This window comes from Hyla sarda, chromosome 2, assembly GCF_029499605.1.
Source record: "Hyla sarda isolate aHylSar1 chromosome 2, aHylSar1.hap1, whole genome shotgun sequence".
NCBI classification, from domain to species: Eukaryota; Metazoa; Chordata; class Amphibia; order Anura; family Hylidae; genus Hyla; species Hyla sarda.
In genome coordinates this window covers 466,144,311-466,721,026 of record NC_079190.1, presented here as the reverse complement: position 1 = coordinate 466,721,026, position 576,716 = coordinate 466,144,311, and the positions used below count along the sequence as shown (strand labels likewise).

Here is a 576,716-nt window from a genome sequence, read left to right as displayed (position 1 = left end):
AGATAAATTTGACCAAGCAGCAATATTTTTGGCTTCCATGTGTCTTTTATGCAAGTAACAAGCTGAGATTAGGAGCACTCTCCTAAAGGGAACACTCCTAATCTCAGTTTGTTACCTGTATAAAAGACACCTGTCCACAGAAGCAATCAATCAGTTTCAAACTCTCCACCATGGCCAACACCAAAGAGCCGTCCAAGGATGTCAGGGACAAGATTGTAGACCTAAACAAGGCAGATGGGCTACAAGACCATCGCCAAGCACCTTGGGTAAAAGTTTCCAATAGTTTACAACATTATCCCTGATCTGTTTGGTTAGCTCCTTGGTCTTCATTCTGTGGTTTGTTCAGTAATGCAGTAATGATTACATTTTAGACAGGTGGACCCTATTTGCAATATTTAACTTGTGAAGACAATTGGTTGCACCAGATCTTTGAATTTCATAGAAGGTTGCAGACTCTTTTAATACCTTTTTATTGAACTAACAGTATTTTGTAGAGACAAGCTTTCGGGAGTCCTCCCTTTTTCAGGTTATAAGTATTTCTGAGCTCATAAGCAGAAAACACACAGGTTACATCCCCCAATCTCTAATTATGAGCTCACCTTTCTGAGGGAATCTCGAGTAAAACACGTTTACGAAAGCTAATTTAGTGACTTGCTGGGACTAGTAACAGGTACCCAGAGCTCTGGAGTTTTTAAAGGGGTATTCCGGCCTTATACATCTTATCCCCTATACAAAGGATAGGGGATAATATGTCTGATTGCGAGGGTCCCACTGCTGGAACCCCCTGCAATCTCGGGGCAGCTCCCGACATTCCGTCGTCACACAACGCCCCCTCCATTCATGTCTACGGGAGGGGGCATGACGCCTGTCACACCCCTCCCATAGACATGAATGGAAGGGGCGTGGCATGGAGTCACAAGGGGGCGTGGCATGACGTCACAACGACACAGAATGCCGGGAGCTGCCCGGAGATCGTGTGTGTGTATAAAAAATAATTTGTATAAGTTCAAGACATAGAGTAAATATATGCATTGTACATAGATATATTTTAAGAGCAGCCACAAAAGAGTAAAGGATAGGTATCTAGACCTGCTCCTGCCCTGGTCTGAGCACACAAACCGCGGACAGTGCCTGATACCATTATCTTCTCCACATATTTTTAGGGTGAGATCTTGTAATTGCATCTTCCGAGAGCATTGGGGTAAGTGCAAGTGGTACATGGCTCTGCATTGGTTATTATTTCTTCCATTCTTATGCATCATCTATTATTGGGTACTACTCCTTATATACCTGTATTTCAAGTTTTTCCTTTTGTGATGTTACTCATATGTAGATGCCTTTTATTCATATCTTAAACTTTGCCTGTACTACTCTTCGTCTATCCAGCTCTGTGCATTGTTCTAATGCTACATTGCTTATTAATGGTTTTATAATATGGATTTGTTAATAAAGTTTTTGTACATTTTCATTACTTTTGTGTTGCTGTTACAATTTTTTGGTGGTATCTTGTAATCATTGCATCTTCGGAGAACATCCGGCCGGACCTAGTGCCCCTACTCCAGAGACGCTATTACAAGAATTATGGTCGTCTATCTTGGGACCAAGCACCTACTATCCAGGAAATAGCCAAGGGCTATCTCACCCATCCACAAGATCCCTATGACACCACATCAGTAACTGTCTATATATCTACTACCCATCCTCTACATCATCGGAATATTCATAGCCATATATGTGAAGGCACACTAACTACTGTGCCTGGGTCGATACATGACTCCCGCCTAAGTATTCCTACGTATCCCTGAGGAGCTGCCTGTAATGCTATAGAGTAGCGAAACGCTTTGGATGTATATGGTATCACCTATATATGCATAAAGCTATCTAAAGTTATGCACGTATATAACCACATACTCTCGAATACTGAATACTACCCCTGGGGCACACCCACGGGTTCTGTTTGTTAATTGACACATGTTGATATCCTAACAACAATCTTCCATTTGCGGTTTTATGTATTATGCTATCCTATGGGACTACCTTTTTATGCAGCTATATTGTACCTGTGTACTAGCCCTATTCTCTGTATCCCTGACCCAGCCTGGGGACAATAAGGAGGTTCCAGTGTAGGTCCAGGTCACAAGGACAGGGGACCTACAGAATATAGGAAGGCAACTCAGACCAGAGCAAGAGCAGGTCTTGATATCTATCCTTTACTCTTTTGCAATATATTTACTCTATGTCTTGAACTTGTACAAATTTTTTTTTTGTGATTAATTAATAAATATATGAACGGAAAATGTTTTTCGTGATTTCACTGCTTATGAGGTCAGAAATGCTTGAGGACTCCCAAAAGCTTGTCTCATTCAGTGATTTTGCATCTGTTTCACTGGACCAATATGGCTACTCCAAACTATGGCTCAAGATTGACAGATTACATTACTGAAGATTACTTCATTTCACGACAGTACCTTTCCTGCTCTGTTTCGGTCTTTTATTGCTGCTCCCCCATGTGTGCTGACGTTTCATATGTAGTGACACCAACTATGTGGCCACTGCAATAACTTGATATCTTGTGACTGCGGCCAAAATGTCTGGCTGGATAACAGGCATTGGGGTGAGACACATACGGCTCTAGTGTGCAAATTGTTAAATTCTGGGAATATCTTTTTACCCCCAGAATTTGGGGTTCCTATAGAATAAAGTATTATGTTCTGGACACAGTAAAGTCTTCTGGGCATCTGAAGATGCCGCCTGCTGCCTAGGAATGAATAAAACTAATGGCTACTTGACCGAATCCCATCTACTGTTATCACTGAAAATCACCGGCAAATTGAAGACCTGGAGTGTCCTCTTCTCTCAGATTGTCACAAATGATTTCTTCCCTCTCTTATGTTTGCAGCAAAGATGACTGACAATATGAACGCAACTACAGATCCCACAGGGGATTCGTATTCAGTGCAGTGAAAAATTATTTTCCCCTTTTTAAATTATTTTTGGTTTGTATATCAGTCACCCAAATTTGTTTTAGATTTTAGGGAACTTTCACACTTGACCTTATGATGCAGATTTTTTTTAATGCAGTTCTTGATGCCAAAGCAATGAGTAAATAGTAAAGACAGGGGAGTATGGAGAGAGGGGTTCTTCTTCTCACTCTTTTTTAATCCATTCCTAGATTTTACTTACAAAAAATTGGAAGTTATGTTCATCCACTTAATCCTCAACATATCCAATCTCGCTGCTTTGGTCCTTTCCACCAGCTTTGTTTACATGGCTGTGATGATTTCTCTTAAAAAGATAAAGAAAGAAAAAATAAATCTCCCATTGACTTCACTGGGAGATGGTGAACCACATGAAAAAGAAGTGACCTGTATCTTGGGTCCACCACTTTCTTTCCATGTGGTTTGCCTCTAAATCTTCCATAATATCCACTATACAAAGAACAATATCCTCCATATACAGTAGATACCAGCTGTAGACAGGCTCTGTATAAGTAATTACAGTGCATTTATATCCAGCGACTCACAGGCATCGTCTTCTCTGAGTAAACAACATGGGACTTCTCCCAGCCACAACTTGTATGTGCAGAATCTGCAAGAAAAAACATTTTAGGCTCCTCTTTTCAGCACTCATTGTCTTTACAAACTCCCCATCTGTTCCCTCTGTACCCTCAGATAGTAGTTAAGCCCCCTATGTGTCCCCATCCAGTACTAGGCCCATTTTTGTGACCCTATATAGTAGTTACCTCCATAGTGTTTTAGGCCCTCTACATGCCCCCATATAGTACATAGTAGTTATGTCCTCTCTGTGTTCCATATAGTATAATCCCCCCTCTGTGCTACCATAGTTATGGACAACTCTGGTCCCTTATATATTAGTTGGCCTTTTCTGTGTTCCCATGTATTATAAGTACCCTTTGTATCCCTATGTAGTAGTAAGGCAACTTTTTGCCCCCATATAGTATTAGACCCACCCCTGTGCCCTATACAGTAGTTAGAGTCCTCTGTTCAATTTTTTTTTTACCTGTCTCATTGCTACCCTGCTTTCTAAGTTACTGGTGCTAGCAGCACAGTACCAAGATTCTGCCTGCCCCTAAGTTCCCCAGCAGCCTCTGTCCACATTGCTTCACCTGTGTACTTCTTAAAGGGGTACTCTGGTGGGATTTTTTTTAAATTAACTGGTGCCAGAAAGTTATACAAATCTGTAAATTACTTCTATTAAAAAATCTTAATCCTTCCAGTACTTATCAGCTGCTGTATGCTCCACAGGAAGTTGAGTTGTTCGTGTCTGTCTGATCACAGTGCTCTCTGCTGACACTTCTGTCCGTGTCAGGAACTGTGGTCAGACAGAAAAGAAATTCAAAAATAAAAGAACTTACTATGGAGCATACAGCAGCTGATAAGTACTGGAAGGATTAGGATTTTTATATAGAAGTTATTTACAATTTTTTTTAACTTTATAGCACCAGTTGATGTAAAAAAAAAAAAAAAAAATGTTTTCCAGCGGAGTACTCCTTTAAAGAGTACCTATCATCAACTAAACTGTCTCTAATCCTCCCTCCCCATCTGTCCCTGACTCTATCCCTGTCTTCATTTGTACCCAAAACCACCTATAAGGGTGCGTTCACACACTATTTGTTCTTGCTTGTTTTCCACTGCGTATTTGAAAGTGGGCGGGCTCTTCTCGGCTGTCCGTAGCAGATTTTCTACGGCGGAATTTACGCTGTGGAAAATCCGTCACAATCGCTACTGACTTCAATGGGGCTTGCGGCGGATTTTCCACAGCGTAAATTCCTCTGTGGAAAATCTGCTGTGGACAGCCGAGAAGAGCCCGCCCACTTTCAAATGCGCAGCAGAAAACCCACAAAAACAAAAAGCGTGTGAACGCACCCTAAATATCTTTTTTTCATCCCTGTGGCTGCTCAAATTCCTGCCATGAGCTAGAGAGGAAGGGGGCGTGGCCCGGCAGGCGCGATGTCATCTGATGCCTGCTGGGGCGTACTTCGGCCCTACTTCCTCTTCACACACACATAATATATATATACTATATATAATGCCCATTACCTTGCTGCTCCCTGCTGAAGACCTCGATCAGACTCAGGAGAGGCAGACCCGATCCTCTTCAGTGCAGCCATGCATTACACTGACATTTGACCCGGAGCGCCCGTGTTGCGGTCACTTTCTGATTGACAGGCGGGGAGCTGTGCTGTTCTCTTCATTGTCTGGCTGCGCTGAGATTTCGGACTCATGTTGCCAGGCCGACATGAGTCTGAAATCTATGTGCCGGGGCTTGTAGTTGTTTTTTAAAAGTAAAAAAAAAAAGATACATTTTTTTTTTTTTGGTAATTAGAAAGTTGTTTCTAATACATTAATTAACAAAATATAAAAAGTTTATTTGGTGACTCTTTGGTACTCTTTAAGAACAACAAAAACAAATAAACCCAAAGTTACAGTCTACCTATTGAATTGCAACCGATTGAAGTATTATTTCTGATGAGAGATGTGCCTTTTACATGTGTGCCTCTGAAGACTTATGCTTAGTATTAGCTTTTGCCCTGGCGGCAGTACAGCTGTATGGCTATAGTGTACCTGTTAATATGTTTTTTTCTTTTTTAACTAAGTATAGCGTTAAAGTAAAACTCTATATAAACTCAGTAGCAGAATCCCAGAGAGACATTGATGTGGCAGTGTAGGTAATACATTGCAGCAGTGTCACTTGATATGAGATGAGCCTCTGTAAGTGCTGCCGGGTCTCATGAACTAAATATAAGATTCATCTTCCTACTTTTCATTTACTTTCAGACTAACCCATTTCAGTTGGGTCCACACTAGACACAATGTATATAAACCATTGTTTAAGTAGCACATTATAATAACAAAGTAGCGAATCAGATGTATTTGATTTCTTTAGGTCTGTTCCTAGAAAAGACTATTAACATGTTTCATTACTTTCCTTTGCCCTAGGGATGCATTCTCTTCTCAGACGGCAAAGCTGTGTTCGGTAAATTTCACTAATACCTCTTATCTTATACTTCAGTGATGCTAGCCCGAGGCCATTTCCTTTGCTCGACTGTAACTGACACAAAGGAATTATTTCCGTTTACTTCTGATAACTCTCGGTTTTTGAATTTTAAGGGAGGAAAAGGAATGCACACGGGTGACAATGGTATACAGGCTTCAGTTTAAAGTGACAGACATGAGACAGTACCTCGAGGGTCCGGCAACTATAAAGGGATAATAACATGATAATAAATAGGCTTGGGGTCATGTAAATTCTGGCATTATAAATCATTAATGCTGATTTTCTTTCCTATTTGTTCTCTCCCATGGAAAATAATCCTGTGGGGATGAAATAGTTTATTATTAGAGATGAGAAAACAGGGAAAATTCAATTCATGGGTAGGGTCACATGTTGCGCATCCGCAGCGTATTTGACGCTGCGGATGCACTGATGACCGCATCTAGAGTGAGCCTCCGGCTGTGTTGTGTGTCCTGAGTTGTTTGCTTGTAGCAGCAATTCCCTGCTATACACAGGGATCTGCGAGCCTGGCACGCATGCACAGTTTACTCGCAGACATCGCGGCTGCTCCCCCTGCTCCCTGAGTAAACTGGGCATGCGCATGTGAAACTCGCAGATTCCTGTGTGTCTGCTTGCAGAGACGGATTGCTGCTACCAGCAGACAACACAGGACACTCGGGCACAGCAGGAGGCTAACTCTAAGGATGCACTACGTGTGACCCTACCCTATGGGTGATAAGTCAAAATGGGCCATCTGCAGTGGTGATTTATCACCATAGGCTGCCAAACTATATTTGGATATTCTTGTGTACTGAGGCCAATAATACCAGTATACAAGAAGGAGTACTACCACCATACATATTACCATCATTCTGTTACTGACCAAATCCAGTATACTGAGGCCAACATTACCAATAATACCAGTATACAAGCATGACAGTGACCATGTGGTGGGAGATATAAGCTCTACACAGGTTCTGCAGACCATTAAGTGATTACATACAGTCACATCAGGTGATGTCTTCTCTAATTGGAGTCACTTTTTTTTTCTCCATCCGGTTTGGACCATCTTAATGATTTTCCAACCACAATTCATCTCCACAGAACCTGTGTCATGACCGACTGAGGGGACCGGGAGAGAGCCCTAAACTGACCCTAAAAACACTCTCCCTGCCTACTTGCCCATTCATCCTAAGCGGTGGAATGCCAACTTGGAGCCGGTCCCTGCCTCCACAAAAGGATGAGCCATCACAATAAAGCCAAATAGACTATAACAATAAAGCCATCACAATAAAGCCAAATGGTGGCAAACTCCACCATGGGATCAGGATGCTGACGCAGTAGGAAACAGAAATATAATACTGTACGTTAAACTTCATAAATATGGATACAAGAAGACCAAACTTTGCAAAGCAGAGGAACTCAGGTCAGGATACTAGTCAGGATATTACTCAAGATACAAAACAGAATATATTTCAAAACCAAACTCCACAAAGAGGAGGAACACAGAACAGGATTCTAACAGTGTAAACAAAAAGAAAGCAGAACAGACATACATCCTAAAACCAACAAATGTAACAGACTAAAAATTACACTGAGCATGCTATTTAACCATGGCTAAAAACCCAGATAAAATCACAAGATAAATACAAGGTAAATGCTCAAGCAGAAATATTAGCATTATTGCACAAGCAGACAAAGTTTATTGCACTAAATAACTTCATAGCAGCAAGTATGCACAAACGGACATCATAGTAGCAACAGGTCAATCATCAGCTCAGAACCTAGACTGAGCTGGAGATATATAGACACACCCACACTGCCATTGGGTGAAAGGCTAAGAGCTTTAAAGGGGTACTCCACTGTAAAAGTTTTTTTTCTTAAATCAACTGGTGCCAAAATGTTAAACAGATTTGTAGATTACTTCTATTAAAAAAAAATCTAAACCCTTCCAGTACTTATCAGCTGCTGTATACTACAGAGAGAGTTCTTTTCTTTTTTAATTTCCTTTCTGCCTGACCACAGTGCTCTCTGCTGACACCTTTGTTCATTTTAGGAACTGTCCAGAGTAGAAGCAAATCCCCATATCAAACCTCTCTTGCTCTGGACAGTTCCTAATATAGACAGAGGTGTCAGCAGAGAGCACTGTGGTCAGGCAGAAAGGAAATTCAAAAAGAAAAGAACTCTCTCTGTAGTATACAGCAGCTGATAAGTACTGGAAGGGTTAAGATTTTTTTAATAGAAGTAATTTACAAATGTGTTTAACTTTCTGGAACCACTTCTGGAACACTCAAACTGTTCAGCCAAAACCTAAAGCCAATGGCTGTGTCTGAACATAAACCAAGACAGACATTACAACCTGCTAGACAAAAATTTTAGGCTCTGCACTTTTCCAGCACTTATAGCGCTCCAAACAGTAATAACAGTAGCCCCAGCCCCCTGTATATAGTAATAGCCCCCCTTTGGTTATTAGTTGTTGCAGCCTCCTTCAGGTAGTAGTAGTAGCAGCCTCCTTAAGGTAGTAGTAGCAGCCCCCTTTATGTAATAGTAGTAGCAGCCCCCTTTAGGTAGTAATTATAGCCCATTTAGGGGGTAATTGTAGCCCCCTTTTAGGTAGTAACAGTAGCTCCCTTTTGGTAGTAATAGTAGCCCCTTTGGGTATTAATAGTAGGTCCCTTTAGGTAGTAATAGTAGCCCCCTTTAGATAGTTATAGTAGCCCCCCTTTAGGTAATAAGAGGAACCCCCTTTAAGTAGTACTAGCCCCCTTTAGGTAGTAATAGGAGCCCTCTTCTTCTTTCCTCTTCTTCTCCGATCTGTGCTCTGGCGCAATGTGGATAACATCATCCATGCGCCGGAGTACATATAGCAAAGATCGGATGCTCCGGTCTCTTGTGGCTGCCTGCCTATTGTGGCCAGCCTGCTGGAGCCAATGTCTCTGTAAACTTCTTTTTATATAGACAGTAATACAAAATGCACACTTCCAAAACATATACAGTGATCCCCCGACCTACGATGGCCCCGACATACGATAATTTCGACAGACGATGGACTCTCAGAGGCCATCGCATGTTGAAGGCAGCATCAACAAATGATGCTTTTCTATGTCGGTGCCATGGCATAAACGGCTATCCGGTAGTGCAGACTGCTTCAGCTACTGCCGGATAGCCGTTTAAGGTGCCCCATGTGCTGCGGTGATGATCACTCACTTGTCCCCGATGCTCCGGACCGTCCTCTTCAGGATCCCCTGCATGGCTGTCGCTCTCCTTCTTCCTCATCACGTCACCGCGCATGCCGTCCCGTCATCCAATAGGAGCGGCATGCGTAGCGAAGTGATGACGGCGATGAAGAGCGACGATCCCGGGCAGCAGCGATGGTCCAGAGTGGCGTGGACACCCTGGAGACGCGGCGACAACGATGGAAGGCGACATCCAGGGCAACGTGACGGTCCGGAGCGGCGGGGACAGGTGAGTATAACTTCCTATACTTATCATTGCACGGATCCCTCAACATACGATGGTTTCAACTAACAATAGTTCATTTGAAACTAATTACCATTGTATGTTGAGGAATCGCTGTATTGGATTCACCCAATATGAAAATGGTTGCAGTCCTTTCACAGAGTACTTGTAAGGCAGCGTCTCTTCATCAGGTGCCTTTAGATTGCTAGCCTGCCGATTACTTCCGCGTTCACCTGGGAGTGAGAGCTCACTGTGTGAGCGACGACTACATTTCAGGAGCTTCCGCCCCCTTTATTAAGTCTGTGCACACCCATCACCACAATACATATGTAAAAACTCTCACGAGATTCATTTCTGCAATTAAAAACGTTAAAACATTACATACACGATAATCTTACAGTATATGCAATAAAAAACTGTGGTCATTGATTTAGTACCTACAAGAATTTTTTTTTAATTGCATTAATTGTTTATTAATCCCATGTGGGAACATAGCGTTCAGCCTCTGTATCCAGTAGAATTCCTGTTGTAGGAGTCTTCTCTTAATCTGTAGACTATTAATCCCTTCTACTTCTTCCACGATCATCCACCTCAAGTCACTGACCTAATGATGGTATGTACTAAAGTGTCGGGCAAGGCTGGTTTCTCCGAATTCATCTTCCTTAACCTCTGATTTACCCTCTGTTTTTTTTTTTTTTTTAAAGAAAGCAGAGGGTAAATCAGAGGTTAAGGAAGATGAAACGCGCTATGGTGAATTCTAATGTCCTGGATATGATCACAAGGTCCCCAGCGGCTGCCATGTGTAAAACTGGCAGCCGCTAGGGACATGGTGATCATATGCAGGACATTAGGATTCACCATAGCAAGCTAATCTGGATATCCGTCATCTATCTCCTGACGAAATGGATAAAGGAAACACATTAAGATGGAGACATCCTGAGTATCAAAATCATATATCATTGTCAAGTATTGACAATCTAATAGCCTCTCATTTACTTACCCGCTCTTATCCTCTGGGCATGAAGTTTTGATAAGCTGTCTATGTCTACAATGGATTTATGTTTACTCTAAGTGGATCCCTTTTGATAAATGACCTACCTGGGGCATTCATTGTATAAGAGTGTGGTATATTTACTCAATGACTAGTGGTATCTCTTGTGTACTACTAAGAATAACTTGTGACATATACTCTAATACGCTAGTATGGATATGGGCATAGTAATATTACAACTTGCTATCAGCTTTCTCTATACACCGACACCTTATCTGATATCTGTATATGTGCTTTACCATAGCCAGATTTAAGGACATAGGGGGGGGGGAACTTATCATTAGTGGTAGAAGCTTTTTCTCTTCTATATACTGCGCAAATTTTTGCGCAGTGAGTTATTTTGCGTCTTTTTTTAGCATTTTTTTTGATAGAGCAAAAAGCAAGAAGTCTATTTTTTGTGTATTGTGGAATGCATTTTGCAGTGGATACTAATTTATCATGTGCATTTCTTTTTTTTTAGATGCATTTTTTTGCGCAAATACATTTTTTTTTATGCAAAAATACACCATCAAAAAGGACAGGTAGGAAAGTGTTCTACCGAGACAGCTGGGGGATGCATGAACCGTACCTCAACAATGCTAAACTACAATAGTCTGTCCCATGATGGGAGTAGTTGTAGTACCGCAGCGCTGAGGGACGGCACTTGCACATCCCCGGCTGCGGAACTATTTTAGGACAGTCACAGCGGGTCATTCTCCAGAGACCAGCTGCAATCTGCATTTATTATCTGTAAAAGCCAGCGGCACATGCGGCTCCACTGCGCTCCCCGCCGGCTCCTGTATACAGCTCTCATAATTCATAATCCCCACCGCCAGGAGACGGGAGCTCTGATTGGTGAATAGCTATGTGCCGCCGGCTTGTACAGTTAATAAATGTGGATAGCAACGGGTCTCTGGAGAATGACCTGTTGCGATCTGCACCTCAGCCCCTGGACTATAACTCACATCATGGACAGAGTTTTTCCCATGAAGGGAGTAGTTTTAGTACCGCAGCGCTGAGGGACGGCACTTGCACATCCCCCAGCTGCGGGACTTTTAGGACTACACTCCCATCATGGACAGACTCCGGGAGTTATAGTCCAGGGGCTGAGGTGCAGATCACAACAGGTCATTCTCCAGAGACCCGCTGCGATCCGCATTTATTAAGTTAACAAGAAAAAAAAAGTTAAGCCGGTGGCAAATGCAGCTCCACTGGGCTCTCCGCCGGCTCCAGGCTCCTGAATATGCTGTCATAATTCATAATCCCCGCCCCCGGGAGACGGGAGCTCTGATTGGTGAATAGCTATTCACCAATCAGAGCTCCGGTCTCCCGGCGGCGGGGATTATGAATTATGACAGTGTATACAGTATTCCCCGCCTGGAGCCTGCGGGGAGCGCAGTGGAGCCCTGGCTTGCTAACTTAATACATGTGAATCGCAGTGGGTCTCAGCAGAATTATCTGCTGCAATCTGCACCTCAACCCCTGGACTATAACTCCCATCATGGACAGACTCCACCCAGTAGTAGTCCTAAAAGTCCTGCAGCCGGGGAAGTGCAAGTGCCATCCCTCAGTGCTGCGGTACTACAACTACTCCCATCATGGGAGTAGTAGTCCAAGGGTAGAGGGACAGATCGAAAGGCGGTCTCAATCCTGAGACCCCCTGTGACCTTTACTGCTCTGCCCCCTAGTGATGATGTCATTAGGGGCGGAGCTACACAGTCCAGGCCTGACTCTGTTCTCATTATGCATTTTGCATAATGGGAACAGAGTCTTTCTGGCAGTGTGTTCCCAAACACAGAGACTCCAGCTGTTGCTTAACTTCAGCCCCTATGATGGGAGTTGTAGTTTAGCAACAATTGGAGGCTTCCTGTTTAGGAACACGCTGCATTATGTGAGCTCTCCCCGGGAGAGAATGCAAAAAATGTACAAAGCCATATTTCTTGTTATCCTTTTCTTCTCATTTCAGATGCGTGAATGCTGAGGACTACTTCAGATTTGGTGGAATATTCGTCATATATTCGCTAAATTCGCATATTCGTAATATTCTTGTTTTATTTTCGCATATGCGAAAATTCACGTATGCGAAAATTAGCACATACAAAAATTAGCATAAGTGAAAATTTGCATATGCGAAAATTCGCACGCCAGTCTCACAAAGTAGTATTAGAGCCTTCTTTACACCACACAAGCTGGAAGCAGAGAGGGATGATCACTGTGATGTGTACTGTGAAAAAAAACAAAAAACAAAAATTCGTAATGATGACCAGCGTTTTTTTAATGTCAATAAAATGGTTAACGAGGGCTGTGGAGGAGTGTTTTTTAAATAAATTTTTTTTTCAATGTGTCATGTTTTTTATAATTTAATTTTCAGGCTTAGTAGTGGAAGCTGTCTTCTAGACGGAGTCCATTACTAAGCCGGGGCTTAGCATTAGCCCCAAAATCAGTTAGCGCTAACCTCCAATTATTACCCCGTTACCCACCGCCACAGGTGTTGGGAAGAGCTGGTACCAACAGGCTGGCGTCATTTAGGCTGGGGAGGGCCAGTAACAATGGTCTTTGCCCACCCAGGTAATGTCAGGCTGTTGCTGCTTGGTTGGTATCTGGCTGATACTGAAAATAAGGGGAACCTTATGCGTTTAAAAAAAAAAAAAAAATTTGTGTGATTCCCCGTTTTCAGGGGGAACAAAAAAAAAAGGTTAGTACATTTTTGGCGCCTGTTCCTGTATATACAGTCATCTATAGACAGCTGTATAAACAGGATAGCACACAAAGACTTAACCCAGAACTGCTCAGCAGCAGCGGGGGTTAACTCTTTCCTTGCTGGGCTCCTGTATAGTATACATGGGTACACTATGCACCCCTGTATACTATACAGCCGGCGGAGGTAAGTAGTGATGCTCTGCACCCTGTATATGCTATACATCACTCCTCACCTCCTTACTCCTCCTCCTTACTCTGTGGGCCAGGCGCTCTGCATCCGACCCATGGAGTGGTATCCTGAAGACAGTGAAAAAATTGCCACAGGGTACAAAAATTACTGTTTACACACACCAGCAAAAAAGCAAGAAAAAAAATGCAAAAAATAAAATAAATAAATAAATAAAAAAAAAAAAGGAAAAAGCTGTGACAGTTTTTCTGGCATTTTTGCTGGTGGAATCCGAGCCTCAAAGCAATAGAACAAATTTGTGTATCCACTTGTCTCGTGAGGTGCAGCTCAGGTGTACAAATAGAACTGTGTGGAGATTTAGAACTTTGCACAGAATTCATCATGTGCCTTGCACAATTATGTGAAATTTGGTGCAACGGCACCAAATTTAGACCAACCTAAACGATCTACAAAAAACTTCTACCTACACCAACATTGATAAATTTCCCCCATATAGTGCATTGGGGGGACTATATGCTAACTGCCCTTATCATCTGATTACCCTATCTCTACATGTGAGAAAATAGACTTATGTATATATATATATATATATATATATATATATATATATATATATATATATATATAGTATTCTTTATGGGGGAGATTTATCAAAACCTGTCCAGAGGAAAAGTTGCTGAGTTGCCCATAGCAACCAATCAGATCGCTTCTTTCATTTTTGAAAAGGCCTCTGAGAAATGAAAGAAGTGATCTTATTGGTTGCTATGGGCAACTCAGCAACTTTTCTCTGGACAGTTTTTGATAAATCTCCCACATGGGTATATCCATATATTTTATTTTTAGGGCTAGGTCCCCTCTGAGTGTTAAGTTTTAGTCTACTATTTCTCTTGAATTTTTGTTTGTAGACTGGAGACCATCTTTTTTTTGAGTTGGCCCCCAATGGACCCACTGTGAGCAGGTGTATATTAGCTGAGCAGATGCTGTGAGAACCGCTAGCCAAGTTCAGTATACAGACAGGATCAGAAACACAGGTACAACAGACAGAAAGGATCAGGAACTAAGGTTCAGAAGACAGGGTTCAGGGAATTTGGCAATACAGGAAACACAACCTTGCTGAAGCATCAGGCAACTGGTGGAGCAGGTTTATATAGGAAGTGCCAGGCAGGGATTGGAGGAGGATCCATTAGTGAGTGCACACTTTCAGGAAACACAACAGGAGACACTTCAGAGCAGCAAGACCAGGAAGCACTGCAGGGCACAGAGGATGTTGTCTGATGTTGGTAAGGACCAGGACACATGGAATGCTGATTGCCAACCAGCAACATTACACTGCTCATGTATTGCTGCAGCTTTTCTGTGCACATTGAAGGCAGGGAGCTGGCTTGCTTAGTGATGTGAGAGCCTGCCGTCTCGTGATCGCAGACGATGCTCTTCCGGGTGTAGTGAGAGAGCGGTGCCTGCGCTCCACTACGATAAAATAAAATTATAAACCTATCTTTACCAAGTTGAGCAAACGTTCTTTGTACAATTTGAAACTTGTTTTTAAATTTGTTTTATATAAGTCGAACAATCCCTTAACAATTGCCTTCATCCAAACATGGCCGCATATTATTTAGCATATGCTTCTGGTAAAGTCATTTGCCTTTTTTTTCTGTAAGGGATGAATTCCCTCCTGATGAGAATCTAGCGCAGCACTTCCCCATCCATAATTTACAATCCTAGTTTTGCCGTAACTTTGCTTGTCATTGGATATGATGATCCTCGGATCATTTTGTGCTGTCGATGGAATAACATTGAGGCTATGCTCTGTCCCCAGGTATGTGTTTGCTAATGGCATCATTTTTAACATTGTTCCCAGTCACATTACTATAATATTGTTATGTCCTCTCTCCAAACGATGATGCTTTCCGATTCCAAGCAAAGGAGGAAATAGCTTTTTAGGCTTATAATCCTGCATACAAATTGAAGCAATTTACAAGGTCCAGTAAACCAAGGTATTATGTGCCAGTGTAATGTGAGATCTGATCTCTTTTGGCATAACTCAGGGGTAAGGCTGCATTGTTTTTACACCGGCAGAGAACGTGATCATCTCACTAAAGATTGCCCCACAATTGTTACAAAAAGCATTTTTCTTCATTATCAGATGCTGTCAAACACTTGGACTCTAGAGACGGCACTCAGCACAGATCAGACATTCGCTACCACACTTTGTCATGTTCCATAAAATAATATAGAAGTCACAGAGATGTGTGACCATAAGTTCAGAGATTTTTACACTTTGGCGCTGTATTCACTTTAATGAAGATGAGTTGCAATACCAGACTCAGCATCTAGACAAGGGTGGCGCTCTTTTCTTTTTATAATAAAGGTGGATTCACACTGTGTTTTTGTCTCCGTCTCAGTGTTTCCATTGCAGTATATTTAGTTTTGCTGTATGCAAAAATGTAGTCAACAATGCTATTGTGTGCGCCAAAAAAAATACATATTTATTATGACTTACAATGCTAGTCGATGGGAAATGGATCATGCCATATGGCATTCATTTTTTGTATTCTTTAACAATTTTTCTTTACAATAAAATGTATACGTTAATATAGTGTGAACAGCCGTGTTATATACATTTTAAATAAACTCCTTTAATAGAAGGACTTTCCCTGTTCAGGATTCTCTTTCCTGTTGGGAATAGCAGGAATCAACACCAAAAAAGAGAAAAACCAACCTACTGTAACAAGCAAGTGGGAGTGCACCAACTAAATGGGAACGCCGAAAATGTGTATCAAACAGTGCACACAAAAACATGAAATCATTATAAATCCATATGCTTTATTAGATACAAAAAGTTAAAAATATACATAGAAAGGTGCAGAATACATAAAAAGGGCACTGAATCACCATGGAAGGGTAGGTATAAGTCATAAAGCAGAGAAATAATATAAATAAAAGGCAATGCGGGTTGTAAATGCAAGGAAACCTCGGTATAAGACTATGACACACATAAGTCAATGGAGAAAAAGACAGGGCCCAATGCCTAATCAAGAATGCCAGACCATACCTACCAACCCCAACGATCGTTTCGCTTCTAAAGTGCTTCCTCAGGGGGTGTGACTATCCTATGAAACAGCCTACCTTATATCTGGCCAAACAACCACTCACATGCATCCATCCAGATTGGCACGCTGACCAGCCAATGACAATACCTCAGATTAACAATCAGATGACGCCCACAGAATGGTAATGGCGCCAGAATGAAAATGGGCTGGCCAGGAAGACCAACTAACCAATTTCCGGGACGCTAACTGCGTAATAGCAGGAATCACCCAACTATTCGGTATTGTCTATATCTTTGTCAGCTTCAGGCTGCAGCCTACCCCAGAAGTGGAGCCTGACCTCTTGTCCTGGTGTAGGTGGTGACCTCTTCCTACTAAGGGAGGGGGCTACCTCCCTAGTGAAGGGGGGGGGGTACCTGCCTATTGGATAGCTAACTTGTGACTGGGGAACAACCTGACTTTTGAGGGGACTACTGGGCAGACTACTTGAATACTGGGGGGACTATATTTACTTGCTGGGGAGTCATACCTGCCTTATAGGATGACTACTTGCATAATAGAAAACTACCTCCCTACGGACATACCAACCTAATAAGGGAACTACCTAATTGCTGTGGATGACACACTTAATGGGGGACCTATCTACCTAATGGGGGACCTACTTACCTATGCACTTTTACTATTTGGGAGACCATAGATGCCTGTTGGAAAATAAAAGAGCCTAAGATGTTTTTCTTAGTCATGGCTGAAAGAAGAAGTTGTCATAAAGTAAAGAGAACGACTCCAAGAAGATGTCACCTGTGAGTCACTGGATGTAAATGCACTATATATTTACTACTGGAGTTTAGCTTGGACCTTCACCAGACAACCGGCCCAGATAAGTGGACCTTTTCTGAAAGTAGTCGAGCACCCCCCACTGTAGGCTGAAGGTACCTGACTTGATGCCACAAGATGTTCTGCTTTCTGGCACTGTTTCATTGGCCAGCCAAGTCTCTCCAACACGGTGCGCATAGCCCCTGACTGTTGGATCTGGTTTTGCCTTCTCCACTCTTCTAGTTTTTGTTATGGGGCCCCATGAATTCTATTTGCCAAACAATACATGCCCTAATTGAGACTCTGACTGTCTAGCAAATGTACATATCATTGCACGCACATGGAGCCATGTGGGAAATTTTTGCAGTTTCTTTGGTTACTTTTAACCCTCCAAGCACATGAAATACCACAATAAAAGATGTAGTAAATAGTATAAAGGAGGCCTAAAGTGGCCCTAAACGGGCCACTTTAGACCTCCTCTATACCTATTTACTACATCTTAGAACTTACCAGGGCCCCAGGGCCATCCAAAAGATGCATATTAAACACTAAGGGTGCATTCACATTGCGGAATCTCTGCTCCCTGAATTCAGCGAGCGGAGATTCCCTCTGGCGTCCACCGCCGAAGATGCTTCGGCGCTAGGGCCGCGGGGCACTGAGCGGCAATGCAGTGCTTGTGGAATCCGCGCAAAGAATGAACATGTTCGCCGCTGAAATTCCGCAGTGTGAACGGGTCTCGCGGAGACCCGTTCACACTAATGTTAAGTTCATGCTCGCGGAATTCCGCCTGTGGAATTCTGCGGGAATTCCGTAGTGTGAATGTACCCTAAGGGGGATATTTATCAAAACCTGTCCAGAGGAAGAGTTACTGAGTTGCCCATAGCAACCAATCAGATCACTTCTTTCATTTTTCAGAGGCCTTTTCAAAAAGAAGCGATCTGATTGGTTGCTATGGGCAACTTTTCCTCGGCACAGGTTTTGATAAATCTCCCCCTAAGTGATTATTCAGAGCTCTCAAGGACAAAATGTTAGTACTGAGCAGCCGTGATCTCCCCCCCCCCCCCCCCCACACCCCTTCCCCAATAATATCCTGCTGGCTGTGGCCCTCTCACTGACAAGTATTAATTTGTTCTGTGCAGGTTTTGAAGACTTTATTTGGCAGTCACCCAAATTGAAATAATTACACAAAATTCTGGCTGCAATCACTTCCATTGCAATTCTCTAGATACAGTTAGTACTGATTTAGTTGAACACATGAGGTGCAGAGACGCTAACAGATGTTCAGCGGGCTCCTAATGCAGCAAGTCCGTAGTACATACAGAACATAAAAGTGACAAGTTCCGCAATAACACAGAGCTCTGTGCTATCTACAGCCGTTCTATCACATCCCGGGGAAAATTACATCATGTTATTTCCAAAATACTAAATGGAATGGTGCATTACTACCAATACATTTAATAGCTGGGAGGAGTAATGTACCACATGGGATGGTGGAAATATTGCTATATTATCCAGAGTCTATCTGAAAAGTAGTTTACAATCTTGTGGCTATATGATGGGATGGTTCGGAAAAGGTTTTCCAGCAATTACAAGAAAAAGAAAAAAAAGAAAAATAATTATACATAAAAATCCTTCAGTAAAATCCCATTATTCAGCCATCAATGGAATCTGATAAGTGCTGCAATTTTATATTTTGCATTGTCATACGGTAATAGAAAAATATCTAAAACTTGTTTCTAGGAGTAGAGAGCCCAAAATAAAATGCTAATCCTGTGCTGTAGAAGTGGAAACTTTTTAGTTTAGTTTTAGTTCTTACTCACCTTTTTATGTAGACATATATATATTTTTTTTGGTCAGGCAATTTGTACTCATTATTGACACCATTTAAAGGGGTACTCCACCCCTAGACATCTTATCCCCTATCCCAGCGGCAGGCCCCCCGCGATCTCCCTGCAGTACCCGGCGCTCCTTTACAACATAAAGGCCGTGGCGTCATCACCGCATTGCTAGTCATCAGGCATGGAGCAAAGTTCGCATCGTGCACCTGATAACTGCAGTGCCGACGCAGACATCTTATCTAGTGTTGAGTGCGAATATTCGAAATGCAAATGTTTATCCCGAATATCTTCACTTTGCGATTTCGTGAATATTTACAATATAATGATATATATTCGTAATGACGAATCTTCGTATTTTTTTCATGCGAATTTATGTGAATATTTATGCGAATATCGGCACTTACAGACTGGAAACTGATCCCTCACTTCTTTAAGGTAAAATATATAATTGCACATGCACACTATGCAAATTTCATTCTAAATTTCAGCATTAAAAAAAACAAATATGACGAATACGCAAATTTCGCAAACATGGGACGAATATTCGTCTATATATTCGCGAAATATTGCGAATTCGAATATGGCTCCTACCGCTCATTACTAATCTTATCGCCATCCTTTGGATAGGGGATAAGATGTCTAGGGGCGGAGTACCCCTTTAAAGAAGCAGTCCAGGAATTTTTCCCCCTTGCAGTGGGACAAAAAAGTATTTAGTCAGCCACCAATTGTGTAAGTTCTCCCACTCAAAAAGATGAGAGAGGCCTGCAATTTTCATCATAGGTGACGTGGGGGAATTTATAGGGACAGAACGTTGATCCAGGGATTTGTTCTGATGCCATATTTGGAGTCGGGAAGGAATTTTTACCTCTAGTATGAGGTTTTTTTTGCCTTCCTCTGGATCAACTAAGTAAGGACTTATTAGGGATATAGGTTGCACTTGATGGACTCTGGTCTTTTTTTCAACCTTATGAACTATGTTACTATGTTACTATGTAGGTATACCTCAACTATGAGATACATAATGAGAGAAAAAATCGATAAAATCACATTGTCTGATTTTTAAAGAATTTATTTGCAAAATATGGTGGAAAAAAAACTATTTGGTGAATAACAAAAGTTCATCTCAATACTTTGTTATATACCCTTTGTTGGCAATGACAGAGGTCAAACGTTTTCTGTAAATCTTCACAAGGTTTTCACACACTGTTTCTGGTATTTTGGCCCATTCCTCCATGCAGATCTCCTCTAGAGCAGTGATGATTTGGGGCTGTCACTGGGCAACACAGACTTTCAACTCCCTAAAAAGGTTTGCTATAGGGTTAATATCTGGAGACTGGCTAGGCCATGCCAGGACTTTCAAATGCTTCTTACCAAGCCACTTCTTCGCTGCCCAGGCAGTGTGTTTGGGATCATTGTCATGTTGAAAGACCCAGCCACGTTTCATCTTTAATGTCATTGCTGATGGAAAGAGGTTTTCACTCAAAATCTCACGATACATGGCCCCATTCGTTCTTTCCTTTACACGCATAAGTCGTCCTGGTCCCTTAGCAGAAAAACAGCCCCAAAGCATGATGTTTTCACTCCCATGCTTCACAGTAAGTATGGTTTTCTTTGGATGCAACTTAGCATTCTTTCTCCTCCAAACACGATGAGTTGAGTTTTTATCAAAAAGTTCTACTTTGGTTTCATCTGACCATATGACATTCTCCCAATACTCTTCTGGGTCATCCAAATGCTCTCTAGCAAACTTCAGATGGGCCCAGACATGTACTGGCCTAACCAGAGGGACACGTCTGGCACTACATGATTCGAGTCCCTGGCGGTGTAGTTTTGTTACTTTGGTCCTAGCTCTCTGCAGGTCATTCACCCCTGCAGGTCACTCCCCCCGTATGGTTCTGGGATTTTTGCTCACTGTTCTTGTGATCATTTTGACACCACAGGGTGAGATCTTGCATGGAGCCCCAGATCAAGGCAGTGGTCCATTTTTCTAATAATTGCTCCCACAGTTGATTTCTTCACACCAAGCTTCTTTCCTATTGCAGATTCAGTCTTCCCAGCCTGGTGCAGGTCAACAATTTTGTTTCTGGTGTCCTTTGATAGCTCTTTGGTCTTGGCCATAGTGGAGTTTGGAGTGTGACTGTTTGAGGTTGTGGACTGGTATCTTTTATACTGATAACAAGTTCAGTGGGAGAACTTGCACAATTGGTGGCTGACTAAAAACTTTTTTGCCTCACTGTATGTACCTGCCCCGGGATCCAGCACTGGCTCTTTTTCTTCTGTGGTCTGGCTGTGCCATTCCTTATTGAGTGACATCACCAGTTTAGACCATTGGCAAGAACTTGCCCAGTTTTCCCACCCTCAAGTGTAGTGTCAGAGAGAGTGTTCAGCACAGCAGATGTCGTCACATTAAACAAGATTGTCTACCAACAATGTGGAAAAACTCACATTTGTAAAAATGAATCAGACATGAATCAGTGAGGAATTAAAAACTCATGTGCCAGGTGCCACTGATTAGAGAGTACTACCACCACCCCTGCTGCCTGCTGGTACTGCAACTCCCACCAGTCCACCACTGCCTGCTTTTCTGTCCACTGGCTACTACAACTATCACTAGTCGATCACTACATGCAGGGATTCATGGTTGTAAAATCCGCAGTTGCAGATTTTACAACGCAGTCAAATTGAGGATTTATATAATTTCAAATTTGCGGCGCATCCTATGTGTGTGAGTACACCCTAAGTGGTTACCCTGTAGTCCCCAAGATCAGTGTTCTAGATCGGAGCTGCACTCTTTTCAGTTAAAGTTTGTGCTAAAAAAATAACAAACAACCCTGTCTGTGTATCTGAAAATACCAGACATAACTATTTTGCAGACTACTGTGCTCACTGTGGTCATCTTTCTCATGAATAAAGACTACATAAAGCTGGGTCGATATCACTGAATCAAAATTCTCATTTGACAGAAATAACATTTTATGTCATGTTCTACCATTCTACAGTGAACTCTACTTTGCTGTTCTATATTTTTTTTTTCAAGGGATGCCTTAAAGGGGTACTCCGGTGCTCAACGTGTTTTTCCGTTTTTGACTTTCCCTATTTGTTTTGTTTCATTTCTATTCTTGTTGTTTAGGCGACTCTATTTCCCTTCTTTGTTGTCTTTTTCTCCCCCACTTTGTTTTCCTATCTTTGCTTCTATTTCCTGTTTCTTGCTTTGCTGAAAACTACAAATCCCAGCATGCCACATGCCTTGCTGGTTTGGGGTGGCTCCTTTTTTTTTTTTTGTTCCGCCCTTTACCCACCCTACTATGTTCCCGGGTCGGCCCCCTTATACACAGCACACTAATATAATCAGCCCTGGTTGGGATACACTGGCATACACACACAAAAGGGACTACAACTCCCAGCATGTGTCATTCAGGAGTCTCCATTCTGTGGTATAACACCGGCATGCTGCCTCTGTAGTCTCCTGGGGGTTGTAGTTCACCACACCTCTATAGGGCATACACCAGTGTTTCCCAACATGGGTGCCTCCAGGTGTTGCAAAACTAATACTACCAGCATGCCCGGACAGCCAAAAGCTGTCCGGGCATGCTGGGATTTGTAGTTTTGATACAGCTGAAGACACCCTGGTTGGGAAACAATGCACTTTGTTTGTAATATACTGAATAGATTAGGCCAGTGTTTCCCAATCAGTGTGCCTCCAGCTGTTGCAAGACTACAACTCCCAGCATGCCCAAATACTGTGAGGGAATGCTGGGAGTTGTAGTTTTGCAACAGCTGGAGGCACACTAGTTTGGAAACACCGGTGTAACATGATGTGTATGCTGAATAGGCTAGGATAGTGTTTCCCAACCAGTGTGCCTCCAGCTGATGCAAAACTACAACTCCCAGCATGCCCAAAGTCTGTCCAGGCATGCTGGGAGTTGTAGTTTTGCAACAGCTGGAGGCACACTGGTTTGTTAACACTAGCATACACACACATAACAGGGACTACAACTCCCAGCATGTGTCATTCAGGAGTCCCCCCCCCCCTTCACACCCAGAAATCATCCCCAGTCCGAGATTTATTCCCCTGCAGTCTATACATCCCCAGCCCATGCACCTTGTTATCCTCCCCTTCACATAACACTCTGATCTTCTCTGTCTTCTTTCAGTGCAGACCTGCGTCCTCAGAAGACAGAGCAGGGGGAGGGGAGATGAGGAGCTGTGTAGGAGCTTCTTGCTTCTGCAGGTAAGAAAAAAAGACACATGCTACACAAACATATAAGGACGTATACGAAGGACGTATATTTACGTCCTGTGCTGGCTCCCGCGATATGCCGCGGGGTCACGCTGTGACCCCGCGTCATATCGGGTCGGTCCCAGCGGCCATCAACGGCCGGGACCCGCGGCTAATACAGGACATCACCGATCGTGGTGATGCTCTGTATTAACCCTTCAGACGCTGCAATCAAAGCTGACCGCCGCGTCTGAAGCGATAGTGAAACTATCCCGGCTGCTCAGTCGGGCTGTTCGGGACCGCCGCGGTGAAATCGCGGCGTCCCAAACAGCTTACAGTATCCAAAAAGAAAAAGAAACACGCAAAACAGCGCACACCCATAAATATCAAAAAGTACTCTTTATTAATACATGAATAAAGAAGACAGACAAGATTCTTAAAAACATTTAAAACAGGCCTAAAGCAGCCAAAGCACAAAACAGGGTGAGCTCCCTCAACAAAGGAACCCCACCCAGGGCACATGCCTATTACAGTACATCAATATCGTCACTATGTCATGCAAATAAGCTACCGCATAACACTATATTCATCACAACAGCCCATATACAACCTGTATTCTCATGTAGCAAGTAGTGGTGAAGTGACACAGGACGGTTAATGGAGGTGTTACCAGGCAAGTGCCCCCCTTTAGGGGCCTCCATTAACCGTCCTGTGTCACTTCACCACTACTTGCTACTTGCATGAGAATACAGGTTGTATATGGGCTGTTGTGATGAATATAGTGTTATGCGGTAGCTTATTTGCATGACATAGTGACGATATTGATGTACTGTAATAGGCATGTGCCCTGGGTGGGGTTCCTTTGTTGAGGGAGCTCACCCTGTTTTGTGCTTTGGCTGCTTTAGGCCTGTTTTAAATGTTTTTAAGAATCTTGTCTGTCTTCTTTATTCATGTATTAATAAAGAGTACTTTTTGATATTTATGGGTGTGCGCTGTTTTGCGTGTTTCTTTTTCTTTTTGGATACTGTATTACATTGATACGTATAGCAGCACCCCTTTTCTAATTGATGTTGCTGAGCCCGCTCACATTGTAGTGATCCAAACAGCTTACAGGACACTGGGAGGGTCCGTACCTGCCTTCTCGGTGTCCGATCGGCGAATGACTGCTCTGTGCCTGAGATCCAGGCAGGAGCAGTCAAGCGCCGATAACACTGATCACAGGCGTGTTAATACACGCCAGTGATCTGTGTAAAAGATCAGTGTCTGTAATGTTATAGGCCCTTATGGGAGCTATAACATTGCAAAAAAAAAAGTGTTAATAAAGATCATTTAACCCCTTCCCTAATAAAAGTTTGAATCACCCCCCTTTTCCCATTAAAAAAATAAAACAGTGTAAATAAAAATAAACATATGTGGTATCGCCGCGTGCATAAATTTCCGAACTATAAAAATATATCATTAATTAAACCGCACGGTCAATGGCGTAAGCGCAAAAAAATTCCACCGTGACCCTGCATCACTCCGGGTCGGTCCTGGCTGCTAATGATAGCCGGGACCCTGGGCTAATAGCGTGCGGCACCGATCGTTGTGCAGCGCGCTATTAACCCTTCAGACGCGGCGATCAAAATTGACCACCGTGTCTGAAAGTAAAAGCTTCCCGGCAGCTCAGTTGGGCTGATCGGGACATCGCGATAAAATCGCAATGTCCCGATCAGCTAGAACGCGAGCGGAGACCCCCTTACCTTGCTCCGTCGCGTCCGTTCGGCGTTTGATTGCTCCAAGCCTGAGCCACAGGCTTGAGCAATCGAGCCCCTATTACACTGATCCATGCAAAGCTATGGCTTTGCAGGGATCAGAGTAAAAGATCAGTGTGTGCAGTGTTATAGGTCCCTATGGGAGCTATAAGACTGCAAAAAAAAAGTTAATAAAGGTCATTTAACCCTTTCCCTAATAAAAGTTTGAATCACCCCCCTTTTCCCATAAAATAACAAGTGTAAATAGAAATACAAATAAACAGTTGTAGTATCGACGCGTGCGTAAATGTCCGAACTATAAAAATCTATTGTTAATTAAACCGCATGGTCAATGGCGTACGCGCAAAAAAATTCTAAAGTCCAAAATAGTGCATTTTTGGTCACTTTTTATATCATAAAAAAATTTATAAAAAGTGATCAAAAAGTCTGATCAATGCAAAAATGGAACCGATAAAAACTTCAGATTACGGCGAAAAAAATTAGCCCTCATACCGGCCCGTACGCAGAAAAATAAAAAAGTTATAGGGGGTCAGAATATGAGAATTTTTAACGTATAAATTTTCCTGCATGTAGTAATGAGTTTTTTCAGAAGTACGACAAAATCAAACCTATATAAGTAGGGTATCATTTTAACCGTATGGACCTACAAAATAAAGGTAAGGTGTCATTTTTACCAAAAATGCACTGTGTAGAAACAGAAGCCCATAAAAGTTACAAAATGAAATTTTTTCTTCAATTTTGTTGCACAATGATTTTTTTTTTCCGTTTCGCCGTGGATGTTTTAGTAAAATGACTAATGTCACTACAAAGTAGAATTGGTGGCGCAAAAAATAAGCCATCGTATGGAATTTTATGTGCAAAATTGAAAGCCTTATGATTTTTAGAAGGTGATGAGGAAAAATGAAAATGCAAAAACAGAAAAACGATGAGTCCTTAAGGGGTTAAGTCCCAGCGCATCATGACGTACATTTACGTACATTGTCATTAAGGGGTTAAAAAAAAATTTAAACATTACTGTCATTTAAAACATTTTTTGACATGTTGGCCAGACAGGTGAAAAGTTGAGATCGCATGAGTCTCACTTCTATGACCTGCTGCGATAGCGAGTTACAGCGGGGGGCGTAACCCCCCCCCCCCCCCCGGCTGTCAAGCAAATCCAACCTTTTCTCTGCTTACGTCTATGGAGAGGAAAAGGAAAGGATGGACGGAGCACGGATGGGGAGTGAAGAGCGCACTGCCGGACACTTCACCGGCTTATAACTAGCGATCACAGTGGGTCTCCGGAGTGAGACCCACATTTTAACATGCCAGATATTGTTTTAAACGACAGTAACACTTTGAGCTTTAGTTTTTTTGTTATACCTTAAAAGGCAAAACTCTATGTAGTAGGATTAAGTTAGAAATATCAAATGGGCATCCGTAAAAAAATATTGAAATAAATAAATGGACCCAGGTTTCTGTGCATAAAATAGCCAAATGATGCTGGTAAAGATGTTCTTGGAAATAGCTACTTATTCTGTTTAAAACCCCAAAACTATAGTCAGTCAATAAGCAGAAAGAAATAGTAAAGGTTTTATAGACTATAAAAGTGATAATGATACACTGTGCTGTGCAAGTACAGTAAAAGCGGAGCCTACAAGTGCTTTATTTTATTTGTATAAAGTCATCTATTTCCTGCTTCATTAAACCCTTGTACTCCAAAGCCCGGGAAAGTAAATCATGACCGACATGTTTATGTACTATTTAGAGAGGGGCCGATCTATACAAAGTAATTAGTCACTCAACATAAACTATACAAGTCTGTTCTAATGCGCCTTGTGTCCTCACTAAGTATATCTGCCATTTGTTGATTTTTAAGGCTGAAAATTGTACTTTGTGGTCACTTGTTATACAAAGTTTAACGTTAGATGAATATAGATTTCCGTTTGGATGTATGGCGTATTCACTTTAGTTCTTGCTTTAGTTCAAAACAAAATAATGTCTTTATATAAGTAAAGTAACTATAGGCTGAGGATCATTTTTAGGAAAAATATGATGGATAATCTCTGTCTCCTTACTGTCTGGGACCCTGTTTGAAATGTATATATCCTCTTGACCTTTGATTATTTTCCTTTGGCTGTATACACCCTGTTCTGTTTTATCTTATCCCTCTCCATATGTTGTCACTTCTGTATTCTTTTATCTCCCTGTTGGTTACTTTACATATCCCTTGGCCCCTAGCTGTGAGGAGCCTCAAGACAGCTAGTTTGCTGATTGGGTTAATTGTGCATATTGTCACGATGCCGGCTGGCAGGTAGTGGATCCTCTGTGCCAGAGAGGGATTGGCGTGGACCGTGCTAGTGGATCGGTTCTAAGTCACTACTGGTTTTCACCAGAGCCCGCCGCAAAGCGGGATGGTCTTGCTGCGGCGGTAGTGACCAGGTCGTATCCACTAGCAACGGCTCAACCTCTCTGGCTGCTGAAGATAGGCGCGGTACAAGGGAGTAGACAGAAGCAAGGTCGGACGTAGCAGAAGGTCGGGGCAGGCAGCAAGGATCGTAGTCAGGGGCAACGGCAGGAGGTCTGGAACACAGGCTAGGAACATACAAGGAACGCTTTCACTGGCACAATGGCAACAAGATCCGGCAGGGAAGTGCAGGGGAAGTGAGGTGATATAGGGAAGTGCACAGGTGAAGACACTAATTGGAATCACTGCGCCAATCAGCGGCGCAGTGGCCCTTTAAATCGCAAAGACCCGGCGCGCGCGCGCCCTAGGGAGCGGGGCCGCGCGCGCCGGGACAGGACCGAGGGAGAGCGAGTCAGGTACGGGAGCCGGGGTGCGCATCGCGAGCGGGCGCTACCCGCATCGCGAATCGCATCCCGGCTGGCAGCAGAATCGCAGCGCCCCGGGTCAGTGGATCTGACCGGAGCGCTGCAGCGGAGAGAGTGTAGCGAGCGCTCCGGGGAGGAGCGGGGACCCGGAGCGCTCGGCGTAACAGTACCCCCCCCCCTTGGGTCTCCCCCTCTTTTTAGGGCCTGAGAACCTGAGGAGCAGACTTTTATCTAGGATGTTGTCCTCAGGTTCCCAGGATCTCTCTTCAGGACCACAACCCTCCCAGTCCACTAAAAAAAAAGTTTTCCCTCTGACCTTTTTAGAGGCTAAGATCTCTTTGACAGAGAAGATGTCCGAGGAGCCGGAAACAGGAGTGGGAGGAACAGATTTGGGAGAAAAACGGTTGAGGATGAGTGGTTTAAGAAGAGAGACGTGAAAGGCATTAGGGATACGAAGAGAAGGAGGAAGAAGAAGTTTGTAAGAGACAGGATTAATTTGACACAAAATTTTGAAAGGACCAAGATAGCGTGGTCCCAACTTGTAGCTAGGGACACGGAAGCGGACATATTTAGCGGAGAGCCATACCTTGTCTCCAGGGGAAAAAACGGGAGGAGCTCTTCTTTTCTTATCCGCGAACCTCTTCATGCGTGAAGAAGCCTGTAAGAGAGAATTTTGGGTCTCTCTCCATATAATGGAAAGGTCACGAGAAATTTCATCCACAGCGGGCAGACCAGAGGGCAAGGGGGTAGGGAGGGGGGGAAGAGGGTGACGGCCGTACACCACGAAAAATGGGGATTTGGAGGAAGATTCAGAGACTCTGAAGTTATACGAGAATTCGGCCCATGGAAGGAGATCTGCCCAGTCATCCTGGCGGGAGGAAACAAAATGTCGCAAATAATCACCCAAGACTTGGTTAATTCTTTCTACTTGTCCATTGGACTGGGGATGATATGCAGAAGAAAAATTTAATTTAATCTTGAGTTGTTTACAGAGAGCCCTCCAGAATTTAGACACGAATTGGACGCCTCTATCCGAGACGATCTGCGTAGGCAACCCGTGAAGACGAAAAATGTGTACAAAAAATTGTTTAGCCAACTGAGGCGCTGAAGGAAGACCAGGAAGAGGGATGAAATGTGCCATTTTGGAGAATCGATCAACGACCACCCAAATAACAGTGTTGCCACGGGAAGGGGGTAAATCAGTAATAAAATCCATACCAATCAGAGACCAAGGCTGTTCGGGGACAGGCAGGGGATGAAGAAAACCAGCGGGCTTCTGGCGAGGAGTCTTATCCCGGGCACAGATAGTGCAGGCTCGCACAAAGTCCACAACATCCGTCTCCAGAGTCGGCCACCAATAGAAGCGGGAGATGAGTTGCACAGATTTCTTGATGCCCCCATGACCAGCGAGATGGGAGGAGTGACCCCATTTGAGGATTCCGAGGCGTTGGCGTGGAGAAACAAAGGTCTTTCCTGGAGGAGTTTGCCTGATGGAGGCTGGAGAAGTGGAGATCAGGCAGTCAGGTGGAATGATGTGTTGCGGAGAAAGTTCAACTTCTGAGGCATCCGAGGAACGAGAGAGAGCATCGGCCCTAATGTTCTTATCGGCAGGACGAAAGTGAATCTCAAAATTAAATCGGGCAAAGAACAGAGACCACCAGGCCTTGCGAGGATTCAGCCGTTGGGCAGACTGGAGGTAGGAGAGGTTCTTGTGGTCGGTGTAAATAATAACTGGACATCTTGATCCCTCCAGCAGATGCCTCCATTCCTCAAGTGCTAATTTAATGGCTAGAAGCTCTCGATCCCCGATGGAGTAGTTCCTCTCCGCCGGAGAGAAGGTCCTAGAAAAAAAACCACAAGTGACAGCATGCCCGGAAGAATTTTTTTGTAAAAGAACAGCTCCAGCTCCCACTGAGGAGGCATCAACCTCCAATAGGAAGGGTTTGGAAGGGTCAGGTCTGGAGAGCACGGGAGCCGAAGAAAAGGCAGACTTGAGTCGTTTAAAGGCGTCTTCCGCTTGAGGAGGCCACGACTTGGGATCGGCATTTTTTTTGGTTAAAGCCACGATAGGGGCCACAACGGTAGAAAAATGTGGAATAAATTGCCTGTAATAATTGGCGAACCCCAAAAAGCGTTGGATAGCACGGAGTCCGGAGGGGCGTGGCCAATCTAAGACGGCAGAGAGTTTGTCTGGATCCATTTGTAGTCCCTGGCCAGAGACCAAATATCCTAGAAAAGGAAGAGATTGGCATTCAAACAGACATTTCTCAATTTTGGCATAGAGTTGATTGTCACGAAGTCTCTGAAGAACCATACGGACATGCTGGCGGTGTTCTTCTAGATTGGCAGAAAAAATTAGGATATCGTCCAGATATACAACAACACAGGAGTATAACAGATCACGAAAAATTTCATTGACAAAGTCTTGGAAGACAGCAGGGGCGTTGCACAGGCCAAAGGGCATGACCAGATACTCAAAGTGTCCATCTCTGGTGTTAAACGCCGTTTTCCACTCATCCCCCTCTCTGATGCGGATGAGGTTATAGGCGCCTCTTAAGTCCAATTTAGTAAAGATGTGGGCACCTTGGAGGCGATCAAAGAGTTCAGAGATGAGGGGTAGGGGGTAGCGGTTCTTAACCGTGATTTTATTAAGACCGCGGTAGTCAATGCAAGGACGTAGGGAGCCATCTTTTTTGGACACAAAGAAAAATCCAGCTCCGGCAGGAGAGGAGGATTTACGGATAAAGCCCTTTTTTAAATTTTCCTGGACATACTCAGACATGGCAAGAGTCTCTGGGGCAGAGAGAGGATAAATTCTGCCCCGGGGTGGAGTAGTACCCGGGAGGAGGTCGATAGGGCAATCATAAGGCCTGTGAGGAGGTAGAGTCTCAGCTTGTTTTTTGCAGAAAACATCCGCGAAGTCCATATAGGCCTTAGGGAGACCGGTTACTGAGGGAACCACAGAGTCACGGCAAGGGTTACTGGGAACCGGTCTTAGACAGTCCTTGGAACAAGAGGGCCCCCAACTCTTGATCTCCCCAGTGGACCAATCCAGGGTTGGGGAATGAAGTTGAAGCCAGGGAAGTCCAAGGAGAATTTCCGAGGTGCAATTGGGGAGGACCAAAAGTTCAATCCTCTCGTGATGAGATCCGATGCTCATTAGAAGGGGCTCCGTGCGGAAGCGTATGGTACAGTCCAATCTTTCATTGTTTACACAATTGATGTAAAGGGGTCTGGCGAGACTGGTCACTGGGATGTTGAACCTGTTGACGAGAGAGGCCAAAATAAAATTTCCTGCAGATCCAGAGTCCAAGAAGGCCACGGTAGAGAAGGAGAAGGCAGAGGCAGACATCCGCACAGGCACAGTACAGGCAGAGGTTCTCCATGCGGCGTCGTGTCCTCTCTTGAGGTGTCAGGCGAGACCGGTCGACCTGCATAGCCTCCACGGCGGGAGGCACAGGAACAGATTGCAGGGGACCAGAGGAGAGAGGAGCCGAGGAGAAGAAACGCCTCGTGCGAACAGAGTCCATATCTTGGCGGAGCTCCTGACGCCTTTCGGAAAAACGCATGTCAATGCGAGTGGCTAGGTGAATAAGTTCATGTAGATTAGCAGGAATTTCTCGTGCGGCCAGAACATCTTTAATGTTGCTGGATAGGCCTTTTTTAAAGGTCGCGCAGAGGGCCTCATTATTCCAGGACAATTCTGAAGCAAGAGTACGGAATTGTACGGCATACTCGCCAACGGAAGAATTACCCTGGACCAGGTTCAACAGGGCAGTCTCAGCAGAAGAGGCTCGGGCAGGTTCCTCAAAGACACTTCGGACTTCCGAGAAGAAGGAGTGTACAGAGGCAGTGACAGGGTCATTGCGGTCCCAGAGCGGTGTGGCCCATGACAGGGCTTTTCCGGACAGAAGGCTGACTACGAAAGCCACCTTAGACCTTTCAGTGGGAAACAGGTCCGACATCATCTCCAGATGCAGGGAACATTGGGAAAGAAAGCCACGGCAAAACTTAGAGTCCCCATCAAATTTATCCGGCAAGGATAGGCGTAGCCCAGGAGCGGCCACTCGCTGCGGAGGAGGTGCAGGAGCTGGCGGAGGAGATGACTGCTGAAGCTGTGGTAGTAACTGTTGTAGCATAACGGTCAGTTGAGACAGCTGTTGGCCTTGTTGCGCTATCTGTTGTGACTGCTGGGCGACCACCGTGGTGAGGTCAGCGACAACTGGCAGAGGAACTTCAGCGGGATCCATGGCCGGATCTACTGTCACGATGCCGGCTGGCAGGTAGTGGATCCTCTGTGCCAGAGAGGGATTGGCGTGGACCGTGCTAGTGGATCGGTTCTAAGTCACTACTGGTTTTCACCAGAGCCCGCCGCAAAGCGGGATGGTCTTGCTGCGGCGGTAGTGACCAGGTCGTATCCACTAGCAACGGCTCAACCTCTCTGGCTGCTGAAGATAGGCGCGGTACAAGGGAGTAGACAGAAGCAAGGTCGGACGTAGCAGAAGGTCGGGGCAGGCAGCAAGGATCGTAGTCAGGGGCAACGGCAGGAGGTCTGGAACACAGGCTAGGAACATACAAGGAACGCTTTCACTGGCACAATGGCAACAAGATCCGGCAGGGAAGTGCAGGGGAATTGAGGTGATATAGGGAAGTGCACAGGTGAAGACACTAATTGGAATCACTGCGCCAATCAGCGGCGCAGTGGCCCTTTAAATCGCAAAGACCCGGCGCGCGCGCGCCCTAGGGAGCGGGGCCGCGCGCGCCGGGACAGGACCGAGGGAGAGCGAGTCAGGTACGGGAGCCGGGGTGCGCATCGCGAGCGGGCGCTACCCGCATCGCGAATCGCATCCCGGCTGGCAGCAGAATCGCAGCGCCCCGGGTCAGTGGATCTGACCGGAGCGCTGCAGCGGAGAGAGTGTAGCGAGCGCTCCGGGGAGGAGCGGGGACCCGGAGCGCTCGGCGTAACACATATCCTGCCAGTTTGGTGCCAACTGGAACAAAAGGTTTACATTTTACATATAGTGAAATATGTCCCAGTGTAAAAATATGTTTTTCAGGGCTCCCCTTAGTAGCCATAGTTATAAATCCCCCAGAATCATGATCCCTGAATAATAGGCTGTATGTAGAACCCAAACATGACCCCATTGTACCCATAGATTAAGCTGTATATATCCCTAAGCTGTATGTATCCTATACTTATGTATAACCCCTTCATGTATCCTATCAAAATGTGCATTATAATGTCACCATATCAATAATTGTACTGCCATCTATGTCACATCCGTTGTGTACGATGGGAGTTATGATTTATGGACTATCAATCTGTGTTTGAGAGGAGGTGGGGACATTTGGGAGGTGGGATGATGTGGGCTGATCTAAGAAGACACTGGAGACCTCCCTTCTAACCCAACCCTCGGCTTCACACATAAAAGTGGTGGTCCAACACAAGCTAGTTGTTACAAGTTTGGGGCCCATTCTGAATAGACTTGTGCCGCTATTTTCTTCCTTGGCCCCAGGACGGATTAGGACTTTACTCAACGACGTTAAGTATGGAACTCTTCTGATTTTTATTCCCCTTTTATTTTGTATAACTGTTTTGCATATTTTGTATGTCTGTTTCTTTAACTCCTTTTGTAATTAAGTACTGTACCCTTTATGTACATTAAAGCCATAACTTTAATGCGTAGCCTTGTATGCTCTAACGAACCTATAGCCCTATAGCTTATATAGTTGTATTAGTGTATAAGTGTGGCTCGTGCCGTTACCATAGTTTTGGTGTCAAAGTGCAGAGTACAAGAATCTGTGTATGAACGGAGGCATTCTATCGGCCTACTGATAGATGGTGGCAGCGTATTGGTGTGTGGGCATGTGGACTGGTTTTGGGGTGTGTGTAGCTCATTTTTAGGGCCTATTGTGGTAGGTGTGTGTGAAAGTGAACGTGGAAGCAGAGCCGAGGTCACGTGTGCAGGAAAGACACGGGGACCTACAAACAGTGTGTATTTAAGTTGTGTCACTGGCTCATAAGGGAGCAGAGCGTGATCAAGGGAGCCGAGAGTGAACGTGCCACGGTGGCAGCTTAGAGTTAGAATATTAGAGTAAATATTCTGCTGGTTTTGTGGTTCTTTTGTCCGCTCCCTCTTCTCTGAGAGGCATGGACGTGTCTGTACGCCAGGTCGTGAGGGCTGTACGTGACAATAAGGTTAGGACCAGACCTAGATTTTGGCTTCAACACGTCATGTCACACTGCAATGATTGTCCCACATCGCAGCTTAGGTAAGTGAATGGGGTTGTGTTGTGAGATAAAAAGGGACCACGACCATGACTTAAAGGGGTACTCTACCCCTAGACATCTTATCCCCTATCCAAAGTATAGGGGATAAGATGTCTGATCGCGGGGGTCCCGCCACTGGTCCCACCTGTTTCTGCTCCGGAAGCACTGGAGGGTCTGGGTCCCGACCACCGGAACGGAAGTCCGTGACGTCATGACTCCACCTCCGTGTGACGTCACGCCCCCTCCCTTAGACTTGCATTGAGGGGACGGGGCATGGCGTCACACGAGGGCGGAGTCGTGACGTCACGGACTTCCGTTCCGGTGGTCGGGACCCAGACCCTCCAGCGCTTTCGGAGCAGAAACAGGTGGGTGCCGCATGCTACATTGCGGGGGTCCCCAGCGGTGGGACCCCTGCGATCAGACATCTTATCCCCTATCCAAGATGTCTAGGGGTGGAGTACCCCTTTAACAGTTGCAAGAAATCCATCCAAGGTGCTTAACCCCTTAAGAACAAAGCCCATTTTGGCCTTTAGGACACAGCCAGTTTTATTTTTGCGTTTTCGTTTTTGCCTCTTTGCCTTCTAAAATCCATAACTTTTTTATTTTTTCATCCACAGACCCAAATGAAGGCTTGTTTTTTGCTGGACCTTTGTAATGACACCTTTTATTCTACCATAAAAAGTACACCAAAAAAATATTATTTTGTAGGGAAATTTATGGAGTGCTCTTTACGGTAAAAATGACATGTTTTCTTAATTCTGTGGGACAATACGATAAAAATGATACCAATGATTACATGCCTTACTATTATTGTACTATAAAAAAAAAAAAAAAACATTTTAAACAAAATTAGTATGTTTTAAATTGCTCTTTTTTGACCCCTCTAACACTCTCAGAGGCAGCACTTCGATGAGAAGAGTTAGGCGGCCGCTTAAGGCCTTGCGCTTAAGGGGGCCGCATGGCCGCCTAACTCGCCTGCTAAATGAGTGGCGATACGTACATTGTACACATTGCTACTCTGCAGAGCCGGGTCCGTGACTCATTTAACTATAAGCACATCTTACAAACAGGCCTATATGTAACTACGCTGCTCAGATGATTTACACAGTGAAGAGCCATTGGCTCCCCACCCTGTCAATCACTCTTGTGGCCACCTGCGATGTGCAGACAACCACAAGAGGCCCAAGCGTCCAGTCTGTGCTACAGCGCATGAGCGACATCATCAGGAGCCAAAGTACAGACCGGAGGAGGGAAGAGCAGAAGAGGAGACACACTACGGGGAGCCTGGTAAGTATTTTTTATTAATTGTTTTCTGTCAGTGGGGGTGTAAACTAAAACTACCTAAAGGGGTCTGCCCCTACTACCCAAAGGAGGTGCTATTACTACCTAGGGGGGGGGGGGGGCACTAAGGGGACTACTGTTATTACTTAAAAGAGGTCTTTGAGGGGACTGCTTTTACTACCTTAAGGAGGTCACTAAGGGGGCTACTATAACTACCTAAAGGGTGTTACTGAGGAGACTGCTATTACTACCTAAAGGGGGGCACTAAGGGGACTGCTATTACTACCTAAAGGGCGTTACTGAAGGGACTGCTATTACTACCTAAAGGGCGTTACTGAGGGGACTGCTATTACTACCTAAAGAGCGTTACTGAGGGGACTGCTATTACTACCTAAAGGGCGTTACTGAGGGGACTGCTATTACTACCTAAAGGAGGGCACTAAGGCGACTGTTATTACTAACTCTGCTGGTCGCCTTGTGGATGTGGATGTGGTGGTCAGAATGTTGCTGTGCAGGTTATAAAGGGTGCTATTAACCCTTGTCAGTCGTGACGCCAGGGTGCGGGTTAAATGCTGTATGTCTTGGCCTATCGCCACCCTTCCCAAGGACGATAGGTGTTTGCAGAATAAAGTATTGTCCACAACCAGAGCTTCGCTGAAAACTTACATCAACTTTTACTGAAGATTTTCTGTAACATGCGAACATACAAACAGTCTTTGTAACAGAGTCTATGAATAGCTTGGCTGAGATTGACCGTTGGTTGGGACTTTGAGTAAGTTCTTTAACTTGCAGGAATTTAGTATGCGCAGATCCGCTGGATATGGGGTTAAGTTTAGGTCCAGGGTCCTTGCCAGTAATTACGGAGAATTTATAAGAACTCACTGTGTAAGGCTAGGTTCACACCATGTTTTTCAAATACGGTTACCGTATACGGTTTTCCACTAAAAAACGTATGGCAAAAACCGTATGCAAACGTATACAACCGTATAACTCCAAATTAAAATGTATACGGTTTTTCCCTGTACGGTTCTATCTGTTTGCATCAGTTTTTGCCAACGGTCTTGCTATTTTGTTGGAATTAGTTTTCCAGCAATTTAATAAAGTTACTATTCCAATCTGCGCATATATCAACTCCAAAAACGGATTAGAAAAACCGTGTGCAACCGTATTCTGAAATTCTGTGTACGGTTCTCATAGACAACAATGTTAAAAGAACTGCATACGGTTTGCATACGGTTTTCCAACCGGAGGCAAAAACCTGGTCGGCAGCGTTTTTGCCTTCGGTTGAAAAATCGGCAAAACCGTATCCGAGGCAAGACGGATGCAACCGTACACAACATTTGGAATACGGTTTACAATGCATTCTCTATGCATACCGTTTTGGATACGGTCAGATACGTTTTTTTGCAGAAAACAGTATACGGTTACCGTATTTGAAAAACGTGGTGTGAATCCAGCCTAATTCAGCCGAGGCCGCAAGGCTTTGGCCTAGTAATTGTCGTTGTAAGTTGCGGAGGTCCTACCTCATTCAGTGACAGCAACCCAAGAGAGAGAATAATGGCCGCAGCTCCCTTATATGGGCAGGGGCTGGCCGTTCCAGGATTGGTCCACGCCATCTGTCAATCAGCCTCATAAAGTATTGTGGGTATCACATGGCCTATGAACCTCCAAAGGTCCTTTGCATTAACCATAGAGACTAAACCGGGTCATGTGACCCGCAGGTCCTGCGACGCTAGCGCAAGGTAAGTACACTTTCTATATACATTTATTTACATTTAATTGTGCAATATATTAGTTATCTAAGGGGTGACTAGAGGAAGACTAAACCTGAGCATCCCACGGTTCCTAGGAACTCTGACTTTGGGGACCCATACCAAGGTACTGTATGTAATACGGTACTGGGACACCCCATACCTAAAGGGGCACTAAGGGGACTGCTATTACTACTGAAAGGGGGTCACAGAGGGGACTGCTATTACCACAGAAAGAGGGTCACTGAGAGGACTGCTATTACTACCTTAAGGGGGTCACTAAATGGACTGCTATTACTTCCCAAATGGGGGTCACTAAAGAAAACTGCTATTACTACCTAAAGGGGGGTGGGGGTCACTAAAGGGGGCTGCTTTTTAAAGGGGGCTGATATTTCTACTTATAGGAGGGGTGCTACTAATATACAATATGTGGGGAGGGGCTGTAACCCCCTTCAAATCTGAATACAGGTAGATATACAGGAACTGCAAATTTATACAAGGGGCAACTATGTACAGGGTTACCTACCTACAGGGAGCAACGTGTATACCTACTGAATTGACCTAACTTCCCATGCCTTATTTTTTATTATTTGTTTTTTTACGCTTTTATTGGGGGTGGGGCTTTTTCAATTTTTTTTTAACTTTATCTTCACATTTAGTTTACACTTTTTATGTCTCCATAGGGGACGATATGTATGTATTGCACTGATCTGTGAATAGCACAGTATAGGTCCAGGTGTAGCGTCTCAGCTACATATATAGCGAGCACTGATGTAGTGAGATTATAAAACTTGACTTTTATTCGCTCATTTAAAAGTTTTAGAAAATTTGAGAAAAATTTGGAAAAGAGTAAAGCATAAAATACTTTAACAGGCCGCCATCACTATGTACAATAATCATCATATCTAACATACTACTCACAGGTGTATATGTAGATATAGAAGTCCACACATGCAATGTCATGAAGCATACTCCAAATATAGTCCAGCAATTGATGATCCTCAATACTATATTATCTGTAGAGACACTGTATCTTTAAGCGCATAATATTAGTCCATGCATGTTCCTTGTAAATCGGGTGCAGTACTCACAGTCTCACATAGGTGTATGACTTATTTGTAAATGCTCTTGCAAACCTGCGTGTGTCCAGACAGCATGAATAACACAATATAATCCTTACTAGGACCAATACACACTGTGCGTAGTTGCGATTTTTCTCACACTCTGCGTAATTAAGGTTCCATCCAACACTTATCTCAGTGTCCACATATTAAAGGAGTTATCCAGGAAAAAAACTTTTTTTTATATATCAATTGGCTCCAGAAAGTTAAATAGATTTGTAAACTTCTATTAAAAATCTTAATCCTTTCAGTACTTATGAGCTGCTGAAGTCGAGTTGTTCTTTTCTGTCTAAGTGCTCTCTGACGACAGGAACTGTCCAGAGTAGAAGCAAATCCCCATAGCAAACCTCTTCTACTGTGTGTGGTTCCTGAGACAAGCAGAGATGTCAGCAGAGAGCACTGTTGCTAGACAGAAAAGAACAACTCAACTTCAGCAGCTGATAATTATTGGAAGGATTAAGATTTCTTAATAGAAGTCATTTACAAATCTGTACAAAGAGTAGGAGAGGCTCTTATCAACTAGTTTCCTGGGACCCGAGCTACTCAAATAACACCTATACCCACGGTGTAAAAAATGCAATAAATATGAGGTGTCCCGGTACCGTATTACATACAGTACCTAGTGTAGAGGTCCCCAAAGTCAGAGTAACTACGCTCAGGTAGGGTCCCTCAGGTGGGGCAGCCCCTAGTCGCCTCTCCTCTACTCTAATTCTATAATGTTAATACGTGTATCTATTTAATAAATAATGTATATCTAATATAATGTAAAGTACTTACCTTGTTTAGTGTCACAGGACCTTCGGTCATGTGACCATGTTAATATCCTCTATGGTATGTTGGAGGACCTTTGGAGGTCCTTGGGTCACATGTTACCCACAAGCCTTTGTAATGGTGATTGACATCAGTATGGACCAATTATCACTAGTCCAGCCCCTGCCCATATAAGCGAGCTATAGCCAATTATCGCTCTCTTGGGTTGCTGCTCTCGTGGATGCCGGACTAGCAGGACGGATCTGCGCAACTTGCAAAGACCCACTAGGCCTAAAAACCTACCGGCCTCAGCTGAACTAAAACTGTGAGTTCTAAACTACCCCCGCTAATGCTAACGTGACTACTGGACCGCAACTAAATCCCCTAAATCCAGTTAAACAACGCCTAATACCTAAAGACTCTAAATTGCTAAAGTCCCAACCTTTGTCAATCTCCAAAGGAAGCAGTTGTATGCATAGAGACTGTTCAGTTTATGAAGCTTGCAGAAAATCTTCAGTAAAAGTAATACCTGTTTCAGAAAACGCTCCGGTTGTGGACATTCTATTATTATTTAACTCCCTATCATTCTTGGGAAGGGTAGCGATTGGACAAGCATTACTGAGGAGCCCACACCCTTGCGTCACGAATAGCAAGGGTTAACAAGCACCCTTTAATCACCGCCCAGCTACACTCCCCATACCCTACATCCCCCAGGCTATCACAAATATAAAATGGAAATTGAGGCTCAGGGTCAATGAATATTGGATGATGATATGTTTATTATAATAAAATATATATGATAATTAAAGTGTGTGCCGAACCTCACAGGGCCCTTGTGGGTCGGCAAATACACAATAAAAATTGACAATAAACATACAAATATAATACGGCAATTGTAACTAATATCAACAGGTAATTAGTAAAATTCATAAAATTAGATAAAATATATGAGTGTCCCCAGTATCCGATAAACAGTCAAAATTATCCACAGTGTCAGATTAGCCAGCCGAAAATGAGAGATATTCTTGAGAAATTGATCTAATAGTTCAGATGGTGGGTACCATGAAAATAAAGTGCATATTAATCTCTTAGTAGTTTTGTTCAAATGAATCCCCTTGTATGTGAATCGTTTGTAATTCGATGTATAAGTTCTGGCTCTTTATGCAAAGAGCCCGCTGCTAGAGACTGGGCAGTCTCAATGATATGCAGCAATGTCTGAAGTGAGCTTATAGGGAGGATACAATGTTGCTAGACAAGTGATACTATGTATGCATACAATTGTGTAAAGGGTTTAGTTCTCTTGAATGAAATTATGCAGTGGGTTTTTGGTGTGCCAATAAACAGGGGACTGCAGCGCTTCAAAAGTACAGGATAGCTGTACACATAGTACCTGATGTGGCGCTGGTGGTCCCGGCTTGGTACAGATGACGGTCGGCTGTTAGAGACACTGCTTGTCTCAAAAGATACAGTAAATCGTGGAGGATCTGATCCTTGTAACGGCTCTGATAATTCGTCCGGTGTAGCGTATCCTCGTGGCTGGAGTGTTGTGCATAGGTTTGATGCGCCGAAAATTGAAGGGCTCTGTCTCTGGGACATTGGCTATATGAAGTGGCACTTAGAAGGGAAAGCTGGACGCATTTCAAGTCTTCCATAGGACTTTTCCTCAGCAGCTAAAAGTAAAAGTAAACACTTACTTTTACTTTTAGCGGCTGAAGAAAAGTCCTGCGGAGGACTTGAAACGCGTCCAGCTTTCCCTTCTAAGTGCCACTCCATACAGTCAATATCCCAGAAACAGAACCCTTCAATTTTCGGCACATCAAACCTATGCACAACGCTCCAGCCACGAGGATACGCTACACCGGACTAATTATCAGAGCCGTTACAAGGATCGGATCCTCTACGATTGGCTATATCTTTTGAGACAAGCCGTGTCTCTAACAGCCGACCATCATCTGTACCAAGCCGGGACCACCAGCGCCACATCAGGTACTATGTATACAGCTATGCTGTACTTTTGAAGCGCTGCAGTCCCCTGTTTATTTGCCCACCAAAACCCACTGCATAATTTGAGACCGCAAAATCTCTAGCAGCAGATGTTTCATTCAAGAGAACTAAACCCTTTACACAATTGTATGCATACATAGTATCACTTGTCTAGCAACATTGTATCCTCCCTATAAGCTCACTTCAGACATCGCTGCATATCGTTGAGACTGCCCAGTCTCTAGCAGCGGACTCTTTGCATAAAGAGCCAGAACTTATACATCGGATTACAAACGATTCACATACAAGGGGATTAATTTGAATAAAAAACTACAAAGAGATTAATATGCACTTTATTTTCATGGTACCCACCATCGGAACTATAAGATATTTCTCAAGAATATCTCTATTTTTTCGGCTGGCTTATCGGACACTTTGGATAATTTTGACTGTTTTATCAGATACTGTGGACACTCATATATATTTTATGAATTTTACTAATTACCTGTTGATATTAGTTACAATTGCCGTATTATATTTGTATATTTATTGCCAATTTTTATTGTGTATTTGCCGACCCACAAGGGCCCTGTGAGGTTCGGCACACACTTTAATCATATCATATATATTTTATTATAATAAACGTATCATCATCCAATATTCATTGACCCTGAGCCACAATTTCCATTTTATAATTTACAAATTTACAAACTGTTTAACTTTCTGGAGCCAAAGTTTTTTTTTCCTGGAATACCCCTTTAAATATCTCATGCTCTCATCAAGAAGATAGTTAGTATGTCTATGAACATAGTCACTGCAGTTTTGCATAGTCCATTGTGGATATTTATATATACTAAACAACCTTATAAGAGAAGTGCAGGAGTCTCTGCACCGTTCTATATGAATACTAAAATAACCAGATTGCAGTCAATAGTAATCCCCTGCTGAACACTTCAATACCTGTGCAGATAAGGCAGTGCTGCAACGTTCAAATGCGTGAGTATACAATCAAATCCAGAAGAAAAGAAAAACGGAGCACCGACCGTATGTATGCAACAGGCTTCTTTTATTCTTTATCCAAGTAGATACATGTAGGGGTGGGGGGGGGAGCAGACAGTCAGGGAGACCTCCGGGCTACGGACCGTGTCACACGTCAGCCCGGAGGTCTCCCTTATTGTCCGCTCTCCCCCCCCCCTACATGTATCTACTTGAATAAAGAATAAAAGAAGCTTGTTGCATACATACGGTCAGTGCTCCGTTTTTCTTTTCTTCTAGATTGGACTTATGTATATACTGTTGATCTTCTATAGATGAATATATAGCATATGACATATGACATATAGCATTGTTAGCAACATATTCCACAGGCATAGCACTTATGCAGATATCAAACTAGCTATGTTTGTGAGTATCCCATTACTTATTAGTAGTATTACAGTATGGGTATACATATCAAAGGATAGACTTGCTCAAACAGATATTGAAAACCTGAAACAGATATTTGCAATATTCCGGCATGGAAAGCTCATTATAGCATGATGTAGACACGACTCTGATGGCGGCCGTGTACCACTGCCGCTATCAGAGTCGTGTCTACACCATGCCATAATGAGCTTTTCATGCTGGAATATTGCAAAGAAATAAATCCTGTTATAACAGATTCCTGATGACTTTAGCAGCAAGAAACACGTTGAATCTAGAGACACTAAATCTACCTACTGTATGGACCACACAAAGGAATGAAGCAAGTCCGGGATTTCAGGTTTTCAATATCTGTGTGAGCCAGTCTATCCTTTGATATTGTGATAAGGTGGCAAGGAAAGGGTGTACTTCCTTGGCTCACCCTGGAGAATCTCTAACCTACTTCTTAAGTAATGAGGCAGCAGGGAAGGGAGGTGTATATGAGATAGAGACTCAGTCTAATCTGTGCTCTCCCTTGGAAACAGTATGCTGACTGTTAGAGGGGGAGACACACGGGCCCTGTTTAGGTAACACGCAGCAGGCACTGTGAATGGTCCAAGTTCGGTTGTGAACTGGTAGTAAAACAGGTTGCAGGTGGCACGGGTTTTAGCTTGATGAGGGAAGCGCACCAGTTGATAGACAGGGCATGCTGAGAGTTATAGTCAGCGACCAGATGGTCTAGGACTGTATTTTGTTCCTGTTTATGTTTTTACCTGCAACCTGTGGAAATAAAGCTGGTGAGGAGCCAGACTTTTATGAGGAACTGTGGTCTGATTTGTTATTGTGAGGAACCTGTCCCAGGACGATCCGAGAGCTAATCCCTGAGACGGTTCGTCACAATATGTGTACCCATATTGTAATACTACTACTAGGAAATGGGAAATTCACAAACATAGCTGGTTTATATCTGCATAAGTGCTATACCTGTGGAATATGTTGCTAACAATGCTCTATCACAGTGGTTCTCAACCTGGGGTACAAGTACCCCCAGGGATACTTAGCAGTTCTCCAGGGGGTACTTGAAAAAAAAAAAATCTGTAAAGGCAGCCACAGCCACTGGTTACTGGTCTGGACCACTTTGAAAGAAATTGTAGGCTGACGTCACTACACCGAAGCGCAGAGCAGGAGTACAGCAAAGGGGAAGCGCGGGCACTGGGCTGCTGTGGGCAGTAACTACCATCAGCTTTATTGCTCCCCTGCCCCTGCAGACCGGGGACCTACAGACCAGAGGAGCAGTGGAGCACCAAAGCAGGACAGTATACAAAAAAAGAGGATTGCAGCAGCACACATTGGTCAAAAAAATTGAGGCTCTTAGCGCACTTTTTGATCAAAACGTGTCCCCCATCCACCAATGTGTGCTGCTGCAATCCTCTTTTTTTGTATACTCTGATGCCATGGCAGTGTGCACCCGTGTATTAGGCTGTTGTGCCGGCTATCTTTCTTTTTTCTTGTATGTACAATTCAGGGGGAAATGGCACCCTCTTTAGCTGTGCACCCCTCCCCCTTTCTCACAGGTGGAGTTTTAAATGGATCCAGCATGTCACCCAGTCAGAGGCTATATGCCCAGCAGAGGTGAGTGGATAGTTGAGTGTTAGGCTCAGAAATTGTGCTAGGTTCCCATCCTAAATGAGGCCACCTCCCCGTGGTGGATGGGGGACACGTTTTGATCAAAAAGTGCGCTAAGAGCCTCAATTTTTTTGACCAATGTGTGCTGCTGCAATCCTCTTTTTTTGTATACTCTGATGCCATGGCAGTGTGCACCCGTGTATTAGGCTGTTGTGCCGGCTATCTTTCTTTTTTCTTGTATGTACAAAGCAGGACAGTATGGTGGCCTAGAACTATATATGGGAGCAGTTTGAGGGCCTACAGCTATATTTGGGGCACAGAGGGGGCCTAACAACTTTATGGGGAAGCAAACTGGTACTATTACTGTGTGCAACAATAAACATGGGAACTATGTAAATAGGTGGGTATTGTACTGCAGAAAGGAGCCTAAAATGTTTGTTTGGCTGCTTGTATGGAGAAGTCTTGTACAGGAGAAATCTTAATGGCGGTCTAGGCCAGATAGTGAAGAAAAGAAGAGTAAACAAATCCAGTTAGAGAAGACGTTACCTGTAAATGGGGGGACTGGGGAGATAGGGAGAGGAACAGGGGGCCTGTTATTGAGGAACGTAAATCATATGAATTATACTATAATCATTACAAAATGTCTAATGTGGGGTACAATTTTTTGGGAATGGACTGTCAAGGGGTTCTCAGGCAAAAAAGGTTGTGAACCACTGCTCTATCATATGCTATATATTCATCTATAGAGGATCAACCGTATATATAAGTATCAATAACGGACTATGCATAACTGCAGTGACTATGTTCATAGAGATACTTACTATACTCTTGATGAGAGCATGAGATACTTAATATGTGGACACTGAGATAAGTGTCGGATGGAACCATAATAATGCAACTACGCACATTGGCCCTCATTTACAATTGCAAACCCAAAATGTTTTGTTGGGTTGTGTGCCAGATTCTGTCACTTTGTGCCAGAAATTCTGTCTACGCCAGATTTTGCGCCAGAATTTGCACCAGAATTGAAAAAACTCCGACTAACTCTCCATTTTGCTAAGAGAACCCGAAAAAGGGGCATGGCCACTGGGAAAGGGGGCTTGGTCTCCGGAAAGGGGCGTGTCCCCAACATTTTCACAAAAACCCAACATATTTACTAAGGTTTCCACAGAAAATGTGTTGGATTTCAGCTGAACATACAGATCAGAACATGTGTAAAAAAAAAGCAAAGTGTAGGGAAAGGGGAAAATGTAGGGAAAGCTTAGTAAATACTGTGGAAAATAAATTGTAGGGAATTAAAACCCACAAAGAAACCTACACAACACTCTTAGTAAATAAGGGCCATGTTATTCATGCTATCTGGACACACGCAGGTTTGCAAGAGCATTTACAAATAAGTCATACACCTATGTGAGACTGTGAGTACTGCACCCGATTTACGAGGAACATGCATGGACCAATATTATGCTCTTAAAGATACAGTGTCTCTACAGATAATATAGTATTGAGGATCATCAATTGCTGGACTATATTTGGAGTATGCTTCATGACATTGCATGTGTGGACTTCTATATCTACAAACATATACACCTCTGAGTAGTGTGTTGGATATGATGATTTTTTGTACATAGTGATGGCAGCCTGTTAAAGTATTTTATGCTTTACTTTTTTCCAAATTTTTCACGAGTTTTCTACAACTTTTAAATGACTGAATAAAAGTCAAATTTTACAATCTCACTACATCAGTGCTTGTTTGGACTATATACCGTATTTATCGGCATATAATACGCACTTTTTAGGCTAAAATTTTTAGCCTAAAGTCTATGTGCGTGTTATACGCCGATACACCCCCAGTAAAGGCAGGGGGAGAGAGGCCGTCGCTGCCCGCTTCTCTCCCCTTGCCTTTCCTGGGGTCTAGAGCCCTGCTGCCGGCCCTTTTCTGTCCCCCTGACTATCGGTGCCGGCGCCCCATTGCCGGCGCAGATAGCCAGGGGGAGAGAAGCGGCGCCGACAGCCAGGGGGAGAGAAGGGGCAGCGGCACCCATTGCCGGCGCCGCTGCCCCGTTGCCTCCCCCCATCCCCGGTGGCATAATTACCTGTTGCCGTGGTCGGGTCCGCGCTGCTGCAGGCCTCCGGCGTGCGTCCCCTGCGTCGTTGCTATGCACGGCGCACTGACGTCATGCGCCGCGCAGTGCAGCGCATAGCAACGACGCAGGGGACGCACGCCGGAGGCCTGCAGCAGCGCGGACCCAACCCCGGCAACAGGTAATTATGCCACCGGGGATGGGGGGAGGCAACGGGGCAGCGGCGCTGGCAATGGGTGCCACTGCCCCTTCTCTCCCCCTGGCTGTCGGCGCCACTTCTCTCCCCATGGCTATCGGCGCCGGCAATGGGGCGCCGGCACCGATAGTCAGGGGGACAGAACGGGCAGCGGCGCCGATAGCCAGGGGAAGAGAAGGGCCGGCAGCAGGGCTCTAGACCCCAGGAAAGGCAGGGGGAGAGAAGCGGGCAGCAAGGGCCTCTCTCCCCCTGCCTTTCCTGGGTCTGTATCGGGGTATACACGCGCACACACGCACCCTCAATTTACCATGGATATTTGGGTAAAAAACTTTTTTTACCCAAATATCCTTAGTAAAATGAGGGTGCGTGTTATAGGCCGGTGCGTGGTATACCCCGATAAATACGGTATACACATATGCATAACACTGATCAGTATTATCGGCTATTGGGGACTACTGGAGAAGGTAAGGACACCTCCATCCTCCATCTTGGATGCTGTGATCTGTATTAATTACGGCATCTTAGGGGTTAATGGCTACATCAGTGTGATCGCTGTCTACCAGCAGCCAGGACCTGCCGTGCATGATGTGACCTCATGTACAGGATGTAAATGTACGTCATGGTGCATTGAGTCCCTTCGCATCAGGACGTACATTTAAGTCTGTTGTCATTAAGGGGTTAGTATATCAGAGAGATGAGGATTATTTTTTTTTCTTTCCAATATTCTTTATTATTTTTTCCTTTTAAGGCAGTACATATGGACATTTATTCTATCCATAGGTCAATACATCCATTCAAAAAAAAAACAAGACACCAACCACACACCTGCCCACAGGAAAGGGGCGACCTAATAACTATGTATAAATATATCAAGGGGCAGTACAGAGATCTCTCCCATGATCTATTTATACCCAGGACTGTATCTAGAACAAGGGGGCATCCCTTAGGTCTAGAGGCAAGACGGTTTCTTTACCGACACAGATGGGGGTTCTTTACTGTTGAAGCAGTGAGAATATGTAACTCTTTGCTAGGAAGTCATGGAGAACTTAATGACTTTCTGGAGAGTAATAATATTTCAGGTCTACGTCATTGGGGGCTGGTTAGTCAGGGAGAAGAAGAAGCCAAGCCCCCTGTGATCAGCTGTCATCTCTAGCTGAACAGGATCGCGGGAAAGGCTTGAGATGACAGTAATCCATACTACAATGGAATTCTGAACCTGGGGGGACAGAGCCTTATAACAAGTAAATGGATAACTGACATAACTATGCAAAGTTAAATCCTGAAATACCACTTTAAAACTAAGAGTATTCATCTGTTAACATCTGTTTAAGGTTCTTACCCCTTCTCAGTGACCTATGGTCTATAACACTCCCTTAGCTAGCTTAACAGTCCTAACAATGAGACACATTATCCCCTGATCGACATCAATGGCCTATCTGCCAGTCAACCAGCCCCACCAAAATGGGAAAGGAAGGAAATCTTACAAGGTGGTGGATCCTTCATATTTTAATTGCACACACTGATAAAGTGCTCAAAGGCATCATGCAAATAAGATGAATACTAGATATTTTGGCCAACATGACAACATGTCAAGGATTCGTTAGGACAACCCCCCCCCCCCATGCGGAATGATCAGAGATTTCACTCAATGAGCATTGCCCATTGATGCAAAGAGGCAAAGTAAAACCATCTAAATCCCAACTGAAAGTGCCCTTAGGTCCCTTGCTATTGCAGTGAGGTTGAAGGGGGGGGGGGGGGTGGCAGGGTAGGGGGCACCAAAATGCACTCTTGCCTGTGTAGACAGAAATCCTTGCACCAGCATGATCAGCATATTTTCGGGGGATTTGGGATTGTTATTGGGGGTGGGTGAATCTGTGGTTTTTTCCCCCCTTCTGTAACGTGACTATGAATCTGTTTCTTTGCTTATGTGTGAATGACTCTCATCTACACCAATGTTAGTCTCACCCACCATGAAGTGTCATTGAGTGTCTCAGCGGATTTGTCACCGCAGCTAAAAGCCTCTGTACAATTTATATAATGAGCGCTATCATTGTATTTGTACTTGTTGTTAAAATTGTCAAAAATGTACAACTCTTTTTTTTTTTTTTTTTTTTTACTTGCAGCAATTTGCAAAATGAGTTCCGTCATATCACACTGCTAGTGCTGGAAAGTGGCAACAAAAATAGAAAAATGCTCTTATTTTATAATACTTAACACATATTACAGGCAACAATTTTCTCTTTTTAGGCTTTGTATATGACAAAATGGACCATGTTATATCTAAAGCCTGTCTCTTTCTGGTCTTACCCTAAGGTTGTATGGAGCAGAAATGTTTATGCTTGTCCAATTTTCCATAAAACACCTTACTGCAGTCATACTGGTGGGCAGATGTAAGGATGGGGTCCATAGATCCCAAGGTTATAACCTTCAGCCACTGGACTAGCTTTAAATAAGATGGTGCCCTGTGTGATACTTTCATTTGGAACACCCTTATTTTATATCATCATATCATTACACAGTGTACAAGTAACCATGCCTAATAGGGCATAAGTAAATGAGCTGTTTTGCAGTAAGATGTACAAATTACCAGCCCTATCCCCCGCTGTGACACTTTCTTGATGTCTCCGATGCTTCCTGATTCCTGCTGTGACACCACAGGAACTACCTGCTCATACAGTCTTAGGTTAAGGTGGGTCACTGCTGGGGCCAACTATTGGAGGAATGGGCAGTTTCTGTGCAATCAATGTATCACATCAACTAGTGGTGTTGACCAGAAGCAACTATACAGAATTGAGGAAGGTGACCATGTTTCTTTTTTATTTATACATGTTCTTGACTCATTTTCAATTCTTTTTCTTCAGCTGCAATAGCTCATTAATTGGGTCTACAATTAGTAGTCTTGTAATCTGTCATTGGATGTTTTTCATTTGACTGTGCTACAGTGACTGTGTTTTATGGTGGTCTCGCAATTCTTATATGATCTTCGCCCCAATGTAAATGTTTAGCAGCATACAAAATTAGTGTTGTTTTGGGCTTTTTCCAGGTTGCAGTGTTGCTTGAGACATTACATCATAGTCAGGTGTTGAAAGGGAGCCTGTCTGTGCTTCAATGGGTGGAGCGACCGCTGGGTGAGAGGGAGATCATTCTTCACATGGCTGCAGGGAATTGTAGTTTCAAGCAAAGCACTCATGGAGGGGAGCCTAGCTGTGCTGCAATGGGTGGGGTGGCTGATGTGTGGGAGGGGGGTAAGTCACCTCTCACCTAGAAAAAAGGGATCCTGGGGATTGTAGTTGGAGGGAGGGAACACAAACAGGAAATGGCCAGTTCACACAAACAAGCCAGCAGCAATATGGGGGATTCAGGACAGAAACATACTAAAGTCACCTTATGTTGGATAACCCCTTTAATGCATATTCAAAAATCACAAACATGCAACCTTTTGCACAGACAAATAAAAAAAACTATAATGTACCATTAAGATAATATGAAATGCTTTTCTGCAGCTCAGATACTAATATTAGTAACACTAAATGACGCTGACATTACAAACAACTCTGTAAACAAATTGAGCCTAAACAGCAACAAATGACTAAAGTAATCATATCTTCATGAATAAAATAAATACAACGAGTCACACATGGATGTGGCAGCAGCCCCCGAGCACCTAAATATCCTGAAATTGTATGACAGATGGACTTATCTCAACACACATACTCAGTACACACAACATACAGATATAGGAATATAATTAATACTGGTATAGCTCATAAAGTCATCAAGTGAAAAAAATAAACAAAAAAACACTGGCAATCCAAACCTTAGCCCTTGCTATGGCTAACTACCTAAAAAATATAGCAAAATAGCAGAACTATAATATCTTTCAGCATACCATTATGCTAAATATGCAAAAAAATATGTTGTATATTTTTTTATTTTACTAAATAATCTATAACAATGATCCAATAATTAAACACTATGGGGGTTATTAACTAATGTGTTTCCAATGTTTTTTTGTTAGATTTTATTTGATTAGAATTTAGACGCCCGTCATGTGTGCCAAAATGTTCACCCAAAAAACCTTCAAACCCGACCATCACTCCACCTCCCCGCCTGTCAGGATCCGGACTGGCGGCTGGTGAGGACACTGGAGGTGGATCCTCTGGACCAGAGAGGCGATGGCGTGGGTTGTACTGGGGGATTGGTTCTAAATAGTTACCGGTGTTCACCAGAGCCCGCCGCAAAGCGAAATCGACTTGCTGCGGCGGTAACTACCAGGTCATGTCCCTCAGTAGCGACTCGACCTCTCTGGCAGCTGAGACTGGCGTGGTACACAAGGACTAGACAGAGGCGAGGTCAGACGAAGCAGAAGGTCGGGGCAGGCGGCAAGGTTCGTAGTCAGGGGCAACGGCAGAAGATCTGGATACACAGGCAAGGGAACACAATAAACGCTTTATCAGGGAACGAGGCAACAAGATCCGGCGTCAACAGGAAGGGGAAGTGGGGTTATGTAGTGTTTGGTGGTGATTACACTGATTGGGGCAAGCACCAATTAACGGAGCGGGGCCGCGGGGGAGCGGGGCCGCGCGCGCCGGGACGAGACCGATACCGGAGGAGGGTGAGTGGAACGGGGCACGATCCGCGAGCGGACATAACCCGCCACGCGGTTCGCGTACCCACCGGCACGGACACAGTAGCGCTCGCGGTCGAAGACAGAGCCCGGAGCGCTGCTGACAGCAGAGCGCCGTGAGCGCTCCGGAGGGACAGCGGGACCCGGAGCGCTCGGCGTTACACCGCCCTTACAAAAAATCCTGAAAGGGGGTGTGTCTACCTGGGTAAAGGGGCATGTTCTTGACAAAAGGGGCATGTCTCCAACAACAGGATGGAGCAGGTTAGTTGATTCTTTTTATAAGCCCCAAAATTATAAAAAAAAAAACCTTGGTATTCCATGGTATATTATTTTTAAATGATAGTTTTTACATTCATATATTCAGGCACTGTTTATAGATTTAAGATTTTCTAAAGAAAGTGATTTGAGGCACGTAACCTAATTCCACCAATCTGCTTTAGCTGTAGATAACGGTTACAAGATGTTATGATATGCTTATATACCAGACGAAAAGATAAGAGATTCTTAAGAATTTAGTTTGAGACAAAAAAAATAAAAATGTCATTAACTTAGGACGTGTGCAGAAGTTAAGAATCCTATACAAAGTGAACATGACTATTCCGAGCTCATTTGAGCAATATATTAGCCCTTTCTATTGGCTCCTCTTGTAATCAATATTTATTTTCTGAGCATTTTAATGAAGTTCATCTGTAGGACAAACATCCAGCAGTGTAGGCATAATGAGATTCTTTTCTTTGTGTGTGAGGTCTTACGTCTTTATTACAAAGGACTGATAAAATAGTATTCCCAGAATGTACTGTAGTCGGTGATAAGCGGTGACGTTATGTGGCACATGATCAATTTATTTAACAATAATATTGAATGTTCATTTGCATAAAGGTTGCAGTTTTAAAAACAGGAGAGAGCTAGTACAACAACCAGAGGGTCCTGAGAGATGAATCTGGTGCCAGGCATGTTCAGTGTTAAAGAGGCACTGTTACCAACAAGAAATATTCATATGCGGCAGATACAGTAATTCTAAGACTATCTCTAAGATATGTCCTGTAACCCCTTTGGGACACTGGGCGTACATGTACTGTACATGTACTACTGTAGCACAGTGGAAGCGACATGTCTCAGACACTATGCGCCAAAATAACTTGAAATATCCTGAAAACAATTGTCAGTTTTAGCACAGTAAATGAGGGCCAATGTGTCATTTTTACAGAAAAACTGCACTGTGTAGAAACAGTTTTTCTCTACAATTTTATTACTTTATCTTTACTGTAGATGTTGTAGTACTATGAGGTAGGTAGCCAGGCATGTATGTAGGTAAGTAGTTAGGTAGCCAGGTATGTAGGTTGGTAGGTAGGTATGAATTTAAGCATTTAGGTAACCAGGTTTGTAGGTATCGATGTAGCTAACTAGATAGTTTGGTAGCCAGATATGTAAGTAGGTAGTTCTGTAGCCAGGTTGGTAAGTATGTACTTAGGCAGCCAGGCTTGTAGTTAGGTAGCCAGGTATGTAGGTAGGTATTTAGACAGCCCGAGCAAGGTATGTAGATAAATAGCCAGGTATACAGTTATGTAGCCAGGTATGTAGGTGGTTAGGTGGTTATGTAGATAGATATGTAGCCAGGTAGTTAGGTAGATGGGTATGTAGTTAGGTAGCCAGGTATGTAGGTAGGTAGTTAGGCAGACAGGTATGTAGGCCAGGTATGAAGGTTGTTAGGTAGCCAGGTTGTAGGTAGGATGTTAGGCAGCCAGGTATGTAGGCTAGATAAGAAGGTAGTTAGACAGCCAAGTAGGTAGGTAGGTAGCCAGGTATGTAGTCAGGTAGTTAAGCAGCCAGGTATGAAGGTGGTTAGGTATCAAGGTATATAGGTAGATATACCCCCCCTTTGTGCAAGGCTGAAATAAAAAAAAGTAAAACACAAAATAAAAACAGATACTCACCTGTCCCACACAGCAATCTCCTCAGCTCTACCGCCGCCTTGTTCTTCAGCCTCCACAGAGCAGGCGCTGATGAGTGACTGCACTGCACAGTTGGGGCAGAGGTCATGTCTTCTCTTAGTGTAGGTTCCAAATGCGGCGCACACAGAGAGGAGGCTTTCTGCTGTATGCGCATACAGCTGAAAGCAGCGATCGCCTGCATGGGGATCCAGGACATGTGTCCTAGATTCCCAACAGCAGCGGCAGGTCGTTTTCTTGGCTGGGCCCTCGGACCAGTTCGCCCCTGATTTCAGGTAATCTGTTCCATCATAAGTTCTTCTGACAGCAGAGAGACAGAAGTGAAGCTCAAGGTTGTAAGGAAAGGTACTAAGTTCCAGCTTCTGGATAACCCCATTAATGAAATTACAAAGGAGCCTACTGCCTAAGCTCTGTCGTATTATTGCTGTCAATATATAAGTAGTATGCAAGGGATACTGAGCTTTGTTAGAAAAAGGGAGGTTAAAACCTATAAAGATATGAAATAAATCAACATGACAATTTCCAGCTATACAGTGGTCCCTCGACATACGATGGTAATCCGTTCCAAATGAACCATCGTTTGTTGAAACCATCGTATGTTGAGGGATCCGTGCAATGTAAAGTATAGGACGGTGACGAGCAGTGACGGTCCAGAGCGGTGGGGAGGTTGAAGACCACTGGTATTGGAGGTTATACTCACGTGTCCCCGCCGCTCTGGACCGTCACCGCTGCCCTGGATGTCGCCTTCCATCGCTGTCGCCACGTCCCCAGGGTGTCCCCGACGCTCCGGTAAGGACTCTGCTTCCCTGGCATCCTTGATCTCACATCGCCGCCATCACGTCACTACGCACGCCGCTCCTATTGGATGACAGGACGGCATGCGCATTGACGTGGTGACGACGATGGAGAGTGGTGACGATGCAGGGGATCCCGAAGAGGACGCTCCGGAGCCCCGAGGACAGGTAAGTGATCGTCAGCGGACCACACAGGGCACTGTAAACGGCTATCCAGTGGCAGCTGAAGCAGTCTGCGCTGCCGGATAGCCGTTTATGCGATGGCCCCAACATACAAAAGCATGGTATGTTGATGCTGCCTTCAACATGCGATGGCCTCTGAGAGGTCATCATATGGTGAAATTATCGTACGTCGGGGCCATCGCAGGTCGGGGGGTCACTGTAATCATTTCTTTATACACTCTTCAGAGAGGGGAAGAAAGGGGATTTAAGTGATTTTGAACATGGCATGGTTGTTGGTGCCAGGCGGCTTGGTCTGAATATTTCTGAAACTGCTGATCTACAGGGATTTTCACACACAACCATCTCTTGGGTTTATAAAAAATGGTCTAAAAATTTGAAAAAAATCCAGTAAACCGCAGTTGTGTGGATAAAAATGCCTTGTTGATGTCAGAAATGAATGGGCAGACTGGTCTAAAATGGCAGAAAGGCTACAGTAACTCAAATAACCACTTGTTACAACCAAGGTTTGAAGAATACCCTCTCTGGATGCACAACACATTTAACCTTGAAGCAAATGGGTTGTAACAGCAGAAGACCACACTGTGTGCAACTCCTGTCAGCTGAGATAAGAAATCTGAGGCTAAAATTCACACAGGTTTACCAATATTGGGCAATGGAAAACTGGAAGAATGTTGCCTGGTCTGATGAGTAATTGATTCCAGGGGGGACATTCAGATGGGAGGGTCAGAATTTGGTGAAACAACATGAAAGCATGGATCCATCCTGCCATGGTTTAAGCTGGTGGTGGTAATGGTTGGTGGGACTTTGGCCCACATTGGACCCATCGTCTGATGACTATTTCCAGCAACATAATTCACCATGTCACTAAAGCTATCATCAACTCATACATAACAATGAGGTCACTGGACTCCACAGATCTCATCCAATAGATCACCGCTGGGATGTGGTGGAACGGGAGTTTCTCATCATGGATGTGCAGCCAACACAAAGTAACCGTGCTATGTCATCATATCTATATGGAGGAACTGTGTGATGTCATCATATCTATATGGAGGAACTGTGTGATGTCATCATATCTATATGGAGGAACTGTGTGATGTCATCATGTCTATATGGAGGAACTGTGTGATGTCATCATGTCTATATGGAGGAATTGTGTGATGTCATCATGTCCATATGGAGGAACTGTGTGATGTCATCACGTCCATATAGATGAACATTTCTATAATGGCAAACTGCACAATGTTATCATGTCCATATGGAGCAACTGTGTAATGTCATGATGTCTATATGGATCAAAATATCTGAGGAATTTACAGTACCTTTTAGAAAGAACACCATGAAGAATAAAGGCAGTTCTGAAGGCAAAAGTCGCAACCCAGTACTAGGAAGGTGTACCTAATAAAGTGACAGTGTATAGTATAGAATAACATATCCTGCCACACTGTACTGAGCTTGTCATCACTTTAATGGGATACTCCTCCCCTAGACATGTTATCCTTTATCCCAGAGGCTGGATCCCCCTGCGATCTCTGGGCTGGCGCTGCGGCGTTCATAAACATGGAAGCCTGGGGCTTCCATGTTCGTGATGTCACGCCACACCCCCTCCATTCATGTCTATTGGAAGGGGTGTGACGGCTAGTACACAGCTATCACGTCTCCTCACATAGACATGAATGGGGGGGGGGGGGGGGCATGGCGGCTGTGGTCACCAGTCATCTGACACGGAGCTCAGTTTTATTGAAGTGAATGGAACCAAGTTGTAATAACACACACAACCTGAGGACAGTCGTGGTGCTGTTTTTGTATTTCTGTTCCTGGATAACCCCATTAATGGAGTTGTACAAGATTAGAACAGCTCCACACCTTCCCACAGGTTCTGTCTGGTATTTGCAGCTCATGCCTATTGAGGTCAGTGCAGCTAAGCTGCAGTACCGGGCATTACCTGTGGACAGGTGTGGTACTACATTTAATAAAAAGCTGTCATGTTTTTCTAATCAAGGACAACCCCTTTAAAGGACAAGCAAAGCGTTCTTGTTACAGTGAAAGAGAATGTATGTATTTCAGGGACAGAACATTCTGAGAAAGGTCTAAAATCTCCATCCATCTCATGGTGTCCCGAGCAGGGGGGAAAGCAAATCTTCTATAATGGATTTATGTGATGTTAAATATTGTGAATGTGATTTTAACACCCCAGCAGATGGTAATGGACACTTAACCACTTCATTAATACCGGATTAAGCTCATCTAATCTAACTTGGAGTTTTAATTTATCAAATATGACTTTTATCCATGTCAGAGAGGTTGCGTTTTTTTTCTGGCAGGAATTGAAAGAAATCTCCTCTTTTGCTGTGAGCCGGACATGGCCTGCAGGGTACGTGAGGACGGTGTAATTACCTCTATAAATGGTTCTTTCCTTCAACTAGAAAAAAATACATTGATTTTTGTAAATGGAGTGCGATGGCACCAAGAGCCTGTCCTCTCATTTAATATTTCGGACAGCTCCGAATATCTTTCCCATATATAGGAGGTGACCTTACCTCTTCAGTTAGAGCCGAAACTATAATCTTTCTAATATATCTTTATCACATTTGTGCAATTGATATTTGTGAAATGAATGGAAAAGGTGGTCGTGTTACCTGGAAATCATCCCCAAGCTGCTGTTGACAGATTTCTCATCTGTAATCTATTTGTAGAAGACTGAGTGCATACGATGACCTGTTGTGAGATTCCGACTGCTTTGGATGACTTGTTAACATCTCAATACCCTCTACAGGCCGTCACATAGCAGCTGCTATTTCCTCCAGTCATATCACTTCGCCAGGAGGTTCGGGATCCAGAACCGTGACCATTAGTTGCCATCAGGAGAACTTCAGCTGAGAAGACTTTTTTATGAAGTAACATCTCTAATGAGCCGCGGGTATTGACAAGTAATTCTGCCGGGCTCCCCTGTGTATTCACACAAGGCAGGACAAGAATAAAAAGAACCATTAAAATATCCATCACACAGAGCTTACCAGGTTATGGAAGGTTTTTAAACAAGCTATATTATTATTTTTTATATTATATTATATGACTCTTTCTTTCTTTCTCTCCTACTCAAGGCTTGGGCATTTAATAACATTTAATTCACCATTTTGTTTAATTGTATCTGACCCAATCTTTTATCCTTTTTACAGGTTCACTTAATATGAGATTATATGTCAGACCTCCATGACTACCATTGAATAATACACTTTTAAAACCTATATATACAAAATATATTACAGAACACAGATTTCTTAGTAATTTATAAAAAAAAAAAAAGCCATGGCCTTTTATTAAAAACTTTAGCTATTATAACTTAAATAACTCTACATAAACGTATAAAGCTGAATCAAAGGCATTACCATAATGTAAAGAAATTTCTGTTCACTCCTAAGAGCGACTGACCCCCAACCAGCCAAGCAGAGCCTGCCCCACCATACAAAGGGGTACCTACATTTCTTGCAGATTCAGGCTGAAAATATCTAGGCCAATATCTGATAAATTAACTGCATCACCCTTGTAGAGGACGGGCACACTACCTTCCAGGTCCACGTGTCTAAAAAGAAAGTCTACCTACAGTAGGCATGTACTTTGCAGGAGACCTCAAAATCTTTTTTCTCACAAAAATGCAGATCCACAGACTGCAACCAAGAAGCTGGGGATAATATGAGAAGGAAAAACCACCATAGTCCCCGAAACGGTCGATGTACCCGTGATAAACACTCCTTTATTTAAAACAATAAGTCAGTGGTACCCCATTTTCCATTAGATGGATAATGATTACCTCTGGAACAGGATGCTTTTTAGCCAAAAACTAGAGATGAATTGAGAAACCATCCCACCATTGTCCACAAACACCAAATCACTCACCAAATGATTCTAACCAAGTACTGACTCATTAAGAAGTTGCTTGCATACATGCGACCTGCCACACTTCTCATGGCCCAGTGTGTGAAGGTATGGCCATGTATCCACACCGAGAAATCTGCAAAACTAAAAACATATCAGAAACAAGCCACTGTAGGCCGAATATAGTGTTTAAAACATGCTGACTCCCATCTACCCAACTACTTAATCACCCCTGAAGAAGGGCCTTTACTGAAGGCCTCAGTGACAGCCCTAATCCTAACAGAGTGAGGAGAAAATAATTTTACATGTAAACCAAGAGGCATTAAAGGGGTTCTCCGGTACTTAGACATCTTATCCCCTACCCTGTTTGTAATCAGTCCCCGGAGCATGTTCGCTCCGGGTCTGATTACCGGCGACCACAGGTCCGGCAGCGTGTGACGTCACGCCTCCGCCCCTCAATGCAAGCCTATGGGAGGGGGCATGACAGCTATCACGCCCCCTCCCATAGGCTTGCATTGAGGGGCGGAGCGTGACGTCACACGGGGGCGGAGGCGTGATGTGACACGCCGCCGGCCCTGTGGTCACCGGTAATCAGACCCGGAGCGAACACGCTCCAGGGACTGATTACAAACGGGGTGCCGCGTGCAAGATCCCGGGGGTCCCCAGCGGCGGGACTCCCGCGATCAGGCATCTTATCCTCTATCCTTTGGATAGGAGATAAGATGTCTTAGCACCGGAGAATCCCTTTAAATATTTCTGTAAAACTGCAAAACTGTAACATCTGACTGCAAAAGAAGCTGAGGCTCCAGCTCATGACAAACACTTAGGTACAACCAGGCAAAAAAACAGGACACAATGAGGAACTACAACCAAACACCTTTACCTGCTTCATCCATTTTAGATCTAGCAATGAGTTTTACTGTGCAATTTGAGATGTTGGAATGAAAGACTATGAGTCAGACTTACTCCTCGAAAAAGCATAAGAATAAAAGAAAAGGAACACAGGACTGCATTAAATCCCTGATTCTTATGCTTTAAAATAGGCAAATAGCAGATCTTGAATTATGGGACATGTCAAGACATGTTGGGCAAAGCCTGAATAGCAGATCCGGAGTAATGCCATCCAGCTTTCAAAAACCCTTCAGCAAGTGCTTAAAAAAATAAAATAAAATACATTAATGGGGAGCTTGCCTAACAATTTAAACAAAAAACGATAAACTGGATAATCATTTACAAACTCTGGAATGAGCCAAACGTTGACCAAAATGATGAAAACAAGCTTTTTCCAAGCTGTTACATAAGCCGTCCACGTTGAGCTCACCACGGACTGCTGAAACAATGGTATTAACCCGACCAAATAATGTCCCACAGAAATTCTAGACATCTCTATCCTTGTCCAGGACACCAGATCAAGAAACCTATTGAACTGAAAATGTGAAAGAGCATTAGGCACAACATTTACAGTTCTCAGAATGTAATGCGTTTAAAAAAAATGTTTAAAGACCTAGAAAAACTCAATCTCTAACCAACTTGACAACTAGAAGACATTTAGTGGCCCAAAAAAGCGCCTTTGTTATCCGTATTTAGCAATAGTTGTTTATTTTTGAAAAGACCACCACAGGAAATAATTCCAAAACAATAATATTTTTGGTAACCCCATTACCTACCCAGTCTGCTCTCCATTCCTCATCACACCACCTGCCATTAAAGAAAATCTCCAAATCAATCCATCTCCTCCACCGGCACAAAATCCTCATGCCATAAAGCACTACCCATCAAATTTGACACAAACTGCCCAATAAGCTTCCCAATCACAAAATCTTTTTTCATTTCCTTATCAATTTTAATTAACAAATTAGTATTCCTTTTCTCAGCAATTTGCATGGGGGGTCACCTGCAAAATATCCGCCCCATTGGCATAACCCGTGAAGCAAACGCCAATTGCACAACCAAAGATTGAACACTGTCACGATGCCGGCTGGCAGGTAGTGGATCCTCTGTGCCAGAGAGGGATGGCGAGGACCGCGCTAGTGGACCGGTTCTAAGCCACTACAGGTTTTCACCAGAGCCCGCCGCAAAGCGGGATGGTCTTGCTGCGGCGGTAGTGACCAGGTCGTATCCACTAGCAACGGCTCACCTCTCTGACTGCTGAAGATAGGCGAGGTACAAGGGAGTAGGCAGAAGCAAAGTCGGACGTAGCAGAAGGTCGGGGGCAGGCGGCAAGGTTCGTAGTCAGGGGAGATAGCAGAAGTTCTGGTACACAGGCTTTAAACACACAAAACGCTTTCACTAGGCACAAGGGCAACAAGATCCGGCAAGGGAGTGCAAGGGAGGAGACCAGATATAGCCAGGGAGCAGGTGGGAGCCAATTAAGCTAATTGGGCCAGGCACCAATCATTGGTGCACTGGCCCTTTAAGTCTCAGGGAGCTGGCGCGCGCGCGCCCTAGAGAGCGGAGCCGCGCGCGCCAGCACATGACAGCAGGGGACGGGAACGGGTAAGTGACCTGGGATGCGATTCGCGAGCGGGCGCGTCCCGCTGTGCGAATCGCATCCCCAACGGCCATGACAGAGCAGCGCTCCCGGTCAGCGGGACTGACCGGGGAGCTGCAGGGAGAAAGACGCCGTGAGCGCTCCGGGGAGGAGCGGGGGCCCGGAGCGCTAGGCGTAACAGTACCCCCCCCTTAGGTCTCCCCTTCTCTTTGTCCGGTAACTGCCTCCCCTGGGATGAGGACACCGGGAAAGGATGGAGGGATTCCTCAACGGCAGGCAGAACAGCAGGAGTAGGAATGGGGAGAGAGGGCAGAGGGCGAGACCTGGCACGGGGCAGTGTGACACCAGGACGAGGGCCATGAGGGGACACAGAGGCTTGCCTGATGGGACTGGGAGGGGGGGAGAGGCATTTCCTGTGGCAGGCAGAGTCCTTAATGACCTTAGGGGGACCGGATACAGGAGGAACCACAGGGTCACGGCAGGGAGTACTGGGAACCGGTTGAAGGCAGTCCTTGGAACAAGAGGGACCCCAACTCTTGATCTCCCCAGTGGACCAATCCAGGGTTGGGGAATGGTGTTGAAGCCAGGGTAGTCCAAGGAGAACTTCAGAAGTGCAATTAGGAAGGACAAAAAATACAATTTCCTCGTGATGAGGTCCGATGCACATTAGGAGGGGCTCCGTGCGGTAACGCACGGTGCAATCCAACCTGGCTCCGTTGACCGCGGAAATGTGGAGTGGCTTGACAAGACGGGTCACCGGAATGCGGAATTTATTCACTAAGGACTCCCGAATAAAATTCCCAGAAGCTCCAGAGTCCAGGCAGGCCACGGCTGAGAGGGGAGAGCTGGCTGAAGTAGAAATCCGAACAGGCACCGTGAGACGTGGAGAAGCCGACTTAGCATCAAGAGACGCCACACCCACGAGAGCTGGGTGCGAGCGTGCGTTTCCCAGACGTGGAGGACGGATTGGGCAATCCACCAAAAAATGTTCAGTACTGGCACAGTACAGACAAAGATTCTCTTCCTTACGGCGATTCCTCTCTTCCAGGGTCAGGCGAGACCGATCCACTTGCATGGCCTCCTCGGCGGGAGGCCTAGGCGCAGATTGCAGTGGAGACTGTGGGAGAGGTGTCCAGAGATCTAAGTCTTTTTCCTGGCGGAGCTCTTGATGCCTCTCAGAAAAACGCATGTCAATGCGAGTGGCTAGATGAATGAGTTCATGCAGGTTAGCAGGAGTCTCTCGTGCGGCCAGAACATCTTTAATGTTGCTGGATAGGCCTTTTTTAAAGGTCGCGCAGAGAGCCTCATTATTCCAGGATAGTTCAGAAGCAAGAGTACGGAATTGTATGGCGTACTCGCCAACGGAGGAATTACCCTGGACCAGGTTCAGCAGGGCAGTCTCAGCAGAAGAGGCTCGGGCAGGTTCCTCAAAGACACTTCGAATTTCCGAGAAGAAGGAGTGTACAGAGGCAGTGACTGGGTCATTGCGGTCCCAGAGCGGTGTGGCCCATGACAGGGCTTTTCCAGACAGAAGGCTGACTACGAAAGCCACCTTAGACCTTTCAGTAGGAAACTGGTCCGACATCATCTCCAAGTGCAGGGAACATTGCGAAAGAAAGCCACGGCAAAACTTAGAGTCCCCATTAAATTTGTCCGGCAAGGACAGGCGGAGGCTAGGAGTGGCCACTCGCTGCGGAAGGGGTGCAGGAGCTGGCGGAGGAGATGGTTGTTGCTGCTGTAGCTGTGACTGTACTTGCTGTAGTTGTGACTGGAGTTGCTGTGTCATGGTGGTCAAGTACGACAGCTGGTGATCTTGTTGGGCGATCTGACGAGCTTGCTGGGCGACCAGCGTAGGGAGGTCAGCGACAGCTGGCAGAGGAACTTCAGCGGGATCCATGGCCGGATCTACTGTCACGATGCCGGCTGGCAGGTAGTGGATCCTCTGTGCCAGAGAGGGATGGCGAGGACCGCGCTAGTGGACCGGTTCTAAGCCACTACAGGTTTTCACCAGAGCCCGCCGCAAAGCGGGATGGTCTTGCTGCGGCGGTAGTGACCAGGTCGTATCCACTAGCAACGGCTCACCTCTCTGACTGCTGAAGATAGGCGAGGTACAAGGGAGTAGGCAGAAGCAAAGTCGGACGTAGCAGAAGGTCGGGGGCAGGCGGCAAGGTTCGTAGTCAGGGGAGATAGCAGAAGTTCTGGTACACAGGCTTTAAACACACAAAACGCTTTCACTAGGCACAAGGGCAACAAGATCCGGCAAGGGAGTGCAAGGGAGGAGACCAGATATAGCCAGGGAGCAGGTGGGAGCCAATTAAGCTAATTGGGCCAGGCACCAATCATTGGTGCACTGGCCCTTTAAGTCTCAGGGAGCTGGCGCGCGCGCGCCCTAGAGAGCGGAGCCGCGCGCGCCAGCACATGACAGCAGGGGACGGGAACGGGTAAGTGACCTGGGATGCGATTCGCGAGCGGGCGCGTCCCGCTGTGCGAATCGCATCCCCAACGGCCATGACAGAGCAGCGCTCCCGGTCAGCGGGACTGACCGGGGAGCTGCAGGGAGAAAGACGCCGTGAGCGCTCCGGGGAGGAGCGGGGGCCCGGAGCGCTAGGCGTAACAAACACTAATATAAATTGCTCCAAAAGATCTTTCATCTAATGAACCTTTTCAAAAGGCAAATGAAGCTCTTCAGAATGTGACTCTATAGTGTTATCTAAGTTATCAATACAAGAAGTCGGCCAAATATTTTTTGTCCTTAGCCAGCTGAACCCCAAATACATCACAAACAGATAAAAAAAACAGCTAGACCATCAATCATCAAACCACCCTTCATACATTTAACAGCAACAATCCACGTAAATAATGATAAAACCTCAAAATAAAAACAAGACCATGAACAGCCTATGGGCAAACACTTATCAATATTAAAATAACCAACAAACAAAAACCAAAGAATCAAAATCATCCCGATGAATGGGCAAAAGTCTAAAAGCTGACTTAATATCTGATTAAGGGAGTACTCCGGTGCTGAAACACTTATCTCCTATCCAAAGGTTGGCCCCCCTGCGATCTCCTGCACGGCACACCGGCAACCCCCAGGAATAGAGCGTGTTGACCCCAAACGCTGCATCTCCGGCTCTCCCATACAGACATGGAGGGGGGGTGTCAGCTGCCTCTTTGTACAGGGGTCGACACGCTCAGTTCCTGGGAGAGCCAGGGTGCCGTGCAGGAAATTACAGGGGGGTTCCAGCGGTCAGACCCTCTGCGGTCAGACACTCCTTTGGATAGGGGATAAGTGTTACTGCACTGGAGTACTAATTTAAGCTAACATCGCATTTTTCCCAAAACCCTTCACTATCTGAACTACTTGCTCAAACATAGCATCACACAATAACGCTAAATCTTTCTATCGTTAAGAGGAGGACTCAAAGGAAACAAAAAGTCAAGTATCAATTTAAAAGCTCCTGTTTTGGCAGACCCAGAGGGGAAAAACAAAAATTAGTGAACAGCAGTACGAACAAGGACCCGCAATCCTGTCCAAAAGCAATACCTTGCTAATTTTGTGTCAATTGAGCCATTGGATGATTTGGGTAGCCGGTGAGCAACTGGGAACCCGGATTGATTAGCTTGAAGCAGCGTGCCATTGGGTGCCCTCTTTCGCAAAAGGAAAATTCCTGTTTATATTTATGGGTATGAGGCCATCTGCACTAGCTCTCATTAAAAGCAAAACATGTCCATTTAGGGTCTATTCACATGTACAGTATCCGGCGCATATTTGATGCACAGGATTTGATGCTGCAGATTTGAAGCTGTGTTCAGTCATTTCGTTTACATTGAACTCTGCAGCATAAAATCCGCAGCTTCAAATCCTGCTCATCAAATATGGGCAGGATGCTGTATGTGTGAATACACCCTTGCAAAGTTCTACTAAACTATTATCCTTATCTATATATCAATCTATCTCTCATATCTATCTATCTATCTATCTATCTATCTCATATCTATCTATCTATCTCATATCTATCTATCTCATATCTATCTATCTATCTCATATCTATCTATCTCATATCTACCTATCTCATATTTATCTATCTCATATCTATCTATCTCATATCTACCTATCTCATATCTATCTATCTCATATATATCTATCTATCTATCTAGACAAGAAAAACGTATATATCATTCATGCAATGGTTCCCGCAGAAGCTGGGCTTCGGATCAGGGACCCATCCATCAAGACAGCAAAGAAAATCTCTCCACAGCACCAATTCAATCCAACGTGTAGTTTATTCCATAACATGTGTCTTTACAAAAAGCTATGTTTCGGCCGGCTCAGCCCAGCCTTTCTCAAGCAGTGTATATCAAGAAGTGACCACATTTATATAGGGGTATCAATATAATACCATAGTGATTCAATGAAATATAATTATTTTAAAAATCCATAAAATGTATTCCACACAAGCATATCAATACAGTGTAAAGTGCAAAATCCAAAGTGCTATAGTGCATAATATATATTCAATTACAAAGTGCAAGATTACATACAAAATTCCTAAAAGATGTAACGTGATTGTGACGGACTGACTCCGCCAAAAGTGACTTCTCCTTCCAGATGACAAGCCCCAGCATATCACAGGCAATATCCCCAGGCAGAACTATAGATTATTGCATCCTTGTACCCAAAGAACCAGGCAACACCAGTCTTCAGGTATAAAATCAGAACTCTTTATTGTGGAACAAGCGTCCTCTTTTACAGGAAGGACATCACAGGGGGAAGGGTCAGCAAGGACAATACAGGTGACAGTGAGTCTGGGAGATAATCCAATAAAGGTGATTAGCTCTCCCTATACAGTGCCTTGAGTGCAAAAGGTGGAGGTGTGCAGAAGTTGGACTGTGTGCAAAAAGGAGAAGCATGTGTAGAATTAGTGCATTGTACAAAAGGTGAACCATGTGCAAAAAGTGGACCATGTGCAAAATGTGAACCATGTGCTAAAGGTGTATTGTGCACAGAAAGTGGACCGTATGCAGAAAGTGTATGAAAACCACAAATAAAAGTATTTTAACTCTGAGCTTTCTGTCACTGGACAACATCAACTGAGGGGTACAAATAGTGGTGTCCTAAAGTCCAATCAAGTAGGTAGGGTGACTCTAGGATCCGTCACAGTGCTCCCCCTAATAAAACAGCAGACCCGGTGCGATCTCAACGGATCCACTTGGGGCTGACCGGGCTTCAACCACCAGACGCAGTTGTCCTGGTCCTCCTCTTGGTTGGGGTGTGCGGCCACAATGTAATCCAATACCAGCAAACCCTGTATGAAGCTTACTGGGGTTCCCCTCAAAAAATGTTTCTGCTTTTCCTCCCCTTCCCGGCCAGGGGAGGGGGAAGGCCTAGCCCGTAGTCTGTGGGAAGGAGGCTAGCTTCCGAGCCCCTCCCAAGCAACATTTCCCAAAGGAAAACTCCATCTGTCACCAGTTGAAGGGGCAGGGGGCCGACTGCTTCCTCACTCAGTTGCAATATCTGCCACTGAGAAGCCGCACCGACTGTGCCAGCCCCTGTACTGTTCCACAGCTGCTGGGGATCCCGGTCAACCTTCTGGGATCCTGATTGGACCGATGCAGGGACCACAGTCCGATCTGTAACTGCAGACGTGCCGACAGTCTTCAGTGCTAGGCAGATTGTAGCAAAACTCTGCCCTGATGCCGGCACTTCAGCTGGAGGTGGAGAGGAAGGTCGACTACCTTCTCACCTGTTTGCAATGTCTGGCACTGGGGAGGTAAACCGACCACTCCATCTCCCAATATGGAATTCTGCAGTGGGGAAGCTGCACCAACTGTGCTTTCACCAGTACCGTTAAACAGCTGCTGGGGATCCAGGCCGACTGCCTGCGATCCCGGCTTTACCAGTGTAGGGATCACGGTTCCGTCTGTAGCTGCAGTATTCTTGTTGAGGAGAGTATAGTAGGACTCTGCCCTGAAGCCAAAGCTTCAGTCGGGGCTATGCTCAGTAGGTGGAGAGGGAGGTCAACTGCCTCCTCATCTGGTTGCACCCTCTTGCACTGGGGAGTTGAGCCGACCGCTCCATCTCCCGGCGTAAAATTTCCATTTGGGGAGCCGCACCGTCTGTGTTTGCTCCTGTGCTGTTAAACAGTCTCTGTGGATCCAGGCCAACTGCCGGCGATCCAGGTTGGACTGGTACAGGAATCACTGACCCCTCTGTAGCTGTAGAGCTGGCACTGGTGTCTGATGCTGGACAGAGTGTAGCAGAACTCAGCCCTAATGCCCTGGTGTCCTGACCGGATACTGCTAGAGTGTCACGGTCCAGTGTGCAATCCAGGGGAAGGGGAAGACAGAGACCAGCCATCTCCTCTGTGCTGGTTTCCTCTGCTGTACATGGCTCGTGACCGTAGAAATCTCCCTCAAACAAGGACAGGTAGTCTTCCTAGAGGTACCATTCCTGATACGTCAGCCAAGATAGATCCGGTTCCAGGTCTGGCACCTCCGGCTGCGGCAGCATCTCTCTCCGCTTGTCCTGGATGTCCCAGAGTCTGTATGCCTCTGTATGCCAAAGTCGTACCACTCCTCGAATGCATCCCACAATAGACCAGGCCAGCCGAAGTCTGGTCCTTCCGGAGAACAGGCTGTGTTTGGCTCCGACTGTCTGCAGCTTGCCCACCAGTAAAGGGCACGGTAATGAGCCTTGAGCTCCATTTCTTTCTGCACCAATCTGTACAACTCAACCATTTCGCTGCCCGTGGGTTGCTCTCTGAGGTAGCAAAGCCACAAGTGGACCTGTTCCCTGAAGCGCTGTTCTGGGGTGGGCAGGACTTGTGCTCAGCTTCTCACCGACTCCTCAAGAACAACTTCCCAAATCAGCAAGCAAATTAAGGTTCTCTCTTGCATGGACATCTCTTCCATGGCATACTGCAGCTTCGCTATAAGGAGTTGTGTCAGCTGTGTAAGGACCCTGTTCACACTCTCTCGTGGAGGATCTTTGAAGAGACTCAGGAACCATTGCACCTCTCTTCGGAAATCCTCCATCCTTACAGGCTCTTCCTCGCCAGGGTAAGTTGCTGAGACCGGGGTCAAGCCAGCGGCTGTATCTCCCCCAGCTGGGCTGGTCTCCGTGTCGATCCTGGAGAAGTCAGATCCCACCGTTGCCACCAATTGTGACGGACTGACTCCGCCAAAAGTGACTTCTCTTTCCCAGCATATCACAGGCAATAACCCCAGGCAGAACTATAGATTATTGCATCCTTGTACCCAAAGAACCAGGCAACACCAGTCTTCAGGTATAAAATCAGAACTCTTTATTGTGGAACAAGTGTCCTCTTTTATAGGAAGGACATCACAGGGGGAAGGGTCAGCAAGGACAATACAGGTGACAGTGAGTCTGGGAGATAATCCAATAAAGGTGATTAGCTCTCTCTATACAGTGCCTTGAGTGCAAAAGGTGGAGGTGTGCAGAAGTTGGACTGTGTGCAAAAAGGAGAAGCATGTGTATAATTAGTGCATTGTACAAAAGGTAAACTGTGTGCAAAAAGTGGACCATGTGCAAAAGGTGTATTGTGCACAGAAAGGGGACCGTGTGCAGAAAGTGTATGAAAACAGTAAATAAAAGTATTTTAACTCCGAGCTTATAACATCATCTGAGGGGTACAAATAGTGATGTCCTAAAGTCCAACCAAGTAGGTAGGGTGACTCTAGGATCTGTCACAGTGATCATCAGCGACATCATCTTATCCACATGTGTATGTTATAAAACCATTAAAATGTAATGCGGCATTTGGGAATACACACTAACCAGAGCTCATGCTGCATAATTTCCAAAAGCCACGCTAGCATGGTGAATCACAACAGCGCCTGCCCGCCAAGCTCAGGGAGGGTTGGACAGAGCGGGGTGCACAGCCAGTATGTATGTGTCGAGTATATGGACCAAATATTGGGCCGAGAGGGTCCCAAGTTGTGCACTCCACATGAAGCTGCCTGGACACAGTGCACGAGGAGGCGGGTACTGTGTGATGGGCGTGCTTTGAGTGCCATACTCAGTAATGTTGATACCAGACTGTGTTGGGCACAGGTGTGATACCACTGACACCTAATGTGTGAATGGTCCCAGTGATGGTTGTGAGGGACATGGGTGCCAACTATTATAATTTTGAGTCTGTCTCTTAAAATAATGCCACTTAATGCCTTGAGCAGGTTTCTAATATTAGAGGTCTGGGTATTGAGATAAATCTAATATGTTATTAAGGTATAATCTGCATAAGCTCTGCCTATGCTTTATTGACTTTGCCCAAACCTATGATGGCCGATATATACACAGAATCCTGTGCTGCAGCATAAAGGACGCTTTATGCTGATTGGCTGTGCACCCTGCTCTGGCCAACCCTCCCTGAGCTTGGCGCGCAGGCGCTGCTGTGATTCACCATGCTAGCGTGGCTTTTGGAAATTATGCAGCATGAGCTCTGGTTAGTGTGTATTCCCAAATGCCGCATTACATTTGAATGGTTTTATAACATACACATGTGGATAAGATGATGTCGCTGATGATCACTTTACATCTTTTAGGAATTTTGTATGTAATCTTGCACTTTGTAATTGAATGTATATTATGCACTATAGCACTTTGGATTTTGCACTTTACACTGTATTGATATGCTTGTGTGGAATACATTTTATGGATTTTTATAATAATTGTATTTCATTGAATCACTATGGTATTATATTGATACCCCTATATGAATGTGGTCACTTCTTGATATACACTGCTTGAGAAAGGCTAAGCTGAGCCGGCCGAAACGTTGCTATTTGTAAAGACACATGTTATGGAATAAACTACGCGTTGGATTGAATTGGTGCTGTGGAGAGATTTTCTTTACTATCTATCTACCTGAAGAAAAGTCAGTGGCACTCCAATTGGCGAAAAAAAGTGATGTTTATTCACTCCCAAAAAGGCTTGAGAATGGCAGTGTGAGGTTGCCGAAACGTAGCCTTTTTGGGAGTGAATAAACATCACTTTTTTTCACCAATTGGAGTGCCACTGACTTTTCTTCAAGTATACAGTTTTGGATCTCTAACCAAGATCAACAGCTGGAGGCATCCATGCATGCTTTACTAGGAGTGCTACCTTTTTCTACCACTATCTATCTATCTATCTCATATCTATCTATCTATCTATCTCATATCTATCTATCTATCTCATATCTATCTATCTATCTATCTATCTATCTCAAATCTATCTATCTCATATCTATCTATCTCATATCTATCTATCTCATATCTATCTCCTATCTATCTCATATCTATCTATCTCATGTCTATCTATCTCATATCTATCTATCATCTATCCATTTGATCTGTGTTTTTATGCTCATTTTACATCTTAGGCTTCAGCATTTCACGAAGCAAATTCTAGAATTCTAGTTCTCCTTTTCTTTTATTCTATCTGCCCAGTCTTTTATCCACTTGTTTTGCCAGTGTTTCCACAGTCTTCACTTATATCGTGTATAAAGACTTTATAAGCCATCACATGGAGGCATTGCTGTAATCTCATTTTATAATGAACTCATATAGTAAGGCTGAAAATAACATGGACTGTATAAATTGTGTTTCTGTCTGCAGCAAGGGGCATAAGACCTTTAACCCCATCATGGTGAAAACCTGATTCTTCTAAACTTCTTGTGATAACTCTTCTCAGTTCCTGCTGTTATTAGCTCATAATTGTGCCGTAAGTGTCCTTTACGACATCGTAACGGCATCGATGCTCCATACTGAGCTGTGAATGTATGTAACCCACTTTGGGAATTGCGCTGGCAATATGAGTCAATGAACAGTGGATTTTATTACAGCCATAGGTAATGTGCTCCACTGTTGCTCGCTTCCAGGAGGTAGTGGTGTGCACCAAGGAGAAACAGTTCCAGCTTAATCTTCACTGGGGCTGCAGGTAAAACAAGATATCTGCTCTCTATGGCATTAATTCACCTCTGGACATGTAAATCAATTGGAAATTGTTAATGGAATATATCATTCTTATAGGAAAAAATAGTTCATTCCAACAATACAATTTAATTGCCTTTTTGCCAACATTTTGTGCCAAATTATGGTCAATCTGTGGCATTTGACAAAAATTTTATTGACCACATCATGTGAACACGGACAAAAGGTGCATTCATACAGTACAAAACTTATTGCAAATTTCACCACAAATTTATCAGGAAATTCATGATAAATGCTACATGTTTTACAAACATATTTTATTACAGATTTGCAGTGGATTTATTCTGACATCGGCACCGTGCCACTAGTGTGCATCTTACACCTGGAAGCCAGGAGCGGCATGGCTTCAGTATATACAGGGTCCATACAGGGTACATCGTCATACTATTGTCAGAGCACGTATAGGCTTCATGCTGAAGGAATCTATAGGAATATTTATGAGTTATCACATGCCGGTACGGGCAGGCATGATAGTGCACCAAGGGACTGGGACTTGCCCCAAGTGCACCAAGAAGATACATATTTTTTTTTTCCATAAGTGAGGAACATGGCCACCTTTTGGAAAATGGTTAAAGGCATTGGAAATAGCATCACTCGCTGTAGTAGGGTACTTTCTGACTGTGGAATTCCAGCGGAATTCTGTGAGCGGAATTCCGCGAGTGGAATTCCGCACAGTGAACATTACCATCAGTGTGAATGGGTCTTCTGCAAGACCTGTTCACACTGAGGAATTTCAGCGGCAGACAATTCCGCCGCTGAAATTGCTCTGCGCAAAGAAGAATCATGTTCATTCTTTGCGTAGAAGTCCATGAGCACTGCATAGCCGTCAATGGTATCAAAGTATTTTCTCTGTTGGCGGAATTCTGCAAGCAGAGATTCCACAGTGTGAACATACTTTTATCCTGTACAAGCAAGCTGATGCCGGTGATGCAGCTGTCAGTTTACCTAGAAGAAAACAGAGACTGCAAAGAGACTGCAGAGCTTATTGTATTAGATCTGACCCTAGTGCTTGATTTAGGGTCGGCCTGGTCAGTACTTCTCTATAATGTTCTCCATGCTGCTGCTGCTTCTGAGGGTAGAGATAGAGAGTGTTTAGTGTAAAATAGATATCATAGAGGTTATGTTTCACCCACTAGCTCAGGGACAACTAAAAATTTGAAATAAATCTTGCAAAGTAAAAAATGTTGTGTACAAGTTATATAATGGCCAGAAATAATGCTGCTCCTCCTGTACACACACATGTCAATGTATCCTGAAGAGTCACTTGATAGGACAGGGGCACTTTAATAGGTTAAAAAAAGCAATATTTTTTTTTTTTTTTAGTAAAGCAGCTATTAATATTTTACTTGTTAAGATTTATGAAACTTGTTGCAAAGGCAATGCCTAAACTTTCTATCCTGAAGTTCACAAAACTACTGTTCACGGCATCTCTTTCTAGGCAAAAAAAAAATGGTAGGAAAGACTGAGCGGTGAATTCAGGATGTGTAAAATGTAACATCAAAACACTGGGAGCAAGGGCGGCAGACTCACTGCTTACCAGGATGGATTTACACCATATGCATGACTGGGTGTCTGTACATTCGGAAGCATATGTGAACACAAGGAGCAGATTGGTTTAACAAGGAAATCGGGACAGGGAAATGGATTATGGCCAGGCGACCTGGAAAGATGATTGTGATGGAAGATTCACTTCAGGAATAACCTTCAATCCTCTACGTGTGACTAAAAGATGCTGGTGCTTTGGCAACTGAGCGTGCGAACAAAGGCCGAGAAAGGTTTTTCTTAATGTAAGAGGTTCTACGTAACATGTTTGAAGTAGATCCAGAACAGCCTTGGTTGCATACATTTCACCCTTTTTGCATTTCTTTTGAGAAGCATAAATCTCAATGTATCTTATGATCTGAAAAGGTGGTGTGATTGAGCTGCTTTGTATATTCCTTTTCCCAGAATTTTCAGTGGAGTGCTAAGGCTCCACACACAAGAAATGGTGTCTCCGTGAGGAGAAATCTTAGCCCCTTTACCTAGATGATGGGAGTCTCAGTAGCTAAGCCAGACAACCCTGTTCTGTACTGATGAGGGGCAACTATTACAAAACAGGGCAGCCTGCAGATGGGTCATCTTTCTTTCTAAGAAAAAATTGTCCGCTCACCCCTCCACACAGCATGTCTCCTATATCAGATGGGCCAGGTGCTCTGGGCATAGGTGTCCTAGCTCAATGAGATGCAAAGGAAAACTTCTCCCTGAGGGAAAAACCGGTGTTACGCCGAGCGCTCCGGGTCCCCGCTCCTCCCCGGAGCGCTCGCTACACTCTCCTCACTGCAGCGCTCCGGTCAGATCCACTGACCCGGGGCGCTGCGATACTGCCTCCAGCCGGGATGCGATTCGCGATGCGGGTAGCGCCCGCTCGCGATGCGCACCCCGGCTCCCGTACCTGACTCGCTCTCCGTCGGTCCTGTCCCGGCGCGCGCGGCCCCGCTCCTTAGGGCGCGCGCGCGCCGGGTCTTTGCGATTTAAAGGGCCACTGCGCCGCTGATTGGCGCAGTGGTTCCAATTAGTCTGATCACCTGTGCACTTCCCTATATCACCTCACTTCCCTTGCACTTCCTTGCCGGATCTTGTTGCCATCGTGCCAGTGAAAGCGTTTCCTTGTGTGTTCCTAGCCTGTGTTCCAGACCTCCTGCCGTTGCCCCTGACTACGATCCTTGCTGCCTGCCCCGACCTTCTGCTACGTCCGACCTTGCTTCTGTCTACTCCCTTGTACCGCGCCTATCTTCAGCAGCCAGAGAGGTGAGCCGTTGCTAGTGGATACGACCTGGTCACTACCGCCGCAGCAAGACCATCCCGCTTTGCGGCGGGCTCTGGTGAAAACCAGTAGTGACTTAGAACCGATCCACTAGCACGGTCCACGCCAATCCCTCTCCGGCACAGAGGATCCACTACCTGCCAGCCGGCACCGTGACAGTAGATCCGGCCATGGATCCCGCTGAAGTTCCTCTGCCAGTTGTCGCTGACCTCACCACGGTGGTCGCCCAGCAGTCACAACAGATAGCGCAACAAGGCCAACAGCTGTCTCAACTGACCGTTATGCTACAGCAGTTACTACCACAGCTTCAGCAATCATCTCCTCCGCCAGCTCCTGCACCTCCTCCGCAGCGAGTGGCCGCTCCTGGTCTACGCCTATCCTTGCCGGATAAATTTGATGGGGACTCTAAGTTTTGCCGTGGCTTTCTTTCCCAATGTTCCCTGCATCTGGAGATGATGTCGGACCAGTTTCCCACTGAAAGGTCTAAGGTGGCTTTCGTAGTCAGCCTTCTGTCTGGAAAAGCCCTGTCTTGGGCCACACCGCTCTGGGACCGCAATGACCCCGTCACTGCCTCTGTACACTCCTTCTTCTCGGAAATCCGAAGTGTCTTTGAGGAACCTGCCCGAGCCTCTTCTGCTGAGACTGCCCTGTTGAACCTGGTCCAGGGTAATTCTTCCGTTGGCGAGTATGCCGTACAATTCCGTACTCTTGCTTCAGAATTATCCTGGAATAATGAGGCCCTCTACGCGACCTTTAAAAAAGGCCTATCCAGCAACATTAAAGATGTTCTGGCCGCACGAGAAATTCCTGCTAATCTACATGAACTCATTCACCTAGCCACTCGCATTGACATGCGTTTTTCCGAAAGGCGTCAGGAGCTCCGCCAAGATATGGACTCTGTTCGCACGAGGCGTTTCTTCTCCTCGGCTCCTCTCTCCTCTGGTCCCCTGCAATCCGTTCCTGTGCCTCCCGCCGTGGAGGCTATGCAGGTCGACCGGTCTCGCCTGACACCTCAAGAGAGGACACGATGCCGCATGGAGAACCTCTGCCTGTACTGTGCTAGTACCGAACACTTCCTGAGGGATTGTCCTATCCGTCCTCCCCGCCTGGAAAGACGTACGCTGACTCCGCACAAAGGTGAGACAGTCCTTGATGTCTACTCTGCTTCTCCACGTCTTACTGTGCCTGTGCGGATGTCTGCCTCTGCCTTCTCCTTCTCTACTATGGCCTTCTTGGACTCTGGATCTGCAGGAAATTTTATTTTGGCCTCTCTCGTCAACAGGTTCAACATCCCAGTGACCAGTCTCGCCAGACCCCTTTACATCAATTGTGTAAACAATGAAAGATTGGACTGTACCATACGTTTCCGCACGGAGCCCCTTCTAATGAGCATCGGATCTCATCACGAGAGGATTGAACTTTTGGTCCTCCCCAATTGCACTTCTGAAATTCTCCTTGGACTTCCCTGGCTTCAACTTCATTCCCCAACCCTGGATTGGTCCACTGGGGAGATCAAGAGTTGGGGGCCCTCTTGTTCCAAGGACTGTCTAAAACCGGTTCCCAGTAACCCTTGCCGTGACTCTGTGGTTCCTCCAGTAACCGGTCTCCCTAAGGCCTATATGGACTTTGCGGATGTTTTTTGCAAAAAACAAGCTGAGACTCTACCTCCTCACAGGCCTTATGATTGTCCTATCGACCTCCTCCCGGGCACTACTCCACCCCGGGGCAGAATTTATCCTCTGTCCGCCCCAGAGACTCTTGCCATGTCTGAATACGTCCAGGAAAATTTGAAAAAGGGCTTTATCCGTAAATCCTCCTCTCCTGCCGGAGCCGGATTTTTCTTTGTGTCCAAAAAAGATGGCTCCCTACGTCCTTGCATTGACTACCGCGGTCTTAATAAAATCACGGTTAAGAACCGCTACCCCCTACCCCTCATCTCTGAACTCTTTGATCGCCTCCAAGGTGCCCACATCTTTACTAAACTGGACTTAAGAGGTGCTTATAATCTCATCCGCATCAGAGAGGGGGATGAATGGAAAACGGCATTTAACACCAGAGATGGACACTTTGAGTATCTGGTCATGCCCTTTGGCCTGTGCAACGCCCCTGCCGTCTTCCAAGACTTTGTTAATGAAATTTTTCGTGATCTTTTATACTCCTGTGTTGTTGTATATCTGGACGATATCCTGATTTTTTCTGCCTATCTAGAAGAACACCGCCAGCATGTCCGTATGGTTCTTCAGAGACTTCGTGACAATCAACTCTATGCCAAAATTGAGAAATGTCTGTTTGAATGCCAATCTCTTCCTTTTCTAGGATACTTGGTCTCTGGCCAGGGACTACAAATGGATCCAGACAAACTCTCTGCCGTCTTAGATTGGCCACGCCCCTCCGGACTCCGTGCTATCCAACGCTTTTTGGGGTTCGCCAATTATTACAGGCAATTTATTCCACATTTTTCTACCGTTGTGGCCCCTATCGTGGCTTTAACCAAAAAAAATGCCGATCCCAAGTCTTGGCCTCCTCAAGCGGAAGACGCCTTTAAACGACTCAAGTCTGCCTTTTCTTCGGCTCCCGTGCTCTCCAGACCTGACCCTTCCAAACCCTTCCTATTGGAGGTTGATGCCTCCTCAGTGGGAGCTGGAGCTGTTCTTCTACAAAAAAATTCTTCCGGGCATGCTGTCACTTGTGGTTTTTTTTCTAGGACCTTCTCTCCCGCGGAGAGGAACTACTCCATCGGGGATCGAGAGCTTCTAGCCATCAAATTAGCACTTGAGGAATGGAGGCATCTGCTGGAGGGATCAAGATTTCCGGTTATTATTTACACCGATCACAAGAACCTCTCCTACCTCCAGTCTGCCCAACGGCTGAATCCTCGCCAGGCCCGGTGGTCTCTGTTCTTTGCCCGATTTAATTTTGAAATTCACTTTCGGTCTGCCGATAAGAACATTAGGGCCGATGCTCTCTCTCGTTCCTCGGATGCTTCGGAAGTTGAACTCTCTCCGCAACACATCATTCCTCCTGACTGCCTGATTTCCACTTCTCCAGCCTCCATCAGGCAAACTCCTCCAGGAAAGACCTTTGTTTCTCCACGCCAACGCCTCGGAATCCTCAAATGGGGTCACTCCTCCCATCTCGCAGGTCATGTGGGCATCAAGAAATCTGTGCAACTCATCTCCCGCTTCTATTGGTGGCCGACTCTGGAGACGGATGTTGTGGACTTTGTGCGAGCCTGCACTATCTGTGCCCGGGATAAGACTCCTCGCCAGAAGCCCGCTGGTTTTCTTCATCCCCTGCCTGTCCCCGAACAGCCTTGGTCTCTGATTGGTATGGATTTTATTACTGATTTACCCCCTTCCCGTGGCAACACTGTTATTTGGGTGGTCGTTGATCGATTCTCCAAAATGGCACATTTCATCCCTCTTCCTGGTCTTCCTTCAGCGCCTCAGTTGGCTAAACAATTTTTTGTACACATTTTTCGTCTTCACGGGTTGCCTACGCAGATCGTCTCGGATAGAGGCGTCCAATTCGTGTCTAAATTCTGGAGGGCTCTCTGTAAACAACTCAAGATTAAATTAAATTTTTCTTCTGCATATCATCCCCAATCCAATGGACAAGTAGAAAGAATTAACCAGGTCTTGGGTGATTATTTACGACATTTTGTTTCCTCCCGCCAGGATGACTGGGCAGATCTCCTTCCATGGGCCGAATTCTCGTCTAACTTCAGAGTCTCTGAATCTTCCTCCAAATCCCCATTTTTCGTGGTGTACGGCCGTCACCCTCTTCCCCCCCTCCCTACCCCCTTGCCCTCTGGTCTGCCCGCTGTGGATGAAATTTCTCGTGACCTTTCCATCATATGGAGAGAGACCCAAAATTCTCTCTTACAGGCTTCATCACGCATGAAGAAGTTCGCGGATAAGAAAAGAAGAGCTCCTCCCATTTTTTCCCCTGGAGACAAGGTATGGCTCTCCGCTAAATATGTCCGCTTCCGTGTCCCTAGCTACAAGTTGGGACCACGCTATCTTGGTCCTTTCAAAATTTTGTGCCAGATTAATCCTGTCTCTTACAAACTTCTTCTTCCTCCTTCTCTTCGTATTCCTAATGCCTTTCACGTTTCTCTTCTTAAACCACTCATCATCAACCGTTTCTCTCCCAAATCTGTTCCTCCCACTCCTGTTTCCGGCTCCTCGGACATCTTCTCCGTCAAAGAGATTCTGGCATCAAAAAAGGTCAGAGGGAAAACCTTTTTTTTAGTGGATTGGGAGGGTTGTGGTCCAGAAGAGAGATCCTGGGAACCTGAGGACAATATCCTAGACAAAAGTCTGCTCCTCAGGTTCTCAGGCTCTAAGAAGAGGGGGAGACCCAAGGGGGGGGGTACTGTTACGCCGAGCGCTCCGGGTCCCCGCTCCTCCCCGGAGCGCTCGCTACACTCTCCTCACTGCAGCGCTCCGGTCAGATCCACTGACCCGGGGCGCTGCGATACTGCCTCCAGCCGGGATGCGATTCGCGATGCGGGTAGCGCCCGCTCGCGATGCGCACCCCGGCTCCCGTACCTGACTCGCTCTCCGTCGGTCCTGTCCCGGCGCGCGCGGCCCCGCTCCTTAGGGCGCGCGCGCGCCGGGTCTTTGCGATTTAAAGGGCCACTGCGCCGCTGATTGGCGCAGTGGTTCCAATTAGTCTGATCACCTGTGCACTTCCCTATATCACCTCAATTCCCTTGCACTTCCTTGCCGGATCTTGTTGCCATCATGCCAGTGAAAGCGTTTCCTTGTGTGTTCCTAGCCTGTGTTCCAGACCTCCTGCCGTTGCCCCTGACTACGATCCTTGCTGCCTGCCCCGACCTTCTGCTACGTCCGACCTTGCTTCTGTCTACTCCCTTGTACCGCGCCTATCTTCAGCAGCCAGAGAGGTGAGCCGTTGCTAGTGGATACGACCTGGTCACTACCGCCGCAGCAAGACCATCCCGCTTTGCGGCGGGCTCTGGTGAAAACCAGTAGTGACTTAGAACCGATCCACTAGCACGGTCCACGCCAATCCCTCTCCGGCACAGAGGATCCACTATCTGCCAGCCGGCACCGTGACAACCGGCACTCCAGTCCACTTCCATATGATAAAACTTGAAAGTTTTATTAATCCATATTAAAAACATGTGCAAAAATTGGGGGAAGAATAAAATGTATACCAAGCACTGATGCGTTTCGGGATAGAAACCCTTTTTCAAGGCAAAAAAAGTATACATTTTATTCTTCCCCCAATTTTTGCACATGTTTTTAATATGCCCCCTCAATGCACGTCTATGGGAGGGGGTGTGATGGCCTTCACGCCCCCTCCCATAGACTTGCATTGAGTGGGCATGGCCGTGATGTCATGAGCCTCCGCCCACATCGCCAGTCATCCGGCACAGAGAAAAGTTCACTCAGTGCACCGGATGTCTGGGGTGCCGCAGCTGAGATTGCGGGGGTCCCCAGTGGCAGGACCCCCACGATCAGACATCTTATCCCCTATCCTTTGGATAGGGGATAAGATGTCCAGGGGCGGAGTACCCTGTTTAAAAAAATAGGGTGCATTCACATAACATTTTTGCAGTACTGTTTTGAATATGGATTTGTATTTGAAAACCGTATACAATCATATTGCTTGCCGTACCCATTGACTTTCCATACAAAAACATACAAAAAGATCTGTTTGTGTAAGTTTTAGTACTTTTGTGTTTTTCCATGTTTTATCCAGTGCATAAAACCGTGGTCAACTACGGTTTGTTTCTCGGTTCTGTCTTGTTTTTGGGTCTACAATGGTGTATAAAAATTGTATATCACCTGTATACAGTTTTTATAACATTGTAGTCAATGCAAACCGCATTATTTTCAGTTTTTGTATACTGTTTCTTGTGGAGTTCTAAAGTCTTTTGAAGCTCCGGGTCCCCCACTTCCCTCCTAAACTCATCATTTACTCTGAAAAAACTGCTGAAATCACCTTGAGAGAGAATCCTAAGGAATCAGCTTACAGCTGCCCACAAAAATCTATGGATGAGGATGGGAGAGCAGACTACAGGAGCTTACTGTGAGTATTAGATCTCTTCCTAGTCCTGGATTCAGGGTCAGACTTCTCAGTACTGCTCTATAATGTCCTCCATACTGCTTCTGCTTCTGGGAGCATGCTATGTAAACCTGGGACCATCCCAATTACTCTTGGTTTAGGCAATTTTACATAAAGTACAGGTTAGTGTGCCCAGATCACAGAAGGAAACCCTTAGGAACCAGAAATGTTTAGGTCTGGGTTAGCTCTATGGTCACACCAATAACTAAAAATTATAGAAAATATAGGCATTTCTATATTTTCCTTTACATTATCCACCTCTAAAGAAGAAAATACTATAAATATTACTCCATTTCTAAGCCAATGGCTGTCCAGGCATGCTGGGAGTTGTAGGTATGCAACAGCTTGAAGCACACTGGTTGGGAAACATCGGTTTGGGCAATAGTGTTTTAACCGAGAGGCAAGAACATCATCGAGCCGTACATCATGTTCATTTGTTTTGAAGGTCTGTTTGATGCTTCTGGGGAACCTAAACCACAATGTAACATGAGTTTTCTTCCGCTCTTGTTTTCTATATGCCGTCCTCATTAGTAATGAAGAATAAGCCAGCTTCCACATGGAATAGTGCAAGTCATATGTGACAAATTGCACAGTGATATCGGCTCCAGCACACAGGGACAGGGGCTGTGATGGTTGATGGCCAGTCAAAAACTGAAACAGGCTGGGTTCAATTATAGTTGTTGTGGTCTCCATGTAGCCTGCCACCAAGGAAATCACTTAAAGAGTATCTCTCATGATCTTGTTAAATTTTATAATCCTCCCAGTTCACTGCCCCATCGTGATAAACTACCCCCTGCCTTTAGTTTTATTATTTTCTAGTTTTATACCTTGATATTGCAATGTATTTTTTGCTCAGTCTCAATAAGTACCTAAGGGTACGTTCAGACGGGCTGATCCACAGTGTATTTTATGCTGCGGATCCGCCGCCGATGGAGCCCTATAGAGTAACTCAGATGTGCCTGCTTGGAGCGGCATTATGTCGCTATGAGCAGACACACTGCTGCGATAAATGAGTCACCACGTATGCGAGGTGTACTCGCACACATCGCGGGCACTCCCCCTGCTCTCTGAGCTAGGCCAAGAGCAGCCGCGATATGCGAGTATACTGTGAATATGCGTGGCGACTCACACATCGCAGTGTGTCTACTTGTAACGGCCTATTGCCACTCCAAGCAGGCACATGTGAAGGCACCATGCAGCGGTCCTTCAGCGGCAGATCCGCAGCACAAAATAAGCTGTGGATCCGCTCGTGTGAAGTACCCTAAGAGTAAGTTCAGACGGGCTGATCTACAGCGTATTTTACCCTGCGGATCTGCCGCAGATGGACCCATACAGGGTAACTCAGATGTGCTTGCTTAGCGTGGCAATAAGCCGCTATGAGCAGGCACATTGCTGCGATAAGCGAGTTGCCGTGCATGCACGGTGTACTTGCACACATCGCGGGCACTCCCCCTGCTCTCTGAGCTAGGCCGAGAGCAGCCACAATGTGCTAGTATACTGCGCATACGTGTGGCCCTCACACATCATATTGCTTCTCCGAGCAGGCACATCTGAGGCAGATCCGCAGCGTAAAGTACACTTTGGATCTGCCCGTCTGAAAAATTCAGAGATTGTAGAAATTCAGTTTGGAGATTTCAGTGCAGCAGCTTCTCATTGTCTTCAGCGGGATTCTGCTGCACCATGTAGAATTTCTGCTGTGGAAAATTCCGCTACAGGTATTCAAATACAAAATTCTTGGAAAGAGTGAACATGATCATTCAGTGGATAGAATTCCGTGCCAACTGCGTTGCTGTCAATAGTCACAAGTATGTTCTTGCTGTCCTGACACTGATAGATTTTGGTGGCGCCCGCTGAATGTCCTAAATATTCCAGGCACAGATTCCTTAGTGTGGCAGTAAACTTAGTCTTCCAGCTTAGCGGCAGCACACAACATATGTTTCCCTGCAGACTAGTTGATCTGTGATCTTCATGTGATCTTTGAATAGTTTTTTTCACAAGACCCTATTGAATTATTGGCCTCTTCTCTTCTTATAGTTTCTCTTCACCCTTCAGCTTGAGGAGACGCAGGTGCTTTTATCTTCTACTGTTTCCTCCTCATTGTATTATATTGTGACAATGGCTCAGCATACAACACCTGATGCCAATTCCGCTTTATATTACAATGTACAATTCTGCTAGTGTTAAAGCAGGAAATGTAATGTTTCTATAACGTTTGGTAAAATTACATTATACATACAGTGCTGACTATATTTGGAAGCAAAATCAAATTGTTCTCTTCGAATATTTTGACACCATGGGGTTATGTCTGTGGCTACATCTGCAGCCATGAGATGGTGTAGATAGTCATAGCTAATCATAATACAACAGTAATCTGTTGTGTGAATGAATAGATAAAATACAACAGAATAAAAACAAAACATCTTGACCATATACATCTAAATGTTATGCCTCTTTCACCTATATTTATTATAAAATTACCTCTTTTCATTAGCTCACAGTGTTAAAAATCTTCTCACGGGAAGGGGGAGCGGGGTGTCCCTCCCGGGGGGGGGGTCCCTCCCTGGGGGGGGTCCCTCCCTTGTGGTGGTGGGAGGTGATTAGTGTGTCTGCTTATGCAGCCATGTCCATGACTTATGGACAAGCCTGATGCTGCTGCAGGACTGGTTAATGTCCCAGTTGGTATGGGGATTTACAGGAGCCATTTACTTTATATCATATTCAAAGAATTTTAAACATCCATATTACAAAAGGTCTTTAACTTTCATCAGTAACAACATATATCTGCTCAGCTCCTCCTTCTCTATAACATGATGGTGGCAGACCAGACTGCACCAATTAAAGGAGTACTATTGTGCAGGACAACTTATCCCCTATCTAAAGGATAGATGTCTGATCGTGGGGGGTCCGACCCCTAAGATCCCCAGTGATCTCCTGCAAGGCACCCCAGCTCTTCCCAAGAAGAGAGCGTGTCGTCCCCCGCATGAAGCTGTGGCTGATATGCCTCCTCCTTATATCTCTATGGGAGAGCCAGAGATACAGCGTTTGGGTATTTTCGGCTCTCCCATAGAGATACATGGAGGGGGTGTGTTGGCAGCCGCTTTGTGCGGGGGTTGACGTGCTCCGTTCCCGTGGAGAACCGGGGTCCCGTACAGACATCACGTGGGGTCCCAGTGGCCAGACCCTCATGATCAGACATTGATCCCCTATTCTTTGGATAGGAGATACATTTTCCTCCACGACAGTATTCCTTTAAGTTCATAATGCCTAACGATCTCTTTGACCTTTAATTAGTCTTATTTTCTGCACTCTAATGAGCCACCAACCTAATGGCTGCCAGTGTGCGTTGCTCGCCCTACACAAATGCCGATTTCACGCATTTCTCATCCTAAACATGACAAATCGCCACTTCTTTTAACACCCATCTCAATACATTGGGCCGCGGGCTTGAAGAAAATGGAAATCAACAAGACGTGCGGGGAGCTAACGAGACAAGGAAAATGAAGCTTCATTTCGGATTCCGCTCACAACCCATTATTCAGCCGCGCTAAATATCTTAAAATAAATCTCTGCAATGCTGGTAAACGCCTTTGTAGGGTAACCTTGAGAAGTAACACGCCTATGTGTTTGCATGGGTTTAGTTAATGTGGTATAAAACTTTTTCGGTATAGTCGAGAGGTGCGGCGAGCCAGCCACATATCATTACTACCCTACGGTCGTAAAATATAATTATCGGTAAAATTCATCTTTGAATTATCGATTAACTCATTATATGCCAAATCAAAATCTATTTTTGCTTTTGAAATTTTTTTTTTTTTTTTTTTGGGTGGGGGCGACAACTTTTAATGGATGTGGTCTTATTTATAGAGTGTTAGGATTTTTCGATAACATCTGCCTGCATTACCTTCATTTGGATGCTATATCAGTCTGAGCGCGGCTGGTTGATTTATTACCCTCTTTGGATTGATAGATAAAACAATGGCTGCCATGGGTAGATAGGACGTCGCTATATTAATCAATTCCCTTCCTAAGCCTTGATAATAGGTTCAGTTTAAAATATATATTTGGCTTTTTCCAAATTACCGTGTCACTGCGGAGCGCTTACAACGCTGCTCTCTGCACATCACGATGAATGGATATGGTTCAAAAGTTTGTGGCTCTGAATATTAAATACGGTGTTTACTGTACAAAAAGACGGCTGGTTGCGTTGCTTTAGATCAGTGTTTCCCAACCAGAGTGCCTCCAGCTGTTGCAAAACTACAACTCCCAGCATGCTCGGACAGCAGAATATTAAATATGGTGCGTACAGTATGAGAAGGTGGCTAGTTGTGTTGCTTTAGATCAGTGTTTATGAACCAGGCTTCCTCCAGCTGTTTCAAAACTACAGCTCCCAGCATGCCCGGACAGCCGAAGGCTGTCCGGGCATGCTGGGAGTTGTAGTTTTGCAACAGCTGGAGATGTCCTGGTTGGGAAACACAGCTTTAGATGATCATTTTAGACTCTGTATGGGGAGGAGATTTATTAGAACCTGTGCAGGGGAAAAGTTGACCAGTTGCCCATAGAAACCAATCAGATTGCTTCTTTCCTTTTTAAAAGAGGCTCTTAAAAATGAAAGAAGCAATCTGTGGGAAACTGTGCAACTTTCCCTCTGCACAGGTTTTAATAAATTTCCCCATATACCTCTTAAAGCAGTGGTTCCCATCCTTTTTTTTGCCTGAGTACCCCTTGACAGCCGCTTCCTAAAAATTGTCCCCCCATATAAGAGAATTTTTTTTGTAATGATTATAGTATAATTCATATGCTTTACGTTCCTCTATAACAGGCCCCCTGTTCCTCTCCCTATCTCCCCAGTCCCCGATTTACAGGTGACGTCTTCTTTATCGGAGTTGTTTACTTTTTTTTTCACCATCTGGCCTAGACCGCCATTAAGATTTCTCCTGTACAAGACTTCTCCATTCAACCAGCCAAACAAACATTTTAGGCCCCTTTCTGCAGTACAATACCCACCTATTTACAAACTCCCCATGTTTATTGTCACACACAGTAATAGTACCTGCTTTGTGTCCCCATAAAGTAGCCCCCTCTGTGTCCCCAAATATAGCTGTAGGCCTCCAAAATGCCCCCATATATACCATATATACTGTAGTTGTAGGCCACCATACTGTCCCGTTTGGTGCTCCAATGCTCCTCTGGTCTGGGGACCTATTGTTATGGCTCATAGCAGTAGGTCCCCGGTCTGCAGGGGTTACCAAAGCTGATGGTAGTTACTGCCCACAGCAGCCCAGTGCCCGCGCTTCCCCTTTGCTGTTCTCTTGCTCCGCTCCTTGTGCAGTGACGTCAGCCTACCATTTCATTAAAAGTGGTCCAGGCCAGTGACCAGTGCCTGTGGCTGCCATTACTGATTTTTTTTTTCAAGTACCCCCTGGAGAACTGCTAAATAGAAATCTCATCATGTGTATCTCTGCCCCCCCCCCCCCGTTATCTTTATACTATGATGTGTAATAAAACCTAACGGTAGGGTCACAGAACGTATCTGCAGCGTATTTTACGCTGCGGATCTGCCGATGATGGACCCCACAGTGTACCTTCAGCTGTGCCTGTCTGCTGGTATCAGCAATCCGCTGCTAAGAGCAGACACACAGTGATCTGTGAGTCGCCGGACGCATACACAGTGTCCATTTTAATGTTTCAGATCATCAACATTTTTTTATTTTGCACAAAGATAAACCAAGTAAACACAAAATTCAGTTTTTGAGTGATCATTTTGTTTATTATGGGAAAAAAGCTATTCAAACCTTCATAGGCCCTATGTGAAAAAGTAATTGCCCCCCTTGTTAAATCATGAATATACTGTGGTTAATCAGGTTATTTGGAAAGCTAAGTACAATTTCACCAGCCGCACCCAGCCCTGATCACTGATCATCTAAATAGAATCTTTCTGACAAAGTTGAGTAGGTCTAAAGATCTCAAAACCGCAAGACATCAAGCCGCGATCCAAAGAAGAACAGATGAGAAATAAAGTCAGGGCTCAAGTCCTGCAGGAACTCATGGTAACGGAGTTCCTGCACTTTTTTCCCAGCAGGAACGCAGTTCCCATTAGCAGGAGTCCTGCAGGACCAGCCCTTAATGGGTTACTCGGATAGGGGATAAGATGTCTAATCGCGGGGGTCTCGGCTGCGGCACCCCAGACATCTGGTGCACGGAGCGAACTTCTCTCCGTACCGGATGACTGGTGATGCAGGGCAGAGGCTCATGACGTCACAGTAATGCCCCCTCAATACAAGTCTATGGGAGGGGGCGTGACGGCATTGAGGGGCAGTGACTGTGAGTCATGAGCCTCTGTTGCTGCACCCAACGCTCTAAACAAATGCCGGGAGCAGCAGGGAGAACGTAGGGGTCCCCAGCTGCGGGACCCCCGGGATCAGACATCTTATCCCCTATCCTTTGGATAGGGTAAAAGATGTCTATTACCCCTTTAAGTGGAAATCTAGGGTGACTTCCCACACTTTTTTTTCCCAGGACTTGACCCCTGAATTAAGTAATTGACATGTTTCAGCCTGGAAAGGGTTACAAAGCCATTTCTAAAGCTTTGGGACTCCAGCGAACCAGGGTTAAAGTCATTATCCACAAATGGAGAAGATGATGAACAGTAATGACCCTTCCCAGACATGGCCAGCCTACCAATATTTCCTAAAGAGCACAGCGAAGACTGTAAGGCCGTAAGTCGTAAAGTCACAAAAGTCTGTAAGGTCACAAAAGATCTCACAACAACATCTAAAGATCTGTAGGTCTTTCTTTCCTCCGATAAGGATATGGTTAGTGTTAGACATGTGCAATTCGGTTCGGCACGAATGTCTAAATTAACGAATTTTACCGTTTTCGTGCATTCGGACCGATCCGAATGCACGAAAACATATTTTGAACATTCCCGAATAGCCACGATAATACGAATAGCAAAGTAACGAATACATTCGTTATTTCCCGACCATACTGCTGTAAATAACGAATGCATTCGTTATCTGTAAACGAACGTGAAGAATTCATTCTGATAACAAATATAATAAAAAGGATATAGATAGTTTGATTTTTCGGATACATTCAGTATTCGGGTACATTCGGTAAATCTTTTTATTCTTTTTTTGGACTTTAGCGATCCTAAAAAATTATGGAGATACCTTTTTTATAATAATTTCGTAGGGTATCATAAAAAAATCATAATAAAAAAGATACAGTGGTGATGGAAAAAATTGTATCTAATGAAATGTATCATTTTTATTATGAAATGTTTATTCATTTTTAAACAGGGATCAATTTATGTGAGCGGGTAAAGCACTAAAAATGTAGCCGACAATAATAAAAATGTAGTGTGTGCGTGTTTTTCACTTTTTTTAAAAACATTTTTTAGGTAGTACTACTACTCCCAGCATGGAACACACTCTTCCATGATGGGAGTAGTAGTTACCTGTACTAATTGACAGATCGCAGGGGTCCCTTGCGATCCTCTTGTATAATGTACAGATGCGGCGGCTGCTCTTCTATGGTCCCCTGCACTCACGTATATATACACATATTCATATTTCCCGCAGAGCTGTGATTGGCCAGATGGTTCCAGCCAATCACAGCTCTCTTTGAGAAATAGGAATATGTGTATATATACGGCCGTGCAGGGGACCATAGGAGAGCGGCCGCTGCATTCATACATTATACTGGAGGATCGCAGCGGGTGTCAGGAGTGATACCTGCAGTGATCTTTCCTTTACTACAAGTACTACCACTCCCAACATGGAGTACACTCTGCTCCATGCTGGGAGCTGTAGTACCTGTATTAATAGACAGATCGCAGCGGTTACACTCGCTGCCATATGTCTATTAATGTAGGTACTACAGCTCCCAGCATGGAGCAGAGTGTGCTCCATGTTGGGAGTATTAGTACCTGCAGTAAGGGACAGATCCCAGGGATGTCACTCCTCCTGACACCGCTGCGATCCTCCTGATGTGAATGTCGGGATCAGCTGTTCTCAGGGCTACAGAGCCAGGAGAACAGCTGACGCTGAGCCGTAGGTATACATCGTATATCTACTGCCCAGCAAGAACTTACAGTGAGCTTGCAATGTGTATACAGTTTACACATTGCTGGCTCACTTAACCCCTTGCTGAGCTGTGCGCTATGCGCAAGCCCAGCAAGGGAAGAGTTAACTTACACTGCTGGACAGTGTAGGTTAACCCTTTGGGCGGTATACACTATATACAGCTATCTATAGATAGCTGTATACAGTGTATACAGAAGACGAAGTCCAGCTTACTTCCCTCGAGTCCCGGGCGGGGTTCGTGTAGCTCCGCCCCCTAGTGATGACGTCATTAGGTGGCGGAGCTACAGAAGGGAACAAGGCTAATTAATCTGAAGCTCTGTTCACATTGTACGTTATGTATAATGTGAACAGACCTTTCTGGCAGTGTCTACCCAGACAGGGGGACTCCAGCTGTTGGTAAACTACAACTCCCAGCATGCCCAGACAGCCAAAGGCTGTCTGGGCATGCTGGGAGTTATAGTTTTGCACCAATTGGTGGCTCCCTGTTTGGGTAGACATTGCATCATGGGTGCTCTCCCCAGCGGACAGCGCCAAAAATGTCATAACCAATTTTTTGTGTTTTTTTCTTCTCGTTTCAGATCCGTGTATGCAGAGGATTACTGCGGATTCGATGGATTACGGCGGATTATTTATTTTTTCCTTTAATAAAATGGTTAACGAGGGCTGTGGGGGAGTGTTTTTTTAAATAAAATAATTTTTCCAATGTGTTGTGTTTTTTTTTTTTTTTTATTGAATTTTCAAGGTTAGTAGTGGACGCTGTCTTATTGACGGAATCCATTACTAGGCCAGGGCTTAGTGCTAGCCCCAAAACAGCTAGCGCTAACCCCCAATTATTACCCCGGTACCCACCGCCACAGGGGTGCCGGGAAGAGCCGGTACCAACAGGCCCGGAGCGTCAAAATGGCGCTCCTGGGCCTAGGCAGTAACAGGCTGGCATTATTTAGGCTGGGGAGGGCCAGTAACAATGGTCCTCGCCCACCCTGGTAACGTCAGGCTGTTGCTGTTTGGTTGGTATCTGGCTGAGAATGAAAATACGGGGAACCCTATGCGTTTTATTTTTTTTATTTTTTTATTTAAATTAAAAAAAAAAAACGCATAGGGTTCCCCGTATTTTCATTCTCAGCACAATACCAACCAAACAGCAACAGCCTGACGTTACCAGGGTGGGCGAGGACCATTGTTACTGGCCCTCCCCAGCCTAAATAACGCCAGCCTGTTACCGCCTAGGTCCAGGAGCGCCATTTTTGACGCTCCGGGCCTGTTGGTACCGGCTCTTCCCGGCACCCCTGTGGCGGTGGGTACCGGGGTAATAATTGGGGGTTAGCGCTAGCTGTTTTTGGGGCTAGCACTAAGCCCTGGCCTAGTAATGGATTCCGTCAATAAGACAGCTTCCGCTACTAACCCTGAAAATTCAATAAAAATAAAAAAAAAACACAACACATTGGAAAAATTATTTTATTTAAAAAAACACTCCCCCACAGCCCTCGTTAACCATTTTATTAAAGGGAAAAAAAATAATCCGCCGTAATCCATCGAATCCGCAGTAATCCTCTGCATACACGGATCTGAAACGAGAAGAAAAAAAAACACAAAAAATTGGTTATGACATTTTTGGCGCTGTCCGCTGGGGAGAGCACCCATGATGCAATGTCTACCCAAACAGGGAGCCACCAATTGGTGCAAAACTACAACTCCCATGCTGGGAGTTGTAGTTTAGCAACAGCTGGAGTCTCCCTGTCTGGGTAGACACTGCCAGAAGGGTCTGTTCACATTATACAAAACGTACAATGTGAACAGAGCTTCAGATAAACTAGCCTTGTTCCCTTCTGTAGCTCCGCCCCCTAATGACGTCACCACTAGGGGGCAGAGCTACACGAACCCGGCCCGGGACTCGAGGGAAGTAAGCTGGACTTCGTCTTCTGTATACACTGTATACAGCTATCTATAGATAGCTGTATAAAGTGTATACCGCACAAAGGGTTAACCTACACTGTCCAGCAGTGTAAGTTAACTCTTCCCTTGCTGGGCTTGCGCATAGCGCACAGCTCAGCAAGGGGTTAAGTGAGCCAGCAATGTGTATACTGTATACACATTGCAAGCTCACTGTAAGTTCTTGCTGGGCAGTAGATATACGATGTATACCTACGGCTCAGCGTCAGCTGTTCTCCCGGCTCTGTAGCCCTGAGAACAGCTGATCCCGACATTCACATCAGGAGGATCGCAGCGGTGTCAGGAGGAGTGACATCCCTGGGATCTGTTCCTTACTGCAGGTACTAATACTCCCAACATGGAGCACACTCTGCTCCATGCTGGGAGCTGTAGTACCTGCATTAATAGACATATGGCAGCGAGTGTAACTTCTGACACTCGCTGCGATCTGTCTATTAATGCAGATACTACAGCTCCCAGCATGGAGCAGAGTGTACTCGATGTTGGGAGTGGTAGTACTTGTAGTAAAGGGAAGATCACTGCGGGTATCACTCCTGACACCCGCTGTGATGCTCCTGTATAATGTATGAATGCGGCGGCCGCTCTCCTATGGTCCCCTGCACGGCCGTATATATACACATATTCCTATTTCTCACAGAGAGCTGTGATTGGCTGGAACCATCTGGCCAATCACAGCTCTGCGGGAAATATGAATATGTGTATATATACGTGAGTGCAGGGGACCATAGAAGAGCAGCCGTCGCATCTGTACATTATACAAGAGGATCGCAAGGGACCCCTGCAATCTGTCAATTAGTACAGGTAACTACTACTCCCATCATGGAAGAGTGTGTTCCATGCTGGGAGTAGTAGTACTACCTAAAAAATGTTTTTAAAAAAAGTGAAAAACACGCACACACTACATTTTCATTATTGTCGGCTACATTTTTAGTGCTTTCCCGCTCACATAAATTGATCCCTGTTTAAAAATGAATAAACATTTCATAATAAAAAAGATACATTTCGTTAGATACAATTTTTTTCATCACCACTGTATCTTTTTTATTATGATTTTTTTATGATACCCTGCGAAATTTTAATAAAAAAGGTATCTCCATTATTTATTAGGATCGCTAAAGTCCAAAAAAAGACTAAAAAGATTTACCGAATGTACCCGAATACCGAATGTATCCGAAAAAAACAACACGAATACCCGAATACCGAATGTATCCGAAAAATCTAAACCGAAAATATTGCCGAACCGAAATTTTTTTCCAAAACGAAACGAAATTAAACGAAAATTTTTCTAGTGCACAAGTCTAGTTAGTGTGATGCTCTGGGGCTGATTTGCGGCTTCAGGAACTGGATGACTTGCTGTGAATGAACCATAAATTCTGCTCTCTTTAATAAAATCTGAACAGAAGAATATCCAGTCATCAGTTCGTGACCTCAGGATGAAGCACACTTAGGTTATGCAGCAGGACAATGATCCAAAACACACTATCAAGTCTACAGTACTTCTTAATGACTTAAAAAAAACAAAAAACTATTAAGGTTTTGGAGGGGCATAGTCAAAATCTGGGCCTAAATCCAGTTGAGATGCTAAGACATGACCTTAAAAGGTGGTACATGCTCGAAAACCCTCCAATGGGGCCCTCCAGTAGGTCTTTTGTGGTGTTCTTGATGTGTAGTTGCCAAAAGTGTCTAAAGAAGGACAAGAGGGGTGCCGGAGACAGAGTTATGGCACCCAAGACTTATTCTTGTGCATGAGAAATGAAGGGTATTCTGTCTGGTCCTATCCAAGAGATTAAGAGATTACTGTGTAAGTAAATGTAGATCAATGTAGTTAAAATGTATTTTATCTTATGTCTAAGGATGCATGAAGTTGAAATGTGTAGGCAAATGATTACTATTGTGCTTAAAGTCGAAAATGGAAGTTTTAACTTATGGGAAACGTTGGTTATGGAAATTCATTGATACTGGTCGTACCAGTAGAAGCTTCTACAGTGTAATGTTAGCAGGCCCTGCTGCCCCTCTGTGGCTTATCACCACCAGTCTCTGGCTTGGCTGTCACATTTGGTCTCATTATCTCTCCCAGTGGCATTCTGCTGTCTCTTCTGTCCTCCATGCTGCACACCACTCTCCTGGCTTCCTTCTTGCTTCCATTGCTGCATCTTTGTGTTCTGGCCTTTAGGGGCAGCACATGGAGACTTCTACTTATTTACAGGGCCACCATGCATACTTCTAATACTATTGGTTTCTTGACTTCTTAACGATGTTGTGCCATCTGGATCCAGATATCCTTTGTATTCTGACCTGTATCTGATTCTGTACCATTCTTATTCTCCTGTTGCTGACCCAGACTACTGACGTGAGCCTGCACTGCCTGCTTTGATCACTGTCTGTATTTGACTATGTCTCTGTCCTTGTCCCTGAGTACTGTTCTGGCTCTCCTGTATAAGAGCTCTGACTACAACTACCTGACCCATTGGTGCCACACACACCAAAACCATTGGGTCAGCTGGCCCTTCCTCTACCCACATTAGGACCATGCTAGAATGTAAATGTATCTCAAGCAGAGATCTTGGAAGTTGAAGAACATTTATTTTTACAATATTATTGGTGGCACACTACACTTTTCCCATAGCATGCTATGCAATCGGCAGGGACTCCTGTTTTTTTTCTTTATTTTTCTAGACTTCTTCCTTCTGTAGGCACTGAGCAACAATGCATACAGTATTGCTGCTCACTTACAGTACTGTATGCATCACTGCTTACTTACAGTACTGTATGCATCACCGCTCACTTACAGTACTGTATGCATTACCACTCACTTACAGTACTGTATGCATCACTGCTCACTTACAGTACTGTATGCATCACTGCTCACTTGCAGTACTGTATGCATCATCACTCACTTACAAACCAAACGCATTTCAGCTCACTTACAGCATTGTATGTATCATCACTCACTTACAATACTGAAGGCAGTGCAGTTGACTTACAGTATTATATGCAATGCAGCTCACTTACAGTACTCTATGAATAACTGCTCACTTACAGTACTGAATGCATCACTGCTCACTTACTGTACTATATGCATCACCATTGAGTTACAATACTGTATGCATCACCACTCACTTACAGTACTGTATGCATCACTGCTTGCTTACACAGCTTACTGTATGCATCACCTCTTAATTACAGTACTGTATGAATCACTGCTCACTTACGGTACTATATGTATTGCAGCTAACTTACAGCACTTTATGCATCACTGTTCACTCACATTTCTGAAGTCACTGCAGTTCACTTAGAGTACTTTATGCATCATCGCTTACTAACAGTACTGAATGCATTGCAGCTCTTCTACAGTTGGCATCACCACTCACTTACTGTATTTCAAGTATTGCTATTCACTTACAGTACTGTATATATGGCTGCTCCCTTAAAGAACTGTATGCATCAATGTTTACTTACAGTACTGTATGCATCAGCGCTCACTTATAGTACTGTATGCATAACCACTCACTTATAGTATTATATGCAGTGCAGCTCACTTACAGTACTGTATGCCTCGCTGTTCACTTACAGTACTCTATGCATCACTGCTTACTAACAGTACTGAATGCGTTGCAGCTCTCTTACAGTTATGAATGTATCACCGCTCACTTACTGTATTTTATGTATTGCTATTCATTTACAATACTGTATATATATCACTGCTCACTTACAGTACTGTATGCATCACCACTCACTTACAGTATTGCATGAATCGCTGTTCACTTTTATTATTATATGCGTTGCAGCTCACTTACAGTACTGTATGCATCACCACTCACTTACAGTATTGCATGAATCGCTGTTCACTTTTATTATTATATGCGTTGCAGCTCACTTACAGTACTGTATGCATCACTGCTCACTTACAATACTTCATGCATCACTGCTCACTGAAAGTACTGTATGCATCACTGCTCACTTACAATACTTTATGCATCACTGCTCACTTACAGTACTGTATGCATCACTGCTCACTTACAATACTTCATGCATCACTGCTCACTGAAAGTACTGTATGCATCACTGCTCACTTACAATACTTTATGCATCACTGCTCACTTACAGTACTGTATGCATCACTGCTCACTTACTATACTTTATGCATCACCACTCACTGACAGTACTATATGCATCACTGCTCACTTACAATAATTAATGTATCACTGCTCACCTACAGTACTGTGTGCAACACTGCTCACTTACAATACTTTATGCATCACTGCTCACTTACAGTACTGTATGCATTGGCACACAGTACTGAACGAATTGCATCTCATTTACAGTAAAGAATGCATTGTAGCTCCACTCATAACGTTAAAAGAAGCACAGCGCACTGGCACCCTGTTTTATTTAGTTGTTATACTACCGTTGGCATGCACTACATCTTTAGGTTTTACAATGTTTTATTACAGGCCTTACTATGACAGCTCTGCTATGTACATACTGTAGGACCAGAACTGTGCTGAAAGGATCAAAAGTAAAAAGTGATAAAAGACGCAATTTATCAGAATAGTGTAATCCTGTATTTCTCATTCCTCACAATTTCAGTATGCTGACGTGTACATGTGTAACTAACAGAGAAGATAAACTGCATGTATGCTATACAGCTGCCATAAAATATAACGTCTTTATGAAGATCACTGGTTTAGTGATACGGCTTCATTACATAATTAATACTCTACTCCATTATTAATACGACAAATGTAAAAAAACATCAAAGAAGACGGCTCTCTGGGGATGTGATGGAGCGGGAGCTGCTGTTTAGTTGGATGCTTTGTCACATGCATGGAAGAATATGACATGTTGGGGATACAGCCACTATGTATGATGTATAAGACCCCGGAGGGGGCTGCTACCTCCAGTGCTTAGTAATAACTAGCACTGATTGTAAACGCTCGGCAGATTCCTTGGGAGGACGTTTTCTAGTTAAATAGCTGTAATTAATGAATTATATTTCAGCTTTATTAATTCTTTATTGTCTGGATGTTTGTGTGGATTCCACAGGAGATAGATCACAAATATGCGGCCTGATTTATACACATAGTGCTAAATAAAACTTCATTAATATACCAAGAACACAGTAGGACTCTTTCAGCAACCTGAGCACAGTGACTCAAGTACATGCAAGAATAATTTTTTTTGCATTGTTTACTACACAAATTTGGTCTGATTATTATAGTTCTAAACTAATAGAGCACTAACAATTGTATTGTTCATGTCTTATATTAAGTAAACATCCATGGTGCAAGGAGAAAACAGTAAACCCTTATATTTAAAGGGAATGTGTAATGAAAATATAATCTATTATAAAAATAAATTTTATGTTATACATATTTTTAAAGAATTTTTGGTGATTTTTAAATTCAAATTATCATTTATATTTTAAAATAATCCTCAAACTTTTTCCCTTCTGGCTTCTAGGCTTAATATTTAGCAGAGACTTCCTGTTCTGTACAGATCCCCTCCCAACAGTGCTCTCCTTATCAACATAGACAGGATTACAATGAAATTTGACACCAGTGTATTGATAGCAGAGATACTCACAATAGATTTTGCTCACAGATCAGCCTCCCCTTCCCTGTAGAATGACATCTGAAAAGATCACAGAGCATGCCCAGACCACTTTTCCCACTATTGTGGCCTACATCTGTATGGTTTACTTTGAAGAATATAGGTAAATGATGTTAAATACATCTCAGGCAAAACGGTAGCCCCCATAATAATGAACAAAACATTAAAAAAATTTAAAATCCAGAAATAGAAACAGATTAGAAAGAAATAATATTTTTCAGTTTCGTTAACCTGTTAAGGACCCATGATGTATCGATACGTCATGAGTCCGCTCCCATTCTATATCGCGGTGCTGCGTGCTATTAACTCTTTAGAAACGGTGTTCAAAGTTGAACGGCCATTTCTTGAGCCACACTTTATCTCCAAGCTGCAAGGGCTGAGCCGAAGCATGCCGATTATAATATTTCACCCATTTTCTTCTCAACGATGTCCTTGGCTTTTTCAATTCTTCGTCGATGCTCTGACACCCAACCTTGGGAAGCCTGAGGAGAATTGTTGAAAGGTGCCTGTAAGCCAAAGGTTCGATCCTTTGGCATTTGGCCGTGTCGGCCCGTCATCAAGAAAAAGGGCGTATATCCCGTAGAGCAGTGGACAGTGTTGTTGAAAATTTCCAGGAGTTCTGGCAGCAGCTGAGGCCACTCTTCGTGCTTAGAGACCGAGGCTGCTCTGAGCATCTGGATGAACACTTGATTGATCCTCTCCCAGAGTCCATTCCCTTGGGGATGGTAGGCCGTTGTCCGGAGCTTCTTGCAATCGTGCATCCGGCAAAGTTCCTGGAACAACTGGGCTTCAAAGGCGGTTCCCCGATCCGTGAGAACCGATTCGGGACACCCCAGCGGTTAGATCCAATGCCGATAGAAGAGTTGAGCAGCAGTCTTGGCGGTAAGATCCTTGACGGGGACCACGACCACCCACTTGGAATAATGATCCACCATTGTTAAAGCATGACAATAGCCAGATCGAGTGGGGGCCAGCTTCACATGGTCCAAGGCAACAATTTGATTCGGTCTTTCTGTACAGATGGGATGCAAAGGGGCACTTGCGTCCCTCCGGGGTTCTTCATCACGTTGCACACGGAGCACTCGGTACACCATTTCTCGATGTCTCCCCGCATCCCAATCCAGTAAAATCTCCTTCTAACGGTGATCTCTGTCTTATGGACCCCGAAGTGTCCGGATTAGTCGTGATAAGCATTCAGAACCATGGCTGCATCCCTCCGGGGAACCACAATCTGGTGTATGCGGTCTCCCGAGACTGGGTCCAGGGAATTTCGGTAGCCCAACCCCTTGTGCAGGAACAGGCGGTTTCTCTGCCGCCACAGTCGCTTCAATTCAAAGTCTCCATGGGCCTTGCGCACCCGAGTAGGCACTTTCTTGTGGAGGCAATAATCGAGGAGGTCCCCGATAACTCTGCTCTCACCCTGAAGCTTCTTCCAGGTAGACAAATCTTCAGAGACCTTGGGAGATTCAGGTCCGTCACCCGCCTGGGTAGTTAGAGCATTCTGGCTCACGAACCTTTGGTAGAAGGGAGGCATTTCTACATCTTCCCACACATCTTCAGCAGGAGGTGCTTCTCCCGGGGCCATGCGAGAAAGTACATCCGCGTTGACATTGTTTTTTTCCGCTGTGGTACTTGATGTTAAAGTCATGGTTGGCCAACCGAGAGGCCCAACGCTGTTCAAGAGCTCCCAACTTAGCAGTGTTCAAATGGGCCAAGGGGTTGTTATCAGTGTAGACTGTGAAGGGGGTAGCAGCAAGAGTTCCAGTTTGAAGGAGCTGTAGTTAGCATCATTCTTCTCAGCACCTCAAAGATGCTGGCTGGCATAGGCAATCACCCTCTCCTTGCCATCTTGCACTTGAGATAAGACCGCCTCCAGACCTTCAAAGCTAGCGTCTGTGTATAAGCGGAACGGCAGGCTGTAGTCAGGATATGCCAATACTGGGGGTTCCGTGAGGAGATACTTCAGGGCTCGAAAGGCATCCTCTTGTTCTTCGGCCCACTGGATGGGAAGCCTCCCATTGTAATTATCCAGGGCAGTCCCTCTCAGTAATTCGGTCAAGGGTCCGGCAATTTGAGCAAAATGAGGGATGAAACCTCAGGAAACTTCGGACGTCTCGCACCGTCCTGGGTGTAGGCCACTCTTTCACAGCACTCACTTTGTCTGGATCAGGCTGGACTTCTTGAGCACTGACGACATGTCCTAAGTAGTGCACTTGAGGCTTTAGTAAGTGACATTTAGAAGGCTTAACCTTGAGTCCATGTCGGATAAGAACTTGGAAAACTTCTTTCAGGTGATCCAAGTGCTCCTGATATGTTCGAGAGTAGACTATGACGTCATCTAGATACAATAGAACACTCTGGAAGTTAAGGTGCCCTAAGCACCGCTCCATTAGGCGCAGGAAAGTAGCTGGTGCATTGCACAGTCCAAAGGGCATACTTTTGAACTTGAAGAGACCCATGGGGGTCACAAATGCGGTCTTTTCTCTGTCCTCTTCTGCCATTGGCATTTGCCAGTAGCCGCTCGTCAGATCCAGGGTGGAAAAGTAGGCGGCAGACCCCAACACAGTCAAGGATTCTTCAATGCGTGGGAGAGGATAGGCATCCTTATGAGTTATGTTGTTTAGCTTCCGGTAGTCTACGCAGAAGCGGATGGTGCCATCTTTCTTTTTCACCAAGACCAAAGGTGCAGCCCACAGACTCTGGCTTTCTTGGAAGACATCGGCCTCTTTCATCTCTACCAGCATTTTCTTTATGGTCTGATACATCCCAGGAGCCACAGGGCGATGCCTCTCTTTAATGGGTGGATTGTCTCCGGTGAGGATCCTATGTTTGATCATGGCGGTCCTGCAAATGTCTGTGGGAAATTTGCTGAAACCCGCTTGATGTTTCTTAGCCACCTGGATGACTCTTTCCACTTGTTCCTTCGGGGTGTCTTCATCTCCTGTCTGCAGCTGGTTCCACCAAGGTTCTGCAGGGCTCTGATCAGGTCCAGATTGGACCACCTGTGACTTCCAGACTACATCTCTGACGTCTAGATGCTGTAACGTAGCTACTGGGGTGTACTTGGGTAGCTGGACAGCAACTTGAGAGAGATTGATAAGCCTCACTAGGACCTTTCCATTCCATACGGTCACAAGGCTTCGAGCAGCTTGCACAAAGGGACAATCTTCCAGCAGAAGGGGCTCCAAGAGCGCTTGGTAATCTTGATTTTTCACAGCGGGTCGGGCAGGTACCAAATAACTGTCTCTGTCTGTGGCTGTGGGCTAATGGCTCGGATATCCTGAGTCCTTACTCTGCAGATTTCTCCATGATGATTCACGAACTTCTGTTCTGCTTGAAGGGTTTTGAGGTTGTGTTGGGCAGCTCGCCGGCCTGGGGGTGACAAGTGAGGGAGAGATGCATGCAGTGCACAGACAATATCATCAAATCAGTGCCGCATAATATTCATGCCTAAAATGAAATTGTCCGCTCCCTCATCTCTGACATTTGTGACAATCACCCCTTGCCTTCCTAACACATGTTTTCCCACCTGCACTGTGGGCTCCCAGTAACCATGTCTGGGTACTGGTTTCCCGTTCCCTGCAATTACTCTGAAGTCCGCTTCCTGAGGGTCACACAATCTTTCTGGGCCCCAGTACTTATAGAAAAACCCCTGTGGGATAGTGGATACCTGAGACCCCGTATCTATCAGAGCTTGTAACGGGACACCTTCAATCATTACCTGTACATAGGGGCAAGCAGCTACATACATAGATAGTCCTTTCTTGTCGCTGGTTGATTCTGGACCTTCAATCTCTACTCCTGGGGTGCGGTCCTCGACCCCAGGGGACGCCCGTTTAAAGCCCAGCATTGGCTCTTCCAGTGTCCATTCTAGTTACAGTAACTGCAAACGGGTCTTTGGCTTCCAGGTGGTCTCACAGGAGGAACACTAGGTGGAGTGACAGGGCGAGGGTCAGCCTTCTTAGGTGTTGGTGTTGCAGATCTGGAAGGGTTTGGCCGTACTGCCATTTCTTTGAAAGCCTTGGCTAACTATTCAATGTCCTGTTTAATGTCTTGTAAGTCAGCTGTCCAAGGGCTAGGATTAGATGTTGGTGGGGCAGATTGAGAAGGGACAGGCTGTTGGGGCGAAGGACCCTGAGAGTCTGTAGTAGGGACACTAATTTCTTCTGTCTGAGGCCCCGATTCTATTACTTTCACCGCTAGTCTCTTAAAGGCTGGGAAGGTCATGTCGGGATTCTGTACGGCCAGCATCCTAATTTGGGCCTTGTCCCATTTGTTTAGCGCCCCCTCTATAAAACGGTCCATCAGTACTCGATTGCCCTGATCGGGTGTGATGCCTTCCAACTTCTGTACCGCCTCTAATGCGCTCTGCAAAGCCACTGCATATGCTCGGAGGGTCTCACCTGGCTTCTGGCATCGTTCATATAGTCGGAAGCGTACCTCTGAGGGGGAGTGAGATTCAAACACTTGAGAAAGTCCTTCAAAAATCTGTCCCACTGTGGCCTTATCGGCCACTGGCCAGGTGCGAATTTCTTCCAAGGCGGGTCCCTGGAGTTGTCCCAGAAGCAGTTGTACATGTTGATGAGGGGGAAGTGCATAAAATGCAAAGAGGCTGTAGAATTTCTCTTTGAAGTCTCTTATTGTAAATGGGTCCTGTTCAGCCGGTGTTGGAGGTCTTGCCGGCATCACAGGCAGGGCACGCCCTTGGGAGTTCGAGAGTGCTGGTGAGGGCGGCAATATTCTTCTAGCTGAGGGTGGAGACCCTGTTGGCTGGGCTGCTGGAGCATCGCCCCCTTGCTATTCAGGTGGGGACTGTGGGACTGCAGATTCCGACATTTTCGTATTTGTTGTACTGGCCCTTTAAATAGACCTCGGATTCCTAGGTCCCAGGGAAATACGCAATTGTTCTTTAATCTGGAACTGGAGAGCGTAGATTTCAAACTTGAGAGCGGTGACCTGAAACTCAACAGCTTTTAATTGGAATTTGAGTGCGTTGATCGGCAGCTTGAACAATTCTATGCAGGACTTCAATTCGGTAATCTGATGTCTCAGAGTCCCGTACTGCTCCGGTTCTTTACAGCTTCTAGCCTGTTGGCGCACTCTGCACCTTTTCCCGTGCTGGGCTGCCTCTCTTTGCTGGTTTCTGGCCCTAGGCTCCGACAAAAAGGCCGCCGCGGCACCGAGGGCTTCGATGGGTGGGGTCTATGGATCACGTGCGTCGGGGTGTCCCGCGCTGATTTGTAACTCCGCAGTACTGTTCGCCTCCCCCTTACTTTACATGCGCACTTCTTCCACACAGCACTGTGCGCACAACCCCTTACTCCGGAGTATAAGTCACAGTACATAAATAAAGTTCACTTCTTAGGGGGGAGTACGCTTTTACCAGTGGCAATAGTAGGCACACACCCGAATCCTGTTCGTGCAACGCCAAAAAGGCTTTGTGGTAGCCCTTGGGGGTGTATGGTAGGGATGGTATGATGTTGATGTATGAGGGGTTAATATTAACCCTGTCACTTGTGACGCCAGGGTGAGGGCTGGTATGCTGAATCTATGTTCCGGCCTATCGCCGCCCTTCCCAGAAGCGATAGGTGCAATGAAATGACTGAAGGTCCACAAGCAGATTTAACTTGAACTTGAATAACTTTACTGCAGTGCTTGCAATATCCAATGCGTAGTAACAGTCTCATATAACAGTTCTTAGGTTGCTTAGCGACTGGCAGAAGTTGCGGACCTTGCGTTAAACTTGTAGTCTCTGAATTTAGGGAGTGATGTGCAGATCCGTCCGGATTTAGGGGAAATATTGGGTCCGGTGATACCGCAGAGTGCTTAGGGGATGACACACTCTATAATTTAGATCATTCAGCTGTTGCCGCAAGGCTCAGGCCTAACTCACTGCGATTACTGCGATATAGGTCTTCTCTCATCAAGCCAGGAGAAAGAGGAGCGAGAAGATGGCCGCCGCTCCCTTATATGGGCAGGGGGCGTGGCGATTCTGATTGGTCCGAACGTCTGCCATTCACCAGTACATGGTGTGATGGGATTACTGACGTAAGAGGGCCTCCAAAGGTCCTTAAGCTAAAACCATAGAGTTCACCTTGTCACATGACCCGCAGGTCCTGTAACGCTAATAGAAACAGGTAATTAACCATTTATATACAGAAATAATACTATATACATTATTCTATGGACAAATTAGAAATCTATATACTAATATAGAGGCGACTAGGGGCGGACTGACTAACAGAGATTACTAGGTCCTAGGGACTCTGGCTACGGGGACCCATAGATAAATAAGTACCGTATGAAATGCGGTACTAGGACACCACACTATAACATTGCAAAAAAAAAGTGAAAATAAAAGTTAATAAAGATCATTTAACCCCTTCCCTAATAAAAGTTTGAATCACCCTCCTTTTACCATAAAAAAAAAAAAAAAAAAAAAAAAGTGTAAATGAAAATAAACATATGTGGTATAGCCGCATGCGGAAATGTCAATCAATACAAAAATGGTACCGCTAAAAATCTCAGATCAGGGTGCTAAAAATTAGCCTCCATACCGCCCCATACACGGAAAAATTAAAAAGTTATAGGCGTCAAAAAAGGACAATTTTAAACGTATAAATTTTCATGCATGTAGTTATGATTTTTTTCAGAAGTACAAAAAAATCAAATCTACATAAGTAGGGTAGCATTTTAATTGTATGGACCTACAGAATAAAGATAAAGTGTCATTATACCGAAAAATGTACTACGTAGAAACGGAAGCCCCCAAAAGTTACAAAATGGCGTTTTCTTCAATTTTGTTGCACAATGATTTTTTTCCGTTTCGCCGTAGATTTTTGGATAAAATGACTGATGTCATTACAAAGTAGAATTTGTGGCGCAAAAAATAAGCCACATATGGAATTTTAGGTGCAAAATTGAAAGATTTATGATTTTTTAAAGCTAGGGAGGAAAAAACGAAAGTGCAAAAACGGAAAAACCCGGGTCCTTAAGGGGTTAAGTAATTTGTGAGCAATCACCACCATTAAATGTTTCCTGTGGCTGCTAACAAGATATGCTCAACATTAAGGCTCTACATCTGTATATACCCATTTGTCTATTTGCCAAATTTAAATAAACCCCTTCTATAAAATACACCCCAACATATGGGGTGTTTTGGACCTGTATACAGGATGGGTGTGTCCTTAGAGCCTTTACAAGGGGAAGTCTGGTCTGATGATTTTTTTTAGCCGGTTGAGTGTTCGGTCTGTATTTTTTCAGGGGGTCTGGTGTGTGGTCTATATTAATATCAGGGTGGGCTGTGATGTCGTCGGACACAAATAAAATTACATGGCCTAATGTATCAAATAGAAGTCCTGGGTCAGCTGACTCCCTGTAAACTACAGGATCACATCATCACCTATTAAATTCTCTATCTGTATACGGCTACTGCTATCTCTATGGGATATAGTAGATATAAATCTCCTTCCCAGCTCTATCTGTATAAGGCTAGGCTGAGGAATTCAAGAGTAATTCACGAGGAATTATTTCGGTCAGGAAATTGTTGTCTTCTCCATCAAGCGGAATTCAAGGGGAATTTTCATGCGGAAATGAAGAGGAATGAAGGAGGAGGCTATTTAATCTACTTTTCGGAATTCCGCTTGAATTCCGCTCGAATTCCGCTTGAATTCCGCTTGAAAACAATGTCGGGCAGAATTTTTTTTTTACCATTGACTTCTATTGGATTCTGCTTGCGGATTCCGCTTGAAGAATGAAAATGTTCGGCTAGGTTCAGACTACGGAATTTCCGCCGGAATTTTCGCTTTGAAATTTCCGGCAGAAATTCCGCTTACTATAATGCAAAGTGTAGTGAATGGTTTTCCGTTCACAAATTCACACTTCGGAATTTGTGAAGCGGAAAATCTGGATGAAAAATCCGCTAGAAAATTTCCGCCTGAAGAAAGGGGTTGCTCTTTCTTCAGGCTGAAATCCTAGCGGAACACATAGCAGTCTATAGGAGACTGCAGTGTCCGCGCGGTCCTAGCGCCGACTAATTCAGTCGGCACAGGCGGAACTCGGAATCTCCGGGCGGAAATTTTCTGCCCAGAGATTCCGTAGTCTGAACCTAGCCTTCATTCTTCAAGCGGAAAGGAATTCAGCGTCGGAATTCTGCTAGCAGAATTTCTGCAGTGCGAACAGGACAGCAGAAATAACATTAAAGTCAATGGGCAGAGGAGATGTGCATTAATTTGGAGCGGAGAATTCAAGAGGAATTACTAGAGTAAATTCCTGTTGAATTACTCTGTGTGAACAGGGCCTAAGGGTATGTTCACACCGAGGAATTGGAGAGGAATTTCCACGAGTAATTCTGCTTGCTTATTCCTCTCCAATTCATTCAGCAGTGCCATACCCCATAGTATTTAGTTAACTTTCCTCTCCTCAGTTCACACTGAAGAAATTCCGCTAGCGGAATTCTGTCACAGAATAAACATGTTCTTTCTTCATGCGGAATTCGGCTCGTAACTCCATAGAAGTCAATGTAAAAAATGTTGGCAGTCTGCCACGCTTCTGCACAGAATTCGCGAAGAATTTGCGCGGATTTTGTGTGGAATTCGCTCATTACTGTGTGTCCTATCCTCTTTCATTTCCGCAAGGAAATCAGAGCGGAATTCAACGGAAAAAAAAACTGCGCTTTGGAGCGGATTTTGTAAGCCAACATTCCGCTCACACCTTAACCAGTGTGAACATACCCTAATGCTGCTTTCTTTTTGGGATCAGTATATACATAGTAAATAAGTATGTATAGTAAATATGCACTTTATATAGATATGGTTAATATTTATAATTTAATGTTCACACATTTGATTCCTTGCTCCTTTTTTTCTGATTTTGCAATTATTTTCCCAAAATCGCAGCAAAAACGGTTATTCAATTGTGAAAATCATGGTAAAAATGTGTACCCAAAATACAGCAAAAACTTGAAAAATGCACAAATGCACTAAAGTCTACAGACTTTAAATCTTCATTAAACACCTCTATTGTGATCATGAGTCAAATCACTTTAGCCTCTTGGCAATATGTCTCTAAAAACACACTTTGAATAAGCAAATGCATAAAAACTGCAAATAATGGGGGAGATTTATCAAAACCTTTCCAGAGAAAAAGTTGCTACCAATCAGATCGCTTCATTCATTTTCCAGAGGCCTTTTCAAAAACGAAAGCAGTAATCTGATTGATTGCTCTGGGCAACTCGGCAACTTTTCCTCTGGATAGATTTCGATAAATCTCCCCCAATATGAACTGACCTCAACCCACTTATGAGTTTAATTAGATCACTTTGGGACTCTCCAGTACGAGCAGACAGAATAAATGACTGGCTGCATTGATCAAACACCGCACCCTCAGGCAAAGGATAAATGGGAAATGAAGGAAGCATTTAGCAACAATTTCTATGATTAATTAACATCCAAAATGGAGCCTATTCCATGTCTGCAACAAAAAGGACCTATGAGTGGAGGGTAAATCCAACATTATTAACATTTGACCGCTAAGCGGTCACTAAGACCCTATATTTCCCACCCAATATAAAACTTAACGTTTATTGAGCCAAGATTAAAATAACCTCACACTTATTGATCCATAATCCATTGATTGGCATGACACTGCATGCTATCTTAATTGAATTGAAAAGATAGATTGTGGCTGCAGTCCACAATCTATAGTGTGAGAAAATTAAAAATCTAACACATTGCCCGCCCGCCCGACGTTTCGCCACAGGCTGTGGCTTTATCAAGGGCTAAGAGGCAAATGGCCATGTCTGCCACATCAGTTACAACAGGTAAGCATAAGGCATACATAAGAACCTCTGTATTATTCTCTAATAATAACCTATAAGCAAAAAATCCCATGATTATTCTTTAACCCCCTAAGACATGTGCTGTAAAAGTACGGTGCTGCTCAGCGTCACTTTGCGCACATCGCTGTACATTTACGGAGCAGCTGTGGCATAAGCACAGAAGCTGCGCTCGCTTCATTCCCGGTGGGTCCTGGGGTAATGGTGGGCGATCGCGCTGATGTCTGCCATTAACCCCTCAGATGCCGTGATCAATACAAATCACGGCATCTGCAGCAGTGTGGCACTTAAAATGGCTGATCTGATCGCCCGCGGCATTGCCGCACCTGCCTCCGTCTCCGTCTCGCCACAGAGCTATGTAATTGGCTATCTTGTAGCATCTTGACCTGCGTCTATCGTGAGATCCCGCCCCAGGGGTCATATCTGGACTCTGGCATTATTCTCCTCACGGACCAGGTACGTCTCCTGCTCCCTGATTGGCACACATCATTATATATACCATGGCCATCCCAGTCCCCTCCCCTCCTAGACAAAGCCGCTCCAGGCGAAACGCGTTGGAGTAGTAGTTTTGGGGCTGGGGTGAGTCCTGCTGCATATAATGAGCCTGTCTTCCTGCTATATTTCCACTGCTGCTATATACTATTTCTGCTGTTGCTCTATACTATTTCTACTGCTGCTATATACTATTTCCACTGCTGCTATATACTATTTCCACTGCTGCTATATACTATTTCCACTGCTGCTATATACTATTTCCACTGCTGCTATACTGCACAGGTCACTTTACCTATCTTTGCTGCTATCTGAGCGATTCTCACTTTCCACTTCTTGTGTTCTTTATCACTTATTTTATCATTTATTAGTTGTATCACATTGAAGTTGGTTTCACTATTACTTGTGTTATGTGTTCAATCTTGCACAGTGCTTGATGTGACTCACTTTTATAGCACCGCACCTATTTATTTATCTACACCCCCCATTTCTTGCACAGACCCTTTTGGTTTTCCCCCAGCGTGTCTTTCTGGCATCAGCACTATATATTAGCAGCACCAGGCTCTCTCTATCAGATACTACCATATATTACCTCATTTGTGATGTCACTATCTTTCTTGATAGTCACACAGGACTCTCCACCCCAGCACCCACATTGTTTTAATCAATTATATTTTAATCATTTTTATACCCATAATGAATTGATTCTGTATACATATACTTTTTACATTGGAATAAAGATTCTATTTTTAACCACGTATTTTAAGCGTACTATACCATTTATTCCATTTCTACCTTGATACAAATTACCTTTCTCTTGGGGTTTCACATTTTGGGTGTGTGTCACACTTTTAGGTGTTATTACCGGTGATACTCAAGTATAAGCCGAGTTTTTCAGCATGATTTTTTGTGCTGAAAACACCCCCCTCGGCTTAAACTCGAGCGAACTCTCCACCTGTCAATCCCTTCCTCAGTGGTCTTCAACCTGCAGACCTCCAGATGTTACAAAACTACAACTCCCTGCATGCCCGACCAGCCATCGACCATCGGCTGTCCGGGCATGCTGGGAGTTGTAGTTTTGAAACATCTGGAGGTCTGCAGGTTGAAGACCACTACGCGGGCCTTCGTCATCATCCAGACCCCCCCCCCCCCCTTTAGTTTTCTACTCCCCTCTCCTCGGTGGAGAGGAGAGGCCATCTATGCTGTAGGGACCGTCCGGTGGGGAGGGTTAGTCGTTCCGGGCTGTCCATCTTCACCAGGGGGGGGGGGGAGAGGCCTCTTCTCCGCTCTGGGCCCGGCCCCGGACTAGTGACGTTGTCTTGACAACGATGCACAGGGATGTTCATGCGCAGGGACGAATGCCCTGTGCGTTGTCGTCAAGGCAACATCACTAGTGTGGGGCCGTGCCCGGAGCGGAGAAGAGGGCCTCCCCCCCGGTGAAGATGGACAGCCCAGAACGACTAACCCTCCCCACCGGATGGTCCCTGCAGCATAGATGGCCCGGACCAGGTCACCCTTCCTTCCCACCGAGGGGAGGTGAGTAGAAAACTAAAGTGGGGGGGGGGGGGGGGGTCTGGATGATGACAAAGGCCGCAGTGGTCTTCAACCTGCGGACCTCCAGATGTTTCAAAACTACAACTCCCTGCATGCCTGGACAGCGAATGGCTGGGAGTTGTAGTTTTGCAACATCTGGAGGTCCGCAGGTTGAAGACCACTGGATTGACAGGCGGTGATGATGAAGGGGGGGGGGGTGTGGGATGATGACAGGCGGTGATGATGAAGGGGGGGATGCTGACCTGCGGTGATGATGAAGGAGGGGGGGGTGGGATGATGACAGGGGGATGATGACAGGCGGTGATGATGAAGGTGGGGATGATGACAGGCAGTGAGGATGAAGGGGGGGATGATGACAGGCGGTGATGATGAAGGGGGGTGGGATGATGACAGGGGGATGATGACAGGCGGTGATGATGAAGGGGGGGATGATGACAGGCGGTGATGATGACAGGGTAATGATGAAGAGGGGGGATGATGAAGGGGGGGATGAGGGCAGGATGATGATGACGGGGGGGGGGGGGGATGATGTATTTCCATCCCCAAGGCTTATAGTCGAGTCAATAACTTTTCCTGGGTTTTTGGGGTGAAATTAGGGGCCTCGACTTATATTTGGGTCGGCTTATACTCGAGTATATACGGTATATGGAAAAAAAAGAAAGTTAGAGGTGGTCAAAATAGGGCAATTTTAAACGTACTGATTTTATAAACATTTTTTTTAAAAGCAGTACAATAATAGAAAAGTATGTAACCATGGGTAGCATTTTAATCGTATTGACCAGAGAATAAAGAAAACATGTCATTTTTACCGTAAAGTGTACAGCGCGAAAACGAAACCCACCAAACTTGCAAAATTATGATTTTCATTTAAATTTCCTTACACAAATTTTTTTGGGGGTTTACCATACATTTTAGGCTAAAATTAGTGATGTCATTACAAAGTACAACTGGTCACACAAAAAAACAAGCCCTCATCTGGGAATGGAAATATAAAAGAGTTCTGGATTTTAGAAGGCGAGGAGGAAAAAACTAAAACGCAAAAATAAAATAGGCTGTGTCCTTAAGGTCAAAATGGTCTGTGTCCTTAAGGGGTTAAAGTTGTACTCCACCCCTAGACATCTTATCCCTATCAAAAGGACCCCCGCAATATAGAACGCAGCACCCACCTGTTACTGCTTCCGGCAGCGCTGGATGGTCTGTCACGCCCCCTCCTATAGGCTTGCATTGAGGGGGCGGAGCGTGACATCACACGGGGCAGAGCCGTGACATCACAATGCTCCGGCACCATGATTGAGAGTAATCAGACCTGGAGCGAACACTTTCCGGGGACTGATATTAGCGGGGTGTGGCGTGCAAGATCACGGGGGTCCCCAGCGGCGGGACCCCCGCGATCAGGCATCTTATCCCCTATCCTTTGGATAGGGGATAAGATGTCTAAGCGCCGGAGTACCCCTTTAAAGGAAAACAGTCAGCCTAATCACGCACACTAAACCCAATACATTGGGTTATAGTGGGGGTGAACAGGAGTCCAATGAGGGGTCACTGACTAAAATACATATCTTAGGTCCGGAGATATGTCCCACCAAATATCCGACTCTATTGTCTCTGAATTGTGCACTGAAGGCGGACCCGCTGGGTCAAATTAAATATTCATTGTCTGTGACTCCATTGGTCGTTGGTCAAGTGAGCGCTCAGTCGGCGCATGCGCTCATGTGACCAGTGACTCCATGTCACTAGGATGTGGAGTCACAGATAATGAATATTCTAATTGAGCCTACAAGGCCCGCCTCCAGTGAGCAATTCAGAGAATATAGCAGCGGATCTTCAGTGGGACACATCACCGGACCTAAGGTACGTATTTTAGTCAGTGACCCCACATCGGACTCCTATTCAACCACACTAAATAACACAATGTATTGGCTGTAGTGTGGAGGAACAGGCTGACCGTTTTCCTTTAAATCTAATTCTGGTGTAACCTTAGGTTTGTTATGCATCGGCATTATATAGAGCTTTAATAAATAATGTCATCTAACGTAGAAGGAAATGTTCTTAGCATAATCACTGTGACCATGAATATAACTTGCACAGATTTAATGAACACATTGGCGACAGGTAACATCTCCATCCGGCCTAAAAATGAATGCCATATGGATTGTTACCTGAAAAGCGCCATCTCAGCGTAACACTTTGTCATATCAAGTATTGGCTAATAAGCAAGAAAGTTCAAGTCTCTGAAAGGTTATTAACTGCAAGATTTTCTGAAGAAACAAAGGACGAATTGTCAGCAGGTAACATGTGAAAATGCCGGAAGGGTCAAATGTTACCTGGTTAATCCCCTGGAAATTGGAGAGAAATTGGAACAGGTCACTTTTGCAGAAGAAGACAAAACTTAAAAAAAACTAAAACCTTCCATCTCTGTTTAAAGCTGCAGAAAACTGGTACATGGGGGTCATCTCTCTGTAGCATCAGACTTTCAAATGACTGAAGAACACCAAGGGGGCCACAATGGCAATATCCAGACCCAGAAACATTTAAAAAATGAGTTCCAATTGAAATTATGTTTTGTCTTACCTAATATTGTAAATTCATATATATATATATATATATATATATATATATATATATATATGGGGTACTCCAGTGGAAATTTTTTTTTTTTTTTAAATCAACTGGTGCCAGAAAGTTAAACAGATTGGTAAATTACTTCTATAAAAAAAATCTTAATCCTTCCAGTACTTCTTCCAGTACTTCTTAGCTGCTGTATAATACAGAAGTTCATTTCTTTTTGAATTTCTTTTCTGTTTGACCGTTTGACCACAGTGGTCCCTGCTGACACCTCTGTCCATGTCAGGAACTGTCCAGAGCAGGAACAATTTCCCAAAGCAAACCTCTCCTGCTCTGGACAGTTCCTGAAATGGACAGAGGTGTCAGCAGAGAGCACTGTGGTCAGACAGAAAAGAAATTCAAAAAGAAAAGAGCTTCCTCTGTATTATACATCAGCTGATAAGTACTGGAAGGATTAGGATTTTTTAATAGAAGTAATTTACAAATCAGTTTAACTTTCTGGCCCCAGTTGATTTAAAAAAAATAATGTTTTCCACCGGCGTACCCCATTAATGCTATAATATCTTATATATTCCTCATAAATCATCGTATAGTATAGTACCTTATGAGGACCCTATCTATCTGGATTGATGATACTATCGTGAAATACCTGGTATTTGTGGGATGATAAATGTCTCTTTTAATGGATAGTCTAAATCAATTTAATAGTACCTATATGGTTTTGTGTTTCTCTAATTCCAGTATTACTGGGAAATTGTAAGTTCCTAATTCATTCACATAATAATTTCTTTGGAAGAGGCCCGCATAGCTCTTAAAGAGGCACTGTGAGAATTTTCAGCTTATTTAGTGCAGCATATGATAGAAAATAATAGCAAAGGAAAAAGATATCCAGCTGCGTTGTTGTACCCGTGTGGTAGTGGACTGTTTTTATGGATTTCAAAATAAATGTTACGTTTTATCAAGACCTTCGAGCTGGATATCTTTTTCCTTCGCTATTTATCCGCCCATTCTACACTCCTGGTTTTTCCATGCTAAACTGCCTTGGAGCAATCAAGAGGAGAGAGACGGTTCTGGTGGGTTTGTTTGACCAAATAGAGAATAAGAGTTCTTGCGTATGCTTTGTGCTTACCTATTGTAGCTGATGTAGCAGGCACAAGATTGGCTCCATGTTAGTTTGCAATTCCATCACTGAAGGGATTCTGTAATGCAGTCTACATTTCTCATGAATCCTCTGGCAGGGGAATGAAGTTTACCCTGTTGATCTAATTTGACTCATAACAGGGTTGAGGTCAGTTCGCATTATGTGCTTTTGATGCACGTTCTTATTCAAAATGCTTTTTAAGAGAAATTTTGCCATGAGGCAACATTGATTTCCTCTATAGTCACAATTGAAGTGTTTTATGAAGATTTGAAGTCTTTATTCTATGTTGACATGTTGAATTCTTACAGCATCTTTCACAAATTTTTGCAGCATTTCAGATGTTTATTGCTGTGATTTTCCAAAAAAGCTTCAAAAACTGCAAAATTATCACCACAATGCCACAATGTTGGGAAAGTCCCAGCAAAAAAACTGAAAAAATGCAGCAAAAATGCAATGTGTGAACCCAGCCTTAAGGGAGGGGTGTATCTACTGCGTATCCTAATCCCATAGAGATAGCAGCAGGAGCAGTGTACAGATAGAGCTGGGAGGGGTGGGGTCTGAGAGCTAGCAGGATAGATCTGGTAATTGATGATGTCATCTTGTAGTTCATGGGAAACACGCAGACTCAGGACTGACTTCCTCTGACACATTAAACCATATAACTTTCTGTGGATCAGGCTGGCGACCACATGACCAAATTAAAGTAATAAAAACATAAGGATGTAGCTGTGCTGGAGTGAACCAAATGGCCGTGTATGACTAGTAATGGTAAGTTTGCATTATATGGGCAAAAACTAACCTGGAGTGCTTCTTTCATGGTGGTGTGGGAAACTTTCTCCATTTTGTGTATTGAGGGAATACAGTGCTTGTCCAGAAAGTCCAAATGGATACTATGGTATACATACTGTACTATCCATATGGAACACATTCTCTTGGCGGCACTCTTATAGATATATATAGGGGCTAATCAAACATAGAGAACCTATTGTTCTGTTGTCTTTATTTTATTAACTTTCTGTCATTACATTCAGCCAACTCTATCTCCTTCCCACCACTACTCATTCTTGACTATAACCACTTCCACGTAGAATTGGCTGAATTCCAGGCTAAAGTGTACACAGGAACAGGAAGTCCCTACAGGATGTACACGAGATCGGAAGTTTGGCTAATAAAGACAACAGAGCAGACAGTTTGCAGTACTCATGACCACAGGAAGGTAATAAAATAACTACATTTACCAATATTTGTTAGTTTACTGTAATGTCAGTTTTTCTGTGTTTTGGTATTTTCTTCTTTGGGGCATGTTCAGATATGCTGTTTATGTCTGAACAGTTTCTGTGAGAGTTAATGCTTCCATCCCTTCAGTGCTTGGAGGATACAGTATATATATACTCTTCAGGTGCTGCTCTGGGCTGGTAATTTCACCTGTTACTCTGACCATGTTTCTTTATGCACCATTGTCTGTCTGAGCCCATGACCATGGTTATCTGTCCTTTCTATGTATTTCATATCTGGATTTTAGCATGCTTTGTTTAGTACCTTGTCGGGTTTTAGTATTCTTGCATTGCATATACACTGCTCAAAAAAATAAAGGGAACACTAAGATAACACATCCTAGATCTGAATGAATGAACTAATCGTATTAAATACTTTCATCTTTACATAGTTGAATGTGCTGACAACAAAATCACACAAAAATGATCAATGGAAATCAAATTTATCAACCCATGGAGGTCTGGATATGGAGTCACACTCAAAATCAAAGTGGAAAACCACACTACAGGCTGATCCAACTTTATGTAATGTCCTTAAAACAAGTCACAATGAGGCTCAGAAGTGTGTGTGGCCTCCACGTGCCCGTATGACCTCCCTACAATGCCTGGGCATACTCCTGATGAGGTGGTGGATGGTCTCCTGAGGGATGTCCTTCCAGACTAAAGCATCTGCCAACTCCTGGACAGTCTGTGGTGCAACGTGGCGTTGGTGGATGGAGCGAGACATGATGTCCCAGATGTGCTCAATCGGATTTAGGTCTGGAAAACGGGCAGGCCAGTCCATATCATCAATGCCTTCCTCTTGCTGGAACTGCTGACACACTCCAGCCACATGAGGTCTAGCATTGTCTTGCATTAGGAGGAATCCAGGGCCAATGGCTCCAGCATATGGTCTCACAAGGGGTCTGAGGATCTCATCTCGGTACCTAATGGCAGTCAGGCTTCCTCTGGCAAGCACACGGAGGTCTGTGCAGCCCCCCAAAGAAATGTCACCCCGCACCATTACTGACCCACCACCAAACCGGTCATGCTGAAGGATGTTGTAGGCAGCAGAACGTTCTCCATGGCGTCACCAGATTCTGTCACGTCTGTCATATGTGCTCAGAGTGAACCTGCTTTCATCTGTGAAGAACACAGGGCACCAGTGGCAAATATGTCAATCTTGTTGTTCTCTGGCAAATGCCAAATGTCCTGCATGGTGTTGGGCTGTAAGCATAACCCCCACCTGTGGACATCGGGCCCTCATACCACCCTCATGGAGTCTGTTTCTGACCATTTGAGTGGAACATTTGTGGCCTGCTGGAGGTCATTTTGCAGGGCTCTAGCAGTGCTCCTCCTGCTCCTCTTTGAACAAAGGAGAAGGTAACGGTTCTGCTGCTTGGTTGTTGCCCTCCTACGGCCTGCTCCATGTCTCCTGATTTACTGGCATGTCTCCTGGTTGCGCCTCCATGCTCTGGACACTACGCTGTCAGACACAGCAAACCTTCTTGCCACAGCTCGCATTGATGTGCTATCCTGGATGAGCTGCACTAACTGAGCCACTTGTGTGGGTTGTAGACTCCGTCTCATGCTATCACTAGAGTGAAAGCCCCACCAGCATTCAAAAGTGACCAAAACATCAGCCAGGAAGCATAGGAACTGAGAAGTGGTCTGTGGTCACCAACTGCAAAACCACTCCTTTATTGGGGGTGTCTTGCCAATTGCCTTTAATTTCGACCTGTTGTCTGTTCCATTTGCACAACAGCATGTGAAATTGATTGTCAATCAATGTTGCTTCCTGATTGGACAGTGTGATTTCACAGAAGTGTGATTGACTTGGAGTTACATTGTGTTGTTTAAGTGTTCCCTTTATTTTTTTGAGCAGTGTATTTAGTGTTCCTTGTTAGACCCGTGTTCAGATTGTATTCTGTTTTGCCTGAGTTTTGCGAATCTTAATCTGTGTTTACATTTTGCTCTTGTATCAGTCCTGTTTGACCTTGTTGGATCCTGATCTCCTAGGATAGAATCCTGTTCTGAGCTTTGTGCTAATACGTCTGTCTAGGATTATGTTGGAGTCTCTGCCCATGTTTCATGTATTTTTATTTATGTTTCCTACTTGGCTGGCATCCATTCCACTGATGAGTGTGCCGCTATCAAGAAGTCCATTTGGACTTTTTGGAGTAGGGTGTCTTGTTTGAATAGTGCTCTTGTTATCCTGACCTGTTTAGTATGCTATATCCTGTCTTGAATTATCTTTTTTTTTGCTTTGTAGCTTTCCTGTTATGTTCCCCGACATGTACTGTTCTGTTTTTTTTTTTGCATGACTTGACACCCATGCACTTTAGCGCAATATAGGGACTGACTTTGTGGTTGTCGATCCGTCGCATAAGGCAGATGGGCTATAGTAAGGGTCAGCAGGGTTCACTAACTCCCTTCCTCCCCCTTTCATGACATTTATTAGGCAGCTGAAAACAGGTTTTATTGTTGCATAACCACTTTAAGATGTGGCATTCCATGTTTAGGTGTGTTCTAAACTAATATGATCAAGGGATTGAGAAACCACCTCAAAAGACAAGGGGTCACTCTCTGCATCTGGAAAAGGGGTGACCAAGCCTTGTTTACCATAAAAACTGTAAACCTGTGGAACAGTCTACCTCAGGAACTGGTCACAGCAAAAACAGTTGAGGGCTTTAAAACATTGTTAGAAACATTCATAGAACAAAAAAACAGTAATGCATATGTAGAACTATAGAATCACATCATGTCCCCTTCATCCACCCACATCCCTTCCTTTCATCTTCTTTTTGTCAAACTTGATAGACATGTGTCTTTATTCCACCATACTACTATAACTATGGGGAGGATCCAAAAATGAAAGAAGTGATCTGATTGGTTGCTATGGGCAACTGGTCGACTTTTCCTCTGCACAAGTTTTGATGAGTGTCCCCCTATGTAACTATTATGTTGTATTTTTTTGACTCTATTTATTCTATTTCTGAGATGTATTTTGATGCTAGGAATGGGATTGTGATGAAAAATAAATAATACTCCCCTACCCCAGTTCCCCCCCTCTTGTCTAATCTTGTTGGTACGTCCAAAATGAGTCTTCTCGGCATGACCTGTCCATTCACTAATCCACTCAGCAAGTCCTGCTAAGAAGACTTGTCTTTGAAGTACTAACCAGTTGTTATGAGCGAGGAAATGGGAGCTGCAGGGGATCGGGGTAGAAGAGTATTATTTATTTTTACTCTGTCCGCAGCAAAGTAATAAAAAAATTTAGGATACTCGGTAACCCTTTTACACAAAAAGAGACACAAGTCTCTTTTTCTTTCTTTGTATCTATGTAATTTCTACATTTTTCCAGCTGGATAAATAATCTTTTTTTTAAAGTGGCCCCATAATGACCGGTTAACACAAAGTAGACGACAGGAGGATTAGTTCTTGCTGTCACTGGAACATTTTGGTGCTGTAGGACATGAAATATACTATTTGAAAAGCTGTAGGAGCTGTGCAAATAGTCACATAAACTATTATAAATAGTCACGTAATATCTCTGCAAGCATTTGTGCCCCATTGGTGTTATTCATGTATTAAACAACAAAAAGAAGTAAGATAGCTACACGAGCCTGCTGCTTCCTAAGAAAGCACTGACGTCGGTGTAAAGAAAATGACATCAATTTTAATAGATGTCGCCTTAAACAAGCTAAAGTATTCAGTTCCTTCCAAAAAATAATGGAACTAATAAGCCTCAACACAATGGTGTCTTATGTAAAGAAGATTTTCATATTATTGCCAGACGTAGTCTTTTGTAATGACGGCTGAATAACATTTGGATTGGGAAAAGGATGATTGCATCTATTGCAAAAGACTTTCAAGACTGGAACTTTACAAGGCAGATTGTTTTTTTCACTTTAGATTTTGCCCCCCCCCCCCCCCCCTCTCATTTCTGAAATTGTAGATTGGTTCAGGATTGGACTAAACATACAGGCGAAGATAATTAAAAATGGTCTAATTCTTAGGCAGTGTAAACTTAGACAGGACAGTCTAAAACTCCACCCAATTTTTAACAGTAATTCATGCTGTTGGAAAATCTGGCAAGTTTTAAGACTGTCGGGGAAGATTTATCAAAACCTGTCCAGAGGAAAAGTTGCCCAATTGCCCATAGCAACCAATCAGCTCACTTCTTTCATTTTTAACAAGGCCTCTACAAAATTAAAGAAGAAATCTGATTGGTTGCTATGGGCAACTGGGCAACTTTTCCTTTGCACAGGTTTTGATAAATCTCCCTTGTCTAATCTACATTTGCACCATCAATTAGTCGGCTTAGTTTTATGCCAAAAATCTGTGCCAAAAAGTGGGGAGTTTTTGGTGCATTTAACCTCTTAAGGACATGGGGGGAGATTTATCAAAGGATTTAGACTGGTTTTTACTGTCTAAATTTGTCTCACAGAAAGTCGCAGTCTAAATATGTGCGACTTTTCTGCAACTTTTGCTGTAGAGGATTTTTAGAACATGATGCATGCAAGTCTATTTTAGACGGAAATGCATTGGAAAATGCATTGGTGCTGAATTTATCAAGTGCGACTTTTGTGCGACAAGTCGCATCTGCCCAAAATACGCTGAAATGTCAGACCATGTTGGAGCAGGTCTAAATGCAGTTTTAGCTGTAGACCCTGAATTCTGAGCACAGAATTTATCAAGGGCTGTGAGACCTTTGATAAATTAGGAGCACAATAGACAGGAGACTACCACATACGCTGGTCTATAAGCATACCCAGAATAGACTAGATTAGTAAATGTCCCCCATGCGCCGTAAATTTACTGCGCTTCATAGCTGTGCTCGCTTCATTCCCGGCGGGTCCCGGCAGTTGTCAGCAGCCGCAGACTCGCCAGTAATGTCAGACAACAACGATCATGAGGGTATGTCAGCCATTAACCCCTCAGATGCTGCGATCAATACAGATCATGGCATCTGCGGCAATGCAGAACTTTGAATGGCTGATCTAATCACCCATGGCACTGCCGCGGAGATTAGCCAAGATGGCTGACGGAGGTCGCCTCACCTGCCTCCGTCCGTCTCCAGCAGACCAGAGCAGAAGATCGCCGATAATGCTGATCAGTGCTGTGCGTCATGAATAGCACTGAACAGTATTAGCAATCAAATGATTGCTATAAATAGTCCCCTATGGACTATAAAAGTGTAAAATAAATGGAAAAAAAAGTAAAAAAGTAAAAAAAAGTTTAAAAAAAATGTGAAAAAGCCCCTCCCCAATAAAGTTTTAAATCACCCTTTCATCCATATTAATACACAAAGCGTAAAAAAAGATAAATAATAAACAACTTTGGTATTGCCACGTGTGTAAATGTCCGAACTATAAAAATGTAATGTTAATGATCTCCTATGGCAAACGGCGTTAATGTTATAAAAAAAAAAAAGTCAAAACTTTCTACTTTTTTCTCACATCAAACAGCTAAATTTTTAATAAAAAAATCAAAAAGTCACATATTCGGAAACATAGTACTAAAAGAAACTACAGATCATGGAGCAAAAAATTTGCCCTCACACATCCCTTAACACAGAAAAATAAGAAAGTTAGAGGTGGTCAAAATAGAGCAATTTTAAACATACTTATTTTGTTAAAAAAACAATTTAATTTTTACTGTAAAGTGTACAGCGTAAAAACGAACCCCCACCCTAATTTGCAAAATTAAGATTTTCGTTTCAATTTCCTTACCTTATCCTTTTTTTTGGGTTTACCTCAGGAGAGCAGATCTAAGGTCCACAACCAGAACAATCTAAATCAGAACTCTCATTATACATCGCCTCATGTCCCTATGTAACTGTCTCACAGTCGTCTACCATATTTAAGAGTATTTTCTACAAATATTGGAATGTTGATTCATTGTGTGAACCTGATGATGTAGATTTCAGGGTAATGGCAGACAATGGGAAACCAGTCCCCAGACATAGATACTGGGAGCCCACTATTCAGCTGGGTAACCATGTGCTTAGAGGGCAGGGGGTAATTGTTACTGATGTGTCTGAAAAGGGGTCTGCAGAATTCATATTGGGAATGAATATTGAGTATGAGACATTGCTTCACTGACATAGTGGATTCTTTGCATGCCTCTCTCCCCTACATGTCCCCCTCAAGCCAGCGGGCTGTGCAGCACCACTTAAAGGTTCTCCAAGCGGAGCAGAAGTTTGTCAATCAACTAGGAGAAGTCTGTAAAGTTCGGATTCAAGATATCAGGTCAGTGACCTTGCAGCCTAACACGGAGACAATTCTATGGTGTCATGCACATCCGGGAGTGAGGAACCAAGACTATCAAGCTCTATTGGAACCAATACAGTCTGAAGATCATCCATTAGTTTGAGGTGCGAGAAGCCTAGTCACAGTAGTTAACGGGACAGTTCCAGTTTCCTTAGTCAACTTGTCCAGTGTGACTACAGTTTTGCTGAAATATGCGCCAGTGGCCCAACTATATCTCCTGGAATCCAGAAATGTCTTGTCCGAGCGCAAAGTGGCTTGGCAGCAAGCTGCTCAAGTAACCTCGAATTCTACAGGAAGTCCCTCAGAACCCTGGTAAACACAGCTTCAGGTGGGAGACCAAACAACCCCACAAGAACAAGTCAGTGGAGTCATCAATGTGGCAATGAGGTACCAAGATGCCTTTAGCAAACATCCAACGGACTTTGGACGTACGTCCATGATACAACATTGAATTTTGACCGGTGACAAACCACCCATCAAGGAGAGACACCGCCCGGTTGCACCAGGCATGTACCAAACCGTAAAGAAAATTTTAGTCGAGATGAAAGATGTAGACTTTACCCAGGAAAGTCAGATTCCCTGGGCTGCACCCATTGTTCTAGTTAAGAAGAAGGACGGGACCATCCATTTCTGTGTTGATTATCGGAAACTGAATGATATTACTCACAAGGATGCTTACCCTCTCCCACGAATCGAGGAGTCACTGACCGCCCTGGGATTGGCCACATACTTCTCCACCTTTGACTTAACCAGCAGATATAGGCAAGTACTTATGGCTGTGGAAGACAGAGAAAAGACGGCCTTTGTGACCCCCATGGGATTGTTCAAGTTCAAGAGTATGCCGTTTGGGCTGTGCAATGCCCCTGTGACTTTCCAGCGGCTGATGGAGCGATGCTTGGGACATTTAAACTTCCAGAGTGTTCTACTGTACCTCGACGATGTAATTATATACTGTACTCCAAGTCCTCCCAGGAACATCTGGGTCCCCTGTCAGATGTCTTCCAAGTGTTGATTAAACATGGACTGAAGGTCAAGCCATCCAAGTGCCATCTGCTCAAACCACAGGTACATTACCTTGGTCATGTTGTCAGTGCCGAGGGAGTCCAGCCTACTCCTGAAAAGGTGGAAACCGTCAGGAACTGGAAGGATGTAAGGAGTTTCCTGGGATGTGCTGGCTATTAATGCCATTTCATTCCTCACTTCGCTCAGATTGCCGAGCCCCTCATTTCTCTCCTGCGGGGCACAGCGAAGGAAAACTACAGTGGGAAGCTACCTGTGGAATGGACCAAGGAGCAAGAAACGGCCTTCCAAGCCCTGAAGCACCTGTTGACAGAACCTCCCATCCTGGCGTATATCCAAACTACACTCAACCATTCCGGTTGTACACGGATGCCAGCTTTGAAGAATTAGGGGCAGCCCTATCCCAAGTCCAAGAAGGACAGGAATGAGTAATAGCCTATGCCAGCCGTAATCTGCGAAGAGCTGAGAAGAACAATGTTAATTACAGCTCATTCAAGTTGGAGCTTTTAGCCCTCGTATGGGCAGTGACTGAGAAGTTTAGGGACTACTTGGCTGCCACACTGTTCACTGTCTATACAGATGATAACCCACTGGCCCACCTGAAGACTGTCAAATTGGGTGGCATCGAGGCTAGCCAATTACGACTTCACCATCAAGTACAGAAATGGCAAGTCAAATGTCAATGCAGATGTTTAATCTCGGATGACCCCTGGCGAGGAACCACCTGTCGAAGACGAGTGGGAAGACGTGGAGATGCCCCCATTTTACCAGAGATTCGGGGGTCAGAATGACGCAACCATCCTTGAAGAGGGCGAATCTAGGTCCATGAAAGTGCAGGGAGATTTATACACCTGGAGGACTCCGCCAGACGAAAGTCGAGTCATGGGGATCTGTTGGACTACCTGCTAATGAAAAAGGTACCAACCCGTCTATGCCGGGCTCAAAGCGACTACGAATTGAAGTGTCTGTTGTGACAAAGGAAACAGCTGTTCGTGCACAAAGGACTGTTGTACCGAAACTCTTTGGATCCGGTGTCAGGTGAAAGACTTCATCAGATCCTGGTTCCCTGAAGGGACGCGGCAATGGTCCTCAACGCTTACCATGATCAGTCGGGACACTTTGTGGTCCACAAGTCTGAAGCCAGTGTCAGACGGCGGTTCTACTGGGTTGGAAAGCGAAGTGACATCGAAAAGTGGTGCAGCGAATGTGTCCGGGTATTCGCGTGCTCTCACCAGGGTGGATCACTATTCCAAGTGGGATGTAGTCGTTCCAGTCAAAGATCTTACTGCCAAAACCACAGTACTGATGTTCTACTCCCATTGGGTGCAGATCCTCAGATGTCCAGAGTCTGTCCTGACCGACCGGGGAATGGCCTTTGAGGCCCAACTCTTCCCGGAGTTATGTCAATTTCATGCCTGCAAGAAGCTCAGAACAACTGCTTATCACCCTCAAGGGAATGGACTCTGTGAAAGAATCAATCAAGTCTACATTCACATGCTGCGAGCAGCATCTGTGTCCAGACATGAAGAATCGCTTCGGCTTTTACCGGAGCTGTTGGAGATCTATAACAACACCGTACATTGCTCTACTGGATACACGCCATTCTATTTGATGATGAGCTGACATGACCAGCTACCAAAAGATAGAGCATTTGGACTCCAAGCTTGTTTCAATAACTCTCCACTAGCCTCAATAGAATGGGTTTCTGACCATCAGAAGAGGAGGCAAAAGAAATTGTTAACAGGAAAATGGGTGATGCTCAACAGAGGCAACAGCAAAATTTTAATCGTCATGCCTCTGCCAAACCTCTCCAGAGAGGTGATAAGGTCTGGTTGAAGAAATTCCCGAGAACCCATAAATTGGACTCCATCTGGGAAATTTAGTGTCATATATTCGCTAAATTCGCATATTCGTAATAATTGCGTTTTATTTTCGCATATGCGAAAATTCGCGTACGTGAAAATTTGCGTATTCGAAAATTAGCACATATAAAAATTTGCATAAATGAAAATTCGCATTTGCGAAAATCAGCATATGCACATTTTCGCATATGCGAAAATTCACATGCCAGTCTCACACAGTAGTATTAGAGCCTTCTTTACACCACACATGCTGGAAGCAGAGAGGGGTGATCACTGTGATGTGTACTGTGAAAAAAAAAATAATGAATATTCGTAATTACGAATATATAGTGCTATATTCGCGAATATTTGCGAACTCGCGAATATGCGATATTCGCGGATAAAATTGGTATTGCGAATATTCGCGAGCAACACTAATTACAAGTCAAGTTTATTACAAGTATATTGGTCCAGCAAGCTGCGAGGTCCTCTGGGTACTGGTCACCTCTCTGGGAATTCTGGCCTTAGCTGTGAAGATAATTACACCTGTCTTCTATTCAGTAAAGCCTCTGTTTTCCCCTAACTGGTTGTAGACTCTTTATTCACTACTAGCCTGTGGGATAGCGGAGAATCCGGGCGTGTGGTGTTCCGGAACCTGAAATCCACATTGGCGTCACGAAAACATAGGGGTTAATGCCATCTGACCCCCGGGGTTAATAGCATCTGATCCCACCACTCTCACTGCAACACCCGTGGTCCCGCCATTCACCGCAGCGGTGCACCACACAGTAGGGCCGGTTTTTCCTATATCCAAAATAGGCAACCGCCTAGAGTGCCACTTTAACGGGGGCAGCATTGCCGACGGCCGGTGCCACAGCACACTGCAACACTGTAGCCGTGCTTCCCATGGTCTCATCCTCCACCAGCACCCCCCCCACCCCGCCCCCCGCTTCTCATGGTCTCATCCAGGGACGTGCACACATAGGGGTAAAAGGGGCTGGAGCCCCTGCCCTCTTCCTCACATGCCCCTAAAGTGCCCTCACAAAAGGAGCTACAGACTCAGGGTGACAGGTGCAGTAAAAAGGATCCGTTGCTGGGGAGTTGTATGGGGTTTAATGGAGGGTGCTGTGCCCTCCCTGCAGGAAGGGGGCACCACTTACCCTGTCATTATGAGCTATTTCTCTGCTCCTCTCCACAAGGAGGAGACAGGAACAGAGGAGGCAGAGAGAAGCCCCTCCAACAGCAAGTCCGGCCACAAACTTCAGTCTATGCAGAGGGGTTGGTTACTGTAAGTAACTGTAAATATATGTGAGTGATTGTATGTCAGTGTGTGTGTATTATGTGTATATATATATATATATATATATATGTGTGTGTATCTCTATGTATGTGCCTGTGCAGAGAGGTATGGCTGGGGCCTTAGTATAAGTGACTGTGTATTAGTATTGCTTGCGAATATTCGCAATGCAAATTTTATTCACGAATATTGCATATTCGCGAATTCACGAATATTTGTGAATATAGCACTATATATTCGTAATTACGAATATTCTTTTTTTTTTTTTTTCACAGTACACATCACAGTGATCTCCCCTCTCTGCTTCCAGCTTGTGTGGTGTAAAGAAGGCTCTAATACTACTGTGTGAAACAGGCGTGCAAATTTTCGCATTTGCGAAAATTTGCTTATGCTGATTTCCGCTTATGCTAATTTTTGTATATGCTAGTTTTCGCATGTGCTAATCTTCGCTTATGCGGAAATAAAACGCGAATATTACGAATATGCGAATTTAGCGAATATATGACGAATATTCGTCCATATATTCGAGAAATATATCATAAATTCGAATATGGCCTATGCTGCTCAACACTACTGTGTATATATGTGAGTGATTGTATGTCAGTGTGTCTGTATGATGTGTATACATGTGTGTGTGTATCTCTATGTATGTGCCTATGTATGTGAGCAAGTGAATCTATGTATATGTGTGTGTATATATGTGAGCAAGTGAATCTAAGTATGTGTATATATATATATATATATACTGTATATACACACACATAGATTCACTTGCTCACATATATACACACACATATACATAGATTCACACACACACACACACATATATCTATATATATAGTGAGCAAGTTAATCTATGTATATGTGTGTATATGTGAGCAAGTGAATCTATGTGTGTGTATATATATACCGTATATACTCGAGTATAAGCCGACCCGAGTATAAGCCGAGACCCCTAATTTCAACCCAAAATCCCAGGAAAAGTTATTGACTCGAGTATAAGCCTAGGGTGGGAAATACCTCATCCCCCCCCTGTCATCATCCAGACCCGTCATTAACATCCTCATCATCCCCTTGTCATCATCCCACACATCCCCCCTTCATCATCCCCTTGTCATCATCCCACACATCCCCTTATCATCCCACACATCCCCCCTTCATCATCCCCTTGTAATCATCCCACCCCCCCCCCTTCATCATCCCCACCCCCCTTCATCATCCCCACACCCCCCCCCCCCCTTCATCATCCTCTTCTCATCATTCGCCCTCAGTGGTCTTCAACCTGCGGACCTCCAGAGGTTTCAAAACTACAACTCCCAGCAAGCCCGGGCAGCCATCGGCTGTCCGGGCTTGCTGGGAGTTGTAGTTTTGAAACCTCCGGAGGTCCGCAGGTTGAAGACCACTGCGGCCTTCAACATGCGGACCTCCAGAGGTTTCAAAACTACAACTCCCAGCAAGCCCGGGCAGCCATCGGCTGTCCGGGCTTGCTGGGAGTTGTAGTTTTGAAACCTCCGGAGGTCCGCAGGTTGAAGACCACTGCGGCCTTCAACATGCGGACCTCCAGAGGTTTCAAAACTACAACTCCCAGCAAGCCCGGGCAGCCATCGGCTGTCCGGGCTTGCTGGGAGTTGTAGTTTTGAAACCTCCGGAGGTCCGCAGGTTGAAGACCACTGCGGCCTTCAACATGCGGACCTCCAGAGGTTTCAAAACTACAACTCCCAGCAAGCCCGGGCAGCCATCGGCTGTCCGGGCTTGCTGGGAGTTGTAGTTTTGAAACCTCCGGAGGTCCGCAGGTTGAAGACCACTGCGGCCTTCAACATCATCCAGCCCCCTCTCACCCCCTTTAGTTCTGAGTACTCACCTCCGCTCGGCGCTGGTCCGGTCCTGCAGGGCTGTCCGGTAAGGAGGTGGTCCGGTGAGGAGGTGGTCCGGGCTGCTATCTTCACCGGGGGCGCCTCTTCTCCGCGCTTCCGGCCCGGAATAGAGCCGTTGCCTTGACAACGACGCATCTGCGTCATTGTCAAGGCAACGTGACTATTCTGAGGCCGGGCCCGAAGCGCTTAGAAGAGGCCTCCCCGGTGAAGATAGCAGCCCGGACCACCTCCTCACCGGACCACCTCCTTACCGGACAGCCCTGCAGGACCGGACCAGCGCCGAGCGGAGGTGAGTACTCAGAACTAAAGGGGGTGAGAGGGGGCTGGATGATGTTGAAGGCCGCAGTGGTCTTCAACCTGCGGACCTCCGGAGGTTTCAAAACTACAACTCCCAGCAAGCCCGGACAGCCGATGGCTGCCCGGGCTTGCTGGGAGTTGTAGTTTTGAAACCTCTGGAAGTCCGCAGGTTGAAGACCACTGCGGGTGGGGGAGTTCACTCGAGTATAAGCCGAGGGGGGTGTTTTCAGCACGAAAAATCGTGCTGAAAAACTCGGCTTATACTCGAGTATATACGGTATATATATATATATATATATATATATATATATATATATATATATATATATATATATATATATATATATATATATATATATATATATATATATATCTGTGAGTGAATGTATGAGTGTACCCGTATGTATGATGTGCCTGTTGGTTACATCTTTTAGTATATATTCCATGTTGTATGTATGTGTCAAAGTGTCTCTTTGTATGCGTGTATATTACTTATGTACTGTATGTGTGTATATATTACCTATGTACTGTATGTGTGTATATTACCTATGTACTGTATGTGTGTATATATTACCTATGTACTGTATGTGTGTATATTACCTATGTACTGTATGTGTGTATATTACCTATGTACTGTATGTGTGTATATTACCTATGTACTGTATGTGTCTTTATGTTATGTGCTTGTATGTATTGTATGAAGCACATTATTAGGGAATTAATAGAGGAATGTAAGCACAGTATATAGGGAATTTATGGAAGCACAGTATATATTTCATTATATTGGAACATTATATTTTTATGTATGCTGGCACTGTGTATAGATCCTTATTGGTGGCACAGTATAGTTAAATAACAGTGGCACAGTATATAGTTCATTAATGGAAGTACAGTATATAGGGAATTAATAGATGAATGGTGGCACAGTATATAGGGAATTAATAGATGAATGGTGGCACAGTATATAGTTAATTAATGGAAGCACAGCATATAGGGAATTAATAGATGAATTTGAATGGTGGCATAGTATATAGTTCATTAAGGGGGGTAAGGTATATAATTAAAGGGAAACTGACAGGCTATTTACTCGCACTAAACCCAATACCCTAGGTTACAGTGCAGGAGAACAGGAGAAAGATAATGTTATACTTACTAAATGTGGACCAGCCGTTTTCTAGGTATTGCCCCACATTGCTAGTATGCAAATTCAGTCTTGTGCGCAATGGAGGCGGAGCTTCCCTGCCTCCATTCTGTATCCTGTGCTATGCCTGGCTGTCTTTGTAGGCGCCGCCTATAGCGCCCTCTTGAGGTGGGCACCGCTCTGCCTGTTGCCGCAATTCTAATTGTCCTGTTGCTCACCATTCTAATTGCCCACCCGCAGTGACTTCCAACCAGAAACAGCCTGCTGTGGGCCGGCACTGGATGACGAGTGACGCCCCTGATGCTGCGCAGGGGGGAGTGGAGGAGGGGGGGAGGGTTAATGAAATTGCATAGGGGGGAGAGGAGAGGTGGGGGGGGGTAATGAAATTGCACAGGGGGGAGGAGGGGAGTGGAGGGTTAATGAAATTGTCCAGGGGGGGAGGGGGGGTTTAATGAAATTGCATAGGGGAGGAAGAGGGGGATGGGGGGGGGGGGGGGGGGTTAACGGATTGGATTGGGGGGAAGAGGAGGGGGGTGGGGGGAGGTTAATGAAATTGCAAGGGGAGGGGGATGGAGGGGTTAATGAAATGGTACAGGGGGAGGAGGGGGGTTAATGAAATGCCACTGAGGGAGGAGGGGGAAAAATGCAGGGTCTAACATGTTTGTCCCACAGATGCTGAAGAGAGTTTTGGCTGGAAGAAGACATCATGGTGGTCTGAGCCGTATGGAGAAGAAAAGGAAAGAGGACGACGCTGATCAGAAAAGACTGTGAGTCCCTAAATATAATTTTAATCACTTATATGGTATACAGATCTGTATACAGCTGGTATATACCTCTATATTAGTTTTTTTCCCAACCAGGGTGCCTCCAGATGTTGCTAAACTATAACTCCCTGCATGCCCAGACAGCCTTTGGCTGTCTGAGCATGCTGGGAGTTGTAGTTTAGCAACAGCTGGAGGCACCCTGGTTAGGAAACACTGATCTAATCCCTCTATGTGTGATATTGTCTGCTGAGAAGGGGGTTTATTACAGTATGTCACCCCAGTAGTAAGGAGATTAAATGAGGAGGGGGTTTGTTACAGTGTGTCAGCCCAGTAGTAAGGTTGGGCGTGTCAAAGGGCGGAGCCAGTGGGCGGGGTCAAGGGGGGCAGCACAATTTACTTTCGCCTAGGGCGGCAAAAATCCTTGCACCAGCCCTGCCACACAGGCAACATTTTGACCCTTGATAAAACCCTGGTCTTGACAAAGACCCAACTGTACCAAGAGTCAAAACGTTGCCTGTTGCTGGAGCAATTTGTCTTTTGTCTAAGAAGTATCTAAAACATATTGAAAATGTGGTGCTAGTCATATGAACCCATTTTTTGGTGCAATAAACAGCCATTTGGGACATAATTTTGCTGGGCTCCAGCAGCCAAAACAAACTCTCAGTGGGCTCCAAAGCCTATTTTTCATATCTTTGGCGCTTTGTTCTCCTTTCTTGGGCTTTGCCTACTTTGCTGCAGTGATACTTCAGTGACCTCATGCCATATACAGTGACTGTGGGTATACGCTGCAGCCAACTAAACAGTTGGCAGGTCCACTGAGGATGCAACTAATGAGTCTGACCGCCTCTATGTTCACATTTGCATTGGAATTCAGTTTCAGAATACATTTAAGTGGGACCTGAGTGGAAAGCTCCATGCAGTCTGGTCAGATCCTTCTAAATAAACATATTACAGATGGAAACCAGGTACACCTCATTAAAGTCAATGGTTTTGTCACGTCAGGTAGGGACAAGAAACTAAAAACTTCCCATACGTAACTGATCTACGCTAATAATACATATGAACTCACAAAAGGCAAACCAGCGTACAGAGATCAAATATAAAACAAAATTTTATTGACATAAATGTGAAAACAATACATAGAACAAAGGGTAAAAGCAGATATAAAAATAGAGAGTGCTACTGATGAAATCTGAACAAAATGGGGCTCTGCACATAACTAGTAAGTCAAACAATGCATGCATAAAAGACATGCCAAACACTATAACACTCCCTAGCAGCAATATGACAGCAAAGTACATCCAGGTAGGTAAATGGTCCAACCAACACTAGGGGAGAGAAAAGTGCAAAAATATAAATATACAGCAATAATTACCAAGTGGTAAGAAAAAGTGCAAAGTGTAGGCCTCCAACACCTAACATTTCGCTCCAAGGCCTCTTCCCACATCCAGATTGACTGGAACGGCCGCGTCTTTAGTGGTAAGGACGCTGCCAACCAAGGACCATAGGGGCACTGGAGCCGGGTGGGGTAAGTTTATAACAGGGATCTGTCACATGTCTGTTGTACAAGCAACTCCCTTTTCTGGTCCCATATAGAGTTTGTTATGAAGGCCCCAAATGGATCTGCAGATGTGAACAAGGCCTTAAAAGGGTATTCTGGGCAAAAACATCTTATCCCCTATCCAAAGGATAGGGGATAAGATGTCTGATTGCGGGGGGCCCGCTGCTGGGACCCCCCGCGATCTTCCTGCAGTACCCGCATTCTATGCGGGGCTGCGTCTCCAGTTTCGGAAACCTCCGGGTTTCCGGGACTGGGGACGTGACATCACGCCACACCCCCTCCATTCATGTCTATGGGAGGGGGCGTGACGTCACGTTTCCGAAACTGGAATTTCCGAAACTGGCGACGCATAGAATGCGGGTGCTGCAGGGAGATCGCGGGGGCCCTGCTGCTGGGATCCCTCCGGGTTTCCGGGACTGGGGACGTGACGTCATGCCACGCCCCCTCCATTCATGTCTATGGGAGGGGGCGTGATGTCCGGAAGTTTCCGAAACTGGAGACGCATAGAATGCGGGTGCTGCAGAGAGATCGCGGGGGCTCCCAGCAGCGGGGCCCCCGCGATCAGACATCTTATCCCCTATCCTTTGGATAGGGGATAAGATGTTTTTGCCTGGAATACCCCTTTAAATGACAAAAAATTCAAAACTGAAAGAAATCAGGAAGGGGCAATTCCTTTATCACAGCCCTGAAAAAAAGCAACAAAAAACATACAACGATAACCCATTTTTTGGAATAGAATGAATTCACTTCTGCAGTTAAACCTTTATCTGGTGACTAATTTTATTACAATCTTGATAACTAATAGTATATTTTATGCTTGTGTTATGATCTCATCCAAACCCAATTTCTTGACTTTATTAGAGCTCTACAGCTATCATTTGTCTAAGCTCATCCTTTGAAAGTCCCAAAAGTACCAATACTCATATACAGACTGGAGATAATAAAAATCATTTTCAAAATATATGAACTGTGGGTAGGATAATAGTTTCCGCCATAGAAGAGTCATGTATGTGAAGGGGGATTGGAGAATATACGGGTCCCTATGGGTTTACCTGGCAAAAGAAAATTTAATTGGCATTTGGAACTGAAATTTCATCAAATAATCCTGGAAAAGATTAAAGGACACTAGTACGATAAAATAATATGGAAAGGATGATATTTCTTTAGAAAGGGAGTTAATGAATAGTAGACAGCAGCTACCAGACGCTGAAACTGCTTGTCCTCATTACCATCCTGGAATTAGGAAACTTACTGAGCAGCGAGAAAGGAACGCGGACTGTCTTTAATTGTTCACGTCGTACGAATTGGACTCCAGTCATATTAAGGCAGTTCTTAATGAAGAATGCTTCATTACCCTAATACTTCCATGCCTAATATTTTTTTGTCAATATGCATTTTACATCGGCTATTAAACCTATCTCCTAGTGTTTCTGCAGCCTCATTACGTCCTCTCAGACAGCTAAATTGTGGCATTATTATGTCTGCGCACAGATTTTAGCAATGGTGAATGATAGTGGGCAGAGACCATCACAAGAGCGAAAACATACATATTAAACATCAAGACAACAACACGCAGCCATTAATAATGACCATTATCCTCTTCATGGTAATAATGTGAAATACTGTATTTTTTTTTTATGATAGTTGATGAATGTTAAAACATGGATTAGATCAAATGTGATTTTTTTTTTTTTTATAAATTTTGTTTTGCATTATTAAAGGGGTACTCCGGTGAAAACCTTTTTTCTTTTAAATCAACTGGTGGCAGAAAGTTAAACATATTTGCAAATTACTTCTATTAAAAAAACTTAATCCTTCCTGTACTTATTAGCTGCTGAATACCACAGAGGAAATTCTTTTCTTTTTGGAATGCTCTCTGATGACATCACGAGCACAGTTCTCTCTGCTGACGTTATTATGATAACAATAACAACGCTTTATTTATTGTTGTCCTTAGTGGGATTTGATCCCAAGTCCCAAGCACTGCAAGGCAGTAGTGCTAACCACTGAGCCACCATGCTGCTCTTAGCATACATCTGCTATGCATGGTTGCTAAAATGGACAGAGATGTCAGCAGAGAGCACTGTGCTCATGATGTCATCAGTGTTCCAAAAAGAAAGGAATTTCCTCTGTAGCATTCAGCAGCTAATAAGTACTGGAAGGATTAAGATTTTTTAATAGAAGTAATTTACAAATATGTTTAACTTTCTGCCACCAGTTGATTTAAAAGAAAAAAGAATTTCACCGGAGTACCTCTTTAAAGGTGTATTCCTGCAATAAAAACTGGTCTTCTGTCCACAAGATAGGGGATATATGACTAGTTGAGGCAAGGTCAGACCTCTTGGAATTCTCTATAATCGTGAGAATGGAAACTTCATCTCCAAACTGAAAGGAGCCACGGCTCAGCATGTACAACCAGCTGCTCTATGGTGTTGCAGAGATAGTTGAATGGTGTAGTCGGCTATGTCAACTGCCGGCTACATAAAGAGTGAATGAAGTACATGCTGACCCACAACTCTATTAAAGGGGTTCTCCGATGCTTAGACATCTTATCCCCTATCCAAAGGATAGGGGATAAGATGCCTGATCGCGGGAGTCCCGCAGCTGGGGACACCCGTGATCATGCACGCGGCACCCCATTTGTAATCAGTCCCCGGAGTGTGTTTGCTCCGGGTCTGATTACGGGCGACTACAGGGCCGGCGGCGTGTGACGTCACGCCTCCACCCCCCGTGTGACGTCATGCTCCGCCCCTCAATGGAAGCCTACGGGAGGGGGCGTGATAGCCCCTCAATGCAAGCCTACGGGAGGGGGCGTGATAGCTATCACGCCCCCTCCCGTAGGCTTGCATTGAGGGGCGGAGCATGACGTCACACAGGGGTCGAGGTGGCCCCTGTAGTCAGCCGTAATCAGACCCGGAGCGAACACGCTCCGGGGACTGATTACAAACGGGGTGCCGCGTGCATAATCACGGGCGTCCCCAGCTGCGGGACTCCCGCGATCAGGCATCTTATCCCCTATCCTTTGGATAGGGGATAAGATGTCTAAGCACCGGAGAACCCCTTTAAGCAGAGAGATTGGGGTCCAAGTTTTTGCAATTGCAGGGAATCCCAAAGGTCGGACTGCTCATCACTTACCCAATACTATCACTACAGTGAAACATGGTGGGGGCAGCATCATGCTGTTGAGGTGTTTTACACCTGCGGGAACAATAAGACTGGTCAGAGTTCAGGGAAAGAAAGGAGTAAAGAACAGAGATATTCTTAATAAAAACCTGATCCAGAGTGCTCTGGACCTAAGACTGGGCCAAAGGTTCACCTTCCAACAAGACAATGACTCAAAGCACACGGCCAAGACAACAGAAGAATGACTTAGGGGCAACTCTGTGAATCTCCTTAAAGGGGTACTCCGCCCCTAGACATCTTATCCCCTATCGAAAGGATAGGGGATAAGATGTCTGATCACGGGGGTCCCACAGCTGGGACCCCTGCGATCTATGTGCAGCACTGGGCGTTCGTTTAGAATGCTGGGTGTGGGAGGAAGGGGTCATGATGTCACAGCCACTCCCCCTCATGATGCCACGCCCGCTCCCATAGACTTGCATTGAGGGGGCATGACGTTACGACTCCCTGCCCCTCACATCCAGCATTTGGAACAAAATGTTCCAAACGCTGGGGCAGCGGAGTACCCCTTTAAGTGGCCCAGCCAACATTTCTGGAGAAATCTAAAAAAAATGGCTTCCATCGATCGTCCTCATCCAACCTGACAGAGCCTGAGAGGATCTGCAGAGAAAAATGGCAGAAAATCGCCAAATCCAGGTGTGTAAACCTTGTGGCCTCATCCCCAAGAAGACTGGAGAGTGGAATCACTGCCAATGGTTGTTCAACTTAGTCCTCAGGAAAGGGTCTGAATACTAATGTCTATGCAATATTTTAGTTTTTCCTTTTAAAAAAATTAGCAAAAAATTCTAACAAACTAACATTTTCACTTTGTCATTATGGAATATTCACTGCAGAATGATGGGAGAAAAATTTTAAAATGTGACTTTCCAAATGCATTTTAATACTTCATTTCCTTTGTAGCAGTTAAAATTCCTGGCTTTCTGCAGTGGCCTTAAAGGGGTTATCCAGGGAAATTTTTTTTTTTATATATGAACTGGCTCCAGAAAGTTAAACAGATTTGTAAATGACTTCTATTAAAAAATCTTAATCCTTTCAGTACTTGTGAGCTGATGAAGTTGAGTTGTTCTTTTCTGTCTAAGTGCTCTCTGATGACACCTGTCTCGGGAACCACCCAGTTTAGAAGCAAATCCCCCTAGCAAACCTCTTCTACTCTGTGCAGTTCCCAAGACAAGCAGAGATGTCAGCAGAGAGCACTGTTGTTAGACAGAAAACAACTCAACTTCAACAGCTGATAATTATTGAAAGGATTAAGATTTTTAATAGAAGTAATTTACAAATCTGTTTAACTTTCTGGAGCCATTTGATATTTAAAAAAAATGTCCCCCCCCCGGAATACCCCTTTAAACCAATAATACAATCACATTAATGCTTTCTAGTTCTCTAAATTAGCTATTTAATTCTACATCCAATTTTTTTATTACTATTGTTCAATCAAATATAGTGATGTAACAATTACTCTAGTTTAGTTTTGGGGTTCATTGTGGATCCCCACAAACCACTACTTTACATTGCATCATTAAAGGGGTACTCCGGTGGGAAATTATTATTATTATTATTATTATTTTTATTTTTAAATCAACTGGTCCCAGAAAGTTCAACAGATTTGTAAATTACTTGTATTTAAAAATCTTAATCCTTCTAGTACTTATTAGCTGCTGAATACTACAGAGGAAATTCTTTTCTTTTTGGAACACAGAACTCTCTGCTGACATCACAAGCACAGTGCTCTCTGCTGACATCATGACCACAGTGCTCTCTGCTGACACCTCTGTCCATTTTAAGAACTGTCCAGAGAAGTAGAAAATCCCCATAGCAAACATTTGCTGCTCTGGACAGTTCCTAAAATGGACAGAGATGTCAGCAGAGAGCACTGTGCTCGTGATGTCAGCAGAGAACTCTGTGTTCCAAAAAGAAAATAATTTCCTCTGTAGTATTTAGCAGCTAATAAGTACTGGAAGGATTAAGATTTTTTAATAGAAGTAATTTACAAATCTGTTTAACTTTCTGGCACCTCTGGCACCAGTTGATTTAGAAAAAAAAAAGTTTTCCACTGGAGTACCCCTTTCATCTCCATACTTTATTTAGTATGCCAATGGCTTCTTTCCAATACGTATTCCGTTACTATGCACAGCCACTTCACAGCAGACAATCATTTCTGTATAGCCTTAGGACTGATTGAGATAATTTCCCTGCATATGTCTAAACACTAGTTAAAAATACCTTTTATTTTGAACTCTTTAAAACCCAGCAGGGAATCACAAAAAGTGAGCAAATAAGCAAACATAGATAACACTCTATAAGGTGTTCAATTCTCTTCAACAATAATGGGACTTCAAAGTATGAAGAGAATGGTAAAGGGGGCTTTGAAATATGGATGTAATAGTATAGGGGTGTATATCACTCACATTTTAACACATAATGTATTTTATCTTTCTCTCCAACCATTTTTTTCATAAATCTCATGATAGTATTGAGTTTAAAATTTTCTTCTCTCAGCAGGACATTCCCAGTCACTTCATTCATTTTGGTTGGGAGTAACAGTAAGTTCTCTCTATATCATTCCATGTCACTCCCTTGCCTAATAGCAGGTAGTTTCGCCTGCTATTGATTTCATTCCTTCTATAGCGCCTATCCAGTCCTAGCCACTTATATTATCCCAGCATGTTTCTCTCTTTTAGATCTTAGGTTCATCAGGGGACAGGGTTGTAAAAAAGGCCAACATAGCCTATCTGAAATAACGACACCTCTGTAATGTCCACCAATTACTCAAACATCCTGATTTTTAAAAATCATAGTTGTTATCTGGAATTATTGCAGAGATGCCACACAATTCCTTCAGATAGAGAGGACCTTATCAGAAGGCTTCTGGAGTAGAGGGGAACGTGTGACGTGTAGTTAAAATTAGTAAAAAAGCATGCCTAACCTGGAAGTGAGGATGAGCAGTGGAGTGAGACAGCTACAGGCCAAGAGAGTAAAGAACTCCTGGGGCAGAAGATGAGTGAACCATGACCTTATGCGGTATTTGTATATACAAGTACCCTAAGTTGCAAGAGTCCTGTTTGGGTAGTAAGTGTCCTGGTTTCAACAGTAAAGAGTCTGTGAGTGTATAGTGGACCTTTGGAGTAGAGGTCAAAAAGCAGGATCAGAGATTATAAATATAATCCAGAGTTAAAAACAAACATATAAATAAAACAAAAAAACATTGTTTCTGGACCACTCCTTTAACATGTCTGGTTGTTTTAATGGGATATTCCAGGAATTTTTTTATTTGACTATGCTACAGGGGCTGTAAAGTTAGTTAAGTTCATAATATAGTGTCTGTACCTGTGTGTGATGGTGGTCTCACAATTCTTCTGTGATTTTTGTCCCTACATTTATTTTTACCAGCAGACAAAATTACTCAGGTCTTGGGTTTCCTCACGTTGCAGTGAATCGAGACATGACATCACTAGTCATGCAAAGGAATCACTAGTGTGCAGAGGAAACCTGTCCTGTTTCAATGGGTAAAGTGACCGATGGGTGGGAGAGAGATCATTTTGCAACAGCCTGATGCACCCTGGTTAGAAAACACAGTTTTTTTTTTTTTTTTTTTTATGGAATGCAACTCATTTGTGTTTTAATGGGTGGGGTGGCTGATTTGTGGAAGGGAGGAAAGTGACCTCACTCTTACAAACTAGGAAGTATGGGATATAGTTTAAGAGACCAAACTCCAACAGGAAATACCCAGTTCACAAAAAGATAGCAACAGCGTTATGGTAATCTCATAACATTTAGCCCCAAGACAAGCACGGATCCTTCCTAAGCATGTCCATTACTGTCTGGCAGGTACATACTCAAACCCCCTTATGGTGGATAACCCCTTTAAGTCTAGAAACATATAGATACATAGGAGGTGAGATTTATCAAATCCTGTCCGGAGAAAAATTTGACCAGTTGCGCATGGAGACCAATCAGATTGCTTCTTTCATTTTTAAAAATAAAAGAAGCGATCTGATTGGTTGCTATGTGCAACTAATCAACTTTTCTTCTGCACATATTTTGATATATATATATATGTCAAAGTCTATAGATGAACACAAATTTGGGGGAGTATTAAAAAACTTCTTTAATCAGTGATGTTTTATTAGCGCCACCAATAGTGTTTTTTTTTTTAAAGTGGGGCATGGCTTTTGAAAATTTGGGGCATGTTTGTCCTGCGCCCACAAAAAGCAAATAAGACATAATTTAATACCATGTTAATTTGATATTAACAGCGAATTCAAGTAGAGAAAACAGACATGGAAAACAGACATATACATTTTGTATTTTGATCTAATAGATTCTCAGCATAAATTCAAAAACTTACAGTTTGTTTGTATACATTGTGATCAAAAGGTACAAGCCCACTCGCCAAGTCAAGGCCACCTATTTAGAGTGGGTCCCTAACATCCCTAGCATGAAATGGCGTAGCACTGGGTGGCGACCACCACCGCTACAACACCAGTGGCCACAGGTGGAATGACCCACTGGCAGAGCGGCCCCAATGCCACTCAAACCAGTCCCTGGGTTACACCTCCCCACAGACACGGTGCCACGGCAGCAATGGACGCAGCACAGCACCACACCAGTGTGAACAAGGTGCAAAAGCTCACTGGGCTTGTACTTTTTGATCACATTTTAAACTAACAACCTGTTAGTTTTTGAATTTAGAAGCAATTAGATCGAAATACAATTTGTGGATGTGCGACCATGTCTGTTTTCTCTAATTCACATTGTGTCTTCTATCCCCTTTTTTTTTTGTTTTCACTTGGTCTGCACTCTGCCCCATCCCCTCAGCCCAATCCTGTATAAATGAGCAGGAAGCTGCTCAGGGCTGTTTTTTTTCTGGTAGCCTCCCAGTCTGACTGGGAGCACATGGTAAATGAGCTTTTACACCTTGTTCACACTGGTGTGGTGCTGTGCGGCATCCATTGCTGCCATGGCACCGTGTCTGTGGGGAGGTGCAGCCCTGGGACTGGTTTGAGTGGCATTGGGGCCGCTCTGCCAGTGGGTCATTCCCCCTGTGGGCACTGGTGTTGCGGGGGTGGTGGTCGCCGCCCAGTGTTATGCCATTTTATGCTAGCGACGTTAGGGACCCATGGCCATGATGTGGCGAGTGGGCTTGTACCTTTTGATCAAAATGTATACTAACAACCTGTTAGTTTTTGAATTTATGCTGAGAAGCAATCAGTTCAAAATACAATTTGTGGATGTGCGACCATTTTCTCTGCTTGAATTCACATTGATTTTAACTGCGACACTTTTGTTGTGCTAGACCTTTGAAAATAGGGCGATAATAGCACACAAAGCCTAGCCATGCCCATTGGCTAACAGGATGCTAAATCGGGTGCTAAAAATCTTATTATGTGGCGCTTATGGTATGCGTCACATTTTAAGCAAATGTAGCACAACTAAAGCAAAAAAAGTGGTGTTAACTTTGAATATCCCCCTAAATGCCTTAGTTTTGTATTTCAGATGCACTACAATTAAATAAAACACTGCTGTTGGTTGTTAAATTTTTTCCTTTTTTTTCTTTTTTCTGGCTTTTTTTTTGAATGGCATGCACCAGAATGTAGAGTAGAATGTGTCTAGGTAACAGAACACAATAGATAAGCTTAGCTTCCAACACATGTTAAAGGGACAGATTAAAAAAACACATTTTCTCCTGGCACAATGATCGGGGCGTATTACATGTAGATAGTGTCATCGTGAGGATTACACCTAATCCTTCATGATTTGCACCAAAACTATTTCTTGGATTGATTTTTTTTTCTGACAAGATGAACTAGAGAAATCCCCAACCTCTCAGTTCATTCATCCATAACTTAAAGAGTTTTACATGAAGATGAAATAGAGGGATTTTGAGAATGCTTTATAACATTTTATCGTTTGGCGGACACGACAGGGTATGCAGCCGTTCAGCCAGCAGTCTTTTAGAAAACCTTGAGTAGCTACAGTAAATGTACAGTTAAAGGGAATGTGTCATCTAAAAATGAAATTTAAAAGTTTAAATCAGGTTATGTTAAACATATTTTTAAACAATTTTTGAAGATGTTTTTTTTTCTGATTTCTTTGTTTATTAACTATATTTTAAAATAATCCTGAAATCTTTCAATTTTCATTTTGACCACTAGCCTAAAACTAACTAAGATGAGACTTCCTGTTCTGTACAGATCACTGGGGATTTGCTCCTGCTCTGGGCAGTTCCTGAGACAGGCAGAGGTGTCTGCAGAAAAGAAATAAAAAAAAAGAACTTCCTGTGGAGCATACAGCAGCTGATAAGTACTGGAAGGATTAGGATTTTTATATAAAAGTCATTTGCAAATCTTTCTGGCACCAATTGATTTGAAAAAAATTGTTTTCCACCGGAGTACCCCTTTAATTATGTGCAAAGCATCTTTCCTATCAGATACCTAATAAGCTATCTACTTAAACTTTTTTGTTTTTTTTTAGTTATGGTAGATTTTCATACTATTATATATTTATATTGAAGCTAAAGGGGAAATTTGATTACTTCACATCCACCTTGTTATCTCTTACATTAGTCTGGTTTTATCAAACTAGAGACAGATGAAGCAGTAACTTTGAAGATCAAAGGAACCAATGTTCAAAAACAAAATGTGAGTTTGCACTTTTCCTTGTGAAATCTGTTGAACCATCAGTTGTCTAATTTGGAAAATCAATTCTTATTTGAAAGAGTAAAATGGAAGAGTCTGTAAAATATCCATTGAGATCCATAGTAAAGATTGAGCTTAGAGACTTCACAGCTCGGAAAACAATGGAAATTGTCTCGACAGATTGTCCAAGTTCAGGAGGATGTCATACCATGGATCTTTGTTGTCTTCCATTTAATCATACCCCTCACCTACTCATCCATTGTAATGAAAGCCTAATGAAGTCGGGAAAGTGTATGTGCTACCCTTAATATGGCTGCTTAAATAGTTTGTGATGATGATGGATGTCAATTAGAAGAAGATACAATGTTTGAAGTTTACTCAGTTGTGTTGATCAAAGTTGAGACACATTGGCAGAGAGGAGCTCATTATTTTCATTTGAAGTTGAAAAAAACATTAAAGAATTCTGGGATATTGTTTAGTTGACAAAGGTATAAAAAAGTATTAAATATGAGACAAGGAAAAAAACTATGAAGTTTAGAGGAAAATTACTATATAAAGGCCAGACTCATGTTCCTTGGCCCGGTTTTCAAATAAGGTGCCAGAAGATGTGTGAAGGGACTCTGTAATGATCTATGCAGAATGGGCAGGAGAGCAGCTCTGGACTTCTAATACTTTAATGCTGTTCGAGTGTCTGTCATGCACTACCTCTTTAGGCCCTGCACTAGGCATAACACATACATCAGTTATGACTAGTGTTGAGCGGCATAGGCCATATTCGAATTCGCGAATATTCGCGAATATATGGACGAATATTCGTCATATATTCGCGAATATTCGCATATTCGTTACATTCTCGTTTTATTTTCGCGTATGCGAATTTTCGTATATGCGAATTTTCGCACGCCAGTCTCACACAGTAGTATTACAGCCTTCTTTACACCACACAAGCTGGAAGCAGAGAGGGGTGATCACTGTGATGTGTACTGTGAAGAAAAAAAAAAAAAAAAAAAACGAATATTCGTAATTACGAATATATAGCGCTATATTCGCGAAATTCGCGAATTCGCGAATATGCGATATTCGCGAATAATATTCGAATTGCGAATATTCGCGAGCAACACTAGTTATGACTTGAGTATCTCAATTATGTCTAATCTAGGCTAGTGAATGACAGTTCATCTTGAAAGTAGAAATAAAACAGGGGGACTAGAAGGAGCCAAAAGGGGCCTTCGGGAACCAACGGGGGATCAGGAGGTGGGGGAGATGGTGGGTAGATAAGTATAGGTTTCTCTATCTATTTTTAATGTCAACCCAGGAATATAAGATAAAAAAAAAAAAGAAAACGGAATACCCCTTTAAGTGCCCTGCAAGATAACTGTTAATAATGTTTTGTCCTCCAAAAGTTCTTCTCAATATTTTATCTTTATTTTTCTTTTAATACAGAATATTTCTTATTCACATATGTTGATTATATGGATTGAGGCATTTGGTAATATGCACAGATGTCTTTTTTACAAGCATGATAGTTTGCGAGAACGAGGCAGGGTTTAAAATGTAGCTACAGGTTTTGTAAGATGTCAGCAGTATAAATGATTTAGGGCATTTTCTTAATAAAACTGCATAAGGCTTTGTGGTTTTATTCATTTACTAAAGAACACCATTTCCCAGACACTGTAGGTTTTCATTTCAACTTAATATCATCTGCATACAGTTGTCTACAGGTTGCGCCCATAGAGTCTAATTCTTAGGGCCCTTAAAGGGGTTATCCACTATAAGGTGATTTTAGCACTTACCTTCCAGACAGTAATGGACATGCTTAGGAAGGATCCGCGCTTGTCTTGGGGCTAAATGGCTGTGCTGTGGGATTACCATAACACTGTAGATATCTTTTTGTGTATTGGCTATTTTCTGCAACTTCATGTCCCATGATTCCTTGTTTGTAAGTGTGAGGTCACTTTTCTCACTACCACACATCATCCACTCCACCCATTGAAACACACCTGTGTTCCCTTCAATGCAATAGACCAGTGTTTTTGCAAACCAGTGACCAGTCTAGTTGTTGCAAACCTACAATTCATTGCAGAATGATCTCTCCCCACACCCAGTGATCTCTCCACCCATTGAATGAGACAGGCTCCCAGTCCTCACATGACTAGTAATGTAATGTCTTGGGCCGCACTGCAACCTGAGAAAACCGACACTCATAGACGTCATTCACATAAGAATGGGGAGACCACCATCAAACACATATGGGGTCTGGGGTGTTGCAATGATATTACAGGGCATGGTGGTATTAACCCTTAATTGTTGTGATGACAGAGTGCTGTTTGCTTAGTATTGGAGGTCCTGCAGCTAACCGGCCCACAAACAGCAGGGATAATAAACGGAATGTCCACAGCAGATTTAATGAGTTAACTGGAAACTTTTACTTGAACTTTTATGCAACAGTCTTTACAATTGTACAGTTTCTCTTGAGGTAACTGGGATGCAGGTTCCTCACAGGCTTTGCTGGGACTTGTAGCTTTTAGCTTTAAGCAGGCCGCTGTGCTACTAATTATAAGATTTGAGTGGAATAGTAGTCACACAGGATTTGTAGGTTGAGCTTTATAACTAACAGTTTTAGTGGCTTCTGGTTCTTTGGGCTTTGGCCTAGTTGAGATGAATGGAGATATGCTGATTGTGCTTGCTTTCGATCCAGGAGTTAAGAGAGAGAATTTAGTGGCTGCAGCCCCTTATATCCAAGGGGGGCTGGACTAATCCCATTGGTTGCAAAGCCTTTAAGTCCTGAACCCAGAGAACTCTGGGTACATCACATGACAAATTCACATGACCACGGAAGGTCCAAAACATCTATACAACCATTATCATATACCACATAACCTGGGTAGGTCCTATACATTTATATACTATACAAGGATACATTTCTATGAGGCGACCAAGGGGCAAGTCCTGCAGGAGAGCCCTGTGGGATGGAGGGACTCTACCTGAGGGGACTTTAGACAGGGACAGGACCAGGTCCTGTACCGGGAAACCACACACAGGTACAGACAATATATTATAAACTGCACTAACTTTACAGCCCATAGTCAAATAGATAAAAAAAATCCTGAAATGCCCCTTTAAAGAAAGTGTGAGCCACAGTGAAGGCAAGAGCTGATCTCCTAGTTCAGTACCCATTTATGGTGTCTATACACTTAACACTTATACACTTCCACACTATAACACTTGAGCATCGTGCGGGGAGGGCCCTTTCCGGCAATCAGTTAGCCATTCATCTCTGGTTACAGGTCAAAAGCAACCTGAGCAGATGACAAACAAGCCTTTGCCCATTCTTTGGCTGAACACTGGCCCAATTACACTGTGCTGGTGGGGTGTGTGGTGCAGGGCAGATGTTGTTACCCTAGGGGTAGATGGCATTAACTCCTTGTATTCCTGATGCCAGGAGGTGGCTTAGCCTATAACCACCCGAGGTACACATTGCATCCTGGACTAGGCACTTGGGCAATAAAGACTCCGACGCCAAGTTACGGACAACGGTAACTTTTGAGGGTAGACAGTTGGTAAAGTCTATACAGTTCAGCCAGGGCCCAAAGAGGTGGCCAGTGACGCAGAGACCTTAAGGGCTTGCTGGGACTTGTAGTAGGACTGGACAATTTAATGCAGACCACACTGATTTGACAGATGACATGGACCTACTTGACTTGACTCATAAAGCTGTGACTTAAGCTTACTTGACTTGATGGTGGCTGCAGGACTTGACTTCTCCAACACTCTGGACACACACACTAGGCACGACTGCACTGGACCTCAGTAGAAGAGCAGAGCTCAAAGAGAGAGACGCTCCACCCAGGGCTTATATGGGGGAGACTAGCAGGGAGCTAGTGATTATGGTAATGAGAACCAAGTGGCTTAGAAGCTTGCCTTCGGGCACTGTGACATCGACCGGGCTAATGAATATTCATTCCCTCCCTCCGCTTCTCCCCCTCCTCTCCCCTTTCCAAACACGCAGCACTTGTGCCGCTTTCTGGGCTGTCCTGAAGCTGCACCAAGGCCGCTTCCAGATGTACCCAGGAAGCGGCACATGTACCATAATCACAAAATGGAATATAACGGCGGAATGAGGTGACGGATCTTGGCAAAGTTAGCATCTTTTTAATCAATGTCACTCGCACTACCAGCCTGTACCACTGGTTAGTGCGGGTTACTTTGCTGACAGTTTTCCTTTAAATGGCAGAAAGGGGGCCCACTGCCAGTCCCTAACCCCAAGTCTAGCCCCAAACCTCTATTCACTTATACTGCAGGATGAGCTGGTGGTACTTTAAAGCCAGTACAGGGGCTGCCAGGGGTAGGCACTACTAACTGGGGGCACTATCTACTGGGGACACTATCTACTGGGAGCATTACCTACCTGGGTAAAGTACCTATTGAGGGCATTATCTACCTAGGGACACTACCTACTGAGGGCACATGCTGCCTAGAGAAACTTCCTACTGGGGGCATTACCTACCTGGGGAAATTACCAATTATCGGCATTTCATACCTGGGGGCACTACCTACTGAGGGCACTACTTATTATGGGCATTACCTACCTGGGGGCACTACCTACTAGGGGCATTAACTACCTGGGGGGCACTAGCTATTGGAACATTACCTATCTTGGGGCTTACCTACTACCTACTGGGGGTATTATCTATTTGGGGGGCACTACCTACTGGGGACATTACCTACTACCTACCTTTTGGGGCATTACCTACAACCTACCTGGGGGCATCACCTGGTACCTTCTGGGGGCATAACCTACCTGGGGGCACTATTTTCTGGTGGCATTAGCTACATCCTACCTACTGGGGGCATTACCTGCCTGGGAACAATACGAGGGGCATTCCCTACGTACTGGGGGAACTACCAACCTACTGGGGCTTCTACCTTATTGGGGAGATTGTCTACCTACCTACTGGGGGCATTACATTGGACACTGAGAGTATGAAACACATGGGGGATGTGTTTAAAAAAATGTGGAGCCTAATATGTTTGTTGCCTGGCAGATTCTGTGGTGACGACTCATGATTGGAAGAAGAATTCATGACGATCTAAGCAAGCCGGTGAAAAAAAGATAGGAGAACGACTCCAAGAAGACGCTTTCTGTGAGTCAGTAGATGAAACTGCACTGTAATCACTTATACGGTCTACAGCGCTTGTATAGAGACAGGGTCACTACTATATGGGCTTTGTATAGGGGATAGTTGTCTATTTTCAGTGTTTTTTATACAGTCACTATGTGGTGTCAATATATTGGTCTCAGTATACAGGATTTGGTCAGTAACAGAATAATGGTGATATGTATGGTCATAATAGTCCTCCTTGTATACTGGTATTATTTGGTAACTGTATGATTTATTTAGAGGAATGTGTTTTGATCAGGCATATTTTATAAAAAAAAATGTGTCCACAAAATTCAAAAATGTGTCCAGAGAAAGGTTGCATCAGTATTTTTAACATTAAAATGTTCTTTGTAAGTCTATGAAAAAGTGGTTGTTTCGAACCAAAATATGTAAAAAAAACAAACAAACAAACAAAGAAAACCATTTAGCGTCCACGACATGTCACTTATTTACATGGCTGTAAAAAACGTCCTTTTTTTTACATATTCTGTGCACAGACAACTACTTTCCCATACACGTGCATAAAGCACATTAGTATTAAAATACACACATTTTGTATATTTGTGCATATATTGTTCTTCATCGATTTCTAATATAATGTATTTATGTACAAAAAAAAAAAGTACACAATCTTTCTGCGATTTTGCGGATCCATTTTTTAAAATGAAATACGCTTAAAATACACTGTGGGATCATAGCCTGTATAGCGTGTGTGTATATATGTGTATATATAATTTAATTATATATGTATTTAATTATATATGTATTTAATTATTATTTTTTTCCCCATTATGTGCACTATTATACCCAACTATGATTGACATCTGTCCCCCTCCCATTTGTGTCCCCGTCTCCACATAGCCACACGCATGGCTAAAATGTGCTGCTTATTGTAACATGCCTGGGCCTATTTTTTGGTCCCAGTCCGAACCTGGTTTAAGGCCCCTCTGTGTGCCCATACATAGCTGTATCCATAATTGTGGGCCCTTCTGTGCCCCCATATTAATAATTGTAGGGACCTCTGTGCCCCAATATATAATTGTAGGCCCTTCTGTGGCCCTATATATATATATATATATTTGTGGTCGGTGCTCATTAGCGAAGCGTTCCTACCTAACCTCCCCTCTGAAACCTAACAGGCAGTCAGGGGTGTGCCATATACTGCCGCGTATAGGTACACCTGAAATAAATAGAGGGCATACCTGGAACTGTCAAGCTGCTGAGATAAATTGAAGGGAGGGTTCTGGGTGGGCGTAACAGAATGCGCAGCGTGCCGGAAAGACGCTGCCGCAGGCTTTATAGCGAGTAACCCCGCCCCTCCCACAAATACAGGCTAACTGCGTTAGCCTTAACACATATATATATATATATATATATATATATTTATATACATATATATAAAATTGTAGATCTTTCTGTGCCCCCATATATAGTTGTAAGCCCCTCTGTGGCCCCATATATAGCTGTAGGCCCCTCTGTGGCCCTATATGTATATATATATATATATATATATATATATATATATATATATAAAATTGTAGATCTTTCTGTGCCCCCATATATATAGTTGTAAGCCCCTTTGTGGCCCCATATATAGCTGTAGGCCCCTCTGTGGCCCCATATATATAATTGTAGGTCCCTCTGTGCCCCCATATAGTTGTAAGCCCCTCTGTAGCCCCATATATAGCCGTAGGCCCCTTTATTACCCAATATATAGCTGTAGACCCCTCTGTGCCCCCGCAGACATACTGCCTCCATCTATATACAGTATATGGTTGCAGGCAGTATGTCTGTATACTGCCCAGCTTCATTGCTCCACTTCTCTCCATGTCCAGGATCAAGACCCATTCCTATATCCTATGGGCTGGAGGAGCAGTGGCCTTAGTACCGAAAGTGGCATGCTGGATAATTACCATCCCGGGCTTGCCCACGTGTCCTCCTGCTTGGCTGTTTTGTGCCTCCAGTCTAGGTGCACAGCATATCAGTGGCTACAGCAAAAAAGACGGGACATCCTTGTGTCCTGAAAGATCTCTTCAGGACACAGGGACAGGAGTCCCAAATGTGGAACGAACCAAGTAAAACTGGGATGTCTGCTCACCATGGCAATAATATGTACACTCTCACTTTAAAAATATATCTTTTTTATAATAAACATAATAATAACATAAGAAAAATAGTAATCATGGTCATTATCCTGTGATTCTGTGCCCCTCGTCTTTGGAACTCTATGGATTTGTTTTCTCAATGGAAAAATTTTATGGTCGCACATAATTCCATAGAAAATGTATTAACATTATGAGTGTTTGATTAGAATAATCACTTGGCCCCTGTGATCCGCTGTTGGATTTTCTTTAGACTTTGACCTTAGTTGATCTCAGTTTTTTCTATTTTTTTTTTCTTTTTGGCTCTTTGAATCTAGAACTATAAAAACGCTGTAAAATTGTCTGTCAGTGAAACTAAAGTGCTCACAAAAGCAGACCATATTTCTACCTTGTTTGCTTTATAAGTGACAGCCTGGGGACAGACAAATGTTGACAGTATGGTACAAAGTCCCTAGTAAAAACACATTGATATATACATTTATCTTTTTGGAGTGGAGCCCCTTCATTGTATGTATAAAAACTGGTGTAGAACCAGACATAATAACACAGTAGTATCAAACAAAGCTAAGATTGTGGAGCACAGAATGTTCTGTATATGTATGTATATAGGTATATTAACAGACAATAGAAGGCAATGTGAATTGAAAAAATAAGAACATTGCTTTTATCTAGGATTTTTGTATGATTTTTATTTTTGACTGTTGTTCTGAAGGCCATCTGTTCATCGCTTCCTATTTCAGATGATGTCCCTCTTGTGGTAGGACACCTATTCCATTTTTTGTGAACTATTCCATAGGCTACAATATCTGTAGTGTAAAGATTTCTGAACAGTGAAATGTTAAAATTAAAGTTTTTTGTATAGACTTGGTACCTCTTGAAAGGGAACAGCTGAGCGAAATGCAAGATGTTTATTCCATTGGCAGCCTCGGGGATGGACATCCTTATTCCTATCCACTTAAAAGGGTATTCTAGCCTTAGACATCTTATCCCCTATCCTATGGATAGGGGATAAGATACCTGATCGCAGGTTTCCCACCGTTGGGACCCCCTAGGATCTCGATGCAGCCCCCGGCATTCTGTGCCGGACGCTGCTCCCAAAACCGAGATGTGACATCACAGCCAGGCCCCCTCATGACATCCCACCACGCCCCCTCCATTCATGTGTGGTGGTCCTCAGGATTTGTAGTGTAGGGGTGTTGGAATAGTATTACAGGGTCTGGTGGTATTAACCCTTAATTGTTGTGACGCCAGGGTGAGGTTTGCTTAATAGTTATGTTCCTGCCGCCAACCGGCCCACAAACGCCAGGGATAATAAACGGAATGTCCACAGCAGATTTTATGAAGCAACCGGAAAACTTTACTTTAACTGATATGCAACAGTCTTTACAATTATGCAGTCTTTCAGAGAGAACCGGGATGCAGTTTACTCACAGGTTTTGCTGGGACTTGAAATAATGAGCTTTTTATGCAGGCCACTGTGCTACTAATTATAAGATTTTAGCTGGTAGTAGTCACACAGGATTTGATAGGTTGAGTTTGATAACTCACGGTTTTAGTGGCTGCTGGTTCTTTCAGGCTTTGGCCTAGATGAATTGAGTGAAGATATGCTGATTGTACTTGCTTGATATCCAGGAGATAAGAGCAAGAACTAAGAGAGCGAATCTACAGACTACAGCCCTTTATATAATAGGGGGCTGGACTAAGCTCATTGGCCAACAAACCTGTAGGTCCTGAACCCAGTGAACATCACATGACCCAGGAAGGTCCTTAAACCTATGTACATTCACAACGGTAGATCACACGACTTGAGAAGGTTCTATACATCTATTATACCTATACATTAAATAATTGACAAGTAAATATAATTATATGAGGCGACCAAGGGGAAAGCCCTGCAGGAGAGCCCTGTGGAGATGGAGGGACTCTAGCTGAGGGGACTTTTGATGGGGACAGGACCAGGTCCTGTACTGGGACACCACACATGTCCATGGGAGGGGGCATGATGGCTGTCACGCCTCCTCCCATAGACATGAATGGAGAGGGTGTGGTGTGACACCATTGTTGTAAATTTTATCAGTGTTCTTGTAGCTATCTTACTCCCGGCCAAATCCGTATACAGAATGTATATACCGAAGTATAGCTAAGTAAATCAAACAGAGCCATGTCGGTTTCAAATGCTTCTCCTCCTTTATTCAGTCCTTCACATGGTTATATCACCTTTGTCATTAACATAAGTTCCCACCCTCACTAGTATGATGTTCTAGCATATAGGGAGTGAGCAAATAGCATGGGGATGTGCCTTGTCCTTGTGGCACTCAACCTCCTCTACACGATGGTGGGGTCCGAGATAGGAGAGAGCAGATGGGGGGGAGGAGTGGACAAGTAACAGAAGTATGGAGTCTTCATCTTAAATAGGCATTTTACAAATACAGTATATAAAATTTATATATACACACATACATCTATCACACCATGAGGGGGCGTGGCCGTGACATCACGTCTCGGTAGCTGCACCCGACACCCCTTTGGATAGCGTATAAGATGTTTAAGGCCGGAATACCCCGTTAAGGAATTAGGAATCAGTACTATGAACTCCTGATCTTGACTCCAAGCCACAAGTTTTTAGCTAACAGCCGGGGCACTGATATATTCCTGATTTTTTTCAGCATTCTTTTTTCTCTACAAGAGATGATTTCTGGATTTCCCTTTAAGAAACAGTCACAGAGTTTGCTAACTAAATTATTCACTTATTATCATATTTCCTTCATAGAAGATGTTTTTAATTTCACTTGAAATACTTGTTAGTTACAAACTCACTGATCGCACACCTATTTACAGTTTCTGGATACGCCCTTACGTTCCTGAGATATGGGGTTTATAGTTTGTCTGACAATTCAGGGAATCAGTCAGATGGGCGTGAACTAAATTTTAACCTCTTCAGGATCCAGGGTGTATGGATACGCCCTGCATTCCGAGTCCTTAAGGACCGAGGGCGTATCCATACACCCGAGGGAAATCCGGTCCCCACCGCTAGCCGGTTGGGGACCGGAGCCGGATGCCTGCTGAAATCATTCAGCAGGCACCCTGGCACATCGCCCAGGGGGGTCCTGAGACCCCCCCATGTCGGCGATCGGAGAAAATTGCATGTCAATTCAGACATGCGATTTTCTCCAATTCCGGGCTGATCGGGTCTCTGGTGACCCGATCTCCCGGAAAATAGGGCTGATCGGAGTTGTCAGCAACACCCCCGATCAGCCTAAAGGATTGGAGTGAGATCGCAAAGCTGTGATCTCCTCCTATCCCCTGCCATTACTCAGAACGGAGTTCTGACCAATGGCAGCGCAGGACAGGGGGTTGGCATGGCAACCCCCCGTTCTGCCCGCCCCTGGATGTCGAGGGGCTCTGGGAAGAAGATGGAGGCCGTACCTGCAGGAGAAGATGCCTGGGGACCTGGGATCTTCGCTGGAGCCTGCAGGATCCTGATCAGGTAGGGAATCGACAGTGGGGGGGGGGGGGGGGGGGAATTGAAAGTGAAAGTAAATCGATCTTTACTGTGGCAACCACTAGGGGGGTCAAACTGCAACTCCCAGCATGCCAAGAGAGCCGAAGGCTGTCTGGGCATGCTAGGAGTTGTAGTTTTGCAACATCTGGAGGGTCACAGTTTGGAGACCACTGTTGCAGTGGTGCCCAAACAGTAGCCCTCCAGATGTTGCCAAACTACAACTCTCAGCATGCCTCGACTGCCCAGGCATGCTGGGAGTTGTAGTTCTGTAACATCTGTCCCTTCAGATTTAGCAATTTTCATGACATTTTTGAAAATTGCTGCTCTACTTTGAAGCCCTCTAATTTTTTCAAAAAGCAAAAGTATGTCCATTTTATGTTGCCAACATAAAGTGGACATATTGTGTTTGTGAAGAAAAATAACATTTATTTGGAATATCCATTTTCCTTACAAGCAGAGAGCTTCAAAGTTAGAAAAATGCAAAATTTTCAAAATTTTCATGAAATTTTGGGATTTTTCACCAAAAAAGGATGCAATTAACGCCGAAAATTTACCACCAAAATAAAGTAGAATATGTCACGAAAAAACAATCTCAGAATCAGAATATTCGGTAAAAGCGTTTTCGCGTTATTAATTTGTAAAGTGACGGTGGTCAGAATTGCGAAAAAGGGCTCAGTCCTTAAGGTGAAAAAGGGCTGCGTCCTTAAGGGGTTAATAATGGGAGTGGCTATCAGGTGATGGGTGGGATTATAAAATTGGTGAGTGCGAATGATGTACATTGAGAAACGTGTCTGCCTAATACTCACCCCTGATGTCTCCCTGTATAATCCCAACCATCACCTGTTGGCCACTCCTATTATTCAAATAAACTTCACGCCCATCTGGCTGCCCTCCTCCACCTGTATTGCCCTGATTGCTAAAGAACAAGTCTCCATACTATTGTGCAGTTCATAATGTGCTCCCTCACTGCTGAGCCCCTCACACTAGTTCCCATCATCTGCCGTTTCATAAACAAACAGCCCACCCTCCTAGTGCTTCATAGTGTTGAGCACGAATATTCGAAATGCGAATTTGTACCACGAATGTCGGCACTTTGCGATTTTGCTAATATTTTGAATATAGTGATATATATTCGTAATGATGAATATTCGTTTTTTTTGCCAATATATACGAATATGCAAATATTCACGAATTTCGGCACTTCAAGAGGACACTGAACCCTCCCTTCTTTTAGGTGAAAGATAAAATTGCGCATGCGCACTATGCAAATTTCTTTAAGAATTTTTGCATGAAAAAAAGAAAAGAAGGAACATAGCAAATATGCGAATTTCGCGAACATAGGATGAATATTCGTCAATATATTCTCAAAATATTGCGAATTCGAATATGGCCCCTGCCGCTCATCACTAGTGCTTCATCTGAGCATGCTCGATAAGAAAGCTAAAGCTGAACTACAGGTCGAAACAACAGGCAACAAGCTAACAACATCACATTTTCAGCCAGCATGCTATGAGTGATTATAAGAGAAACCATTGAAAAGATTTAACTACTATATTATGAGGATTTTTACTTTGTATTGTATACTTTTGAATACAAAACACAGTGTCAAGTTTTATTTACTGGAATAAAGGTTTTTTTCTGGCAAAAGTTATTAATGACCTAGTCTTAAGATGTCATCAATATCTGATCAGTGGGGTGTCAATGTCCAGCACCCCTGATAATCAGCTCTGTTTCCCAAAGCCGTGGTGCCAGCATATACAGTGAATCAATACACTGGTCAAGACCAGTATATGGAGGGTTAATCCAATCACTTTTCCCCCCCTCCTCCCCTCCCAAGAAATAAACAATATATTATTCCCTTTTGGGAATTTTGAGGTTGTGATTATCCTATGTCTTACTTAATGATGCTGAGGACCTTCACTAGCTCTGATTGGGAACTGAATATCTATCTGAGAAAGTGAAATGAGAAAGTGTAGAATTTATCTTCATCCATTTTAGAAACAACCAATAAAAATAGTGATGTGTAGTGAGGGGAGAGTAAACTCCCATAAAAGTACCCCAAGCTTCAGTATCTGAACTCGAACAGTTCGCGCATATGGTAGTGCGCAGAGAGAGAACCAGGAGGTGTTTATATACCTGAGAGTTCCGCTTCTGAGGACAAACAGTTCGCGCACGCGAGAGTGCGCAGATGAGATGAGGCGCAACTGAGACTAAGTCCGGGCGCATGGGAGAATGCGCAGATGATGACAATGGTAAACAAAGATACTGATTGGTTGAGATATCTATCAATTGAAAACCAATGAGATTCGGAGAAACGAATCGAGATCTCATTGGAGGAAGCTCATGTCATTTAGGAATCCGTACCAATCAGAGGGGAAGGATAATAAAGGAAGGATTTAGTTGGATGGGGAGTAATTGGTATGGGATGTGACGACACAAACAGAGGTAATAAAGAGTCCGGCACACGCTGCCCACACTCAGAAGCCCCATACCTCTTGACAAAGCGAAACATGTCGGGGGGGGGGGGGGGGGGGGGTGAGTAGGGTTTTTAACTATATCAGAGCAGTCTCTGGAGGAAGCAGAGTGTGAGCTGCAGGCACACTCAGCGACAGATACTAACCAATAATCTCAGTGGAGATGATATAAGATATCAGATCAAAACCAAGGAATACTGTTCTGATACCTTTTTAAATGTGTGGTTTATTTTTGATTAGTTTACAATAAAGGTTATACATTTTAGTTGGTATATGGGAAATTAGGGCATTATTGGATTGCCCCAAGGGGGATCTATTGGAAAAAGCATATACAGTGAAACTGAGCAGAAAGCAGACAGCTCCACTCATTGTTTAAAGGGGTACTCCGCTTCCATGCCCCCTCCCACAGACTTGCATTGAGGGGGCCGGGCTTGACATCATGAGGGGGTGGGGTTAAGACTTCGCTAGCTCCCGATGCTGTTCCAATCACTGAGCAGCGGAGTACCCCTTTAATGGCCATTCTGGGTTATTGCAACTCTGCTCTAATTGAAATATATGAGAACTGAGCTGCAGTAATCCAGAATGGTCAATACGTAATGTATAAGGCTGTCTGCTTCCTGCACTGTTTATATGGCAGCGTCACAACTCTGGCAAATAGCTGATCGGCATGGTTGCTGCCTGTTGGCTTTCCACTTATCTGTTATTGATGACCTATCGTAAGGATAGATCATCAATAGATTTTGCTTAAAAAATAATTTTGAAGGGGTTATCCAGGAATAGAAAAATAGAGCCAATTTCTTCCAAAAGCATCACCACATTTGTCCCAGGTGGTGAGTGGTATTACAACTTGGCTCCATTCACTTTAACGGAACTGAGCTGTAATACCACAAATAACCTGGGGACAGATGTAGTGCTGTTTTTGGAAGAAGTCAGTTCTGTTTTTCTAATACTGGATAACCCCTTTAAAGGGGTACTCCGCTCCTAGACATCTTAAATCTATCCAAAGAATAGGGGATATAATGTCTGATCGCAGGGGGGAGCCGGCTGCTGGGACCCCTGCAATCTCTGGATTTCTGAACATTTATGTCTATGGGAGGGGGGCGTGATGGCCGTCACGCCCCCCTCCCATAGACATAAATGTTCAGAAATCACTCCCATACACATGAATGAAAGGGGCGTAACGTCATGACAATAGCCGCCTGAAACCAGCATTCTGAACATAATGTTTAGAACGCCGGAGTGCCAGCACAGAGATGGGGAGGAGTTGAGTCCCAGCGGCCGGCCCCTCGTGATCAGACATCTTCTCCACAGCGGCCGGCCCATCACGATCAGAAATCTTCTCCCCAGCGGCCGCCCCCTCACGATCAGACATCTTCTACCCAGCAGCTGGCCCCTCATGATCAGAAATCTTCTCCCCAGCGGCCGCCCCATCGCGATCAGAAATCTTCTCCCCAGCGACCGGCCGATCGCGATCAGAAATCTTCTCCCCAGCGGCCGGCCTATCGTGATCAGACATCTTCTCCATAGCGGCCGGCCCATCACGATCAGAAATCTTCTCCCCAGCGGCCGCCCCCTCACGATCAGACATCTTCTCCCCAGCCTCCGGCCCCTCATGATCAGAAATCTTCTCACCAGTGGCCGATCCATTGTGATCAGAAATCTTCTCCCCAGCGGCCGGCCCATCGTGATCAGAAATCTTCACCCCAGCGGCCGGCCCATCGCGATCAGAAATCTTCTCTCCAGCGGCCAGCCCATCGTGATCAGAAATCTTCTCCCCAGCGGCCGGCCCATCACGATCAGAAATCTTCTCCCCAGCGGCCGGCCCCTTGCTATCAGACATCATCTCCTCTATCCTTACCCGTTTAAGTTAAACTATAGAACATCCAGGTATTGCAGCCATAAAACGGAGAGTACATTATGGCCACCTTATCTGAAGCCAGCCTAGATCTGGAAGGAGACAGGTTGATTCAACGTCTCATATGCATCGGGTCACCAATATTTGGTAGAGCTCTGACAAAAAGCCAAAGCTGAAAAAGATATATCGAAATAGCGAATGAAAGTTTTGGGTTAATTTTTGAAAAAACTAAGTCTTATGGTATTTTCTTACAATAACACCCTCTTGGATAACAGGACTATGGAGGTCTGTAATACCTTGAAACCGTATCTGTTATAAATGAAGAAATGTGTCAGTGACCGGGCATGTGTAAGAGACGCGTTAAGATGTAATCTGCTACCATTAAAATAGCTTCTTATTATGCATTCAATTAAATGATTAAATCCCTACTACCAGTAAAAGTACTATTCATCTACCGGCAATATCTTAATGAAATCATGCAAAATTGCAAGAAGAGCCCTTCAAAGCTTGTTAAATTACATCTGATTTAATTACAATTTTGTTAGTAAGAGAAGAAGAAAAAAAAATTACTGAACATCTTGCGGCTTTCAATCATCGGCCCAAAATATTTGTATGAAAGCTTTGTATTATGAATGTAATTATTCTGCAGAAGGAAAAATGGCTCCCATTAGAAGGCTTCATAGAAGGCTGAAAACCAATAAATATCCAGATTAGAATTTTTTGTACCCTGCAGTGAAGGACCATAACAACTGCTCAATTCCATGGAGGTGAATTCCCGACTCTGGAGAACAGAGCATTATCCATTAAAGGTAAACTACGGTTAATAAGTTTAATTCTCCTATATGAAAGGGGTACTCCGGCCCTGAGACATCTTATCCCCTATCCAAAGGATAGGGGATAAGATGTCTCACCGCTGGGGTCCCACCGCTGGGGACCCCCGCAATCTTGTATGTGCCACCCACCTGTTTGAGCTGCACGCCGCGGTGCCAGCTCACAAACAGCCAGGTTGCGACCACGGGGCTGGAGTATCGTGACATCACGACTCCGCCCCCGTATGACGTCACCCCCCGATATGCAAGTCAATGGGAGGGGGCGTGAAGGCTGTCACGCCCCCTCCCATATACTTTCATAGTGGGGGTGACGTCACACAGGGGCGGAGTCGTGATGTCACGATACTCCAGCCCCGTGGTCGCCACCTGGCTGTTTGTGAGCTGGCACCGCGGCATGCAGCTCAAACAGGTGGGTGGGAAATTCAAGATTGCGGGGGTCCCCAGCGGCGGGCGGTGAGACATCTTATCCCCTATCCTTTGGATAGGGGATTAGATGTCTCAGGGCCATAGTACCCCTTTAAAGATACAGGGTATTGTAGATATAGCATTCCTGGAATTCTTAATACATTTTTTCTTGAAAGGGGTTATCCAGGAAAAAACTTTTATTTATTTATCAACTGGCTCCAGAAAGTTAAACAGATCTGTAAATTACTTCTATTAAAAAATCTTAATTCTTTCAGTACTTATGAGCTTCTGAAGTTAAGGTTGTTCTTTTCTGTCTAAGTGCTCTCTGATGATACGTGTCTCGGGAACCGCCCAGTTTAGAAGAGGCTTGCTATGGGGATTTGCTTCTAAACTGGGCAGTTCCCGAGACACGTGTCATCAGAGAGCACTTAGACAGAAAAGAACAACCTTAACTTCAGAAGCTCATAAGTACTGAAAGAATTAAGATTTTTTAATAGAAGTAATTTACAAATCTGTTTAACTTTCTGGAGCCAGTTGATATATAAATAAAAGTTTTTTTTCCTGGATAACCCCTTTAACATAATGCAGTCACATTTACTTGTGTTCCTGTGTTCCTTCTAATTATTTGTAGCAAGTGAGCAGGGAAGCAGTGGCCCCATAGTACTGCACCATATGAATACCGACATACAAGGCTCCAACAATTAGCTGTATAGCTATACACAGGGCCACATTGCATTGAGAAAAATAGCATTATACAGCATATAATGAGGGTGATAGTCTGCATCTCTGGAAGTATAGGGCAGGGATGAGCACGAATATTCCTAATGCTAATTTTTATAGCTAATATAGGCACTTCACAATTTCGCGAATATTTAGAATATAGTGCTGTATATTAAATTTTTTTCACATGCAAATTTTCGCATGGAACAAAAAGTGAATGAGCATAGCGAATATACGAATTTCGCGAACAAAGGACGAATAATCGTCAATATATTCACAAAATATTGCAAATTCGAATATGGCCCCTGCTGCTCCTCACTATTACACTATTACTGATAGAATCCCTGTTTGTCTCTGCCAGTGTTACATTAAGGCTGTGAATAGGTTAATTGGTTCATTTCTATTATCTGGGTAATTCTGGAATGAAGTGATGTCAGAATTCCTGGTAATCTAGAACAATAAAAGGGTTAACCCCTTAAGGACCGGGGGTTTTTCCGTTTTGGCATTTTCGTTTTTTTTCTCCTTACCTTTAAAAAATCATAACTCTTTCAATTTTGCACCTAAAATTCCATATGATGGCTTATTTTTTTATGGCGAAACCGAAAAAAAAATCACTGTGAGACAAAATTGAAAAAAAAAGCAAAAACGCCATTTTGTCATTTTGGGGGCTTCTGTTTCTACACAGTACATTTTTCGGTAAAAATGACACCTTCTCTTTATTCTGTAGGTCCATACGATTAAAATGGCACCCTATTTATATAGGTTTTACTTTGTCGCACTTCTGGAAAAAATCATAACTACATGCAGGAAAATGTATACATTTAAAATTGCCATCTTCTGACCCCTATAACTTTTTATGCATACAGGCTGGTATGAGGGCTAATTTTTTGCGTCGTGATCTGAAGTTTTTATCGGTACCATTTTTGTTTTGATCAGACTTTTTGACAGGGTTGAATGTGACGGGGGAGATTATGATGAGGGGGGGGGGATGTGACAGGGGAAGAGAATGTGATATGGGAGGAGAATGTGGCAGGGGGAGGGGGATGTGATATACAGTGGTCCCTCAACATACGATGGTAATTCGTTCCAAACGACCCATTGTTTGTCGAATCCATCGTATGTTGAGGGATCCGTGCAATGTAAAGTATAGGAAGTTATACTCACCTGTCCCCGTCGCTCCGGACCAGGTCCTCACCGCTCCCGATGCTATCCCAGGGGCTCCCGATGCTGTCCCGCTGCTCTGGTGTCTTCTTCGCGATCCTCCGGTGTCTTGTGCATCTTCTGCAGGGTCCGGGCCTCGCTTTCTGGTGACGTTATTACGCTGCTGCGCCGGCGCGGCGTGCGTAGTGACGTAATAACGACGCCGGAAAGCGAGGCCCGGACCCTGGAGAAGATGCGCAAGACACCGGAGGATCGCGAAGTGGACCCGGAGCAGTGGGCATAGGTAAGCGAACCTGCCAGGGATGCTTAAACTGCTATCCGGCAGCAGCTTAAGCATTTTGCGCTGTCGGATAGCAGTTAATACGATGGCCCCGACATATAAAAGCATCGTATGTCGATGCTGACATCGACATGCGATGGCCTCTGAGAGGCCATCGTATGTCGATTTTATCATATGTCGGGGCCATCGTAGGTCGGGGGGTTACTGTAGTGGGAAAATGTGACAAGGGGAAATATGATGGGGGGGGGGAGAATGTGATGGGGGAGAATATGACGGGGGAAGAATGTGACAAGGGGGTGAGATGTGACAAGGAGGGAACGTGACATGGGAGGGAATGTGACATTGGGGGAGAATGTGGCAGGGGGAGGGGGGAATGTGACATAGGGGAAAATGTGATGGGAGAAGATGTGACCGTGAGGGGAGAATGTGACAGGGGGGATGTGATGGGGGGGGATGGGACGGGGGGAGAATGGGACAGAGGGGGGAGAATGGAACAGAGGGGGGAGAATGTGATGGGGGAATGAGACAAGGGGGGGAGAATGTGACAGGGGGGAGAATGTGACAGAGGGGGGAGAATGTGACGGGGGGGAGAATGTGACAGAGGGGGGAGACTGTGACGGGGGAGAATGTGACAGGGGGGAGAATGTAATGGGGGAATGTGACAGAGGGGGGAGAATGTGAGGGGGGGAGAATGTGACGGGGGAGAATGTGGCGGGGGGAGAATGTGATGGGGGAATGTGACAGACGGGGGAGAATGTGACGGGGGAGAATGTGACAGGGGGGAGAATGTGATTGGGGAATGTGACGGGGGGAGAATGTGATGGGGGAATGTGACGGGGGGGGGGAATGTGACAGGGGGGAGAATGTGACGTGGGGGAGAATGTGACAGAGGGGATAAATGTGATGGGGGAATGTGACGGGGGGAGAATGTGATGGGGGAATGTGACAGAGGATGGAGAATGTGACGGGGAGAATGTGACAGGGGGGAGAATGTAATGGGGGAATGTGACAGAGGGGGGAGAATGTGATGGGGGGAGAATGTGACAGGGGGGAGAATGTGATGGGGGGGGGAGAATGTGACGGGGGGGAAAATGTGACAGAGGGGGGAGAATGTGAAGGGGGGAGAATGTGACAGGGGGGGGTGAATGTGATGGGGAAATGTGAAGGGGGGAGAATGTGATGGGGGGATGTGACAGAGGGGGGAGAATGTGACGGGGGAGAATGTGACAGGGGGGAGAATGTAATGGGGAATGTGACAGGGGGGAAAATGTTATGGGGGGGGAATGTGACGGGGGAGAATGTGACAGGGGAGGAGAATGTGACGGGGGGAGAATGTGACAGAGGTGGGAGGATGTGACGAGGGGAGAATGTGATGGGGGAATGTGATGGGGGAGAATGTGATGGGGGAATGTGACAGAGGGGGGAGAATGTGACAGGGGGGAGAATGTGACGGGGGGAATGTGACAGGGGGGGAGAATGTAATGGGGGAATGTGACGGGGGAGAATGTGACTGGGGGAGAATGTGACGGGGGGGAGAATGTGACAGAGGGGGGAGAATGTGACGGGGGAGAATGTGACAGGGTGGGTGAATGTGATGGGGGAATGTGACGGGGGGAGAATGTGTTGGGGGAATGTGACGGGGGGAGAATGCGATGGGGGAATGTGACGGGGGGAGAATTTGACAAGGGGGGAGAATGTGATGGGGGGAATGTGATGGGGGGAATGTGACGGGGGGGGGGGGGAGAATGTGACAGGGGGAGAGAATGTGATGGGGGAATGTGACAGGGGGAGAATGCGATGGGGGAATGTGACGGGGGGGAGAATTTGACAAGGGGGGAGAATGTGATGGGGGGAATGTGACGGGGGGAGAATGTGATGGGGGGAGAATGTGACAGAGGGGGGAGAATGTGACGGGGGGAGAATGTGACGGGGGAGAATGTGACAGAGGGGGTAGAATGTGATGGGGGAGAATGTGACGGGGGGAATGTGACAGAGGGGGGAAAATATGACATGGGGAGAATGTGACAGAGGGGGGGGGAGATGTGACAAGAGGGGGAATGTAACATGGGAGAAAAGGTGACATGGAGGGAGAATGTGGCAGGGGGAGGGGGGAATGTGATGGAAGAAGATGTGACCATGAGGGGAGAATGTGACAGGGGGAGATAGAAATTAAATGGGGAGAAGTGAAATGGGCAGTGGGCATAAAATGGGTGGAGAGTTGTAAAATGGAGGAGATTGGACATGAAATTGTGGGATTTCACCATTTATTCATTATATTGCATCGCATATCGAAATTGCAATATTTAGGCCCAAAATCGCAATCGCACATTTCCCCCATATCGTGCAAAGTAAATTTAGTTTCCAGTTGCTAGTTCGGGGTTAAGTTAGGGGTTTGGTCTGGGGTATCCACATTCCATTATGGGTCTGTAGTGTAAATTAATTGGAGAGGCTATATATGGTGGCAGAAACAACAGACCAAATATAATTTGCAGTCATAAGGATAATCATCATGGCGGTCTGGATTGGATGAATAAGAAAAAAAAAACTACCATGGATCTTTCCCATCATGTCAAAAATAAAAGAAAGAAAGAAAGACAGTTACACAATGTGTAACATCTGTTTGTACCCAGGTTCCTACTTAGCTAGGTGTCAATAAATGGGCACAACAAACTCAACGCATATATTAGAGTAGCAGTCAGTTGCAGCCATTGGCCTTCCATGGGTAAGGGCAGACTCCTTAAAGGTGTACTCCGCCCTTAGACATCTTATCCCCTATCCAAAGGATAGGGGATAAGATGTCTGATCGCGGGGGTCCTCCCTGCTGCTCCCGGCGTTCGTTTAGAGCGTCAGGTACATCGCCGGAGGCTCGTGATATGACAGCCATGCCCTGCTCGGGACATCACAGCCATACCACCTCAATGCAAGTCTATGGACTTGCATTGAGGGGGTGTTGCCATATTGTCAGGAGCAGGGCGTGGGCATCACGTCTCGAGCCTCCACTTCGCATAGCTGATCATCCGGCACGGAACGAAGTTCGCTCTGTGCATTGGATGTCTCGGTGTCGCAGCCGAGATCGCAGGGGTACCCTTCAACCCCTTCCCGATCTATGACATATCTGTACGTCATGAGTGGCAAGGTGTTCCCGACCCATGACATACAGGTACTTCATGAACATTTTTGCCGCTACTCGTGGCATCCCGCAGCGCCCAGAAAGATGGTGGCTATCACTGATAGCCAGCCATCTTACCATGCAACCACGGTGGGTTTCATTCCCCCCCCCCCCCAGTGATCGCTGCTATCAGCTTGTCAAATCTGACTAGCTGATAGCAGCGTTTCGCTATCAGAATACTTAGCAGCGCGGTGTGTGAGTCCGGATCATGGGTATCGGGACACACACCGCTCTGCTAAGTGTCCCTTACCTGTCCCCCGGCGTCACTTACCCGGCCATGCGGTGTCCTGAGCAGTCCCGGCGCGAGCGGCGTCCTCCAGGTGGTCCCGGCGGCGCTGCGTCCCGGCGGTGAGTTTGCAGCAGCAGGGCGGCATCTTCATTGGCAGCAGTGAGATCGCCGTAAAGCGATCTCACCGCTGCCTCTGGGAGTTTCAAAACTGCAACTCCCAGCATGCCTAGACAGCCTTTGGCTTTCTGTGCATGCTGGGAGTTGCAATTTTGCAACATCTGGAGGTCCACAGTTTGGAGACCACTGTATAATGGTCTCCAATCTGTGCTCTTCCAGATGTTGCAAAACTACAAATCTCAGCATGCTCAGTATGTCCAGGCATGTTGGGAGTTGTAGTTCTGTATCATCTGGAAGAGCACAGATTGGAGACCATTATACAGTGGTCTACAAACTGTGGACCTCCAGATGTTGCAAAACTACAACTCCCAGCATACCAGACTGCCCAAGCATGCTGGAAGTTGTAGTTCGGCAACATCTAATCCTTCAGATATTGCCAAACTACAACTTCCAGCATGCCTGGGCAGTCTGGGCATGCTGGGAGTTATAGTTTTGCAACAACTGGAGGCACACTGGTTTGGAAACACTAAGTTAAGTAATAAACTTTCAAGTGTTTTGCAACCAGTGTGCCTTCAGCTGTTAGATAACTACAACCCCCAGCATGCACGGACAGCCAAAGGGCATGCTGGGAGTTGTAGCAGAATGCCTCTAGCTGTTGCATAACTACAAGTCCCAGCATGCCCTTCTGTTGTAACTGCATGCTGAGATTTGTAGTTTTTGCAACAGCTGAAGGCACACTGGTTGCGAAACACCAGTTTGTTATCTAACTCCGTGTTTCACAACCAGTGTGCCTCCAGCTGTTGCAAAACTACAACTCCCAGCATACACGGACAGCCAAAGGGCATGCTCGGAGTTTGCAACAGCTGGATGTTTGCCCCCTCCCCCCAATGTGAATTTAGAGGGTACACTCACATGGGTGGAGGTTTACAGTGAGTGTTGCAAGTTTGAGATGGCGCAAATTTTGCGCTGCAGCTCAAACTCCCAGCGCCAAACTTGTTGTGAACCTCTGCCCGTGTGACTGTACCCTAAAAACACTACACTACACTAACACTAACCTAAAAGAAAAAGTAAAAAACACTACATATACACATACCCCTACACAGCCCCCCTCCCCTCCCCAATAAAAATGAAAAATGTCTGGTATGCTACTGTTTCTAAAACAAAGCCTCCAGCTGTTGCAAAACAACAACTCCCAGTATTGCCGGACAGCCATTGACTGTCCAGGCATGGTGGGAGTTTTGCAACAGCTGGAGGCACCCTGTTTGGGAATCACTGGCATAGAATACCCATATGTCCACCCCTATGCAAATCCCTAATTTAAGCCTCAAATGCGCATGGCGCTCTCTCACTTTGGAGCCCTGTCGTATTTCAGGGCAACAGTTTTGGGACACATATGAGGTATCTCCGTACTCCGTACTTTATTTGGAATATCCATTTTCCTTACAAGCAGAGAGTTTCAAAGTTAGAAAAATGCAACATTTTCATGAAATTTTTAGATTTTTTACCAAGAAAGGATGCAAATATCAGTGACATTTTACCAATAACATGAAGTAGAATATGTCACGAAAAAACAATCTCGGAATCAGAATGATAAGTAAAAGCATTCCAGAGTTATTAATGTTTAAACTAACAGTGGTCAGATGTTCAAAAAATGCCCAGGTCCTGAAGGTGAAAATGGGCTGGGTCATGAAGGGGTTAAGGTAAAAGTGGCTGAACATCATGGGAATAGGACTGCAATTACCACAAGCGTTTTTGCCTCAAATGACCGATACATAGTAAAAATTGCGTATTCAACATAGATTTGTATAATTTGCATAATCGCCAAACTCACCATTGTTACAACAATTTTGGTCATTGGTGGCAAAAATGCATGCAGTAATTAGCTGCGGCACCATTAATTAGCCGCAACATGTAAACATATATGTGTAAAAATATGCAACCTCAAATCGCTTCTCGGCCTTTTGGTTAAGATCAAATATAGTATCTGTTCTTATCAGTTTCATTCTGTTGGCAGGCGACGCCAGTGTGGAGCTGGTGGGGATGGGCGCTGCATGGTAGGGAGCAGGTGCTGGTTCTGAGGAATCAGCTCAACGGCTGCCCCGATGGGACCTGTTTCCTCCGGGTCTCGCCATGAGGCTGAGAGGGTCTGGAGCCGAGGTACTTTAGTGCCTCGGGGAGTGGTGACCCCGAGGTGCTGAAACTCACTGGGAGGATAGACTCACTGAGTTGAAGCACGGGCACCATGATCTCTTCACCTTTGGCTAGGATCAGAGAAATTTTTATAGATCCGGCCGGATGTCCGGGCAGTATATCTGCGCACATTCACTTATTTATTTCGTTTTGTCCCACTGTGTCACTTTTTGCGTGTTGTGTGTCCACAGGATTTGTCAGGATGCGGTAGCTCTTCTGGGTCTCCCTCCTGGCGGTCTAGGGGAGGTGTGTGTGGCCATTAGGTTCCGCACCTCCCTGCAAACACCCCAAGTACTCCTGCTTTAACAGGGTACCTACCGTTATCGGCTCTGCGGGCAGATACCTTGGCTAACACCAAGGGGGATGCCAGGAGCATTTGTGGTCCCTTAGTAGCTTCAGCGAAAAGGGACATCGAACCTGGAACCTCGCAGGTACCTTTTGGTCCGGAGGTGAAGGGTAAGGTTTGTTGGGGGGGGGGGGGGTCTCTCTCCTATCGGAGAAGGTCTTGCGATAGACCGCATCCTCTGTGCACGTTCTTTTTTAGTGTAACACGTTTGCACTTTTTCTTGCACATTGGGTGAATTGAGAGCACGTTCCTCGGCTCTTAGATAAAATAAAAAAAAATACCTCAAATCTTCATAAAAATGTATCTTAATAAAACGCACTTTGAGTAAAAAAACTAATCAGAACTGCATAGTGGAAACTGACACCAACTCACTTGTTAGTCTAATGCAGAGTTTCCCAACCAGGGTGTCTCCAGCTGTTGCAAAACTACAACTCCCAGCATGCCCGGACAGCCTTTGGCTGTCCGGGCATGCTGGGAATTGTAGTTTTGCAACAGCTGGAGGCACCCTGGTTGGAAAACACTGGTCTAATGGGTTCACCTAGGTGATCTTCAGCATTGGCAGCCTGAGGATTCATGGAAAATGTAGGCTACATTACAGAAGCCACATCATTGTGCTTTTTTAAATCAAGATGGTGTCTATCCCATGCATGCCACATCAGAAAAAAGAGGTAAGAAAAAGGCATACACACAAAAAAAAAAAAAACCTCTACATTATTCTGTAAGAGCATTGGCGAATCTTAGAGCCTTCTAAAGTCCGGGGTTTAAGAACTTTAGTCATTTTCTTAGGCTGTCCGGGCATACTGGGAGTTGTAGTTTTGCAACAGCTGGAGACAGCCTGGATGGAAAATACTGGTCTAATGGGTTCACCTGGGTGATCTGATCTCCAGCACTGGCAGTCTGAGGATTCATTGGAAATGTAGGCTACAATACAGAAGCCACATCATTGTGCTTTTTTAAACCAAGATGATGTCTATCCCATGCATGCCACATCAAAAAAAAGAGGTAAGAAAAAGGAATACACAAAAAAAAAAATCTACATTATTCTCTAAGAGCATTGGCGAATCTTAGAGCCTTCTAAAGTCCGGGGTTTAAGAACTTTAGTCCTTTTCTTTGGCTGTCCGGGCATACTGGGAGTTGTAGTTTTGCAACAGCTGGAGGCAGCCAGGATGGAAAACACTGGTCTAATGGGTTCACTTGGGTGTTCTCCAGCACTGGCAGCCTGAGGATTCATGGGAAATGTAGGCTAAATTACAGAAGCTACATCATTGTGCTTTTTTAAACCAAGATGATGTCTATCCCATGCATGCCACATCAAAAAAAAAAAGAGGTAAGAAAAAGGAATACACAAAAAAAAACCTCTACATTATTCTCTAAGAGCATTGGCGAATCTTAGAGCCTTCCAGAGTCCGGGGGTTAAGAATTTTAGTCATTTTCTTAGTGTTTCTTCTTTTTATGGCACCAACCCCTAAGGGGTAATTGCTACCTAAACAGGAAAGCTATGAGTACAGCTGTGTGGTTAAAAATAGAGTCCTGAGCAGTAGTATTCTTACTTTATTTCCATGATTCTCTGGAAAAATCCATGCAAATGCTAAAATATGCTCAGCAGGTGTCTGCCAGTAGGAACACTTTAGGGTGCCTTACATTAGGCTTAATGTACTATAGATCTGACTTGCATTGCCTCAGGCTTCCTGTGGCAGAGGAGGAATATTAAAAATATCTTTCAGCATACCATATTTCCATTTTCTACCCTATGGATAAATATAAAAAGGCTATTTTAATGCATACAGTGGTATTCTTTAATTTTTGGACCAATTTTTCCACACCACGCTTATACCATTATTGTTACATTACAATTTCAACTTAAACATAAAATGATTCAAAGCATATATATATATATATATATATATATATATATATATATATATATACACTCTGGGGCCATTGAATTCTTTTATGTATAATTTATAAGGCACATCTGTGAAGGCTAAAATAACTGAACAGTTCTTCCGACTCGGAGAGTATAGAAGTAAAATCATGGAGAAACACTTAGGACGTAATTATTGCCGCTTTCTTCTACATTGCGAGAATATTTACACGGATTGTGTTATATTGCCTCTCTGCACCATTCTTCTGTGATGTTATGAGCAGACACATTAATATACAGTAATTGCAATTAACAATGCTATTTGTTTAATGACATGTTACTTCAAACGGCTTAGATGAGGTAGGTTGAGCCGCAATGTAAATTCTTGGTTCTTCTGAATTGAGTAGTTGCAGAAAGGTATACAGATTTGGAAATGACTTCTATTTGAAAAAATCTTAATCCTTCCAGTACTTATTACCTGCTGTATGCCCCATAGGAAGTTGTGTAGTTTTTTTCCCAGCCTGACCACAGTGCTCTCTGCTGCCACCTCTGTCAGGAACTGTCTAGAGCAGGAACAAAGCCCCATAGTAAACCTCTCCTGTCCCAGACAGTTCCTGGCAGCAGAGAGACCTGTGGTCAGACTAGAAAGAACTACACAACTTCCTCTGGAGCATACAGCAGGTGAAAAGTACTTGAAGGCTCCAAGGGGCACTCCGGTAATGAACAGCTTATCCCCTAGCCAAAAAGGAAATGTGTCTGACCAGGAAGATCCGACCACTGGGACCCCCCCAACGATCTCCTTAAAGGGGTAGTCCAGTGCTGAAAAACTTTGGATCTGATGAAGAGGGGGTCTCCGCCCCTCGAAACGCGTTATCCCTGTATCACCTTGTATGATTAAACGAATTCCTTGCTTTACTGAATTCTGGACCTACGGCTTTTCATTACATCCTCCACCCTGGAAAGGGGCGCTTTTGGAGCACCGTGCTTTTTGTGGATCACAGATTCCAACACCTACTTCTATCGAACAGACGTCCAGGACCGGTTCCCGTGACGGAGAGGTGCCAGCAGCCCTTCCTCAACCACATGTCCCTCAGAGATCGGGGATTTAAAGCAGCTAACGGTGTTGTGCCTAGAACACAACATGCTCAGGTGAGCGCAACACCTCGCATATATCCTTATACACCTGACCAACAGAATCATGGCACATTAGTGCGCTTCTCTTTTTTGTTTCTTTTTTTACATATCTGAGTCTCTAAGTTTAAGGATAGGGTCACACGTGCCATATTTTGTTGCGTATTTATTACTGTGTATTTTGCTACCAATTGAAGTCAATAGGTACAGTGTAGTCCAATCAGCTGCAGAAAATATGCAGCAAAATACACTATGTGTGGCCCTACCCTTAGGGTGCATTCAGATATTGTTGACTTTTTGGTATGGATTCTGTACTTGTTTTTTTGTATTTTTTGTTTTAAAGTCTAGTGCTGTAGCTTATGTCTATGGGAATACATTAAATACACTGGTGTACTGCTATGAGACAAGTATATAAACAAGAAGACAAAGGTACATTTCACATTCATTCTGAAAACTACCTTATCTACTGGACGTTGCTTTACACATTCCATTGAAACTATATACAATATAACTGCAGCCCTGGTTTAATGGTTATAATATTTAGCAAAAAGCTATTTCTTAGTTGTTGTGAATCTAAGTCGGTGGCAGACATCTCCTCCTGTTTCTTGTCACACAGTCAGGTTTCCATTAGTTGTAACTGATCATCGCACTGACGTTCATACTTTTGCATTATTTCTTTTCCATTAGGCTTCTGTTGTTTTTTTGACAGTCATAATAATGTGGAATGCTGAAATATTCTATTCAGTAAAAGAAAAAAAAATACAAGCTAAAAAATGATAAGCGCACAAGTCACTAGGGTTAAAAAGGGAGATCTTCACATGCTATAATGGTTCACAATGACTGATGATTCATAATGGATTAGAAAGAAGCTGCCATATATAACATTTCCAGCAGCACTGAACGAAGACAATATAAGGGGATGATATTTTCAATCATTAATATAATGGAGAAATACTTATGGAAAAAAAAAAAAAAAAAAAAAAAAAAAATATATATATATATATATATATATATATATATATATCAGAATATTTGCCAGATCGTGGTCAAAATGTCTGGAGTGTGGCCACAGTCTTCAAGGGGTTGTCTGGCAGGATAGGTATTTTTTTACATGGTCTTGAAAAATGAGTATTACTCACCTCACCAATCTCCCTCCACTGCTGGGGTCCCCTCTAGTCTCTTCTTCCTGGTCCCCTCTCAACACACATGAGAAGTGGGCACTTCCTCTGCCTCTGAGTAAGTCGCAATATTAAATCTCAAAGCTCTGGTCTGTCAAGCAATTACGCCTGGCACGCAGCATAGTCATAGGTGATATCCAGGGTGATCCATAAACCGGGCCATCAGTATAGGGAGAAGAAAGATAAGGGAAGATTTGTTAACATGTGAAAAGGGGTCACACTTAGCTGATACTGAGACTACGAGACCTGTAATATTTTCCACGCACATAGTAGTAACTGACCGTGGGGGGTCCGACTACTGGTGCCCCCTGTGTTCTCTAGGACGGGACACCGACGCTCTCAGTGAGGAGCGTGTGTTGTCTACCGGTAGATGGCACACTCTCCATTCATTTCTATGGGAGCGCCAATGATGGCCGAGAGCTGTACTTGGGTTATTTCGGTGCTCCCATAGGAATAGCAGTCAAACCCCAGCGATCAGCTACTTATCCCCTATCCTGTGGATAGGGGATAAGTTATTTTTCACCAGAGATCTCCTTTAAGAAATCTTGGGTCTATTAAATGCGGCACACAAGGTGTATTTGTCATAAATACATACAGATTACTGATACATTTACTTCATGTGAAACGCAATAGTTTTTCTCTGTATCACATAAACATAACTTGAAATACCAAATATGTGGTGTACCTGGTTTCTTGTGTAGCATGTGCCGAAATCAGTACCGAAACCAGCTGCACAACAAACCCACTGAAAGCTATGAATGTCATTGGATATCAATTTTAATACATGTGTGATGTCCCAGTACAGGACATGGTCCTGTACTACCTTTAGGCCCTGTCAGGTTGAGTCCCTCTGCGACCTGGGGGCTCCCCTGCAGGGACTTTTATAAAGGTGTGTGTGTCACTTTAATGCTTAGAAAGGATGCCTATGTATAGATAGTCTCAAGGACCTGTAAGTAAGCCTGCCACTATAAAAAGGGGCAATTGTTACAATTCACTCTCTTCTGCTGCAAGCAGCTCTTAGCACTTACCACCAACTACCAGAGAACTCAGAGCAAGTGATCAGCATCTGCAGTCCACAATGCTACCGTCTCTACAGTAAGTCTCAAGTCTATGTCTGCTGTCACTGAAACTAGTCAAGTTCTGGACATAGTCAAGTCAAGTCTAATTACAAGTCAAGTTTATGACAAGTATATTGGTCCAGCAAGCTCCGAGGTCCTCTGGGTCCTGGCCACCTCTCTGGGAATTCAGGCCTCAGCTGTGAAGATAATTTCACCTGTCTTCTACTCAGTAAAGCCTCCCTTTCACCATAACTGGCTGTGGACTCTCATTTCACTGCTAGCAATTGGAAAAGCGGAGAATCCGGGCATGTGGTGTTCCGGAACCCAAAAACCACACTGGCGACACGAACACTAGAAGTTAATACCATCCAGCCCCTGATCCCACCAACCTACACCGCCACACCTGTGGTCCCGTCATTCACTCGGTGGTTCACCACACATGTTTTGTCTCCTTTGTCTCCAGGCACTGTTCTAAGGTTTATTCAGGGGATTGGTAGCCGTTACCGGGAATCTATCCATCTACTGCGCGGACGCCAACATCGAGTCTGCAGCATGGAGCTTTACTTCACGGAGCTACCATCCTGGGACCTCACATATCAGCGGAGCGGTGAGCGGTGCTAAGCACCAGTTCTAATCCAATACATTATTCTGTGGAACATTATCAGATCGCATAATTTGCAACATTGTATGAAATTTTTGTATCCAACCACTACAGTAACAACAGCTATCCATCGAACATTTATGCACATCTAGGTGGCTGTAACATGAACAACTGAATCACACATAATTTTATTTTATTACATTTTTTCTACCATTTTTAAATACCTTCATACTAGTCCATAGCAAGGGCCCTGCTTGGACAGTATACATCATTTTATTTTATCTTGTATCAAATGTCAATTTAATAAATGTCATCATTTATCTAATGTACAACTAGTCTGGCCTTCCTAAATTAATTAACTATTCCTATAATTTTTTATTTATTATATATATTTTATACAATTTAAAGTTTTTGTATTTTTGTATATTATATAATTGTATCCATTTTTATACCCTATCATATTTACTGTATATATATATATATATCTTGAGGTCTGTTTCACATTTCTTTATCTGTTCCTATTTTTAGCACGTGGGTTACGTCCAACACAGTTACCTCAATATATATATATCCTATATATTGTGAGCCCCCCGACCTCCATTTTTTTCTTCGGTTCACCACACATGTTTTGTCTAATCTGTCTCCAGGCACTGTGCTAAGGTTTATTCAGGGGATTGGCAGCCGTTACAGCTCTGTGGCATTGGAATGAGTCAATCCACCAAGTTGGAGTATTTAAATATATAATATATATATATATATATATATATATATATATAAATATATTATTTTTTTTTTTTACTTTTTCTCTTTGAGATGTATATTGTTTATTACAGTTTGAAACACAGTTGTCTTCTGTATGAGAAAGGGAGAAACTGTTTATAACATCTATATTTATTGTTAAAATAACAGAATATGTGTTTCCCTTGTCGTAGATGCATACACTACCCAATTCTAAATTGCTACATGTAATTTGATTAATATGTGTAATTATGTGATATTTTCTAGTAGGCAAGAAGTATTTTTAATGTTTGCATTGTTTGTTGATCTTATCACATTTATTATAGACTTACCTGATTAACACCCTGATCCCACCACATGTGTGTAATTGTACTTGTGGTAAGCCACAGTGAATGGCGGGACCACGGGGTGTAGCGGTGTAGGTGGATGGGGCAGATGGTATGAACCCCAGGGGCAAGGTGTTATTAATCCCTAATGTTTGTGACGCCAGAGTGGTTTTTGGGTATCGGGAACCACCCAAACGATATCTCGGCTATCACAATAGCTAGGCAGTGAAATGAGAGTCCACGACCAGGTTATGGTTTAACAGAGGCTTTACTGAGGTCGGACAGTTGTTATAGTCTCTACAGCTCGGCCAAAATCCCAGAGAGGTGGCCAGGAACACAGAAGGATCTCGCAGCTTGCTGGGACCAATTATACTTGTAATAGACTGTAGATTCTTGACTTTAGGCTTGACTAGACTATAGGCAGTGACATCAGACATAGACTTGACTTACTGAAAGTGACTGTAGATTTGAGGCCTTTCAGGTAGCTGGACACTAGCACTCAGACATCTGGTCTCCACTGTTCCTCAGTAAGAGTGATGGTAGAAGAGCCAAGATTGCAGCACCTCCCTTCCTTATAAAGGAGGGCTGTACTAGAAGCCCATAGGTCAAGCTGCGGGTCATGTGTTAAGCTGGTACTCTCTAGGTAACATGTAACATGTGATAACGTCATGTGTAGTACAATAAATAAAATTTAAGTAACAGCAGGGGAGACACTGCAGGAGAGCCCCCCAGGTCACAGAGGGACTCAACCTGACAGGGCCTAAGTGTAGTACAGGACCAAGTCCTGTACTGGGACATTACACACGCGTCCAATGAGAGGATAGCGGGTGGAAAGGTCAACTCTTATAAAGGTGAGGATTAGTCTTTATTTGTTAGTACGACTAAGGGCGCTATGAGCGCTTAAACCGGTTCCTTTCTTTCTTGTTGGCTGATTTTATGTATCCTGCACATTCCTAAATAAATATGGAGATATCTTGAGAGCATATCTTCCTGCACTCGGCAATCTGTTCTTATTCTCAAGTCTTCCCAGTCAGACACAAGACTCTCTGCTGCCTCTTCTTTTGTCCATGTCAGGAACTGTCCAGAGCAGGAGAGGTTTGCTATGGGCATTTGCTTCTGCTCTGGACAGTTCCTGACATGAATAGAAGTGGCAGCAGAGATCACTGTGCTCAGACTGTAAAGAACTACACACATTTCTTTGTATTATACAGCAGCTGATAAATACTGGAAGGATTAAGATTTTTAAATAGAAGTAATTTACAAATCTAATAATATAGAAGAGTTGGAGAGGCTCTTGTCTGACTACCCACCAAATAAACCCGGGCTACCTAATTAGACACTTATACCCAAGGTGTCAGATTGTAGTTTGTCTGTAGAAATATATATATTAGGGCTCAGGGTTTAAGACAACTGGACAGGTTGTGTTTCAAGTAATATTTAAATTTATTGATTGTATATAATGTGACAATTGAATATTAGATAAAATGTAAATAGCAGCAACTGCGTCTCACAGGGCCCTTGTGTAGGCGCAGCACCAACTATTAAGAACTATAGCATATGTATAGTACAAAATATAAAAATATACTTGTAAAAAATTATAAAAAATATAAAATATAGAGACCACCATAAACATATATATAGAGAGGGATCTGGGTGGGAGAGTCTTAGTCCATCCTCTATGGTAAATAATCTCCTCTCATAAAAAAGACCTGCTCATATAGACCGATTCCGGTATTGTGGTAACCAATGGCAACCATAAGGTTAGTAACCCGTAGCAACCGTTCAGATGAGTCCGGCTATTTAAGCACTTCAACGTTTAAGTAGAAGATAAACTTGCTATTTGTAGACAATATGTAGACAATATTCAACATGAACAGCTAGTGTGCAGTCACTGTTAATATGCATGCATATTTGTATGATACTGTGTATCTCACCGCTCCCGGACACTGATGCGCTGAACTTCACGGGGATGCTCGATCTCCTCCTGATGCGCTGTGTAATCCCGCAGTGTGTTAGCACTGAGTAGCTGTCTTGGTAAGCGGCAGCATCACCGGAGACTCGGCCGTCTCCCACAGTGGTGATGTTGGTAGATGGTGGGTTGCGGGTGGTGTTGTCGCAGCGGTTCTGCGGATGCGCACATACATGTGCCGGTGGCGTCCTCGTGGCAGCGAGGCGCGGATGTCTCCTTCACCGGGTGTCGGGTGATTGACAGTTTATTGTCCGGTATCGGACTGCTATTGACTTAAGCAGGGCAAATATACTGGTGGTCTCAATAGGTAATGAGGGGACGCTGGACGCGTTTCAGGACTGTCTCAGTCCTTTCTTCAGCAGCAAAGTATCTTTGCTGCTGAAGAAAGGACTGAGACAGTCCTGAAACGCGTCCAGCGTCCCCTCAATACCTATTGAGACCACCATTATATTTGCCCTGCTTAAGTCAATAGCAGTCCCACACCGGACAATAAACTGTCAATCACCCGACACGCGGTGAAGGAGACATCCGCGCCTCGCTGCCACGAGGACGCCACCGGCACATGTACGTGCGCATCTGCAGAACCGCTGCGACAACACCACCCGCAACCCACCATCTACCAACCTCACCACTGTGGGAGACGGCCGAGTCTCCGGTGATGCTGCCGCTTGCCAAGACAGCTACTCAGTGCTAACACACTGCGGGATTACACAGCGCATCAGGAGGAGATCGCAGCATCCCCGTGAAGTTCAGCGCATCAGTGTCCGGGAGCGGTGAGATACAAAGTATCATACAAATATGCATGCATATTAACAGTGACTGCACACTAGCTGTTCATGTTGAATATTGTCTACAAATAGCAAGTTTATCTTCTACTTAAACGTTGAAGTGCTTAAATAGCCGGACTCATCTGAACGGTTGCTACGGGTTACTAACCTTATGGTTGCCATTGGTTACCACAATACCGGAATCAGTCTATATGAGCAGGACTTTTTTATGAGAGGAGTTTATTTACCATAGAGGATGGACTAAGACTCTCCCACCCAGATCCCTCTCTATATATATGTTTATGGTGGTCTCTATATTTTATATTTTTTATAATTTTTTACAAGTATATTTTTATATTTTGTACTATACATATGCTATAGTTCTTAATAGTTGGTGCTGCGCCTACACAAGGGCCCTGTGAGACGCAGTTGCTGCTATTTACATTTTATCTAATATTCAATTGTCACATTATATACAATCAATAAATTTAAATATTACTTGAAATACAACCTGTCCAGTTGTCTTAAACCCTGAGCCCTAATATATATATTTCTACAGATAATTTACAAATCTGTTTAACTTTGAGGCACCAGTTACTTTGAAAAAATTTTTTTTTTCTCCGGAGTACAGCTTTAAATTTGCACCAAGCCCATTGTGGGACAATGTTTGGTGTGAAATGTTGATTTTATCTACAGCAGCTCAGACTTCAGTCTAATGGTATGTCTATATTTACTGGAAATGTTCCATCAATTCCCACGTAGTGGAAGTTTGACTCATCTGAACCTCGTGAACATACATTCCTAAGAACTCCGGGGTCAAAGAAGACCGGACAGGAACACAGGACATTGTTGTATTGTACTGTATTGTATTGTTGTAAAGTGCCCCAAGTGCTATGTACCAGAGGGGCACTAGCAATACTCTCTTCTAGGGGTTATTTAGACCCTAGCTCTTCTTGAACTCGCTGCCGGTCATTAGACCCGTACTCTAACCATGTCTTGTTTATGGTGTATTCTGAATTTTACCATGATTATCTGTCCTGTTTGATATAAAGATTTGGGCTTTCCTTGTTTGAGTACTTTGTCGTTCTTTTTTAATCTTGTTTCGTTCGTTCTCCTTTGTTTCCTTAGTCCGTATTCACACTGTGCAATTTGTCAGTCCTGTTTTGACCTTTTTTGTTCCTGGATCTCCTAGGATAGAATTCCTGAGTCTTGTGCTATCCATCTGTATAGGAGTGAGTTAGTCTTGTGTCTGCACCCGTGTTTGCTTGTATTTAGGATTTCTGGTTCCTCCTAGGCAAGTATCCTTCACTGTGGAATGTGCCCACTAGCTAGGAGCCTATTTGGCTTTGGTGTTGATGTCTCTCCATATTTGTAGTGGGGTGTCCAGTGTGTTCCTTGTTCTGAGTCCAGTGTGAACAGTGCTCTTGAGTTCCTGACCTTAGTATGCTATATCCTGCCTTGTTTGTATTTACATATCTGTCTGTTGGTTATTGTATTTCCATAATGTTCCTGACTTGTTCCCCGACTTTGTACAGTTCCGTTTGTTTTGTTGACTTTGATGCCCATGCACTTTACCGCTAGGAAGGGACTGACTCCAAGTTGTCGATCCATCTTTTAAGGGCAGATTGGCAAGTAGGCAGTCTTGGGAAAGCTTAGGGCTCACTACTTCCTGCTGCCCCCCGATCATGACATATGCCATCAAAGATAAAATAAAATATATGAACTAAGTAGGATTCATTTGGTCAAAGGTCAACCTATTTTAGTTGTCTGTAAACCAAAGTCCAAGAGGACTGAAGGCAACAATATTATATACATTAACATTAATCCATTGCTCCGTACAGCCACAGATTTATACCATAGCTTGGGAAGTTTTTTTTGGGAAGCAATAATACAGGTGAAACAGAGGTTTTGGTCATGACATTTATGGACTTTAAAAGAATAACCTATGAAATAGTGTGGTAGCCTAGAACAGGAGTTGCACCCCTGTACCCTTGCTGTCCTGTCAGGTGGACTCTATTGTGGTGTCCTCTGAGTTCCTCTTTAATATATGTAAATGTAAATGGTTAATTATGCCTGGTGTTATCTATTATAATGTTGAATACTGTTATGTGATTTTAAATACTGTTGCCATGTGTTGTAACCAAGGAAGGTACCAGTGATCATGTGATTTATAGGGTGACCTATGAGACCCCTCCAGAGTCTCCCCCATATAAACCCTGGGAGGAGCTAGTTCAGTCTCTTCCATTAAGTTTTGAGGTCAGTGAAGTCAAGTCCTGAGAGAGTGTCTGGTGTCCTGAGGATGCCCAAGGCCTACCACACAGCCACGCTTCCACTAATCCAGTGCCCCACAGGTGAACATCAAAACCAGGTAAGCTACATATGGGGTGAAGAAATTCTAGTCAAGTCAGTCAAGAACGGTCTGTATACAGTCAGCGTGGACCTACAGCAAATTGTCCAAATCCACTATAAGTCCCAGAGAGCCCAAGAGTCTGTAAAATCACTGGTCACCTTTTTGGACCCAACTGAACTGTCAAGACTATTACACCTGTCTACCTCAGTAAAGCTGCCATTGTTCTGTAACTTGGCATCTGAGTCATTATTTGCCCCACGCCTAGCCCAGGATCCAGCGGCATACCTTCAGAGGTTAAACCATGCCCTGGCGTCACGAATACAAGGGGTTCATACTGTCTGCCCCTAGGGTAACAACATCTGCCCTCATCACACCCTCACCACAACATTTGGCATCACGTACAGGATACGGGGGTGCGCTTTATGCAAATATTACCCCCTCAGTCTGAACTGTGTCCAGTAGCGCACAAGTGTGCAACAAAAATTGCGCCAGAAAGTTATGGGACTTTGTCAGGGAAATCTGTTTATTGCGAGGCGCTTGTGAAATAGAGGGGGAGGTGAAGAAAAGTCTGTTATCTGCCATTGTGAACCGTAAAAGAATTGTGCAGTCCTGTGTAAAACCTGTACATGGAAGGGTTAATCCGGCCCAGCGTCTCCCACGTGCGCAAGTGGTTGCAGCTCCGCACACGTCAGTCCCCAGAGGTGACGCCTCTTCAATCCAGTGGGGAGGAACCAAAAGGACCGCTCTTTGTTACACAGGGGAATACTTTCCTGACCGGACCCATCTTGGAAGTTCCAGCTTATCTCCGAATGTGTCAGACCAAGTCCGCAAACACCACCGATCACTAATATAAAGTCTCCGGTACCTGAGTTTGCTACTGCTGTCTCCTTATTGCCCTCAAGTCTGCTTCTCATCGTGTACCTGAAAAATAGAGGGGGAGTGTATGCTGTTGTACCCCCATCATTCAAACCAGAGCCGCTGCAGCACCTCATAAGCTCTCTTAAAGGGACCGCAGCTTATTCTTCTTAAAGTGACAAAGTGAAAAATCAACAAAATGTCTGAACCCCACACCACAGATCAACTGAGCGCCAGCACCTCTTCATCTCCAGCGGCGAGGCTGTCACCTGCTCCAGCAGCTAGGGTCGTTGCTCCCCCTCAACGTCTGCACCAGTATTCATGGGGAACCGTGTTCTTCACACCTACAATGGAGACCTCTTCACCCTGAGGGATTTCAAAGAGAGGATCCAGAGCTTGTTTGTCTTTTACTCTTTCCCTCCTAACCAACAGGTGCAACAGGACAACTCCAGGGACTGGCACTAGAGGAAGTCCGCACCTGGCCAGCATCTAAGAAGGCAAGTGTGGAGCAGATCTTTGAAGGACTGTACAAGGTATTTGAGTCACATTCTCCATCAGAGGAATGTCTCCGGCTGTATGAAAGGCAGCAAAAGCCAGGTGAGACCTTGAGAGAGTATGCTTTTGCCCCACAGAATGCCCTAGAGACTGTCCAGAAGTTGATTGAGTCCGGGACTGAGTTAGAGGAAGTTTGTACTCCCCTTACACCTGCTCAAGAACCTCTAGGGGGAGCAGCCAGGCCTATACCAACACCGTCCCCTGTCCCTTCCCCAGTGCAGCCTACCCTGCCAGTCACCACAGTCTCAGATCTACAGAGTGTTAAGCAGGACATTGAGCAATTGACTAAGGCTGGGAAGGAGCTTGCCACCAAGGCTTGCTCCACCTGACCATGAACTACCCTTGCCTAGGAAACCTGCCCCTATTCCTGCTCCCCGCAATCCCAATTACTGTAATCCTCCACCCAATAGATACTCGGGGACTCAGAGACCGTTTTGCACCTATTGTAATAAGCCCGGCCATTGGAAAATGCAGTGCTAGGATTTGAACGGATTCACCCTGAGGTCGAGGACCGTCCCTCAGGAAAACAGTCACCAGGTCCAACCCCCAAACCACTTAAATCAGGACTCTCATTTTATGTTGCCTCCTGCCCCCTTGTGACAGTTACAGGTGTACCTTTAGAGGTGTTAATAGATACAGGGTCACAAATGTCTACCATATCTAAACATGTTTTTTTTTAACCAAAATTTGAATGCTAGTCTATTGTGTGAGCCTGAGGATGTTAATTTCAGAGAAGTTGCAGTTAATGGGAAACCAGTCCCCAGACATGGATACTGGGAGCCAACCATTGAGTTGGGTGAACATGTACTTAAAGGACAGGAAGTGATTGTAACCAATGTGGCAGATAAGGGGTCTGCAGAATTTATACTGGGGATGAACATCATGAGGAATTGTTTTACTGAGATTTTAGATGCCTTGTATGCCTCTCTCCCCCATGTGCCCCCTTCAGACCAGCAAGCAGTGCAGCACCACCTGAAAGTCCTACAAGCAGAACAGAAGTTTGCTAATAAGCAAGGTGGGATCTGCAGAGTACAAGTCCAAGACATCAGGTCGGTGACCTTACAACCCAACACTGACAGAGTGTCTAGTGGCCCCACAGCATGCGGCTCAAGTTACCGGTGGATCCAGTGCTAATTCTCCAGAGCCCTGGTGGGCTCAGCTCCAGGTTGGAGATGACACTACCCCACGGGACCAGGTCAATGGAGTGGTCAATGTCGCCAAAAGGTATCATGAAGCTTTCAGCAAACATCCCACAGACTTCAGGAAGACTTCAATGATCCAGCACCGTATCCTCACAGGCGATAGCCTGCCTATTAAGGAGAGACACCGTCCGGTCGCGCCAGGTATGTATCAGACTGTTAAGAAGATACTGGCTGACATGATTGAGGTGGACGTGATACAAGCGAGTCCCTTGGCAGTGCCACTTGTCCTGGTCAAGAAGAAAGACGGAACCATCCGCTTCTGTGTCGACTACAGGAAACTGAACAATGTCACACATAAGGACGCTTATCCTTTGCCAAGGATTGAGGACTCGCTGATGGCCCTCGTGTCTGCTGCTTACTTCTCCACCCTGGATTTAACCAGCAGGTACTGGCAAGTGCCCATGGCCGTGGAGGATCGGGAGAAGAACGCCTTTGTGACACTCATGGGGTTGTTCGGGTTTAAAAGTATGCTGTTTGGGTTATGTAATGGTCCCGCTATGTTCTAGTGTCTGATGGAAAGGTCCCTGGGCCATCTGAATTTCCAAAGTGTCTTTGTGTATTCCAAGTCTTACCAGGAACACCTCAGTCATCTGTCAGATGTCTTTCAAGTCTTGATCAAGCATGGGTTGAAGATAAAACCATCAAAGTGTCACTTGCTCAAGCCTCAAGTCCATTACCTGGGTCACGTTGTCAGTACAGAGGGAGTTCAGCCAAATCCTGAAACGTTGGATGCTGTCAAGAACTGGCCTACCCCACGCAAGGGGAAGGGTATCAGGAGCTTTCTGGGATTTGCCAGCTACTACTTCCGCTTCATCCCACACTTCGCCCAAATTGCAGAACCCCTCACAGCTCTCCTGCGGGGTACGGCAATATACCACAACTTACGACGACATATTGAATGGGCCGAAGAGCAAGAGACAGCATTCCGAGCTCTGAAACGTCTGCTGACAGAAGCACCCATCTTGGCGTTTCCACACTACAGTCAGCCATTCCGGTCTAGGAGCTGTCCTGTTCCAAGTTCAAGATGGACAAGAGAGAGTGATTGCCTACGTCAGTTGTAATCTGCAAGGAGCAGAGAAGAACGATGCCAATTACAGTTCATTCAGATTGGAACTTCTTGCCCTGGTGTGGGCCGTGACAATAATATTTACAGATTATTTGCCTGCCATGCCATTTATAGTCTACACGGATAATAACCCGTTGGCCCACCTGGACACTACCAAGTTGGGTGCCCTTGAACAGTGATGGGCTTCAAGGTTAGCTAATTACAGCTTCAAGTACAGAAGCGGAAAGTCAAACATCAATACCAATGTACTGTCTCGGATGACCCCCGGTGAAGAACCACCTATTGAAGACATGTGGGAAGATGTGGAGATGCCCCCATTTTATCAATGGTTTGTGAACCAGAATGTTGTGACCGCCCTCATGAATGGTGAACCCAGGTCCCAAAAGTTTAAAGAAGACCTGTACACCTGAAAGACTCTCCAAGATGAAAGTCGAGTTATGGGGGATCTGTTGGACTACCTTCTGGAGAAAAAGGTACCAACCTGTCAACTCTGGGCCCATTGTGACTATGAGTTGAAGTGTCTGTGGTGACAGAGGAAGCGACTGTTTGTGCACAAAGGACTGTTGTACCAAAATTCTTTGGATCTGGTCTCTGGTGATCGACTTCATCAGATTCTGGTTCCCCGAAGAGATGCGACTATAGTCCTCATCGCATATCATGACCAGTCGGGACACTTTGGAGTCCACAAGACCGAAGCCACTGTCAGGCGAAGATTCTACTGGATTGGAATGCGGAGTGACATTGAGAAATGGTGCAGTGAATGTTCTGTCTGTAACATCACCAAGAATGTGCACAAGGACGCAAGAGCATTCCTCCACTCCATCCAGACTGACAGACCAAACCAGTTGGTTGCGCAAGACCATGTGAAATTGTTTCCTACCTGGTCCTGGTATACCTATGCTCTCACCATGGTGGATCACTACTCCACTTCCAGCTCCCGTGTTTGTTGAAGAAGAGCCTGCTGGGGTTTCAGAAGTTCCGTCAGTTCCAGATTCTCCAAAGGTGGTGCTGTGCAGGTCCCAAAGGTCCACACAAGGCCAAAGACCAGCAAGGTATAAAGAGTAGAAGTACCTTTGTATATAATAGATATCAGTCTATAGTATTCTAATGTCTAGTCAGTATAGAATTATTGCTTCTAGCTCATTTCATGTACAGTTACTCAGTGATGTACATAGCCTCTATTATGTATCTAATATAGTCAAATGTCATATAATTAGTCAGGACTGTAGCTAACCAGACTATATATTCATTCCACACCTATCATCAAATGTCTAATGTCTATTGTTCCCTGTCCATCGCGTATAGGGTGCTCTTGTTGCCAGAGAGTTCTTCTAGAGGTGTAAGTAAGGTATTTAGGTACCATTATCGTGTGTTATCAAAATAGAAAAAATGTATAACTGCTAGTCTAATGTTATAGGGAGAAGTAGCTAAAAGCCGAAGGGCCCCATTAACACAGGCATCCGGGTAGAGAGCCTCAGGCAGCCTGATCCGAACCAAACATTCATCAGAAAGCAGTTACAAGACCAAAAGGATCTCATATGTTTACATCTCATTTGTCCCAGTTGTCAAATCCTAAAACATTGGAGCAGGTAAGGACGTTGATTGTAATGCCACACAGACTCTTCTCCAGTTCATCATCCCTGTGAAAGACATTGGTGCAATGCCCCATAAACTGTTTTGTTGTTTCATGGCCTCAGTGGCCACCTTATTTTCATCAGCCCTCTAGGGATGGCTGTTGTTAAGAGGGGGAGTTTATGGTGACCCAGTACAGGAGTTGCACCCCTGTACCCTTGCTGTCCTGTCAGGCGGACTCTATTGCGGTTTCCTCTGAGTCCCTCTTTAATATATGTAAATATAAATGGTTAATTATACCTGGTGTTATCTATTATAATGTCTAATACTGTTGTGTGCCTTTATGTACTGTTGCCATGTGTTGTAACTAGAGATGAGCGAATCGAAGCTGATGAAACCGAATTCATTTAGAATTTCATGAAAATTAGATTCTGAACTAATGTGAATATTGCCACAAATTCGTCACGCGAATCGAATATTTAAACTACATTTTACAGCTTTCCAGGCTCTGTACACCTAATATGGCGGATCCACATGTCACTACATGGGGCAGGGGATTATGGGAGGGCGGGAGAGTATGATGGGAAGGGATGTAGGCGGGATGACCCTGAGTCACATGATTGATACAGTCTATCAGCATCCATTCACCCCTGCGATGTCACAGTCCTATGTATCGGCGGCCATTTAGCCAAGCCTCATTTCATGCCTTGCACTCAGGCGGTCGCAAGCTGCAGTGTCTGTGTTTAGTGTATGCTACAGAGCGATCATAGCACAGCGTTTCATATGCAATCCAGTCATTGGCAGTCATGCTGTCACATCGCGGTTCAGTGAGCAGTGTTCCTTGGTGACTGACGAAAGTATTTTTTTTTCAGTAATTAACCTCCTAGTGACTAAATTCCGGCGTTCATCAGGAGGAGGCAGGAGTGAGTTCCAGCGCCTTTTTCAAGGCAGGCAGCATCATACCCATCTCCGTTGTTGTACAGCCAGTGTGTTGTGTGGCTGTGTGGCATTGCAAACAATTTTTCCAGCCATTAACCTCCTAGTGACTGAATGCAGCCCTTAATCAAAGAGGGGCAGATGGAATCTATTTGACTCATACATGAAAACAAGCTGCCTCCAGCTTTTTGAACCTTACTCTGAAACACTACTTTGAAATTTTTTTCCTGCATTTTCAAAGTAGTGTTTCTCTAATAACCAGCAGTTAATTACCTTGTTAATACTCTCTGACAGAGTGCAATTTTGTGTTTAATACACATTTTTCATTAATTTTTTCTGTGTTGCTGCACTGTTGTGTACTGGTGGTAGTGTGCAAAAATACGTATTTTCAGCAGACTGTAGTATATATATCTGCCCTCATAATGCGCATACCACATATGTACATTAAAGCAGTGCACTATTTTGGAGCTGTAAATCTGTAACAAGTGTACATACTGGAAAAGTCAATGCCAAAGTAATCACTGGCATTTGTTTTATTACGTTTTTCAAGTTTATATTGGCACATTTTTTTTCCGTCATACATGCATATGACATACCTCCATCAAAGCAGTGTACTATTTTGTACCTGTTAATCTGTCAAGGGCCTATATACTGTGAAAGTCCAAACAATACTACTCACCAGCTGGTGTTTTACAAAAATTACAGAGTTTTAAGGCTCATTGTAGTGCATTTTACTACCCTCATCAGTGCATACCGCATACGTATATCTAAGTAGTGTACCATTTTGTACCTGTTAATCTGCCAAGGGCCTACATACTGTGAAAGTCCAAACAACAATACTCTCCGGCTGGTGTTTTACAAAAATTACAGAGTTTTTAGGCTCATTGTAGTGTATTTTTCTGCCCTCATCAGTGCATACCGCATATGTACATCTAATTAGTGTACCGTTTTGTACCTGTTAATCTGTCAAGGGCCTGCATTCTGTGAAAGACCAAACAATAGTACTCACCTGCTGCTGTTCTAGACGAACACTGTTTAGAGAGAAGTGAAGCGTATTATAATACCCTCATATACACTCTATGTCAGGCAGAGAAGTGCCAGGACGTGCATAGAGGAGTGGCAGAGGCCTAAATACTTCAGGCAGAGGTCACAGCAGACTAGGGGTGAGTTGCAGCAGGAGTCGCAAAAGGCCGGAGCTCCCATTATAGCCAGCGGTCATGTCTGGACCAGCAACCCATCTGCCATTGTCGACGCTCATCCACTTCATCAAAAGTGACATCTGACACCCCCATTCAACAGTCGGTGGGTTCCTCAGACACAACCCTCAGTTGGCATGGCCCAGGAGCAGTCCCTATCCTCCCATTGCCTTTGTCTTACGCTGTTCCCTCTCCTACAGAAGTATCTTATGCTGTGGGTTCAGCTCCATTATTCACTGAGGACGATCTAATGGAGGACAGTCAGCAGCTACTGCCCAGCCAAGAAGGGGAGGAGACATGCGCTGCATGCTCCGCTAGGCGGCCATGTAGTGATGCGGAGAGTGACGTGGGAGGCGGTGTTGCCAGGGTTCAGGGTCCTGAAGCAGACACTGTTGGGGAACATGAGGAGGACATCAGTGACATACAGAGACCTGTTGATAATGATGAAGCCGATCGCAATTGGGAGCCGGGTGCAGAAGGGGCTTCATTATCATCAGGAGAAGAGAGTTGCAGGTTGCCCCTGAGGCAGCAGCTAAGCCAGCAAGGCGGTAGCATGGTTGGCAGTCAGCATGGTGGCAGAAGTGGAAATTCTGGAGCCAAACATGCCCGGGGAAGACCACCTGCTTCGCGGCAGCCTACCTTTCCGGGAGGTAGTGGAACAGGGGTTCCTGTAGACAGCGCCAGTAGCAGTCAATTAGTGCTGACTGTATTTGGGAAAATCAGCTACTCGGCGGTGTGGCAGTTCTTCATCAGGCATCCGGAGGAGGTTCACGTAGCCACATGCAAGATATGTCGGCAGAAGGTGAAGCATGGCCAGGGTCCCAATGTCGGCACCATGGCCCTGCATCAACACATGCTTCTCCACCATAAAGCGGCCTGGGAGAACCGTGGCTCCGATGTAGTGGTCCAGCCTGCTGCATCACCCAGTGGCCAGCCGCTCCCTCCTTCATCCAGCCAAGGCTCCACCACCTCAGCCAAAGGGAGCTGTGTGTCAAACCCTCCTTCTGTCGCTCCAGATACTCCTGCTTCTCCCGCTTTTAGTCAGCCATTCCGCCAACAATCCATTGGCGAAGTCATGTCCAAGAGACAACAGTATGCGCTCACTCATCCAATGGCGCAGAAGTTGAATGTGCTCCTGTCTAAGTTGCTGGTGCTGCAGTCCCTCCCTTTTCAAGTGGTGGACTCTGTACCTTTCAGAGAATTGATGGCTTGTGCCGAGCCAAGGTGGAGAGTCCCAAGCCATTGTTTCTTTGTGAAGAAGGCAGTACCAGCCCTGCATAAGTTTGTACAAGAGAAGGTGGGCCAGTCCTTGAGCCTGTCGGTGTGTTCAAAAGTGCACAGCAGGGCCGACATGTGGACTGTAACTATGGGCAGGGACAATACATGTCTTTTACGGCCCACTGGGTAAATGTGGTTCCTGCACAGCCACAACAGCAACTTGGACAGGTCACACCGCTTCCTCCTCCACGCTCTCGTTCTCAGGCAGTTTGTCCTGTGACAGTGTGCGACTCCGCCTGCTCATCCTCCACCGTTTCCTCGGCCTCCACTGCACGTACAAATCTTAGTGGCTCTTCATCATACCATGTGTGTAGGGCACGGCGGTGTCACGCTGTTCTTCACATGGTTTGCCTTGGCGAACGGAGACACACTGTGTGGAACTGCTAAAATTAATTTGTCAAGAAATCGGAGTATGGCTTACTCCACGAAATCTGGAAATGGGAACCATGGTGACCGACAACGGGAAGAACATCGTGTCCGTGCTGGGACAAGGAAGTGTGAAACATGCACCCTGCATGGCACACGTGTTGAATCTGTTTGCCAAGCACTTCCTGAAGTCTTCACCCCATTTGCAAGACATCCTGACAATGGCAAGGAAACTGTGCATGCACTTCAGCCACTCGTACACCGCAAAGCACACCCTCCTTGAGCTGCAGCATCAGAACAGTATCCCACAACATAGTCTTATTTGTGACGTTGCCACACATTGGAATTCCACCCTCCATATTTTGGACAGACTATATGAACAAAGAAAAGCCATCACCGATTTCTTGATGATCCAAGCAGATAGGAGTACACCCCTGTGTAACTTCAATGTGAACCAGTGGCAGCTCATACGTGACACCTGCCATTTGCTGAAGCCCTTTGAGGAAGCCACATTATTTGTAAGTCGCCATGGAGCAGGACGTGAACCAGCAGGGGGTGGCATACCTTGACATGACCATGCCAACAAACATTGAAGATCCGCTGGACTTCTGGGCAGCCAAACTTGATTTATGGCTGCAACTAGCAGAATTTGCCCTGGAAAAAGCTGTCCTGCCCGGCCAGTAGTGTGCCATCAGAGCGGGTGTTTAGTGCTGCCGGGGCCATAGTCACCCCAAGGCGAACTCGTTTGTCCACGAAAAATGTGGAGAGAATAACCTTTGTGAAGATGAATCAGGGATGGATCAGCCAGGATTTCCAGCCACCAATGCCAGATGCCTCAGAGTAGATTGACCATGCTGCTACACCAACACTTCCCAATTATGGTTATGAAACCCTCTTGGGTTATCAATTAGAGTTATGAAACCCTCTTGGGTACTGCGAATGCCTGCTCCTGACTCATCCTGTGTCTTTCAGGAACTACTTGCCTCACTGATGCTTTGGTCCTTGGGCCTTTAATTTTTGGATGTTTAGCAATAGCTAAATACATGCTTAATGCAAATTTCAACATTGATCTTTAAATGTAAGGGGTTATGAAACCCTCTTGGGTACTGCGAATGCCTGCTCCAGACTCACCCTGTGTCTTTCAGGAACTTCTTGCCTCACTGATGCTTCGGGCCTTGGGCCTTTAATTTTTGGATGTTTAGCAGTAGCTAAATACATGCTTAATGCAAATTGCAACATTGATCTTGCAATGTAAAGGGGTTATGAAACCCTCGGGTGTACTGCTGATGCCTGCTCCTGTGTCTTTCAGGAATTGCTTGGCTTACTGATGCTTCTGGGCTTGGGCCTTAAATTTTTGGATGGTAGCACTACCTAACATGCATCTTCAATAGAGATTTCAACGTTCACCTTGTAATTTTAGGGGTTGTGAACCCCCCTTGTGTACTCATGCTGCTTCCTGCTGCACTCTGTCAGCCCATTGGTCCTGGGACAGTGTGCGACTCTGCCTTCACATCCTCCACTGTGTCCTAAGCCTCCACTGCCCGGACAAGTCTCAGTGGCCCTTCAGCATACCCTGTGTGCAGGGCACGGCGGTATCACGCTGATCTTCACATGGTTTGCCTTGGCGAAAAGTCTTGGAAACAATGGCCGGTCAGGGCAATGGAGACATTGCGCCTACATCTCACGGCCACATGAGACCTGTGGGGGCTTGTTAGATTAGGTCCTTTGTACCCACACGCCGGGGTCCGGGACACCCAAAGTTTGATTTAAGTTTCAAATAAAAAAATCTGACATTTCAATGGTCTCCTCATGCTTCAGCCAACTCCAGGCTGTGTCATTCAGACAATATATAGGTAGCACCCGCTGTCCTAAATCTTCTTAAAAAATTTGATAAATGCTTGTGTTTTTTCTTAGGGATTGTGAAGCTCTGGTGTGTACTCATGCATCAGCCAACTCCAGGCTGTGTCATTCAGACAATATATGGTTTACTGATGCCGCTAATGGGCCTGGGTCTGGGAATTTAAATTTTATGATAGGTAACACCAGCTATCCAAAATCTTCATTGCTACTGTGCCTGGGTCTGGGAATAAACATTTTGTTATGGTAGGTAGCACCAGCTATCCAAAATCTTCGGTTTAAATTTCTAAATTCCTCTTTTAATCTTAGGGATTGTGAAGACCTAGTGCCTACTCATGCTGCTGGCAACTCCTGGCTGTGCCATTCAGCCATTATATGGTCTCCTCATGCTGCCAACACCTCCACACTGGGCCATTCAGCCACTATATGGTGTCCTCATGCTGCCAACACCTCCACGCTGTGCTATTCAGCCACTATATGGTCTTCTCATGCTGCCAACAACTCCACGCTGTGTCATTCAGCCACTATATGGTGTCCTCATGCTTCAGCCTCATCCAAGCTGTGTCATTCAGCCACTATATGGTCTCCTCATGCTGCCAACACCTCCACGCTGTGTCATTCAGACACTATATGGTGTCCTTATGCTGCCAACACCTCCACGCTGTGTCATTCAGCCACTATATGGTCTCCTCATGCTGCCAACACCTCCACGCTGTGTCATTCAGCCACTATATGGTCTCCTCACACTGATGCCACCTCCAGGCTCTGTCATTGTGCTGCTCTGCGGCAGTGATTCTAAAAGCGATGCTGGTAAACTGCATGTTATTCTGAATAACAGTATTATTTCACTTCCCCAGCACACTCCATATGCGTGTTAGAACACAGCAAAGTGTTCTATACCCCTATTGAGGCTCTCTGTAGGCTAGAAATAGCCTTTTTTAATATATATTTGCCCGGTCGAAACAAACTTTTTTTTGAAAATTTGGCAAATCGGACTAATCGAATTTTTGAAAAGTTCGCTCATCTCTAGTTGTAACCAAGGAAGGTACCAGTGATCACGTGACTTATAGGGTGACCTATGGGACCCCTCCAGAGTTTCCCCCATATAAACCCTGGGAGGAGCTAGTTCAGTCTCTTCTTTTCAGTTCTGAGGTCAGTGAAGTCAAGTCCTTAGAGAGTGTCTGGTGTCCTGAGGATGCCCAAGGCCTACCACACAGCCACGCTTCCACTAATCCAGTGCCCCACAGGTGAATGTCAAAACCTGGTAAGCTACATAAGGGGTGAAGTCAGTCTAGTCAAGTCAGTCAAGATCAGTCTTTATACAGTCAGCGTGGGCTTACAGCAAATTGTCCAAATCCACTATAAGTCACAGCGAGCCCTAGAGTCTCTGAAGCCACTGTTCACCTTCTTGGACCTAACTGAGCTGTCAAGACTATTACACCTGTCTACCTCAGTAAAGCTGCCGTTGTTCTGTAACTTGGCATCGGAGTCATTATTTGCCCCGCGCCTAGCTCAGGATCCAGAAGCATACCTTCGGGTGGTGCAGAGGTTAAACAACGCCCTGGCATCACGAATACAAGGGGTTAATGCCATCTGCCTCTAGGGTAACAACATCTGTCCTCATCACACCCTCACCAGCTATAATAGTGTTAACATGATTATCATGTGAAGATAACACATTCAGCAGATTCACTAGACGCTTAGATAATTCCTGAAGCAGGCACAAATATTGCAGAAATATTGTACTACCATTATCTGACACCTATAGATGCCAGTTCACATGGATGTCAAAGACTGTAAATGATGTAGGTGAACATTCAGCTCCCAACCTCTAGCTGCCTATCAAGATTTGACCGTGACCGAATTAGAAAATTAGAGCATGTCTAGTTCTTAGTTATTTGAATTAAATTTACATAATCCTATAAAGCTTGGAGCCGTATCCACTCATATCCTTTGCATGCATGATATAATCACAGTGGTCCTGGAGGATTAGATATTAGGTGTGGTTTGGGGGGAGCTTAGTGTCTTCTTTTATTGCATCTTTGCAGCCTATGACATTGAGAAAACACTGTGCTGACATGAAAAAAATAAATTATAAAAAATTACTTCTTTGTTGAATAATGTTGCTCACAGGTCTAAGCGCAGGGAGGCAGTCAAGTGTGAAGTGAGCCCAATTGTCACCCACACCTGCCTACTTGGCAATCCAGCCTGAGTTCCCTTTACTGTATAGGTGCCGGGCGTAATGTGGTCAAATAAACCAAAAAACACAGTCTGCAACCTCAGGGAACAAGGTCAGTGACACAATAGGGAAAACAACCTGTAACACTCACGTTTCAGATGACAGGAACTCTGGTGGATGTGGATCCTCTGGACCTGTTTGGCAGATGACTCGGACTGTACCAGGGAGCAGAGTCTAAGGTGCCGCTGGTTTTTACCAGAGCCAGCCGCAAAGTGGGATGGACTTGCTGATGCAGGCGGCACCCAGGTCGCTACCCCTGGCATGGCTCGACCACACAGGCGGCTGAGGAGATGCGAGGTACAGGAGGGATAAGGCAGCTTGTAGTCAGTATAGTAGAAGGTCAAGGCAGGCGGCAGTAGTGACACAGTGGTAGACACAGTAGTGTAGTCAGGACGTAGCAGGAGGTCAGTAGGCAGGCGGCAGAGGAGCAAGGTCAAGTCACAGAGCAAAGGATCAGATACATGGTAAGGCAACTCTCAGGAATGCTTTTTCTCAGGCACAAGGCAACAAAAATCCAGCAGGGAAGTGAGGAGGGTGGAGGAATTTATCAATGAGCCACAGGCCCCTTAAATCTTAAAGCTCCAGCCCTAGGGGATGGGGAAATGCGTGCCGGAGCAGAGAGGCAGAGGTTGGGGCAGGAGAAGCACCGGGTGAGTGATGGACTGGGGCTCACATGCGGGCACATCCCACGATGCGAGTCCCAGCCCGGCCGGCAGCAGCAGGTAATGGGACCATGCGCTCACAGCCAGCGTGTGCAGCCGGAGTGCATAACGTAACACAACCACAATAAAAACCAACAAGACAAAAAAAAAAAGGAGAAAAAAAGGGTCAGAAACACAGACTCAGGTCAGGCAGGACCACCTTTTTTTCAAAAAGAGAAAAAATCACTAATGCTGACAGTTTTGGAGGTAAATTGGTGATTCCCTTCAATAGATCATACAAAAAAATAGAAGGAATAATTAAAAAACACTGGCATCTATTACAACAAGACCGAGAGGTGGGCCCACTACTACCGTCACGTCCCCCAATAGTATATACCCGAGCCCCAAATTTAGGCTTGACTATAGCACCATCTATAAAACCACCCCCAAAGAAACTAAACAACTCCTGGCTAACCACCAAAGGATTTATTAGGTGTGGAACATGTGCCAATTGCACAAAAATAAAGGGCCCCAAAAAAGTTGTAGAAATCTGTTCTCAAACTAACACTTTTAAATGGAAAATTGAAGATCTAATAACTTGCAATTCAAAGGGTGTCTTATACATTATAGAATGTGGATGTAAGAAGCAATATATTGGCCGAACCAAAAGGGCCCTCAAAATGAGGATAGCTGAACATCTTAATAATATTAAAAACAAAAACCTGAAACATCCACTGTCTGCACATTTCTCCACAGTTCATAATAGTGACATGTCCTCTCTCTCCTTCACCGGTCTCCAGCTAATCAAAAAAGATTGGCGAGGGGGCAGTTTCTTATTGAAAATGTCCAAAGCGTAAAGCAAGAAAATATTTGAATTTGCAACATTAGAACCTGGCGGACTCAACTCCAACTTCGAACTCTTCGGATTTTTATAGGGGATTCACTCGGCCCATTGGAACACCCCTATTTGGTCATCAAGGGGTTATCCCATGGGCTGACCTCATCCCCTATAGATTCATCTACAACGATGTCCTTTTATCCATTATTACTTTATGTCACTATTATCTTTTCATTTAATCATTTATTCATTTTAATTTTATTTTTATTTTTATTTATATTTTATTTTGTTTCATTCTATCACAATTTTTATTTTCCATCACTAATTTTTATTTTTATTTTTTAATTATTTATTTTTTAATTTAATTTTATTTTTATTTTTATTTACTTTTCTTTTTCTTTCTTTTTCTTATTTTTATTTTCATTCTTATATTCTTTATATTTAAACTCTTATTCTCATTTTTTCTCATTTTTTATATTTTATTTTTATTCTTATTTTCATTGTATTTTGACTACTATAACTAATTTTATTTTATGTTTATGGTTATTTACATTTATTTTTATATTTTTTTATTTTATTTTTATTACTTTTCTTGTTTCATTCCTGTTTTATTTTATTGTATTTTATTGTATTGCCCTATTTATTTATTTCCAATACACTGTCTGTTATATAATACTATCTCTCTTTATTATACAAAAAAAACTCATCTGTTTGGGAAAACGCATCGTTACAACTTTCCAACAGAATTCACACACTACTCTATACTTAGTACTGCTCTCTAGGTGAACCGATCCATTGAATCCATTTATGCTTTTTATTATTATCTATCAATGTGTTAAGGGGTGGGATTTGTGCCCATATAAAACAACTGATGATCTATGGCAACTATCATGACTACTGAGGAAAGGGTTATATTATACAACCCTGAAACGCGTCTAGTCGTTATCTACTGGCATAGTAGTACTTGAACTGTGCCCAAATTCTATGGCCAGTTATACTTCATGAACTGTACCATCATTTGCGCTCTCACTCTGCTACCTACCCGGTTCAGCAGTTCAGATCCATCCCGGTGCAATTATCCTGGTGTAGCCATCCCGGCTCTGACGTCAGACGCCGGCACCACGAGGTGAACTTCCAGCCCTCCAGCACATGGTCCTGTATACCAACTAATGAAGCGGTGAGGAATACCAACTCTAGCGCACGCCAGTGCCAGCAGTCCCCGGACACCATCACGATCTTCGGCGCCTGCCAGCGCCTTATCCGACAGCGACTGCCACCACGCTCAGACCCTACTGGACCAGGCTCACAATTGGAAGCACCGCACAGTGAACTGTGCACACCACGGACACTCAGCTATTGCGGGAGCAATATTCACCGCCTGAGTTACAATTCACAGACCGGTAACAATTTCTAATAACACAGACTGTTTGCTACTATATCTAAAAAGGGACATATTTACCCTAAACATCTAGAAGAGCAACTTTCTAATATATTTGTATGGTACAGATCTTACTCTGCTATTTTATTCTATTACTCTATGCCAAGTGTATAATTTTAATACTATTGCCTAATACATTGTTAGGTTGCCTTTTATTATGTATGTTCTTCTCACAAGGGCCCTGTGAGAAGTGGTGAAATCTTATTTTTATAAATAAATGATAATTATTATTGAAGCACGATCCACGTATATCCATTTTATACTCACCTAGAAGGTCCGGGCTACACTGTATTTTTTGGTTTTCCTTTTCTAGCAATTAAGGTATAGTTGCTTGCCCCGTTTGACCTCGGTGCGTAATAGTTGTGAGCTGCACACATCTACATAGTTTTTTCTTTCAGGATCTGTTTAAAACCTGAAGAAGCAACGAGGTCCGAAATCAGCAGACAAAAGTAATGTAACCATGGTAGCATAGATCAGAGTAACAAACAAACTGTGGAATGCTTCAAAAAGGGTGTGAGCTGCATTCACCAGCAAACCTTCTGATCAGTGCACACCAAGCCAAAACCTGGTTTGTCCTATGTTCCTATAGGAGAAGCTGTCACTCAAATTTGCACAGCTCTGTATATTGCAGATCCGTCTCCATGGTGACACATGATACTGCTTCCTTTGGACCAGGAGGGAACAGGCTGCACTGAAGACCAGGCCGGAAAAGAGCAGCACAGTTGTAAAACTCCATGCAGTCTCTTTCTGGGATCGACTTGATGGGACAACCCTAAACTAAAAACCATCAAACAATTGATAACTTATATTAATGGATGCATGATGACTCAAGTCGATGGGTACCAATGAAAGATTATAGAGCCTTCAGTAAGCCTGGAATCCATGTATCAATAGCGGCACATTTTATTTTTGTTTCTTTTTCTATTTTTGATTTATTGTTGCTGTTTGAACTGGAATGTTGGACTGTATTCTGATTCGATGACCATATGTTGTAGTATTATGGCTGAATGCATCCTCTATGGGCCATAGTTTCTCATTTCATTTTGCCATATTTCTGCTGTGCAGTGACACACAAGCCCCAGTAGGTTTACAGGTGTCTAGACAACTTAGCCGTAGCACTACAAACAGCAGTATAGGGCATTTTGTTCTGTATTAATAAAGTGTATCTTGCTATCCCAACATGTTCCGACCCACCGCTGTTGTTCACCTGTCTGTATATAAAGAGTATGTCCCAGGTGGGAGGACGTGCAGATTGATGTCTGGGATGTGCAGCTGGTGGACTTCCCGCAGAGCGTTACTACACCGACTGTAAATAATCCCTGTTACCGAGCTGCTGGCGTAAGATTCATCTTTACATCTGAACAGTTAATATTTTGCAGTGTCTGCTAATAATGGAACATCTGCTGATCTCTAGCACTGAAATGCTGCTTGTAATTATGATTTACGATCTGGAGCTGGTAAATAAAGCACAAGCCATAAAAGATACCATGATGGCGGCGACCTCCACGAGACGCCAATGTTCATGTGTAATTGTTCTTGCCTATTTGGCTGAAAAAAAAAATATTAATGTGGATGATCGGAAGAAGGCGCTCCCGGTTGGTTGCTTTAAATCTTTAATAGAGCAAATCTGCCTTCACGCTTTCTATGGTTTGTCACAGCAGACAGCAGTTACTTGAGCGCAGCCATTACTCAGAGATTTCCCCAGGGTGGCACAGTGTTTAAATCATTACTTGCTATTCTGCAACACTCTGTGCTTCCAGATGCGCCCAGTAATGCCGGGCCCCAGAAAAACACGCAGCCCAGATGTCTAAGATCTCAGAGCTTGAAGTACATAGAACTTCATAATTGTAGTCATACATTACATACTCTTTAAGATGGAACCTGTAAATGTAGACTACCCCGCTAGTCTGGCATGTAATCAAACTAGTCTTGTTGCATGAGTGTCAATTTGCCAAATAAACCGGTATAATGCATGGACAGAGGCAATTCAACATTATATGACTGTCAAGGGCATGCACCATGTATCTGCAGGGCATGGATATGATTCAGTGATGACCTTTGATGACTGAAGTATAACTACGTATGTCTACTTCCTTTTTGGTTTCACTACACACTTTCTGATTTTGACCTTTGATGACTAAAGTATAACTATATATGTCTACTTGGGCAGCTTGGTCGCTTGCGTTGTTTGACCCAGTCAAAGGACTTACTGGTAAATAGATTATGTTCATACTTTTCTTAAATTATGTTACTGTTATATGTATATATGTTTTCTATGTTACTGTACCTATAAATGAGAGCAGTGAACCCCATGAGACCCTGCCTGCCAATGGGAACCCCTAACGTCTCTCTTGCATAGTGTAGTGGGGGAGGAGTTTGTCAGTTAGTTTGAAAGAAGAGATCGCAGACGGCACTCACGGAAACAGCAAGAAGTTTTATTCGGGATCGCTGGTCCACGCAACAAGAACGCCAGGTAAGTCGACCGGTTTCGCGCTACGCAGAGCGCTTACACGTGACCTCTCTCCTTCAGAGGTCACGTGTAAGCGCTCTGCGTAGCGCGAAACCGGTCGACTTACCTGGCGTTCTTGTTGCGTGGACCAGCGATCCCGAATAAAACTTCTTGCTGTTTCCGTGAGTGCCGTCTGCGATCTCTTCTTTCAAGTTATCTACGCTTATGCTTATGGCGGACTGAGCACCGGATTTGTGGCATTTGGACCTGACGGTGCAGTGATCCAGTATACTCCGGCAGTATCGTGAGTGCGGCAGTGCTGACATTTCTCCTTCTCCATGTGTTCGATAGTTTGTCAGTTAGTGTTGCTCGCGAATATTCGCAATTCGAATATTATTTGCGAATATCGCATATTCGCGAATTCGCGAATTACGCGAATATAGCGCTATATATTAGTAATTACGAATATTCGTATTTATTTATTTTTTTCTTCACAGTACACATCACAGTGATCACCCCTCTCTGCTTCCAGCTTGTGTGGTGTAAAGAAGGCTGTAATATTACTGTGTGAGACTGGCGTGCGAAAATTCGCACATGCGAATATTAGCGTATGCTAATTTTGTATATGCTAATTTTCACATGTTAATTTTCGCATACGCGAATTTTCGCATATGCGAAAAAAAACGAGAATATAACGAATATTCGTCCATATATTCGCGAATATTCGTCCATATATTCGCGAATATTCGCGAATTCGAATATGGCCTATGCCGCTCAACACTATTTGTCAGCTCAACCTTATGTGGCTCTTAACTAAGCTGTTGAGCTTAGCTCAGGTGTGCTGTGTGTCGTGTGCTCTGAGGAGAGGCCTTGTTCAAATCTAATCTCTCAACTCGCAGGTGCGAAATTCATGCCCCTGCGGAAAAGGCTTCAGTACCTTGACAGTACCCTAGCTAACAGGATTCATTCTTCCGTCTCACAATTACGAATATTCGTTTTTTTCACTTATGCTAATTTTTGCATATGCTAATTTTCACATATGCAAAGTTTCTTATATGCGAATTTTCTCCCATATATATTTTCACATATGCAAATGTTCGCAAATGTTAATTTTCGCATATACTAATATTCTTATATGCAAATTTTCGTTTATGTACATTTTCGCATATGCGAATTTTCACAAATGGTTTTACATATGCTAATTTTCTTATATGCAAATTTTCTTATATGCAAATTTTTGCATATGCTAATTTTAGTTTATGAATATTTTTGCATATGCGAATTTCCTTATATGCTAATTTTTATCCACGAATTTTCTTATATGCGAATATTACGAATATGCGAATGTAGTGAATATATGACAAATATTCGTCCATATATACGAGAAATATCGCGAATTTGAATATGGCCTATGCCGCTCAACACTATTCAATATTAATCTGTTTGGTGTAAGCGCCACAAGTCCCAGAAAGGCAACAGGGCTCCCAAGGGGTTACACTGCACTCTCTCACTTAAAGCCAGCTGTATGTGTAATACCATCTGCAACCAGATCAGTAAAGACAGTTATCCGTTGTTCATTTACTCCCCGTGTTTGGCCAAGGAGAAGTTGTCTCCAACCTCGGACCATGTATAGGTGCCCTGGCGTCAAGAAATGATCAGGTATTCTTACTAACACCCAGTGGCTACCACAAAACTTGGCGTCACGAACAGGATAATTCCTCACCGTGCGCCGATGCCACATAACTACATGTGTCTACTTCCTTTTTGGTGTAACTACACACTCACTGATTTGTCAGTCTCTTTTCTTGGATGTATCAGAGCAATGAGACTATGGACCTCTCTTCCATACGACGTAATGTCCAAGAGGGGTCTGGACACATCTCTTGAAAAATAAAGCATTAAAAGTTATGGGTTCTATAGTTCTGGAGATAGAACATAGATTTATTCGGATTGCTATATTTGGGGTTGGGAAGAAATTGTTTCCCTAGTAAGGGGCATTTGACATCTGTCTCATAAGGTTTTTTTTATTTTTGCTTGTTCTGGATGAACAACGTAGGGTTATAGGTTAAACTTGATGGACTATTATTTTTTAAACAAATGTAACAACTATGCATCTGCTTGTTATGCATATTACTGTGCCCTAGGCTGTCTAAAAACATTGAATCTTCCAGTTGGGCGACCATAATTTTCATACAGGATTACACAAAGTTCTGTACCCTATGTGGGAATTTAGTTCGGCAGAGATGGGCAATCGGAATAAAACACCTGTTAAAGACAGTGACACGGTTCAAATTCAGGGCTTCTCCTATAGTTTATAGTCCAAATACAGCTGTACTGACATTGGCATAAAATGAAGCAATTTAAAGGAAAATGGTCATCCCGTTCACCTACACTAAACCCCATACACCGGGTTTTAGTGCGGGTGAACAGGAGACCGATGTGGGGTCAGTGAGTTAAATACATACTGAGCTTGCTTTTGGTAAGTCCTATTTTCAATTCTGATTTTTTATGAAATGATATGCAGAATTGGCAGTGGGGTCTTTCATTCTGCTTCCTGGACCATGCCCAGGTAAGCCCTGATCAGCCCAGGTGCTGAATTGAAGGAAAACGGTCATCCTGTTCACCCACACTAAACCCAATACACCGGGTTATAGTGTGGGTGAACAGGAGACTGATGCAGGCTTTCTGACTAATATACGTACCTTTAGTCTGGTGCCCGGTCCATTTGAAAATCAGCCTCTATCTTCGCTGAATTGTGCTCTGGAGGCAGGCCCGCCGTGGGAATATGAATATTCATGGTCACTGGTCACATGAGCGCTCAGTAGGAAGAAGCCTTCACATGACCAGCGACAATGAATATTTAAATTTTCCCTGCACCTCTCATCACCTCCATATCCCCCCTTCACCTCTTATCACCCCATAACCCCCTGCACCTCTCATCACCCCCCTGCACCTCTCATCACCCCCCTGCACCTCTCATCACCTCCATAACCCCCCCACACCTCTCATCACCCCCCTGCACCTCTCATCACCTCCATAACCCCCCCCACACCTCTCATCACCCCCCTGCACCTCTCATCACCTCCATAACCCCCCCACACCTCTCATTACCCCCTGCACCTCACATCACCCCCCCCTGCACCTCTCATCACCTCCATAACCCCCCCACACCTCTCATCACCCCCCTGCACCTGTCATCACCCCCCTGCACCTCTCATCACCTCCATAACCCCCCCACACCTCTCATCACCCCCCTGCACCTGTCATCACCCCCCTGCACCTCTCATCACCTCCATAACCCCCCCACACCTCTCATCACCCCCCTGCACCTCTTATCAGCCCCATAACACCCTCTGGCACCTCTCATCACCCCCCCCCCAAAAAAACGCACCTCTTATCACCACCATAACCCTCCCTGCACCTCTCATCATCCCCATAACCCCCCCGCACCTCTTATCACCCCCATAACCCCCCTGAACCTCTTATCACCACCATAACCCCCCCTGCACCTCTAATAACCTCCATAATCCCCCTTCACCTCTCATCCCCTCCATAACCCCCTCCCTGCACCTCTCATCACCTCCATAACCTACCTGCACCTCTTATCACCCCATAACCCCCCTGCACCTCTCATCACCCCCTGCACCTCTCATCACCTCCATAACCCCCCCACACCTCTCATCACCCCCCTACACCTCTCATCACCTCCATAACCCCCCTGCACCTCTTATCAGCCCCATAACACCCTCCTGCACCTCTCATCACCCCCCAAAAAACCTGCACCTCTTATCACCCCCATAACCCTCCCTGCACCTCTCATCATCCCCATAACCCCCCCGCACCTCTTATCACCCCCCATAACCCCCCCCTGCACCTCTCTTCACCTCTATAACCCCCCTGCACCTCTTATCACCCCCATAACCCCCTGCACCTCTCATCACCCCCATAACCTCCCCACACCTCTCATCAGCCCCATAACCCCCTCAAACCTCTTATCACCCCCATAACACCCCCATGCACCTCTTATGACCCCCGTAACACCCCCCAGCACCTCTCATCACCATTGTAGTCTCCTAACCACCAAACAACCCCCCCTCCAGGCCAAGTTCACCTACCCTGCCAGGGATAGGTGCAACAGGTTGAGGCAGAGGAGGCTGCTGCTGATCCTGTCACTGCCCAGGGAGGATCGCCTCTGCTGGAGATCGCGCGGGGACATGGGCAGGGACAGGTCAGTAGAGTAGGCACGCCTCTTCTCCCACCAGCCCCTGACCTGTTCGGGCCCTGCCATGATTCTTAAGGGGCCCGCACCCTAGAAAGACGTAATTTAATAGAAATGTGCGGGCCCCCCAGACTATGAGGCCCGGTCATAGTCCTGGCGGGCACCCAGCGGTCAGTGAGTGATAGTCGCAGTCACTCACTGACAATTAAAAAAAAAAATAGGATATAGGCTGAAAATCCTGCAGAAAACAATAACAGCGACTCCAACACGTATGCGTAACCCATATCTCACTGTTTACTGCCATCTTGTGGTTAACTTTTTCCTTGTCTCTTAGCCAGGGCTCAACAAATACCTGTTAGTTTGTTCATGCAGCAACGTAAAGCAAATAGATCAGTGGTCTCAAACTGTGATCCTCCAGATGTTGCAAATCTTCAACTCCCATCATGTCTGGACAACTGTTGACTGTCCGGGCATGCTGGGAGTTAAAGTATTGCAACATCTGAAGGACCACAGTTTTAAGGGGTACTCCGGTGGAAAACTATTTGATCAAAATCAACTGGTGGCAGAAAGTTAAACAGATTTGTAAATTTTTTATATTTAAAAATCTTAATCCTTCCACTACTTCTCAGCTTCTGTATGTTTCAGAGGAAGTTCTTTTCTTTTTGAATTTCTTTGCAGTCTGACCACAGTGCTCTCTGCTGACACCTCTGTCCATGTCAGGAACTGTCCAGAGCAGAATAGGTTTACTATGGGGATTTTCTTCTGCTGGACAGTTCCTGAGACAGAGAGCGGTGTCAGCAGAGAGCACTGTGTCAGACAGAAAATAAATTCAAAAAGAAAAGTACTTCCTCTGGAGCATACAGCAGCTGATAAGTATGGGAATGATTAGGATTTTAAATAGAAGTAATTTAGAAATCTGTTTAACTTTCTGGCACCAGTTGATTTTGAATTTTTTTTCCCCACCAGAGTACCCCTTTAAGACCACTAAATTAGATATGTGCAGTGGCTGATGTATCCCCTTTTAATCTAGCACTGAGCCACCTGTGCTGAGAAGGAGGCTGGGCTGTGCCTTCATAATGGCCTTGAGGAAAAGGGAACAGCTCCAAACAAAGAAGTTGTTAACTGTGAGTCACATAGAGAAAACATCACCTGTGAGCCACTGATCATATGTATATAATTACTATATGGTCTGCAGAGCCTGTACACCACTGGTTCCTACCTTTATATGGCCATTGTATGTGGGTAATGCAGCATTTAATTCTGGGACACAGGCAGCACAATGTTGTTGCCGATCTTGGCTATATGTATCTATATGGCTTTAGTTGTGACGTATGATTTTCAGCCTGTTGAGGGTTTTGCTAGCATTTTGAGGTATGGAATTTGTTTTTGTGAGAAATTGGAGTTTAAAATGTTACTATAGTTTAGAAAACTTTGATGTAGATGTGGCCAGCCTTATCTTGATCCCTGGTGCATTAAGATATTATACCACAGTGCTGACACTGAGATAAGTTATCCAAACAGATTACACAAAGTTAAACAGTACTTCTATTATTAGCCTTATCCTGATCTGGTGCACTAGAGTATTCCAACATATCACATTTCTGTGTTGGGTTATCACATTTAAGATAACCATGGCTACCTCTGTATGCCAATAGACATGTTTGGTCAGCGGGGGTCTGGTTGCTGAGACCCAACTGCTTCCTACAATGAGTGAGAAGATGTACTTCACTCTGCGTATCTCTCATTGATGCTGGAAACATACTTCAGATCACCAAAAATGTACTTTTACTCTAAGTAAGATAAGTCCGTCAGAGTAGCCACAGTCTATTTTTTCAATTCACTTCTATAGCATGCAGTGTCATGCCAATCAATGCATTATGGATCAATATGTGTGAGGTTATTTTAATCTTGGCTCATTAAACGTTAAGTTTTATATTGGGTGGGAAATTTAGGGTCTCAGTGACCGCTTAGCGGTCAAATGTTAATAATATTGGATTTACCCTCCACTCATAGGTCCCTTTTGTTGCATTAAGTCCGTCAGAGTCTGACAACTATCTTTTCTCCTGCATTAGAGGTATCGGCAAGGGAAAAAGGTTACAGACCAGCTTAGATAGTAGACAGAGAGGGGAGAAACCCTGGAGGACAGCTCCCACAGACTGGAGAAGGAAAGGAGAGCAGGTACAAGGCAGTTTTCCGGGGGAGAATAATATAGGCTGTGTACAGGTATAGAGGGAAAATTGAGTCTGTAAAAGTAACAGTAAGCACATTTTTCTATAAAAACTATGGGAAAAAGTTTTATACCAATTATAAATTCTTTTTAAAAGTATCCAAAGCCTTTATGGCAAACGCAGAGTCACTATAACATTGTATAAATGAGCTGTGCTGCCTATGGTGCTTCTGTACATCAGAGTATCACAGAGATATTTTCCCTTAGAAGCAGTGCCTCATGAGCAAAAGACTGCTATGGGTGCTATAGTATGGCTCCTTACAAAGAGCCATAATACAACCACGTGCATGAGGCCTTAAGGAGATTAAAATTCTTGAATGTGTCAAATATATCATACTAAGCTTTTAGATTGGTCTTGCTTCTACATCTGGAAATTGCTGTGGAAACTGTAAAGTTGTATTTTCTAAACTCATTTAAATGTGCGATAATGCATTATTGACATTCGCCATGGCTGTAACACTATTTGCTGAGAACATGAATGACCTAATCCATTCTGTGCCGGAGGGTATAGCACATGGCTGGCATTCCTTCACACTTGATACATAGCCACACGGCTGTCCTTCCCATTCGCTGCCAGAGGACCCTGACATACACTCATTTGCCTTGACGAGGTTAATAATTCAGCACTTACTGACAGATATGAAAACTGGCTTCTGGTACGATCACTAACAACAATGTACACGGAATGATGTGAAGCCAAGCAATTCACAGCTTCACTATACTATGTACAGAAATGAGGCTTTAAAGTCAGATACAAAGAATGAAGCGGAGGAAGAGATGACAGGGAGGAACTGATTGTCCTTTTAGCCTGTCAATCCCACCATCTATATAAAAAATGTGCAGCCGTAAAATGGAAAGGAGAAACATAAAACTACTTAGGATGAAACTGATAATAGGGAATGGAGAGAAAATATTTACCCGGCAGTTTACCGAATATTAAAAAAATTGCATTTATAAGAATTTATCATGAGGATTTTCATCCAGAAAAAACACCATACTCAAATAATTTATGTGTTCTAAGTAAACGGCCAAAAGTATACAGGTTCAGCTTCTGCAGCCATATGAATGGCTAAAGAAGTACTAAAGTATACTGTGATTTAAAAAAAAAACTTTTGACATTTCACAAAGACATATCAAAAGTTTTGATAAGACTGGGTCTCAGTGCTGATGAGATAGATGTTGGTTGTACCCAGTGAAGATCTGTCGCCTTTCTGATTAGTTTCATCAGAAGCGGTGCATGCAGAGGTGTAGCTTGTAGCTTCGGGGCCCCGATGCAAAATCTGCAACAGGGCCCCATATGCCAATTATTGTACTGCTCTCTTATGGGGCAGGTGTGCTTTGGGGCCCCCTTAAGCACTAGGGCCCCGGTGCGACTGCTACCTCTATAGCTACACACCTGGGTGCATGTGCTTAGAAAGACCACTCAGACACCTGTCAGCTGAGATGATACTTTCTTTATTACAGAGGAGGCGACTATAGGGGGGGTTTATAGGTTATACAATTCTGTGTGCAGGAAGTTACGTAAACTGGGTGTGAAAAACAACTAATTGGTTAAAACTTCTTCTACGTATTCTTCATTAGATACACTTACTTCCTTATCTTTGCTACATTCCACAGCTAACCGCCATCTTCGATACACAATGGGAGGGGTAAGGAGCATTTCAGGTGAAGGAGGAGGGAGTAGTTTAGCTGGAGGAGGATCTCTGTATGCAGCTTAGGACAATAGACATTTTAATACGTATATATATATATATATATATATATATATATATATATATATACATATGTTAGTACATATAAATCACTACCGTTTATATTTAGAGATGAGTGAATTGAATCTGACAAACCCGAATTCGTTACGAATTTCATGAAATATTCGATTTGCAAGGAATGCAAATATCTCTGCAATTCTATTGCACGAATCGCTTAATTAAACTCCATTTACTGTGGTCCAGGCTCCAAGGCTCCTACAATGGCGGATCCACATGTCAGTACATGGGGCAAGGAACGCTAAGAAGGCTGGAAGGCAAAACACGGGAAAGGAAATAGGCAGGATGACCCTGAATCACATGCAGGATGCAGCCTATCAGAAGCCAGTCACCTCTGTGATGTCAAAGCCCTATATAGTCGTCAGCAGTTTTGCGGCTCGTCATATCATTCATTACACTGCATAGAGATAGGACGGACATTGCTGTGTGTGTTACACAGAAAAGCTTGTTGCAGCAGTGTTTCACTTCTTAGTCACCTCAGCATTCTGTAGGACAAAGAGCACAGCGTAATTGCACAGAAATGAATTCTTACTGCAGCGATTAACCCCTCAGTCACTGTGAACAGCATTGTATTACAGAGAGGGTTAGAGAGCTGCAGAAACGTTTTCACAGGAGGAAGAAATCATTTTTTAGGGCAAATCTGTGTCTTTGTTCCACAACAACTGGTCTGCTGGTTATACTAGTCTGTAGACGGTATAATCCATACCCAGCAGTCCATTCCTAATAGTATTTGAGAGAGAGTCCATTTGCAATTTTGGGTTTAGTACACAGTGACTGTATGCTCCAGCATTGTTGTGTACTGCTGGTGCTGTGGGCAATTTTTTTTTTTGCGTACTGTAACACATACCACATACCTACATCTAAGCGGTGTACTATGTTGTGCGTGTTAATCTGTCAAGGGCCTACATACTGTGAAAGGACAGCCAAAAGTAATCATCGGCTGGTGTTTTACTCAAAAAATTTCTGGAGCGTACAGTAGCGCATTTTTCTACCCTCATAAGTGCATACCACATACCTACATCTAAGTGGTGTACTATTTTGTGCCTGTTAATCTGTCAAGGGCCTACATACTGTAGAAGGACAGCCAAAATTGATCACCAGCTGGAGTTTTACTCCAATAAGTTTTTTTAAGCATACTGTAGCACATTTTTCTGCTCTGTTTGTTCCACCACAAATGGTCTGCTGGTTATACTAGTCTGTAGATGGTATAATAGTCTGTGAAAGAGTGCAATTTTGTGTTTAGTACACAGCGTCTGTGTGCTGCAGCACTGTCAAGGGCCTACATACTTTGAAAGGACAACCAAAAGAAATCACCGGCTGGTGTTTTACTCAAATAATTTTTGAAGAGTACAATAGTGCATTTTTATGTCCTTATAAGTGCATAACACATACCTACATCTAAGTAGTGTACTATTTTGTACCTGTTAATCTGTCAAGGGCCTATTTACTGTAAAAAGGACAGCAAAAGTAAGAACCGGCTGGTGTTTTACTCTTATACGTTTATTAAGCGAACAGTAGCGCATTTTTCTGCCCTCATAAGTGCATACCACATACCTACATCTAAGTAGTGTACTATTTTGTACCTGTTAATCTGTCAAGGGCCTAGACACTGCGAAAGGACAGACAAAAGTAATCACCGGCTGATGTTTTACTTCAATACGTTTATTAAGTGTAAACCTGGGAGGTGGTGTTGCCAGGGTTCTGTCCAAGTTGCTGGTGATGCAGTCCCTCCCTTTTCAAGTGGTGGACTCTGCACCTTTCAAAGAACTGATGGCTTGTGCCGAGGCGAGGTGGAGAGTGCCAAGCCATCATTTCTTTGCAAAGAAGGCAGTACCAGCCCTGCACAATTTTGTAGAAGAGAAGGGGTGCCAGTCCTTGAGCCGGTCGGTGTGTACCAAAGTGCACGGCAGAACCGACGTCTGAAGCTGTAACTATGGTCAGGGACAATACATGTCCCCTACGGCTCACTGGGTGAATGTGGTTCCTGCACAGCCACAACAACAACTTGCACAGGTCACACCACTTCCTCCTCCACGCTCTCAGGCCATTGGTCCTGTGACAGCGTGCGACTCCCCCTCCTCATCCTCCACCCTGTTCTCAGCCTCCACTGCCACGACAAGTCTCAGTGGCCCTCCAGCATACCATGTGTGCAGGGCACAGTGGTGTCACGCTGTTGTTCACATGGTTTGCCTTCACACGGGGAGGAACTGCTAAAAGTCATTCATAAAGAAATCAGAGCAAGGATTACTCCACGAAAACTGGAAATGGCAACCATGGTGACTGACAACGGGAAGAACATCTTGCATGCGCTCCGACTGGGAAGGCTGAGCCATGCGCCCATGGCACACGTGTTCAATCTGGTTGTGATGCGGTTCCTGAAGTGGTCCCCCCATTTGCAAGACATCCTAACAATGGGAAGGAAACATTGCATGCACTTCAGCCACTCGAACAACGCAAAGCACACCCTCCTTGAGCTGCAGCATCAGAAAGGTATCCCCCAACATAGTCTAATTTTTGATGTTGCAACAAATTAGAATTCCATCCTCCATATGTTGGACCGACTGTACGAACAGAGAAAAGCCATCACTGATTTATGATCCAAGCGGATAGAGGTACTCCCCTTTGTAACTTCAATGTGAACTAGTGGCAGCTCACACGTGACACTTGCCGTTTGCTCAGGCCCTTTGAGGAAGCCACATTATAAGTTAGTCGCCAGGATTACATGATGAACGACGTCATTCCACTGCTTAAATTCTTACAACACATATTGGAAATGATGGCTGGTCAGGACACTGGAGACGTGGCGCCTACATCTCATGGCCACATGAGCCCTGTGGGGGCTAAACTGGAGGAGGGGAAGGGGCACAGTGGAGCACAATTTAGGTTTCACCAAATGGGTGGTTTTTCTAGTAATATGACACGAGAGGAGGAGCAGGAGCAGCCAGAGGAGCTAGAGGGTTATGAGGAAGGTGATACAGAGGACCCAGACACACCGTGGCAGTATGCAGTGGAGATGGAGGCGCGGGAGTCCCTCCGAGTCACTTGAACAAATGGCACGATGCATGCTAACTTACTTGCATAGTGACAGCTGAATTGGCACCATTCAGCACCGGGATGACTTCTGGATCTCCACCTTATTGGACCCTCGCTACCGGCACAAAATAGGAGCCTTTTTTACACCCACTGAAAGGGAGGACAAAGTGACCTTCTACGGAGGCATCCTATGAAGTCAGTTGGGCGATGCCTATTGGCGCCATCGTCCATCCTCTCGCAGGTCTGACTCAGGGGGACCCCTGCGCACACTGTGCGCTCACCTTCAACTGCCATGGCTGCTGGGGAGGGGTGGGGTGGCAGGAGCAGTACCAGCTCCATCAGCAACAGCCTGAGTCTACAGTTGCTAATGAGTAGCTTTCTTCACCCGCATAGTGGAGAAACTCATCATCAGCAGGTAGACCTGGAGCAGGACGGAACCAGCAGGTGGTGGCATACCTTGACATGTCCATGGCAACACACCTTGAAGATCTGCCGGAGTTCTGGGCAGCCAAACTTGATTTGTGGCTGCAACTAGCAGAGTTTGCCCTGGAAAAGCTGTCCTGCCGGGCCAGTAGTGTGGCATCAGAGCTGGCGTTTAGTGCGGCGGGGGCAATAGTCACCCCAAGGAGAACTCGTCTGTCCACGAAAAATATGGAGAGACTGACCTTTGTGAAGATGAATCAGGCATGGATCAGCCAGGATTTCCAACCACCAATGCCTGATGCATCAGAGTAGATTGACCATGGTGCCAAACCAACACTTCACAAATATGGATCGTGCCAAACAGATTTAAGGCGCTGCTCTCCAGTTACAAACATTCCTCCGCATCAGACCTTTTTTCACTCACTTTCCTCACCAGGTACTGGTATTGCCACCCACCGCACCACTCTGTCACTGGGTCACTTTCAGAACTCCTGATTCTGCTGCCACCTGATTCTGTGCCACCTCCAGCCACTATATGGTCTCTTCTCATGCTTCAGCCACCTCCAGGCTGAGCGATTCAGCCACTTTATGGTCTCCTCATGCTCCAGACACCTCCAGGCTGTGCTATTCAGACACTATATGGTCTCCTAATGCTTCAGCTAACTCCAGGCTGTGCCATTCAGCCACTATATGGCCTCTTCATGCTGCCACAAACTCCAGGCTGTGCCATTCAACCACTATATGGTCTCCTCATGCTTCAGCCACCTCCAGGCTGTGCCATTCAGCCACTATATGGTCTCCTCATGTTTCAGCCACCTCCAAGCTTTGCCATTCAGCCACTATATGCACTGTTACAAATGGATCTGGATAGGTTGGAGGCTTGGGCTGGGAAGTGGCAGATGAGGTTCAACAATGATAAATGTAAGGTAATGCACATGGGGAGGAAAAATCCGGCCTGGGATTATGTATTAAATGGGAGCACACTAGGGACGTCTGACGTGGAAAAGGACTTGGGAGTTTTAGTTAACAGTAAATTTAGCTGTAGTGACCAGTGCCGGGCAGCTGTTGCCAAGGCAAATAAAATCATGGGATGCATCAATAGGGGCATAGATGCCCACGACAAGGAAATAATTCTACCACTGTACAAATCACTAGTCAGACCACACATGGAATACTGCGTACAGTACTGGGCACCAGTGTACAAGAAAGATATAGTGGAGCTGGAGAGGGTTCAAAGATGGGAAACCAGAGTAATACGGGGAATGGGAGGACTACAGTACCCAGAAAGATTATAAGAATTGGGGTTATTTAGTTTAGAAAAAAGAAGGCTTAGGGGAGACCTAATAACTATGTATAAATATATCAGTGGACAGTACAGAGATCTGTCCCATGATCTATTTATACCCAGGACTGTATCTATAACAAGGGGGCATCCTCTACGTCTAGAGGAAAGAAAGTTTCTACACCAGCACACTCTGGTCTTTTTTCAACCTTATGAACCATGTTACTATGTTACAAAGTAGAATTGGTGGCGCAAAAAATAAGCCCTCATATGGATTGTTAGGTGCAAAATTGAAAGGGTTATGATTTTTAACCCCAGGGTTTTTTTTGTTTTTTTGCTCCTTGCCTTTAAAAAATCATAACTCTTTCAATTTTGCACCTAAAAATTCTTATGATTGCTTATTTTTTTGCTCCACCAATTCTACTTTGTAATGACATCAGTCATTTTGCCCAAAAATCTACGGTGAAACGGAAAAAAAAAATCATTGTGAGACAAAATTTAAAAAAAAAAAAAAATTGCCGTTTTGTAACTTTTGGGGGCTTCCATTTCTAGGTAGTACATTTTTTGGTAAAAATGACACCTTATCTTTATTCTGTAGGTTCATAAGATTAAAATGATACCCTACTTATATAGGTTTGATTTTGTCGTACTTCTGGAAAAAATCCTAACTTCATGCAGGAAAATTAATATGTTTAAAATTGTCATCTTCTGACCCCTATAACTTTTTTATTTTTCCGCGTATGGGGCGGTATGAGGGCTCATTTTTTGTGCCGTGATCTGAAGTTTTTAACCGTTCCATTTTTGCATTGATAGGACATTTTTGACTTTGGAATTTGGACTTTGGAATTGTTTTGCGCGTACGCCATTGACCATGCAGTTTAATTAACAATATATTTTTATAATTTGGACATTTCCGCACATGGCGATACCATATATGTTTATTTTTATTTTTATTTACACTGTGTTTTTTTTTTTTTACGGGAAAAGGGGGGTGATTCAAACTTTTAATAGGGGAGGGGTTAAATGATCTTTATTCACTTTTTTTTTTGCAGTGTTATAGCTCCCATAGGGACCTATAACACTGCACACACTGATCTTTTACATTGATCACTGGTTTCTCATAGGAAACCAGTGATCGATGATTCTGCCGCTTGACTGCTCATGCCTGCATCTCAGGCACTGAGCAGTCATTCGGCGATCGGACAGCATGGAGGCACTTAGGGACCCTCCGGCTGTCTTGTAAGCTGTTCGGGATGCCGCAATTTCGCCACGGCTATCCCGAAAAGCTCCCTGAGCTAACCGTCATACTTTCACTTTCGACGCGGCGTTCAACTTTGAATGCCGCGTGCTATTAGCCACGGGTCCCGCCGTGGCCCCGCGTTATAGATCGGGAGCGGACTCATGATGTTCCAGTACGTCATGTATCCTTAAGAGGTTAAAGGTAAGGAGGAAAAAACGAAAGTGTCCTTAAGGGGTTAAGCTGTTTTTTACAGCAAGTCCCATGGAGATGAACACAATGAACATCTCCAGACCCTATTTACGGGACAGATTTGTAAGCATGTTTTGTGACATTCTATAGAGGAGGGGGAGACTAAGCTGCTATTGTCTTCCCTTCATACTGATGTCACCTCTCGCTGTAATTCTGTATAGAAATTTTTTCTCAGAAGCCTCCTCCTTATAACCACAGACAGAACAGGAGGTCTCAGTTCTGATCAAAAAGTGTGCTAAGAGCATCAAGCCTAAGAGTTCAAGTGCTTCTGCACCTTGCTTTTGTGTTTTTGCATTTGCACCCGTATTTGCTTGTTGTGCTGTCTATCTCTGTTTTTATTCACATAGTTATGACAAATTTACACAGAAATATACCAGAAAAAGCCCAGAAAACAAAACCCCTACAAAAACATCTCAATTTAAACCCACAGAACAAGAACAGGCTTTAAATATCCACTTTTGAGTTTTCATTTTGATTCTTCTTAAACTCGTGAAGAGATCATTTCCTGTAACTCGGTAGAAAGTGTTCAGCTGATTTCAATTTACTACATTCATCCTATACTGTAGGTGGGGACTTTACATCAGCTGCTCATTCACAAGGCACAGAACACATCATCTGTCATCTGCCCATATACCAGGAAAGTCCTAAGTGAGGTTACGGCTGTCTGAAAACTCCAATTATTATTATTTTTACTTTTGTTTATCAGATGTACAGTAAGTGAACTTCAGTAAGAAGCCACAGGGTACAATCCCTGAGATAAAGTTACTTAGATCACTGTAGATAGTTACATTGCAGAGACTGTGTACCGTATTTTTAGTCATATAAGACGCTCCGGCATATAAGACGCACCCAATTTTAAAGGATAAAAATCCAGAAAATAAAGATTCTGAACCAAATATATGTAAAGTATAGGACAATGTAAAGTATAGGACAGTGATCTTCAACCTGCGGACCTTCAGATGTTGCAAAACTACAACTCCCAGCATGCCCAGACAGCCGTTGGCTGGGAGTTGTAGTTTTGCAACATCTGGAGGTCTGCAGGTTGAAGACCTCCAGATGTTGTAGTTTTGCAACATCTGGAGGTCCGCCGCTCCGGACCCGTCACCGCTCCTCACAGCTGCCCTGGATGTCGCCCTCCATCGCTGTCGCCACATCCCCGGGGTGTTTCCGTTGCTCCGGAACGTCTCTGCTGCCCGGTATCCTCGCTCTCCGTCGCCGCCATCACGTCGCTACGCACGCCACTCCTATTGGATGACGGGACGGCGTGCGCGACGATTTGATGATGACGAAGGAGAGCGCCGGCCATGGAGGGGATCCCGTCACGGAGCAGACACCGAGGAGGCAGGTAAGGTCCCTCCCGGTGTCCTGTAAGCTGTTCAGGACACCGCGATTTCACTGTGGTGGTCGCGAACAGCCCGACTAGGGCTAGTGTCACTTTAGCTTCAGATGCAGCGGTCAGCTTTGATTGCCGCATCTGAAGGGTTAATACAGGTGATGTCCTGTATTAGCCGCGGATCCCGGCCGTTGAGGGCGGCAAGGACCGCCGCGATAGGACAGGGTTTTAATGTGTATTCGCCATATAAGACACACCAACTGTCCCCCCCCAGTTTTGGGGAAGAAAAAGTGCGTCTTATACGGCGAAAAATACGGTAATTTTGTAAATAGTTGCCTGGAACAATTACAGGATGGTGGGCACCCGTGCCACTGGTAACAGCAGTAGGAGACTTTTGGGGTGACAGCCACAGGGAGATATGTTTCAAAATGGGATATGTCCCATGAGGGTATAATGCTAAAAGGAGGATACACATAGTTGGTGCTGAGTTATAGTAGTGTTATGAAATGTTAAAAGGCTTGGCATCCATAATGGAATGTATGGAGAGAGCTTGTGGTGTGTCAGTGGAAAGTGCCAATGGCATTTGTAGTGTTGTGTGGGCCTAGGACTTAGACATCAGGTGCAAGTTGATGCAGGGGGGCTGTTGTTTTGCTGAGGTTCTGGTCGACTGGAAGCCAGGAGATATGGCCTGAAGCTGCTTAAGAGGGTCACCTGTATGGTGAAGAGAAAGAAGTGCTTCAGCTGCTTTGACAAGCAGACAGTGAGATAGTATTTACAAAGTAGGACTGGCAATGGAGGCGGGGGGGGGGGGGGGGGGCTTACCATCTTCTGTCAGCCTAGGTATTTTCTGAGGTTGTGAGAGAAAGTCAACAAGGTATCGGGAACCTATAAGGGAAGGGTGGCAGTGGAGAGTCTAATGAGTGCCCTGGATAGAAGGGCCTGGGTCGCTGGCCTTGTTTGGACAGCCCTGTGAGCAGTGTTATGGGCCTGGTGGATAGCAGCAGTAGAGAAGTGGGGTTTATAACAGTAAGGGCCATACAACCCTAAAACTGAAAGAACATATCTGACAGCAGGACTTTGTGGGGCCTATTTGTGCCAGTATAGAAACATAGCCTGCTAGGCAGTATTTTGGCTTTATATTCAATCCTTATTGTGATTTAGAATAAACTCGGAAACAGGTGTGGACCTGCTTAAAAGTTACATAGTCTGGGAGGAGCTGTTGTGGAGAAGTTTGTGCTCAGCGCGTTTTCTCCTTGCTCCATGTCACATTATAGAGACAAACTCGCCATGTAAGTATAGGGGGGGGGGGGGGGTGTTCTGGTGGGGGCAGGGAGTGGAGCGCGCAGCAGCGAAGACTTCTCCCGGCTTGTTGTCCTGATCTAAACTATCCTGAACTGAGCAATCCAAGATTACTCTGGGACAGGATATGAGACAGGTGCCATGAAACTGGAGAGAGAAAAAGTGAAATAAAGAGATATTTCTTCAATTTGCAACAATGTGCATGAAAACCTCACTATGAATGATCAGCAACAACTATGTTGGAGATCATGAGGGTGATTGTTGGTGTGGTGGGAATCCAATTGGTGAGACCTCCGTGCAATTCCATATCTCTTGGGTAGGGTTTATCCAGTGGGTAAATGGGTCCTGCTGGGTCCATTGGACCCAAGTGGCAACTTCACAGGGGTGGAAAGTTGCCATCCTGAGAAGACTTTTGACCCCCTTCTCCACCCATAGCAGACCTAGTCTGTCACAGTGCCGCTTGGGTTGTATGGTGCGGGCTCCTGACTCGAGCCCACTCCATCCCCGATAACCCCCAGCTGTTTTCAGTAGCTGGGGTCTGCCGCTAATAGCCGACTTGCAGCGATATCCTTGGTGGTCTAGTGGGTTGGATTCCCCCCCGTGCAGCACGCTCGCCAGGGAGCGATCCACTGTAGAGGTAGCTGGAGGGCTTACCTCTACTCCTCTGCTGTCCATGGCTCAACCAAATGATTACAGAGCACACAGATCATGGAACTTCATTGATCTGTATTTGGAATCTATTGATTCCTCCTATGGGACCAATAAAGTGTAAAAAAATAAAAGTTTAAAAAAGATTAAAAAACAAACAAACACATTAACCCCTTCCATATTAAAAGTTCAATTCACCTACCTTTTCCCATTTTCCATATAAAAAAATATATTATGAACATAATAAAAATAAACATATTAGGTATTGCTGCGTGCGTAATTGTCCAAACTATAAAAATAGAACATTATCAATCCTGTATGTTAAATGGCGTAAAAGTAAAAAAATACAAAACCCCAGAATTGCTTTTTCTTGATCATGTCCTCTTGATATGCAAGTATTTTTAGATTTAGCATTTCACTCCTGGACCCAGGCCGCACAATATCTTGGGCCGGCCCTGGGTTTATCTATATTTAACCCCTCGAAGTATCTTCTGTGATTTTAAGGTAAATTTCTCTGTCATTAGGGTTACTTATTACTGCTGATATACTGTATGTGTTATATGAAGAAGACTTTCGCATCTCATATTCTCAGTAAGACTTATATCTGGCACTTGTACACATATACCGTACATTGTAGATTTTGAATTAACATCTGTTATATTCATCACTTTACTTTGTTTTCAAATAGAACTGACTTGTCAAAAACTATTTCTGTGGGTGGGGGAATTTAAGCCGCAATCTCCACCAACATATAATTATTGGGAAATACGCTATTACAATTCTGCCTAGAATCATCGCTGAGCCTGATTCTCTCTTTTTTATTTTTTGCAACAACTAATAACATTGATTTCCCAGCTGTGTAGATATTACCAGCAGTAAATTACAGAGGTGTTAAATGACTTACTAAAAATATGAAAACAAAGAAGGGAAGAAGTCCAAAATCAATAGACTTGAAGAGCAGCTTCAAATGGTTTTCAGTCGTGCTAAAATAGTATAAAACACTAAATAAGCTTAAAAAAACACAAGAAAAAAAACATACAGTTCTTATTGTTGTGTGCCTATATCCATGTTGGTTTAGCAGCCTAATACTGAAGCTCAGTCTGAGGTTAAGAAGTTATCATTGTGTCTGGAGAAGCAAAAATTACGGCACTCAGGTAAGAGGCCCCTTCATTGTAAAAATGGTTAAAGAGCTATTCTGCCCCTAGACATCTTATCCCCAATCCAAAGGATAGAGGATAAGATGTCTGATTGTGGGGGCCCCGGCACTGGGAACCCCCGGGATCTCCTGCATGCCACCCCTGCATTATGAACTTTTCATTCCAAACTTTTGACATGTCATAAAGTAAGAGAAGCGGGGTTTGACAAAGACCCACACCTGTTATACGGGTCAAAACATTACTTATTTTGGATATGCTGCTGGAATAAAAGAAGATGCAGTAAGAAGAGGCTGGACTTTTCTTATACTTTATTGCTGCTTTCACTGAATTAAAAGGGGTACTCTGCCCCTAGACATCTAATCCTTTGGATGGGGGATAAGATGTCTGATCCTGGGGGTCCTACCGCTGGAACCATTGCAATCTGTCCTGCAGCCCCCTGAGTCACCACGCCCACTCCCATAGACTTGCATTGAGGGGGCGGGATGCAATGTCACAAGGGGGCGGAGCCATGATGTCACGATACTCTGGCCCCTGTATCATGAGTCATCAGACACGGAACGATCTATGCGCAGTGCAGCTAATTACAAGTGGGTGCTGCAGGACAAATTGCGGGGGTCCCCAGCGGCTGATAGGGGATAAGATATCTAGGGGAGGAGTACCCTTTTAAGTCTGTCTGGCTTGTCTGTGCATACCAAAAATTGTAGAGAGTGGTACGATCTCACATATGGTGTTTGTGCATATATGTCGTAGAGATGTATCAAAAATTTTGATTGGTCTGGGTTAGAGATGAGCGAAATGAGCCCAGTGAACTTGGTCTCGCTCAGAAATTTGGAGTAGAAGTGGCTGCCAAACATTCAAAAATATATCCCGTCATAATATTTCATCCAACTTTGTTGTATAATTTTGGTACAGAGGAGTGTTCACACTAGATGCGTTTTATAAGCGGTTTCCAATATGTAAATATGGAATTATATCTTTTAATGTGTCTTATATAAGAATATTGATAATGAAGGTATAAATAAAGACATAATGTAAATGACATACGGACACCTCCGCAAATAACGCAGCATACGTGTCCCGCTGTGAACACTCCTCTAGGATATACACACCAGACTCATCATGGATTTCCAGTACCGTGTCTTTGTTTTCACCTGTTTTAATTAAGATGTATTTGGTCATGTGACCAAATTCTTGTGTATATTAACGGTGTTGTGAATGTATGTGCATCTACGATTAAGCACTCTTTATTGCGAAACGCGTCAGATCCTATCCTGTGTTGGTCGTTGTGAATAAAGCCATACCAAGTTTTTACCTGCAAACACCTGAGTGCCGGACATTTCTTTCTTCTGATATATATATATATATATATATATATATATATATATATATATATATATACTCTATGCACTACATAGCAGAGAGTAGTGCACAGACAAACTCACTGTGGAACTACTGCTCCCAGAAAGATTTCATAAATATAATACAAAGCAAGCTAAGTAAAATACTTTGCAGTTGGCTGACCTTAGACAGTGACCTGTCACCTGCAATACTGTGTCCAGTTGCTGCACTATAAATCCCACAATGCAAAGCTAGTTGGGCAAAGCAGTCACTTGGCCTGTATTTTAACATAAATTCTCCTTTATAGTGTTGAGAGTAAACATAGAATAGGCATCTTAGGCCAAGTTACCTGTATTTTCTTGGTTTAATTAAATATAAGGCTTTCTACCTGTGTTTAACCCCTTAATGACAATGGACATAAATGTACGTTATGATGACGTGGTACTTAACGCACCATGACGGACATTTAAGCGCCATCATGACTGCAAGCATCGGGCCGGTGCACGCGTCATGCGCGGCAGGTCCTGGCAGCTATCAGCAGCCAGGGACCCATCGGTAATGGCGGACATCCGTGATCGCGCGGATGTACGCCATTAACCCCTCAGATGCCGTGATCAGTACAGATCATGGCATCTGCGGCAGTGTGGTACTTTCAATGGATGAATACGCCCGCAGCGCTGCCACGGCGATCCGATCATCCAGCATGGCGGCCGGAGGTCCCCTTACCTTGCTCCGGCTGTCTCCCCGGGGTCTTCTGCTCTGGTCTGAGATCGAGCAGACCAGAGCACAAGATCACCGATAATACTGATTGGTGCTATATCCTATGCATAGTACTGAACAGTATTAGCAATCAAACAATTGCTATAGATTGTCCCCTATGGGGACTATTAAAGTGCAAAAATTAAAGTAAAAAAAAATGTGAAAAATCCCCTCCCCCAATAAAAATGTAAAATGTCCTTTTTTCCCATTTTACCCCCATAAAGAGTAAAAAAATAAAATTAATGCACATATTTAGTATCGCCGCGTGCATAAATGTCCAAACTATTAAAATATCATGTTATTGATCCCGTACGGTGAACGGCGCAAACGTAAAAATAAAAAAAAAACACAAAATTGCTACTTTTTTGTCACAATGTATTAAAAAACAATAATAATAAAAAAATTAAAAAAAGTTTTATAACCACAAATGTGGCATCAATAAAAATACAGATCATGGCGCAAAAAATGAGCCCTCATACCGCCACCTATACGAAAAAATGAAAAAGTTATAGGTCATCAAAATGGAAGGATTTTAAACATACTAATTTGGTTAAAAAGATTTTTTTTAAGCGCAACATTAATAGAAAAGTATATAATCATGGGTATCATTTTAATCGTATTGACCCACAGAATAAAGAACACATGTCATTTTTACCGTAAATTGTACGGCGTGAAAAAGAAACCTTCCAAAATTTGCAAAATTGCGGATTTCTTTTTAATTTCCCCACACAAATAGTATTTTTTTAGTTGTGCCATACAGTTTATGGTAAAATTAGTGATTTCATCACGCAGGACAACTGGTCGCACAAAAAACAAGCCCTCATACTAGTCTGTGGATGAAAATATAAAAGAGTTACGATTTTTAGAAGACGAGGAGGAAAAAACGAAAATCCTAAAATATAATTGGCCTGGTCCTTAAAGGGGTATTCCAGGCCAAAACTTTTTTTTATATATCAACTGACTCCAGAAAGTTAAACAGATTTGTAAATTACTTCTATTAAAAAAATCTTAATCCTTCCAATAGTTATTAGCTTCTGAAATTGAGTTGCTGTTTTCTGTCTAACTGCTTTCTGATGACTCACGTCCCAGGAGCTGTGCAGTTCCTATGGGGATATTCTCCCATCATGCACCGCTCCCGGGACGTGACATCCTCATTGAGCAGTTAGACAGAAAACTTCAGAAGCTAATAACTATTGGAAGGATTAAGATTTTTTAATAGAAGTAATTTACAAATCTGTTTAACTTTCCGGAGCCAGTTGATATATAAAAAAAAGTTTTTGCCTGGAATACCCCTTTAAGGTCAAAATGGGCTTGGTCCTTAAGGGGTTAAAATAAATACACATTCAAAGTTTTCAGAGTTACCTGGTATTTTTGGGGTTCTATCTGTCATATTGTATTTTTTCCCTTGGTTTAACTTAAATACGCATGAGACAACAAGGTTTGTCATCAAGGGGAACAGGGAATTAGTGATGTTATGTTGTCGATATTTGTTTTAGAGCAAGCGTGATGATTGAGCATGGAGGGATGGAGGAAGGGTCACATATGGCTGGAAGCAGTATGGATGTACTCCTTGAGAAGGTGTTGGATGAGGAAGTGGGATTTTAGGAGGATTTAGAGATGGAATCAGTAAAAGAGATTGTTGAAACGAGGAACCTACACAAATTGATGACATCTGTGATGACCAATCTTGACAGTACAGGACAGAAGCAGAAGAAGCCAGGGCCTCAGAAAAGATGGCAAGGATGGCGAGCTGTATGATTTCTTGTTTGCGCACTGACAGACTTATTGGCCCTGATTTATCAATCAGACTGAAATCCTAATAGTTTTTTTCCCATAGCAACCAATCACAGCTAAACTTTCACTTTACAAGAGTTCATCTATATATATAAATAATATATCTATATATATAAAACTCAACGTGTGTGTGTGTGTGTGTATGTATATATGTATGTATGTTCCCCAAAAACTTTCAAACGGCTAAAGATATTAACATGAAACTTGGCACACATGTTACTTATATGTCAACAACAAACATAGGATAGGTGATTTAACCCTTACTCACCCCCATTTGCCAGGGGCGGGGTTTATGTTTAAAGTCCCATGCAAGTCAATGGAAAATATATGTTACTGCATAACTTCCAAACGGCTGGAGATATTTCGATAATACTTGGTCACATGTTACTTATATGTCCACTTAAAATATAGGATGGTTAATTTAATCCTTACTCACCCCCATTTGCCAGGGGCGGGGTTTATGATTAAAGTCCTATACAAGTCAATGGGAAATATATGTTACTGCATAACTTCCAAACGGCTGGAGATATTTCGATAATACTTGGTCACATGTTACTTATATGTCCACTTAAAATATAGGATAGTTAATTTAACCCTTAACTACCCCCATTTGTGAGGGTCAGGGTTTTTGTTTAAAGTCCCATGCAAATCAACGGGAAATGTATGTTCCCATATAATTTATGTACGGCTAGAGCTATTTCAATACCTGGTACACATATTACGAGTCAGGATATGAGGACGGGATGGGAGGTCGGGATATTACGAGTCGGGATATGAGGACGGGATGGGAGGTCGGGATAGGAGGTCGAGATAGGAGGTCGGGATAGGAGGACAGGATAGGAGGACGGGATAGGAGGACGGAATAGGAGGTTGGGATAGGAGGTTGGGATAGGAGGTAGGGAATAGGAAGTCGGGATAGGAGGACGGGATAAGAGGTCTGGATAGGAGGTGGAGATAGGAGATCGGGATAGGAGGTCGAGATAGGAGGTCTAGATATGAGGATGGGAAAAGATGTCGGGATAGGAGGTTGAGATAGGAGGTTGAGATAGAAGGACTGGATAGGAGGTCAGGATAGGAGCTCGAGATTGGAGGACGGGATAGGAGGTCGGAATAGGAGGTCAAGATAGGAGGATGGGATAGGAGGACGAGATAGGAGGACGGGATAGGAGGACGGGATAGGAGGACAGGATAGGAGATCGGGATAGGAGGTCGGGATAGGAGGACGGTATAGGAGGTCGGGACAGGAGGTCGAGATAGGAGGACGGGATAGGAGATCAGGATAGGAGGTTGAGATAGGAGGTTGAGATTGGAGGACGGGATAGGAGGTCGGGATAGGAGCTCGAGATTGGAGGACGGGATAGGAGGTCGGGATAGGAGGTTGAGATAGGAGGATGGGATAGGAGGACGGGATAGGAGGACGGGATAGGAGGTCGGGATTGGAGAACGGGATAGGAGGACGGGATAGGAGGACGGGATAGGAGGACGGGATGGGAGATCGGGATAGGAGGTCGGGATAGGAGGACGGTATAGGAGATCGGGACAGGAGGTTGCGATAGGAGGTCGGGACAGGAGGACGGGATGTGGGGTTGGGATATGACAACAATATATGAGGACTGCATATGAAGTCAAAAGCTTCCTCCTTTGTTTATTTTCCTCCCCAAAAACGATTTGGAAGGAAAAACCGGGCAACCCCGGGTACTCAGCTAAGTAAGATATAAAAGCTGAGCTGTGATTAGGGTTTCAGTCTGATTGATAAATATCCCCCATTGAATGATTGAATAAAATATATGAGTACTTAATAGTTACACTTGCAGACCCTCTGAGCCAGACTGGATGCTAAATTGAATTTTTATAGGGAGAAGCTACGCAGCCAACTTAATACAGTTTTTCAGCACCAAACACCTGCCAAACCAGGGTCCACTCCCTGCTCCCCGCTCCATTCCCTTTGCCAGCACTAACCCTGCAAGAGAAAAGAGCAGCCGCAGCAGCATCCTCACGTTAAAGTACATAATGACAATGACAGACATTTATCAAACAACTTTGTTTTTTACTAAAATGTCGCACAAATGTCGCACCTGTGACTACGCGATTTTTCGTGCGACATTTTGACTGTAAAGCGAGAAAAGCAAGTTTTCCAAAACTTAACTACGTAGTAATCATTTTAAAATGGACTACGGGTAGTCTGGTATTCGTTAACTGCGACAGTCGCAACTGCGCAAAAAAAAGTCGCAACAAGGTTAAAAATTGACTAAATTTACTCCAGCTCAAACATGGAGCAGAAAAAGCTACTACTAAAAGTAAAAAAAAAAAAAAATTGCTTACGTGAAAAAAATTTTGCAACAGGCTGAAACCAGTTGATAAATAAGTCACACATAAGCAAAAAAAAAGTTAAGAAAAAAATTACTAAAAAAAGGAATACATAAGCAAACATTGATAAATGTCCCCCAATGTTTTTAAACAAGCTGTTAGTTACCATGGGTTACCGCATGTCACCGTAACTTTTACATAAACTTAGCCTTAAAAACCTTTCTTTTATCCTTATTTTTTTCTTTTTTTGTACAATTTACAGTATGTATAAATACATTAATCAAGTCCCTGAAACTTCTGAAATGAAGTCTTCAAAATTAACTCTTTTTTACCCCAAAAGTCTATTCCCCCTCCACGACTCCAGAGAGGGGAAAAAAAACACTTAAAATCGCTTTAAAACTGCTTGAATACATTCCTAGGTGACCCTAGCAGTGTTTTACGGGGCTTTAGAGATCTTAGGCAGTGGCATACACATTTTTTGAGGCTTATTACAAGACGGGTCGTGGAAAACTTGTTCATAGTGAACCAATCTTTTTTGAAACATTTAAAAAGCTTGCTCGTCTCTAGTCAGGGTGTTCCTTTATAAACACTTCCAAGCTCCTTTGGTTATTTGTCATTCTTGTATACTGAAGCTCTCTATATACACATATTGGGGGAGATTTACCAAAACCTGTGCAAAGGAAAAGTGGAGCAGTTGTCCAAAGCAGCCAATCATAATGCTTCTTTTTTTTCCGATTTTTTTTTTTTTTAAAAGGCACTCTGCTGCTAGACATCAAGATGGCTGATCACGGGGATCCTGCTGCTGGGGATCTTTCACTGCTATGGATCTTTTGCTTCTGGGGATCTTTTGTTTAGAGAACCGGGTTCCTGAGGCAGTGGTCGTGATGACACGGCTATGCCCCCTCATGGCGTCACGCCACACCCTCTCCATTCATTTCTTTGGGAGGGGGTGTGTCAGCCAACACGCTCCCTCCCATAGACATGAATGGAGGGGGCATGGTGTCCCGAGGGGGTGTGGTCATGATGTCACGATCACGGCATCCAGCTCCAAGCATTCTGAGCAAAATATTCAGAATGCCGGAACATCTGAGTACCCCTTTAAATGAAAGAAGCAATCTGATTGGTTGTTATGGGCAACTGCTCCACTTTTGCTCTGCACAGGTTTTGATAAATATCCCCCATTGTTTGCATTTCACGAGACACTACATTGTACCATAGCAGTGGCCCATTCTAAAGAGAATTTTAATAATTCTTTAGTTATACTGTACATGACTTACATACATAAATTAAGCTACTGGGAATTTTCACATTCTATACCAATAACTTAAATCTATAGAGAATCCAACAAGATGTAAAAATGACTTGTACCTAGTAGGACACTCTATTTCTATAAAGCTGACTACAGGTAAAAGGGCCTCTCTATGGTATATTAGTTTAATATGATATTGATCACAGGCAGTCGGGAAGGGCCCTGGGATAACAAGCTTCTTATTATAGAAGTCAGATCAATAAACACCATGGAAGCACTGAGCCTTAAAGGACTCAACAAACAGCTCATACCTTTACTTTTATCTTATGGAGAGAAGGCAGCTGCATTATAACAGGACTAGCAGAAAAGTAAATGAATAATTTAAAATAAATTCTACAAAATGGAAGTGACAGATTTCAACTTTGTGGAACAATTTTGTAGAACACGGACCACTATATTGTAAATGATCTGATAATGGCTTTGACCCCGCCTGAGGATAGACCGTCAATAAAAAAGACCCGTATAACACTGCTAAGGTTATGTTTACACAAGGAAAAAAGATGCCCATATCTTATTTACAGCTGGATTTTCAGCTGAATATGACAATAAAAAATATAGCTGTAAATAAAATATGGTCCTATTTGTTTTGTGTGTGAATGTACCGATGGATTGTTATGATAAGTCCTTGTCAAGTTGTCATCAATCTGCGCTTAATACCCCATAATGGAAATGTGGAAACAGAATGTGCTTACAAGTGTAAGGCAAATTGTGCAAACTCACATTCCTAAAGGTGAACTCCACCCCTAGACATCTTATCCCCTATCCAAAGGATAGGGGATAAGATGTCTCATCACAGGGCCCCACCACTGGGGACTCCCGAGATCTCGGCTGTGGCACCCCATACATCTGGTGCATGGAGCGGACTTCGCTCCATGCCAGATGACTGGTGATGCAGGGCAGAGGCTTGTGATGTCATGGTCACGCCCCGCTTGTGATGTCACGGCCATACATTCTCAATGCAAGTCTATGGGAGAGGGTGTGACTATCATCACGCCCCCTCCTATAGACTGGCATTGAGGGGCATGGCCGTGACGTCAGGAGCAGGGCGCAGCCATTACGTCATGAGCCTCCAGGACTGCACCTGACGCTCTAAACAAACGCCAGGTGCAGCAGGGAGATCGCCGGGGTCCCCAGTGGCAGGACCCCGCGATCAGATATCTTATCCCCTATGCTTTGGATAGGGGATAAGATGTCTATGTGGTGGTGTGGTGCAGGGCAGATGTTGTTACCCTAGGGGCAGATGGCATTAACCCTTGTATTCGTGACACCAAGGCGTGCTTTAGCCTATAACCACCCGAAGGTATACCGCTAGATCCTGCGCTAGGCACGGGGGTCAATAAAGACTCCGACGCCAAGTTATGGACAACAGTAGCTTTACTGAGGGTAGCCAGTTGATAAAGTCTATACAGTTCAGCCTGGGACAAAGGAGGTGACCAGTGACATAGAGTCTTTAAGGGATTGCTGGGATTTGTAATAGGACTGGACAATTTAATGCAGGTCATGCTGACTTGACAGATGACAGGCACTGACTTGACTTGACTCATAAAGCTGTGACCTTAGCTTACCTGACTTGATAGTGGCTGCAGAACTTGACTTTGAGGCCTCCAACACTCCGGACACACACACTAGGCATGACTACACTGGACCTCAGCTTAGCAGAAGAGCAGAGAGCAAAGAGCTAAGAGAGAGAAGCTACACCCAGGGCTTATATGGGGGAGACTAGCAGGGAGCTCATAGGTCACTCTTGGGATCACCTGGTCATTGGTACCTCCTGGGTAATAGTCACATGACATATAACATGATATAACTCTTAAAGCAACATAACATTTGATAATACTTTACATTGTAAAACATAGTTACAATGGGGAAACAAGCCCAGGGGACCCTGGAGACATTGAAGGAGGCTGCTTGACAAGGCAGCAGGAGCACAGGGTAACACCTCCCGCACTGGGCCACCACATCTAGGGGCGGAGTACACCTTTAAGCCATTTTCATTTTTAAACTTGCAGTGGTAATGTATTTATAAACTGCAAATGTCGCACAAAATGTCTCAGATCCCTCAAAATGGTCACAAACCTAAGCCAAGTTAGACCTGTCTCACAAAACTGCCTTTGGAAAGCACTTTTAAAAAGTTGCATGAAAAGTTGCCACTGTGACTTTTTGTGTAGAAGAGTGGCAGAGAAAAAGATGAATCATACCAAATGTATTCTGAAGTGATTTATTGTTTATTGCTTACGTGCGCCAAATTTATATAGGACCTGCAACTTTTTTTTTTTTTATAAATTTGGCGCATGTATGGAAAAAACAAATAAAAAATAAATAAAAAAATAAATACTGAAAAAAACTCACAAAAGACAACCTTTATAAATCTCCCCCAATGAGTTTTATGACACATTGTACAATGAGTAATTACAGATATACGACTGGTTGTTATTTTCGATTTTTGTTGCTTTGTTTGTTTTCCACCAAAGATAGGTGTGATTCGAATTTCCATTCACATACTGTATTAGAGGGGGCAACTAAAACTAGGCTGTAGGATTTCTGCGTCCTGAACCACAAGCTCTATCATTACAAACAACTGTGTTTTACTGACAGTCATTGACAATAAATAAATAATGCACCAAGAGTCGTTGGAATCAAATAAAATGTTATATGTGTAAATGTAAGGATGCATTTACAAGCTTCGGTTTGTAATTGCAGTTAATGAAATACAAAGCCAGGAATTAATTTGCTCGAGGTGTTTGTGCAAAACTTTTGTGACTTTTTGCCATATATGTCAGACATAAGGATGATAAACCAACCCCCACACCTATCTTTCAATGTTCCATGTACGATCTGTTCCCGGCATTGTATTTATTAGTTTCAATAAAAAAATCTGATATATTAAAATTATTACAATATTAGAGTTAAAGAATACGTTTGGGGATTGGGGATAGCTGTATAATTGTAAGAAGGTTGTAGTAACCTGTACGGCACCTCTAGCCAGGATACAAGAGAAGATATGTGTTGCGCCGAGCGCTCCGGGTCCCTGCTCCTCCCCGGAGCACTTGCGGCGTTCCCCTCTCTGCAGCGCCCCCGTCAGACCCGCTGACCGGGAGCGCTGCACTGACACTGCCGGCGGGGATGCGATTCGCATAGCGGGACGCGCCCGCTCGCGAATCGCATCCCAAGCTACTCATCTGTCCCGGTCCCCGGCTGTCACGTCCTGGCGCGCGCGGCTCCGCTCCTTAGGGCACGCGCGCGCCAGCTCTCTAAGATTTAAAGGGCAAGTGCACCAATGATTGGTGCCTGGCCCAATCAGTCTAATTAGCTTCCACCTGCTCCACGTCCATATAACCTCACTTCCCCTTCCCTGCTTTGCCGGATCTTGTTGCCCTTGTGCCTAGAGAAAGCGTTTACTGTGTTTGCCATACCAGTGTTCCAGACCTCTTGCTATCACCATTGACTACGAACCTTGCCGCCTGCCCTGACCTTCTGCTACGTCTGACCTCGCCTCTGTCTAGTCCTTCTGTCCCACGCCTTCTCAGCAGTCAGCGAGGTTGAGCCATTGCCGGTGGATACGACCTGGTTGCTACCGCCGCAGCAAGACCATCCCGCTTTGTGGCGGGCTCTGGTGAATATCAGTAGCAACCTAGAACTGGTCAACCGGTACAGTCCACGCCAATCCCTCACTGACACAGAGGATCCACATCCAGCCTGCCGAATCCTAACAGTAGATCCGGCCATGGATCCCGCTGAGGTCCCGCTGCCAGTTGTCGCTGACCTTACTACGGTGGTCGCCCAGCAGTCTCAACAGATAGAGCAACTAGTACAACAGTTCGCCCAACAAGGACAGCAGCTGTCGCAGTTGACCGCCATGCTACAGCAACTTCTGCCACAGCTACAACAGCAACCATCTCCTCCGCCAGCTCCTGCACCTTCTCCGCAGCGAGTGGCCGCTCCTAACCTCCGTTTGTCCCTGCCGGACAAATATGACAAATAAACTCTGCCGTGGTTTCCTGTCTCAATGTTCCCTACATTTGGAGATGTTGTCGGACCAGTTTCCCACAGAACGGTCAAAGGTGGCTTTCGTGGTTAGTCTCCTGTCTGGGAAGGCCTTGTCATGGGCCACACTGCTCTTGGACCACAATGATCCTGTCACTGCCACTGTTCAGTCCTTCTTCGCTGAGGTTTGTAGTGTCTTCGAGGAACCAGCCCGAACCTCTTCTGCCGAAACAGCCTTGCTGAACCTGGTCCAAGGAAATTCTTCTGTAGGCGAATACGCCATCCAATTTCATACCCTCGCCTCTGAATTATCTTGGAACAACGAGGCCCTCTGCGCGACCTTTAAAAAAGGCCTATCCAGTAACATCAAGGATGTGCTGGCCGCACGAGAAATTCCTGCCAACCTGCATGAACTTATCCATTTGGCCACCCGCATTGACATGCGTTTTTCTGAAAAACACCAGGAGCTCTGCCAGGAAAAAGACCTTGATCTCTGGGCACCTCTCTCCCAATATCCTTTGCAATCTACCCCTGTGCCTCCCGCCGAAGAGGCTTTGCAAGTGGATCGGTCTCGCCTGACCCATGAAGAGAGGACTCGCCGCAGAGATAAAAATTTATGTCTGTACTGCGGTAGTACCGAACATTTCCTAGTGGATTGCCCTATTCGTCCTCCACGTCTGGGAAACGCACGCACGCACCCAGCTCACGTGGGAGTGGCGTCTCTTGGTATGAAGTCTGCTTCTCCTCGCCTCACTGTGCCCATGCGGATTTCTCCTTCTGCCAACTCCTCCTTCTCAGCTGTGGCCTTCTTGGACTCTGGTTCTGCGGGAAATTTTATTTTGGCCTCTTTTGTTAACAGGTTCAACATCCCTGTGACCTGTCTCGTCAAGCCGCTCTACATTTCCTTGGTCAACGGAGTAAAATTGGACTGCACTGTGCGTTACCGCACAGAACCCCTGCTTATGAGCATTGGACTGCATCACGAAAAAATTTAATTTTTTGTTCTGCCCAACTGCACCTCTGAAGTCCTCCTCGGTCTGCCATGGCTCCAACGCCATTCTCTTACCCTTGACTGGACCACCGGGGAGATCAAGAGCTGGGGTGCTTCTTGCCACAAAAAATGCCTCACGTCTGCTCCCAGTCCCATCAGTCAAACTTCAGTGTCTCCTCCTATACCAGGTTTCCCCAAGGCCTATCAGGACTATGCCGAGGTTTTTTGCAAAAAACGAGCAGAGATTTTGCCTCCTCATAGCCCCCTTCCTGGTAACACTCTGCCCCGTGGCAAGCTTCACCCTCTGCCCCCCTCCCCATTCCCACTTCTTCTGGACTGCCTTCCATTAATGAATTTACCCAGGACTTCTCTGTCTTCCGTAAAGAAACTCAAGAGTCGCTCCCAATGGCCTTGTCTCATGTGAAGCGACAAGCGGACAAAAAGAGGGGGAGACCTAAGGGGGGGGTACTGTTTCGCCGAGCCCTCCGGGTCCCTGCTCCTTCCCAGAGCGCTCGCGGCGTTCCCCTCTCTGCAGCGCCCCGGTCAGATCCGCTGACCGGGAGCGCTGCACTGACACTGCCGGCGGGGATGCGATTCGCATAGCGGGACGCGCCCGTTCGCGAATCGCATCCCAAGCTACTCACCTGTTCCGGTCCCCGGCTGTCACGTCCTGGCGCCCGCAGCTCCGCTCCTTAGGGCGCGCGCGCCAGCTCTCTAAGATTTAAAGGGCTAGTGCACCAATGATTGGTGCCTGGCCCAATCAGTCTAATTAGCTTCCACCTGCTCCACGTCCATATAACCTCACTTCCCCTTCCCTGCTTTGCCGGATCGTGTTGCCCTTGTGCCTAGAGAAAGCATTTACTGTGTTTGCCATACCAGTGTTCCAGACCTCTTGCTATCACCATTGACTACGAACATTGCCGCCTGCCCTGACCTTCTGCTACGTCTGACCTCGCCTCTGTCTAGTCCTTCTGTCCCACGCCTTCTCAGCAGTCAGCGAGGTTGAGCCGTTGCCGGTGGATACGACCTGGTTGCTACCGCCGCAGCAAAACCATCCCGCTTTGCGGCGGGCTCTGGTGAATACCAGTAGCAACCTAGAACCGGTCCACCGGTACGGTCCACGCCTATCCCTCGCTGACTCAGAGGATCCACATCCAGCCTGCCGAATCCTAACAATATGTTTGGGCAAGGAAGCATACAGGTTACCCTATGGACTCCGGTATCACATTTGCTCACAGATGTCTACGTGAGGGTGCCATCACACCCCCTGCCATTGGCATGAATGGAGGGGGCATGGCGTGACAGCATGTCTCCAGTCCCGTAAACACAGAGGTTTCCGAGACTGGAGCAGCAGCCCGGCATAGAATGTGGGTGCTGCACGGAGATCCCGAGGGGTCCCAGCAGCGGGCCCCCCACGATCAGACATCTCATAGCCGGAATATCCCTTTAAAGTGTTTGCAACAAGGCCTCCATACTTGGACCTGACAAGCTTTGGATCCCAAACAGAACCTTGTTGCCAAAGCCAATATGGTTCCAACCCGTAGCAGTCCAGGTTTTTTATTCACGGCACCACTGCAGATAAAGGCGGCGGTGGCTGATGTCAACGGCAGGACATGTAATGGTTGCCATTACACCCAAATTTCCTTCAGTTAAGTACCTTCTTACTATGGGTCATACCATTGTTGTCACTAGGGTTTTTACAGCTGTTTTTATAAGATTGATACATTTCTTTGATTGAGTTGCAATTTTGGCAAATCTTTCCACCTTTGCTTAAAATTGTTACACATTGTCTTCTTTATAGCAGTGGAAGTAGCAAGGATTAACTGAAAGGGATACTCCGGTCGAAAAAATTGTTTTTCATTTAAATCAACTGGTGTCAGAAGCAAGCACTGTGGACAAGACAAAAAAAATTCAAAAAGAAAATAATTTCCTTTGTAGCATACAGCTGCTAATAAGTACTGGAAGGGTAAAGATTTTTAAATAGAAGTAATTTACAAATCTGCAAATCTGTTTAACTTTCTGGCACCAGTTCATAAAAAAATAAAAAAAAAATAAAAAAGTTTTCCATCTGAGTACCCCTTTAACTTTACCTTACCACTTCCTTAAATAGTCACAAACCTTGAAGCATAACTTGCCATGCATGTGTACATTCATTTTTTAACTTGTATATGGCATTTAAACTAAATTCCAGCTGCACCATTAAGTGGACCACAGGTATCTGACCTAATGCGAGGAGAAAACACAGTAAGCAGGAGACTGAGGGCATATTAAAGGGAGCAAGGACAGCAAAAGAGCCGTCAGGTGAATGGTTGATAGGAGTCTGTTATGGGGGACAGGAGGAGAGTAGGGGTTATTAAGATAGGACAGGATGGCTTTATAAGGGCCTATAGGATGGTATTTCAGGGGGTATAGGAGGACAGGATGGCTTTAAAAGGTGGTACATGATGGTATTTAAGGGGGTGCAGGAGCACAAGATGGCTTTTTAAGGTGGTACAGGATGGTATTTAAGGTGGTGCAGGAAGACAGAAAGGGAAGAGGGCATTTATAGGTGGGGGGGACAAAAAAGAAGGGGAGGGTATTTATAAAGGGTGAAAGAAAGGGGCTGGTGTATGTAAGTGGGAGACTGGAGAGTGGGGGCTGTTAGGGCATAGAGAGGATATCTTTTAAAGGAGAATCAAATGGAGGGGTCCATATAGCGGAAAAGACGGGAAGTCTCTAGGAAGTAGGTGATTAGGTATTTATAGGGCTCGGAGGTGAGAAGCTGGATGAATGAGAATGTTCTTCAGATGACGGTCAGGGAGGAGAAGATTAAAGGGCAGCAGAGCCTTAGGAAGCTGGAGGGACGCCCCTTGTTTGTCACTATGAGGTCCCTTTAGCTCTTGTTTCTGCTGCTCCCCTTCTGCACCTCACAACACCCTGAAGGCCGAAAACACAGTGGTGAGTACTACTTTTACACCAGTGTGTGACATTTAGGACGGTTTAGGACATTTATGTAGATTTCATAGATTTTGAGATCTTGTATTTTGCATAATTATGTAAAGGCATAAATGTCCACCAAAAAGTATGACCAAATGGTGCAAAAGGGGGTTAAAAATAATGTAGAACTGTAAATCTGGAGACTGGGCATATAGTGATACCTGTATCCAGGCAGCTGCCCACTTTGTGCACCTCCAGATTGATGGAGCGACCGTATGAAAGAAAGTAATCACAGATGTCACTTTTATACAGTGGCTGGCACGATGACACAATGCGGTGGGTATGTTGTGTGCAATAGTGCGGGTTTTTTTTATTATAAAATTTTGATTACTATTTAGTCACTGCGGTATGTCGTCCTAGTGTGGAGGTATAATATAACATTTGTGTGTGTCTGTCCCTGTTGATTGGCAACTGTTACGCCTAGCGCTCCGGGTCCCCGCTCCTCCCCGGAGCGCTCACGGCGTCCTTCTCCCTGCAGCTCCCCGGTCAGCGCTGACCGGGAGCGCTGCTCTGCCATGGCCGTTGGGGATGCGATTCGCACAGCGGGACGCGCCCGCTTGCGAGTCGCATCCCAGGTCACTTACCCGTTCCCGTCTCCTGCGGTCATGTGCTGGCGCGCGCGGCTCCGCTCTCTAGGGCGCGCGCGCGCCAGCTCCCTGAGACTTAAAGGGCCAGTGCACCAATGATTGGTGCCTGGCCCAATTAGCTTAATTGGTTCCCACCTGTTCCCTGCTTATATCTAGTCTCCTCCCTTGCACTCCCTTGCCGGATCTTGTTGCCTTAGTGCCAGTGAAAGCGTTCTTGTGTGTTTATACCCTGTGTACCAGAACTATTGCTATCTCCCCTGACTACGAACCTTGCCGCCTGCCCCCGACCTTCTGCTACGTCCGACTTTGCTTCTGCCTACTCCCTTGTACCTCGCCTATCTTCAGCAGCCAGAGAGGTGCCGTTGCTAGTGGATACGACCTGGTCACTACCGCCGCAGCAAGACCATCCCGCTTTGCGGCGGGCTCTGGTGAAAACCAGTAGTGTCTTAGAACCGGTCCACTAGCACGGTCCTCGCCATCCCTCTCTGGCACAGAGGATCCACCTCCTGCCAGCCGGCATCGTGACAGTAGATCCGGCCATGGATCCCGCTGAAGTTCCTCTGCCTGTTGTCGCCGACCTCCCCACACTGGTCGCCCAGCAAGCCCGACAGATTGCCCAACAAGATCACCAGCTGTCGTACTTGACCACCATGACTCAGCAACTCCAGTCGCAGCTACAGCAGATTCAGTCTCAGCTACAGCAGCAGCAACCATCTCCTCCGCCAGCTCCTGCACCTCTTCCGCAGCGAGTGGCCACTCCTAGCTTCCGCCTGTCTTTGCCGGACAAATTTAATGGGGACTCTAAGTTTTGCCGTGGCTTCCTTTCCCAATGTTCCCTGCATCTGGAGATGATGTCGGATCAGTTTCCTACTGAAAGGTCTAAGGTGGCTTTCGTAGTCAGCCTTCTGTCTGGAAAAGCCCTGTCATGGGCCACACCGCTCTGGGACCGCGATGACCCTGTCACTGCCTCTGTACACTCCTTCTTCTCGGAAATTCGAAGTGTCTTTGAGGAACCTGCCCGAGCCTCTTCTGCTGAGACTGCCCTGCTGAACCTGGTCCAGGGTAATTCCTCCGTTGGCGAGTACGCCATACAATTCCGTACTCTTGCTTCTGAACTATCCTGGAATAATGAGGCTCTCTGCGCGACCTTTAAAAAAGGCCTATCCAGCAACATTAAGGATGTTCTGGCCGCACGAGAGACTCCTGCTAACCTGCATGAACTCATTCATCTAGCCACTCGCATTGACATGCGTTTTTCTGAGAGGCATCAAGAGCTCCGCCAGGAAAAAGACTTAGATCTCTGGCCACCTCTCCCACAGTCTCCACTGCAATCTGCGCCTAGGCCTCCCGCCGAGGAGGCCATGCAAGTGGATCGGTCTCGCCTGACCCTGGAAGAGAGGAATCGCCGTAAGGAAGAGAATCTTTGTTTGTACTGTGCCAGTACTGAACATTTTCTGGTGGATTGCCCAATCCGTCCTCCACGTCTGGGAAACGCACGCTCACACTCAGCTCTCGTGGGTGTGGCGTCCCTTGATGCCAAGTCGGCTTCTCCACGTCTCACGGTACCTGTTCGGATTTCCACTTCAGCCAGCTCTCCCCTCTCAGCCGTGGCCTGTCTGGACTCTGGAGCTTCTGGGAATTTTATTCGGGAGTCCTTTGTGAATAAATTCCATATTCCGGTGACCCGTCTTGTCAAGCCACTCCGCATCTCCGCGGTCAACGGAGCCAGGTTGGACTGTACCATACGTTTCCGCACGGAGCCCCTTCTTATGAGCATCGGATCTCATCACGAGAGGATTGAACTTTTGGTCCTCCCCAATTGCACCTCGGAAATTCTCCTTGGACTTCCCTGGCTTCAACTTCATTCCCCAACCCTGGATTGGTCCACTGGGGAGATCAAGAGTTGGGGGTCCTCTTGTTCCAAGAACTGTCTAAAACCGGTTCCCAGTAACCCTTGCCGTAACTCTGTGGTTCCTCCTGTATCTGGTCCCCCTAAGGTCATTAAGGACTCTGCCTGCCACAGGAAATGCCCCTCCCCCCCTCCCAGTTCCATCAGGCAAGCTTCTGTGTCCCCTCATGGCCCTCGTCCTGGTGTCACACTGCCCCGTGCCAGGTCCCGCCCTCTGCCCTCTCTCCCCATTCCTACTCCTGCGGTTCTGCCTGCCGTTGAGGAATCCCTCCATCCTTTCCCGGTGTCCTCATCCCAGGGGAGGCAGTTACCCGATAAAGAGAAGGGGAGACCTAAGGGGGGGGGTACTGTTACGCCTAGCGCTCCGGGTCCCCGCTCCTCCCCGGAGCGCTCACGGCGTCCTTCTCCCTGCAGCTCCCCGGTCAGCGCTGACCGGGAGCGCTGCTCTGCCATGGCCGTTGGGGATGCGATTCGCACAGCGGGACGCGCCCGCTTGCGAGTCGCATCCCAGGTCACTTACCCGTTCCCGTCTCCTGCGGTCATGTGCTGGCGCGCGCGGCTCCGCTCTCTAGGGCGCGCGCGCGCCAGCTCCCTGAGACTTAAAGGGCCAGTGCACCAATGATTGGTGCCTGGCCCAATTAGCTTAATTGGTTCCCACCTGTTCCCTGCTTATATCTAGTCTCCTCCCTTGCACTCCCTTGCCGGATCTTGTTGCCTTAGTGCCAGTGAAAGCGTTCTTGTGTGTTTATACCCTGTGTACCAGAACTATTGCTATCTCCCCTGACTACGAACCTTGCCGCCTGCCCCCGACCTTCTGCTACGTCCGACTTTGCTTCTGCCTACTCCCTTGTACCTCGCCTATCTTCAGCAGCCAGAGAGGTGCCGTTGCTAGTGGATACGACCTGGTCACTACCGCCGCAGCAAGACCATCCCGCTTTGCGGCGGGCTCTGGTGAAAACCAGTAGTGTCTTAGAACCGGTCCACTAGCACGGTCCTCGCCATCCCTCTCTGGCACAGAGGATCCACCTCCTGCCAGCCGGCATCGTGACAGCAACGTATACACTGTATGTATCACAATTCTCTTAAATTTTATGATGTGAGTCCCATTTACTAGTCAGTGAGGGCATCATGATTGATTTTCACCTGAGTCCTCACACAGTCTAGAGCCGCCTCTGCATACACAGAAGAGGAAATCCTGCTCCCTTTTACCCTGAAAACACAGACTGCATAGGGTACATTATAGAGCACTACTACTACTGTATAAGCTCTGAAACAAGCACTGGGGTAAGATGTAACACTTATGAGACCTTTCAACATTGTTTTTAATTTTCTTACTATGTCTTCAGCTTCTCCCCTTTCTTTCTCAATAAAAATGTATGGGTAGCATGTAACTGATCCCTCAGTAAACTAATAGTCCATCTTGTAGTTTTTTTTTTTTCTTCAAGTGAATGATACCTTTAGGGTGGAGGGAGAAGGAAGATAGGAGCCTGATAATTAGGGGCAGCTTTCTCTTATAAGATATATTACAAAGATTCCTAAATTCGTTTATACTAATGATACATGCAACGTTTGGTGTAAGAGTGCTTATCATTTAGTCTCACCCAGAGCATCAGAGCTATTTCAGCTGAACATGTTTTACATTATCCTACTGTATATTTTATAGATAATTTATAAACACATATTTGATAAATACTGTATTTTTTGTCCTATAGGACGCACCGGAGTATAAGACGCACCCAATTTTTAGGGATAAAAACTAAAAAAATAAAGATTTTTAACCCAATAGTGGTCTTCAACCTGCGCAGATTGAAGACCACTGCATAGGAGGTAATACTCACGTGTCCCTGCCGCTCCGGACCCGTCACCGCTGCCCTGGATGTCGCTCCATCGCTGTCGTTGTGTCCCCGTCACTCCAGAACGTCTCTGCTGCCACCCGGGTAACCTCGCTCTCCGTCATCGCCATCATGTCGTTACGCACGCCGACGCACGACGACGTGATGACGAGGAAGGAGAGCGCCGGCCATCCAGGGGATCCCTGAACGGAGAAGACACAGAGGAGGCAGGTAAGGTCCCCCCCCCCGGTGTCCTGTAAGGACAAACCCGGCTATTCAGTCGGGCTGTTCGGGACCGCCGCGGTGAAATCGCGGCGGTCCCGAACAGCCCGACTGAACAGCCGGGTTAGTGTCACTTTCCCTTCAGACGCGGTGGTCAGCTTTGATTGCCGCGTCTGAAGGGTTAATACAGGGCATCACCGCGATCGGTGATGTCCTGTATTAGCGGCGGTTGATGGCCGCAGGGACCACCGCGATAGGGGTGTATTCGCCGTATAAGACGCACCAACTTTTTTCCCCCAGTTTTGGGGAAGAAAAAGTGCGTCTTATACGGCGAAAAATACGGTACTTAGGCCATATGAAATTATATAGCCTCAGTATTCTCAATAGCCCGGAGCAGCAGGGAACACGTTAGCAGCGTCTGCTTTACTTGTGATTTATATAAGATGTAACAAGTTAGGAACAGACTGAGATTGGAGGATCTTTAAAAAATAACTCAGAGCTGCATTTGTTAAAGTGTCAGAATAATCAGGAAATACATGCTGCACACATAAAATGTCCTTCTCTAGGTTACTGCTTCAAATCAACAGCTGTTACTTTGTGTGGTGTGATCAGTACAGGCTCCGAGCCACGCCGGACTGTAGAACAGCGCCATAAATTTCCCTTTGGCCTGATTGATGGAAGAAGTTGCAAGGGCTTCTCAAGTCAGGCGGTCTATGTTGGTGCGGTGTTTGTTGAATTTTAGACTGGTTAGATTTTCAATATATTTAGTGAAAAAAAAAGAGAAGATTAGGACAATTTCAAAACAAATCAGTCCATGAATTATTTAACATACTAAAAGGGTTGTCCGGGATAACAACTTTTTTTTTTTGTATATGACTAGGGGTGGTAATGAAATGATACTCATACTCGCTCTTCACAGCTGCCGTTCTGATGGCGTCAAGTTCCCATTTGTCAGCTCTTCTTCCTGACTTCAGTGTCTTGTCACCTCCACAAAAACTGCCTGCTCAGCCAATGACTAATTGAGGCAGGGCACCTCTGTGGCCAGTGATTGGCTGAGTAGGGCAAATCCTTTGGAAATAACGTGTCACAGGATACAGGAGGAAGTGGTGATAAGCAGGCACTATGAAAAAAACTGCAGGAGATCAGGTATCACTTTTTAAAAAAAAATATTTGTATATAACCTGAGCCATATATAATTTTTTTGGATTATTATTCTCAGATAACCTTAACCCCACACGTTTTTTCATTTTTGCACTTTTGTTTTTTCCTCCTCACCATCTAAAAATCATAACTTTTTAAACTTTCCACATACAGACCCATATGAGGCTTGTTTTCTGCGCCACCAATTTTATTTTGTAATGACCAATAATTTCACCACAAAATCTACGGCGTAACCAGAAGAAAAATATTTGTGGGGCAAAAAAAAACAAAAAACACACCATTTTGTAACTTTTGGGGACTTCCGATTCTATGCCGAGCACTTTTTCAGCAAAAATCTTTATTCTGTAGGTCAATACCAAACATATAGGTTTGATTTTGTTTTACTAAAAAATTATAACTTTTTGCACGAAAATTTGTATGTGTAAAGCGTACCCATCAGATCCAACAATTTTTTTTTTTTTTTTTTATGTGTCCAAGTATGAAATACTGAAAATTTTCTAATGAAAGCAATTGCAAAGCCTATTGGTTGTGCATGCTTTGAAACATATCAAAAGTTTTTGTATCTAACAGTGCCCATTTAAAGAGTACCTCTCATGATCTTGTTAAATTTTATAATCCTCCCAGTTCACTGCCCCATCATGATAAACCACCCCCTGCCTTTATTTATAGTATTTTTTTTAGTTTTCTAACTTTATATTGCTCTGTATGTTCTGCTCAGTCAGACTCACAGACCGGGAAGGGATCATTACCCAGCAGGCGTGACATCATCTGAAGCCATACAGGGGAGAACTTCCTCCCTCAATCTGCTACACACAGCCCAGAGCAGTTCAAAGTGGCTAAGGCTGCACACACCCCCTCAGCACGCCAGACTGCATTTCCTGATTTTGGACTTCTGCCAGAGATAGGGGGAAACATGCTCTGGACACGTAGGGAGACACCTAGTGAGACACCAGCTTTTTAAAACACAAATAAAGCATAGAAAACTTCATTTTTTTAAACAAAGTACATTAGAAAGATTTTTAATTTATCATAAGGAGTGCAAAAGCAAAAATTCACTTTAATGAGAGTGCCCATTTAAAAATTAAATCTTCTGACCCCTATAACTTTTTTTAAGTTTCCGTATATGGGGATATGTGAGGGCTCATTTTTTGAAATTTTGGTTTGAAGTTTTTATCGGTACCATTTTTGTTTGGATGGGACTTTTTAATCCCTTTTTATAATTTTTTTAGGGTATAAAAAGTGACATACTGATCAATGTACAGTAGTTCCATAGAACTACATTAATCTGTATGCTCTGCACTCGATTGATAAAGCCTGGTCCAGCCACGCTCTATCAATCACAGAGCCACAGGCTACCTCCACAGTGGTCAACTTTCACAGCGTCAATCTAAAGGGTTAATAGCTGGCTGTGGAGATTGTCGCATGTCGGCTATTAACTGTGGCCCTCAGCTACAGAAATCAGCCTAGGTCTGCCTGGCATGGTGTGGGCTAGAGTCAGGAGCCCGTACCATACACTGTTTGCCATCTTAAGATGAGCTGGTTTATCCTCAGATGGCAACCAGTTAAAGGAGTAGCTACATATAACTAACTGGAGTATATATCACCCCAAACCATATAGAATAATTGTTTTATTCCAAGACAACCCATTTGAACTCTACAACGAAAAATTGAACACCAGGGAAAGAATATTTACTGATTCAGTGCATCCATTTTCCCAGCAAGGTACAACACTATTGTAATCTTTATGTGTAAAACCCCTTCTACATATTCTGATCACATCCATGATGACCCACTAGGTGTATTGCCTATGATTCAAAAGAGTACAGTTAAATGTAGCTGCCCTTTGGTGGGGCTTTGAATATTGGTGACAGGTCCCCCACATATACAGCATATATAACAACAACGCGTTGGATATTTCTGGAGTATTTACCTACCACCAGCCTAGTCCTGGCTGCAAAAAATATTTTCTCCCAATAATTCTACCCCAATGTGTCTAAATTAACCCATTAACATTTCACCTGGAAGGAGGGCACATACTTTTCAGAACATTAATATGTTATATATATATTTTCTGATATACAGGACCCACGTGTTGTGCCTTTAATTCCATCACCCTTGCATTAATAAGGTGAATATATTTTAGCTATTCCGCTCACAGCATGGCGTGGGGCTCAGGGAGCTCTCATCCATAGAAGGGTTCACATACATGTTTGCAAATGTGCAAATTAATGGCACCATTTAGAGGCTATAAATGTTTAATATACAGCAGAAGGAATAATATAGCAATCTTCGCTGAATTCTTATTTCCTCTTCCACTTGATGAACCATTGAATTATGTAGGAGTGAGAAAATAGGTTATTTAAAGTAAAAAACATTGGGGAGGAAATCTAATTTTAGAAATAAAAAGGCGTACATACTTTCATTTTCATTAGGAGGAAATGGCAGGTAAAATAAATCAACAAGTACCTAGTTTTATATGAGTTGCCATTATATACAGAATTAAACTCTAGAGGATATATATATATATATATATATATATATATATATATATATATAGGCTTCAAATCATATTTTTCATAATATACCTGTTCAGTATAGCCATATAGATGTAGCAGGGCTGAATTTGTACCATGATGACTTTTCTGGAACTTCACCATCGACTTGCTGCCAATGACTACATAAGACGTTGTACAATATTATGTATGAGATCAACATTTAAGTCCCAAGATTACTTAAAGCGGTCCTTCAGGGAACTGAACTTGTCAGACACTGGTGTGGTGGTGGGTTGAGTGGTGCAGGGCAGATGTTATTACCCTAGGGACAGATGACATTAACCCCTTGAATTCGTGATGCCAGGGCATGGTTTAGCCTATAACCGCTAGATCCTGGGCTAGGCACAGGGGCAATAAAGACTCCGACGCCATGTTACAAACAACAATAGCTTTACTGAGGGTAGACAGTTGGTAAAGTCTATACAGTTCAGCCAGGGCCCAAGGAGGTGACCAGTGATGCAGAGACCTTAAGGGCTTGCTGGGACTTGTAGTAGGACTGGACAATTGAATGCAGACCACACTGACTTGACAGATGACAGGGACTGACTTGACTAGACTCATAAAGCTGTGACTTTAGTTTAATTGACTTGATGGTGGCTGCAGGACTTGACTTGGAGGCCTCCAACACTCTGGACACACACACTAGGCGACTGCACTGGACCTCAGCTCAGCAGAAGAGCAGAACTCAAAGAAAGAAGCTTGATCCATGCAGGGCTTATAAGGGGGAGACTAGCAGGGAGCCCATAAGTCACTCTTGAGATCACCTGGTCACTGGTACCTCCTGGGTAGCAATCACATGACATATCACATGGTATAACTCTTAAAGAAACATTACATTTTATAACACTTTACATGGTAAAACATATTGACAATGGGGAAACAAGTGCAGGGGCCTTGGGGGCACTGAAGGAGGCTGCCTGACAGGACAGCAGGAGCACAGGGTAACATCTCCTGTACTGGGCCACCACACTGAGCTGTGCTGGGCCTCTCTGACTGCTAGAACCCCTATACCCCTAGATCTCCTATACAGGGACCCGGCTACTTACCCATGCTCTATCCCCCACCTTTTGAATGAGAAAAAGGCAGTGTCAGGATTTAAGTGGCTATGCATAGCATCACCACTTAATTATTTGGGCTGTACACTAAGCAGCAATACATAACACATCACTTACTATACAGGAACTGGAACTCCTGTCAAAATGTCTAGAGTCCTGCTTTGGCTGTTCAAACCTGCTGGGAGTTGTAGTTTCGCAACAGCTGGAGCTGCAGTGTTTATAAAGCACTGTGTTAGAGCAGTGTTGCCTTTAGATGTTGCAAAACTACAACTCCCAGCATGCCCACACATCCTTTGTCTGTAGTTTTGCAAGAGCTGGAGGCACACAGCTGGAGAATACACAGTTTTACAAAGATTGTACCCCCGGCTGTTGCAAAACTAAAACTCCCATCATGGAAGTTGTAGTTTAGGAACAGCTGAAGGCTGCAGTGGTGCAACAGTGATCTCCTATACTGGAAACCAACACACTTTACGGCCGGTATTCAGCATACTGAAAAATACAGAGTAGTCTGTCTGCATAAAGCTAGATGACCCCTAGTGGCGGCTATTTTAATTTTAGATTTTTTTAGTAAAATTTAAATTTTTTAAATAAATGTATATTTTATAAAAGTCATTTTTCAGTAGTAGTACAATATATAAAAAGTTTTTCATAATGACAGTGCCTCTTTAAAGAAGATATAAGGAACAGGTGGACTCACATTAAAAATGCAGGCTGCTCTACCTTGCAGACTGAATTCCCGTCATTTAGACTACTCCAGTGATCAGGTGTAGCTCCATTACACTAGTTTCATAGCTGGTTATGCTTGAGTGCCATGCAAACTACATACTGAGTAGGAAGTATACACTGAATACTTTCTGCCCAGTAAACAGCATTGCTGCTTAACTCCTTTGGGAAAGAGACAGTCAGCAGAAATGCATATATCACTGCATTCTATAGAGGAGCAGGGACTTCTGTCAGAATGACAGGTGCCAGTGTGCCTCTAAATAGTATGTGGAGCTCTACGCTAGCATGTCATGGAAACTACCTAGTTAACAATTGCAGGCCGCCTTGCTTAACATGTAAAGAGCGTTGCCAAAGAGTACGCCTCACTGCTGGGTAAGTACAGTAGCAGAGACTGCTATCTTTGAAAGGAGTCCCTGCTATAGTACCAATTCACTCAATAAGAAGTTAAAATAATTTGATTCTGATAAATCAATATATATATATATATTTTTTTTCTTTTTTTCTTTTTTACAAAATTTTAAATAAATTTGGTTCAATTTCAGCTGGTGAAGCACTGCCTTCTATAACATCCATATAACCCCCTTTAAAATTTAATGTGACCTAATGTGTGACTCCTCTGAGTATGGGTCTTTGAGACCTGGCATAAATTTCAAAAGATCAGTCACTCCCCATTCCTCTTTATCTTAGCAGAGAACCAATAATTTTATTGCTTTAATACTTGTTAAATGTAATTCTCATGATATTATATTATATTGTATTGTATTATATATATTATATTGTATTGTAGTACATAATCTAACATTAATATATTTCCCAAAAACACATTAGAACAGTGGTTTCCAAACTGTGGACCTCCAGCTGTTGCAAAACTACAACTCCCGGACTGCCCGGACAGCCAACGGCTGTCCGGGCATGCCGAGAGTTGTAGTTTTGCAACAGCTGGAGGCGCACCATTTGGAGACCACTGCATTAGACTGTTGTTTTATTTTAGAAAGCAATAATTTTTCCGAAATGAAATCGAGATGGAAACATTCCGAATCTACTGTAGTGCATTTATCCTTAATAGTACTATATTTCTCTTCATCACTGCCACAAATACGGCAGAGATCCTTCATATCCCATAGGTCGAATGTCCTGTCTTGTACTATTAGTTTTTTGCGTAACCTCAGACCCCGGTGAGATGAGCTTTTTTTTTTTTTTTTTTCGTAAGGATTTACAGAATGACTGAGACTTGATCCTTTAATCCTCATCTTTGGTTTTATGGTTGGTTTTTTTATGTTCTGATTTGCTTTTTTTTACCTGTAATACTGTAATTTTAAGTGCCAGGAATAGTCTTGTCTCCTCCGGATTGTCACTCCTTTCCTTCAACTTGATCATCACTGTCAACTTCGTGGTGATCTAATATTGGCTTATCCCCACCGGGGGAAAGTTTCCTTTCACATTGGTGATATTTATCAAGGACCCTGTCAGTCCTTCTAATGAACAGCATCTTCTCTTCGTTTATTGGCAGCAGTATGTTCTAAGTGTCACCGCTAGATGCGCTAAATATTCTTTCAGATAAGGCACAGGAGGGTGTAGGACACTAATAAACCACTGTCAGCATGGATAACACTCTGCGGATTGTTCTACTTTTTTTTTCCTATCAAATCAATAAAGTGAAGGCTTTTTCTTTTTAAAGGGGTTATCCACTGTAAGGTTATTTTAATACGTACCTGACAGACAGTAATGGACATGCTTCGGAAGGATCCATGCTAATTGTGGCTAAATGGCTATGTTGTGAGATTACCATAACACTGTGGCTAGCTTTTTGTGAACTGGCTATTTCATTTTGGAGTTTGTTACCTTAAACTATAAGTCCCATGATTCCTTGCTTGTAAGTATGAGGTCACATTTCTGCCTCCCACACATCAGCTATGCCACCCTGTCAGTATTCGGCTGGCTGGAGGTGGATCCTCTGTGACAGAGAGGGATTGGCGTGGACCGTGTCGGTGGACCGGTTCTAAGTTGCTACTGGTATTCACCAGAGCCCGCCGCAAAGGTCGGACGTAGCAGAAGGTCAGGGCAGGCAGCAAGGATCGTAGTCAGGGGCAACGGCAGGAGGTCTGGAACACAGGCTAGGAACACACAAGGAAACGCTTTCACTGGCACAATGGCAACAAGATCCGGCAAGGGAGTGCAGGGAAAGTGAGGTATAAGTAGGGAAGTGCACAGGTGAAGGTACTGATTAAAACCTAATGCGCCAATCAGTGGCGCACCGGCCCTTTAAATCGCAAAGACCCGGCGCGCGCGCGCCCTAGGGAGCGGGGCAGCGCGCGCTGGGACAGCACAGACGGGGAACGGGTCTGGTAAGCGAGTCGGGATGCGCATCGCGAGCGGGCGCGTCCCGCATCGCGAATCGCATCCCGGCTGGGAACATTATCACAGCGCACCCGGTCGGCAGGTCTGACCGGGGCGCTGCGAATAGGAGAACGCTGTGAGTGCTCCGGGGAGAAGCGGGGACCCGGAGTGCTCGGCGTAACACACCCATTGAAACACACCTATGTTCCTTTCCATGCAATAGACCAGTGTCTTCTGACCAGGGTGCCTCCAGCTGTTGCAAAACTACAATTTTTGCAGAATGATCTCTCACCCACCCAGCAATCGCTCCACCCATTGAAGCAAAGAAAGGCTCCCTCTGATCACCTGACTAGTGGTGTAAAGTTTCGGGCTGCACTGCAACCTGGGAGATGACACTCATTTTGTATGCTGTTAAAAATAAACCTTGGGGCAAAAATTACAGAGGAATTGTGAGACCATCATGAAACACAGGTACAGACAGGTATATTATGAACTGCACTAACTTTACAGCCCCTGTAGCACAGTAAAAAAATAAATAAATCGGAATACCCCTTTAACCTTTCTCTCTCTGTTCTCCGTTTGGAATCTTAAAACTTTTTCACGGAACAACGTGACATTCTTTTCTACCGTTTGGGAATTCATTATTATTTTTTTTTAAACCAATAATGTTTCGGAAACTCGTACATAATGATTTACGACTCTGTGTTCCTGCCTTCTGCCAATTGGCATAAATACAGACTGCTAAGCAGAAGGAGACACACGTTCAAGAGGAAGATTCAGAAGGACAAAAGTACAGGATGAGGTATCGGCAGTAAAGCACAGTGAACATTGCTTTCAGATGCATAAATGTTTGGCAAAATCATGTGTTAACACGGTCATATTTAGTGTGGAGTGTCATATTTATTTCATTCTAATGGATAGTTTCGTCACATGGTATATTTTTTATCCGGAACATTTACCCAGGAGATCTGGACACCCTTGATCATCTTTCACTCTCTTCCCCTAATATCCCAATGTCACCATCAATGTCAAACTCTACATGGAAAGACTTGAAAATGGCCAGAGGGCAACATTGTCTGTATGTTAGGAAAGCCTTGGAGCATTAGAGCTATTTCAGGAGGCTTCCATAGGATACTCTGTCACTTGTAGCATTGCTTTCTAATGATAGTCACAGACATACAGCGAAGGAAACAATTATTTGATCCCATGCTGATTTTCTACATTTGCCTGCTGAGAAAGAAATGATCAGTCTATAATTTTAATGGTTGGTGTATTTAAACAGTGAAAGACAGAATAACAATGAAGAAATCCAGAAAAACGCAGTTCAAATATATTATAAATTTATTTTCATTTTACCCAGTGATATAAGTATTTTATCCTCATCAATTAGCAAGATTTCTGGCCCCCATGTGTCTTTTATACAAGTAACAAACTGAGATTAAGAGCACTCTCTTAAAGGGAATGCATCCAATCTCAGCTTGTTACCTGTACAGTAGACACCTAGACCTAGACACCTAGACCTAGACAAAAGACATAGAAGACACCAAGACCTAGACAATAGACATAGAAGACACCTAGACAATAGACACCTAGACCTAGACAACGGTTTTCAACAGTTGGTGCCATTATTTTGCAAATGGAAGAAAAATAAATAATTGTCAATTTCCCACGGTCGGGGGCTTCAGGCAAGATCTGACTTTGTGGAGTTTCAATGATCCTGTGAACGATGAGGAATCAGCCCAGAACTACACAGGAGGATCTTATCAATGATCTCAAGGCAGCTGGGGCCATAGTTACGAAGAATACAATAAATAACACACTACAGCATGAGGGACTGAAATTCTTCAGTACCCGCAAGGTGCCCCTGCTCAAGAAAGCACATGTAAAGGTCTGTCGAAAGTTTGCCAATGAGCATCTGAATTATTAGAATCTGATTGACTGCTTTTGTGGCAAATGTGCCTTTTATACAGGTGACAAGCTGAGATTAGAAGCACTCCCTTGAAGAAAGTGCTCCTAATCTCAGCTCCTTACCTGTATAACCAACACTTGGGAGCCAGAATCTTGCTGATTGATAGAGGATCAAATACCTATTTGCAAATAATTTCATAACTTTTTTTAAATTAGTTTTTCTGGATTTGTTTGCTGTTACTCTATTTATCACTGTTTAAAAAACTGACCATTAAAATTTCAGACTGATCGTTTCTTTGTCAGTGGGCATATTTTTTTTCCTTTTCTGTAGCTGTCTCATTGCACGGAGAAGGGGTTAAAGTTTGCCCTTTACCACCATTGGTTCTTCAAGTTCATTACGATAGCTTGTGGTCATCCTCCTCTTTTTCCTCAAGTAGCAGAGCTGTCCAATGAGCTAGGTTTGCTCATATACAGTCCAAAATGTGATGAATCTTTAGCTGTGGTTTGTGCTTTAAGGCTATATTCACACGCACAGCATCCTGTGGATTTTTGATGCGCAGGCTTTGAAGCTGCAGATTTTATGCTGCAGAATTCAATGAAAACTAAATGACTGAACACAGCATCAAATATGTGCAGGATACTGTATGTCGGAGTAGACCCTGAAGGGGCATTTGATTTCTCATGTCAGATGCCATTTATGGCGTTGTCACGGGATATGATTTAAATGCTCATAGATTAGAAGTTTCAGTGGGATGAGTCCACAGGCTCGGATCAATATATATTTAGAGCCTACGAACAGAGAAAGATGGGGGGTGAGTTTGAGAAGGAGTCACCCCTTTTGAGGCAGTAGCTTTGGCATTCCCAGGGGTAGAGTTTCCTGCTAAGGACTATACCAGGGAACTTTAAGCCTACGGTTTTCTGGATCTGCCTTTCTACAACTGGTGATAGAATGATGATGTGAATGTACTGTATTTGTGAACATTCTGCAGGAGGGGTAAGACTGATCCACTTATTTGGGGGTACACCCTGATTTGTTTTGATCTGGACTCAATATTAATGCCAATGTGAAGGTATCTTTGGGACCTTCCCATCCTATTTTTCACTTTTTGTCTTATGTTACAGTGTATGACCACTTGTCTCTAGTAGGGTTATTCAATGTTAACATAAGTATAAGGGAAACTTAAGTTAATCAGTACATCTCTGTGATACACACATTGGCTTTTTCGTACCGATGATAGGGACGTGGCACTGTGATAATAGTCTGTACTACCCCGATATACTACAAAATTCTGATGAGTTCAACTTAAAGACAACCTGTTGTCTCTCACGTCCTGTCTGCTTTAGTAAATGCATGTATTCCCCATGTAACTGGATATTACTAGTTACATGGGGAATACATGTTTGACATTATCCACTCAAAAACGAATCCAGCAAGAAGCAATCGGTAGCCAGCACTCACCGTTAAACTTCAGACTTCCTACTCCGACATGGATTCACACAGGATCCGGTTCCAGACTTGCTGCAGGGTGCTCAGAGGAGGAAGAAGTGCACACCACGTGAAACCACTGGCAGTCACCTCTGAGTGCCCTGCAGCACACCCGGTCTGGTGTGAATCCATGTTGGAGTAGGAAGTCTGAAGTTTAACGGTGAGTGCGTGCTACCGATTGCTTCTTACTGGATTGGTTTAGTGATTTGGTGTTTCTGGTTCCCAGCACCGCCGGACTCGATGTAAGGACCGGTATCTCCCTTGGTGGCTTATCTCCCTGGGCTCAGCTATACCTGTTTCAAGCATAGCTGTAGTGCCACCTCATTTTCCTTGTTGTTACACAATCCAATCAAAGGTGACAGTATCAGACACTACAGAGTCACGCCCTTCAAATGCTAACAACCAGTTGGCTATTTAGACACACATTTCTAGTAAGGATAATAGATTAATGGCACAACTCACAATTGTTATGTCACCGGAAAAGGAGAGGATTCCCTTCTGGAAACCCCCTATCTAGAGTAATACGCAAATAGTTTAATAGTTGCTTATTCTGAATCTGTGTATACAAGGGATAGGGGATAAGATGTTAGTTTGCTGGGGACTCCCACGATCTCCTGGCCGGCAGCGGTGTCGTCCGGAACACGGAAACTTGCAGCTTCCACGTTCATGACGTCACGCCACGCTCCCTCCATTCATGTCTATGAGAGGGGGTGTGACGGCTGGTGTATAGCGGCCCGCATTACAAGTCATGGCGGCCCGCATTACAAGTCATCGGGCAAGGAGCAGAGTTTGCTTCATGCACCAAATGACAGGGGTGCCGCGCCGAAAATTGCGGGGGTCCCCAGCAGCTGGACCCCTGCAATCTAACATCTTATCCCCTAAACTTTGGATAGGGGATAACATGTTCCCAGCGGCCTAGCCAGTCTCCACACCTTAATCACAGAGAATTTGTGGAGGCATCTGAAGGTTGAAGTTGCCAAATCTCACCCTAAAAACCTTCATTATTTGGAGAGGATCTAGAAAGAGGAGTGGAACAAAATCCATCCTGAGATGTGTGTAAACCTGGTGGCCAACTATAAGAAACGTCTGACCCAACAGGGATTTTGCCCAGGAAGTACCAAGTCATGTTTTGCAAAGGGGTCAAATTACCTATAGTAAAATTCAAATCAATTTATAAGTAATACTTTTGTTGTTATTCTGTGTTTCACTGTTCAAATGAAAGGAAATCTGTCATCAGTGTCACCTGCACTAACCTGTTGGTACAGACAGGTAGTGCTGGTGACACTGATGACAACGATACTAGCCTGGTCCTGTTTAGTGCTATGGTTCTCCTGCATAGTGTTGAGCAGCATAGGCCATTTTCGCATATTCGTAACATTCTCGTTTGATTTTCGCATATGCGAAAATTCGCGTATGCGAAAATAACATATGCGAAAATTAGCATATACAAAATTAACATAAGCAAAACTTCGCATATACGAAAATTCGCACACCAGTCTCACACAGTAGTATTAGAGCCTTCTTTAAACCACACAAGCTGGAAGCAGAGAGGGGTGATCACTGTGATGTGTACTGTGAAAAAAACACACAAAAAAAAAAACAATATTCGTAATTACAAATATATAGCGCTATATTCGCGAATATTCGCGAATTCGCGAATATGTGATATTCGCGAATAAAATTCGTATTGCGAATATTCACGAGCAACACTACTCCTGCATTCTTCCACCATATTTATAGTTCCAGGGCCGACTTGGAGCATGTTCAGAGCTTAGTAACATCCCCGCTGCTGTTTGCTAGCAGAGGGACTTAGCAGAAAACAGCAGCGGTGACGTCACGATGCTCCACCCATGCTTTTAGTCGTCCCCGGAACAGAAGATACGGCGGAAGATTGCGGAAGAACCAGAGCACGGATTGGGACCAAGTAAGTATTGTTGTCATCAGTGTCACCTGCACTACCTGTCTGTACCAACAGGTTAGTGAAGGTGACACTGATGTCAGATTTCCTTTAAACTACCATAATAATTATAGACTGAACATTTCCTTGATGTAGGGTTCTATAGTGATCCTGTTTGGTTCATTATAACTGCAGGGGAGGGATCCAGGGGAGTCTTACAGACATAATAGAGATGGTAATTGCTTTATTCTTGAGGCCCTTAGTAACCTGCCCAATGAACCAAATGACAGACTCTGACTACCTCATCTAAGGATGATTCGGTGGGTGGGATAGGGCGTAGTACGCCAGCTCTTCTGCCGAGGAAGTACAGTCTGCGATGAGTTTTTCTTTTTCATGTAAAGGGTCTTCTTCTTAGGATTGCATGCACATTAATTAGTATTCTTTGTCTTTTTACATTTCCTGATCAGATTTACTCAGACATCCGGCCTGCAGGTTAATTTGTTGAATATTAAGGTGTTGGATAAATCATTATTAACTATACACTCCAACTAATTAGACAAAAAAAAGTCCTTTTAAATAGCAGAATAAAACAGTCCCCTACCTTGTGTGCTATTAGCCTATAACCCTCTTACTCGCAAATTATCACCAAATTATCAAGACAGACTTCTAAGGAGTTATAGAGCTGCAGTGTAGTGTACGTTTCTGTGTTTTTGCATTTTTCTGTTTTAGGTCCTGTTAAGACATTAGTTCTGTGTCTAAACAGTTTCTGTGCTAATTCTCCCTGGTTTGGGAAGAGTTAATGCTCTTAGCCTATGGCATCTCGGTGTGGTTATTTGGACCTGATCTCTGCTGGAACTCGCTGGTGGTTATTAGATCTGTACTCTGACCATGTCTGGTTTATTATGTTCACTTTGTCTGGTTGTGCACTTATCCTTAGTTTTAGCTATGGTTTCCTGTCCTGTTTGATATATAGATTTTAGCCTGCTTTGTTTTAGTACATCTGTCAGGTTTTAGTATTGTGATGTCCATTCTGCATTTGCTTTGTGTTGCCTTAGTCCATATTCATACTGTGCATTTTGTCAGTCCTGTTTTGACCTTGTTAAGTGCCTGCTACTCCTAGGATAGAATTCCTGAGCTTTGTGCTTATCCGTCTATCTTGGAGTGAGTCTTGTGTATTTACCCATGTTTCCTTGTATTTCTGTTTCCCCCTAGGTTAGAATACTGATCACTCGGTGGAGAGTGCCCACTGGCTAGGAGTCTATTTGGCTTTAGTATTGATGTCCCTCTATGTTTGGAGTGGGGATTCTGGTGTTCTCCTTGTTCTGAGTCCAGTGTTAACAGTGTTCTATATTTCCTAACCCCTTTAGTGTTCTGGCATTCAGCTAACCTATTCATCCCATGCATCTCCTGGCTTTCTCTGCTGTATACTTATCCCCATATCTAGTCTTCTTCATATTATCATATCTTCAGGTAATCTTGATTCCGTTTTCTGAACTGTATGTTAGTATGCTATATCCTGCCTCGTTTGTTTTTATATATCTGTTTGTTGGTTATTGTATTTCCGTTATGTTCCTGACTTGTCCTCGACATGTACATTTCTGTTTGTTTTGTTGACTTTGATGCCAATACACTTTAGTGCAATGAAAGGACTGGCTCCAAGTTGTCGATCCATCATTTAGGGTAAATGGGCAAGTAGGCAAGGTGAGTGGTTTTAGGGACAGCTTAGGGCTCACTTCTCCCTACCCCCCATTCATGACATACAGATTATTACACTGGGACATCTAGTGCAGTAGTCTGAAACTGTGGCCCTTCAGATGTTGCAAAACTTCAACTCCCAGTATTCCAGAACAGCCGTTGGCTGTTTTGCAACATCTGGAGGGCCACAGTTTGAGACCACTGGTCTAGCAACCTGTGCCAAAAACCAGATGAATGAAACCCTGGACATGTCACCTTCACTTTGCGGGTTGATTGCTTTACTAGCATGTGATGTATTCTATAAGTGGTATGTAGTGTATACACCCTCAAAACAACCATCGGTTTCAGACAAGCTTGTACGAGCCGGCTTTCTTATAACCCCAACCCCCTCCCCCCGTAGAGTATAAGGTCTTGTTTTTCTATCAAGGTCTTGTGTTGGAAATTCAAAGAAATGAATCAGACAACAAAGAGAGATGATCAACTCACCGAACAATACCCAGAGCTAGCGAAATTCACTCCGGGGCCTCCTGCTGTGCCCAGGCATTGTGCTGACCATAGGGTTTATACACAGGATATTTAAAGAGATCCAGAACTTGCAAGCAATGAATAAGAGTTTTGAAACACAACATGTGAAATTGTTATTTTCTTGCTTATGATATCAAAAGTTTGCCATGTTATCAATGAGTAAAGATTCCCATACGCATTAAACAGAACTAGCCGGAAATCTATCTATCTATCTATCTATCTATCTATCTATCTATCTATCTATCTATCATATTCTATCTTTTTTATTTGGTGTCCCAGTACCGTATTGCATACCGTACCTTGTGGTTCCCAAAGCCAGAGTAACTACGCTCAGGTAGGGCCCCCAGGTGGGACAGCCCCTAGTCGCCTCTTCTCTACTCTAGCTGTGTAATGTTCATATATGTATATATTTAATAATAATGTATATTTAATTTAATGTATAGTATACTTACCTTGCTAGCGTTGCAGGACCTTCGGTCATGTGACCATGTTAAATCCTCTATGGTATGTTAGAGGACCTTTGGAGGTCCTTGGGTCACATGTTACCCATAATCCTGTGTGAAGATGATTGACACCAGTATTGGACCAATTATCACTAGTCCAGCCCCTGCCCATATAAGGGAGCTGTAGCCAATTATCGCTTTCTTGGGTTGCTGCTCTCGTGGATGCCGGACTAGCAGGATGGATCTGCGCCACTTTCAAAGACAGGCTAGGCCTAACAACCTTACGGCCTCAGCAGAAACTAAACAGTGAGTTCTAATCTAGCTAAAGCTAGCGTGACTATTGGACCTGACTATGAGACTGTTCCTGTTGTGAAGTTGCATAAAATCTGCAGTAAAAGTTCCAACAGTTTTCAGCAAACTCTCTGGTTGTGGACATTCCATTATTCTATACCTCCCTATCACTCTTGGGAAGGATGGCAGTGGGACAAGCATTACAGAGGAGCCCTCACCCTGGCGTCACGAATAGCAAACCAAACACCCATTGGTCACCGCACAGCTATCACACTTATATCTATCTATCTATCCACCTCATATCTATCTGTCTATCCACACTGAAGAAAAAGAAGCAGCAACACTCTGGATAATATAGGTGGCATTCGGGTGCTGTAGGCCACGGTCCTGGTTTGAGGGCCGGTTGAGATATAGAGCAAAAGACGACCATAGCACGCACAAGATGAGGTGAAGGAGTAGCTTTATTCAATCACAACTGACTGGCAGCGTTTTGGCTACGCAATTGTAGCCATTATCAAGCAAGTGGACAGGTAGTGATATATATATTCACAAACATGATTGGTCAATTGGTATATACAATACAGCTGAAGCATACAAAGTGAAAATAATTAAGCATACAGGCGGTACATATGCAAATGAAAAACATGGTGTATCATCCTCAAAGAGGAGTGCCATAACAGTGTACAGCGATAACCTACTACGGGCGGCGCTGGATGTAAAAGACTCATGTGGACAAAGACGCCGTCGGCGCCATGTTGTGAAGGCACAAGCTGTACTGCGCTTATGTCGGGAGGAGGAATGGAGGAACCGGAAGTGAGGTTGCGCATGTGTGGTATGCGCTGTGATGCCGACAAATGGATGGGCAAGATGGACAGGTGCTGTGCAGCCTCAGTGCTATAGAGGAATGCTTGCAGCCATATTATAAGCTGGCAAACTAGCCAGAACATAAGAGAGGATTGTTGCACTAGCATTAAAGGGGTGTTTGCGGCTATGTGCAATGTGAGCAACAGGGAGGATGTGAGGATATACAAATATACATGGTGTCAGGCCATGGTCAGGGTTTGTGTCACGATGCCGGCTGGCAGGAGGTGGATCCTCTGTGCCAGAGAGGGATTGGCGTGGACCGTGCTAGTGGACCGGTTCTAAGTCACTACTGGTGTTCACCAGAGCCCGCCGCAAAGCGGGATGGTCTTGCTGCGGCGGTAGTGACCAGGTCGTATCCACTAGCAACGGCTCAACCTCTCTGACTGCTGAAGATAGGCACGGTACAAGGGAGTAGACAGAAGCAAGGTCGGACGTAGCAGAAGGTCGGGGCAGGCAGCAAGGATCGTAGTCAATAAGGTAATAGCAGGAGGTCAAGTACACAGTATGGACAAACACAGTAACGCTTTCACTAGGCTCTAAGGCAACAAGATCCGGCAGGGGAGTGCAGGGGCAGAGATCAGATATAGTCTGGGAGCAGGTGGAAGCCAATTAAGCTAATTGGGCCAGGCACCAATCATTGGTGCACTGGCCCTTTAAGTCTCAGGGAGCTGGCGCGCGCGCGCCCTAGAGAGCGGAGCCGCGCGCGCCAGCACATGACAGCAGGGGACGGGAACGGGTAAGTGACCTGGGATGCGATTCGCGAGCGGGCGCGTCCCGCTGTGCGAATCGCATCCCCGACGGCCATGACAGTGCAGCGCTCCCGGTCAGCGGGACCGACCGGGGCGCTGCGGAGAGAGAGACGCCGTAAGCGCTCCGGGGAGGAGCGGGGACCCGGAGCGCTAGGCGTAACAGTTTATAGATGATGTATATGGCAAGGGTGGCAATAAGTCTTTGGTAGTAATGGGCAAGGACATTAGTTATTCCCAATGATACTAGGTGACACTCAATCAGACCATACATACTGGGGTTGGGCTCTAGTGTTGCTCGCGAATATTCGCAATTCGAATATTATTCGCGAATATCGCATATTCGCGAATTCGCGAATTTCGCGAATATAGCGTTATATATTCGTAATTACGAATATTCGTTTTTTTTTTTTTTTTTTTTTTTTTTTTTTTTTCACAGTACACATCACAGTGATCACCCCTCTCTGCTTCCAGCTTGTGTGGTGTAAAGAAGGCTGTAATACTACTGTGTGAGACTGGCGTGCGAAAATTCGCATATACGAAAATTCGGGTTTGCTAATTTTCGCATATGCGAATGTTCATATTTGCTAATTTTCGCATGCGCGTATTTTCGCATACGCGAAAATAAAACGAGGATATAACGAATATGCGAATATTCGCGAATATATGACGAATATTCGTCCATATATTCGCGAATATTCGCGAATTCGAATATGGCCTATGCCGCTCAACACTATTGGGCTCTGGGCAACTAGGGTTGAAGGTGGCCACCCAATGGTCACGCTAATAGCACGACCGAGGGGCAACAGATGGAGGAGCCACATGCCCGCATAGTGATTGTTGTAGCTAGACCACCATAACACCCCCAGGGACCACAGAATGCTCCCACTCCCATCACTCACTCATAGTCACCTAGATGGCCGGGCAGAGAAAAAAGGCATCAACATGTTGCAGGCTGAACACAGCAGAAGGTGATGGTATTGAATTAGATGGCGGACCAGGAGTCACATGTCACAAGCTAGGGAACGGCATCACCTGGATCAATGCTCAAACATTAAAAAAGCGGTGGAATGAGGGAATAGTGTTAGATGGTCTTCCATGGTAGGTATGGGTGGGTGAAGGGGAGAGTCTCCATTAATGGTGAGAGTTCCAGTGCTGTCTCTAGGGGAAGGGAAAGGAGAAAAAAGTTAAAAATAAGTCCAACCTATCAAAATATAGAACACTCTACCTCTAACAGCAAAGATGGGATTAGGTGAGATTGTATGGGACAGTGAAATCCACATTCAAACCATGTGGACATAAGATGTTGAGTTTGTGTATCCTCATTAGTTCTTGCTTCAGTAGTAACAAAGTGCGGTCGCCACCTCACTTTTAGGTGGGGGGATGAGGTCAATAAGGAAAAAGTTCAGATCGCACTCGGAATGACCGTCCTCTATGAAGTGTTTGGAGACCAGTAAGTCTGCTCGGGATTTATGAATTGTATATCTGTGGTGGTTCATCCTAACCTTGCATTCACCAGTCTTCTCTCCCACGTACAGGAGTTTATATGGGCAGAGAAGAATGCATATCATAAATCGGGAGGAGCAGGTTAGATAGTGTTTGGTAGTGAATTGTTGACCAGTAGTTGGGTGTTTGAAGTGAGTGACCTTGATCAAACGTGGGCAGTTTATCCAGATGCAGTAAGGGTAGGAGCCCCTAGCTTGCAGAGTAAGATAGCATTGAGATAAAACTGGTTTAGTGGATACGTCAGACTTGACAAGTTTGTCTCGTAGATTAGCTGATCGCTTGTGGGACAGCAAGGGAGGGGATTAGCACTCACGGATGGTAGGGAAGGATGGAGAAAGAATGGGCCCAATGTTTGCGTATAAATGTTTGCGATGGCAGGAGATTGGTTGTTGTGTGTCTGTAGGGGGTTTGGAGTGATGGATCATGAAATTATGATCCATAGCCATCACTCTCGAGTGACAGGAGGATACCAGTTGTCTAGGGTATCCTCTAGGATGAAATTAGTAGCCATCTTGTTGAGTGTGGGACAGACTTGTTCTGTAATACTAACTATTCTGCAGGCGCATAGCATTTGGCTATAGGGAAATTACTTGAGCATAGGTCGTGGGTGGTTACTAGAATAATGAAGGGTCGAATTGCAGTCAGTGGGTTTGGTGTAGAGAGGGGTGTGAAGTTTTTTGTCAGAGATGATTACATTAGTGTTGAGAAATTGTACTGACTCTGAAAAGGCATGAAATATAAATTGGATGTGTTCAGTAATGGTATTGAGGAATTGATGGAAATCATGGAGAGATGATAGAGAGCCAGTCCAGATGAGTAACACGTCGTCTATGTTTCTCCACCACCCCAGCACATGGCTGAAGTGGTGGGACACATTGACGTATGTGTCTTTCAGGGATGTGTGGTGGGGAACTGTGTGGAAAGCCTTGTGGGGTGTAGGTTAGTTAGGGTGTTGCTGTTCTAGATGCTGAAAGGGCACTGTTAACCCTTGTCATTCGTGATGCCAGGGTGAGGGTTAAAACTCTGTAGTGATGCTGGGCCTATCACCACCCTTCCCAAGAGCGATAGGTGAGTGCGAAATAAATAGATTGCCCACAGCAGTTCTGAACTTAAAACTTGCAGAATCTTTACTGAAGATTTTCTGTCTTTAAAATAACAGTAACAGTCCAGATAACAGAGTCTATTGAAACAGCACAGCAGTGATTGGCAGATGCTTAGGACCGGAAAGTTCTCTTTAGCTTTAGAGGATTGTATTTGCATAGATCCGTCGGATTTAGGGGTTTGATTAGGTCCGGAGATCTTGCTGAGGTAACAGGGAATTGTATGAACTATCCATCTCTAGTGCAGGCTTAGGCCTAGTAATTTGTCTTGTAAGCTGCGGAGGTCCTAACTCGTCCAGAGTCAGCAACCCAAGAGAGCGATCAAGATGGCGCAGCTCCCTTATATGGGCAGGGGCTGGCTGGTTTGGATTGGTCCATCAGCTGTCACTCACCGTTACATTGCATTGTGGGTGATCACATGTCACGAGAACCACCAAAATTCCTTCTGCAAAACCATAGAGTTCTGAACTAAGTCACATGACCCGCAGGTCCTGCGACGCAACCAAGGTAGGAATCTTGAATAGACATATTCACATATTTATTTACATAAATATTAACTAACTAAGGGGTAACGAGGGGCTAGCTAAGGTAGAGAACCCCCACTATTCCTAGGGACTCTGTCTTTGGGGACCTCACCGCAAGGTAACGTATGAAATACGGTAACGGGACACCACAGATGCAACGAAGATGTTAGCATAGCTGGGTGCAACGTTGGTCCCCATTGCTGTCCCAGAGATCTGTTTGTAGAAGGATAAGTATTTGTTAGACAGTACAAAGTCAAGGAGTTGTAAAATGAATGTGGTTTTGGCTGGAGAAAAAGCAGTAATATAGTTGCGGATGGCTTTTAGTCCCAGATGATGAGGGATAGGTGTATACAAACTGACAATGTCGAGTGTGGCTAAGATAACAGAGGGAGGCAAAGTGATAGATTTAAGTCTGTGAAGGAAATCAGAAGTGTCTTTTAGGAAGAAGCGGGAACAGGTGGCGTAGGTGTGGAGAACACGGACAAGGAAAACCGAAGCGTGGCTGATGAAAGTTTCCCTCTCTGACACTATAGATCTGCCAGGGGGCTTATGTAGTGACTTGTGGATATTGGGACGTTGGTATAGGAGAGGTGTAATGGGAATTTTACATGGATGTAATCATAAAGAGAATGGTCAATGACATTATTGTGAAGGGCGTGGTCAAGGATGGTTGTGAGTTTTGTTTCAATATCCTTAATGGGGTCCCTGGTTAGTGGTAAAAATGTTGTCGTGTCCTGTAACTGTCTAAGTGCTTCATTGATGTATGTTGTCCTGTCCATATAAACTATAGTGCCGCCTTTATCGGCTGGTTTGACTAGTAAGTTGTGGTTGGTCATAAGTGACTGTAAGGCTTGTGCTTGAGCAGATGGGAGATTGGGATGGGAAAGACATTGTTGGGAGTTGCGTAAAGAGTGTAGATCATGTTGGACCAGTGAGGAAAAAGTGGAAAGAGCCGGAGAATCTACTGGAGGGGTAAATTTACTGGGGATCTATAGATTAAAGTCACTAAGTTTTAAAAGGTCAGAGTCATGTCCTTGTTCTCTGGGTGTAAGTTTGTGGCATGGGTCTGAGAACCGAATTTTGAGTTTAAGTCTTCGAAGGAATTGGGCCAGTTCAAGTTCCAGTAAAAACCATTCTGGATGGGTAGTGGGGCAATAATTGAGGCCTTTGGCTAATAAGTCATTCTATTCAATAGTTAGGGGTGTGGAAGATATATTTACCATGTTCTCTGAGTCCGTTGTGGAAGAAGTCTGAAGGGTTGTGTCAGGCTGTGTGGTCAGCCCCCAGTTTTCACATTGTCTCTGTCGGTGTTGGCCGTCCGTCTTGTGGGTCAGTGTGTGCGATTGTTGGTGGGTCTGAAGGATAAAATGTATAAATGGGCAGAAATAGTCAAAGAAGCAGGGTAGGTAACATAATTTTAAGAGATATATAATTCATTGAAATTCATCTTGATTATGAGTAATGGAGTAGTGATCAATCTTCCTACCCGAGCCCAGGGGTGGAGAGGAGGAAGAGAGATGGCTAGTGGCACCTCTGGTAGGTGGTCTCGAGTCCCTATTTTTTTTTTAGAAGAAGGGTGTCCAGAGGAGCTGGTGCCCCACAAGTAGACTTTAGCATTGGCATAGTCCTAAGAATCACAATGCCATTTCTGGCGCTTGGTGGCTTGTTTTTCCGAACTTAATTTCTGTAGATAATTGATCTGCTTAGTCATAAACTTGTCAAAGTCTTCCTGTGTGAGGATGTTCTTAAGCGCCTCCTCTATGGTAGCCATTTTATTGCAGGTAGTGGAAATGTCTCTTTGAAGAAAGTCAATGTTCAAGAGAAATCGATCTGCAGAGTAACTGTTAGATATGGCCTCATTTCTTGTACGATATTCTTGGTCATAGAAGTAGGCGTTTTCCTGAGGTTGAATTCTCATGCCGCGTGGAATACGTTGGTGTATGTAGTATTCTCCTGAGGTAGTCAGGTGCAGAGTTAGGGATACCATCCATCTGGATTCACTTTCATATTGGCTCTGGAGATCTTGGAGGGAGGGTTGATGCAGGAATGCTTAATCACCATCTACACAGGCTAGTAAGTGGTCAATGTTCCGGTTAGAGTAGGTAAACGGTTGCAGAGGAGCTGCTACATCTGGGCTTAGCTCGGGTGATGAGTACATATTGAAGGGAGATACTGGTGAGGTGCAGGCTTCAGAAACCAGATATGCACACTGAAGAAAAAGAAGCAGCAGCACTCTAGATAATGTAGGGGGCGTTTGGGTGCTGTAGGTACACGTTCCTGGTTTTAGGAACAGTTGAGATATAGAGCCAAAGACGACCATAGCACTCACAAGATGAGGTGAAGGAGTAGCTTTATTCCCTCACAACCGACTGGTGATTTTTGGCTATGCAATTGTAGCATACAGGCGGGTATATAGGCAAATGACAAAAGATGGTGTTTCATCTCCAAAGGGGAGTGCCATAACAGTGTACAGTGATAACATGTATAAAATCTTACAAGGGCCGGCGCTGGATGTAAGAAACTCACTTGGCGTATATACCAATTGACCAATCACATTTGTGCATATATATACCACTACCTGTTCACTTGCTTGTTGCTTGATAATGGCTACAATTGCATAGCCGAAATGTCACCAGTCGGTTGTGATGGAATAAAGCTGCTCCTTCACCTCATCTTGTGAGTGCTATGGTTGTTTTTTTTTGCTTTACATCTATCTATCCAGCTACATATCTATCTATCTACAGGGCTGGCTCCATCAACATAGGCAGCCGCCCAGAGCACCCTCTTGATGGGGGCGCTGTCCACCGCAAGAATGTTACTGAACACTGTCTCCACACAGGTCCTGACAGCAACCGCTCATCCATCCCCCACCTCCATACTCAGGTTCAAGATACAGCCTGGTAGATGAGTGCCGCTGTACACTCCTCCTGGGCACGTCCCTAGAATTGTGGTTATCTGATTTCTCCGCCTCCTCCCCCAATCAGCCTTTTAGATGATGGAGGTAGAAGACCTGTGATGATGTCACCATCATGTGACCGGTTATATGTTGGGGTGGCGGTGCTGAGCCGTACAGGATAGGAAAAATGGTGGCTGAAGGAGGCTGATGCTATGGAGGAGGCAGGGCTGAGCTGGAGCAGAGGTCACATGTCACCCCAGTAGTAAGGTAGTTACATAAGAAGAAGATTTGTGACAGTGTGTCACCTCAGTGGTACGGAGATTACATGACAAAGAGGTGTGCTGCAGTATGTCACCACAGTAGTAAGATGGGGTGTTTCAAAGGGTGGAACCCATGGTCGGAGTCAAGAAGGCAGCAAAATTAGCTTTTGCCTATCTATCTATCTCATATCTATCTATCTATCTATCTATCTATCTATCTCCTATCTATCTTTCTATCTATCTATATCCTATATATCTATACTCTTTCTATAGCATATCTACCTATCTATCTCATATCTATCTACAGTATCTATTTATCTATCTATCTATCTATCAACACCGATATTCAATAAGAAAACAACGGATTGACCTTCCAGTCTCCAAACATTTTTTGGAGGCTGGACATACAGAGAAGGACCTCAAATTCACACTCCTTGACCACATCCCCCCTCTGAAATATGGTGGAGATCGTACAAGTCTTCTAAAAAAACGGGAGTTGCGGTGGATCCACACACTCAACTCCCTACGACCTCATGGTCTCAATGTGGAGTTTGTGGTAACCCCAGGCATTCTAAACATAACATGAAAGAATAAGCTATTAAAGTGTCTGTTACCGTTAGCCACCATTTTGTCATTACTTGAATGTGATGTGATCTTTACATATTAATATTACATTGAATTTTGTATCTCATGCTATGTCTTTTTATTATTTTAGATGATGTACAAGAGAAGGCAACATACGCAACAAGAAAGATACCATGACAGATGCCTGAATATACATCTTTTTGTCCTCTTGCCATTTTTATTCCATATTTTTGGATGTGCAGTAGTGGGGTTCGTGCTGTTGTACCTTGGGGACCAACCGCTAATCCGGGGGCCCCCACGCGTCCACAGGGGTCTCCCTGCCCTTGTATACACGGGGGCAGCGAGTCCTCAGCACGTATCTCCTCTGCGCTAATCCATATTGCATTGTATGCATTCATTGTATGGAGGTATGCCAGACCTCCCCATGGCAGTGTAGGACTCAGCGGCAGACACTGCGCTTGTGCACTGTCATGCAGAGCCATGTTTCCATGGCCACAGTGACGCCGGCCTGCTATTGGCCTCAGGTCCAGTGACGTCTTCCACACGCATGCGCATGCGTCATGGCGCAGCGTACCGGAAGAAGGGGCGGTGTTCCACGCCAACATGATACAGTCGTCCTGCATGGTAAAATACATAATTATTATCCATCTAACCATTGAATTAAGTATGAATTGCCTCTCTTACAATATTTTAATGTCACACACTTTGTTAGGTTTTGATAACATATGCGGAACACTATTAATAGTGTGAAGCATGTATATCTCTTAATGCACCATGCACCTGATGCACGTTATGATTGCTTTTATTAATATATTTCTGATACGCACTGTAAGCACTTTATCCATCTTGTTAATCAATTAATATTGTATACACCCCTTTGTATAAATATCTTGCCATTTGCACTGGTTGTTGAGCTTGAGAAAGACTGCAATTGGGCAGTTGAAACGTTGTTCCTGATGTTGGGTCAATAAATCTTATTCACCTTGTACCTTGGAGTGCTGCGGCTCTTTGTTTCTTGGAGTGGATATCTATCTATCTATCTATCTCATATCTATCTATCTATCTATCATCTATCTCATATCTCTCTCTCTCTCTCATATCTATCTATCTATCTATCTATCTATCTCCTATCTATATCTATCTCCGCCAGTGGCGTTGCTAGGGTTGGTGTCACCTGGTGCGGTAGAAAATGGTGTCACCCCCCATACCTACCCCCCCCCCTCAGTAAGATTCCCCACATTAGGTAGCATAGACTCCCCACATTAGGTAGCATAGACTCCGCACATTTGGTAGTAGTTTCCCCACATTAGGCCGCAGGTTCCCTTGCAGGTTCCCCACAATGGGTCAAAGTCTCCCCACAATAGATCACTGGTTATACCCCCCCCCCCCCCCCCCCCCCCCCACACACAAAAAAAAAAAAAACACATACAACACAGAGAGACAAACACACACACACACACAGTCAGAGAGACACACTCACAGTCACGCACGCACACAGAGTCGCACAAACACACACACACAGAGTCACACACACACACACACAGAGTCACACACACACACACACACACACAGAGTCACACACACACACTCAGAGAGTCACACAAACACACACAGTCACATACACACAGTCACACACAAGCATAGATAGAGACAGACAGACAGAGAGACAGACATACACACTCACCCATCCAGCGCAGCGATCCTTCTCACCGGGCGCCGTGCGAGTGACGTAACTCACGTCCTCCTGCGCGGCCATGCGGTGTGACGTCAGGCCGGCGCAGACGTGGGAGCGGAGGACAGGCACAGTGCTGGTGAAGGTGAGGGGGGGTGTGATGACGGTCGGGCGCACAGTGAAGTTGAAAAAGGGGGTTTGCTGACGGACGGACGCATTGCACACACAGCGCGGGGGGGGGGGGGCTTGGGTGCTGACGGATGGGAGGCCGGTCTGACACAGATTTGGGGGGGGGGGGGGGGGGTGCTGCGGAGCGTCTTGGTGTCACCCCATTAGGTTGGTGTCACCCGGTGCGGGCCGCACCCCCCGCACCCGGGTCGCGACGCCACTGTATCTATCTATCTATCTATCTCCTATCTATATCTATCTCCTATCTATCTTTCTATCTATCTATCTATCTGTCTCATATCTATCTATCTATCTGTCTATCTATCTATCTATCTATCTATCTAATCTATCTATCTATCCATCTCATATCTATCTATTTCCTATCTATCTATCTATCTATCTCATATCTATCTATCTCATATCTATCTATCTATCTATCTCATATCTATCTGTCTCATATCTATCTATCTATCTTTCTATCTATATCCTATATATCTATAATCTTTCTATCGCATATCTACCTATCCATCTCATATCTATCTACAGTATCTATTTATCTATCTCTCTCTCATATCTATCTATCTATCTATCTCCTATCTATATCTATCTCCTATCTATCTATCTATCTATCTCCTATCTATATCTATCTCCTATCTATCTTTCTATCTATCTATCTATCTATCTATCTATCTATCTGTCTCATATCTATCTATCTATCTGTCTCATATCTATCTATCTATCTATATATTCATCCCATATCTATCTATCTATCTAATCTATCTATCTATCCATCTCATATCTATCTATTTCCTATCTATATCTCATATCTATCTATCTCATATCTATCTATCTATCTTTCTATCTATATCCTATATATCTATAATCTTTCTATCGCATATCTACCTATCCATCTCATATCTATCTACAGTATCTATTTATCTATCTATGTCATATCTATCTATCTATCTATCTATCTATCATCTATCTCATATCTATCTATCTATCTATCTCAAATCTATCTATCTATCTCATATCTATCTCCTATCTATCTATATATTCATCCCATATCTATCTATCTATCTATCTATCCATCCATCTCATATCTATCTAACTCATATCTATCTATCTATCTATCTATCTCATATCTATCTATCTATCTAGATACAGCAATGCAAAAATAGTCGCAGCACTCCAAAGTATAGAAAAAATAAAAAGTGGTTTTATTCCATTTCACAAATACGGGTGCAACGTTTCAGCTGCCCATGCAGCCTTTTTCAAGCATAGTGAGTGACCACATTTTGGCGGTTTAAATACACACATACAATCAATGCAGTGTTAATGCAGTGTAAACATCAATTAATACACATCTATAAAAATACAACATTAAAATCATTAAAAGTAGATAAAGTGCAAATATTATGGGACATACATAGGTTGTCCGGGTAGTAGTTGTAACAAAAAGAGAGAAAAAAAGGGAAATATCTATAACTCACATAATATTGGTCACTTCACATATTTTCAATAGGACAATGAAAGGTGTCTCAGCCAGCATTGTATATTTGTGGGGTCACTGTAAAATCAACATTTAAACCGGCCGGTCTAAGGGTGTTGCGTTCAAAGATCCATTTAAGTTCTCTACGTTTGAGGAGGCTAGTCCTGTCTCCTACTCTTTTTAAAAGAGGTATATAATTGTTCAAAGTGAATTTTAAATCCTTCTCAGTATGGTGTGTTTCCACAAAATGTTTAGAAACCGGAAGGTCAGTGCGACCCTTCCGGATCGTATATATCTGTGGTGGTTGAATCTAGTCCTGAAGTCCCATGTGGTCTCCCCCACATAGAGGAGACCACATGGACAGGTCAGGACGTAGATAACATAGTTTGAAGTACAGGTTAGGTAATGTTGTAGATGATAAATTTTACCAGTCTGTGGATGTGTAAATATGGGTCCTTTAGACATATAATTACAGGTCACGCACTGTCGACAAGGGAAAGATCCCTTGTTGCGTACAGTGAGATATCTTTGTGTACCAGTCTTCACTGAGACGTCGGATTTGACTAATTTGTCCCTTAGATTTGCAGACCTCCGGTAAGATAATAATGGTGGACAGCCAAATTCCGGAATTTCAGGGAAGCTGGACTGTAAAATTTTCCAGTGTTTGTTCAATATCGTTGCAATTTGGCCAAAGTGATCACCAAAAGTAGTAATAAAAGGGACACGAGGAGCTTGAATCCTAGGGCCTGAATTTGTCATCAAAGTAGGTCTGTCCATATTGAGAACCATAGTCTTATATTGTTCCAGATGTTTTGCGGATAGCCATGTCTGCGAAAATTGTGTATCATCTGGTTCAATGAAGGCTCCACTTGATCTTCCAGGCCAATGATGCGTCTCGCCCGGATCATCTGACTCGCCGGGAGGGAGTGCACCATTGGCCTGGGATGATTGCTACTATAGTGTAAAACCGAATTGCAATCAGTTGGCTTTACATATAATGTTGTCACCAGTTTGTTATCCATAATGGACACATTTGTATCCAAAAAATGGACATTGGAAAATGAAGATGTAAGTGTAAAGCGTATATTTGGATCAACAGAATTTATGTAATCATGAAACTCAAGAAGGGCCGACTCGGGCCCAGTCCAAATTAAAAACACGTCATCAATATAGCGCCACCACCCCAGCACATGGCTGGAGTGGCGGCACGTATAGACAAAGTTTTCCTCTAGCACCGCCATGTACACATTGGCATACGTGGGCACCACGTTAATGCCCATGGCGGTGCCAGAGGATTGTAGGTAGAAAACATCATCAAAAAGAAAGTATTTGTTATGGAGAATTAATTCCAGAAGTGTGATTATAATACTCCACTTGAGTATTAGAAAAATCAGAGCGAATGGATGACCTGATGGCCTGTACACCCACTGTACGCATCATTGGCCTGGAAGATCAAGTGGAGCCTTCATTGAACCAGATGATACACAATTTTCGCAGACGTGGCTATCCGCAAAAACATCTGGAACAATGTAAGACTAAGGTTCTCAATATGGACAGACCTACTTTGATGACAAATTCAGGCCCTAGGATTCAAGCTCCTCGTGTCCCTTTTATTACTACTTTTGGTGATCACTTTGGCCAAATTGCAACGATATTGAACAAACACTGGAAAATTTTACAGTCCAGCTTCCCTGAAATTCTGGAATTTGGCTGTCCACCATTATTATCTTACCGTAGGTGTGCAAATCTAAGGGACAAATTAGTCATATACGAAGTTTCAGTGAAGACTGGTACACAAAGATATCTCACTGTACAGTGACCCCACAAATATACAATGCTGGCTGAGACACCTTTCATTGTCCTATTGAGAATATGGGAAGTGACCAATATTATGTGAGTTATTGATATTTCCCTTTTTTTCTCACTTTTTGTTACAGGGAGCTGGCTGGGACGGCGGCTAGACACTTCACCGGGATTTATACTTTGCTTTTTATGCTTTTTTTGACGTTGTGTAATCCATTCTAAATATTCCCCCCCCCCTTCTTATTTCAAACAGAATTCTATCTAAATTTTGTAAAAACTTGCTTTCATAAAAAATGTCCCTATATAAGAATTCTGAATACTGCCCTTTTGTCAATAATAAATGGTGTTTCACTTTCACCCCTGTTTGTTTTTCTTCTTCATTTTTCACCTATTTATTTTTAATTTTTTTCTTTATTTCTTTATTTTTTTATTTTTTATTATTTATTTAAATTTTTTTCACGATTTTTTATTTTATAATATTTTAATTATTTTTCCTTTTTTACTTATTTATTTTTTATTTTTTGTTTGTTTATCTTGCAATTCGGTGGCCATTGTATGACCCCATTAGAGAAATGCCTTCCCTTCAGATAAATTGGCTTAGGGTGCGAATAGAGATATGACCGGAATTTGGCCCAAGACCACTGCTCCATCTGTCGGACTGGCGACCGGACACAGTACCTGTGCCTGGTTTCGCCGTTGGACATCTGGAGCCGTGCGGTGCATTCCGCGTTGCTCCGGTCCTGGTAGCATTGGTGGACCTAGGGCACCTCCAGGAGAATATCCCCTTGCACCATAATATAGCCATAAATATAAAATACAATATTGATATACCTCGGATGTTTATTTTATGTTATTTTTTATTTTTATTATGTTTCATTTTATTTTGTTTTTACTCCTTATTTACTTAAATTTTTTTATATTTTATTCTATTCTTATTTTCTTTTTCATTTTTTTTCATTTTTTTCCCACTTTTTTCTACTATCTAATCTTTGTCAGCTTGCCCCTTGTGTGTATGGCCTTTCTTTCTTATGCTAGGCCATGCTATTGCCTTTAGATAGGCTTGCCCTCTTCCAAGATGGTCCTGGGAGCCCGAGCACCTGCGAGTCATGTCATCGGAACTTCGGAGTACCTGATTGGAGGATATTCACTTCCTTCTATGTCTGTTCACGTAGCTGCAGTAGAGACACGCCGGAATGGCGTTCACATTCTCCATCACACTAAAACTTCCGGTGATTGTCTTGCTGCCCTCCCTGCCCCTCATTAAGGTATTAATATTACATATTTTGTAATTAAGTATTCTATGCATCTTTTTTCATGTATCGTCACTTATGCACAGTAACACTGTACACTACCACCCGGACAACCTATGTATGTCCCATAATATTTGCACTTTATCTACTTTTAATGATTTTGATGTTGTATTTTTATAGATGTGCATTAATTGATGTTTACACTGTATTTACACTGTATTGATTGTATGTGTGTATTTAAACCGCCAAAATTTGGTCACTCACCATGCTTGAAAAAGGCTGCATGGGCAGCTGAAACGTTGCACCCGTATTTGTGAAATGGAATAAAGCCACTTTTTATTTTTTCTATACTTTGGAGTGCTGCGACTATTTTTGCATTGCTGTATCTGGATTGGGGTCTTAACCGAACTCAACTAGTTGCTGGCACCCTCTTATTTTTTGCATTTTTTGCCCCTTGGGTTGTGCTGCTTTCCCAGTATTTTTATCTATCTATCTATCTATCTATCTCATATCTATCTATCTATCTCGTATCTATATATCTCATATCTATCTCATATCTATCTATCCATCTCATATCTATCTATCTCATCTATCTATTTATCTCATATCTATCTATCTATCTATCTATCTATCTCATATCTATCTCATATCTACCTATCTATCCATCTCATATCTATTTATCTCATATCTATCAATCTATCTATCTATCATCTCATATTTATCTATCTATCTCATATCTATCTATCTATCTATCTCATATCTATCTATCTATCTCATATCTTTCTATCTATCTCATATCTTTCTATCTATCTCCTATCTATCTATCTATCTATCTATCTATCTATCTGCATATAAAGTCACATTTAGTCTGCACTGTATTCCCTTCAGGTATCCAAGTAAACATTTGAAATGCATTGAACACTAAGCAATCACATTGCGCATTCATCTGCATTCCGTGGGGACCGAGACACATCAGCAAACATCCCTCTGATTGCTAATGTAGGTGCATAAATTCATTCAGTGTCTGGGAAGTATAATGATAACAAAATGTACCCAACTGTACATAGGGAATCATACACAATGCAACACTCATCATCTGCGCCACCAATATATACCGGGTGACAACCAAGAGGAGACAATCGTATTCCTTACCAGGGAACATGCACTTAATAAAATTTTGTTATTGTCTCATCAAGAAAATAGCAAATAATTGTCCAAACCTGCCATATAATGAAGGAAGGAGATAATCTCTCATAAGAAATAACACGGGGGAAGGCACCGAGCCTCCCAGCTATAAATGGTGTTTGCTTTTAGGAACCTTCCACTGTGAAATAAGTTATTCTGACCTACTTTGAGGATCTGTAAGTTGGGGTACTTGTTCAACACCTGCCAGATTCCTGCCGGCTGCTTATTCTAGGAAAGCGATGATTGATTTCAGGAAATTATATTTCTATTCCTCTCGAAAAAATTAGAGCAGTGAAACGTATTAAATGACAGTGGTAAAGAGCGACTGACTAATGCGGCCGGGGCTACAACGTATATCGTAGTACTAGAAAACAGAAAGTTTATAGAAACAGAATATTTAGTCTGTTTGATTCTAGTTGCTTATTATTATAATCAGAATATAATTCTATAGTTTAACCCTATAAGGATACAAATACAAAAAAAATTACCACAACAATAGAAGATCCTACACATAAATTAGTGATAAACACTAGAAAAAACTTTTATGTATCAAACCAGAATTAAAGGGGTACTCCAGCTTTATACATCTCATCCCCTATGCAAAGGATAGGTGATAAGATGTATGATCGCATTCTCTGCCGGGCGCTGCCTCCGAGACGGGGAAGGGACGTCATGTCACGCCACAGCCCTCCATTCATGTCTATCACGTCACTCCCCCCCCCCCCCATAGACATGAATGGAGGGGCAGGGTGTGACGTCATGGCCATGCCCCCTAGTGACATCATGCCATGCCATGCCCCTCCATTCATGTCTATGAGAGGGGGGTGTGACATCCCGTCCCCGTCTTGGAGGCAGCGCCCGGCACAGAATGCTAGGGGCTGCACAGAGATCGTGAGGGTCCCCAGCAGCAGGACCCCTTCGATCATACATCTGATCTAGGTGATAAGATGTATAAAGCCGGAATACCCGTTTAACTTTATTAATACATATCTGCAAAAGTTACATACAAGTAAAACCAATTAAAATGGATAATGCTGATAGAATATATCCACAGAGATACAACCCAATAGAGCAGAGAAAACATGGGAGTTCCACATAGAAAGTGAAAGTAAATGCAAAATACAGGGAAGTGTAAATATACATATCCAGGTGTACTGACCAGAAAGATCATGTACACAAAAGTCAAAATGCAAAAAAATAAATAAATAAATAAATGTGATTACCACCTAAGGTACAAGATAACAATTGCAGCACAATTGTGATTAACAGCTACCAAGTGGAGAGACTGGACCGGACCCCTACCACCCAACATTTACCACAATGGCTTCTCCCAGGACATGACCCCATAAGGACACAGCTAATGTTCATATTTGCACTTTGTTTTTTTTTCCTCTTTGCCAGATCCCAATTTTTTTTTTTTTGCCATCTTCAGACCCATATGAGTGCTTGTTGTTTGGGCTTGTTGTTTGCGCAAGCAACTGCAATTTGTAATGACACCATTCATTTTACCATAAAATATAGGACATTAAGAGTCTACAAAAATCTCTAAATATAATAAGTTAACTCAAATGTTATTTTTTCTCAGTTGATAGATTACAAATTTGTGCAATAAATATTAAACATTACATTTTGTAAGCATTCTTACTTTTAAGGTGAGTGCCAAATACTTTGCTCCTGGATACTGCATTTCAAAAATAACAAGTTCAATAACATCCAATAGTAGAAAAAAAAGATTACATATTTTACAAGTGTAATAGTAGAAAAAAAGATTTCATATTTTACAAGTGTCTAAAAATAAGGCACAACAATCTGATTTCTTTTGATTTCTCCATCTGGCATCTGGTAGATTTGGTTTGGCAAATGTCAGAAGAACATTATCTGCCTGACTGCATTTTACCAGCTGTAAAGTTTGGTTTAGGAAGGATGATACAATGGGGTGGTTTTTCATGGGTTGGCCTAGGCTCCTTAGTTCCAGAAATCTTAAAGGGGCATTCTGGCTAAAGACATCTTATCCCCTATCCAAAGGATACGGGATGAGATGTCTGATCGTGGGAGGCCCACCGCTGGGACTCCTCCCCCCCCCCCCGCAATCTCTGTGAAGGACCTGCATTCTATGTAGGGCTGATGCTTCAGTTTGGGAAACCTCTGTGTTTCTGGGACTGGAGACGTGATGTAACGCCATGTCCCCTCTTGACATCATGCCATGTCCCCTCCATTTATGTCTATGTTAGAAGGCGTGATGACCATCATGCCCACTCCCATAGAGATGAATGGAGGGGCTTTGGTGTGACGTCAAGAGGGGGTGTGGTGTGATGTCTCCAGTCCCAGTTTCTGAGACTGTAGCAGCAGCCCCGCATAGAATGCGGTTGCTGCACAGAGATCTCAGGGGGTCCTAGTGGCGGACTCCTGTGATCAGACATCTTATCCCTTATCCTTTGTCCGGCATACCCCTTTAACACTACCAAGACTGGTACAATAGTCACTTCCAGCTTTGTAGGAACAGGCTGGCTTCAGCCCTTTTCTGTTCAAGCATGACTGGGTACCAGTTCACAAATGGCATGGTTGGCCTCAACCATGTCCAACATTCTGGGAATAAACTTGAAAGAAGACTATAACCCAGGACCTCTTGTCCACCATCAGTGTCTGACCTCACAAATGCTCTTCTGGACAATTGGATAAAATCCTGTAGACAGTCTTCCCAGGGGAGTGAAATAGCTGCCATACCTGCAAAGGTGGGGGCTGACTCCATAATGATACCCATAGATTTAGGTTGGGATGCCCTAAAAGCTCCTCTTGGTGTCCAATACTTTGTCCACATACTGTAGATTACTGTTTAGATGTCTGGAAGCTGAGAGACTAGTCTATCCTGTCTCCTTTCCTCCCAAGTGTAGAACCTCACCTGAACATATTGTGTAACACATATTGTAACTCATTTTGGCTGAAATTTTGTAGCACTGTGTCCCTGGTTATTGTTATCAGTCTAGAAACATTCTAAGTCCATTACACCTACAGGAGCTATCAGCACATCCCGACCTAAATCTATAGGTATTAATATGAGTTCACCCCACCTTTGCAGGTGTAACAGCTATTCTACCCTTCTAAGAAGACTGTGTCACATGATGGATCAAAAGCCCACAAGACGGTCCTTTTCTATGTGCTGGGAGCGTCCTGTCAAAATAACAAACTAAAGAAAATTCAGTCACAGGTCAGCAAAATTGTCGGGAATACAAAAGGTAAATACACACCACACAATTCAAAGGGGAGACAAACAAACAAACAGGATTGTCGACAAGCCGAGTCGGAAGCCAAGAGGACAGATATGATCCAAGATGAAAACCAGAATATCTTAAGAAAAAATCCAGGGTCACAAAATACAAGATAATCAAGAGGAATTCAGAAAGCCAGATAGGGAAGCTAACTACAGAAACAATTTACTTTCACCGGCAAGGTGCACTAGCCAATGAAGGCTAAAATAGGCAGCTGAACAGGTTTGGTCACACAAGATATCAATTGGCCAGAGAGACAGAAAAATGGATAGGCCAGGGTGTAACCACAACACAAGCTAAGCCTGAACCCTGAAAAGTTTATCCACTGGGACGAGTCATTGCAGACTATATTCAAGATTTTGCCTATTCATCCAGAAGAGCATTTTTGAGGTCAGACACTGATATTGGACATTAAAAGGATACTCCACCCCTAGACATCCTTTGGATAGGGGATAAGATGTCTGATCGCGGGGGTCCTACTGCTGGTACAGCGGTATTCGTTTAGAGCATTGGGTGCAGCGCCGGAGGCTCGTGACCTCACAGCCACACCCCTCAATGCAAGTCTATGGGAGGGGGTGTGATGGCCATCACGCCCCCTCCCATAGACTTGCATTGAGGGGGCATGACCGAGAAGGGTGTGAGAATGACATCACGAGCCTCCACCCCACATCGCCAGTCATCTAGCACAGAGGCGAAGTTCGCTCCGTGCACTGGATGTCTGGGGTGCAACAGCTGAGATTGCGGGGGTCCCCAGCAGCGGGGGCAGAGTACCCCTTTAAGGCCATACATTGCAGTCTTTTTAGTTAATCCCAAAGGTGTCTCCCTGGTCTTCTATTACCTCATATACTGTAATGCAATCTACTATTATCTGGCTGTGATTTTGCACTCTGTTTTTTTTTTGTAACTCTTTTTTTCATGAACGGACATATCAGAAGGCCCAGGGAGCAGGCAAAAGTACATTTTGTAACTATTCAGATTTGTATTCTGTTAGGATTATAGGAAATGTTAAGGTCAATCGGATAATTCAGAAACTTAGCTCCTACATGTGGAATCTTATCAATCATAATACAATATGATGTGCAGTAGGTAGGTGACTACAATATGGAGCATACTAGACGGCTCCAGGCATCTGCTTAACTTGCATTGTGGGTAATAGGGCAGAAGAGCTCCATATGGAAATATGTTAAACCCTACAGCAAAACTAAACTGAAAGGAACCCCAGGTAGATACTGTCCTATGCCGAGGCTGAGATCATGCTGTAATAATTCACTGCTAAAGCGAAACCATTTAGGTAAATTTTACACTTTCACATTTGTCATCAGCAGAAAATACCCACAAAAAAATTCTGCTGTAAGACTTTCACTTCCATTTCGCTCTCATATCGTAAAAAATCAAGAAGCGAAACTGATTCCTCTTTTGAGCTGTGAACACTTTGGGACAGACCCTTCCATTTTATTAGAAATAAGATTTTACATTTAATTCAGGAAATTATTTCATTGTTTTTCTTTTTATAAGAGTACTGTCCCTTTTAGAAAAGTTTTGAAACATTTAGTTTAGAAACAACTCTATTGTGTCTCCAACTTACTTCAGTGCCCTATCTCCTCCCAGACACCTCAACATAGCATAGTGGGTGGGTATGTAGGGAGACAAATTCACACAGCATATGGCTGGCCAACCAATGCCCTAAATGCCAGTAATAGGTGATTTTTTTCTTTATTATTGGACTTGATCTGTTCTGGACCTTTCTCCCTTAACTTTTAGATGCTTCATTGTACTACATTAGGATACCACTTAATTACCTGACCTTTACCTAGTCATACAACACCATCTGTTTCATTCCAGCACAGCTGCATCTATGCATTTCATTTATTTTACTTGGTCAGTGATCACCAGTGTAATGCTGGCGATTGGCTGGCCCCAGCATGCTGCACATCCCACTACTCACCTCAGCCAAGCTGGACGTTTGTATCGTTATCCTCACTGCAGGCTTTGGACTTCTTCACCACATATGCCTGAAGAAGATGCGCATGCGCAGTGAAACGCGTTGCTTGGTTTTAGTCAAATTTTTACACGTTACGCGGTGTCTCCCGTGTTTTAAGTCCTGCACAGCGCCGCTGATTCCTGATCTATGCTGAAGTTGCTTGCTGTTCCATATCTCCACTGTCGCAGGCAGCAATAGTTTCAGGTGCACCCTGTAGGTGCCGCACGTATGCATGGGCTCTTTAAGGATCCATGCAAGTCCCTGATTCCAGTCCCCCTCCAATCCCTGCCAGGCTCCACCTATATAAGGGCACCCCTTCCTTCCTGTGGTGCTTGAGCAATAATGTGGCTTTGTCATAGTGAAGGTGTTTATCTCTCACAAATACAGTTGGGATCAAAAGTTTGGGCACACCAGGTAAACAATTTTATTAATGTGCATAAAGAAGCCAAGGAAAGATGGAAAAATCTCCAAAACGCATCAAATTACAGATTAGTCATTCTTATAATATGTCAAAAAAAAGTTAGATTTTATTTCCATCATTTACACTTTCAAAATAACAGAAAACAAAAAAATTGCGTCTGCAAATGTTTGGGCAACCTGCAGAGTTAATATCTTGTACTGCCCCCTTTGGCAAGTATCACAGCTTGTAAATGCTTTTTGTAGCCAGCCAATAGTCTTTCAATTCTTGTTTGAGGTATCTTTGCCCATTCTTCCTTACAAAAGTCTTCCAGTTCTTTGAGATTTCTGGGTTGTCTGTCACGCACTGCTCTTTTAAGGTCTATCCATAGATTTTCAATTACGTTGAGGTCAGGAGATTGTGAAAGCCATGGCAAAACCTTCAGTTTACGCATCTTGATGTAACCCCCCCCGTGGATTTCGAGGTGTGTTTAGGATCATTATCCATTTGTAGAAGCTATCCTCTCTTTAACATCAGCTTTTTCACAGATGGAATCAAGTTAGCATCCAAAATTTGCTGACATTTTATTGAATCCATTTTTCCTTCTACTCGTGAGATGTTCCCTGTGCCACTGGCTGCAATACAACCCCAAAGCATGATTGATCCACCCCCATGCTTAACAGTTGGACAGAGGTTCTTTTCATTAAATTCTGTTCGCCTTCTTCTCCAATCGTACCTTTGCTCATTTCGGCCAAAAAGTTCAATTTTAACCTCATCGGTCCACAGAACTTGTTTCCAAAATGCATCAGGCTTGTCTATATGTTAATTTGCAAAGTTCAAACGCTGATTTTTGTGGAGAGGACGTAGAAGAGGTTTTCTTCTGATGACTCTTCCATGAAGACCATATTTTTACAAGTATCTCTTTATAGTGGAATAGTGTACCACAACTTCAGTGTCTGCCAGATCTTTCTGGAGGGATTGTGCAGTCAAACGTGGGTTTTGAATTGTTTTTCCGAACAGAAGATATTGACATCTGAAAACGTTTTGCTATCTTCTTATAGCCTTCTCCAGCTTTGTGAGCGTCAACTATTTTCAGTTTCAGATTTCTAGACAACTGCTTAGAAGAACCCATGGTGCTGATTGTTGGGGCAAGGTCAGATGAATCTGGGCATTTAAAACCTTTGATATTGACATCACCTGGTCTTCCCAGATGATGATTGAGAACAATCCATGACACTGGAAGGTCTCAGCTTTGCAAAGGGGGCAGTGCATGCTATAAATTCTGCAGGGTGCCCAAACTTTTGCAGACGCCATTTTTTTGTTTTCTGTTGTTTTGAAAGTGTAAATGATGGAAATAAAATCTAACTTTTGTTGACATATTATAAGAATGTCTTATCTGTAATTTGATGCCTTTTGGAGATTTTTCCATTTTTCCTTGGCTTCTTTATGCACATCAATACAAATTTTTACCTGGGGTGCCCAAACTTTTGATCCCCACTGTACATTCTAGCTGTTGCTCACAGGTCATCCTGTGCTTTGGAGAGGGTGCAACCTTTCTCTGCATGACTCATCTTCCTTCCTGAGTGCTGGGTCTCTTCATTATAGAACTGCAGGATGCTCTGTAACCCCTTCCTCCCTGCTGCAGTCTGATAAGACAGGAGTGAGCACAGAGGATTGCTAGTCCCACCCTGGACTTTGTCCATGCCGATGGACAAAGATGATGCTGTAGCAAGAAAGGATTATGTTCCGGAAGGTATAGGGACCCCTAGTGGTGTTTTTTTCAAGCCATGATTTCTATAAAAATAAGATAAAATATTAGAAGGGTTAATGTTTTACCAAGGTGTATAACATATAAAACACTTTTTGAATAGTCATTTCTGCCTGACCTCCATTCCTGACAAACAACTCTATGTTCCAACTCTATGCTCCAGAATCCCCAACTAGTTGTGCTTTCCTCTCAGTTATGTTCCTGTCCCATACTAACCATATATACCACATTGCCATTGCCAGTCTGGTTCAATATCTTCCAGTCTTTATCCTTGAAATAAATCACTGGACCAGCTTAGGTCATAGAGTTGCACCACAACTCCCAGGACTGATAATCCACCAAAAACTTGACATCAAACTCTGCCCCCTTTAAAGTTACTCTATACTTCTATAGTTCTGCCATGGGGTTAGAATACATAGATCTTTTTCTTTATGTTGTGTCCATAAAAAAAGCCTTCAGATTAAAAGCAATGCTTCCATTATATCCCTCTTTTTCTCTTCTGCCTCCGTAACTTTGGCTCGCCGTCATTTTAGAAGATTTACTTTACCATAGGCATGTGATCAAATAGTCTGTGAAGTCTGAAATATTTTCTTTTATGTGTTCAAGATACAGCCATGGTCTCAATCGCTGAAAAGATGTCTGTACATGTCTTAAAATAACCTGATGAAGACCAAAGGAATATTCCATCAACCATCTTTTCCTTAAACGTTTAGGTAGTACGTATTCTTACCTTCATTTTTGTGAATAATTCCCTGGGATTTACTATTTACAAAGACCAAAACTTGGATTCTGCTACAGTGTTATAGATGTAAATTATAGGAAGAATATATATATATATATATATATATATATATATATATATATAGATAGATATAGATGCAAATCAAAAAATGTTGCAGTATCTTGTCATATCTTTTTTATTGGACTAACAGAATTTTGTAGCGACAAGCTTTCGGGATTCCTCCCTTTGTCAAGTCTAAAGCAAATCTAAGCTCACAAGCAGAAGACACAGGTTACATCTTTTTCTCATCCTTATCTATGTAGTCTATGTTCCTATAGCAGGACAATTTATGGCCCATCTTAGTGTGAATTCTCCTCATCTATTGTCTTAACCCCTGCATATTTGTGAGATGTAACCTGTGTCTTCTGCTTGTGAGCTTAGATTTTCTTTAGACTTGACAAAGGGAGGAATCCCGAAAGCTTCTCTACAAAATTCTGTTAGTCCAATAAAAAAGGTATTACAAGATACTGCAACATTTTATGATTTGCATCTGCATCACTGGACTAACACGGCTACTCAAATTTACTACATTATGGAAGATGCCGCATATAGCCGCCTAACAAAGAAAATCTTGAAGATCACAAGAAAGGAAACACAGCTTCACAGTGAGTGACATATACTTTTTGTCTTGCTGCAAGAGAAGACAACTCATCCCTAAAGGACTAATGATCAAACATTCAGTTGCAACAACGCATAACTCACAATATGCTGAAGACCTCTGCAAACGCACCAGCGAAAAACTGAGGAATCATCTAATCCACCAACTGTACAAGAAAAGCAAAGATATCAAACATTTAAAACAATCCCTACTTCAGGATCTATAGGAAACGCATCAACACATGGCTGAACAAGTGGAACAGGATATACAATACTTCAATAGAAAAGAGAACTCTTCATGAAGAAAAATAAGAAACTCAGGAAACTCTCTCAAAATGTCAACCAACACCAGGCAGAGAGAGAAACCAGGATCATTGCAAGCAATGGAATACCTGAAACAACCGATGACCTCACCACCACTCCTGACAACAATAGGACCACTACTCCTGACAACAATATGACCACTACTCCTAACAACAATACAGACAACACCGGAATTATAAATATTTCAGATTAGGAACTATCCAACTCTGAGAGATCTGTTCTCTCTAAAGGACTATCATTCTGTCCAAGCACTAAACTGGATGACATAAAACTATACTCAGACTTGGAAGTATATTTTAGGAGACTAAGACTAAAAGAGTACTTTCATAAAAAAGAGGACAGTACTACAACAACCCTGGATTACAATATCAAGAAAAAGAATTCTGATTTTACTCCATCACCAGGACGCAACATCAAACTGGACAGCTACATTGCAAGTTTCAGATTAAGAACAGCATTCTTGGTCAAAAAACACCATTATAAAACCAACTACAATCTCTCAAAACTAGAACCAGACGCCATCAAAAACTTAAAGAATAATCAAACCATAACAATCAAACCAGCAGACAAGGGAGGAGCAGTAGTGATAATGAACACTGAGGATTACATCAAAGAGGGAAACAGACAATTGTCAGACACTACATACTACAAGAAACTGACAGAAGACCCCACCAAAGAATACACCCTGGAATTGAAGAAATTGATCGAATCCTTCCCAAAAAAATCACAGAAAGGATTAGAGACACTCATACCCCCAAATCTTATAACAGGGACATTCTACATGCTTCCAAAAATCCACAAAACTGGGAACCCAGGCAGACCAATAATAACAGTTATGGACACATTAACAGAACAGATCTCTGGCTTAGTAGGAAACCTATTAAAGCCCTTTGTGAAAAACACCAGCAGCTTCATACAGTACACCACTGACTTTCTTAACAAACTTAATCAGATTACAAACTTGCCTGCAAACTCCATATTAGTAACTATGAATGTAGAATCCCTATACAGCAACATCCCACACAGAGATGGAATTGATGTCTGCTTCCTGTTCCTCTCATCCCAAATCCACAATCGGAAATACAGCCCATGAGTCATCACTAAACTAATAGAATTCATCCTAACACACAACTACTTCAGTTTCAACAGTGACATATATCTACAAATGATGGGCACTGCAATGGGGACCAGGACAATATGCCAACCTATTCATGGGTGACCTTGAACAACGATTTCTAGACACACAACTTCACAAACCCTATAGATACTACCGTTACATTGATGATATTTTCATCATTTGGACAGAAGGAAAAGAAAAACTCAGAAAGTTTCATGATGCCTTTAACACATTCAATCCATCTATCAAACTCAAAATGGACTTTTCTACAGAAAGTGTGAACTTCCTGGACACTACTGTCACATAAACAGGAACACACTACAAACGTCTGTATACAGAAAACCCACAGACCGATCCAGCTATCTACATAAATCCAGTTTCCATCCATCACACACCAAGAAAGGCATCATATACAGCCAAGCTACCAGGTACCATCGCATCTGCTCCAACCCTGATGACAGAGGAAATACGCAAAATTATCAATGACCTGCAGTCGATATTGGCGGAAGATGAGATGCTAAAAGAAATCTTCCCTGAACCTCCCATCTTGGCCTTCAGACAACCACACAATTTACAAAAAAAGCTGGTCAGCCGAAAATTACCTACAGAAAGACCAGACACAGACAATGGGACCAAACCCTGCACCAAACCTCGCTGTAAACTCTGCCAACATATCTGCACCAAGATGGAAGCCGCCCACAACAACAAGACATATAACATTAGGTGACTATACTCCTGCACATCTCCAAATGTGGTCTACATGATACAATGCACCAAGTGTGACATGGGATGCTATATTGGGGAAACTGGACGGAAACTCAATGAAAGGATGAACCTACACAGACATTCCATCAACCACCATAAAGAAAATGACTACTGCACCCCAGTTGGACATCATTTTACCCAATCAGGCCACTCCATACATGATCTTACAATCAGGATACTGAGAGGGAACTTCAAAAACACACAAGAGAGAAAGACATTTGAAGCCAAAATGATACTGTTTTTTGACTCGAAAAACAGGGGACTCAATGTGGATTTGAGCTTCTTATCTCAGTACCAAAATTTCTTATAACCTGTACTGAATTCTATTTTGTATCTCACTTTGTCCTGTTTAATTACCAGTCTCTCCCCTGCTCCCCCCTCCCTCCCCCCTTTTTCTCATCCTTATCTATGTAGTCTATGTTCCTATAGTAGGACAATTTATGGCCCATCTTAGTGTGAATTCTCCACATCTATTGTCTTAACCCCTGCATATTTGTGAGATGTAACCTTTGTCTTCTGCTTGAGAGCTTAGATTTTCTTTAGACTTGACAAAGGGAGGAATCCCGAAAGCTTGTCTCTACAAAATTCTGTTAGTCCAATAAAAAAGGTATTACAAGATGCTGCAACATTTTTTGATTTGCATCTGCATCACTGGACTAATACGGATATTCAAATTTACTGTATATATATATATATATATATATATATATATATATGTGTGTGTGTGTGTGTGTGTCTCCCCCTTGCTCTTTTGTATGTGCTAAATAAAGAATTGGAGTTTTTTGGACTATATATGTTAGAGCTGGATCTTTTTTTGTGAATTTTGAACCTGGCGATTTTTTCTGTTTCTTATTATTGGATTTTTGCCATATAGATATGCTCCAAATATAAGCAATTCAGATTGCAGAACCATTTTAAAGATTTTTTTTCTTCTTCACCGACTGTAGGCACATTTGCTGGGTAACCATGAAGACCATTGGTCCTCAGCCAGTGATCCTCAGGCCTGTCTCTGCAGGACAGGCAAACCAAGCAATTGCTTGGGGCCCGATCTGGCCCGGGGCCCCGAGCAGAGTCGGTGCTTGCACGTCCTGTAGCAATGGGGCAATTCCCCCCATCACTATTAAGGACATCTCTGTGTCCCGAAAGATGTTTTCGTGACACAGGGATGCCCCCGTTAATTCTCTAAGGCCCCGCTTTAAGTTTAAAAACGCAGGGGCCGCCGGGAGATCACTGACATCCTGTGCGAGCGCGAATAGCAACGGAGGCGCAGAAGACCGGAGCATTGAGGAGGAGGAAGACGTGCGCAGGCCAGCTTGGTAAGTGACCAGCGGGACGTCATCTTTGGTGTTCTGACCACCGCTTCTACTGTCCCGGGAAATAATGCTATGGCCGGACCGGAGCAGCGGTGGTCAGAGCACTGAAGTGGGGCAGTACACAGGCATACAGCCTCCAGCCATACACTGTGTATGGCTGGAGGCTGTATGTCTGTGGGGAACACTGCCAGCCTAATGTGGGGGTACACTGCCAACCTAATGTGGGGGAACACTGCAAGCCTAATGTGGGGGAACACTGGCAACCTAATGTGGGGGAACACTGCCAGCCTAATGTGGGGGAACACTGCCAGCCTAATGTGGGGGGGAACACTACCTACCTAATGTGGGGGGAACACTGCCAACCTAATGTGCAGGAACACTGCCAGCCTTATGTGGGGGGAACACTGCCAGCCTAATGTGGGGAGAACTATGCTGCACCTAATGTGGGGGGAACACTGCCAACCTAATGTGGGGGAACACCACCAGCCTAATGTGGGTGGAAAACTGCCTACCTAATGTGGGGGGAACACTGCCTACCTAATGTGGGCGGAACACTGCCTACCTGATGGGGGGGGGGACACTGCCAGCCTAATGTGGGGAGAACTATGCTGCACCTAATGTGGGGGAACACTGCCAGCCTAATGTGGGCAGAACACTGCCTACCTAATGAGGGGGGAACACTGCCTACCTAATGTGGGGGAACACTGCCAGCCTAATGTGGGGGAACACTGCCTACCTAATGTGGGCGAACACTTCCAGCCTAATGTGGGGGAACTATGCTGCACCTAATGTGGGGGGAACACTGCCTACCTAATGTGGGGGTTACTATGCTGCACCTAATATGGGGGAACTCTGCTGCACCTAATGTGGGGGGAACTCTGCTGCACCTAATGTGGGGTCCTCGTATCGACGTTCGCTCACGTCGCACTCCCAGAATTCAAGGGCCGGCGTTACTACGTCCTGATGCCGGCCCTAGAGCGTGACATGCGTGAACATCAAGTGGGGGGGGGGGCTCCATGTCCATTTTGCTTGGGGCCCCCAAATTCCTTCAAACGGCCCTGGTGATCCTTACATCAATTCCACCGGTGCTGGGAGTAGGTAAGACTGTTATTAGATATTTTTAACTCTAGAATTAGAAGGTGACTCCACCCAAACCAGAACATTCACTTTTGCATGAAGTTCTGTCTGAGCTCTTCACCTCCTTATCAGCGGTTATATGGGGAGTAGAAAAGGTCTTGCATGTTCACTTTCCTGGCGCTCAGTTTAGCTTCTCCACTTATGTATACCTTCCGAGGCATGAAGGGTTGGTGCCAGTCGCAATAATCACATGTGGACATGACCAATAGCTAAAGATATCTTGATGTTGCTATTAATAGACTAACTAGTTGTACTAACTCCTCCCTTTCAATAGAAAATTCTGTAATGTTCTTTTACTGTTAACCTATCACTACCACTAGATGGCAGCAAACTGTAATAGTTTGTGTGATGTAAATGGGGTTAACCCTTCACCACCTGACAAGCACATGGTGCAAATACACAGTACAATTCAAACATTACTAGAAGCAGTGCAATTCAATGGCAAAAAAGTAATTTGACTCAGGTGGTACTATATTCAACCAACAGTAAGAGTAGATGGATACTGCACTAACTGCTCAGGCAGGTGTGGCTGGTGAAGCTGAGTTTAATATACCAGATGATTGGTTGGATAGGGATTTGGGTGTGTACAGTGGTCCTTTAAGATACAAAAGGAAATGTATCACGGAGGGAGCAGACTGCCAATGTTACAAAAAATATTACATGAATTCAACAAAATTCATGAATAAAAGGGGTACTCTGGAGGATTTTTTTTTTCATAACAAAATATGCCAGATTTGTAAATGACATCTATTAAAAATGTTTAATCCTTCCAGTACTTATCAGCAGCTGTATACTATAGAGGAAGTCGAGTTGTTCTTTTTCAGTCTGACCACAGCGCTCTCTGCTGACACCTCTGTTCATGTCAGGAACTGGCCAGAGCAGGAGAGGTTTGCTATGAGGATTTTCTCCTGCTCTGGACAATTGCTGAGATGGACAGAGTTGTCAGCAAAGAGACTGTGGTCAGACTGGAAAAAACTGCACCGCATACAGCAGCTGATAAGTACTGGAAGGATTAAAGGGGTTATCCAGGAATTGAAAAACAGAGATCATTTATTTCAAAGACCACTCCCTGTCTATCTCCAAGTTGGGTGTGATTCTGCAGCTCAGTTCCATTGAAGTGAACGGGACCACGTTGTAATACCCCACATAACCTGGAGACAGACAGGGAGCGGTCTTTAAAATAAAATAGGTCTGTTTTGCGATTCCTGGATAACCTCTTTAACCCCTTCAGGACCAAGCCCATTTTGGCCTTAAGGACCAGAGCGTTTTTTGCACATCTGACCACTGTCACTTTAAACATTAATAACTCTGGAATGCTTTTAGTTATCATTCTGATTCCGAGATAGTTTTTTCGTGATATATTCTACTTTAACATGGTGGTAAATTTTTGTGGTAACTTGTATCCTTTCCTTGTGAAAAATCCTAAAATTTGATGAAAAATTTGAAAATTTTGCATTTTGCTAACTTTGAAGCTCTCTGCTTGTAAGGAAAATGTATATTACAAATAAAAAATTTTTTTATTCACATATACAATATGTCTACTTTATGTTTGCATCATAAAAGTGACAAGCTTTTTACTTTTGGAAGACACCAGAGGGCTTCAAAGTTCAGCAGCAATTTTCCAATTTTTCACAAAATTTTCAAACTCACTATTTTTCAGGGACCAGTTCAGGTTTGAAGTGGATTTGAAGGGTCTTCATATTAGAAATACCCCACAAAAGACCCCATTATAAAAACTGCACCCCCCAAAGTATTCAAAATGACATTCAGTCAGCATTTTAACCCTTTAGGTGTTTCACAGGAATAGAAGCAAAGTGAAGGAGAAAATTCACAATCTTCATTTTTTTACACTCGCATGTTCTTGTAGACCCAATTTTTGAATTTTTACAAGGGGTAAAAGGAGAAAATGTATACTTATATTTGTAGCCCGATTTCTCTCGAGTAAGCACATACCTCATATGTCTATGTAAAGTGTTCGGCGGGCGCAGTAGAGGGCTCAGAAGGGAAAGAGCGATAAGGGGATTTTGGAGATTACGTTTTTCTGAAATGGTTTTTGGGTGGCATGTTGCATTTAGGAAGCCCCTATGGTGCCAGACCAGCAAAAAACCCTCACATGGCATACCATTTTGGAAACTAGACCCCTTGAGGAATGTAATAAGGAATAAAGTGAGCCTTATTACCCCACAGGTGTTTCACGACTTTTGCATATGTAAAAAAAAAAAAACATTTCCACTAAAATGTTTGTTTCCCCCCAAATTTCACATTTTTGCAAGGGTTAATAGCAGAAAATACCCCCCCAAAATTTGTAACCCCATCTCTTCGGAGGTATGGAGGTACCCCATAAGTTGACCTAAAGTGCACTATGGGCAAACTACAATGCTCAGAAGAGAAGGAGTCATATTTGGCTTTTTGAGAGCAAATTTTGCTCGGGGGGCATGTCGCATTTAGGGAGCCCCTATGGTGCCAGAACAGCAAAAAAAAAAAAAAACACATGGCATACCATTTTGGAAACTAGACCACTTGAGGAACGTAACAAGGGATACAGTGAGCATTTATCCCCCACTGGTGTCTGTCAGATCTTTGGAACAGTGGGCTGTACAAGTTTTCATTTTCACGGACCACTGTTCCAAAGATCCGTCAGACACCTGTGGGGGGTAAATTCTCACTGCACCCCTCATTACATTCCGTGAGGGGTGTCGTTTCCAAAATGGGGTCACATGTGGGGTTTTGTTTTTTTTGCGTTTGTCAAAACCGCTGTAACAATCAGCCACCACTGTGCAAATCACCTCAAATGTACATGGTGCGCTCTCCCTTCTGGGCCTTGTTGTGCGCCCCCAGAGCACTTTGCGCTCACATATGGGGTATCTCTGTAGTCGGGAGAAATTGCGTTACAAATTTTGGGGGGCTTTTTTCCCTTTTACCTCTTGTGAAAATGTAAAGTATAGGGCAACATCAGCATGTTAGTGTAAAAAATTTAATTTTTTTACACTAACATTCTGGTGTAGACCCCAACTTTTCCTTTTCATGATGGGTTAAAGAAGAAAAAGCCCCCCAAACCTTGTAACGCAATTTCTCCCGAGTACAGCGATACCCCATATGTGGCCCTAAACTGTTGCCCTGAAATACGACAGGGCTCCAAAGTGAGAGCGCCATGTGCATTTGAGGCCTAAATTAGGGATTGCACAGGGGTGGACATATTGGTATTCTACGTCAGTGATTCCCAAACAGGGTGCCTCCAGCTGTTGCAAAACTCCCAGCATGCGTGGACAGTCAACGGCTGTCCGGCAATACTGGGAGTTGTTGTTTTTCAACAGCTGGAGGCTCTGCTTTGGAAACAGTGGTGTACCGGACGTTCTTATTGGGGGAGGGGGGCTGTGTAGGGGAATGTGTATATGTAGCGTTTTTAACTTTTTATTTCGTGTTAGTGTAGTGTTTTTAGGGTACAGTCACATGGGCGGGGATTACAGCGAGTTTCCCAGCGCCAAATTTGCTGCATCTCAAGATGCGAGAAACCCACTGTAAAAGCCTCGCCCATGTGAATGTACCCTGCACCAGCTGTTGCAAAACCACAACTCCCAGCATGCATGGTCTGTTAGTGCATGCTGGGAGTTATAGTTTTGCAACAGCTGGAGGCACACAGGTTAGGAAACACTGAGTTAGAAACAGACAATGTTTCCCAACCAGTGTGTCTCCAGTTGTTGCAAAACTACAACTCCCAGCATGCCCAGACAGCTGAAGGGCATGCTGGGAGTTGTAGTTCGGCAACATCTGAAGGGCCAGATGTTGCTGAACTAAAACTCCCAGCATGCCTGGACAGTCAGTGCATACTGGGAGTTGTAGTTTTGCAACAGCTGGAAGAGCACAGATTGGAGACCATTATACAATGGTCTCCAAACTGGGGCCCTCCAGATGTTGCAAAACTACAACTCCCAGCATGCATGGTCTGTTAGTGCATGCTGGGAGTTATAGTTTTGCAACAGCTGGAGGCACACAGGTTAGGAAACACTGAGTTAGAAACAATGTTTCCCAACCAGTGTGTCTCGAGTTGTTGCAAAACTACAACTCCCAGAATGCCCAGACAGCTGAAGGGCCAGATGTTGCTTAACTAAAACTCCCAGCATGCCTGGACAGTCAGTGCATGCTGGGAGTTGTAGTTTTGCAACAGCTGGAAGAGCACAGATTGGAGACCATTATACAATGGTCTCCAAACTGGGGCCCTCCAGATGTTGCAAAACTACAACTCCCAGCATGCCCAGACAGCCAAAGGCTGTCTAGGCATGCTGGGAGTTGTAGTTTTCAGACTCCTAGAAGCAGCAGTGAAGATCTTCACTGCTGCCTCTGAGGACTACATACTTACCTGCCGGTCCCGTCGCTGCTCGTCCACGTGGCCGGTCCTGCCGCTGCTCCTCGGTCCCGCCAGGTAAGGCCGCCGGTCCCCTGGTGTTCCCCCCCTATGCCGCAGGTCCCTGCGAGCCCCTGCAGCCATCGTCCCCCGTTCTGCCCGACTTCCAGGGGCGGGCAGTGCGGGGGATCTGAACTTTCACCCCAGATCACTGTGATTGGTCCACGTTTTTGCCTGCGGTTAGGAAACCGCATACAGCCGAAAACGGAGCCGACTGGAGGCTGCGGTTCACTCCGGTCGGCTCATAGACTTGCATTAAATACGGTTCACGAATACGGCTGAGTGCGGGCGCCGCGATTAAGCCCCGCCCCCCTCCTCCCAACCGTATACGGGAACCGTATTTAAGAAAACGTGGTGTGAACCCAGCCTAACTCTGATTTTATCCGTTGCTTTATTATCTATTAAAATACCTGGTATAAGTCCTTAATAAAAGTTGTCAGAGAAAAGTTGATAAATCTAAATTGGAGGAACCTTTTGAAAGACATCAAAAAAAGGTTAAACTACAGTCTATTACTAAAAAAAAATATGATATTGCCATAATAACTTACCTTTGACATCAACTGATGGTGTCAGTTCTGGCCGTTTGTTCAGGGACTGTCCCTATGATCTATGTAATCATATTGAGACCATCCATGTGTGCACCAATTTACTGTGCACATTAATAGTAAAGGAATGGGCGGCTTTACAAGTAGCATATGGTACATACATGTTGTCATTTCTAGCAATCTACAGTATATAAGACGTGGTGTCATTTCCTATGTCTAGAAATAAACCTACATCTAGATCTCTGTTTTAGCCATTTATCATGTTCAGTTTTAAGAAATGTAAAGGCTCATATACTTGGAAAGCAAAGCATAGAAGGGGCTCCGAATAACAAATACACCCAAAAAGTTTAGTCCAAAGCAGTCGATTTTGGTTTAATTTGCCCTCGTTTAGCTTTATTTCCTCCTTATGCAAAAAAATTACAAACATTACAAAAGAAAATGCTATACCATCTGGCCACAAACTATCAGTAATAAGTGAACCTCTCAAATTTGATTCAGAATTGACAGCTGATATGGATTTGTAAAGGAGCAGGGACACCTGTCAAAACACAGCAGTCCCATCTCTTGAAAACTCTTGCCCCATCACTTGTGGTGATGCGTTCAGCAGGGAAGCCCAGAAAATGTAATAAGGCATGCAGAACACAAAGGCAAGTATTAGTACCTTTTGAAAGGAGTCCCTGCTATGGTACATAGTTTCCTATCTGTGTAGGGCTGAATGGAAGGAACTACATACAGGAGCAAGGAGTTGCTTCTGTACATTGATCAGTGAGGCTGTCACGATGCCGGCTGGCAGGTAGTGGACCCTCTGTGCCAGAGAGGGATTGGCGTGGACCGTGCTAGTGGACCGGTTCTAAGCCACTACTGGTTTTCACCAGAGCCCGCCGCAAAGCGGGATGGTCTTGCTGCGGCGGTAGTGACCAGGTCGTATCCACTAGCAACGGCTCACCTCTCTGGCTGCTGAAGATAGGCGCGGTACAAGGGAGTAGGCAGAAGCAAGGTCGGACGTAGCAGAAGGTCGGGGCAGGCAGCAAGGATCGTAGTCAGGGGCAACGGCAGAAGGTCTGGAAACACAGGCAAGGAACACACAAGGAACGCTTTCACTGGCACTAAGGCAACAAGATCCGGCAAGGGAGTGCAAGGGAAGTGAGGTAATATAGGGAAGTGCACAGGTGAAAACCCTAATTGGAACCACTGCGCCAATCAGCGGCGCAGTGGCCCTTTAAATCGCAGAGACCCGGCGCGCGCGCGCCCTAGGGAGCGGGGCCGCGCGCGCCGGGACAGAACAGACGGGGAGCGAGTCAGGTAGGGGAGCCGGGGTGCGCATCGCGAGCGGGCGCTACCCGCATCGCGAATCGCATCCCGGCTGGCAGCAGGATCGCAGCGCCCCGGGTCAGAGGACGTGACCGGAGCGCTGCAACGGAGGGAGTGAAGCGAGCGCTCCGGGGAGGAGCGGGGACCCGGAGCGCTCGGCGTAACAGTACCCCCCCCCTTGGGTCTCCCCCTCTTCTTGGAGCCTGAGAACCTGAGGAGCAGACTTTTGTCAAGGATGTTGTCCTCAGGTTCCCAGGATCTCTCTTCAGGACCACAACCCTCCCAGTCTACTAAAAAAAAATTTTTCCCTCTGACCTTTTTGGCAGCCAAAATTTCCTTGACCGAGAAGACGTCCGAGGAGCCGGAAACAGGAGTGGGAGGAACAGATTTGGGAGAAAAACGGTTGAGGATGAGTGGTTTGAGAAGAGAGACGTGAAAGGCATTAGGGATACGAAGAGAAGGAGGAAGAAGAAGTTTATAAGAGACAGGATTAATTTGACACAAAATTTTGAAAGGACCAAGATAGCGTGGTCCCAACTTGTAGCTAGGGACACGGAAGCGGACATATTTAGCGGAGAGCCATACCTTGTCTCCAGGGGAAAAAACGGGGGGAGCTCTTCTTTTCTTATCCGCGAACCTCTTCATGCGTGAAGAAGCCTGTAAGAGAGAATTTTGGGTCTCTCTCCATATAATGGAAAGGTCACGAGAAATTTCATCCACAGCGGGCAGACCAGAGGGCAAGGGGGTAGGGAGGGGGGGAAGAGGGTGACGGCCGTACACCACGAAAAATGGGGATTTGGAGGAAGATTCAGAGACCCTGAAGTTATACGAAAATTCGGCCCATGGAAGGAGATCTGCCCAGTCATCCTGGCGGGAGGAAACAAAATGTCGCAAATAATCACCCAGGATCTGGTTAATTCTTTCTACTTGTCCATTGGACTGGGGATGATATGCAGAGGAAAAATTTAATTTAATCTTGAGTTGTTTACAGAGAGCCCTCCAGAATTTAGACACGAATTGGACCCCTCTATCCGAGACAATCTGCGTAGGCAACCCGTGAAGACGAAAAATGTGTACAAAAAATTGTTTAGCCAACTGAGGCGCAGAAGGAAGACCAGGAAGAGGGATGAAATGTGCCATTTTGGAGAATCGATCAACGACCACCCAAATAACGGTGTTGCCACGGGAAGGGGGTAAATCAGTAATAAAATCCATACCAATCAGAGACCAAGGCTGTTCGGGGACAGGCAGAGGATGAAGAAAACCAGCGGGCTTCTGGCGAGGAGTCTTATCCCGGGCACAGATAGTGCAGGCTCGCACAAAGTCCCCAACATCCGTCTCCAGAGTCGGCCACCAATAGAAGCGGGAGATGAGTTGCACAGATTTCTTGATGCCCGCATGACCTGCGAGATGGGAGGAGTGACCCCATTTGAGGATTCCGAGGCGTTGGCGTGGAGAAACAAAGGTCTTTCCTGGAGGAGTCTGCCTGATGGAGGCAGGAGAAGTGGAGATCAGGCAGTCAGGTGGAATGATGTGTTGCGGAGGGAGATCAACTTCTGAGGCATCCGAGGAACGAGAGAGAGCATCGGCCCTAATGTTCTTATCGGCAGGACGAAAGTGAATCTCAAAATTAAATCGGGCAAAGAACAGAGACCACCGGGCCTGGCGAGGATTCAGCCGTTGGGCCGACTGGAGGTAGGAGAGGTTCTTGTGGTCGGTGTAGATAATAACAGGAAATCTTGATCCCTCCAGCAGATGCCTCCATTCCTCAAGTGCTAATTTAATGGCTAGAAGCTCTCGATCCCCGATGGAGTAGTTCCTCTCCGCTGGAGAGAAGGTCCTAGAGAAAAAACCACAAGTGACAGCATGCCCGGAAGGATTTTTTTGTAGAAGAACAGCTCCAGCTCCTACTGAGGAGGCATCAACCTCCAATAGGAAGGGTTTGGAAGGGTCAGGTCTGGAGAGCACGGGAGCCGAAGAAAAGGCAGACTTGAGTCGTTTAAAGGAGTCTTCTGCTTGAGGAGGCCAGGACTTGGGATCAGCATTTTTCTTGGTTAAAGCCACGATAGGAGCCACAATGGTAGAAAAATGTGGAATAAATTGCCTGTAATAATTGGCGAACCCCAAAAAGCGTTGGATAGCACGGAGTCCGGAGGGGCGTGGCCAATTTAAGACGGCAGAGAGTTTGTCTGGATCCATCTGTAGTCCCTGGCCAGAGACCAAATATCCTAGAAAAGGAAGAGATTGGCATTCAAACAGACATTTCTCAATTTTGGCATAGAGTTGGTTGTCACGAAGTCTCTGAAGAACCATACGGACATGCTGGCGGTGTTCTTCTAGATTGGCAGAAAAAATTAGGATATCGTCCAGATATACCACAACACAGGAGTATAACAGATCACGAAAAATTTCATTGACAAAGTCTTGGAAGACGGCAGGGGCATTGCACAGTCCAAAGGGCATGACCAGATACTCAAAGTGTCCATCTCTGGTGTTAAATGCCGTTTTCCACTCGTCCCCCTCTCTGATGCGGATGAGGTTATAGGCGCCTCTTAAGTCCAATTTAGTGAAGATGTGGGCACCTTGGAGGCGATCAAAGAGTTCAGAGATGAGGGGTAAGGGGTAGCGGTTCTTAACCGTGATTTTATTAAGACCGCGGTAGTCAATGCAAGGACGTAGGGAGCCATCTTTTTTGGACACAAAGAAAAATCCGGCTCCGGCAGGAGAGGAGGATTTACGGATAAAGCCCTTTTTTAGATTCTCCTGGACGTATTCGGACATGGCAAGAGTCTCTGGGGCAGAGAGAGGATAAATTCTGCCCCGGGGTGGAGTAGTACCCGGGAGGAGGTCGATAGGGCAATCATAAGGCCTGTGAGGAGGTAGAGTCTCAGCTTGTTTTTTGCAGAAAACATCCGCGAAGTCCATATAGGCCTTAGGGAGACCGGTTACTGGAGGAACCACAGAGTTACGGCAAGGGTTACTGGGAACCGGTTTTAGACAGTTCTTGGAACAAGAGGACCCCCAACTCTTGATCTCCCCAGTGGACCAATCCAGGGTTGGGGAATGAAGTTGAAGCCAGGGAAGTCCAAGGAGAATCTCCGAGGTGCAATTGGGGAGGACCAAAAGTTCAATCCTCTCATGATGAGATCCGATGCTCATAAGAAGGGGCTCCGTGCGGAAACGTATGGTACAGTCCAATCTTTCATTATTTACACAATTGATGTAGAGGGGTCTGGCGAGACTGGTCACTGGGATGTTGAACCTGTTGACGAGAGAGGCCAAAATAAAATTTCCTGCAGATCCAGAGTCCAAGAAGGCCACTGTAGAGAAGGAGAAGGCAGAGGCAGACATCCGCACAGGCACAGTAAGACGTGGAGAAGCAGAGTAGACATCAAGGACTGTCTCACCTTTGTGCGGAGTCAGCGTACGTCTTTCCAGGCGGGGAGGACGGATAGGACAATCCCTCAGGAAGTGTTCGGTACTAGCACAGTACAGGCAGAGGTTCTCCATACGGCGTCGTGTCCTCTCTTGAGGTGTCAGGCGAGACCGGTCGACCTGCATAGCCTCCACAGCGGGAGGCACAGGAACAGATTGCAGGGGACCAGAGGAGAGAGGAGCCGAGGAGACGAAACGCCTCGTGCGAACAGAGTCCATATCTTGGCGGAGTTCCTGACGCCTTTCAGAAAAACGCATGTCAATGCGAGTGGCTAGGTGAATAAGTTCATGTAGATTAGCAGGAATTTCTCGTGCGGCCAGAACATCTTTAATGTTGCTGGATAGGCCTTTTTTGAAGGTCGCGCAGAGGGCCTCATTATTCCAGGACAATTCTGAAGCAAGTGTACGGAATTGTACGGCATACTCGCCAACGGAAGAATTACCCTGGACCAGGTTCAACAGGGCAGTCTCAGCAGAAGAGGCTCGGGCAGGTTCCTCAAAGACACTTCGGATTTCCGAGAAGAAGGAGTGTACAGAGGCAGTGACGGGGTCATTGCGGTCCCAGAGCGGTGTGGCCCATGACAGGGCTTTTCCGGACAGAAGACTGACTACGAAAGCCACCTTAGACCTTTCAGTGGGAAACAGGTCCGACATCATCTCCAGATGCAGGGAACATTGGGAAAGAAAGCCACGGCAAAACTTAGAGTCCCCATCAAATTTATCCGGCAAGGATAAGCGTATCCCAGGAGCGGCCACTCGCTGCGGAGGAGGTGCAGGAGCTGGCGGAGGAGATGACTGCTGAAGCTGTGGTAGCAACTGTTGTAGCATAACGGTCAGTTGAGACAGCTGTTGGCCTTGTTGCGCTATCTGTTGTGACTGCTGGGCGACCACCGTGGTGAGGTCAGCGACAACTGGCAGAGGAACTTCAGCGGGATCCATGGCCGGATCTACTGTCACGATGCCGGCTGGCAGGTAGTGGACCCTCTGTGCCAGAGAGGGATTGGCGTGGACCGTGCTAGTGGACCGGTTCTAAGCCACTACTGGTTTTCACCAGAGCCCGCCGCAAAGCGGGATGGTCTTGCTGCGGCGGTAGTGACCAGGTCGTATCCACTAGCAACGGCTCACCTCTCTGGCTGCTGAAGATAGGCGCGGTACAAGGGAGTAGGCAGAAGCAAGGTCGGACGTAGCAGAAGGTCGGGGCAGGCAGCAAGGATCGTAGTCAGGGGCAACGGCAGAAGGTCTGGAAACACAGGCAAGGAACACACAAGGAACGCTTTCACTGGCACTAAGGCAACAAGATCCGGCAAGGGAGTGCAAGGGAAGTGAGGTAATATAGGGAAGTGCACAGGTGAAAACCCTAATTGGAACCACTGCGCCAATCAGCGGCGCAGTGGCCCTTTAAATCGCAGAGACCCGGCGCGCGCGCGCCCTAGGGAGCGGGGCCGCGCGCGCCGGGACAGAACAGACGGGGAGCGAGTCAGGTAGGGGAGCCGGGGTGCGCATCGCGAGCGGGCGCTACCCGCATCGCGAATCGCATCCCGGCTGGCAGCAGGATCGCAGCGCCCCGGGTCAGAGGACGTGACCGGAGCGCTGCAACGGAGGGAGTGAAGCGAGCGCTCCGGGGAGGAGCGGGGACCCGGAGCGCTCGGCGTAACAGTGGCATACACTGTATGCCTTGCCGCTCAATGCACATGCAGCCTGTAAGTGGCAATGTTGTCTGGTTGACACGTTTCCTAGGCCAGACGCGGAGCCAAGCCTGCTGCTTATTGGAGTACCTGTATCTGTACATTACATTTTGCTTGAAATGAATCTCAAAAGCTCCGATTTTTGGGAAAATTTTAAGTAAAATCAGTTCAGAAGAAACCAAATCCCTCACTATATATTACAGTTTCCCTGAATCCCTAGCTATCACTGGTTAACATTACCTGATATTCCTCAGGCTGTAAAGTGCGCAATTATTCATACAGCCCAATACAGGAGAGGATCTAGTTAATTGTAACATATTAAATGGAGCCTTCACATTTATCCATTATTGGGGGTGAATGACTTCATGAATTCACGAACTTGAATGACTCCATAACTTTATACTTTTGTAACTCACCTTGCTCAGTCCCAACATCATGTCCCAGTGAGTGGCTGCAGCTTTCCCAGAGTGCTTCCTCAGATGCTCATACTTCTGGCATCCAGCATCCAATTGATAATACGGAATCTGCATAAAATGTAACATTTATTGTTCTACATTAAAGTGCAAAAAACAAATATAGAAATCCAATAAAAAAAGGTCTCCAAAAATGAGTGAATGCAAAGAACAAATATCATTTGCTGCACTATGTCAGGGGTGTCACCTATATCTATAGGTAGCTAGTACAGGTCCTTTGATCACAAGTAGCCGACGGTTACAGTTACTGATGCGGCCACTAGTGTGTTATAGTGTCCCCCAAAACTGTCATTCCTGTGGCAAAAACAAACAATCCAGACGCGTTTCTCCCTTTTAAAATCTAGGGTTCATCGGGGGATATCACACTTGGACAGCAGTATAGCAATAAAGTCAATGACCGCAATATAATCAATGATAGCATGCGAAAAAACATAAAAATACACAAATTCCATAAATAGAAAAAAAAGGAATATTAAAGGTCCAGAATTAGACTATTCACTCAGGTCCCACAGGACAATTTAGATTGGTATCCCAGAGAGGATGGAAACTATATGGTCAAAAATGTCTCCCATCTGCGGTCCCTGTACAATACAACCAGTTGACAATAAAACCAGTCTAGCACATGCCATCAAGTCCAGTGTTTTATTTAAAGTAAATTACACCACAATCTATTGCCTATCTTTTAACACAAGTGGCAGCTATTCCGGTACATTGCTGTTGACTACTGTTTGTTCATGTTCCTGACCTCAGTCTTGTTCCTGTCCTTGCTCCTTGCATTGTCCACCAGGCACCTGCTGTGGCTGGAGGTCTGTGGCTCTGACTGAGCCTTGGCTCATTTTCTGACTATGCTCACATTTTGTCTTCAAGCCTGTAGAATTCTTTACGATATGCTGGTGATAACTTCTGTCTTTGTTTCTGACTGTTCTTTTGTCCCGGTGCTATTGATGCCAATCTGTGACTATTCTGGGACACCTCCACCTGGAGATCCTCTTGCAGAGTCCAGACCTCCTTTTAGAGGTTAAGTGTGAAAAACAGGGATTGCGTCATGTGAATTCACATCACCGTACGTGAATGTGACAACTTTTCTTTCCAGGACACATTTTCCCGGGTGAATAAAATGTATTTATGTTAACCATAGTCTGGTTGGCTTTTATAATTGCTTTTTGAACCTTTTATTTTACTTCTTTAACCAAAGGTAAAAGTCATGTAAAATTACAGAGCCACTTCTGTTATTATGAAATGCCATCTGTTCTGATAAAAAGACAAGTCCTTTGTGCGTGTTGGCATTTTGACTGTTTTATTTTTTCCCTTTTCTTGCAATCTGAAGACCTTTAGCTTTTTGTTCTCAATTGGATACACCAGACTTGCCATGTATCACGGCAATCACCATTATTACTATTATGACCGCCATTAATACTATTCTTTTTACTGTAGCCTTTATTATTATTGTTATTCTTCTGATGATCCTATTCCTTAACGTATGAATAACCACAACATCTGAAATAAAGACAGAGTAGCAATGTTTGCTTTAGAAAACTTAGTGTGGTCTCCCGGTACTGTACACGTACTGTACCTTGTCTTATAAGTCCCCAAAGTCAGAGTTCCTCTGCACTGATAGGATGCTCTTCACGGGATAATCCCTAGTCACCTCTTCCTTCTTTAATTTTATTTGTTTGTAATATATATATATAATGTATAGTGTAAATATTGCTTCCAGGACCTTAGGTCACATGAGTAATAATTATATTGTTCTGCTAAGGTTAAGGACCTTCCAGGTCAGGTGCTCATGTCACATGTAGTACCACAATGCTTTGTATTAGGACTGACAGGTCTGGAGGACCAATAAGCTTGAAGCCCGCCCCTTTAGATATAAGGGCGCTGTTACCCAATGATCACTCTCTTGTTTCCTGATCATCTCTAGAGAAAGCATCACTTCAGCCGAATACAAAACCGTGAGTTCAATCTAACTCAATCCTAATCCTATGTGACTGCTGGACCTAACCAATTCCCCTAAATCCAGTGGAACAGCGTAAAGCAATTACTTCAAGCTTATTCCCTAACGGTCCCAACCAAACCTGTGAGGAACCTAAAGTCCGGTTCTCTGTAAAGACTGTTACTACGTTTAACCAGCATAAAAGCTGCAGTAAAGTTATCTTCAGTTTACTAAGATTCCAGTTGTGGACGATCCTTTCTTCCTCCCAATCGTTCCTGGGACGGTTGGCGGTAGGACATATATACAGAGAGGAACCGGCACCCTGGCGTCACGACAGTTAAGGGTTAATCCAACACCCTTTCATCACTGCACAGCTACACCCTACACCCCCAAGCTACCACATTAGTTTCAAATCTTTTTTCAAAAGTCCTTTTAGAGAATTTTAAATTTTATTGCGCACATCAGGGGCTGGGATACCTTAGTTCAGGTCATGGGGAGGGGGTGCATTACATCATTGATTTCAATATGAACTGTGCAAATCTACATTTCCCCTGTGGAGGTGCTATATGGAAATGGAACACTTGTTTTCTGAGTTCGGCCACTGACTTTATTATTGGGTTTCGCTGCAGGGAGGGCAAAATTCTCATTAACCCGATAAGGACCATGGACGAGAATAGACGTCCAGGTTGGTGGCCGTTCCCGCACCTGGACGTCTATACTCGTCCATTATTCTCGTGGCTGCTGCCCAGTGCACCCACGAGATCGCGGCAGGGACTCGGCTGTATCACACAGCCGGGACCCTTCTGCACTGCCGGGACCGAAGTAAACTTCAGTCCCGGCAGTTTTAACCCTTACAGCTGTAAGTGTTATGACAGAGGGAGGGGGCTCTCTCTGTCTCCTCTACAGCACCCCCCATCGCGATCGTGGGGTGCTGTGTGTAATACACGGCTGGCCGATGCCTGCCACACTGCCGTCACTTCAATCTTGACAGTTTAATCCTTACAGCCACGGTCAGAAGTGACCGCGCGCTGTAAGGAGTTCTGACAGAGGGAGGGGGCTCTCCTGCAGCACCCCGGAGCATCGCGGGGTGCTGCTGCATACCTGAGCAGCCGGGGGTCTTACAAAGACCCCCAGGTCTGCCCTGGGTATTGCCTGTAGGACGTGCCAATAAATGTATTAAATTAATCTAATTTAAAAAAATGCATAATGTGTAGGATCGCATTGGCGGACATCCGCAGCATGTAATATGCTGCGGATGTCCACCATGTGATCCTACACATTATGCAGCAGTCATGGTAATGAGCTCCCTGCTGCGGCTGGGTAGCTTTGTGTGTCCACTCATAGCGGCTGATTTCCCGCCGGCAGTCATGAGCGGACACACTGAGCTACCCAGCTGCAGCAGTGATGGATATATTCGCCATGAGCGGGTGCTTATTCCCACAACATGGCGAATATATCCATCAGGAGCCTTAACTGTCACAGACAGATGCGTTATACTGCTAGCCGACCATGGACCAATCAAAGAGGTCCAGCCAATAACTTGTAGGGGTGCGGTATATAAATGGGGTCACTTGTGGGGGTACTGTTCAGCCCTGAAAGCCAAATGGCGCTCCTCTCCTTCTGAGTCCTACCACACGGCCAAGGAACCATATATGGCCTAAGCGGGGGTATTTCAAAACATGGAACAAGGAGTTAAATAAAATATTATGTGCATTTCTTTCAATATCAGAAGTGATGTACAAAGAATATGTCCCACAAATGATGCATTTGTGAAAAAAAGCTAGTTTCTATTTTTTAACACTGACTTGTAATAATTCCTGCCAAAAAACTATGGTATTAAAATACTCACTGTACCCCCTAGCGAATACCTTGAGGGGTCTAGTTTTTAAAATGGTGTCATTCGGGGGGGGGGGGGGGGAGAGGGGGGTTCCCCATGTTCTACTACTTCTCAGTTGCTGCAATACTTGCTTAGCACATAAAAATAAGATGTACTTTTTCAAAATCTCAAAATCTCAAATTTTCAAAATATCAAGTAAATTTGTTAGGCCTCTAATACATCTAAAATGTGAATTATAATTTTAAAAAAGTTGAGAAAATAAAGTAGACATATGAAATTACAATTTTTGATAAAAAAAATAAACATTATGTATAAATAGATGCAACCTATTAAAGTCAAAATAACAAAAAATCGTCTTTTTTTCAAAAATTTCACGGTTTCTTGCATTGTAAATAAAAAACTACAAATGATATCGATTATCGATTACTATTTTCATGTAGTACAACTTGTGACAAAAAAACAATGTCAGAATTGTTTTCATTGCCAAAACATTACCAGAGTTATTCTCAAATAAAGACATACATCCCAGATTTGAAAAAACAGGCCTGGTCTTTGAGGGGCGTACAGGCTTAATTAGCTTGGTCCTTAAGGGGTTAAGAGACAAACAAAGAACCACAACCCTACTGCCCTTTGCAGATTATGGGATAGACCAGTAGAAGGTATCACTGGTCATTTCTTTACTCAATTCTTTATTTGGGTTATACTTTGGGCTATATAGTGTGTCAGAGTTTCTGATATGAGGATTTGAATTTTCAGGAAGTCCCATAGACTTGCATGAGACTTCTGGCAAATTTGTATCCTGATCATTGGGTGGGGAAGTTGCCGGGAAATTTAAACAGATATCCTGCTGCCGCATCATCATTAGACTTATGATTTAGTATAACTATGTGTATTACTAAAATAAAAATTTTTACCAATTTTTTATTTTGCCCTTGGTTGTAAGGGCTGGTATAATGCTTTGAAGCATTGTCCATGTGGCGATACTTTAAATATCAATAGTAATAAAAAAAAATTGTTATGGATTAGCCTATTTTAATTTACTTTCTAACATACTTCCTAATAAAACTTTGTAACTTTATGTGTTAAATTAAAAGGGTACCTCTCATCAAATAAACTTTTGATATATTTTAGATTAATGAATGTTGAATAACTTTTGAATAGCATGTTAATGAAAAATATGCTTCTTTCTATTGTATTTTTCCCGATCAGTCCTGGCAGCAAGCATTTCTGACTCATGCTGGAGTCCTAAACACTACGAGCTGCCAGTCTGCTTTGTTCACAGCCAAACAGGCTGTGAACAAAGCAGGCTGGCAGCTCTGAGTGTTCTCCTTTGTGAAAAAAGCAGGCTGGCAGCTCGTAGTGTTTAGGACTCCAGCATGAGTCTGAAATGCTTGCTGCCAGGACTGGTAGGGAGACCCCTATTGGTCATTTCTTCAAAGTGGAAAATTAAATAGAAAGAAGCATATTTTTTAATAACATGCAATTGAAAAGTTATTCTGCATACATTAATCTATAATATATCAAAAGTTTTTTTGATGAGAGGTACCCTTTAACCCCTAAAAGTTTGGCCACCAGGGGTCCTTCTTCTGGTCCTGCCTGCAATCCTACTTGCATATTGTCTCCTGCTGCAGTTGGCAGAGACAAAAGTCAGGAAATACAACACAGTGTATAGAGTGTACAGTAGAGTTCAGAGAGCTGAGGGGGGTGTTTGCAGTATCAGCCAATTACAGCTCATCACACAATGAACTGCGCTGGGCTGTGTGTAGCAGAGTGAGGGAGGAAGTTCTCCCCTGCAGGGCTTCAGATGATGTCACGCCCACTGGGAAATATCCCCTTCGCAGTCTGTGGAGCTCACTGAGACAGAGCAAAAGATACAATACAATATCAAGGTAAAAATCTAAAAAAAAAAAAAAGTGGTGTTTTATAATGAAGGTGGGGAGTGAACTGGGGGAATTATAAAATTTGTACTCTTTAAACAAAAACTTTACAATGTGTATTTTTGAATTTCCTTAAATGAAAAAAAAAAGTGAAAATTACTAATGAAATGGTTACTTCCACAAGGTGGTGCTGTAAGGTAAAGTACTGTACACAACAGAAAGAAGATGCTTTTTTCTCTATTTCTTCTCAATAGTTGTCCATGTGGTTAGGCACAGTACTGCTAGTAATTTGCAGGGAACAAATTTGGACACAGTCTGAAATCGATATTTGAAACGTGCTGCATCTGTATTATTTATTTATTTATTTAATAAGCAAAAAAATAAATAAATAGAAAATGTTATATATATATATATATATATATATATATATATATATATATATATATATTAATATGATATATATATATATATATATATATATATATATATGGTGCACATTATTGTAGGTAAGCAGGACAAAGTATATAATCACCCAGGTGGCCACCATGGTCCTATTCCAACCAGGGTGTCTCCAGTTGCAGCATAACTAGCAGCCAAATTCTGTTCGGGCATGCTGGGAGTTGTAGTTTTGCAATATCTGGGGGCACTCTGGTTGGGAAACACTTACCTAGACCATGACTCAAAGGGGTACTCCACTGGAAAACATTTTTTTTAATCAACTGGGGCCAGAAAGTTAAACATATTTGTAAATTACTTCTATTAAAAAAGTCTTAATCCTTCCAGTACTTATAAGCTGCTATATGCTCCACAGGAAGTTCTTTTCTTTTTGAATTTCCTTTCTGTCTGACTACGGTGCCCTCTGCTGACATCACTGTCCATTTTATGAACTGTCCTGAGCAGGATAGGTTTACTATGGGGATTTTCTCCTACACTGGACAGTTCCTAAAATGGACAGAGGTGTCAGCAGAGAGCACTGTGGTCAGACAGAAAGGAAATTCAAAAAGAAAAGAACTTCCTGTGGAGCAAATTTCAGCTAATAATTACTGGAAGGATTACCGTATTTATCGGCGTATAACACGCACTTTTTAGGCTAAAATTTTTAGCCTAAGGTCTATGTGCATGTTATACGCCGATACCGCCCCAGGAAAGGCAGGGGGAGAGAGGCCGTCGCTGCCCGCTTCTCTCCCCCTGCCTTCCCTGGGGTCTAGAGCCCTGCTGCCGGCCCTTCTCACCCCCTGGCTATCGGCGCCGCTGCCCGTTCTGTCCCCCTGACTATCGGTACCGGCACCGATAGCCAGGGGGAGAGAAGGGGCAGCGGCACCCATTGCCGGCACCGCTGCCCCGTTGCCTCCCCCCATCCCCGGTGGCATAATTACCTGGGTCGGGTCCGCGCTTCTGTAGGCCTCCGGCGTGCGTCTCCTTCGTCGTTGCTATGCACAGCACGGCGCTGCGCATGACGTCAGTGCGCCGCGCCGTGCATAGCAACGACGCAGGGGACGCACGCCGGAGGCCTGGAGCAGCGCGGACCCGACCCAGGTAATTATGCCACCGGGGATGGGGGGAGGCAACGGGGCAGCGGCGCCGGCAATGGGTGCCGCTGCCCCTTCTCTCCCCCTGGCTATCGGCGCCGGTACCGATAGTCAGGGGGACAGAACGGGCAGCGGCGCCGATAGCTAGGGGGAGAGAAGGGCCGGCAGCAGCGCTCTAGACCCCAGGAAAGGCAGGGGGAGAGAATCGGGCAGCGACGGCCTCTCTCCCCCTGCCTTTCCTGGGGGTTTATCGGGGTATACACGCGCACACACGCACCCTCGTTTTACCATGGATATTTGGGTAAAAAACTTTTTTTACCCAAATATCCTTGGTAAAATGAGGGTGCGTGTTATGGGCCGGTGCGTGGTATACCCCGATAAATACGGTAAGTGTTTTTAATAGAAGTAATTTACAAATATGTTTAACTTTCAGGCACCAGTTGATTTAAAAACAAATGTTTTCCAGTGGAGTACCCCTTTAACTAAAAAGACTTATGAATCCCCTTATCATGTATATGCTCCTTCCATTGCCTCTCACTCCTCTCTCTCCCTCCTGTCCCCTGCCTCTCAGCCAGCATCTTAAAAAGCTATAAAAAAAAAAAAAAACAGAGAGCAAGCTGGATGGAATGTTTTTCTAAAACATGACTGATATTTAAACGATCAAGTAAAGGTATAAGAACCCCGGAAAAAATAAAATAAAATTCAGACAAGCGCTGTAATTGCTTTCCTGCATGGGAATGGCTTTATTTCTTTATTTTGTGTTATTTGAGTTCTTATCTTACTCCGTTGTAAAAAAAATAAAAAATAAAAATATAAAAAAAAGCAGTTTTACCTTGCAAAAGTAGCAATTTTAGATGTTATTTCACTCCAGGAATACATTTCTGAACATTTTTTTTTTTATTCTACAATCTAGATGCTACAGTATATTGTGAAAACGCCATAACCTTACAGTAGTCAAGTAGCTTGGAGCCTGTAAATCACCGGTAAAGCACCACTCTATATTACTACTAGTCTTGGAGGAAGAGAAATAGCTTAACACATATAGAATCGCAAACATTTGGACATCAATATACACCTATAATCACAACTAAAGCTAAAGGACTGAATATTTTGAATAAATTAGAATATTGAACTATTTCCTAGTATATATTTTTGTTTTAAAAAGTACCTTTCATATCCCACAAAAAAGTATGTTGTATGTTAATCAATAACTAATCCTCATCCTGTTGATATAATTTTGATGTGTCTAGCACCTATATTTCTCTCACAAATACCTTCTATCCGTTGCTCACTTGGTTTGTCATCCTGTGCTTTAGAGGGGGTGTGTCCCTCATTCTGCATGACTCATCTTAACTCCCTGAGTCAGCTGTGATGTGCTGGGTCTCTTCATTTAATCACTGCAGGCGGCTCTGTAAACCCTCATCTCTGTTTCCATGCTTTAGTCTGATAGGACAGGAGTGAGAATAGAGAAATGCTAGTCCCACCCTCACTTATTATATTTTCTTACAGCCTGTGCTTCAGCTTGGGAAAAGATGATGCTGCAGCCAGACAGGATTATGATTTTTTTTAAAGCTTTCTGAAAATTAGTTCTATTTTATTACTAATCCTTTTCATTTTACCTGTTTATAACAACTGCTGTTAATGTAAGTCTTAAGTCAGGGAAGGTTGTGTTGAGAAGGCTCATGAATTGAGCCCCTTCTATTACAGGTGACATCTACAGGTAGTGGCTGGGATTGGAGATAACTCTGAACTTGGCTGTTTAAGGAATTACAGGAAAAACATTTTTTTTATATCAACTGGCTCTAGAAAGTTAAACAGATTTGTAAATGACTTCTATTAAAAAATCTTAATCCATCCAATAATTATCAGCTGCTGAATTTGAGTTACATAGTTACATAGTAGTTAGTACGGTCGAAAAAAGACATATGTCCATCAAGTTCAACCAGGGAATTAAGGGGTAGGGGTGTGGCGCGATATTGGGGAAGGGATGGGATTTGATATTTCTTCATAAGCATTAATGTTATTTTGTTCCAGGAATGTATCTAATCCTGTTTTAAAGCTGTTAATTGTTCCTTCTGTGACCAGTTCCTGAGGTAGACCGTTCCATAAATTCACAGTTCTCATGGTAAAGAAGGCGTTTCGCCCCTTGAGACTAAACTTTTTCTTCTCCAGACGGAGGGAGTGCCCCCTCGTCCTTTGGGGGGGTTTAACCTGGAACAGTTTTTCTCCATATTTTTTGTATGGGCCATTAATATATTTATATACGTTTATCATATCCCCCCTCAAACGTCTCTTCTCAAGACTAAACAATTGTAACTCCTTTAATCGCTCCTCATAGCTAAGATGTTCCATGCCCCATATTAGTTCAGTCGCACGTCTCTGCACCCTTTCCAACTCCGCAGTGTCCCTTTTATGGACAGGTGCCCAAAACTGAACAGCATATTCCAGGTGAGGCCGTACCAATGCTTTATAAAGGGGGAGTATTATGTCCCTGTCCCTCGAGTCCATGCCTCTTTTTATACATGACAATATCCTGCCGGCTTTGGAAGCAGCAGCCTGACATTGCATGCTATTCTGTAGTCTGTGATCTACAAGTACACCCAGATCCTTCTCTACCACTGACTCTGACAGTTTAATCCCCCCTAAGACATACGACGCATGCAGGTTATTAGTACCCAGATGCATAACTTTACATTTATCCACATTGAACCTCATTTGCCAAGTGGATGCCCAGACACTTAGTCTATCCAAGTCATCCTGTAACTTATGCACATCCTCTATGGACTGTACCGTGCTACAAAGCTTGGTGTCATCTGCAAAGATAGAAACAGAGCTGTTAATACCATCCTCTATGTCATTGATAAATAAATTAAACAACAGCGGGCCCAGTACTGAACCTTGGGGTACACCACTAATAACCGGGAACCAATCAGAGTACGAATCATTGACCACCACTCTCTGGGTACGATCCATGAGCCAGTGTTCAATCCAGTTACAAACAAAAATTTCCAAACCCAAAGACCTTAACTTACCTGTCAGACGTCTGTGAGGGACAGTATCAAATGCTTTAGCAAAATCCAGAAACACTATATCCACAGCCATTCCTCTGTCAAGGCTTCTACTCACCTCTTCATAAAAGCAAATTAGATTGGTTTGACAACTTCTATCCTTAGTAGTGTTGCTCGCGAATATTCGCAATTCGAATATTATTCGCGAATATCGCATATTCGCGAATTCGCGAATTTCGCGAATATAGCGCTATATATTCGTAATTACGAATATTCGGTTTTTTTTTTTGGTTTTTTTTCTTCACAGTACACATCACAGTGATCACCCCTCTCTGCTTCCAGCTTGTGTGGTGTAAAGAAGGCTGTAATACTACTGTGTGAGACTGGCGTGCAATAATTCGCATATGCGAAAATTAGCATATGCTAATCTTCGCATATGCGAATTTTCGCGTGTGTTGATTTTGTTTATGCTAATTTTCACATATGTTAATTTTTGCACACGCGAACTTTCGCAAATGCGAAAATAAAACGAGAATATAACGAATATGCGAATATTCGCGAATATATGACGAATATTCGTCCATATATTCGCGAATATTCGCGAATTCGAATATGGCCTATGCCGCTCAACACTAATCCTTAGTAAACCCATGCTGGTTATCACTTATAATACAATTATCCCCTATGTATTCCTTTATGTAATCCCTTATAAGTCCTTCAAACAATTTACCCACAATGCACGTTAAACTTACCGGTCTATAGTTTCCTGGGGAAGACCTAGAGCCCTTTTTGAAGATTGGTACCACATTCGCCTTGCGCCAATCCCTTGGCACAATACCAGACACCAGAGAATCTCTAAATATCATGAACAGGGGTACAGATATTACTGAACTTACCTCTCTAAGAACTCTTGGGTGTAGTCCATCTGGCCCTGGAGATTTGCTTACATTTATATTACTTAACTTACCTTGTACCATCTCTACATTAAGCCAGTTCAGTACATTACATAATGTGTTACCAGCACTGACCTGGCCAATGTCAGCTCCTTCTTCCCTAGTGTATACAGAACTAAGGAACCCATTTAGTAGCTCCGCCTTCTCTTGATCGCCCGTGACAACCTCCCCATTATCATTATTAAGGGGTCCTACATGCTCTGTCCTTGTTTTTTTTGCATTTATATATCTATAAAAATATTTAGGATTAGTTTTGCTTTCTTTGGCCACCTGTCTCTCGTTTTGAATTTTTGCTGTTTTTATTACATTTTTACAGATTTTATTAAGCTCTTTGTACTGTTTAAATGTTATCGCTGACCCATCAGATTTGTATTTTTTGAAGGCTATTTTTTTGTTGTTTATTGCTCTTTTAACATCATTTGTCAGCCATGTAGGATTTAGTTTTAATCGTTTATATTTGTTCCCCTTTGGTATATATTTAGCTGCAAAGTTATTTAGAGTTGATTTAAAGATGTCCCATTTACCTTCTGTATCAGTATTTGACAACACCTCCCCCCAGTCTATGTCCTGTAGTGCAGCCCTCAGCCCAGGGAAATTTGCCTTTTTAAAGTTATATGTTTTTGTCTTCCCCGCCTGTCTTTGTTTTCTACGTTTTAAGTCAAAAGTAACTATATTGTGGTCGCTATTACCAAGGTTTTCCCGCACAGTTACATTACCAACCCGCTCTGCGTTGTTGGAAATGATCAGATCCAACAAGGCATCACTTCTTGTTGGGTCCTCCACAAACTGGCCCATAAAATTATCCTGCAATAAATTTAGGAATTGACGCCCCTTTGTAGTTTTAGCCAACCCCGGACCCCAATCTATATCTGGATAGTTAAAATCTCCCATTATTACCACTGTACCTGCCCGAGTTGTTCTTTTCTGGCTGGCAACAGTGCTTGTTTGCTTGTCTTGGGAACTGCACAGGGTAGAAGAGGTTTGCTATGGGGATTTGCTTCTACTCTGGCCAGTTTCCGAGACAGGTGTCATCAGAGAGCACTTGGACAGAAAAGAACAACTCAACTTCAGCAGCTCATAAGTAATGAAATGATTAAGATTTTTTAATAGAAGTAACTTACAAATCTGTTTAACTTTCTGCAGCCAGTTGATATATATATGAACAGTTTTTACCAGGATAACCCCTTTAATTCTATAGCAAAAACTCTATAGAGTTAAAGGAGTTATCCAGGTACCTGTAGATGTCACTCCTTCCCTTCTGAGCCTTGTAGTGCACCCACAGAGCACTTGACATCCACATAGGAGGTATTTCCTTACTTGAGAGAAATTCTGTTCCAAATTTGGGGGTCTTTTTCTCCTTTTTCCCCTAGTAAAATTAAAAAAATTGGGTCTACAAGAACATGCGAGTGTAAAAAATGAAGATTTTGAATTGTCTCCTTCACATTGCTGCTATTCATGTGAAACACCTAAAGGGTTAACACACTTTCTGAATGTCATTTTGAATACTTTGGGGGTGCAGTTTTTATAATGGGGTCATTTATGGGGTATTTCTAACATGAAGACCCCTCAAATCCACTTCAAAACTGAATTGAAAAATGTTGTGAAAAATTGGAAAATTGCTGCTGAACTTTGATGCCCTCTGATGTCTTCCAAAAGTAAAAACATGTCAACTTTATGATGCCAACATAAAGTAGACATATTGTATATGGGAATCAATATATCCTTTATTTGGAATATCCATTTTCCTTACAAGCAAAGAGTTTCAAAGTTAGAAAAATGCTAACTTTTCATGAAATTTTTAGATTTTTCTCCAAGAAAGGATGCAAGTAATGACAACAATTTACCACTGTGTTAAAGTAGAATATGTCACACAAAAAAAACTATCTCTGAATCAGAATAATCTGTAATAGCATCCCAGAGTTATTAATGCATAAAGTGACAGTGGTTAGAATTGCAAAAAAGGGCTTAGTCCTTAAGGTGAAAAGGGCTCAGTTCTTAAGGGGTTAATATCTCTGTTGAATTTTGTCTTTCTATCGGGTGAATCGCTTCATTAAACTCCATTTAGTGCAGTCCAGGCTCCAGGGCATCTAAAATAGCAGATCCACATGTGACAACATGGGGCAAGGAACTCTGGGAAGGCGGGGACACCAGGGATGACCCTGAATCACATGTAGGATGCAGCCTATCAGCAGCCAGTCACCCCTGGGATGTCACAGCCCTATATAATCAGGAGCCATTTTCCGGCTAGTCACTTCATCCTTTCACTGCAGAGAGATATTACAGCGCTGTGTGTTACACAGACAAGCTTTTTCCAGCAGCGTTTTACCTCATAGTCACGTCAGCGTTCTGGTGGACAGAGAGCAGTGCATTTTTCACAGAAAATAATTTTTACTACAGCCATTAACCTCTCAGTCACAGTTTATTTCTAATAGTCTTTGAGATAGTGACATTTTCGGTTTAGTACACAGCAACAGTGTGCTGCAGCACTGTTGTGAATTGCTGGTGCTGTGAATTTAAGCATACTGTAGCGCATTTTTCTGCCCTCATCTAAGTAGTGTACTATTTTGTACCTGTTAATCTGTCAAGGGCCTAGATACTGTGAAAGTCCAGACAAAAGTAATCACTGGCTGGTGTTTTACTAAAATACGTTTTTTTTTTGTCGTACTGTAGTGCATTTTTCTGCATACCACATACGTATAACTGTAGTGCATTAAGTGCATACCACATATGTATATCTAAGTAGTGTACTATTTTGTACCTGTTAATCTGTCAAGGGTCTAGATACTGTGAAAGTCCAGGCAAAAGTAATCACCGGCTGGTGTTTTACTCCACTACTTCTTTAAGCGTACTGTAGCACATTTTTGTGCCCACATAAGTGCATACCACATACCTACATCTAAGTAGTGTACTATTTTGTACCTGTTAATCTGCCAAGGGCATAGATACTTGAAAGGACAGGCAAAAGTATACACTGCCTGGTGTTGTATTCAAATACTTTTTTTAAGCGTACTTTAAAGCATTTTTCTGCCTTCATAAGTGCATACCACATACCTATATCTAAGTAGTGTACTATTTTGTACATGTTAATCTGTCAAGGCCCTAGATACTGTGAAAAGCCAGGTAAAAGTAATCACCGGCTGGTGTTTTACTCCAATACGTTTTTTAAGTGTATTGTAGCGCATTTTTCTGCCCTCATAAGTGCCTACCCCATACCTACATCTAAGTAGTGTACTATTTTGCACCTGTTAAACTGTCAAGGGCCTAGATACTGTGAAAGTCCAGGAAAAAGTAATCACCAGCTGGTTTTTTACTCTGCTACTTCTTTAACCCCTTAAGGACCGAGCCCTTTTTCACCTTAAGGACCGGAGCGTTTTTTGCAATTCTGACCACTGTCACTTTAAACATTAATAACTCTGGAATGCTTTTAGTTATCATTCTGATTCCGAGATTGTTTTTTCGTGACATATTCTACTTTAACTTAGTGGTAAAATTTTATGGTAACTTGCATCCTTTCTTGGTGAAAAATCCCAAAATTTGATGAAAAAAAAGAAAATTTTGCATTTTTCTAACTTTGAAGCTCTCTGCTTGTAAGGAAAATGGATATTCAAAATAAATTTTTTGGGGGTTCACATATACAATATGTCTACTTTATGTTTGCATCATAAAATTTATGAGTTTTTACTTTTGGAAGACACCAGAGGGCTTCAAAGTTCAGCAGCAATTTTGAAATTTTTCACAAAATTTTCAAACTCGCTATTTTTCATGGACCAGTTCAGGTTTGAAGTGGATTTGAAGGGTCTTCATATTAGAAATACCCCATAAAAGACCCCATTATAAAAACTACACCCCCCAAAGTATTCAAAATGACATTCAGTAAGTGTATTAACCCTTTAGGTGTTTCACAGGAATAGCAGCAAAGTGAAGGAGAAAATTCACAATCTTCATTTTTTACACTCGCATGTTCTTGTAGACCCAATTTTTGAATTTTTGCAAGGGGCAAAAAGGAGAAAATTTTTACTTGTATTTTGAAACCCAATTTCTCTCGAGTAAGCACATACCTCATATGTCTATGTTAATTGTTCGGCGGGCGCAGTAGAGGGCTCAGAAGGGAAGGAGCGACAAATGATTTTTGGGGGGCATGTCACCTTTAGGAAGCCCCTATGGTGCCAGGACAGCAAAAAAACCCACATGGTATACCATTTTGGAAACTAGACCCCTCAGGGAACGTAACAAGGGGTAAAGTGAACCTTAATACCCCACAGGTGTTTCACGACTTTTGCATATGTAAAAAAAATTTTTTTTTTTTTACCTAAAAAGCTTGATTTCCCAAAAATTTTACATTTTTAAAAAGTGTAATAGCAGAAAATACCCCCCAAAATTTGAAGCCCAATTTCTCCCGATTCAGAAAACACCCCATATGGGGGTGAAAATTGCTCTGCTGGCGCACTACAGGTCTCAGAAGAGAAGGAGTCACATTTGGCTTTTTGAAAGCAAATTTTGCTCTGGGGGCATGCCGCATTTAGGAAGCCCCTATGGTGCCAGGACAGCAAAAATACACACATGGCATACCATTTTGGAAACTAGACCCCTCAGGGAATGTAACAAGGGGTAAAGTGAACCTTAATACCCCACAGGTGTTTCACGACTTTTGCATATGTAAAAAAAATTATTTTTTTTTACCTAAAATGCTTGGTTTCTCAAAAATTTTACATTTTTAAAAAGGGTAATAGCAGAAAATACCCCCCAAAATTTGAAGACCAATTTCTCCCGATTCAGAAAACACCCCATATGGGGGTGAAAAGTGCTCTGCTGGCGCACTACAGGTCTCAGAAGAGAAGGAGTCACATTTGGCTTTTTGAAAGCAAATTTTGCTATGGGGGCGTGTCCATTTTTTTACCTAAAATGCCTGTTTTCCCAAAAATTTTACATTTTTTAAAAGGGTAATAGCAGAAAATATCCGCCAAAATTTGAAGCCCAATTTCTCCCGAGTACGGCGATACCCCATATGTGACCCTAAACTGTTGCCTTGAAATACGACAGGGCTCCAAAGTGAGAGCGCCATGCGCATTTGAGGCCTAAATTAGGGACTTGCATAGGGGTGGACATAGGGGTATTCTACGCCAGTGATTCCCAAACAGGGTGCCTCCAGCTGTTGTAAAACTCCCAGCATGCCTGGACAGTCAGTGGCTATCTGGCAATACTGGGAGTAGTTGTTTTGCAACAGCTGGAGGCTCCCTTCTGGAAACAGTGGCGTACCAGACGTTTTTCATTTTTATTGGGGAGGGGGGCTGTGTAGGGGTATGTGTATTTGTAGTGTTTTTTACTTTTTATTTTATTTTGTGGTAGTGTAGTGTAGTGTTTTTAGGGTACAGTCGCACAGGCGGGGGTTCACAGTAGTTTCTCGCTGGCAGTTTGAGCAGCGGCAGAAAATTTGCTGCAGCTCAAACTTGCAGCCAGATACTTACTGTAATCCTCCGCCCATGTGAGTGTACCCTGTACATTCACATTGGGGGGGGGGGGACATCCAGCTGTTGCAAAACTACAACTCCCAGCATGGACGGTCTATCAGTGCATGCTGGGAGTTGTAGTTTTGCAACAGCAGGAGACACACAGGTTGTGAAACACCGAGTTTGGTAACAAACTCAGTGTTTTGCAACCAGTGTGCCTTCAGCTGTTGCAAAAGCTACAACCCCCAGCATGTACGGACAGCGGAAGGGCATGCTGGGTCTTGTAGTTATGCAACAGCCGGAGGCATACTACATTGGCTGGGGATGCTGGGGATTGTAGTTATGCAACAGCTGGAGACACACTGGTTTACTACTTAACTCAGTGTGCCTTCAGCTGCTGCAAAACTACAACTCTCAGCAGTCACCGACAGCCAACGGGCATGCTGGGAGTTGTAATTATGCAACCACCAGATGCACCACTACAACTCCCAGCATGCACTTGAGCTGTTTGTGCAAGCTGGGAGTTGTAGTTACACAACAGCTGAAGGTACACTTTTCCATAGAAAGAATGTGCCTCCAGCTGTTGCAAAACTACAAAACCCAGCATGCCCATAAGGGCATGCTGGGAGTTGTGGTGGTCTGCCTCCTGCTGTTGCATAACTACAGCTCCCAGCATGCCCTTGTTGCATGCTGGGAGCTGTTGCTAAGCAACAGCAGGAGGCTGTCACTCACCTCCAACGATCCACACAGGACTGTCCCTCGCCGCCGCCGCCGTCGCTCCTGGGGCCCCGATCCCAACAGGGACGCCGGGGATCGGGGTCCCCAGCACCCGGGGTCGTCTTCCCGCACCCGCTCACGTCCTCCAGAAGAGGGGCGGAGCGGGTTGCGGGAGTGACACCCGCAGCAGGCGCCCTGATTGGTCGGCCGGTAATCCGGCCAACGAATCAGGGCGATCGTGAGGTGGCACCAGTGCCACCTCACCGCTGCAGGCTCTGGCTGTTCGGGGCTGTCTCTGACCGCCCCGATCAGCCAGTAATTCCGGGTCATCGGGTCACTGGAGACCCGATTGACCCGGAATCCGCCGCAGATCGCTGGACTGAATTGTCCAGCGATCTGCGGCAATCGCCGACATGGGGGGACATAATGACCCCCCTGGGCGATATGCCGGGATGCCTGCTGAACGATTTCAGCAGGCATCCGGCTCCGGCTCCCCTCCGGCTAACGGTGGGGGCCGGAAATGCTCAGGGCGTATCCATACGCCCTCGGTCCTTAAGGACTTGGAAACGGGGGCGTATGGATACGCCCTATGTCCTTAAGGGGTTAAGCGTACTGTAGTACATTTTGTGCACACATAAGTACCACATACCTTAACCACAGTAGTTGTCACGATGCCGGCTGGCAGGTAGTGGATCCTCTGTGCCAGAGAGGGATTGGCGTGGACCGTGCTAGAGGATCGGTTCTAAGTCACTACTGGTTTTCACCAGTGCCCGCCGCAAAGCGGGATGGTCTTGCTGCGGCGGTAGTGACCAGGTCGTATCCCCTAGCAACGGCTCAACCTCTCTGGCTGCTGAAGATAGGCGCGGTACAAGGGAGTAGACAGAAGCAAGGTCGGACGTAGCAGAAGGTCGGGGCAGGCAGCAAGGATCGTAGTCAGGGGCAACGGCAGAAGGTCTGGAATCACAGGCAAGGAACACACAAGGAACGCTTTCACTGGCACTAGGGCAACAAGATCCGGCGAGGGAGTGAAGGGGAAGTGAGGTGATATAGGGAAGTGCACAGGTGTAAACACTAATTGGAACCACTGCACCAATCAGCGGTGCAGTGGCCCTTTAAATCGCAAAGACCCGGCGCGCGCGCGCCCTAGGGAGCGGGGCCGCGCGCGCCGGGACAGAACTGACGGGGAGCGAGTAAGGTACGGGAGCCGGGGTGCGCATCGCGAGCGGGCGCTACCCGCATCGCGAATCGCATCCCGGCCGGAGGTGGTAACGCAGCGCCCCGGGTCCGTGGAACCGACCGGGGCGCTGCAGTGAGGGAAGTGTAGCGAGCGCTCCGGGGAGGAGCGGGGACCCGGAGCGCTCGGCGTAACAGTACCCCCCCCCTTGGGTCTCCCCCTCTTCTTGGGGCCTGAGAACCTGAGGATCAGACTTTTGTCCAGGATATTGTCCTCAGGTTCCCAGGACCTCTCTTCTGGACCACAACCCTCCCAATCCACTAAAAAAAAAGTTCTTCCCCTGACCTTTTTAGAGGCCAAAATCTCTTTGACAGAGAAGATGTCCGAGGAGCCGGAAACAGGAGTGGGAGGAACAGATTTAGGAGAAAAACGGTTGAGGATGAGAGGTTTAAGAAGAGAGACGTGAAAGGCATTAGGGATACGAAGAGAAGGAGGAAGAAGAAGTTTGTAAGAGACAGGATTAATTTGACACAAAACTTTAAAAGGACCAAGATAGCGTGGTCCCAACTTATAGCTCGGGACACGGAAACGGACATATTTAGCGGAGAGCCATACCTTGTCTCCAGGGGAAAAAATGGGAGGAGCTCTTCTTTTCTTATCTGCGAATCTCTTCATGCGAGAAGAAGCCTGTAAGAGAGAATTTTGGGTCTCTTTCCATATGGTGGAAAGATCACGAGAAATTTCATCCACAGCGGGCAGACCAGAGGGCAAGGGGGTAGGGAGGGGGGGAAGAGGGTGACGGCCGTACACCACGAAAAACGGAGATTTGGAGGAAGATTCAGAGATTCTGAAATTATACGAGAATTCGGCCCAAGGTAGAAGATCTGCCCAGTCATCCTGGCGGGAGGAAACAAAATGTCGTAAATAGTCACCCAAGATCTGGTTAATTCTCTCTACTTGTCCATTGGATTGAGGATGGTATGCAGAAGAAAAATTTAATTTAATCTTGAGTTGTTTACAGAGAGCCCTCCAGAATTTAGACACAAATTGGACGCCTCTATCCGAGACGATCTGTGTAGGCAACCCGTGAAGACGAAAAATGTGTACAAAAAATTGTTTAGCCAACTGAGGCGCTGAAGGAAGGCCAGGAAGAGGGATGAAATGTGCCATTTTGGAGAATCGATCAACGACCACCCAAATAACAGTGTTGCCATGGGATGGGGGTAAGTCAGTAATAAAATCCATACCAATCAGAGACCAAGGTTGTTCGGGGACAGGTAGAGGATGAAGAAAACCAGCGGGCTTCTGGCGAGGAGTCTTATCCCGGGCACAGATAGTGCAGGCTCGCACAAAGTCCACCACATCAGTCTCTAGAGTCGGCCACCAATAGAAGCGAGAGATGAGTTGCACAGATTTCTTGATGCCCGCATGACCTGCGAGATGGGAGGAGTGACCCCATTTGAGGATCCCAAGGCGTTGGCGTGGAGAAACAAAGGTCTTTCCTGGAGGAGTTTGCCTGATGGAGGCTGGAGAAGTGGAAATCAGGCAGTCAGGAGGAATGATGTGTTGAGGAGAGAGTTCAATTTCAGAGGCATCTGAGGAACGAGAGAGAGCATCGGCCCTAATGTTTTTATCAGCAGGCCGAAAGTGAATTTCAAAATTAAATCGGGCAAAGAACAGAGACCACCTGGCCTGACGAGGATTCAGCCGTTGGGCAGACTGGAGGTAGGAGAGGTTCTTGTGATCGGTGTAAATAATAACTGGAAATCTTGATCCCTCCAGCAGATGCCTCCATTCCTCAAGTGCTAATTTAATGGCTAGAAGCTCTCGATCCCCGATGGAGTAGTTCCTCTCCGCCAGAGAGAAGGTCCTGGAAAAAAAAACCACAAGTAACAGCATGCCCGGAAGAGTTTTTTTGTAGAAGGACAGCTCCAGCTCCCACTGAGGAGGCATCAACCTCCAATAGGAAGGGTTTAGATGGGTCAGGTCTGGAGAGCACGGGAGCCGAAGAAAAGGCAGACTTGAGTCGTTTAAAGGCGTCTTCCGCTTGAGGAGGCCAGGACTTGGGATCGGCATTTTTTTTTGTTAAAGCCACAATAGGAGCCACAATGGTAGAAAAATGTGGAATAAATTGCCTGTAATAATTGGCGAACCCCAAAAAACGTTGGATGGCACGGAGTCCGGAGGGGCGTGGCCAATCTAAGACGGCAGAGAGTTTATCTGGGTCCATTTGTAGTCCCTGGCCAGAGACCAAGTATCCTAGAAAAGGAAGAGATTGGCATTCAAACAGACATTTCTCTATTTTGGCATAGAGTTGATTATCACGAAGTCTCTGAAGAACCATACGGACATGCTGGCGGTGTTCTTCTAGATTGGCAGAAAAAATCAGGATATCGTCCAGATATACAACAACACAGGAGTATAGTAGATCACGAAAAATTTCATTAACAAAGTCTTGGAAGACGGCAGGGGCGTTGCATAGACCAAAGGGCATGACCAGATACTCAAAGTGTCCATCTCTGGTGTTAAATGCCGTTTTCCATTCATCCCCCTCTCTGATGCGGATGAGATTATAAGCACCTCTTAAGTCCAGTTTGGTAAAAATATGGGCACCTTGGAGACGATCAAAGAGTTCAGAGATGAGGGGTAGGGGGTAGCGGTTCTTAACCGTGATTTTATTAAGACCGCGGTAGTCAATGCAAGGACGTAGAGAGCCATCTTTTTTGGACACAAAGAAAAATCCGGCTCCGGCAGGAGAGGAGGATTTACGGATAAAGCCCTTTTTTAAATTTTCTTGGACGTATTCAGACATGGCAAGAGTCTCTGGGACGGACAGAGGATAGATTCTGCCCCGGGGTGGAGTAGTGCCCGGGAGGAGGTCAATGGGACAATCATAAGGCCTGTGAGGAGGTAGAGTCTCAGCTTGTTTTTTGCAAAAAACGTCCGCAAAGTCCATATAGGCCTTAGGGAGACCGGTTACATGAGGAAGCACAGGGACACGGCAAGGTTTACTGGGAACCGGTTTTAAGCAGTCCTTGGAACAAGAGGGCCCCCAACTCTTGATCTCCCCAGTGGACCAATCCAGGATTGGGGAATGGAGTTGAAGCCAGGGAAGTCCAAGAAGGATTTCAGAAGTGCAATTGGGGAGGACCAACAGTTCAATCCTCTCGTGATGAGATCCGATGCACATTAGAAGGGGCTCCGTGCGGAAACGTATAGTACAGTCCAATCTTTCATTGTTTACACAATTGATGTAGAGGGGTCTGGCGAGACTGGTCACCGGGATGTTGAACTTGCTGACGAGAGAGGCTAAGATGAAATTTCCTGCAGATCCAGAGTCCAAGAAGGCCACAGCAGAGAAGGAGAAGGCAGAGGCAGACATCCGCACAGGCACAGTAAGACGTGGAGAAGCAGAGTAGACATCAAGGACTGTCTCACCTTTGTGCGGAGTCAGCGGACGTCTTTCCAGGCGGGGAGGACGGATAGGACAATCCTTCAGGAAGTGTTCGGTACTAGCACAGTACAGGCAGAGATTCTCCATGCGGCGTCGTGTCCTCTCTTGGGGTGTCAGGCGAGACCGGTCGACCTGCATAGCCTCCACGGCGGGAGGCACAGGAACAGATTGCAGGGGACCAGAGGAGAGAGGAGCCGGGGAGAAGAAACGCCTCGTGCGAACAGAGTCCATATCCTGGCGGAGCTCCTGACGCCGTTCGGAAAAACGCATGTCAATGCGAGTGGCAAGATGGATGAGTTCATGTAGGTTAGCAGGGATTTCTCGTGCGGCCAGAACATCTTTAATGTTGCTGGATAGGCCTTTTTTAAAGGTCGCGCAGAGTGCCTCATTATTCCAGGATAATTCTGAAGCAAGGGTACGGAACTGTACGGCATACTCGCCAACGGAAGAATTACCCTGGACCAGGTTCAACAGGGCAGTCTCAGCAGAAGAGGCTCGGGCAGGTTCCTCAAAGACACTTCGAATTTCCGAGAAGAAGGAGTGTACAGAGGCAGTGACGGGGTCATTGCGGTCCCAGAGCGGTGTGGCCCAAGCCAGGGCTTTTCCAGACAGCAGGCTGACTACGAAAGCCACCTTAGACCTTTCAGTGGGGAACTGGTCCGACATCATCTCCAAGTGTAATGAACATTGGGAAAGAAAGCCACGGCAAAACTTAGAGTCCCCATCAAATTTATCCGGCAAGGATAGTCGTATTCCAGAAGCGGCCACTCGCTGCGGAGGAGGTACAGGAGCTGGCGGAGGAGATGATTGCTGGAGCTGTGGTAGTAACTGTTGTAGCATAACAGTCAGTTGAGACAGCTGTTGGCCTTGTTGCGCAATCTGTTGTGACTGCTGGGCGACCACCGTGGTGAGGTCAGCGACAACTGGCAGAGGAACTTCAGCGGGATCCATGGCCGGATCTACTGTCACGATGCCGGCTGGCAGGTAGTGGATCCTCTGTGCCAGAGAGGGATTGGCGTGGACCGTGCTAGAGGATCGGTTCTAAGTCACTACTGGTTTTCACCAGTGCCCGCCGCAAAGCGGGATGGTCTTGCTGCGGCGGTAGTGACCAGGTCGTATCCCCTAGCAACGGCTCAACCTCTCTGGCTGCTGAAGATAGGCGCGGTACAAGGGAGTAGACAGAAGCAAGGTCGGACGTAGCAGAAGGTCGGGGCAGGCAGCAAGGATCGTAGTCAGGGGCAACGGCAGAAGGTCTGGAATCACAGGCAAGGAACACACAAGGAACGCTTTCACTGGCACTAGGGCAACAAGATCCGGCGAGGGAGTGAAGGGGAAGTGAGGTGATATAGGGAAGTGCACAGGTGTAAACACTAATTGGAACCACTGCACCAATCAGCGGTGCAGTGGCCCTTTAAATCGCAAAGACCCGGCGCGCGCGCGCCCTAGGGAGCGGGGCCGCGCGCGCCGGGACAGAACTGACGGGGAGCGAGTAAGGTACGGGAGCCGGGGTGCGCATCGCGAGCGGGCGCTACCCGCATCGCGAATCGCATCCCGGCCGGAGGTGGTAACGCAGCGCCCCGGGTCCGTGGAACCGACCGGGGCGCTGCAGTGAGGGAAGTGTAGCGAGCGCTCCGGGGAGGAGCGGGGACCCGGAGCGCTCGGCGTAACAGTAGTGTACTATTTTGCACCTGTTAATCTGTCAAGGGCCTACATACTGTGAAAGGAAGAAAGGGTCCCGGCACTCAAGATTCTTGCTACATGTCAATGTAATAATTGTGACAGCTCATGGTCGCGGTTCATACCGCACGGTTCCAGGGTCCCCAGGCGGTGAATTCAAAATGCTTCTTTGCTCACAAGTAATTTTTTTTATATCACCTCCTCTCCGAGGCTGTACCGCTTCATCTATAACTTGATATTGCAACTGTGCTATGGAATGTTTTTTATTCTTAAAATGGTCTGGAATGGGAAATAGAAGATTTTGACACCTGATGCTGGAGTTATGGTGACTAATGCGGTCTCCCACACGTTGGGTGGTCTCCCTAACGTATAGGAGAATGCACGGACATTTAATAAGACACACTACATTGCGTGTTTGACAAAAGAAGAATTTGGAGATGGGAAATTTTCTGCCAGTATGTGGATGTGTAATTTGATTACCCTTGATAACATTACTGCATTGGGCGCAGTTCAGACTTTTCTGTTTCCCTCCTATGTCTGCTCTTATTAAAGAGTCTTTGGAGTTCCTGGAGCGTGTTTTGCAGATTAGTTGGGGGGTTTTGGATAGTATGTTCTAATAAATGGAATGATTTTAGTGTTCTTATTGCGAGTTAGTCGCTCTTGGGGAGAAGAGGAAGTAAGATATAGTGCTTTTTTGGGGTAACCCCTCTCACAAAATTGATTCTCCAGTTCTTTCAGTCAAGTTTCTCTTAATTTAGGATCTGTTACTATTCTTTCCACTCTCTTTCTCCGGGAAATGGGAATTTACTTTTTTATTGACGGGGGGTGGGGGGTGGGTGGTCACTGGTATAGTAGAGTAAACTATTTTTGTCTGTAGGCTTCCGGTATAGATCTGTACATATGCCCCCTCTCCCGTGTTTTTGGACCAATATGTCCAAAAACTTCACTTCAGATTGATCGGCTGTCATGGAAAATTTAAATTCCCGTCTCACGTTATTAATAAATGCAAAAAATTCTTCCAATGCTCGTCGTGGCCCCTCCCAAATGCAAGCAATGTCATCAATAAATCTGCGCCAAATTTTGGCATGTGTTTTAAAAAGTTCATGCGAATATACATATTCTTCTTCAAAGTGCGACATGTATGCATTATCATACGGAGGGGCCACGTTCACTCCCATTGCCGATCCCCTGCATTGTAAATAGTAGGTGTCCTCAAACAAATAGTCATTTTCCCTTAAAACAATATTCAACAGATCCATCATTTTTTTTTTGTATATCACTGTACTGGCTTTTATCCAAAATCCATCTGGTCGCATCATGTTCAGTATATAAACTTACCACTTTTTTTTTAGTAAATTTTATTACAATTTCCACATATAAAATATCATAAACAAAGTATAATATGACACATAATATATACAACACTTCCTTCCCACCCTCCCTATCCCTGTCAGAAGGGAAAAAAATATATATATATTATTAGAAATCACTAAACTAAACTAATAAGGAGAATGGGAAATCGCTAATCTTCTTACTCCTCCCATTCTGCCCAAACTGCCTTATACCTGATTAAATCTCTCCTGGAGTTACCAGCACGCCATTAGTGTTGAGCGGCATAGGCCATATTGGAATTCGCGAATATTCGCGAATATATGGATGAATATTCGTCGTATATTCGCTAAATTCGCATAATCGTAATATTTGCGTTTTATTTTCACATATGCCAATATTCGTGTATGCGAAAATTAGCATATGTGAAAGTCAGCATGTACAAAAATTAGCATAAGTGAAAACTCGCATATGCAAAATATTCGCATATGCAAAAATTTGCACGCCAGTCTCACACAGTAGTATTAGAACCTTCATTACACCACACAAGCTGGAAGCAGAGAGGGATGATCACTGTGATGTGTACTGTGATTAAAAAAAAACCAAAAAAAAAACATTCGTAATTACGAATATATAGTGCTATATTCGCGAATATTCGATATATGCGATATTTTCGAATAAAATTCGCATTGCGAATATTCGCGAGCAACACTACACGCCATTCCTCATATTTCTTAACCTTAAGGACCCGTACTCTCAAAAAGTCCTCTTACGATAACAACCTTAGCCAACATAAGAATACGATTTACTAAGTCTCGACGTTTCCCAACATTACACAGATTACCTAAAATAACCTCTGTGCCCAGCCATTCTTTCTTAAGATTAATTTTATTCCCAATAGTCTGAAATATCTTCACCCAAAATTCTCTCACTATTGGGCATGTCCACAATAAATGAATCAAATCTGTATCTGATGTACCACACTTAGGGCAGTCTGACTTCTCCCAACATCTTATCTTTTTTTAACCCCTTAAGAACTCAGGGTTTTTCAGTTTTTGCACTTTTGTTTTTTCCTCCTTACATTTAAAAAATCATAACCCTTTAAATTTTCCACCTAAAAATCCATATTATGGCATATTTTTGGCGTCACCACTTTGCAGTGACATTAGTCATTTTACCCAAAAGTTCACGGCGAAACGGAAAAAAATATAATTGTGCGACAAAATCAAAGAAAAAGCGCCATTTTGTAAATTTTGGGGGCTTCCGTTTCTACGCAGTGCATATTTCGGCAAAAATGACACCTTATCATTATTGTGTAGGTCCATACGGTTAAAATGATACCCTACTTATATAGGTTTGATTTTGTCGGACTTCTGGAAAAAATCATAACTACATGCAGGAAAATTTATACGTTTAAAAATGTCATCTTCTGACCCCTATAACTTTTTTATTTTTCCACGTACAGGGCAGTATGAGGACTCATTTTTTGCGCCGTGATCTGAAGTTTTTATTGGTATGATTTTTGTTTTGATCGTACTTTTTGATCACTTTTTAATAATTTTTTAATGGTATAAAAAGTGACCAAAAATACGCTTTTTTGGACTTCTAATTTTTTTGCGCGCACACCATTGACCGTGCGGTTTAATTAATGATATATTTTTAGAGTTTGGACATTTACGCACACGGCGATACCACATATGTTTATTTTTTTTTTATTTACACTGTTTTATTTTTTTGGGGAAAAGGGGGGTGATTCAAACTTTTATTAGGGAAGGGGTTAAATGACCTTTATTAACAATTTTTTAAACTTTTTTTTTTGCAGTGTTATAGGTCCCATAAGGACCTATAACCCTGCACACACTGATCTTTTACACAGATCACAGGCGTGTATTAACACGCCTGTGATCAGTGTTTTCAGCGCTTGACTGCTCCTGCCTGGATCTCAGGCACGGAGCAGTCATTCGTCAATCGGACACTGAGGAGGCAGGTAAGGGCGGTCCCGAACAGCCTGATTGAGCATCCGGGATACCTTTACTTTCATTTTAGAAGCGGCGGTAAGCTTTGACCGCCGCTTCTAAAGGGTTAATACCGCACATTGCCGCGATCGGCGATGTGTGGTATTATCCGCGGGTCTCGGCCGCTGATGAGTGCCGGGACCGACGCGATGTGATGCGGGGCCGCAGCGCGACCCCGCTTCATATCGCGGGAGCCGGCGCAGGACGTAAATATACGTCCTGCGTCGTTAAGGGGTTAATTGTACCGATGAATAATACAGATGGTGAATTATTCTTAATTGCATAATCTGGTGCCTTTTATTAATCAAGCATTTTTTGACGTTCCTAAGAATGTCATCCCATGCTTCCTTTGTAATTGGACCAAGGACGGTCTCCCATCTTCTCTTTTTATTTTCTTGGAACTTGACCGGCACAGTTTTCAAGAGTAATCTATATACAGAATTTAACCTCCTACCCCCCTCTAAATTCATATAATCTATCACCTCATGTGTAAATATCTTACATTTTCCTTTCTTTTTAGTGCATCTATAAGCTTCACACAACTGTATATACCAAAACTTGTGTTCATTTTTGAGACCATACTCACTCTGTAGTGTATCAAATTCTTTAATCTCTCCATTTTGAAAAATCTGTGCTACATATTTAATACCCTTGCCTTTCCAAAAAATCACTCCCCAACCCTTTCTTAAATTGTTCCAATTCTATATTATCCCAAATCATAGTATTCCTTATACTACCTCCAATATTACATCTCTTCTTAACTACTTGCCACGTTCTCCTAAATAACCCTATTAATGAAATGTGGGCCACTTCTTTCTTCACTGGAAGCCCCCCTTCCACAAATTCAACGAAATTCTTATATTGACCTCTATATTCCTTAAATAATTCCGCCCAATCCCGCTTCCCTCCACCCTTGTTTTATATTCTGATGGTTCCTTGCCAAAAAATACAACATAAAATCCGGTAATCCCATTCCACCTTCTCCTTCCAACAGTGCCCGCCTTACATATTTCATTCGTACCCTACCTCTCCCCCAAATCAAACTGCCCGTCAGAGCCTCCAATCCTCGAAACCATTTCCCCGGGATCCAACATGGGGATGCTCCCAAAACATATAGCACCTGCAGAAGAACCACCATTTTAATAAGACCCATCCTGTCTGCCATCGAGAGAGGAAGTTTTACCCAAGCATCAACTTTTTCCTTAGCTTACTCATCAGCCTAGTTAGATTACACTGTATAAAGGAACCTACTGAGGGTGACAATATAATTCCTAAATAATCCAAATTCTCCCCTTCTGACAAAATCTTCACTCCCATATCTCCCTTAACATTACCCGGAACCAGTGGCATTAAAGACGATTTACTCCAATTGATTTTAAGACCAGAGACCTTCCCAAATTCCTCCACAACTTTGATTGCTTCTGGGACCCCCTCAAATGCATTATCTAGGAACAAGAGAATATCGTCTGCATACATAAGCAATTTTTCTTCTGCTCCTTTAATCCCAAACCCCCTGATACCTCCAGCTTTCTTAAACTTCCTTGCCAAAGGTTCCAAAAATAACCCGAATAACATGGGGGAAAGCGGACAGCCTTGTCTTGTACCTCTTCCAATTGACAGTTGTGGTGATAGAGACCCATTAACTGCCACCCTGGCCTTAGGATTCTTATATAGTAATTCAAACCACTCTACAAACTCCCCCTCGATCCCAACCTTTTTAAGAACTCTCCAAAGGAACCTCCACTCCACCCTGTCAAACGCCTTCATTGCGTCGAGTGACAGGGTGGAGCGGAAGGGACCCGAACCCAGCTGAAAATTTGCCATTGCTCTCAACAAATTATTGTGAATTAAGCGCCCCAGGACAAACCCAGTTTGCTCAGCTCCAGTTATGCCAGGCAACAGCGGGGATAATCTCCTAGCCAGGAGTTTCGCCAAAATCTTGGCGTCTGAATTTATCAAGGAGATAGGGCGGTAAGATTCAATCTTTGTATTATCCTTCTCTTTTTTAGGAATTAACACCACGTACCACGTCAATAGTTACTAGCCATGTTTCGCTAATTACGTTAGTCACATCCAATAATACATTCAAGAAATCTCCTGTATCTAACAGAAAAGCTGGTGTATTTTTTTTTATTAAAGGGGTTAATGTTTTTCCAATACAATGGAAAGTGGGGAAAGCACAGAATCCATGTAGGAAACTATAGGGCGACCCAGGGGATTGATGAGACTTTTATGCACCTTAAGCAAAGTATAAAAGACTGGTGTTATCGGATTTTTCTTTTGTAGGTAAGTTACCATCTTGTCATCGATCACCCCAAGTTCCCTATGTCTCTCTACCATGCATTTTATTTTATTCTGGATGCTACCTAGTGGATTGCCCACTAATTTTAGGTAGGTTTCTGTATCTGACAGCTGCAGCATCACCTCTTTTTTATATGCAGTGGTATTCATGATGACTATGGAGCCACCTTTATCACCAGGTTTATTTGTAAGGGTGCGGTCAGCTGCCAGATCAGGCAGAGCTCTTCTTTCAAGCACTGAAAGATTACCACAAACCCTGTGCTCCCCTTGTTGTGTTTGTTTCACTAAACCATCAATGTCATTTTTAACCAGTTTACAATAAGTTTCTATGGGATGATAGTTAGTATTTGAGAGGCATGAATTGACTCTTCTGTCTTAAGTTAAAGACATCCAATTTCAACGTTCCTGGAGAAGACACTGATTCCTCTCTGACTGAAGAGTCATGTAAAATTCCATCTGCGGAGAAATGTGCTTTTAACCCCTTAAGGATATGAGCTGCAAATTTAAGGCGCTGCATAGTGTCACTTAATGCATTTATGGCGCGGCTGTGCTGCGAGTGCAGGAGATGCAGCCATGGACGCGTCGGTAATGGCGGACATTAGCGATCGCGCTGATATCTGCCATTAACCCCTCAGATGCCATGATCAATACAGATCACGGCATATGCGGAAGTGACATATATGCAAATGTGGTACCAAAACAAACTACAGATCATGGTGCAAAAAATGAGCCCTCACACATTCCTGAATTTGGAAAAATAAAAAGTTAGAGGTGGTCAAAATACTTTTGAGATTTTTTTAAAAGCAGTGCATTAATAGAAATGTATGTGACCATTTTAATCGTAATGACCCAGAGAATAAAGAAAACATGTATTTTTACATGTTTACTTTAGTGTAAAGCTTAAAAACAAAACCTCCCCAAATTAGCAAAATTATGATTTTCGTTTAAATTTTCTTACACAAAAAATATTTTTGGGGGTTTACCATTCATTTTATGGTAAAATAATTGATTTAATTACAAAGTACATCCGGTCACGCAAAAAACAAGCCCTCATATGGGTCTGGGAATAGAAATATAAAAGAGTTATGAATTTTAGAAGGCAAGGAGGAAAAAACTAAAACGCTAAAATAAAATTGGCTGCGTCCTTAAGGTCAAAATGGGCTGAGCCCTTAAGGGACGGAAAAACCGCTCCAAGTCAATGTCTGATTGAAAAGTTTTGAATCTGTCTATTGGACAGAACGAAAGTCCCTTCTGTAGCACCCCAATCTCCACAGATGAAAGACACTTCGAGGAAATATTTATCACAATGTTATCAGAGGTATTTAAAGTCTGGGTATTACCTGTGATCTCGTTACCACCAGTCCTGTAGGTGCGCCGATGATGGCGGGCTCCCCACCTCCCTGGCATCCTCGCCTTTGCTGAAAAAAAGGAGGAGGTCTGTCTTGGCGTGACTGGAAATCGCTTCCAGAGCTGGATGAGGAGTATCCTAGCCTGCCTTAAAAGGAGGGTCCCCACTGTACATTCCTGGAGGTATCTCGCCATCTGTATACTCGCTTTGATAGGTAATGTTCTGTGTCTCTCAAAAACGTATTTCTTTTGCACTCTTCTATATCCTTCCTAAAGGAGGTGAGTTGTGAATCCAAGGTCTCTTTTCACTTTGTGAATTCCTCACTGTTCAAGGTGTCTCTCAGTTGTTGTTCAGTCGCCTAAACTTCTTAACACAATAATGTCCATTGAGCATTTATTTAGTATTCTCTCAAAATCTGTGCAATAATGCTCATCATCAGCAAACAGGGAAGGCCGTAGGTTTACCCGTAATCCGCGTGGAATCCGCTCCGTCCTGAAATATTCTGTTAGAGTGGTATTATGAAGTTCATATGAAAGTAGAAAGCGTGTTTCCTTTTTCCAAGCCAGTCTCCTTAATTCCTGGGTTGGGGTTTGAAGAAAATCCGCTGATGTGGTCATCTGTGTGATTATCCTAGAGGCTTCATCCTTGCTATTATACAACATAGACATCACCAGGTGCGTGCTCGTACCTTGTAGATAAATCCAAAAAGTCCAGTAGAGGTCTGCACTGCAAATAAGCGTTGGTGCCCGAGGAACAGAAGCACGTTAGATGCCAGGTAAAAGTACTCACCGGCTGGTGTTGTACTCAAATACTTTTTTAACCCCTTAAGGACCAAGGGCGTACAGGTACGCCCTTGGTCCTGCTCTCCTGATATAATGCGGGGTTACACAGTAACCCCGGGTCATATCACGGCGGGCCCGGCGTCATAGTGAAGCCGGGACCCGCCTCTAATAGCGTGCAGCGCCGATCGCGGCGCCACGTGCTATTAACCCTTTAGCCGTGCGCTCAGAGCTGAGCCGCGCAGCTAAAAGTGAAAGTGAAAGTTGCCGGCTAGCTCAGTCGGGCTGTTCGGGATAGCCGCGGCTAATCGCGGCATCCCGAACAGCTGACAGGACAGCGGGAGGGCCCCTACCTGCCTCCTCGCTGTCCGATCGCCGAATGACTGCTCAGTGCCTGAGATCCAGGCATGAGCAGTCATGCGGCAGAATCGTTGATCACTGGTTTCTTATGAGAAACCAGTGATCAATGATGAAGATCAGTGTGTGCAGTGTTATAGGTCCCTATGGGACCTATAACACTGCAAAAAAAAAGTGGAAAAAAAAAGTGAATAAAGATCATTTAACTCCTCCCCTATTAAAAGTTTGAATCACCCCCCTTTTCCAATAAAAAAAACACAGTGTAAATAAAAATAAAAATAAACATATATGGTATCACCGCGTGCGGAAATGTCCGAATTATAAAAATATATCATTAATTAAACCGCTCGGTCAATGGCGTGCGCGCAAAAAAATTCCAAAGTCCAAAATAGTGAATTTTTGGTCACTTTTTATATCATTTAAAAATAAGTCCTATCAATGCAAAAATTGTACCGTTACAAACTTCAGATCACGGCGCAAAAAATGAGCTCTCATACCGCCCCATACACGTAAAAATAAAAAAGTTATAGGGGTCAGAAGATGACAATTTTAAACATATTAATTTTCCTGCATGTAGTTATGATTTTTTCCAGAAGTGCGACAAAATCAAACCTATATAAGTAGGGTATCATTTTAATTGTATGGACCTACAGAATAAAGATAAGGTGTCATTTTTACCGAAAAATGTACTACGTAGAAACGGAAGCCCCCAAAAGTTACAAAACTGAGTTTTTTTTTTCAATTTTGTCGCACAATGATTTTTTTTTCTGTTTCACCGTAGATTTTTGGGAAAAATGACTGAAGTCATTACAAAGTAGAATTGGTGGTGCAAAAAATAAGCCATCATATGGATTTTTAGGTGCAAAATTGAAAGAGTTATGATTTTTTAAAGGCAAGCAGCAAAAAACGAAAATGCAAAAACGGAAAAAACCCCGGTCCTTAAGGGGTTAAGCATACTGTAGCGCATTTTTCTAACCTTATAAGTGCACACCACAGACCTACATCTAAGTAGTGTACAATTTTATACCTGCTAATCTGTCAAAGGCCTAGATACTGTGAAAGGACAGCCAAAAGTACACACCTGCTGCTGTTCTAGACAAACACTGTTTTAAGCGTAGTGAAGCGTATTGTACTCCCCTCATATACTCACTAACTATGTCAGGCAGAGAATTGCCAGGATGTGCACAGAGGAGTGGTAGAGGCCTAAATTCATCAGGCAGAGGTCACAGCAGACTAGGAACGAGTGGCAGCAGGAGTCGCAGTGAGAGGCCTGAGCTCCCGGTATCAGCTAGCAGTCGTTTCTCGACACGCAACCCATCTGCCATCATCGAATGGTTAACACGGTCATCCACTTCATCACAAGTGACATCTGATACCCCAGTCAACAGTTGGTGGGTTCCTCAGACACAACCCTCAGTTGGCATGGCTCGGGAGCAGTCCCTGTGCTCCCATTGCTTTTGTCCTATGCTGTTTCCTCCCCTAAAGAAGTATCTTATGCTGTGAGTTCAGTTCAACTATTCAGAAGGACGATCTAATAGAGGACAGTCAGCAAGTACTGCCCAGCCAAGAAGTGGAGAAGACATCCGCTGCTTCCTCCGATAGGCGGGCAAGTAGTGATGAGGAGAGTGACATGGGAGGCGGTGTTGCTAGCATTCAGGGTCCTGAAGCAGACACTGTTGAGGAATCTGAGGAGGACATCAGTGATGTGCAGACACTTGTTGATGATGATGAAACTGTTCGCAATTGGGAGCCGGGTGCAGAAGGGGCTTCATCATCATCAGGAGAAGAGAGTTGCAGGTTGCCCGTGAGGTAGCATCTGAAAGGTGGTAGCATGGTGGCAGAATTGGAAATCCTGGAGCCAAACGTGCCCGGAGGAGACCACCTGCTTCGCGGAAGCCTACCTTCCCGGGAAGTAGTGGAACATGGGTTCCTGGAGAAGGTGGCATTAGCAGTTAATTAGTGCGTACTGTTGGTGGAAAAATCAGCTACTCGGCGGTGTGGCAGTTTTTCATCAAACATCTGGAGGAGATTAACATAGCCACATGCAAGATGTGTCGGCAGAAGGTGAAGCATTGCCAGGGTCCCAATGTTGGCACCACGGCCCTGCGTTAACATATGCTGCGCCACCATAAAGCAGCCTGGGAGAACCGTGGCTCCGATGAAGTGGTCCAGCCAGCTGCATCACCCAGTGGCACGCCGCTTTCTCTTTCAGCCAGCCAAGGCTCCACCACCTCAGCCGAAGGGAGCTGTGTGTCATACCCTCCTTCTGTCGGTCCAGATGCTCCTGCCCCTCCTACTTTTAGTCAGTCATTCTGCCAACAATCCATTGGTGAAGCCATGTCCAAGACACAACAGTATGCGCCAGTTCATCCAAAGGCGCAGAAGCTGAATGTGTTCCTGTCCAAGTTGCTGGTGCTGCAGTCCCTCCCTTTTCAAGTGGTGGACTCTGCATCTATCAGAGAACTGATGGCTTGTGCTGAGCCAAGTTGGAGAGTGCCAAGCCATCATTTCTTTGCGCAGAAGGCAGTACCAGCCCTGCACAATTTTGTGGAAAAGAAGGTGGGCCAGTCCTTGAGCCTGTTGGTGTGTAACAAAGTGCACGGCAGCGCCGACATCTGGAGCTGTGACTATGGTCAGGGACAATACATGTCCTTTACGGCTCACTGGGTGAATGTGGTTCCTGCACAGCCACAACACCAACTTGGACAGGTCATGCCGCTTCCTTCTCCACACTCTCAGGCCGTTTGTCCTGTGACAGTGTGCGACACCGCCACCTCATCTTCCACCAAGTCCTCAGCATCCACTGCACAGACAAGTCTCAGTGCCCCTTCAGCATACCATGTGTGCAGGGCACGGAGGTGTCACGCTGTTCTTCACATGGTTTGCCTTGGCGAAGGGAGTCACACAGGGGAGGAACTGCTAAAAGTAATTCATAAAGAAATCGAATCATGGCTTACTCAACGAAAACTGGAATTGGGAACCATGGTGACTGAGAACGGGAAGAACATCTTGTCTGCGATGCAAAAAGGAAGACTGAGCCATGCGCCCTGAATGGCACACATGTTCAATCTGGTTGTCAAGCGGTTCCTAAAGTGATCTCCCCATTTGCAAGACATCCTAACAAAGGGAAGGAAACGTTGCATGCACTTCAGCCACTCGTACCCCATAAAGGACACCCTCCTTGAGCTGCAGCGTCAGAACAGTATCCCCCAACATAGACTTATTTGTGACGTTGCCACACTTTGGAATTCCACCCTCCATATGTTGGACCGACTATATGAACAGAGAAAAGCCATCACAGATTTCATAATGATCCAAGTGGATAGTGGGACTGCCCTGTGTAACTTCAATGTCAACCAGTGACAGCTCATACGTGACACCTACCGTTTGCTCAGGCCCTTTGAGGAAGCCACATTTTTAGTCAGTTGCCAGGATTATGGGATGAACAACATCATTCCATTGCTTCATTTCCTACAACACGTGTTGGAAACGACGGATGGTGAGGGCAATGGAGATGTAGAACCTACATCTCACGGCCACATGAGCCCTGTGGGGGCTGAACTGGAGTAGGAGGAGAAGGGGGAGGGGGCACAGTGGAGCACAGTTTAGGTTTTGCGAAATGGGCAGTTTTTCTAGACAGGAGAGGAGGAGCAGGAGCAGCCAGAGTAGCTAGAGGGTTATGAGGAAGGGGAGATGGAGTACCCAGACACATCGTGGCAGTATGCAGTGGAGATGGAGTCAGGGAGTTCCTCCGAGTCACTTGTACAAATGGCATGATGCATGCTGACTTGCTTGCGTAGTGATCACCAGATTGTCACCATTCGGTAGTGGGATGACGTCTTGCTCTCCACCTTATTGGACCCTCTCTACCGCCACAAAATGGGGGCCTTTTTTACACCCACTGAGAGGGAGGATAAACTGACCTACTAGAGAGACATCCTCTCGCACGTCTGACTTGGGGAGCCCTCTATGCTTACCTTCCACTGCCATGGCTGCTAGGGAGGGGTGGGGTGGCAGGAGCAGCCTGAGTCTACAGTGGCTGATGAGCACCTTTCTTCACCCGCATAGTGAAGCAACTCCTCAGCAGCAGGTAGACCTAGAGCAGGACCTGAACCAGAAGGTGATAGCATACCTTGACATTACCCTGCCAACACACCTTAAAGATCCGCTGGACTTCTGGGCAACCAAACCAAATTTGTGGCTGCAACTCGCAGAGTTTGTCCTGGAAAAGCTGTCCTGCCCGACCAGTAGTGTGCCTTCAGAGCGGATGTTTAGTGCGGCGGGGGCCATAGTCACCCCAAGGAGAACTCGTCTGTCCATGAAAAATGTGGAGAGACTGACCTTTGTGAAGATGAATCAGGGATGGATCAGCCAGGATTTCCACCCACCAATGCCTGATGCATCAGAGTAGATTGACCATGGTGCCACACCAACACTCACAAATTTGTATAGTGCCAAACAGATTTAAAGCGCTGTGCCCCATGTACAAACATTCCTCTGCATCACATCTTTTTTCATCCACCTTCATCACCGGGTACTGGTATTGCCACCCACCGCACCACTCTGTCACCGGGTCACTTTCAGGACTCCTGATGCTGCTGCTGCCACCATCAAGGCTGTCTAATTCTGCCACCATATAGTCTCCACATGCTTCCGCCAACTCCAGGCTGTGCCATTCAGCCACTATAGGATCTACTCATGCTGCAGCCAACTCCAGGCTGTGCCATTCAGCCACTATATGGTTTACTCAAGCTGCCAGGCCTGGGACATTACCTAAAAATGTTTATGGTAGCACTAGCTACCATAAATCTTCAATTAAAAATTTTAAATTATCTTTAAATCTTAGGGATTGCGAGGCCCTATGGTTTCCTCATGCTGTTGCGAGCTTCAGGCTGTGTCATTCAGCCACTATATGGTCTCCTCTTGCTGCTGCCACTTCGAATCTGTCATTCTGCCAGATTATGGTCTCCTCATGCTGCTGCCACCTTTAGGCTCTGTCATTGTGCCGCCATATGACTCTTTGTTAGTTTTGGTTTTGTGGTTATACAGTATTAGTTCAAAGTAAACACCGGTACATTAAACTTGACAATCTAATATAAATCTTAAATTGAATTTAAAAAACCGATGTAATCTTTTCAAGACTGAGGTCCTATGGTTGTCAACGTCATATTACCTGTGGAATTATCACAAGAATCCAATGAAACAGCTTGGAGCGATAACAATGAACCATAACTGTTTAAATGATACATTCACACTTTCACAGTAAGGGGGGGCACTGAGAGGCAGGGGCTGGAACAGGTGGCATCTCACCTGGCAGAGGACCGCCAGCTCGATTTTAAGATACAAGTACAAGCTTTTTCACTGAAGCCACTTCTAGCTTTATGCACCCACTTATCCAATGGCACAGAAGCTGAATGTGCTCCTGTCCAAGTTGCTGGTACTGCAGTTCCTCCCTTTTCAAGTGGACACTCAAGTATGGGTGCGCGCTGAAAGGCAGGGGCTGAAACAATTGGTAGCTCGCCTCGCGGCGGACCGCCAGCTAAATGCTCACCAGAATGGGTAATCAAAAAATGTAAATAAATTCTAATAAAATAAAATAAAATCACATTAAAAATCTGCCACATCCAGACGATTCTAATAGCGATGCCTGTAATTTGCATGTCATACTGAATAACAGTATTATCTCACTAAAACAGCACACTCCTTATGCGTGTTAGGACAAGGCAAACTTCAAACCTATTGAACCTCTCTATATGCCAGAAATAGCTGTTTTTAATAGTGATTCGCCGCAAATAAATTCGGACCGAACCAAAAAAATTCTGCAAATTCAGCGAATAGGCAGAATCAAATTTTTCAAAAATTCGCTCATCTCCAGCTATCACTAACGTAGCTTCAACAAGCGTCTATTCCAACAACATGTGTGAATACTACAAAAACCTCTTTCAAAACTAGTAACCCTGCTTTTTAACCAATAAACTCCAGATGTGAAGATATGACCATATTCCAACAATGTGTGGAATCTGATTTAAGACATCTAGAATTGCGGGAGAATCCAACCCCCCATAATTTAACATGGAAACAAAGACAAGCACTTACAGAACTGGCTAACAACAATCATATTATAGTATGTGCCTCTGACAAAGGCGGATCTGTAGTAGTGATGATATTGGTTCATATAGTAGATATGCATACGGCACTGTGGGCGTGGAGAATTAGTGCAGTCTCTCTGGGCAACGCTCGCACTGATGGATATTGGCTTACATGAACAACAGATTATATCCATGCTTAAAGGAGTACTCCGGCGCGCACTTTTTTCCTTTCATCCCGTCCGGGCTGCAAAATAACGGAGCGATGTCCTGCCTCGGCCGGTGATAGGCTGGAGCTCCGTGTGACATGCCGGGCTAACAGGAAGTAAGAATACAGCCCGGGGACCGAATGCCTGTACCGGAGTGTACCGGAGCTCCGGGGGCTCGTTGTCAGGTAAGAGAAAGTGTGTTTTCTTTTATTTTGCAGCCTGGATGGGATAAAAGGAAAAAAGTGCGCGCCGGAGTACTCCTTTAATGATACAGAAACTTACCATACCATCACTACAGACCCAACTATAACAATAAAGATGAAACTAGACAAACTACAATTGAATTGGATACATCTTAAAATCATAAATGAAAAACAAAGGAAATGTTTATTTCCAGCATATCCTGTTTGCCCAATATTCCATGTTCCCCAAGATGCTTAAGAATAAATTTCCCCCACCACTACGATACATAGTGGCTGGAATTAACTCTTTACTTGAAAGACTGGGTTCATGGCTGGACTCCCTCCTTCAACCGTTAGTGACATGCACCCCGTGCTATATTAAAGATAGCAAATCATCACTGCAAACAGTTAAACAAATTGACTGGTCCCTGGGTGCATCATGGCTCTCATGCGACATAGTTGCATTGTATATACAGTATGCATCCCCCATTCTATTGTCATCACTGCAGTTGTGCACCATTTGGAAAGAAATAGCACTTATAGTCCAGAATTAATACAGTATATGTTGGACATTTTGCTTTTTTTTACTAACGCATCATTTTTTCTGCTTTAAAGGGGTACACCAATGGAAAACTTTTTTTTTAACCCCATAAGGACCAAGCCCATTTTCACCTTAAAGGGGTATTCCAGGCAAAACCTTTTTTTTTATATATATATCATCTGGCTACGGAAAGTTAAACAGATTTGTAAATTAGTTCTATTAAAAAATCTTAATCCTTCCAATAGTTATTAGCTTCTGAAGTTTTCTGTATAACTGCTCAATGATGATGTCACTTCCCGGGAGCTGTCATCAGAGAGCAGTTACACAGAAAACAACAACTCAACTTCAGAAGCTAATAACTATTGAAAGGATTAAGATTTTTTAATAGAAGTAATTTACAAATCTGTTTAACTTTCTGGAGCCAGTTGATATATATATAAAAGTTTTGCCCTGGAATACCTCTTTAAGGTCCAGGCAAATTCTATTTTTGCATTTTCGTTTTTTCCTCCTCGCCTTCTAAAATCCATAACTCCTTTATATTTCCATCTACAGACCCATATAAGGGCTTGTTTTTTGTGTGACCAATTGTACTTTGTAATGAAACCTCTCATTTTACCATAAAATGTACAGAGAAGCCAAAAAAATTTTTTTAGGGAAGAAATTTCAATGAAAAACATAATTTTGCGCATTTTGGAGGGTTTTGGTTTCACAGTATACACTTTACAGTAAAAATGACATATGTTCTTTATTCTGTGGGTCAATACTATTAAAATGATACCCATGGCATCTGTAAAAATGTAATAAAAACAGCAAAAATTCAAAATGAGAGACAGGTGGCCGAAGAAAGCAAAACTAATCCTAAATATTTTTTTAGATATATAAATACAAAAAAACCAAGGACAGAGCATGTAGGACCCCTTAATAATGATAATGGGGAGGTTGTCACGGGCGATCAAGAGAAGGCGGAGCTACTGAATGGGTTCTTTAGTTCTGTATATACTATGGAAGAAGGAGCTGACATTGGACAGGTCAGTGCTGGTAACACATCATGTAATGTACTGAACTGGCTTAATGTAGAGATGGTACAAGGTAAGTTAAGTAAAGTAAATGTAAGCAAATCTCCAGGGCCGGATGGACTACACCCAAGAGTTCTTAGAGAGGTAAGTTCAGTAATATCTGTACCCTTGTTCATGATATTTAGAGATTCTCTGGTGTCTGGTATTGTGCCAAGGGACTGGCGCAAGGCTAATGTGGTACCAATCTTCAAGAAGGGCTCTAGGTCTTCGCCAGGCAATTATAGACCGGTAAGTCTAACGTGCATTGTGGGTAAATTGTTTGAAGGACTTATAAGGGATTACATACAGGAATACATAGGGGATAATAGTATTATAAGTGATAGCCAGCATGGGTTTACTAAGGATAGAAGTTGTCAAACCAATCTAATTTGCTTTTATGAAGAGGTGAGTAGAAGCCTTGACAGAGGAATGGCTGTGGATATAGTGTTTCTGGATTTTGCCAAAGCGTTTGATACTGTCCCTCACAGACATCTGACAGGTAAGTTAAGGTCCTTGGGCTTGGAAACTTTAGTTTGTAACTGGATTGAACACTGGCTCATGGATCGTACCCAGAGAGTGGTGGTCAATGATTCGTACTCTGATTGGTCCCCGGTTATTACTGGTGTACCCCAAGGTTCAGTACTGGGCCCGCTGTTGTTTAATTTATTTATCAATGATATAGAGGATGGTATTAACAGCTCTATTTCTATCTTTGCAGATGACACCAAGCTTTGTAGCACGGTACAGTCTATAGAGGATGTGCATAAGTTACAAGATGACTTGGATAGACTAAGTGTCTGGGCATCCACTTGGCAAATGAGGTTCAATGTGGATAAATGTAAAGTTATGCATCTGGGTACTAATAACCTGCATGCATCGTATGTCTTAGGGGGGATTAAACTGTCAGAGTCACTGGTAGAGAAGGATCTGGGTGTACTTGTAGATCACAGACTACAGAATAGCATGCAATGTCAGGCTGCTGCTTCCAAAGCCGGCAGGATATTGTCATGTATAAAAAGAGGCATGGACTCGAGGGGCAGGGACATAATACTCCCCCTTTATAAAGCATTGGTACGGCCTCACCTGGAATATGCTGTTCAGTTTTGGTCGCCTGTTCATAAAAGGGACACTGCGGAGTTGGAAAGGGTGCAGAGACGCGCGACTAAACTAATATGGGGCATGGAACATCTTAGCTATGAGGAGCGATTAAAGGAGTTACAATTGTTTAGTCTTGAGAAGAGACGTTTAAGGGGGGATATGATAAACGTATATAAGTATATAAATGGCCCATACAAAAAATATGGAGAAAAACTGTTCCAGGTTAAACCCCCCCAAAGGACGAGGGGGCACTCCCTCCGTCTGGAGAAGAAAAGGTTTAGTCTAAAGGGGCGGCACGCCTTCTTTACAGTGAGGACTGTGAATTTATGGAACGGTCTACCTCAGGAACTGGTCACAGCAGGAACAATTAACAGCTTTAAAGCAGGGTTAGATACATTCCTGGAACAAAATAACATTAATGCTTATGCAGAATTATAAAACTACATCCCTTTCCCTTATCCCCTTACATCCTTCCCTTCAATCCCCTGGTTGGACTTGATGGACGTATGTCTTTTTTCAACCATACTAACTATGTAACTATGGCTAGATACTTTTATATTTTCGTACCGCTTAAAAAAAGTCTAAAACATTTTGTACAAAATCAGTAATCTAAAATCGCCCTATTTTGACCACATATTACTTTTTCATTTTTCCATATATAGGGCAGTATGAGGGCTCATTTTTTGCGGCGTCGTCTGTTATTTTTATTGATACCACATTTGCATATATTAAACTTTTAGATCATTTTTTTATTATTAATTTTTTTATAAAATGTATCAAAAAAGCTGCATTTTTGGACTTTTACATTTTTTTACGTTTACACCATTCCCTGTACGGGATAATTAACAATATATTTTGATAGTATGGACATTAATGCTTGCGACGATACCAAATCTGTTTATAAAAAAATAATTTTTACGCTTTTTGGGGGTAAAACAGCAAAAGCGCTGCGGGCAATCCAATCATCCATTCAAAGTACCGCACTGCCGCAAATGCTGTGATCTGTATTGATCACGGCCTCTGAGGGGTTAATGGCGGACATCCGCGCGATTGCGGATATTGGCCATTACCGGCGGGTTATCGGCTGCTACTAGCAGCCCGAACCTGCCGTGTATTACGCGAGCACCGTTCCGATGCTCGCGGTCATACACAGGACGGAAATGTGCGTCCTGGTGCAGGAAGTCCTGCCAAACCAGGACGTACATTTACGTCCGTGGTCGTTAAGAGATTAAATAAACTGGTGCCAGAAAGTTAAACAGATTTGTAAATTACTTCTATTAAAAAATCTTAATCCTTCCAGTACTTATTAGCTGCTGAATACTACAGAGAAAAGCTCTCTGCTGTCATCACAAGCACAGTGCTCTCTGCTGACATCTCTATCCATTTTAGGAACTGTCCAGAGCAGCATATGTTTGCTATTGGGATTTTTTCCTACTCTGGACAGAGATGTCAGCAGAGAGCACTGTGCTTGTGATTAAGCAGAGAGCTCTGTGTTCCAAAAAGAAAATAATTTCCTCTGTAGTATTCAGCAGCTAATAATTACTGGAAGGATTAATATTTTTTTAATAGAAGTAATTTACAAATTTGTTTAACTTTCTGGCCCCAGTTGATAAAAAAAATAAAAAAATTAAAAGTTTTCCACCAGAGTACCCCTTTAATAATTCTTTTTACATACAAAACCGGATGAACATTACTTGGAAGACAATAGATACAAAAGTTTAATTAAAACAAAAGAAACAAAACTATTCAAGTGGGAATGAAAAGAACACACAAATGTTTCAAAATAAAGGAAATCATATACCCACCTTTAGTACCCCCTACCGTACCCACTTCCAAGAAATAAATAATATCATCCTAAAACACTAACCAGTACTGCACCATGATGACAGTTTGTCTAAAATTCTTGCAGAAGGAATCAGAGTTGTACCACGAAAAGGCCTCTCTTTACATAACCAGCTATCTCCCACCAATTTATCAAAAAATATACAGAAGCCCACATGGTTGGCATGCAAAGGCATGTATAAATGTAACCACACTAGATGTACCGTATATATTCGAGTATAAGCCGACCCAAGTATAAGCCGAGGCCCCTAATTTCACCCCAAAATCCCAGGAAAAAAAAAAAAAGTTATTGACTCGAGTATAAGCCTAGCGTGGGAAATACATCATCCCCCCCTGTCATCATCCAGACCCCCGTCATTAACATCCTCATCATCATCACCCTGTCATCATCCAGACCCTCATCATCATCACCTGTCATCATCCCACATCCCCCCTTCATCATCCCCTTGTCATCATCCCCACCCCCCCTTCATCATCCCCTTGTCATCATCCCACACCCCCCTTCATCATCCCCTTGTCATCATCCCCACCCCCTTCATCATCCCCTTGTCATCATCCCACACCCCCCCTTCATCATCCCCTTGTCATCATCCCCACCCCCCTTCATCATCCCCTTGTCATCATCCCACACTCCCCCTTCATCATCCTCTTGTCATCATCCGCCCTCAGTGGTCTTCAACCTGCGGACCTCCAGAGGTTTCAAAACTACAACTCCCAGCAAGCCCGGGCAGCCGTCGGCTGTCCGGGCTTGCTGGGAGTTGTAGTTTTGAAACCTCTGGAGGTCCGCAGGTTGAAGACCACTGCGGCCTTCGACATCATCCAGCCCCCTCTCACCCCCTTTAGTTCTGTACAGTACTCGCCTCCGCTCGGCGCTGGTCCGGTGCTGCAGGACTGTCCGGTGAGGAGGTCGTCCGGTGGGGATAGTGGTTCCGGGCTGCTATCTTCACCGGGGGCGCCTCTTCTCCGCGCTTCGGGCCCAGAATAGAGGCGTTGCCTTGAGGATGACGCAGAAGTACGTTGGTAATGAACTTACCTCTGCGTCGTCGTCAAGGCAACGTGACTATTCTGGGGCCGGGCCCGAAGCGCTTAGAAGAGGCCTCCCCGGTGAAGATATCAGGCCGGAACCACTATCCCACCGGACGACCTCCTCACCGGACAGTCCTGCAGCACCGGACCAGCGCCGAGCGTAGGCGAGAACTGTACAGAACTAAAGGGGGTGAGAGGGGGCTGGATGATGTCGAAGGCCGCAGTGGTCTTCAACCTGCGGACCTCCAGAGGTTTCAAAACTACAACTCCCAGCAAGCCCGGATAGCCGATGGCTGCCCGGGCTTGCTGGGAGTTGTATTTTTTTTAATCCTCTGGAGGTCCGCAGGTTGAAGACCACTGCGGGTGGAGAGTTCACTCGAGTATAAGCCGAGGGGGGTGTTTTCAGCATGAAAAATCGTGCTGAAAAACTCGGCTTATACTCGAGTATATACGGTAATATATGCAAGTTTGTCAATCTGTCAATACCCACAAGACCGATTATATCAAATAATTTATCAACTGTTCCACAACTCATGTTGTGTATCTAGCTACTTGTTCTGAATGCAGACTACAGTGTGTAGGCTGCACGTCCAGAAAATTAAAAACTAGAATTGCAGAGCATATCAGAATGCCGTGCTTTGAGAAAGAAGTCCAGAGAACGATGTCGGGACTCACACAACATATCCTAGAAGTCCATTCAGGTGATTTATCTGGCCTTACTATACAGGGCATCAAAAAAGTTAAACCTCCCACCAGATAAGGGGATTGGGCTAAGCAGGTGTTCAGACGGGAGGCATTCTGGATCCGCTGTCTGGACACCAGATATCCAGCAGGTTTAAATTACAAAAATGATCTGGCATTTATTTACTGACATGCTATTGCCATTTTATTTATTATACTATTATATATTTTTATACTTTGTATATGAATATTCTTGTACATATTTATTATGTAGGTTCTCTACCCTTTTATGCTTGATAGTGTGTCTGTCTGTAACTATGCACTTACAGGTGCATAATGCAATCCAATTATGAGTAGCCATGTGACCCGACGGATACTGGGCGGAACTGGACATCCACTATGAATTCAAATGTTGCTAAGCATATATAAGAGGTATGTTGCTGTAGCAAAATTATCACCATGATTAAAGTTTTCTAACAAACCGAAACGTGTCAGCATTTCATTTAGCTTTTATTGTTTGTCTTTGAGCACAAGGTTTTTAAAGTTTGACATTTTTAGGGGAGCTGGAACTTCACATTTTTCTGTTCCTGGACTACCTAATGAGGACCTAGCTACCTACTGGGGAAATTAAACCTATCTGATGGGGGAATGTACCTACCTAATAGGGGAAACTACCTACCTAATGGTAGAACGCACCTAAATAATGGGAACCTAACTTTCTAATGAAGGAACCTGCCTTCCTTACAGTAGAAACTACCTACCTATTTGGGGGACCTAATTATCTAATGGGGTAGGATCAACTAGGTGGATACACCTACCTAATAGCGGAACCTACCTACCTATAAGGCCACCTACTTACCTAATAAGGCACCTACTTAACCAATGCAGGAACCTGTCTAGCAACTGGAGGGACATACCTACCTAAAGTGGGTACCTACTGGTGGGAGCATGTCTACCTACTGGGGCATGTATTACCTATGTACCTACTTGGAGGAATCTACCTAACTACTGGGCATGACTTGAATGGCAAATTATACTCCAACATAAGCCATGCCACACAAACCATGCAACAATTTTAACTCATTCAGTATTTTTTGGTTTAAAAGGGAGGCAACCCTCCTTTTTATGCATAAAAACAACAACAAAAAACAACTACAAACATAATGTGATTTTCAGATTAGACTATGATAAAAAGATGATACTTGGTTTTTCCACAGAAACCGCTCCATATCTATCCTTAGACTGTGTCTTATACTGCAGCTTATCTTCATTCAAGTGACTACTGTATTACCACACACAACTAAGCCTTTAGACAGACATAATGCTATTTCTGAAAAATCTAAATAAACTAAATCTAATAAACCCTATTTCTAATCCTGAAAACGGACTGATCAACTTTCTGACATTCTGGTGCATTTTTTGTTTAGTTCCCAATTACCTGGAATTCCCAATCGTCCATTTTCACTTTGACGGACATTCTCTGTATCTACACTCTTTCAGGCTCATTGTTATTGCTTTTACCATGATTGGACTAATAAAACAAATTCTAGTTTTTCTACCACAGATTTAATCATATTCAGGAATGATTCACCATTTGATCTGGTTTGTTTGAGGTTTTATATAAACTAAAAATGTAAATTTGGGTTTCGTAACTTTACTCATCTCAAGATCAGGGAGAGCCCCGAGTCTGCAGGACACGATATTATTGTGGTTACACCTTGAAAATCTTCCCTTGTTTTCTGGAAAATGTGGTCACTAAGTTTAATATACGGTAATGCAGAGTGGATTGGAAACACTCACAATAACACAATAATAATTTCTTCAGAAACCAAAACTTTATATTCCAAAGTAGAGTTGAATGCAACATTTTTCAATGATACTGGTGCAGTTTAAACTTTGAACAAGTCTTTAGAACATAGATGTTAAGGGGAAATATTTCCCAACATTTCAGCCAAAAACAATATGCAAAGTGCAATCCTGAAAATGGGGGGAAAAAAAACATAATAATAATATCTATATTTTTTTTTTAAATAAAATCACCAGAAAATAACTCATGCCTATGAGTTCCCTATGCTTGTAAAATATGTGGATATCCGGCTTTATTCCAATTCCAATATAAATAGCAAAACATAGTACCTACAGGTACTGTCAAGGATGGTTGCGGAAGAGGCCTTAAAGCGTACCTGTCATAGTGCAAATAAAAGAAAAAAATGTATATGTTACTCAGGACCCAATCCTGATCATGTGCATATAATTTTTATGTGTCTCGGACCTATATATCCAAAGATATAAGCATTTATCTGCTGGTGAGTTACTTTTTCATTGTGCAGGCTGGAGGGGGCGTGTCAGTCTGTCTCCCTCACAGGAGCAAGCCTGGGCAGTCAGCCAATCAGTACTCTCAGTACTTTCCTCTCTGGTTTTATGCTGTGTCATGTGTCAGAGGAAGATACTTGGAGCTTGCCTGCAGTAATCAGAAGACATTATGGTGAATTCATAACAGGATAAAATGTATAAATACAGTGGTCCCTCAACATACAATGGTAATTCGTTCCAAAAAATCGTTTGTCGAATCCATCGTATGTTGAGGGATCCATGCAATGTAAAGTATAGGAAGTTACACTCACCTGTCCCCGCCGCTCCGGACCGCGTCCTCACTGCTCCCTATGCTGTCCCAGGGGCTCCCGATGCTGTCCCGCTGCTCCGGTGTCTTCTTCGGGATCCTCTGGCTTCTTCCGCATCTTCTGCAGGGTCCGGCCCCGCTTTCTGGTGACATTATTACGCTGCTGCGCCATCACGGCGTGCGCACTGACGTAATAACGAAGCCGGAAAGCGAGGCCCGGACCCTGGAGAAGATACAGAAGACGCCGGAGGATCGCGAAGTGGACCCGGAGCAGCGGGGATATGTAAGTGAACCTGTCCGGGATGCTTAAACTGCGGTCCGACAGCAGCTTAAGCATTTTGCACTGTCGGATAGCAGTTAATGCGATGGCCCCGACATATAAAAGCATCGTATGTCGATGCTGACATCGACATGCGATGGCCTCTGAGAGGCCATTGTATGTCAATTTTATCATATGTCGGGGCCATCGCATGTCGGGGGGGTTACTGTATAAGAATAGATCTTTATAAAATTAGTGCAAGGATTTTTTAGATAAAAGTACAGCATTTTTATGAATACATGTTCTATTTGTTTTATCTTCTCCTAGTAAAGCTGGATGATAATCAGCATAGCTGTCACTATGTGTGTCATTCATCTTTCACAGACTCCTGAATGTCTGATCAACTTCTTTGTCATTCAGGAGTCCGAGAAAGCTTTGACTATTTCAGCATGCTGGGAGTTGTAGTTTAGTAACAACTGAAGCTGCAATGTTTGTAAATAACTGTGTTAGAACAGTGTTGCCTCCAGCTGTTTTAAAACTACAGCTCCCAGCATGTCCACACATCCTTTATCTGTAGTTTTGCATACACAGTAGAAATCTCCTATACTGGATACCAGTATGCTTTACGGCCGGTATCCAGTATGCTGTAAAATCTAGACTAGTCTGTCTGGCTAAAAGACAGGCGACCCCTAGTGGTGGCTATTTTGAGCTTGAATTTCAGGTGAAAATTGAAAAAAAAATTTAACAGGTGTATATTGTGAAATGTCATATTATAATGAGTCCTGCAATATATGCAAAGTTTTTAACAATGACAGTGCCTCTTTAAAATGTGCGTGACTGCTGCTGTATAATGCTGAGTGTTGACATAAAGAAATATACACTAGACAAAATGTTGGTATAAACTCTTTCTCAGCAAGAAGCTCAGATAGTTCACAAATGCTATCAGAGAGTTCTCAGAGAGAGTTCTGCTTTAATTAAGGAAGTACATTTAGTTTTTACATTTGACAAAAAAGGGTGGTTAGTTATGACATCAAAATCAGCATGTTACATTTTGATTGGTTAGTTGAGCTTTATCTCTGTATATATAAGCATATTTATCAACCATTTCTTTCTTGGCCAAAATTCATTTATGCGGCGTCATTCCAAGGTTTCCATCTTAGTCATGAGCAGATTGCAAGCTGTTGTATGGGTTAAGAGTAGTTAACAAATATCTTTCTCCAGCATCAGCAATGACATATTAGTATTAATATCAGAAACATAAGGGTCATCCTTATCAGTACCATTTGCAGCTTGACGCATTTTGTGGTTACCCACTTCATCAAAAGCTTTCTGCATTCAGAGAGTGTCATGGTACATCACCACTACATGCTAGACTGCTCAACTGATATGGAGTCATCTGTGCAGCATGGCTAGTAACATTATATTATTACGTTTCTTTACTATACTTTTTAACACCACACATAGGATGCTTTACTTTCCAGACAACCACTTTAACCTGTTCCAGCATTATCAAGTACATATATGTGGTGATTAGGGATGACTTCCCGCATCACCACGTACGTGTACCTGATAGTTTTAAAGTGGTACTCCGATGGGAAACTTTTTTTTTAATTAAATCATCTGGTGCCAGAAAGTTAAACAGATTTATAAATTACTGCTATTAAAAAATCTTAATCCTTCCGGTACTTAATAGCTGCTGAATTCTACAGAGGAAATTTTTTTTTTTTTGGAGCACAGTGCTGAATCATGAGCACAGTGCTCTCTGCTGACATCTCTGTCCATTTTAACAACTGTCCAGAGTAGGAGAAAATCCCCATAGCAAACGTACGCTGCTCTGGTCAGTTCCTAAAATGGACAGAGATGTCAGCAGAGAGCACTGTGCTCGTGATGTCAGCAGAGAGCACCGTGTTCTAAAAAGAAAATGATTTCCTCTGTAGTATTCAGCAGATAATAAGTACTGGAAGGATTAAGATTTTTTTTTATAGAAGTAATTTACAAATCTGTTTAACTTTCTAGCACCAATTGATTTAAAAAAAAAAAGTTTTCCACTGGAGTACCCCTTTAACCCATTAACCCATTAAGGACCAGGAGTTTTTCATTTTTTGCACTTTCATTTTTTCTTCCTTACCTTTAAAAAATCATAACTCTTTCAATTTCACACCTAAAAATCTGTATTATGGCATATTTTTTGCGCCACCAATTCTACTTTGTAATGACATCAGTAATTGTACCCAAAGATCTACGGCGAAACGGAAAAAAAATCATTGTGCGACAAAATTGAAAAAAAAAAACGCTGTTTTGTAAATTTTGGGGCCTTCAGTTTCTACGTAGTACATTTTCCGGTAAAAATTACACCTTCTTTTTATTCTGTAGGTCCATACGGTTAAAATGATACCCTACTTATATAGGTTTGATTTTGTCATACTTCTGGAAAAAATCATAACTACATGCAGGAAAATGAATACGTTTAAAATTGTCATCTTCTGATCCCTATAACTTTGCATATGAGGCGCTATGAGGGCTCATTTTTTGCGCAGTGATCTGAAGTTTTTATTGGTACCATTTTTACATTGATATGACTTATTGATCGCTTTTTATTCATTTTTTCATGATATAAAAAGTGACCAAAAATGCACTATTTTGGACTTAGGAATTTTTTTGCAATATATGCCATTTACCGTGTGGTTTAATTAATATATTTTTATAATTCGGACATTTTCGCATGCGGCGATACCATATATGTTTATTTTTATTTACACTGTGTTTTTTTTTTATGGGAAAAGGGGGGTGATTCAAACTTTCAATAGGGAAGGGGTTAAATGATCTTTATTCACTTTTTTTTGCACTTTTTTTTTGCAATATTATAGCTCCCATAGGGACCTACAACACTGCACACACTGATCTTTTACATTGATCACTGGTTTCTCATAGGAAACCAGTGATCGATGATTCTGCCGCTTGACTGCTCATGCCTGGATCTCAGGCACTGAGCAGTCATTCGGCGATCGGACAGCGAGGAGACAGGTAGGGACCCTCCTGCTGTCCTGTAAGCTGTTCGGGATGCCGCGATTTTGCCACGGCTATCCCGAATAGCCCACTGAGCTAACCGGCATGGTTTAACTTTCTCTTTAGATGCGTCTAAAGGGTTAATAGCGCGCGTCCCCGCAATCAATGCCGCACGCTATTAGCCACGGGTCCCGGCCGTTGTTAGAGGCCGGGCCCAACCCGCTATGACATTATAGATTGGGAACGGACACATGACGTTCCAGTACTTCATGTGTCCTTAAGGGGTTAAACTGTCACAGCGCCAGCAGGCTCAGCTGTGCTGCACAGTCGAGCGGCCCTGAAGCCGGCCAGGGATCAATCGTGGCAATCGCTGGCCGGCGATCACTGCTATTGGTCCATTAGTAGGGATGGACCAATAGCAGGGATATTGTGGAGTTCTCTCCCTTCCCCCTCTCCTCCATTGCTTTACACAGTGAAGCGATCAGAGGATAGGGGGGCCCCATCAGAGGAGGACACCTGCAGCACTCAGTTGTGCACCGATCCTGAGTTAACCCTGTAGACGCTGAGGTCACTGTGACCACAGTGTCTATTAGGGTTACAGAGGAATGGGAGCTCCTTCTGTTTCCGATTGGCGCTCTGTGAAATAAAATAAAAAAGTGAAAAAAAGTTAAAGAAAATGTAAAAAATAATAAAAAATTAATTACACACACACATATATATATATATATATATATATATATATATACGGTATATATATATATATATATATATATATATATTTTATATGCCCAAAAACACACCCAAAAATAGTCCCGCAAAAAAAGAGTGCTCACACAATTGCGTCAGTGAAAAAAAACTAAAAGTTATTGCTCACAGAATACGGTGACTTGCAAACATTTTTTTTTTTTTCATAATTTTTTGTTCAAAAATAGTTTTTATGCTATAAATGTACTAAAATATATTAAGAAAAAGTACATTTTGGTATCGCCATAATTGTATCAACCTGCAGAGTAAAGTTAACATGTCATTAAAACCACATGACGAAAGACCTAAAAAAATTATAAAAACAACCGCAGAATAGATTTTATACCCTCTCATAAAAAATAAAATAAAAAACTAGTGCCACATGTACCCCAGAATGGTACCAATGAAAGCGTCAACTTGTCTCCCAAAAATACTTTTGCACCCCAAGGCCTCTGCAACTTTATATGATACCAAAAAATATTCTAAACTAAAAGGAGGCCCCAAAATCCACACAGCATGCCTTCATGTCTGAGGCCCAGGGCCGTTTGAAGGAATTTGGGGGCCCCAAGCAAAATAGACATGGAGGTCCCCCTCCACTCCCTCCCCACCTTACGCACGCAAAGCCTACAGGAACCACAGCATAGCCATATTCGTGATTATATACAGGACCATATAGAGGTAGATACCAGCTGTACACAGGATATATACCCCCTATAAGTGATTACAGCTACATGAAGGAACTCACAGGTCACATCTTCTGATCAGCATCGTCCTCTTTCCTTTTCTTCCCCGTCAGACTCAGACCGCCATGAACTTCATCTCTCTTCATCTGGAGAACAGACTCTGCATTTTTCCAGTGCTCTCCTTAACGCTACACAATCTCCTCATCTATAGGCATAGGCGTGCACAGGCTATTGCATTAGGGTGTGCACCCTAAAGCACAAACTCACGCCGCGCGCGTGAATATATGTATATATACGCACACATACACACATGTATATATACGCACACATACACACATACACACATACACTCAGTATAGTTCCCCCACATTAGGTGCAGTATAGTTCCCCCACATTAGGTGCAGTATAGTTCTCCCACATTAGGCGCAGTATAAGTCCCCCCCAATTAGGTGCAGTATAGTTCCCCCACATTAGGTGCAGTATAAGGCCCGCTACATTAGGTGCCACCTAGTGTGGGGGAACTGTACTGCACCTAATATGGGGGAACTGTACTGCACCTAATGAAGGGGAACTGTACTGCATCTAATGAGGGGCAACTGTACTGCACCTAATGTGGGGGAACTGCACAGCACCTAATGTGGGGGAACTGTACTGCACCAGTACAGTTCCCCTACATTAAGTGCAGTACAGTTCCCCCACATTAGGTGTAGTATAGTTTCCCACATTAGGTGCAGTATAGTTCCCCTACATTTGGTGCAGTATAGTTCCCCCACATTAGGTGCAGTATAGTTCCCCACATTAGGTGCAGTAGAGTTCCCCACATTAGGTGCAGTACAGTTCCCCCACATTAGGTTGGCAGTATAGTTCCCCACATTAGGTTGGCAGTATAGTTCCCCACATTAGGTTGGCAGTATAGTTCCCCACATTAGGTTGGCAGTATAGTTCCCCACATTAGATTGGCAGTATAGTTCCCCACATTAGGTTGGCAGTATAGTTCCCCACATTAGGTGCAGTATAGTTCCCCCCACATTAGGTGCAGTATCGTTCCCCCACATTAGGTGCAGTACAGTTCCCCCACATTAGGTTGGCAGTATATTTCCCCCACATTAGGTGCAGTATAGTTCCCCACATTAGGTGCAGTATAGTTCCCCACATTAGGTGCAGTATAGTTCCCCCACATTAGGTGCAGTACAGTTCCCCCACATTAGGTGCAATATAGTCCCCCCCCCCACATTAGGTGCAGTACAGTTCCCCCACATTAGGTTGGCAGTACAGTTCCCCCACATTAGGTTGGCAGTATAGTTCCCCACATTAGGTTGGCAGTATAGTTCCCCACATTAGGTTGGCAGTATAGTTCCCCACATGAGGTGCAGTATAGTTCCCACATTAGGTGAAGTATAGTTCCCCCACATTAGGTGCAGTACAGTTCCCCCACATTAGGTGCAATATAGTCCCCCCCCCCCCACATTAGGTGCAGTACAGTTCCCCCACATTAGGTTGGCAGTACAGTTCCCCCACATTAGGTTGGCAGTATAGTTCCCCACATTAGGTTGGCAGTATAGTTCCCCTCATGAGGTGCAGTATAGGTCCCCACATTAGGTGCAGTATAGTTCCCACATTAGGTGCAGTATAGTTCCCCCACATTAGGTGCAGTACAGTTCCCCACATTAGGTTGGCAGTATAGTTACCCTACATTAGGTGCAGTATAGTTCTCCCCACATTAGGTGCAGTACAGTTACCCCCACATTAGGTGCAGTATAGCTCCCCACATTAGGTGCAGTATAGTTCCCCCACATTAAGTGCAGTATAGTTCCCCCACATTAGGTGCAGTACAGTTCCCCCACATTAGGTTGGCAGTATATTTCCCCCACATTAGGTGCAGTATAGTTCCCCACATTAGGTGCAGTATAGTCCCCCCCCCACATTAAGTGCAGTACAGTTCCCCCACATTAGGTTGGCAGTACAGTTCCCCCACATTAGGTTGGCAGTATAGTTCCCCACATTAGGTTGGCAGTATAGTTCCCCACATGAGGTGCAGTATAGTTCCCCACATTAGGTGCAGTATAGTTCCCCCACATTAGGTGCAGTACAGTTCCCCACATTAGGTGCAATATAGTCCCCCCCCCCACATTAGGTGCAGTACAGTTCCCCCACATTAGGTTGGCAGTACAGTTCCCCCACATTAGGTTGGCAGTATAGTTCCCCACATTAGGTTGGCAGTATAGTTCCCCTCATGAGGTGCAGTATAGTTCCCCACATTAGGTGCAGTATAGTTCCCACATTAGGTGCAGTATAGTTCCCCCACATTAGGTGCAGTACAGTTCCCCCACATTAGGTTGGCAGTATAGTTACCCTACATTAGGTGCAGTATAGTTCTCCCCACATTAGGTGCAGTACAGTTACCCCCACATTAGGTGCAGTATAGCTCCCCACATTAGGTGCAGTATAGTTCCCCCACATTAAGTGCAGTATAGTTCCCCCACATTAGGTGCAGTATAGTTCCCCCACATTAGGTGCAGTACAGTTCCCCCACATTAGGTGCAATATAGTCCCCCCCCCCACATTAGGTGCAGTACAGTTCCCCCACATTAGGTTGGCAGTACAGTTCCCCCACATTAGGTTGGCAGTATAGTTCCCCACATTAGGTTGGCAGTATAGTTCCCCTCATGAGGTGCAGTATAGTTCCCCACATTAGGTGCAGTATAGTTCCCACATTAGGTGCAGTATAGTTCCCCCACATTAGGTGCAGTACAGTTCCCCCACATTAGGTTGGCAGTATAGTTACCCTACATTAGGTGCAGTATAGTTCTCCCCACATTAGGTGCAGTACAGTTACCCCCACATTAGGTGCAGTATAGCTCCCCACATTAGGTGCAGTATAGTTCCCCCACATTAAGTGCAGTATAGTTCCCCCACATTAGGTGCAGTATAGTTCCCCCACATTAGGTGCAGTATAATTCCCTACATTAGGTGCAGTACAGTTCCCTTCAAAAGCAAAATAGACATGGAGGCCACCAGCATCTGGGGGTGCTACCTTCCTACTGGCAGGAAGAGGGGGTTAATATGAGGGTACTACCTTCTTACTGGGGGGGGGGTTAATCTGGGGGTACTACCATCCTACTGGGGGGAGGGGGTTAATCTGGGGGTACTACTTGCCTACTCGGGGCCCCAGATTAAACCCCCCCCCCCGGTAGGCCAGTAGTACCCAAGATTAACCCCTTCCCCCCAGCAGGCAGGTAGTACCCCCAGATTAACCCTCTCCCCCCAGCAGGCAGGTAGTACCCCCAGATTAACCCTCTCCCCTCAGCAGGCAGGTAGTAACTAACCCCCAGATTAACCCCCTCCCTTCAGCAGGCAGGTAGTAGCCCCAGATTAACCCCCCAGTTTAACCCCCTCTCCCCCCCTGTAGGAATGTACCCCCCAGATTAACCCTATCCCCCCACCCTGTTAGAAGGTAGTACCCCCCTGATTAACCCCCTCCCCCCTGTAGGAAGATAGTACGGTGCCCCAGATTAACCCCCTCCCCCCAGACCCAGTAGGCAGGTTGAAATAACATTCACTCACTCAGCGCGGTAATCCTGCGAGCCGCGTACCGTCAAGTGACACGTCACGTCACGCTCTGGGGCCGGCGCCCTTGAATACAGCGGGGCGTCCTGATGGTCATGTGACGGCAGTGATGCGCGGAAATACAAATCCCGGACCAACTGAAGGTGGGCCAGAGTGGAGCGGGGTGGGGCACAAAAAGAGCAGGAGGCAGCGCTATGCAGTGCGCCTGGACTGGTGAAGGACGGTCGGGCACAGATGGAGGGTGCTGCGGAGCGTCTTGGTGTCACCCCATTAGGTTGGTGTCACCCGGTGCGGGCCGCACCCCTCCGCACCCGTGTCGCAACGCCACTGGATTAGGCTGTGCCTGGGCACACCCGGCACACCCCGTGCGCACGCCTATGTCTATAGGCCTGTAATAATGCCCCCCTAGGTGTCCCACTCAGTAACAGAGCAGTTTGCCAGATATGTAGGTAGGTCACCGTTCCCCAACCATGGTGCCTCCAGCTGTTGCAAAACTACAGTGCCCAGACGACCTCTGGCTTTCTGGGCATGCTGGGAGTCATAGTTTTGCACTCTGGTTGGGAAACCCTGATGTAGGTAGCTGGTAGCCAAGTACATAGCTAGTAGGGCTGCACGATATGGGGAAACTGTGCGATTGTGATAAATATTGCAATTTCTATATTATAAACAAATAGTGAAATCCTCCCATTTCATGTCCAATCTCCCCCATTTTACATATATTCCGCCATTTTATATCCACCACCCATTTCACATCTTTTCCGTTTCATTTCTATCCCCCCAATCACATTCTCCCCATTTCATTTCTATCCCCCCTAGTCACATTCTCCCCCATGTCACATTCCTCCCCCCCTCTGTCACATTCTCCCCTTCCCATCCCTACCCCCTGTCTCATCCTCCCCATGTCTCATTCTCCCCCCATGTCACATTCTTCCCATGTTAACACCCCCCCCTCCCAGTAGACAGGTAGTACCCCCAGATTAGACCCTCAGTAGGCAGGTAGTACCCCCAGATTGACCCCCTCCCCCCTAGCAGGCAGGTAGTACCCCCAGATTACCCCCTTCCCCCCAGTAGGCATGTAGTACCCCCAATTAAGCCCCTTAGTATGCAGGTAGTACCCCCAGAAGGAATGTAGTACCCCCAGATTAACCCCCTCCCCCCAATAGGCGGGTAGTACCCCCAGATTAACCCCTTCCCCCAGTAGGAAGGTAGTACCCCTAGATTAACCACCTCCCCCAGTATGCAGGTAGTACCCCCAGAAGGCATGTAGTACCCCACAGATTAACCCCCCCCAGTAGGCAGGTAGTACCCTTAAATGAACCCCCCCAGTAGGAAAGTAGTACCCCCAGATTAACCCCCTCCCCCAGACCTAGTAGGCAGGTAGAAGTACCCCTAGATTATCATTACCTGGTACCCGCTCTGCTGCTGCAGTTGCCAGGAGGAATTCAGGGTCTGAATCAGGGCAGAACCTTCCTTCCACTGTTGCTATGCGTATGTCACGCTCATGGGCCGGCGTCAGGATGTAGTAACACGGGCCCTTGAATTCTGGGAGCGTGACGTGAGCGTCACCACGTATCTGTACAGCACTGGGGTCGGGGACAGCCTCCTGAGTTCACTTCCCGGAAACTACAGGCTGTAGTCTACAGGTAAGCTGGGCACAAAAATAGTGCCTTTAGTCTCGGCCTCCCGCTCCAGGATCTCGAACTGCTGGCCCAAACCAGCCAACAGGGCCAGCTGCCGATCCGGAATAGGGGCAGGAAGATGGCAAGCACCGACTCTGCTCATCCTGTAGAGACAGGCCTGCTGAGGCCTCTGTGTGTGAGACATGTAGTGCACAAAGGCCACATATGGGATATTGCTAAATACCAAAGGATTTGGGGAATAAATCTTGAGTTGCATTTCTCTGTCAACACCTACTGTGTTACAGAAAAAAAAATGGATTAAAATGAAAACTAAAAAAAAAAAAAATGAAATTTTAAAATTCCACCTCCACTTTGCTTTAATTTCTGTGAAACACCTAAAGGGTTAATAAACTTCTTTAATGTCATTCTGACTACTTTAAGGGGTGCAGTTTTTAAAGTGGAGTGATTTATGGGGTATCTAACAATTAGAAAAATTAGAATTTGAAATTTTCTTGAAAATCTGGAAAATTGATGCTTAACTTATAAACTGTGAGCGCTCTCTTGCTGGCCGTGAGCGGGGCTGGGATTTGCATCGCAGGGTGCGCCCGCATGCGAATCCCAGCCCGTCACTCACCTCCCTGGTCTTCCTGTCCTCGCAGCCCAGACATATGTACCCCTGCCTCCTAGGGCGTGTGCGTCGGAGCTCTTACATTTAAAGGGCCAGTACTCATTTAATTAAGTGTTCACACCTGCACCTTGTCCTTAAGTATCAGCTCCACTCTTTGTTCCCTGCTGGATCTTTGTTGCCTTTGTGCCCTAGAGAAAGCATACTGTGTTTCAGTGTTACTGATATCCGTGTTCCTGATCCTTGTTCTGTTACCTGACCCTGCAATTGTGCCATCTGCCCTGACCCACTGCTACCTTGACCTCGCCTTGTCAGTGTCCTTTCGTGTCACGCCACATCCCAGCTACCTATGTGGACAAGTAGTGCTGGGGGTAGCGACCTGGGTGCCGCCTGCCGCAGCAAGACCATCCCGCTTTGTCACAGACTCTGGTGAACACCAGCGGCACCTTAGACTCCACTCCCTGTCAAGGCTCACGTCATCATCCACACAGGCCCAGAGGATCCACCACCTGAAGTGACCCGGTACATAAACCTTCTAACATTCTAAAAAACTAAAAGAATGTTTATCAAATGATTGGATCATAAAGTAGACATATTGTAGATGCGAATTACCGTATTTATCGACGTATAACATGCATTTTTTAGGCTAAAATTTTTAGCCTAAAATCTATCTGCGTGTTATATGCCAATAAGCCGCTGCAGTTCAATAATTTAAAGCCGGCGCTTTAAATCAATGAATTGCAGCACCTGCCGTCGCTGCCGGCTTCTCTGCCCTGTCCTGGGGTCTAGAGCCCTGCTGCCGCAGCTTCTCTCCCCTGGCTATCGGTGCCGCTGCCCCATTGCCGGCGTCGATAGCCAGGGGGAGAGAAGCAGCGCCGGCAATGGGGCAGCGGCGCTGAAAGCATGGGGGAGAGAAGGGGCAGCTGCACCCATTGCCGGCGCCGCTGCCCCGTTGCCTCCCCCATCCCCGGTTGTATAATTACCTGTTGCCGGGGTCTGGTTCGTGCTGCTTCTGGCCTCTGGTGTGGCGTCCCCTGCATCGTTGCTATGCGCTGCACTGCGCGGCGCAATGACGAGTGACGTCACTCGTCATTGCGTCTTGCAGCGCATAGCAACGACGAAGGGGATGCCACACCGGAGGCCAGAAGCAGCGCGGACCCGACCCCGGCAACAGGTAATTATACAACCGGGGATGGGGGAGGCAACGGGGCAGCGGCGCCGGCAATGGGTGCCGCTGCCCCTTCTCTCCCCCTGGCTATCGGCGCCGTTTCTCTCCCCCAGGCTATCGGCGCCGGCAATGGGGCAGCGGCACCGACAGCCAGGGGGAGAGAAGCGGCGGCAGCAGGGCTCTAGACCCCAGGAAAGGCAGGGGGAGAGAAGCGGGCAGCGACAGCCTCTCTCCCCATGCCTCTCCTGGAGGCTTCTGCGGGGTCAGAAACAGTGTATCGGGGTATACACATGCACACACACGCACCCTCCTTTTACCAAGGATATTGGGGTAAAAACTTTTTTTACCCAAATATCCTTGGTAAAATGAGGGTGCGTGTTATAGGCCGGTGCGTGGTATACCCCGATAAATAGGGTAATCATTAATTTGGTGCAGCATGACTATTTGTCATATGAGCAGAAAATGTAAAATCTAGAAAAATTTAACTTTTTTATTTTTTTCACAAAATTTGGGAGTTTTTCACAAAAAGTACTAAATATATCAATCAAAATTTACCACTAATGTAAAGTACAATATGTCACTGAAAAACGTTCTCAGAATTGCTTTCATAAGTAAAAGTGTTCCAAAGCTTTAACCAAATAAGAGGACACATGTCAGATTTTGAAAATTTGCCTTGGTCATTAAGGACAAGACAGGCTAAGGAGTAAAGGGGTTAAGTGAATTTGAATATGACATCGTTTTTGGTGCCAGATGGGCTGGTCTGAGTATTTTAGAAATGACTGATCTTCTAGGGGTTTTACACACAGCCATCTCAAGGGTTTACAGAGAATGATCCAAAAAATATACTGTGAGAGGCAGTTGTGTGGACAAAAATGTCAAACTGGTTCAAGGTGACAAAAAGGCAAAAGTAACTCAAATAACCACTTCTTACAATGAAAGTATGCAGAATACCATCTTGAATGCTTCAATGTCGAACCTTGAAGCAGATTGGCAACAGCAGCAGAACATGGCACCAGTACTAACAAAGTGGCAGTAGGTGCATTATTAGAAAAAAAAAAAAAAATCACTAAATTACTAAAAATTTTAAAAGGGGGATATTAGTAAACAACACCAACAATTATAGACAGTGCGTGCACTGAATGGAGTGGTGCGTGGCATAAGAATCCTCTCTTGTCATACCATGCCCTAATAAGCCTTGGACAAGGTGTTACACAATGTATCAGTTTTACACATGGGAATTGCTAGGGGCTTAACATTAAAGGCATGTATAGGGCTTAGAAAAGTCGGTGGACTATCGGCTTGGAAAAAGCTTTTGGCAGGGCCTGTAGAAATGCTATCTAGTTGGTTGCCTAACATGCTATTGGGGGACCCATCAAATATGTGTTATAACCTGGATATCGCCAAATAAGGCCTGGGGAGTGTCACGGAGCAGTGTTTCCAAACCAGGTTACCTCCAGACATTGGCTGTCTGGGCATTATGGGAATTGTTGTTTTGCAACAGCTGGAGCTGAAATAGAGACTCATTGCTACTTAGGAGTTGTGGATTGAGCTAGTGTAGCTGCAGAAGAAAATCGCTTGCAGATATCTGTGCAGGCTGGGGACATAGGGTCATGAGCTGAACTCATTGTCAGACTTCTGGGGGCTCTGCTGGGGATTTCAGAGATTTCAGCCATGGAGGGAGTCAATGAAGTGCTATATTGATTGACTACAACTGTGTGAGGAGGGCTGTGTAGGATAACAACCAGTGTATTGGCTGTGTGAGATAACAACTGGTGTGTGGGCTGTGTGAGATAACAACTGGTGTGTGGGCTGTGTGGGATAACAACCAGTGTATTTGCTGTTGTGTGGGATTACAACCAGTGTGTAGGCTGTGTGAGATAACAACTGGTGTGTGGGCTGTGTGAGATGACAACTGGTGGGTGGGCTGTGTGGGATAACAACTGATGGGTGGGCTGTGTGGGATAACAACTGGTGTGTGGGCTGTGTGAGATGACAACTGGTGTGTGGGCTGTGTGGGATAACAACTGGTGTGTGGGCTGTGTGGGATAACAACTGGTGGGTGGGCCGTGTGGGATAACAACTGGTGGGTGGGATAACAACTGGTGTGTGGGCTGTGTGAGATAACAACTGGTGTGTGGGCTGTGTGGGATAACAACAGGTGTGTGGGCTGTGTGGGATAACATCCAGTGTATTGGCTATGTGGGATAACATCAGGTGTGTGGTCTGTGTGGGATTACAATCAGTGGGTAGGCTGTTTTTTGCCATAAATAAACTTAAAAAATGCAAATCCGAGTGCTATTAACTATCTACTAGTATTTTGGGCCTTACCAGCCTTTATTGTGAGATAACAACAGCCTTTATTGTGAGATAACAACCAGTGTACTGGCTGTGTGGGATAACAACAGTTGTGTGGTCTGCAGTGTGAGGGCTGTGTGGGATAACAGTCAGTGTGTTGCAGGAGGTCGATTGCACTGAGTAGTATAGCCTGATTGGTTCAGTCCTGTGAAATAAGGAACTGGAGAGAGTGCAGTAGAAGGAATTATTTGGGGATGGGCTTTTGGAAATGGGGCCAGGAATAGTGGTGACCCTTCCTCTATTCGTAAGCAAGCTGTGTTAAAGGGGTACTCTACTACTCTACTGCCAGACATGTTATTCCCTATCTTTTGGATAAGATGTCTGATCTAAACAAATGCCGGGTTTCGGCGGCAGTGGTCGTGAAGTCTCGGCCATGCCCCTTGTGACGTCACACCATGCCCCCTCCATTCATTTCTATGGGAGGGGTTGTGACGGGTGACATGCCCCTTCCTATAGACATAAATTGAGTGGGTGTGGCATGACATTACAAGGGGCATGCCTGTGACATCACAATCACGGCCACCTGCTGAACAAAATGGTACGGGAGTACCCCTTAAAGTAAAACTTTTAATAATGGGTAATGGTCTTTTTAGATCAGCTGCCACTAAATCCCCATACAAGTGCCGATCTTGTAGATTGGTACACATTTAATACGTCTTTACACTGCTCTATTGCTGTGCAGATGAGGCTGCCATGACTGATAACTTGATTATTTGTGAAGCCCTTCCTTTTTATGTTTGTTGGCCACACATCACTCGTTTAAATAGGGCAATGTGCGGATGACAAACACTGGGTGTACTATATGTCCTGCCAAAATGATGCGATCGGATAATAAACAACTCTTTGCTTATTTGTAGGATGGAAACTGGGCCTATTACACAGAAAAATATCAGCCTTTTCAGCAAATAATTACCATTTTCAATAGGGCCCATATATAAACAAGTTCTGAAGAGCAGTATCGGGTTGTCCAGAGGATTAATGAATGACAACATAAGCTTCTGTGCCTTACATGCAAATTGTTATTGAATTATCAACGTTTATTTATGCATAAGTAGTCACAATTTTTTATTTTTCATGCACTGCTTGAGAGATGACGTCTGGCCATTGGGATTATGGTGAATTTATTTATTTTATTGAATTTCATTTTCAGATTATACTGTGTTGATAAAGTTCTGGCAACTGAAACATTCTTATTCTATGAAGGATTTACTGAATTATTGGATTTACTTACTATTTCATGCCAAGTGGTGAGGAAATACATAATTATGCAGAACCATTTTGAGAAAATTTTTTGGGATGAAAAACATTTTTTTTTTGCCATAAATAAACTTAAAAAATGCAAATCCGAGTGCTATTAACTATCTACTAGTATTTTGGGCCTTACCAGCCTTTATTGAACACCCGTCCAGTGGTGTGCACAGAAAGTTGGTAACATTGTTACTGTTACGCCGAGCGCTCCGGGTCCCCGCTCCTCCCCGGAGCGCTCGCAACATCCTCGCTACGGCAGCGCCCCGGTCAGATCCACTGACCGGGTGCGCTGCGATACCGCCTCCAGCCGGGATGCGATTCGCGATGCGGGTGGCGCCCGCTCGCGATGCGCACCCCGGCTTCCGTACCTGACTCGCTCTCCCTCGGTCCTGTCCCGGCGCGCGCGGCCCCACTCCCTAGGGCGCGCGCGCGCCGGGTCTCTGCGATTTAAAGGGCCACTGCGCCACTGATTGGCGCAGTGGTTCCAATTAGTGTCTTCACCTGTGCACTCCCTATGTATACCTCACTTCCCCTGCACTCCCTCGCCGGATCTTGTTGCCCTTGTGCCTTGTGAAAGCGTTCCCTTGTGTGTTCCTAGCCTGTGTTCCAGACCTCCTGCCGTTGCCCCTGACTACGATCCTTGCTGCCTGCCCCGACCTTCTGCTACGTCCGACCTTGCTTTTGTCTACTCCCTTGTACCACGCCTATCTTCAGCAGTCAGAGAGGTTGAGCCGTTGCTAGTGGATACGACCTGGTCGCTACCGCCGCAGCAAGACCATCCCGCTTTGCGGCGGGCTCTGGTGAACACCAGTAGTGACTTAGAACCGGTCCACTAGCACGGTCCACGCCAATCCCTCTCTGGCACAGAGGATCCACCTCCTGCCAGCCGGCATCGTGACAGTAGATCCGGCCATGGATCCCGCTGAAGTACCTCTGCCAGTTGTCGCCGACCTCACCACGGTGGTCGCCCAGCAGTCACAACAGATAGCGCAACAAGGCCACCAGCTGTCTCAACTGACCGTGATGCTACAGCAGCTACTACCACAGCTTCAGCAATCATCTCCTCCGCCAGCTCCTGCACCTCCTCCGCAGCGAGTGGCCGCTTCAGGCCTACGACTATCCTTGCCGGATAAATTTGATGGGGACTCTAAGTTTTGCCGTGGCTTTCTTTCACAATGTTCCCTGCACTTGGAGATGATGTCGGACCAGTTTCCTACTGAAAGGTCTAAGGTGGCTTTCGTAGTCAGCCTTCTGTCTGGAAAAGCTCTGTCATGGGCCACACCGCTCTGGGACCGCAATGACCCCGTCACTGCCTCTGTACACTCCTTCTTCTCGGAAATTCGTAGTGTCTTTGAGGAACCTGCCCGAGCCTCTTCTGCTGAGACTGCCCTGCTGAACCTGGTCCAGGGTAATTCTTCCGTTGGCGAGTACACCATACAATTCCGTACTCTTGCTTCTGAACTATCCTGGAATAATGAGGCCCTCTGCGCGACCTTTAAAAAAGGCCTATCCAGCAACATTAAAGATGTTCTGGCCGCACGAGAAATTCCTGCTAATCTACATGAACTCATTCATCTTGCCACTCGCATTGACATGCGTTTTTCCGAAAGGCGTCAGGAGCTCCGCCAGGATATGGACTTTGTTCGCACGAGGCGTTTTTTCTCCCCGGCTCCTCTCTCCTCTGGTCCTCTGCAATCCGTTCCTGTGCCTCCCGCCGTGGAGGCTATGCAAGTTGACCGGTCTCGCCTGACACCTCAAGAGAGGACACGACGCCGCATGGAGAATCTCTGCCTGTACTGTGCCGGTACCGAACACTTCCTGAAGGATTGTCCTATCCGTCCTCCCCGCCTGGAAAGACGCACGCTGACTCCGCACAAAGGTGAGACAGTCCTTGATGTCAACTCTGCTTCTCCACGTCTTACTGTGCCTGTGCGGATATCTGCATCTACCTTCTCCTTCTCTACTATGGCCTTCTTGGATTCCGGATCTGCAGGAAACTTTATTTTGGCCTCTCTCATCAACAGGTTCAACATCCCGGTAACCAGTCTCGCCAGATCCCTCTACATCAATTGTGTTAACAATGAAAGATTGGACTGTACCATACGTTACCGCACGGAGCCCCTCCTAATGTGCATCGGACCACATCATGAAAAAATTGAGTTTTTGGTCCTCCCCAATTGCACTTCCGAAATTCTCCTTGGACTACCGTGGCTTCAACGCCATTCCCCAACCCTGGATTGGTCCACAGGGGAGATCAAGAGCTGGGGTACCTCTTGTTTCAAGGACTGCCTTAAACCGGTTCCCAGTTCTCCCTGCCGTGACCCTGTGGTTCCCCCTGTAACCGGTCTCCCTAAGGCCTATATGGACTATGCTGACGTATTTTGCAAGAAACAAGCTGAGACTCTACCTCCTCACAGGCCTTATGACTGTCCTATTGACCTCCTCCCGGGCACTACTCCACCCCGGGGCAGAATTTATCCTCTGTCCGCCCCTGAGACTCTTGCTATGTCTGAGTACATCCAGGAAAATTTAAAAAAGGGGTTTATCCGCAAATCCTCCTCTCCTGCCGGAGCTGGATTTTTCTTTGTGTCCAAAAAAGATGGCTCCCTACGTCCTTGCATTGACTACCGCTGACTTAATAAAATCACGGTAAAGAACCGCTACCCTCTACCTCTTATCTCTGAACTCTTTGATCGCCTCCAAGGTGCCCACATCTTTACCAAACTGGACTTAAGAGGTGCTTATAATCTCATCCGCATCAGGGAGGGGGACGAATGGAAAACGGCATTTAACACTAGAGATGGACACTTTGAGTATCTGGTCATGCCCTTTGGCCTGTGCAACGCCCCTGCCGTCTTCCAAGACTTTGTTAATGAAATTTTTCGTGATCTCTTATATTCCTGTGTTGTTGTGTATCTGGACGATATTCTGATTTTTTCTGCCAACCTAGAAGAACACCGCCAGCATGTCCGCATGGTTCTTCAGAGACTTCGAGACAATCAACTTTATGCCAAAATGGAGAAATGTCTGTTTGAATGTCAATCTCTTCCTTTCCTAGGATACTTGGTCTCTGGCCAGGGACTACAAATGGACCCAGACAAACTCTCTGCCGTCTTAGATTGGCCACGCCCCTCCGGACTCCGTGCTATCCAACGTTTTTTGGGGTTCGCCAATTATTACAGACAATTTATCCCACATTTTTCCACCATTGTGGCTCCTATCGTGGCTTTAACCAAGAAGAACGCCAATCCTAAGTCATGGCCTCCTCAAGCGGAAGACGCCTTTAAACAGCTCAAGTCTGCCTTTTCTTCTGCTCCCGTGCTCTCCAGACCTGACCCATCTAAACCCTTCCTATTGGAGGTTGATGCCTCCTCAGTAGGAGCTGGAGCGGTTCTTCTACAAAAAAATTCTTCTGGGCATGCTGTTACTTGTGGTTTTTTTTCTAGGACCTTCTCTCCGGCGGAGAGGAACTACTCCATCGGGGATCGAGAGCTACTGGCCATTAAATTAGCACTTGAGGAATGGAGGCATCTGCTGGAGGGATCAAAATTTCCAGTTATTATTTACACCGATCACAAGAATCTCTCCTATCTTCAGTCTGCCCAACGGCTGAACCCTCGCCAGGCCAGGTGGTCTCTGTTCTTTGCCCGGTTTAATTTTTACATTCACTTTCGCCCTGCCGATAAGAACATTAGGGCCGATGCTCTCTCTCGCTCCTCGGATGCCTCGGAAGTAGAGCTCTCTCCGCAACACATCATTCCTCCTGACTGCCTGATCTCCACTTCTCCAGCCTCCATCAGGCAAACTCCTCCAGGGAAGACCTTCGTTTCTCCACGCCAACGCCTCGGAATCCTCAAATGGGGTCACTCCTCCCATCTCGCAGCCCATGCGGGCATCAATAAATCCTTGCAACTCATCTCTCGTTTCTATTGGTGGCCGACTCTGGAAACGGATGTTGTTGATTTTGTGCGGGCCTGTACTGTCTGTGCCCGGGATAAGACTCCTCGCCAGAAGCCTGCTGGTCTTCTTCATCCTCTGCCTGTCCCCGAACAGCCTTGGTCTCTGATTGGTATGGACTTTATTACAGACTTACCCCCATCCCGTGGCAACACTGTTGTTTGGGTGGTCGTTGATCGATTTTCCAAGATGGCACATTTTATTCCTCTTCCTGGTCTTCCTTCAGCGCCTCAGTTGGCAAAACAATTTTTTGTACACATTTTTCGTCTTCACGGGTTGCCCACGCAGATCGTCTCGGATAGAGGCGTCCAATTCGTGTCAAAATTCTGGAGGGCTCTCTGTAAACAACTCAAGATTAAATTAAACTTTTCTTCTGCTTATCATCCTCAATCCAATGGGCAAGTAGAAAGAATTAACCAGGTCCTGGGTGATTATTTACGGCATTTTGTTTCCTCCCGCCAGGATGACTGGGCAGATCTTCTTCCATGGGCCGAATTCTCGTACAACTTCAGAGTCTCTGAATCTTCTTCCAAATCCCCATTTTTCGTGGTGTACGGCCGTCACCCTCTTCCCCCCCTCCCTACTCCCTTGCCCTCTGGTTTGCCCGCTGTGGATGAAATAACTCGTGATCTTTCCACCATATGGAAAGAGACCCAAAATTCTCTCTTACAGGCTTCATCACGCATGAAGAAGTTTGCTGATAAGAAAAGAAGAGCTCCCCCCATTTTTTCTCCCGGAGACAAGGTATGGCTCTCCGCTAAATATGTCCGCTTCCGTGTTCCCAGCTACAAATTGGGACCACGCTATCTTGGTCCTTTCAAAATCTTGTGCCAAATTAATCCTGTCTCTTACAAACTTCTTCTTCCTCCTTCTCTTCGTATTCCTAATGCCTTTCATGTCTCTCTTCTTAAACCACTCGTCATCAACCGTTTCTCTCCCAAACTTATTTCTCCTACTCCTGTCTCCGGTTCTTCAGACATCTTCCCCGTAAAGGAGATACTGGCCTCCAAAAAGGTCAGAGGGAAAACTTTTTTTTTAGTGGACTGGGAGGGCTGTGGCCCTGAAGAGAGATCCTGGGAACCTGAGGACAATATCCTAGATAAAAGTCTGGTCCTCAGGTTCTCAGGCTCTAAGAAGAGGGGGAGACCCAAGGGGGGGGTACTGTTACGCCGAGCGCTCCGGGTCCCCGCTCCTCCCTGGAGCGCTCGCAACATCCTCGCTACGGCAGCGCCCCGGTCAGATCCACTGACCGGGTGCGCTGCGATACCGCCTCCAGCCGGGATGCGATTCGCCATGCGGGTGGCGCCCGCTCGCGATGCGCACCCCGGCTTACGTACCTGACTCGCTCTCCCTCGGTCCTGTCCCGGCGCGCGCGGCCCCACTCCCTAGGGCGCGCGCGCGCCGGGTCTCTGCGATTTAAAGGGCCACTGCGCCACTGATTGGGTGGTTCCAATTAGTGTCTTCCCCTGTGCACTCCCTATGTATACCTCACTTCCCCTGCACTCCCTCGCCGGATCTTGTTGCCCTTGTGCCTTGTGAAAGCGTTCCCTTGTGTGTTCCTAGCCTGTGTTCCAGACCTCCTGCCGTTGCCCCTGACTACGATCCTTGCTGCCTGCCCCGACCTTCTGCTACGTCCGACCTTGCTTTTGTCTACTCCCTTGTACCGCGCCTATCTTCAGCAGTCAGAGAGGTTGAGCCGTTGCTAGTGGATACGACCTGGTTACTACCGCCGCAGCAAGACCATCCCGCTTTGCGGCGGGCTCTGGTGAACACCAGTAGTGACTTAGAACCGGTCCACTAGCACGGTCCACGCCAATCCCTCTCTGGCACAGAGGATCCACCTCCTGCCAGCCGGCATCATGACAGTTACGTATAGTTTAAAGTAAGTTGGTAACCATTAAGTATAGTTTAAAGTAAGTAAAAAAACACCTTCTGTTTCAAAAGGAATCTGTCATCAGTGTCACCCGCATTTATCTGTGGGTACAGGCTTGTAGTGTGCGTGACACTAATAAAAATGGTTCTTCCCACAGGCTGATCCATGGCCTCATTTGCCAGTTATCTTCCTTATTTGGTTGATGAGAAGGATTGGTGCCCCAGGGGCACGTCTTGAGGAAGCAGCAGCCTTGACGTCAGCATGCTCCTGGAGCACCATCTGTATGCCAAGCTTGCTATTTATCATCAAATGAATAAGGAGGATAATGGGTACAACGTGGCTACAAATCGGCCCCTGGTAAGTCTCATTTTCATCAGTGTCACCCGCACTACATGCCCGTACCAATAAGTTAGTGCGGATGACACTGATGACAGATTCCCTTTAACCAACATGGTTTGCAACTGCTTCTTTAACTAACTTGACCATCCTCTAACAAACGAATGGAGCTTTTGCCTTCACAGGAACTAAAAAGAAATAGTTTTTTTTGATCTTCTCCTAGACCTGCACCACGATAGTCTGACCCAGATTTTCCAGCTGAACCACAGCACCCATAGGAACACAATATAGTCTGTGGAGTGACTATAAAAAATCTATTTTATTTTGGCAGGCAAAACACAAAAACACTAACACCATCTTGTCTTGACGCTCATCTTTTATCCTTCGTTAAATTAAATTCACCAAATTGTTACTCAATACTAGTGTTGAGCGGCATAGGCCATATTCGAATTTGCGAATATTCGCGAATATATGGACGAATATTCGTCATATATTTGCGAATATTCACATATTCCTAATAATCTCGTTTTATTTTCGCATATGCGAATATTCGCGTATGCGAAAATTATCATATGCAAAAAATTAGCATATACAAAATTGGCATAAGCGAAAATTCGCATATGCGAAAATCCGCATATGCGAAAGTTTCGCTTATGCGAAAATTTGCACACCAGTCTCACACAGTAGTATTAGAGCCTTCTTTACACCACACAAGCTGGAAGCAGAGAGGGATGATCACTGTGATGTGTACTGTGAAAAAAAAAAATAACGAATATTCGCAATTACGAATATATAGTGCTACATTCGCGAATATTCGCGAATTCGCGAATATGCGATATTCGCGACTAAAATTCGCATTGCGAATATTCGCGAGCAACACTACTCAATACCCAATTACATCTAGTCATTACCATTCTGATGGGATCCTGCTTTGTAACCTATGACAAAACTGTATATTGTCCACAATATGTTACCGGGCACTTACTTTGATATAGGTTGCCGGGGCCTTGCTTGTACGGAGAACTGACGTAAAAAGTATTTGCCCTTTTGCCTTTCCGAGCTCTGTATTATCTTTAATCAATGCGTCTAAATAAAAAGCAGTTCTGCTCAGAAGAGAGGGAGAAAGTTATTTACTAGGATTGTGAAAAACTGATAAAATACAGGAATTATTGCAGCAAAAGGTGTATAAGACCAACAAAAAGCCACTGTCATGTGCCTTCACCATTAACAGCAATGCAAATCTGAGCAGGACAGTTCTAGTCCACACTGGGCACATTAGAGAAAGTCTTATTTATGAATGTTGAAAACATTTTTGACAACCATAAAAAAATTTTTTTAAATGACAATAATTTTTAACATGTCACACTGGCCTAAGAAGTTCATGAAATTGTGAATGTTTTCTGGGATCAGTAGTTCCTATGTGCCTGTCTACTCTCTCTCTCTCAGTTTCTCTCCAAATGGAACCACAATGCAGTGCATATGGTTTTAACAGCCTCCTAAACCCACCCCTATGCTGTCTCTTATTTGGCCTGGGGGCTGTATGTCACATAATGCAAGCAATGAATGTCTAACCTAAGGTCATGTGACCTTGCTGCTAGCTGCAAGGTATGCTGGGCTACCCTGACTTCATCTAAGTTGTTACGGCGAGCGCTCCGGGTCCCTGCTCCTCCCCGGAGCGCTCGCGGCGTTCCTCTCTCTGCAGCGCCCCGGTCAGACCCGCTGACCGGGAGCGCTGCACTGACATTGCCGGCGGGGATGCGATTCACATAGCGGGACGCGCCCGCTCGCGAATCGCATCCCAAGTCACTTACCTGTCCCGGCCCCCGGCTGTCATGTCCTGGCGCGCGCGGCTCCGCTCCTTAGGGCGCGCGCACGCGCCAGCTCTCTAAGATTTAAAGGGCCAGTGCACCAATGATTGGGGCCTGGCCCAATTAGCCTAATTAGCTTCCACCTGCTCCCTGGCTATAATACCTCACTTCCCCTGCACTTCCTGGATGAATCTTGTTGCCTTGTGCCAGTGAAAGCGTTTAGTGTTGTCCAAAGCCTGTGTTTCCGGATCTTCTGCTATCCATATTGACTACGAACCTTGCCACCTGCCCCGACCTTCTGCTACGTCTGACCTTTTCTCTGCCTAGTCCTTCTGTCCCACGCCTTCTCAGCAGTCAGCGAGGTTGAGCCGTTGCCAGTGGATACGACCTGGTTGCTACCGCCGCAGCAAGACCATCCCGCTTTGCGGCGGGCTCTGGTGAATACCAGTAGCATCTTAGAACCGGTCCACCGGCACAGTCCACGCTAATCCCTCGCTGACACAGAGGATCCACAACCAGCTAGCCGAATCGTGACATAAGTGTTCCCAGTACTTCCTCTATTCATTCAGGCACTAAAAGGCCATGTGTTCCTTCTCCCTTCTGCCACTATTACCGCTGTTGTCAGGCTTGCGCTAGCCGAGCCACAGTTTGAAAGCTTGGCAAGCCGATTTCCCGCAAAAGTTCTAAGTGAGACTGGCTTCCCCGGGCTCGGCTCACTCATCTCTTTTAGTAGACCAGTATTAGAATAGCACATTTCCAAACTGCTGCAGTCCAGTAATGACATCCTTTACACCCTTCCATGTTCGGGAGTAGTGTTGAGCGGCATAGGCTATATTCAAATTCACAATATTTCGCGAATATATGGACGAATATTCGTCATATATTCACATATTCGTAATATTCGCATTTATTTTTGCATATGCGAAAATTCGTATGCCAGTCTCACACAGTAGTATTAGAGCCTTCTTTACACCACACAAGCTGGAAGCAGAGAGGGATGATCACTGTGATGTGTACTGTGAAAAAAAAAAAAAAAAATAATAATAATAATATTCGGAATTGTGAATATATAGTGCTATATTCGCGAATATTTGCAAATTCTCGAATATGCGATATTCGCGAATAAAATTCGCATTGCGAATATTCGCGAGCAAGACTATTCGGGAGTCAGGGTGCGAGATGAACAGTGAGTGATGTGAGTCTCTATTCACTACCTGTCCTAGTGATATACAGTAGAGATGTTCTGTGGATAGGCCATCGATGGAACATTACGGAGAATCGTTAACTGTGACAAATATGCAGTGATAGAAGTATAGTGGCAAAAAGGTTTTCATGTTACTCTGTATATTACAACAGGAAACTATTATTGACTTTATACTGTTGTACTTTTTGCATCAATTTGGTAATATTGCTAATTCACGTTGATAAATATTGAAATGTTTCTATTTAACTCTGATGAAATCCTTTTTCCCCATGTCCTTTAACAGTACATGAAGAAATACATATAAAGATGCTCCACTTTTGAGTCTTACGTAAGCAGTATGGGGACAAATTGAATGGATATTGATATTTAACAAATATAAAGTACTTTGTTCAGCCACTTGTCTATAAAAATCAGACCTAGTTGGAAAAAACAACTATATAATGGAATAAGAGAATGCGAGGAACTCGTATGACTACTATAACCAACTTGACTAAAGAATGTAGCATGGTGCATACTGAGGATACAGACAGCACAGCCAGAAAGCGTACTGAATAACAGGCTTTAACTTAGAAAAAGGTGAAGTTTGACTCAAACCGTGAAGAGATGTGTCTAGTGTCCAGAAGAGCTAGCATTAGAAATTCTGCACTCGTACAGCGGAGAATAACTCGTAAAAAAGGAATGAGACCAGCTATATGCAGAACATTAGGTAAAGGCAGCCTTTGTTACAATATTTTCTAGCTTCAACTTATGCAATTGAGGAAGACGACTGGTATATAAAACTTTGACATATTAACAAGTAGGCAGATATGGAATCTGGGCTCTTAGGCAACAAGTTTTCTTGAGCCACTTATGATGTGACATAAGGCATAAATTATAATGATAGTGTGGTGACCCAGTACAGGATGTTGTCCTGTCCGGTAAACATTGCCTCAGGCACTTCTAGTGTAATTGTTCTGGGCCCACTTCCCAAGGGTATATTGCTTTGTGCTATTTTGTTCAAGTTTCTACCTATGTTTATCAGTGTTACTGTATCTTTAAAGGAAGTCATGCAAAGTAAACCATGTGATCCTGATTCCCCAATAGAATGCCGCCTGCCTAATCTTATATGGTGTAGGAGGTGGTGGTGGTGGTGGTGGTGGTGGGGGGGGGGTTAAGTTAGTTCTAGAAGTGGAGGAGAGCTGAGGTAAAGAGAGGAGTGGAGAGGAGAAGTCTGTGGTAATCTAATAGAGACCTGAGAAGAAGTCAGCAACCACGCCATTCACAAGCACCCTATCACACAGGTCCAGTCTGCAGTCTCGGATAGCAGGAGATAGACCGCCTAAGGCAACTCTTGGTCCCATAGTCTACATAGTCTACAGTCCATGTCTGGCGGTAAGCGAAAGCTCCTCGGGAAACCATAACAGTAAGTCTTAAATAGTAACTGTCACTTAACTATACTTTTAATATATTGTTCCTTATATAATTATAAGACACTTTGCTATTTACTTGCTGTTAAAATTCTCAACCTTTATATGTTTTTAATGTGATTGAAATAACGGCCACTAGGTGGCTCTGTTCGGTTCCCTGCACAAGTCAAACAGTTAGTTTGGTCTCCAACCAGACTTGCCGAAATCCAAACCCAGGATGTGAATGCAGGGTATGGTGAGTCACAGCACTCACAGGCTTCAGTGACGTCACCCCTGCTGGGGAACACCCACTTTCTCCTCCCAGGAGCTCACACAATGGGAGCAAAGGGAACAGAATAATACAGAGCTTTTTAAAGCTCTGAATTTTTTTCTTTTAGGGCAGGAGGGGTGTTAGGAGTAGTTAGTGAATATAATCTGAGTTAGTTACGAAAATATGGTTTGATGACAGGTACTCTTTAAGTCAGCGTGGCTGGTCACAAATCACAAGTTTAATGTTTTAAATCCAATGTCTAAAGTAACTAGAAGTCAGTCAAGTGAAAGCAACTACAAGTCAAAGCAAGGCAACAGGCTCCCAAGGGTTACTTTGCACTTCCCTGCTCTGATATGTACTGTTGAGGATCTTACTATCATTCCTACCTCAGGAAAAGATTGTTTTCCGTAACCCTGCATCTCCGGTCATTATTGTCCGCAGTGCTTGGCCCAGAAGAACTGTCTAAACTTTGGAGCGTGGTGCTAAACGCTACCCTGGCATCACAAACTGTCCCTTATTGTCACCCAAAACCACAGCCAGCGTGCATTACACTGTTGCCTACCACAAGAGCCTGAGCATATTCTGGGCAGAATCCAATTTTTCATATTTGGCCCGAATTACCCTTTATTTTTAATAATTTTAGATAATGTCTGTTTTGGAAATGCAAGCCATAGAGCTTTCCAACAGTGACAGTCACAATCCCCCACAATCCCGTGCTGATCTCAACAGTAGCAGTAATCTCTAAAAGTTCAGATAGAGTCTCCAAGAGTGAAAGTCCCTGGTCTTCTGTATAATTTCCATGGTGCCCTATCCTAGAGCATCATGGAACTTTATATAGAGCACCCAACACAAACAGTGTTGGAGTGTAAATGATGGTGCTTACAGCTTCTGGCACTGTGCACTTTAGATGAACCGAGAGGAGACACACAGTATATTCATTGTTGCTTAGTGAGTACAGATGCAGGGGATCTTGTCTTTGAAAGGAGTCCCTGCTCTTGTCCAGATTCATCCAAAACAAAAAAACAAAAAATTTATTAAGATTTGCATGAATTTAAATCTCTAATACATTTAGAAAAATCTATTTTTTAAAACAAAATAGTTTTGCTTATCTTTATCTGCAACAAATCCACCACATGTAAGGGTACTTAAGCAGAAAAAAATAAAACACTTCTCTGACTATAGGCTATAGAATTTTTGCACTTTGATACCAGATAATCTTTAGCTGCAGGTTTTCTTGTTACCATTCACAGGTAGGCCAGTTCCTTTGCAGCAGGACTGTTTTAAACTCAGCGAAAGCTTCAGTCTTGTGCTGCTATTAACTACCCAGCAGTGCTAAGCCCTTGTGATACTATCAGTAGGGCACAGACTGCCAGTCGAGCAATCAGACACCATTTAAAAAGTCATTCTGTATGGTTGTGGGAAATATTATATGATATTTTTTCCCAGGGAAACACATTTAAGCATCAAGGAGAAAAATAACCAATCAAGTTGCACATTAAATATCAAAGTAATTTATTTAGATTTTGAGAATTGAAGCAGTTGTGCAATGAGATCCTGGCTTGTATTGTTGCATGTAAATAAATGCATGTAAACCAGCAGTAATAGGTGCTCTGATATGTACCTTTTTATTCATATTGGTGATTTATCAGTTTTTTTTATAGATATTACAGATGGCAATTGTTACGCCGAGCGCTCCGGGTCCCCGCTCCTCCCCGGAGCGCTCGCCACATCCTCGCTACTGCAGCGCCCCGGTCAGATCCACTGACCGGGTGCGCTGCGATACCGCCTCCAGCCGGGATGCGATTCGCGATGCGGGTGGCGCCCGCTCGCGATGCGCACCCCGGCTCCCGTACCTGACTCGCTCTCCGTCGGTCCTGTCCCGGCGCGCGCGGCCCCGCTCCCTAGGGCGCGCGCGCGCCGGGTCTCTGCGATTTAAAGGGCCACTGCGCCACTGATTGGCGCAGTTGTTCTAATTAGTGTGTTCACCTGTGCACTCCCTATGTATACCTCACTTCCCCTGCACTCCCTCGCCGGATCTTGTTGCCATTGTGCCAGTGAAAGCGTTTCCTAGTGTGTTCCTAGCCTGTGTTCCAGACCTCCTGCCGTTGCCCCTGACTACGATCCTTGCTGCCTGCCCCGACCTTCTGCTACGTCCGACCTTGCTCTTGTCTACTCCCTTGTACCGCGCCTATCTTCAGCAGTCAGAGAGGTTGAGCCGTTGCTAGTGGATACGACCTGGTTACTACCGCCGCTGCAAGACCATCCCGCTTTGCGGCGGGCTCTGGTGAATACCAGTAGTAACTTAGAACCGGTCCACTAGCACGGTCCACGCCAATCCCTCTCTGGCACAGAGGATCCACCTCCTGCCAGCCGAATCGTGACAGAAATGATGTATGAGAAGAGCTACTGTAAGATGCTTCTTGTGGGGTCAGACTGACCTTCCTGAGTATGAGAGGATCCAGGTTTTAACACAATAAAAAGACAAGAAAAGTCCAGCAGACAACCTTATTTGGAGAGGACATTGGAGCCAATCTGGCCATTAAGGTGTATTTGTCAATTCATAAATAACTTATTAGTCTTAAAAAGGATGCATTCTGTACAGTTTCCTATTGCTGGCCGCTGAGCCCCAATTTGAAGACATATGACAAAAGACCGCCATATCCCATGCCATTGTGACCCACAGCTATTGATTGTACAGTGCTAGGAAAATCTTTTTGCTCCCATTCTGGTTTATTCAGATTTTTCTAGTTTATAGCAGACCTGTCAGCAGAAAATGTGGGTGGAAATAAACACATGGCTAGATAGGGCTAGTTATCATGATTTTGGACATACCTTTTTCATCTTCACAGTCCTTTTCAGTGCTAAGATATAAGCCTTTTTGTTTTTGCAAATAAGGCTTGAAAGCTCAGAGGGTGGTCCCCTGCACCGTAAGAGCCCAGGAAAGCCTGGTCCATGTCTGATTTTTTGCCACCAACTGGCCCACTTGCACAGGCCTACCCCATTTGACTAGGTAATGAGGACATGGACTGACTTTACCCGGGCTCTTGCTGTGCTGGGGAACGCCCCCTAGGCTATTAATAACAAAAAGGCTTATCTCTCAGATTTCTCTACTAAAAAGTTCTATAGAGATTAAAAAAAAAGCTTGCCTGGAATCCTGATGAATCCTTTTTTTTTGTGCACAGGCATAGTAGTGTGCAGCTTATTCCTACAGAGGATGTGTAGTGACATGTATGGCACCTGCTCCCCCATGTGCTGCCATCTTATGGATGGAAAGGTATCATAGAAACATAGAAATTGTTGGCAGATAAGAACCATTTGGCCCATCTAGTCTGCCCAATAATCTGAATCATATCAATAGTCCCTGGCCCTATCTTATATGAAGCATAGCCTTATGCTTATCCCATGCATGCTCAAACTCCTTTGTATTTGCAGCGACCACTTCTGCAGGAAGGCTATTCCATGCATCCACTACACTCTCAGTAAAGTAATACTTCCTGATATTACTGCACAAACCTTTGCCCCTCTAATTTAAAACTACGTCCTCTTGAGGTAGTTTGTCTTCTTTTAAATATGCTCTCCTTCTTTACTGTGTTGATTCCCATTATGTATTTAAAAGTCTCTATCATATCCCCTCTGTCTCTTCTTTCTTCCAAGCTATGCACGTTAAGGTCCTTTAATCTTTCCTGGTAAATTCTATCCTGCAATCCATGTACTAGTTTAGTATCTTCTCTGAACTCTCTCTAGAGTATCTATATTGTGGTGGCCCAGTACAGGAGTTGCACTCCTGTACCCTTTCTGTCCTGTGTGGAAAACTCTATCTCAGTGTCCCCTGAGTCCACCCTTGTTGCATATTTCTCTAATGGATTATAAGTGCCTTATGTTATGTATGAGATTGTCTTTATAATGTTAATAAGCATTTAAATGTTGTTACCAATCATGTAACCAGGGAAGGTGTCAGTGACCAGGTGACTTGTGTGGGGACCTAGCTAGTGGGAGGAGCTAGTTAGTTTCAGAGCTTAGAGCATGCTTAGGAACAGTAAAGACCTGAGAGGGTCTGGTGTCCTAAGGAGACCCAAGGCCTAGTCACACAGCCACACTTCCATCACCAAGTGCCCCATATGTGAACGTCAAAGCCTGGTAAGCTACACAAGGGGTGAAGTCTAGTCAGTCCCAGTCAAGTCTGTCTGCAGCATCATGTCCAAGTCCTCTACCAGCCCACAAGTGTCTAAAGTCACTGGTCACCTCCTTGGGCCTACCTGAGCTATAAAGACTATTCCATCTGTCTGCCTCAGTATAGCTGCCGTTGTTCCATAACTTGGCATTGGAGTCATTATTTGCCCCGCACCTAGCCCAGGATCAAGCAGCCACACCATACCTCGGGTGGGGTAGTGATTAACCAAACCCTGGCATCACAAATACAAGGGGTTAATGCCATCTGCCTCTAGGGCAATAACATCTGCCTTCATCACACCCTCACCACAATATCCTTCTGGAGATATGGTCTCAAGTACTGACTAAAACTCCAAGTGAGGTCTCACAGGTGTTTTGTACAGCGGCATGAGCACTTCTCTCTTTCTATTGCTTATACCTCTCCCTATACATCCAAGCTTTCTGCTAACGTTTCCTGCTGCTCTACTACATTGTCTTCCTACCTTTAAGTCTTCTGAAATAATTACTCCTTAATCCCTTTGCTCAGATACTGAGGTCAGGACTGTGTCAAATATTCTATATTCTGCCCGAGGGTTTTTACACCCCAGGTGTATTATCTTGCACTTATCTACATTAAATTTCAGTTGCCAGAGTTCTGACCATTCTTTTAGTTTGCCTAAATCCTTTTCCATTTGGCACATCCCTCCAGGAACTTCAACCCTGTTACATACCTTTATGTCATCAGCAAAAAGACCAACACCTTATCATTGAGGCCTTCTGTAATATCACTAATGAAGATATTAAACAAAATTGGTCTAAATACAGATCCCTGAGGTCCCCACTGGTAACCAGACCTTGCTCTGAATATTCTCCATTGACTACAACCCTCTGTTGTCTGTCACTCAGCCACTGCCTAATCCACTCAACAATATGGGAGTCCAAGCTCAATGACTGCAGTTTATTGATAAGTCTTATATGTGGGACAGTGTCAAAAGCCTTACTAAAATCTAGATATGTGATGTCTACTGCCCCTCTGCCATTTTTTTTTTAGTAACCCAGTGAAAAAAAATCAATAAGATTTGTTTGACATGAGCTCCCTGAAGTAAACCCATGTTGTTTTTCATCTTGCAATCCATGGGATTTTAGATGTTCCACGATCCTATCCTTTAGTAGGGTTTCTATTAATTTTCCCACTATTGATCTCAAACTAACTGGCCTATAGTTGCTTGATTCCTCCCTCCTACTTTTCTTGTGAATGGGTACGGCATTTGCTAATTTCCAATCTTCCGGGATGACTCCTGTTACCAGTGATTGGTTACATAAATCTGTTAACAGTTTTGCTAGTTCACTGCTAAACTATTTTAATAATTTTGGGTGTATCCAAATTGCAGTGACAGGTAGGGGTATCAATGGCGCAGGCCTTCAGTATGAAGAAGAATGGGCACATTAGAAAGACATTTGTAACTAATATAACTTAAAACTGCTTTCTTTATTCCATAGTTCCCATGTGAAAATGGCCAACCCGTTTAGCACAGTTTTGAGGTTGGGTGAACATGGGAGCTCCCCTAGAACCCTTCTCAGAACATCTGCTGGTTTCTTGGAAGCAGGTACTGTACAAGTACTTCTGAGCGTGCAAAAAACATCAGAATATCATAGCAGCTGTAACATTTCACATGACTTGACTGTGGATCCTTGTGACTGCAACTTTTTTTTACTGACTAGCCTTGGGTAAAGAGAGTCCCTGAGTTTCAACCTTACTCTCTGTAAGAGAGTAGACTTTGCTGCAGAGTAACTTCCAAGTTGAGGTAATAATGTCATCAACCTGTTGACGTCTGAAAGAACATTAAGGATTAAAGAAGTTGGACTGTGTACTAGACCAGTGTTTCTTATCCAGTGTTCTTATCCAGTGTACTTGACAGATTTACCAAAGGTGGAGGCTGGAATAAGGTTAGGAACAAGGCCAAGGTCAGAGTAGGAGTAAAACTAGAAGTACCAGGCAGACAAACCAATGGCGGAGGCGGGAGCACATTCTGAAATTCGCTTGTGACCATTAGCAGTAGAGACAATGTCAACATGTACTACATGGTACAATACATTTCCATTGGAAACTGTTCTATGGTTCTATAGAGGCAAGTAAATAAATGCCTGTCTATCACAAAGGAATCATGGCCAACTGGGGTAGGGCTGGCTTAGTCTGAAACCACTGCTTCGGACACCAAGACAGGTTGAACTCCCCTCTTGGTGTAATTGGAAAGATAGTAATACCATTTATAGGAACATTTTATAGAACAGAATGTTATTTGTCATAGAATGTATTGCAGCACATTCACAGCGAGCCCTTGACACCGTTGTCATGAGAGCCATTAGTATTCACATGGAAGTGATATTTTCTTCTCGTAGGCTTGTAGATGGTTTTATTGTCCCAAGGTTTTATCCATGTCCAGAGTAGGAGTCAGTTCATACTGTGAACAGCGTCTGTCTCTGGTCATTGCCTTTAATAAACTGGATTCTTATGCCATTTTAAACATGACAAACAATACAACTGCACTTTTCCTGTTATTAGAAAAACAACACCTCTTCCTGGCACTTTGCATATAAGAGATTTTCCATTCAGGGAATTACATATACAGGTCGGCTGAACCATGGTACAAAGATCACTCACTAGAATTTTCCATTCTGTTCTGTTGTTGGCTTTTGCTTATAATGACTTATTCTGTATCCAGAAGAAAGAAAGTAAATGACAGCGCAGAGCTCTTACTGTCTCAACCTTATTGCATATATTACAGACAAGAAATGTAAAGAAATGATCAGAATTGTGACCAAACAAATGATGTTTCTCTGAAGGATACATGAAGTGACTTATTTTCTTTCTTAGCCATCAACGTGAAGTCAGCTCTGGGCACATGGGGAGATAAAAATTAAAGGGGAATTCATGTTCATAATCAAAAGTTATCCCATGACCACAGAATAGGAGAAAACTAGCTGACCAGTGGGGGTCCAAGTAATGAGACCACCCCTAATTCCCAGAACAGAGAACAAATGCTCCTGACTGCTAGGAACAAAATTGAATAATGGAATAAAGAATGAACAGAAAATAAGCGAATAAGAAAATAAAGTTCTTTTCAGTCTGACCACAGTGCTTTCTGCTGCCATCTCTGTCCATGTCAGTAAACGGCCAGAGTACAAACAAATCCTCATAGCAAACCTCTCCTGCTCTAGACAGTTCCTAACATGGACAGAGGTGTCAGAAGAGAGCACTGTGTCAGACTGACAAGAACTACAAAACTTCCTGTGGAGCATAAAGTAGCTGATAAGTATTGGAAAGATTAAGATTTCTATATAGAAGTAATTTGCAAATCTGTTTAACTTTCTGGCACCAATTTATTTGAAAAAAATTGGTTTCCACTGAGTACCCCTTAGTACCCCTAAGGAACCTATACTGATAGAGGAATGCACTGAATCACTAGAGCTACTGTCTCAGCTCTGTTCACTGCAACATTGTATCCTATTCATTGCTTTTATCTCCTAGGACATTCATATGTATGTATGCAAAACATCCTTTTGGAAATAACTGAACATTTCTAAATCTATTGCACATCATTTGTTGGAATTTGCATTTTTTTAGAGTATTTTATCTTCACAAGACAGACGCATACAATCCTCAGCTTTTGTAATCAGAAGAGGCGGATAGGTTGACTAGATGGAGATAACAAAGCAGTACATGGTTTTTTTCAATGCCCTCCGCTCTCATATTTGCTCTTCTCATTGTGAATAAGTTCAAAGCTTGTTCTCTGGTTTTGTTAAGCTGTAGGGAAATAATATTGGCAACAAGCTGGCACTTTCTTCCTGACATGAGACTGCAATACTTACCTTCAGGACACAGCTGTTTCAAAGAAGGCTATCTACTGCATTTCCATTTGTGATTCTTTTCATCATTTCATAAATACAAGAAAGAGATCTCATCTAAGTCAAATATGTTCACAGTAATGTGCACGAACCATCTAATCAACCACCCGCCTGAATAAGTACCAGCCGAGACCCCGCACGGCCATTTTGTTGAAGTCTGTCCATGCATGGAGCTGTGCACTAGAACATTTACTGAAATGCCGAGGCTCTTTTCCTAATTCTCTACATTGTGAAGAACTGGAGACAAAAAGAAAACTCTAAAGCTGTGAAATTTTTACTTTTCATTTACAATTTTCCATAAATAGCAATTTTTTTGAAATGTTAAATGGGTCTAACAGGAAGAACCATCTAAGGCTTTGTTTACATCTGCATTGTAGGCTCAGTTAAAGGCCCACATTGCAGACTCTGTTTTGGGCCCTAAAAAAGAGCTAGCTGGTCCGCTGCATGATGGACCCCAACAGAGCCCAGGGGCGGACTGACCGGCCGGTCCGATCGGATGTCGTCTGAGGGCCCAGCTGGGTTAAGGGTCTGCTGCTGCTACTGAGGATCCGGGACACTCATCCCAGATCCCCAGTAGACAGCGCTGCCTTCTCCGGTATGTGCGATACACTCACATACAGAAGAAGGTGTCCCCTCGGTCTGAGCCGTATTTGCAGCTAACACAGAGGAGACGTGACCTCCGCTCCCACACAGCACGCAGTACAGGTGTGGGACATCAGGTGAGCATAATTATGTATAATTATTTTTGTATCTCTGCCTATACCTATGGGAAAGGGAGGGGGGTGTAACTCTGCCTATACTTAGGGAGAAGAGGGGGGTAGCTATGCCTATACCTATGGGGAAAGGGGGGGGGGGGGTTAACCATGCCTGCCTATACCTATGGGGAAAGGGGTAGAGGGTAACTATTTCTATACCTATGGGGAAAGGGGGGTAACTCTGCCTATACTTATGGGGAAGAGGGGGGGGGTAACTATGCCTATACCTATGCCTATACCTATGGGGAAAGGGGTGGGGGGGGGGTAACTATTTCTATACCTATGGGGAAAGGGGGGTAACTCTGCCTATACTTATGGGGAAGAGGGGGGGGGGGGTAACTATGCCTATACCTATGGGGAAAGGGGTGGGGGGGTAGCTATGCCTATACCTATGGGGAAGAGGGGGTGGGTAACTCTGCCTATTCCTATGGGGAAGAGGGGGGAGTTAATCTGCCTATACCTATGGGGAAGGGGGGGGGTAACTCTGTCTATACCTATGGGGAAAGGGGGTAACTATGCCTATACCTAGACAGAGAAGAAAAGGAAAGAGGATGCCGCTGATCAGAAAATACGTAATTGTGAGTCCCAAAATGTAACAGTAATCACTTATATGGTATACACATCCTGTGTACAGCTGATATCTCCCGCCTTATGGTCCTGTATATAATCAACTATGTTATATACAGATCCTGTATAGTATACTGGTCTGTGTATAGTAGTTTTATTGAGTACAGTATGGCGGTATTATCCAGTTATTGTGTGGTGGTAGATATTTACTCCTTGTATACCAATATTATTGGTCATGGAAATTTACCTATGTTAGAGTGTTTCTTAAATACATAAATTGTAGTTTAGTGTGTGTGGGATTTGCGTGGAATAGGGGCGTGGCAGAAAATTGACGAGCTGCAGAGCCTAGCAGGAGCCCTTGCCTTTTTTTGGTCCGGGGGCCCCGAGTGTTGTCAGTCCGCCCCTGACAGAGCCCAATATATTCCATTGACTTTAATGGGGATCTGTGACACAGGCACCAAATGGAGCCCTCAATGCAGATGGGAACCTAGCCTTACACAGTTCTTTTCAAGCATATTTAATATGTAAAAATGCATCTGTAAAACAATGTGCTCTATGTAAGTCTATGAGAAAAAGATTGTCTGTGTGATATGTAAAAAATGTGGGCACATTTTTGCAGCCACATAAATAAGTGACATTTCACATTGCGCCAGCAGCTCCTGTCCTTACGTGAGAAGTTTTCCACATGGCGCCGCGAGCTCGTGACGTCATAGCCCCCTCGTGACGTCACGTCCCACTCGCTTAATGCAAGTCTATTGGAAGGGGCGTGGCAGCATCACGCCCCCTCCCATAGACTTGCATTGAGGGGGCGGGGAGTGACTGTATGAGGGGGCAGGGCTATGATATCACGAGCTCCCGGTGCCGGTTCCAAGGTTTGGAACAGTTTGTTCCAAACGCTGAGCAGTGGAGTACCCCTTTAACCCCTTACGTCCTGCGTCGGTCCCGGCGCTCATCAACGGCCGGGACCCGCGGCTAATACCACACATCGCCGATCGCGGCGATGTGCGGTATTAACCCTTTAGAAGCGGCGGTCAAAATTGACCACCGCTTCTAAAGCGAAAGGGAAAGTGACCCGGCTGCTCAGTCGGGCTGTTCGGGACCGCCGCGGTGAAATCGCAGCGTCCCGAACAGCTGACAGGACATCGGGAGGGCCCTTACCTGCCTCCTCGGTGTCCGATCGGTGAATGACTGCTCCGTGCCTGAGATCCAGGCAGGAGCAGTCAACCGCCGATAACATTGATCACAGGCGTGTTAATACACGCCTGTGATCTGTGTAAAAGATCAGTGTGTGCAGTGTTACAGGTCCCTATGGGACCTGTAACACTGCAAAAAAAAAGTGTTAATAAAGGTCATTTAACCCCTTCCCTAATAAAAGTTTGAATCACCCCCTTTTCCCATAAAAAAAATAAAACAGTGTAAAAAAAAAAATAAATAAACATATGTGGTATCGCCGCATGCGTAAATGTCCGAACTATAAAAATATATCATTAATTAAACCGTACAGTCAATGGCGTACGGGCTAAAAAATTCCAAAGTCAAAAAAAGCGCATTTTTGGTCACTTTTTATAACATTAAAAAGTGATCAAAAAGTCCGATCAAATGATATGGATAAAAACTTCAGATCACGGCGCAAAAAATGAGTCCTTTTACCGCCCTGTACGTGGAAAAATAAAAAAGTTATAGGGGTCAGAAAATGACATTTTTAAACGTATAAATTTTCCTGCATGTAGTTATGATTTTTTCCAGAAGTGCGACAAAATCAAACCTATATAAGTAGGGTATCATTTTAACCGTATGGACCTACAGAATAATGATAAGGTGTAATTTTTACCAAAATATGCACTGCGTAGAAACGGAAGCCCCCAAAATTTACAAAATTGCATTTTTTCTTCGATTTTGTCGCACAATGATTTTTTTTTCCGTTTCGCCGTGCATTTTTGGGTAAAATGACTAATGTCACTGCAAATTAGAATTGGTGACGCAAAAAATAAGCCATAATATGGATTTTTTGTGGAAAATTGAAAGGGTTATGATTTTTAAAAGGTAAGGAGAAAAAAACGAAAATGCAAAAACGGAGTCCTTAAGGGGTTAAAGAAGTAGCTGGAGAGAAGTTTATATAGTTTGCCACAGCTCACCCCCCAAGTCTACAGTCTGCGTATAACACCCACATACTGTACAAGGGATAGTGACTAGTGACCAGATTCTGGGTCTCCAGATGCTAAAAAGTGTATTGCCAAAAACTGTACCAAATACAAGCCACATTGTCTGCAGGCAGTTTTCATACCCTGGCTGTCAGAATCCTTTTCCTAGGCTTTGAGTAAGGAGAACAGCTTATCTTGAAAAAAAGGACACTGGGGTAAGATTTATCAAAACCTGTGTAGAGGAAGAGTGGGGCAGTTGCCCATAACAACCAATCAGATCGCTTCTTTCATTTTCCCCAGGTCTCTTTAAAAATTAAAAAAGTGATCTGAGCAACAGCACCACTCTTCCTCTACACAGGTTTTGATAAATCTCCCCCATTGTGTGTACACACTGGAATCAAAGGTTGCACCACTCCAACCATGTGACATATCTGGGACTACAGTAAGCATCATCGACACACAGCAGTGTTTCCCAAGCGCGGTCCTCAAGTTCCTCTTAACAGGTCATGTTTTCAGGATTTCCCTAGTCTTTCACATAACATATTGGTGGTGACACCTGATGCACTCTGCAAAATTATATCACCTGTTAAAGACTAGGAAAATCCTAAAGACATGACCTGTTGGTGTTGGGGATACTTGAGGACCAAGCTTGGAAAACACTGAAATACCAGTTCTCCTGGTGTATCACACACCCATGACAGAAAGTGTGCCGGTTGTCTTGACTGCTTTCAGACAGTTCAGCAGCCCCAACTTTTACTTTGTTTGTACATGTGTATGTCTCTACCCATTTGGATCCTTGCCACTTTTCACATTACTAAAATAAAGAAATACAAGCTCAACCCTTCACTCCTATAAGTGGCTGAGTGCGTTCCTTAACAAGGCAATTAATTCTCTTGTCTCATTGAGCAGCGAAGTTCTTGCACTCCAGATACCTGCGACTCAGCCATCGACTAGGTAAACACAAAGAACAGCAATCTGTATACGTCAGGCGGTTTACTCATTCCGTATTCAGGAAGCAATTTTTAAAATATGGCAAATGGAAGCTTTCAAATCGCTCCAATTTACATTAAGTAGATCCTTAAATGGATACTCATTTGATGAAATTGTAAGCCTTTTATCTCATGCTATCTCCTGAGCCATTAGGTGACTGCAGTGTTCTCTGCGAGGCCTCGCATCCTAGAACATAGCGTTTATATGAAAATCAATACTCAAAACAACGCATTTATTTCAAGACATTGTTTTAATTCATCTGAATTTTTTTTTACTCCTTTTTATTTATTTATTTATTTATTGTAATTTGTTTCTTGGCTTTTTAAGTTGCAAACATGAAAGCTTTTTTATGTTCGTCGAGAGGTTAAAAGACTTTTTACCCTAAGGCAAAGCATCTTCAGAACTCGGAAGAAAAAAAAAATAATAATAAAACATTGAGCAGCAGATGACTTAAATGTTTGCTCATTGCATAAAAGCGACTTGCCAAGTGAATTAGCGCTAATGTAACGGTTGCAGGCAATGTTTTTAATTCCTGATAATGCTCATAATTAATATATAATGAATCTGAAATGAGAGGGAAAATTTTAAATGCTTCAAAGGACCATTTTTTTTTTTTTTTTTACGAAGCGCCAGAATGCCATACCTAATGAAACAAGGGCGGTTTAGTATTTATGAATCTTAATTTACTGTTTTCTATCACAGTGCTAAGCGTCTCAGCAGGACGCTGTTGCTTTTAAATGGCAAAATATGCTTGATAGGTCTCTAACTTCTCTTTTATGTGCAAATAAGTATAAGGATGCATTCCAATCAGCTCTGAATTATATTAATAGGCTCGTGAGCTCTACGAGGGCTTTTGTAACATAGAGGATATTACTCTTTAAGTGGTTCTCGAGATATAAGGAAACAATGCCTACTTAATATACATAAGGGGGATGATAGGGCTTTTGTTGTAGGAAATTAGCAATGAAGAAGAAATGTTTACAATAATTGTGCAAAGGAGGATGAAGGATTCTACTGAACAATGTCTGAGAGAACCTGATGTGGTATTGATGCCTGTTTACTAACATAGTCACTTATTTGATCAACAAAGGTGCCCATATAGCTCTTGGCAGAATGTGTGTTCATCCAACAGATAACTCCCACAAATCATCCATACACAGGATTGTTTGGTTTGACCTAACATAAATGTGTTGTAAATGGTGGGAGTAGGATAAACCATTGCCAGACAGCCCTGGCTACGACCTATCTCCCTAAAACAAAAAGGGTCAGTATCACATATGGGCAGGGAAAGAGTGCAGTATTGTTACGCCGAGCGCTCCGGGTCCCCGCTCCTCCCCGGAGCGCTCGCTACACTCTCGCTCCCGCAGCGCCCCGGTCAGATCCACTGACCGGGTGCGCTGCGTTACCGCCTCCAGCCGGGATGCGATTCGCGATGCGGGTGGCGCCCGCTCGCGATGCGCACCCCGGCTCCCGTAGCTGACTCGCTCTCCGTCGGTCCTGTCCCGGCGCGCGCGGCCCCGCTCCCTAGGGCGCGCGCGCCGGGTCTCTGCGATTTAAAGGGCCACTGCGCCGCTGATTGGCGCAGTGGTTCTAATCAGTGTGTTCACCTGTGCACTCCCTATGTATACCTCACTTCCCCTGCACTCCCTCGCCGGATCTTGTTGCCATCGTGCCAGTGAAAGCGTTCCCTTCTGTGTTCCTAGCCTGTGTTCCAGACCTCCTGCCGTTGCCCCTGACTACGATCCTTGCTGCCTGCCCCGACCTTCTGCTACGTCCGACCTTGCTTCTGTCTACTCCCTTGTACCGCGCCTATCTTCAGCAGTCAGAGAGGTTGAGCCGTTGCTAGTGGATACGACCTGGTCGCTACCGCCGCAGCAAGTCCATCCCGCTTTGCGGCGGGCTCTGGTGAACACCAGTAGTGACTTAGAACCGGTCCACTAGCACGGTCCACGCCAATCCCTCTCTGGCACAGAGGATCCACCTCCTGCCAGCCGGCATCGTGACAGTAGATCCGGCCATGGATCCCGCTGAAGTTCCTCTGCCAGTTGTCGCCGACCTCACCACGGTGGTCGCCCAGCAGTCACAACAGATAGCGCAACAAGGCCACCAGCTGTCTCAACTGACCGTGATGCTACAGCAGCTACTACCTCAGCTTCAGCAATCATCTCCTCCGCCAGCTCCTGCACCTCCTCCGCAGCGAGTGGCCGCCTCAGGCCTACGACTATCCTTGCCGGATAAATTTGATGGGGACTCTAAGTTTTGCCGTGGCTTTCTTTCTCAATGTTCCCTGCACTTGGAGATGATGTCGGACCAGTTTCCTACTGAAAGGTCTAAGGTGGCTTTCGTAATCAGCCTTCTGTCTGGAAAAGCTCTGTCATGGGCCACACCGCTCTGGGACCGCAATGACCCCGTCACTGCCTCTGTACACTCCTTCTTCTCGGAAATTCGAAGTGTCTTTGAGGAACCTGCCCGAGCCTCTTCTGCTGAGACTGCCCTGCTGAACCTGGTCCAGGGTAATTCTTCCGTTGGCGAGTACGCCGTGCAATTCCGTACTCTTGCTTCAGAACTTTCCTGGAATAATGAGGCCCTCTGCGCGACCTTTAAAAAAGGCCTATCCAGCAACATTAAAGATGTTCTGGCCGCACGAGAAATTCCTGCTAACCTACATGAACTCATTCATCTAGCCACTCGCATTGACATGCGTTTTTCCGAAAGGCGTCAGGAGCTCCGCCAGGATATGGACTTTGTTCGCACGAGGCGTTTTTTCTCCCCGGCTCCTCTCTCCTCTGGTCCTCTGCAATCCGTTCCTGTGCCTCCCACCGTGGAGGCTATGCAAGTTGACCGGTCTCGCCTGACACCTCAAGAGAGGACACGACGCCGCATGGAGAATCTCTGCCTGTACTGTGCCGGTACCGAACACTTCCTGAAGGATTGTCCTATCCGTCCTCCCCGCCTGGAAAGACGTACGCTGACTCCGCACAAAGGTGAAACAGTCCTTGATGTCAACTCTGCTTCTCCACGTCTTACTGTGCCTGTGCGGATATCTGCCTCCATCAGGCAAACTCCTCCAGGGAAGACCTTCGTCACTCCACGCCAACGCCTCGGAATCCTCAAATGGGGTCACTCCTCCCATCTCGCAGGCCATGCGGGCATCAAGAAATCCGTGCAACTCATCTCTCGTTTCTATTGGTGGCCGACTCTGGAGACGGATGTTGTTGATTTTGTGCGGGCCTGCACTGTCTGTGCCCGGGATAAGACTCCTCGACAGAAGCCCGCTGGTCTTCTTCATCCTCTGCCTGTTCCCGAACAACCTTGGTCTCTGATTGGTATGGACTTTATTACAGACTTACCCTCATCCCGTGGCAACACTGTTGTTTGGGTGGTCGTTGATCGATTCTCCAAGATGGCACATTTCATCCCTCTTCCTGGTCTTCCTTCTGCGCCTCAGTTGGCAAAACAATTTTTTGTACACATTTTTCGTCTTCACGGGTTGCCCACGCAGATCGTCTCGGATAGAGGCGTCCAATTCGTGTCAAAATTCTGGAGGGCTCTCTGTAAACAACTCAAGATTAAATTAAACTTTTCTTCTGCTTATCATCCTCAATCCAATGGGCAAGTAGAAAGAATTAACCAGGTCCTGGGTGATTATTTACGGCATTTTGTTTCCTCCCGCCAGGATGACTGGGCAGATCTTCTACCATGGGCCGAATTCTCGTATAACTTCAGAGTTTCTGAATCTTCTTCCAAATCCCCATTTTTCGTGGTGTACGGCTGTCACCCTCTTCCCCCCCTCCCTACTCCCTTGCCCTCTGGTTTGCCCGCTGTGGATGAAGTAACTCGTGATCTTTCCACCATATGGAAAGAGACCCAAAATTCTCTCTTACAGGCTTCATCACGCATGAAGAAGTTTGCTGATAAGAAAAGAAGAGCTCCCCCCATTTTTTCTCCCGGAGACAAGGTATGGCTCTCCGCTAAATATGTCCGCTTCCGTGTTCCCAGCTACAAATTGGGACCACGCTATCTTGGTCCTTTCAAAATTTTGTGCCAGATTAATCCTGTCTCTTATAAACTTCTTCTCCCTCCTTCTCTTCGTATTCCTAATGCCTTTCACATTTCTCTTCTTAAACCACTCATCATCAACCGTTTCTCTCCTAAACTTATCTCTCCCACTCCTGTCTCCGGTTCTTCAGACATCTTTCCTGTTAAGGAGATACTGGCCTCCAAAAAGGTCAGAGGAAAAACCTTCTTTTTGGTTGACTAGGAGGGCTGTGGTCCTGAAGAGAGATCCTGGGAACCTGAGGACAATATCCTAGATAAAAGTCTGGTCCTCAGGTTCTCAGGCTCCAAGAAGAGGGGGAGACCCAAGGGGGGGGGTACTGTTACGCCGAGCGCTCCGGGTCCCCGCTCCTCCCCGGAGCGCTCGCTACACTCTCGCTCCCGCAGCGCCCCGGTCAGATCCACTGACCGGGTGCGCTGCGTTACCGCCTCCAGCCGGGATGCGATTCGCGATGCGGGTGGCGCCCGCTCGCGATGCTCACCCCGGCTCCCGTACCTGACTCGCTCTCCATCGGTCCTGTCCCGGCGCGCGCGGCCCCGCTCCCTAGGGCGCGCGCGCGCCGGGTCTCTGCGATTTAAAGGGCCACTGCGCCGCTGATTGGCGCAGTGGTTCTAATCAGTGTGTTCACCTGTGCACTCCCTATGTATACCTCACTTCCCCTGCACTCCCTCGCCGGATCTTGTTGCCATCGTGCCAGTGAAAGCGTTCCCTTCTGTGTTCCTAGCCTGTGTTCCAGACCTCCTGCCGTTGCCCCTGACTACGATACTTGCTGCCTGCCCCGACCTTCTGCTACGTCCGACCTTGCTTCTGTCTACTCCCTTGTACCGCGCCTATCTTCAGCAGTCAGAGAGGTTGAGCCGTTGCTAGTGGATACGACCTGGTCGCTACCGCCGCAGCAAGTCCATCCCGCTTTGCGGCGGGCTCTGGTGAACACCAGTAGTGACTTAGAACCGGTCCACTAGCACGGTCCACGCCAATCCCTCTCTGGCACAGAGGATCCACCTCCTGCCAGCCGGCATCGTGACAAGTATTGATCTCCCCCACTCCCTCTATCATTGCCTACTTGCCTAGCCGCCCTAAATAGCGGATCAACAACCACGGTGACAGTCTCTCCCTGAATATGTGATGGAATCACTGTCAACAAACCAAACTATAATGCAGTCAAAGTCAGGATACTGTAAGGGAGCACACAGACTAAAATAAATAATATCTAAACACACATACACACACAATAGGTTACAGTCCACAAGCCTAGTCAGTGCCAAGAGATCACAGAAGTGCCAAGCCGCAGAAAAAGGAGAAAGGTCAGAGAGCGGAGCCAATGGGTCATATATGCCAGAAATACAAGATACAATATACACGCTAGCTAGGAGTTAAAGCTCTTTTGCAGGCAATGCCTGGATGGAAACTTCAGGTTTAAATAGGGAGTACACAGGTGGAAGCTAACGAGGTCAGATGACCATCCCAGAGAGCTAAGTGTAACCACAGTAACCAGAATAAACAAAAGCTCTCAGTGCAGAATAACCCTCCGGGTTCTTACAGTCAGGTAGTTGACATCTAACATGCCCGCCCCTTTACTAACTTTACATTATCTGTCGCAGAAGAGTCTGGGGGGTCCCATTTGAACATGCTGAAATTGTCAAGGTTGGACAATTTTAGTGGCCTTAGCGCAATCACTTATTCGTGTGATCATTAATTTGCCTATTTATTGAATTATTCACACTCACTCATTCTTTCATCTATTCAACCATTCACTCTCTCACTATGCACTCACTACTTACTCATATACTAATTAATTAACTCATTCATTATGTGATCCTGGCTCTTTTTTCCTCAAGTTTAGAGACCAATTTTGCGACCCAAAAAAATCCCAAAAACCTGACTATTGTGGAGATTCATCAAAACCTGTCCAGAGAAAATGTTCTGAGTTGCCCATAGCAACCAATCAGATCACTTCTTCCATTTTTGAAAAGGCCTCTGAATAATGAAAGAAGCGATCAGATTGGTTGTTATGGGCAAATCAGCAACTTTTACTGTGGACAGGTTTTGATAAATCTCCCCCTATGTTCACACGGCGGAGTATTCTGCAAAGACATTCTGCTGCAGCAGAGTTCCATTGATTTAAACCATGGGATTTTCGTGGCAGATGTTTCTGCAGCGCAAATCCAGATTGCAACTTTTCCCCTTTTTGTGGATTTCACTTGAAAATGCATTGGTTTCTCTGAGATGATGCATTTCCAAGCAGTCCTAACGCTCACTGGATTATGTAAATGTGCAAAATGTCCACATGTGTTTTCCATGCATGCATTCTATGTGAATATGGCCTAACTCTCCGTTTAAATCATAAGCACCTAAAAATGGGCATGTCTGTGACAGTCTCGAAAAATCCCAAGAAATTCCCAATACTTCCACAAAGATGGGCTGAATTTGAGCTCTGGAAAACCCAACAGCTCAGAGCAGGTGTAATCGGATAAACCAAGGCTGGAACCAAGCACAGTATGCTACCAAAGGCCTATGGACTTAAAGTAGCACTTCACTCTAAACATCTTATCTCCAATCTAAAGTATAGGGGATAAGATGTTAGATCACAAGGGGTCCTACCGTTAGGGACCCCCACGATCTCCGATCCGGCAGCGGTGGCGTCCGGAACACGGAAGCTTGCAGCTTCCACGTTTGTGAAATCATGCCATACACCATCGTGACATCCCATCCTGCTGGAGCCCCGCATAATCAGCTACTTATGCCCTATGCTGTGGATAGGGGATAAGTTATTTTTTTGCCAGAGATGTCCTTTAAGGACTGATTCCCAAAACAGGGCCAGGTCTGGACAGCTCCACCAAATGCATCATTGTGCCCCTGGCAGTTCCACATCAACAACAAGAGTCCGGTACAGAAGGGTAGCAGTGATGAAGCATTGTCGGCACCTATATAATCGGGAGAGGATCTTGAAGCTAGTCTCCTGAGCCTTGGTCGCAATGACTGCTTTGTGGGTCAAGCAGAAGCACCAAGTCCACAGCTCGGAAGTGTGCTGTTTACCCAATTCAGCCTCCCATGCCACAAAGTAGGGACGGAGGATCTGTAATCTGGGAAAGAGTAGCATATCATAAATTATCTATATGGAGTGCCGAGGCCAGACAAAGACACTCAAAGGTGAATTTAGTGGCTGCAGCCCCTTATATGTCAAGGGGTGGGACAAAGGCTCATTGGTCAGCAGAACCTGTCAGTCCTTACCCAGTGAACTCTGGGTATCACATGACCCAAAGGTCCTTAAACCATAATACAATTAAAGGCACGTGACCTCTAAGGTCCTATACAAAGGTATTGCTATGTAACATATTAAATATACATACTTATACATTAACTACCATTTATATGAGGCGACTAGGGGTTTGCCTTACAGGAGAGCCTTATTGGCATGGAGGAACTCTGGCTGAGGGGACAGGACCAGCTCCTGTACCGGGACACCACAACTGTGATCCGACAGAAAAGAAATTCAAAAAGAAAAGAACTTCCGGTGGAGTATACAGCAGCTGATAAGTACTGGAAGGATTAAGATTTTTAATAGAAGTTGACAGAAGAATTTAAGAACAAACATTACCCTGAAAAAATTTTAACGCAAGCATTGGTAAACATAAGACAACTAGACCGGAATGAATAATTTAAACATCAAATGAAAACGAAGACGAACAAAATCTCTAAATTATTCTCCCTTTCAACAATCAACACAAAAAGATAGAAAACATTATTAGAAATTATTGGCCACTGCTGAAACAAGACAAAATCCTAGCTCCATTACTGACAACCAAACCGAAGATAATCTACACCAAAGCGCCCAATCTAGGACTAAAACTAGCACCAACTACCAAACAACCAATCACAGAAAGCGCACAGAATCCCTCAAAAACATGGTTGTCAGTGAAAGGCTTCTATAGATGGAGAAAATGTGACTACTGAGGATGTACTACTGCATTATCTGGCATGAGAGAACACTTTGGATATACCATCTAGGAGAGAGAGATTAGCATCACTGCAGCGAGACCATTCAGCATCATTACAGAGCGCAAGCATGTGCAACCCACCACACTCTCACAGACACTGAATCTAACAACCAGCTCGCCATCCACGGCTGGTCTGCAAATCTAACAGAAACCCTGACTTTGGCTGGAGCGACGAAGATTCAGAGAAGGAGAGGACGACATTGGCACTCACGGTGAGAGGTACACAGTGCGGCTGAACTTCCTCTTCCCTACTCACAGCCTCAGAGAGGATCGTGGATTAAAAGACAGAGCTGGTGTCAGGATCCGGATACTGTGAGGATACTGGTGGTGGATCCTCTGTCTCAGTGGGGTGATGACATGGGCCGTACCAGGGGAACGGAATCTAAGGGGTTACTGGTTTTCACCAGAGCCCGCCGCAAAGCATGATGGACTTGCAGCGGCAGGTAACCCCCAGGTCGTTCCACCCAATAGCGACTCAACCCCAACTGACGGCTGAGACAGGCGCGGTACAAGGGATTAGGCAAGAGCAAGGTCGGACGTAGCAGAAGGTCAGGGCAGGCTGCAAGGATCGTAGTCAGGGGCAACGGCAGAGGGTCTGGAACACTGGCTTGGGACATACAAGGAACGCTTTCACTGGCACAAGGGCAACAAGATCCGGTGATGCTGGGAAGGGGAAGTGAGGTAATATAGGCATGGACACAGGTGTGAGCACTAATTGGGCCAGGCGCCAATCAGTGGCGCACTGGCCCTTTAAATCACAGAGAGCCGGCGCGCACGCGCCCTAGGGAACAGGGCCGCGCGCTCCGGGACTGAGCCTTCGGGGAACAGGACGGGTAAGGAGACTGGGATGCGAGCCGCGACCAGGCACGCCCCGCTACGCGGGTCACATCCCCGCCGGTGACATTAATGCAGCGCTCCCGGTCAGCGGGTCTGACAGGGGCGCTGCGAGAAGGTGAACGCCGCGAGCGCTCTGGGGAGGAGCGGGGACCCGGAGCGCTCGGCGTAACAGTACCCCCCTTGGGTCTCCCCCTCTTTTTGGAACCCGAAAACTTGCGAATGAGCTCCTTGTCAAGGATGTTATCCTCGGGTTCCCCAAGACCTCTCTTCAGAGACAGGAGCTGGAGCGACAACCTTGGGAGAGAAGCATTTAAGAACAAAAGGTTTGAGAAGAGAAACATGAAAAGAGTTAGGAATACAGAGAGAAGGGGGAAGAAGAAGTTTGTAGGAGACAGGATTGATTTGACTCTTGATTTTAAAAGGTCCAAGATAACGTGGTCCCAGCTTATAGCTGATGACACGGAAGCGGATATACTTGGCAGAGAGCCACACTTTGTCCCCATGAGCAAAGACAGGAGGAGTTCTTCTCTTTTTTTCGGCATTTCTCTTCATACGAGACGAGGCCAGTAGGAGCGACTTTTGAGTTTCCTTCCAGATGATAGAGAAGTCCCGGGTAACTTCATCAACGGCAGGCAATCCAGAAGAAGTGGGAATGGGGAGGGGGGGCAGAGGGTGACGGCCGTACACCACAAAGAACGGGGATTTGGCAGAGGTTTCAGAGTTTTTGAAATTGTACGAGAATTCAGCCCAGGGTAGAAGGTCGACCCAATCATCTTGGCGGGAGGAAACAAAATGTTGCTAATAGTCACCAAGGATCTGGTTAACTCTCTCCACTTGCCCTTGGTTTGGGGATGATAGGAGGACGAGAAATTTAATTTGATTTTTAATTGATTACAGAGAGCTCTCCAAAATGTCGATACAAATTGGATGCCTCTATCCGAGACGATATGCGTGGGTAGCCCGTGAAGGCGAAAAATATGCATAAAAAAATGCTTCGCCAACTGTGGTGCAGAAGGAAGACATGGAAGCGGAATGAAATGTGCCATCTTGGAGAAACGATCAACGACCACCCAGATGACTGTGTTGCCATGGGATACAGGCAGATCCGTAATAAAATCCATGGCAATTTGAGACCATGGTTGCTCAGGAAAAGGTAGAGGAAGGAGGAGTCCAGCAGGATTTTGGCGAGGAGTCTTGTCCCGGGCACAAACTGTACAGGCCCGAATGAAATCAGCGACATCACCCTCCAGCGTAGGCCACCAATATAAGCGAGAAATGAGTTGGATGGACTTCTTGACGCCAGCGTGGCCAGCGAGGTGCGAGGAGTGTCCTTACTTAAGGATCTTAAGGCGCTGGCGTGGAGGGACCGAGGTCTTTGCAGGAGGAGTTTGTCTAATAGAAGCTGGAACAGAGGAGAACAGGCACTCAGGAGGTACAATGTGTTGTAGAGGGGCTTCAGATTCGGTAGCATCAAAGGAACGTGAAAGGACGAAAGTGAATCTCGAAGTTAAAGCAGGCAAAAAACAACGACCACCTAGCCTGGCGACGGTTCAGACGTTGGGCAGACTGGAGATACGAGAGATTCTTGTGATCTGTGTAGATGACAATGGGGTGTTTGGAACCTTCCAGTAGATGCCTCCATTCTTCGAGAGTTAGCTTGATGGCCAGAAGTTCACGATCACCAATGGATTAATTTTTTTCCGCCGGAGAGAAGGTTTTAGAAAAGAAACCACAAGTAATATTATGTCAGGTAGAGTTTTTTTGAAGGAGGTGTCCACTTCCAGCAAGAAGGGTTTCGATGGATCAGGTCTGTACAGTACTGGAGCAGAAGCGAAGGCAGTTTTGAGGAGATTGAAGGCCTCATCCGCTTGGGGAGACCAGGACTTAGGGTTGGCATTCTTCCTGGTTAGGGCCGCAATCGGAGCCACAATGGTGGAAAAATGAGGAATAAACTGTCGGTAGTAATTGGCAAATCCTAAGAAGCGTTGGATAGCTCGGAGTCCAGAAGAGCGTGGCCAATCTAAAACCACTGACAGTTTGTCTGGGTCCATTTGAAGTCCCTGGCCAGAGACTAGGTAACCTAGGAAGGGAAGAGATTGGCATTCAAAGAGACATTTCTCCATCTTGGCATACAGTTGATTTTCGCGGAGTCTCTGGAGCACTAGGCGGACATGACGACGGTGTTCCTCTAGACTAGAGGAAAAAATCAAGATGTCGTCCAGGTAAACCACAACACAGGTATATAACAAGTCCCGAAATATTAAATTAATGAAGTCCTGGAAGACTGCAGGGGCGTTGCAGAGCCCAAAGGGCATAACAAGATATTCGAAATGTCCGTCTCTGGTATTAAATGCGGTTTTCCAATCATCCCCTTTCCTAATGCGAATGAGATTATATGCGCCTCTTAAGTCCAATTTAGTGAAGATGTTGGCGCCACGAAGGCGGTCAAAGAGTTCCGAGATTAGAGGCAGGGGATAGCGGTTTTTGATAGTGATTTTATTTAAACCGCGGTAGTCAATACATGGCCGTAGGGTACCGTCTTTTTTTGAAACAAAGAAGAACCCCGCTCCGGCAGGGGATGAGGACTTGTAAATGAATCCCCTATTTAAATTTTCCTGGATGTAGTCAGACATGGCTTGAGTCTCAAGGGCCGACAGAGGATAGATCCTGCCCCGGGGTGGAGTAGTACCAGGAAGGAGGTCAATAGGGCAGTCATAAGGCCTATGAGGTGGCAAAGTCTCTGCTTGTTTTTTACAGAAAACATCGGCATAGTCCTGGTAGGCCTTGGGAAGACCTGGTATAGGTGGAGCCACAGGGGTTTGACTGACGGGAGCAGACGTGAGGTATTTTTTGAGACAAGAAGAACCCCAGCTCTTGATCTCCCCTGTGGTCCAGTCTAGGGTAGGAGAATGACGTTGGAGCCACGGCAAGCCGAGGAGAATTTCAGAGGTGCAGTTGGGTAGGACAAGAAATTACATTTTTTCGTGATGCAGTCCAATACACATTAACAGGGGTTCTGTGCGGTAACGCACAGTGCAGTCCAATTTTTCTCCATTAACTGAAGAGATGTAGAGTGGTCTGACGAGAATGGTCACTGGGATGTTGAACCTATTAACGAAAGAGGCCAAAATAAAATTTCCTGCAGAACCGGAATCCAAGAAGGCCACAGCTGAGAAGGAGGAGTTAGCAGAAGGAGAAATCCGCACAGGCACAGTAAGACGGGGAGAAGCAGAATTCACATCTAGAGCTGTCTCACCTTTGTGCGGAATCGGAGTGCGTTTTTCCTGATGCGGAGGGCAGATAGTACAGTCCTTTAGGAAGTGTTCGGTACTAGCACAGTACAGGCATAGATTCTTTGTTACAGCGGCGAGTCCTCTCTTGTAGGGTCAGGCGGGACCGGTCCACTTGCATAGCCTCCACGGCAGAAGGCACAGGAACAGATTGCAGTGGACTTGAGAAGAGAGGAGTCGGGGAGAGAAATCGCCTGGTGCGAACAAAGTCCTTATCTTGACGGAGCTCCTAGCGTCTTTCAGAAAAACGCATGTCAATGCGGGTGGCCAAATGGATAAGTTCATGCAGGTTAGCAGGAATTTCTCAGGCGGCCAGTACATCCTTGATGTTGCTGGATAGGCCTTTCTTGAAGGTCGCGCAGAGGGCCTCATTGTTCCAGGATAATTCAGAAGCGAGAGTATGAAATTGGATGGCGTATTCGCCCACAGAAGAACTTCCTTGGACAAGGTTCAACAAAGCAGTCTCGGCAGAAGAGGCCTGGGCTGGTTCCTCGAAGACACTACGAACCTCAGCTAAGAAGGACTGGACAGTGGCAGTGACAGGATCATTGCGGTCCCAGAGCGGTGTGGCCCATGACAAGGCCTTTCCAGACAGGAGACTAACCACGAAAGCCACCTTAGACCGTTCTGTGGGAAATTAGTCTGACATCATCTCCAAATGTAGGGAACATTGAGACAGGAAACCACGGCATAGTTTAGAGTCCCCATCAAATTTGTCCGGCAGGGACAAGCGGAGGCTGGGAGCAGCCACTCGCTGTGGAAGAGGGGCAGGAGCTGGCGGAGGAGATGGTTGCTGAAGCTGTGGCAGGAGTTGTTGAAGCATGACAGTCAGTTGTGTCAGCTGTTGTCCTTGTTGCGCTATCTGTTGAGATTGCTGGGCGACCACCGTGGTAAGGTCAGCGACAACTGGCAGCGGCACCTCAGCGGGATCCATGGCCGGATCTACTGTCAGGATCCGGATACTGTGAGGATACTGGTGGTGGATCCTCTGTGTCAGTGGGGTGATGACGTGGGCCGTACCAGGGGAACGGAGTCTAAGGGGTTACTGGTTTTCACCAGAGCCCGCCGCAAAGCGGGATGGACTTGAAGCGGCAGGTAGCCCCCAGGTCGTTCCACCCGATAGCGACTCAACTGATGGCTGAGACAGGCGCGGTACAAGGGATTAGGCAAGAGCAAGGTCGGACATAGCAGAAGGTCAGGGCAGGCAGCAAGGATCGTAGTCAGGGGCAACGGCAGAGGGTCTGGAACACTGGCTTGGGACATACAAGGAACGCTTTCACTGGCACAAGGGCAACAAGATCCGGCGATGCTGGGAAGGGTAAGTGAGGTAATATAGGCATGGACACAGGTGTGAGCACTAATTGGGCCAGGCGCCAATCAGTGGCGCACTGGCCCTTTAAATTACAGAGAGCCGGCGCGCGCACGCCCTAGGGAGTGGGGCAGCGCGCGCCGGGACTGAGCCGTCAGGGAACAGGACGGGTAAGGAGACTGGGATGCGAGCCGCGAGCGGGCGCGTTCCGCTACGCGGGTCACATCCCCGCCAGAGACATCAATGCAGCGCTCCCGGTCAGCGGTCTGACCGGGGCGCTGCGAGAAGGTGAACGCCGCGAGCGCTCTGTGGAGGAGCGGGGACCCGGAGCGCTCGGCGTAACAGCTGGCTTCCAGAGCATAGCGCATATCATCTGTTTCTCCCAACAGGAACGGACTAGTTTTATATTCATACATTGACTGTCTCTTTCACTAACAGGATCGGACTGTTTTATTCAGCGTTATATAGTGCCAGGCAGCTATCTGTCTTTTATTGTCTTTTAAGATTTACATGTTTAACACAATTGATTGTAATTGACGGCATAATTTATTAGGAAGTTATGCGTTAGGGCCCAGCGCTCTCCCTGCATTTTAAAGGGGTATTCCAGGCCAAAACTTTTTTTATATATCAACTGGCTCTAGAAAGTTAAACAGATTTTTAAATTACTTCTATTAAAAAATCTTAATCCTTCCAATAGTTATTAGCTTCTGAAGTGGAGTTGTGCTAATAACTATTGGAAGGATTAAGATTTTTTAACCCCTTAAGGACCAAGGACGTACTGGTACGTCCTTGGTCCCTCTCCCGTGATATAACGCGGGGTTACACGGTAACCCCACATCATTCCTATGAGAAACCAGTGATCAATGTAATAGATCAGTGTGTGCAGTGTTATAGGTCCCTATGGGAGCTGCAACACTGCAAAAAAAAGTGAAAAAAAAAAGTGAATGAATATCATTTAACCCCTCCCCTATTAAAAGTTTGAATCACCCCCCTTTTCCCATAAAAAAAACCACAGTGTAAATAAAAATAAACATATATGGTGTAACCGCGTGCGGAAATGTCCGAATTATAAAAATATATCATTAATTAAACCGCTCGGTCAATGGCGTGCGCGCAAAAAAATTCAATAGATCAATAAGTCCTATCAATGCAAAAATGGTACCGTTAAAAACTTCAGATCACGACGCAAAAAATGAGTCCTCATACCGCCCCATACACGGAAAAATAAAAAAGTTATAGGGGTCAGAAGATGACAATTTTAAACGTATTAATTTTCCTGCATGTAGTTATGATTTTTTCCAGAAGTACGACAAAATCAAACCTATATAAGTAGGGTATCATTTTAATCGTATGGACCTACAGAATAAAGATAAGGTGTCATTTTTACCGGAAAATGTACTACGTAGAAACGGAAGCCCCCAAAAGTTACAAAACGGCGGGTTTTTTTCAATTTTGTCGCACAATGATCTTTTTTCCGTTTCACCGTAGATTTTTGGGCAAAATGACTGACGTCCTTACAAAGTAGAATTGGTGGCGCAAAAAATAAGCAATCATATGGATTTTTAGGTGCAAAATTGAAAGAGTTATGATTTTTTAAAGGCAAGGAGCAAAAAACGAAAATGCAAAAACGGAAAAAACCCCGGTCCTTAAGGGGTTAATAGAAGTAACTTACAAATCTGTTTAACTTTTCGGAGCTAGTTGATATATATAAAAAAAAGTTTTGCCTGGAATACCCCTTTAATATTAATAAACTGTTTATATTTCTCAATTCTTGCATTTCTCCACTTCTCTTTTTTCTAATCCTATACCTAGTGCATACAATTATCTCACACATTCACAGCCGAATAGTCCTGCAGACTATCGCCACTTGCAGACTATCGCCACTTGCAGACTATTACTACTTTCAGACTATCACTACTTGCATCAAATCCATTGCTGCAAACACACGGCTTTTGTCTCTAATCTATCTCGCTAGTACCTTATCTCATTTATTTACCTGCCTACATATCGCAGGACATCGTACACAGCACACATGTAGTGCTGTCATAATAGCTCTGCAGATCATTATTACTGTCACAGAATCAGACACACTATTCATATTGCATATTGTCACCGTTACATCACATATCTGTAAAACTTAATATTTAGCACCATTTCAGCATTTGCACTTTATGTAATATCACTGCACTTATTTACATTGACCTTGAGAATTTGTCAAACTCCCTCCCATCTATACATATTAACCAATGTATCAGGAGGGCTTGCATGTCCTCTTTAACCCCTTAAGGACCAGGCCATTTTACCCCTTAGGACCAGAGCGTTTTTTGCACATCTGACCACTGTCACTTTAAACATTAATAACTCTGGAATGCTTTTAGTTATCATTCTGATTCCGAGACAGTCTTTTCGTGACATATTCTACTTTAACATAGTGGTAAAAATTTGTGGTAACTTGCATCCTTTCTTGGTGAAAAATCCCCAAATTTGATGAAAAAATTGAAAATTTTGCATTATGAAGCTCTCTGCTTGTAAGGGAAATGGATATTCAAAATATTTTTTTTTTTATTCACATTTCTAATATGTCTACTTTATGTTTGAATCATAAAATTGACGTGTTTTTACTTTTGGAAGACATCAGAGGGCTTCAAAGTTCAGCAGCAATTTTCCAATTTTTCACAAAATTTTCCAACTCACTATTTTTCAGGGACCAGTTCAGGTTTGAAGTGGATTTGAAGGGTCTTCATATAAGAAATACCCCACAAATGACCCCATTATAAAAACTGCACCCCCCAAAGTATTCAAAATGACATTTAGTAAGTGTTTTAACCCTTTAGGTGTTTCACAGGAATAGCAGCAAAGTGAAGGAGAAAATTCACAATCTTCATTTTTTACGCATGTTCTTGAAAACCCAATTTTTGAATTTTTATAAGGGGTAAAAGGAGAAAATGTATACTTATATTTGTAGCCCAATTTCTCTCGAGTAAGGACATACCTTATATGTCTATGTAAATTGTTCGGCGGGCGCTGTAGAGGGCTCAGAAGCGAAGGAGCGACAAGGGGATTTTGGAGAGTACGTTTTTAAGAAATGGTTTTTGGGGGGCATGTTGCATTTAGGAAGCCCCTATGGTGCAAGAACAGCAAAAACAAACCACATAGCATACCAATTTGGAAACTAGACCCCTTGGGGAACATAACAAGGAATAAAATGAGCCTTAATACCCCACAGGTGTTTCACGACTTTTGCATATGTAAAAAAAAAAAAAAAAAAATCACTTAAATGTGTGTTTCCACCCAAATTTCACATTTTTGCAAGGGTTAATAGCAGAAAATACCCCCCAAAATTTGTAACTCCATCTCTTCTGAGTATGGAGGTACCCCATAAGTTGGCCTGAAGTGCACTACAGGAGAACTACAATGCTCAGAAGAGGAGGAATGATATTTGGCTTTTTGAGAGCAAATTTTGCTCGGGGGGCATGTCGCATTTAGGAAGCCCCGATGGTGCCAGAACAGCAAAAAAAAAACACATGGCATACCATTTTGGAAACTAGACCACTTGAGGAACGTAACAAGGAATAAAGTGAGCCTCAATACCCCACAGGGGTTTCACGACTTTTGCATATGTAAAAATTTTTCACTAAAATGTGTGTTTCCCCCCAAATTTCCCATTTTTGCAAGGGTTAATAGCAGAAAATACCCCCAAAAAATTGTAACCCCATCTCTTCTGAGTATGGAGGTACCCCATAAGTTGACCTGAAGTGCACTATGGGCGAACTACAATGCTCAGAAGAGGAGGAGCACCATTGAGCTTTTGGAAAGAGAATTAGTTTGGAATGGTAGTCAGGGGCCATGTGCATTTACAAAGCCCCCCGTGGTGCCAGAACAGTGGAACCCCCCACATGCGAACCTATTTTGGAAACTACACCCCTCACAGAATTTAATAAGTGGTGCAGTGAGCATTTACACCCCACTGGCGTTTGACAGATCTTTGGAACAGTGGGCTGTGCAAATGGAAAATAAAATTTTTCATTTTCACGGATCACTGTTCCAAAAATCTGTCAGACACCTGTGGGGCGTAAATGCTCACTGTACCCCTTATTACATTACATGAGGGGTGTAGTTTCCAAAATGGGGTCACATGTGGGGGGGGGGGTCCATTGTTCTGGTACCATGGGTGCTTTGTTAACACAAGTGGCCTTCAATTCCGGACAAATTTTCTCTTCAAAATCCCAATGGCGCTCCTTCTCTTCTGAGCATTGTAGTGCACCCATAGAGCACTTTACATCTACATATGGGGTATGTGCTTACTCAGAAGAAATGGGGTTACAAATTTTGGGGGCTTGTTTCTTATTTTGCCTTGTGAAAATGAAAAATTTAGGGTGACACCAGCATTTTAGTGAAAATTTTTTTTTTTTTCATTTTCCCATCCAACTTTAATGAAAATTTGTCAAACACCTGTGGGTTGTTCAGGCTCACTATACCCCTTGTTACGTTCCGTGAGGGTTGTCGTTTCCAAAATGGGGTCACATGTGGGTATTTATTTTTTTGGGTTTATGTCAGAACCGCTGTAAAATCACCAATTTAGGCCTCAAATGCGCTCTCACTCCTGAGCCTTGTTGTGCGTCTGCAGAACATTTTACGCGCACATATGGGGTATTTCCTTACTCAGGAGAAATTGCGTTACAAATTTTGGGGGTCTTTTATTCCTTTTACCTCTCGTGAAAATAAAAAGTAAAGGACAACACCGGCATGTTAGTGTAAAAAAATATTTTTTTTTACACTAACAGGCTGGTGTAGACCCCAGCTTTTCTTTTTCATAAGGGATAAAAGAAAAAAAAGCCCCCAAAATTAGTAGTGCAATTTCTCCCGAGTACGGCGATACCCCATATGTGGCTCTAAGCTGTTTCCTTGAAATACGACAGGGCTCTGAAGTGAGAGAGCGACATGCGCATTTGAGGACTAAATTAGGGATTGCGCAGGGGTGGACATAGGGGTATTCTATGCCAGTGATTCCCAAACAGGGTGCCTCCAGCTGTTGTTAAACTCCCAGCATGCCTGGACAGTCAGTGGCTGTCCGGAAATGCTGTGAGTTGTTGTTTTGCAACAGCTGGAGGCTCCGTTTTGGAAACACTGCCGTACAATACGTTTTTTATTTTTATTGGGGAGACAGTGTAAGGGGGTATAAATGTAGTGTTTTACCCTTTATTATGTGTTAGTGTAGTATAGTGTAGTGTTATTAGGGTACGTTCACACTGGCAGAGGATTACAATGAATTTACCGCTAGGAGTTTGCGCTGCATCGAAAAATTTGCCGCAGCTCATACTTGAAGTAGTAATCTTACTGTAAACCCGCCAGTGTGAATGTACCCTGTATGTTCACATGGGGGGGTAAACCTCCAGCTGTTTCAAAACTACAACTCCCAGCATGTACTGACAGACCGTGCATGCTGGGAGTTGTACTTTTGAAACAGCTGGAGGCACACTGGTTGGAAAACCTTCAGTTAGGTTCTGTTACCTAACTCAGTATTTTCCAACCAGTGTGCCTCCAGCTGTTGCAAAACTTCAACTCCCAGCATGTACTGATCGCGGAAAGGCATGCTGGGAGATGTAGTTATGCAACAGCTGGAGGTACACAACTACAACTCCCAGCATGCAGAGACAGCTGTTTGCTGTTTAGGCATACTGGGAGTTGCAGTTTTCCAACATCTGGAGAGCTATAGTTTAGAGACCACTGCACAGTGGTCTCCAAACTGTGGACCTCCAGATGTTGCAAAACTACAACTCCCAGCATGCCCAGACAGCAAACTGCTGTGTGGGCATGCTATCAGTTGTAGTTTTGCAAGATCTGGAGGTGCACAGTATAGAGATCACTGTGCAGTGGTCTCAAACTGTAGACCTCCAGCTGTTGCAAAACTGCAACTCCCAGCATGCCTAAACAGCTCTCTGGGCATGCTGGGAGTTGTAGTTTTGCAACATCTGGAGGGTTGCAGTTCAGAAACCACTATAGTGGTCTCAGACTGTAGCCCTCCAGATGTTGCTAAGTAACTCACCGCCTTCCGTCGGATCCAGGGAGCTGCGACGCCGTTCTCTTCTTCCGCTGATCGTCGCCCGCTGCTGATCGTCGCCCGCTGCCGTCGCTGATGGGTAAGTGGATCTTCGGCGCCGGTCCCTGTCGGTTTCCCCGTCCTGCCCCGCCTATTGTGGGTGGGCAGAACGGGGAAACCGAAAGTAAACCGCTCCGCCCACGATCTGCTATTGGTGGTCGCGTCTAGACCACCAATAGCAGAGATAGGAGGGGTGGCACCTCTGCCACCTCACTCCTATTGCTTCAAGGGGATCGTGGGTGTCTAGGACATCCCTTATCCCCTTTATTTTCCGGGTTACCGGGTCACTATAGACCCGTATGACCCGGAATAGCCGCAAATCGCAAGTGTGAATTCACTTGTGATTTGCGGCGATCGCCGACATGGGGGGTCTGATGACCCCCCTGGGCATTTGCGCGGGGTGCCTGCTGATAGATATCAGCAGTCACCCCGGCCCGGTCCCCGCCCGGCGCACGGCGGGGACCGAAATTCCCACAGGCGTACAGGTACGCCCTTGGTCCTTAAGTACCAGGGACCAAAGGCGTACCTGTATGCCCTTGGTCCTTAAGGGGTTAAAGGGGTACCCCTGTGGAATTTTTTTTTTTAAATCAACTGGTGCCAGAAAGTTAAACAGATTTGTAAATTACGTCTATTAAAAAATCTTAATCCTTCCATTACTTTATAGGGTCTGTATACTACAGAAGAAATGCTTTTCTTTTTGGAAGGCAGTGCTCTCTGCTGACATCACGAGCACAGTGCTCTCTGCTGATATCTCTGTCCATTTTAGGAACTGTCAAGAGCAGCATATGTTTGCTAAGGGGATTTTCTCCTACTCTGGACAGTTCTTAAAATAGACAGAGATGTCAGCAGAGAGCACTGTGTTCATGATGTCAGCAGAGAGCTCTGTGTTCCAAAAATAAAACCATTTCCTCTGTAGTATTCAGCAGCTAATAGGTACTGGAAGGATTGGGATGTTTTAATAGAAGTAATTTACAAATCTGTTTAACTTTCTGGCTGTCACGATGCCGGCTGGCAGGTAGTGGATCCTCTGTGCCAGAGAGGGATTGGCGTGGACCGTGCTAGAGGATCGGTTCTAAGTCACTACTGGTTTTCACCAGAGCCCGCCGCAAAGCGGGATGGTCTTGCTGCGGCGGTAGTGACCAGGTCGTATCCCCTAGCAACGGCTCAACCTCTCTGGCTGCTGAAGATAGGCGCGGTACAAGGGAGTAGACAGAAGCAAGGTCGGACGTAGCAGAAGGTCGGGGCAGGCAGCAAGGATCGTAGTCAGGGGCAACGGCAGAAGGTCTGGAATCACAGGCAAGGAACACACAAGGAACGCTTTCACTGGCACTAGGGCAACAAGATCCGGCGAGGGAGTGAAGGGGAAGTGAGGTGATATAGGGAAGTGCACAGGTGTAAACACTAATTGGAACCACTGCACCAATCAGCGGTGCAGTGGCCCTTTAAATCGCAAAGACCCGGCGCGCGCGCGCCCTAGGGAGCGGGGCCGCGCGCGCCGGGACAGAACTGACGGGGAGCGAGTAAGGTACGGGAGCCGGGGTGCGCATCGCGAGCGGGCGCTACCCGCATCGCGAATCGCATCCCGGCCGGAGGTGGTAACGCAGCGCCCCGGGTCCGTGGAACCGACCGGGGCGCTGCAGTGAGGGAAGTGTAGCGAGCGCTCCGGGGAGGAGCGGGGACCCGGAGCGCTCGGCGTAACAGTACCCCCCCCCTTGGGTCTCCCCCTCTTCTTGGGGCCTGAGAACCTGAGGATCAGACTTTTGTCCAGGATATTGTCCTCAGGTTCCCAGGACCTCTCTTCTGGACCACAACCCTCCCAATCCACTAAAAAAAAAGTTCTTCCCCTGACCTTTTTAGAGGCCAAAATCTCTTTGACAGAGAAGATGTCCGAGGAGCCGGAAACAGGAGTGGGAGGAACAGATTTAGGAGAAAAACGGTTGAGGATGAGAGGTTTAAGAAGAGAGACGTGAAAGGCATTAGGGATACGAAGAGAAGGAGGAAGAAGAAGTTTGTAAGAGACAGGATTAATTTGACACAAAACTTTAAAAGGACCAAGATAGCGTGGTCCCAACTTATAGCTCGGGACACGGAAACGGACATATTTAGCGGAGAGCCATACCTTGTCTCCAGGGGAAAAAATGGGAGGAGCTCTTCTCTTCTTATCTGCGAATCTCTTCATGCGAGAAGAAGCCTGTAAGAGAGAATTTTGGGTCTCTTTCCATATGGTGGAAAGATCACGAGAAATTTCATCCACAGCGGGCAGACCAGAGGGCAAGGGGGTAGGGAGGGGGGGAAGAGGGTGACGGCCGTACACCACGAAAAACGGAGATTTGGAGGAAGATTCAGAGATTCTGAAATTATACGAGAATTCGGCCCAAGGTAGAAGATCTGCCCAGTCATCCTGGCGGGAGGAAACAAAATGTCGTAAATAGTCACCCAAGATCTGGTTAATTCTCTCTACTTGTCCATTGGATTGAGGATGGTATGCAGAAGAAAAATTTAATTTAATCTTGAGTTGTTTACAGAGAGCCCTCCAGAATTTAGACACAAATTGGACGCCTCTATCCGAGACGATCTGTGTAGGCAACCCGTGAAGACGAAAAATGTGTACAAAAAATTGTTTAGCCAACTGAGGCGCTGAAGGAAGACCAGGAAGAGGGATGAAATGTGCCATTTTGGAGAATCGATCAACGACCACCCAAATAACAGTGTTGCCATGGGATGGGGGTAAGTCAGTAATAAAATCCATACCAATCAGAGACCAAGGTTGTTCGGGGACAGGTAGAGGATGAAGAAAACCAGCGGGCTTCTGGCGAGGAGTCTTATCCCGGGCACAGATAGTGCAGGCTCGCACAAAGTCCACCACATCAGTCTCTAGAGTCGGCCACCAATAGAAGCGAGAGATGAGTTGCACAGATTTCTTGATGCCCGCATGACCTGCGAGATGGGAGGAGTGACCCCATTTGAGGATCCCAAGGCGTTGGCGTGGAGAAACAAAGGTCTTTCCTGGAGGAGTTTGCCTGATGGAGGCTGGAGAAGTGGAAATCAGGCAGTCAGGAGGAATGATGTGTTGAGGAGAGAGTTCAATTTCAGAGGCATCTGAGGAACGAGAGAGAGCATCGGCCCTAATGTTTTTATCAGCAGGCCGAAAGTGAATTTCAAAATTAAATCGGGCAAAGAACAGAGACCACCTGGCCTGACGAGGATTCAGCCGTTGGGCAGACTGGAGGTAGGAGAGGTTCTTGTGATCGGTGTAAATAATAACTGGAAATCTTGATCCCTCCAGCAGATGCCTCCATTCCTCAAGTGCTAATTTAATGGCTAGAAGCTCTCGATCCCCGATGGAGTAGTTCCTCTCCGCCGGAGAGAAGGTCCTGGAAAAAAAACCACAAGTAACAGCATGCCCGGAAGAGTTTTTTTGTAGAAGGACAGCTCCAGCTCCCACTGAGGAGGCATCAACCTCCAATAGGAAGGGTTTAGATGGGTCAGGTCTGGAGAGCACGGGAGCCGAAGAAAAGGCAGACTTGAGTCGTTTAAAGGCGTCTTCCGCTTGAGGAGGCCAAGACTTGGGATCGGCATTTTTTTTTGTTAAAGCCACAATAGGAGCCACAATGGTAGAAAAATGTGGAATAAATTGCCTGTAATAATTGGCGAACCCCAAAAAACGTTGGATGGCACGGAGTCCGGAGGGGCGTGGCCAATCTAAGACGGCAGAGAGTTTATCTGGGTCCATTTGTAGTTCCTGGCCAGAGACCAAGTATCCTAGAAAAGGAAGAGATTGGCATTCAAACAGACATTTCTCTATTTTGGCATAGAGTTGATTATCACGAAGTCTCTGAAGAACCATACGGACATGCTGGCGGTGTTCTTCAAGATTGGCAGAAAAAATCAGGATATCGTCCAGATATACAACAACACAGGAGTATAGTAGATCACGAAAAATTTCATTAACAAAGTCTTGGAAGACGGCAGGGGCGTTGCATAGACCAAAGGGCATGACCAGATACTCAAAGTGTCCATCTCTGGTGTTAAATGCCGTTTTCCATTCATCCCCCTCTCTGATGCGGATGAGATTATAAGCACCTCTTAAGTCCAGTTTGGTAAAAATATGGGCACCTTGGAGACGATCAAAGAGTTCAGAGATGAGGGGTAGGGGGTAGCGGTTCTTAACCGTGATTTTATTAAGACCGCGGTAGTCAATGCAAGGACGTAGAGAGCCATCTTTTTTGGACACAAAGAAAAATCCGGCTCCGGCAGGAGAGGAGGATTTACGGATAAAGCCCTTTTTTAAATTTTCTTGGACGTATTCAGACATGGCAAGAGTCTCTGGGACGGACAGAGGATAGATTCTGCCCCGGGGTGGAGTAGTGCCCGGGAGGAGGTCAATGGGACAATCATAAGGCCTGTGAGGAGGTAGAGTCTCAGCTTGTTTTTTGCAAAAAACGTCCGCAAAGTCCATATAGGCCTTAGGGAGACCGGTTACATGAGGAAGCACAGGGACACGGCAAGGTTTACTGGGAACCGGTTTTAAGCAGTCCTTGGAACAAGAGAGCCCCCAACTCTTGATCTCCCCAGTGGACCAATCCAGGATTGGGGAATGGAGTTGAAGCCAGGGAAGTCCAAGAAGGATTTCAGAAGTGCAATTGGGGAGGACCAACAGTTCAATCCTCTCGTGATGAGATCCGATGCACATTAGAAGGGGCTCCGTGCGGAAACGTATAGTACAGTCCAATCTTTCATTGTTTACACAATTGATGTAGAGGGGTCTGGCGAGACTGGTCACCGGGATGTTGAACCTGTTGACGAGAGAGGCTAAGATGAAATTTCCTGCAGATCCAGAGTCCAAGAAGGCCACAGCAGAGAAGGAGAAGGCAGAGGCAGACATCCGCACAGGCACAGTAAGACGTGGAGAAGCAGAGTAGACATCAAGGACTGTCTCACCCTTGTGCGGAGTCAGCGGACGTCTTTCCAGGCGGGGAGGACGGATAGGACAATCCCTCAGGAAGTGTTCGGTACTAGCACAGTACAGGCAGAGATTCTCCATGCGGCGTCGTGTCCTCTCTTGGGGTGTCAGGCGAGACCGGTCGACCTGCATAGCCTCCACGGCGGGAGGCACAGGAACAGATTGCAGGGGACCAGAGGAGAGAGGAGCCGGGGAGAAGAAACGCCTCGTGCGAACAGAGTCCATATCCTGGCGGAGCTCCTGACGCCGTTCGGAAAAACGCATGTCAATGCGAGTGGCAAGATGGATGAGTTCATGTAGGTTAGCAGGGATTTCTCGTGCGGCCAGAACATCTTTAATGTTGCTGGATAGGCCTTTTTTAAAGGTCGCGCAGAGTGCCTCATTATTCCAGGACAATTCTGAAGCAAGGGTACGGAACTGTACGGCATACTCGCCAACGGAAGAATTACCCTGGACCAGGTTCAACAGGGCAGTCTCAGCAGAAGAGGCTCGGGCAGGTTCCTCAAAGACACTTCGAATCTCCGAGAAGAAGGAGTGTACAGAGGCAGTGACGGGGTCATTGCGGTCCCAGAGCGGTGTGGCCCATGACAGGGCTTTTCCAGACAGCAGGCTGACTACGAAAGCCACCTTAGACCTTTCAGTGGGGAACTGGTCCGACATCATCTCCAAGTGTAATGAACATTGGGAAAGAAAGCCACGGCAAAACTTAGAGTCCCCATCAAATTTATCCGGCAAGGATAGTCGTATTCCAGAAGCGGCCACTCGCTGCGGAGGAGGTACAGGAGCTGGCGGAGGAGATGATTGCTGGAGCTGTGGTAGTAACTGTTGTAGCATAACAGTCAGTTGAGACAGCTGTTGGCCTTGTTGCGCAATCTGTTGTGACTGCTGGGCGACCACCGTGGTGAGGTCAGCGACAACTGGCAGAGGAACTTCAGCGGGATCCATGGCCGGATCTACTGTCACGATGCCGGCTGGCAGGTAGTGGATCCTCTGTGCCAGAGAGGGATTGGCGTGGACCGTGCTAGAGGATCGGTTCTAAGTCACTACTGGTTTTCACCAGAGCCCGCCGCAAAGCGGGATGGTCTTGCTGCGGCGGTAGTGACCAGGTCGTATCCCCTAGCAACGGCTCAACCTCTCTGGCTGCTGAAGATAGGCGCGGTACAAGGGAGTAGACAGAAGCAAGGTCGGACGTAGCAGAAGGTCGGGGCAGGCAGCAAGGATCGTAGTCAGGGGCAACGGCAGAAGGTCTGGAATCACAGGCAAGGAACACACAAGGAACGCTTTCACTGGCACTAGGGCAACAAGATCCGGCGAGGGAGTGAAGGGGAAGTGAGGTGATATAGGGAAGTGCACAGGTGTAAACACTAATTGGAACCACTGCACCAATCAGCGGTGCAGTGGCCCTTTAAATCGCAAAGACCCGGCGCGCGCGCGCCCTAGGGAGCGGGGCCGCGCGCGCCGGGACAGAACTGACGGGGAGCGAGTAAGGTACGGGAGCCGGGGTGCGCATCGCGAGCGGGCGCTACCCGCATCGCGAATCGCATCCCGGCCGGAGGTGGTAACGCAGCGCCCCGGGTCCGTGGAACCGACCGGGGCGCTGCAGTGAGGGAAGTGTAGCGAGCGCTCCGGGGAGGAGCGGGGACCCGGAGCGCTCGGCGTAACACTGGCACCAGTTGATTTAAAAAAAAAAAAAAGTTTTCCACGGGAGTACCCCTTTAAGACAGCTTTATGTAGTTGCTGGAATCTATCAATAATAGCACCTATGCCCTTTTCTATAACAAGGGGTCTCCAACCAATCCTTTTGTAGCTATTGCTAATGTCAGGTCATGGTGGAAGTTGTAGTTTCCCAACAACTAAAAAGTCACAGGTCGGAGGCCACAGAACTCTAAATACACTTTGCTTTCAGAAAGATAAATCATAATGCCTAATGCATTACTTCCAGTGTTTTCTGTTCCTTTGTGAGTGCCAGGTATCTGTTCTGACCCTCTGACCCAAACAGGAATAAACACTTTAAAAGGCAGCAATTTGGATTCTATTTCTAAAAGACGCGAAGGGAGAAGATTGCGACATGTTCATACATTACTTCCACATCCAGGCGAATTCCATGTACTACCGCAGCAATTGAACCCGCCGTCTCTGATGTATAAAAGGATTCGCTTGTAATGGTAGAAATGAGTTTAAAATATAAGAAACAGGAAGAAAGCTCTGATGCTCTAATACACTATACCGGACACAGATTGCAACCTTGGTGCTTATAGCTGAAAGTATAGTAGTTAGAGTAAAAGCAGTAAAATGCTAGTTTCAGTCTGATCACGTCTGTGCTAAAGTGCTTTAAAAGAGGATGGAATGATGCTTGAACTAGAATGTAAAGCAAGAAAAATTATAAAATCCTTACACAGTTACACAGAGTTACACAAACCAACAATTGACCTGAGAGAGCTACCAAAGATTGTAACATGTGCACGTATCATTAGCACTATATGCATGTTTATTAGATTAGTCTTGAAGTGTTTAAGTATATCACTAGCCAAAATGCTGTATTTCTAACAAATCATGTTAGAATTATACAGATGTAGCTGCCACCAACTTTACATTCACTCTACATCCACCACTGAAGGGGTTGTGCTATCAGTCCACTTTGTAAGTAGCAAGGACACTTGTCTTTAAAAGGACTCCATGCTGCTTTGCATACTTTCTGTGGTGCCCAACACACTAGTGTGCCATCGAAACAAGAGCACGGACAGGCAATCATGCTTCTGTAGTATCCAGCAGGCTGACCTGGCAGACTTACTGAGCCGGACTCTTACTGTAGGGCCTGGCCCTGCAAGTGTTCAAACAATAAGGCAGTGATGCATAAAGCCTGGACCAGCAAGTCTTCAAGCAGTAAGGCAGTGATGCATAAAACCTGTCCCAGGCCTGGCCCAGCAAGTCTTCAAACAGTAAGATAGTGATGCATAAAGCCGGGACCAGCAAGTCTTCAAACAGTAAGGCAGTGATGCATAAATCCTGGCCCAGGCCTGGCCCAGCAAGTCTTCAAACAGTAAGGCAGTGATGATTAATGTTCTTGGCTTGACTAGGAATGAGCAAATCGAATCAGACAAATCCGAATTCATTACGAATTTCTTGAAAAATTTTATTTGCAACAAATGCGAATATCGCCGCAATTCAATTGCGCTATTCGCTTCATTAAACCCCATTTATTGCAGTCCAGGCTCCAGGGCCTCTAAAATGGCAGATCCACAGGTGAGGACATAGGACAAGGAATCCTGGGAAGGTGGGAACAAGAGTCGGTGGGATGACCCTGAATCACATGCAGCATGAAGCCAGCCACCCCTGTGATGTCACAGCCCTATATAATCGGCAGCCATCTTGGGGCCAGTAACTTCAGACTTTTATTGCAGAGAGAGAGAATGAGAGAGAGAGAAAGAGAGAGAGAGAGAGAGAGAGAGAGAGAGAGAGAGAGAGAGACAGACAACAGTGTGTGTTGCACAGAAAAGCATTTTTAAAGCAGCAATTTACCTCCCAGCCACATCAGCGTTCTATTGCAGAGAGGAACAGAGAGCAGTGTGTTGCACAGAAAAGCTTTTTTACAGCAGTGATTCACCTGAAGCCCAAATCCAGCCTAGAAGCACTGATAGGGAAGGGAGTGAGAGTGAGAGAGAAAGTGCAATTTGGGTGTAGTACACAGCGATTGTGTGTTGCAGGACTGGCGTGTACAGCAACTGAAAAGCTAATAGTAGCCAGCCAATTAAGGTTAGCAGAACACTAAAAGCATATTGTACTCTATTAAGTGTAACCTGTGCGTACATCTAAGTGGTGTACCATTTTGTTCCAGTTAAAGTCTTAAGGACCTAGATACTGTGAAAGGCCAGGCAAAAGTACGCACCTCCTGGTGTTGTAGACAAATACTGTTTTAAGCGTACTGGAGCGCATTGTCCTCCCCTCATGAGTGCATACCACATACGTACATCTAAGTGGTGTACTATTTTGTTCCTGTTAAAGTCTTAAGGACCTAGATACTGTGAAAGGCCAGGAAAAAGTACACACCTGCTGGTGTTGTAGACAAATACTGTTTTAAGCATACTGGAGCACATTGTCCTCCCCTCATAAGTGCATACCACATACGTACATCTAAGTGGTGTACTATTTTATTCCTGTTAAAGTCTAAGGGCCTAGATACTGTGGTGAAACGCCAGCCAAAAGTATTCACTGGCTGGTGTTGTAGACAAAAACAGTTTTAAGCGTAGTGGAGCGTATTGAACTCCTCTCATATACGCACTAAGTATGTCAGGCAGAGAAGTGCCGGGACATGCACGCAGGAGTGGCAGAGGCCTAAATTAATCAGACAGAGGTCGCAGCAGACTAGGGGCAAGTGGCAGCAGGAGTCGCCGAGAACTACTGCCCAGCCAAGAAGTGGATGAGACGTCTCCGCCGCTTCCTCCGCTAGTCAAGCAAGCAGTGATGAGGTGAGTGACATGGGAGGCGGTGTTGCCAGCGTTCAGGGTCCTGAAGCAGACAGTGTTGAGGAACCTGATAGTAGCAGTCAATCAGTGTGGACTGTTGGTGGGAACATCAGCTACTCGGTGGTGTGGCAGTTTTTCATCAAGCATCAGGAGGATGTTAACCACATGCAAGATGTGTCGGCAGTAGGTGAAGTGTGGCCAGGGTCCCAATGTTGGCACCACGGCCCTGCGTCAACATATGCAGTGTCACCATAAAGCAGCCTGGGAGAACCGTGGCTCCGATGTGCTGGTCCAGCCTGCCGCATCACCCAGTGGCACGCTGCTCCCTGTTTCAACCAGCCAAAGTTTCACCAACTTAGCTGAAGGGAGCTGTGTGTCATACCCTTCCTCTGTCACTCCAGATGCTCCTGCTCCTCCTACTTCGAGTAAATTATTTCGCCAGCAATCCATCGGCAAAGCCATGTCCAAAAGACAACAGTATGCGCCCACTCATCCAACGGTTCAGAAGCTGAATATGCTCCTGTCCAAGTTGTTGGTGCTGCAGTCCCTCCTTTTTTAAGTGGTGGACTCTGCACCTTTCAGAGAATTGACGGCTTGTGCGGAGCCGAGGCAGAGAGTCCCACGCCATCATTTCTTTGAGAAGAAGGGAGTACCAGCCCTGCAGAATTTTGTGGAGAGAAGGTGAGCAAGTCCTTGATCCTGTCAGCGTGTACCCCAGTGCACGGCAGCGCTGACTTGTGGAGCTGTATCTACGGTCAGGGACAAAACATGTCCTTTAAGGCCCATTGGGTGAATGTGGTTCCTGTACAGCCACAACAGCAATTTGGACAGGTCATGCTCTCAAGCCGTTTGTCCTTTGACAGTGTGTGATTTGACAGTGTGTGACTCCACCTCCTCATCCTCAACTGCATGGACAACTCTCAGTGCCCCTGCAGCATATCATGTGTGCAGGGCACGGCGGTGTCACATTGTTTTTCACATGGTTTGCCTTGGCAAACGGAGTCACACAGAGGAGGAACTGCTAAAAGTAATTCATAAAGAAATAGAATCATGGCTTACTTCACGAAAACTGGCAATGGGAATCATGACAACGGGAAGAACATTTTGTCTGTGCTGAGACAAGGAAGCCTAAAGCATGCACCGTGCATGGCACACATGTTCATTCTAGTCATCAAGCGGTTGCTGAAGTGTTCCCCCCCATATGCAAGACATCCTAACAATGGGAAGGAAACTTTGCATGTACTTCAGCCACTCGTACACCGCAAAGCACACCCTCCTTGAGCTGTAGCGTCAGAACGGCAACCCCAACATAGTCTGATTTGCAACGTTTCCACACGTTGGAATTCCACCCTCCATATGTTGGACCGACTATACGAACAGAGAAAAGCCATCACCGATTTCTTTAGGATCCAAGCGAATAGGGGGACTCCCCTGTGTAACTTCAACCAGTGGCAACTCATACGTAACCCCTGCCATTTGCTCAGGCCCTTTCAGGAAGCCTCCTTATTAGTCAGGATTACAGGATGAACAACATCATTCCACTCCTTTATTTACTACAACACGTGTTGGACCCTCACTACCGGCACAAAATGGGGGCCTTTTTTACACCCACTGAGAGGGGAGGACAAACTGACCTACTATAGAGACATCCTATGTAGTCAGTTGGCCGATGCCTATCTGCGCCATCGTCCATCCTCTCCCAAGTTTGACTCGGGGGGGCCCTCTGCACTCACCTTCAACTGCCATGGCTACTGGGGAGTGGTGGGGTGGCAGGAGCAGTAAAAGCTCCATTAGCAGCAGCCTAAGTCTACAGTCGCTGATGAGTAGCTTTCTTCACCCGCATAGTGAAGCAACTCATCAGCAGCAGGTAGACCTGGAGCAGGACCTGAACCAGCAGGTGGTGGCATACCTTGACATGACCATGCCAACACAGCTTGAAGATCCGCTGGACTTCTGGGCAGCAAAACTTAATTTGTGGCCACAACTAGCAGAGTTTGCCCTGGAAAAGCTGTCCGGCCAGTAGTGTGCCATCAGAGCGGGCGTTTAGTGCGGCGGGGACCATAGTAACCCCAAGGAGAACTTGTCTGTCCACGAAAAATGTGGAGAGACTGACCTTTGTGAAGATGAATCAGGCATGGATCAGCCAGGATTTCCACCCACCAATGTCTGATGCATCAGAGTAGATTGACCATGGTGCCACACCAACACTTCACAAATATTGATAGTGTTAAACATATTTAAGGCTCTGCTCCCCAGTTACAGGCATTCCTCTGTATCAGACCACAAGTAAGTATTGAGGATATCCATTACATAAAACTTAACTTTTAATAATATTCTTAGGATAAAAATAAAATTTATGTACCCACATTTTTTTTTTAAATCAAACAAAAGGAAAGGTGTGCAAAAAGCACCATGTGCCACCTACACCACCAAGTATTGATGTGATGCAAAGACCTCTAAAAGGTGGAAGGGAATAACGTATGGTCCATTGTAACTGGTGGGGGTAAAAACTTCCCCTGTAAGGCCCCACTCTTGCATTATTAATTCTCTTCTTGGCAAGTGTTACTCGCCCTCAAAAGGGTGGCCACACACAGGAACTTCTCCCTATTTCCCCCTACAAACACTGCAATTTCCCAATTTTTTTAAGGTGCAAATAGAGAGAGTTTCCTGTGTGGGGCCGCCCTTTTTAGGGTGAGCAACACTTGCCAAGAAGGGAATTTATAGGGCGAGAAGAGGGGGGAAATTTTTACCCCCACCTGCTACAATGGACAAGTGTTACTAGTCTCCACACAGGAACTAATCCCTATTTCCACTTAAAAACCCTGGGAAATGGCAGTGTTTGTAGGTGGAAATAAGGAGAGGTTCCTGTGTGGGGCTGCCCTTTTTAGGGTGAGTAGCACTTGCCAAGAAGGGAATTAATAATGCGAGAGTAGAGCCTTAGAGGGGAAGTTTTTACCCCCACCGGTTAAAATGGACCATACGTTGTTCCCTTCCACCTTTTAGAGGTCTTTGCATCACATCAATACTTGGTGGTGTAGGTGGCACATGGTGTTTTTTGCATACCTCTCCTTTTGTTTGATTTAAAAAAAAATTTGGGGTCCTTATATTTTATCCTAAGCATATTATAAGTTAAGTTTTACATAATGCATCTCCTCAATACTTACTTGTGCACACTAACACTTTTACAAAAGACACTGTTCTTCTGCCTACCTGCCTCAGCTACTATTCTGATCCTGCCACCTGTCTGATGCCACACATCTGATGCCAAGTTCTCCTTTTTTCACCCACCTTCATCACCGGGTACTGGTATTGCCACCCACCGCACCACACTGTCACCGGGTCACTTTCAGGGCTCCTGATGCTGCTGCTGCCACCTACAGGCTATCTCATTCTGCCACCATATGTTCTCCTCATGCTGATGCCAGCTCCAAGCTGTCTCATACTGCCACCATATGTTCTCCTCATGTTGCTGCCACCTGCAGGCTGTGTCATTCAGCCACTATATGCTCCCCTCATGCTTCCACCACCTCCAGGCTTTGTCATTAAGCCACTATATCGTCTCCTCATGCTTCCGCCTACTCCAGGCTGTGTCATTCAGCCATTATATGGTCTCCTCATGCTGCCGCCACCTCAACGCTGTGTCATTCAGGCACTTTATGGTCTCCTCATGCTTCCGCCACCTCCAGGCTGTGTAAGTCAGCCACTATATGTTCTCCTCATGCTGCCGCCAACTCCAGGCTGTGTGATTAAGCCACTATATGGTCTCCTCATGCTTCCACCTACTCCAGGCTGTGTCATTCAGCCATTATATGGTCTCCTTATGCTGCCGCCACCTCAACGCTGTGTCATTTAGGCACTTTATGGTCTCCTCATGCTTCTGCCACCTCCAGGCTGTGTAATTCAGCCACTATATTTTCTCCTCATGCTGCCACCAACTCCACGCTGTGTCATTCAGGCACTATGTGGTCTCCTCATGCTGCAGCCAACTCCATGCCGTGTCATTCAGCCACTATAGGGTCTCCTCATGCTGCTGCCACCTCCATGCTGTGTCATTCAGGTACTATATGGTCTCCTCATGCTGCCGCCACCTCCACGCTGTGTCATTTTACTAAATGGTCTCCTCATGGTGCCGCCAACTCCACGTTGGGCAATTTAGCCACTATATGGTCTCTTCATAATGCTGCCACCACCACGCTGTGCCACTCATCCACTATATGTTCTCCTCATGCTGCCTTCACCTCCATGCTGGGTCATTCAGCCACTATATGGTCTCCTCATGCTGCCGCCACCTCCACCCTGGGTCATTCAGCAGCTATACGCTCTCCTCATGCTGCCGCCAACTCCAGGCTGTGTCATTCAGCCACTATATGGTCTCTTTATGCTTCTGCCACCTCCACGCTGTGTCATTCAGCCACTATACGGTCTCCTCATGCTGCCGCCAACTCCAGGCTGTGTCGTTAAGCCACTATATGGTCTCATCTTGCTGCCGCCTCCTCCATGCTGTGTCATTCAGCCGCTATATGTTCTTCTCATACTGATGCCACCTCCAGGCTCTGTCATTGTGCTGCTCTGCTACAGTGATTCTAATAGCAACGCCTCTGATCTGCATGTCATACTGAATAACAGTATTATTTCACTAACCCAGCACACATCCTATGCGTGTTACAGCAAGACAAAGTGTTCTACATCCTATTGAGGCTCTCCGTAGGCCAGAAATAGCCATTTTTAATATCGATTCAACTTTTCAAAAATTCGCTCCTCTCTAGGCTTGACAGATTTTCTTAGCCATGGCCCATTGACTATTTAAACGTTAAAGGCGTTGTCCAGGAATATAAAACCAGAGATAGTTTCTTCCAAAAAAATAGCACCACCCCTGTACTCAGGTTGTGTGTGGCATAACAGCTTGTCTCCATTCACTTCAATGAAGCTGAACTGCATTATTACACACAACCTGAGGACAGGGGTGGTGCTGTTTTATGAAGAAATTTGCTCTGATTTTCTATTCCCAAACCACCCATTTGAGCCAGAAACGCATAAAGCATTGGTTGCTTGCTGTTCAGTTCAAGAATATTTGACAACTGTCAGGTTTAACATGAAGTAATGCTCCACTTAAGAAGTTTCTGTAGCACCCCATATTGATTGCATAGGACACCCCAGAAACTAGTGTGTAAGTGACTGGTGATGCATTGTTGGTTACATGGTAGCATAGCACAGCGCAAGGACTGCAAAGCACTGGCGGTAGCTACATCTGTATAATGAACATATTGTACACAAGGGGCACCTCTGCATGATGCTTTCTATCCCTGCTCTGCATTCATCTGTATATCCCGCTCAGCATCCCACTGGGATCTCTCCATTAGCCAGGACATACAGACACAAGGAGAGTTGTCCTGAGGGAAATACAAATGCCACCATATTCACTGAAAACCCTGGTGTCAGGATATGAAGTGTGGAAGCCCCCTGCCCACTGTGACCATCATGGCTCAGACCATGACCAAGGTGAAGACTACTACACCTACCATTCCAAGAGGACTCTGTACATTGTTCCAATGTAGATATGGCTTGTGAGCAGCACCATATGAAACAGGTATGGGTGCAAGATGGTGACAGCACTACCAGGATTTAAGTCCTTTTAAAGATTTATTTCGACATGCAATGTTCTGCAAAGAAAATCCAGACATTTCTGCAATGCGATACAAAGACCATTTGCATGGTGGAATTTTTTTTTTGCGCCAAATCATGTTCACTTACATATCTTATATTATTATTATATTAACTTTTCTCTATCATATACTGCTCTCAGATAGGACAGCAAAAAGCACCTGACGTGTTCCCAATAAGGTGTTCTGCACCCGATAGCCATGAAGTGAAATTGCCTTGGAAAAATTGCCCAGGGATATTTTGCCCTGTGAAAAACGTCCAAGGCATGGGCCCTGGTGTCAATTTTTAAGAATACCCCAGGATGTCCCTTTAGAATACATTATTTTGCATCTTTTTCTGTAAGCTGGTCATGTGACCTTCCATTCATTCCTGTGTAACAGTAAATGTGATTGGCCAAAGTCCTTACCAAAGCTCCAGACTTTAGAACCATTTAGGGCAGGGTCACACAGGGCGCACCAGCAGCGTATTTGACGCTGCAGATGCACTGACGACAGTCACAGAGGGACTGTAGATCGAGCTCCCGGCCGTGGCAGAGAGCTCGCTCTGCAGTCCCTCTGTGACTGCCGTCGGTGCCTCCGCACCGTCCAATACGGTGTGGATGCGCCCGGCGTGAACCTGTTCATAAAGATAGACCTACATTTTAGACTTGTTTGTTCCCAAAATCTTGAAGACTATATGTATCAGAATATGTTTTACATTACTGTGCTTTCTCGCTGACCAAATAAATACACCAAACAACTGCTAACCTTTGCTGGACAACTGGGGGTCGGCTACAGCATTAATTAATAAATAACCGTATTAATAACAGATAACTCCAACATTATCTTCAACCTCACGGAGTTAAGCATTATGTTGGCCGCTCTCTCTTGGTGGGCAAGTCCGCGCTTTGCTCATGGTCTCCTCATAACCATTTCTCCTCCGCCATGCAGCGACTTATCCTAAAAGAAAAAACAGCACAACCCAACTCCATTGCCAATCAACAAAATCACGGAGCCCCATGCTACTGAAGGCACATAAACAACTGTAAGACAGTACACAACCACCACCTAAACATGACATAAATATATATATATTTTTTTAATCCGTACAGTCAAATTTTTTTTTTTGGGGGGGGGAGAATTTTTTATTTTTAAAAAAAGACAAAATAAAGCTTAAAACATATTACTGAAAAGAAAACACAGACATACAAAGGGAGGGAGTGTCGGGAACGCTTCCTGGGCCGGTGACTCTGCAAAAGAGGCCAGCTCAACCCGCAGGGGGGGGATTAAGTTACCTTACTAACTCCACCCCTTAACCTATGCCCCTATTCCCTCATCCAATGGGCACTAGCCACCTCCCCTGGTCAGCTCCCCGCATTAATTGCTTCCTTGCCTTACTTGAACACCCATACAGTTAGTATGGCCTCATCCTAAGCGGCGAGGCGACAACCAAAATAACTAATTGAGACACTAAATAAAAGTAAGAGACATCATTCAGATAAATCCTTCCAAGATAATTTGTGGTAATATTGATGTTAAGACAAAATACGCTGACAAATGCTCTTTAAGGATCCTGTGGGGCTCCTCACTGGAAAGGTTTGAGATGTGACGCTCAATAGCCTCTGGGTTATAGCTTCAATCTATAGGGCTGCGTGAAATAACTCTAAAAATATCATTAAAATGCAAAGCTCCAAATCTGTCTGTCTTCTGACCTAAATCACAAGGAGGAGGACATGTGTGCACCAAGATAATACAAAGCGCTGGTTACAAAGATTAAGAATACCACCCAAAAGATTATGCACAATAATAGATGGATATGATCGAACCTGAGCCACTGACCGGCATGGCTGTTACCGCATGGCTGGATACAATGTTTATTACTCAGTACAAATAGTGCCGTAAATCTTAGGTCTTAAATTTAATCTTTCTGATTCTAATACTTTACTATGAGGCATAAACAGTGTGACTTATGTAAAAAGCTGCTGCTCATCCCTGGCCCTTCTCTCTTTATATTCCACGCACAGAGTCTCGTAGCTGGTGGGTAGTGCAGAAAATACAGCAGAAAGGTAACAGATTATCCTCCCCAGGATGCGCTCACATTTATAGACTTCGATAACCAGAAAAATATTGCTTTTATGAAATTCTCTCTCCAGTGCAGATAGTGTAAACCTTCAAGCTATTTGGAAAAGGCAGTATCAATAATAGCCAATCCAACTTGTCCACACCAACTATAGTCATACATCACGCGTGGTTACTACTCTGCGCACGCTTGGCTTTGTTGATCTACCATGGAATAATGATATCCATTGGCCCCTGCAGATAAAAAAGAGAAAAAGATTCAGTTATCCTGCAATGTGTAGAGCATTTTTCTAGAAAGCCATGGTAGAAGATAGATAAACCTCATAACATTTAGATAAGTGAAACAAAGTCATCAGGTTGTCTCGGAGTTGTCGGCAATAGGGGGTAATACAATGTCAGCCACAGCACTCAATACAGGTATAGCTGCATGCAACTATATTTAGGGTGCACCACAGTAGACCCCCCGAAAAAGGGCTAGGCACATGTCCCACCATACAAAGTGCTTTCTATATTCTACATCATACAAACAACTTTCCACTTGCCCTGTTAGACAGTTTTGCCACATGTCTCCCATGTGCAGTGCAGTCATGTTTCCCCCAATATGCCATACAGCTACATTTCCCCCATATATAGTGCAGACATATGCTCCCCCATATGCAGTGTAACCACATGCTTCTCCATATACAGTGTGGCTAAATTCTCTTAAGAGCCAGACACGTGCATGCCATTATTATACAGTGCAGTCATGTATTCCTTATACAGGTCAGCCACAGGTCCCCCATAAGTGCAATCTACAGCCCCCACCCAAATGGAGAATACTCACCACTTCTAGAGTCCAGTGGCAGTCTCTTTATCAGCAGTAGGTAGCAATATATATATGGGTTGGGGTGGGGGACACATGGATGAGAGCATGTTTTGTCAGCACTCCGTGCCAAGTGCAAGACTCACAGATTATTTGAGGAAGGAGGTAGGCCAGGCCTAGGTCAGCACCAAATATGTTGGCAGAGACAGACGTTCACAGTCACTTGCAGTCAAAGTCAGATGCTTTACTGGAAAAATTGTCAACATTGGCATATGAAAATAGTGTAACAGTTCATCCCAAAAACAAAGCACAATGCTTAAATGGCATATGTTGCAAAAGACAAGTTTCAACTCTTGAGATGCTATCCCCTTTACTGCACATTAACCAGTGATATATCATAGTAAAGCAGCAGGAGTCGGTGCTTTGCTATAATTTACCAGACGACTAAGGGAAAGACAGTCCAGGTAAGTACTGTTGGAAAACAGCCTAGCTCTAGTTCCGCCCCAAAAATGAAAAGAATAAAAAATTGCTGTGCACCAAGGAGGAGTCCCTTATGGGTTTAATAGGGAAATCTAAAAAATAAAAAAAATTATAATAATTCCCATCATTAGTCACAGAGTTGAATTAAGAAAAACATTCAGGTTTTTAAACCTGTGAGGATTTTTCATTTTGCACTTTCGTTCTTTCCTTCTCAACTTCTAATAGACATAATGTTACGCCGAGCGCTCCGGGTCCCCGTTCCTCCCCGGAGCGCTCGCCTCATCTTCGTTGTTGCAGCGCCCCGGTCAGATCCACTGACCGGGTGCGCTGCGGGTCCGCCTTCAGCCGGGATGCGATTCGCGATGCGGATAGCGCCCGCTCGCGATGCGCACCCCGGCCCCCGTACCTGACTCGCTCTCCCTCGGTCCTGTCCCGGCGCGCGCGGCCCCGCTCCCTAGGGCGCGCGCGCGCCGGGTCTCTGCGATTTAAAGGGCCAGTGCACCAATGATGGTGCCTGGCCCAATCTTCCAATTAGCTTAATTGGCTCCCACCTGTGCACTTCCCTATATCACCTCACTTCCCCTGCACTCCCTTGCCGGATCTTGTTGCACTTGTGCCTAGTGAAAGCGTTCCCTTGTCTGTTCCTAGTCCGTGTTCCTGACCTCCTGCCGTTGCCCCTGACTACGATCCTTGCCGCCTGCCCCCGACCTTCTGCTACGTCCGACCTTGCTTCTGCCTACTCCCTTGTACCGCGCCTATCTTCAGCATCTTCAGCAGCCAGAGAGGTGAGCCGTTGCTAGTGGATACGACCTGGTCACTACCGCCGCAGCAAGACCATCCCGCTTTGCGGCGGGCTCTGGTGAAAACCTGTAGTGGCTTAGAACCGGTCCACTAGCGCGGTCCTCGCCATCCCTCTCTGGCACAGAGGATCCACTACCTGCCAGCCGGCATCGTGACAGTAGATCCGGCCATGGATTCCGCTGAGGTGCCGCTGTCAAGTCTTGCCGACATTTTCACGATGATCACCCAACAAAATCACCAGCTGGCATACTTGTCCTCCGTGGAACAGCAACTGAACTCACAGTTACAGCAGCTGCTGCCACTGACACTGCAGCTGCAACTGCAACAACCATCTCCTCCGCCGTCTCCTGCAACTCCTCCGCAGCGTCCGGCCATGGATTCCGCTGAGGTGCCGCTGTCAAGTCTTGCCGACATTTCCACGATGATCACCCAACAAAATCACCAGCTGGCATACTTGTCCACCGTGACACAGCAACTGGAGTCACAGTTACAGCAGCTGCAACTGCAACAACCATCTCCTCCGCCGGCTCCTGCAACTCCTCCGCAGCAACCGGCCGCTCCTAACCCCTGCTTGTCTCTGCCGGACAAATTTGATGAGGACTCTAGACTCTGCCGTGGTCTCCTTTCTGGAAAGGCCTTGTCTGGGGCCACACCTCTCTGGGACCGCAATGATCCTGCCACAGCCACAGTCCAGTCCTTCTTCGCTGAGGTCCGTGGTGTCTTCGAGGAGCCTGCCCGAGCTTCTTCTGCCGAGACTGCCCTGCTGAACCTGGCCCAGGGTGTTTCTTCCGTTGGCGAGTACGCCATTCAGTTCCGTGCTCTTGCTTCCGAGTTGTCCTGGAATAGTGAGGCTCTCTGCGCGACCTTTAAAAAAGGCCTATCCAGCAACATTATAGATGTTCTGGCCGCACGAGAGACTCCTGCTAACCTACATGAACTCATTCATCTTGCCACTCGCATTGACATGCGTTTTTCCGGATGGCGTCTGGAGCTCCGCCTGGATATGGACTTTGTTCGCACGAGGCGTTTTTTCTCCCCGGCTCCTCTCTCCTCTGGTCCTCTGCAAACCGTTCCTGTGCCTCCCGCCGTGGAGGCTATGCAAGTTGACCGGTCTCGCTTGACACCTCAAGAGAGGACACGACGCCGCATGGAGAATCTTTGCCTGTACTATGCCGGTACCGAACACTTCCTGAAGGATTGTCCTATCCGTCCTCCCCGCCTGGAAAGACGTACGCTGACTCCGCACAAAGGCGACACAGTTCTTGATGTCAACTCTGCTTCTCCACGCCTTACTGTGCCTGTGCGGATATCTGCCTCTACCTTCTCCTTCTCTACTATGCTCTTCTTGGATTCCGGATCTGCAGGAAAAATTTTTTTGGCCTCTCTCATCAACAGGTTCTACGTTCCTGTGACCAGTCTCGCCAGACCCCTCTACATCTATTGTTTTTACAATAAAAGATTGGACTGTCTCGTACGTTTCCACACAGAACCCCTCCTAATTTGCATCGGACCTCATCACGGAAAAATTGAGTTTTTTTTCCTCAGGTTCTTTGGCCCCAAGAAGAGGGGGAGACCCAAGGGGGGGGGTACTGTTACGCCGAGCGCTCCGGGTCCCCGTTCCTCCCCGGAGCGCTCGCCTCATCTTCGTTGTTGCAGCGCCCCGGTCAGATCCACTGACCGGGTGCGCTGCGGGTCCGCCTTCAGCCGGGATGCGATTCGCGATGCGGATAGCGCCCGCTCGCGATGCGCACCCCGGCCCCCGTACCTGACTCGCTCTCCCTCGGTCCTGTCCCGGCGCGCGCGGCCCCGCTCCCTAGGGCGCGCGCGCGCCGGGTCTCTGCGATTTAAAGGGCCAGTGCACCAATGATGGTGCCTGGCCCAATCTTCCCAATTAGCTTAATTGGCTCCCACCTGTGCACTTCCCTATATCACCTCACTTCCCCTGCACTCCCTTGCCGGATCTTGTTGCACTTGTGCCTAGTGAAAGCGTTCCCTTGTCTGTTCCTAGTCCGTGTTCCTGACCTCCTGCCGTTGCCCCTGACTACGATCCTTGCCGCCTGCCCCCGACCTTCTGCTACGTCCGACCTTGCTTCTGCCTACTCCCTTGTACCGCGCCTATCTTCAGCATCTTCAGCAGCCAGAGAGGTGAGCCGTTGCTAGTGGATACGACCTGGTCACTACCGCCGCAGCAAGACCATCCCGCTTTGCGGCGGGCTCTGGTGAAAACCTGTAGTGGCTTAGAACCGGTCCACTAGCGCGGTCCTCGCCATCCCTCTCTGGCACAGAGGATCCACTACCTGCCAGCCGGCATCGTGACACATAATGCTTTAAAGGTGTACTCTGGCCCTAGACATCTTAATCCCTATCCAAAGGATAGAGGATAAGCTGTCCGATCGCAGTGGTCCCGCTGCTGGGGACACCTGCAATCTCTCATACAGCACCCCCTATCGTCAGAGTATCCTGACGTTACAGCTCCACCCCCTTGTGACTTCACACCCCACCGCCTCAATGCAAGCCTATGAGAAGGGGAATGATGGCCGTCACGCCCCCTTCCCATAGACTTGCATTGAGGGGGTTGGATGTGACAACACAAGGGGGCGGAGCCATGATGTCACTATACTCTGGCCCCGTGATCGTGAGTCATCAGACACGGAGCGATCTTCGTGCCTTGAGGCTGATGAAAGGGGATGCTGCATGAGAGATTGCAGGGGTCCCCAGCGGTGGGACCCATGCAATTAGGCTTCTTATTCTCTATCCTTTGGATAGGGGACAAGATGTCTAGGGCCGGAGTACCTCTTTAACTTTTCCACCTACAGACACATAAAGGCTTTTAATGTGTCTTAAAAAGATGAGAGAGATGCCTGTAATTTTCGTCAGTATACCACAACTATGAGAGACATAATGAGAAAAAAAAATCCATAAAATCCCATTGTCTGATTTTGAAAGAATTTATTTGCAAAATATGGTGGAAAATAAGTATTTGGTCAATAACAAAAGTACATCTCAATACTTTGTTATTTACCCTTTGTTGGCAATGACAGAGGTCAAATGTTATCTGTAAGTCTTCACAAGGTTTTCCCACACAGTCTTCACAAAGTTTTCACACACTGTTGCTGGTATTTTGGCCCATTCCTACATGCAGATCTCCTCTAGAGCAGTGATGTTTTGTGGTTGTCGCTGGGCAACACGGACTAACTCCCTCCAAAGGTTTTCTATGGGGCTGAGATCTGGAGACTGGCTAGGCCACTTCAAGACCTTGAAATGCTTCTTACAAAGCCCCTCCTTCGTTGCCCAGGTAGTGTGTTTGGGATCGTTGTCATGCTGAAAGACCCAGTCACGTTTCAATTTCAATGCCCTTGCTGATGGAAGGAGGTTTTCACTCAAAATCTCACGATACCTGGCCCCATTCATTCTTTCCTTTACACGGATCAGTCGTCCTGGTCCCTTAGCAGAAAAACAGCCCCAAAGCATGATGTTTCCACCCCCATGCTTTACAGTAGGTATCGTGTTCTTTGGATGCAACTTAGCATTCTTTCTAGTCCAAACACGATGAGTTGAATTTTTACCAAAAAGTTCTACTTTGGTTTCATCTGACATATGACATTCTCCCAATACTCTTCTGTGTCATCCAAATGCTCTCTAGCAAACTTTAGATGGGCCTGGACCTGTACTGGCTTAAGCAGGGGGACTCGTCTGGCACCGCATGATTTGAACTCCTGGCAGCGTAGTGTGTTACTGATGGTAGACTTTGTAACTTTGGTCCCAGCTCTCTGCAGGCCATTTACTAGGTCCCCCTGTATGGTTCTGGTATTTTTGCTCACAGTTCTTGTAATCATTTTGACACCATGGGGTGAGATCTTGCTTGGAGCCCCAGATCGAGGGAGATTAACAGTGGTCTTGTATGTCTTTCATTTTCTAATAATTGCGCTTCTGTTTCTACTCAGAGAACTTTTCAGTAAAAACCACGTTATCTTTGTTTTATAGGTTCACATGATTACAATAATACCCAATTTAAATAGTTTTTCTTTAGTTTTACTACTTTTAAAAGATTCTAACTTTTTGTATGAAAATTTTATCCTTTTCTGACCCTTATAACTCTTTTATTTTTATGCACAGGGATGTATGAGGGCGCATTTTTGCACCATTATCTGTAGTTTTTATCAGTACCCATTGTACTATTGTTACTGATGATCAATTTTTATAATTTCTTTTCAGTTTTTCTTTCTGGTTTACAAAGTGACAAAAACTTTTTACGTTTCCGCCATTGACCCTGTGGCTTTATTAATATTATATTTTAATCGTTCCAACATTTATGCACACAGCAATTCCAAACATGTTTATTTTTTATATTATTTTATTAGAAAAATGGGAAATTGGGGTTGATTCAAACATTTATTAGGGAAGGGAGCTTGTTAACATTTATTACCATTTATTTTACACATTTTATTCACAATTTTTTGTCCCCATAAGGTACTATTACATAGAATCTTTAGATTGCAAACAGTGAACATTGTTGTGCCATAGCACGACATTGATCAGCGTTATTGGCGCTCCATTGCTCCAGGCTGCTGAGGTTGCCTGTAGTGTTGGAGCACCGATCCAACAGGACGTAGCTAAGTAAGGGACCTCCACTTGTTTCAACTGTTGGAGAATCCGGGATTAACTGTGGGGGTACTGATTAGTGATGAGCAGCAGAGGCCATATTCGAATTTGCGATATTTCGCAAATATATTGATAATTATTCGTCCTATGTTTGCAAAATTTGCGTATTCGCTCATTAACTTTTTCCCATGCGAAAATTAGCATGGAAAATTAGCATGAAAATCACATAAAAATTTGCATGTGAAAAAAAAAAAAAAGATCAATGTGATAGATCCATGTTATAGACCCCTATTCACATGGAAAATTTGCATAAAAATTTGCATGTAAAAAAAAACTAAAAAAAATGAATATTCATCTATACGAATATATAGCACTATATTCTAAATATTTGAGAAATTGCGAAGTGACGATATTCGTGATAAAAATTTGCATTATGAATATTCGTGCTCAACAATAGTCCTGATCAGCATTCTGAGATATCCAGCAATTCATTTTTTACCATTTTAGCCGTGGGTCCTAGCTGCTGATAGCTACTGGGATCTGAGCACACTTCAAACAACCGGAGCAGGCAGAGGAAGAAAATTTTCTTCCTTTGCCCTTAAAGGAAATCTGTCACCAGTGTCACCTGCTCTAACCTGTCAGTACAGACAGGTAACACAGGTGACACTGATGACAACGGTACTTACCTTGTCCTGTTCCATGCTGTCGTTCTTTGGTAATCTTCTCCGGTATCTTCAGCTCCAGGCCCGGTTTGGAGTATGGGCGGAGCTTAGTGGCATCAGCGCTGCTGCTCTCTGCTGGGTCCCACTGTTAGAGAACAGCAGCGGTGATGTCACTAAGCTCCAGCTGTTGTCCAAGCCGGGCCCTGAGCTTAAGATACCGGAGAAGATTACCGAAGAACGATTGCACGGGCCGGGACAAGGTAAGTATCGTTGTCAGCAGTGTCATCTGCACTACCTGTCTGTACTGACAGGTTTCTTTTAAGGAGTTATGAATCTTTTGAAACATCACACAAAAAAAAAAAAAAACAAAGACACTCACACCACACAAAAAAACACACACTTACAATGCACACAGCACATGTACTGTATACAAATACAAAACCTATACACACAACCAGGGGCGTTTCTGGGGGGGGGGGGCTAACAGGGCTGTAGCCCCGGGTCTCTTGCCACTGCTTTTTTTTTTTTTTATTGCCACCGCTGCTTTAAGACAGTGGTGGCTTCTGGGAAGTGACATGATACTCCTGGTGCCTGTCAGCCCCGCTGTTCTCCCACCCTCCATGCATAGGCACAGTCTCAGAAGATTTCAGACTTGGCTAAGCGTGGAGAACAGCATCTCTTCACGACAGACAGACTTTACTCGCTGCAGCGTACATTTACAGTGCATGTACCTAAGGGGTTAAAAAAGAAAAACTATGCATGCTGTTCCCCCTTCATTTGCTAACCAGTCAGGTAGAAAAAAAAAAAGATTGAAAAAATATATGCCCTCCCCCACAATAAAAATTTAAATAGTCACCTTTCCCCATTTAAAAAAAAAATGGCATTACTGTAAATGGTATCATAAATGTCCAATCTTTGAAAATGTTATGTTTATTTTCCCACACGGTGAATGGAGTAAACTTAAAAGAATTCCAAATGCCTAGATTGATGATTTATGATCATATCACATCAACCGTTGCTCTTAGAGGTATTCCCAAAAAGGGATAGCTAGGTGATTAGTGAGTTCTGCCTTCTGGGACACCCACCAATCACCATAATGGAGGAGTAATGTCCCTGATAATACTTCATGCATTCTCTTAGGGGCGTGGCTGGGCTACAAGCTCTAGCCCTGGGTCTTTTGGAGAACTAGCAACACCCCTGCACACAACCTATTCACTCACATGCAATACACACAGCACATACAAGACAATACAAAGACACACACAACACGCACACAGCCAATACCAAGACACACATAGCAAACACAAACTACATACACACAAACACTCACAGCACACACATACAACTCACTAACAATGTACACAGCACACATATACACACACAACCCATACACCCACATTCTACACACAATGCACACAGCCCACACATACAGTCAATATAAAGACACACACAACACTCACACAGCACACACACATACAACACACTAACAATGTACACAGCACACATATACACACAAAACCCATACACCCACATTCTACACACAATGCACACAGTCCACACATACAGTCAATATAAAGACACACACAACACTCACACATCACACACACAACCCATACACACACATGCAACACACAAACAAAATGCACACACATACACATCTGTAACACACAACACCACAGGCACTCAAAACACGCACATGCACACTCAACAAGAAGTACTAGCAACATATTCCACTGCAGACTCCATGCAGGAAATCCATATGAATTCTACTACCCAGAGTATACAGGTTGTGTCCTATATATATTAACCAGCACTGTACTGCGCTCCTTAGCCCAATGTTATAGGTGCCTATTAAGAGACTTCACTCTACATTTACTGTATAGCCTCATATGCTGTTTTTTTATGTTTTGAACAAGAAGTATTTGGGGTGAGATACACAAGATCGCATAGAAGAAAGAAATCGACTATAACTGCATCGGTTTCCTAACATGCACACTCTTTATAGGAAATGCAGCCAAGTATCTACAGAACATCTACATCAGTCTATAGATCTAGTCTGTGACCGATGGCTCTCCCGCTATGGCAGGCTGTCAGGAAATGCTTATGGTTTTGCAGTGGCTGGGCAACCACAGGTTGGAGATAGTTTCAACCCCTAATGCTAGCAATAAAAAAACATTAAAAAAATGAAATAAATAAAATGATTTGTTGCAATCGTATTGAATAATAATTATAAGAGCTGACAGCGTTCATTCCCAATTAAAATGTCAAAATGTTTGCAAATATTAACTCCTTAAATAGCGATTCAATACATGACATTCGCTGTATTCCGCTTCTGTCCACCAGGGGGCAGCAGAGCAACGTGTAGAGGTTCAAAGACACAGATCTGCCGTTCTTTATTTTGGGAGAGAGCTGTATATTTTAGTCAAGTATCATTATTTCCATAAGAGGAAGATAAAAGAATGAATGATTACGGTGAGGTTTATCTGCTACATGGACGTCACATATTGACCGAATCTATATTCATACCGAGGCCCAGGAAAACATTCTTTAATTTTTTTTCTCTTTAGTTAGATTTACTTTAATTTTCCCAGAAAGAATGGGGGATATGTAGTACACAGAGAGAGTTTTATTCATTAACATACCATTCACAGTTTAAGTAGCAGTGAATTCCTCACATTATCATATCAGCGCTCAGCTCCAAGCCACACAAAAGCCGAGGCAATTATGTTAAATTATGTGACGTCTTGGTCCGACAACAGGAAAACTGCGCATTAAGACTCCAATCAAAGATGAACCAAAATTAATTTACGGGACTATTGAAGTTTTTAACAAGATTTTTTTTCCTCATGATTTATTATCTTGAAACATAACTCAAGGGAGTAGTTGAAAGTTGTTCTTTTTATTTTTTGTCTAGTTGACTAGTTGACTGGAAGTACACTATCAAAGAAGTTTTCATCCCCCCTCCCAATCCTATGCTGTAAACACGTAACTAGAGTCAATTAGTGATGTACCGAGTTTCTCTGAAAATAAGACACTGTCTCATATTTATTTTTCACACAAAAGCCGTGTCCCCACGCTGATCAGCTGGGACACGGGACCCGCAGCTGCACGGAAGCCACCTCTGCGCGGTATTGGGACATCCCTATGGTACCTGTCAAGATGGGGCAGATGAGAAGGGCTGGCCGTCTTTATTATCATTAAATAAGCCATGCCTACCACTATGGCTTATTTACGGGGGTATGGCTTATATTGAGCAAATACATAGAACTCCTGGTATGGTTTATTTTATGGCAATGTCTTATTTTCAGGGAAACACGGTAGTTGTTTTTTCTAAAAGGCTATTGGTGTCATGCCATGCCTCCCTTATTCTTTATTTCCTCTTCTGATGATGTCCCACACAATAGACATGTGGATAGCTTCTTGCCATTCACGTCTATGGGAGGAGGTTATGTACTATGGTACTTCCGTGTTCTGAATGCCACGGTCACCAGCCCAGAGATCAGATATCTTATCCCCTATTCTTTGAACAGAGGATAAAGATATTTAGGAGCGGCATACCCCATTAAATTTTTTTAGACAGCGGTGCAGTAACGGACAAACATGTAAACATAGGTATCTTTTCAATCGTATTGATCCACAGACTAAAAAGCTCATGTCAGTTTTATCATGAAGTATACTGTAAAATTGCATTTTCTTTTTTATTCCCCCCCCCCCCCAATAATAGTTTTTTTTGTAGTTCCTGTAATTTTAGGGTAAAATAAAAGATGTCATTATTAGTTGAGCAAACAACAAGAACTCTTATGGGCCCACTGAATCTAGGGAAGAAGAAAGACGATCATTTCACCATAAATTTGCCTCAACCAGGTTCTCCTCACAAGATTTCTGACATAGGAGTGAGAAGAATAATCAGAAGAGTTGTCTACGAGCTGAGGACAATTGTTGAGACCTTCAAAAAGACCTAAAATTTACAGGTACTGTTGTCTCAAAGATAAAGTGTTTACTGAGAAAAAGGGTGATGATAGAGATACAGCTGAAAGGGATTAAGGGGGTATCAAAAATCTGAAATGGCCCCTTAGGTACTCCCTGAGCATATCAGTCAGCAACAGGGGTGATAGATGTTTTGTGCCCATTCATCTCTTTATGTTGTGGGGTCTGGCTATCCTTCTTGCTGCTTGGAATTTGATCTGAATTACATCTTTGAGACACAATTTCTGTTTTCTCGATCTGACGCTCACAATACATGTATTCAGTTTCAAGCCATTATCTCTTTCAATACACAAAAACTCATTTTAATCTTTCATCATACTTGGCTTCTGTGGCCCCCAAACATAAAATGTCACATTTATGACTTAAACCCCTTTTAAAATATGTTGAATTGTTCTGGGAAAATCCTCAGGAGCAAAATATAGTCCTAAAAGAAAATTGTTTGTATAACAATTTTTTCTTCTGTCAAAGGAAAGTCATGTGTGACTGGAAATATTTCCATAGAAACATAGGGGGAGATTTATCAAAACCTGTCCAGAGGAAAAGTTGTCCAGTTGCCCATAGCAACCAATCAAATTGCTTCTTTCATTTTGCAGAGGCCTTGTTAAAAATGAAAGAAGTGAGCTCATTGGTTGCTATGGGCAACTGGACAACTTTTCCTCTGGACAGGTTTTGATAAATCTCCCCCATAGAATGTGTCAGCAGATAAGAACCATTTGGCCCATCTAGTCTGCCCAATAATCTGAATCCTATCAATAGTCCCTGGCCCTATCTTATGTGAAGGATAGCCTTATGCTTATCCCATGCCTTTTTAAACTCATTCACTGTATTTGCAGCGACCACTTCTGCAGGAAGGCTGTTCCATGCATCCACTACTCTCTCAGTAAAGTAATACTTACTGTTATTACTGCAGAAACCTTTGCCCCTCTAATTTAAAACTATGTCCTCTTGTGGTAGTTTTTCTTTTTTTAAATATGGTCTCCCCCTTTACCGTGTTGACTCCCTTTATGTATTTAAAAGTCTCTATCATATCCCCTCTGTCTCTTCTTTCTTCCAAGCTATACATGTTAAGGTCCTTTAACCTTTCCTTGTAAGTTTTATTCGGCAATCCATGTACTAGTTTAGTATCTTCTCTGAACTCTCTCTAGAGTATCTATATCCTTCTGGAGACACGGCCCCCAGTACTGCGCACAATACTCCAAATGAGGCCTCACCAGTGTTCTGTACAGCGGCATGAACACTTCTCTCTCTTTCTACTGCTTATACCTCTCCCTATACATCCAAGCATTCTGCTAGCGTTTCCTGCTGCTCTATTACATTGTCTTCCTACCTTTAAGTCTTCTGAAATAATTACTCCTAAATCCCTCTCCTCAGATACTGAGGTCAGGACTGTGTCAAATATTCTGTATTCTGCCCGAGGGTTTTTACGCCCAGGGTGCATTATCTTGCACTTATCCACATAAAATTTCAGTTGCCAGAGTTCTGAGTCCTTAAAGGGGTTATCCAGCAGAATGGATGGTTTGAACCATGCCCACTGTGCACTTCCAGTTCTACTGCAGTGCCTTTGCTGTCCTGCTCCAGTCCCCTGGTGTGATCCTCTTCCTGAGCTGCAGCGTGACACCGGGGCCTAGGAAGCACCCGAACCCAATATGTCATGCTGCCGCTCAACAAATCACAGAATTCCCCTTTAAAAAAAAAACTAACCTGCATCTTTTTTGTGCAGCATGCTACATATTCTCTCCGACGAGAGCATGCTGCATTTGAAAGGGTATTCATGTAGAATGCTTCTAGATTTGATGAGGACTTAAAGGGATACTTTTTTTTTTTCAAATTAACTACCAAAAAGTTATCCATATTTGTTATTTACTTCTCTTTAACCCCTTAAGGACCCAGCCAATTTTCAGTGTAGGACCCGGCCATTTTTTTTGCACATCTGACCACTGTCAGTTTAAGTATTAATAACTCTGGTATGCTTTTACCTTTCATTCTGATTCCGAGATTGTTGTTTTGTGACATATTCTACTTTATGTTAGTGGTAAATTTTCGTCGATACTTGCATCATTTCTTGGTGAAAAATGCAAAAATTTTATGAAGAAAAATAAAATTATGCATTTTTTTAACTTTGAAGCTCTCTGCTTGTAAGGAAAATAGACATACCAAATAAATTATATATTGATTCATATATACAATATGTCTACTTTATGTTTGCATCATAAAGTTTTGGAGGACATCAGATCGCTCCGGGACTGATTACAGGCCTCCCGTAGGCTTGCATTGAGGGGCGGAGCGTGATGTCACATGGGGGCGGAGTCATGACGTCACACGGCGCCGGCCCGTTGGTCGCCTGTAATCAGTCCTGGAGCGAACACGCTCTGGGGACTGATTACAAATGGGGTGCCACGTGCATGATCCCGGGGGTCCCCAGCGGCGGGACTCCCGTGATCAGGCATCTTATCCCCTATCCTCTGGATAGGGGAAAAGATGTGTAAGCACCAGAGAACCCCTTTAACCCTTTAGGTGTTTCAAAGTAATAGCAGGTTAGTGAAGGATAAAATTCAAAATGTTCACTTTTTACACTCACATGTTCTTGTAGACCCAGTTTTTGAATTTTTGCAAGGAGTAATAGGAGAAAAAGTCCCCCAAAATTTTTAATCCAATTTCTCTTGAGTAAGGAAATACCTCATATGTGTATGTCAAGTATTCGGCAGGCACAGTAGAGGGCTCAGAAGGGAAAGAGCAACCTAGGGATTTTGCAGAGTGAATTTTGATGAAATGGTTTTTGGGGGGCATGTCACATTTAGGAAGCCCCTATGGTGCCAGAACAGCAGAAACCCCCCCACATGGCATACCATTTTGGAAACTACACCCCTCAAGGCACGTAACAAGGGGTCCAGTGAGCCTTAACACCCCCAGATGTTTGACGACTTTTCGTTAAACTCGGATGTGTAAAAAAAAAAAAAAAATTCACTAAAGTGCAGTTTTTTTTCCCAAAATTTAAAATTTTTATTGTAATGGGAAAAAATGCCCTCTAAAATTTGTAACCCCATCTCTTCTGAGTATGGAAATACCCCATGTTAGGATGTAAAATGCTCAGAAGAGAAGGAGTCACATTTGGCTTTTGGAAAGCAAATTTTACTGAAATGGTTTTTGGTGGGCATGTCACATTTAGGAAGCTCCTATGGTGCCAGCACAGTGAAAAAAACACATGGCATTCTATTTTGGAAACTACACCCCTCAAGGAACGTAATAAGGGGTACAGTGAGCCTTAACACCTCACTGGTGTTTTACGACTTTTTGTTAAAGTTGGATGTGTAAATGAAAAATAAAAATTCACTAAAATGTGGGTTTTTCCCAAAATTTTACATTTTTACAAGGGATTATAGGAGAAAATGACCCCCAAAATTTGTAACCCCATTTCTTCTGAGTATGGAAATACCCCAAGTGTGGACATCAAGTGCTCTGCTGTCGAACTACAATGCTCAGAAGAGAAGGAGCGCCATTGAGCTTTTGGAGAGTTAATTTGTTTGGAATGGTAGTCAGGGGCCATGTGCGTTTACAAAGCCCCCCGTGGTGCCAGAACTGTGGATCCCCCCACATATGACCCCATTTTGGAAACTACACCCCTCACAGAATTAAATAAGGGGTGCAGTGAGTATTTACACCCCACTGGCGTTTGAAAGATCTTTGGAACAGTGGGCTGTGCAAATGAAAAATTTTATTTTTAATTTTCACAGACCACTGTTCCAAAAATCTGTCAGACACCTGTGAGGCGTAAATGCTCACTGTACCCCTTATTACATTACATGAGGGGTGAAGTTTCCAAAATGGGGTCAAATGTGGGGGGGGGGTCCATTGTTCTGGCACTATGGGGGCTTTGTAAACACATGTGGCCTTCAATTCCGGAAACATTTTCTCTTCAAAAGCCCAATGGCGCTCCTTTTCTTCTGAGCATTGTAGTGCACCCACAGAGCACTTCACATCCACATATGGGGTATGTTCTTAATCAGAAGAAATGGGGTTACAGATTTTGGGGGGCCTTTTTCCTATTTTCCCTTGTTCACAAGAAAAAAAAAAGGGTAACACCAGCATTTTGGTGAAATTTTTTTTCTTTTTTTCATTTTTCCATCCAACTTTGAAGAATTTTCATTAAACACCTGTGGGTGTTAAGGCTCACTATACCCCTTGTTACATTCCGTGAGGGGTGTTGTTTCCAAAATGTACATAGTGCACTCTCCTTGTTGTGCGCCCACATATGGGGTATTTCCGTACTCAGGAGAATTTGCGTTACAAATGTTGGGGGTCTTTTTTTCCTTTTTCCTCTTGTGAAAATAAAAAGTATGGGGCAACACCAGGATGTTAGTGTAAATTTATTTTATTTTATTACACTAACAGGCTGGTGTAGCCCCCAACTTTTCCTTTTCATAAGGGGTAAAAGGAGAAAAATCCCCCCCAAAATTTGTAGTGTAATTTCTCCCGAGTACGGAGATACTCCATATGTGACCCTAAACTGTTTCCTTGAAATACAACAGGGCTCCAAAGTGAGAGAGCGCCATGCGCATTTGAGGACTAAATTAGGGTTTGCATAGGGGTGGACATAGGGGTATTCTACGCCAGTGATTCCCAAACAGGGTGCTAAACTCCCAGCATGCCTGAACAGTCAGTGGCTGTCCGGAAAGGCTGGGATTTGTTGTTTTGCAACAGCTGGAGGCTCTGTTTTGGAAACACTGCCATACAATATGTTTTTCATTTTTAGGGGGCGGGGGCAGTGTAAGGGGGGTGTATATGTAGTGTTTTATTATGTGTTATAGTAGTTTAGTGTTTTTAGGGTACATTTGCACTTCCAAAAGTTTACAGTGAGTTTCCTGCTAGGAGCTTGCTCTGCGGCGAAAATTTTGCCGCAGCTCAAACTTCAAGCAGGAAACTTACTGTAAACTTGACCGTGTGAATATACCCTGTACATTCACATGGAGGGGCAAACCTCCAGCTGTTTCAAAATTACAACTCCCAGCATGTACTGACAGACCGTGCATGCTGGGAGTTGTACCTTTGCAACAGCTGGAGGCACAATGGTTGGAAAACCTTCAGTCAGCTTCTGTTACCTAACTCAGTATTTTACAACCAGTGTGCCTCCAGCTGTTGCAAAACTACAACTCCCAGCATGTACTGATTGCGGAAGGGCATGCTGGGAGATGTAGTTATGCAACAGCTGGAGGTACGCAACTACAACTCCCAGCATGCCAAGACAGCTGTTTGCTGTTTGGGCATGCTGGGATTTGTAGTTTTGCAACATCTGGAGGGCTACAATTTAGAGACCACAGCACAGTGATCTCCAAAATGTGGCTCTCCAGATGTTACAAAACTACAAACTGCTGTCTGGGCATGCTGGGAGTTGTAGTTTTGCAAGATCTGGAGGGCTACAGTTTAAAGACCCCTGTATAGAGGCCCCACACTGCCATACCTGCTTGTGCCTGTTCCTGCTTCATCTGAGTAAATAAAGCAACTGGCCGTGAGCGCATTTCCCTGCTCTCCCCTGCCGCTGGTGGCCCTGGGGAGAGCATCGCAGGACACGACGGCATGTGAATCCTAGCCCGTCACTCATTTCGGTCCCCTGCTGCCTCCTCTTCTGCCTCTCAGCTCCGTCTTCTAGTGCGTGCGCGCACCGAAGCTTTAAGATTTAAATGTCCAGTATTCCCATAATTATGTGCAACACCTGTGTCTCCTCTATAAGTTCCTGCTCCTCCCCCACATCCCTGCCGGATCTTTGTTGCCTTGTGCCATAGAGAAAGTGTTACTGTGTTTTGCCCTGCCTTGTTACTGACCTTCTGCTACGTTCCTGACCTTGCTCCTGTGCCGCCTGCCTACTGACCTCATGCTTCGTTCCTTACTACGCACCTGTGCTGCCAGCCTTGAACTTCTGCTATCCAGACTATGAGTTGCTGTTTCCCATCTGTACCTCGAATCTCCTCAGCCGCCTCTGTGGTCGTGCCTGGGGTAGCAACCTGGATCTTGCCTGCCGCAGCAAGTCCATCCCGCTTTGCGGCGGGCTCTGGTGAAAACCAGCGGCACCTTAGACTATGCTCCCTGGTACGGTCTGAGTCATCTGCCACACAGATCCAGTGGATCTACTACCACCAGTGTTCCTGTTTACTGAACCGTGAGTGTTACAGTTTTAAACGTAGTGGAGCGCATTGTCCTCCCCTCATAAGGGCATACCACATAGGTACATCTAAGTGGTGTACCATTTTGTTCCTGTTAGTCTTACGTGCCTAGATACAGTGAAATGCCAGGCAAAAGTACACAGCTGCTGGTGTTGTAGACAAATACTGTTTTAAGCGTACTTGAGCGCATTTTCCTCCCCTCAGAAGTGTATACCACATACGTACATCTAAGTGGTGTACCATTTTGTTCCTGTTAAAGTCTTAAGGGTCTTGATACTGTGAAAGACCAATGTTACGCCTAGCGCTCCGGGTCCCCGCTCCTCCCCGGAGCGCTCACGGCGTCTCTTTCCCTGCAGCTCCCCGGTCAGTCCCGCTGACCGGGAGCGCTGCTCTGTCATGGCCGTTGGGGATGCGATTCGCACAGCGGGACGCGCCCGCTCGCGAATCGCATCCCAGGTCACTTACCCGTTCCCGTCCCCTGCTGTCATGTGCTGGCGCGCGCGGCTCCGCTCTCTAGGGCGCGCGCGCGCCAGCTCCCTGAGACTTAAAGGGCCAGTGCACCAATGATTGGTGCCTGGCCCAATTAGCTTAATTGGTTCCCACCTGTTCCCTGGCTATATCTAGTCTCCTCCCTTGCACTCCCTTGCCGGATCTTGTTGCCCTTGTGCCTTGTGAAAGCGTATTGTGTGTTTTATAGCCTGTGTACCAGTACCTTTGCTATCTCCCCTGACTACGAACCTTGCCGCCTGCCCCCGACCTTCTGCTACGTCCGACCTTGCTACTGCCCACTCCCTTGTACCTCGCCTTTCTTCAGTATCTTCAGCAGCCAGAGAGGTGAGCCGTTGCTAGTGGATACGACCTGGTCACTACCGCCGCAGCAAGACCATCCCGCTTTGCGGCGGGCTCTGGTGAAAACCTGTAGTGGCTTAGAACCGGTCCACTAGCGCGGTCCTCGCCAATCCCTCTCTGGCACAGAGGATCCACCTCCTGCCAGCCGGCATCGTGACAGTAGATCCGGCCATGGATCCCGCTGAGGTTCCCCTGCCAGTTGCCTCTGATATCACCACGGTGGTCGCCCAGCAAGCCCGACAGATCGCCCATCTAACCCACCAGATGTCAGAAATGTCCACCATTGTGCACCAACTTCAGTCGCAACTTCATCAGCAATCATCTCCTCCGCCAGCTCCTGCACCCCTTCCGCAGCGAGTGGCCACTCCTAGCCTCCGCCTGTCTTTGCCGGACAAATTTAATGGGGACTCTAAGTTTTGCCGTGGCTTCCTTTCGCAATGTTCTCTGCACTTGGAGATGATGTCGGACCTGTTTCCTACTGAAAGGTCTAAGGTGGCTTTCGTAGTCAGCCTTCTGTCTGGAAAAGCCCTGTCATGGGCCACACCGCTCTGGGACCGCAATGACCCCGTCACTGCCTCTGTTCACTCCTTCTTCTCGGAAATTCGAAGTGTCTTTGAGGAACCTGCCCGAGCCTCTTCTGCTGAGACTGCCCTGCTGAACCTGGTCCAGGGTAATTCCTCCGTTGGCGAGTACGCCATACAATTCCGTACTCTTGCTTCTGAACTATCCTGGAATAATGAGGCTCTCTGCGCGACCTTTAAAAAAGGCCTATCCAGCAACATTAAAGATGTTCTGGCCGCACGAGAGACTCCTGCTAGCCTGCATGAACTCATTCATCTAGCCACTCGCATTGACATGCGTTTTTCTGAGAGGCATCAAGAGCTCCGCCAGGAAAAAGACTTAGATCTCTGGCCACCTCTCCCACAGTCTCCACTGCAATCTGCGCCTAGGCCTCCCGCCGAGGAGGCCATGCAAGTGGATCGGTCTCGCCTGACCCTGGAAGAGAGGAATCGCCGTAAGGAAGAGAATCTTTGTCTGTACTGTGCCAGTACTGAACATTTTCTGGTGGATTGCCCAATCCGTCCTCCACGTCTGGGAAACGCACGCTCGCACTCAGCTCTCGTGGGTGTGGCGTCTCTTGATGCCAAGTCGGCTTCTCCACGTCTCACGGTACCTGTTCGGATTTCCACTTCAGCCAGCTCTCCCCTCTCAGCCGTGGCCTGCCTGGACTCTGGAGCTTCTGGGAATTTTATTCGGGACTCCTTTGTGAATAAATTCCGTATTCCGGTGACCCGTCTTGTCAAGCCACTCCACATTTCCGCGGTCAACGGAGCCAGGTTGGACTGTACCATACGTTTCCGCACGGAGCCCCTTCTTATGAGCATCGGATCTCACCACGAGAGGATTGAACTTTTGGTCCTCCCCAATTGCACCTCGGAAATTCTCCTTGGACTTCCCTGGCTTCAACTTCATTCCCCAACCCTGGATTGGTCCACTGGGGAGATCAAGAGTTGGGGGTCCTCTTGTTCCAAGAACTGTCTAAAACCGGTTCCCAGTAACCCTTGCCGTAACTCTGTGGTTCCTCCTGTATCTGGTCCCCCTAAGGTCATTAAGGACTCTGCCTGCCACAGGAAATGCCCTTCCCCCCCTCCCAGTTCCATCAGGCAAGCTTCTGTGTCCCCTCATGGCCCTCGTCCTGGTGTCACACTGCCCCGTGCCAGGTCCCGCCCTCTGCCCTCTCTCCCCATTCCTACTCCTGCGGTTCTGCCTGCCGTTGAGGAATCCCTCCATCCTTTCCCGGTGTCCTCATCCCAGGGGAGGCAGTTACCCGATAAAGAGAAGGGGAGACCTAAGGGGGGGGGTACTGTTACGCCTAGCGCTCCGGGTCCCCGCTCCTCCCCGGAGCGCTCACGGCGTCTCTTTCCCTGCAGCTCCCCGGTCAGTCCCGCTGACCGGGAGCGCTGCTCTGTCATGGCCGTTGGGGATGCGATTCGCACAGCGGGACGCGCCCGCTCGCGAATCGCATCCCAGGTCACTTACCCGTTCCCGTCCCCTGCTGTCATGTGCTGGCGCGCGCGGCTCCGCTCTCTAGGGCGCGCGCGCGCCAGCTTCCTGAGACTTAAAGGGCCAGTGCACCAATGATTGGTGCCTGGCCCAATTAGCTTAATTGGTTCCCACCTGTTCCCTGGCTATATCTAGTCTCCTCCCTTGCACTCCCTTGCCGGATCTTGTTGCCCTTGTGCCTTGTGAAAGCGTATTGTGTGTTTTATAGCCTGTGTACCAGTACCTTTGCTATCTCCCCTGACTACGAACCTTGCCGCCTGCCCCCGACCTTCTGCTACGTCCGACCTTGCTACTGCCCACTCCCTTGTACCTCGCCTTTCTTCAGTATCTTCAGCAGCCAGAGAGGTGAGCCGTTGCTAGTGGATACGACCTGGTCACTACCGCCGCAGCAAGACCATCCCGCTTTGCGGCGGGCTCTGGTGAAAACCTGTAGTGGCTTAGAACCGGTCCACTAGCGCGGTCCTCGCCAATCCCTCTCTGGCACAGAGGATCCACCTCCTGCCAGCCGGCATCGTGACAACCAACCAAAAGTACACACCTGCTGGTGTTGTAGACAAATACTATTTTAAGTGTAGTGGAGCGTATTGTACTCCCCTCATATACGCACTAAATATGTCAGGCAGAGAAATGCCAGGATGTGCACAGAGGAGTGGCGGAGGCCTAAATTAATCATGCAGAGGTCGCAGAAGACTAGGGGCGAGTGGCAGCAGGAGTTGCAGCAAGAGGCCTGAGCTCCCGTTATCAGCTAGCGATTGTGTCTCAACTAGTAACCCATCTGTCATCATTGATTGGTCAACATGGTCACCAACTTAATCACAAGTGACATCTGACACCCCCAGTCAACAGTCAGTGGGTTCATCAGACACAACCCTCAGTTGGCATGGCCCGGGAGCAGTCCCTGTCCTCCAATTGCCTCTGTCCTATGCTGTTCCCTCCCCCAGCTCCACTATTTAGTGAGGATGATCAACTAGAGGACAGTCAGCAGCTACTGCCCAGCCAAGAAGTGGAGGAGACAATTCCTCCGCTAGGTGGGCAAGTAGTGATGAGGAGAGTGACATGGGAAGTGGTTTTGCAAGCGTTCAGGCTCCTGAAGCAGACACTGTTGAGAAACCTGAGGAGGACATCAGTGACGTGCAGACACAACTCGATGATGATGAAGCCGATCGTACTTGGGAGCCGGGTGCAGAAGGGGCTTCACCATCATTAGGAGAAGAGTGTTGCAGGTTGCCCTTGAGGCAGAAGCTGAGCCAGAGAGGTGGTAGCATGTTTGGCAGTCAGCATGGTGGCAGAAGTGAAAAGTCTGGAGCCAAACGTGCCCGGGGCAGACCACCTACTTTGCGGCAGCCTACCTTTCAGGGAGGTAGTGGAACAAGGGTTCCTCTATTTGGCGGCAGTAGCAGTCAATCAGTACAGACTGCTGGTGGGAAAATCAGCTACTCGGCTGTGTGGTAGTTTTTCATCAAGCATCCGGAGGATGTTAACCTGGCCACATGCAAGATGTGTCGGCAGAAGGTGAAGTGTGGCCAGGGTCCCAATGTTGGCACCATGGCCATGTGTCAACATATGCAGCGTCACCAAAAAGCGACCTGGGAGAACCGTGGCTTCAATGTAGTGGTCCAGTCTGCTACATCACCCAGTGGCACGCCGCTCCCTGTTTAACCCAAGGCTCCACCATCTCAGCCGAAGGGAGCTGTGTATCACACCCATCTTCTTTTGCTCCAGATGCTTCTGCTCCTCATACTTCGAGTCAGTCATTCCGCCAGCAATACCTCGACAAAGCCATGTCCAAAAGATAACAGTATGCGCCCACTGATTCAACGGTGCAGAAGCTGTATGTGCCCCTGTCCAAGTTGCTGGTGCTGCAGTCCCTCCCTTTTCAAGTTTTGGACTCTGCACCTTTCAGAGAACTGAAAGCTTTTGCCGAGCTGAGGTGGAGAGTCCCATGTGGTAATTTATTTGAGAAGAAGGCAGTACCAGCCTTGGACAATTTTGTGGAAGAGAAGGTGGGCCAGTCCTTAAGCCTGTCAGTGTGTAACAAAGTACATGGCATCGCTGATGTGTGGAGCTGTAACTATGGTCAGAGACAATACATGTCCTTTACGGCCCACTGGGTGAATGTGGTTCGTACACAGCCAAAAGAGCAACCTGGACAGGTCACGCCGCTTCCACCTTCTCGCTCTCAGGTCGTTGGTCCTGTGACAGTGTGCAATTGTGCCCCCTCATCCTTCACCGTGTCCTCGGCCTCCACTGTATGGAAAAGTCTCAGTACCCCAACAGCATACCATTTGTTCAGGGCACGGCGGTGTCACGCTGTTCTTCACATGGTTTGCCTTGGCGAACGGAGTCACACAGGGGAGGAACTGCTAAAAGTCATTCATCAAGAAATCGAATCATGGCTTACTCCACAAAAACTGAAAATGGGAACCAGGGTGACTGACAACGGGAAGAATATCTTGTCTGCGCTGTGACAAGGAAGCCTGAGACATGTGCCCTGCATGGCACACGTGTTCAATCTGGTTGTCAAGCAGTTCCTGAAGTGTTCCCCCCATCTGCAAGACATCCTAACAATGGGAAGGAAACTTTACATGCACTTTAGTCACTCGTACATCGCAAAGCACACCCTCCTTGAGCTGCAGTGTCAGAACGGTATCCCCCAACATAGTCTGATTTGCAATGTTTCCACACGTTGGAATTCCACCCTCCATATATTGGACCGACTTTACAAATAGAGAAAAGCCATCACCATTTTCTTGATGATCCAAGCAGATGGGGGCACTCCCCTGTGAAACTTCAACGTCAATCAGTAGCAACTCATACGTGACACCTGCCGTTTGCTCGGGCCCTTAGAGGAAGCCACATTGTTTATCAGTCGCCAGGATTACGGGATGAACAACGTAATTCCACTGCTTCATTTAATACAACTTGTGTTGGAAACGGTGGCTGGTCAGGGCACTGGAGACGTGGTGACTACATCTCAGGGCCACATAAGCCATGTAGGAGCTGAACTGGAGGAGTAGGAGGAGAGGCATAGTGGAGCACAGTTTAGGTTTCGCAAGATGGGTGGTTTTTCTAGTCACCTGACAGGAAAGGAGGAGCAGGAACAGCTAGAGGCGATAGAGGGTTATGATGAAAGCGAGACCCAGACGCATCATGGCAGTATTAAGGGGAGATGGAGGCAGGGAGTTCCTCCGAGTCACTTGCACAAATGGCACAATGCATGCTCATTTGCCTGCGTAGTGACTGCCGAATAGTCACCCTTCTGCAGCGAGATGATTTCTGGCTCTCCACCTTATTGGACCCTCGCTATTGGCACAAAATGAGGGCTGTTTTACACCCACTGAGAGGAAGGACAAACTGACCTACTACAGAGACATCCTACGTAGTCAGTTGGCCGATGCCTATCCACGCCATCGTCCATCGTCTCGCAGGTCTGACTCGGGGGGCCCTCTGCCCTCCCCTTCCACTGCCATGGCTGCTGGGGAGGCGGTGGGGTGGCAGGAGCAGGAGCAGCTCCATCAGCAGCAGCCTGAGTCTACAGTCGCTGAGGAGTACCTTTCTTCACCCGCATAGTGAAGCAGCTCACCTGGAGCAGGACCTGAACCAGCAGGTTTTGGCATACCTTGACATGACCATGCCAACACACCTTGTAGATCCGCTGGACTTCTGGGCAGCCAAACTTGATTTGTGGCAGCAACTAGCAGTGTTTGACCTGGAAAAGTTGTCCTGCCCAGCCAGTGGTGTGCCATCAGAGCAGGTGTTTAGTGTGGCCATAGTAACCCCAAGGAGAACTTGTCTGCCCACGAAAAAATGTGGAGAGACTGACCTTTGTGAAGATGAATCAGGCATGGATCAGCCAGGATTTCCAACCACCAATGCCAGATGCATCAGAGTAGATTGACCATGGTGCCACACCAACACTTCACAAATATGGATAGTGCAATGCATATTTAAGGTGCTGCTCCCCAGTTAAAGACATTCCTCGGCATCAAACCACAAGTACGTATTGAGGATATGCATTAGGCTGGGTCCACACTACGTTTTGTCCCATACGGGAGCGCATACGGCAGGAGGGAGCTAAAAGCTTGCGCTCCCGTATGTAACCGTATGCGCTCCCGTATGTCATTCATTTCAATGAGCCGACCGGAGTGAAACGTTCGGTCCGGTCGGCTCATTTTTGCGCTGTATGCGCTTTTACAACCGGACCTAAAACCGTGGTTGACCACGGTTTTAGGTCCGGTTGTAAAAGCGCATACGGCGCAAAAATGAGCCGACCGGACCGAACGTTTCACTCCGGTCAGCTCATTGAAATGAATGACATACGGTAGCGCATACGGTTACATACGGGAGCGCGAGCTTTTAGCTCCCTCCTGCCGTATGCGCTCCCGTATGGGACAAAACGTAGTGTGGACCCAGCCTTAGCTAAAAGTTAACTTTTCTTAGGATAAAATATATGTACCCAAAAGTTATTTTTTTTAAATCAAACAAAAGGAAAGGTGTGCAAAAAGCATCATGTGCCACCTAAACCACCAAGTATTGATGTGATGCAAAGACCTCTAAAAGGTGGAAGGGAACAACGTATGCTCCATTTTAACCGGTGGGGGTAAAAACTTTTCCCCCACCTGCTACAATGGACAATACGTTGTTCCCTTCCACCTTTTTGAGGAAAGTGTTACTCGTCTTAAAAAGGGACGGACCCACATAGGAACCCCTCCCTATTTCCAACTAAAAACCCTGGGAAACGGCAGTGTTTGCAGGTACAAATAGGGAGAGGTTCCTGTGTGTGGCCGCCCTTTTTAAAACGAGTAACACCTTCCTTGAAAAGGTAGAAGGGAACAACGCATTGCCCATTGTAGCAGGTGGGGGTAAAAAATTCCCCTGTAAGGCCCTACTTTCGCCCTATTAATTCCCTTCTTGGCAAGTGTTACTCAACCTAAAAAGGGCGACCCCAAGAAGGGAATTAATAATGCGAGAGTAGGGCCTTACAGGGAAAGTTTTTACCCCCACCGGTTACAATGAACCATACGTTGTTCCCTTCCACCTTTTGGAGGTCTTTGCATCACATCAGTACTTGGTGGTGTAGGTGGCACATGGTGTTTTTTACACACCTATCCTTTTGTTTGATTTAGAAAAAATATTTGGGGTACATAATTTTTTCCTAAGCATATTATTAAAATTTTAGTTTTATGCAATTCATATCCTCAATGCTTACTTGTGCACACTAACACTTTTACAAAAGAGACAGTTTCCTTCTGCCTACCTGCCTCAGCTACTATTCTGATCCTGCCACCCGCCTGATGCCACACATCTGATGCCAAGTTCTCCTTTTTTCACCCACCTTTGTCACTGGGTATTGGTATTGCCACCCACCGCCCCACTATGTCATCGGTTCACTTTCAGGACTCCTGATGCTGCTGATGCCACCTCCAGGCTGTCTCATACTGTCACCATATGTTCTCCTCATGCTGATGCCAGCTCCAGGCTGTCTCATTCTGCCACCATATGTTCTCCTCATGCTGCTGCCACCTCCAGGCTGTCTCATTCTGCAACTATATATTTCCTCATGCTTCCACCGACTCCAGGCTGTGTCATTTAGCCTCTATATGGTCTCCTCATCCTGCCGCCAACTCCAGGCAGTGTAATTCAGCCACGATATGGTCTGCTCTTGCTGCCGCCAACTCCAGGCTGTGTCATTCAGCCACTATATGGTCTGCTCATGCTGCCGCCAACTACAGGCTGTGTCATTCAGCCACTATATGTTCTCCTCAGGCTGCTGCCAACTACAGGCTGTGTCATTCAGCCACTATATGGTCTCCTCATGCTTCCGCCACCCCCAGGCTGTGTCACTGTACCGCCATGTGGTCTCCCCATGCTGCTGGCACATTAAATAAAACTTTTTAGGTTCATCTATTTGAAATCATCAATGTAAATGTTAAAAAATATATTTTCAATTGTCAGGCTCTATGGTCTCGTCAGGCTGTTGCCACCTCCAGGCTAGGTTATTCAGCCACTATATGGTCTCCTCATGCTGCCGCCACCTCCACGCTGTGTCGTTCAGCCACTATATGGTCTCTTCCTACTGATTCCACCTCCAGGTTCTGTCATTGTGCCGCTCTGTGGCAGTGATTCTAATAGCGATGCCTGTAATCTGCATGTCATACTGAATAACAGTATTATTTCACTAACTCAGCACACACCCTATGCGTGTTACAGCAAGGCAAAGTGTTCTACACCCCTATTGAGGCTCTCTGTAGGCCAGAAATAGCCATTTTTAATACAGATTCACCATGAATAAATTCGGACCGAACCAAATTTTTTTTCGGAAAATTTGACGAATCAGCCGAATTGAATTTTTCTAAAATTTGCTCATCTCTAACTGTATTTGAGAGTCTGTTTCCACCAAAGCCTGTAAAGCAATTCTCCCGCCAAGTTATTTTGACTGTTCTACTGATTTGTAAACCTTATCCTGGCTGCATCATTGCACAGGCATTGTCCACTTAAAGGAAAACAGTCATCCTGTTCTCCCACACTAAACCAACTAAATCCATACCTTCAGTCTGGGTCGGTGTCACTCCGAAGATCAGCTTCTATCTTTAGTGAATTGCACACTGGAGGTGGCCTGCCGGGTGAATTTGAATATTCATGGTCGCCTGTCACGTGAGTGCTTGCGCCTACTTAGCACTCATATGACCAGCGACCTTCAATATTCAAATTCAACCAGTGGGCCCGCCTCCTGTGTGCAATTCACTGAAGATAGAAGCAGATCTTCGGAGGGACACTGCGCCGGACTGAAGGTACGGATTTAACTCACTGACCCTGCAACGGTCTCCTGGTTACCCACACTATAACCCAGTGTATTTGGGTTTTGTGTGGGTGAACAGGATGACCATTTTCCTTTAACACAACACACTGGGAGAGCCCTAGGGGACAGAGATTTATAACAATAGCATGCCATTCCTAAATCACTGCTTTGACAAACAGGAAGGGGCTTCTGTGCCAGAAATCCCACTTATGCTGTCGTGAGACCGGCTTTGGGAACCCAGCTGGCCCCAGTCTTACATCTACCCATTCCTGTAAACCATTGACTTCTATTAAAAAATCTTAATCATTCCAGTTCTTTTCAGCTGCTGTTTACTACAGAGAAAGTTATTTTCTTGGATTTCTTTTCTGTCTGACCACAGTGCTCTCTGCTGACAGCTCTGTCCACATCAGGAACTGTCCAAAGCAGGAGCTAATCCCCATAGCAAACCTCTCCTGCTCTGGGGAGTTCCTGACATGGACAGAGGTGTCAGCAGAGAGCACTGTGGTAAGGCAGAAAACAACTTCCTCTGTAGTAAACAGCAGCTGATAAGTACTGGAAGGATTAAGATTTTTTAATAGAAGTAATTTACAAATCTGTATAACTTTCTGGCACCAATTGATTTAAAATTAATTGTTTTCTACCGGTGTACCCCTTTAAACTGTGTCCCTCCAGACATTGCAAAACTTCAACTCCCAGCATGCAGCATGCTGGAAGTTGAAGTTTTGCGACATCTGGAGGGAAACAGTTTGAGACCACTGCTGTAAACCATGTGACATCAAGAATATAAGTTAAGCAAAATAGAATCCAAACGAGATTGCACTCACCATCCACAGACTTTATTCAACAGAGTGTAGGTATGTACAGGCTGAGGCAGGGGCACACCGGAACAAGTTGGCAAGTTGTTTCTCGCTAGTTTGCGCTTCTCTGGCCAGAAGAAGTGCAAACTAGCGCGAAACAACTTGCCAACTTGTTCCGGTGTACCCCTGTCTCCGCCTGTACATGTCTACACTCTGTTGAATAAAGTTTGTGGATGGTGAGTGCAATCTTGTTTGCATTCTATTTTGCTTTACTTTGCTGCTCATGCTGAGGTGCACCGCCGACATCCACACTTTGCCTTGTCTGCACTAACACCATTCCTTGCTCCTATACACTGCCCTAGTCCTGCAAGTGCCGGATCCCTACCACTCCAGTTTCCAGCATCAAGAATATAAGGATTGTCCGTGACAAATGCTTCAAACTAATGGCAGCACGCAAGACATTTGTTTATATTGGGACCTTTCGATTCATGCATCGCAGTCGGTATGCACGAGTCTGCTTGTTTGCAAAGCGTCGCATGCTCACAGGGCTTCCAGTAAACGTCAGTCACTATACAGTACATCTTCTATAAAGAGAACATATTATAGATGACACATCAGTACCTGGCTCCCGCCACCACTAAAAGTTAGACGTCAGTGCATTCCCAGTAACATCATTAAGATTATATGCCCATCAATATTCATTAACATTTCTTCCGAAGTTCTTAAAAGATATTTGCAGGCTCTTAAATGATATGGAGTGATCGGAGGTGAGCAGAGATTAAATATTTGCTTTTAGTTAATGGGTTGTATTAATATATTACATTCATTATTGCTAATGGTGCACAGCATGGAAAGGGTCACAGTGTACATACTGATACTGGGAGCATGGAACAATATGGTAGAAGCTACTGTACAAGGAATCAACCATCATCCATAGGTTCCTGGAAATGAATTATAACTGGGGAAATGTCCGAAATACTGAAGTAATTTACTAGAATCCGATTCATGTCAGGGGATGCTTATTCTATTAGTATTTTTATTAGATCAATTAAATGCATGTTGAGTGTCAAAGGGGTTTTCATTTTTTTTTTCTAATCAACTGATGCCAAGAAGTTAAACAGATTTGTAAATTACTTCTATTTAAAAAATCTTCCAGTACTTATCAGCTGCTGTATGCTCCAGAGGAAGTTGTGTAGTTCTTTCCAGTCTGACTACAGTGCTCTCTGCTGACACCTCTGTCCACGTCAGGAACTGTCCAGAGCAGAGAGCACTGTGGTCAGACTGGAAATAACTACACAACTTCCTCTGTAGTATAGAGCAGCTGATAAGTACTGGATGGATTATGTTTTTTTAAATAGAAGTAATTTACAAATCGGTTTAACTTTTTGGCACCAGTTGATTTAAAAAAAATAGTTTTCCACAGGAGTACCCCTTTAATCAGATTTTGGCAGAACATTGCGGTGGAATAATGAATGGATACGGATATAGATATGAGAATAGAACATCTTGTATTGGTAGAAGTCATACACCTTAGGAGACCTGAAGCTGACTTTATGCATTTTTATTTTAAATGTATCAGTGCTAGGGATCTGGATTTTTTTCTGTTGTTACCAAATAGGAGTCTTGTGGCATCCAATATGGCCATCCAGATATTGGGATATCTTGAACCAAAAGGAAAGGTTACCGCTGTCTGACAGCTTACCGTATATACTCGAGTATAAGCCGACCCGAATATAAGCCGAGGCCCCTAATTTCACCCCAAAAGCCCAGGAAAAGTTAAATGACTCGACTATAAGCCTAGGGTGGCAAATACATCATCCCCCCCCATGTCATCATCCAGACCCCCGTCATCATCCCCCCCCCCTTCATCATCACCGCCTGTCAATCCCTTCAGCCATCGGCTGTCCGGGCATGTAGTTTTGAAACCTCTGGAGGTCTGCAGGTTGAAGACCACTGCGGCATTCGTCATCATCCAGACCCCCCTTTAGTTTTCTACTCACTTCCCCTTGGTGAGAAGGAAGGGTGAGCTGGTCCGAGCCATCTATGCTGCAGGGACCGTCCGGTGGGGAGGGTTAGTCGTTCCGGGCTGTCCATTTTCACCGGGGGGGCCCTCTTCTTCGCGCTCCGGACTAGTGACGTTGCCTTGACGACGCTGCACAGGGATCTGATGACGAAGACCATAGTGGTCTTCAACCAGCGGACCTCCAGAGGTTTCAAAACTACAACTCCCAGCATGCCCAGACAACCGATGGCTGTCACAACACTCCGGCCCCGTGATCGACAGTAATCAGACCCGGAGCAAACACACTCCGGGGACTGATTTTAACGGGGTGCAGTGTGCAAGATCACGGGGGTCCCCAGCCGCGGGACCCCCGCGATCAGGCATCTTATCCCCTATCCTTTGGATAGGGGATAAGATGTCTAAGTGCCGGAGTACCCCTTTAAGTAGTCACTAGATCAACACAAAGGAAAACAACAGGGCTCCAGTGACTTCTTAAAGTAGTACTCACCTGGAAAACATTTTTTTTTTCTAAATCAACTGATGACAAAAAGTTAAACAGATTTGTAAATTTCTTCTATTTAAAAATCTTAATACTTCCAGTACTTATCAGCTGCTGTATGTTCCAGCGGAAGTTGTTTTATTTTTGAATTTTCTTTCTGTCTGACCACAGTGCTCTCTGCTGACATCTTTGTCCATTTTAGGAACTGCCCAGAGCAGGAAAAAATCCCCATAGCAAACCTATCCTGCTCCGGACAGTTCCTAAAATGGGCAGAGGTGTCAGCAGAGAGCACTGTGGTCAGACAGAAAGGACATTCAAAAAGAAAATAACTTCCTCTGGAGCATACAACAGCTGGAAGGATTAAGATTTTTTAATAGAAGTAATTTACAAATCTGTTTAACTTTCTGGCACCAGTTGATTATAAAAAAAATGGGAGTACCGCTTTGGGTTTTCCAGGGGAGTACTCCTTTAATGGTTACTAGAGGCCGAGGAAGAAAACGTCAGTCTCAGCTTGGAAAAATATAGGCGCATGGAAGCAAAAATTTATTTTTAGTCAAATGTGGAATAAATTTGACTAATTTAGAATTATTTTTCACTTGTCTTGTGCGTACAATAATAGCAGCTTGTGGTAAATTACAATGTGAATATAAGTGGATGTGCACAGGTAGTGTGGACTCTCAGAATTATATTTCTTGCACCCAAGAAGCCCCAGACCAACAGTAATAGATAGCATGGTGGGGAAATGTAATAGCCATTGCCAAGATATCTTAGGGATAATAAAAGGTATATAAAGTTAAAGGGTTAATGCAAATATTTTTCCATATTTAATGAAAAACAAAATAGAATTGAAAACTTGATTGATTACTTTTAAATCTTCAGTGTTCTCATTGTTCCTCTGGTGAAAATGTTCTAACAGATAAGTTATAATTAAAAGCCACACTTACTGGAACAGTCTCTAATGTGTGTAATTCCATTAATTGTTCCGCCACCCATGTACTCTGTTTGCCAGAATGCCCTTGTGTCTTTCTGAATGTTGATAGAACATAAACACACAGAAGAAAAAGAGTCGAAAAACATGCAAGCACAAGAATATCTCAAATTGTGAGCTACGACATGGCCTTAAAGGGGTATTCTGGCCAAAGACATCTTATCCCCTATCCAAAGGCCCCTTCCACGATCTCTGTGTAGCACCCGCATTCTATGCAGGGATTCTGATCCAGTCTTGGAAACCTCTGTGTTTCCGGGTCTGGAGATGTGACATCACACCACGCCCCCTCCATTCATGTCTATGGGAGGGCGCATGACATCAGTACCACAATAGAAGAGTAAAAGTGTAAAGAAATGTGCCAATATCTGAGTAAGAAAAGAGGGAAGTGATGCCAACCAACTTTTATATCAATATCTGGGTAAGGGAAGAGGGTAGTGATAATAACTCCAAATGGTAGGGGATAAGATGTCAGATCGCGGGGTGTCCTGCTGCTGGGGACACCCGGGATCTCGGCTGCCGCACCCCGCTGTCATTACTGCACAGAGCAAACTCGCTCTGTGCGTAACGACGGGCGATACAGGGGCCGGAGCATCGTGACGTCACAGTTTCCGCCCCCTTGTCATGTCACGGCCCACCCCCTCAATACAAGTCTATTGAAGAGGGCATGGCAGCCATCATGCCCCCTCCCATCATCATGCATTAAGAGGGCGGGCAGTGACGTCTCTAGGGGCGGAGCCGTGACGTCAAGATGCTCCGGCCCCTGTATCGCCTGTCATTACGCACAGAGCGAGTTTGCTCTGTGCAGTAATGAAAGCGGGGTGCTGCAGCTAAGATCCGGGGGTCCCCAGCGGCAGGACCCCCGCGATCTGACATCTTATCCCCTATCCTTTGGATAGGGGATAAGATGTTCTGGGGTGGAGTACCCCTTTAAGCATAATGGTGTCATAAGTGTCATACCACAGGTGTCATACCAAAGTGTCATACCACAGGGGAAAAAAAATGATATGTTAATCAGTACCTCATCCTGATCATGTACCTTTTAATATAACTTTTATGTGTCTAGCTTCTGTATTTCTTTTATAATCAGCTTATATCAGATCACACTGAATTTTCATCATCTCACAGGCAGGGGGCTTGTCCCTCTCTTGCCCTTACTGTACATTACTAAACTTCCTCCCTCACTGTGTGTCAGGCTGGGTCCACACTACGTTTTGTCCCATACGGGAGCGCATACGGCAGGGGGGAGCTAAAAGCTCGTGCTCCCGTATGTGACCGTATGCGCTCCCGTATGTCATTCATTTCAATGAGCCGACCGGAGTGAAACGTTCGGTCCGGTCGGCTCATTTTTGCGCCGTATGCGCTTTTACAACCGGACCTAAAACCGTGGTTGACCACGGTTTTAGGTCCGGTTGTAAAAGCGCATACGGCGCAAAAATGAGCCGACCGGACCGAACGTTTCACTCCGGTCGGCTCATTGAAATGAATGACATACGGGAGCGCATACGGTAACATACGGGAGCGCGAGATTTTAGCTCCCCCCTGCCGTATGCGCTCCCGTATGGGACAAAACGTAGTGTGGACCCAGCCTCACTGAGCTGTCCTCCTCATGTAATCTTCTTAATACTGGGCTGGCACACTGTAACAAACCCCCTGCCCATCTCCTTATTACTGGGGTACATGTTGCTGTATAAGGCTAAACACGCTGTCACACTTGCTCCTTCTTCTCCTTTATGCTATGGATGGAGCTGTGCACTGAATCATTCTTCTATCACTTGATGCTGCTGAGAGCTGGGGAGGTGTGAGGGGTTGTGGCCTCCTCTCAGCCAATCACAGCAGCTCACACACTGCCGGCTTTCCTTCAGTGCATAAAGAGGGAAACACATTATTATGTAGCAATTTCGCATATCCAGTGGCCTTGAGGTTTTCATTGATGAAGAATGGCCCCACTATCTTTGTACCCCATATACCACACCATACCATCAATTTTTGTGTTCCAACATTCTTGGAGGGATTTATCCAATGTGGGTTAGTGTCAGACCAATAGCGGTTGTTTTGTTTCTTTACTTCACCATTCACATAAAAGTTTCCTCATCACTGAACAAAATCTTCTGTGTAAACTGAGGGTCCTGTTCCAATTTTTGTTTTGCCCATTCTGCAAATTCAGAGAGTCATCCTCGTTGAGATTCTGCAGTAGCTGGAGTTTGTAAGGGTGCCATTTGTGAGTAGCTAATATCTGCCGAAGGGATGTTCGACTAATGCCCCTCTCCAGTGACATGCGGCGAGTCTACACTGTGGGCTCTTGCTGAATGAAGCTAGGACAGCCACTGATGTTTCTTCATTAGTGACAGATTTCATGCATCCACATTTTGGCAAATCCAACAGAGAACCAGTTTCACGAAACTTAGCAAGCAGTTTGCTAACTGTAGCATGGGAGATGGGTGGTCTCGTAGGGTGTCTTGCATTGAAATCTGCTGCAATCAACACAATTTCTATCCGCTCCTCACGTGTTAACCTCGATGACATGTCAATGGCTGTAAACAAAGAGAAACTTGTAAATAACTCATGAAAGAATAAAGTTACGTTAAAACCAAGTACATCATTGCTTTTCTTGTGAAATTCCCAATAAGTTTGATGTGTCACATGACCCTCTTCCCATTGAAAAAACTAAAGTTGGATTCAAAATGTCCGACTTCAAAATGGCCACCATGGTCACCACCCATCTTGAAAAGTTTCCCCCCTCACATATACTAATGTGCCACAAACAGGAAGTTAATATCACCAACCATTCCCATTTTATTAAGGTGTATCCTTATAAATGGCCCACCCTGTAGTTTTGTTGACAGTGGCCATTTAAGTCCATGAACAGCCAGGTTAGATCAGCAATGGAGCTCATCACGGCATCTGGTTGCTGCTCTCAAATGCTCCAATAATGCAACAATTTTGGACTTTTTTTTTTTCTTAGAGTGGCTGTAGGCAGGTGACGGGACCTCTGTCCACCATTTTGGCTCATCTGATCTTTGCAGTCTGCGGCGGGTGATCAAACAAGCCTTCCGAGCTGCTGAATTGCCACAGAGGGCGTGATAAGTATTTGCTCATTGCTCATGCTCATGGTTAGTGGTGGACATAGCAGCCTTGTTCTGAAGAGTGCACAGCTTCTGTAAAGGACATTGTGGTGAGCCGGGGGGTGTGAGGTGAGGTGTAAGGGGCAGATGGTGTTGCCCAGGGGTAGATGGTATTCACCCCTTTGTGTTTGTGATGCCAGGGCATGGTTTGCCTATGTAACCACCCGAAGGTAGAACAGCTAGTTCTAGGTTAGGCAGGGGCAAATAATAGTCCAAGGCCAGGTTAAGGTTAACGGTAGCTTTTACTGAGGTTAGACAGGTGTTACAGTCTATGCAGAGGTGACCAGTAAAACAGGGGACCTCGCAGCTTGCTGGGACTTGCAGTGACTGGAGAGACTATAGGTGCAGGCCACGCTGACTACAATTGACTTGACTTGACTGAAGATGATGACAGCAGATAAAGATGACTTGACTTACTGACTTGTGGCTGCAATTTAGGTTGATGCCTCCAGATGTGCTGGACACTGACCCTGAGACATCTGGTCTGGACTTGACCTCAGCAGAAAGTGAAACACAAGAGAGGAAAGAGAAGAGATTGCAGCTCCTCCCTTCCTTATAAAGGGGAGGGGGGGCTGTGCAAGAAGCCCATAGGCCAACTGTGGGTCACCTGTTTACCTGGTGCTCTCTGGGTAACAAACATATGACTTAAACATGTGACAAACATTATCATGTGACTAATAATCATGTGACCAACATCAAAGGTCCTTTGCACTTAAAGGGGTATTCCAGGAAAAAACTTTTTTTTATATATCAACTGGCTCCAGAAAGTTAAACAGATTTGTAAATTACTTCTATTAAAAAATCTTAATCCTTTCAGTACTTATGAGCATTCTGAAGTTAAGGTTGTTCTTTTCTGCCTACGTCCTCTCTGATGACACCTGTCTCGGGAAACACCCAGTTTAGTATAGGTTTGCTTTGGGGATTTGCTTCTAAACTGGGCGTTTCCTGAAACAGGTGTCATCAGAGAGGACTTAGACAGAAAAGAACAACCTTAACTTCAGAAGCTCATAAGTACTGAAAGGATTAAGATTTTTTAATAGAAGTAATTTACAAATCTGTTTAACTTTCTGGAGCCAGTTTTTCCTGGATAACCCCTTTAATATATAACATATTCACATTATGGGGATCACTGCAGGAGAGCCCTGAGGATGTACAGGGACTCAACCAGACAGGACTGTAGGAACATATCCCGTACTGGGAAATCACAAAATAAATGTACATCATGGTGCACAAAGTACCATGGCATCAGGACATAAAATTACGTCCAATGTCCTTAAGGGGCTAAGAAGCAGCACTATGTACATACAGAAATAGGAACACGATTATTTTTTTTACAATCAGTAAGCTGCACAGAACTTTATGTGTGTTAAGAAATGAGAGGACCTGAGTACAACACATGGGCATCATCAACCCTCTTATAGAAATGAATGGAGTGCGTGTCGTCTACCGGTAGACGACACACGCTTCTCAGTGAAAGAGCCGGGGTCCCATCCCGGAGGTCCCAGGTACAGTCAGGCCCCCTGCAGTCAGCTACTTATCCCTATTCTGTTTAGACCTCTAATCTAAGAGTTGACTACTGCTGATACAGGGGCATTGTTACTGGCTACAGGGACAATATTATTGGCTAGAAAAGGAGCATTCTTACTGACCACAGTGGGGCATTACTATTGGAGAAGGGGCATTAATGGCTACACAGGGTAGTAATATTCATTACAGGGGACTTTGTTACTGGCCATTGTTATTAGCTGCAGGGGGAATTATTAGTGGCTATAGGGAGTAATAATACTGGCTACATGAGGGCATTATTACTGGCTCCTCAGGGAAATTATTACTTGCTAAAGGGGACTGTCAGGATTCGGCAGGCTGGAGGTGGATCCTCTGTGTCAGGGAGCGATTGGCGTGGACCGTACCGGTGGACAGGTTCTAAGTTGCTACTGGTATTCACCAGAGCCCGCCGCAAAGCGGGATGGTCTTGCTGCGGCGGTAGCAACAGGTCGTATCCACCGGTAATGGCTCAACCTCTCTGACTGCTGAGACAGGCGCGGCACAAAAGGACAAGGCAAGAGCAAGGTCGGATGTAGCAGAAGGTCAGGGCAGGCAGCAAGGGTCGTAGTCAGGGGCAACAGCAGAAGGTCTGGAACACAGGCTTGGGACATACACAAAACGCTTTCTCTGGCACAAGGCAACAAGATCCAGCAATGCTGGGAAGGGGAAGTGAGGTTATATGAGCAGGGAGCAGTTGGAAGCTAATTAGACTGATTGGGCCAGGCACCAATCATTGGTGCACTGGCCCTTTAAATCTTAGAGAGCTGGCGTGTGCGTGCCCTAGAGAGCGGAGCCGCGCGCGCCAGAACGTGACAGCCGGGGACCGGGACAGGTAAGTGGCTTGAGATGCGATTCGCGAGCGGGCGCGTCCCGCTATGCGACTCGCATCCCCGTTGGCCGTGTCAGTGCAGCGCTCACGGTCAGCGGGTCTGACCGGGGCGCTGCAGGGAGGAGAACACCGCGAGCGCTCCGGGGAGGAGCAGGGACCCGGAGCGCTCGGCATAACAGTACCCCCTCCCCTTAGGTCTCCCCCTCTTTTTGTCTGCTTGTCCCTTAAAATTAGACAAGAACATTGGGGGTGACTCTTGAGTTTCCTTCCGGAAAAAAGAGAAGTCCTGGGTAGCTACATCAGCGGCAGGCAATCCAGAAGAAGTGGGAATGGGGAGGAGGGGCAGAGGGTGAAGCTTGTCACGAGGCAGAGTGTACCCAGGAAGGGGGCTATGAGGAGGCAAAATCCCAACTTGCTTTTTGCCGAGAATATCCTGGTAAGCCTTGGGAGGGACCGGTATGGGTGGAAGCTCAGGAGTTAGACAAGTGGGAGCAGATGTGAGGCATCATTTGTGACAAGCAGGACCCCAATTCTTGATCTCCCCGGTGGTCCAGTCAAGGGTGGGAGAATGACGTTGGAGCCATGGCAGACCGAGGAGGACTTAAGAGGTGCAGTTGGGCAGAACAAAAAATTTAATTTTCTCGTGATGCAGTCCAATGCTCATAAGCAGGGGTTCTGTGCGGTAACGCACAGTGCAGTCCAATTTTACTCCGTTGACTGAAGAAATGTAGAGCGGCTTGACGAGACGGGTCACAGGAATGCAGAACCTATTAACAAAAGAGGCCAGAATAAAATTTCCCGCAGAACCAGAGTCCAAGAAGGCCACAGCTGAGAAGGAGGAGTTGGCAGAAGGAGAAATCCGCACAGGCACAGTGAGAGGTGGAGAAACAGAATTCACACCAAGGGACGCCTCTCCCATTTGAACAGGGTGCGTGCGTGCATTTCCCAGACGCGGAGGACGAATAGGGCAGTCCACTAGGAAATATTCAGTACTAGCGCAGTACAGGCATAAGTTTTTATCTCTGCGACGAGACCTCTCTTCATGGGTCAGACGAGACCGATCCACTTGCATAGCCTCCTCGGCGGGAGGCACAGGGGTATATTGCAAAGGATATTGGGAGAGAGGTGCCAAGAGATCAAGGTCCTTTTCCTGGCGGAGCTCCTGGTGTCTTTCAGAAAAACGCTTGTCGATGCGGGTGGCCAAAAGGATAAGTTCAGACAGGTTAGCTGGAATTTCTTGTGCGGCCAGTACATCTTTAATGTTGCTGGATAAGCCTTTCTTGAAGGTCGCGCAGAGGGCCTCATTGTTCCAGGCTAGCTCTGAGGCAAGGGTACGAAACTGGATGGCGTATTCGCCTACGGAAGAAGTTCCTTGGACTAGGTTCAGCAAAGCAGTCTCGGCAGAGGAGGCCCGGGCTGGCTCCTCGAAGACACTATGGACTTCAGCGAAGAAGGACTGGACTGTGGCAGGATCATTGCGGTCCCAGAGCGGTGTGGCCCAAGACAAGGCCTTTCCAGACAGAAGACTAACTACGAAAGCCACCTTAGACCGTTCTGTAGGAAATTGGTCCGACAACATCTCCAAATGTAGGGAACATTGAGACAGGAAACCACGGCAAAGATTAGAGTCCCCGTCAAATTTGTCCAGCAGAGACAAGCGGAGGCTAGGAGCGGGCACTCGCTGTGGAGGAGGTGCAGGAGCTGGCGGAGGAGATGGTTGCTGCTGTAGCAGTGGCAGAAGTTGCTGTAACATGGCGGTCAACTGCGACAGCTGCTGTCCTTGTTGGGCGATTTGTTGGGATTGCTGGGCGACCACCGTGGGTAGGTCAGCGAGACTTGGCAGTGGCACCTCAGCGGGATCCATGGCCGGATCTACTGTCAGGATTCGGCAGGCTGGAGGTGGATCCTCTGTGTCAGAGAGGGATTGGCGTGGACCGTACCGGTGGACCGGTTCTAAGTTGCTACTGGTATTCACCAGAGCCTGCCGCAAAGCGGGATGGTCTTGCTGCGGCGGTAGCAACCAGGTCGTATCCACCGGTAACGGCTCAACCTCTCTGACTGCTGAGACAGGCGCGGTACAAAAGGACAAGGCAAGAGCAAGGTCGGATGTAGCAGAAGGTCAGGGCAGGCAGCAAGGGTCGTAGTCAGGGGCAACAGCAGAAGGTCTGGAACACAGGCTTGGGACATACACAAAATGCTTTCTCTGGCACAAGGCAACAAGATCCGGCAATTCTGGGAAGGGGAAGTGAGGTTATATGAGCAGGTGGAAGCTAATTAGACTGATTGGGCCAGGCACCAATCATTGGTGCACTGGCCCTTTAAATCTTAGAGAGCTGGCGCGCGCGTGCCCTAGAGAGCGAAGCCGCGCGTGCCAAAAAGTGACAGCCGGGGACCGGGACAGGTAAGTGGCTTGGGATGCGATTCGCGAGCGGGCACGTCCCGCTATGCGAATCGCATCCCCGTCGGCCGTGTCAGTGCAGCGCTCTCGGTCAGCGGGTCTGACCGGGGCGCTGCAAGGAGGGGAAGGCCGCGAGCGCTCCGGGGAGGAGCAGGGACCCGGAGCGCTCGGCGTAACAGGGACATTGTAACTGACCACAGGTGGCATCAAGCACAAGGGGTTTTTATTGCTGGTTATTCAGGGATTTACTTTTGGGGAAGGAGTATTATTAATAGCTACTTGTGCATTTTCAGGGTGAGTGAAAAGGGCATTATTAATGGCTTTAGAGGGGCCATATTAATGGGACGTACAGGTCAGTCACATTGTTATGAAGGATCTGCTGAAACTCTATAGCCATGTTCACATGGTGGAATTTTTGCGAGATGTCAAGCCAGAAAATTTCCAGCAGACATTCTGCAAACAGCGAGCGTTCGTAGAACATGAAGGTGCTAGGACCACTCTGAAATTCACAGATTCTACAGAAAAAAAAAAACATGTGTAATGCTGTGGGTGGGCATGCACCAGCGTACTCTGTATTCTGGTTCTTAACCGCGTCGGGAGACATTCTTAGTGCCATGTGTCTGCTGTATTTCTTGGGCTTCCTGCTCAGATGTGCCTCATGCTGCAGTTTCTATTCTGGACGTGCACGAGCACTGGCTGAGTTTTATAGATTCAGTAAGCACTCCCACGTAGTTTTCCTTCCAATCCCTGCAAGGCACTTCCTATATAAAGAGGCCTCAGCAATGTTGTGTATTCCTGTACTGCTAAGGTCTCTGTCTGTCTGCTTAGCCTGTCTGCTAATCCCTGCCTGTATACTGGACTCTTCTTCATCCTTTGGACTCTGACGTGGATCTCCTGTTATGAACTTGGACTGTCTACCCCAATTCCTGTCTGTTTGCAGCTTGTTCCAGCCTGCACCTGTCGCCATCTTGGATAATTGTTGTCTGTACCTGCTCTGCTAATAAACACCTTAATCAGCTCTACTGCGTCTGGAATTATCTTTAGTGTCAATTTGCCGCATTCTGCCCGCGTGGCCGGGTGCCACTTGTGACACAGTGGGTCCACACCAGAGAGGCATTATAACATGTCAATTCTTTATCGGGATTTCTGCGGCAGATGTTTCCAAGTTGAATTTTTCTGCCATATTTTGCTCAGAAGATCCACCGTGTCAATATGGCCTAAAAGAGTCTATGACTGCTTTGTGAACTTGTTCTTATTTAGTCAGTAATTCTAACTGATTGCTTACTTGGGGCTACTCAGTTGAAAAATCTTATCACTTGGGGTTTTCCGCAATTTTTTTATTTTTTATTTGACTGTGCTACAGGGGCTATAAAGGTATAGTGCCTGTACCTGTGTGTGATGGTGATCTCACAATTCTTATGTGACCCTAGCCCCAATGTTCATTTTTAGCAGCAACAAAAGGAGTCTTGTCTCAGCTTTTCCCAGGTTGCAGTATGGCCCAAGACATTACATCACTAGCTAGGTGTTGAAAAGGAGCATGTTTGCTTCAATGGGTGGAGCGACCGCTGGGTGTGGGGGAAATCATTCTCCACAGGGCTGCAGAGAATTGTAGCTCAGTTGTGCTGCCATGGGTTGGGGGGAGTGGGAGAGCGAAAAGTGACACACTTACAAACAAGGGATCCTGGAACTTGTAATTGGATGGAAGGAACTCCAACAGGAAATGGCCAATAAGAAATCAGCAGTGTTATGTTGGACTCACAACACAAAACACAACCATTTAGCCCCAAGACAAGCATGAATGTCAGGTAAGTACTAAAGTCCCCTTATGGTGGATACCTCCTTTAAGAGACACTGCCCAAGGCTATTCAATAGAGGGACATTATTTGAAACTTAGTGTGTACTTAAAGATAAGATTATCCATACACTAAGCTCCACTTTAAGGCACAGCATGAGCGCAAAGCGAGAGCCCCCAAGAGACATACAGAGAACTCCCTGGAGTTTAAGTGGTGGAAGATTAACTGGTATGTAAGAGAAGGGGCATTTCATTTGTGTACGTCTGGGCACACCGCGATGACTGCTAGCTGTAGGTATAATTGCACATACACATTATAGCAGAATGCCTTTAGATTTTAAAGTGCATAAACTAAAATTAAATGTAGGAAAATAAACCTTATTTTCTTCTCCTCGGTGAATGTGTGCTTTTTTCTTACGATTGCATTAAGTATCCACCTGTGTGTAGTGCTCTCCAAGTGTGGATGAGGGGGCTATCGTCTTAATTTTAGAGCCTCTTAACACCTGGGGAATTTTATAAAGATGTACTTTCCTTTAGACTCCGGTCACCATTGCAAATTATTTCATTTTCCTTTCCAATTTCCGTGTCATTGTATTTGCTCCATTCAATAAATATGCATTTGCTTTGGAATGTTATTCTCTTGTTGATTCAACCCAACACATATGAGCACAAAAAAATAAATAAAAAATAATAATTTGTTTGGATGGATTTGATAGGTGTTGTGTACGGAGAGAAAAGAGCGACTGGTAAAAACGGCGGTCTAAATAAAATTAAGCAGGTCCATTTGATTTCTCAAGCTGTGCCTTGTTCTTTCAGTTAATGATTAAAATATCTACGGTCGTGAGAAATGGACAAGGAATTATTGTTGTGTGAGATGGAGCTTTCACTGTTGTTGAATAGAGGTAATTTTCTATGGGCACTGTATTGCTTCATTGATTTTTATATAAATTATATTAATCTGAACAATGCACGAGGGGCGAGCCAGAAACTGACTTCACAGCACTGGCAGCTACTCAGGAAGTTACCTGCTGCTTAAGAATATACCACAAATATTATTTTTATATAATATATATACCGGTATATATATATATAAATTAATAGATAGATAGATAGATATATTTTTTTAACTAAGATAATATTTTTTTAAAGAAAAGTTTTTTTGTTTTTTTTGCGATCTTCCATATTAACATATAGTATGGTCGACTATGCACTGGTTCAAAAATCTGTCCTCAGAAAGGACGTATTTATTATTTCTTATTATTAATAATGACAATAATTATTAATTTTATTATTAACCACTTAAGGATCAAGGGCGTACAGGTATGCCCTGATGTCCTGGTACTTAAGGACCAAGGGGGTACCTGTACTTCCGTGGAAATTCCAGTCCCCGCCGCTCACCGTCAGCGATTTGCGGCGATTCCGGGTCAATCGGGTCACCTAGAAAAAAGGGTGATTGGTTCAGTCCGAGTCGGCACCAATCACCCTTGCCCAGCAGGAGTGAGGTGGCACCAGTGCCACCTCACGATCGGTGTGATTAGTCGGCCGGACCAGCCGACCAATCACCCATCCTGCTGGCATCAACAGTGTTAGGCAGTGGAGGGAGAAGGTGATCGGTGGTGGGGGGTGTGGGGAGGCTCACCCAGGGTCCAGTGTGGCGGCGCTCCCGAGTGGCGGCGGTGATCTCTTAAAGGCGGCAGTCTAGACGGTCTGTGGCTGAGGGATCCAACAGCAGGAGGTAAGCACTGTTTGCCTTGGGGTGTTGCTTAGCAACAACTCCCAGCAGGAACAGCAAAAGGGAATTCTGGGAGTTGTAGTTTTGCAAAAGCTGGAGGCACAACTGCAACTCCCAGCATGCCCTTTGGCTGTCTGGGCATGCTGGGAGTTGTAGTTATGTAGTTATGAAAAAGTGTGCCTCCAGTTGTTGCATAACTGCAAATCCCACCATGCATGGACAGCCAAAGTCCATTCTGGGAGTTGAAGTAGTGTACCTCCAGCTGTTGCAGAAATACAAGTCCCAGCATGCCCTTCAGCTGTCACTGCATGCTGAGAGTTGTAGTTTTTGCAACAGCTGAAGGCACACTGGTTGCGAAACACTGAGAATTTGCTACCTAACTCTGTGTTTCGCAACCAGTGTGCCTCCAGCTGTTGCAAAGTACAGCTTCCACATACCCATACACAGTTACCTCCCCCCCCCAAAAAAAAAAAAAGTAAAAAAAAAAAGTAAAACGTCTGGTACAGCACTGTTTCCAAAACGGAGCCTCCAGCTGTTGCAAAACAACAACTTCCAGTATTACCAGACAGCCATTGACTGTCCTGGCATGCTGGCAGTTTTACAACAGCTGGAGGCACCCTGTTTGGGAAACACTGCCGTAGGGTAATTTTGATATCGGAGGCAAGTGTAATTCTTGCATCAGGGTCCGTCCCTATGCAAATCCCTAATTTAGGCCTCAAATTTTTATTTTTTACACTAGCATGCTGGTGTTGCCCCCTACTTTTCATTTTCACAAGAGGGAAAAGGGAAAAAAAGCCCCCCCAAATTTTTAACCCAATTTCTTCTGAGAACGGAAATAACCCATATGTGGACGTTAAATGCTCTGCGGGTGCAAAACAAGGCTCAGGAGTGAGAGCGCACTATGTACATTTGAGGCCTGTATTGGTGATTTGAAAAAGGGGTGGCTGATTTTACAGTGGTTCTGACATAAACGCAAAGAAAAAAAAACATATGTGACCCCATTTTGGAAACTACACCCCTCACGGAACGTAACAAGGGGTATAGTGAGCCTTAACACCTCACAGGTGTTTGAAGAATTTTCCTTAAATTTGGACGTGAAAATGAAAAATTTGCAATTTTTCACTAAAATGCTTGTATTGTCCCAAATTTGTCATTTTCATAAGGGGTAATAGGAAAAATGCCCACCATAATTTGTAACACCATTTCTTCTGAGTATATAAATACCCCATATGTGGATATAAAGTGCTCTGTGGGCGCACTACAATGCTCAGAAGAGAAAGAGCACCATTGGGATTTTGGAGAGAGAATGTGACTGGAATTGAAGGCCATGTGAATATACAAAGCCCCCCCATGGTGCCAGAACAGTGGACCCCCCCACATGTGACCCCATTTTGAAAACTGCAACCCCCACAGAATGTAACAAAGGGTGCAGGGAGCATTTACACTCCACTGGTGTTTTGAACAGTGGTCCTTGAAAATAATAAATTACATTTTTCATTTGCACAGCATACTATTTCAAAGATCTGTCAAACACCAATGGGGTGTAAATGTTCATTGCACCCCTTATTACATTCTGTGAAGGGTTTAGTTACCGAAATAGGGTCACATGTGGGGGGGGGATCCATTGTTCTGGTAGCATGGGGTGCTTTGTAAACGCACATGGCCCCCGACTTCCATTCCAAACAAATTTTCTCTCCAAAAGCCCCATGGTGCTCTTTCTCTTCTGCACATTGTAGTGCACCAGCAGTGCACTTTACATCCACATAAAGCTAAGTTTCCACTTGTTTTGTATTTTAGCGCCACATGGAGTTTTTTTTGTGAAAAAACGCTGCGGCCAGTTGATAGCTGCAAGTCAATAGGGAACTGCAAAATGCCATATCCATTTGACGTTTTTCAGTTTGGCGTTTTTTTAAATCCTTTTGGCATTTTTGTGCTATTTTTGGCTCCTTGGCAGTTTTTCAAAAAGGACCTCTTGTTGAGACTTTGGCGTTTTTTGGGGGAAAATCTTGTTGTTTTCCTCCCATAGAACTCTATGGGAGTGAAAAAACACCAAAAACACCACCATGGAGGTTTTAACTTTGGCGTTTTTGCAGGAGGTTTTTATTCTTTTTTTGGACTTTAGCTATCCAAAAAAGTGATGGAGATACCTTTTTTTTATTAAAATTTCATAGATTACCATAAAAAAAATTAAAAAAATAAGAAAAAAGATACAGTAGTGATGGAAAATGTATTTAACTAAATTGATCTTTTTTTATAACAGAATTTTTATTAATTTTTAAACAGAGATCAATTTATGTGGGCGGGTAGGGCCGACAAAAAAAAATGTAGTGTGTGTTTTTCACTTTTTTTTTGATGGGAGTAGTAGTACCTGTACTAATTGACAGATAGCCCCGGGTCCGTTGCAATCCTCCTGTATAATTTATAGATGCGGCCGGCCGCTCTTCTATGGTCCCCTGCACTGAGGTATATATACACCTATTCACATTTCCCGCAGAGAGCTGTAAGTTCTTGCTGGGCAGTAGATATAGAATCATATAGGACTATATATCTACTGCTCAGCATCTGCTGTTCTCCCGGCACTGTCAGGAGTGACACTTGCTGCGATCTGGCTATTAATGCAGGTACTACAGCTCCCAGCATGGAGCAGAGTGTGCTCCATGTTGGGAGCAGTAGTACTTGCAGTAAGCGACAGATCGCAGCAAGTGTCACTCCTGACAGTGCCGAGAGAACAGCTGATGCTGAGCAGTAGATATATAGTCCTATATATACCTATATAGTCCTATGTCTACTGCCCAGCAAGAACTTACAGTGAGCCTGCAATGTGTACACAGTATACGCATTGCTGGCTTATTTAACCCCTTGCTGAGCTGTGCGCTATGCGCCATCCCAGCAAGGAAAGGGTTAACTTACACTGCTGGACAGTGTAGGTTAACCCTTTGCTGGCGTTATTAAGGCTGGGGAGGGACAGTAACAATGGTCCTCGCCCACCCTGGTAACGTCGGGAAGTTGCTGCTTGGTTGGTATCTCGCTGAGAAGAAAAATACGGGGAACCCTGTGTTTTTTTTTTTTTTTTATAAATAAAACACATTGGGTTCCCCATATTTTTATTCTCAGCGAGATACCAACCAAGCAGCAACAGCCCAACTTTACCAGGGTGGGCGAGGACCATTGTCACTGGCCCTCCCCAGCCTCAATAACGCCAGCCTGTCATCACCTAGGCCCAGGAGCACCATTTTTAGGCTCCAGGCATCTTCCCAGCGCCCCTGTGGCGGTGGCTATCGGGATAGTAATTGGGGGTTAGCGCTAGCTGTATTTGGGGCTAATGCTAAGCCCCGGCTTAGTAATGGATTCCATTAATAAGATAGCCTCCACTACTAAGCCTGAAAAAAAAAAAAAAGAAGATACATTGGAAAAATTATTTTATTTAAAAAAAAAACACTCCCCCACAGCCCTCATTAACCATTTTATTAAAAGGAAACAAATCCAGTTCATCGGCAGTAGTCCTCCGAATCTGCCGGATCTGAAATGAGAAGAAAAAAGAAACACAAAAAATGAGTTAGGACATTTCTGGGCATGCTGGGAGTTATAGTTTAGCAACAGCTGGAGACACTGCCAGATGGGTCTGTTCACATTATATAAAACGGACAATGTGAACAGAGCCTCACACCCTTACCGGCCTGGTTCCCATCTGTAGCACCGCCCCTAATGATGTCATCATTAGGGGCGGGGCTACACTATACACTATAGGAGCAGGGAGTCCTGTCAGTGTGGTGACAGGATTCCCAGCTCCTGTATAGTATACATGGGTACACTATGCCCCCCTTTATACTATACGGCCAGGGGAGGTGAGTAGTGATGCCATACATCACTCCTCATCTCCTTACACTCTGTGGACCGGGTGCTCAGCATCCAACCCACAGAGTGGTACCCTGAAGAAAGTGAACAAACTGCCTCAGGGTACAAATTTGTCTGTTTCCACACACCAGGGAAAAACGCCAGAAAAAACATCAGAAAAACTGCCAAAACACAGGAAAAAGCTGTGGCAGTTTTTCCTGTGTTTTTGCTGGCGCTTTTTTAAGGTGTAAGAAAAAAAAAAAAAGTGGAAACCTAGCCTAAGGGGTATTTCCATAGTCAGAAGAAATGGGGTTAAAAAATTTGGGGGGCTTTTTCTCCTATTACCCTTTATGAAAATGAAAATTTTGGGGTAACACCAGCATTTTAGTGAACAAAATCAAATTTTTCATTTTCAAGTCCAACTTTAGCAGAAATTTGTAAAACACCTGTGGGGTGTTAAGGCTCACTGTACCCCTTGTTACGTTCCTTGAGGGGTGTTGTTTCCCAAATAGTATGCCATGTGGGGCTTTTTTTTTTTCTGTTCTGGCAACATAGGGGCTTCCCAAATGTGACATTCATTTTACTGCTATTCCTGTAAAACACCTAAAGGGTTAAGAAACTTTCTGAATGCCATTTTGTATACTTTGAGGGGTGCAGTTTCTATAATGGGATCATTTATGGGGAATTTCTAATATGAAGACCCCTCAAATCCACTTCAAAACTGAACTGGTCTCTGAAAAATTTAGATTTTGAAAATTTTGTGAAAAATTTGAAAATTACTGCTGAACTTTAAAGCCCTCTGATGTCTTCCAAAAGTAAAAACATGTCAACTTTATTATGCATATATAATGTAGACATATTGTAAATGTGAATCAATGTATAATTTATTTGGAATGTTCATTTTCCTCACAAGCAGAGAGCTTCAAAGTTAGAAAAATATTTTTTTTTTTAATTTTTCACCAAGAAATGATGCAATTGTCAATGAAAATTTACCACTGTGTTTAAGTAGAATATGTCACGAAAAAACATTCTCGGAATCAAATTCATAACTAGTGTTGAGCGGCATAGGCCATATTCGAATTCGCGAATATTCGCGAATATATGGACGAATATTCGTCATATATTCGCGAATATTCGCATATTCGTTATATTTTCGTTTTATTTTCGCATATGCGAAATGTCGCGTATGCGAAAATAAACATATGTGAAAATTAGCATATAGGAAATTCGCATACTCGAAAATTCGCATATGTGAAAATTAGCATACACTAATTTTCGCATATGCGAAATTTCGCACGCCAGTCTCACACAGTAGTATTAGAGCCTTCTTTACACCACACAAGCTGGAAGCAGAGAGGGGTGATCACTGTGATGTGTACTGTGAAGAAAAAAAAAAAAAAAAAATGAAAATTCGTAATTACGAATATATAGCGCTATATTCGCGAAATTCGCGAATTCGCGAATATGCGATATTCGCGAATAATATTCGAATTGCGAATATTCGCGAGCAACACTATTCATAACTAAACGATCCCAGAGTTATTAATGCTTAAAATGACAGTGGTCAAATATGCAAAAAATGCTCTGGTCCTTAAGGTGAAAATGGGCTTGGTCCTTCAGGGGTTAATAATAATATCAATAATAATAGTTATAATAAAAACTTATTAATACCTCTTGACTTTTGCTCAGAGGGACACACATGACGGCAAAATTTCCATTAAGCCACACCCCCAACCCTGCCCAAGTGTGCCCAACTTACTTCTTTACAAGTATTCTCCCACTGTAAATCACAGATCTTGGAGGCAGTCACATCCCAATCTGCACCTTTGTGGCATGTATTCGATGCACGGACTGTATCCAATGACCCGAGTGTAGTCAGCTAGTGACTATGTTCGGGTCATTTTCCGAGCTTATTCAACTTTTAGATGTAACTGAAAAACATGGCAGATTGATCCAAAAGTCCATTGTTGTGGGTCATGGGGTCTCTGCAGCTTGTGTGCAGCATGAAGCATTGTATGAGTAGTAATCATCCCAAATGGCATGTCTCGTTAAATAAGCAGAACGTGTGGAGGAATGACTGAATAGTGTTGAGCGGCATAGACTATATTCGAATTCATGATATTTCGCAAAAATATGGACGAATATTCGTCATATATTCGCAAAATTGGCATATTTGTAATATGCGCGTTTATTTTCGCATATGCGAAAATTTGCATATGCAGAAATTAAAATATGTGATAATTAGCATATGCAAAAATTTGCATATGCGATAATTAGCATATGCGAAAATTGCAGTACGGTTTTTAAATCGGAGAAAAAATCGTGGTAAACCAAGGTTTTTACTCCGGATTAAAAAAAACGTACTGAAACCGCATACGTTTTTTTTTTTAACATGGACGTCAATGGGAAACGCACATGTATACGGTTCCATATGGGAAAAACGTATATGATTTTACTTTGCACATGCGCATTTGAATCCTAAAGTCCCCACCCAAGACCCCTCCCATTAAAAATGGACAAAATTTTCAAAAACTTATGGGTTTTTTTCTATAAAAACTGACGGAACTGTATGCACTTTTAAAAACAGTATACTGTTTAAAAACGCATACGGTTTACTTTTTTCCATACTGTTCCATCCGTTTTTTTGCCATACGGTTTTCTTTAGAAAAACGGATTGAAAACAGTATTGGAAAAACATGATGTGAACCCAGCCTTAGAGCCTTCTTTACACCACACAAGCTGGAAGCAGAGAGGGATGATCACTGTGATGTGTACTGTGAAAAAAATATATATATATTCGTAATTGCGAATAAATAGTGCTATGTTCGCGAATATTCGCAAATTTGAGAACATGCGATATTCGCAAATAAAATTCGCATTGCGAATATTCGCGAGCAACACTATGACTTGACATCACCCAAAAACTGGGAATGTCCCACTGAAATTGTGCAAACATTGTGCAAAAATCGGCTGTTTGACTATAATTACTTTAGACCAAAGTTTCCCAAGCTGTGTGCCTCCAGCTGTCACAAAAAAACAACTCTGCCAAAGGCTGTCTTAGTTTTCTGGTAGTTTTGGGACAACTGGAGGCACCCTGGTCGGGGAACACAGCCATAGATGAGAGAGGGTTAACACACACTTAAGAACCAGAGAGAATATAGAAACCTGAAGAAGTACAAATATCTGTTGTCCCAAAAGACCCTCATACATATGCTGCAGTTGTTGCTAAGATTAAGAGGAACCCTGAAATGCATCAACTCCTGTTTTTACGTGAAAGGGGTACTCCGAAATTTTTTATTTTTTTAAATAAAGATGCCCAGGGTGCCTGCTTAAACGAACAAACAAGCAAAACTATACTTACTTTCCCTGCTTCCCTGCTATTTCTGGTTTCACTGTTCCCTGTCTCCCATGCACTCTACTTCCAGGTGTCGGGGGTTAATACTCCAGAGTGCCACTGGCTGAAATTAGACACCGCTGCTGCCCAGTGATTGGCTGAGCAGCAATGTGGTGTATGGACTCCAGTCACCAGGAAGAGGAGAGTGGCAAAAACTGATTGCTGTGGTCAACACTATACAGCCAATCACTGCCATCTGCCAATTTCTGACCGCAGCAATTTCCTACCTCAGACAGTTAGTAAGTGAGTCCCAGCTACTGTGCATACTTTACATGGACAATTGTGGCACTTCACAATTGTCTTATACAAAGCTAAACATATTCTACATAGACAGAAAGCGGAACTTATTGTACTTGGTAGACTGTAAAAAAAAAAGCCACAAACTTTTTGTGCATGCCTCTGTTTTGTGCCAGAATCTTGCAACTTTTTAAGCTTCATGCCTAGCTCACCAAGTGGGCGGAGCTTGGTATAAAGTAGGCTTGACATGGGGTGGGGCCTCCTGCAACATTGGATTTAACAATTTACTCTGCAGAGGAAAATTGTGTGCTTGAAATGTCAATCTTGATAAATTCCCTCCAGATCGTTAAATAATAAAATAATAAATGTCTACCAAATAAATCTACTACCAAATCTTACTGCATGCTGCTTTATTATTGACTTTGCACAATGTTTATTATACTTTTATTCGCACTTAACACCCAGAAGGTTTGAGTATTAAAATATTTTGTGGGATTTTTATATTTGCATATGTTATTGTATTCATTACCACTCACATTTCCACATAGCAAGGGGGATACGTCTTAGGAAAATGTGTAACAACTCACCCAAAAATTCCACTCAAGGGCCGGTCCTGCAGGACTGCCAATGGTAACAGTGTTCCTGCTCTTGAAAAAGTGCAGGAACTCCATTTCCATGTATTCCTGCAGAACTTGAGCCCTGCACATAGTGCTATATATGTTTTTTTTGCACAGTTTTGTTGGATAGAAGGAAAGACACTACCTATCTGTTCCTGTTCTTATGAAATTTCATTGTTTAAAATGTTTTTTAATATTCTGATGACATGTAATAAAGATATATACCGTATTTTTCGCCCTATAGGATATTTTGAACCTAATAGTGGTCTTCAACCTGCGGACCTCCAGATGTTGCAAAACTACAACTCCCAGTATGCCCGGACAGCCGTTGGCTGTCCGGGCATGCTGGGAGTTGTAGTTTTGCAACATCTGGAGGTCCGCAGATTGAAGACCACTGCATAGGAGGTAATACTCATGTGTCCCCGCCGCTCCGGATCCGTCACCGCTGCCCTGGATGTCCCTCCATCGCTGTTGCCGTGTCCCTATCGCTCCGGAACGTCTCTGCTGCCGGCCGGGTATCCTCGCTCTCCGTCGCCGCCATCACGTCGTTACGCACGCCGACGCACGTACGCGACGACATGATGACGAGGAAGGAGAGCGCCAGCCATACAGGGGATCCCTGAATGGAGAAGACACCGAGGAGGCAGGTAAGGTCCCCCCCGGTTTCCTGTAAGCACTAACCCGGCTATTCAGTCGGGCTGTTCGGGACCGCCGCAGTAAAAAACGCGACGGTCCCGTACAGCCCGACTGAACAGCCGGGTTAGTGTCACTTTCCCTTCAGACGTGGCGGTCAGCTTTTATCGCCGCGTCTGAAGGGTTAATACAGGGCATCACCGCAATCGGTGATGTCCTGTATTAGCCGCGGGTCCCGGCCGTTGATGGCCGCAGGGACCGCCGCAATAGGTGTGTATTCGCCATATAAGACGCACCGACTTTTCCCCCCCAGTTTTGGGGAAGAAAAAATGCATTTTATACGGCGAAAAATACGGTAGTTTATTAGAATTAAATGTTTTATGGTGGAAATGAAATAAATTCTATTCTTCTTAATTTTTTTTTTACCAATATCTGTTTTAACCTTTCTGTATTTTTCATTTTGTTGTGTCTGTAACTTTTTTTTTTTATTGAGAAGATCCTTTACAATCCAGCTATACCCTCTTTTTTTTGTAAAAGCTTCACAATATGTTGAGCTGGGGATAAAGGTACTTTAGGCTCTGGGTGCTAGAGAGATACTGCAGAGATTTAAAAATAAATAAAAATAAATAAAAAAGCAGACTGGAAACACAATTTTAACTCAGCTAAAATTCCCGAACAGCAGGAGTTCCCAGAACAGCAGGAGTGAATAAAATGTAGTTACAACAAATAAAAGGCCTAAAAAAGTACGAAATATAAATAAAAAATAAAAAGAATTATTGCAGTAATCAAATATTTTTTCTACCACTGGAGAAGATTACATTTTCTAATGTGTAATATTTTTTTTAATAGTTCTCCAAATTGTCTTTTAAATTTTGTCATGCAAAAAAATATATATTTTAATACAAATGACCAAAGTATTTACAAGCAATGAAAGCAAATGACTAAAAAAGAAAGTTTTTTTCAAAGAAATTATCTGGCTACAACAATTTAATAACATTATTTAGATAAATGGAAATGTATCTCACTGCCTAAAGCCTCAACTCACAACACTGCACCCATAGAAACCTTGAGAATTATGGCATTGTAAGATTTAAGGGGTACTCCACCCCTAGACATCTTATCCCCTATCCAAAGGAACTTTGCTCCGTGCCTGATGACTGGCGATGCAGGGGCTGGAGGCTCGTGACTTCATGGGCCCCGCCCCCTCATGATGTCATGCCCCACAACCTCAATGCAAGTCTATGATGCCCATCACGCCCCCTCCCATAGACTTGAATTGAGGGGATGGGCCATGACGTCACTCCGTCACTCCGTCACTCCGGCCCCTGCATCGCCAGTCATCTGGCATGAAGCGAAATTTGGATAGGGGATAAGATGTCTAGGGGTGTAGTACCCCTTTAAAACGTTGCTGTATCTCACTTGGTGGTTGAATAAAAACATTTTATCTTCAATGGAACCTTGGAGTGCCGTATTTTTATTGCATTGCACCCATAGAAACCTATGCTGACAGGAGATCTCTGTTGGATTCATACAGGGAAAATTGGTATCATGTTGGAATGCCACATTAGGGTACAACATTTTCTGCATATTTTAAACTGCAGATTTTATGCTGTGGATTTTATACTGCAGATTTAATCTATTTACTCATATTGCTTTTTTTGCCCATATCATGCATACTCACCATTACAAGTCCTACAGTGCTCCTTGTTTCATTTCAGGCGGTGTCAGTTTATTGAACACCACGTAGGGGTCACACTCGTGCAACGGCTGTCACTTGCGTCTCCCTGATTCCTATCCTCCTACAAACCCTGCCAGGAAACACCTATATGACAGCACTCCTCTCTTCCTGTGGGGCCTGAGCAATATTTTGCATCTTCACTGCAAAGGTGTCTGTCTGTTCTCTTGTGAACCTGACCTAGCCTGTCACCTGCCTCTTCCTAAGCCTAATCCCTCTGTACCCGTTTGCTTCTCCAGTGCATGACCCGGGTTGATAACCACGCCTCTTTCTGCTGATCTGCTTTTCCATGTGGCTGCATCTGAGCTTCTCAGCACTGCTATTCTAACAGCGCTAACTTAGCTATACACTAACTCAACTCTGCTTCCTGAGTCTATTGCTGCGCTAATACCATCTATAGTGACAACTCGCCTCACCTGCATGTATCCTGTGCTTGGCATCAGGGTGTTCTGGTCTGCCTGGCCAGCTGCCACTTAACTGGGACTAATCTTGCAGTAGAGACCTGGTGTTTCCACAGCTGTCACATCCTGGATCGGGATAAAGGGTGAAAACCAGGGGAACACTTAAACTGTGCTCCCAAGTTTGGCTCAGAGCCCAGTGGGTCCACACCCATTGTGGTGTTACAACTGTTCCTTGAAGAAAAAAAAAAAAAAGTATGTCAACATGAAACAGTCTGGAGGAGACTATTTTGGCATATCATGAACTAGTTCGGTATTATTACTCCATTCAATGCACAACACTTTCCCACTGTAATGCAGCACAAGGAGTGTGAACACAGTCTTATAAGATATGTTGTAACATTTGAGATACTCTAAAGTACCAATAATTTACACAAAGACAACCATAACAATGGGTAAAAAAAAGAGTACGTGAACGCAACCCCCAAAAATGCTGCATCTTCCATAATCTCTAAAATAGTTCTCCAACACTACAGGATATATGTGAGAATAATGTATTGCCCTTAAAGCCGTACTGTACTTTTATTTTATTTTTTAAATATACTGGTGCCATGAAGTTAAATAGATTTTCTAAATTACTTCTATTAAAAAATCTTAATCCTCCGAGTACTTATTAGCTGCTGAACACTACAGAGGAGATTATTTTCTTTTTGGAACACAGTGCTCTCTGCTGACATCACGAGAACAGTGCTCTCTGCTGACATCTCTGTCCATTTTAGGAACTGTCCAGAGCAGCATATGTTTGCTATGGGGATTTTCTCCTACTCTGGACAGTTCTTAAAATGGACAGAGATGTCAGCAGAGAGTACTGTGCTCGTCATTCAGCAGAGAGCTCTGTGTTCCAAAAATAAAATAATTTCTTCTGTAGTATTCAGCATCTAATAAGTACTGGAAGGATTAAGATTTTTTTTAATAGAAGTAATTTACAAATCTGTTTAACTTTCTGGCACCTGTTGATTTAAAAAATAAAAATTTTCCACCGGAGTACCCCTTTAACAGAGAAATAATTACGGGCATACATAGTGCCACTCTCCAAAAAAGCATCAGGATTGCTATAACTGTAATACAGTGGTCTCAAACTATGGCCCTCCAGATGTTACAAAACTTCAACTCCCAGCATGCCAAGCAATATTCAGGAGTCTATTTGTGACACTTCACACGGTTTAATCTTCACACGGTTTAATAGCATACTAGTCTTGGTATATTTACTTTTCATACCCCCTATTTATGTGTGTTTGCGCATGCAGGCTCAGTATTCTTAGTAAATGAGGGCCACTGGTCACAAAATTCTATAGGGGCAAGAACCCCTACATGTTTCGTTACTAAAAGCAGCTTCCTCGGAGGAGATTCCCCATTGACACCATAGTTACTTTGCTACCAGTAAATGATTCAAATCAGTGGTTTTAAACTGTGGCCCTCGAAATGTTGCAAAACTTCAACTCCCAGCATGCCCAGACAGCGGTAGGGCCATAGTGGCAAGAACCCCTACAGGTTTCGGTACTAAATGCAGCTTCCTCAGGGGAGATTACCCATTGACACCATAGTTACTTTGCTACCAGTAAATGATTTAACTCAGTTTTTTTAAACTGTTGCCTTCCAAATGTTACAAAACTTCAACTCCCAGCATGCCCGGACAGCCGTTGGCTGTCCGGGCACGCTGGGAGTCGAAGTTTTGCAACATCTGGAGGGCCTCAGTTTGAGACCACTACTGTAGAAATATGTAGTTGGTCTACAGAACGCATAAAAAGAAAACATAGCTTAGTAATGTATCCAGCCATCTGGGTATCTATACCTTGCTCTCGCCGCAGTGTTGCCTGTTTTGACATTAGATAAGTGACTTGAAACATTATCAGCTGATTTGCCGTACAGCAGTAAGCTGTACACGCGGTGTAAAGGAAAAAACAGTATTGATTTTACTTCGGACTAAAAGCATTTGTGCCGTTTTTCTTTATATTGCTCTCTGACAAGTGGATCGTCACATCCTATCAGTTCCGAAATACTATGTCCAAGTCTGTCCACCCAAATGAATTTGAATGTTTCATTGCATAATGTACAGACAGCTATTTCAGATATGTCATTGATTCTGAAATGAACACTATACCAAGTACATTTGTGTATGAAAAAAGGTTGTGTCCAGTGTTCTTTGTTGTGCGCTAAAACTGGGAATCATTAAAAGCATACCTGTCAGATATCACAAAAAAAATCAAAGAAATAAAAGAAAAGAAACAAAGAAATTTGTTATACGTTATTTATGTCTCTATCACCCATATTTCACAAAACAATTGCATATTACAGCTGCTCAATGTCTTTTCAATTGTCTCAAAGGGAGCGGCGTGTCCTTTTCCCCCCCCTCTCTCACTCTGCTGACTCACTGCTCTCGAGAGCCTGGCAGCCCTGCTCTGTAACCCTTTCCTCTCTGGTTTCATGCTCTACACACACACACACACACACACACACATACACACACAGATTATTGCAGATTGCCTGTACTCTACCACCAAAGACAGTATGGTGAATGTATATCTTACACCTTTCTATGTCATTCATGTGTATCATCTTTTCCAGTCCTGTAATGCTGGAACTTGTAGTTTTGGAATAGTTTAAGGTACAGTGTTTGGATAACTATTTTTTACAGAAGTGTTGCCTTCAGGCGTGTGCCTACAGCTTTTGCAAAACTACAACTCCCAGCAAGCCCAGACCTCCTTTGACTGTCCAGGCATGCTTGGAGTTGTAGTTTTGCAACAGCTGGAGGCACATGATTGGTAAAACTCTGTGTTACAGCAGTGTTGCTGCAAGCTTTGTTCCTCAGTGTTGCAGCAGCCTTGCCAATCAGCCACCTTGTGTCCATGACCCTTGGACACCATCATGCTGCTGTGGGACTCATCAGTGTCCCAAGAGGTATGGAAACCCCTAGTGGGGGAATTTTCAACAGCAGTTTTCTTTAATAAAAATGTGAAAAATGTTTATAGAAGTATATTAGAAAAACTATTGTTTTGCCAAGATATACAACATATACATTTTTTTTTTATATCTGGCCATGCCCAATTTAAGTTCACATTTATTCATATGTCGTGTTGAGCACAAATATTCGAATTGCAAATTTTTATTGCAAATATCGGCACTTCGCAATTTCGCCAATATTTAGAATATAGCAAATTATATTCGTTATGACAAATTTTTCACAGTACACATCACAATGATGTGTACTGTGGAAATAAAAAGTGATCATCCCTCCCTACTTCCAGCTTGTGGTCCAAAGAAGGCAAATATGTGAAAATTCATGAATATCGGCACTTCCAAAGGACACTGATCCCTCCCTTATTTTAGCTTGTGGGACAATGAGAAGGATGCATATACAGTTGTCAGAGGTTAGCAAAATCCCTAGCAACCAATAGGAAAATAGTTAGTTGAAGATGGCCCCTGCAGCTCATCACTACTCATATGCAATCCTTTCTACTTCACCATAAAAACCATGTTGTAGTATTGTATAGTAAATAGATTGCATTCTATTGTCTTGTTTTATCTATGCCTAAGTAAATCAATTTGGTTTTTGTATTATACTGAATTCCACTTTGGAAGATAGCAGTGCCTCTCCAGTGGGTCATCTTTTTCGCTCTCTCTTACACATCGCACAACAGGACTGGACTATCATCTCCTGGGCTAGTCCCTGGATAGCAGCAGGCTTCCATAATTCATGTGTAACCCCTTAGTGGGTTGATACACAAGTTTTTCACTTGCTCCCGGTGAGCGGCCATTACCTACGGGTTTCGGCTTTTTTCTGTTTGGTCCCTGCACAGGGACCTAAGGTCACACAAGGCGCCTCCCCTTGCTGGTCTCTATTTTCCCTTATGACAGGTATAGTAAATCTTGTCTTGGGTACGCAAAATTTCTCTGTGCTATGTACACATTGAGAAGAAGAAGAAGAAAAAAAAACAATCTTACAGTATATTAGTGGCTAACTCAAATTAAAAATGTTGCAGTAGGTTTCAGGCGGCAGTCTTCATATATTTTCTGACCCCTGATATGTTGATTACCACCTGCTCATAGATTCAGACTTTTCTCATGTGGCTGTGTCCCTTCTAGTAATTCATGCTGGATGTTAGATCTGTGTGTTTAGGATGCTGTTGCCTTTGCTAATTATTATGTTAATAATAATAACATAATAATAATATTATTATTATATTATTATTATAATTTTGTTCTACATTGTATGAGGGATTTCCTCTTCCCTGTACAGATAGTTGTATGTGGTGTTGAGGTGTGTGACATCTCTACTCTAACGCTTTGGAAGTTCCCTCTACCCCAGGAGATTTTGTAATGGGTTTGGGTTCTATTTCCTCTTTCTATGCTGATGCTGCCTACATGGGGCTGATTGACCACTGGTTCTACCTGGAGAAATCCTAATAGACTAGTCTGGTCAGAGCTACCCACGAGTGTAATAAGCTGTCAACGGGCATCTGGGTCAGAAGCCCAAGATTATTTACTGAAGTTAGTTCTGGTGCTGTGTTTATGAGTTTGGTTCTGCATTTACAGTATGTACTGATGTTAGATGTGGTACTGTATTTGTGTTATGCACTTGGTTTAGGTGCTTACATGTGTTCTGAGCCTGGTTCTGTTGCTGTATGTATGTAAAGAGGTTACCTCTGGTACTGTGTTTTTGCTATGAGCTTGGTTTTGGTGATGTACATATGTTCTGAGCTTGGTTCTGTTGCTTTATGTATGCACCAACAAGCTTGGTTTTGCCACTGTACTTATGTTATTAGCTTAGTTCTACTGCTATATTTATTTATTCAGGTTAGTTCTGGTACTGTATGTTATGAGCTTTGTTCTGGTGCTGTATTTATTTACAATGATTAGTTCTGTTGCTGTATTTATGCTATGAGATCAGTTTTTGTTCTGTATGTATGTACCAGGGCCAGTTCTGTTAAGAAATTAATGTTCTAAGGTTAGTCCTGGTGCAGTATTTATGTTCTGAGGCTAGTTTTGTTGCTCTATTAATGTTCTAATGTTGGTTCTGGTGCTCTATTGATGTTATGAGCTGGATGTATGGCCCTATATTTATATACTGGGGCTAATTTGTGAGCTGTATTGTTATGAAAGTGGTTCTGAAAAGTTAAGTTGCAGTAGTTATTATCTTTTTCCAGCACATCTTGCAGACGTTGGATTTGATTAAGATCTGGCAACTATGGAGGCCAAGTCCACAGCCTTAACTCTGTTATGTTTCTTAAACCATTCTGGAACAATTTTTTCAGAGTGGCAAGAGCATTATCCACTTAATTTATGGTAAAAATGTATTGCCACAAAGAGGTGACTATGTTTATGTTAGCGCAGGTAAGTGACTCACAGACATTATGTAAAAGAAAGCTTGATCCATTAGACTTCCTTTCTTTGCTCCTTTGTCCATTGTTTGTCCATCACTCACATCAAAGTGTTATTGGCAGTAGATGCGGGTCAGCATGGGCAATATGACTGGTCTGAGGCTACATTGCCCCATTTATAGCAAGTTGTAATGTGTGTTTGGACATCTGTCTTTAGCCTGAAGTAACTTTTTCAGCAATTTGTGCTATAGTAGTTACATAGTTACATAGTTAGTATAGTTGAAAAAAGACATACGTCCATCAAGTTCAACCAGGGAATTGAAGGGAAGGGTGTAAGGGGATAAGGGGAAGGGATGTTGTCTTCTTTAGGATCAGACCAGACAAACTAGCATTTGCTTTCCAAGTGCATTGATAAACTGTGGGTGCCATGACCCTGGCAACAGTTCATGTTTGTCCTTATTTGGACCACTTTTGGAAAAAACTAACCACTGCATACCAGGAACAAACCACAAAATCTGCAGTTCTGACATCTGTCATATTGCAATGATAATTTAATCCTCAACAAAGTTGCTTAGGTCCTTATGTTTGCCTGTTATTCCAGCTTACAACAACATCACAGTGTTCACTTTCTGCCTAATGTATCCTACCTCTTGACAAGTGATGAGATAATCAATGTTATTCTCTTTACCTGTCAATTGCTTTACAGTTGTCTCTGATGAGTGTATTCATGATATAGAAGAGGCCTTCAGTGACTACAGTAAAATATAATGTTCTCCTACTTATATAATGTTTACATTAACTACTCTGTACTTACCTTTTGATTGAGTGTATGGGCTAATCCTCTTCACTTGGGCCTGTATTGCTTAACCCCTTAAGGACGCAGGACGTAAATGTACGTCCTGGTGAGGTGGTACTTAACGCACCAGGACGTACATTTACGGAGCGATGCCCATGTCATGCGCGGCTGATCCCGGCTGCTGATCGCAGCCAGGGACCCGCCGGCAATGGCCGATGCCCGCGATCTCGCGGGCGTCCGCCATTAACCCCTCAGGTGCCGGGATCAATACAGATCCCGACATCTGCGGCAGTGCTCAATTTCATTGAATGATCGGATCGCCCGCAGCGCTGCTGCGGGGATCCGATCAGTCATAACGCCGCACGGAGGTCCCTTCTCCTTCCTCCGTCCGGCTCCCGGCATCTCCTGCTCTGGTCTGTGATCGAGCAGACCAGAGCAGAAGATAACCGATAATACTGATCTGTTCTATGTCCTATACATAGAACAGATCAGTATTAGCAATCATGGTATTGCTATGAATAGTCCCCTATGGGGGCTATTCAAGTGTAAAAAAAAATTAAAAAAAATGCAAAAGTAAAAGTAAAAAAAAAAGTGAAAAATCCCCTCCCCCAATAAAAAAGTAAAACATCCGTTTGTTCCTATTTTACCCCCAAAAAGCGTAAAAAACTTTTTTTATAGACATATTTGGTATAGCCGCGTGCGTAAATGTCCGAACTATTAAAATAAAATGTTAATGATCCTGTACGGTGAAAGGCGTGAACGAAAAAAAAAAAAGTCCCAAATTCCTACTTTTTTAATACATTTTATTTAAAAAAAATTATAAAAAATGTATTAAAAGTTTTTTATATGCAAATGTGGTATAAAAAAAAAGTACAGATCATGGCGCAAAAAATGAGCCCCCATACCGCCGCTTATACGGAAAAATAAAAAAGTTAGAGGTCATCAAAATAAAGGGATTATAAACGCACTAATTTGGTTAAAAAGTTTGTGATTTTTTTTAAGCGCAACAATAATATAAAAGTATATAATAATGGGTATCATTTTAATCGTATTGACCCTCAGAATAAAGAACACATGTCATTTTTACCATAAATTGTACGGCGTGAAAACGAAACCTTCCAAAATTAGCAAAATTGCGTTTTTCGTTTTAATTTCCCCACAAAAATAGTGTTTTTTTGTTGCGCCATACATTTTATGATATAATGAGGGATGTCATTACAAAGGAAAACTGGTCGCTCAAAAAACAAGCCCTCATACTAGTCTGTGGATGAAAATATAAAAGAGTTATGATTTTTAGAAGGCGAGGAGGAAAAAATGAAAACGTAAAAATTAAATTGTCTTAGTCCTTAAGGCCAAAATGGGCTGAGTCCTTAAGGGGTTAAAGGGGTTATCCAACATAAGGTGACTTTAGTAATTAATAGTGATGAGTGGCAGGGGCTATATTCAAATTTGCGATATTTCCCAAATATATGAATGAATATTCATCCTATGTTCGCAAAATTCGCATATTCTTTATGTTCGTTCTTTTTATTTTTTCCATTCGAAAAATCAAAAAGAAATTTGCATAGTGCGCATGTGCAATTATATCTTTCACCTAAAAGAAGGATTAGTGTCCAGTCTGGAAGTGCCGATATTTGCATAAATATTCTCATAAAAAAACGAATATTCGTCATTACGAATATATATCACTACATTCTAAATATTTGCAAATCCCAAAGTGCTGATATTTGCGGTAAAAATTTGCATTTCGAATATTCTCGCTCAACACTATTTTGAAGGCTGAAGAAAATGAACTTCCGGGAAAAAAAGACAAAGAAATTCTATACCAGCCACCAAACACAATTACGTGAAGTATATTAATAACCAGTTTGACTAGGAGTACATGGTAAGTGAGCTTTTGCACCTTGTTCACACTGGTGTGGTGCTGTGCGGCGTCCATTGCTGCCATGGCACCGTGTCTGTGGGGAGGTGCAGCCCAGAGACTGGCTTGAGTGGCATTGGGGCCGCTCTGCCAGTGGGTCGTTCCCCCTGTGGGCAATGGTGTTGTGGTGGTGGCTGTCACCGTCCTGTGCTATGCCAATTTATGCTAGGGATGTTAGGGACCCACTCTTAATAGGTGGCCTTGACGTGGCAAGTGGCCTTGTACCTTTTGATCAAAATGTATACTAACAACCTGTTAATTTTTGAATTTATGCTGAAAAGCAATTAGATCAAAATACAAAATGTAGATGTGCGACCATGTCTGTTTTCTCTACTTGAATTCATATTAGTAACTAGACTAACTTTGCTGCCCTTGTCTTACATTGAAAGAACCAAAAATCCCGGAAAACCCATTTAAGGTTTGGTAGGAATATGTGTCTAATGCAAACTGCTTGAGGGTTATTCTTTTGACTTGTGTGTCTACTCAAATCTACAGTAAATTACTATTTAAAGAGGTTGTCTGGGGTTTTTAACCTTCTAATAGGACTCATGAGATTAATACATGATCTGTTATTTCCCCCAGGGACTCAGTGTGATCAGCAGAATAATGAGAGAGCTCCTGCTGCTTACTTAAATGGGCCGAGCTGCAGTATCAAGCACAATCAGACCAGTACAAACTGTTATATAAAAATCAACTCATATAATATGTGTCATTTACAGTAGCTGGCAGTCTCCCACCATATTAGGCAATGTTGCATGAATCAAATTTAATGTATTTGATGTCATTTCACCTAACCCACCGATGAAACTATGGCCATCAAGTGAGACAAGAGATCTAAAGATCTCCAACATAGGGCCCAGGCCTCAGCTGCAATTGGGGAAGCCCAAATAACTGTTATTCATATGGGATGACTGTCATGATGAAAAACTATTACACAAAGTGAAAAGCTTTCATTCGTCAATGGATCATGAAGAGCTTCCGAAAACTTCAGCAATGCAATTAGATGTTGGTACTTTACAAAGGCAGATAAATTCCATTTTCAATATTGTTTAACATCACAGGAAATATGAGTAAGTGCAGCTATTTTGGAGGAAATGGTGTCTAACAAATCCCTCTGGGAGCAATTATATTGCTTCAGGTTTGTTAAGACTCATGCGACTTTTTGATCTGAAAACAAAGAAATAAAAATGACAAAATGATTGAGCCGGAAAGAAAAGCATTAAGTATAAACAAGATCGACCTTAATAATTATCAACTTCAATGATTTTTCATTCTTCACAGTGTATTTATGTAGACAAAAATGCTTGAAGTAAAAAAAAAATTGCACAATGATTCGGCCTGGACAGCTGGCATTAGCATAAGTCTTAGTGCATGGCTGTACTTTCAGGTGACTTTTCAGAATAAGCTCATCATATCAGGTAGGGAGCAGTGCAGACCTGTACCTTCCCCAACCACTTTTCCTACCTGCTTAAAAAATCTGCCAAAACTGCAGCCCCCTAACTGGCTAAGTCCCTAAACTCTGCTACGTGCACAGGGCATCATGGATTAACCAGGAACAATCCATAAAGTTGAAGCCAGGAGTAAAGTGCAGTGGGCAAAAAAAAAAAAGGGGTAAAGTCAAAAGAAGTAAAGGCCAACCAGTAGGGCAGTGTAGTACAAAAGCAGCAGGCAAGAGAATAGTAAAAAAAACTGTCAAAGGTCAGAAAACAAGAATGCTAGTGAAGGGTAATACCCACAACCCAGAGCAACTTAGCTAGCTCAGGGGGCTGTTTGGGATGTCCACAGCGAAATCGCGGCATCCCAAACAGCTGTGAGACAGCAGGAGGGTCCCTTACCTTGCCTCCTGGTGTCTGATCGCCGAATGACTGCTCAGTGACTGAGATCCAGGCATAAGCAGTCAAGCGGCAGAATCATTAATCAATGGTCTCCTATGAGAAACCATTGATGAATGTAAAAGATCAGTGTGTGCAGTGTTATAGTCCCCTATGGGAGCTGTAACAGAGCAAAAAAAAGTGAATAAAGATAATTTAATCCCTTCCCTAATAAAAGTTTGAATCTCCTCATGCTGCCGCCACCTCCGCGTTGCCTTGTGCAGACACTATATGGTCTCCTCATGCTTCTGCAACCTCCACGCTGTGTCATGCAGCCACTAAATGGTCCCCTTATGCTTTCGTCACCTCCACGCTGTGTCATTCAGCCACTAAATGGTCTCCTCATGCTTCCGCCACCTCCACGCTGTGTCATTCAGTCACTATATTGTCTCCTCATGCTGCCGCCACCTCCAGGCTGCATCATTCAGCCACTATATGGTCTCCTCATGTTGCCGCCACATTCATGCTGTATCATTCAGCCACTATATGGTCTCCTCATGCAGCCGCCACCTCCACGCTGTGTCATTCAGACACTATGTGGTCTCCCCATGCTGTTGCCACCTCCACGCTGTGTCATTAAGCCACTATATGATCTCCTCATGCTTCTGCTTCCTCCACGTTGTGTCCTTCAGCCACCATATGGTCTTCTCATGCTACCGCAACCCCCACGCTGTCATTAAGCCACTATATGTTCTCCTCATGCTTCAGCCACCTCCATGCTGTGTCATTCAGCCACTATATGGTCTCTTCATGCTGCCGCCACCTCCAGGCTGTCTCATTAGGCCACTATATGGTCTCCTCATGCTTCTGCCACCTCCACATTGTATCATTCAGCCACTTTATGGTCTCCTTATGCTGCCGCCACCTCCACACTGTGTCATTTAGACACTTTATGGTCTCTTCATGCTGCAACCTTCTCCATGCCGTGTCATTCAGCCACTATATGGTCTCCTCATGCTTCTGCCACCTCCATGCTGTGTCATTCAGCCACGATATGGTCTCCTCACAAATGATCAAAATTGCAATTTTCTTTTCAATTTCCACATACAAATAAACAATTTTGGGTTGCACCATACATTTTATGGTCAAATGAGTGATGTCCTTACAAAGGACAACTGGTTGCGCAAAAAAGAAGCCTTCATACACTCCTGTGGATGAAAATATAAAAGAGTTATGATATTTAGAAGAAGGTGAGGAAAATAAAAATAAAATAAAATTAGCTGATTCATTAAGGCCAAAATAGTGGTTAAATAAGTTTTCCTTTTATAATTATAGAAAAGTGACTTGTAAAATTTTGAAGAAAATTTTATAGAATTCAAATAAATAATTTCGATACATACATGAAGGACATTTCCAAAACAATCTGCATGTCATACTGAATAACAGTATTATTTCATTAACACAGCACACTCCCTATGCATATTAAGACAAGGCAAAGTGTTCTACTCCCCTATCGAGGCTCTTTGTAGACCAGAAATAGCTTTTTTTTTTATCTATTCGCCACAAATAGATTCGTATCTATCCAAATTTTTTCGGGAGATTCAGCAAATCATCCGAATCGAATTTTCAAAAAAATTGCTCATCTCTAATAATACCATAATTCATATGGTTGAAAAAAGACTAGAGTCCATTCAGTTCTACCTATATCCGTAATGAGTCCCTACTGAGTTGATCCAGAGGAAGGCAAAAAAAAAAAACTCATGCTAGAGGTAAAAATTCCTTCCCAACTCCAAATATAACAGTCAGAATAAATCAAGGTCTATCATGTGATTTGCTGCTTACTGTGTGAATCAAACACAAAGGCTAATAGGACACAGCCAGGGACACAGATAAAAGGCACTGACGTCACCCACAGCGTTCAGAGCGTTGGGAGACGGAGCAGACAGAGAGGGAGAGAGCCAGACATAGGGACAGTTAGTAGTTAGAAGGAGGGAGACTGAGATATAGATTACAAGGAGAGGAGAAATAGGAACACTTAGTGATTAGAAAGAGAGACCTTGTGTGCGTGTGTATGTGACCAGGATTCAATCTCCATGCAAGAAGAATCCTATAGGGGCTTCTACACACCAAAACAGCTTATAAGGAGGGAATATCTGAATCACAGCCTCTGAAGGGCTCCCCTTTTGCTACCCAAATCCACAGGATTTTCAGATCTCATACCTGCATATACCTGAATTGAATAGTGTTCCTGAATTAGCTACAGTAGCCAGTGAGGTGCATTGATCTGTGCCACCAACACACAAAGCATATATATCTATAGGGCCTGTCAACACAGTAGTGAATATACTAGATTTCTGCAAACACCTTCAGTACGCATTGTGCTTGCATTCCTGCCACCCAAAGGCCTATTTAAGTTACACAAATCTAGCCTATAGTGATATACGGTTCTAGTGCATTTAATATTGTTCCACAAACATCTTTAGTACTCATTGTGCTGTCTTTTCTGACACCCAATAAGTGTGTTAAATTTACACGTATCTAGTCTGTAGTGTTATGCTGTTCTGGTGCATTTAATATTGTTACACATCTTTTGGTACCAAAAACACCGTCAGTACTAACTGAGGGGAATTTATCAAGCTGTTTAGACAGCTTTTTTTGTCTAAATTTGTCCCAATAAAAGTCACAGGATGGTCCTGTGCGACTTTTCCTGCAACATTTCATTTAGACTGTTTATTTTTTCTGACCATGAAGTGATCCAATTTATATCCTTTTCCAAATTATTATGCAAATTCTATTTGTGTCACAAAGATTTAATATTTTGTTTTTCAGTTTAACTCATGGATGTCATTGTGTTTCAGGGCTCTTTTGATCACTGAAAACAAACTTGGACACCTATGATAATTAGATTGCCAGGTGAGCTCACTTTAAGGAAAAACTACTAATGGTGGGTGTTCCACATCTTTAAGCAGAGCACCATTTTCAAGCAATATGGGAAAGAAAAAGTATCTCTCTGCTGCCAACAAGAATGAAATAGTTCAATGCCTTGGAAGAGGTATGAAAACATTATATATTTCATGAAAACTTAAGCATGATCATCACACTATTAAGAGATTTGTGGCTGATTCAGAGCACAGACGGGTTTGTGCAGATAAAGGCACATTGAGGAAGATTTCTGCCAGATCCATGCATCGGATCAAGAGAGCAGCTGCTAAAATACCATTTCATAGCAGCAAACAGATATTTGAGGCTGCTGGTGCCTCTAAAGTTCCATGGACATCAAGGTGTAGAGTCCTCCAGAGTCTTGCAACTGATCATAAACCTTCTATTCGGTCACCACTAACCAATGCTCACAAGCAGAAACGGCATCATTGGGCAGAAAAATACATGGACTAATTTTCAAACAGCCCTGTTCACTGATGAGTAGTGTTGAGCGGCATAGGCCATATTCGAATTCGCGAATATTCGCGAATATATGGACGAATATTCGTCATATATTCGCGAATATTCGCATATTCGTTATATTCTCGTTTTATTTTCGCATATGCGAAAATACGCGTATGCGAAAATTATCATATGTGTAAATTCGCATATGCGAATATTAACATATGCTAATTTTCGTATATGCGAATTTTCGCACGCCAGTCTCATACAGTGGTATTACAGCCTTCTTTACACCACACAAGCTAGAAGCAGAGAGGGATGATCACTGTGATGAGTACTGTGAAAAAAATAAAAATAAATAAAAAAACGAATATTCGTAATTACGAATATATAGCGCTATATTCGCGAAATTCGCGATTTCGCGAATATGCGATATTCGCGAATAATATTCGCATTGCGAATATTCGCGAGCAACACTACTGATGAGTGCCGTGTAACCCTGGATGGTCCAGATGGATGGAGTAGCGGATGGTTGGTGGACGGCCACCCAGTGGCGTACCAAGGGGGGGGCGGGGGTGCGGCCCGCCCCGGGTGCCGCTCACAAGGGGGGTGCCAGGAGCGGACTGACCCGCCGTCGCCGCCGCTGCTGAGGTCTGGGACACTCGTCCCAGATCCCCAGCAGACAGCGGTGCCTTCTCCTGTATGCGCGATACACGCACATACAGGAGAAGGCGTCCCCTCTGTGAGCCGCATCTGCAGCTACACAGAGGAGACGTGACCTCCGCCCCCACGCAACACGCAGTACAGGCGCCGGTGACGTCACTCATCAGCGCCTGTACTGTGGAGGGGAGAAGACGCAGGCCCTGCAGCTGAGGAGATCGCTGTGTGGAATTTCAGGTGAGCATCCTTTTTTCTTTATTTTTTTTGCTCTACATTTACCTATGGGGAAGGGGGGTTGCTCTGCATTTACCTATAGGGAAGGGGGGAGAGGGAGGGGGGGTGCTCTGCATTTACCTATAGGGAATAGGGGGGGGGGGTGCTCTGCATTTACCTATAGGGAAGGGGGAGAGAGGGGGGGTGCTCTGCATTTACCTGTAGGGAAGGGGGGTGCTCTGCATTTACCTATAGGGAAGGGGGAGAGAGGGAGGGGGGTGCTCTGCATTTACCTATAGGGAAGGTGGAGAGAGGGAGGGGGGGTGCTCTGCATTTACCTATAGGGAAGGGGGGGAGAGGGGGGGTGCTCTGCATTTACCTATAGGGAAGGGGGAGAGAGGGGGGGTGCTCTGCATTTACCTATAGGGAAGATGGGGGGAAGGGGGGGGGGTGCTCTGCATTTACCTATAGGGTAGGGGGGGTGCTCTGCATTTACCTATAGGGAAGGGGGGGAGAGGGAGGGGGAGGGGGTGCTCTGCATACACCTCTAGGGAAGGGGGGAGAGAGGGGGGTGCTCTGCATATACCTAGGGCTGGGCGGTTTGACCATATATGTGTATCATGGTATTTTTTTTACTTACGGTGGTTCCACGGTATATAACGATATTCCCCCCCCCCAAATCAATTGACCCGCCAGCGCTGTTCAGCCCCCCGCCCCTATCATGTGACCCGCGCGCGGTGTTCGGCTTCTCCACCCCCCCCCCAAAATCATGTGACCCGCCAGCACTGTTCTGCTCCCCCCAATTAATGATCAGCCCAGCAGGGTACTACTCACATATGTCAAGCACTGCTGCCCTCTTCCTCTTTGTTGGGGGCCCGCCGGTGATGGAACTCACTGTACGCCAGTGGTCTCCAACCTGCGGACCTCCAGTTGTTGCAAAACTACAACTCCCAGCATGCCCGGACATGCTGGGAGTTGTAGTTTTGCAACAGCTGGAGGTCCGCAGGTTTGAGACCACTACTGTACGCTGTATACGGCTTCACATATGACAGTGGGCTCAGCCTATCACTGGCAGGGGCGGGTCATCGCTCTGGCTGGTGATAGGCTGACGGCTGTCCGGCGTTCCCGTCCCCAGCGACGTGGGTGAGTTAAAAGTTTATTTTCTGTATCTTTTGCAGCCCGGGCATAGGTATACAGCGTACAGCAGTGGTCTCAAACCTGCGGACCTCCATCTGTTGCAAAACTACAACTCCCAGTATGCCCGGACAGCCGTTGGCTGTCCGGTGCATGCTGGGAGTTGTAGTTTTGCAACAACTGGAGGTCCGCAGGTTGGAGACAACTGGCGTACAGAGAGTTCCATCGCCGGCTGTTCGGGCATGCTGGGAGTTGTACTTTTGCAACAACTGGAGGTCCGCAGGTTGGAGACCACTGGCGTACAGAGAGTTCCATCGCCGGCTGTCAGGGAATGCTGGGAGTTGTAGTTTTGCAACATCTGGAGGTCTGCAGGTTGGAGACCACTGGCGTACAGTATAGAGTTCCAGCGCCCGGCGGCCCCCCACAAAGAGGAGGGCAGTGCTTGACATATGTGAGTAGTACCCAGCTGGGCTGATCATTAATTGGGGGGAGCAGAACAGTGCTGGCGGATAACATAGGATTAGTTCCCCGATGTGGGGACAGCGCTGTGCTAGGCTGATAATACATTCCCGAGGGGGAGGGGCCCAACCGGTATTGCGGTATGGGGGAAAATCCATATTGTGCAGCCCAAAAAATGTGGTATTCGGTATTAACCGTTATACCGCCCAGCCCTAGATATACCTATGGGAAAGAGGGGGGGGGGGGGGGGGTGTAGCTCTGCATATACCTATGGGAAAGAGGGGGGGTGTAGCTCTACATATACCTATGGGGAAGAGGGGGTGGGGGGTTTAGCTCTGCATATACCTATGGGAAAGAGGGGGTTACCTGGCTACCTACCTACCTGCCCTTTTACTGTGCAGGACACCAAGTAGGGCATTATTACAGTTTGTGGGCCAATAGATGGGAAGATTGTGTAGAGGAGGACACTGAAAATATGCAGAGTCTGACATGTTTTTCCTGCAGATGTTAAGAGATCCACATGGCGATCTTATCCGGACGGAGAAGAAAAGGAAAGAGGACGCTGCTGATCAGAAAATACGTAATTGTGAGTCCCAAAATGTAACTGTAATCACTTATATGGTATATACATCCTGTGTACAGCTGATATCTACCGCCATATGGTCCTGTATATAATCACTTATATTGTATACAGATTCTTTATAGTATACTGGTCTGTATATAGTGGTTTTATACCGTATGGCGGTATTATCCAGTTATTATGTGGTGGTTTATATTTACTCCTTGTATACCAGTATTATTGGTTATAGAAATTTACCTACGTTAACCCCTTAAGGACTCAGCCCATTTTGGCCTTAAGGACTCAGACAATTTAATTTTTACGTTTTCATTTTTTCCTCCTCGCCTTCTAAAAATCATAACTCTTTTATATTTTCATCCACAGACTAGTATGAGGGCTTGTTTTTTGCGCGACCAGTTTTCCTTTGTAATGACATCACTCATTATATCATAAAATGTATGACGCAACCAAAAAACACTATTTTTGTGGGGAAATTAAAACGAAAAACGCAATTTTGCTAATTTTGGAAGGTTTTGTTTTCACGCCGTACAATTTATGGTAAAAATGACATGTGTTCTTTATTCTGAGGGTCAATATGATTAAAATGATACCCATTATTATGTACTTTTATATTATTGTTGCGCTTAAAAAAAATCACAAACTTTTGAACCAAATTAGTACGTTTATAATCCCTTTATTTTGATGACCTCTAACTTTTTTATTTTTCCATATAAGCGGCGGTATGGGGGCTCATTTTTTGCGCCATGATCTGTACTTTTTTTTGATACCACATTTGCATATAAAAAACTTTTAATACATTTTTCATAATTTTTTTTAATAAAATGTATTAAAAAAGTAGGAATTTTGGACTTTTTATTTTTTCCGTTCACGCCGTTCACCGTACGGGATCATTAACATTTTATTTTAATAGTTCGGACATTTACGCACGCGGCGATACCAAATATGTCTATAAAAATGTTTTTTACGCTTTTTGGGGGTAAAATAGGAAAAAACGGACGTTTTACTTTTTTATTGGGGAAGGGGATTTTTCACAATTTTTTTACTTTTAATTTTACATTTTTTTACATATTTTTTTTTACACTTGAATAGTCCCCATAGGGGACTATTCATAGCAATACCATGATTGCTAATACTGATCTGTTCTATGTATAGGACATAGAACAGATCAGTATTATCGGTCATCTTCTGCTCTGGTCTGCTCGATCACAGACCAGAGCAGGAGACGCCGGGAGCCGGACGGAGGAAGGAGAGGGGACCTCCGTCCGGCGTTATGAATGATCGGATCTTCGCAGCAGCGCTGCGGGCGATCCGATCGTTCATTTAAATCGTGCACTGCTGCAGATGGGTCCATTCTGTATCCTAGTGACATCTGTCCGCCATCTCGTGCTGTACGCTAGTAACATCTGTCGGCCATCTCATGCTGTACGCTAGTGACTAGTGTTGAGCGGCATAGGCCATATTCGAATTCGCGATATTTCACGAATATATGGACAAATATTCATCATATATTCGCTACATTCGCATATTCGTAATATTTGCTTTTATTTTTGCATATGCGAAAATTTGCATATGTGAAAATTTGCATAGACACAAAATTGCATATGCAAAAATTCACATCTGCGAATTTTCCCATATGCGAAAATTCGCATGCCAGTCTCACACAATACTATTAGAGCCTTCTTTACACCACACAAGCTGGAAGCAGAGAGGGATGATCATTGTGATGTATACTGTAAAAAGAAAAAAATAAAGAAAATATTCGTAATTGCGAATATATAGTGCTATATTCGCGAATTCACTAATATGCGATATTCGCGAATAAAATTTGCATTGCCAATATTCGCGAGCAACACTACTAGTGACATTTGTCTGCCATCTCATGCTGTACACTAGTGACATCTGCCCACCAACTCATGCTGTATGCTAGTGACATCTGTTGGCAACCAGCCCATCACCTTCCTGCCACTAACAGTCCGCCATCTCATGCTGTACTCTAGTGGCTTCTGTCCGCCATCTCATGCTGTATTCTAGTGGCTTCTGTCCTCCATCTCATGCTGTACACTGGTGACATCTGTCCGCTATCTCATACTGTACACTATTGACATCTGTCCGCCATCTCATGCTATACGTTAGTGACATCTGTCCGCCATCTCATGCTGTCTGCTAGTGTCATCTGTCCGCCATCTCATGCTGTCTGCTAGTGTCATCTGTCCACCATCTCATATTGTACGCTAGTGTCATCTCTCTGCCATCTCATGCTGTACACTAAAAACATCTGTCTTCCATCTCATACTGTACGCTATTAACTCCTTAAGGATGGAGGGTTTTTCAGTTTTTGCATTTTCGTTTTTTCCTCATCACCTTCTAAAAATAATAACACTTTCAATTTTGCACCTAAAAATCCATATGATGGCTTATTTTTTGTGCCACCAATTCTGCTTTGTAATAACATCAGTCATTTTACCCCAAAATCTACGGCGAAATGGTAAAAAAGTTATTGTGCGACAAAATGGAAGAAAAAATTTAATTTTGCAATTTTTGGGGGCTTCCATTTCTACGCAGTATATTTTTCAGTAAAAATTACCATTATCTTTATTCTGTAGGTCTATACAGTTAAAATGATACCCTACTTATACTTAGATTTTGTATTACTTCTGAAAAAAATCATAATTACATGCAGGAAAATTTATACGTTTAAAATTGTCCTATTCTGACCCCTATAACTTTTTTATTTCTCCATGTACGGGGCAGTATGAGGGGTCAATTTTTGTGCCATGATCTGAAGTTTTTATTGGTACTATTTTAGTTTTGATCGGACTTTTTGATCGCTTTTTATAATTTTTTTTTATGGTATAAAAAGTGACCAAAAATACGCTATTTTGGACTTTGGAATTTTTTGGCGCGTACGCCATTAACTGTGCAGTTTAATTAACGGTTTATTTTTATATTTCAGACATTTCCGCACGCGGCGATACCACATATGTTTATTTTTATTTTTATTTACACAGTTTTTTTTATTGGGAAAAGGGGGGTGATTCAAACTTTTATTAGGGAAGGGATTAAATGATCTTTATTAACTTTTTTCTTCACTTTTATTTTGCAATGTTATAGGGGGCTATAACATGCAGTACATTGTTTCAATACACTGATCACTGCCTTTGCATTCAATGGCAGGGATCAGTGTAATTGGCGGTTGATTGCTCAAGCCTGGATTCCCGACTTGGAGCAATTAATCGCCATTTGGATGCGCAGGAGGCAGGTAAGGGACCTTTCTGCTGCGTCCTAGCTAATCGGGACATCGCGATTTTACCGTGATGGTCCCGATCACCCCGACTGAGCTGCCGGAAAGCTTTTGCTTTCACTTTAGACGCGGCGATCAACTTTGATCGCCGCGTCTAAAGAGTTAATGCTGGACATCAGTCCGATCGGCGATGTCCGCAATTAGCCACGGGTCCTGGTTGCTCATAGCAACCGGGACCCACCGGGTATGATGCGCGCTCACCTGTTGAGCGCGCGTCATACAACGGTAGTTGCTTATGGACGTTCATAAACTTCCATATGCGTTAAGGGATTAACATCAGTCAGCCACCACCTGCTGTACATGGACTACTACTCGAAATACCAATCCATTATCATCGTACTTCCAGCCAGGCCTACACATACACAACCCATCATCCCCAGAAAATGGATACATTTTTTGGCTTTTCATACAAGAGCTAATACTTCTTCAGAATTCTGTTGATACAGTGACCCTCCGACCTACGATGGCCCAGACATATGATGAAATCGACATACGATGGGCTCTCAGAGGCCATCGCATGTCGATGTCAGCATCGACATACAATGCTTTTTTATGTCGGGGCCATCGCATTAAGTGCTATCCGGCAGCGCAAAATGCTTAAGCTGCTGCCGGATAGCAGCTTAATGTTCCCCGTGTGGTGCGGTAAGTATTACTTACCCCTCCACGATGCTCCGGGGTGCCCTCCGGGTCCAGCGCTGGTCTTCCGGTGTCTTCTCGGCCCTCTCCGATGACGTCAATACGCTGCTGCGCACGCCATCCAATAGGAATGGCGTACGCAGCGGCGTAATGACGTTGCTACGCAGGCCCAGTAAGGCCTTGCGGAAGACAGAAGAGGACCGGAGAAGACAGAAGAGGACCGGAGAAGACAGAAGAGGACCGGAGAAGACAGCGGAGAGCCCACCGGAGGCCGGGGATCACCATCGGGAGCGGCGGGGACACCATCGCGAGCGTGGACAGGTGAGTACAGCTTCCTATACTTTACATTGCACGAATCCCTCAACATACGATGGATTCGACAAACGATGGCTCGTTTGGAACGAATTACCATCGTATGTTGAGGGACCACTGTACTCCCAAAAAAGGGATAATAGTTGAAATGCTTTGAAAAATCTAAGCCGGCTTCTTTGCTTGCTTGACTAAGAAGCTGTTACTACTCCAAAAAACGGATAATTTTTGGCATGCTGGGTTAAAACCATCCCAAGCCTCCGTGTGCATATTAACACTGGCAGGCATATACCAACAACCAGTGATACTTTATGTTGCTTTATTTTGGTAGGAATAGGCCTAAAAAGTGGGTGAGCTGGAATAGTTACCATGGGTTACCGCATGACGCCATAACTGATCCTTAAAAACACTTTAAAACTACTTGAATACATTTCTATCAGTGTTAGACAGGGGACAGCTGTTAGGTAGTGTTACAAACATGTTCAGGGGCTTTTTTCATTGCCGGTTTGAGACGAACTGAGCCGAAACTAACTTGCTATTTCCAATAAGTTCAACGAGAATGTTAAACTTTTCAAAAGTTTGCTCATCTCTAAACATTATGTTTTATTATTCTGGACATTTCCATACCAAGCAATACCAAATATGTTTATTTATTTATTTTAAAATTTTTTATTTATAAAATGGAAAAATAGAGTGATTTAAATTTGTATTAGTGGAGGGGCTTTTATTTTAATTTTTTTACACTTTTTTATTTTTATTCTACTTTTTTTTTTAATTATGTCCGCCACAGGGGACTATTGTCAGCAATCATTAGGTTGGTAATACTGAACAATACTATGCAATTACATAGCACTGATTAATGTGATCATTGCTCTGCTCATGAATTCTGATGATTCTAAAAGCAGATCACGATGGAGCACCGTGCTTGTCTTCAGGCTATATGGCTGTGTTGGGAGTCCACCATAACGCTGCTGCTTTCTTTTTGTGAAATGGCTATTTCCTGTTAAAGTTCCCTACCTCCATCTTGAAGTCCCAGCACTTTTCTCCCTTCTACACATCATCCACCCACCCATTGGGGCACAGCTGAGCTGCATTCCCTGCAGCCCTGATTTTTTGAGGAGGAGGAGAAAAGAACGGAAATGCAAAAACCAAAATTGGCCAGGTCCTTAAGGCCAAAATGGGCTTCGTCCTTAAGAGGTTAAGGGTTTAAATTGAAAATAGCTTTATTTACAATCAGTTGTCAAATCACAAACATACAAAATATCGAGTCACAGCACAAACCAGATGTCAATATAATAAATATTTCACATGCACCAAGTAGCACATACAGTAAGTACAAAATACAGCAAAGGCACAAATCCATCACTATACATTACACAAGTGATAAGAGATGATGAGGGAGAGAAGAGAGGGAGAGCGAATCACAGGCCTTACACTTTTTTTTAAAGGACAGATACACAGAAGTTTGGATTGTTTCCATCCTCTTCATGGACAGACATCTCCGAGTTCATAAGGCACCAGGTCAGCCTCCTGGATAGCCCCAACAGAGTGATCCCCAGTAAGCAGTCACCGAGTGATGCTCTAGGTTACTCCGGGCAACAGAGACTCTGAAGTAGTGTTGCAGGACACCAACAAAACTTGGGAAAATGGTCTCTACCAATAGTAGTGTTCGAAAGTTTGTTTTCTCAACAAATGGGCACCCTGAGCAGTACCCGGTGTTGCCAAGTCCATGGGCATGCATGAAAGTTCTCAGGGCAGGCTATCTTAGGAAGTGTTTGTAGAGCAAAAAACATTGCTACATATCTTTTTTCGACATGCTGACTTACCTAAATGACCTAGTGCATAGACTGTTTGGTCCGACATAAAGTCAAGGTAAAAAAGTAAAAAATGAGAGATGCCCGATTGGAGACTGTGATGTTACTTCAGTTGAATTAAGTTAAATGAATCATTCCTGCAGAAATGAAATTTACATGATTATCTCTGATTAGGAAGAGCTGCCTATTAGTGATTACATCCAGGGATCTGATGCCAGTTTAATCAGGGAATTTATTTAATTATAAAATCAGCACATTTATGGCCATGCGGATGCTGAATTGCTTCAATAGGTCATATTGGTCAAACTGTTAAATTATTTTACTCAGTTGGACAATGATTCATATTGCTACAAACTTACATAACTGTACTGTGATAAATATCATTGTATAATACAGGAAATGTAAGACATGATGAACGTCCCAAAAGATGAGCTCTGCATATCCTGTGAGTTGGTCATTCTCATATATCTCAATCAGATAATACCAAATATTTGTCCTCATATTCCCCATGATTTTCTCACCTTTTCTTGTCCCACCCCAAAGAGCATTGCTAGAATTTAACTTTAGATAAAACCCAGGTTTTAAATAAATAAATAAATAACTTAATAAATAATTGATTCCTACTGTTTACTTTCTATGGGTCTTAGAACTGTTAGTATTCCTCCTGTGAATCTTTTTTTTTTTTTTTTTTTTAGCAACATCACATGATCAAAGGTAGATATCCATTGAGAGACATTTATGTGAAATGAATCCATTGGCCATAGCTGCATGGCACTGCCCATTGTCTCCCTAAATGATTAAACATTATTTTTAGTGATTTTGCACTCCTGGCAGTTTATCACGCCCATCCCCATTTCTTGACTACTAAAAGAATTTTGTGACATCTTTTTCATGACACATTGGGCTGTTTTTAATACAATGTTTATTGAAAATTTTCCTTTTTAGTTTTATCGAGCATAGTCTGTGCAAAAAGTTTAAAAAAAAAGCAATTTTTAATAGAAAGACAAAGCAAAATGATTAAAGAATGCTAAATACAAATTTAAGCTGGCAAGTTAAAAAGAAGTAAACAAGAAACAACAAGATATACTTAGCTATAAGTCTAGAACAAAGCAATTCGGATATTCAACCCTGTTGGGACTTCAGCAGTCATCTTTAACATGAACATTTGTCCAACTTTGTGAAAACGAGGCCTTAAAGAGTACCTGTCATGATCTTGTTAAATTTTATAATCCTCCCAGTTTACTGCCCTTTAGTTTTATTATTGCTTAGTTTGCTACCTTGATATTGCTCTGTATTTTCTACTCAGTCTCACAGATTGGGAAGGGGCGTTCCCCAGCAGGTGTGACATCATTAGTAGAGATGAGCGAACTTACAATAAATTCGATTCATCACGAACTTCTTGGCTCGGCAGTTGATGACTTTTCCTGCATAAATTAGTTCAGCTTTCAGGTGCTCCCGTGGGCTGGAAAAGGTGGATACAGTCCTAGGAGACTCTTTCCTAGGACTGTATCCACCTTTTCCAGCCCACCGGAGCACCGGAAAGCTGAACTTATTTATGCAGGAAAAGTCAGCAACCGCCGAGCTGAGAAGTTCGTGAGGAATCAAATTTACTGTTAGTTCACTCATCTCTAATCATTAGAGATGAGCGAATTTACAGTAAATTTGATTCGTCACGAACTTCTCTGCTCGGCAGTTGATGGCTTATCCTGCATAAATGAGTTCAGCTTTCAGGTGCTCCCGTGGGCTGGAAAAGGTGGATACAGTCCTAGGAGACTCTTTCCTAGGAATGTATTCACCTTTTTCCAGCCCACCGGAGCACCTGAAGGCTGAACTAATTTACGCAGGATAAGGCATCAACTGCAGAGCCGAGAAGTTCGTGACAAATCGAATTTACTGTAAATTCGCTCATCTCTAGACATCATCTGAAGCCATACAGGGGAGAACTTCCTCCCTCAATTTGCTACACACTGCCCAGAGCATTTCAGTGTGAGATGAGCTATGATTGGCTAAGGCTGCACCTGCCCCCCCCCCCCCCCCCCCCACTCAGCACTCCAGACTGAATTTTCTGATTTTGGACTTCCAGGCCAGCAGGAGCCCAAAGTCTGTGCAAAAGATGGGGGGAAATGTGCTCTGGACGAGTAAGGAGACACCTAGTGGCAGCTTTTTTTAAACACAAATAAAACATAGAAAACTTCATCTTTTTTTTTAAACAAAGTACATTAGAAAGATTTTTTATTTCCCATAAGGAGTGCAACAGCAAAAATTAGTTTTGAGGACAGTGCCCATTTAAAAGAAATGTCTGCTTTTATTTAAGCAATGTGCCCATAATAAAACAAAACTATCTCGCTCCCTAGCAAACTCTGATATTGGCTTTGGATCTCCACTGCTGCTGTACTTCATGGAACCGCAGACACCAGGGCACATCGTCGATCAGCCAATCACTGACCTCAGCGATGTCCTGCCCCAGTCAGTGATTGGCTGGCGGTAATGTAACGTGACTCTATAGCTTTGGCCGCCTAAACGAAAGGCTACTGAGGAGAGGGAGTTAAGTAGCAGATTTTTATTCTTTTAGTATGCAGACTGGGCACATTGGTTAAATACATTTTTTTTTTTATATGGACAGCCCCTATAATGTGTTAAAAACCATCACAGTTTACTGTTTTATACATTTGTTTATTATTATTATTATTATTATGTAAATAATGTTATTCTTTTTTTTCTAAGTTGTATTTTTGTGCTTTCTTTCTCTAGCTGGTCCCTGCATTGTTTCAACTCCTAGTACTTCCAGATTTATCCCCCTCTTCTCTCCCTGCACACATGCTGTAGTAGTCACTGACTGTATCTAATATAATATTCCAGCTTACCCCTTCAGAAATGCACACATCACAAACAACTCCTACTGACTGTAGCAAACTTTTTCCATGCAGATAGATTGGCCAGCATCTTGTTACCATAAAAGAGGTTTTCTTAAGCTCTCTTAACATGTACAGTACACATACACTTGGCAACAACAACTGTACAAAATCTGTAACACAAAGCTGATGCATCAGCTATTCACAGATTGTGTGCAGTTGTTGTTGCCAAGTGTATGTGTACATGCTTTTAAGAGAAGATAAATAAGGGAAACATTCTATAATCTATGGGGAGAAAATATTACTGTATCTAACATTGACATTTCCTGCCAAAAGCTCAGTTAGACTTATATGAAAAGGAACAGGGAAATAGCCCGCACTCGCTCTGCCTGCAGCGTTATTGTATAAAACAGCCATAGATTCCAAAACACGTGCTCTGCAACTAACACAAGCAATAAAAGACAAGCGCAAAGTAAAAGTACAACAATAACTCTGATCTTGTCTTTCCACTTCCTGTGTTATCACGAGGCTGTTTTTATTTGGAATCTACTGGGAGAATTGCGGTTGTTGTATGCCATATACTGCAGGCAGAGCGAGTGTAGGCTGTTTTCAGTATTGCTTATTAGTGTTTTAGCTTTGTGCAGTAATAGGAAGCTCCCTTGACCTTGTGGATGGATTACAGGGTGTTTCTTTATTTCAACTGGTTATCACTTCAACTTTTTTTAAAAGAACATTATGCTAGATATATGTGTTTAATGTGTTTCCTATCAACGGAGTGCTGCACTGGGAAATTTGTGGGAGAAGCGAAAATCTTTTAAGGAGAAAGGCAACATTTAAAGGGGTACTCCGGTGAAAACCTTTTTTCTTTTAAATCAACTGGTGGCAGAAAGTTAAACATATTTGTAAATTACTTCTATTAAAAAATCTTAATCCTTCCTGTACTTATTAGCTGCTGAATACTACAGAGGAAATTCTTTTCTTTTTGGAATGCTCTCTGATGACATCACGAGCACAGTTCTCTCTGCTGACGTTATTATAATAATATTAACACTTTATTTATTGTTGTCCTTAGTGGGATTTGAACCCAAGTCCCCACCACTGCAAGGCAGCAGTGCTTACCACTGAGCCACCATGCTGCCCTTAGCATACATCTGCTATGCATCTTCTATGCATCTTCTATGCATGGTTGCAAAAATGGACAGAGATGTCAGCAGAGAGCACTGTGCTCGTAATGTCATCAGTGTTCCAAAAAGAAAGGAATTTCCTCTGTAGCATTCAGCAGCTAATAAGTACTGGAAGGATTAATATTTTTTAATAGAAGTAACTTACAAATATGTTTAACTTTCTGCCACCAGTTGATTTAAAAGAAAAAAGGTTTTCACCGGAGTACCCCTTTAAAAAGTGGATATTTAGTGATAGAAAAACAGACCTATTAAAAAAATTGATGCCTATTTCCATCTTTACATATTGTACATGGGGAACTAACTTTCCTGAGCTCAGATCTGTGCCCGGAAACCATCTCACTGGAACAGAGATAAGATGCATTCATTCCAATAGATACCACTCGAAGAACACAATGACACACTTTAGGCCAACATTGGGTAAATGGAGGGGGGGGGGTAGTTCTATGGATATGTTAAATGCATATGTTGGAATTTATCCTGGCACACATGGTGAAGGTCCACACTGTGTGAAATGAACCTAGATTTGTGGGAAAAACATTTTAAATGGATTTTCTGTAAAAGAAAAATCTTATTGCCAATAATACACAACGGCCTAAGCACTTTATAGGCAGACCACATGGGCGCTATAGAGCCCTTGTAGAGTGGAAACCCAGGTGGAAGCAAACTGTCCTTTCTTAATGATTAAAGGGGTACTTTGCTGAAAGCATCTTATCCCTTATCCAAAGCATAGGGGATAAGATGCTTAATCATGGGCGATATCCGGGCCAGCAGCGTCCAGAACATGGAAGCTTGAAGCCCCCTGCATTTATGTCAGGGGGAGTGCATTCCCCCTGCATTCAGGGGGAGTGACGGTTAGTACATAGCCGTCACGCCTCCTCCCAAAAACATGAATGGAGGGGGCGTGGCGGCTGTGTTCGCCAGTCATCGGGAACGGAGTGGAGTTCGCTCTGTGCTCTGAATGACAGGGGCGGAGCCGCAGCGGAGATCGCACGGGTCCCCTGCAGAGGGACCCCAGCGATTAGACATCTTATTCCATATCCTTTGGATAGAGGATAAGATGTTTTCAGCGGAATATTCTTTTTATGGAGGCAGTTTGTTTGGTTGGAAACCACGCCAAGAGGCAGCCTGCACTTTATGCAATATCATGCAGGCTTCACAAGAGAAAGAGAACAAAATTATTTATAAAGAGAGACAAAGGAAGGGGGACATGGTTCACTTTTGGGACACATGAGAAGATTTCTTTATATTTTTCTCTGTCTAAATTGCAATATGAGACAAAATAAGATAAAGGAAAAGGAATTTCACTTTTTAAATTTTTTTTTATAGTTAGTGTTCATTTAATTCAAGTTCAAACTACTAGATTGCCCAAGAAAAACTGTGGCTGCCCTTACTTAAGTCATTAAATGTTCAGAACATAAAAAAGATGATTTATAACAGCTAATCAGTGAAAACACAACTTTGTTGAAAGTCAACATGAAATGACCATCATTATGCAATGGATGCTGGGTAAGGATCAAATACGCCACATTTAATTCCACATAGTGCAAAACCCACAGTGACCTGATAAACGACATCTCAGAAGTAACATGACAGCACTGACTCAATATGAAGATATGAAGATTAAAAATATGCATTGGACAAAGTAACCTTAAAGAGCGCCTATCATTCATGAAGAAACGAAAGAATAAAATTATATATATATAGTTTTAATTATTTTAATTTTTTTTAACTAAATTGACCCCATGAGGTTTCTTCAGAACAAGCAACAATTAAGGACAAAATCTAACCATTTTCTGACAGTTCAATTAGACTTTTTACTTCTAAGCTGTGATAGAGACTGTTAGTGTGCAGCATGAAAATCAGCTATGTGAAAGTCCCACACAATGTACCACACAACAACTGCAGTAAAAAAAAAAAAAAAAAAAAAAAAGTAAATATATATATATATATATATATATATATATATATATATATATATACAGTATATACCAGCAAAGAATCACTTGCAGCACTCCATTTGGTGAAAAAACGTGAATAGCTTTTATTTCATCATGTTAACAGGATGCAACGTTTCAGTTGCCCTTGCAACCATTATAGATCATTATCATGCTTGATAATGGTTGCAAGGGAAACCGAAACGTTGCATCCTGTCCACATGATGGAATAAAAGCTATTCACGTTTTTCACCAAATGGAGTGCTGCAAGTGATTACTTGCTGGACTTCTTTGCTCGACCTGGGTTTTCCACCTACAGGCACCCGTACATTACCGTATGCTGTGCTATCTCTCCTTTGTGTGTGTATATATATATATATATATATATATATATATATATATATTTGTGCAATTAAATTGCTGCATTGTTTCAACTGCCTGTTTGGAGCCTCAATCCTATTTGGGAATATGTGCAATGTGCCAGTACATAGTATTTAGTTTGGTTCATGTGAGACAATATCTGGGGTCAATCATCAGTATTTATGTATAATAACAACTTCACAAGATTAGCACTCGTTGTTTCCCCTTCTCATATTGTTTTTAATATCTTTCTGTGTTATTTGGGGTCACCATTTTTGTGTAATATTTATGTATTGATAAAGCTTATATTTCATATACACTACATTGTATTTTCACTACAATTGCTGTTGTGTGGTACATTGTGTGGGACTTTCACATAATTGGTTCAGTATAGTTTTGTACAGTCCCACAAGTGTTTTGAACAAGGTTAGTTTTGGTTCCTATACATGTAGGTTGATTATACATGTAACATAATCCTGTTTTCCTTGTAGTGTCTTGTCCTTGTCAGTCCTCTCCATATCGTGTTTTGTCCTTATCTGTTCAGGTTGTCCTGTTCGTGGGCCTTCATTGGTCCCTTTTTTGGTGCCTCAGTTGTAATGTAAGAGCCGACTGACCACTGCATACTGTGTGAATGGTACTTTTGGAGCTATTACTCAGGCATTTCACCTTGCTCTTTGTCATCTCTTGTAACTTTTTGTGTTTTTCCATTGCCTTTTGTTTTATATTTGTGCATATTGTTGGTGGCATCATTTTTGTATGTGAAAACTTTAATAAAAATTTACAGTAAAAATAAAATAATAATAATAACATAATCCTGCTATTTACAGCCCATTTAATACTTTCAAACTGCCCCCACTTAATATACAGTATCAAAATAAAACAAACACCAAAGAGGCCATGCAATGTTGCTGTTACGCCTAGCGCTCCGGGTCCCCGCTCCTCCCCGGAGCGCGTACGGCGTCTCTCTCTCCGCAGCGCCCCGGTCGGTCCCGCTGACCGGGAGCGCTGCACTGTCATGGCCGTCGGGGATGCGATTCGCACAGCGGGACGCGCCCGCTCGCGAATCGCATCCCAGGTCACTTACCCGTTCCCGTCCCCTGCTGTCATGTGCTGGCGCGCGCGGCTCCGCTCTCTAGGGCGCGCGCGCGCCAGCTCCCTGAGACTTAAAGGGCCAGTGCACCAATGATTGGTGCCTGGCCCAATTAGCTTAATTGGCTTCCATCTGCTCCCTGCCTTTATCTGACCTCCTCCCATGCACTCCCTTGCCGGATCTTGTTGCCTTGTGCCAGTGAAAGCGTTTTGTGTGTCCAAAAGCCTGTGTACCAGTACTTCTGCTATCCACCCTGACTACGAACCTTGCCGCCTGCCCCCGACCTTCTGCTACGTCCGACCTTGCTTCTGTCTACTCCCTTGTACCGCGCCTATCTTCAGCAGCCAGAGAGGTTGAGCCGTTGCTAGTGGATACGACCTGGTCACTACCGCCGCAGCAAGTCCATCCCGCTTTGCGGCGGGCTCTGGTGAAAACCAGTAGTGACTTAGAACCGGTCCACTAGCACGGTCCACGCCAATCCCTCTCTGGCACAGAGGATCCACCTCCTGCCAGCCGGCATCGTGACAGTTGCCATATTTTACCCAATTATACTAACATTCATTTCCCAAATAATACTACCACATGGACTGCCCAATTGCTTTGGCTAGTTTTCCTAGGATTCTGATGTAAGAGGAAACCCAAAGGTATGGAACTGTGAGCAATTCTCTAGTTTGTCGACCCCTATAATCCTGCTTCAGTCCATATCGAACGCTAGCACATTCTTCCTTGAGGGATCATATACACCTGAATTTTTTTTTACTTCTTTTTTCTCTTTTGTCATGGTTTCAGGGAAATGTATAGTATTTTTTTCAATGGCAGGGGGAGTTTAAAAAAATATAATTCTGCCACCCTATGACCACGTATTATCACCTTACTGTTACCAAATAAAAAAGACTATACACAGACCAATATCCCACTATAAAGTGCCTATACAGTGACAGATACCAGCTCTTTAGAGCTGTATAAGTGATCGCAGTACAGTTACATCCAGAGACTCACATTTACCGTATATACTCGAGTATTAGCCGTTCCGAATATAAGCCGAGGTCCCTTATTTCACCCCAAAAAACCAAGAAAAACCCATTGACTTGAGTATAAGCCTAGGGTGGGAAATACATCCTCGCCCCGTCATCATTCCCCCCCCCCCCCTGGTCATCATCCCGCCCCAACCTCTGTCATCATCCCGACTCCCACTGTCATCATCCAGACCCCCCCTCATCCCTCCTGTCATCATCCAGACCCCCCTCATCCCCCCATCATACAGATCCTCCTTGCCTCATATCATTATCCAGATCCCCCTCATACCCCCTGTCATCGTCCAGACCCCCTCTCTTGTTCTCTACTCAAGACTCCAGTTGCAGCTCTGTTGGTCCTTCCCTAGCAGCCATCCAAAGTTGCTGCAGGGACCGGTTCGGGACATCCATCTTGACCGCGAAGCCCTCTTCTCCGCTGCAGGCTGGCCCCGGACTAGTGACGCTGCATTGACACCACCGCGTAGGGAAGCCCCTGACGTCACGGACGTCCCTGCACGGCGGCGTCAAAGCAGCGTCACTAGTCCAGGGCCGGGCCAGAGCAGAGAAGAGGGACTCCTGGTCAAGATGGCGGGCCCAGACCGGCTCACCCTCCCCACTGGAAGTCGGACGGTCCCTGCAGCATAAATGGGCGACAATGGACGCCCCGGCCCATCCCCTCGCCGAAAAAAATAAAGAATTTGGCTGTCTTCCTCTATCTAACACTTATACCCTATTATACTTATACCCTTAAAACTTCTCATTTAAACTCTCTTTTAAGGAACAACAAGTACATTGCAAGCGTGTATGGGAAATAAAGTCCTTAAAAATTGTGGTGCAGTCTCTCTCTGCCATAATTTACAAAGTTATTACAGCAGGTAACAGATATTTATCATTTATTCTATCTTGTATGAGAATGCACTTTTTGTGGGTATTTGCTAAAAGGTACTGGGTTCTAGATCTTTGTAGCTACACTGCTACTACATCTATTCATAGACTATCTAGAAATCAACCACTATTCATTACCCCTTTTCAGAGAAAACCACACACCGTATGGAGAGACTATGAAGAGATGTAGTAGCAGTGTAGCTACAAAGATCTAAAACCCAGTTTGATAAATCGGGGCCATGCATTAGAACATGTATGTCTTGCCCATTATGCCAGCAACTGTCACCATCAGCCCCAACAAAATTTTCATTTTTAAACAAACATTCTCAAGGGTCGCTTCTTACCTTTTTCTGATCTATAGGGCCCCAAATAGTACTAATGCCCTCTTTGTGTCTCACACAGTAAAGTTAAAAGATAAGTGGGTTGGGGTGTGTGTGTTTTGGGGGTGGGGTGGGGGTATACGGGCGATGGGCTCGGTGGGTAATTTTAGCTAGAAGGCATGTTCTTGTGTATTAGACACAAAAAGAATAAACTGCACCAAATAGGTATATATTGTACTCTGTTTGTCATGATATGTACTAGGTGCTAGGGGTCTATAAGTCGTAAATCAGTATAGCTCCATAGACTATTTTATGCAAAAGAAGAGAGAAAACTCAAACAAAAGCAATTGCTACTGATAAATATGCAAAATTTTATTATCATATCCAAAATGTTAAAAAATGTCACACATTTGTGACTAATTTCAATAAGGATAAAATACCAGGTGAGTATGTATAAAGCAATGCAAAATTAGATGTCTCAGATACAACCGGAAAACACGTAGGTGGATCAGGTACATGATCCACCTACGTGTTTTCCGGTTGTATCTGAGACATCTCATTTTGTATTGCTTTATACATACACACCTGGTATTTTATCCTTATTGAAATTAGTCACAAATGTGTGATGTTTTTTAACATTTTGAATATAATAATAAAATGTTGCATATTTATCAGTAGCAATTGCTCTTTGTTTGAGTTTTCTCTCTTCTTTTGCATAAAATGTTCTTGTGTATGTTGTTTCCCCAGTATATAGCTGTCCTAGTCGTAAATTTGCCCATTATATAGATGGGTAAATAAATCCATACTTTTTTGGACATGTGAAGTGGTGCTTCCTCTTTCGGAATGTAGTTGTAGTTGAATGTAGTAACTAGTTTTCCCCTGGACATAAGCCCCCAGAAGGTAGTTTTCCCCTGGACATAAGCCCCCAGAAGGTAGTTTTCCCCTGGACACAGGACCCTAGAAGGTAGTTTTCCCCTGGACATAGGCCCCCAGAAGGTAGTTTCTCCCAGTACATAGGCCCTATTAGGTAGATACCCAGTCCTTGTATATGTTTCTGTTTGTCATTTTGCATTTAATTTATCGATGCCATTATTATTAATTATTTGCATCGTAATTCAATCCATCACCTCTATTCTTAGTGATCTATTTATGAGTTACTTATCTCATTCTTTTAACATTTTTATGCTTTGTATTTTTTTCTTGCAACTGCCTGCAGGTCATTTCATTCTACTCTGCTAAAACTCCTGGGGTATCAGAGTACTGGGAGCCACAGTTAGAGCCCAGGAGAGGTGACTGCTATAGGGAAGCTTAGTTCTACCATCTATGACCAGTCAGGGATTTTACAGTCACTTAAGAATCTGGTCGTGATACAGCTTTTATAAATGATACAGAATAATAATATAAAACGAGTAAAAGTATACAAATCGAACATAGTAACTGGTTTGCGGCACCAGCTGAGAATACTCACACATGATCTAGGGCAAGTATATTAACCTTTTACACATGAACGCGCACCTTTTATTCGTACGTTCCATGTATCCAGAACAAGTGAGAAATATTATTTTTTTGTTCCATAATGAGCTCATAGCAAAACGTATCATTTTGACATGAAATCACAAGGTTACGTGCTTCAGAACATTTTGCACTGTCATATTAATTATATTTCGACTTTCCCTTTCAAGCCTGATTTCTATTAAAGTTTGAATCCAGTAAGTGGATATAACTAGAATATTTGGAGTTACCAGGGTGTAAATCCACTTTTTTTTTTCATAACAGTTTTTTTTTCTTTATTTATCACTTGAGATTTCTTTCCCCAATGAAACCGCTCATGCTGAACACCTTTTCATTTCAACTCCGAGTCCCCCAAGTGTAACTAAAGGAAATGCATGTTTAATTTGGAGAAATTTATACTCTACAGTTTAATCATCAAATATCACTGTATTTTTGGACATGCGTCAGTAGACACCATTCTTGTCAGACAGAAAAAAGTAATTTGTCCAGTCTGTCCATATCTTGAGATTTGCATTTCATTTTAATGGGAAAAAATACATTTAATGGATCATATGTGCGATTTTTCTAAAAGCAGTAAATTGGAACCAAAGATTGGAGTGGCAAACAGAACGATACAATTATCATTTACCGTTTTCAGGGACATTTATTTCATGCAGAATAAAAGTTAATGATATTACGACTCGGAGTCGACTCTTTACAAAGCTTCCAGATTTGCTTTTGTTATAGAAGTTAATTCAGCTCTATTATGATTACTCTTAAAGGCCCTCATAGGGTATTTAGGTATGGCTTTTCAAAGGCATTGTCTCACCTTAACAACCCCTGTTTATATGCTGTATTAGGGCATCAGAGAAGTATCGCTCACTCAGAACTCCCTTCACTGTGACAGAATAAAGAGTTTTTTTTTTTTTAACATATATGCACTATAGTATAGGGGTGGCTGCTGTAAAGAACATGTGTAGTTGCATACAGACAGATAATAGCTGATCACAGGCGTTTAGCTAGGAGCTAGGTCCATGCTGCATTTTTGCTTTACATTTAAATGGGCACTGTTAGGTTCAAAAACTTTTTATATGTTGTACATCTTGGAAAAACATTAACCTTTATAATATACTTGATTAAAAAATGTTATCTCCTTTTTATAGAAATCATGGCTTCTAAAAAAATGCCCCTATGGGTCTCCATACCATCCAGAACATGGTACTGCTTGACTGCAGCATCATCTTTGTCCTAACTGAAGCGCTGGCAGGGACAAAGTCCAGGAAGTGAGGGTGGCAATAACACTCCTCACTTCTGTCCTGTCTATCAGAATCTTGTCTGAAAACAGAGAAGAGGGGATCACAAAGCAGCCTGCTGTGATTGGATGAAGATACCCAGTAGACTCAGGGAGGAAGTGAATGCATGGTGAGTGAGGGCGGGCTCAGTGCTTGCTTCAGACACACTCCTTCCTGAGCAGTGGATTAAAAATGAGTGAGCAGCATATTAGAGGGGTAAATAATCTGCATGACCTAGTAATATATATAAAAATATTATTTTTTTCTGTGATTTAACTTGTATGCCTGGAAAACTCCTAATGCACATGTTTAGTGATCCATCAGTCATACAGACAGGGCCTGCGTTAGGGCGGGGCAAACCAGGCAATTGCCTAGGGCCCCCATCCCCAGGGGGCCCCCTGCCAGCTGCTCAGCATAGGCGTATGCACAGGGTGTGCCGGATGTGCTTGGGAACACCCTAATCAAGCCCGGGGGGATCTGCGGCCGCCACTGAGCAGCCCGCAGGGGGCCCTGTCACATTCTAGACATCCCTGTGTCCCGAAAGATCTTTTCGGGACACAAGGATGTCTCTGTTACCTATCTGCGGTGGCCCCCGTGTTAACTTTAAAAATGCAGGGGCCGCCGGGTGGTAGCACATGCAGGGACATCACTGACTTCCCGTGTGTGCGCCCATAGCAACGCCGTAGCGGAGCATCGAGGAGGACGCGCACCAGCCGGAATGGTAAGCCACCACCACCAGCTGGCAGCACGTCATCTTCGGTGTTCCAACCACCGCTCCTCCGGTTCTTGGACCTACTGGTATGGTCTATAGCCCATAGCAGTAGATCGTGACCCCGGACCAGAGGACCAGTGGTCGGAACACTGAAGTGGGGCACATAATGTGGGGAACTATACTGCACCTAATGTGGGGAGCTATACTGCACCTAATGTGGGGGGAACTATACTGCACCTAATGTGGGGAACTATACTGCACCTTATGTGGGGAACGATACTGCACCTAATGTGGGGGAACTGTACTGCACCTAATGTGGGGGAACTATACTGCACCTAATGAGGGGAGCTATACTGCACCTAATGTGGAGAACTATACTGCACCTGATATGTGGAAACTGTACTGCACCTAATGTGGGGGAACTATACTGCACCTAATGTGGGGGAACTGTACTGCACCTAATATTGGGGAACTATACTGCACCTAATGTGGAGGAACAATATTGCACCTAATGAGGGGAGCTTTACTGCACCTAATGTGAAGAACTGTACTGCACCTAATGTGGGGGAACTATACTGCACCTAATGTATGGGGGGGACTGTACTGCACCTAGTGTGGGGGAACAGTACGGCACCTAATGTGGGGTACTATACTGTACGTAATGTGGGGGGAACTGTACTGCACCTAATGTGGGGGAACTATACTGCACCTAATGTGGGGAACTGTACTGCACCTAATATGGGGGAACTGTACTGCACCTAATGTGGGGGAACTGTACTGCTACACATGTGGGGGAACTGTACTTCACCTAAAGTGGGAAAACTGTACTGCACCTAATGTGGGGGAACTGTACTGCACCTAATGTGGGGGAACTGTACTGCACCTAATGTGGGGGAACTGTACTACACCTAATGTGGGGTGAACTGTACTGTACCTAATGTGGGGGAACTATATAGCCAACCTAATGTGGGGGAACTGTACAGCAAACCTAATGTGGGGGAACAGTACTGCACCTAATGTGGGGGGAACTGTACTGAACCAAATGTGGGGGGAACTGTACTGCACCTAGTGTGGGAATGTGGGGGGGGGACTGTACTGCACCTAATGTGGGGGAACTATACAGCCAACCTAATGTGGTGGAACTGTACTGCACCTAATGTGGGGGGAACTGTACTGCACCTAATGTGGGGGAAACTGTACTGCTTCTAATGTGGGGGGAACTATACTGCACCTAATGTGGGGGAACTGTACAGCCAACCTAATATGGGGGACCTATACTGTCAACCTAATGTGGGGGAACTATACTGCCAACCTAATGTGGGGGAACTATACAAAAATATAAAATTGTACTATTCTGATCCCTATAACTCTTTTATTTTTCTGTATATAGGGATGTATGAGAGTAATTTTGCGCTTTGATTGAATGTTTTAATATATTGGGCAATGGGAAGCACTGTTGAATTGAAGCTTTGGGGTTCTGAGTTTTGATCCTCGGTCAAAATTTGCATGAAATTTGTACATTTGCACAAGTTTCCTTACACAGTACAAAACCCATCATACCGATCAGTTTTAGGCTTTTAGGTTTAGTAGCTTCCTATGAACCTAGCTCCAGTGTATGTATCTGATGTAAGGAAAGTAACTTAAATACTTGTAAGGGAGAGTGTAGTGAGCATGCTCTGTGCCAGAGGTCACTATGCAGTGAGTGGGGGGAGAGCGGAATGGCTAAGTGAATAGTGGATCCTGTGTTATCTGGCTCCAGCCTTATAACAGAGATGTCCCTTTTATGAAAATGATGTCTTCTAATAAAAATATATCTGCCTAAACTAAACCTATCATTATGATAGCACAGTTCCCTGTGTAAATATTTCAGGATAGTAATGTTTCTTGTGGACACCTGCTGTAGGTTGCATCCTATAAGGGAGGCATTCCTAATTATTCATTATACTTTAAATTCTTATCATTATCCCTAAACTCAAGAAATGAGCAATTCATTGTTTCTCCCAGACAGATTTATCAGAGCAAAATGTAGAAGCAAGTTAAACAATCCTGTTAATCTTCCCTTCACCGTGCTTCTTCCCGAAAACATTTGTAAATGAGATAGAGAAGATTATAAAAAGAACATATCGCTGAAGATATTACAAATATTTACAATATGTTCCACCAATTCAAGCTGTGACTACACTAACATACTGTAAATAGCTCATCACAGGGGGGTCCGACCTCTGGGATACCCCCTGTATCTGGAACGGCACCTAGACTCTCTCAATGGGGAGCGGCTGTTGTCTACCCGAAAACGTCATGTGCTCCATTCATTTCTATGGAAGTGCTCTACTCTGGTCTCTTTGACACTCCCATAGAAATGAATTGACCGCTTGTCATCTACCGCACGCTCTCTTCCTCTTCTTCGGCTGAACCTAAGCCATTTGATTTGGCTTCCCTACATTCAATTTTTCCTTCCACTGTACAGGTTGTATTTTTGATGCTGATTTTATAACCCATGTCACTTAGCATTTAGTCTACAGTATATGAATGGTTGTGAAGGACAGAATGCAAAAATATCTGTAATTCCATCGTTTCCTCACTAATAAATAACAAACACTATTTCAATTTCACAACATGTGACTGGGGCGGGCAAGATGTTAACTGTAAATCAATGAGAAATCGCAAAATTCTTTTTCCACTTTGTGTTTTTTCAGTTTGACGTTTTTCACTCTTTTTTGGCGTTTTTCAGCTTCTTGGCAGTTTTGCAAAGTTGCAGCATGTTGCACCTATGGCTTTTTTTTTCCTGAAATCTTGGTGTTTTTCTCCTGTAGAAGTCTATGGGAGTAAAAAAAAACATGACATGTGGGTTTTAACTTTGGTGTATTTTCAGACATTTTTTTATAATTTTTTGGACTCCAAAAAAGTGATGTAGATACCTTTTTTAACCACTTAAGGACCCAGGGCATACAGGTATGCCATGACGCCCTGGTACTTAAGGACCCAGGGTGTACCTGTATGCCCATGTAAATTTCGGTCCCCACCAAGCGCCAACCTCCAGCTGTTGCATAACTACATCTCCCAGCATGCCCTTCGGCGATCAGTACATGCTGGGAGTTGTAGTTTTGCAACAGCTGGAGGCACACTAGTTGGAAAATACTGAGTTAGATAACAGAACTTAACTAAAGGTTTCTCAACGAGTGTGCCTTCAGCTGTTGCAAAAGTACAACTCCCAGCATTCATGGTCTGTCAGTACATGTTGGGAGTAGTAGTTTTGAAACAGCTGGAGGTTTGCCCCCCCCCCCCCCCATGTGACTGTACAGGGTACATTCACATGGGCAGGTTTACAGTGAGTTTCCTACTTCAAGTTTGAGCTGTGGCAAATTTTCTGCCGCAGCCCAAACTCCTAGCTGTAAACTCACCGTAAGCCCCCGCCTGTGTGAATGTACCCTAAAAACACTACACTACACTTACACATAATAAAGGGTAAAACACCACATATACGCTCCCTTACACTGTCCCCCCCAAATAAAAATGAAAACTGTATCATACGGCAGTGTTTCCAAACGGAGCCTCCAGCTGTTGCAAACAACAGCCACTGACTGTCCAGTCTGCTGGGAGTTTAAAGGGTACCTCTCATCAAAAAAACTTTTGATAAATTATAGATTAATGTATGCAGAATAACTTTACAATTGCATTTTATTAAAAAATATGCTTCTTTCTATTTAATTTTCCACTTTGAAGAAATTACCACTAGGGGTCTCCCTACCAGTCCTGGCAGCAAGCATTTCAGACTCATGCTGGAGTCCTAAACACTACGAGCTGCCAGTCTGCTTTGTTCACAAAGGAGAACACTCAGAGCTGCCAGCCTGCTTTGTTCACAGCCTGTTTGGCTGTGAACAAAGCAGGCTGGCAGCTCTGAGTGTTTAGGACTCCAGCATGAGTCAGAAATGCTTGCTGACAGGACTGATCGGGAAAAATACAATAGAAAGAAGCACATTTTTCATTAACATGCTATTGGAAAGTTATTCAACATTCATCAATCTAAAATATATCAAAAGTTTATTTGATGAGAGGTACCCTTTAACAACAGCTGGAGGCACCCTGTTTTGAATCACTGGTGTAGAATGCCCCTATGTCCACTCCTATGCGATCCTTAATTTAGTCCTCAAATACGCATGGTGCTCTCTCACTTCGTAGCCCTGTCGTATTTCAAGGAAACAGTTTAGGGCCACATATGGGGTATCTCCGTACTCGGGAGAAATTGCGTTACAAATTTTGGGGGGCTTTTTCTCCTTTTACCCTTAAGAAAAGGAAAAGTTGGGGTCTACACCAGCCTGTTAGTGTGAAAAGAAAATACACTAACATGCTGGTGTGGCTCATACATTTTATTTTCACAAGAGGTAAAAGGAAAAAAAGACCCCCAAAATTTGTAACGCAATTTCTCCTGAGTAAGGAAATACCGCATATATGGGCATAAAAAATGCTCTGCAGCCGCACAACAAGGCTCAGGAGTGAAAGTGTACTATGTGCATTTGAGGTCTAAATTGGTGATTTGCACAGGGGTGGATGATTTTACAGTGGTTCTGAAATAAACGGAAAAAAAAAATTCCCACCTGTGACCCCAGTTTGGAAAGTACACCCCTCACGTAATGTAACAAGAGGTATAGTGAGCCTTAACACCCCACAGGTGTTTGACGAATTTTCGTTAAAGTTGGATGGAAAATGAAAAAAAAATGTTTTAACAAAAATGCTGGTGTTACCCTAAATTTTTCATTTTCACAAGGGAAAGTAGGAAGAATGCCCCCCAAAATTTGTAACCCCATTTCTTCTGAGTAAGAACATACCCCATATGTAGATGTAAAGTGCTCAGCGGGAGAACTACAATGTTCAGAATAGAAGGAGCGCCATTGGGCTTTTGGAGAGAAAATTTGTCCGGAATTGAAGGTCATGTGTGTTTACAAAGTCCCCATAGTGCCAGAACAATGGACCCCACATGTGACCCCATTTTGGAAACTAAACCCCTCATGTAATGTAATATGGGGTGCAGTGAGCATTTACGCCCCACAGGTGTCTGACAGATTTTTGGAATAGTGGTCCGTAAAAATGAAAAATGTAATTAGCGTAGCCCACTGTTCCAAAGATCTGTCAAAAGCCAGTGTGGTGTAAATGCTCACTGCAATCTTATTACATTCTGTGAGGGGTGTAGTCTCCAAATTGGGGTCACAATTTGGAGTTCTGGCACCATGGGGGGCTTTGTAAACGCACATGGCCCCCGGCTTCCATTTCAAACAAATTCTCTCTCCAAAAGCTCAATGGTGCTCCTATTCTTCTGAGCATTGTAGTGCGGCAGCAGAGCACTTGACGTTCACATATGGGGTATTTCCATACTCAGAAGAAATGAAGTTACAAATTTTTGGGGGAATCTTCTCCTATTTGACTTTAACGAAAAGCTGTCAAACACCAGTGGGGTGTTAATTCTCACTGGACCCTTTGTTAAGTTCCTTGAGGGGTGTAGTTTCCAAAATAGTATTCCATGTGTTTTTTTTTTGTTTTTTTTAGCTGTTCTAGCTTCCTAAATGCAACATGACCCCCAAAAGCCATTTCAGCAAAATTTGCTTTCCAAAAGCCAAATGTGACTCCTTCTCTTCTGAGCATTGTAGTACACCCGCAGTGCACTAGACGTCCATATATGGGGTATTTTTATACTCAGAAGAGATGGGGTTTCAAATTTTGGGTGACATTTTCTCCTATTATACCTTGTAAAAATGTAAAATTTGGGTGACAACAAGCATTTTAGTTAAAAAATATATTCATTTACACATCCAACTTTAACAAAAAGTGGTCAAACACATGTGGGGTTTTAAGGCTCACTGGACCACTTGTTATGTTCCTTGAGGGGTGTAGTTTCCAAAATAGTATGCCATGGGGGGGGGGGGGGGGGGGAGTTTGCTGTTCACGCACCATAGGGGCTTCCTATATGTGACATGCCCCCCAAAAACCATTTCAGAAAAATTCACTCTCCAAAATCCCATTGTCACTCCTTCCCTTCTGAGCCCTCTAGTGCACCCACAGAGCACTTTACATACACATATGAGATATTTCCTTACTCGAGAGAAATTGGGTTACAAATGTTCTCCTTTTACCCTTTGTTAAAATTCAAAAACTGGGTCTACAAGGGCATATGAGTGTAAAAAATTTAGATTTTAAATTTTCTGCTTCACTTTGCTGCTATTCCTGTGAAACAACTAAAGGGTTAACACACTAACTGAATGTCATTTTTAATACTTTGAGGGGTTCAGTTTTTTATTCTTTCTAATATGAAGGCCCTCAAAGCCACTTCAAAACTGAACTGGTCCCTGTAAAATTCAGATTTAGAAAATTTTGTGAAAAATTGAAAAATTGCTGCTGAACTTTGAAGCCCTCTGATGTCCAAAATTAAAAACATGTCAACTTTATGATGCAAACATAAATAAGACATTGTATATGTGAATCAATATATAATTTATTTGGTATGTCTATTTTCCTTACATGCAGAGAGCTTCAGAGTGAAAAAAAAATGCAACATTTTCATAAAATTTTTGAATTTTTCACCAATAAATGATGTAAGTATCGACGTCCACTAACCACTAACATAAAGAAGAATATGTCACGAAAAAACAGTCTCGGAATCAGAATGAAAAGTAAAAGTATTACAGAGTTATTAATATTTAAAGTGACAGAGGTCAGATGTGCAAAAAATGCCTGGGTCCTTAAGGAGAAAATGGGCTGGGTCCTTGAGGGGGGATAACATTTTGCAGGGTATCATTAAAAAGAGTGTGCACCATGTTGTGAGCAGTAGTTCCTGCAGTTATGGACAGATCACAGCGGAGTCAGGAGTGACACCCGCTGCTATCGTCTTTCATCCTCCATCCCTGAGATGCGGAGCGGCTTTTTCCTGCGCTCGCATCTCTGCTCTGTACTCCGGCCGGCCATTTACTCATTCATATTTCCCGCTGAGAGCGGTGATTGGCTGTCACCATCCGGCCAATCCCCACTCTGGGCGGAAAATATAAATGAGTGATGTGAATTTCTATTCACATCACTGGCCGGCCGGAGTATAGTGCAGAGATGCGAGCGCTGTATAGAGCCGCTCCGCATCTCAGCTATATTATGGACAATCACATCGGGTGTCAGGAGTGACACCCGGGGCGATCTGTCTATTAGTACAGGAACTACTACTCCCATCTTGGAACAGTGTGTTTCATGCTGGGAGTAAAAAATGAAGAAAAAAGGGGGAAAAACACATGCACACTACATTTTTATTATTGTCGGCTACATTTTTATTGCCCTGCCGACCACATGAATTGATCCCTGTTTAAAAATGAATTAACATGTTGTTATAAAAAAAATATAAATATCATTAAATACATTTTTTTCCATCACTACTACATCCTTTATTTTTTTTTTATTTTTTTGGTATCCAACAAATTTTGAAAAACTGTCAAAGGAGCCAAAAATGCCAGAAAAAACGCAAAAAAAAAAAAAAAAAAAACGTTAAACACAGAAAAACGCTGTGGCATTTTTTCTGGCATTTTTGCTTTTTTTCTTGCCTGGAAATTTAGCCTCAGTAGGACATAGTGCTGATCTCTCATCTAAGTATGTGTGTTAATTCCTATAGTCACGAGAAAAGGTGAAACATATTGTTTGGAAGGAAATAATCTCACTCCAGAGACTATTCCACTATTGGTGTACTTTAGAACACTTTTTCTCAATGTACCTAAGCATAGTCTCCCCAACTCCCCAACTATACCTAAGGGTATACTTTATGTTACTTTGAGCCAAGAGAAAAAGTAAAGAAGGAAACATCTGTATGTGGATAATAGAATAAGGGTAGGTCTCCATGGCATTACCATGACTTGTCTATATTTTATATTTTCTACCATATTTTTAATGTGCAAAGATGGCGAATAGATGTGCAAATAGGGCATCCTGTGCCTTTTAAGCTAGAGTTACATGGAATTATTATAACTTACACCAAAATCACATGTTTTTCTATGGAAGAAAAATTAGCAAAATTGGAAGAAAAATTTTTAACATGAAATTAGCTAAATTGGGGGGGATTTGGAAGAAAATTTTACAAAATTGCCAAAAATTGGGGGTTTGCAAAAAAAAAAAAAAAAATAGATAGGCAATTTTAGATGGCAAAAAACTGTTTGCCTACTATCACTGCTTACCCTAGGAATCTTCCAAATCTGTTATGTCATCTTAATAACTTGCTGTAAAACACCTACTATTTGAGGTATTTTTTGGAAGCCCACTGTCTGGTTTTTCAATATGAACAATTAATTAGTTTTTTGGGGGAATTTCATATCTATGCAAATATATTCCAGCTGCCTGGTGGTGCATGAGCATTTAATCTCTCAGAACATAAAAGTCATGCAGCTAATTCTTGCCTTGTGATTGTGGCCCAGACGGATCCCGCAGTTATTTTTGTGTAGGGTAAAGCCTGGCAGAGACACTGAAGTCTGTATAGCTGTGCATCCTGCCAATAAATATTTTACAGTCGCAAACAAGCTTGGCTAGAAAATTAAAGAAGCGCAAAACACTTGAAATAAAACAAGAAGAAGATTATAATGAGATGGATTCTGGTAAATCACAGTGGCTCAAACTGCATTTAAAGTAGTAAATAAGAAACGGAAGAGGGAGTAATGTTTATTATGGAGGAAAAGCAACTATAATTAATTAAAGCTTGGCAACATACCAAGGAGCCGGCCTGCATTATTCAGAGATCCGGAGAGGCAAACAAACTAAGAGGTTCAACATTTTTTATTTCTTACTAAGCAATGATATAGAGTAATATAATCAAGGGCAACACTATTTTGTCGTCATTTCAGAAGCGAGGATTTAAATCAGACTGTGGCCCTCCAGATATTGCAGAACTTCAACTCCCAGCATGCCCGGACAGCCAACGGCTGTGTAGGCACGCTGGGAATTGAAGTTTTGCAACATCTAGAGGGTCAATTTAAAACCACTGAGTTAAATAATTTACCTATAGCAAAGTAGCTATGGTGTCAGTCTCCCCTGAGGAAGCTGCTTTTAGTAACAAAAACTGTAGGGGTTCTTGCCCCTATGGAATTTTGTGGCCTCCCTTGTGTACAGTGGACCTCATTTACTAAGAATACTGAGCCTGCATGCACAAAGTGGGGGGTATGAAAAGTAAATGTACCAAGACTAGTGAAAAAGCTGAGTTGGAGGTACTCAATCTGCTTGGTATGTATTGTCCGAGATCTCTATCCGGGTGGTATCCTCAGACCTTGAAATTGAAAGAAAAAGTAGTGATAGTAGTGGATGAGATCTCAAGGACTGGGGAATAAAGGGTGTGAAGTAACTGGGATGGAAGAAGATGCAGGGAGTTGAATAGATAAATAGATACAATGTAATAGATACGAATATAGATAGTTACTATGACTCCGAGAATGTGTGGTGCTTAATAAATGCAAGGCTGGTGATGGAAAGATAGAGAGGTAGATGTATTGTGTAGATGCAAATGAATGGTGACTGTTGTGTGTATGTATACTTTGTTGCAAAATGGAAATGAAGAAAGTAAACTCCAGCTCGGCTCAGGAAAATGTGGCTTTATTCACATCAACGAGGCAACAGGTACAGAGAGGAAGTGACGCGTTTCGGCCAGGTGCTGGCCTTAGTCGTACGACTAAGGCCAGCACCTGGCCGAAACGCGTCACTTCCTCTCTGTACCTGTTGCCTCGTTGATGTGAATAAAGCCACATTTTCCTGAGCTGAGCTGGAGTTTACTTTCTTTATTTCCATTGTTCTGGGTGAGGTCCACACCTTCTCCTTGCTCGGGGTCCAGACCAGGGATAGAGCCGGGATTTCTCTACTTTTTCACATTGTATGTTGCAAAATGTATCAAGTGTTTCTGAAATAACTACTGCAATATATGTATTAATTAAATCGATGTACTAAATGTCCAGAGTACAACACATTTATTAATCAAATAAAAACAATTGTTTAGTCAATTTAAACAGTTATAAATGTGGAGTAAGAGTGCAGGGCCCTTGCACTCCTCCCCACCTGTTATAATTAAAAGGTAAAAATCATTAAAAAAAGAAAAATATATAAAAAGATATAAAATGAAACACACAGTGTATGTGATAAAATGACAACACACTCTCAGTTCAAAAGTTCAGTGGTGGTTAGAGGCAAATCCACTTATGTGTACTTGTAACCTCTGGAGACCCCCAGTTTGGGGCCCACCGTTGCGAAAAAACAGAGGTACGGCTCAGCCGTTTTTAAGTAAAGTACAGTGGTGGGGATATATACTAAGTCACTAATCCGTAGGTTCAAAGCTATAGATGACAATGTCTCTAATGAAGGTGTAATTTGATGGTTCCTGCATACACAGCGCGGCGGCTGTGCGATAGCATGGAGCGCTGTAAGAACTACAGTTCAAAGGAATTGACGGCTCGGCGGCCGTAAAGATAAAGTCTCCGGTACTATGTACAACTTTCCCGTCCTGTGGGTAGGTAGAGCGAGGCTCTGCGAGATGGGGTCCCGATGTCCGTGGCGCTGGGATGTCCTGGCAGTGCGGTCTGTCTGCCGATAGGCCAGTCGCCTACTCCGTGCGCTGGATTTGTTGGTCTCTCTCTCTGTAGGGGTCTCAGTCCTTGTGGTAATGCTGTTAATGCTCGGTGTTCCTTGGTGATAGCCGTGGAGCGCTCTGTGATAGCCGTAGGTTTTTAGGAGATAGTGACTTGAGATTGTGAATGTGGGGTATCTGGTGGTGATCTCTGGAGAGATGTGTCAGACAGTGTGTGGGTGACAGACGCGTTTCGGACTATCGTAGTCCTTCCTCAGTGATGCAGATTGTAGCTCTGATGCCTTGTTTTATAGTGTTCAAACTTGGCAGCAAAACTGGGAAACATACAATTTCTGGTGTAGTAACCTGGACATGGACTGTGGTGTGGGAGAATGGAAAAATCGGGATTGGATCTCCTGGATTGACTAAGGTTGATAATTTCACTAATAGATAATGGGAGTGTCTCATTTTTATTAGTTGGAGCTGTTCCTATATATGAGGAACAGATTATGGTGTGTAGTGAGACTCATGCCATAGTGGTTTTAAATTTATATAATTTAGATGTGGGACCATATAGTAATGAAATATGAATGTATAATTAATTATTAATAACATAGAGATCTTATGATACAAGTATATGGGGGATAAGCTATCTGTGATAAAATATGTGGAAATGTTGGCAGATGTATGTGTATAATAATGGCATGTGGAGTTAATAAAAATATGAAGGTGTTATGAACGTATAGTAATAATAGTCTGATTAAAATGTATACATTTAAGCGGTGCAATTATGTGTTTGAAATCTTGATCATGACGTAGTATGGGTGTAGGTATGGATGTGTAATGAAATGGTTAACTCTAAAATGTAGTTGAGGTATACTTGATAGGAGATAATGTACTCTAAACAGAGAGCAATGGAATAAGTTACCGTGTAATAAAGAATAAAAGATGCTAAAAATGTATATATAAAAAAAAAAAAAAATAAATAAATAAATAAAAATAATAAATATAAAAAAAAATTTGAAAAGGGGGAAAAAAGGGGAAAAATAATACAGAATTCAAAGACTCATAGACAGAGGTGTTGTATATAAAGGTAAAGCTGAAATATCATTACAACATATATGAAAAATCGGACAAATAGAATCATCTGATAAAACCGAAGATTTCTAATTCTGCATTTAGGCCATAAGGTGCAAGTGTTTGGAACTCGTATATGTTACGGCTTTCTATGCAGGACATTTTTTATGATGTGGTTCCCGCCACGCCAATCTTTTTTTACAGTTTGAATAGCAGCAAAGGTTAAACATGTTGGATCTTGGTTGTGGTATTCTTTGAAGAGCGCAGATAACGAATTGTTGGTGAATCCTGTTTTAATGTTATACATGTGTTCTTTGATTCTCGTTTTTAAACTCCTTTTCGTACGTCCTATATATTGTTTTTTACAAGGGCATGTAATGATGTAGATTACGGACGTACTGTCACAGGTCATCAATACTTCTATGCTGTGTTGATGCGAATTTGTTGTGGAGATGATTTTTTCTGTTTTTTTCCGGAAATTTCATCTGCTTGCAATTGCAACATTTACCACATCTGAAAAAACCTTTCAGGGACAGCCATGTTTTTGGTGTATTTTTTGTATTGGTTATGTTAGGTTTTTCATTGTTGGCGCTATTTTGCCTAGATTTTGTGCTTTTGTATATAAAATTTTGGCTTTTTCAGTCAGCAGTGGGGCCAAGGTTTTATCTTGTTTTAAAAGAGGCCAGAGCTTATTGATGATGTACCAAATTTTTCGTCCTATAGGACGCACCAGCGTATAAGACGCACCCAATTTATAGGTTCAAAATCTAAAAAAAATTAAGATTTTGAACCCAATAGTGGTCTTCAACCTGCGGACCTCCAGATGTTGCAAAACTACAACTCTCAGCATGCCCGGACAGCCGTTGGCTGTCCGGGCATGCTGGGAGTTGTAGTTTTGCAACATCTGGAGGTCCGCAGATTGAAGACCACTGCATAGGAGGTAATACTCACGTGTCCCCGCTGCTCCGGACCCGTCACCGCTGCCCTGGATGTCGCTCCATCGCTGTCGCCATGTCCCCGTCGCTCCGGAATGTCTCTGCTGTCGGCCGGGTTCCTTGTTCTCCGTCGCCGCCATCACGTCGTTACGCACGCCGACGCGACAACGTGATGATGTGGAAGGAGAGCGCCGGCCATACAGGGGATCCCTGAATGGAGAAGACACCGTGGAGGCAGGTAAGGTCCCTCCCGGTGTCCTGTAAGCACTAACCCGGCTATTCAGTCGGGCTGTTCGGGACCGCCGCGGTGAAATCGCGGCGGTCCCGAACAGCCCGACTGAACAGCCGGGTTAGTGTCACTTTTCCTTTAGACGCGGCGGTCAGCTTTGATCGCCGTGTCTGAAGGGTTAATACAGGGCATCACCGCGATCGGTGATGTCCTGTATTAGCTGCAGGACCCCGCCGTTGATGGCCGCAGAGACCGCCGCGATAGGGGTGTATTCGCCGTAAAAGACGCACCGACTTTTTCCCCCCAGTTTTGGGGAAGAAAAAGTGCGTCTTATACGGCGAAAAATACGGTATTCAATCTTCTTAAACTGTTCAATAAAAGGTAGTATGATTTTCATTGTTTGTTCGTTTGTGTTGGCCGTTACCTCTTTTTGGTCTTCGAAGTACCTTTTTCTATCTTGATTCCTGATTTTTTCCAAAGCTACTGTTATGCTGTGTTCAGGGTAATTTTTCTGTAGAAAGTCTTTAGATAGTTCTTTATTTGAACTCTTCTCCATGCCCAATGACTGGTAATGTCAGCCGCCACACCCCCTCCATTCATGTCTATGGGAGGAGTCAAGACGGCTATGTACTAGCCTTCACGCGCCCTCCCATAGACATGAATGGAGGGTGCGTGGCGTGACGTTACAGATGCAGAAGCTGCAAGCTGTGGCAGGATTCCCAGGATCTAACATCTTATCCCCTATCCTTTGGATAGGGGACAAGATGTTTTCACGGGAGTAACCCTTTAAGTGTTTTTAATGTATGTTAGTTTTTCTTCGATAAAAGTTATTACATTTGTGTATCTTGAATTTTGTAGCTCCATGTTTTGCTTTGCTCTCATTTACTAAGAGTAGAGTGTAGTTTTCTTTTTGGGATTTTATTTCCCATGATATTTACTACTGCATCTTGTATTTGGTGATTTTTTGCTCTTTTCACACATCCTCTGAACTGTCAGCTTTTCCAGAGCTTAAATGCACCACATTTTATGTGGAAACATTAGTAAATTTATATATATATATATATATATATATATATATATATATATATATATATATATGTATATTTGAGTAATTTGAGTAGCCGTATTAGTCCAATAATGCAGATGCAAATCAAAAAATGTTGCAGTATCTTGTAATACCTTTTTTATTGGACTGACAGAATAAAGTTCAAATAAAGGTATTACAAGATACTGCAACATTTTTTGATTTGCATCTATATATATATATATATATATATATATATATGTAGTTTTTTTTTCAGACACACCCTCTTCCCTGATTGCCACGCCCCTTTGTAGGGTTTTCTAAGTAAAGTGGAGAGTAAGTAGGGCTTTTAGAATTTTTGGTTGGAAATTTTGGTGCACGACACATGCGACACACACAAATATGAAAAAAAAAACTATAAAATATACTCGGAAAAGCCTTAGTTAATGAGAACCAGTGTTTTTTGTTGAATCGGGATCGACTGCTAGTCTCCACGTTTTTTTTTTTGTTTATCTAATTTGCATTTTGCTGTCTATATATTTGTGTATCTTATTCAATTTATTATATTATTTTTATATTCCACTCTATTGCACTTTATATTCAGTTATATTGGTTTGTATTGCTGTTTATCAGCTATTATCATTGTTAGATGAGGTGAAGTTTTTTTGTCATTAGGTGTTATTACCATAGGGGAGGGAATGTTATAGGTTCATTTGTCCTTTACCCAGTGTCTTCTGTTTTAAAATGTTTTTAATTTGTCTTTTGTAGCCTTTCTGACTCAATAATGTTTACATTCTTTGTATATACTATTAATACAGGTGTGCAATAGTTTATTGATTTTAAGATATCCTAGTGATGCTTTTTCATGTCCCCGAACCCGGAAGCGCTGTGCATCTGACATCAGAGCTTGGTGATGAAGGTGGCATAGAAGCCAGAAAGGTAAGTGCATAGGTTTTGTTGTTATGAACCATCATAGTTCTAAAAAATTGTTGCCCAGATAAGTTCTTTAAAGTTATGCCAGACACTAGAGATGAGCGAATTTTTTGAAAAATTCCATTCGGCTCATTTTCAGAATTATCAGAAAAAATGTGATTCCATCCGAATTTATTTGCGGTGAATCGCTATTAAAAACGACTATTTATGGGCTGCAGAGAGCCTCAATAGGGGTGTAGAACACTTTGCCTTGTCGTGACATGCATAGGGAATGTGCTGGGTTAGTGAAATAATACTGTTATTCAGTATGACATGCAGATTCTTTTGGAAATATCCTTCATGCCATGAGAATGTGGTGACAAGAGTTTCCTTAGATTCTGGACTTCTTACCTGGCTTTTATGTATAGCAATTATTTATTTAAATTATATTAAATATTAGTTAAAAATGTACAAGTCACTTTTCATAAATTATAAAACATCTTTAAAGGGGTTCTCCGGTGCTTACACATCTTTTCCCCTATCCAAAGGATAGGGGATAAGATGCCTGATCGCAGGAGTCCCGCCGCTGGAGACCCCCGGGATCATGCACGCGGCACCCTGTTTGTAATCAGTCCCCGGAGCGTGTTCGCTCCAGGACTGATTACAGGCGACCACCAGGCTGGTGGCATGTGACGTCACGCCTCCGCCCCCGTGTGACGTCACGCTCCGCCCCTCAATGCAAGCCTACGGGAGGGGGCATGACAGCTATCATGCCACCTCCCATAGGCTTTCATTGAGGGGCTGAGGTGTGACGTCACACGGGGATGGAGGCGTGACATCACACGCTGCCGGCCCGGTGGTCGCCTGTAATCAGTCCCGGAGCGAACACGCTCCGGGGACTGATTACAAACAGGGTGCCGCGTGCATGATCCCGGTGGTCCCCAGCGGCGGGACTCCCGCGATCAGGCATCTTATCCCCTATCCTTTGGATAGGGGAAAAGATGTGTAAGCACTGGAGAACCCCTTTAAACAAAGTTTTGCAAACTACAGAGTTTCTAGAAAACTGAAGCATTAATGAAACACAATAAAATATTTTGGATACTTTCACATTATAAACACAAACCATACTTAGAGTCAAATCAGCACTTTAATTTATTGATTTAATGGCTATGGACACTATGATGTTTTTGTAAGAATTTCTTCACATTAGTGTCACTTCTACAGCACTCTTCATATCCAAGCTATCCTACAAATCTCCCACATTCAAACTCCAATCCAGACAACTGTGTAGCTTTTTATTTATGTAAATAAGTGTTTATTTATCTATAACCTATTAGAATGTTAAATTATAATTATTTATTACATTTACCACTTTTCATAAATTATAAAACATCTTTAAACAAATAGTAGGTACAGAATCAGCTTACCGATTGGAGACTCCAGACACAGACGGATGATATTATGGAAGCAGGGATGCAGGGATCCCCCTATCCTCGTAGCATTCAGGCAGAGAACAAGAGGAAAATCCAGCTCCCATGGTGCAAGAACAATAACATTTTATGTTTTTATTTCATCCAATTAAAAATAAAATTCTGTGGTGGAAGTGAATGGTGACATGTCACTCTAAAATCAAAGTGAAGTCAACTTGCTGAGTCTTCTTATGCACCTCACTCAAAGACCTCCAATATGTTATTTATGAAGTATCGGAGGTCTTTGAGTGAGGTGCATAAGAAGACTCAGCAAGTTAATTATAAGTTTGCAACAAACAAATGGAAACATATATTACTGAAGGAATGTTTTGTCTCAGAGTTTCCATTTTGGTGTGTGTTCACATTGTGCAGTAATTCAAACGCGTTTTATGCTGTGAATGTTTCTGGAGTTTTATTTTGTGCAACAAACTTTTGGATAGACTTGGCTTTGAACTATAGAGAGAAATATGAAGTCCTGTGAACGTTTATACATATATATTTTTTGGCTTGGGGGCACCCCTTGGAAAAAATAAATTAGCGGGACACCCTTACTGAATAATCAGAGTCATTCTCTTTTTTTTCTTCCCATCTGACACATGACATCCTGATAATCTATCCCGACCTCCTATCCTGACCTCCTATCCCGACCACCTATCTTCACCTCCTATCCCGACCTCCTATCCCGTCCTCCTAACCCATCCTCCTATCTCGACCTCCTATCTCAACCTCCTATCCCGACCTCCTATCCCAACCTCCTATTCCGTCCTCCTTTCCCATCCTCATATCTCGACCTCCTATTTCAACCTCTTATCTCAACCTCCTATCCCAACCTCCTGTCCCGACCTCCTATCCTGACCTCCTATCCAGTCCTCCTATCCCGTCCTCCTCCTATGTCGACCTCCTATCTCGACCTCTTATCCCGACCTCCTATCCCGACCTCCTTTCCTGTCCTCGTATCTCGACCTCCTATCTTGACCACCTATCTCGGCCTCCTATCCCGACCTCCTATCCCATCCTCATATCCCGACCTCATATCCCGACCTGTAATGAGTGTACCAGGTATTGAAATATCTCCAGCTGTACGGAAGTTATGTGGAAACATACATTTCCCATTAATTTTCATGGGACTTTAAACAAAAACCCTGACCCTCACAAATGGGGGTAGTTAAGGGTTAAATTATCTATCCTATATTTTAAGTGGACATATAAGTAACCTGTGACATAGTATTATTGAAATATCTCCAGCCGTTTGGAAGTTATGCAGTAACATATATTTCCCATAGACTTGTATGGGACTTTAAACAAAAACCCCAACCCTGGCAAATGGGGGAGATCAAGGGTTAAATTACTTACCCTATGTTTGTTGTTGACATATAAGTAACATGTGTGCCAAGTTTGATGTTAGTATCTTTAGCCGTTTGGACGTGAGGCTGGAACATACACACATACACACATGCAGACAGAAACACATACACACACATTGAGTTTTATATATATATATATATATATATATAGATAGATAGATAGATAGATAGATAGATAGATAGATAGATAGATATTACTTATGCCATTTTCTTTGCAAATTAATTTTGGGGGAAAAGTTTTAAAATATAGTCTAAATCCACCAAGATTCTTTTCAATCCTACTAAATTGACAAACATCAAAGATCTTTTTCTAGATTGCCTCCTGACAAAGAGCATCATAATAAGGCTTCCATTAACACCTTATTTATTGATGCTGCTGGATACGGACTCTATAGTGTAAATGTTCGGTGAATACTTGATGCAGCTAGAAGCTTCTATTCACGTCGCTGTACAATAACATGTTGTGGAAATAGAAGGCAACATATTATCTTATATAACACTGCACACTTCATAGATATATGTAGGAGTTTTTAAAATCTGACTTACTACATAGTGTTGACAAGTGCATTGGAACATGAGTGAAAAGCTTCTATGTACAATCCTCCAATGAAAACACCTACATGGATTCGATTTTAGATGGATTAGATTAAGATCTCTATGGGATATTAGGAAGCTGTTCTTAGGGAGATAGAATGATGTATTGAAATCTCCTTTACTTAAAACTTCAAGGGAATGAATCACGTCTATAATTTTTGTACATAATCTTTTCTCCTAATCTGGTTTTCTGATGGTAGATTTCTTTATTCTGTTTCCTGTACATGACTATGGTGAGACCTGGCGCAGTTGGTTTGCCCAGTGATGTTTGTAAACGTTTTCTCTCCGAAGTTGTTGCGGGTCTTCACAGCTCCTGTTGAGCAGGGTCTCCTTCCCTGAGCTATGTTGGAAGCAATAGTTGTTCTCACCTCCAAACCTGGGAAGGACTCTCTATCTAGAGGTAGAGGTGTCAGTAAATTATTCACAAGGGTTTTTGCTGCTAGATTGGGGAAGGTGAATCTTTCACTGGGGATCAAACAGGCTTTATGCCAGGAAAATCCACAGGATACCATTCGCCATTTGTTTCCCAACCTCCCGGTGGCCAGGGTGATGGTTAATGGACGATTGACCAGCGTATTCTTTCTTAAGCGTGGTACCTGTCAGGAGTGTCCTTTATTTACATTGTCCTTCATCCTGGCCATCAAGCTCTTGGCTGCACTGATCTAATCCTCCTGGTCCGTTGTGGGGTTTAACCCCTTGCCGCAAATGGACATACATTCATGTCCATTTGCGGCTCCTGAGGTATGACCTGTGATCAGCAGGTGAGCGTGCATGATACCTGATCGGTCCTGGTTGCTATAAGCATCTGGGACCCACGGCTAATGCCAGACATCACCGATCGGGCTGATGTCCGGCATTAACCCTTTAGAGGCGGCAATCAAACTTGATCGCCGTGTCTAAAACGAAATGAAAAATTGCTGGTTAGCTCAGCAGTGCTGTTCGGTACTGCCGCGGTGAAATCCCGGCATCCCGAACAGCTTGCAGGACGCGAGGAGGATCCCTACCTGCAGCGAATGACTGCTCCGTGCCTGAGATCCAGGCAGAAGCAGTCAAGCGGCAATAACACTGTTACGCCGAGCGCTCCGGGTCCCCGCTCCTCCCCGGAGCGCTCGCTACACTCCTCTCACTGCAGCGCTCCGGTCGGTTCCACGGACCCGGGGCGCTGCGATACCGCCTCTGGCCGGGATGCGATTCGCGATGCGGGTAGCGCCCGCTCGCGATGCGCACCCCGGCTCCCGTACCTGACTCGCTCTCCGTCAGTTCTGTCCCGGCGCGCGCGGCCCCGCTCCCTAGGGCGCGCGCGCGCCGGGTCTTTGCGATTTAAAGGGCCACTGCGCCGCTGATTGGCGCAGTGGTTCCAATTAGTGTTTACACCTGTGCACTTCCCTATATCACCTCACTTCCCCTTCACTCCCTCGCCGGATCTTGTTGCCTTAGTGCCAGTGAAAGCGTTTCCTTGTGTGTTCCTAGCCTGTGTTCCAGACCTCCTGCCGTTGCCCCTGACTACGATCCTTGCTGCCTGCCCCGACCTTCTGCTACGTCCGACCTTGCTTCTGTCTACTCCCTTGTACCGCGCCTATCTTCAGCAGCCAGAGAGGTTGAGCCGTTGCTAGGGGATACGACCTGGTCACTACCGCCGCAGCAAGACCATCCCGCTTTGCGGCGGGCTCTGGTGAACACCAGTAGTGACTTAGAACCGATCCTCTAGCACGGTCCACGCCAATCCCTCTCTGGCACAGAGGATCCACTACCTGCCAGCCGGCATCGTGACAGTAGATCCGGCCATGGATCCCGCTGAAGTTCCTCTGCCAGTTGTCGCTGACCTCACCACGGTGGTCGCCCAGCAGTCACAACAGATTGCGCAACAAGGCCAACAGCTGTCTCAACTGACTGTTATGCTACAACAGTTACTACCACAGCTCCAGCAACCATCTCCTCCGCCAGCTCCTGTACCTCCTCCGCAGCGAGTGGCCGCTTCTGGACTACGACTATCCTTGCCGGATAAATTTGATGGGGACTCTAAGCTTTGCCGTGGCTTCCTTTCCCAATGTTCATTACACTTGGAGATGATGTCGGACCAGTTCCCCACTGAAAGGTCTAAGGTGGCTTTCGTAGTCAGCCTGCTGTCTGGAAAAGCCCTGGCTTGGGCCACACCGCTCTGGGACCGCAATGACCCCGTCACTGCCTCTGTACACTCCTTCTTCTCGGAAATTCGAAGTGTCTTTGAGGAACCTGCCCGAGCCTCTTCTGCTGAGACTGCCCTGTTGAACCTGGTCCAGGGTAATTCTTCCGTTGGCGAGTATGCCGTACAATTCCGTACTCTTGCTTCTGAATTATCCTGGAACAATGAGGCCCTCTGCGCGACCTTTAAAAAAGGCCTATCCAGCAACATTAAAGATGTTCTGGCCGCACGAGAAATGCCTGCTAATCTTCATGAACTTATTCACCTAGCCACTCGCATTGACATGCGTTTTTCCGAAAGGCGTCAGGAGCTCCGCCAAGATATGGACTCTGTTCGCACGAGGCGTTTCTTCTCCTCGGCTCCTCTCTCCTCTGGTTCCCTGCAATCTGTTCCTGTGCCTCCCGCCGTGGAGGCTATGCAGGTCGACCGGTCTCGCCTGACATCTCAAGAGAGGACACGACGCCGCATGGAGAACCTCTGCCTGTACTGTGCTAGTACCGAACACTTCCTGAGGGATTGTCCTATCCGCCCTCCCCGCCTGGAAAGACGTACCCTGACTCCGCACAAAGGTGAGACAATCCTTGATGTCCACTCTGCTTCTCCACGTCTTACTGTGCCTGTGCGGATGTCTGCCTCTGCCTTCTCCTTCTCTTCTGTGGCCTTCTTAGACTCTGGATCTGCAGGAAATTTTATTTTGGCCTCTCTCGTCAACAGGTTCAACATCCCAGTGACCAGTCTCACCAGACCCCTTTACATCAATTGTATAAACAATGAAAGATTGGACTGTTCCATACGTTTCCGCACGGAGCCCCTTCTAATGAGCATCGGATCTCATCACGAGAGGATTGAACTTTTGGTCCTCCCCAATTGCACCTCGGAAATTCTCCTTGGACTTCCCTGGCTTCAACTTCATTCCCCAACCCTGGATTGGTCCACTGGGGAGATCAAGAGTTGGGGGCCCTCTTGTTCCAAGGACTGTCTAAAACCGGTTCCCAGTAACCCTTGCCGTAACTCTGTGCTTCCTCCAGTAACCGGTCTCCCTAAGGCCTATATGGACTTCGCGGATGTTTTCTGCAAAAAACAAGCGGAGACTCTACCTCCTCACAGGCCTTATGATTGTCCTATCGACCTCCTCCCGGGCACTACTCCACCCCGGGGCAGAATTTATCCTCTCTCTGCCCCAGAGACTCTTGCCATGTCTGAATACGTCCAGGAGAATCTAAAAAAGGGCTTTATCCGTAAATCCTCCTCTCCTGCCGGAGCCGGATTTTTCTTTGTGTCCAAAAAAGATGGCTCTCTACGTCCTTGCATTGACTACCGCGGACTTAATAAAATCACGGTTAAGAACCGCTACCCCTTACCCCTCATCTCTGAACTCTTTGATCGCCTCCAAGGTGCCCACATCTTTACTAAATTGGACTTAAGAGGCGCCTATAACCTCATCCGCATCAGAGAGGGGGATGAGTGGAAAACAGCATTTAACACCAGAGATGGACACTTTGAGTATCTGGTCATGCCCTTTGGCCTGTGCAACGCCCCTGCTGTCTTCCAAGACTTTGTTAATGAAATTTTTCGTGATCTGTTATACTCCTGTGTTGTTGTATATCTTGATGATATCCTAATTTTTTCGGCCAATCTAGAAGAACACCGCCAGCATGTCCGTATGGTTCTTCAGAGACTTCGTGACAATCAACTCTATGCTAAAATTGAGAAATGTCTGTTTGAATGCCAATCTCTTCCTTTTCTAGGATACTTGGTCTCTGGCCAGGGACTACAAATGGATCCAGATAAACTCTCTGCCGTCTTAGATTGGCCACGCCCCTCCGGACTCCGTGCCATCCAACGTTTTTTGGGGTTCGCCAATTATTACAGGCAATTTATTCCACATTTTTCTACCATTGTGGCTCCTATTGTGGCTTTAACCAAAAAAAATGCCGATCCCAAGTCTTGGCCTCCTCAAGCGGAAGACGCCTTTAAACGACTCAAGTCCGCCTTCTCTTCGGCTCCCGTGCTCTCCAGACCTGACCCATCTAAACCCTTCCTATTGGAGGTTGATGCCTCCTCAGTGGGAGCTGGAGCTGTCCTTCTACAAAAAAACTCTTCCGGGCATGCTGTTACTTGTGGGTTTTTTTCTAGGACCTTCTCTCCGGCGGAGAGGAACTACTCCATCGGGGATCGAGAGCTTCTAGCCATTAAATTAGCACTTGAGGAATGGAGGCATCTGCTGGAGGGATCAAGATTTCCAGTTATTATTTACACCGATCACAAGAACCTCTCATACCTCGAGTCTGCCCAACGGCTGAATCCTCGTCAGGCCAGGTGGTCTCTGTTCTTTGCCCGATTTAATTTTGAAATTCACTTTCGGCCTGCTGATAAGAACATTAGGGCCGATGCTCTCTCTCGTTCCTCAGATGCTTCTGAAATTGAACTCTCTCCTCAACACATCATTCCTCCTGACTGCCTGATTTCCACTTCTCCAGCCTCCATCAGGCAAACTCCACCAGGAAAGACCTTTGTTTCTCCACGCCAACGCCTCGGAATCCTCAAATGGGGTCACTCCTCCCATCTCGCAGGTCATGCGGGCATCAAGAAATCTGTGCAACTCATCTCTCGCTTCTATTGGTGGCCGACTCTAGAGACTGATGTGGTGGACTTTGTGCGAGCCTGCACTATCTGTGCCCGGGATAAGACTCCTCGCCAGAAGCCCGCTGGTTTTCTTCTTCCTCTGCCTGTTCCCGAACAACCTTGGTCTCTGATTGGTATGGATTTTATTACTGACTTACCCCCATCCCATGGCAACACTGTTATTTGGGTGGTCGTTGATCGATTCTCCAAAATGGCACATTTCATCCCTCTTCCTGGTCTTCCTTCAGCGCCTCAGTTGGCTAAACAATTTTTTGTACACATTTTTCGTCTTCACGGGTTGCCTACGCAGATCGTCTCGGATAGAGGCGTCCAATTTGTGTCTAAATTCTGGAGGGCTCTCTGTAAACAACTCAAGATTAAATTAAATTTTTCTTCTGCATACCATCCTCAATCCAATGGACAAGTAGAAAGAATTAACCAGATCTTGGGTGACTATTTACGACATTTTGTTTCCTCCCGCCAGGATGACTGGGCAGATCTTCTACCTTGGGCCGAATTCTCGTATAATTTCAGAATCTCTGAATCTTCCTCCAAATCCCCGTTTTTCGTGGTGTACGGCCGTCACCCTCTTCCCCCCCTCCCTACCCCCTTGCCCTCTGGTCTGCCCGCTGTGGATGAAATTTCTCGTGATCTCTCCATCATATGGAGAGAGACCCAAAATTCTCTCTTACAGGCTTCTTCACGCATGAAGAGATTCGCGGATAAGAAAAGAAGAGCTCCTCCCATTTTTTCCCCTGGAGACAAGGTATGGCTCTCCGCCAAATATGTCCGCTTCCGTGTCCCTAGCTATAAGTTGGGACCACGCTATCTTGGTCCTTTCAAGATTTTGCGCCAGATTAATCCTGTCTCTTACAAACTTCTTCTTCCTCCTTCTCTTCGTATTCCTAATGCCTTTCATGTTTCTCTTCTTAAACCACTTATCATTAACCGTTTCTCTCCCAAATCTGTTCCCCCCACTCCTGTCTCCGGCTCCTCGGACATCTTCTCCGTCAAAGAAATTTTAGCATCTAAAAAGGTCAGAGGGAAAACCTTCTTTTTAGTGGATTGGGAGGGTTGTGGTCCAGAAGAGAGGTCCTGGGAACCTGAGGACAATATCCTGGACAAAAGTCTGGTCCTCAGGTTCTCAGGCTCCAAGAAGAGGGGGAGACCCAAGGGGGGGGGGTACTGTTACGCCGAGCGCTCCGGGTCCCCGCTCCTCCCCGGAGCGCTCGCTACACTCCTCTCACTGCAGCGCTCCGGTCGGTTCCACGGACCCGGGGCGCTGCGATACCGCCTCTGGCCGGGATGCGATTCGCGATGCGGGTAGCGCCCGCTCGCGATGCGCACCCCGGCTCCCGTACCTGACTCGCTCTCCGTCAGTTCTGTCCCGGCGCGCGCGGCCCCGCTCCCTAGGGCGCGCGCGCGCCGGGTCTTTGCGATTTAAAGGGCCACTGCGCCGCTGATTGGCGCAGTGGTTCCAATTAGTGTTTACACCTGTGCACTTCCCTATATCACCTCACTTCCCCTTCACTCCCTCGCCGGATCTTGTTGCCTTAGTGCCAGTGAAAGCGTTTCCTTGTGTGTTCCTAGCCTGTGTTCCAGACCTCCTGCCGTTGCCCCTGACTACGATCCTTGCTGCCTGCCCCGACCTTCTGCTACGTCCGACCTTGCTTCTGTCTACTCCCTTGTACCGCGCCTATCTTCAGCAGCCAGAGAGGTTGAGCCGTTGCTAGGGGATACGACCTGGTCACTACCGCCGCAGCAAGACCATCCCGCTTTGCGGCGGGCTCTGGTGAACACCAGTAGTGACTTAGAACCGATCCTCTAGCACGGTCCACGCCAATCCCTCTCTGGCACAGAGGATCCACTACCTGCCAGCCGGCATCGTGACAAACACTGATTAATGCCAGGCTTTTGCATGGCAGTAAACAGTGTAAGAGATCTGTGTATACAATGTTATAGCCCCCTATTAAAAAAAGTTATTTAACTCCTTCCCTATTAAAAGTACAAATCACCCCATTTTCCAGAAACTGTGAAAATAAAAATAAACATATGTGGTATTACTGCATGTAATACCACATATGTTTATTTTATGTATGTTTAAAGTAACTGTCCGAACTTTAAAAAAATATTGCTAACTAAACCGCACCTTCAATGGCGTTGATGTAAAAAAATTCCAAAGTCCAAAATAACGTATTTTTGGTCACTTTTTATACCATAAAAAAATTTATAAAAAGTGATCAAAAAGTCTGATCAAAACAAAAATGGTACCAATAAAAACGCTGATCACAGCTCAAAAAATGAGCCCTCATACCGCCCCTTATAAGGAAAAATAAAAAAAGTTATAGGGGTCAGAAGAGGACCGTTTTCAACGTATTAATTTTGGTGCATGTAGTTATGATTTTTTTTTTAGTAGTAAAATCAATTCAAACCTATATGAATTGGATATCCTTGCAACCATATGGACCTACAGAATAAATATAAGGCGTAATTTTAACCGAAAACTGCACTGCGTAAAAATGGAAGCCGCTAAAATATTCAAAATGGCGTATTAAAAAAAAAATTGCCTCACAAATATTTTTTTTCTGTTTTTGCCGTAGATTTTATGGGGAAATAATTGATAGTATTACAAAGTAAAATTGTTGTCGCAAAGAACAAGCCTTCATATGGTCTTTAGGTGGAAAATTGAAAGTGTTATGATTTTTAGAAGGTGAGGAGGAAAAAACTAAAGTACAAAAATGAAAAATTGCCAGAGGGAAGAGGTTAAGCAGAGGCTTAACTTGTTGCTTCTTGTGCAAAATCTGCAACAGGACCCCATGTCTACCACATGCCATTAATACAAAAAGAGAAGAAAATGGGTTCAGCATGGTCCCATCCATCTGATTCATCTTAATATCTGCTGCCTTAGCCTCTCTGTGCCTACTCAACTAAGTACCTTCTTTTATTATATTCAGTATGGGTTTTTCATGTTATGATTTGTTGGCTATTGTTTGCACTTTAGATATATCTTGTAGGGCAGTGTCTATTCATTTTTGGCTAGAGTGTGGCTTTGTTTACACCTATTTAGGGCGGGGACCATTTGGAAGGGTCCATGGCCCCTTGGCCCCTTCCAGGGTTATGGATTATCTTGATTTGAGCGAGCCTGATTTTAATTGTTTTTATATGTGTGTTCATTGATGTGGTTCTTGATAATGTACACTTTAGCTTCAACCGCCCCCAGTTTGATTTACACTTTTTAGAAGAAACCTCCACCAATCATTGGTATGGCTCTTCTGCTGCTCTCATTCTTCTTAACCCCTTAGGACCAAGGGAGGGGACCCGACCAGAATGTCTGCTGAGATCATTCAGCAGGCACTCCATGCAAACCCCTGGGGGGTCCTGAGACCACTCATGTCGGTGATCCCACAAATCGACAAGAAATTCAGATTGGCGATTTGCGGCGATTCCGGGTCAATCGGGTCCACGATGACCTGGAAAAAAAGGGTGATAGGTGCCGTCCAAGATGGCACCTATCAACCTTTAGCAGTAGGAGTGAGGTGGTACTGGTGCCACCACACAATCGTCCTGATTAGCTGTCCGTTACCGGCCGGCGAATCAGGACTCCTGCTGTAGGGGTGTCCATAATGGCACCCGCTCTGCCCCTATTCCAGAGGGTGAGAGCAGGTGCCATGGAGTCCATACCTGAGTGGGAGCCTCTGATCCCCCCAATCAGCAGCGGGATTGGGCCCCAGGAGTGGAGACAGTGGTGGCAGGAGGAAGGATGATTACGCAGCAGCAGGAGGTAAGGCTGGCCTCCTGCTGTTGCTTAGCAACAAACTCCCAGCATGCACAAAAGGGCATGCTGGGAGTTGTTGTTATGCAACAGCAGAAGGCCCAACTATAACTCCCAGCATGCCCTTTGGTAGTTTGTACATGCTGGGGATTGTAGTTATGCAACAGCTTGAGGCACATTTTTTCTATAAAAAAAAGTGTGCCTCCAGCTGTTGCATAACTACAACCCCCAGCATGCACTGACAGCCAAAGGGCATGCTGGGAGTTGCAGTAGTGTGCCTCTAGCTGTTGCATAACCACAATTCCCAGCATGACCTTTGGCTGTAAGTGCCTGCTGAGAGTTGTAGTTTTGCAACAGCTGATGGCACACTGGTTGCGAAACACAGAGTTTGTTACCTAACTCAGTGTTTCACAACCAGTGGGCCTCCAGCTGTTGCAAACTACAACTCCCAGCATACACTGATAGACCATAAATGCTGGGAGTTGTTATTTTGCAACAGCTGGAGGCACACTGGTTGCAAAACACTGAGTTAAGTAACAAACTCTTAGTGTTTTGCAATGTGTGCCTCCAGATGTTGTATAACTACAACCCCCAGCATGCACGAAGAGCCAAAAAGAATGCTGGGAGTTCTAATTTTGCAACAGCTGGAGGTTTCGCAAGTTTGAGAAGCAGCAAATTTTCCGCTGCAACTCAAACTCCCAACAGGAAACTCACTGTAAACCCCCACCCTTGTGAATGTGCTCTAAAAAAACTACACTACACTACACTACACAAAATAAAGGGTTAAGGTAAAGGAGCACCATTGGGCTTTTGGAGACAGAATGCGTCTGGGATCCCCCCCCCCCCCCACATGTGACCCTATTTTGGAAACTACACCCCTCACGGAATGTAATAAGGGGTACATTGAGCATCTATGCCCCACAGGTGTCTGACAGATTTATTTTCAGTGGTCCAGGAAAATAAAAAAATTAATTTTTCTTTTGCAGAGTCCACTTTTTCAGTGGAGCGTAAATGCGCACTTTGCCCCTTATTACATTCCGTGAGGGGTGTAGTTTCCAAAATAGGGTCACATGTGGGAAGTCCATTGTTCTGGTAGCATGGGGGGCTTGTAAACGCACATGGCCCCCGACTTCCATTCCATCTCCAAAAGCCCAATGGCACTTCTCTTCTGAGCATTGTAGTTCGCCTGCAGAGCACTTTACATCCACACAGTGGATATTTCCATACTCAGAACCAATGGGGTTACAACTTTTGGTGGGCATTTTCTCCTATTACTCCTTGTAAAAATGGTAAATTTGGGGAGGAAAATGCATTTTATTAAAAAAAAAAAAAAAAAAAAGAAAATTCATTTACACACCCGACTTTACCGAAAAGTCATCAAACACCTGTGGGTGTTAAGGCTCATTGTACCCCTTGTTACATGTCATAAGGAGTGTAGTTTCCAAATTTTGCATGCCATGTGGTTTTTTATTTGCTGTTATGGCTTCCTAAATGCGACATGCCCCCCAAAAACCATTTCAGCAAAATTCACTCTCCAAAATCCCATTGTCGCTCCTTCGCCTCTGATCCCTCTAGTGCACCCACAGAGCACTTTACATTCACATATGAGGTATTTCCTTACTCGAGGGAAATTGGGTTACACATTTTGGGGGGATTTTTCTCCTTTTACCTCTTGTAAAAATTCCAAAACGGGGTCTACAAGAACATGTTAGTGTAAAAAATTTAGATTTTGAATTTTCTGCTTCACTTTGCTGCTATTTCTGTGAAACAGGGTTAAAAATACTTTCTGAATGTCATTTTGTATGCTTTGAGGGGTGCAGTTTTTATAATGGGGTCATTTGTGGGAAATTTCTAATATGACAGCTGCTCAAATCCACTTCAAAACTGAACTGGTCCCTGAAAAATTCCAATTTTGAAAATTTTGTGAAAAATTTGAAAATTGCTGCTGAATTTTGAAGCCCTCTAATTTATTCCAAAAGTAAAAACGTGTCAACTTTATGATGCAAACAAAAAGTACACATATTGTATATGTGAATCAATATATAATTTATTTGATATGTCTATTTCCCTTACAAGCAGAGGGCTTCAAGTTTAGAAAAATGAAAACATTTTAAATTTTTCATGAAACTTTGGAATTTTTCACCAAGAAATGATGCAAGTTTCAACAAAAAATGTACCACTGTGTTAAAGTAGAATATGTCACGAAAAACCAATATCAGAATCAAATTAAAAAGTAAAAGCATCCCCGAGTTATTAATGCTTAAAATAACAGTGGTCAGATGTGCAAAAAATGTTCTGGTCCTTAAGGTGAAAATGGGCTTAGTCCTTCAGGGGTTAATTAACACATGTGACAATGCTCCTCTGAAAAGAAAGCCATCATAATTTAGACTACCATGAGGTTGGGAAAAACTGAGGAGGACCTCTAATTTTTAATGGACCTATGAGAGCTGCATAGGCATATGCTTTGGTAGGTAACATCTAGGCATCTGCTACCTTAGTAATTATACCCTTGGCCATGAGTCCTTTTCTATGGCACAGTCCTTGTAATACCTCCTATTATTGGTACTATTTTATGTGATCTACAGGGTGGGCCATTTATATGGATACACCTTAATAAAATGTGAATGGTTGGTGATATTGACTTCCTGTTTATGGCACATTAGTATATGTGAGGGGGGAAACTTTTCAAGATGGGTGGTGACCATGGCGGCCATTTTGAAGTTGGCAATTTTGAATCCAACTTTTGTTTTTTCAATAGAAAGAGGGTCATGTGACACATCAAACCTATTTGGAATTTCACAAGAAAAGCAATGATGTGCTTGGTTTTAACGTAACTTTATTCTTTCATGAGTTATTTACAAGTTTCTGACCACTCCTAAAATGTGTTCAATGTGCTGCCCATTGTGTTGGATTGCCAATGCAACCCTCTTCTCCTACTCTTCCCACACTGATGGCAACACACCGCAGGAGAAATGCTAGCACAAGCTTCCAGTATCCGTAGTTTCAGGTGCTGCAGAATGGGCAAAACAAAAATTGAAACAGGACCCTCAGTTTACGCAGAAAATTTTGTTCAGTGATGAGGAAAACTTTTATGTGAATGGTGAAGTTAACAAACAAAACCACCGCTATTGGTCTGACACTAACCCACATTGGATAGATCTCTCCAAAACTGTTGGAACACAAAAATTGATGGTATGGTGTGGTATATGGGGTACAAAGATAGTGGGGCCATTTTTCACCAATGGAAACCTCAAGGCCACTGGATATGCGAAATTGCTACATGATGATGTGTTTCCCTCTTTATGCACTGAAGCTGGCACATTCCCTGAGTTTTTCCAGCAAGATGGTGACCACCACATTATGGGTATCAGGTCCGAGCATTCCTATTTGAACAGTTTCCTGGAAAGTGGATTGGTCATCGTGGGCCAGTTGAATGTCCCCCAAGGTCTCCTGATCTGACCCCCTTAGACTTTTATCTTTGGGGTCATCTGAAGGCAATTGTCTATGCTGTTAAGATACGAGATGTGCAGCACATGAAACTACGGATACTGGAAGCCTGTGCTAGCATTTCTCCTGCGGTGTATATAGTAGTATATAGCAGTGTATACGGATACTGGAAGCCTGTGCTAGCATTTCTCCTGCGGTTTTGCTATCAGTGTGTGAAGAGTGGGAGAAGAGGGTTGCATTGACAATCCAGCACAATGGGCAGCACATTGAACACATTTTAGAAGTGGTCAGAAACTTGTAAATAACTCATGAAAGAATAAAGTTACGTTAAAACCAAGCACATCATTGTTTTTCTTGTGAAATTCCCAATAAGTTTGATGTGTCACATGACCCTCATCCTATTGAAAAAACAAAAGTGGGATTCAAAATGGCCACCATGGTCACCACCCATCTTGAAAAGTTTCCCCCCTTACATATACTAATGTGCCACAAACAGGAAGTTGATATCACCAACCATTCCCATTTTATTAAGGTGTATCCATATAAATGGCCCACCCTGTATTTTGGGGTGTTAATACTCTTTCCCTGTATAGAAATACATATATACAGTAAGATGTTGAACATTGTGACAAAGATCCACCATGCTTGAATACAGAAATTGAATTTGTATCTTCACATGGACTCAACATAAGCCCATGCCTTGGTAACCTTTAGTTCTGTTGAGCCTAATGCTGTGTTAGTTGCCCAGTGCCCACCTACAACACATGGAAAGTGGAGATATTGCAACGTAAACCTTTCTCTCTCAGTCATGTAAAATCTGCTCTATATCATACTTAGAGACTGTATTTATGATTGCCTACTGCTTCCACTATTGTGCTTTGTTGCTTTACTATACTTTAGAGAGTGTTTTTTCTTCGCCATGTTCACCAATACATGTGATGTCAATAAAAATTACTATATGCCAACATCCCTAGAATTACCAGTGTCTTAAATATTACTTTTATTCCAGTAAATGTTCATCATTACACTGAGCCATTTCCCAATCATATAAAGTATATGTATTAACTATGTGATTTAATTTCTTAAGAAAATTGTAAAGTAGGATATACTTTTCTGTCTCCTTTAAATATTCTTAAAAGTACGTAGATCGAGAAATTGTCCATAATTGCATCTTTTAATATATAATTTCTATAGTTCTGTGCAGCTGCAGTCATGCAGATTGGTCAAATGCTTTATGGAAATGTGTGCAACCTTTTAGGCCAAATGGAGCCATTTAGACGCTAATGACCTAATGAGTGTATTTTAAGCGGCTGCTGTGTATGATAATGGAAAATCAGAACTTTTGCATATGAATTCCTATTGCGCTACTATTTTGCATAATCAGCCATGATCTTTAAACCTCTAATTTAATATTGATGTTGCTACCAGATATTTTGAAGATGAGGAGGAATGGATCTGTCACTTTACAATTTCCAAACAATGATGAGAAAGGTTGAGCTGATTCCTGGATAGGCCGTTAAAGTTAAACAACTTGGGCAAAACCTCACTTTTTTTTTAACTTTAACCTGTTAAGAACACAGGGCTTACAGGTACACACTTGCGTCCGAGTCCTTAAAGGGGTACTCCACTGTAAAACATTTCTTTTTTTAATCAACCGGTGCCAGAAAGTTTATCAGATTTGTAAATTACTTCTAGTTAAAAATCTTAACCCTTTCAGCACTTATCAGCTGCTGTATACTACAGAGGAAGTTCTTTCCTTTTTGAACTTCCTTTCTGTCTGACCGCAAGTGCTCTCTGATGACACCTCTGTCCATTTTAGAAACTGTCCAGAGTAGGAGTAAATCCCCATAGCAAACCTATCTTGCTCTGGACAGTTCCTGACATGGACAGAGGTGTCAGAAGAGAGCACTTGTGGTCAGACAGAAAGAAAGTTAAAAAAAGAGAAGTACTTCCTCTGTAGTATACAGCAGCTGATAAGTATTGGAAGGGGTACTATTTTTAAATAAAAGTAATTGACAAATATGCTTAACTGGGATCTGGCATCAGTTGATGAAAAAAAAGTTTTCCAGTGGAGTACCCCTTTATGGACGCAGGGCGTACATGTACACCCTGGCCATGTTACCGCCATTTAAAACACGCTCATGGCCTAAGTGGGCTATCAGCAGCCAGGACTCAGCGTTAATGCCAGGCATCATCGATGGGCCGATGCCTGGCATTAACCTTTTAGAAATTAGAATTTTTTTTTTGTTTCGCTGCAGATTTTGTTAGAAAATTAGTGATGTAATTACAGAATACAATTGGTGACGCAAAAAACAAGCCCTTATGTGGGTCTGTAGGTGCAAAATTGAAAGCGTTATGATTTTTAGAAGCAGAGGAGGAAAAAACGAAAGTGCAAAAACTAAAATTGTCTGGGTCCTTAAGGTGAAAATGGGCTGAATTCTTAAGGGGTTAAAATTGTCTGGCAAAAAGAACAATGTATATTATTTGTTTGTATATAATCCTATATAATATAATTTTACAAATCCCAGTACCCCTTTTCCCTATCCATCCCAACCCAACCCATTCTAACCCAACCATAAATGCAAAATGTGAAGACAAAAGAGGAAAAAAATTAAAAAGGAGAGAAACATTCTATATCGAATCATGGAAAAATTCCTTGTGTCTCCCTTATTATCATATATCATGTGTCTTTTACTGAGGAGAAGCTTCTTCTGGGCCACTTTGTCATAAATAGTGTCGAGCACGAATATTCGTAATGCTAATTTTTATTGCGAATATCGGCACTTCACAATTTTGTGAATATTTAGAATATAGTGCTATATATTTGTAATGACGAATTTTCTTTTTTTTTTTTTCACAAGCAAATTTTATGCAAATTTTCCATGCAATTTTTTTTTCACATGCAAATCTTTATGCACAATTTTATGCACATTTTTCATGCAAATTTTCGCATGGAAAAAAACGTGAAGTGACATAGCGAATATGCGAATTTGCGAACATCGGAAGAATAATCGTCAATATGTTTGTGAAATATCGCAAATTCGAATATGGCCCCTGCTACTATTCACTAGTCACAAAGCCCAGATTGGTTGACTTCTACGGTGATGGTTGACCTTTGGAACTCAGCCAATGTGACCATTGGGTTCTTGGTCACCTCTCTTACTAAGGGGCTTCTTCCATGATAACAATGTTTGGCGTGGCCGCCAGCTCAAGTAAGAGTCCAGGTTGTTCCCAACTTCATTCATTGAATAATTATGGAGGCCACTGTCCTCTTGGGAACTTTTTTCTCTTCTCCAGATCTGTGCACACACAATCCTGTCTCTGAGCTTAACAGGCAGTTCTTTCCACTTCATCAATTGGCTTTTGCTCTAATATAAATTGTCATCTGTGAGACCTTATATAGACAGGACTGTGTCTTTCAAAATCCTGAATTTACCCCAGGTGGAGAAACATCTCAGCGATGATCAGAAGAAATGGGAGGAAGCACAGCTAAATTCCAAGTGTCAAAGCAAAGGTTTATTTCATTTTTCACCAAATCTGCTTACATTTCTAACATTCTGTTTTCACGTTCTCCTTATGGGCTATAGAGTCAATGATTGGAGAAAACTTTTTAATTTCAGCACAAGACTGCAAAATAACAAAATGTGAAAAAGTGAAAAGGACTGAAAATGTTTTTAATGCTTTGTATGTTGAATATTTTTTCTAAATGTATACTGATACTGAATTAACCTTGCAATCTCCTTTCTACCCAGATGTAACAACAGGGCTCTTAGGGTATTGTTGTTTCAAAAAAGTTTAGAAGAACAAATACACAAAATTTTGTGTGTTTGCTTTGTTCTTACTTGTGTTTGGCTTAGTAATAGAAGCCAGGAGTGTTTGCCCATAAAATATTAAAGGGGTACTCCGCTGCCCTGCTTCCAGAGCTCCGCTCCCCAGTGTCTGGAAGTTTATTGTTCCGAACGCTGTGTGCGGGCTTCCGTGTTCAGGGACGCCCCTCATGACGTCACGCCCGCCCCCTCGTGATGTCACGCCCCCTTCCCATAGACATTCGTTGAGGGGGCGGGCGTGATGTCACGAGGGGCGGCTCTGAACACGGAAGCCCGCACATAGCGTTCGGACGCTGGGGAGCGGAGCTCCGGAAGCAGTGAGCAGTGGTGTTCCCCTTTAAATCTCTTATTTGTTCTCACCATAACAAAAACCCAATATCTATACAATTGCGGGACATAATATTGAAGGCTGTCTGAGCATGCTGGGAGTTGCAGCTTTGCATCAGATCGAGAGCCACAGGTTGGGGGTATACTATTTTATATTGCATGACACTGATGATTAGACAATATAAAATATGCTGGAATAGTGTTATGATAAGAATGTTCAGGACATGGCACCATCTAAAGAAAGCAGACAAACCTTGTATAAGAAAAGATAAGTATAAGAACAAAACTAAGACATATTAATAATGGCCATTATTTTTATATTTTAAATCTATGGAACTACATTTTTAACAAAGAACCCTTTTAAAACTTGAAATATACCGTATTTATCGGGGTATACCACGCACCGGCCTATAACACGCACCCTCATTTTACCAAGGATATTTGGGTAAAAAAAGTTTTTTACCCAAATATCCATGATAAAATGAGGGTGCGTGTGTGCGCGTGTATACCCCGATATACCCCAGGAAAGGCAGGGGGAGAGAGGGCGTCGCTGCCCGCTTCTCTCCCCCTGCCTTTCCTGGGGTCTAGAGCACTGCTGTCGGCCCTTTTCACCCCCTGGTTATCGGCGCCGCTGCCCGTTCTGTCCCCCTGACTATCGGTGCCGGCGCCGATAGCCAGGGGGAGAGAAGCGGCGCCGACAGCCAGGGGGAGAGAAGGGGCAGCGGCACCCATTGCCGGCGCCGCTGCCCCGTTGCCTCCCCCCATCCCCGGTGGCATAATTACCTGAGTCGGGTCCGCGCTGCTCGGGTTCGCGCTGCTCCGCTGCTCCAGGCCTCCGTCGTTGCTATGCGCTGAACGGCGAGGCGCATGACGTCAGAGCGCCGCGCCGTGCATAGCAACGACGCTGGGGACCAGCGTCGTTTCTATGCACGGCGCGGCGCTCTGACGTCATGTGCCGCGCCGTTCAGCGCATAGCAACGACGGAGGCCTGGAGCAGCGGAGCAGCGCGGACCCGACTCAGGTAATTATGCCACCGGGGATGGGGGGAGGCAACGGGGCAGCGGCGCCGGCAATGGGTGCCGCTGCCCCTTCTCTCCCCCTGGCTGTCGGCACCGCTTCTCTCCCCCTGGCTATCGGCGCCGGCACCGATAGTCAGGGGGACAGAACGGGCAGCGGCGCCGATAACCAGGGGGTGAAAAGGGCCGACAGCAGCGCTCTAGACCCCAGGAAAGGCAGGGGGAGAGAAGCGGGCAGCGTCGGCCTCTCTCCCCCTGCCTTTCCTGGGGGGGTATCGGCGTATAACACGCACACAGACTTTAGGCTAAAAATTTTAGCCTAAAAAGTGCGTGTTATACGCCGATAAATACGGTATATGTTATCAGAGCTCCCTGCCTATAACATTCTGTAGTAGAACATTTCACTGCTAATATGGTTGCACCGAGGCTTTTATGAAGCTGTTCAGGTAACACAAAGCACGGAGTCAAATGGGATCAAAACATATTTATTTTCCTTGGGTCTTACATAAAGGTATGAAACACAAAGCAGAATGAATGTATAACCCACTTGTCTATAATAGCATAGAAGAGTACTTTTTTTTTTTTTTTTTTTGTGACAACATAATAATGTGATATGAAATACAATGGATTACTTAAAGGGTCTTCCGCTTCTGTGTCATTATTGCTTTTAGAGAAACAATTTAATAGGAAATGTTACTGCAGCTGAAGACGTAGTGTGGTGGGGAGGTGTGTGGTGCAGGGCAGATATTGTTACCCTAGGGGCAGATGACATTAACCCCTTGTATTCGTGACACCAGGGCATGGTTTAGCCTATAACCACCCGAAGGTTTAGCCTATAACCACCCGCTGGATCCTGGGCTAGGCACGGGCAGAAGGCGGTGACCAGTGATGCAGAGACTTTAAGGACTTGCTGGGACTTGTAGTAGGACTGGACAATTTGGTGCATACCGTGCTGACTTGACAGATGACAGGAACTGACTTGACTTGACTCATAAAGCTGTGACTTTAGCTTTCTTGACTAGTTGGTGGCTGCAGGACTTGACTTTGAGGTCTCCAACATTCTGGACACACACACACCAGACACGACTGCCCTGGACCTTAGCTTAGCAGTAGACCAGAGCTCAAAAAGAGCGGAGCTATCTTCACCCAGGGCTTATTTGGGGGAGATTAGCAGGGAGCCCATAGGTCACTCTTGGGATCACCTGGTCACTGGTACCTCCTGGGTAACAATCAAACAAAATATAACATTGTATAACTCTTGAAGCAACATTACATTTTATAACACATTTCATGGTAAAGCATATTTACAATGGGGAAACAAGTGCAGGGGGCCTTGGGGACACTGAAGAAGGCTGCTTGACAGGACAGCAGGAGCACAGGGTAACACCACCCGTACTGGGCCACCACAAACTCCCCCTCTTAATTAAAGTCATCATTGACGCCCAGTCCTGGAGGGCGGAGGACTGAAGTGGCCACTGAGGCCTAGTGACAGTTTCTGGGGCATTTATGCACAATATCCTTCTCAAGTCTGGGTAACGAAACAAGATAAGGATGAGTCCATGTGGCATAGATAATGTCTATACATGCTCTTTAAACATATGGGGTGAATTTTGACTTTGTAACTGCTTTCTGAAGACAGTCAAGACAACAATATACATATCAATATACATAAATTTCCGGATTGGGCTGCCGGCGGCTATCTACCCAATGACTTGGCTGCTGGTGCCCCTCGGTTCTCAACTCTTCTCCCCAGCACTCAATATACAATGTTACACTATACAACAGTGTTACCTTTACATTCATAAATTCTGTTGCTCTATGCATTATCTAGATATCAGGTGAACCCTCTGGCCACGTGGACAGGAGAGAAAACCTTAGACACATAACTGTATATATTTAGAACTTGTGGACTGGGACGACAAATAATGTTATAGTCCTATCTTAACTATTTGCATATGTGTGGACTACTTTTACCATATGTGAACTGACTATGTGTGGTACATAACTTGACATTATGAGTTAATCGTTGTACCTGGTAGGAATTTGTCCTTGTGTCGACCGTTGGGACCTACGCAACACCACTTCAGAGGAATCTGGAACTTTGTTGTATCTTCGGGAACCCTTGGAGCCTCTGAAGCTACAGTTAACTTCTCCTCAAAGAATTCAAGAGCAGGTATTGGTCCATGGCTGACAGGACCCAGAGTTGCAGGCATCTGCACTGGAGAGGATGGAGACTGAGTTGGTACTCTAGAGACTGGCGTATAGGCCGGAGCCAATGGTGACAAGACTGGGACTGGTGTGGAGACTAGTGTCGGTTAAACCGGCCTGGGGTTGGTGAGACACAGAAGATCACAGGCTGAGTTTAAGAAAACATGGGGAAATCCATGGATGGGTGGATTCCCTCGCCTGGGACATATTCTCTCACAGGTCTGACAGCTGGAGGAGGTGGTTCTGGCAGCACTGATAGATCTTCTTTCAGACACAAATTGATTCAGTTTCGGTGAACAACTTGTGGATCATACCCCGACTTTTGTACTTCGTATACATCAGAGTCCGGAAAGGGTATGGCCGTCACAGTGTATGGTTTTGTCTGTCAGATAGAGTTTAACTTATGGGTCCTTGAAAACTTCCGCAGCCAGACTTTATCGCCCAACTGAAGTGGTTTGGCAGAAGCATGACAGTTATATTTAGAGATGAGTGAATCGAAGTTGACGAACCTGAATTCGTTACGAATTTCATGAAAAATTTGATTCGTAACGAGTACGAATATGGCCGCGATTCTATCGCGCGAATCGCTTCATTAAACTCCATTTTACAGCATTCCAGGCTATTGGGGACCTAAGATGGCGGATCCACATGTGAGTACATGGGTCAGGGGTTTATGGGAGGGCGGGGAACAGCGGCGGAAATGAAGGTAGGCGGGCGGACCCTGAATCACATGTGAGATGCAGCCTATCAGTGTTCACTGACCCCTGTGATGTCACAGCCCCTATATAATCGGCGGCCATCTTGCCTCTCTTCATTTAATCTATGCACTCAGATGGAGAGGACGGTATTGCATGTGTGTGAATAGCTCATACCACAGCGTTACACTGCAACTGCTAGTCACATCAGCATTAGGGAAAGGCAGGAGTGCAGAGTGATGTGCTGTTACACTGAGAAGGATCATTGATAGCTAAACCTCCTATTCACGTTATTGAGCATTGCAGCAGAGAGGGGCAGATAGCTGTCAGCTGCCTCATACCGATCTCCAAGCTGCCTGAACTTTCTGAAGCATCTTATCTCCTCATTGTTCAGCCCAATTGAGTTTATTTTTGTTTGCTCCACAAAATTTCTGCTGCTCAGAATTGTGAGACAATTGAGTGCAATTTAGGGTTTAATTCCTTGATTTTTTTTTGTGGCGCTGCACTGTTGGGTCCTGCTGCTGTTCAGAAATATGTGATTGTTCAGTGGACTGTAGTGCATTTGCACCATTTTGTACCTGTTAATCTGTAAAGGAGCTGGCTACATACTGTGCAAGTCCAAACAATACTATTCACCGGCTGTTTTTTTTTTTTTTTTAAACAGTTTTTTCTGCATATAGTTACGCATATATAACTGCCCTCATCAGTGCATAGCGCATAGGTACATGCAAGTATTGTACCATTTAGTACCTGTTAAGCTGTCAAACTGCTCCATACCGTAAAAGTCCAAACAATAGTATCCACCGGCTGGTGTTTTACAAAAATACAGAGTTTTTTCTGCTAATAGGCCCTCATCAGTGCATACCGCATAGGTACATCCAAGTATTGTACCATTTAGTACCTGTTAAGCTGTCAAAGTGCTCCATACCGTAAAAGTCCAAACAATAGTATCCACCGGCTTGTGTTTTACAAAAATACAGAGTTTTTTCTGCTAATAGTTAGGCATATTACTGCCCTCATCAGTGCACACCGCATAGGTACATCCAAGTATTGTACCATTTAGTAGCTGTCAAGGTGCTCCAAACCGTCAAAGTCCAAACAATAGTGTCCACCGGCTGGTGTTTTACAAAAATGCAGAGTTTTTTCTGCTAATAGGCATATTACTGCCCTCATCAGTGTATACCGCATACGTACATCCAAGTAATGTACCATTTAGTACCTGTTAAGCTGTCAAGGTGCTCCATACCGTCAAAGTCCAAACAATAGTATCCACCGGCTGGTGTATTACAAAAATACAGAGTTTTTTCTGCTAATAGTTAGGCATATAATTGCCCTCATCAGTGCATACCGCATAGGTACATTCAAGCATTGTACCATTTAGTAGCTGTCAAGGTGCTCCAAACCGTCAAAGTCCAAACAATAGTATCCACCGGCTGGTGTTTTACAAAAATACAGAGTTTTTTCTGCTAATAGTTAGGCATATTACTGCCCTCATCAGTGCATACTGCCTAGGTACATCCAAGTATTGTACCATTTAGTAGCTGTCAAGGTGCTCCAAACCGTCAAAGTCCAAACAATAGTATCCACCGGCTGGTGTTTTACAAAAATACAGTTTTTTCTGCTAATAGTTAGGCATATTACTTCCCTCATCAGTGCATACCGCATACATACATCCAAGTATTGTACCATTTAGTAGCTGTCAAGGTGCTCCATACCGTCAAAGTCCAAACAATAGTATCCACCGGCTGGTGTTTTACAAAAATACAGAGTTTTTTCTGCTAATAGTTAGGCATATTACTGCCCTCATCAGTGCATACCGCATACGTACATCCAAGTATTGTACCATTTAGTAGCTGTTAAGGTGCTCCATACCGTCAAAGTCCAAACAATAGTATCCACCGGCTGGTGTTTTACAAAAATACAGAGTTTTTTCTGCTTATAGGCCCTCATCAGTGCATACCGCATACGTACATCCAAGTATTGTACCATTTAGTACCTGTTAAGCTGTCAAGGTGCTCCATACCGTCAAAGTCCAAACAATAGTATCCACCGGCTGGTGTTTTACAAAAATACAGAGTTTTTTCTGCTAATAGTTAGGCATATTACTGCCCTCATCAGTGCATACCGCATAGGTACATCCAAGTATAGTACCATTTAGTAGCTGTCAAGGTGCTCCAAACGTCAAAGTCCAAACAATAGTGTCCACTGGCTGGTGTTTTACAAAAATACAGAGTTTTTTCTGCTAATAGTTAGGCATATTACTGCCCTCATCAGTGCATACCGCATACGTACATCCAAGTATTGTACCATTTAGTACCTGTAAAGCTGTCAAGGTGCTCCATACCGTCAAAGTCCAAACAATAGTATCCACAGGCTGGTGTATTACAAAAATACAGATTTTTTTCTGCTAATAGTTAGGCATATTACTGCCCTCATCAGTACATACCGCATAGGTACATTCAAATATTGTACCATCTAGTACCTGTTAATCTGTCAAGGGCCTACGTACTGTTCAAGGACAGCCGTAAGTAATCACCTGCTGCTGTTCTAGACAAATACTGTTTAAAGAGTAGTGCAGCGTATTGTAATGCCCTCATAAACGCACTAAGTATGTCAGGCAGAGAAGTGCAAGAACGTGCACAGAGGAGTGGCAGAGGCCTAAATACTTCAGGCAGAGTTGGCAGCAGACTTGGGGCGAGTGGCAGAAGGAGTTGCAGCAAGAGGCCTGAGCTCCCGTTATCAGCCAGTAGTCGTGTCTCCACCAGCAACCCATCTGCCATCGTCGATTGGTTAACACGCTCATCCACATCATCACAAGTGACATCTGACACCCCCAGTCAACAGTCTGTGGGTTTCTCAGACACAACCCTCAGTTGGCATGGCCCGGGAGCAGTCTGTGTCCTCCCATTGCCTTTGTCTTATGCTGTTCCATCTCCTAAAGAAGTATCTTATGCTGTGGGTTCAGCTCCACTATTTACTGAGGACGATTCAATAGAGGACAGTCAGCAGCTACTGGACAGCCAAGAAGGGGAGGAGACATGCGCCGCTTGCTCCGCTAGGCGGCCAAGTAGTAATGCGGAGAGTGACGTGGGAGGCGATGTTGCAAGTGTTCAGGGTCCTGAAGCAAACACTGTTGGGGAACCTGAGGAGGACATCAGTGACGTGCACACAACTGTTGAAGATGATGAAGCCGATCGCAATTGGGAGCCAGGTGCAGAAGGGGCTTCATCATCATCAGGAGAAGAGAGTTGCAGGTTGCCCTTGAGGCAGCAAGGAGGTCGTACGGTTGGCAGTCAGCGTGGTGGCAGTAGTGGAAATTCAGGAGCCAAACGTGCCCGGGGGAGACCACCTGCTTCGCGGCAGCCTTCCTTTCCGGGAGGTCGTGGAACAGGGGTTCCTGGAGACGGCGCCAGTAGCAGTCAATTAGTGCGGACTGCGGGTGGGAAAATCAGCTACTCGGCGATGTGGACGTTTTTCATAAGGAGGTTCACGTAGCCACATTCAAAATCTGTCGGCAGAAGGTTAAGCGTGGCCTGGATCTGAATGTCGGCACCACGGCCCTGCGTCAACACATGCTTCGCCACCATAAAGCTGTCTGGGAGAACCGTGGCTCCGATGTAGTGGTCCAGCCTGCTGTATCACCCAGTGGCCATCTGCTCCCTCCTTCATCCAGCCAAGGGTCCACCACCTCAGCTGAAGGGAGCTGTGTGTCAAACCCTCCTTCTGTCGCTCCTGCTTCTCCCGCTTTTAGTCAGCCATTCCGCCAACAATCCATCGGCGAAGCCATATCCAAGAGACAACAGTATGCGCCCACTCATCCAACGGTGCAGAAGTTGAATGTGCTCCTGTCCAAGTTGCTGGTGTTGCAGTCCCTCCCTTTTCAAGTGGTGGACTCTGCACCTTTCAGAGAATTGATGGCTTGTGCCGAGCCGAGGTGGAGAGTCCCAAGCCGTCATTTATTTGCGAAGAAGGCAGAACCAGCCCTGCATAAGTTTGTACAAGAGAAGATGGGCCAGTCCTTGAGATTTTCCGTGTGTTCAAAAGTGCACGGCAGCGCCGACATGTGGAGCTATAACTGCGGGCAGGGACAACACTTGTCTTTTACGGCTCACTGGGTAAATGTGGTTACTGCACAGCCACAACAGCAACTTGGACAACTTCCTCCTCCACGCTCTCGCTCCCAGGCAGTTGGTCCTGTTACAGTGTGCGACGCCGCCTCCTCATGCTCCACCGTGTCCTCGGCCTCCACTGCAGGTCCAAATCTCAGTGGCCATTCATCGTACCATGTGTGTAGGGCATGGCGGTGTCAAGCAGTTCTTCACATGGTTTGCCTTGGCGAACGGAGTCACAAAGGGGAGGAACTGCTAAAGTTAATTCGTAAAGAAATCCGAGTATGGCTTTCTCCACGAAATCTGGAAATGGGAACCATGGTGACAGACAACGGGAAGAACATCGTGTCCGCGCTGCGACAAGGAAGTGTGAAACATGCGCCCTGCATGGCACACGTGTTGAATCTGGTTGTCAAGCACTTCCTCAAGTCTTCACCCCATTTGGAAAACATCCTGAAAATGGCAAGGAAACTGTGCATGCACTTCAGCCACTCGTACACCGCCAAGCACACCTTCCTTAAGCTGCAGCGTCAGAACGGTATCCCACAACATAGTCTTATTTGTGATGTAGCCACACGTTGGAATTCCACCCTCCAAATGTTGGACAGACTATATGAACAAAGAAAAGCCATCACCGATTTCTTGATGATCCAAGCAGATAGGAGTACTCCCCTGTGTAACTTCAATGTGAACCAGTGGCAGCTCATACGTGACACCTGCCGTTTGCTGAGGCCCTTTGAGGAAGCCACATTATTTGTGAGTCACCTGGATTACGCCATGAACAACGTAATTCCACTCCTACATTTCCTACAACAAATGATTGAAATCATGGCTGGTCACGGCAATGGAGACGTTGCGCCTATATCTCAAGGCTACATGAGCCCTGTGGGGGCTGAACCGGAGGAGGAGGATGATGAGGGGCAGAGCGGAGCACAGTTTAGGTTGGATGAGATGGCCAGTGTTTCTAGTCTTCGGACAGGAGAGGAGGAGCAGGAGCAGCCAGAGGAGCTGGGGGGTTATGAGGAAGTTGAGACAGAGGACCCAGACACACCGTGGCAGTATGCAGTGGAGATGGAGGCAGGTAGTCCCTCCGAGTCACTGGCGCAAATGGCACAATGCCTGCTCAATTGCTTGCATAGTGACCCCCAAATTGTCAAAATTCGTCAGCGGGATGACTTCTGGATCTCCACCTTATTAGACCCTCGCTACCGTCCCAAAATGGGGGCCTTTTTTACACCCACTGAGAGGGAGGACAAACTGACCTACTACAGAGAGATTCTACGTAGTCAGTTGGCTGATGCCTATCGGCCACATGGTCCATCCACTCGCAGGTCTGACTCGGGGGGCCCTCTGCGCTCACCTTCCATTGCCATTGCTGCTGTGGGAGGGGAGAGGTGGGAGGAGCAGTACCAGCTCAATCAGCAGTAGCCTGAGTCTACAGTCGCTGATGAGTAGCCTTCTTCACCCGAATAGTGAAGCAACTCATCAGCAGCAGGTAGACATGGAGCAGGACCTGAACCAGCAGGTGGTGGCATACCTTGACATGGCTATGCCAACATCCATTGAAGATCCGCTGGACTTCTGGGCAGCCAAACTTTATTTATGGCCACAACTAGCAGAGTTTGCCCTGGAAAAGCTGTCCTGCCCGGCCAGTAGTGTTGCTCGCGAATATTCGAAATTCGAATATTATTCGCGAATATCGCATATTCGCGAATTCGCGAATTTCGCGAATATAGCGCTATATATTCGTAATTACGAATATTCTTTTTTTTTTTTTTTTTTTCTTCACAGTACACATCACAGTGATCATCCCTCTCTGCTTCCAGCTTGTGTGGTGTAAAGAAGGCTCTAATACTACTGTGTGAGACTGGTGTGCGAAAATTCGCATATGCGAATGTTCGCATATGCGAATGTTCGCATATGCGAATGTTCGCATATGCTAATTTTGTATATGCTGATATTCGCATACGCGAATATTCGCATATGCGAAAATAAAACGAGAATATAATGACTATGCGAATATTCGCGAATATATGATGAATATTCGTCCATATATTCGCGAATATTCGCGAATTCGAATATGGCCTATGCCGCTCAACACTACCGGCCAGTAGTGTGCCATCAGAGTGGGTGTTTAGTGCGGCCGGGGCCATAGTCACCCCAAGGCGAACTCGTCTGTCCACCAAAAATGTGGAGAGACTGACGTTTGTCAAGATGAATCAGGGATGGATCAGCCAGGATCATCCTGTGTCTTTCAGGAACTACTTGCCTCACTGATGCTTCTGGCCTTGGACCTTTAATTTTTGGATGTTTAGCAGTAGCTAAATGTATGCTTAATGCAAATGTCAATATTGATCTTTAAATGTAAGGGGTTATGAAACCCTCTTGGTATTGCGAATGACTGTTCCTGACTCATTTTGTGTCTATCAGGAAATAATTGCCTCCCTGATGCCTCAGGCCTTGGGCCTTAAATTTTTGGAGGTTTAGCAGTAGCTAATACATGCTTAATGCTAATTTCAACAATGATCTTTAAATTCTCGGCGCTCTGCTAGGGCCTTCTCCTACGCCGATCCGAGGACCTCACTAAACCATCCAATCGGTAGTAGAGACATGCGGTGTGTACAAAGGGCAGGGACTTAATGAACCCGAGCTTATGACTGGCGCTTAGTTGTGATTCTTCTTTCCTGGCAAATAATTGCAATCCCTGATCCCTATCGCGAAGGCGGTTCAGCGGGTTACCCTGTCGGTGAAAGATAGAGACACGCTGGTCCATTCAGTGTAGTGTTGCTCGCGAATATTCGCAAAGCAAATTTTATTCGCGAATATAGCACTATATATTCGTAATTACGAATATTCGTTTTTTTTTTTTCCCCACAGTACACATCACAGTGATCATCCCTCTCTGCTTCCAACTTGTGTGGTGTAAAGAAGGCTCTAATACTACTGTGTGAGACTGGTACGCGAATTTTCGCATATGCTAAAATGTGCATATGCTAATTTTCGCATATGCGGATTTTCGTTTATGCTAATTTTTATTTATGTAAATTTTCGTATATATAAATTTTCGCGTATGCGAAAATAAAACGAGGATATTGCGAATATGCGCAAATATATGACAAATATTCGCCCATATATTCGCAAATATTTGCGAATTCAAATATGGCCTATGCTGCTCAATACTAGTTCAGTGTAGCGTGCGTGCAGCCCCAGACATCTGAGGCCATAACACACCTGTTATTGCTCAATCTCGCGAGTGATCGTGCAATGTAAGGGGTTATTAAAGCCTCTTGGGTACTGCTGATGCCTACTCCTGACTGCTCCTGTGTCTTTCAGGAAGTACTTGACTTCCTGATGCTTCTGGGATTGGGCTTTTAATTTTAGGATTTTTGAAATACATACATACATGCTTAATTAAAATTTCAACATTTATGTTGAGGGTTATTAAACACTCTTGGGTAGTGTTTTTTTCAAATTTTCTGATAATTATCACAGTAATAAACTTGAATTTTCCACAATAATAACCATTACACCATTGAACGATTATTGCGTGTGATTTTGTAAGTAAAATTTTCAAAAAAAAAATACGCAGAGGGATGAACTCTGCTTCTTTATTTCATAAAAAAATCTTTTATAGAAGAATGTCTTTTGGTGGTCCTCCGTCCTGCATTATAGAGTCTTCTGGACTCTTGGATATGCGCTTGTTCTTAAACAGAGGTACAAAAACCATAAATGGCCGGTTAGGATTATGGAGTCGGCCTCATGAGCCCTCTGGTGCTTGTGAGATTAGGTCCTTTGTACCTACATGGCTGGGTCCGGGACACAAATTTTGATTTAAATTTCAAATAAAAAAATCACACATGCTGCAGCCAACTCCAGACTGCATCATTCTGGTAATATATAGAGAGCACTCGCTGTCCTAAATTTTCGTTAAAATTTTTCGTTAAAAATGTTTGTCTTTTTTATTAGGGATTGTGAAGCTTTGGTGAATACTCATGCATCAGCCAACTCCAGCCTGTGTCATTCAGGCAATATATGGTTTACTGACGGCGCTGCTGGGCCTGTGTCTGGGAATTTCCAATTTTCTCATAGGTAGCACCCACTATCCATAAGTCTTCTTCATAAATTTCTACAATTGTTGTGTTTTTTTTGAGGGATTGTGAAGCCCTAGTGTGTACTCATGCATCAGCCAACTCCAGGGTGTGTCATTCATGCAACATATAGGTAGCACCCGCTGTCCTAAATATTCTTAAAATTATTTAAAAAATGGTTGTTTTTTCTTTGGGATTCTGAAGCCCTGGTGTGTACTCAATGCTGCTTCCTGCTACACTCTGTCAGCCCGTTGGTCCTGCAACAGTGTGCTACTCCGCCTCCACATCCTCCTCTGTGTCTTAAGCCTCCACTGCCCGGACAAGTCTCAGTGGCCCTTCCATGTGTGCAGGTCACGGCAGTGTCACGCTGTTCTTCACATGGTTTGCCTTGGCGAGAAGTCTTGGAAACAATGGCCGGTCAGGGCAGTGGAGACGTTTCGCCTAAATCTCACGGCCACATGAGCCCAGTGGGGGCTTGTTGGATTTGGTCCTTTGTACCCACACGCTGGGGTCCGGGACACGCAAAGATTGTTTTCAATTTCAAATAAAATAATGATGGCGCTGCTGGGCCTGGGTCTGTTAATTTCAAATTTCTCATGGGTAGCACCCGCTATCCAAAATATTTTTCAAAAATTTCTAAAATTGTGGTGTTATTTGGGGGGGATTGTGAAGCCCTGGTGTGAACTCGTGCATCAGCCAACTCCAGGCTGTGTCATTCAGGCAATATATGGGTTACTGATGCCGCTGTGGGGCCTGGGTCTGTTAATTTCAAATTTTCTCATAGGTAGTACCCGCTATCCAAAATCTTCGGTTTACATTACTTAATTCATCTTTTAATCTTAGGGATTGTGAAGGCCTAGTGCCTACTCATGCTGCCTGGCAACTCCGGGCTGTGCCATTCATCCACTATATGGTCTCCTCATGCTGCCAACACCTCCATGCTGTGTCATTCAGCCACTATATGGTGTCCTCATGCTTCAGCCTCATCCAAGCTGTGTCCTTCAGCCACTATATGGAGTCCTCATGCTGCCAACATGTCCATGCTGTGTCATTAAACCACTATATGGTCTCCTCATGCTTACAACACCTCCATGCTGTGCCATTCAGCCACTATATGGTGTCCGCAGGCTTCAGCTTCATCCAAGCTGTGTCATTCAGCCACTATATGGTGTCCTCATGCTGCCAACACCTCCACACTGTGCCATTCAGCCACTATATGGTGTCCTCATGCTTCAGCCTCATCCAAGCTGTGTCATTCAGCCACTATATGGTGCCCTCATGCTGCCAATACCTCAACGCTGTGCCATTCAGCCACTAAATTGAAATTGCACCTGTTGATTAGGAGAGAAAGAGGAAAAGACAAACAAACTTTGGATTCTTTCTATGAAATCCCTCAGGGTGAAGGGGCCTCCATTGTAGGTAGGGAGGACAGGGTTCCCCATAAATATCGGTGCAGATGCTGGAACACCAGGGTTTTTGATATGGACTGCAGGCAGGACTGGCAACATTCCAGCCGCTGGGGCAGGTGATGACCCCGCTAATGGAGATGGAGGGGCACTGTCACCTGGTTGATCTGGAGAGCTGGGTTCTGACATCTTGTTGAATTTTGATTGCGCTGTCGCTTTAAGAAGAATAAGGTGCTTTCCCCTTTAAGATAATTGCTGAAGTGCTGCAGCAGCTTAGACTCGGCTTGTGGGAGTACTATAATGAAATCTCCCCTCTATTTTGCAAGTACCCGGTAGTAAGTTGTCTTGCGACCAGACTTGCGGACACTAGTGGGTTAATGCTAATAGTTACCGGCACTGGAGACTTGATACTGGTAATCGTTGGTGGGTGCTTGATAGAAGACAGCCGCCGAAACCTCCAGCACCAGACCTAATTAACCTTTTCAGGTACCGACTCTCTACAATCCACAATGGCAAACAAAAGTATTTTCTTCACCTCCCCCTCTGTTTCACAAGCACCATGAGTAAAACACTTTTCACTGGCAAAGTCCCATACACTTTTTGCCACAGACTTAAATTGCATCGGCATGCGGGTTTTGAAGACAATTTTGGACACAGTACTGACTAGGAGGGGAGGACCTGTGGCATAAGGCGCACACCCGTATCCTGTTCATGACGCCAAAAGTTGAGGTGGCGGGGCAGATATTGTTACCCTAGGGTATTAACATTAACCCCTTGTATTGGTGATGCCAGGGCGTGGTTTAGCCTATAACTACCAGAATATATACATCTGGATCCTAAGCTAGGAATGGGGGCAATAAAGACTCCGACACCAAGTTACGGACAACGGTAGCTTTACTGAGGGTAGACAGTTGGTAAAGTCTATACAGGTCAGCCAGGGCCCAAGAAGGTGACCAGTGATGCAGAGACCTTAAGGGCTTGCTGGGACTTGTAGCAGAACTGGACAATTGAATGCAGACCACACTGACTTGACAGATGACAGGGACTGACTTGTTACAAGCGTCAAATAAAGTACAATTGTTATGCCATACTAACCACAAAAAGTGCAAGTGCAAAAATTGAAATCCGCATGAAGTGTGATAGTGTCACCCCAACACGCGTTTCGGCACGGGCTTGACTCCAGCCTTCATCCGGGAGTGACTCTATCTCAGACCTTCTATCTATTCCTTAGAGATGAGCGAAGTTACAGTGATTCGATTTGTCATGAACTTCTAGGCACGGCGTTTGCTGACTTTAGCCTGCATAAATTAGTTCAGCTTTCAGGTGCTCCGGTGGGCTGGAAAAGGTGGATACAGTCCTAGGAGACTCTCCTAGGACTGTATCCACCTTTTCCAGCCCACCGGAGCACCTGAAAGCGGAACTAATTTATGCAAGCTAAAGTCAGCAACTGCCGAGTCGAGAAGTTTGTGACGAATTTAATCACTGTAACTTCGCTCATCTCTACTATTTATATTATAAAAGACCTTATCACCAGCTCCTAATTAATATTCCAAAATGTAACTTACCGCCTACCTTCTATGTGTCTTCACCTTGTGGCTAAATTTGGCGCCTGAACGTCTCAGCCTCATCCCTAGTAATCGTTCTGACTATCCTAAGTACAACTAGGACTTCAGAATATACTTTTCTGTCTGACCTACTGGTGCCACCAACTAATACCATTTGGTCTGCTGGGAAAGCCACTACCGACACAGGGGCTATGCAGCATAGGCCAACTTTCACATTTTGGTGCTGGATAAAGGAAGAAGGCCTAAAACTGTGGCCCTCCAGGTGTTGCAAAACTTCAACTCCCAGCATTCTGGTAGTTGAAGCTTTGCAACAGCTGGAGGGCCAACATTTAAAGCGTACCTGTCAGATCCAAAAAAAAAAACTTTTTTTTAAATATATCACTTAGTACCTAATCCTGACCATGTACATCTAATTTTTATGTGTCTAGCACCTTTTTTTTTTTTTATTACACTTTTAATTTAGCTCACTAGTCTGAATTCTTCTCAAAGGGAGAGGGCGTGGCCTCACTGTGCAGGTCTCCGCCCCTTCCCTCAGTATGCTGTCTGCTCACATATGCCCTAGCATTAGCAAAACTACAACTCCCAGCTTGTCCTCACTGACAGTAGCGGGATACAAGCTGAAAGTGGGAGGATTTTAGTTATTTTTTAATATGTAGAAGGATGATTTTTCTTCCAGCTGTGAGCCCTGCGCTCACAGCTGTCAATCAAGGAAGTGTGTCCATGACATAGGGGATGATGCATGGACACAGCAGGACTAGTATGTGTCCAAGCAGGCAGCGGGTCAATAGTTTGAACAGCTTTTTCAGTATGAAATACTGAAAATTTTCTAATGAAAGCAATTGCAAAACCCATTGGTTATACATGCTTTACAACATATCAAAAGTTTTTGTATCTGACAGTGCCCATTTAAGACCACTGACCTAAAGGGAACCTATACGGGGCCCAAAGCCAAACCAATTTGGTTGCCCAGCAGGTTCACACCCATCATCCATTACTAATAATATTCTCTTCATAATGAAAGTTATACAAAGTGAAAGTGAAAGTTATAAAGTGAAAACAGCTCAATGTAAAATAAGTCAGATTTTCGGTACAGATAACAAAACCTACTGAGGACTATACATTAGACAGGCTGACTAGTGTGAAGAAACCTACTGTAGGAGTTAGTATTTTTGGCATGATGAAATAAGCTCTTTCCTCCTTTTCTGTGTTCCTGGAAAAAGTAAATATTCATTCAGAGTCGCACAGAGTCGCAAAAAAAAAAAAAAAAAAAGAACAGATCATTGATTCATCCGCTTCAGATAAGAACATTTATTTGGGCATATTCCTAGTTTTCTGCATATCTGGCTGGAAACATTGATTTACAAAGCAAAGAGGAGCGAAATAACATTTTTCCGGCTAAAAGCTCGGTAGGAGTATGACAAATAACTCACGAGCATCAAATGTGCGCAATTTGACAATTTTATATACTTTTGCATTTGTGATACTGAAAATAAATGAAATTGTTTGGGAAAAGCAAGATGAATGGATTTCTCCATGTAAAAAGATGTAAAACTCATATTATGGTCTTGTGGAGTGAAAATATTGTCTAACGTTTTATTTTTGACTTTTTTTTTTAAATTATTATTAAAGGTTATGGATAGAGATGAGCGAACTTAGAGCAAATTCGATTCGTCACAAACTTCTCGGCTCGGCAGTTGATGACTTTTCCTGCATAAATTAGTTCAGCTTTCAGGTGCTCCAGTGGGCTGGAAAAGGTGGAGACAGTCCTAGGAGAATCTTTCCTAGGACTGTATCCACCTTTTCCAGCCCACCGGAGCTCCTGAAAGCTGAACTAATTTATGCAGGAAAAGTCATCAACTGCCGAGCCGAGAAGATCGTGACGAATCGAATTTACTGTAAGTTCGCTCATCTCTAGTTATGGGGCTTTCCTGTAGCTATGGCAGTGCACAAAGATGTGTCTAGTGAGTTATCTGTAGGTCGTGCCTTTGGTATTGTATGTTTTTGTATGTATATCATATGTTTACGTGTGTTAACATATGTTATCGTACATGCCAGTGTTGTCAATCTAAAAAAACAATGTTATATAACATCTCTGACATAACACACATAGTAATATACGCGCCAACCAATAAGGTTATATCTTTTCTTTTTTATCCTTTTGTATCTTATGCATAATGAATTGCAGTAGAAATTTGCAAATGCCAAGACAATACTTATAGAAAAGATGATGGTTATGTCAGAGATGTTATATTTCCTTTATCTTTCTTTTATTCATTTCTGTTTTCCTTTTGGTTTGGTTGAACAATTGCCTATCTTCTATGTAAGATCAAGTCAACAATCAAGGCTACTTATATGCAGTAAACAACTCTGCTGTGTTTGTCTTCATACGATAATAAGTTGATATCTACGTCTGTCCTTTACACATGTTTACGTTTTTCCACTATGGTAAAATTCAATAAAAAAACTATTGAAAGTTAAAAACAACGTTAGCCCCATTCGATCACATTTCTGGGGAAAAAGTCAAGAATGTATGCAACTGTACATGTGGTTTACTCACAGTGTATCTATTGACTTCAATAATTCTATTTCGTAATCTTGTAAAAAAAAAAAAAGACCTCAGAAACGTGGTAGAATATGTTTGGTCCATTAAAGTCTATGGGGGGCATTTACTAAGGGGTTTAGTCATTTTTTTCTGACTATTTTTGGCGCAAAATTGTCGCAATTGCGCCTACCCTATAAATTGTGCGACTTTCCCTAGCAAGAGCTAGAAAGTAAAAAAAAAAATTCCCGCTTAATTTACGCAAGTTTTCAGTTTTTACTTGCAGTGGTCAGGAATTTATTAACTGAGACAGTCGCAGTTGCGCAATAAACTGTCGCAACGGCCATAAAAATTGACTAAATTTACTCCAGCTCCAACATGGAGCAGGAAAAGCTACTGCCGTCCGGGCTCCGGCATACTTTCTCCCCACTACCCTCACTGCGCTACCGGGACACTGCAGTGATTTATATCCCCCCCTCTCACCTGCCAGCACCACACAACTCCCATTTGTCTGCTGTTGCAAGACTACAAGTCCCAGCATGGCCTTACAGTGAGGACACGCTGGGAGTTGTAGTCTTGTAGCAGCGGGAGCTGAGCGGCGCGGGCGGGAGACCAGGGGGGGGGGGGGGTAGCGGGGAGGCCGTATGAGGAGCCCGGGCGGCTGCACTGTAATGTCAGCCCGGGCTCCTGCCCTGAGAGCCATAGGCTTTGGCTGTCAGGGCATGCTGGGTGTTGTAGTTTTGCAACAGCTGGAGGGCCACAGTTTGCAGACCACTGGTGTGTGGTCTGTAAACTGTAGTCCTCCAGCTGTTGCAAAACTAAACAGCTGAAGGGGACCGGCGAAGAAGTTCACTTACCCTTCCGAGGCTCCAGCGACGATCGCTGACGGAGATCGTCGCGCGGCAGTGTCGCGCGGCAGTGTCGTGCAGCGCTGGATCCTACGGAAGCCGGTAAGTTGCGCAAGCTTCCCAACCAGGGTGCCTCCAAATGTTGCAAGACTACAACTCCCAGCATGCCTGGACACCCTTTGGCTGTCCGGGCATGCTGGGAGTTGTAGTTTTGCAACAGCTGGAGGCACCCTTGTTGGGAAACACTGGCCTAAAACAGTGTTTTCCAACCAGGGTGCCTCCAGATGTTGCAAGACTACAACTCCCAGCATGCCTGGACACCCTTTGGCTGTCCGGGCATGCTGGGAGTTGTAGTTTTGCAACAGCTGGAGGCACCCTTGTTGGGAAACACTGGCCTAAAACAGTGTTTCCCAACCAGGGTGCCTCCAGATGTTGCAAGACTACAACTCCCAGCATGCCTGGACACCCTTTGGCTGTCCGGGCATGCTGGGAGTTGTAGTTTTGCAACAGCTGGAGGCACCCTTGTTGGGAAACACTGGCCTACAACAGTGTTTCCCAACCAGGGTGCCTCCAGATGTTGCAAGACTACAACTCCCAGCATGCCTGGACAGCCATTGGCTGTCCAGGCATGCTGGGAGTTGTAGTTTTGCAACAGCTGGAGGGCCACAGTTTGCAGACCACTGGTTTGTGGTCTGTAAACTGTAGTCCTCCAGCTGTTGCAAAACTAAACAGCTGAAGGGGACCGGCGAAGAAGTTCACTTACCCTTCCGAGGCTCCAGCGACGATCACTGTCGGAGATCGTCGCGCGGCACTGTCGCGCGGCAGTGTCGCGCGGCAGTGTCGTGCAGCGCTGGATCCTACGGAAGCCGGTAAGTTGCGCAGGCTTCCCAACCAGGGTGCCTCCAGTTGTTGCAAGACTACAACTCCCAGCATGCCTGGACAGCCTTTGGCTGTCCAGGCATGCTGGGAGTTGTAGTTTAGCAACAGCTGGAGGCACCCTGGTTGGGAAACACTGGCCTAAAACAGTTGGGAAACACTGGCCTAAAACAGTCACCCTGGTTGGGAAACACTGTTTTAGGCCAGTGTTTCCCAACCAGGGTGCCTCCAGATGTTGCAAGACTACAACTCCCAGCATGCCTGGACAGCCTTTGACTGTCCAGGCATGCTGGGGCTTGTAGTTTTGCAACATCTGGAGGCACCCTGGTTGGGAAACACTGTTTTAGGCCAGTGTTTCCCAGCCAGGTTGCCTCCAGATGTTGCAAAACTACAACTCCCAGCATGCCTGGACAGCCTTTGACTGTCCAGGCATGCTGGGCTTGTAGTTTTGCAACATCTGGAGGCACCCTGGTTGGGAAACACTGTTTTAGGCCAGTGTTTCCCAGCCAGGTTGCCTCCAGATGTTGCAAAACTTACAACTCCCAGCATGCCTAGACAGCCTTTGACTGTCCAGGCATGCTGGGACTTGTAGTTTTGCAACATCTGGAGGCACCCTGGTTGGGAAACACTGTTTTAGGCCAGTGTTTCCCAGCCAGGTTGCCTCCAGATGTTGCAAAACTACAACTCCCAGCATGCCTAGACAGCCTTTGACTGTCCAGGCATGCTGGGGCTTGTAGTTTTGCAACATCTGGAGGCACCTTGGTTGGGAAACACTGTTTTAGGCCAGTGTTTCCCAGCCAGGTTGCCTCCAGATGTTGCAAAACTACAACTCCCAGCATGCCTAGACAGCCTTTGACTGTCCAGGCATGCTGGGACTTGTAGTTTTGCAACATCTGGAGGCACCCTGGTTGGGAAACACTGGCCTAAAACAGTGTTTCCCAACCAGGGTGCCTCCAGATGTTGCAAAACTACAAGTCCCAGGTTGGGAAACACTGTGCCCGGCCTCTGCCCCACCTTACTGTAAGGGCATGCTGGGAGTTGTAGTCCTGCAGCTGGGGGCAGGGGACAAGCTTGTCACTTTCCCACACATCTCCTGCACCACACAACTACAACTCCCAGCATGTCCTTACTGTAAGGGCATGCTGGCAGTTGTAGTCATGCGGGGCGGGAGATGTGTGAGCAGGTGATAATAAATGTACTAACCCATTTTTTTTGTTTTCTTCTCATTTCAGATCCGTTTATCTTGTGGACTCCTTCGGATTCAGTGGACTACTTCGATGACCAGCGTTTTTCTTTGTTTGATTTTAATAAAATGGTTAACGAGGGCTTGTGGGGGAGTGTTTTTTGTAATAAAAATTTTTATTTGGCTGAGAATGAAAATAGGGGGGACCCTATGCGTTTTTTTTTTTAAATAAATAATTAAATATATTAAAAAAACGCATAGGGTCCCCCTATTTTTATTCTCAACCAAATACCAACCAAACAGTAACAGCCTGACGTTACCAGGGTGGGCGAGGACCATTGTTACTGGCCCTCCCCAACCTAAATAACGCCAGCCTGTTACCGCCTAGGCCCAGGAGCGCCATTTTTGACGCTCCGGGCCTGTTGGTACCGGCTCTTCCCGGCACCCCTGTGGTGTTGGGTACCGGGGTAATAATTGGGGGTTAGCGCTAGCTGTTTTTGTGGCTAACGCTAAGCCCGGCTTAGTAATGGACTCAGTCTATAAGACAGCTTCCACTACTAAGCCTGTCTAGTAAAGTAAAAATAAAACACAACAGGTTTTAAAAAAAATTTATTACAAAAAACACTCCCCCACAAGCCCTCGTTAACCATTTTAGTAACATCAAGCAAAGAAAAATGCTGGTCATCGAAGTAGTCCACCGAATCCGAAGGAGTCCACAGGATACACAGATCTGTAGAAGAAGTAACCAAAGAAAAAAAAAGTGTAAGTACATTTAGGGAGAAAAAAACTGTGTTAAAAAAATGTAATAAACACACACACACACACACACACTAAACACTGTTTACCACTTCTGAGCCATGACTACAATTTACAGTGATCCCTCAACTTACAATGGCCTCAACATACAATAGTTTCAACATACAATGGTCTTTTCTGGACCATCGTAAGTTGAAACCAGACTCAACATACAATGCTACAGACAGTCCAGATCTGTAAAACGTGTCAATGGCTGGAAGAACCAACCAATCAAAATGGGCATTCACTGGTAAAACCCCTGTATTACTGAAGTGTATGCACTGACTGGTGTCTGGTATTACATGTTCTGTACACTTTACCTGTATCAGGGTTAGCTGCTCTTTTGGACACCAGGTGAGGGCGACTCCATTACTTGTTTGGGACATTGCCTGTACTGTACAGGACCCCTGAAGAAGCTCCTGTCCTCTACATAGACCAGTGTTTGCCAAGCAGGGTGGCCCCATCTTTTGCAAAACTACAACTCCCAGCATGCCTGGACAGCCTTTGGCTGTCCAGGCATGCTGGGAGTTATAGTTTTGCAACAGCTGGAGGCTCCCTGCTTGGGAAACACTGACATAGACAGTGATTTACAGCTCCCAGCAGATCTTTATTACTTTTATATGTAAGGATTTGCTTTATCTATATCAGTTATCTACTTATTTTTCTTTGTCACTTTTTCCTATTTTGGAAGACATTTTGGTGCCTTTAGAACCAATTACCACGTTTCCATAGAGTTATGGTCTCAACATACAATGGTTTCAATTTACAATGGTTTTCCTGGAACCAATTAATATTGTAACTTGAGGGACCACTGTAGTTATTGAATTATTTAGATGTGGTGAAAAAGCTAAAAAAAAACTCAAAAACAAAAGATACAGAAGGAAACCTAGCAGCCAAACCTATTCGGACAGCAGGAAAAAGGAACAGACTATTTTTTCTACTACATTAAGTAAATTTCCCACTTTTGCCTATGTGCGCCAAATTTATTAATGCCGTGCAACAATTTAGTAAATTTGTCGCACATAGTCAAAAATGAAGTAGAAAAAAACAGGGTAAAAACCAGACTACATAGTAAAAGATTAGTAAATGCCCCTCTATGTGCCTGCCACTGTTTTTCCTGGCATAGGAAATATGATGTAAATGGGGCTCCATAGGGTAGAATAAAACCTAAAGGGTTATCCCCATGTGAGACATTCCTTACATATTTCTACCGCATCATGTTCTTACTGAAATTCCAAATTGAAAAATGCTGGTATATTTTATGTGCACACCAGAAATAGCACTGGGTACACCCAAAATACTGTAACAATACCTCAATTGCTCTTTTTTTTTACCCCTTGAGGATCGGGACATTTTTCATTTTTTTGCACTTTAATTTTTTCCTCCTCCCCTTCCAAAAATCATAAAGTGTTCCACTTTCCACCTACAGATCCATACGAGGGCTTGTTTTTTTGCGCCACCAATTTTACCTTGTAATGACATCAATCATTTCACCACAAAATGGCACAAAAAAACGGCATTTTTGTTTTGGGGGCTTTCAATTCCACACAGTGCACTTAGCGGTAAAAATGACACCTTATATCTATTCTGTTGGTCCATACAATTAAAATGATACGCAACTTATAAAGGTTTATTTTGTTTTACTTCTTTTAAAAAATTATAACTTTTTGTATGAAAAATTAGCATATTTGAAAATGTCCTCTTCCGATCCCCATTACTTTATTTTTTGCGCAGTGATCATTAGTTTTTATCGGTACCATTTTTGTTTTAAAGGGGTACTCCGGTGGTCAACGTGTTTTTTTGACTTACCCTATTTGTTTTGTTTCATTTCTATTCTTGTTGTTTAGGCTACTCTATTTCCGTTCTTTGTTGTCTTTTTATCCCCCACTTTGTTTTCCTATCTTTGCTTCTATTTCCTGTTTGTTGCTGTGCTGAAAACTACAAATCCCAGCATGCCACATGGCTTGCTGGTTTGGGGCGGCTCCTTTTTTGTTTGTTTGTTCCCTTTACCCATCCTATTATTTTCCCGGGTCGGCCCCCTTATACACAGCACACTAATATAATCAGCCCTGATTGGGATATACTGACATAAACACAAAAGGGACTACAACTCCCAGCATGTGTCATTCAGGAGTCTTCAGTCTGTGGTATAACACCAGCATGCTGCCTCTGCAGTCTCCTGGGGGTTGTAGTTCACCACACCTCTGTAGGGCATACACCAGTGTTTCCTAACCAGGGTGCCTCAAGGTGTTGCAAAACTAAAACTCCCAGCATGCCCTGACAGCCTTTGGGCATGCTAGGAGTGGTAGTTTTGCAAAAGCTGGAGGAACACTGGTTGGGAAACACTGGTATAACATGATGTGTATGCTGAATAGGCTAGAACAGTGTTTCCCAACCAGTGTGCCTCCAGCTGCTGCAAATCTACAACTCCAAGCATGCCCAAAGTCTGTCAGGCTATGCTGGGAGTTGTAGTTTTGCAACAGCTGGAGGCATACTGGTTTTTAAACACTAGCATGCACACACACAACAGGGACTACAACTCCCAGCATGTGTCATTCAGGAGTCCCCTGAAAAGCTGTGACATCTTGTCCACAACAGACTCAGAACTGTGGACAACAGTAAAAGAAAACCCTCTGAACTACAGAACTTCCTGCCCAACAAACAGGTAAGAAAAACACATACATGCTGCCAAAACATATAACACATGTATATTGCAAAAAAACAAAACTTACAAAGAAGATCCCATATAGTCAAAAAAATTAACCACCGGAGTACCCCTTTAATGGGGCTTTTTGATCACTTTTATACATTTTATAGGGTATACAAAGTGACCAAAAATACGCAATTCTGGACCTTGGTATTTTTTTATGTATACGCCATTGGCTGAGCGGTAAGCTGGGGAGAGAAAAAAACTGCTGTGAACTTCTCCTATTTATATTGTAAGGGGTCTCAGCACCGAGACCCTGACTGATCAAAACTTGTGTGTGATATATATATATATATATATATATATATATATATATATATATATATATATATAAAAGATGACACTAAAGTATTTCAGTTTATTTAACCATTTCAATGCAACATAATAACTTGTTAGTAAAATCCTCAACAGGCTGCAACCAGGTGACACCTATTGGGGGCCTCACATAGACCCATGTAGCTGGTCATCTTGTCTTACACATTGTGCAATACCTATATGAGGAATAGTTCTTCCTTTGCACTAATCCATTACACGTTGACAGCCTAAGGTGTCTAGGATTTATGTGCCAAAAATATTCCAAAAGTCTGAAAAGAGGGGAGCCACTTTTGAAAAAAAAAAAAAAAAAAAAGAAGCTACCAGCATTTATCTCATCTACTTACAGGATGAGTTGAGCATGTGCATAAAGAAATGGTTGAAATAAGTGCAAACGTGGTTGAGGTAAGGGATAGTGAGTGTGACTTGAATTGTTGAGTGGTAGCATATGGATAACAATGTTGTTGTAGATAATGACCCTCATTTACTAAGAGAAACCACATCCCTTTTATGGCCGACCATGCCTGTTTTCCGGGTTTGTAGGTTTATTTTGTCAAATTGGACCACAAATTCTGGCGCAGACACAATTTATGAGGCAATGCTACAAAACAGGTCGGGTTTAGAATAGTAAAACATTTTTAAAGGAGTAATTTAAAGGAGAAGTATCATTAAAGAAAACTTATACAAAGGATAGGGGATAAGTTTTAGATCACAGGAGGTCCGACCCCCCGATCTCCTGCACGGGACCCTGGCTATCCCTGGAATGGAGCACATTGAACTCCACATCAAACAGTGGTTGACACGTCTCCTCTATATATCTTTATGGGAGAGCCAAAGATAGCCAACTGGCTCTCCCATAAAGATACAAGGAGGGGGCATGTCAGCCACCGCTTTGTGTGGGGGGGTTATAAACACCCCCTTTCCAGGGAGAGCACGGGCCCTGTGCAGGAGATCACTGGGAGTCCCAGCAGTTGGACCCCCCGTGGATAGGAGATACGTTTTTTTGCATGATACAGTATATCTCCTTTACACACTCTTAATAACCACAAGCAAAGAGAATGGATCTATATAATTTTGAGCCACAAAGCAAAACATGTTAATTGATAATAAAAAACCTGAGGAAAACAATGTGAATTGGCGTTGACACTGTGGCACTGTCCAGTCAGTTCTCAGTGTCAGTGTCAAAAGTCCACCCTATCGGTAACTGTTGACAATGCATGCCTATATTCCCAGGAGAAATAATAGAAACAAAACAACAAGAAAAAAACAACAACATAGAGTTTTAAGACAAAATACTCCAGAATTGAATTGTGACTTGTCATTCTATAAAGTGTTTGCTACGACTTACAAGTCAAGCTGACTGGTTCTTTTTTAATGATGTACCACAATCTGCTCCGCACATCCCCATTCCGAATATATATTCCACTTAATATTAACATTTATCAGTGATTTTATCTTTCAACCTTCAAGTATAACGCCTATGAATATAGAAGATAATAATTATGGTTATGCTTTATAGTAAAAGTTTGAAAGGTTATACTACTAATACTGATAACATTTAGTGAGAGGCAAAATGCCAGAGCATTTCCCAGAACACATATGCTTGCTGACTCCAAAGTACACAGTGTATAATTACTAATGTCATTAAATATTCCTGCACTCTGGATGGAGCGTGCCGTTATAGGGTCAATTAAGTTAATCTCTAAGTTAATACAATAGGGAAAAAATATTAGAACATTCACAGGAAGGACAATGTAGTCTAATATTTATAGGCCAATTAATAAGACTACTCTGAGAAAGAAACCTGCTGCCTAAGATATATGTTTAAATTTCATTTATGAGGAGACATTTTCTTTATCTCAATTAGTTTTTTGTTAATTTACCTTTTGTAAATTTTTGTTGTTTGTAAAATTTTTTTGTTTAAGAGTCACAATAGGCTGAGGCTTGCTTTGTGCAGTTGTTTGTTTTGTTGGCTTTACTTTACAGATGGGTACATAATGAGCAGAGTCATTTCATTATCATTAGGAGGAGTAAAAGGAAATTACATATCTTTTGTACTGCTAGGAGTCTACCAAAGGCAGGACTATATACCATTGTTATGAACTTCCTTGTTATCCTCTTCTCCTAAGCTGACAACATGCCATTTAGTCCTGGAGGTCTTTTGAGTTACTTGTGCTCAATTTCTATCAACCTGTTACATCATGAAGGCAACCGTTGTTCTCATGGGTCTGTGGCTGATCAAGATCTTCTATACCTTTTTACTGATTCCAGTTTTTGCATGAGTTCAGCACAGTGTAGCCTCTGTTCTGGTTCAGTTTTACTTGTGTATCCTATGGACTCACATCTGTTATTTGACGTTCTACAGTCTTGTGGCAACAACTGCCTTTCTGGTATCACTGCCTTTCAGTTCTGTGTACATGTTCCTCCTCTTGTCTGATACTTGTTGTTCTATAGTCCTGTGTCCTTGCTCCAGTACTCAGTCAATGCCTCCCAGTCCTCCTGCTGTGACCATGTTCCAGACCTGACACTTTGATCATGTTTCAAGTTATGATACCGGTGGTGACCTTTAGGGATGAGTGAATCGAATCTGACGAATCCAAATTCGCTACTAATTTTAGAAAAATTTGATTTGCAAAGAATGCGAATATCGCCTTGATTTGATCGCTTCATTAAACTCCATTTAGTGCGGTCCACTCTCCAGGGCATCTATAATGGCAGATCCACATGTGAGGACATGAGGCAAGGAATCCTGGGAAGGTGGGAACAAGGGTCGGTGGGATGACCCTGAATGACATGCATCATGCAGCCTATCAGCAGCAGGCCACCCCTGTGATGTCACAGCCCTTTATAATCGACAGCCATCTTGCAGCCAGTTACTTCAGCCTTTTATTGCAGAGAGATAGAGATAGGACAGAGCGCTGTGTGTTACACTGAAAAGCATTTTTCCAGCAGTGATTCACCTCCCAGTCACATCAGCGTTCTGTTGTAGAGAGCGACAGAGACCAGTGTGTGTTGCAGAGAAAATCATTTTTACAGCAGCTATTCACCTCCCAGTCACTACAGCGTTCTATTACAGAGAGGAACAGAGAGCAGTGTGTTGCACAGAACAGCAGCGATTGACCTCAAGCCCAAATCCTGCCTAGAAGCACTGATAGGGTGAGATTGAGAGAGAAAGTGCAATTTTGGGTGTAGTACACAGCGACTGTGTGCTGCAGCACTGGTGTGTACATCTGGTGTTGTGCACAAATAATTTTTTATGCGTACTGCAGTGCATTGTCCTCCCTTCATAAGTACATACCACATACGTACATCTAAGTAGTGTACTATTGTGTTCCTGTAAAAGTCTTAAGGGCCTAGATACTGTGAAAGGCCATCCAAAAGTACACCCTAGCTGGTGTTGTACACAAATACTTTTTTAAGCATACTGGAGCGCATAGTCCTCCCCTCATAAGTGCTGGGACACTGTGGCAAGGGAAGGGTGTATTTCCCTAGCCAACCCTGGAGAAACCTCCACCTGTGGCCAAATTAATGAGGTAGCAGAAAGTGTGTTTAAAAGGAAGTCAGACAGAATAGGTGGGCTCTCTCCACAAGACAGCAAGGTGCCTTTGGGGAGGCAGGGGTCCTGGTGAGGAACACACAGCCCAAGCTGTGAGTGGCCTCAAACATTGACGAGACATACAGCAAGATGTTGACACACAGCAAACGCTGTATGTGAACAGTGAGAAGAAGGTTGCAGGAGGCATAAGTTTAACTGGCCAGGAAAAGCCCACCAGTCAGGGCACGCTGGATTGTTTCCTTAGTGACTAGACGGTCTAGGGCTTTGTTTGTTCCTGTGTTATATTTTTATTTATCTTGCAACCTATCTAATTAAGCTGGCAAGGGTCCGGACTTGCATAAAGTAATGTTGTTTGTCTGCTGATTAAAGTGGAAACATGTCATGTGGACTTTCCCAGAGCTATCCCCCGGGAGAAATCCTTACAAGTGGTGGAGGATGCGGGCAGCACATTGCTAAGAGCAACCAACAGTCGTGTTGCAGTGAAGTTGTTGCCAGGAGCAACCAACCGCGCAAGTGGTACAAGCCCAGCTGTGGGGTGCAGGAGAAGGACTGAGCCTGTGGGGAAAGCATTGCTAGGGGCAACAGATCGCATCAAGCGAGTAAGCGCGCTCTCAGGTGAGGAGACAGGTGGACGGGCCACCTTCGCAGCGCAACAGCAGTAAGCCATGCGGGAATATTTGTTTTGGAAAGATGGGTCGACCTCAAAATGCCATTGCTAGGAGCAACCGATGTGGACAGCAATCGATTGTCGCCAAGATGGATAGTATGGTGAGCACCTTAAAGAGATCAGCTGCCGTTCAGCAAGAGGACATCTTCGCACCTGATTATCCTCAGGTCAGGAGGCCAGAAAAGATGGACGTGAGGACTAGAGATGAGCGAACTTTTCAAAAATTCGATTCAGCCATTTCGCCAAATTTTTGGAAAAAAATTAGTTTCGATCCGTATTTATTTGCGGCAAATCTATATTAAAAACATCTGTTTCTGGCCTACAGAGAGCCTCATTAGGGGTATAGAACACTTTGCTGTGTTCTAACATGCATATGGAGTGTGCTGGAGTAGTGAAATAATACTGTTATTCAGAATATCATGCAGATTACCGGCATCGATTTAAGAATCACTGTCGCAGAGTGGCACAATGACAGAGCCTGGAGGTGGCATCAGTATGAGGAGACAATATAGTGGCAGAATGACACAGTGTGGAGTTTTTGGCAGCATGAGGAGACCATATAGTGGATGAATGACACAGCGTGGAGGTTTTGGCAGCATGAGGAGACCATATAATGGCTGAATGACACAGCGTGGATGTGTTGGCAGCATGAGGAGACCATATAGTGGCTCAATGACACAGCGTGGAGGTGTTGGCAGCATGAGGAGACCATATAGTGGCTGAATGACACAGTGTGGAGGTGTTGGCAGTATGAGGAGACCATATAGTGGCTGAATGACACAGCGTGGAGGTGTTGGCAGCATGAGGAGACCATATAGTGGCTGAATGACACAGCAGCTTGGATGAGGCTGAAACATGAGGAGACCATATAGTGTCTGAATGGCACAGCCTGGAGTTGGTGGCAGATGAGGAGACAATAGGGCCTCACAATCTCTAATAATAAAAGTTGAATTTTGAAATTGCAGTTAAAGATGTATTGTACCTAGTGCTGCCATAAACATATATAGGTAATGTACTAGGCTCAGCAGCATCACTAAACCATGTAGTTGCTAAATGACACATACAGGAGCAGTCAGCAGCATAAGAGGGATTCACAAGAGGGATTCACAACCCCTAGCATTAAAAGGTGAATGTTGGAATCTCTATTGAAGATGCATGTTAGCTAGTGCTACCATCCAAAAATGTAAGGTCCAAGCCCAGAAGCAATTCCTGAAAGACAGCAGTACACCCAAGGGTTCATAACCCCTTTACATTGAAAGATCAATGTTGAAATTTCTATTAAGCATGTATTTAGCTTGTGCAAAACATCCAAAAATGTAAGGCCCAAACCCAGAAGCATCAGTAAGCCAAGTAATTCCTGAAAGAGACAGAAGCAGTCAGGAGCAGGCATCAGCAGTACACCCGAAGGTTTCATAACCCCTTACATTGAAAGATCAATCTTGAAATCTCAATTAAGCATTTATGTAACTAGTGCTACCAGAACATATTTGGAGTTAATATCCCTGTCCCAGTAGCATCAGAAAATTATATATTGGCTGAATGACACAACCTGGAGGTGGGGAAAGCATAAGGAGCCCATGTAGTGTCTGAAATGTACAACCTGAAGGTGACTGAAGCATGAGGAGACCATTGAAATACAAGAATTTTAAATAGAAATCTAAGATTTTGAAATTGAAATTGAGGATTTTGAAATGGAACTTTTAACTCCCAAGTTTTAGTGGCCCGAGCCCTGCGTGTGGGTACAAAGGACCTAATCTAACAAGGAGTCCCATGTCACATGTCAGCACAATGACAGAGCCTGGAGGTGGTATCAGTAGGAGGAGACCATATAGTGTCTGAATGGCATAGCCTGGAGTTGGCTGAAGCATGAGGAGACCCCAGGGCTTCACAAAAATTGTCAGAATACCACCTGACATTCAAAATAATAAAATGATAGCTACATTCTCTGAAGAAAAGGATCCTTCATTAGATGACAATATGAGTATTGTGTGTTCCACTGACATTAGCTCTTTGAAGGAGCAGGAAAACATGATACAACTTAATTCTGCAACTGAAGAACCACAACAAAGAATGAAAGACTTAAAGCCTACTGGACCTGAGGAACTTCAAAATTGTAAATCTACCACCTGGGATAGTCAGTCAATTCCAACAGTCGGTGGTCAGTATCCACAGTTCCCTGTTTCTGCCAGTCCTTGGCAATATTCCTTTTATTACCGGTCTGGTATCAACATGGCAATAATGCTGGGAGAGTAACTCAAGGATAGCCACATGTTTCCTACAATATACAGTCAATATATGGAGACCATATAGTGGCTGAATGACACAGCCTGGAGGTGGCTGAAACATGAGGAGACCATATAGTGTCTGAATGGCACAGCCTGGAGTTGGTGGTAGATGAGGAGACAATAGGGCCTCGCAATCTCTCAGAATAAAAGATGAATTTTTAAATTTCCATTGAAGATGTATGGTACCTAGTGCTACCATAAACATATACAGTGGTCCCTCAACATACGATGGTAATTCGTTCCAAACGAGCCGTCGTTTGTCGAATCCATCGTATGTTGAGGGATTTGTGCAATGTAAAGTATAGGAAGCTGTACTCACCTGTCCCTGCCGCTCGCGATGGTGTCCCACCCGCTCCCGATGGTGACCGCGGCCTCCGCTGGGCTCTCCTGGTCTTCTCCGGTCCTCCGCTGTCTTCTCCGGTCCTCTGCTGTCTTCCGCAACGCCTTACTGGGCCTGTGTAGCGACGTCATTACGTCGCTGCGTACGCCATTCCTATTGGATGACGTGCGCATCAGCATATTGACGTCATCGGAGAGGCCCGGGAAGACACCGGAAGACCAGCACTGGACCCGGAGGGCACCCCGGAGCATCGTGGAGGGGTAAGTAATACTTACCGCACCACATGGGGAACATTAAGCTGCGATCCGGCAGCAGCTCAAGCATTTTGCGCTGCCGGATAGCACTTAATGCGATGGCCCCAACATAAAAAAGCATTGTATGTCGATGCTGACATCGACATGCGATGGCCTCTGAGAGGCCATCGTATGTCGATTTGATCATATGTCGGGGCCATCGTAGGTCGTGGGGTCACTGTATAGGCAATGTGCTAGGCCCAGCAGCATCACTAAACCAGTCAGCAGCAGGAGTGCACAAGAGGTTTTCATAACCCCTAAGATTGAAAGATCAATGTTGAAATCTCAATTAAGCATGTATGTAAGCTAGTGCTAACATCCAAAAATGTAAGGCCCAAGCCCAGCAGCATCACTGAGCCAAGTAGTTCCTGAAATACACAGCCTGGAGCAGGCATCAGCATGAGTTTACAAGAGGGCTTCAAAACCCTTAACATTATGTTAATGTGGAAATCTGTATAGAAGATGTATGTTAGCTAGTGCTAACATAAAAAAAAATTAGGCACAGGCCCAGCAGCATCACTAAACCATATAGTTGCTGAAATGCACAGCCTGGATCAGGCAGCAGGATGTGTACATAAGAGGGCTTCACAACCCCTAATATTAACCCCTTAAGGACCAAGGACGTACCGGTACGTCCTTGGTCCTGCTCTTCTGATATAATATCATGGCGGGCCCGGCGTCATAGTGAAGCCGGGACCCGCCTCTAATAGCGCGCAGCACCGATCGCGGCGCCGCGCGCTATTAACCCTTTAGCCGCGCGCTCAGAGCTGAGCCGCGCGGCTAAAAGTGAAAGTGAAAGTTCCCGGCTAGCTCAGTCGGGCTGTTCGGGATAGCCGCGGCTAATCGCGGCATCCCGAACAGCTGACAGGACAGCGGGAGGGCCCCTTCCTGCCTCCTCGCTGTCCGATCGCTGAATGACTGCTCAGTGCCTGAGATCCAGGCATGAGCAGTCATGCGGCAGAATCGTTGATCACTGGTTTCTTATGAGAAACCAGTGATCAACATAGAAGATCAGTGTGTGCAGTGTTATAGGTCCCTATGGGACCTATAACACTGCAAAAAAAAAAGTGAAAAAAAAAAGTGAATAAATATCATTTAACTCCTCCCCTATTAAAAGTTTGAATCACCCCCCTTTTCCAATAAAAAAAAAACACAGTGTAAATAAAAATAAAAATAAACATATGTGGTATCACCGCGTGCGGAAATGTCCGAATTATAAAAATATATATCATTAATTAAACCGCTCGGTCAATGGCGTGCGCGCAAAAAAATTCCAAAGTCCAAAATAGTGCATTTTTGGTCACTTTTTATATCATTTAAAAATGAATAAAAAGTGATCAATAAGTCCTATCAATGCAAAAATGGTACCGTTAAAAACTTCAGATCACGGCGCAAAAAATGAGCCCTCATACCGCCCCATACACGGAAAAATAAAAAGTTATAGGGGTCAGAAGATGACAATTTTAAACGTATTAATTTTCCTGCATGTAGTTATGATTTTTTCCAGAAGTCCGACAAAATCAAACCTATATAAGTAGGGTATCATTTTAATCGTATGGACCTACAGAATACATATCAGGTGTCATTTTTACCAAAAAATGTACTACGTAGAAACGGAAGCCCCCAAAAGTTACAAAACAGCGTTTTTTTTTTTCAATTTTGTCGCACAATGATTTTTTTCCCGCTTCACCATAGATTTTTGGGCAAAATGACTGACGTCATTACAAAGTAGAATTGGTGGCGCAAAAAATAAGCCATCATATGGATTTTTAGGTGTAAATTTGAAAGAGTTATGATTTTTTAAAGGCAAGGAGCAAAAAACGAAAATGCAAAAACGGAAAAACCTCCGGTCCTTAAGGGGTTAAAAGGTCAATGTTGAAATCTTTATTGAGCATGTATGTTTGCTAGTGCTACCATAAAAAAAATTGTAGGTAATATCCAAGACAGTCCCAGCAGCATAAGAAAACAATATATTGGCTGAATGACACAGCCTGGAGGTGGGGAAAGCATAAGGAGCTCAATAGGGTCTGAATGGCACAGCCTGGAGGTGGCTGAAGCACGAGGATACCATATAAAGGCTGAATGGCACAGCCTGGAGGTGGCATCAGGAGTCCTGAAAGTTACCCTAATGCAAGGAATTTCTGAAACTGGGGACCAGCACCTTAATTATGTTTGGCAGTATTCATGGCAGCACACTGAGAGAACCTGGAGGTGGTAGCATCAGCATGAGGAGACCATAGAGCAGCACAATTATAGAGCCTGGAGGTGGCAGCATCAGCATGAGGAGAACATAGAGCAGCACAATTATAGAGCCTGGAGGTGGCAGCATCAGCATGAGGAGAACATAGAGCAGCACAATTATAGAGCCTGGAGGTGGCAGAATCAGCATGAGGAGACCATAGAGCAGCACAATTAGAGAACCTGGAGGTGGCAGCATCAGTATGAGGAGACCATATGGCGGAACAATGACAGTGCCTGGAGGTGGTAGCATCAGCATGACAAGACCAAATGGCAGCACAACAACAGAGCCTTGAGGTGGTAGCATCAGCATGAGGAGACCATATGGTGGCACAATGACAGAGCGTGGAGGTGATAGCATTAGCATGAGGAGACCATAGAGCAGCAGAATGAGAGAGCCTGGAGGTGGCAGCATCAGCATGAGGAGACCATAGAGCAGAACAATGACAGAGCCTGGAGGTGGTAGCAGCAGCATGAGGGCCATGCCAACTGTGGATTGAGTGTGAGGAACTCACCGACTGTTTACTGGGGGTGTCGGATGTCACTTGAGATGAAGTGAATGACAGAGTAAACCGATCAATCACGGCTGCTGGGTTGCTGGTAGAGACATGACTGCTAGCTGACACCGGGAGCTAAGACCTCTCGCTGCAACTCCGGCTGGCACACACCCCTACTCTTCTGTGATACACTGGCAATACTCTTCCTGACATACTTGCGTATATGAGGGGAGTACAATACGCTTCACTACACTTAAAACAGTATTTGTCTACAACAGCAGCACGTGTTTACTATTGCCTGTCCTTTCACAGTATCTAGGACCTTGATAGATCAACAAGTACAACATAGTACACTACTTAGATGTAGGTATGCGGTATGCACTGATTAGGGCAGAAAAATGTGCTGCAATAAGCCTAAAAACTCTATGATGGACATTTATCAACGGGTTTAGTCAGGTTTTCTTTACTATAATTGTCTCAAAATTGTCGCAACTGTGACTACGTGTGTTTTCGTGCGACAATTTGCATGAAGAACAAGAAAAGCAAGAAAATTCAAACTTGCTTACGTAGTAAATTTTTCAAAATGGATTTGCTTTAGTCGGGTATTTATTAACTGCGACAGTCGCAACTGCGCAAAAAAAAAGTCACAACAAGGTTAAAAATTTACTAAATTTACTCCAGCTCAAATATGGAGCATAAAAAACTACTACCAAAGTAAAAAAGGAAAAATTGCTTACGTGAAAGAAAATTATCAACAGGCTGAAACCAGTGGTGGTGTGATTCCCTTTGGCCCTAGAATAATGGCCAGTGTTAAGAGGCCACGTACCCTGAACTCACAAAGTTCTGAGGACATAGTTGGTTGGCTAACACAGGACACCCAATCTTGTACAGCTTCCGCTCGGATCCTTGAAGCACCATCCTCCTCCAGCTTAGCTTCAGGCACCTCTCAAGTTACCACTCACCCGCCTGCCGCACAACCAACACTAGCACCACAGCCGCTTTACTTGATCCGTCAAAGGAGTTATTTACACATCAGTTTGAAGAAATGAGTGATGCGCTACCATTATTGCCAGAGGATGTAGATAACAGGGATATGTCTCAGTCAGGCAGCATTACACACATGGACGTTCGGTGTGAAATTGATGATGTTGTACCTGCTGCTGCTTCCTTTGCTGAGTTGTCAGTGAAGCGGTTGATGATGACGATGCGTCCATGGATGTCACGTGGGTGCCCGCTAGAAGAGAAGAAGAACAAGGGGAAAGTTCAGATGGGGAGATACAGAGGAGGAGACAAGTTGGAAGCAAGGGGAGGTCGTCACAAGGAGCTAGTGGCACAGTCAGACAGCATGCATCGGCACCCGGGTCAGCCAGAGAGCACGCCAATCAATGCATGGTGTTGCCACCACCAGAATGCCGTCATTGCAGAGCTCAGCAGTGTGGCATTTTTTTTGTGTGTCTGCCTCTGACAACAGTGATGCCATTTGCAACTTGTGCCAAAAGAAACTGAGTCGTGGGAAGTCCAACACCCACCTAGGTACAAGTGCTTTGCGAAGGCACATGATCCCACATCACAAACGCCTATGGGATCAACACATGAGTACAAGAGCACACAAACTCAAAGCCGCCATCCTCCTCCTGGTCCAGCATCCTCAGCCACGTCAATCACTGCTGTCCTCCTTGCACCCTCTCAACCATCCACCACTCCGTCTCTCACCTTGAGCAGTTCCTGCTCATCTGCCCAGTCAGGTGTCTGTCAAGGACATGTTTGAGCGTAAGAAGCCAATGTCACAAAGTCACCCCCTTGCCTGGCGTCTGACAGCTGGCTTGTCTGAACTCTTAGCCCAACAGTTTTTACTATACAAGCTGGTGGAGTCTGAGGCATACAAAAATTTTTTAGCTATTGGTACACCGCAGTGGAAGGTACCCAACTGAAATTTATTTGCACAAAAGGCAATCCCCAACCTGTACTTGATTGTGCAAAAGGAAATAATGGCATGTCTAGCACATAGTGTTGGGGCAAGGGTTCATCTGACCACTGATATCTGGTCTGCAAAGCATGGTCAGGGCAGGTATATCACCTACATTGCGCATTGGGTAAACCTGCTGACTGCTGACAAGCATGGAATGCGTGGCTCTGCAGAGGAGCTGGTGACACCGCCATGACTTGCAGGCAGGCCTGCTGCTACTTCCTCTACTCCTCCTACTCCATCCTCTTCCATAACCTCCTCGGCTGAGTCCTCTTCTGCGTCTTGCTCCATATCAACAGCACCCCCCCCCCCCAGCTCCCCAGACTGGCAAAGTGGTTTGTGACAACGGAACAAATTTTTTGGCGGAATTGAATTTGGGCAAGTTGACACATGTGTGTAATCTGATCGTACAACGCTGATCGTACATCGTACAACGCTATGTGCATAAGTACCCAGGCTTACAGGACATCCTGAAGCAGGCCAGGAAGGTGTGTGGCCATTTCAGGCATTCCTGCACGGCCATGGCACAAAGCATAAAGCACCGAATGGCACAATAGGCAGTTCCTGGGTACACAGTCTATAACTTCTTGTTCCAGGGCATCCAACATACCCTGTGCAAAGGGGCACTGCCAAAACACATGCAAAGATGTTTCCTCCATGAAGGGGCACGGGGGGCCGTACTGGGTTCTGCACAGCTGAGAGACAATCCTCCCTTAATGGCCATCCACGACAAGTCCTTAAGTCCATTGGTAAGCCACTTTGAAGCCACATTAGTCCAAACAGTCTCTGCCGTGGCGGTGGGGGGACCATTTCTGAAAAACAGGTCCGAAGCGGAGGATCTGAATCAGGCACCAAATAAAGTGCCACTCAACGGAATCAAAAGCCTTATAGATATCTAGGCTGACCATGTAACCAGGGGAGACACTCTCCTCTGCTGCGGAGATGTTGAGCTGAAGTCTCAGCACAGACCAGCAGAGAGGGGGTTAATAGAGCAGAATCAACTGTCAGCACCGCTCAGGCTCCAGCAAGTCCTGCACGAGAGCCCCACCGTCCTATCAGCTAAAGGATTGGGGGTTGCCCTACCTGATCGATACAACATCATACCTGGTGTTTTAAAGCACGTTATTCCAAACAATTTAGGAATGTTAGGTGATTTATGCCCTTTATGGATTAAAACCAGACTCTGCATCAACTATGTAATTTTCCATGGGAGTTTTGCCATGGATCCCCCTCCGGCATGTTAGGTGTTAGTCCCCTTGAAACAACTTTTCCATCACTATTGTGGCCAGAAATAGTCCCTGTGGGTTTTAAAATTCACCTGCCTATTGAAGTCTATGGCGGTTCGCCCGGTTCGCACGTTCTCGAACATTTGCGGAAATCCGCGTTCGCTGTCCGCGAACGGAAATTTTTATGTTTGCGACATCACTAGTGGTAAAAAGATGATTGCTTTACTAGAGTCTAGGGGAATATAAAGTCTGGTAAAGCCGGACCCTGTCATAGTGTCTATACAGGCAGTTATTACGGGTTGTAAAACTGTTAATGTCTGTTTTTCTACCCCCTATGGTACTGTTGTTACGCCGAGCTCTCCGGGTCCCCGCTCCTCCCCGGAGCGCTCACAGCGTTCTCTTATTCACAGCGCCCCGGTCAGACCTGCCGACCGGGTGCGCTGCGATAATGTTCCCAGCCGGGAGGCGATTCGCGATGCGGGACGCGCCCGCTCGCGATGCGCATCCCGATTCCCTTACCAGACCTGTTCCCCGTCTGTGCTGTCCCGGCGCGCGCGGCCCCGCTCCTTAGGGCGCGCGCGCGCGCCGGGTCTTTGCGATTTAAAGGGCCGGTGCGCCACTGATTGGCGCATGAGGTTTTAATCAGTACCTTCACCTGTGCACTTCCCTACTTATACCTCACTTCCCCTGCACTCCCTCGCCGGATCTTGTTGCCATTGTGCCAGTGAAAGCGTTTCCTTGTGTGTTCCTAGCCTGTGTTCCAGACCTCCTGCCGTTGCCCCTGACTACGATCCTTGCTGCCTGCCCTGACCTTCTGCTACGTCCGACCTTGCTCTTGTCTACTCCCTTGTACCGCGCTTATCTCAGCAGTCAGAGAGGTTGAGCCGTTGCCGGTGGATACGGCCTGGTTGCTACCGCCGCTGCAAGACCATCCCGCTTTGCGGCGGGCTCTGGTGAATTCCAGTAGCAACTTAGAACCGGTCCACCGACACGGTCCACGCCAATCCCTCTCTGGCACAGAGGATCCACCTCCAGCCAGCCGAATCGTGACAGTAGATCCGCAGTGGCGCCGCTAGGGGGGGGGTAGAGGGGGCCATGGCCCCCCCTAGATCAGGCCGTGCCCCCCCTTGGGCCCCCCCCAATTTAAAATAAATAGGGATGTCCCGATACATTGATTTCTCCGCCCCCAGCACAGGAGAGGACGGGCTGAGAGCTGACAGGTCACACAGCAGAGCGGCCGCTTCATGTGAGGTGAGTGATGTTCCGTGTCCTCCCTCTCTCCCCTCTGATCAGCAGTATAACCCGGGGCTGAGTAATGTGTATGGTAGCAGTCCAGAGGGGTCACTTTCCCTCATCCAGTGTCCACAGGTCACAAACAGGCCACATTACCACAAAATTTTTTGGGAAAAATCGCGGTAAAAATTGCGCGCTTTTACCGCGATTTTTCGTAAATCGCGGTAAAACTGCGCAATTTTTGCCGCGATTTTTCCATAAATTGTTCTGATAATGTAACCTGTTGGTGACCTGTGGACACTGGAGGAGGGAAAGTGACCACTGTGGAAGGACAACATGTGAACACACTGCTAGTTTATCATTAACCCCTTAAGGGTACATTCACATGTACAGGATCTGCTGCATATTTTTGCTGCATATTTTGTGCAGCTGATTTTGCAACCCATTAGCTTCAATAGGTAGAAAAATCAACTGCAGAAAATATACAGCAGATCCTGTACGTGTGAGCGTACCCTAAGGGCTTATTCAGGGATGGATCCACAGTGTATTTTACGCTGCGGATCTGCCGACAATGGACCCTACAGTGCTGCCTCCATCTGTGCCTGCTCATAACGGCAATCCTCCGCTACGAGCAGACATGCTTTCATGTGTATACTCGCACACATCATGGCCGCTCCTCCTGCTTCCTGAGCTAGGCCAAGAGCAGCCGCGATGTGTGCGAGTATACACATAAAAGCGTGTCTGCTCGTAGCGGAGGATTGCTGTTTTGAGCAGGCACAGATGGAGGCAGCACTGTAGGGTCCATTGTCGGGGGATCCGTCCGTGTAAATGAGCCCTAAGGACACAAGGCGTATGTGTACGCACAGTGCCTGCTCCCACTGTGTTGTATAAATCATTAGCTAGAACCCTCGGCTAATGCCAGACATCACCAATCAGGCTGATGTTTAACATTAACACTTTAGATGCCGCTATCAAAGTTGATGGTAGTCTCCAAAAGTTTTAACGCCTTAAGGACATAGCGTTTTTCCGTTTTTGCACTTGATTTTTTTCCTCCTCACCTTTTAAAAATCATAACCCTTTCAATTTTGCACCTAAAAGTCCATATGATGCTTATTTTTTGCGCCACCAATTCTAGTTTATAATGACATCAGTCATTTACCCAAAAATCTATGGCAAAAACGGGAAAAAAATCATTGTGTATATATATATATATATATATATATATATATATATATATACATACACGCACACACGTTTTAAAATTGCCCCCCCACTTTTGTCACTGGCTCCCCATGTGCCCCCCCCTAAATTTGAATGCTGGAGACGCCACTGTAGATCCGGCCATGGATCCCGCTGAGGTCCCGCTGCCAGTTGTCGCCGACCTCACCACGGTGGTTGCCCAGCAGTCGCAACAGATAGTGCAACAAGGCCACCAGCTGTCTCAACTGACCGTGATGCTACAGCAGCTACTACCACAGCTTCAGCAATCATCTCCTCCGCCAGCTCCTGCACCTCCTCCGCAGCGAGTGGCCGCATCCAGCCTCCGATTATCTTTGCCGGATAAATTTGATGGGGACTCTAAATTTTGCCGTGGTTTTCTTTCGCAATGTTCCCTGCATTTGGAGATGATGTCGGACCAGTTTCCAACTGAAAGGTCAAAGGTGGCTTTCGTAGTCAGCCTTCTGTCTGGGAAAGCCCTGTCATGGGCCACACCGCTCTGGGACCGCAATGATCCTGTCACTGCCTCTGTACACTCTTTCTTCACGGAGATTCGAAGTGTCTTTGAGGAACCTGCCCGAGCCTCTTCTGCCGAGACTGCCCTGCTGAACCTGGTCCAGGGTAATTCTTCTGTTGGTGAGTACGCCATCCAATTCCGTACTCTCGCCTCCGAATTGTCCTGGAATAACGAGGCCCTCTGCGCGACATTTAACCCCTTAAGGACCGAGCCCTTTTTCACCTTAAGGACCAGAGCATTTTTTGCAATTCTGACCACTGTCACTTTAAACATTAATAACTCTGGAATGCTTTTAGTTATCATTCTGCTTCCGAGACTGTTTTTTCGTGACATATTCTACTTTAACTTAGTGGTAAAATTTTGTGGTATCTTGCATCCTTTCTTGGTGAAAAATCCCCAAATTTGATGAAAAAATTGAAAATTTTGCATTTTTCTAACTTTGAAGCTCTCTGCTTGTAAGGAAAATGGATATTCAAAATAATTCTTTTTTTTGGGTTCACATATACAATATGTCTACTTTATGTTTGAATCATAAAATTTATGAGTTTTTACTTTTGGAAGACACCAGAGGGCTTCAAAGTTCAGCAGCAATTTTACAATTTTTCAAAAATTTTCAAACTCGCTATTTTTCATGGACCAGTTCAGGTTTGAAGTGGATTTGAAGGGTCTTTATATTAGAAATACCCCATAAATGACCCCATTATAAAAACTACACCCCCAAAGTATTCAAAATGATATTCAGTAAGTGTATTAACCCTTTAGGTGTTTCACAGGAATAGCAGCAAAGTGAAGGAGAAAATTCAAAATCTTCATTTTTTACATTCGCATGTTCTTGTAGACCCAATTTTTGAATTTTTGCAAGGGATAAAAAGGAAAAATTTTTTACTTATATTTGAAACCCAATTTCTCTCGAGTAAGCACATACCTCATATGTCTATGTTAATTGTTCAGTGGGCGCAGTAGAGGGCTCAGAAGGGAAGGAGCGACAAATGGTTTTTGGGGGGCATGTCACCTTTAGGAAGCCCCTATGGTGCCAGGACCGCAAAAAAAAAACATGGCATACCATTTTGGAAACAAGACCCCTCAGGGAACGTAACAAGGGGTAAAGTGAACCTTAATATCCTACAGGTGTTTCACGACTTTTGCATATGTAAAAAAAATATAAAAAATTTTACCTAAAATGCTTGGTTTCCCAAAAATTTAACATTTTTAAAAAGGGTAATAGCAGAAAATACCCCCCAAAATTTGAAACCCAATTTCTCCCGATTCAGAAAACACCCCATATGGGGATGAAAAGTGCTCTGCTGGCACACTACAGGTCTCAGAAGAGAAGGAGTCACATTTGGCTTTTTGAAAGCAAATTTTGCTCTGGGGGCATGCCGCATTTCGGAAGCCCCTATGGTGCCAGGACAGCAAAAAAAAAAAAACACATGGCATAC

The 576,716-nt window shown here is 44.4% G+C and overlaps 1 pseudogene; it reads left to right on the top strand.

Moving 5' to 3' along the window:
- Positions 1 to 161,478: 161,478 nt before the first annotated feature.
- LOC130359941 (U2 spliceosomal RNA) lies at positions 161,479 to 161,569 on the top strand (annotated as a pseudogene).
- The last annotated feature ends 415,147 nt before the right edge of the window (positions 161,570 to 576,716 follow it).